At 39.0% G+C, this 476861-nt stretch overlaps 16 protein-coding genes, 1 long non-coding RNA gene and 1 pseudogene across 35 annotated transcripts; 10 read left to right on the top strand and 8 right to left on the bottom strand.

Annotated features, from left to right (window-relative positions):
- The first annotated feature begins 3734 nt into the window (after window positions 1–3734).
- On the top strand, window positions 3735–13624 carry lrrc8ab (leucine rich repeat containing 8 VRAC subunit Ab). Of its 7 annotated transcripts, none has more exons than XM_079815607.1 (5): window positions 3735–3882; window positions 4438–4717; window positions 4845–6963; window positions 11029–11353; window positions 11422–11818. In XM_079815607.1, the coding sequence occupies exons 3-4, from the start codon at window positions 4852–4854 to the stop codon at window positions 11302–11304; spliced, it is 2388 nt and encodes a 795-aa protein (XP_079671733.1). In that variant the 5' UTR covers window positions 3735–3882; window positions 4438–4717; window positions 4845–4851; the 3' UTR covers window positions 11305–11353; window positions 11422–11818. The 7 variants fall into 7 exon arrangements, 6 of the variants coding, with proteins under 6 accessions (XP_079671733.1, XP_079671734.1, XP_079671736.1 ...); XM_079815608.1 differs by having other exon boundaries at window positions 11029–11335; XM_079815610.1 differs by having other exon boundaries at window positions 4438–4510; window positions 11029–11335.
- Window positions 13559–18086, top strand: ppil3 (peptidylprolyl isomerase (cyclophilin)-like 3). Its single transcript, XM_079815613.1, has 6 exons — window positions 13559–13667; window positions 13975–14049; window positions 14442–14535; window positions 14772–14839; window positions 17410–17528; window positions 17692–18086. Exons 1-6 carry the CDS (start codon window positions 13665–13667, stop codon window positions 17816–17818), a joined length of 486 nt encoding a protein of 161 aa, XP_079671739.1. The 5' UTR covers window positions 13559–13664; the 3' UTR covers window positions 17819–18086.
- Window positions 18087–18363: 277 nt separating this feature from the next.
- Window positions 18364–21421, top strand: LOC307124873 (3-oxoacyl-[acyl-carrier-protein] reductase FabG). The gene is made up of 9 exons (XM_079814348.1): window positions 18364–18469; window positions 18568–18738; window positions 18859–19037; window positions 19494–19587; window positions 19692–19761; window positions 20136–20172; window positions 20265–20328; window positions 20421–20611; window positions 21191–21421. The coding sequence occupies exons 1-8, from the start codon at window positions 18446–18448 to the stop codon at window positions 20577–20579; spliced, it is 798 nt and encodes a 265-aa protein (XP_079670474.1). The 5' UTR covers window positions 18364–18445; the 3' UTR covers window positions 20580–20611; window positions 21191–21421.
- Window positions 20739–24523, bottom strand: zbtb26 (zinc finger and BTB domain containing 26). Of its 2 annotated transcripts, none has more exons than XM_079814346.1 (2): window positions 24419–24519; window positions 20739–24000 (listed from the first exon to the last, which is right to left on the bottom strand). In XM_079814346.1, the coding sequence occupies exon 2, from the start codon at window positions 23992–23994 to the stop codon at window positions 22765–22767; it is 1230 nt and encodes a 409-aa protein (XP_079670472.1). In that variant the 5' UTR covers window positions 23995–24000; window positions 24419–24519; the 3' UTR covers window positions 20739–22764. The 2 variants fall into 2 exon arrangements, with proteins under 2 accessions (XP_079670472.1, XP_079670473.1); XM_079814347.1 differs by having other exon boundaries at window positions 21398–24000; window positions 24136–24523.
- A 2846-nt stretch (window positions 24524–27369) lies between these two features.
- krt1-c5 (keratin, type 1, gene c5) lies at window positions 27370–43282 on the bottom strand (the record flags this gene model as incomplete). The annotated part of the gene is made up of 9 exons (XM_079813963.1): window positions 27370–27412; window positions 27736–27847; window positions 29964–29989; window positions 30134–30351; window positions 37140–37265; window positions 37412–37576; window positions 42424–42580; window positions 42684–42766; window positions 42887–43282. The coding sequence occupies 9 exons, from the start codon at window positions 43280–43282 to the stop codon at window positions 27370–27372; spliced, it is 1326 nt and encodes a 441-aa protein (XP_079670089.1).
- Window positions 43283–61866: 18584 nt separating this feature from the next.
- ptgs1 (prostaglandin-endoperoxide synthase 1) lies at window positions 61867–104222 on the top strand. Its single transcript, XM_079814991.1, has 11 exons — window positions 61867–61998; window positions 62093–62182; window positions 64408–64524; window positions 65279–65419; window positions 93636–93779; window positions 93960–94141; window positions 97010–97093; window positions 98104–98350; window positions 99057–99343; window positions 103288–103435; window positions 103690–104222. Exons 1-11 carry the CDS (start codon window positions 61992–61994, stop codon window positions 104034–104036), a joined length of 1794 nt encoding a protein of 597 aa, XP_079671117.1. The 5' UTR covers window positions 61867–61991; the 3' UTR covers window positions 104037–104222.
- Window positions 74993–76012, top strand: LOC307124751 (putative nuclease HARBI1; annotated as a pseudogene). The gene has a single exon. The product of its transcript is annotated as a putative nuclease HARBI1 (transcript).
- A 34713-nt stretch (window positions 104223–138935) lies between the features above and the next one.
- Window positions 138936–143126, bottom strand: LOC307125128. Its single transcript, XR_013816335.1, has 3 exons — window positions 142890–143126; window positions 142679–142738; window positions 138936–141598 (listed from the first exon to the last, which is right to left on the bottom strand). It is a non-coding gene; the product is annotated as an uncharacterized lncRNA (long non-coding RNA).
- Window positions 143127–144431: 1305 nt separating this feature from the next.
- Window positions 144432–153446, top strand: pmpca (peptidase, mitochondrial processing subunit alpha). The gene is made up of 13 exons (XM_079814842.1): window positions 144432–144525; window positions 144879–145081; window positions 145175–145254; window positions 145347–145429; window positions 145547–145641; window positions 148282–148382; window positions 148473–148736; window positions 148836–148928; window positions 149020–149138; window positions 149218–149308; window positions 149381–149443; window positions 149522–149666; window positions 152384–153446. Exons 1-13 carry the CDS (start codon window positions 144479–144481, stop codon window positions 152551–152553), a joined length of 1554 nt encoding a protein of 517 aa, XP_079670968.1. The 5' UTR covers window positions 144432–144478; the 3' UTR covers window positions 152554–153446.
- On the bottom strand, window positions 153434–168497 carry inpp5e (inositol polyphosphate-5-phosphatase E). Of its 3 annotated transcripts, none has more exons than XM_079814841.1 (11): window positions 168445–168497; window positions 164110–164966; window positions 159246–159369; window positions 159064–159161; window positions 158859–158983; window positions 157655–157774; window positions 157409–157516; window positions 157156–157317; window positions 156957–157072; window positions 156735–156871; window positions 153434–154850 (listed from the first exon to the last, which is right to left on the bottom strand). In XM_079814841.1, exons 2-11 carry the CDS (start codon window positions 164904–164906, stop codon window positions 154715–154717), a joined length of 1923 nt encoding a protein of 640 aa, XP_079670967.1. In that variant the 5' UTR covers window positions 164907–164966; window positions 168445–168497; the 3' UTR covers window positions 153434–154714. The 3 variants fall into 3 exon arrangements, with proteins under 3 accessions (XP_079670967.1, XP_079670965.1, XP_079670966.1); XM_079814839.1 differs by lacking the exon at window positions 168445–168497 and adding an exon at window positions 165977–166042; XM_079814840.1 differs by lacking the exon at window positions 168445–168497 and adding an exon at window positions 165971–165989.
- A 923-nt stretch (window positions 168498–169420) lies between these two features.
- On the bottom strand, window positions 169421–230309 carry LOC307124563 (uncharacterized protein). 5 transcript variants are annotated; one of them, XR_013816275.1, is made up of 13 exons: window positions 229639–230309; window positions 229373–229508; window positions 228913–229084; window positions 226321–226600; window positions 225958–226212; window positions 225616–225802; window positions 225264–225506; window positions 224979–225150; window positions 222553–222701; window positions 222059–222319; window positions 218359–218467; window positions 215259–215368; window positions 169421–170917 (listed from the first exon to the last, which is right to left on the bottom strand). XR_013816275.1 is itself a non-coding variant. In XM_079813883.1 (10 exons), exons 1-10 carry the CDS (start codon window positions 229957–229959, stop codon window positions 222120–222122), a joined length of 2115 nt encoding a protein of 704 aa, XP_079670009.1. In that variant the 5' UTR covers window positions 229960–230309; the 3' UTR covers window positions 221369–222119. The 5 variants fall into 5 exon arrangements, 2 of the variants coding, with proteins under 2 accessions (XP_079670009.1, XP_079670008.1); XR_013816276.1 differs by having other exon boundaries at window positions 229373–229511; window positions 229639–230088; XR_013816277.1 differs by lacking the exon at window positions 169421–170917 and having other exon boundaries at window positions 214004–215368; window positions 229373–229511; window positions 229639–230296.
- nanos2 (nanos homolog 2) lies at window positions 170660–171097 on the top strand (the record flags this gene model as incomplete). Its single annotated transcript, XM_079815246.1, has 1 exon — window positions 170660–171097. The coding sequence occupies one exon, from the start codon at window positions 170660–170662 to the stop codon at window positions 171095–171097; it is 438 nt and encodes a 145-aa protein (XP_079671372.1).
- Window positions 230310–233856: 3547 nt separating the features above from the next.
- ptrh1 (peptidyl-tRNA hydrolase 1 homolog) lies at window positions 233857–242548 on the top strand. The gene is made up of 5 exons (XM_079816312.1): window positions 233857–234519; window positions 237684–237903; window positions 240663–240762; window positions 240862–240907; window positions 240998–242548. Exons 1-5 carry the CDS (start codon window positions 234343–234345, stop codon window positions 241256–241258), a joined length of 804 nt encoding a protein of 267 aa, XP_079672438.1. The 5' UTR covers window positions 233857–234342; the 3' UTR covers window positions 241259–242548.
- A 10462-nt stretch (window positions 242549–253010) lies between these two features.
- Window positions 253011–262890, bottom strand: tor2a (torsin family 2, member A). The gene is made up of 5 exons (XM_079813697.1): window positions 262693–262890; window positions 261253–261518; window positions 254974–255149; window positions 254748–254875; window positions 253011–254645 (listed from the first exon to the last, which is right to left on the bottom strand). Exons 1-5 carry the CDS (start codon window positions 262808–262810, stop codon window positions 254401–254403), a joined length of 933 nt encoding a protein of 310 aa, XP_079669823.1. The 5' UTR covers window positions 262811–262890; the 3' UTR covers window positions 253011–254400.
- A 328-nt stretch (window positions 262891–263218) lies between these two features.
- Window positions 263219–286828, bottom strand: sh2d3cb (SH2 domain containing 3Cb). 4 transcript variants are annotated; one of them, XM_079813918.1, is made up of 11 exons: window positions 286596–286828; window positions 284982–285021; window positions 282434–282562; window positions 281868–282301; window positions 279415–279491; window positions 278848–279329; window positions 277123–277238; window positions 276863–277034; window positions 274534–274645; window positions 265094–265300; window positions 263219–264797 (listed from the first exon to the last, which is right to left on the bottom strand). In XM_079813918.1, exons 2-11 carry the CDS (start codon window positions 285006–285008, stop codon window positions 264628–264630), a joined length of 1926 nt encoding a protein of 641 aa, XP_079670044.1. In that variant the 5' UTR covers window positions 285009–285021; window positions 286596–286828; the 3' UTR covers window positions 263219–264627. The 4 variants fall into 4 exon arrangements, with proteins under 4 accessions (XP_079670044.1, XP_079670041.1, XP_079670042.1 ...); XM_079813915.1 differs by lacking the exon at window positions 286596–286828 and adding an exon at window positions 286101–286365; XM_079813916.1 differs by lacking the exon at window positions 286596–286828 and adding an exon at window positions 286118–286344.
- LOC307124752 (zona pellucida sperm-binding protein 4-like) lies at window positions 265698–274473 on the top strand (the record flags this gene model as incomplete). Its single annotated transcript, XM_079814194.1, has 6 exons — window positions 265698–265763; window positions 269762–269962; window positions 270034–270131; window positions 270202–270359; window positions 270446–270638; window positions 270708–274473. 6 exons carry the CDS (start codon window positions 265698–265700, stop codon window positions 271051–271053), a joined length of 1062 nt encoding a protein of 353 aa, XP_079670320.1. The 3' UTR covers window positions 271054–274473.
- Window positions 286829–288045: 1217 nt separating the features above from the next.
- Window positions 288046–296547, top strand: cfap157 (cilia and flagella associated protein 157). 2 transcript variants are annotated; one of them, XR_013816327.1, is made up of 9 exons: window positions 288046–288375; window positions 288877–289148; window positions 289564–289717; window positions 294647–294914; window positions 295378–295508; window positions 295579–295729; window positions 295798–295976; window positions 296088–296225; window positions 296360–296547. XR_013816327.1 is itself a non-coding variant. In XM_079814664.1 (8 exons), the coding sequence occupies exons 1-8, from the start codon at window positions 288224–288226 to the stop codon at window positions 296137–296139; spliced, it is 1359 nt and encodes a 452-aa protein (XP_079670790.1). In that variant the 5' UTR covers window positions 288046–288223; the 3' UTR covers window positions 296140–296547. The 2 variants fall into 2 exon arrangements, 1 of the variants encoding a protein (XP_079670790.1); XM_079814664.1 differs by having other exon boundaries at window positions 296088–296547.
- An 8161-nt stretch (window positions 296548–304708) lies between these two features.
- Window positions 304709–416771, bottom strand: col27a1b (collagen, type XXVII, alpha 1b). The gene is made up of 60 exons (XM_079815247.1): window positions 416308–416771; window positions 413385–413455; window positions 401726–403002; window positions 393872–393925; window positions 385005–385058; window positions 381462–381515; window positions 379618–379671; window positions 366814–366858; window positions 363114–363167; window positions 362064–362108; window positions 361121–361174; window positions 360158–360202; window positions 356482–356535; window positions 353752–353796; window positions 352600–352653; window positions 352028–352072; window positions 349785–349838; window positions 349578–349631; window positions 349415–349468; window positions 348783–348836; window positions 348633–348686; window positions 346494–346538; window positions 345458–345511; window positions 342859–342903; window positions 342701–342754; window positions 342437–342490; window positions 341347–341400; window positions 339863–339916; window positions 336433–336486; window positions 335706–335750; window positions 333807–333851; window positions 333670–333723; window positions 332099–332152; window positions 331618–331671; window positions 329220–329273; window positions 328974–329081; window positions 328264–328317; window positions 328039–328146; window positions 327612–327665; window positions 327362–327415; window positions 326885–326941; window positions 326732–326785; window positions 326355–326408; window positions 325890–325943; window positions 325725–325778; window positions 325540–325647; window positions 325318–325425; window positions 325094–325201; window positions 317034–317087; window positions 316203–316265; window positions 316055–316108; window positions 315921–315956; window positions 314126–314143; window positions 313989–314024; window positions 313841–313867; window positions 311839–311901; window positions 307466–307634; window positions 307149–307258; window positions 306743–306961; window positions 304709–306473 (listed from the first exon to the last, which is right to left on the bottom strand). The coding sequence occupies exons 1-60, from the start codon at window positions 416358–416360 to the stop codon at window positions 306327–306329; spliced, it is 5019 nt and encodes a 1672-aa protein (XP_079671373.1). The 5' UTR covers window positions 416361–416771; the 3' UTR covers window positions 304709–306326.
- Between the last annotated feature and the right edge of the window lie 60090 nt (window positions 416772–476861).

Consider the following 476861-nt stretch of genomic DNA (forward strand, 5'->3'; position numbering starts at 1 on the left):
GACTTCTCATATGAGCCCTCTAAATGATGATAACAACTGCATCAACAATAATCCAGCATCATGTGTCATCAACTCATCATTAATTTTCTCTTGCTGTTCAGGGAAAAATTAATATTGAAAAGTCAAGGGTCAAGAGCCCAACTAAAGCAACCACTAATCACCATAATGGTGACTTCAAACGAAAATGTTATTTTAGATAAAACATCAGTATGTTTAATTCTCAATAAGAGCTTCTGTAGACGTCTGACAGAAATAAAGTCAGTCTGGTTAGTAATGCGTGAAGCTGGTAATGAGACCATTATTAAACTCTCGAAATGAAACAGGCCGTCTTGAAATCTGCAGTGTATATATTTTTTTTACATAAGGGGGTCTGTGGTTGAAGAGACGCTCGAGGAGCCCAGCAACACCAGCCAGCAGCAGTCAACCTGAAGCTTTCGCATGCAACCCCTCTGAAGCTAAGCAGGGTTGAGCCCGGTCTTTATCTGGATGGGAGACATCTTGGGAGACTGGGTAGCTGCTGGAAGAGGTGTTAGAGAGGCCAACCGGGCTGATCAGCCTGAGGTCTGAGTGGGTCCTAACGCCCCAGTTACAGTCGCAATAAGCTGTACCTGGTGTAAAATAGTTCCTACAGCACATAACACATCACCCAATGCCCCAGTACAGTAGCCTTAAACTGTACTGAATAAAGGGTTAAAATAAACCTCAGAAAATAAGAGGTGTAACCCGGGGGCAAAAATAATGCCTAACATCACATACCATGCAGATAGTTAGTTAGTTAGTTTCATATCACATTATTATATTATATTATATTATATTATATTATATTATATTATATTATATTATATTATATTATATTTATTATATTATATTATATTATATTATATTATATTATATTATATTATATTATATTATATTATATTTATTATATTGTAAACAGTTGATCTGCTTAATATTTTTTGAACCTGTGATACTTTTTTTCAGGATTCATTGATGAATAAAAAGTAAAAAAGAACAGAATTTATTCGAAATAAAAATATTTTCTAAAAATATAAGCCTTCACTATCACTTTTTTTATAAATTTAACACATCCTTACTGAATTTTATGAATGGTATTGTTACAAAATATTTGCATTGTAAATAAACACAGTTTTTTTATTATTCATTAAAGAATCCTGGTTTTATCACAGTATCACAGGTTAAACAAAAAAGCCCTATATTTTTCTATGTCTCCAGTGGCGTAGTCAGTAAAGTGTAATGCGCAAGGATTTAGAGTTATGATGCGATCGACCTGGGTTCTAATCCACCTGTTGCCGAACTCGCCTTTCAGTCTTTTCCCGTCACAAATTAGACTGATTAAACCCAGCCTGATCTGCCAGCAATTTGATTTCGCCCTGCAACACAGTCTGGAAACCTGTACATGAATTTCTTCTGCTTCTGTTACACTTTTGTGGGAACCAATCACAGACTGGTTTATCCACCTGGCACGCTATTGACAGGTTTAACACGTGACGGATAGAGAGGCGATGGGTCGTTGCCATAGACTGTAAAAAAGTATGGACGTAGTGTCCGTGACGTCACCCATAGGATTCTGATGAGCCGTTCTGAAGAGCAAAGTATGGACGAGATGGCCGTTGCCATCTTGGCAGCGTGTCATCGCGCGTCACTACTGGATAACAGAAAATGGGCAAAAAGGCGGGACGTGGGCGGAGCTTAAGTGACGCGATGACAAACAGACAGCAGATAAGTGGCTATCCACCTGTCACTCGAAGTGGCCACGCCCTTAATTATGCAGAACTTTAATGCTTTATATAATGTAAACGATGTAATGTAAAAAAAAATTCACCCCCCTCACAGTTGTCATGAAGGGCAAAATTAGCCGCATAGACCAAAACCACAATTTGTACCAGGCTGTAAACATGCTTTATTCTGCTGTAAAGTTGGCCATTTTAACATGGGGCTCAATGAGATTCTGCTCCCTTCTGGAGCCTGTCCCTAGCGGCCAGTCGATGAATTGCAGTTTAAGGTATTTCCGTATTGGCTTCAAGAGAAACTGCAGGAGGTTGCCGCTTGGTCGTAGCCCGTTGATTACGCCTCTTGTGGTCTGATTGGTTGAAGGACTATCCAATTGCATACGGAGTCATTTGAATTATGCTCGTTTATCACGCCTCTTGTGGACTGATTGGTTGAAGGACTATCCAATTGCATACAGAGTAATATAATTTATGCTCGTTTATCACGCCTCTTGTGCAGTAGAAAATACCTAGCAGACTCCCCAGACCAATGTTCAATCTTAAATCGAGCTTGGTCTGGTGATAGCCAGACAAATCACAAATCACATCGGAAAGGCATTAACTTTCAATAAAAATTAACCGGTGATACTTTTTTCAGGATTCATTGATGAATAAAAAGTTAGAAAGAAAATCTTTTCTAACAATATAAGCCTTCACTATCACTTTTTCATCAGTTTAACACATCTTACTGAATAAAAGTATATTATTTTCTTTTTTTTAAAAAGAAGAAAAAATCACACCAAACTTTGAACGGTTGTGTATATTGTTAAAAAATATTTGTATTGTAAATAAACGCTGCTCTTTTTTAAACTTTTTTATGTATCAAAGAATCCAGATCTGATCAAAGTCACAGGTTAAAACAAGATGCACTATTGCACTAATGCTTTCAGTGGTGTAGTCAGTAAAGTGTAATGCTCAAGAATTCAATGTTTTGACGCAATTGACCCGGGTTCGAATCCATCTGTTACCGAGCACGCTTTTCTGCCTTTTCCCATCTCAAATCACATCGATAAAAATTAAGAAAATGTTTTAAATGTCGAAATAAAGTGCATAACGAAATGTTTAATAATTATATTTATTGGGTAGGTACAGTGAAGCAATTTAGTTTTTTTCCTCAGTTGTAGCTGCCTTAATAAACATATCAAAATGGCAAGATTTATCCCACAACTATTTACAGAAACTATAACACTGCGATGATGGAGTTGATATGTTAAGGCTGTGACCGCAGAGACGTCAGTATTGTTTGTTTAAAATATTAAAAAATATATAACTTCAAGGACTATGTGTCCTGCTGTGAGATCCACAATGAGCAGGAAATAGTAAGTGCTCCTCAGAGTTAAAGCTGCCCATGACACTGCCTGATTTATTCAAAATGATTAAAAAAAAAAAACATGACGGAGTTGACGCAAAGTGAGGACACAACTTGTATAGCTATTTTTTTTAATGGAAAATATAATTCAATATTTACTTGTTGTATTGTTGATATCTTAAACATCTCCGCCTTTTAATGTAGGCTAACTGTGCATTTTTTAATTTGTTGCATTTTTAAACACTTTGTTTGGCAGTTTTACATTGTGACCTCTTGCTGAGGACAGGTTAAATTACAAGTACAGAGAGTGCTTTTAAAATAAAAGCCTACTAAAGAAATTATTTATAAAAAAAAAAAAAGCAATGCATGTCCTGGGTATACAAATTTCCCCTAAATGTAGCTTTATAAGTATTTTCTTGTGTTGACATTCTTACTTTTTAACATAAATAGGGCTGTTTAGGACATGTTTCGTCCCTTATCTCAAGATTCAGTGATAGTATGATGGAGGTGCTCAGATAGGATTTTAACCATAGACTGTAAGAACTGTGATTCCAGCTCCAATCCAGTGAGTGGCGATAATGAGACGTAAAGTGAAGCTGAAGACTAAATCTAAAACTCCGAACGCACTGCCCTCTAGTGTAATGAACCGATTATGAAAAATACATTTGATCCCTGCAGCTGAGATTGGCTGAACCAAGACAAAGAGCGCAAATTGCACTTTCTTTCCTGGCTTTATCAGTCCGACAACAAGCACATGGAGCAGAGGTGGCAGCACACAGCTGGGTGAGTACGTTACATGATCCTGTCAAATGCCGGTCAGTTTCCCTCGACGAGGAAAACAAAGACACTGCCCTTTATACAAAGACAAGCAGCAAACTAATAGTAACATTAGTCATTCATGTGCTGAGCAGCGAATCTCAAATCACACATAACAGTATGTACGGGGCTCGTTTATTATTGTTTTCAGTGCATAAACAATATTTTAACGGTAACCTGGGAGACTCGCCATATCAAGCTGAGAGGATTCAGAAATGAACTGGTTTAATCCAGTTGTCTATTCTCTTATTTGTCGATCAACATCTTTATTATCTTATGATCATCTTTCAGTTAATAGCTATCGTAATTTTGTCTGTAAAATCGTTTATCGAATGTCTCAGCTAGTCATTTAATTTGTGCCATATATGGTCAGTTAACATCATTTAAAATAAAAATGTCAAGCAAATGGAGAGGAAATAAGTTTTTAACTTGTTCTTGTTTAACTAAGATTAAAACTCTCGGAAAATGCATAGTGGTCGTATTGGACATTGTATTGTATGCTTTTTTTTTTTTTCACGGCAGGATATCTGTGTCCCATGCTGACAAAAAGGACTGTGATGAGTGTCAGTTCCTGAATGGACATGTGGAGTATTAGGTAAGATCCAACTGAGGAGACACTGCTTCAGACACTGCCCTGCCTTAGACAAACAGGATTTGAACCCTGGGGTCACGGACTCGCCAAAGCCAGAGGAGACAATTCTTCAGTGTTATTATCGGAAATGGCTAATAATAGATGACAAGAAAGCCAGAGCATTCTTTTGGCGGAGTCTTCTTGTGTAGAAGACAGCTGTCCTCGACTTCGGTAAAATATGTTTCAGATGTTTATGTTGGGAGATGATAGAGTTAGTTTGTAATAGTGGGGCAGTTTTAAATAGGCCTAATTTGTAGAATCTAGATGTTGTATGACCATGCCAATATTTTAATTTCAGGTAAATCATGATCCCCATAACTGAGCTGCGCTACTTTGTGGACACACAACCTACGTATCGCATCCTAAAGCCATGGTGGGACGTGTTCACAGACTATTTATCAGTCGTAATGCTGATGATTGCAGTATTTGGGGGCACGCTTCAGGTCACACAGGACAAGATGATCTGCCTGCCCTGCAAATGGGTAGTTAATAAGACCTGTAGGAAGTATTTCAATTCAACGTTTTCTGTGCCCTTGACCCTTGAACCTCAAGGAATCCAGTATGACCTTGATCGGCACCAGTACAACTATGTCGATGCTGTGTGCTATGAAAACAAGCTTCACTGGTTTGCTAAGTATTTCCCATATTTGGTGCTGCTGCATACGCTAATTTTTCTGGCTTGCAGCAACTTCTGGTTCAAGTTCCCCTGGACGAGCTCTAAACTGGAACATTTTGTGTCTATCCTCCTGAAATGTTTTGACTCGCCGTGGACCACACGAGCTCTGTCTGAAACTGTCGTGGAGGAAAGTGACCCCAAAGCTCTGGTGAAAATGAATGGCTCTTTCGATAAGAAGGCTTCATATGTTAGCGAAGACGTTGAAGCGAGTGTTCCCATGCTGTCCACCAGATCTCGTTTTGAACAAGGAATCGTGGACCACTCCGAGAATGGTGTCCTGGACAAAAAGGAAGGTGAACAAGCTAAGGCGTTGTTTGAGAAGGTGAAGAAGTTTCGAATTCATGTTGAAGAAGGCGATATAGTCTACCGACTTTACATCCGACAGACTATTATCAAAGTTGTTAAGTTTATCCTTATTATCTGCTATACCGGCTACTATGTACACAATATTCAGTTCAACGTCGACTGCAATGTGGACATCGAGAGTCTGACTGGTTATCGCATGTACAACTGTGCCCATCCCTTGGCCACCCTCTTCAAGATTTTAGCCTGCTTCTACATTAGTCTAGTTATCGTGTATGGCATGATCTGCGTATACACCCTCAGCTGGATGCTTCGACGTTCCCTCAAGAAGTACTCGTTTGAGTCTATCCGAGAGGAGAGCAGCTACAGCGACATCCCAGATGTGAAAAACGACTTTGCCTTCATGCTGCATATGATTGACCAGTACGACCCCCTCTATTCCAAGAGATTTGCAGTGTTCCTCTCAGAGGTCAGCGAGAACAAACTTCGCCAGCTGAACCTTAACAACGAATGGACTTTGGAAAAGCTTCGGCAGAGGATCACCAAAAACTCCCAAGAGAAGTTGGAGCTCCACCTATTCATGCTCAGTGGGATTCCAGACACAGTCTTTGACTTGGTGGAGTTGGAGGTTCTGAAGCTTGAGCTCATTCCTGATGTCACCATCCCACCAATCATTGCCCAGCTTACTAACCTCAGAGAGATGTGGCTGTACCACACGCCAGCAAAAATAGAGGCTCCAGCCCTTGCATTTCTAAGAGAGAACCTGAAATCTTTGCACATCAAGTTCACCGACATAAAGGAGATTCCTCTGTGGATCTACAGCTTGAAGAACTTAAGCGAGTTGCACCTTACTGGGAACCTTAGTGCTGACAACAACCGCTACATCGTCATTGACGGTTTACGAGAGTTGAAGCGACTAAAGGTTTTGAGACTGAAAAGTAACTTAACGAAGCTGCCTCAGGTGGTCACGGATGTTGGACAGCACCTCCAGAAGCTGTCCATCAACAATGAAGGTACCAAGTTGATGGTGCTCAACAGCTTAAAGAAGATGGTGAACCTGTCAGAGCTGGAGCTTGTCCGCTGCGATCTAGAGCGCATACCACATTCCATCTTCAGCCTGCACAATTTACAGGAGATTGATCTTAAGGACAACAACCTGAAAACCATTGAGGAGATCATCAGTTTTCAGCATCTTCATCGACTTGTTTGTCTTAAGTTGTGGTATAATCAGATTGCGTACATACCTATTCAGATAGGTAATTTGAACAACCTGGAGCGCCTCTATTTGAACCGCAATAAGATTGAGAAAATGCCACATCAGCTCTTCTTCTGCCGGAAGCTGAGGTTTCTTGATCTGAGCCATAACAATCTGACTGACATCCCATCAGAAATAGGAACTCTGCAGAACCTTCAGTACCTTGCTGTAACTGCCAATAGGGTAAGTCAAGTTCATGGCTATTGTAGTTTTGAGTTTTAATTTAGTCTTTATTTCTATTTTGTATTTTCAGTTTTGCCATCAGTACTTTTAGATTATGTCTTTTCAGATTTTTTTATTTATTTATTTTTATTTTAGGGCTGTATATAGTATACACCTGCATACAGTTTTACAAAATACCATGAATCAAACATTAAAATTATTAAAATTAGTGGATTCATTTTTATTTTATTAAGGTTAGTTTTGGAGTCACAGTTTTTAGCTTAGCCGCTGATGCTGGGGTTGTGTTGTTTGTTTACTTTTATTTTTATTTAAAAGCAGGCTGCAAAAAAAATAATAATTACTCAATAACAATATTATAGATACAACCCCATTTCCAAAAAAGTGGGACATTGTTTAAAATGCAATAAAATCAAGAATCTAATTTGTTAGTTCTGACAAAAGTACAAAGAAAAGATCTCCAATTTTTTCACTGACCAACAAAATTGTATTTTGTAAATATAGACACTCCAAAAAAGTTGCGACAGAGGCATATTTACCACTGTCAACACTTTTTAATTGTTTTGAATTGAGGATACTAACTGTTGCAGTTTTGCAAGTAGAATCTCGTCGGATACAAGACTGCTGCTCAACAGTCAATGGTCGTCATTGTCTAATTCTCCTTTTTATGATGGGCCATACATTTTCAGTAGGAGACTGATCTGGACTGCAGTAAGGTCAGCTCATCCTCTCTGCGGTGTAGAGTCTGAGAAACCACTCTGTAGTAGCACGTGCAAAATGAGTCCTGACATTGTCTTGCTTCCCAGGAAAAATGTCATTTTGATTGCAGTCTCTGTACAATCTCAAAATATGCCTCCACGTTAATGGTACCATCACTCATATAGTCACGCATACCGTTTGCACTGATGCACCCCTATACCATGACAGATGTTTGCTTTTGCACCTGTCACTGATGAAAGTCTGGATGGTCCCTTTCATCTTTGGGACTGCGATCTTGATGTTCGTTTTTCCCAAAAACAAGCTGAAAGGTGAACTCCTCTTATCACAAAACACTTTTTTTTGGACAATCTAAAATGGGTTTCAAACTCATTTTCGGTTGAGGGCCGGATGGGATAAAATGTAACCATGTACGGTCCGAATTACCTTTTTAAACCTTAGTGCATTGAAAATTAGCCTACATTAGTATTAACCATACAAATTAATAAAACTAGAAAAACACACTGCCTCTGTGAAAATGGCCTTTTTACAGGGAAATTTAGTTTTTTATATATATTTTTTATTAGGGATGCCCCGGTTATGATGATTTTTCATGGCTGATTCAGATTTGTTTAATAAAGCAAATGCTAATTTGCTCTATAACAGGCCAAACTGGCCTTAAACAAAAAAATATATGTAGCCAGCCATTTGAAAATAGAGGCAAACACTACATTTTAGTCATGATGCAAACAAAGATGGTACACAGACTACACACATGTAGCATGAGCAGTATTTATTTAAATTAGACTATCATTTCAAGATTTAAAGCAAAAACAGAATGATCTGACTTTAGATTTGTGAAAAATTATGCTAGAAGACACCTGCCCAAAACAAAAACAGCAGACGGAATGAATGAAAATGCAAATTCACTGTGTCAGTATGTGGCACCTAGTGTTTCCTTGTTTACTGAGATGACGCTACTTTATACGGATGTAAGAGGACAAGAAAATGCCATCGAAGCATTCTGAAGACAGTTCCCTTTCATAGATACATCCCTACCCCCATTTTAGTATTTATATATTTTTCTTCCTATATTTCGCAAACAGTGAGTTTTCTGTGCCTGGTACAGTTTTTTACAGACTTTGTAATATTAACACAAATTACATTTTGGGATTGCAAAGAAATTTGTGTGCAAGTCCATAACAAAACAGATAAGCCAAGATAAATCTTAAAACTGTTCCGATTTATGTCCGATCGAACGGTGCTTCTCTATTTTCCATTATTGTTCAAATCATCCCCTGTTGTGGGCCGCATGTTTGACACCCCTGATCTAAAATGAGCTTGGGCCCAGAGAACTCTGTGCATTGCTGCATAGAATTGATGTATAGTTTTCTCCTTGCATAACAGAGATTCAAGTTGCATTTATTGATGCAGTGGCAGACTTGTGTTAAGTGACCGCGGTTTTAAAAAAGTACTCCTGAGCCCATGTGGCTATATTTAACATGGTAGCATGACAGTTTCTCATGCAATGCCATCTGAGGGCTCAAAAGTCACGCACATTCAACAGAGGTTTCCTGCCTTGCCCAACATGAGATTTCTCTGGATCCCTGGAATATTTTTTTTACAATATTATATACGGTAGGGGGTAAATGGCCTACATTCTTTGCAATTTTGCATTAAGAAATGTGATTTTTGAGTTGTTTGACAATTCTCTCATGAAATGTTGCACAAAGTGGTGAGCCATGACCTATCTGTGCTTGCTAAGTCAGAGCCTTTGGTGGATCTTCTGTTTATACCCCAATCATGATACCTTCACCTATTACCAATTCACCTGCTTTCAAAACTGGATATTCTATAATCTTTTCACTTTTATTTTGCCTCTGTCCCAACTTTTTTGGAGTGTTGCAGCCACTGATCTATATAGAGAACTGGATTGCTCATAACGTCATAAAAAGTAAAGCCACCGCGCCACCATATTGGTATTTCCTAGTAAGCTCACACGTTCTATTGAACTAATAGGAAATTATATGATTTTACTAAGAAAACATTGCCCAAGGAGACAAGGTTTTTCAAGTCTTCCTGTGCATTCTTACAACAACCTCCTAAGCAGGCTAAAATACCATATATTAAGTCGGAAATTTTCCCTGCTTATTACAAAGTTACGTTCATATTCATTACAGTAGTAAACATCAGATTAGCTGACGGACAAGACACTTCAGCATTTGTATTACAAATGTCAAAGTGTGCATTCTGAAATGGGAATAAAGATGTATGCCTTGTAACCTGAAATCGTCTTATACTGTTGTGTTGATGTATTTATGTTGTGATGTAGTATTGGTTTTATTCATACAGTAGGCTAACTGCAAATGGTACAACAATGATTTCGTTAACAGCATGCATTTAGAAGCAGCTAATGATTAAACCGATGGTTAAATTAATAATTAATTCAACAACATAGCATACATAACACTTTACTCATATTGGAAACTGTAAACGCCATACATTTGCATTGCCTTTAAGAGTCTAAAATAGATGTTGTTCAATCAGGAAATAAAATACATGCATCATAACTTATTCAGACAAATAACGCTGACTGCTTTATTTCCGAGATGATGCATGGTAAACTTAGAATTTGAATACAATATAGTGTACAGAATATAGTATGTAGTAGAATATACAGAATATAGTAACAGAGGCTTGTATTGATATTTATTGTATAGGCTATTCCAATAAATTTCTGCAGCTAAGAAATATGTTAATGTTTAAGGTTTCCTCCATAATTACATATATATTTAAAATATTTTTTGTGTTTGGTCAGTTACCTGTGTCGGCAGTGTGCAGTAGACACCCACATCAATGAATATATGACTTATCCTCTCTGAAAAGACCATAAACATTACAGATAACATCAGAAGTAACTATAAATTTTCATACATATAGTAAAACTAATCCTGTGAGACTGAGAAGTTGCAAATCAGGTGATTTTAGGTCAATGTTTTGGCTGTTAGTCAGTGATGCCCTCTGTCGGTAGGGAATCGTAAGATGGCCGCTCAAACTCTTCCGGTGGCTTCACAGCCTGAGGGCAGTTTAGAATGCAGTGTGCAATCCAGTCATTTATATAGATCAGTGGTTGCAGCCATCATAATCAAAATGTGTTTATGTTTACAAAATACAATTCTTTTCTTTGTACTTTTGTCAGAATTAACAAATCACAGATTCTTGTTTTTATTGCATTTTACTAAATGTCCCAACTTTTCTGGAAATGGTACTGATCTTATGCTGAAATGTAAGTATTACATTGTTGTAAATGTACTTTCAGTCAACTTTGTTTTCTGATCTCTGTCATCTTTTATGCTTTAATTTTCCTCATAGATTGAAGTGCTCCCCCCTGAGTTGTTTCATTGTAAGAAATTGCGAACACTGAACCTCGGAAACAACTGCCTGCAGTCTCTACCCTCTCGGTTTGGAGAGCTCACCGGTCTGACGCAGCTGGAGCTGAAGGGCAACAGGCTCGAGTGCCTTCCTGTAGAACTGGGGGAATGCAGATTGCTGAAGAAGAGTAGTCTATCTGTGGAGGAAAATATTTTCAACACTTTACCTTCCGAGGTCAAAGAGCAGCTGTGGAGAACTGACAAAGAGGCTTCTTGAAGCAGATACATGAGCCTGAGAGCACTTGCCTGTGTGAAGATTTTAAATGGTGTGTGGAGAGGAATTCAAACCAAGCAATTGAAAATTACACTTATACATGTTTGTCACATTTTTCAGGGCTCATCAGAATGTTTCCTGAGGGGGAAAAAGTAAGTATTTCACAATATGGCATGTCGTGTTTTATTGTAACATGGACATTTCTGCTGTTTGACACTAAGGAGTGAGCAGACCAAATATTACATCAGGATTAAGGTGCTGTTAATTTTTGCCTTAATATACACAAACACTATTCACTTATAGTATTTTATTATGAACATTTCTACTGTGTTTTATACCAGTGTTACAGTGTAAGTGTTACTGTCTGTGAAATCATTCTACTTTTACCTATTCTTAAATCCATGTGTACTGTTGACGACTACCAATTCAACCCGATTAGGGTTAACTGCTATAATATATTTTGTTTACTTGAAATTGTTGGGCAAATCATTATGTAAATAACTGGTTAATATATTCTAAAAAAAAAAAAAACATAAAGGACACCAATTAACTTTTTTGTTTGTTTATACATGCCCTATGCATAACCCAGTACATTCATATGCTGTACAGTCTTTTTGACAGATGTCATCTCTTACATTAGAAACATACGTAAATAGATATTCACCCCATATTAGATATTAACCTCTTTCACCCCCAAAAACAGTATGTTGATATTGTCTACAGTATTCGTCTTTATTGGAAGTTTAATGTGTTAACTGAGTACTTATGGTTACACAAATGATTTTTGATGTTTTCAGTATTTATGAACAAATGCAAAGGCGAAATCTAAGAACTTTTATAAAATGTACACTAAGAGATAGTGTTGATACCACTATCTACATGTATTTCTTTTGTATAAAGTATATGCATGTTAGTATTACTTTTTTTTTCTAAGAAATTAGAAAAAGCCTTCATTACATTTATACCTTACAAATACAGCACCTTACTTTCACCGGTCTGCTCACTTTGAAACACTTTGAGAATGATCAATTAATCATTTCTAATAAGCAGTTTGCCCTTTGTAAAGGTAGTTTATACATTGTATTCAGTTGACAGACATGTAAACATTAATATTAAAATAGACTAGTACACTCAACTTTGCACTAAATGTTCTCTCCTGTTCCACTTATCAAATGTTATTCTCATGACAGTGTGACATTGCACCATTAAGAAGACAATCAGAAGTATTTAGTGAAATGGTTGCGTGCAATGTAGTTTTGAATTATAGCTTTTAGAGTGTGGTGCAGGTTAATACTTCGTCACTTATGTGCTTCTAGTAGCTATGATTAGCATAGCTGTTTTGTCTTGGCCATATTCAGTTTGTTGATATGTTAACACACTTGTTACTGTTAATAGGTTATTGAACATAGCTTGTTGCATGTTTTCTCATATTACCTCAAGTATGAAACATTGTAGAATTTGTTTTCTTCCATATATACATGTTGGAAACTAAGCTAATAGAATTTCAGAACTTGTTACTCAGGTAAGTGCTGTTCAACTTTGTACATTTGAAGATCAACACTTTTTTTAATGTCTCTGTTATTTGAGATTTGTTTTTATTTAAAACAAATGTTGCTATGTTTCCAGTGTTAACATATGAAGAGTTCAGATGCAAAAGCCTCTAAAAGCCACTTCGGTCAAAAATGAGATAATGATACTGAGTGAATAGCCTACTCTCCACATATAGTATACGATCATAAAATACTTTCACTTCAAACCCACTAAATCCCAGCCTCAGCCCATTCAGAAGTACGGGTACTTAGGTAGAAACCTATACATATAAGCCTGACCAAAAAAAAATGCTTATTTTAAAGAACAACGTCTGACTGACTTAGAGGCTTTTGCATCTGAAGTCTTCATATTTGTAACCATTTGATATATTTATGGTTCATGATTTGAGTACTCTATAAACCCACTGTTTCTTTTTTTTTTTTTTTTTGCAAACTATATGATGTAAAATAGAAAGTAAATGCCACAAACTGTATCAAGCCATAGAGTGAATAAACACTCTTAGTGTGTCAATAAAAATCACTAAACGCATTTTAGTATTTGTTGGGGTTTTGTTTTGTCACCACTTTTATTTTTAAATACTTATTTTTTGGATCGACTGATAAAAAGTATCTGTCTGTCTGTACCTTTTTTTACAGTCTATGGTCTCTGTACACGTGCTATTGGGCCAGGGTGATAAAGGGGAACCGATGTTTTCAGCGTCATTCTTTCCATCGGAGGTTTAACAGTGAAACACCCCGAAGGCGGTTTGCTTTTAGTACTGGTTGTAGTGCCCATATTAACCTGTAAACTTACTTAGCCTTGTGCTTTAGAAGATGGTAAGATTGCGCTTTACATCTCTGTGAATGCTGAACATTTTTTATTTATATTTTCGTTTGTGTATATATATAAATGACTTGTATATCTATTTTATTAATGCAACGCTTTACCTGCTTTGTTAGCATTATGGTACACAACTCTGGCCAAATTACAGTTCCTTAGTTATTAAACTATTTGATATTCTGTGGTAAGCCTACCTTCGAATGGCATGCAATAATTGTTTATATTCTGAACTAGTTATTAGTAACTCCTGTATTATTAATTGTATAATTACACTATATTAAGAAGTCTTTCGTCATCTCGCAGGCTGTCACTCTACATACAGACCTTGGTGATCTCAAAATAGAGTTATTCTGTGAGAAGTGCCCAAAAAGCTCTGAAGTAAGACGCTATATTTTTCCTTGTTTCCTACACACACACACACACGACTGGTTCGCTATCTTTGCGGAGACTCCGTCGACGTAATGGTTTTTATGCTGTACAAACTGTATTTTCTATCCCCTTACACTAACCCTATACCCCTAAACCTACCTATCACAGAACACTATGCAGTTTTACATTTACAAAAAAATTCTGTACGATTTATAAGTTTGTTTCTCATGGGTACCTCAATTTAGATTCCCACAGTGTCATGAGTCCCCCTGAGTCAGTGTGCATTCAGGTTGAAGTCCCCTCCGGGATAGAAAAACATGAACACACACATGTTGTTTCTTGAATAAGTGATATCACGTTGTACATAATATATGTTCATTCTAATTTATTTTTTCTTCTAGAATTTTATTGCACTGTGTGCTGGTGGGTTTTACAGTGGATGTATTTTTCATAGAAACATAAAGGGCTTTATGGCCCAGACTGGAGACCCAACAGGTAACTGATCTGATATTTATTTTCCTTAATGTAACCCAAGTCACGCTGCTTTGGTTTTTAGCTTATACAGTTGTGAATTGCATGAGAGAATTTTTTTGTATTATTATGGTTTCATCTTTTGTTTTTAAATATTTTCTTTAAAAAAAAAACATCTCCAGTCTAGTTTTATTTGGTTGATTTATAAAGAAAAACTTAAAACTTAATTCCGCATCATTCAGACTGATTTTTTCCTGCAGGCACAGGCAAAGGAGGGACCAGTATTTGGGGAAGAAAGTTTGAAGATGAATTCAGTGAACATCTGAAAGTATGTATTAATGTGCATTATTATACCTAATTAAGTATACACATTTTTTTTTTTTTTTACTTGTACTTAAGTCAGACATGAGTTTTAATTCAGGTCAGATGGTGCAAAATGTGGTCAACTCTCACAGTTACGTGGTTATGTTAAGGGTCGTGACATTTCTGAAACGTGTTCAAAAACTATAGCAGGATTGATTCTGATTGGCTGTCAATGTTTTTATCGTTTATCAGCTGGATAAAGTATTACTGAAAGTGATTCCAACTATATCGTTATGCCCCATTTAAAATTTTTGTTTTTGGGGTCTACTAGAATAGGAATTTATGCTTGAATGTTAAAAAAAAACCAGTCAAATATTTTACATGGTTGCAGAGCCTCTCTTCCCAGTCTATCAGTAACGCTCCATTTAGTTCTGGTCTCTAAAGCCTCTCCTTCCCAAAAACACAATGTGCTCTGATTGGTTGGCTGGACCAGCGTGTTGTGATTGGTCAACCATTTTTTTTAACTCCTTTCAGAAATGTCACCTCTTAACCCCGGATTTCAACACACTATTAACGCAACTCAACTAGACCTTGTCCAATTTTTTGCATATTCCTTGGGCGTGAATTAAAAACTACTCAAAACTCCAATCGAGGTGTTTCAGAAACTATTCTTACTGATATAGAGAATAAAGGCCTGTTCACACCAACACAGATACATATAAAGATTACTATTACAATAACTATATGAGCATCCACACCAGCGGACGATATTGTTCTGTTTATTCCAAGTGCGTGCTTTTCTGTCGCTTTAAATGCTCAAGTTTGTTATAGCAAGATTGTTTTTGATTGGCTGTCAATGTTTTTATTGTTCATCAGTTGGATAAAATCGTTCTGAAACTGATTCCAACGATATCGCTTCTGTGTCCTTATTGTTATAGCTGTGATATGGACTATTTAATATTGAAAACTATTTTTAGAACTATATCTTTATCATTTATCTTTATAGTTATTGTCCTTGGTGTGAGCATGCCTTAACTCCCATTTGGATTTTGTGAAATGGAGACATTTTTTCATGTTCAAACATCAACATTACACACGAAAGAAACTTGAAAATGTAGAAAGAAAGAAAAAAATACTTTAAAATTGAAAAGGAGTACTTAAAGGGGCTATATGCAACTTTTTCCCCAAAATAAACGTAACAATAGCCTTTTTATTTTACCATTTATAACTCAAACATCTCCTGATGAGCATACTGACACCTTGTCCGCTCACAGTGGGTGCACCTATAAGCCTGTATCCTATTTTTCCTATTTTCTGGCGGGTCGTCTTTTCCCGCGCTGTCTGCGGATGTGACGTCACCACCGCTGCGAGAGCGAGCAGAAAATGAGAGCAGTTCTATTTTTTGGCCACAGGTGTCAGTCGCGAGTTTAAATTTCAGAAAAACGCATATAGCCCCTTTAAAGGATTAGTTCACTTTAAAATGAAAATGAAGCCATGATTTAACTCACCCTTAAAGGGATACTTCACCGCTGGAAAGATGGATGTGTATTTAAATTGGGTCATTTATGTAGTAGAAATGTGCAATTATTTTAGAAGTTGGTGCCTTCTAGACTGAGAAAAGACAGAAAATGTATTTTTGGCTCATATGGATGAAAGACAACAACTCCCAGAATCACTTGCTTTGCTGCTCTATGAGGCCACTCCCACCAGTTACATCACTTTCCCACCGCGGCACCACCCCACCGTCGTTTTGATTTTTATAGTAATAAAATTATTTAGTTCAGTTAGAGAACAGACACTACAATTAAAAACTGAACGCGTCTGCTCAATACACAGCATGAGGCAAACGAGAGTCACAGCACAAACGCAGCAGGAAAGGAGTCAGACTTAATTCATCATGAGAGCAAACAGCTGACAGACAAGATGATCGCGGAACATTTGGTTTCAAAGCAAAATGTAAAAGTGCCTATTTAAGCGAGTTTGTCATTGTACCGTTTTGTTCTGTTTTTCATTAAGAATAATAGGCTACTGAACCCACAATTCAAGCATCCCGCCCCTAAATTGGTGCTAATTCAAAATAGAAACTAAAATAAGCACAGCCCCACGGGCATTCATTCACGGCAGGCACAGTCATTCACGGTGCGTGTCCAGTCTGGCGCGTTTTCAGTTCATGCCTATGGAATATAATATACCTCCGGGTTTCAACTGATACAATGCTTAATGCTAATCGCTGAAGTAACCCTTTAAGCCACCCTAGGTGTATATGACCTTCTTCTTTCTGATGAACACAATCTTATATTAATAAGTATATTCATTTATATTAAGTTATATATTATATAAAAAAATATCCTGAAGTTTCCAAGCTTTATAATGGCAGTGAAAGGGGCCCATGTTTGAAGCTTAAAAAAAGTGAATCAATCCATCATAAACATACTCCACACAGCTCCATCTAGTCTTTGTAAAACGTACAAGTAATATTCCCAGTATCCAGCAAGCAAGTTAATTATGTCTGCACCAGATTGACTTAAACAGCAATTTAGACATAAGTTGAGTCTTATCAAACTTAATCCTCTCTTTAATGTTTGTCTTCTGTAGCACAATGTCCGGGGTGTGGTGGCCATGGCAAATAACGGACCAAACACAAATGCATCACAGTTCTACTTCACATATGCAAAACAGCCTCACCTGGACATGAAGTACACTGTTTTTGGAAAGTATGTGGGGTTTTTTTCTCTTGCTTTTGCTAGTGTGTTTTATTTTCAATTATTCTTTTATTTGAATGATCAAAGAATAAGCTAGTTAAAAGTTGTTTGTATAGCCTATTTAATTCTGTTATGCATTGTATTAATAGTAACACAAACTCCTCCTTTGTTACAGAATTATAGATGGACTGGAAATTCTGGATGAACTAGAGAAACTCCCTGTGAATGAAAAGACTTTTCGTCCTCTCAATGATGTCCGTATTAAGGATGTTACTATCCATGCCAACCCATTTGCTGGTTGATTGATTTCTTTCCGAAACATTCATAATGAATAATGCCTTGTATTGTAAATAGAAATATTTGTTAGGGTTTTTTATTTTATTTTTAATTTTATTTCATGTTGTTTCATAAATATGTACTCACTTATGAAATAAACCTTTACAGTGTGTGTGTGTGTGAGTGAAACGGCTACATTTTTTTTAATGTAGCCGTTTCAATTGTGAGAATATAAGAAAAACAATATTCAGATGAGCAATTGTTCTTAGACCAATAAAATGTTTCATACAATTGATAGGGTTTCTCCTTGTTTTGCATTTATTCTGCAGTTTGTGTATGAACCATAGAGGACTACAATTTTGAAATCGGTATGAAGATGGTGACCCGGAAATATAGGGAAACACGCCGATATATCCAATAGATTAACTTAATTCCGCATCATTCAGACTGATAACTGTCACATTAAAACTTAAAAAGTCAATTAATATTTGATTTACTTCATTGGAAAATAAAGTAATGGACTGTGAACCCTTCAAATTATTTTGTACGTAAACAGTGACGTGACGTACTTGTCACTAGATAGATCACGTGAGCGAGAGAGAAATAAACGTTGATCCACTCGGAGAGGAGCTGTGTAAATCATCTGAATCTAAATGGCAACTCCAGGTGCATTTAAAGTAGGTTGAGTATAGTTTACAAACACTCAAAATTGCTCCTTGAAGTGCAAAAACAGTCGTTCACATCTATAACGGTTAACTTAAATGTGGCGTTTTAGGTGGGCTCTTTAAACGACAAAGTCACACTGATAACCGGCGCAAGTTCTGGAATAGGAGCTGGCACAGCCGTACTGTTTGCCAAACTGGGCGCCCGGCTGGCGCTGAATGGACGAGATGTGGAGAATCTCACTAAAGTTGCAAAAGAGTGCGAAGCGTGTGGAGCTGTTAAAGTAAATCACACTGAAGGGTGTTAATAATGTCCAATACAATTGAAATCATTTTCATATGCTTTTATTATTTACAAATAAATACTCATCTGAGACCATTTGGCTCATGCCCAATGTCTTTAGCCCTTATTAGTGCCAGGAGACTTGACAGATGAGGAAACCGTGAAGAGGACCGTTGAAGAGGTCATTGCTCACTTTGGGAAGCTGGATGTCCTCATCAACAGTGCAGGAATCCTCGCCATGGGCAGTATAGAGACAACAGATATGGCCCAGTATGACAAGGTCATGTCTGTTAATGTCAGGTAAAAAATGTCATCTGTGTGATTTGTGGGACGTGCACAAGATTTAGTAGATGTGAGATGTTTCAATCATTTAGACGCCACAGACCCTAAAATATGACCATCCTCATGTTGGGGACCCCAGCCTAAAAGTGATAAAATATACCTAAAATTTGTGAAATATTGAAATATTTAGCTTTAATATATTATTAAAAATAATATATATTTAAAAATATTATTTGGAAAATATTTAGTTTCTAAGTTAACATTGACATGTTTTACTTGTAGTATTGTATGGTTAGATATTTATTATTTATTTAATTTAATGTTTAAATTATTTTATAAATTACTAGTTTTTTTATTTCTTTAATTACAATGTATGCAATGGATTTATTTAACCCCTGCAATAAAATAAAGATGTGGATCTTTAACTTTGTAAGGTCAATATGACACAAAATCAAACATGTTCTTTTCTTTCAGATCAGTATATCATCTCACTCATCTCTGTGTGCCACATCTTATCAAAACTAAAGGCTCAATCGTGAATGTGTCCAGTGTGAATGGGCAGCGATCAGTGAGTTTGATCAATTTAAACCATAGATATACCAAATATTTTCTCATTGTTTTATTTGTGTAGGTTCTGGTGTATATGCTTACACATTTTTCTGTCCGTTATAGTTTCCCGGTGTACTTGCCTACTGTATGTCCAAATCAGCCATCGACCAGTTCACACGCTGTGTTGCTCTTGGTGAGGTGACATCTCAAGAATTATTAATGTTATTTACAGAAAACCGGGGCTATTTGCTACATGGGGAAGTTGTCACACAAGGTCTATTTCTCAGTGTACAGTTTTGAGTCAATAGGCTTGCTTCTCAAGATTTCCTTTTTCTTTAAATAAATGTCAGGTTCTGTTCTATACATTTATAAATACATTATTTATAATATTCGTTGACCAAAACGAAATTGATGTTAAAAATAAACCTGCTCTGGCGAATATACTGGACTGGAGTAAACAGTGTGACAGCTAGCCCTGGTCTCCTACTACTCATTTTGAATTAATGCAAAGGGTTTGGGTATTACTACTGTACAAATAAGTGTTTTCTCACCTTCTGTTAATTGTAGAGTTGGCATCAAATCAAGTACGAGTCAACTCAGTATGGTACGTTTCTTTTCTGCTGTTATTTTTTTATGTGCCATACAATTGTTACATTGAGGTCATACAAAATGACTTGAAATGTTTTGTCTTTACAGCCCAGGAGTAATTATAACAGAAGTTCACAAGCGTGCAGGACTGGATAAGGACCAGTATGCTCAGGTCAAATGCTTTATCTATTGTGAGAAACTGTTTATTTCACTGTAATATACGTTTCCAATTAATCACGCGTCGTGTTTTTTGCTTTGCTGCAGTTCCTTGAGAAAAGCAAGGTTACCCATGCTCTCGGCAGACCAGGTGAAGTAGAGGAAGTAGCTCATGCTATCGCCTTCCTGGCATCTGATGCAGCAACGTTTATAACAGGTGTCAATCTACCAGTGGACGGAGGTCGACATGCAATGTGTCCACGATAACACTCTGCCATCATAAAAGAGCTGCAATAAAAGTAAAGAAATAAACGTAGTTGGACCCAATCTGAATGTTGTAATCCTTAATGTAATATATATATACTGACTTGATGTCCACATTTATTTCTGTATAGCATGCATAACAAACAATAACTTAAGCAAGTGCCCATTCCATGCAGTATCTGCAGTTATTTATTAATGAGTCACAGCGATTATCTCCAAATTCTGGCATGTTTACACCCATGGAAGTATGGAAACATTCATTATAGATCAAGAGTTGCACATAGTGTTGAAATAAAGCTGTATGCAAATAAAGAAGTAATATATTAGCATTCAAAACTGGAATATGGTCTGATCAGAAATACTGAAACAATATATTTTAATCTTTACAAAAGATATGACACAGTCAAATGATGCCACAGCAGCATTCAAAATCATTTCAATACATTTAATCTTCCTTGACCTGCAATATGCACACAAAAAAGGCATTAAACCTGACTGACTGTACATGTATCTACCAATCAGCAGACACGTAATTTAGTTCTTGTAATATAGTGTACTCTTAATGACTTACAGTAGTGGTTCTCAACTTTTCTTTTTTTCCCCCTTTGTCCAAGACCAGGGGTGTCCAATCCTGCTGCTGGAGGGACACTGTCGACTGTCCTGCCGAGTTTATCTCCAACTTGCCTCAAAACACCTTCCTGAAAGTTTCTAGTAGTATACCTAGTAATACCTTGGAGCAGGATTGGACACCCCTGTCTGTCCTATCTAGGCTGTTATGCACCTCTGGTACTTCTGTTGTAATAAAAATAAATAAACTCAGAAATAAAATGACAGTTTAATGATGTAAATCATTATATTTTTGTGTGTTTTGTAGGTTATGTTGTCATAATTACATGGCCTGGTTTCACAGACAGGGCTTAGATTAAGCCAAGAGTAGGCTTAGTTAAATTAGAACATTTAAGTAGCTTTTATGAACGTGCCTTAGAAAAAAAAACATAACTGGTGTGGATCTTGAGACAAAACAATGACACTGACATATTCTCAAACATGCATTTTAGTCTGGGACTAGACTTAAACCTGGTTTACACTTGCTATGTCCACACAAGCAACAAAAATGACGTCAACGCGGTGTGGGTGGGCATGCGCGAGACCCCGTTTCGCATTGTGGTGTGCACAGCATTTTTTGTAACTCTGCGCGAGAATCCGATTCCAAAAAAGCACAACTTCAAGGCGATTCTGGCTGAGCACGTCTGTACCGGCATCTTACCAGCACCCATTTTTCTCCACTTAAGAAATAGTTCATCCAAAAATGAAAATGAGCCCATGATTTACTCACCCTCAAGCCATCCTAGTTTAAATGTGTATATGACTTTCTTCTTTCAGACGAATACAATCAGAGATATATTAAATAATATCCTGGCTCTTCCCAGCTTTATAACGGCAGTGAATTGAGGATGATATTTTGAAGCCCAAAAAAGTGCATCCATCCATTATAAACGTACTCCACACAGCTTTTGGGGGGTGATGCGTTTTTGTAAGACAAATATCCATATTTAAACCATAACTAAAATAACTTGCAGACGGCCTACGCAAGCCGACAAAGAGTAACTCCTGACGCGATGTAGGAGTATCGCAAGCTTTGACACTTCTCGCGGTTCAAACAAATAGGGCTGGGCAACAACAAACTCAAGCTTATATCGAATCCTCCGACATTTCTCTTTTAAAAAAATCTCATTTTAGACTTCTAATTTTTGACTGGTGTTTTGTTTTACACCATTTTTTATTTCTTTTGTAGTGTTGGTTTGGTGAAGTGTGATAAAAATAAATATGGTCATGTGTGTACCTTCTCATCGCTGCTTCCTGATGGTTTAGAGGACAATTACTCTAAGTCACCCCTTGTCGTTTCAAAGAATAGTACAACGGCAATCGCGTTAAGTATAAACGGTTCATCCACTTGGCAAGGAGCGTGTGCTGTCAGCGGAGGCTCACTCTGCAGAGCCAGGCGAAAGTATAAACAAGGCTTTAAGCCTTGTCTGTGAAACCGGACATTTAAGACAATACTGGGGCCCTCTTGGAAGTTTGCAGAGTCCCCCTAGTTGACCCCGGCCCCCTGTTTGAGAACTACCGATGTACAAAATTGTGTCTGTAAGACGCAAGTTAGGTCTGTGTAATTTATATTAATATGAAATTATAATCCTTCAAGCAAACTGCCTTCGTTAGCATTATCAAAACTGTTTTTTCCATGGATCTGCTTCAGGTGTTTACGGAGAACTGGTTTATGTGCAAACACCATGTCACAGTAATTACAACGGTGTGGTTTGTCCCCACTGTGAAGGTTCAGGTGGTCTAGCAGCGAGCACTTCTGGGTAAAAGTCTTTCCACATATCTTACACTGGAAGGGTTTGATGCCGGCATGGACACGCATGTGCCGGTGCAGGTTTCCTTTCTGGGTAAACGTCTTTCCGCACAAGAGGCACATAAACAGTTTGTGCATCTTCAGATGGTTGGCGTAGTTTTCCAGTTGACGAAACACACGAGCACATTTCGGGCACTGGTGGTACCACTGCATTCCTTTATCAGCATTCCTTGAGCATCCCCAAAGATTCCCCTTCCCAGAGCCACTGGTTCCAGGTGGGGACAGCGAATATTCAGCTGCAGGGTTAGCGGTGAGCTCGGCGGGCCTGGTTTCCACTGTTGAGTTTATCAGGGAGTGTTGTGGCTCTGGTGAGCGCAGTTTTGGAGAGCGACTCTGTAAATTATCAGGCATACGCTCTTCTATTGATTCCACCTTAACAATGCTAATGGGACTGTCCTCTTCTCTATTGTTGCTCTGTAAGTTTCTAAACACAGGCGGAGACTTGGGCTGTATGATCACATCATCATCATCTTCTTCATCTTCATTGAAGTCGTCTTCTGCATCATTGTCCACCTCATCCTCTTCATCACATACTGTCTCCACAGCTGGTGGACCACGCTGTGCGTTGTAGTCCGAGGGCTGTCGAGATGATGCACGTTCGTCTTTAACCTCGTGTGGTTTTATGAATTTGTTTAGAGCTTCGGTGCACTGCTCTACAATATGGCCCATCTGTAGGAAACTAGCAACGGTTAAATAGTGTACTAATTCCAGCTCCGGGAACTCAAGGGTCCCAGTGTAACAAGACAAAAGAAGCCTCTGTCCAACCTCTGCATCCTGCTGGGTAGATATTTGTACTTCATGTGAGTCCTGAAGGACAAACTGGTCTCTAAGGAAAGGGGAGCCAGCAGCAAATACCACTTTGTGTCCAGGCACTTCCAATTCATTGATGCGGATCACTACATCACAGAAACGTCTGTCTCGACGAAGAGCATCCATCTTTTGAAGCATGGAGTCCCCGAATGTGGGAAAGTTGAATTGTAGTATCACCCCATCCTGAGCCATGGTATACTATTAGAAAAATGTACAGTTTAGTAGACATAACAGATTTAAATCTATTGTAACCCTGCTGAAAAATCCAGCATTACAGGTCAGTAACATGTTTATGCTGGATTTTTTTTAGCAGGGAACCATCTAATTTGTTACCTGTATTATAATGTTTCCAAACGCACGTGTTTAGTTAACACATTTATAAGGCACACAATGTCATGATATCTAAATGTATATGCTGGTCTATATTTTCTGATGGCACAAACGTTTTAAGTTTGACACGATTATGTTAGTGTGGTTAGTACAGGCCTGGAAATTGTACAGAGCTAAACCAGAAATACTAAATGGACGATAGTAAAATAATGGAGGAAAACTGACGATGAAGACACATCGTCGCAGGAATTAGGTAAATATAATTGTTTATTTAAAATATGAATACCTGCGGTAATTGTTTTTTTTTTATTTCTGTCAGGGTGTTTTGTTGTCCTGGAGATGAGCATACAGCGCCTGTGTGTTTAGTGTGTTGCTTGAGACGGAAAAGGATGTGCTATGAGACAGCCGAGCTTCCCGATTGGTCGGCAACATTTAAAGGGCCAGGACACAAATACAGGTGGCTAGCTGTGAAACAAACAACCCTGACATTTATATCGACTGTTTTAGGATTAATTTGACTTTTCTTAACTGTAAAATAAAGATTTATTTACAGTTAGGCCGTTCAATAAAAAGTTTAGTCATCCAACAGCAGTTAAAATACTTCAAATAGTTTAAAGTGAATAGACATCGAAACTTAACATTCCAGACCTACTATCTGATGGCCCGTTTTACTCAGCTGCTCGTCTTCTGGGTTCAAATACGGTTTATTATTATTATTATTATTATTATTATTATTATTATTATTATTATTATTATTATTAGGCCTATAATTGGTACTAGTACTACTGCTAGTAGTAGTATTGGAGTAGGCTACAGTTAATGCTTTCAAGGTTTACTTGTGAGTTGTGACAGAGTCCACTTTTCCATTCCTGCTGTTTTTTATTTTATTTTTTATTTTTTTGGAACCACATGTAGCCTACAGTATATTACAAAATAATATTTTGATGATGAGGATTTCTAGAGTTGCATGCGAACCAAGTTGTGTTCTTGCCACAAGGAGGCAGTGTTATAAAGAGGAAGCTCATTCACTCCATGAAGTTTAATGAATCATTTATAACAGATTGATGACTCTGTTAATTAAATTAGACCTTTACAGTAGGCTACAGCAGTATTTTAGACTCATTATAGACTCATGTGGAGGGGAAGATGTCTTGTCTATTTGATATATAAAACTATTTTTGAGAAATTTCTACTGAATGGAAGGATAATGATATTGAATACACTAGCAGCTGAAAACAAACCCTCTTCATTTGCTAGAGCTCGGTTTAAATCAGTGTCTCTTTTATTACAAGTATTTAAGTTAAGTAAAGATACAATTTACAAGAAAATGCTATTTCAGTCTTTCAAAATTTCACATGTAATAATGCGTTACTTGCCCTTTCTAGCCTAATCGTGATAATTACTACTAGGAATTGCGTTTGGTCAAAATTGTTTCGTTAAGTTAATCCTAAACCTTTTTCCCCTCAGTGTAGGTAGCTTGTAATGACATTTGTTACAATAATAATGCCTGTGGTTCACAATGGTAAGGCAAAAAAAGTCAAATCAATCATGTTTCTTACGTTTCTCAGGGATAACAGACACCAAACAAGAGTCAGAATACACTGAGGCTGATCAGTCTAAAGTTTATTGTAAGTGCTTCATTGTATGTATCAGTATGTTTACCCATTTGCAGAATGCTTTATATGGGATAATATGTATGGTGCAAGATGCTGAGCTGTGACTCTGAACATTTCACACACCTTTATTTGTCAGATGTGTACTCTATATCCATGAAAGATCAAAAAGACATTAATTTCAAAATGTTAGGCCTATCTTTCATATCACAATCTGCCCCGTATTGAAAATGAATAATTGAGTATGGTTTTTGGTGCTCTTGTTCTAACATGAGTGTTACTTTTCCATAATATGAGCTAATTGTTTATATGTAGATCAAACATGATAAATACAGACATGTCTTAAGTATTTGTGGTTATAGCATAATGTTTTCGTCAGGACCAAAAATGAATAACAAATTCTGACCGGCATCCATTAAGATTGCCAATTGAATTATTCAACGCATTCACATTTAATCTTTGCACAGTGGTATTTACTGAAACCCAGACCATTTATGACCTTAAAGGGTTAGTTCACCCAAAAATGAAAATTCTGTCATTAATTACTTACCCTCATGTCGTTCAACACCCGTAAGACCTCCGTTCATCTTCGGAACAGAAATTAAGATATTTTAGTTGAAATCTGATGGCTCTGAAATGCCTCCATTGGCACAATGCACTTTACACTCTCAAGACCCTTAAAAGGTACTAAAGACGTCATTACAAAGTCCATCTCACTACAGTGGTTCTAAAATAACTTTATGAATCGGCGAGAAAAGTTTTTGTTCACAAAAAAACCCTAAATAACGACTTACATAGTGATGATGATTTCAAAACAAGTCGAATCAGCGGTTTGAATCGCCAAATTTCAACAGTTTGGCGGTTTGACGCGCAATCCGAATCATGATTCGGCTCACTGATTCATAACGCTTCGAAGCTTCATGATGCCTTGTTTTGAAATCGTCATCACTATATAAGTCGTTATTCAGGGTTTTTTTGCACACAAAAACTATTCTCGCCGATTCATAAAGTTATTTTAGAACCACTGTAGTGAGATGGACTTTGTAACGACGTCTTTAGTACCTTTTAAGGGTCTTGAGAGTGTAAAGTGCCATTGTGCCAATGGAGGCCTTTCAGAGCCATCAGATTTCAACTAAAATATCTTCATTTCTGTTCCGAAGACGAACGGAGGTCTTACGGGTGTCGAACGACATGAGGGTAAGTAATTAATGACAGAATTTTCATTTTTGGGTGAACTAACCCTTTAATACATGTGTTAATTGCTTAAATTGTTATATTTCTGATGTCAAAAGAACAGTGGAGCTTATCAAAGCAAACCAAAGTACAAGCTCTTGTTTACCAGGACTGTGGTGGGGTGGGAGTATTGGTGTTTCGCCCAGAAACCCTCACAAAAGCAAGACATTTGACACTACAGAGCTTTGGTGTCAGGGCTTTTTCGGTCATCGTTCTCAAAGTGAAGCTGTCTTGATTTCATTGTTTGTCTCGGTTTCTCATATCGTGACCAGACAGGTTCAAATCCCCATCCACAGCTACATATCATTTTTCTACCACTACCTTCATTCAGGATATCAGCTGGTATCGCATGTATTTCGTTTCACTGTGTGACTTTCGGTCTGTGCTACTTTTAAATGACCCGCTCTATTGCAACTCGCCTTACAGAATCAGACCTAAAGAAAGTGAAGAAGAAATAATATCAGTGCACAAGCAAGAGAAATGCAAGAGAATAAAAAGACATTCAGACCTTTATGAGAGAGAGAGTAAAGATGTAAAGTCTTGTTATAGTTTTTATGTTGCAATTTCTTCCATGATGAAAAAGAGGTGGTAGGGGGGAAAAAATCAAGATGACACATCACTACTTTGTAATGACTGAAATGTTTATTATCTTTTTTGTTGAAATGATGAACAGATCACTGATAATAGTCTTGTGATATAATAGTCTTCGGATACACTTATCACAAGAATATGGGTGTCACTTTTCAGCCAGACTCACTTTTTTCGTTCTTCAATCTGTTCGACTTCACTGGATTCATCCACCACCTTTCCATTTACCATGGTCTGGGTGACCACCTTGACAATCTTCCTGGTTCTTACTTCAGGCTCTTCTACAAAAGTCAGAAAAACTATTTTTAGAGGCATGAGAATGTATGCAAATGTAGGGTTTTAAATCGTAACTATTGAACTAAGAGATTAAGAGATCACTTCCCTTAATGTATTGTGCCAAGTTACACTCAAAGAGTTGTGGACAATTACAGAATAACTAAACCTAATGATACTGTTATAGGGGAGAGTGGGGCTAGTTGCAACACTTTTTTACTCCAGTGAATATTTCTCATGTGGGATTATTATTAAAAATATGACAACCCTTAAAGGGATAGTTCACCCAAAAATGAAAATTCTGTCACCATTTACTCACCCTCAAGTTGTTCCAAACCTGTACGAGTTTCTTTGTTCTGCTGAACACAAAAGAAGATATTTAGAAGAATGTTTGTAACCAAGCAGATAGAGCAACTATTGACTACCGTAGTAGGAAAAAAAATACTATGGTAGTCAATAGTTGCTCTATCTGCTTTGTTACAAACATTCTTCACTCTATCTTCTTTTGTGTTCAGCAGAACAAAGAAACTCATACAGGTTTGGAACAACTTGAGGGTGAGTAAATGATGACAGAATTTTTATTTTTGGGTGAACTATCCCTTTAATGTCTTGATTACAAAAAAACCACCTAAAAAAACCTTTTTGAACATTTCCAACGTTACTGACAAGGGGGAAAAAAATTGTTCACTGATTAGCAGGACGTGTTGTCACATATATGGGGCAAGTTGTCACAAAGGGAACCAGCCATAAAACAGCCTTTCAGCAAAATTTGAACAGTACAATAATTATGTCAAAACTCTCGAAACTGCAAATATCTTAAATGAAATGTACAATATTAAACCATTCCAACAAATGTTATATATCAAGTTATATATCAAACCATTGTTTTAGCCAAGAACAGTTACATTTTTATCAAATAAAACATATAAACTCAACTTGACATTTTAGGTTAAAATCTTCCTTCATTATACAGTATAGCCCTAGTTGACACTTTCATGAATTTACAACAGTGGTGTCTCATTGTGTTCACTTATTTAAAGGCACAATATGTCATTTTCACCGCTAGAGGTCACTTATTCAAAGCAAAGGCGTAGCTTGATGACGCCGTTGATGAGTGTGGATTCATGGGACTTGTTGCCTTCTACTCCACAGCCAATGGAAAGGAATCTGACGGACTCGGACAGATATCATGTTCATGGATGAGCGACTGTATTAAATTTGAATGAGGCTGCTGGTGCGAATGCTAATGTAAGACACCTGCGATACACCAGTCGAGGCCAGCAGAGCTTTACTATGCACTGCAGTCGATCACTTTTTTTCGCATATGGGGTAACGCAGCGCTGTTTTACACAGTAAACATTTTTTAAAAAATAAAATAGTAAACCCTACTGTTGAGTGGGTGGCTGGAATGAGAGACTCGATGCCCTTTGCAGTAATCTAGAAAGATATTACAATATCATAATAAAAACTGGATGACTTGTGTTGATAAATGACAGGCAATTAATTTTGAAATATATTTTATGATGGAGAAAGCTCTCTCTGATTATGCTATCTAAGCCACTTGACAAAATTGTCTCTGAGGCATGGTAAAAACATGGAACTTGTGGTAAATCAAGAACAAGTGATTCAAACAATGATTAACCGTGTTGAGCTATATATGATTGGTTTTCAGTTGATAAATGTATCCAAACAGTTGCTCACCTGTCTAATAAAACATAATATATTAAAGTGTCTTTGGTGATTCCATGGTTTCTACGAAAGTAAAACAGGAAGTCGAGGGACACAGGCCGTTACAATACTTAAAATTGCTGATTTCTCTGGATTTAAACACCGTTGGAAACATTTGGGAAGATGTAAGTACACAGGTCAACAAAATATATAACACTGTTCTAGTGTTTTATGGATATTTTATTCTAAAAATCTTACATATTGTGCCTTTAAAAGCTATGACAAAATTATGATATAATTGTTATTTCAGATTGTAGGGCAAAACCACTGCTCGAGAAAACAAGCATCAACAATATATTTGCATGTATTTAATAAACTGAATATATCTTGAGTCTTTATAGAGATACTCTCGTTCTATATACTTTATAGTCTATAGAACTATACATTCAGACTTACTTTTAGGAGTGGGCATCTCTTTTATCCTGAAAAACAAAAGGAAACCAATGTCACGTCTGATTTTACATGTCAGAGACACTTCGTTCGGCATCATCTGTTATGTACTGAACTGTAATGTGTCAATGGAAAACAGCATTTTTCAGCTTCGAGAAACCTCTCTCAGTTCTTACACTTCCTCTCCATCCAGCAGCTTTCGGTAGGTGGCAATCTCCAGCTCCAGATTCTGTTTGATACGTAGTAACTGCTCGTAATCAGTTTTGATTCTTTGCATGTCCAGGCGCAGCTGTGAGAGTTCGTCCTCCAGCTGTGTAAGTGTGCTCTGAAAACGCTCAATCTCAAGCGTGTACTTCTGATTCGTCTCTCCAAGGTTTCCCTCAAGAACACCAACCTGAGGTGAGCCATAACATTCAAAACATTTTCAATGTGAAGGCTCAAATTGCACAGTCGCTCAAAGTTTTTGAAAAAAGTATTTTATATGCTCATTGAGGCTGCATTTATTTGATCACAAATACAGTAAAAACATAGCCTAGAAATCTAGACGCACCCTAGCGGCAGAAAATGTATTTTGCCGCGAGTGTAGTCTAGCAACTCTCAGTAGACCTGAGAGCTGGAAAAACCCAAACTCTGGTCAGGCCAATCACAGCGTGTGTAGAGTCGGTGGGCGGGCTTAACATAATGACGGTACGTCACGGCAGAGTTGCGGAGGTTCGGCGTGCTACTCGTAAACACAGAAGCTGGCGAACAGCGGTCTTTTGTATCGGCTTTGGCCGCGACTCTGGAAGACTTGGAGTTAAGCTTTTATTTGAGAAAAGAACAAAGAACGGCACTGAAGTCATTCTTAAGAAAAGAAGATATATTCAAAGTTTTGCTGACCGGATACGGCGAAAGTCTATCAACTAACGTTCCCTTTCGAGAGGTCTCTCATATTGCGTTATGGGAAAACACCTTATCTCGAGAATATGAAGCAAAAATTGTATTCATACAAGTGTCCATGTAAAACGCAGTGCCGCTGCATAGCAATACAACAGAGCGAGGTGCGCGCTGATTGGCCGTGCTGCGGCAACTGCAGGAACCTATGGCGAGGCGGCTGAGAGAGTGAGCCAATAGGGGTCGCTAGAAAACCCGCTGAAAAGGGTCTCCTAAATTTGCATATTGAGGCTATAAAAGACCCTGTCGAGCCATAGAAATCAGATTTTATCTCCTTCAGCGACACCATCGCTGACCTCCGGAATAAAGCAACCGCCGTCGACAAGCAACCAGCAGAACCTTGCAGCCCTGAGGACGTCGGATTCCCTCCCGGTCTCCGCCTTCACATCTGCCGTTCCAGCTACGCCATCCAGCGCTATATCCTTTTATTCAGTGTTGTGTTGCCGCTGCAACCCTCACTTCACGAAAAGAGCAGCGAGCGTTGTTGCAAATGTCTCGTACCAACTGCGGCTCGTGCAGAGCCCCTCTCCTCAGCGGCGACCGCCACATTATCTGTGTGGCGTGTCTGGGACGGGACCACGCGCAAATCGCGCTCTGATGAGATGGCGCTACAGACCCTGAGGGCTCGTCTCGCCACCTTTGATCAGATTCCCGCCCCGCCCGCGCCTCTGGGACCACGCAGGAAGAAGCGTCGCGACCAGAGGCCACCTGAGCGTTTGAGCGGCTGCACGCCGGACCCCGCGTGCCTCGCCATCGCCAGTTATGTTCACCCAGGAGGAACAGCGCCCCTCCCTCGGAGCAACCTGTTCAGTCTCTTTCGGTGGACCAACAGAGGAGGAGGAAGACATCCTTTCTATGGCTGCATCTGGCAGCGAGTGGTCAGATTCTGTCTCGGAGCCTCCCGCTTCGACGCAGACCGCCACAAGCGCCAAGACCAGCATCGACGCGGAGCTGGTCCGTTTGCTCACCAGGGCCGTGGTGCTTTCCTTCCACACATAAGGGGTCACCATGTCTTGGTCCGATCGGACAACATGTCGGTGGTATCTTATATAAATTGCCAGGGTGGTCTGAGGTCAGACGCTCTGCACTCCATGGCGAAACACCTCCTTTTATGGGCAGAGGGCAACCTGAGCTCCCTGAAAGCGGCTCACGTGCCAGGTATCCTGAATCAGGGCCCGGATATGTTATCCAGAAACGGCATTCCCCCAGGGGAATGGTCCCTACACCCACAATCGATTCAGTTGATCTGGAGCATCTTCGGCAAAGCGGAAGTAGACCTCTTCGCCTCAGAAGACAATGCTCAATGGCCAATATTTTTCTCCAAACGCAGAGATGCACTGGCCCACGTTTGGCCCAGAATCCCTCTTTATGCCTTTCCCCGATCGCGATGCTGCCACAGGCCATCAAAAAGATCAGAGAGACACTTTCTTTAATAGCCCCGCTATGGAAGAACCGGATTTGGTTCTTTGAGCTGATTCAGCTGTCAGACACAGCCCCAGCCCCATGGCCTATTCCGCGGAGGAGGGACCTCATCACGCAGGCGAAAGGGAAGATCTGGCATCCCAGTCCCGAATTATGGGCCCTCCACGTATGGCCCATCAACGGATACCCGGAAATCTCTCTGAAAGAGTGCCGGAAACTATTTCTGAAGCTAGAGCCCCTGCGACAAGGCGGCTTTATGCTCTGAAATGGTCAGTATTTTCGAACTGGTGTACAGCACGAAACCTAGACGCACATTCGTGTGGTGGCGGAAGTTCTCTCTTTCCTCCAAGAGCTAATGGACGCGGGTCGTTCCCCCTCCACGTTCAAAGTGTATGTTGCCGCCCTAGCATCTTATCACGCTCAGGTAGCGAGACAATCACTAGGGAAAAGCGAGCTTATCGTCCGCTTTCTTAAAGGGGCCAGGAGAATGAACCCGCCTCGCCCCCCCTCAGTCCCTATATGGGACCTTGCTACAGTATTAGAGGCTATGAAGGTTCCTCCCTTCGAACCACTTCAGTCCCGGAGCATAAAGCACATGTCACTCAAAACCGCATTTCTTCTGGCACTGGCCTCAGTTAAGCGAATGGGTGATCTACACGCACTCTCCGTGAGTGCTTCTTGTCTTGAGTTCGGGCCTAACGACTCCAAAGTAGTCCTTAAACCGAGACATGGGTATGTACCTAAAGTGCTTTCCACTCCCTTCAGAGCACAGGTCATTTCATTGATGGCCTTGCCCGAGTCGCAGGGAGAAAAAGACGCTAGCCTGCTCTGCCCAGTCAGAGCATTGAGAGTATACCTAGAGCACTCCGCCCCTTTCAGGCAGTCAGATCAGCCCTTTATTTGCTTCGGTGGCCGCGCTAAAGGCTGTGCTGTCACGAAGCAAAGACTGTCACACTGGATAGTGGATGCTATCTCATTGGCTTATAAGTCTAAAGATCTTGTTTGCCCTATAGGCATCAAAGCCCATTCCACTAGAGGCATGGCCTCGTCGTGGGCATGGTCATGTGGCATTTCTATGGAAGATATCTGTGCGGCGGCAGGCTGGGCCTCTCCGTCCACTTTTATTAGATTCTATAATTTGGAGGTTCCTGCTTTATAAGCGGGAGTTCTCTCTATCTAGGCTCTGGACAGTTTTTTGCCCTTCATTCACGAACGGATTGTTCACAAGCATGTGCTACATTATACCATAAGGCCCAACTATGTCTGGTCAGGTGTTCATATGGCCCAATTTTATCCGGCCTCTCCTTCCCTTAAAAAGCCCCCTTTCGTCGGCCTCACCAGGGATTTTATTACTACCCATTACCATGTGTCTCTGGTTCCTCGGACCAGTCTGGGTCAGTCAGCACGCACGGCGCTTTACATTGGGTTCCCATAACGCAATATGAGATGAGATGAGATTCAAGTTTATTGTCATTACACATGTACAAGTACAATGCAACGAAATGAAGTAAGAATGTAAGTGAAGTAATGAGGTGAGAGACCTCTCAAAAGGGAACACACTCGGTTACTTTCATAACCTCGGTTCCCTGAGAGAGGGAACAAGTATTGCGTTTCTCGCCGTGCTTGTGCTTCCCAGGTATCGCTTCAGTCGATTCTTAAAGACCTGATTTCTATTGCTCGACAGGGTCTTTTATAGCCTCAATATGCAAGTTTAGTTGACCCTTTTCGGCAGGTTTTCTAGCGACCCCTATTGGCTCGCTCTCTCAGCCGCCTCGCCATAGGTTCCTGCAGTTGCCGCAGCACGGCCAATCAGCGCGCACCTCGCTCTGTTGTATTGCTGTGCAGCGGCACTGCGTTTTACATGGACACTTGTATGAATAAAAGTTTTGCTTCATATTCTCGAGAAAAGGAGTTTTCCCAGAACGCAATACTCGTTCCCTCTCTCAGGGAACCGAGGTTACGAAAGTAACCGAGTACGTTAGCTTGGCTTCACCTTCTTCTTTGCTCTGGTTGGTTGTGGCGGTCATGGCGCTATCCAATTACATGCAGAGGGAATTTGAAAGACAACCGTTTATCCCGCCCCTCGGATTGAGCCCTGTCAATGGTGAGTTTCCAAACCCAACATCTTGATGTGGGTCTGGCTTGTCAGGCTAGTAAAAACAGTGATGGTGAAATATTATTACAGTTTACTTTAATATATTTTAAATGTAATTTAAAGCTGAATTTCATCAGCCATTACTCTAGTCTTCAGTGTCACATGATACTTCAAAAATCAATCAAATATGCTGATTTGGTGCTCAAGAAACATTTATAATGATACAAAAGATTTCTATTTACTATTTTCTCTTCATTAAAGAATCCCAAATACATTGAAAATAAGAAGAACTGTTATTAATAATTGAGCATCAAATCAGCATATTAGAAAATCAGCATATAAAATATATTGAAATGTATGTTAACCTTTTTAAAGTGTCATTGTTACAGTGTAATTGTATTTTTAAGTACTGAGTAATATTAATTAACAACATGTACTTAGGATTAGGGTTTGGTTGAGGGTTAGTTGCATGTAATTATGCATATGGTAAGTACATTTAGCAAAGGACTCGTATGTAACAAGGACTCTGTAAAATAAAGTATTACCAAAATGTATTACATTTAATCATATAATTTCAGCCTTGGTGAGCATGAGAGAATTACTATGATAATCAATTAATTTAATGTTTTAGGTAGACAAATGTTTTAGGAAATAACTGCTCTGTATTTGCCTGATCTATAACTAGTATATGTGAACTAGTTGAACAACCTGCTGAAAGGTCTTTATCACCTGTCCAGGTGTTTTTAGACTGTCATCACAGAGTGATTTATTATACTGGAGTAAACATTGTTTGCATGAGGACGAACAGCAGATGGAGGGGGGGCTGTGGTTTCCTGTGCTGAAGAGATAACCTTGACACATTTTCTGTATATTTGTTGACAAACTATGGAATAAATGATTCCAGGTCTAGTTTAAAAAACAAAATCCAAAAAAGGTAAAAAGAACAACGCTGCAAGAATATGATGCCTCAAATAGCTCACTGACATATCCATTGACCTTTAACCGCAGGATAGAGGATTTGTCTGTTTGAAGAATGTTTATCCAAAGATTTACAAGTGAGTAATATAACATAAGCAATTGATCAAAGGAAGGTTGGGAAGATCTATTTTTGCTATAGCCTCTTGAGTTCAAGCGATTCAATTTAGGATATTTTTCAAACCACACAAGCTACTGAATGACCTCCTTGTGTTCTAAAGAAGACATTCAGAGCTTTGGGACATGTAAGGGTTGAGGCTTTGGAAAATTAATTTCCTCTTTGAAGAAACTGGCATCCACTTTTTATGGATGGCAGAAAAGCAGTAATTTAAATATTTTCACTGAGCAATTTGTTTGTAAATGTTGTTGTATTTTTGTATATGAAATGTCTTGTATATAAAATGTTCTCAAAAATGCTTTAGAACATTTTAGATACAAGAAAATCTTTTTCTCCTTCCCAGGTATTGAAGATCTGGTAAAAAAATCTCCCTCGCTCTCCTTCAAAAAACGATATTGCTTCGTTAAATATCATATGGATTTTCAACCTAGGGTTTATGGACCCCCAGTGGGCAGCAAGACTATACTTGATTACATGAAAATGTAAAAATATTTGCAAAAAGTATTTTTTATCACTCAAGACTAAAATATTCACTTAAATATGCGAATATTTGCCAAATTTTATATGGCTATTGCATAGTAAAATGTTTATCTCAAATTCAGATACACTGCCTAATAAAAAGTTAATATTTTCCAGATAATATTTTAACAATTTGGTTTAATATGATGACAATGTAAAAGTCAATCATTTAATTTATTAAACTTTTTTCTTTTTTATACAATTTTATAATAAAATGTAATGTTTTTTTCACACAATTACATCATTCTTATTCATGAAAATATATAGTTCCCTTGTGTTTTTTAGGAAGATGGTCCTTCAAAAAGAGATAATCTATTTTGGGGTCCTTGTCAAGTTTTGGGGTCCTTGTAAAAGATCCAAATTTGACTTCTTTCTTGACCATATGTGACCCTGGACCACAAAACCAGTCATAAGTTGCACGGGTATATTTGTGTCAATAGCCAACAAAACATTGTATGGGTCAAAATGATTAGGATATTAAATAAAGATCATGTTCCATGAAGATATTTTGTAAATTTTCTCCTGTAAATATATATAAAAAATTAGTAGTAGTAATTTGCATTGCTAAGGACTTAATTTGGACAACTTTAAAGGCGATTTTCGATTTTTTTTGCACCCTCAGATTCCAGATTTTTAAATAGTTGTATATCGGCCAAATATTCCTATTCTTTTCATGTATTCCTGATATTCCTATTCATGTCCTATACTAACAAACCATACATTAATGGAAAGCTTATTTATTCAGCTTTCAGATGATGTATAAGTCTCAATTTAAAAAAATGGACCCTTAAGGTTTTGTGGTCCAGGGTCATATATACAGTCTTTGCAGCATGTTAATGACTAGCCAAACAACTGGAAATTTTATGAAAAATTAAAGTGGGGGACACTTTGTTTCTGGAAATTATGGGGATGCAACTATCCACAATATCCCAGTGTTCTGAAGTCAAACACTGGCATGTAATATTAACAGATAACTTACACTTCTTGATTTGTTTCAAGAGGAGTAAAAGTCATGGTTTCAGCAACACAATATTTCACGTTCAAACCGCTTAACCAAATTTAACCTGCAACTTATGCAAAAATGTAAGCAGCAGTGAGGATAAATGCTCATTCACATCACCTGTTTGCGCAGACTGTCCAGTTCCACCTCTAGCGCCTGCAGGAAGCGTCGTCTTTCACTGAGCTCACTCTGAGCACATCGTAGAGCCTCGTTACTCTCCTTCACCTCCGACTGTACGGCCTCCAGCTGTCACATATAAACCCACCACACGTGCTTATTGTATTACAGAACACATATTCGTTCAAACACACCTGTGTTTGCAGTGAAATCCTCAGTCTATAAATAGATGATCGGGGTGTGTTGGCTGGGAGTCTGTTGGATTGTACACTGACCTTCTTCAGATACCACATCTCAGTGTCCTCTTTGTTCTTCCGGGCGATGCTCTCGTACTGCACCCTTAGCTCTGCCATGATGGCTCCCAGGTCTGGGCCCTGGGCTGCATCCACCTCCACGTTCACTTGCTCGTTGGCTAGACGGGACTTCAGTGTGCTCTTCTCCTTCAAGGAGTAAGTTATTTACAATCTCACCAGACAGTATGTATACACTTAAGCACTTAAAATGTATAAATTGCATTACACTCTTGACCCTCCTAAAACATTGCCAAAGAAAGAAATAGTCAATAGTTCCCTTTCATAGGTTCACTCAACGCTGCGAACCGTCGCTATGGGAACACCTTAGGTGTGACGAATGTCTGAAGCCCTTATACCATCAAGCCAATTGATTGGCCAGTGACACTTAGCACCGCCCGAGAATACGGCACGTATGCTTCATATCAGTGAGCTAGGCGTCATATAATCGGATTCTCTATGCCCGTTGGAAAGCGAATTTCTCGTGTTCAAGCTACCCTTTTCAGAGCAGTTTTTACTCCTCTTAAGCGGACACGATGAGCTACAAGAGATGCATCGACCCATGTGACAGGTTTATCGCAGGAGGAGACACTCATGACAGGTGCGTGCTATGTTTAGGCATTCAGCATGCTCAGGCCGTGCTTAACGGCCTATCTGACTGTCGACACTGCGATAGCCTGCATCTGAAAATGTTGCGTTCTAAGCTCGCCGCCTTTATGCCGACGCTCGTCTAACCCCCGCCTCTCTGTTTCTGTGGCTGCTGAGGCACCACATGAGAAGCCAGAAGCTTGTGATTTCGATTTCTTTTGGCTGTGGCCTTTTTGATGATGATGTTTCATCTACAGTGGCTTCTGATTCTGAGGGGCTCATGTGTGAAATTTGCAGTTCTCTCCCGAGTGGACAGGAGAAACGCGCTTCCCAGTCATACAACGAGCTGTTAGAAGTGACCACTCGCACTGTAGATAAGCTGGGGCTGGAATGGGACAGCGAGCCCATGCAAAATCAGGCCTAGTCGAAGCTGGACGATTGATTTTTCACGAGTCGCGCCCCGACCCAGTCCCGTAGGCCTCTACACTTCTTCCAAGACCTCCACCATGAGGTCTCGAAGTCTTGGAAGCAACCATTTTCGGCGGGCATTACTAATCTTGCGGCCGCGGATTTCGCCACTGTTTCCAAAATGGCGGATCACGGTTACTCTATGATGCCGGCCGTCGAAGAGACTCTCGCAGCCCATCTCGCATGGATTTCGGCTCCTTGGTGGAAGTCACGCCCTCTGCTGCCTAGGATTACTTTTTCTTTGGTTGATAAATCCTACATGGTAGCTGGGCAAGCAGCAGCTACCCTTAATTCTATGGCTGTGCTTCAGGCCTATCAAGCCGATTTATTGAAGGAGCTAGACGAAGGAGAAGGCATGACTCCTGAGGCTGTTAAATGGCTCAGGCGGGCTACTGACTTGGCACTGAGAGCTACCAAGAATACTGCCCACGCATTAGGCAGGTCCATGGCGGGGATGGTGTCAGAGCGCTACCTGTGGCTTACTCTCACTGACATCAAAGAAAAAGACAAATCTTTTTTGTTAGATGCCCCCATTTCTAATGACAGCCTATTTGGAGAGTCTGTGACTACTGTGCTCAAAACATTTTTGAGCAGCAAAACAGCAGTCTGCCGTGTTTCGCCAAGTCATCCCACGTCGGTCCAGGGAGGTTGAACGGCAACCACCTCCGGCTCATTCGCGCTTGTCCTCCCTTCAGCAACCCGTGAGGTACAGCGAGGTGAACCATCGCCTATGGAACCACCACCCCCGGCGGAGACTGGGGTCCTATGACTCGACCACCAGTTCACCAGCGACAGCGCAGACGGATTGACCTGACTTCGACGGCCAAGGCTTCTCGTTTTCAGGTCCTCAAGAACAGTTCCTGAGCCTTTCGCTCGTCCTCGGAGGCCAGGCCCTCCATTGGAGAGTCTGGACGAACTGTGCAAGCGTATTCACCTATCTCACTGTGGCCTCCTGGCTCCGGCCTTAACTGGCTTTCCACGGTCACCAACTACTCTCAGGTATGTGAAGGCGTTATGGTATATCGTTCCCATAGCGACGGTTCAGAGCGTTGAGTGAACCTATGAAAGGGAACGTCTCGGTTACGTATGTTACCTTGGTTCCCTGAGTAGGGAACGAGATGCTGAGACTCCGGCCATTCCCCTATCTTTGAGTAGTAGCTTCCTTCGTCTTAAAAATCTGATGATATGACTCCTATAGCTCACTGATTTGAAGCATACGTGACGTACTCTTGGGCCGGTGCTAAGCATCACTGGCCAATCAATTGGCGTGATGGTATAAGGGCCTCAGACATTCACCGAAGGTGTGGGACCAAGGTCACATACGTAATCTAGACTTTTTTTTTTTCAGTACGAAAATGAAACTTTTCATTTAAAGGGGCTATATGCGTTTTTCTGAAATTTAAACTCGCGACTGACACCTGTGGCCAAAAAACAGAACTGCTTTCATTTTCTGCTCGCTCTCGCAGCGGTGGTGACGTCACATCCGCAGACAGCGCGGGAAAAGACGACCCGCCAGAAAATAGGAAAAATAGGATACAGACTTATAGGTGCACCCACTGTGAGCGGACAAGGTGTCAGTATGCTCATCAGGAGATGTTTGTGTCATAAATGGTAAAATAAAAAGGCTATTGTTACGTTTATTTTGGGGAAAAAGTTGCATATAGCCCCTTTAAGACAGTTAAGACTGTCAAAATACACATTTATTTTTTTCAGATTTTTAAATAAAAAATTTAAGAGATATAACCATTTAAACTAAATTGTTATTTTTCTGTTCGGATCTGTTTTGACCCGAAAATTAATTGTGGCTTTACACATGAAATTATGCTGATTTAGTTTTTTTTTTTAACATTTATTAGAACATTTACTTCTGTAAAATACATTTAGCCTCTTTCCTACACTCACACACGTTTTCCTTCCCACTGGAAATGCATTTTGTTTATAAACATGCTTGCACATGCTCACCCGCAATAATTCTGAAATTGAAATAAAATGACAAATTAAATTGTCTGTTTGTAGATCAAAAGTTCATAGACCAAAAGTCTAAATTTGAAAAAGGACAAAGTCCGCATTTCACTCTGATGCCATATGGATGAACCATTGCAGCATTAAAAGTTCAGGCTATTTCTTATCTTTTCTCATCAAGTTTATGCAAGTAAAATATATATATATATATATATATTTTAAAACATTTCAGAGTAATACTGTAGTTATTAGTTTTCTATCTTTTTTTTAGCAGTTATGAGTTATAAGTTCAAAGGAATTTAATTAAATCTATTGAAGTCAATGGAGTTCATGGTAATTCTCAAATGTGATCCTGGACCAAAAAACCAGTCATAAGTCGCACGGGTATATTTGTGGCATTAGCCAACAATTGCATGTCAAAATTATCGATTTTTCTTTATTGACAAATATCATTAAAGATCATGTTCCATAAAGATATTTAGTAAATTTCCAACCATATATATATATATATTATTAGTAATATGCATTTCTAAGGGCTTCATTTGGACAACTTTAGATATAAAGTTACCTGATATATTCAAATTTAATTTCTCATAAATATTGATAAATATATTTTATTGCATAACACTGGTTTTTGATATAGGCCTAGTTCTTGTAACATTTTTCAAACAACAAATTTCAAAGAATTTCTAATTTTTTTACTTAAAAAGGGTAAATTAAGTAATAGCATGGTAAAAACATGGTAACATTTAAAACTAAAAAATGTGCGCACTGACTCATTAATGAGAAGTTTCTGATTGGTTTTTAAAAAAAATATTTTTAAGATGTTCTTCACACTGAGAAATAAATTATTCTTTTAAGAATTGTTCACTGAAAGGTTCTTTGGGGAACCAAAAATTGTTGGCATCACTGCGAAACCCCTCGAACCTTTATTTTTAAGAGCTTAGTTAAAATATCAAAGCAAGCAAATGTTTTTGCAAACAAATGATGTTAGTTTTCTAATACTAGCTGGTCATTTTGGTATATCGTCAGTATATGTAAAATCTACTAAACATATTTTTGTAAAGTGTTTTATTTGACAAGATTTTTCTTTCTATCTTTGCTTTAAAAATAAATGTCAGTTGATTTGATATGTTTTACAGATATAATACAATGATCTTCTCCATACATTTATGTGGCTTATGTGTCCCAATATTTTTGTACAATTGCCTGTTTGCACTCTTAATTGTCAACATTCTGCCCAGCAGATGCTCATTGTAAAGTCATGAATGTGTTTAGGGCAGGGTTATTATGTATTTAACTAAAACTAAAGCCATTAAAAAAAACATCAGCTAAATTAAAACAGAAAATACAAAAATAAAAACTAATTTAAAGTTTAAAAAGAAAACTATATTAGTATCTCAAAGATACTAAAGTAACACTGGTTTATGGTTAAATCCTACATTTCAGTGGAGCCACACCTGTCTGTTCAAACACTTCCCCTACTCTATATGTAGGTGGACAAGGGTGTGTGTGTGTGTGTGTGTGTGTGTGTGTGTGTGTGTGTGTTTATGTGTGTTTTACTATGTGTTTATTATATGTATTTATCTAAAGAAAACAGTTTGATAAGGGTGTTGCTATATGAGCTATATTGATATTTGACTACTGTGAAGGCAACATGATCTTGCTCAAAACATCTATGTAATAGGATATTCTAACTAACATTATCGTCATGTTTATCTACCTATTGCAATTGTATATTGATGAGAAGTGGTTAGGAGTAGGGCAATAAATATAAACATATGTAAATATAATATAAAGAATTCCTTAAGACTTTTATACGTTTCTAAATGTATGTAAAAGCTTTTTATGTGCTGTCAATATGTCCATATTGTACAGCATAACTTACAAAAATGTATGTGCAAACTTAAAAACACCTACGAATATTAATAAGAACATGTTGTTGTTGTTGTTGTTTTCATGAGAGTTGTGTGTTTAACCTCATCGTGATTCTTCTTCAGGAAATAAAGCTCCTCTTTCAGACTGTCCAGGTCTCCTCTGAGGGTTGCAATGATTTGATCATGATCAGATTTGGCTCGTCTCAGAGCATGGCAGTCTCTCTCAACCGACTGGCAAAGGGTAGCTTCTGCCTCCCATCTGTTCATAAAAAACGATATATAATATAACAAAATGGTACAATACATTTCATATTGGATCTTTCTCATGGATTGTAAGAAGGAACAAAAAGAGCAACACTCACTTGACCCTAAAGTCATCTGCTGCAAGCTTGGCATTGTCAATCTCCAGCATTATACGAGCATTCTCCAATGTATTTTTCCTCACCTAAAGAGCAGAAATTTGATTGTAACTGTCTGTAACTGAACATTCCTGCGACTCCATTGTCTATGAGACAATTTTAACCAAAACAGTAAACAGAACTTAAATTCCACTAGATAATCAAACCTCTTGTCCGATCGCATGTGCTTGAGCCATCAGTCCCTCAATGTCGTGGCCCTTGGGTGATCGTTCAAGCATCAAATATTTAATCTTTAGCTCCAGGTCAGCGTTAGACTTCTCCAGAGAGCGCACCTTTCCCAGATAGCTGGCAAGTCGGTCGTTTAGACCTTGCATGGTCTCCTTCTCACTGGCACCAACTCCCAGACCATTCATTGAGAGGTTGCTTAGGAGGTTTAGGCCATTTCCCAGAGATGTGGAACGAGACAGGGACAGACTACTGGCTGAGGAGAGGGACACTGGGACTTTAGAGCGTCCCCGAACCCCAAAATCACGCATAGACATGCTGGAGAAAGACGGCTGCCGTCCATGAGTGTGACTGTGCATAGAGAAGCTGGAGGTCATTGTGCTCGCAGAACCAGAGAGGGAGTTTCTGTATGTGATCTGTTGGTAAATAAATATGAATTGGCTGTTATACTCTGAATGCAGCTTGTTATTAATTTATGGCATGAAAAATTTAAGAAAACAAAGAATACTAATAATGATCCATTTTTACCGTTTTACACTTCATTTGCATAAACTTAAACATATGCTTATTTCATATTCAAGGAGCTATTTAGCAAATTTACAGATTATAACAAAATTTTAATGACAAAATCACTGTCTTCACACACACAAAAAAAAGGTAATTTGGTTGCAAACAAAGAAGAATTGAGACTTTGCGAATATAAAATGCAATACTTACATGTATTGTATCCAAATGTAGTGCAGCGCCTGTGTGTGGTTTTGTCCGGAGAAGAACTGGTGGCTTTTATTTGTAGTTGTTCAGGTGATATATATGCTTGGACTCCTCCTGGAGAGCTGTTGACTATGGAAGCCTGTGGCCAGCCAATCACATCCCTCCACAGGTAAAGGATATTTCCTGACTGAAACCAAAAAAACACAATTATATTTTCCCAAGGCACTATCCACAGATTACATTGCACATTTGATTTAGAAAAATGCCAGTATGATGCTTTCATGAAACCTTTGCTAAAAGACAGTAAGACTTACACACACAAACACAAACACACACACACACAAAACATTTCTGAAAAAGGTTAATACAAAGGGTCCATTATCCATTTTGACCCCAAAATATCTTCTTTTATGTCCCAAAGGTTGACATGAGTAAATGATAACAGAATTGTAATTTTTGGGTGAACTAACCCTTTAAGATAATTAACATAGACAATTACGGTTTATAATGGAAGTGACTCAATCCACTGGCACAGGGTGTACTATAATAACCATAACACATTTTTTTTCTGAATCTTGTGTTACCTGATTTGTTTTAGAGAAGTGGGAAAAGTCCATTTCTGTACATTGACACTATTCAGTGCAGGTACAATGATCTGTAATGTGAGAACTGTGCTTCACACAGAGACGGTCCTCCAAAGCCTCACTGGCCAGGAAGAAGCTCAAACAATGAAGAGAGTGAGAGAGTGCAGAAAGGCAAAACCTATGAGAAAAGTTTATATTTGGGGAGGAGGTTGACCTTATTACCTAGTTAACACACACTGTGTCAGAAAATCTGAATGAATTCTTGAATTAAGATTCAAGATTTGATTCTTGGTGTTTTTCATCTTTCATGACGTTATCGGTTAAGAAAACGATTTACTATGGTAATACCGTGGTATTCTGTTAAGAAAACCATGTATATACCTGTGAAGTAATAGTGGTGCATAAGATGGTGAAGCCATGGTACTTTGAATTTAAATCATGAATGCCACATTCATGATAGATATCAAAGTACTGCATGTGGCCACCATGGTCCCTCTAAATAGATTAAATAGAAGTATATCAGGTGACCCTTCCATCAAAAATAACATGCACTATTGTAAATAGAGTCAGCACCATCATGTGGGCACAACTGAAATTGCAAACTGATCTATCTATCTATCTATCTATCTATCTATCTATCTATCTATCTATCTATCTATCTATCTATCTATCTATCTATCTATCTATCTATCTATCTATCTATCTATCTATCTATCTATCTATCTATCTATCTATCTATCTATCTATCTATCTATCTATATCTATCTATCTATCTATCTATCTATCTATCTATCTATCTATCTATCTATCTATCTATATCTATCTATCTATCTATCTATCTATCTATCTATCTATCTATCTATCTATCTATCTATCTATCTATCTATCTATCTATCTATCTATATAATCTGTCTAATCTCTACTTATTTATTGTTTTGTTTCAGTTTATAATGAAGTTTATAATAATTACCCTCCGGTTTCCTATAATTTATGTAATTTTGTCATCATTTTATTATATTATTTGTGCCATACTGCTGCATGTGCCATTTTGTCCTTTTTGAAACTGAGCCAGAAAAGCTGTTTACTTCTTTGTTAATGGAAGGAAACACAAAATTTATTTTTTTACTCAGTCTTTAGACTAATTGCTGGAGGTTTGTCATTTTGTAATTATAGACCTACTCTCTGTGTTCTACCATTGGTCACAATTGTGACCAGACATAAAAACCAATTTTTCCATTTTTTTTTTTTACATAATTGACATTGATTGTTTAATATCCTTACAAATCGTCTCGGTTACATATGTAACCCTCGTTCCCTTTCAGTTGGTCACGTTCGACGTACGTCGGAACTGACCGACGAATTGGGGATCTGATTTCAGAGACCAATCTACTTTGAGTGTTAAAAACGAGCCAATGAAGATTGGCATGCGATTCACGCATTCCACGCTCCGCGGCGCGGGTATAAATAAGGAAGTGGAATGCCGAATCATTGTTTTCTGCTGAGGAGCCGAACTAGTGACTCAGCCCCCTAGCTGAAGCGGAGCACCTGGCGACAGGACGTACGTCTCCGTTCCCTCCTTCAGGGAACGAGGGTTACATACGTAACCGAGACATTCCCTTTCAGTCGGTCACGTTCGACGTACGTCAGAACTGACCTACGAATTGGGGATCCTATACCAGCACGCCAGGATGCTGGCCCTTCCAGCGTCCTGCTTGAGCACACTGGATCGTCTTATACGGTACGGAAGTCAGGACTCCAAGCAGGGAGGTCAGTCACTGCTGTTTCTGCAAGACCCACTCAGTGTGACTATTGGATAACGCTGGGAAAGTGTGCCTGTCTCGGGAGATGGTACGCTGCGGAGCCAAGTAGTTGAGGATGCAAACGCCGCGTTCTCTGAGCGGAACAATGGCTGCCTCCGCGACTTTTGTGAAGACGCGAGGTGACAGGGACAGCCCGAAGGGCAAGACTTTGTACTGATATGCCTTCCCCTCAAACGCAAAGCGTAGGAACGGTCTGTGTTGAGGGAGAATAGAGACATGAAAGTACGAGTCCTTCAGGTCGATCGCTGCGAACCAATCTTGGGGACGGATGCCTTCGAATATGCGTTTCTGCATTCGCATCCGGAACGGGAGCTTGTGCAGGGCCTGATTCAGGATATGCAGGTCCAAGATTGGCCGTAACCCACCACTTTTCTTGGATACAATGAAGTAAGGGCTGTAGAACCCCGCCTTCATATCGGCTGGAGGAACCTTCTCGATCGCGTCCTTCGCCAGGAGGACATCGATCTCTGACCGCAAGACCTGAGCATCGCTGCTTCGCATGGAGGTGAAGAGGATGCCCTTGTACTTGGGCGGCCAGTACGCAAACTAAATCGTGTAGCCGAGTCTGATGGTACAGATGAGCCAGCAAGACGGCCTGGGGAGCTGTATCCAAGCCCCCAGAGACCGAAAAAGCGGGACCAATGGCACCACAGACGTACCCGGGGTGGGGCAGCGAGGTGGAATAGACAGACCCGACTCGGGAGGCCCGGAGGCGGCCCGGAGTGTTGTCTGAGTATTCCAGGGTGGGGCAGAGTGTGGGTGAGAAGGCCCGGGGGCGTCCTCGAGCCGCACACTGCTGCCCCCTGGTGAAGAGAGGGGAGGAAAGGAGTGACAAGGCCCGGAGGCGTCGCGCACCTCTAACCTGACCCACTTGGGGCCCAGGGAAATAGGAAACTGCTCTTTCATTGAAAAAGTGGGTACCGCTGGACTCCGGAGAGCCAGTGGCAGAATGTTGTAACCAGTCGGGGCCCCCCGGTCCTCCTCCGGGGGGTGGGGGAGGGGTACGGACCCCATCTCCCTCAGAGCAGCTCCTGATCTCCCTGGGCTGCCCGTCTCAGGGGCCGCTTGCCCTTCCGCTTGCCTGGGGGTTTAGCGGGACCCTGAGCGGGTTGGGTGCCTCCCTTATGTCCGGCACCCTGCTTCCCGGATGGAGACTGCTGCTTGGGTTTCGCAGGGGCGGAGGCGGATGCAGGGGGACGCCCTCAGCGACGAGCTGTTGGAGGTGCTGCGGTCGACGACTGGGTGGAGGCAGCAGCAGGTCGTCAGGGCAGGATATTCTTGATCGCCTCCGTCTGCTTCTGGGCCACCGAGAACTGCTGGGCGAAGCTCTCGATGGCGTCGCCGAAGAAGCCGGCCTGACAGACAGGGGCGTTGAGGAACCGCACCTTGTCGGTATCACGCATGTCTGCCAGGTTCAGCCACAGGTGGCGCTCCTGGACCACAATTGTGGACATCGCCCGACCGGAACTACCCTTGTGCATTTCCTTGAGCGCTTCGGCCTGGTGGACCTGCAGGAGCGCCATGGCATGAAGAGACGATGCAGCTTCTCCGCAGGCAGTGTAAGCCTTGCCCGTTAGTGCGGACGAGAACTTACATGCCCGGGAGGGGAGACGCAGAAAACCCCGCCAGTCCGCAGAGGTCTTGGGACACAGTCGCATCGCCACAGACCGCTCGACTGGGGGGATTTCCATGTACCCCTTAGCCGCACCACCATCGAGGGTAGTGAGCACGGAGGAGTCAGTCAATCGATTTCTGGCGCTGTAGGGCGCCGTCCACTAGTTTGTGATTTCCTGATGCACTTCCGGGAAGAAAGGCGGGGCGGGCGGGGCGCTGAGAACCAGCACGGGCCGTCCCGAGAAACCAATCATCCAAACACGGTGGAGGGTTCCACTCGAGCCCGACACTCGCGGCGGCCCGGGAAAGCATAGCCGTAAGCTCTGGGTCAGGCTCGAGCAATGCTACCAGACCCAAAGGGGGCAATGCAGCCGAGTCTTCATCCCCGGAGCCCATTAGCTCGTCCTCCGATGCAGCAATTGACATCATGTCCTCAGCCGGAGCCCCAAAAGTAACGACTGGCCCCCCATGGGAAGGACCAGCGTGCTCTTCTGAAAACTCAACCGGCGCAGCGGAGGGGGGAGGGACCCGAGGAGCCATTTGACCCGTCGGGGAAGTAACAGTAACCCTGAGGTCTCCCCCAAGGTAATCAGCCAAAGTAGCAGCCCCCTGCTTTGCAGCGGGAGGACCACTAGATTGGGGGATGCGCAAAGGGACTTCACCTGCCCTGAGGTATTGGAGCCTAGACCGTAGCACAACGATCAAGGCCATCAACCTGGGACAGAAATCGACTGCATCTAGAAACACGCGGTTTGAATGGCATCTTGAAAAAGATGCAGGGTCAAACCGTGTTGCTCTTTTAGACAAGGAAACTGCTCTTTTATAGTGCTGAAGCACTCAGGAGATGGCCGAGGCTCACACAGTTTGGTAGTGCAAGCCTGTGTGAGCACTCAGAAGGGAACGCCCAGCCAACCGACAGACTCTCTCTCTCTCTCTCTCTCTCTCTCTCTCTCTCTCTCTCTCTCTCTCTCTCTCTCTCTCTCTCTCTCTCTCTCGAGTGCATGCTGGGAGTTTGTGGTCGGAGTGTGAGTGTGTGTTGGAGTGAGCTGTACTGTACGAGTGAGTTTTCTATCTTTTTTCTATCTTTTGTTGCGAGGTAAATAGAGGAAAGTTTGTAGGTGTTTGTGAGGAGCGTCGTCGGTCAGTGTGCACTGATCGCTATGGCGGCGTCTCAGCACGCTGGTTTGGAAAGTTTAACGCGCCGGCACGGTGTTAAGGTAGTACCCGCGGAGCGTTGTTCAGTTGAGGACTGCGTCCTCGCTGTTGCTGCTGTTGTTGGTCATGATTGCATTCTTTCTGCATCAAGAATGAATAGCGCAATAGTGATGTTTTTGAACAACGTTGATAAAGTGAATGAAGTTGTAGAGACTGGGATTGTTGTGAATGATTCCCTTACTCCAGTCATGCCTTTGGTACAACCGGCGAAAAGAATAGTATTGTCAAATGTCCCGCCGTTTATTAAAAATGAAGTGATTGAAAGGGAATTGTCCAGACACGGAAAGGTTGTGTCAAAAATGAAGAAAATCCCACTCGGTTGTAAATCTCCACAGCTGAAGCACGTTGTATCTTTTCGGAGGCAGGTGCACATGATCTTAAATAACCAGAATGAAGAGTTTAATTTGGCCATGAAGTTTAAGATTGACGATTTTCTTTATGTTATTTTTGCTACGTCAGATTCAATGAAGTGTTTTGGTTGTGGACAAGAGGGTCACGTGATACGCGTGTGCCCTGAGAAAAACGCAGATCAGAATCACAATACGAGCGACACGCATAATACAGATCATGCACAAACTAGCGATACAGTTTCTTGTGTTGACAAAAGTGGAAGTGAGGATTCTGAAAGCAATAAAGATAAGAGTGTGGCCTCAAATGAAACTGTGCATGAAGGTATTTCTGAGGTTAGTGAGCAGGTCATAGAGTCTGCTGTGGATGATGTTGACATGACAGATGATCAGAGTATTTTCAAAACACCGACATTAAAAAGGAAAACTAAGACTAAAGATAAAGAAAACAGGGCTAGTAAGAAAGCCACTGGAGCAGCTGTTGTTGATATAAGCGAGGTGGACTCAGAGTCCAGTAATGTTGAGGACTGTTATGGATCTTCTGTTATGGACAGTGATTGTGAATCATCAGACTCGGTTAGCTCAGCTTCACAGAAGCGAGCTGGCCGCAGTGCTTACGTTTTGGATAAAGTAAAAAAATTTCTACAGGCCACGAAAGGCATGAAAGGTGTAAATGTAGAGGATTACTTCCCAGATCGTGAGCTGTTTATAGATTCTACCAGGGCTTTAATGAAGGAGGGTGGAGCTTTCACTGAACAAGAAGTTTTTAGGCTGAAGAAAATTGTCCAGAAGTTAAAGCTAAAATTATTAAATGATGAATTCGAACCAGTCTAGCTTCTCTTCTGTTTTTTTGAGATGTTTGTTACTGGTCTGCTCAATTTACCTTTTTATGAGTAGGATACGATTGGGCACTCTTAACTTAAATGGTGCACGGGACAGCAAGAAAAGAGCAATGCTTTATGAATTGATTAAACAAAAGAAAATTGATGTAATGCTAGTTCAGGAAACTCATAGCGATGCTTTGAATGAGAATGAATGGTTAATGGAATGGGGTGGGTCGATTATTTTAAGCCACAAAAATCACTGTAGTGGTGGTTTAGCTGTACTTTTTAATAAAAACTTTATACCAGTTTCATATGAGACAGAACATGTTGTTGAGGGACATTTAATGAAAGTAACAGCAAAGTTTGAAAAAATGGTTTTAGTTTTTATAAACGTGTATGCTCCTGTTGTTGGTCCTGAAAGGGTTGTTCTTTTTGATAAATTAAGTAATATTTTGTCAAACTGTAAAGAGGAAGAGTTCATATTTGTTGGAGGAGACTATAATTGTACGGCAAATGATGGAATGGATAGGAACCATAAAGAGCCACATCTAGCTTCCCAACATGCTATGAGAAAGCTTATAGAAGAGCATGATTTGTGTGATATATGGAGAACTTTATATAAAGGACAAAGGCAGTACACATGGGTGCAAACAAGACAAAATGCTATTTCCATGGCTAGACTGGATAGGTTCTATTGTTTTAAATACCATTTTAATGTCATTAAGAAATGTGAGATTCTGCCTAGTGGGTTTTCTGATCACAGCCTAGTAGTCTGCAGTGTTTTTATTAGTAATATAAGGTCTAAGAGTGCCTATTGGCATTTTAACACCTCTTTGTTACAAGACAGTTTTTTTAAGGATGTTTTTATATTTTTTTGGGAACAGTTTAGATCCAGGAAAAAAGAGTTTTCTTCCCTACAACAATGGTGGGATCATGGGAAAAAAGAGATACAGCAACTGTGTCGTCAGTACACTCTCAACGTTTCCAAGGACATTTCCCAATCAATGAAAGCCTTAGAGATTGAAATAGTGGAACTTCAGAATTTGGTAGAGTCCACAGGAAATCGAGGACATATTGAGCTCCTCAAAGTTAAAAAAAGAACTCTGGATAACCTGTTGGGTATCAGAGCACAGGGAGCTTTGATCCGCTCGCGCTTTCAGAGTGCGGTAGAGATGGATGGCCCAACTAAATTTTTTTTCGGCCTGGAAAAAAAGAATGGTCAAAGCAGACTTATACATTCTTTATACTCATTGGAGGGTGCAGAAATGGTGGAGCCCAAGGAAATTAGAAAAAGAGCTGTTTTATTTTATTCTGAGCTTTATAAAAGTGAACGTACAGAGGAAGGTGAGCTGGACAGCTCTTTTTATATGGGTTTGCCTAAAGTTCCAGATGAGATCAATTCTTGGCTTGAGAGGCCGCTATCAGCATTTGAACTGCATGTTGCTCTGCGGAGCATGGATTGCGGTAAGGCCCCAGGAATTGATGGTTTACCAATTGAGTTTTATCAAACGTTTTGGTCAGTGCTGGGGGGTGATTTGCTGTCTGTGCTCAATGATAGTCTGGCTGGAGGGTTGCTACCTTTGAGCTGCAGGAGGGCGGTCATTACCCTGCTACCCAAAAAAGGTGACTTAAAAGAAATAAAGAACTGGCGCCCTGTTTCACTTTTGTGCTCTGATTTAAAGCTCTTTTCTAAAGTTTTGGCCATTAGGTTGAAAGAGGTAGTTGGGCACGTTATTCATCATGATCAAACTTACTGTGTGCCTAACAGGTCTATTCATGATAATGTTTATCTAATTCGGGATATTTTGGACGTCTCTAGGCTATTGGACATAGACACTGGTCTCATTTCTCTAGACCAGGAAAAGGCATTTGACCGGGTTGAACACAGCTATCTCTGGCGTACGCTGGAGGAGTTCGGGTTCAGCTCTGGTTTTATTGCCATGATTAGGGTTTTGTACCGAGATGTTGAGAGTGTACTGAAAATTAATGGTGGTCTTACTGCTCCTTTTCAAATCAACAGGGGTATTAGACAAGGCTGTGCACTTTCAGGGATGTTGTATGCTCTTGCCATTGAACCGTTACTTGTTAAGATCAGAGAGAGCATTGAAGGTTGGACCATACCTTGCTCTGGAGCCAATTGTAAGGTATCTGCATATGCAGACGATATTATTGTTTTGGTTAAAGGGCAAAATGATGTTGACCTTCTTAAAGACATTTTAAACAGGTTTGGTACAATTTCCTCAGCCAAAGTTAATTGGTCCAAAAGTGAAGCCATAGTGAGTGGTAAATGGTCTCATGGTCTTCCTAAATTACCAGGTGGTTTGTCCTGGAAGAGAGATGGGTTAAAGTATTTAGGAGTATATGTTGGCAATGACTCAATGATAAGCAAAAATTGGGAAGGAGTTTTAGAAAAACTAAAGGGGCGATTGGACAAATGGAAATGGCTTTTGCCAAAAATTTCTTTTAGAGGGAGGGTTATAATAATTAATAACCTGGTCGCTTCACTTTTGTGGCATCGTTTGGCCTGCATTGACCCTCCAAATGGACTTTTGAGTAAAATTCAAGCCAGTATGGTGGACTTTTTTTGGAGTACTTTTCACTGGATTCCACAGAGCATACTTTTTTTACCCAGAGATGAAGGAGGACAAGGACTTATCCATTTGCCCAGCAGGGGGGCAGCCTTTCGACTTCTGTTTATTCAAAGGTATCTTACAGGACCTAAGGATCTAGTCTGGAGAAAAGTGGCTGATGTTATCTTTAATCAAGCTGGCAGACTGGGATTGAACTCTGGTTTGTTTCTGATGGACTCAAGTAAGCTGCAGTGCAACGGACTGACTCCTTTTTATAAGGGACTTTTTAAAGTGTGGGACTTGTTCGAAAAGAGGAGGCTGGAGCCGACGTCCTCGTTGTACTGGCTTCTGGAGGAACCGCTTATAAATGGAGCCCGGTTTGATGTTACTTGTGAAGTTACACCTGGACTGATTCATTGTTTAATTTCCACTAAGACTTTAAAACTGCACCAGTTGTTGGATGTTGCTGGTTCTGGCTTGAATGATGCTCAGTCCATGGCCTCACATCTAGGTGTGCATTCAGTACGGCATGTAAGAAAAGTTCTGGATTTTTTTAAAAAGAAATTTGCAGAGGTAGAAAAAAAATTGTTATTTGATTATTATAATGGGGAACTGGTTCCTAATAGTACAGATCCCTTTCCAAATATTTCTCTTAGTCCCAATCTCAAAGGACTGTCTGGACCCTTTCTGAGCCTGAGGGGACTAGAAGGTTTAAGTTTGCAGGATATTCAGAGTAAAGTTTTGTATACATGTCTTGTAAAAGTTTTAAATAAAGCTAAATTAAAAGAGCGCAGTGATACAGTGTGGAGAGAGAAATTGGGAATGAATGATGGAGATAAACCTGTTTGGAGAGTTTTATACAAACCACCAATTGAAAAACGTACAGGTGATATTCAGTGGAGAGTTTTACACGGCGCAGTTGCTGTAAATGCATTTGTGAGTTTAATTAATCCCAATGTATCAAGTGATTGTCCTTTTTGTACAATGAGGGAGACCATTTTTCATTGTTTTTTAGAATGTTCAAGACTGCGTGATATGTTTTGTTTTCTGGATGTTCTTTTCATGAATTTTGGGGAGACATTTTCTTCTAAGATTTGGATTCTTGGACCCAAATATAGTGTGGCGCAAAGAGTAAAAAGTCAATTGTTGAATTTTTTAATTGGGCAAGCCAAACTTGCTGTTTATTTAACTAGGAAAAACAAAATAGAAGGTAGAGAAGGACAATGTGTGGTTACTGTATTTAAAAATATGGTAAAAGCAAGGGTTTTGTTTGATTTCAAGTTCTATAAACTGATGAATGACTTAGAAAGTTTTTTGCCCAAATGGTGTTTTAACGGAGTTATTTGTACAGTCGATGATGAAATGTTGGTCTTTACTATCATGTTACAATAAGTCTTGCTTTTTTGTGCCTGTGTTTTTTTAATTTATTTTCTGGATAATGTGATGTTTTGCTGATGTTGTAGTGTTATAAATAAAGTGTGTTGAAAACTCAAAAAACTCTCTCTCTCTCTCTCTCTCTCTCTCTCTCTCTCTCTCTCTCTCTCTCTCTCTCTCTGAAGCGACCACCCGCTGAAGCGTGCCGTCACACCCGCACTGGAAGCAGCAGTAGACTTTCTCACAAGACTCGTTCTTGAAAACACTCTCAGTAGAAACAGGAAGAAACATTCACTGTTCGGCTCCGAAGTAGAAAGCAATTATTCGGCATTCCACTTCCTTATTTATACCCGCGCCGCGGGGCAGAGCGTGGAATGTGTGAATCGCATACCAATCTTCATTGGCTCGTTTTTAACACTCAAAGTAGATTGGTCTCTGAAATCAGATCCCCAATTCGTCGGTCAGTTCCGACGTGTGTCGAATGTGACCGACTGAAAGGGAAATACAAATTACCATACAAATACCATACATGCCATATCTGGGGAAAATGTGGGATTAAAATGATCAAAAGTGACAGCTAAAACATTTATAATGATACCAAATATTTATAATAAATGTTGTTTTTTTCTGAAAATATGTCAAGGTTTCCACAAAAATATTAATCAACACAGTTTTTATCATTGATAATAATAATAAATGTTTCTTGAGCAGAAAATCAGCACATTAGAATGACTTCTTGAAGAATTATTTGACACTGACTTCAACGGCCATCACAGGAATAAATGGCAAAATTTCTCAATATTGCTGTTCTTATAGTATTTTTTATCAAACCAATGCAGTCTTGGTGAGAGTCTTCTTTCAAAGACAATAGAACATCTTACCGGCCTCAAACTTTAGGATGGTATTGTATACTACAAAAAAATAAAAAATAGTATGCTTTAAAAATGTATCAGTATAGTAAATTGTATAGCATACAGTGATGCACTGCGGGAAAGAAATTATACCTATGAGGAAGGACAAGCCGTTTTAGATCTGTGTTTGACCATTGTGAATTATTGTAAAGCTAAAGTATGTCCAAATCAATACCAGACTTTCAGATTCTTTCAAGAAATGGTGACATTAATGGACAGTGCAGTAAATCAATGCATCATGTAGTATTCAGTGCCTGTATATCCCTGCCTGGTCACCGTTGAATTGTTCACTGCTCAATAGTTTAAATGGTCATTATTTGATTGGGCATTTTATAAATTGTGATTGCCCTTAAACACACACAGACAAAATTGAAGACTTTCAACGTCCACTGGAATTATTACATACCAATGAACATGAATAAAAGTGAATAAAAGACCTTGATGGCTGTATTATATTGGGTCATTAGATGAACTGACAGATATTTGACAATTATTGCTTGAGTGCAAGAAAACAAATGTATGTGGATTTTACTATCAGATTTTAAGTCAGAAAATTGTCCCAATTTTTAGCAATCAGACAGACAAAGACTAGATAGAAAGATGTCAAGATTGGCATTCTTTTTTTTTCTTCTGGCAAGTGAATACATAAGATGAAAAGAAAACACTTCAACTACACGCCAATTGGAAAAGCCTATGCCAATCAACAAAGTTTCACGGTTCATTTTATCCATCTCGCATGTTTTGAGCAACTTTTGGCATCAAATTGGCACGGGAGATATAACTATTAAAGACGTTAAAAATGTGTTCAGTATTATTAAAGAGACACCTATGTAACCTTACTGTAATCCTTTTAACTCAATATTGTCTTATAAAGATTATACAGTTGTAAATATATCCCTGCTACAGCTAATAATTAGAAATACAGTAAATACAGAACCATCTAAACAGAATGGTGTTTCTTGATGGATTATTAATAAAAGTTATCTTTTTAAAAGTGGTATTACACTATCGTTTGAGGCCAGCAACATTTTTTTAATGTTCTCTATGTTCACCAAGGCTGCATTTATCTGACCAAAATACAAACAGTAATACTGTAAAAAACAAACATACATATTTTACAATTTAAAATAACTGATTATTATTAATATATATAAAAAAAAAAATAATTGAGGGCAATTAAATTGAGTTTGTCCAATGAGTTATTTTTTTGAGTGTATATATATATATATATATATATATATATATATATATATATATATATATATATATATATATATATATATATATATATATATATATATATATATATACACTCAAAAAAATAACTCATTGGACAAACTCAATTTAATTGCCCTCAATTAAATTGAGTTTGTCCAATGAGTTATTTTTTTGAGTGTATATATATATATATATATATTTTACAATCTTCAGTGTCACATGATCCTTCAGAAATCATTCTAACATGCTGATTTGGTGCTCAAGAAACATTTATTATTTTGAATGCTGAAAACAGTTGCGCTGCTTAATATTTTTATGGAAACTAATACATATTTTCAGGATTGAAGCATAAAAAATACATTTAAATGCATAGAAATATTTTGTAGCATTACTAATGTATGTGCTGTCATTTTTGATCAATTCAATGCTACAAAAAAGAACTCACTCTTACAGAACTCAAACTTTTGAACAGTATACAATCAGCACTTAAATCAAACACTCTCCACATAAATTATCATACATCAAAAGATCTCAAGGAGCACATTATATGATGAAATGGTGTACAGTCTCAGTGAGTCTCAGGTCTGAAGTACTGGTTATCTGTCAGAAAGGGCCCCGCAGAGGTCTGGTATCTGTCCGTGGAGGAACGCTGTCATGAAGTGGGTTCCTCTTCTGTCTGGCTCTACAGTTTTGGAACCAAACCTAAAGGAATTCAGTACCAGTGGTTGCAATTAAATTCTACATTTTTTAAAATTAACATATTATTAAATTGAGTGACTCACTAGAAACTTGAGCCTATATGTTCTGTACCTGTATGACTCTTCTGCTCAGCCCAGTCATGTCTTCCAGCCTCTGCAGAGTCTGTGCATCAGGGTTCTTGTCTTGGATAAAGTGGGTTTGCATAATCTGTATAAATCAAATAGGTAACCCCAATCTGATATGCAAAGATATAATTTTTTTTTTATACTACTTTACTAAATGTTTATTTGTAGTTTAGGACCATACAGAAGCACATGAATACAGTAGCTCTGTTACAGTCCCTTTCCCTCTTTTACCACAGGTGGAGAAAAAGCATCTACCTGTAGCTGTTCTGAGGTGAATGATGTACGAGGTCTTTTAGGCGATGGGAGATACTGTATGGGTAAGGCTCCGTACAAGTTATTTCCTGTTATGATACAAATGACCTCATTTTAAATGTCCCTTATGTATTCTTGAGAGGTTGTTGTTGTTATTATTAGATATTGTTTTCCATTTGTATTATGTACGAAATGAAAATTTGTTTAAAAAAAATTACCATTGTCTGACATGTGCTGTAGGTTTAGTAGCATTACGTTGTGATGATTGTGACAGAGAACCTGGTTCTCCATCAAGCCGAACTCCTCCCCCGTAGAAAGTTGCCTTTTACAGAAGAAGCAAGCGAAGCAGGTGAGATGATATATGCCATTTCCTGCCCTCCGAACCCAGTCATTTGCACTGACTTGATGGCCACATCCAACACATTTTATGCCAAAAGTACTGAAAAGAAAATGTATTATTTTCTTGCTGGTACATCATTCTAATCACGACATTTGTCACAATAATTTATTTTCCAGAGCTTCAGTTTTCTTAATTTTCTTCTTTTTCAGTAATTTATTTTAGGTTGCAGTTTATAAATTTGGCTCCACTTTTTATTAAAATTTAAAAATAAGGCAGTTAAACTAAAGTTTATTCTTTAAACACTATACTGTTATGCAGAGGACATTAGTGCAAGTCCTGATGTTAAATCCTTATTAAGTTAACATATATTATATTGTGCCTTTTTCATAATTAAAATTAAACCTTTTACCTTTTTTTTTTTTTAATGATCAAATACAATTTACAGTAGCCTATGCAGGGTCACAATGATAAGTTTAGGGTCCAATTCTCGCTATTAACTAACTAGTAACTAAGACTTTTGCCTCAATAAACTCCTAATTACTGCTTAGTTAGTAAGTTGTTAAGTTTAGGTATTGAGTAGGATTAGGGATATGGTCATGCAGAATATGTGCTTTATAAGTATTAATAAAGAGACAATATTATAGTAATATGCTAAAAAGCAACTAGTCTAGTAGTGAGAATTGGACCCATAAACAGTATTGTTGTCAACACACTAAATGTAAATTATGAAAATCCGCAGAACTGGAGGGAAAAAACCCGATTAAACACTTTACCTGTTATAATGCGTTCTACAGAAAATCTCTTTATTTCTAATAAAGCAGCTGTTGTGGTGACCCAAGGACTCTGCGCACACCGAGCACTGCAAACATTTCAGATGCCACGTTAATCCATTCACCTGCGAGAGGAAATTAGCCTACGTTAAATATCTTATTAAACGCTCAAACATATTTGTATTTGTCGCATTCGTTCGTTATTATAGTAGTATTACATGTATATTATTTGTTAACAAATGTATTATCACTCATCTTTCGCCGTCGTTGATGAGGTCGTTACCTTCAGCACTTGTCGGTCCACTATTTCAGTCCCGCAGCGCCCGCATATGAATGAAGACGACATCGATGAACACCTTGATGTCAAAACAGACCCTTTATCCCTCAAAACTCCGACAATGATGGTTCTACTTTGGAAACATATATTTAGAATAGCTACGTTAAAATATATTTCGTAACAAATTATATTTTATCTGGTTTGGCAGTCAAAGGGCTTCTAAGGGAAAACTAAAATTAAGCTACTTGCCATCTCTGTGCGCGAGGATAGCCTACTTGAAGCGATGAGGAGACTGAGATGTAAAACCCGTGTCACCAAATGCCACTGGTTCACACAAAGCTAATGCTACACTTAGGTCCAATTATAACAGAATTATCGATTACACTCTTAACATCTAAGAAGTCCTTCAGAATTATTATCGTGTGCCATATAATAAAAAGTCCATAATTAGGATGACTTGAAATGTTCAGGATTGGAGACAGCCAGAGTGGAAATTTCAGCTGTCAGTCAAAATCAATAAGGCCATCATCAAAGAACATAGGCAGGAAATTCAATGCAAGCATTTTGTGGCATTGCCAGCTAGTTTAACTTTAATGAGTTCAATTCACAAAAAAAAAAAAAAAAAAATCTTAACATTAAAGCTTTACAATAAGCTTTCATTAGTTAAGTACTTTAGTTATGAACTAAGGATTAACAATAGGCCTATTTCTACAGCATTTATTAATTTTAGTTAATGTTAATTTCAACATTTAGGCTACTAATGCATTATTATTAAAATCAAATGTTGTATTTGTTAACATTAGTTAATGCTGAACTAACATCCATCTATCTATCTATCTATCTATCTATCTATCTATCTATCTATCTATCTATCTATCTATCTATCTATCTATCTATCTATCTATCTATCTATCTATCTATCTATCTATCTATCTATCTATCTATCTATCTATCTATCTATCTATCTATCTATCTATCTATCTATCTATCTATCTATCTATCTATCTATCTATCTATCTATCTATCTATCTATCTATCTATCTATCTATCTATCATCTATCTATCTATCTATCTATCTGTCTGTCTATCAATCTGTTTTAAGACCATAAAAAGTTCTTAAGCTCTTAAGTTCTTAAGTTTCTTAATATTAAGAAAGTTCGTAATCAAATGTCTTACCACAAAATCTGTAATATTGGAAATATATTGGAAAGATGAGCTATACTTTGTGCATGGCTAAAGGAACTAAAGGTGCTTCGATGACAAATCATCAATTACACACAGTGCTTCCAGTATACTGAATGCCAGAGAGGTGTTTACATGCAGTTTCCTGTTGATCAGATCAGAGTCAGTTATTCCACAAACACTTGGGTCTGAATATGTGTAGCAACTCTGTAATGATTAAGCACATGTCTTGAATTCAACAGTAATATCCTGTTAGGCCTTGGGGTGTTGTGGTTCAGGGTAAACTTATTCAGCTGGCATTATTTCAGAAGAACTGCTTTATATCTATATATCCAGGAATTAAATTATGAGGTTAAGTCTCCATGATGAGGCAACAAAATGTTAGATGTAAAAGTGCATGGAGATTTGATTAATGCTGGAAAAGCACATTGAACCATCTGAAAGTGCTGAAAATCGCACATCCCTTCAGCTGATGGTTGTAAAGATGTTCTTTGTGATGTTCTGTGATTCTGTGGTGGGGAGGAGCGGGGCGTGTTTACAATAGGGTGATTTATGAGACACTTACCCTGGAGGGGTTGTAGAGTGTGATAGTTGGGCGGTGGAGCAGACAGAGATTGTAAAAAGCCTGATCGTAAAAGTTGGGGTGGCTTTTTTACTTGAGAGTCCCTTTTAACTGTTGTCAAACAGCTATAAGCTATTTGGGGAAATTTATTTCACTAGTTTACAATGTGTTGTTCAGTTCCAAAACTTCAATTAAAGATACACCTCCAAGTTTGTTTTTATGCTTAATTCTGATAGAACTAGTTTTACTGTCGTTGCCTAAATCCTAATTGAATATTACATGCATGCCATGTTCTTTTTACTTTTAGAAAAGAGGACAGTCCCTGAAGTTCAGCCTCGGCCTATACAGCCAGAATGGTGAGCAATGATTTTGAACCATGTTAAAATCACCTGCTGGAACCGGATGCATAAAGTTTAAAGTTGTTTGCTATTTCCAGTTAAATGTACTGCATATGATTTGGTGTAATTTGCTAGATTTCTGTATTGATGTTTGTAATTTGTATTGATGTCAATACATTAAAATAAGTGTACTTTTTTAAAACATAAAATCATAATTATTTAAAATAAGTAAAAAAGTGATTTTAAGTGTGTTTATAAATATTGTCATGAAATTGTACTTTCTTTAAGTAAAAATGTATTAGACATTAAAAAGTGCATTTTAAAACATGCACTTAAGTGTGTTTATAAATATTGTCATGATACTGTACTTTATTTAAGTAAAGATTAATTAGACATTATTAAAAAGTGCACTTTAAAACTTGCACTTAAGTGTATTTAGAAATATTGTCACTGAAGTGTATTCTCTTTAAGTACACTTGCCTTTAATTTGAATTGTCATATTATCTGAAAGTGCTCTTTTTAAAAAAGTATACTTTTAAGATTTGAAGTACACATAAAGTACACTTTTCAATACAATTAAGCACACTTCTTTTTCACAAGGGTATTTTTATCTTGTTTATCCTGTAGCCACAATATTTAGAATTTATACAATTTTATCCCATAGTAAAGTGTTTGCTTTTGGTCTAAAGTAATTGCAAAGCTCGGCTGTTTGGACCATGAACAGATTTTCTCTGAACTAAGTTGCTTATTGGAATGTATGATACTTTGTTGTAGACTTTGCAGCCTAATAACATTGAAAAACTTTGTAATGCACAACAAGTGCATCTTCACTTTTATTGTTATGGTTAAACTTAAACATTGTCCTGTTGCTGATATCTCCACGAATCCCTGTTCCGCTGATAAAATCATTGTTTATAAGTAGCCTAGATCATTCAGTGAGTCCATATTAGGTTTCGACTGCACCTAAGCGTGTTGCTCAACAGATTCAGACACACGGTGGCGCCCCAGTAAATTCATTCTTTTTCTTCTCAATTTCTTCTTAAAACTTAGTTCTCAGCTGTTAAAAGGCGAGATCCTTTTCTATTTTGCGTTTGTTTTAATCGCGAGTTTGGTCTGAGGCGACAGGGTGGAGTTTCCTGAAATGTTTGCATTTTCGCTTTAAAAGTTCCATTTGAACGATTTTCTTATCAGTCTGCTAAGCCTCCGCGAGTCTCAGTGCGCGAGCTGTCTTTGCTTGTGAAGGCTTGCATGGGAAGATAAACCACATGGAATTATTTATTTGGAGTTTTTTTCCTTTTTAACCCCACTTTTTGAGTTCTTGTGCTTTCGCGTTGTAATCGTATTTTTACTACAATGAAAGGTGAGCAACTAACATTTTCAAATCTATTAACGTTAGTCTTTTATAACGCATATCAACTTTTGTGGCAAGCCCTATCAGATATCTTTCTTTGCAGCATTTAACTTTTTCCTGAAGTGGACGTTGATCCTGCTGCTGAGTCTCTACATGTGTGATGGTGAAGAAAGCCCAACTTCATCAAACACTCGTAAATATCTCCATTATTTGTGTTATTGGTGTTCTCTCTCTCTCTCTCTCTCTCTCTCTCTCTCTCTCTCTCTCTCTCTCTCTCTCTCTCTCTCTCTCTCTCTCTCTCTCTCTCTCTCTCTCTCTCTCTCGTAGATATCATTATACAAGTAGATTGGTCAGGTAAACTGAACTTTAGTGGGGTTTTTTCTCATGTTATCTGAATGTCCATTCAGTTCAACAGATCTAGAAGTGACAACATTTTCTCATTTTAATTTCTCAATGTTTTATCTTAAACTCATTTGTTTCAGCATATGCCTATAGCATAACAATCACCTTTAACATACTTTGAATTTTGAACCTGAAATTAACTTTCATCAAAGTGTCATTGTTTAATCAAATACGTCTAAAGACTCAAAAAGGCATTTTCTCAACAACAACAAAAAATGTATTATGAATATAAGAAGCAAACCCTTTGTGTACTATCCGAGTATTTATAAGAATGTTAAATCACAACAGTTTCAAATAGTTTATCACAGATATTTCCAGCATGACTCCAGCATGACTTTTCATTTTGTCCTCATGGAGGTATGTGTAAGCAGCAACGGACAAGTCTGATCTTGGTTGGGTAGTAGTTGTGTATGGTATCTTTGGGTCAGCCTCTCTGTTTACATAGTTAAGTTTATTGAAACACTGAAGTGTATGGGGTTTTGTGCTTAAATTTTTGTAAATATATTAGTAGTTATCCTAAATGTTGCCAGATAGTTGTTTCTCAGCTCACTGTTGCATGAGCTATAGGAAGTTTGTTCTATAATGCAATGGTGGAAAGTACTGGAGTGAGTGGAAGATTCTGGTTATCTGCCACGGAATTCGTGCACAGTAACCACATTTCATTCACAATTTCTTCTATTTTTAGGCTGTGTCTGTCATACTGTTGTCAAGAGACGTAGAGGGTCATTCCACTTGCAACCATGAGCTTAGATATGATGTGTCTTGTATTTATGAATAAGACTTATCAGGGAAAACCATGTTGTCTCATTCTGATTGATAATAAATGAATAGTATTGTGAGAAAGCATATTTTAACAACTCACTGTACAATACTGATATTTCAAATGTTACATTTGACACAGTGAAACAAATTAGTGCAGATGTTCGTGCCATTTCAGTCATGGTTACTAAATCATCTATTATCATTATACCAACACGAAGCCATCATATCTTCCAGTTAGTATGTAAAAAAAAAAATCCTGGCAATCCTCAGGGATGCATATAAAACACATGATGCATTTGCCCTGATGAGGCATGTTATAATGGTTGCGTAAATGTGCAGATATAATCTCAGATCTAAACTATGCCTGAAATTCTGTAGTAAATAATACTGGGGAGCGCCAGGGAGGATCATGTTAATGGAACCATTAGAGTCATGATAACACCAATAAGGGCTGTGCGATATTGAAGAAAAATGTGATATGCGATATCCTTGTTAAATAATGCGATATTCGATATGCGATACGATATTGCTTTAAGTGTGTAAAATCTATTTAAATTATATTTTTAAAAAATTCTTTAAAAACTGAGAATGATACCGATGATACAAAGGTTCATACAAAGGTTATTCAGCCAAGAGCACCGAGTGATTTTCTCTTGTTCTTTTGTTGTTTGACAGACAGCGGCAGGTTTACTGTATTAGCAGGTGGACTGTATTAGCAGGCTGTCACTTTAAGACCTAATGCACGGATCCTATTGACGTGCATTCGGTTTCTTTCCCCACCTGGTATTGTTCACTTAAAGCATAACTGACTGTGTTTACATGAATACTCATCAAGACAGCCATTTTGCCATAACTGTGTGTGTATTTGACAGTTCGAGTGTGTAACAAGACACACAAAAAAGAACGGCTTGTGCGCACGTTTCGGTGTGTGTGTCAGACAGCACGAGACTGCAAGTAGGGCCTAGTTGTTTTTCGCAAGTTATTGCATTTAATAACTCTTTTTAACGTCAAGCAAGTCACATAAGTAACAGTTGTGTGCCCAGTCTATTTTCTGCTATATGCGTCGACCTAAAACGTACACTTTTCACAAGTTTGAAGTAGCCTATTAAAATCATTCAGATATTGCGTGCCCTTGCGATATGCATATTGCAATATGTACATTTGTGAAATTTCGATAATTTCGATATATTGTGCAGCCCTAACACCAATGAAACATTTTATAACTTTGACTGTATTATGGCTTGTTTTCTCCAGTGAATCCTTGTTGCTATTACCCTTGTCAAAACCAAGGGATTTGTGTTCGGTATGGCCTGGACAGATATGAATGTGACTGCACCAGAACAGGATACTATGGAGAAAATTGCACTATACGTATGTATCTTGCTTTCATCTTATTCCGACTGTATGTACTGTACTCTTTGACTGTATGATTTCAAAACAAAATGATGGACTGAGCTACAGATAATAATGTTTTTCACTTGCTTGAAAATTAAGTCTAACATTTCTTCCATTTTGATATTAAACTAAGCTGTTAAGTGTACATAATAGTGGTACATAAATCTGCTGTACATAAATTAAACAGAACAATAAACTATCACACTTGTTTTGGAAGCAGATACCTCTTTTGGCACAGTCCAACATCTATGCCAGTAAACCCCCCCCCCCCCCCCCCCCCCCATCTATGTCAGCCAGCCAGCCCTGCTGTCTGTCTCCTTTTCTGTTTATCTTTATATGTTTCTACTTACTGTCTCTCTCAACTTTTGGGCACAAGTGATCTGACTCAATAAAAGGTTTTGCACAAAGTTTCAGCGAAGTTGCCATATGCTGTTTGTGTTGGAAGGATGACTGTGTTAAATAAAAGATGGGAAAAAAAACTGAAAGAGTTATGAAAGAGCTTTGTTTTCTGGAAGAGTTAGATTGCTCAATCCAGTTTGAGTACAAATAGTACATTACATTCCTAATATATTGGACATGTGTCCTGGAATTCCTTTGAAAACTTGTACTCAAATTGGATAGGAAACAATAATTTTATCAGTGCAGAGTGTATTCATAATCCCAAACAGTTGCTCCTTCTCATTCTTTATTACATTCACACCCTCCACCTCTTTTCTTCCTCTCTCTTCAGCTGAGTTCTGGTCTCGAGTCTATAGGCTCCTGAAGCCCAGTCCTAGTGTTGTCCACTATATCCTAACCCACTTTGAATGGCTATGGGACATCATCAACAGAACGTTCCTCAGGGATTGGCTGATGCGCAAAGTGCTTACAGGTTGGTTTTGTTACACATACTCATCATGTGTTGGTGTGTTTGCATGTTCATAATGTTGCTTGTGTGTATTTATGTGGGATCATTACAGGCATAAATAGTATGATACAGTATTAGAGTGTTAGTATATGGCAGTGTTACAAAGTGTCAAAGTCTTATACAGCTCTGGAAAAAATTAAAAGACCACTTAACATTGATTTCTCAATGTTAAGTGTTCTCTTAATTATTTCCAGAGCTGTAGGTTCAGTTTGTCTCTTGCGTGATACACTAATCAGTATAATATGCCTTATGTCACTGTTCCTTCAGACTTGGACATTTGGTAAAGCATTTGTTAATAGGGACAGGTCTGGGAGTTCGACTAGTCAGCTACCAACCAGGAAGCTGGTTAATGTCATTGACTAGTATTCTTATTTTTTATGGAATATTTCAGTATTTTTTCAAAATTATTTTTCAATCATTTAAAAAAACCATATTCCCTCATAATCTTTAAACAGAATAACTTCCCCTAACTCTTGCAATGACATCTCTTCTCTTCTCTGATAACATTTTTACCAGTGCAAGGCCGGAACAGCCTGTAACTCATGAGAACAAGCAAAACAACAATCCAATGGTCCAGTCAAGTCCCACCCTACATTTTTTTGTTCAAAAAGCCATTTCACTCAGATATACGTCAACAACAAAGAAAAGTCTATTGCAACTTCCTTTTAATGTGACTTTAAAGTATCGCTACTTAAAGTACACAAAGAACAGCGATGCTAACGCAACTTAAATAACTACTGAATGCACTTCAATAGTTATTTAAGTTGTGTTAGCATCGCTGTTCTTTGTGTACTTTAAGTACCGATACCACAAGGGTGTTAGACACTGCACTGCCGTTTATCCACATGGTTTAGAATGAATGTCTCCTTTTTTTTGTGTGTGTGTAAATTACACAATATTAGGTTTTAGGGCATTTTCAGACCAGTAGATTTGCTTTGTTCTGAAACAGAGAAATAATTTGTTGCAATATTGCCTTTTCTTCTTGATTCGGTTCACTTTCACAAGGCAACATTTCAAAGCGTACCAAAATGTGTTTATGCAAGTCACATGTGAGTAAAGCAGTCCTCTTATTGATCAGAGCTTCCTCTACTTCATCTATCAAGATGGATTGATAAATTCACTTCGCAAGCTTATTGTGGCTTTATCTGTAGCTGTTGTGATACACGCAAACACTTACAAATGTAGCCATCGTTCAGGTGATCTCGGAGTGATTGTTTTATTGCGGATCCGAGCGTGATTGCCATAGCCTAGAAATCTAGATGCACCCTAGCGGCAGAAAATGTATTTTGCCGCGAGTGTAGTCTAGCAACTCTCGGTAGAGCTGAGACCTGGAAAACCAAACTCTGGTCAGGCCAATCACAGCGTGTGTAGAGTCGGTGGGCGGGCTTAACATAATGACGGCACGTCACGGCAGAGTTGCGGAGGTTCTGCGTGCTACTCGTAAACAAAGCTGGCAAACAGCGGTCTTTTGAATCGGTTTTGGCCGCGACTCTGGAAGACTTGGAGTTAAGCTTTTCTTTGAGAAAAGAACAAAGAACGGCACTGAAGTCATTCTTAAAGGGTTAGTTCACCCAAAAATGAAAATTCTGTCATTAATTACTTACCCTCATGTCGTTCGACACCAGTAAGACCTCCGTTCGTCTTCGTAACACAAATGAAGATATGTTAGTTGAAATCTGATGGCTCTGAAAGGCCTCCATTGGCACAATGCACGGTTCACTCTCAAGACCCTTAAAAGGTACTAAAGACGTCGTTACAAAGTCCATCTCACTACAGTGGTTCTAAAATAACTTTATGAATCAACGAGAATAGTTTTTGTGCGCAAAAAACCCCTAAATAACGACTTATATAGTGATGACGATTTCAAAACACGGCCTCATGAAGCTTCGAAGCGTTATGAATCAGTCAGTCGAATCATGAATCATTCAAAACATAGCATGGCGGATGACAGAGAAGCCAACGTGCGAGAAATTATCAAGCCACCAGGAGAAAGAGCTAAGTTAGTAACGTTTTACCTGTACTTTCAACCCTTGCTAAATGTTACCTGTGAATTCCTGACACCAGTGTGCCTGCTGAGCGAGTTTTTGTACTGCTGGCGACATAGTGAACGCACAGAGAAGTGTTCTGCGGTCAGATCATGTTGATATTTTTGAAAAAGAAATCTGTAGAGTCATTGAAGAGTAGTTGGTTACATTTTATCTTTGTTAAATATTGTTTGTTTATTAAACTGAGAATAGTAGCAGGTTCAGCCAGTTTATTCAACCTGAAGAAATGTTGGTTGCACTTTATTTTTGATATTAATATTGTATTTGTATTATTTTAATGTTGTAAAACAACAGCAAAATTAGCAGGTAAACCTACTATTAATTAAACCTGAAGAGTAGTTAGTTGCACTTTTTGTTTTATACTAATATTGTAATATTTTTATGTTGGAAAACAAAAGCAGAAGTAGCAGGTTAACCTACTGTTGAAATGTTGGTTGCACTTACTGTGCTTTTATTGAAAATGTATTGAAAATTGAAAATGAGAGCAGAAAAGGTTAACTTCCTTTTAATTCAACCTTAACTGTTGGTTGCACTTTATTCAAATAAAATTTGAATGCATTTGCCATTAATTGTTGTTTACTTGTTTGTTTATATCCATAATTAATTGATACCTGATTCCCTTACAAGAAACAACAGGAATCTAGGAAACTTCACCTGCATTGAGCAGTATCCAGATATTTATTTCAGTCACACAATTTTTGGCTAAAAAGTTACTGAATCGATTTCAAGTCACTGAATCGTTTCGGATCGTATCGTTCTAAATGAACCAATATCGTCCTTGAATCGTATCGACAACCTCAAATCGTGATACGAATCGAATTGTTGTTAAAACGAATCGTTACACCCCTACTATCCGTACTAAATAGTATTCGAAAAAAGAATTAGTATGTCCCAAATCTTAGTATGTTGAAAAAAGTATTCCAAAGATTCCCGGATGGTTTACTATTTCCGGTCAGAATCCGAAGTGCAGATCGATGCGCACTCTAACGGCTGATGTTGCCCACAACCCATTGCGAGATGGACGAGGATTCGATTAGAACTACAAACGCGGATAAAAAGTGTTAAAAAACTACAAACATGACGGTTACGCGAGTCTGACGGTTAAGTGGAGAGGATTAGATAACGTGGTTTGAGTGAGCAATTATCAGTATTTAACCTGACGAAAAGATATTTATTCAATATTATCCACATTATATTTCTCCTTCAGCAGCATTGAGAACTTTTGTACGTTTGGCCATTAACTTTGCAAACACATGAGAGGAGTCTCTGCATTAAAAACCCACGAAAGGCAGATCAACGAGCGACTACATTTCTCTCCGATACGGTAGGAAATTAAATTGAAAGTGGGGGATTTGAACTGTGACAGGGCAGTTTAAATGGTGACGGGACGCACGTAACAGAGTCCGTTAAAGATGACAAAGTAATATGTCCCAAAGCTTGCATACTCTTCTGCTACACACTCAAAAGTATGTACTTTTTCTTCACAAAAAGAGTACATACTTTTAGGACGTAGTATAAGTAGGCGAATTGGGACGCAGCCGTGGTTTGAAATCGCTGGTGTTTCTGACTACTTGTAACCAATCACATCAAAGTGTGGGCGGGCTTCAACATATCATTAACTATTCTCTGAAGCAGGGGAGTCTCAAGAGAAGCCAGGTTATCCTGGTATCATTTTCTGTTGATATGAAAAATCGTGTACCTTTAGCAATATAGTGGGTGAATTATGTATATAATGTATATTACAATGTTATGATGAACTATATGCCTTTCTCCACTGACGTTCTAAGTTGTTCAAAGAGTTTCTAATGACAATGATTGATAATGAAGACAGAATGCGAATGCAAATTGGAACATGGTTTGTGTAACATTAACAACACATTATTAGCTGTTTAATTACGTAGTCAAGCAAAAGAATAATCATATTAATTACCGTTATGTGTCCGACCTTGTAAAGAGCGCCACTGTGCAGCTTTTACCTCAGTAAGTTGTCCGACTGTACACTGTAAAAACTAATTAGTTCAGTTTACTTAATTAAATTGTGCAAACTTGTTGCCTTAATTCAATTAAGTAAGCATTACTTAATTGCATTAAGTTGTTCTTACTTAAACCGTTTAAGTTTTGTCAACTTAATTCTATCTGGGATCTGAGGAAGTGTACTCCCAGAGTGCATTGTGGCATGAATAAAGTAATTGCTTCGTTTTACTATTTTTGCCTTTATTTTACTATTTGTCTTTTGTCAGTATAACCCCAATAATGACAGCAAGTAAAATAGTAAAGGTCGTATTAATAATAAAAAATAAAAAAAAAATAAAAAAAATCCTTGTTACCATTGTTGTGTTTTGCATGCTGAATGTTGAAGTGTGTGTGTGACACACTCGAGCATGGTCAAATGATATTGTGACAAACGTAGAGGGATTATATCAACTCAATTAAAAGGTTATGCCATAAATATTAGCAAAACAAATGTTAAAAGGTCATTATTTGACATGAAAAATAGATATGTTCTATATCATTAATGGACATATACATATACATATATATATATATATATATATATATATATACATATATATATATATATACATATACATATATATATATATACATATACATATATATATATATATATATATACATATACATATACATATATATATATATATATATACATATACATATACATATATATATATATACATATACATATATATATATATATATATATATACATATACATATATATACATATACATATACATATATATATATATATATATATATATATATACATACATATATACATATATACATACATACATACATATATATACAAGAATATAAAACAAGAAATTGATTTCAAAACAAGGGAAATTATATATATATATATATATATATATATATATATATATATATATATATATATATATATATATATATATATATATATATATATATATAATTTCCCTTGTTTTGAAATCAATTTCTTGTTTTATATTCTTGTATATATATGTATGTATGTATGTATATATGTATATATGTATGTATATATATATATGTATATGTATATATATATATATATATATATATATATATATATATATATATATATATATATATATATATATATATATATATATATATATATATATATATATATATATATATATATATATATATAATTTCCCTTGTTTTGAAATCAATTTCTTTTTGCATTGCTGCATTAATAGGAAGTTAATTACTAAAATATGAATGAAGTTCCAAGTGTCCAACCAAAGGGAACACTAATCACAATTATGGTGAGAGGAAGTGGAGGAAATGAGTGATAAGTCTAGAAAAAATTGCCCCGCCTCAAAAACACTTTGCCCGTCCGCCCGTCCACCCGCTTGTTTTTTTGCTTTGGCAAAATGGTACTCAAACCAGTCAAGTAATGTTTACTTGAGTTTTCTAAGTAACGAAGGCATAGCATGCAAATAGTTCAGATTACTTACTTGTTTTAAGTAAGGTCAACAAATTATTGGACATTAAGTAAAGTTTACTAAAAAAGTCTTAGTAAGAACAACTGTTGGATTTTACAGTGTATTTCTGAGCTTGTGCGAGTGAGTGGGGGCGTGCAATTTGCATATTCACGAATTCACGTACATACTTAATGAAGCATGGGTGTGACCAACAAAAGTTTATGATTCTTACATGTTTTGTTCATCAAGATAATCTTCACAAATGAACACACAACATTTTAATACATGCTGATGCCTAAATACAATCACCAGAAGTAAAAAGCTAAATATAGGCGTAGTTGGCAAACTACACTAAACTCATGACTTCAATGTCACCCTCATTAAGCTTTTTGACAACTCTTTCAATCTTTATTTTAAATCTACAAGTTGGAAAGTTTGAGTTAGAATAGTTTGCAAAGCTGACTAGTAAGAAGACGAGTTTACCTGTTCGGTGTCATGACATTTAATGTCCATGACAACCTCTGTCGTCCCATTTAGACACCTGGACCCTGGTCTTTTTCAAGATACATTAAAAAGTCACATGGTGATATTACTGATTTATTTTATGTCATACAACAAATTATATATTTGGTTATATATTTAAATTATATATTTTGAGCTTGTTTATTTCAGGTATTTAACCAAAAACCCTTTAAAAAAACATTTGAACTAGTTTTCAGGTTTTAGTCCTGCAACACTCAGTCAAAATACACTGAGAGAGGGTGATTCACACCATATGCAGTTAAAAACCTTTTTATAGAAAACTGTTATGAGTGCAGTCTTCATCTCTTGTGAGTGTACAGCATTCGAATGACTCAGCACACAAACAGTTTATTTCTTAAAGGTATAGTTCACCCAAAAATGAAATTCTGTCATCATCTACTCACCCTTAAGTTGTTCCAAACCTGTATGAGTTTCTTTGTTCTGCTGAAGAAGAAAGACACAAAAGAAGAAATTTTGAAGAATGTTTGTAACCAAACAGTTTATGGGCCCCACTGACTTCCACAGTATTGGAAAAAAATACCATGGAAGCTACAACTGTTTGGTCAAAATATCTTCCTTTGTGTTTAGCATAACAAAGAAATGTATACAGGTTTGGAACAACTTGAGAGTGAGTAAATTATGTCTGAAATGTCAGAAATGTGTATTTTTGGATGAACTATCCCTTTAATGTGTAAACTTTTTAGATTAGGACCAAACTACTGAATGCACCTCTAATAATCTTATAATATACACTGTAGTTTTGAACATCCACACTAACAGCTTATCGTAAATAGCCTAAATGTCTGTGTCACTGCAAACTAATTAAACTAATTAAGGGAACTCAGTCAGATTGCATGCAATGTCATGAATGAAATGAACTTTGGGTAAGAAACACTGTTACCTTCTGGAAGTTTTGTGACATGAGCTAACATAGAGACAGAATTAAATTCTTTCTGTTTATCATGGTATCTGAGCAGCCTAAATTGTATATCTAAATTGTATATCTAAATATCTGTATATAACTTTTACTTTACTCAGCCCTTCACATCTGCTGTACCAGTACAAATACTGCTTAAAGGGATAGTTCACCCAAAACTGAACATTCTGTCATCATTTACTCACTTCATGTTATTCTAAACCTGTAAGACTTTCGCTCATCTTCGGAACGCTAATGAAGATATTTTTTAAAATATTTGAGCGATTTCTGTCCCTGACAGTCGCTACTAGCACTTTGACGCTTCATAAAGAGACCGTAACACTAATCCAAATTTTCTGAAGAGACACGATCACTTTATATGATGAACAGATTAAATTTAGGCTTTTATTCACATATAAACATTGATCAGTTTATACGTGAATAAGAGCATAAAGTATATCTGTTCAGTGTATAAAGCGAGTGTCTCTTCAGAAAATTTTGACTAAACTGCTTGATTCATATGGATTCGTTTTACAATCTCTTTATGAACTTTTTGAAGCATCAAAGTGTCAATGGAGGGACAGAAATCGCTCAGGTTTTAGTAAAATATATAGATTTTTATTCTGAAGATGAACGAAAGTCTTACGGGTTTAGAGCTGCATGAGGGCGAGTAAATGATGACAGAATTGTAATTTTTGGGTGAACTAACCCTTTAAACTGGTCTTCAAGTTTTATTTTAGGGGAAGAGGAGAATAGAAGTTCACTCATAGAGTGTAAACATCAATGTTTATCAGCACACAGACATTAAAGTCTTTGGCGTATCTACAGTACTTCCAGACCACACATGTATAGTTTAGACAGAAATTCGGCTTGAAGTCTTGGTCTGTAGATTAGATGTTGTCTGTTTTCTTTGCTTTGGCAAAACTGTCTATAATCTAAATGGCTTGGATGCAGATGGTGTTGTATCTGAGCAGGACTTGATAATTGTGATTTATGTGTGTGATTGTGCTCTGCCGTTGTTGCCAGATCAAATGGCAGGGTGTGAATGAATTTGGCTTGGTTGTATTTATTTTCTTGTAAAGGGAGTCTCTTTTTACTCGCCATCCTTCCCTTATTTACACAGCCACTGTTCTGTTTTGAGTGGCCCCTATTCTAACGTACAGCCCCTTTTTATCATTTCCTTCCAGTTGGTGCTCTGTAATTTTTTCCTGTACAGACATTCAACTCAGTTAAGCTTAAAGGAACACTCCACTTTGTTTGAAAACAGGCTAATTTTCCAACTCCCCTAGGGCCAGTTGTTCAAAACATTTAATCTGGATCAAAATGTTCCTATTCAGGATCAGGTAATCCGTCTTACTTTTATGCTGGTTTTTCAAAGCAACATTGGACTGGATCACCCTGATCCAGATACACAGTTTTCAAGATTGCCAAATCCGAATTACCAGTGCTCTAAATGGGACAACATATCATAATGTGGGCTACCAGCTATGTAAAGAACCAACCTGGGGTCACTGTAAGTGTTTCTTATTTTGAGACAAAACACAAAAATAACATAAACATCCACTTCCATTCATAATTTCTTTTATGACCCCTCATCTGAGCCACAACAAATAAAAAGCAAATATACATAACTGAGTTTAACAAATACATTCTGGATATTTTGAAAACATAAAATGGCTAAATGTCCAATAGTTAACAAAATAAAGAATGTTCAGGGTTCTTCTTCATCTGAGGATGAGGGACCAGCATTTCCAAGCCCTGCTTTTAGGAGGCGGATCTGAAGTTTCGCTTTGGTTTGCTGCAGTTTGGTCAGCTTGATTTGTTCCTCTGCCAGGAGTATCTGTGCTTCTGCTCTTTCAGTTTCTCGTTTAAGAAGTGATTCATAGGCATCATCATTATTATTCGGCACAGGACGCTTCAAGCCTCTTTTCTGAGCTCCTGTGACTGCTGGCTCTACCAGTGAGGATCCAGGTTGTTCTTCATTAATAGGGCTGAGATCCAGAATTAATGTTTTCTCTGCATTAGGAGGAACTGTCTCACTTTCCTCTACAATCGTAGGCTCACCATCCCCTACAACACCTTGAATCCCGTGCAGAGCTTCAGAGCTCTCATATCCAATATGGGATATGAACCACATGTCCTGAACATCTGTGTATTCACCTTTTTTAAAGGGTTTGTTGCCTGTTTGGGTGTTTTTTGCTTCAGCAAGGTCCTTTGTTGATTCTCCCATCTAAATTTCACTTGCTCCAAGGTCCTCTTCTGGCCAGACCCCATTGCATTCACATTCTCTGTGATTTCAACCCAAATGTCTTTCTTCCTTTTGTTAGTCACCATTCCACCCGCAACAGAGCTTCCTACTATTGAAGCATAATGGCACTTAACACCCTCCAGCAGTGCATGGGTTTCTGCAACAGTGAAATTAGGCCATTCCGAGTCCATGGTTCCACCTCATCTGTTGTAGTGAACATAGTATTTATAGGCCTTGGGCATGATTGATTTAATTGCACACAAGCCACAGCACATCAGCCAATTGGTGTGTGGGTTTTGACAGCCATCTTATCTTCAGCCTTTCTCTGAGGACTTAGAGAGAGGCCCTGACATGGCAGGTATTGTCCATTGCTACCACCGTTTTGGTGGCAGAGGATACCGTCAAAGGGTGTATGTTGAGTGTGAACAACCACTAGAGCAATACACCACTGAAGAACTGTATGCTCGCTTTCGCTTTGGGAATGCTGATATTAAGTACATTGCAGACCTTGTCAGGCCAAAACTTCAACAGAGAACCCAATGGAGTCACAGTCTGTCTGTGGAAGAACAGGTCCTCATTGGTCTGCGCTTCTATGCATCTGGGACTTTCTACCAAGTTGTTTGTGACAATATAGGAGTGGACAAATCGACTGTGAGTGATGTAGTGAAAGCTGTGTCAATTGCATTGGCCAGCCTGGTCAATCAGTTTGTTTCACTTCCAAATGATGTCCAGATTGCCCAGACCAAGCACAAGTTTTTTTTCTTTTGGGGAACATGCCCAATACTATTGGGGTTATTGACTGCACTCATGTGCATATCCAAGCACCTCATGAGAGGGGGGAGTACATCAACCGAAAGGGGAGGCGCGGCATCAACATCCAACTTGTGGGCGCTGCTGACCTCATCATCACAAACTGTGTCATGTAGTGGCCTGGGTCTGTTCATGATGCACGTATCTTGAGAGAGAGTGCTTTATACAGAGAGTTCCAAACCAACCGACCGGATGGCATAATATTAGGAGACAGTGCCTATCCACTCCTACCATGGCTGATGACTCCTTTTCTTGCAGCAACCACACGCTTCAACACTGCATTGCAAAACAAGATGTGCAATTGAGCGTTTAAATGGAGTTCTGAAGAGACGCTTTGCATGCCTTAACTACTTGCAAGTGGAACCAGAGGGAGCATGCAACATAATACTTGCGTGTATCATCCTGCACAACATTGCTACCAGGTGCAATGTCCCTCTCTGTGATGATGTTTATGATGCACCTGAGCCTGTTGAAGAACCAGACCAACTTCTGGTGTTCTGTCAGAATGAGGGACTGACTGGACATATAGTAAGGGATGCAATTGTTAGACATTATTTTTGACAGACTCGTCATCTCTGATGATTGTTTCTTTGAAATTAATATACGGTGATGAATGACAGAAAAATTGAATATATTATTTTTATTTGTTATTGAAATCTGTTTGGGGGATTATTTCATGGGGACAAGATCATTTTTATATTTATTTTATTTTTACTTTTACTTTACTACTGAATAGCTTAATTAATAGCCTTTGTCTACTTTATCACTGTTACAATGGTTACACAAGTCAAGTGCAAAATATAAATAAAAGTATATACACTAAATGATACAAATGTATTATTTGACCAAGTTTTGCTACATTTTCTTCCTGGAATCCACCTTGAAAACCTACCCCCTGTTGGGTTCAGGATAATCCTGTTTTTTTGGATCAAAGTTATCCAAATCATACTGACAAGTTTTGAACAACACAAACTGAAGGTTTGATCCAGATTAAAACTAGGATTGGATTCCGTGATCTAATCTGATTTCAGATTCCTTCTTTCCCTTTTGAACAACCCATTTTCAAGATTTGATCCAATCCGATAACCAAAATCCGATCAGCTTACCTTTGAACAACTTGCCCCTAGAGTTAAACAGTTGAGTTTTACCATTTTCGAATCCATTCAGCAGATCTCCGGGTATGGCGGTAGCACTTTTAGCATAGCTTAGCATAGATCATTGAATCTGTTTAGGAATCAAGACACTTTGCTGCCATACCATGGGTGCAGCAGGCGCAATGATATTACGCAGCACCTGAAAATAGTCCCCAGCATGCTTCTTGTGCAAGCAGGTTGTCACGTTGGTTATGTTGAAGGAAGTTAGCCTATTTTCAGACGCTGCGTTATATCATTGCGCCTGCTGCACCCATGGTACGGCAGCAAAGTTCCTTGATTATTTCGCTGGAATGAGAGTATAGTTCCTAGCCATATCAGCCTAGAAAATCTTAGTACACGATGTAACTACAAAAGATTCAAGTTTTAAATAGGAAAAATATTGAAACTCTTTGGTCATTTTTTTGAGCGAGATGCTAACAGTCTAACCAGATTCGATGATTTTGAATATAAATATGGTGACAAGATACACCAGGGTCAGAGGAGGATATTTTACTTCTGCACTCATTTCAATGAGTCCAGCCACCTGTTGCCATGGCAACGCTTATGTACTCTGCAAGAGGCCCTCAAATTCCTCATGTTCTTCACACTGCTGTTGGCCAAAAAATGTTCTTGTGTGAGCCAAGTTACTTAATATCCTGAGGTATTGTTTCAGGAAAGTGTAACGGAGAGCATGTTAACTCATCATAAGTCTATAGTAGTGTTGCTAAATTGTTTGTTGATGCCTCCTGTTTAAAGTAGTAAAACTTTTACGTGCCTCCATATTACCCCCATTAGCAGTTACGTTTTTATTGAACAACTGCTGTTTTCTTTTCACTTTATCCTTTTTTGGTCTCAATTTATATTAGGTGTCTTTAACTACTGTGGACTGATGTAAAAAATAGTTTGTTATAATGTACTTGTGTTCATGTTGTATTGAATTTTTTTTACTGCAATTGAGGTGGAATACGGGTAAGGTTTGGTGGTATGGTTAAAGGGTTAGTTCACCCAAAAATGAAAATAATGTCATTTATTACTCACCCTCATGCCGTTCCACACCCGTAAGACCTCCGTTCATCTTCAGAAGATATTTTTTTGAAATCCGAAGGCTCAGTGAGGCCTGCATAGGCAGAAATGAAATTTACACTCTCAAGATCCATTAATGTACTAAATATATATATAAATATATATATATATTTTGTGCGCCAAAAAAAACTAAATAACGACTTATATAGTGATTTCAAATATAGTAATTTAGTCTTGATAGTTTGGCCAATCATCATCCTATCGACAGGCTCTACTCTTCAGCACAGTGGTAACCCTAAAAACTAAGCATACTGGGAACTAGAAATCTGCTGTAACTCATTCCGTGAATGTGTGTTTATAACTGTGTCCAATACATTCACATTTATATGGGAACATGTTTGTGCAATATATGTACACAATTAAGGATATAACTTTAAGTTGGCTGGTAAAGTGGATAAACCTGTATGAATATTTATATAATATATATAGCCATACATGGTCAGTGCATATTTAGCAGTATATTAAAGGGTTAGTTCACCCAAAAATGAAAATTATGTCATTAATTACTCACCCTCATGTCATTCGACACCCGTAAGACCTCCGTTCATCTTCGGAACACAAATGAAGATATTTTTGTTAAAAGCTGATGGCTGAGAAAGGCCTCAGATAGGCCTCCATTGGCATTCAGCACATTCACACTCACAAGACCCATAAAAGGCACTAAAAATGTCGTTACAAAGTCCATCTCACTACAGTGGCTCTACAATAATTTTACAAAGCGACGACAATTTTTGTGCAAAAAAAAAAATCCAAATAACGACTTTATTCAACTTGTTCTTGTCTTCCGTTTTGGCCTCTGCCGTGAACTCACGAAGCACCACGACGCATGCGCGAGAATATGACGTCGCGCCGGCGTTCGGGAATCCATGAAATGACACTTTAGCCCCATTTTGAGCACTACGCTGAGACCTAAAGCACGATCAATGTACAACTCCAAAACAGAAAAAGTTGGGACAGTATGGAAAACGCAAATAAAAAAAAAAAAGAAGTGATTTCTAAATTTACTTTGACTTGTATTTCATTGCATACAATATGAACACAAAATATTTCATGTTTTGTCTGGTCAACTTCATGTCATTTGTAAATATGCATCCTTTCCTGTCATTCAGACCTGCAACACATTTCAAAAAAAGTTGGGACAGGAGCAATTTAGGGCTAGTAATGAGGTAAAATGGTTAAATAATGATGTGATTTGAAACAGGTGATGTCAACAGGTGATTGTAATTATGATTTGGTACAAAAGCAGCATCCAAGAAAGGTCTAATCCTTTAGGAGCAAAGATGGGCCGAGGATCGCCAGTTTGCCAACAAATACGTGAGAAAATTATTGAAATGTTTAAAAACAATGTTCCTCAAAGAAAGATAGGAAGAGATTTGGATATTTCACATTCAACAGTGCATAACATAATTAAAAGATTCAAGGAATCTGGAGGAATTTCAGTGCGTAAAGGACAAGGGCGCAAGCCTAAGCTGAACAACCGTGATCTCCGATCCCTCAGGCGGCACTGCATCAAGAATCGTCATTCATCTATAAGCGATATCACCACATGGGCTCAGGACTACTTTGGCAAACCTTTGTCAAGTACCACAATACGTAGTTACATCCACAAATGCCAGTTAAAACTGTACTGTGCCAAAAGGAAGCCCTTTGTTAACAGTGTCCAGAAGCGCCGTCGACTTCTCTGGACTCGGAGGCATCTGGGATGGACCATCACAAGTACTGTGATGTACTGTGGTCAGATGAATCAGTATTTCAGGTATTTTTTGGGAGGAATGGACGCCGTGTGCTCCGGACCGAAGAAGATAAGGATCATCCAGACTGTTACCAGCAACAAGTCCAAAAGCCAGGGTCTGTCATGTTATGGGGTTGTGTCAGTGCCCTTGGCAAAGGTAACTTGCACTTCTGTGAAGGCACCATTAATGCTGAAAGTACATAGAGATTTTGGAGCAAAATATGCTGCCTTCAAGAAGACATCTTTTCCAGGGACGTCCATGCATATTTCAACAAGACAATGCAAAACCACATTCTGCACACATTACAAAGTCCTGGCTGCGGAGGAAGAGGGTACGGGTACTTGACTGGCCTGCCTGCAGTCCCGACCTGTCTCCAATAGAGAATGTGTGGCGCATTTTGAAGCGCAAAATGCGACAACGAAGACCCCGTACTGTTGCCCACCTTAAGACTTGTTTGCAGGAAGAATGGGACAAAATTACACCTGAAACACTTCATCACTTGGTGTCTTCAGTCCCTAAACGTCTTTTAAGTGTTGTGAAAAGGAATGGCAACATTACAAAGTGGTAAATGCTTTACTGTCCCAACTTTTTTTTAAATGTGTTGCAGGTCTGAATGACAGGAAAGGATGCATATTTACAAATGACATGAAGTTGACCAGACAAAACATGAAATATTTTGTGTTCATATTGTCTGCAATGAAATACAAGTCAAAGTAAATTTAGAAATCACTTCTTTTTTTTTTTTTTGCGTTTTCCATACTGTCCCAACTTGTATGGGGTTGTAGAATTCAACAGCTTAGATACGGCCCGTCTTTCTCTGCTTGTAAACCAATCGCTTCTGGGTCTTGTGTCCAAACGCCGGATCTGCGTCATATTCTCGCGCATGCGTCGTGAGTTCACGTCCGAGGCATACACGGAAGACAAGAACAAGTTGGATAAAGGCGTTATTTAGATTTTTTTTGGCGCACAAAAACTATTGTCATTGCATCGTAAAATTATTGTAGAACCACTGTAGTGAGATGGACTTTGTAACGACGTTTTTAGTGCCTTTTATGGGTCTTGAGAGTGTGAATATACTGAATGCCAATGGAGGCCTATCTGAGGCCTTTCTCAGCCATCAGCTTTCTACAAAAATATCTTAATTTGTGTTCCGAAGATGAACGGCGGTCTTACCGGTGTCGAACGACATGAGGGTGAGTAATTAATGACATAATTTTTGGGTGAACTAACCCTTTAAGAAATATAAGCTCTAGTTTCCCATATACGGAAATGTATTATGTAATATATCGCATTATAGTTTGCAGTATATTTCCATATATTTTTGTTCCGTAAGGGCAAAGTGTCACAATCCCAATTCTGTGTCTTTTGTTTTGTATGGACTTTTAAGTTGAGTGCCTTCTCTATTTTCATTGTTTCCATGTTCTCTTCCTGTTTGGTTTCTGTCTCTCCTTGTTGTCATATTAGTTGTTATAGTTACCGTCATTGTACACACCAGCAGTTAATTATCTACTCATTGTTCTGTGTATTTAAGGTCTTGGTTTTGGCTTACGTATTTCCGGTAGAATCTCAGACAGCGACTCCACTTCCATATAGCGTACCAGCTGCAGCGCTCTATATAGATGTAAATTGCAAACAAAAATAATTATGCAAGTATTTTCTAGATAAGTATCGTTATAAATATAAAAAAATATAACATATATATTGCGATTCTATTGCCAGTGTTGGGCAAGTTACTGAAAATGCGTAATTAGTTACAGCTACTAGTTACTTCTTTTAAAAGTAATTGAATTACATTACATATTGCTGTATATCAAAAGTAATTAGTTACTAGGGAAAGTAACTTTTAAGTTACTGTCATGTCTGCTTTTTAAATGTAAATATGAACAGTACTGAACAGTCAAACACAATAAACATAATTTTTCATTCAATATTTCCGGCGAGTGTAAATGCATTTGGTTGTTTAAACCACATTTGTAAATTTTGGATGGAACAGTGGTGTTGTGAGGGTGTCAGAAAGGAGCTGCTTGATGTATTTTAAGCAGCCCGTCCTGAATGGGCACACCCCCATGATCCTGGGCGCAAAAGCCTCAGGACTTTTTATTTGTGGAGAATGGTCCTTAGATTTGGTTTCCTTTTACGAGGGGGAGTGGGACTCACCACAATCTGATTCTTTTCCTCCCTCCTCTTAAGAGCTGGACTGTGTTGGGGCCATAGACCGTAAAAAAATATGGACGACGCAACTTCATTGACTTCAGCTGACCAGAGTTGAAGCTTTCGTAGGCCCGCACACGGCGCTGACATCTTGGGATCAAGTCTGCGCAGTAGCAATCTCGGGACCGGAGTTGTGCAGTCGAGAGCAGGAAGTTGAGGCGCGACTATCAAAAGCCCGCCCACACTCTCACAGATGCAGAACAATTAATTATGTTGGTGTGAAATAAACAGAAATGTAGAAATTAAAGCTAAAGCTCCAATCTCCTCCCCAAAATCCCGAAAAAAGTCTGTTAGTGCCTCAGTGACAACTTCACTCAGAGAAACCGTCAATCGCAGCTGTCAATCATGACGTCACACCCCCCGTTTTTATAGCATCAAATAACTAACTAAAACTAAACTTATTTAAAAAACGAAAACTGGCGCTAACAGTGCTCACACTTGCCATGCTCGAATGCAGGGGCAGCGTGCTCTTACCCTAAACACTCAAAGCAGAACTCATGCGTATCATAATCAGGGATGTTCTCTTTTTCACACAGAGAAAATTCAGCACACTGACAACTGGAAATCTAACTCCTAACAAAGTGGACAGATAGAGAGGTAGCACACACACACACAATGTGGTCTCTGAAGACAAAGAAACCTGAAGGCGCACCTGTTTCACATCTATTTATAGCCTCTCATGAGCGCGCATTCTAATGACGTCATCGCATGCACACATGCTTCACAACCGGTCAACACAAAGTTGTTTTCCCAACACAACATTCAAAATGTCCCCCTCCTTGTTGGCAGCCCAGAAGGCGAGAGAGGAACATTAATTAATAATAGTTTGTCCCTGTCTTTGATGTCTGTGAGATCAGCCTGCTATCCTGTTGATTGAAACTCATTCTTCACCAGCGTGGTTGTTGTTCTGCATGGCTTGGTGGGAGCGTAGGCTTTTTTAATGACAATGAGCTCCCAGGGGAGAGATAGCCCGTGACTGTCTCTTCAATCTGAGGCATCATTGTATAACCACGTGCCCTCGCACCCACAACAGTTGAATAAGTTGATGTTGAGGGCAAAAAGACACGCAGTGTATATTCCCCCTTATGAATGAGTAAACTCGTCATGGAGGTCTTCAAAAAAGGGGAGAGACTGCCGCTCAGGCTCCACCCTTTGGCAACCAGACAGAAATCTATCCTCTAACTTTAAGCACTTGGGGGTTCTCTTCTTCCTGTGGCCAGTGCCTACAATCTCAGAAAATAAAGTACATAATTGTACCTTTAGGGGTACAATGGCTTGTCACTGGGGCTGTACCCTGAAGGGTACATTTTTGTACTTCTAAGTCAGGGGTAGGCAAGTTCAGTCCTAGAGAGCTGATGTCCTGCAGAGTTTAGCTCCAACCCTACTAAGCCACCATAGCTTAGCTTGGCTCTTAGCATGCATTGCAGCACAAAGCTTTAGGTTTGTCACCATTGTTGAGATTCATATGCTGATTCTTGATATCTGTGTTTGTCTAAACTTTCCCCCCTAGAATGTATTTAAAACCACTATCAGAATACCCTTGGCAATATTCTAAACAAATAGACCCCAAACATGATGGAAAGAGGTTTGAACTGTTCATTCATTTGTTCATTAACAGCTGATTCTGTGTAAGATTTTGCATTACAAATAGCTGTCACTGAGAATACTGATTTCTCTGAATAAGTATGAAATGGATGTGTGTAGTTTACATCAGTCTTAAGGTTTCCAAACATAATTATGAATGGATTTGGATGGATCATTGTGGTCTTTCTTTCACCCACTACTGCTGATGTCCTGTGGAATTTTTTATGGCAGTCACAGACCAGGACATTAGGGATTAGTCTCAGGTTGGGGTGAAGGGCAGAAACTGCATGTGGACTAGGGATGGCTCGATACCACAATTTTGTCTTCGGTACGGTACCACAATCTAATACCGAAGTACCGATATTAAATCGATACCATACAGGGTCTGAATTTTGATGCAGGTATTGTGCATAATTTTGCTCACTCTCGCAAGTTTTGGGTTTATGAAGCGGGAAATTACCGCAAATGTTTATTATTAAATTAATCAACAAAGATTGTCACATCAATCAGTCATTTGGAAACTTTTTTGTAAGTAATTTCAGCATTACTGCGCGTCTCCATTGCTTCTGGCTTAAAGACATCGCACCTGCACTATAAAAGCAATCTGCGCACTCCGTTGCGGGACAACTGACGGAAATCACTGCCCACGTCTTTTTAAACCTCGCCAATTTGAACATGCAAGCGATTTTATAGCATTTCGTAATACATATGGGATGAGAGCTCTTTGAGAGAGAGAGTTTTCTTTGCGCTCATGCCAACAACAAACACACACACACACAAGCCTAAAGAGCTCGCGCATTCCAAATTAAGTTGTTTTTCCTCAGTCAAATACACACAAAATTATGTCAAAATGTCAATCTTTAGTGAGTAGTTACATAAACATAGTTGGTTATGTCTTTCGCGGATGTAAATAGTGCAATAGTATGCGTGCAAATATTATGAGGTCTAAACGTCACTGGTTGAAACGAATGCTGGAGATTTCTTTATATTTAAACGATACGATCTTATGTATGTGCGTTAATCAGTGTTAAAAGAAAAATGTCTAAATTAGATCGTTAGAATTATGCACTCACCTTTCGATCTCTTAATGTCTTACAAGTCAGGAATTAAGTGGCAAATGCTTGGCAAGGTTTGATGGTTCTTCAGCAGTTTTATAAGCAAAGTAATTCCAAATTTCACGTCTACTCGTCTTTATTAATGAGTTTTGTGCGTGTTGAGTGAGATTCAACTGCTGTATTCATCTTGTTCTGTTGCCACATTTGCCGGTTTCGCGTCAGTTTGGGTAGCGCGCTGCCACCTAGCGGTGAACTTCGGAACAGCAGCATATACCGAAATGAGCAAAATCATGATATCGTACCGTTTGAAATAAAATATATACCGGTATTTTTGCAGTACCGGTATACCGCGCATCCCTAATGTGGACCAATGAGAAGTCCTGTCCTTTCTGGGTTTGGTACCAAAGGTGGTCTTCTTGGCCTCTAAGAAGTGTCTGGCTATTATCCTAGCATCTTTATTTGATGGCGTTGGACAGTTTGTTTGTGTTAGTCCACCAAGATCCAATCAAAATGTAGCAAACCTTTGTCCACTGTTACAGACAGAGAGAGCCCCGGCCATAAACTGGGCCCTGGAATGTGCCTTTTACACTCTCAAGACCCATAAAAAGTTCTAAAGACGTCGCTACAAACAGTCTCACTACAGTGGTTCTACAATAATTTTATGAATCGACGAGAATAGTTTTTGTGCCTTGTGTAGAGGCTTTCTCCCGGACGAGTATCGACACATCATCTGCGTCTCATGTCTCGGACGAGACCACGCGCAGGTGGCGCTGCAGACCCTTCGGGCTCGGCTCATCAGTTTCGATCCGAATCCCGTCCCTTGCTCTCAGCCTCTCGAGCCACGCAAGAAGAAACGCCGCGACCAGAGGGCCCCGGAGCGCTCTGACGAGCACACGCCGGTCATTTCCCCGCGTGCCTCGCCATCGCCTGTCATGTTCGCCGAGGAACAGCACAGCTCCCCTCGTCTGGAAGCTGCTACTGTTTCCTTCGGCGGACCGGAAGAGGAGGAGGATGACAGCCTTTCGCTTGCTGCATCTGAAAGCGGGTGGTCGGACACCGCCTCGGAGCACGCTACTTCGACGCGGACTGCCATGGACGGCAAAACCTCAGTTGACGCTGAGCTTATGCGCCTGCTCACTAAGGCCGTGGAAGACCTCAGTATTGACTGGTCTCAACCCCAGGAGCCCACGAGAAGCAGACTGGACGAGTGGTTTTTCGATATCCACCGCCACCCGACCGCTCAAAAACCCGCTCCCTTCTTCCCAGAAGTCCACGAGGAATTATCCAAGTCGTGGAAGGCTGCATTTTCATCTCGCGCCAAATCCGCTTTTCCTCCCGCACTCTCGGTGGTCGATGGCACTCAGGAAAAGGGATATCACGCTCTTCCACCCCTCGAGGAAGCCGTCGCTGCACACCTTTGTCCGCCCTCCACCAGGGGATGGCAGTCAAAGGCTGTACAGCCATCTAAAGCCTGCCGCACTACTTCCAGCCTCGCCGGTCGAGCATATACGCCTCCGCCGGCCAGGTGGCTTCAGCGCTACACTCTATGGCGGTGCTTCAGGTCTTCCAGGCCAAACTCCTCCGTTCCCTGGATGAGTCTGTCCCTGATACCGAGGCCCTGAAGGACCTGCGCGGCGCCACTGACTTGGCCCTGCGTGCGACCAAGGCCAACGCTCAGGCGATCGGCAGATGCATGGCTAACTTGACGGTGTTGGAGCGCCATTTGTGGCTTAACCTAACCGAGATGAAAGACTCGGACAAGACCGCTTTTCTGGACGCGCCCATGTTGCCACTGTGTCAGGCCACCGAGTCCCTGTTACCCAGCGACTCGCCCCACAAATTAATTCAGCCCCTGGCTTCAAAGGCCGAGGCCTGGCAGGCCATTCCCGGCATTTCAAAATGGGTGTTGAACACAATAGAACAAGGTTACTCGCTACAGTTTGCTCGCAGACCACCCCGCTTTCGCGCCATGGTAGAGACAACGGTGAGAAGCGAAACAAGTCACGTGCTTCGAACCAAAATATCAAAACTGTTAATGAAAGGGGCGGTGGAAGCCGTACACCCCTCACAGAGCGAGTCAGACTTTTACAGTCGTTACTTCCTTGTACCAAAAAAAGACAGTGGTCTCAGGCCCATTCTAGATCTCAGACATCTGAACAAGGCCCTTCGCCCGGGAGATTGGTTTTTCAATGTAGATCTAGAGGATGCCTATTTCCACATACAAATAGCCCCCCATCACAGGCCATTCTTGAGATTCGCCTTCGAGGGGAAAGTTTACCAATACAGGGTGCTACCCTTTGGTCTATCTCTGGCTCCCTGCACGTTTACGAAGTGCATGGAAGCGGCGCTAACCCCGCTGAGGCTTCGGGGAATGAGAATTCTCAACTATCTCGATAGCTCAGTCAGAGATATAGTTATTGAACCACAGATCTTGGCTTCTCAACCATTTGAAATGCTTGGGTCTCAGAATCAATGTGGCAAAGAGCTCATTGTCTCCCACACAGAACGTTTAGTTTCTGGGAACAGTGTTAGACTCACTACAGATGAACGCGCGACTGACGTCACAGCTTTTTGGAACCGAGCAGTTTCCCTCAGGTCTGGTGCATACACTCCTCTCAAACACTTTCAGAGGATGTTGGGTCACATGGCCTCGGCATATCTTTGCGTGTTATTCTCATTAAATGGCCGACTCAGGTCTGGCTCATATTGGGGACTTCTAAGAATATCATATTTACGGGCCCACTTAGGTCGGTCTGGGTATGGTGTTTCCAGGCTTTCAGAGCCGTTAAGCGAGCACAGCGTTTTGCATTGGGTCCCCTAGCGTTTAGCTGAACGCAATACGAGAGTACTCTCGAAAGGGAACTAACGTAACCTCGGTTCCCTAAGAAGAGGGAACGAGTATTGCGTTTGGCTTGCAGTGCTTCGCTTGCTCAGGGAGTCGCTTCAGTCGATTAACCTGACGAACCTGGCGAGACAAGGTCTTTTATACCCTTGGCTATGCAAATTCTGCTGCCCCTTGTGGCGGGAATATTAGAGGGACCTGATTGGTCTTTCCCGCCCAGTGGGCTCGCCATAGGTTCCTGCAGTTGCAGCGGCACAGCCAATCAGCACGCAGCTGCTTCCTGCTGAGAGTTGTGCAGCTGCACTGCATTTTACATGGTATTTTTAGGATAAACATTTGCTTAAAAATCTCAAGGAAAGGAAATTCCCCTAGCGTTTAGCTAAACGCAATACTCGTTCCCTCTTCGCAGGGAACCGAGGTTACGTTAGTAACCGAAGCGTTTTCTGTGGTGGATCGTGTTTGTGTTCTGGGTCAGATGTTCCTGTATTTTCATGTGGAGTGTTGTAATTAAAAGTGTGCTTGCAAGTGGATTCTCTCTCTCTCTCTCTGCCTCTTCTCTCAGCAATTCGTTACACAAAGACCACTTAGGCCACATTTTACCCACCCTTCCTTTAGCTTTGAGTTTGAGGTCTGAAAATCCTCACCGCTGGCTTACAACATTTTCTTCTGAGCTTATATGGCTGACCTGCCATTTTTTGAAACCTCATCAGTTCCTTTTTTAAAAACACTGGCAGGCACACCTCTATCTGTCTTTCTTTTCTTTCTTTCACTGTCATTCTGTAAAATTGTTTTAAAGAAACTGTTCTTACTTGTATGTAAGGGGATGGTTGTAACACTTTTTAAAGATGTGTTAAATCCAACCCCACCTCTGTCAGTCATTGATTAGCTAGCCGTATTAGCATAATGGTTTGAAATTAGCAGGTTAAAATGCATCACATTTTTCCTGAGAAACTACAGTTTAATCTAAGTTAAATATTTTTTTCTTCAAAAATGTAAGTAATAAATAAAATATACTGCAATTTTGGTCAAAAAATTACATTCTTAGCTTATGTTTTTTCTTTATCTTTAAAAAGTGTTTCAACCATCCCCTTACATACAACTAAGAATGTTTCTTTTAAATAATTTTACAGAATGCCAATGAACGAAAGAAAAGAAAGACAGATAGAGGTGTGCCTGCCAGTGTTTTTAAAAAAGGAACTGATGAGGTTTCAGAGAATGGCAGGTCAGTCATATTAAATGTTGAAAGCCAGCGGTGAGGATTCTCAGGCCTCAAACTCAAAGCCAAAGGAAGGGTGGGTAAAATGTGGCCTACTCGAAATTTAAAATGTATAGATATTTTACGAAATAAATCATTTACCTTTTGTTGAGAATGTGTTGACGGACTGTGTAATTGGATGGCTGAGCAGCAGAAAAACAGTGATGAAGTGGTTGTGACAGTTACAGATTTGAAAAAGAAAAAGGCGGGAAAAAATAACCTTAAACTCTAACACAAAGAATCCTTTCAGCATATAAAGGGTTCTTCAAGACAAAACGGTTTTAAATAGAACTGTTACTATGTGTAAAGAAACTTTAAGGCGAGACGCGGGAGGTGAAAACATTGTTTTTTTCATGCAGTGGTCAATTTTAAGATTTTGGGCTAGTTTGCTCCCTTAACATGTAAGCTTTTATGTTATAATAAAAAAATGTCAACATTATACATTAAAGGGTTAGTTCACCCAAAAATGAAAATTCTGTCATTAATTACTCACCCTCATGTCGTTGGACACCCGTAAGACCTCCGTTCATATTCGGAACACAAATGAAGATATTTTAGTTGAAAGCTGATGCTGAGAAAGGCTTCACACAGGCCTCCATTGGCATTCAGTACATTGACACTTCCAAGATCCATGAAAGGCACTTAAAACGTCGTTACAAAGTCTATCTCACCACAGTGGCTCTACAATAATCATACAATGCGACGACAATAGTTTTTGTGCGCAAAAAAAAATCAAAATAACACCTTTATCCAACTTGTTCTCGACTTCCGTGTGCGCCTCCACGACGCATGCGCGAGAATATGACGTAGCGCCGGTGTTCGGGAATCGATGAAATACACACTTAAGCTCCATTTTGAGAACTACGCCGAGACCTAAAGCACGATCAATGTAGAATCCAACAGCTTAGACACGCGCGTCTTCCTCTGCTCGTAAACAAATCGCTTCTGGGTCATGTGTCCGAACGCCGGATCTGCGTCATATTCTCGCGCATGCGTCGTGGAGGCGCACACGGAAGTCGAGAACAAGTTGGATAAAGGTGTTATTTTGATTTTTTTTTGCGCACAAAAACTATTGTCGTCGCATTGTATGATTATTGTAGAGCCACTGTGGTGAGATAGACTTTGTAACGACGTTTTAAGTGCCTTTCATGGATCTTGGAAGTGTCAATGTACTGAATGCCAATGGAGGCCTGTGTGAAGCCTTTCTCAGCATCAGCTTTCAACTAAAATATCTTCATTTGTGTTCCGAATATGAACGGAGGTCTTACGGGTGTCCAACGACATGAGGGTGAGTAATTAATGACAGAATTTTCATTTTTGGGTGAACTAACCCTTTAAGGTGGTTATTTCATTATATTTTGTCAATGTGCGCCTTTAGATTTCCACCCGAATTCATCAAAAGTTATTCTAACGCGAGCTCTCGTGCCGTATCCATTCACAGAAACATGTCATGCATGCCTGGTTTCATTGTAAAGCTCTCAGTCCCACACACGGTGCTGTCTAATCCAAATATGGGCATTTCCTTTGTAGAACTAAACAACCGCGAAAGTTTGCAGCTGAAAACCACATCTGATTAGTCAATGTGAATTTCTCACACTGCCACTTCCGTGTGTATTCTCCGCCTGAGAGAAAATGCGTTCACAGAAAAGACCAAGTAGCTAGAGGTAGTAAAAAGAAAGTAAACAACAACAGATTAGACGATGAAACCCCGTCAGAAATAGATTCAAATAGTTATAGATGGACATATACAATAAACAGGGACAGTTATTTTGCAGTTTTTGTGGCTGTTATGTGTGTTTGTTAAGGTAGTTCTCTTCAGCTTAAGGCTATTGCTATTAATAATTTATTAATTTATCAATTTCCATATGTTTTAAATATTATACACTACTACTGATATTAATGAACTGAATATATATTTTGTTTGTAGGTTGGGGGTTTCATAGAAATGTATGCAAATAGAACCAAGAATTTTAAACCTAGTCCTTTCCAATTTATAGATTTTGTTTTTGGAAATGTATGTATGCAAATGAGCGTGTATTAAGTATATAAGGCCTCATTTGCATATTAAAACATTAATTTACACAAAACTTGTAATACATTTTTTTCTTATGTTTATGCCAGTAATAAACTGGAGAAGTATCACAGTGATATCTTGTAATTAAAAAAAAATCCCTATTCCCCTGTAGTGTCTCGCCTTAAAGATCCATATTTTTTTAGAGTGTATGCAGTCTTTGGGCCTACCAAGTCAGCACTCCAGGGTTAACACAACATTAATTTGTCACCACTGTTGCTCTGAGAATATTCACACATAGACACACAAACTCACACACACATTGACAGTGTTTGTTTGACCTACATGTTCTTAAAGGTCCCATGGCATGGCATTTTTCTATTATTTTATAATGTTTCCTGAGGTGTACTTATATTGTTGGTATGATTTTTACATCATAAAATGTCATAATTTAGAAATAAAAGGCATTTTTTCTATACTGCTGTTTGCCCTGTGGCTGAATGCCCTGTTTCAAGAGGCGTGTCTGCTGTGAGACTTCAATAAAAACGCCCAGTGTTGTGATTGTGTTTCTAGTCGGAGGGGCTGTCACTCATGTCAGAAAGTTAGTAACTTTAGTAAATTATGGATCAGCGCTGACTCGAGACGCGAACCGTTTAGAACGATTCAGTCTGATTTGGTGAACTGGTTCGGTTCACTAAAAAGAACCGATTCAAAAGAATGATTCGTTCGCGAACCGGACATCACGGAGACGGAGCGATTGCTAACAAAGTTATTTATAGTAACTACTGAGTTGTGAGAGCGCTGTCTGTCAGCGCGAGTTTATTGTGTTTGTATCTGAGAGTTCTGAATAAACACGAGTCCCAGTCACGCCGAGTCCGTCTTCATCATTATTCTACCAACTTTGTAAAACATGCAATGTACCATTACAGCGAGATGAACGAGTTAGTAAGTGTTGATTATAGCATTATTTTTAGATATGTTCCAATCATATGAAAAGCGTCAGTGACGCGCATTGAGTACACAGCGCAAACAAAGACACAACAGTAGTAATCGAATGTAATCCAGTTTATTGTGGGGATAGCTGGCTAGCCTAGCCGGATACCCTCACGCTTACCCCCCTTCTGCTTAATCTCGCGCCGCGTTTGGTGCCTCCGCTGTGGGCCAGATGCAGTACTGGGGGTCGGGGATGTTGAAGGCCGACCGGTCAGTGCAGCCCGAGCCTCGGCGTGCGTGAGGTTTATCCCTAAAGAGATGTGAGTCTGCCGATGTTGAGCAGAAACTCATGACTGTATGCACATTGTAGAACAGATAGCCGCGACGAGGACGTACAAAAACACTGACTCACAAGATAGAAAACACGAAAACACCGTTCTGTCGGGAGAGAGAGAAGCCGCAGTGTGTGCACGAATAATAAATAATTAGCTACACATAAGAAATCACTGATCACAGATCAGAAGGAACTGAACAAAAGACTTCTGTTTTCATTTGTACATCCAAACACTGAGAAACTGCCAGCATTCACTCGTTCACAAGCCATGACCTCTCGAGGACAAATATAGCGCTTGCAGGGCGTGCCAGATTCTCTGGGTGGAGGAAAGGGAGGTAACCGTTCCTGTGTGGACGTCAAACCAGGAGACTTCAGGATTGGCTAGTCTGGCCTGTCATTTTCTCAAAGGCAGAGAAAGACAGCCAGAACTCGGTTTTACACCGATCAACATTTCTATCCACTTGGGGACAATATTCAGTCTAGGGGAACTCATATTAATGTTGAAATACCTCATAAAATGAAAATTTCATGCCATGGGACCTTTTACACAGGTACACTGGAGTCAAGTCATGTGTTTTATTAAGCATGAATACAGACAGTTAAGAAAGTTTGTTCTTGTAAACTAATTTACACATACATGAACACACTCCTGAGTCAAACAGAAAGTGGATTTGAGTTATGGTCAGTCACAGAGAGAGAGAGAGAGACATTGTTTTGAATTGTTCTTTTGGATTTTTTAAAATAAACCTTTTTATCAAGCATATTGCATATTGTGGCCTCTGTTTTTGCTTCATTAGTTTCATTGTTACAACTGAGCTTACCTAAGCACGTGTTGCAACCTACCCCAATAGTGGTCACCATGTCTTTGTCATCAACCATATCCGGTCTCCCCTACAAAAAGTACTCCACGTGATCTGTGTGCATTATTCCAAGTTTTCTGAAGTCAATTAATTACTTTATGTTGAAAACAAACAGAAATTTCTAATTGTCATTTAAACAGCTTCACATGCTTCCTTGCAGTTCCTACACTCCACAGTTTGAGAACCACAGCTGTATGGCTGTTGCTATGGCTATGCAGAGTTGTAGACACACAGTCATCGAGCGCCAAAAACAAACAGCAGCTGCCTTTTACAGTACCTCCTGAACAAAAAAAACGAGCTTATCCTGCGTTCACTCACCATTTCGTGACCGTAATTACGACATGGCAACCTGTGACTTTCTACTCAAAGCTATTCACGTCCTCAGACTCGGATTTATGCGTTTCAATTGCAACACTATCAACACCGAAATCAATCTGCAGCAGTCAGGTGGTACAATTCAGAGCTCTGCAAGTTGTTAATAAAGTTAATAGGTGTGTTCGACATCGGCTGCGGCTGGATGCAAACGATCAGTGAGAGTAGCCGCGTGCAGGCGGGGAGGAGCTTGAATAGATCGAATGCTTGGTCTTTATTTAAACTTTATTTAAAGGGGCTGCAAAGCAAACAATCATGTTGTTCGGCTTTTGTGCAGACTTAGCACAGGTAGGGTATAACCGTATAAGATAACCTCATGAAATAATTTAAATGTGAAAGTTAAAAAAAAAAACAGATCGATTGAAAGAACTTAACATGTTTGCTAACGAAATAAACCAATTAAAAGCCATTTGTGTGGTGTGGCTTTTGTGTTTATGGTTAAGTGCTAGTCTAGATGGGTTGCCGTCCGGTTGCCGCCGAACCGCGTCATAGCTCGAAAAAAAACACAAAATACATGTGGTAAAGTGCTCTCGTGGCACTTTGTTGACATACGTCACAGTCACATGGCATCGGCGCTGCCTCTAGTCGGACAAAATTTCTTACCGTCATGTACTGCTTCAAGTCAGCCGCCGATCGGTCTGTGCATCGCTGCATGAAGTCGAACAAGCCTTTTGTGTAGTGGTCAACTGCAGTGCCAGGCTTGTTGTATGACTTGTTTTGTGTTTTTCTAGGTATCATTTTGTCTGATGGTGGTTTTAAATATTCTCTCTCATCACAGTAAGAGCCAACTTAATCCCAAGTCCCCCGACATACAATTCCAAATATAACTACTTGAACTGGGAGGCATATTCCAACACCACCTACTACACAAGGATTTTGCCACCAGTCCCTCAGGACTGCCCCACACCAATGGGCGCCAAAGGTAAGAGACTCGGTCATGCAAGTCTAATCCAGATCTTCCCTCTGAAGAACACATTATTTTCTTTTTCTCTCAAGAAGCAATATTAAAATGCTCTAAGGCAAGCATATCACTATACTAAAGTCAACGGAAATACCTTTGTCTTCTGAGGCTGTAGTAAAATTATTCCAATGTGTCTCTCAGGAAAAATGAAGCTTCCAGACCCCAAGCTTCTTGTAGAGAAGTTCATGTTAAGACGGAATTTCAGACCGGACCCTCAGGGAACAAATTTAATGTTCGCCTTTTTCGCTCAGCATTTCACGCACCAGTTTTTCAGGACTCACAACCGTGTGGGACTCGGGTTCACAAAAGGTCTGGGTCACGGGGTGAGTCACAATTTTTTAAATGTAACATTATCTCCTAATAAACTGTGTTTGATAGCTTTACCTATGTGGATGCTTTTTTTTTCAAATAAATGAAAAAGAGACAATAAGATATTTCTCTTAGACACTGGGTCTCATTCACAAATAATTGCGTGATTCTTTCGTATTTGTACGCGCAGCAACTTCTCACGAAAAATCTCCGCCTGATTCACAAAACGTTTGTACGCATATGAATTTGTTCTTTACCTCGTTCTGATGTTAGTGAATTTGGAATATTCTAAATGAGCGGTTGCGTGCATGAGGTTAGTAATTTGCATAAAACACACCCAAACCATCTTCATATAAGGGCTTTCCGCACATGCTTTCCTCACAGCCTTTCGTCACTCTCGTCAAACTTGCCGCTGTTCGCAGACGCGCTCTTGCCCGGATCCTCGAGCAATGCCAAGTGTACCATTCTCACAAGAAACTCCTTTTACAAAGACCCACCAGATTACAGAGCTCTCATTAGCCAGCTGTACATATGCGTATATCTGCGTTATTCAGATATATATATATATATATATACAGTGAGGAAAATAAGTATTTGAACACCCTGCTATTTTGCAAATTCTCCCACTTAGAAATCATGGAGGGGTCTGAAATTGTCATCGTAGGTGCATGTCCACTGTGAGAGACATAATCTAAAAACAAAAAATCCAGAAATCACAATGTATGATTTTTTTAACTATATATTTGTATGATACAGCTGCAAATAAGTATTTGAACTCCTGTCTGTCAGCTAGAATTCTGACCCTCAAAGACCTGTTAGTCTGCCTTTAAAATGTCCATTTATTATCCTAAATTTGAAGCACCTGTTTGAGGTCGTTAGCTGCATAAAGACACCTGTCCACCCCATGCAATCAGTAAGAATCCAACTACTAACATGGCCAAGACCAAAGAGCTGTCCAAAGACACTAGAGACAAAATGTACTCCTCCACAAGGCTGGAAAGGGCTACGGGGAAATTGCCAAGCAGCTTGGTGAAAAAAGGTCCACTGTTGGAGCAATCATTAGAAAATGGAAGAAGTTAAACATGACTGTCAATCTCCCTCGGACTGGGGCTCCATGCAAGATCTCACCTCGTGGGGTCTCAGTGTTCCTAATAAAGGTGAGAAATCAGCCCAGAACTACATGGGAGGAGCTGGTCAATGACCTGAAAAGAGCTGGGACCACCGTTTCCAAGGTTACTGTTGGTAATACACTAAGACGTCATGGTTTGAAATCATGCATGGCACGGAAGGTTCCCCTGCTTAAACCAGCACATGTCCAGGCCCGTCTTAAGTTTGCCAATGACCATTTGGATGATCCAGAGGAGTCATGGGAGAAAGTCATGTGGTCAGATGAGACCAAAATAGAACTTTTTGTCATGATTCCACTAAACGTGTTTGGAGGAAGAAGAATGATCAGTACCATCCTAAGAACACCATCCCTACTGTGAAGCATGGGGGTGGTAGCATCATGCTTTGGGGGTGTTTTTCTGCACATGGGACAGGGCGTCTGCACTGTATTAAGGAGAGGAAGACCGGGGCCATGTATTGCGAGATTTTGGGGAACAACCTCCTTCCCTCAGTTAGAGCATTGAAGATGGGTCGAGGCTGGGTCTTCCAACATGACAATGACCCGAAGCACACAGCCAGGATAACCAAGGAGTGGCTCTGTAAGAAGCATATCAAGGTTCTGGCGTGGCTTAGCCAGTCTCCAGACCTAAACCCAATAGAGAATCTTTGGAGGGAGCTCAAACTCTGTATTTCTCAGCGACAGGCCAGAAACCTGACTGATCTAGAGAAGATATGTGTGGAGGAGTGGGCCAAAATCCCTCCTGCAGTGTGTGCAAACCTGGTGAAAAACTACAGGAAACGTTTGAACTCTGTAATTGCAAACAAAGGCTACTGTACCAAATATTAACATTGATTTTCTCAGGTGTTCAAATACTTATTTGCAGCTGTATCATACAAATAAATAGTTAAAAAACCATAGTTTTTTTTTGATTATGTCTCTCACAGTGGACATGCACCAACGATGACAATTTCAGACCCCTCCATGATTTCTTAGTGGGAGAACTTGCAAAATTGCAGGGTGTTTAAATACTTATTTTCCTCACTGTATAAATAATACAATTAATGCAATATAGGCTACTTCAGTGTAATTATAGTCATGTTAAAATGAAATATACCTTCTTAACATGATTATAAAGCCATACAGAGTAAGTTTTTTTTGCGTACGCGTGGTTTCAGTTGTTTCTATATTTTTCTTTAAATTTAGAAAAATAATTATTACGAAATCAATGATTTGTCATTTGTTCTTAAAATCTCAAATTTGTGCCTACATATGCTTATTGAATGAGACCCATAAGTCCATAGGCCCTATTTTAACAAAATAGGAATAGGAAATATAGGAATGACACATGCGTCGGTGTACAAAGTCAATTGCGCTGGGTGCAAGATAGGGCCCCATGTCTGTTAAAACACTTACTGGGTGGAGAAATAACTTAACGCTGTTTTTTCACAGTAGGATAAGCAGGAACCATTTCCGTCTACACTCACATTACATATAATGTTGCATGGACTAGTGGGTTTGGTCAAAAAATTGTATCTAATTGTCAGCACACAAGCATACTATAGGTTCATATTTTTATCTCAGCATAGGCTATATGCAGCCTTGTTACCTCATTTTTGTAGGCTTTTATTTTAAGAAGGAGGAAATTAATTTATGATTTATTGTTTGAATCAGAGTTTTATGCAATGAAAACTAAAAATAACTTAGTTTTGCACTTTTAGCTTGAGTGTCTGTATTTAAAAATATATATAATTTTTGATTGCATATTGAAAACTAGGTGGATGCTGGACACATTTATGGAGATACTCTTGATCGCCAGCTGGACCTCAGACTGCAAAAAGACGGAAAATTGAAGTACCAGGTACTGTTCACGTCAGGCATGCTGTGGAGTCATCAGTCGTACTAGGCTGAGCATGTCTTCAAGTAAATGTCAGTCTGTTTATTGCTTCTTCGTGAAAAACACAAGCTGAATTAATTAGATGTGTGTGTGTGTGTATATATATATATATATATATATATATATATATATATATATATATATATATATATATATATATATATATATATATATATATATATATATATATATATATTCCTTCACATTACAGAGGGTCTCTCGGATTCAAATTATTTATTGTTTTATTTAGTACTGCCCTTTGGAAGCAACAGAAGATAGTTGCATGTTTACCTTGATCAATTACAAGTACAATTTACCTTGATCTTCAAATTTCTACGTTTTCACCCCCGGCTCTTGATTAAATCGTGTTTCATTCTGGAGCAGTCCTAAATAAAAAAAATAACATGCATTTAGTATGATCTCTATTAATGTGTTAAACTTATTCACATTTTCACAGATTCTGCAAGTGGTTCACATATTTTTTATTGCAACTGTACATATTCATTCTTTTTGTGTTTCATGAATGAGACCCTGTGGATTTTCAGTTGCTTTCATTTCACAACTGTGTGCAAATATTTCCGCATAACCTCATAGTGTGGGTGTGTTATAGTTTAAACATGTGGTTTTTGTTAAGCCTCAGTGATGTCATTTAAAATGCTGCACACTTGTTTAGTCTAGTAGCAGTATGCTTGGTTGGTTAGTGTGGGCATGTAGTTCACTAATTAAAATAAATTTTAAAGTGATTTCAGGACACTTTTCAAAGGTTTGGAGTCATTACAAATAAGTACTTGTACATTATACATTACATTTTGATATTCTCTTTTGCAAGTCCTTTGTGCTCATCAAGGCTTCAATTATTTGATCAAATATACATTACAATTTGTAATATTGTGAAGTATTATTACAATTTAAAACAACAAGTATCTTCCCAAATCTGCGTTTCACCATAATTATTCTGTTTGGCTCTGATGTAGGTTGTCAGTGGTGAAATATTCCCCCCCACAGTGCAAGATGCACAGGTCAAAATGAGCTACCCGCCGTCTGTTCCTCCGGAGCAGCAAATGGCCATTGGACAAGAGGTGTTTGGACTGCTGCCTGGTCTCAGTATGTACGCCACCTTGTGGCTGCGTGAGCACAACCGTGTGTGTGATATCCTGAAACAAGAACATCCGACCTGGGGGGATGAGCAGCTGTTTCAGACCGCCAGGCTCATTATTATAGGTAAAGATTTTCTCAGATACATAAAACAATAATTGTGTTTAGAGAATATTTGTATATTACATTGAAAATGATCTGCTTTGCAGTCATGGTTGTGCGCCATTTAGAATGCCCTTTACTGTAAATTCCAGTTCCATTCCCGAATATGAATTGAATTTGAATTAATTGAATTAGGATGCACTAGCAAGAAGAATTATAATGAATCAAATACAGAGAAATTAGTTTGAAATGTCTTTAAGTGTTGTGTGTGTGTGTGTGTGTGTGTGTATATATATATATATATATATATATATATATATATATATATATATATATATATATATATATATATATATATATATATATATATATATAAATATATATATATATATATATATATATATATATATATATATATATATATATATATATATAATTTTATTATTTATTTAACTTATATTTTAGTATAATTTTATTTAACTTTTTTTATTTTATTGTCAAAGTCAACGCATGGATTCATAAACCCAACCTTGGTATCTATTTCAACTATTATATTATATTAATTATATTATATTAATTATTCAAATCTATTATGTGATAATTTTCTTCAAACACTGAATATCTTCTGTGCTATTTTCAAGAGTGCTCACAGCTTTCCATTGTGGTACACTATTTAGATAATGTCTGTGTTTACTAATTTATTGTAAAATTTTGACTCAATAAACTTAAGGCGAGACCATTCGTATTGTGATCGAGGACTATGTGCAGCATTTGAGCGGTTACCTGCTGAAGCTCCGGTTTGATCCCACGCTGCTGTTCACCTCGCAGTTCCAGTACCAAAACCGCATTTCTGTGGAGTTCAATCAGCTCTACCATTGGCACCCGCTCATGCCTGACAGCTTCCACATCGATGGAGATGAGATTCAGTACTCTCAGTTCATATTCAACACCTCTGTCCTAACCCACTACGGGGTGGAGAAGTTGGTTGAGGCCTTCTCAACCCAACCCGCAGGACAGGTAACGGCACCATGAGGGTTGTGGGGGAGAACTTAATCACTTCAACATCTGTTCTTAAAGAAAAACAAAAAAATACTCTTTCATAATGAGATACGATGACCCTTGGGTTGTGTCTGGGCTACGTTTAGGTCTGTTTTTGTCATTCCGAGGGTAATATCCAATGAGTTTACCACCCTAATCTATTGAAACATGTCTGGAGGGTTTTATTGCAGAGGGACATGGAAGATTTCTCAATAACTTAAAGACATTAAAGACCCCAAAATTAAAATTATCTCACAAAGTGAACATGACGGTAATTCAAACAACCCTAGGTGATGAATCAATGTCTTCTGAAGCAAAATGATATGTGTGTGTAAGGAAAATACTAATATTTATTTTTCTGGAAGAAGTGATGCGGAAGCATAGAGGACCATCACTTTTGACACGTTTCACAACGCACTTCACGCTTCAAACATGCTGATTTTTACGCTAAGCTTGAACTCATAAACCCCGATTTGACAGTTGGCCGGAAGCAATGGTTTTTAAAAGTGTAAAATATTAGTCAGTTTCTTTTGCAAATTAGCTCAAAATGGAAATATAAATAATTAATTTTAACTCATAATTATAAATATTTGGATCAGTTAATGGAGTTAACTTGATGTAGCAGAATTAATATTACAATAAATTAACCTGTCCGTCCAAGTATTAATCGTCGATTAACTCTCAGAAAGGATATTTTTAGTGGCCACAGAAAAATAACTTTATTACTGGGTAGAGTGCTACTCAAGAGCATGTAGCTGTAATCACATTGTTGAAAGGACTTTGATTTACAAGCAGTGACCACAGAACTCAATACTCACATGGATGTGCACAAAAGTTTTAATTAACTAAACACGAACACCTAACTAATCTAAACAAACACATAAACACAATCACGCATACATGAGTAAAATGGAAATTGAATGAATGAAACAGAAATGGGGGATTGAAGCTATGGAAGCGTAACCACAAACATAACAGTTAGTTAACCACCTGAACAGAACCATCAGCACCTTGTCAACAAGGGGTTATACAAGCTTTACTAAACCTCTGTTTAGTAAGTTAAATGTACCATACTGCCTTAGCCATTGACCAAGCCCCCGGATGCAGTCTCAATGGTTCAGTAGTTTGATGGTGGTGAAGTTGCAATCAAATTCTTCCAGGTTGAATGAAGAGATCACAAACTTTCGGTGTTAGTCTGACTCGGTGATGGTCATGTAACTTGAGACTGCCTTGGCCACCATGTGCATTGATTTCAAATGGAATCTGGTTCCTGGGTGTGGCTCGCGGTTCACAGCTGTGTTCCGCCCCAGTGTCTTTCTTCCCGGAAGTGCATGAGGAGGTTCAGAAGTTGTGGAAGGCACCTTTTACTGCCCGAAGCTGTGGCAGGGCCACCAAGGGTTACGTGGAGATTCCACGGCTGGAGCGTGCAGTTGCGGTGCATTTATGCCCACAAAGTGCTGCCACCTGGTGGAATCGTCTGTGACTCCCCTCCAAGGCCTGTAAGACAACAGCAGCCCTGGCTGATAAGGCTTACAGTGCCACTGGACAGGCCGTCTCCACCCTACATGCTATGGCCACCCTGCAGGTCCATCAGGAAAAAGCTCTCGAAAGTATTTCAAATGTTGCCTCTGCCATTCTGAAATGGCGTAGCAAAAGGTTGTGAGAAAAAGAAATGTCGTAATACCCTTGCTGCTAGTGCCTTCATCAAAAGTTCTGCATTTCTTCTTCTGTGCATCTCATTCAATTTGCAATCTGCACTACTAGTAAATGTATAACTTAAAAAGTTACAATCGTAACTAATTGCAGTCCTGTCTCCATTTTCTATGCATGCCTTGTTTTATTTACTGTCGTCATCTGCTCACACAACTTGATGGAAACATCCTGCCCTTGTGTGACACCACCGGCATGTCATCATATAGGGTGTCCTCCTGCAGCGTTTACACCAGCTCCGGTGTGACCGGAGTCATTCACCTGGCCGCCACGTCGAGCCCCCCCCAGGAAGGCAACGCAGCCTGTGAGCGGTTCTGAACCAGGAGTGAACACACCACTCCTTCCCCCAGCGGACAGCCGGGTGGAGAATCTTCAGTTTCAGTGTATTTCTGTTCTCCACTTTGTCAATAAAAGAGCAGTTTCCTCAGCCTCTGGGCCATACTGGGCATGGTCTGGCAGTGAGCCACGCCCCACTTCTTCATTCCCAGACACCCCTTCTTTCCACAGACAGGGAGTTTGCGTTTCAAGGATGCACTGCTTCCTCACACTTCCCTAGCCAGTCCCTCATGGGACCCACGGAGCCAGGTAAGCGTCACTTCACACTCACTGTCCTACTCCCCCAGCGCTCCTCACTTCCCCCCATGGGCCGCTCGCATTCAGCATGGGAGTCTTGCTAGCGCTTCCCAGCCTGTCCTGCTGATTCATAAGTTTCTGCTCTGCCCTGTCTCAGCAACGGTAGTAGTTCCATCCCTCGCTAGGCAGGACCTACCACAGAGATCTTCCATATGTAGCACTGCCCCACGGGTCAGTCCATATGTGTATCTACCACACGTTACTTCCCTATCGGCTGTGGCCTCCATAGCGCCCCTCTCCATTGGACTAGGCATGCTTCCACAGCGTTAACAACACTGGTCATGGCTGAAAAATATAGGAATTGAAAACCGATGCACTCTTCCCTGTGAAATATCACGATAAGAGGAACAGCAGCTACGACCTTCTCCAGGGTAAGCCCTGTCCCTTCCATCCCATTGGTATGAAGAACTAACTTTCCTTGGGCTTACGTGGGGCGTTGGGTAGGTTACTCTAAGGATTGGGCTCCCAGGAGAGACCACAAGACAACAGTATCGAAGTAATGTCTCCATTCCCTCCTTCAATGAATGAGGGTTACATCAGTTACCGAGATGTTCTATCATAAGGTATGCGTAAAACAGTATACAATACAAAAAGACAATATACAAAACAGTAATGATACACACAATGTCCTGGGGTTATGCATGTTCCTTCATAGAACATTTGTCTATGAATTAATGGAGAAAGTTCATTTTATGGGCCTGTGTCTATCTTTCCTATGGCCTGTGCTGTTGCATGTGACCACCTTCTGCATATTTGTACATCGTAAATCCTGTCTTATCAGAAGACATTGATTTATCAATTTATCATGTTCACTTTGCATGTTTCTGACAGAGTTTTACAGAGATGGATTTTTTTTATCTCAATTTATGTTCATCTGAGGACATAACATCTGTAAATGATTAGAGCATTTTCATTTTTGGGTGGAGTAACCCTTTAACTTTACAATAGTTTAGCTGAACATATAAGGTATAATCTGATGGGTATGTTTCTGTTAGATAAACAGTAAGCCTTTACATCATAGTATAATTAGGCCTATACTGTATGTACCTGTCAAAAGTTTGGAAACATTACAGTAAGTCTCTTATTCTCACCAAGGCTGCATTTATTTATTTTAAAAAATACAGTAAAAACAGCAATATTGTGGAAAATATATTTACAATTTAAAGTAAGTGTTTCCTATTTTAATAAATAAAAATGTAATATCCTAGTATCCTAGTAATATGCATGCTAACAAGCAACGAGTTAATTGGGCGAATTAAGGGACCTAAACTAAAGTGTTATATTCAAATAGATATTCCAAATATTCAAGTAGAAAACAATTATTTTGATTTGTAATAATATTTGCACGATTTTACTGTTTTTAAAATATTTTTGATTAAATGCAGCCTTGGTTTAAAAAAATAAATAAAAAAAAAAATTAAAAAAAAAAAAAAAAAAAAAAATATATGAAATATATATAATATATATAATATATATAATTATTAATAAAAAATATTAATAATTAATATTAATATTAATTATGGTAAAGATGGCTTATTTTTGTGTTTTTTTTCTTCATAAATCTCTTTGTGTTGGAACAGATTGGAGGTGGTCATAATATTCACCCAGTGGTGTGCAGAGTAGCTGAGGGGGCCATCATTGAATCGAGGGAGCTTCGACTTCAGCCCTTCAATGAGTATCGCAAGAGATTCAATCTGAAACCCTACACGTCATTCTCCGAATTTACAGGTGTGATTGTACTAACCCTTCATTTTAAAATGAAACGCTTCTTGAATGCCCAGCATGTAATTGATTCATCATTATTTAAAGGTATAATGACAGTAACGAGGACAGGCTGAAAATTCAGGGTTAAGATTTAGATTATTCTACGTTCAAGCAATGTTTGGGTGCTTACTACACAGCACATGCACTGCCCATCTGCCCACTTTAAATATTTGCGCAGTGTTTATTGGCTGTTAATGGCTGACATTATTGTTTTGCAGGAGAGGAACAAATGGCTAAAGAACTAGAGGAACTCTACGGTGATATCGATGCTCTGGAGTTCTTCCCAGCTCTTATGCTAGAGAAGACACGACCTGGTGCGATATTTGGCGAAAGCATGGTGGAAATGGGGGCCCCTTTTTCCCTAAAAGGCCTCATGGGAAATCCCATTTGCTCCCCTGACTACTGGAAGCCCAGTACATTTGGAGGGCAGACAGGCTTTAATATAGTAAACTCTGCTACTTTGAAGAGACTGGTTTGCCTTAATACAAAATGGTGTCCGTATGTGTCTTTCCATACTCCTCCATCAGATTATAAACAACAGGGGACATCTCACGGTGAACTTTAGCACAGTGTACTTCTGGAATCTGTTTTAAATCAAAGGCCACAAATTTGATCTTTAATAACAGATGCTTAAAGGGTTAGTTCACCCAAAAATGAAAATTCTGTCATTAATTACTCACCCTCATGTCGTTCGACACCCGTAAGACCTCCGTTCATCTTCGGAACACAAATGAAGATATTTTTGTTAAAAGCTGATGGCTGAGAAAGGCTTCAGACAGGCCTCCATTGGCATTCAGTACATTTACACTCCCAAGACCCATAAAAGGCACTTAAAACGTCGTTACAAAGTCCATCTCACCACAGTGACTCTACAATAATTTTACGATGCGACGACAATAGTTTTTGTGCGCCAAAAAAAATCAAAATAACGACTTTATTCAACCTCTTCTTGTCTTCCGTGTGTGCCTCCACGACGCATGCGCGAGAATATGACGTAGCGCCGGGGTTCGGGAATCCATGAAATGCACACTTTAACCCCATTTTGAGCACTACGCCGAGACCTAAAGCATGATCAATGTAGAATTCAACAGCTTAGATACGCGCGTCTTCCTCTGCTTGTAAACAAATCGCTTCTGGGTCATGTGTCCGAACGCCGGATCTGCGTCATATTCTCGCGCATGCGTCGTGGAGGCACACACGGAAGACAAGAACAAGTTGGATAAAGGTGTTATTTTGATTTTTTTTGCGCACAAAAACTATTGTCGTCGCATCATAAAATTATTGTAGAGTCACTGTGGTGAGAGAGACTTTGTAACGACGTTTTAAGTGCCTTTTATGGGTCTTGTGAGTATAAATGTACTGAATGCCAATGGAGGCCTGTCTGAAGCCTTTCTCAGCCATCAGCTTTCAACAAAAATATCTTCATTTGTGTTCCGAAGTTGAACGGAGGTCTTACGGGTGTCCAACGACATGAGGGTGAGTAATTAATGACATAATTTTCATTTTTGGGTGAACTAACCCTTTAATGATATTCCAGGAATTGGATAAAACGAATTGTCTTGTAAATCAGAAATGAATTAGTAATAAGATTTATTAGAGAGTAGGTATGTTACAAGGTGATCGAAGAATCACATGAGTATTTTTAATTTACCCTTGGATTTAATTGACCCTTTGCTAAACCCCATCTTTAAAACATTACTGGCCAAGATTGGCCAATCTTACCTAAGCAACTGTTGTCATTCGCCAGCTTTTGTTCTTTTATAATACAACGACATAATTCATCCCATCCCACTTAATGAGCATATTTGACTGAAAATCATGCCGTTCATGATAATCTCCAGTTCATTTTATGAAATGTTTATGGGAAGTTTGTAAACAGTAACTAAAGGGGTGGAGCTTAACTAAAGATCAGTAAGAAGATTGACTCATGGGTTGATGAGTATCGGCTCCATAGATTCAGTATTCTGGTAACACTTTACAATAAGGTTTAATTTGTTAATATTAGTTAACATGAACTAACACTGAAAAACACTTCTAAAGCATTTATTAATCTGAGGGGCCATTTACACAACACCGTTTTCAACTGAAAACTTTGTATGCGTTTTGCCTGTTTATATACACGATAGCGGCATTTTGGGGGTTTTGGAAAAAAAATGCCGTCATCGTCTCCACTTAAAAGGAAAAAAAACTTTTTTTGACAGTGAAATCATTTTGACAATGGTGTCGACTGTACGCGAAAAATGCAAGTGCAATGTTTTAGTAAGTGCTAAAAACTTAGTTTATCGTGCCCTTATATAATATAATAATATGTAATAATGAGCAGTTAACAAATCTTAATAATTACTGTCACAAATATATTGCTCATTGTTAGTTCATATTTGTTAATACACTAACTTTAACTAATGGGACCTTATTGTAAAGTGTTACCAATATAGTTTACTATTTATTTTATGCAAATAGAAAATAGAAGCACGTTTTTATTTGATTGAGTATTTGTAGCACGTGTTGTCAAACTGATGAAGATGTTTTCTTAATTTGCTGGTGTTTTTTCAGAGTTGAGCTCTCTCTCTGCGTTTTGGGGTACTGAAAATGGAAACTTTTGAAAACGGGTTTCAAAGTGCAAGTTTTTGAAAATGATACCGTTATGGTCTCTGTCTAAACTGCGCACACATTTTCAGTCTATAGGTGCGTAGTGTTTCTTTACAAAGTGACATCGCCAACTTCTGGCCTGGCATGCATAATACAGTGTTTTTAGTAATTTACGTGGATCTGTGTGAATGGGGATCATTTTGACAACATTGTTGTCTGTACAAAGGAAAAACTATCCTTTTTTAGTATATCGTTGTCATGTAAACGTAAGGCACTTTGTTTACAGGCACTCGTGTTGCCAAACATCCATCCATTTTCCAAACCACTTATCCAATGTAGGGTCAGTGGAGTCTATTCCAGGGAAACACCCTGGACGAATGGGTGGCCAGTCCAGCTTTAATTAATATTTCTCAAAAAAAAAAAAATTGCTTCCTAATATTTTGTTCTGTTACAGTTTTTCTCCATTGGTTTGGCTCATTTCTTGAAACAGAAATTACATTCTCAAAATTGTAAGATCATTTGGCAAAACAGTCTTACAGTTCAGCACAACACTATAGCTCACATGCAAAAGCTAATATCTCTCCCAAAACTGTTCACTCATGCTTCAGAACTAAATTCCTTTCCCATATAAATAGTCAGTGCCACGAAAATGGCAAAGATCCTTCTCATTGCTTTGGCTCATTTCTTGAAACAGACCGGACGTTCTCAACACTCTTGGTGCTTTTGCCAAAATAACGTGGATGGTTCGGCACAACACCATGGTTCATCTGCAAAAGCTCATACCTCTCCCAAAACAGTTCACTCATGTGTCAAAACTAAATTTCCTTCTCATTTAAACAGTCAGTGCCCCCAAAATGCTTCGTCCCTTTGGCATTGTCTAAGCACTGCAAGTCAAAATGTTTAGATGTTTTGTCACTATGGCAGAGGACCATTGAAATATCCCTCATGTCCACCTTTCAGTCTTAGCCCTCTCTTCCCCTCTCTACCACTCTACCACTCTCTACCCCTCTCTTCCCCTCTCTACCCCTCTACCACTCTCTACCCCTCTCTTCCCCTCTCTTCCCCTCTCTTCCCCTCTCTACCCCTCTCTACCCCTCTCTTCCCCTCTCTACCCCTCTCTTCCCCTCTCTACCACTCTCTACCCCTCTCTACCCCTCTCTTCCCCTCTCTACCCCTCTCTTCCCCTTCCCCTCTCTACCCCTCTCTTCCACTCTCTACCCCTCTCTTCCCCTCTCTACCCCTCTCTTCCCCTTCCCCTCTCTAGCCCTCTCTTCCACTCTCTACCCCTCTCTTCCCCTTCCCCTCTCTACCCCTCTCTTCCACTCTCTACCCCTCTCTTCCCCTCTCTACCCCTCTCTACCCCTCTCTTCCCCTCTCTACAACTCTCTTCCCCTCTCTACCCCTCTCTTCCCCTCTCTACCCCTCTCTTCCACTCTCTTCCCCTCTCTACCCCTCTCTTCCCCTCTCTTCCCCTCTCTTCCCCTCTCTACCCCTCTCTTCCACTCTCTACCCCTCTCTTCTCTTCCCCTCTCTACCCCTCTCTTCCCCTCTCTACCCCTCTCTACCCCTCTCTTCCCCTCTCTACCCCTCTCTTCCCCTCTCTTCCCCTCTCTACCCCTCTCTTCCCCTTCCCCTCTCTACCCCTCTCTTCCACTCTCTACCCCTCTCTTCCACTCTCTACCCCTCTCTTCCCCTCTCTTCCCCTTCCCCTCTCTACCCCTCTCTTCCCCTCTCTACCCCTCTCTTCCCCTCTCTTCCCCTCTCTACCCCTCTCTTCCCCTCTCTACCCCTCTCTACCCCTCTCTTCCCCTCTCTTCCCCTCTCTACCCCTCTCTTCCACTCTCTACCCCTCTCTTCTCTTCCCCTCTCTACCCCTCTCTTCCCCTCTCTACCCCTCTCTACCCCTCTCTTCCCCTCTCTACCCCTCTCTTCCCCTCTCTTCCCCTCTCTACCCCTCTCTTCCCCTTCCCCTCTCTACCCCTCTCTTCCACTCTCTACCCCTCTCTTCCCCTCTCTTCCCCTTCCCCTCTCTACCCCTCTCTTCCCCTCTCTACCCCTCTCTTCCCCTCTCTTCCCCTCTCTACCCCTCTCTTCCCCTCTCTACCCCTCTCTACCCCTCTCTTCCCCTCTCTTCCACTCTCTACCCCTCTCTTCCCCTCTCTTCCCCTCTCTACCCCTCTCTTCCCCTCTCTTCCCCTTCCCCTCTCTACCCCTCTCTTCCCCTCTCTACAACTCTCTTCCCCTCTCTACCCCTCTCTTCCCCTCTCTACCCCTCTCTTCCACTCTCTACCCCTCTCTTCCCCTCTCTACCCCTCTCTTCCCCTCTCTTCCCCTCTCTACCCCTCTCTTCTCTTCCCCTCTCTACCCCTCTCTTCCACTCTCTACCCCTATCTTCTCTTCCCCTCTCTACCCCTCTCTTCCCCTCTCTACCCCTCTCTACCCCTCTCTTCCCCTCTCTACCCCTCTCTTCCCCTTCCCCTCTCTACCCCTCTCTTCCACTCTCTACCCCTCTCTTCCACTCTCTACCCCTCTCTTCCCCTCTCTTCCCCTTCCCCTCTCTACCCCTCTCTTCCCCTCTCTACCCCTCTCTTCCCCTCTCTACCCCTCTCTTCCCCTCTCTTCCCCTCTCTACCCCTCTCTACCCCTCTCTACCCCTCTCTTCCCCTCTCTACCCCTCTCTACACCTCTCTACACCTCTCTTCCCCTCTCTTCCCCTCTCTACCCCTCTCTACCCCTCTCTTCCCCTCTCTACCCCTCTCTACCCCTCTCTTCCCCTCTCTACCCCTCTCTTCCCCTCTCTTCCCCTCTCTACCCCTCTTCCTCCACGGGCTCCCCCTCTCATCCTCACTCTTCCTCTTCCTCGAGCAGGCAGTTGCCCTTGTTCATTTACTTGGCCAGGTGCCTCCATGTTCAGAAATTGTACTGGTCCTGCATGGTCAAGCTCTTTACATATATGTTTGGCAGCTTTCACAGTCATGGACAGCACCTGTCAGGTAACTAAACATACTGTTTGATTGGTCATCTGAGATGTGTGAAAGTCCTCCTTCATTAGTCAAGTTCTAGTTTCACCTGACTGTCAATTGCTGTAAGAAATTTATCAAATGTTCCAAGGGATTCATATATGGTATTCATGGTATTATGTTATTGACTAATTTTGACAATTGAACAGACTATTGTGCATGTGAAGACTTATTCAATGAAATGACGCTGATATGTTTTGGAGCGAACGACCATTAGACTGAGAATCTAACAATCAGTTTAGATCAACAAGATCTATTCACTTGGAAATTGTGCTAAATGTAGGCAAGATGCAAAGATGTACTGAGACATTGAGACATGTACTTAGACATTTGCAATTTGATGAAATTAATGGGAAATGCTATTCTGTTGTGAACAATTGCCAAGTGGTTTGGAGATTTGTCCATGTTGTTTTGAGAATGTAATTTCTGTTTCAAGAAATGAGCCAAACCAAGAAAAACTGTAAGTAAATTGATTGTCTATGCACTGTTCAACTTGAGAAAAAAAATTGTTTGGTATTGAACTTTGGATCTGTGATTGGCCAGTTTTTTTGTTTCAGTGTTTACTGTTGTATTAATTTCTGTTCCGTGATAGAAATTAATCTAACCTTATAATATACTCATCCTTCTAAGCAAAAGCAGAGCATTTGTAGCACCATTACTATGAGATTTTTCTGCAATATTTTGTTTGTCAAAGAGAACCACATCTGTATGTCTGATCGTTGCTGTTTACTGAAATAAAACAAGTTTTTAAATTGTACAGTTGAATGGCTCTTTAGGTGAATTTATCTTTATAAAAAAAAGAAATGTGTGGCCATTAATACAGATAATAATATTTCACAAATTAATTCATGCTGTATTCATTATACTATTACCTGTTCTGAATAAAATTATATAGTTGATATGGTATACAATGATTCTTGTGTCTCAGATTCCTATAATATGACTTGTGTGAGTTCAAGAAAGTCAACAAGAGAGTTGTAAATAGTTGTATTAATTGGTAACGTTTACTTCTATGTAAAAGAAAGTTACAACAGTTGGTTGCCCATGAATGAAGTAAAATACTGTCAAAACCTTCAGATTTAACAATACAGGTCACAGAAAATGAATTGTAATAGTTTAACCTTTGGCACGAGCAGAAGTAACAGTCAAGTTGTTGCACAAATAAACAATTTTACAACTTTTATATGATCTCATTGCATTTATTCTCCATTAAAGTGGAGACCTTTTCCAACAATATTTTACACAATACCATAGTTCGGTTCGTAGAAGTAATTTCTTAAAATATTTGAAAAAATGCTGAATAGTATCTAATTTTCAAAAATACATTATAACATACATTTAATTACTCTTAAATACTTGCAGTATTATAAATTCCTTGGCATATGAAAATGTGTCTATGAACCTGATGAATGATTAATGTTACTTGCAATTATTCCCTGTGTCTGAATATGCGTACTTTCCTTCTACAAAATTCAAATATATACAAAATGCTGTAGTATATTTTTCATAGAGACCACATGATGGTTGTTATTAGTATGTCATCAGCAAATAACAATATTTCATATATTAAAATGTTTTATTAAAAATGAATTAAGGAAAATATTGCTATAAATATGGTTATAATGGTGGATATAAATAAATACTTAAATATTAAATATTGATTCATGTAATAAGTGAAAAGAGCCTTTAATATTTAAACTAGATTTTTACATTTATTCTTAATTTATTATTAAACATTTTCTACTCTGCTACAATAGCTTGAAGAAATGTTGGTTCCTATGATTGAACAAAAAAGGAAATAGTAATAAAAAAATACTATAGTAATAAAAAAGCTTTTTAAGCTAATTTACAAATATTGAGATGATCAATATAATTATCAAATGTTGGTAAAATAAATATTTTTTTTGTTATATCTCCCTGACATGATGCAACACTGCCAAAAAGGATTGTGGATACCCTACCATATATACTTAAGGATTTTTTTCTAAATGGTTTAACATTATATGTAATTTTACTGTAAAATACTGTGAACTTTATGGGTTTTGGAAGTATGAATTGCCATATAATTCACATATAATTCTTCTTTTTTATATTATCAGTTATGTACCACCAGTAATGTATTACCAACATACCATCCCGTGATGTCACTGTATTTTTACAGTGAATTTCTTCTTCTTTTTTTACTGTACATTTAAACAAATATTTTTCCAGTGTAGTACAGCAGGTGTAGTATGCAAAGTAATTTCAAATTAAATGTAGTACATACTGTGAAAATACGGGGATTCAGACGCAGGCATTCTAAGGCATAGCTCCATATGAGCTCATGCAGCCTAAGTGGCATTCATTAAACCAACATTATAAGAAATTACAATCATTAAAAAAAAGAGGGAGAAAAAGCATCAGCACCATCTTTAAAACTAACTGACAGTAGCCCTATGAAGTGAGCGATTAAAAAAAAGACGAACATTTGTCACACACTGGTTATTTACTGTGGCTAGCAGAGGGTGCAGATAGTTCATGGTCCAGCCTGGTGTTCACCTGCTGGCCCGGGGGTCCAAAAGCAGGGCATGGAGTATGGCCAGCTGCTGAGGGGGCCGAAGGGTAGAAGTGCACATCCACAGCCACAGAGGTCATGCCCAGGGACACGCAATGGGACACCATGAGGGGAGAGAAACCGTGGGAGATATTGATGCTGTGGCGCACAGGAGTTGAGGAGGGATCGGTGGTCTGGAGGGTCAGGGACGACCGCAGACCCTCCTCCTGGGCAGGTGCTGGATTGGCTGGAGGAGGTGAGGGGGCATCCTGACATGGTTCAAACTCCCTGCTCCTCCAGTCCTCCGTGCACTGCAGCTGAATGTCAGAATGTGGTGAAGGAGTCACCTTCCCTTCCTCAAATATAGTCTCCAGCTAATTCATAATGGGGAAAAGGCACAATATTGTTAAAAAAACAAAACAAGTAACTGTTGCTTCTTTCTTTATATCTTTGATTTAACGCTCAGATTGACTGTACGTTCTTTATGTTTGAGTCCCAGAGACTACAATGTTGTATGAATAGGAATAATACTAGCAAGTTCAAACTCAATCTATTAATTTAACAGAAGATTACTACATTTTGTGACCATAGGCTGATAAGCTCCAAAAAAAGACAAAAGGGTACCATAAATAATTGGTCCAAATGATTGGTCCAAATGACAAGTTATATTCACAGTCTTCTGAAGTATGATGCCCTTAATTAAACACTACCATTCACATTTTTGGGATCCATAAGATGTTTTTTAAGAAAGTAATACTTTCATTCAGAAAGGATGCATTAAATTGATCAAAAGTGACAGTAAAGACATTGACAATGTCACAAAAGCTCTTCTTTTGAATCCTGAAAATGTGTCACGGTTTCCACAAAAAAAATAAGCAGCACAATTGTTTTCAACATTGATAATAATAAGAAATGCTTTCAAATCAGCGTATTAGAATGATTTCTGAACCCAACAAGCAATAGCCGTCATTTCACCGTCTCGGTTAACTAGACCTGATATAGTCTGGCTATAAGAAACTCACTTTTAGCCAAAATAACCGTGGATTTGGTTGTGCCAAAATAACCTGCGAGATGTATGATATTCCATCATGTAAGCAAAGTCAAAAGTGATTACAAGGTGTTTGGTTTAATTTCTTTGACATGTTCATGTTCTAGATCAGTGGTTCTAGATGACTAGTCTATTATTGGGCTATGGTTATCTATTCAATTTTCACTGAATTTTGCCTTGTTTTAGGCTAGACGTCAATGCTGTGTTTGGTTGGCTATAAGACATCTTTTAAACGCAAAATTGCTTGATGGGAAGGATCTTGATACACTGAAGACTGGAGTAATGACAGCTGAAAATTCAGCTTTGCCATCACAGGAATAAATGGCAGCTTAAAATGTATAGAGAACAGTTGTTTGAATTGTAACAACTTTTCACTTTGTGACAGAAAAAGTATGTTCTATATAGTATGGGTAGTATGAATGAAAATCGGAAGTACTACATCTGTTATGTTATTATTGTCATGTGGCCAACGTCAGTTGCAGCACTATAAAACACTATTGCATCACTAGAAATGCTCTCCCATGTGTCCATGGAATGCACACTTCAGAATATTGTCGGAAGTAGAGGGTCATCCAGGGACTTTTTGCATACTATATAGTAAGAAATGATTCAGTTTTGGACGCAGCGACTATTTTAACTTAAATTGATGCAGCCTTGGTGAGCATAACAGACTTCTTTCAAAAACATCATACTGACTTCGAACTTTTGAACAGTAGTGCCTATTCAGTGTAAGATATCCAAATGTTCTGCTGAAAAACACCACAAAAGTAAACAGCTTTGTACTGACCTGGTCCTCCTCTCTAGGCTCCGGGTGAGTCTCCACAATAACTGGCAGGTCCTGGGTGGACTGGACACCCTCTTGCACATCATCTGATGGTGGCTCCATCATCCTGGTGGATGGGCTGCTTTCTGTTGGGAGCGCTCTTGTCTCTGATGTGTTGGGGCTTTGCTCAATAACAGCCACCAAATTATCATCCTCAAATGCTCTGAAATGTGTAATGTGTAATGTGTAATTAAGAATGTTTCAAAAACTACTATTCCATTTAAGGGTTTGTTCACCCAAAAATGAAAATTCTGTCAATAATTACTCACCCTCACATTTTTGATCACACATCAACATCTGCTCTCAACACGCATTTACATTTAAAATGTATACTTGATGATGTCATTCCCGATCAGGGTCCTTGGAGTTTAGGAGGTTAAACCACTTGGGTCACATCATGAATTACTTTTATGATGTCTTAACTACCTTTCTGGGGGTTGAAAGTGGTAGTTGCGTAAGCTGTCAATGGAGGGACAGAAAGCTCTCAGATTTCATCAAAAAGTTCTTCATTTGTGTTCTGAAGATGAATGAAAGTCTTATTGGTTTGGCATGAGGGTGAGTAATTAATGATAGAATTTTCATTTTTGGGTGAACTAAACCTGTAATGCAACGTTAACAGGGACATTATACAATGAACACATGCCCGTAACAAAACTAACTTGTTATCATATGTCCTTTCCATCGCAAGACGTTCCCCGTGTCTGCAAGGACCTATACACCTCAGAGCTATGAGGAAAAAATTATTATATTACATTTTTTGATGCATTTGAACGTCTCATTTAGGAATGTATCACAGATCTATGCGAGTATAATGAGTATCAAGGTTGTTTTTATATTATATTATATTATTATATTATAAGTCTCACCTGCTCTACCTGTGGGTATTGCTGCAGGATCATTTTTCTGAACCAGAGAATAAAAGGCCATGGCAATGAAGATGAACGCCAAGGAAACACCAACTCCAACCACAATGGGAACGTCGTGTTTCTCAATCACAGGCAGCCAAGTTTGAGATTTCTCCTTTTCTCTGAAGAAAAAAGGGTCATATGTTATTTTAAAATAAAAAAGCATCTCAGCATGCTTCAGTAATGTTTGTTTTTTTTTGGGGGGGGGGGGGGGGGGGGGGGGGGGGGTCAAAATAGGAACTAAAACAGCATCAAAATCTCTCATGCCACACTTTCTCATGATAATGTTGAAGAACTGCTGAAGTACAGTTTCAAGCTGTCAAGAATATATCTATGCTCATCACTGATTTAAAATCATCCTGTGTAACACATACCATACAAATTAGCGTCTCAAAATTGTAGTGGGGCCAACATAGAAGTATATATAAAACAAACTGTATTATTGTCATTCTCTCATGTTCAATAATAGTTTGCAGAGAGTAAGGAAAATAATACTTTTTGTTTCAAAGTTTATTGAATAAATGACTTTTAAGGTGTCATATTATTACACTATACAAATTAACAAGAACAAAAACTATTTTAATTATGAGACGTGAGGGAAATTATGAGAAGCTGTGTGGAAGCTCATTTGATTACCAACCTGTTATTGTTGTCGGTGGTCCTCATAGGGGCCTGTGAGGTGTTTTTCTTGAGTGATTCAACTAGTTCTGTGTCATTTGTCACCGATGACTTCGCACCTCCAGACTGCTTAATGCTTTGACTCTTATTTTGATGCTGTTCCACAGGGGCTGAGGCAGTGAAGTTTTCCACTTCCATTAAAGCTAAGCCTGGAGTCTGGGAAAAGCTCTGAATGTTTTTAATCTGGGAATATGAGTCAGCTGGCGAAGGGCTGTTTGTGTTTGGATTCATTAGTGGAGATTTAGTGAACTGGTCCGTTGGTTGGATATGTGGATGTGTATCCTGAATAAAGGTCTCTTTGAGTTGGGGAGAGGGTGTAGGTTTGACAGGCACAATTGGATTTTGCGTTTGTACGGGTTCTTTAATGTTCTCATTACTTCCTATGCTAATGCCAGTTGGCTTAAATGAAATAAATTCTGTAGTGTCCTGGGTAGATTCAAGATTCAAGTATGTTGGTGAGTCCTTCACAAAAGGATTTAACACTGCACCAAACACAAAAAATAAGAATGAGAACATACATTTTTCAGTTTGCAAAAAAACAAAAACAAACAAACAGAAAAAAAAATCAGGGGTTCTCAACGCTGGCCCTCAAGATCCACTTTCTTGCAGAGTTTACTAGGGTCCATGACTCTACCATTGGAGAAATCATAACGGCTAACTAGGATCACGTGTGCCTTGATAACCAATCATATTACAGTCTTGAAGTCATTGAATTTCGTTCAAAGTTTCGTTCAATCACTGTTTGCTACCATAGATACCATAGAAAAGAATGAGAAGTGCCATAAACTGAATCCTACTTGTCGCACAATTGTCTGTGACTTCTCTTATAAAACAGATTTTTTTTCTAAAAAAAAAAAAATTTAATTAATTAATAAATATAAATATAAATATATATATAAATCCAAAGCAAATGTTGAAGGTTAGCCAATGGGCTGTCGATTCATTAAATGATACGCCGTTTTCCCACAAAAGCAGTTTATTTCAGCATAGTGAAGCTCCTCTTCCATTTACATACACGAAAAAAATGTCTCTGATCTCTTTCCCTGCATTCTGCAGCGTTACGCAGGCTTGCCTTCAACTGGTTTTGCTCTATCTTTCTAGTACGACCTGATAAGACCTTGATTAGCTTGTTCAGGTGTGTTTTGATTAGAGTTGTAGCTAAACTGTGCAGGAAAGTGGACCTTGAGGGCCAGAGTTGAGAAGCCCTGCTCTAAGGTATGTTAATATCCTTACAAGATATCTTTGTATAATCTTCAGTTGTCTGCTGAAGGGATTCATTTATCTCTGTATTGTTCAGACGCTTTGAACCATAGGAATTAGTAAATAGCTCTTGCTCACTCTCTGGAACCTGCAAGGTTAGAGAAACAAAAAAATTCAGAACCCATAATTGTTACCAGATGCACGTGTTATTTATATGTTGCAAGTTATTATTCAATCTATTAAATGGAACCACTGAAAATGGTGACGAATGTTGATGAAAATGCCTCACAAGTACTCACAAAACAATCACAGAGTCACAGTTACACATGTTATGAGGCAAACGGATGGTACCAGAATGAGTAGGCCTATCTCTGCACACAGCTTTACTCACAGTTGTTTTAATCGTTTTACTCAGTGCTTCTTTATTACGTGGGACATCAGAGTCAGCTTTGAGTTAGAGCATTTGGCTGATTAGATCAAACCGAGATACAAACATGAAACTGATGTATATTTACTGGAGGCATGAGAACTAGTAAATAGTTTAGTTTCTCATGCATGTTGCTCCACCTGTTACAGTTATAATGGCACTTCTCACATCCTGACCGACTCTGTTTTCTGCAGTGCAGTGGTACTCTCCTGAATCAGACCGGTGAATGTCTGAGATAAGTAATGTCCCATTATCTGTAAAATGACATGTTACATTGTAACAACTTTAAAAACTAGGGAAAACCTGCATCATATTAAACCACAGTCTGTTCCACATGTAACAAACCATCAATGTGTATCTGTTGTGGGAGTGAGACCAGAGACTTTGGACCAGACAGTTGTGGTGAATTTTGGATCAATGCGGATCTAATCCAAGTGTATTTGACAGGAAAATCTCCCACAGCTCGACAGGGGAGACTAACAGGAGATCCCTCTGAGACAGTGAGTGATGCAACGAAGGAAACAATGACTGGTTTTACTGAAAACAAGAAGAAATACAAAGTTAGATCAGGGGTGAATCCCACTCAGAAGGGAGCATCCCTGTGCCCTACTCACTCCGAAGGGCAGAGCCTTTTAAGGGAGCAGGGCACTTGTGTGTCATAATGTAGCCGTTTGGAACGCACTTAGTGAAGGGAGCAAGGACAGTCAACTTAATTTCCTCTAAGATTTAATCTTATTATTATTGCTGTTAATTTAATTTTTGTAAATAAATAAACATTTTATAATGATGTTTCTAAAATATGCCGTCTCTGCTCTCAACTTTAAAATTTGCCATCTCTTGTTTGGACACTGCAAGTAGTCAACACTACCTAACTTATCTACTATTAAACCCATTTCTTACCTATGAAACCAACGCTATCTCACGACCAATTCGTATGTATTTTATGTAGCGTCTGGAGTGTCTCCCAACTAGGATCAAAGTTGTGAGTCGTTTGGAGAAACATCAGAGATGTTTTCCTCCAAACAGCTCTGCATATAAATTAAATTCCTGCTCCAACGGCTCCAACAAGTCTGAGTCAAATTGCACCACCGACTAATTAAGACCGGCTAGAGTGTGACCAGAAGATACTATGATGGCCCTTTCTGAGCTTCAATCAGATTCTAATCAGCCAGGACACCTCCCTCACACTTCAGTCTAGAACGGCCGGGGGGTGACCCTAACACACACACACACACAAGCATTCCTCTCTATTTAGCCTTTAATTAAACTATCCCAGAAATTACATATATGATGATTTCTTAAGTATATGCATGCTCCCCATATTTCTTATGTTTGCGTGATGTAAGAGCTATCTTAAACGCTCAAAATTGCTCTGTATAGAAGATGCACTGCCTTTAGGTCCGTAAACCAAGGCATGTTTAATGTCTAAAAGTTCCTTTTTCTGTGTCTTAGTCAATGGTACAAAGTATATGATTATGAGATGTACCGCTAGTATGTTTAGTCCTTTTGGAGTGAAACTTTACTAGTTCTGGCTTCCAGCAAGAACATTCCATTGAGTAATAAAGTCTGAACAAAGAAACTCTCTCCCGCCTGAAATTCACACCAACGATTGGTCTCCGCAGGGAAAATGGGCGTAGTTTAATGGACTTTAAAGGACACTAACACCAACACAGTTGTTGCTCAGTCGACTTGCAAGGACCCCGACGAGACAAATTTCCTTTTCCTCCCATCTCATCCGCGCGGCTCACGGGTTTTGACCGCGAGCCGGCGCGGTCCAGCCAAGCTGTTGTTTCCTTTGAAGATCGACGCGCTCCGCGACACAGCCAGCGGCGCGCTCCACCAGACCGAGGAACTTAGCTTGGACGAGATGAACTTTCCCTTCCAAGACGCTCCCTTCCCAAACACCTTTAAAACTCCCGCGGACCAACTAAGCTCCGGAAAAACCAAACGGAGAGAGCGCTTCAGCGCACGGACACTGAGAAACGCCAACGCACGCATCTCGCTTTACACAACACAAAGAAACCATGCAAGTATCAATTCTATCGAAATTTAGATGCGTTTTAAGATTGTACCCCTGTTTAAGGTGATATGGTTCTTGCTGGCTCTAGTGGTTATGTTCGGGAAGGTGTCGGATCGGACACGATCATACCCTTCTTCCTTTCCCTTCTCCTCTGTCCTCCCTCTATTTCTATCCTTTCCATCCTCCTCTTTTCTTTCCACTATTCTGTAAATACATGTATTCTTTATTTAGTCATATGTAATCGTAGTATTAATCTTTATTCAAATCATGATATCCACGTTTTGATTGTCATTGTTTTGCTCACAGAACACGAGTCCCTTAAATGTCAGATCTAAGCGACGAGCTCTCATAAGCATCGTTGAAAGCTTTAATTAATACCATAACTCGGAAAGTTTGTCCTTTGTGGCCAGAGGGATAAACTTCCCGAAAAATTGGGTAGGAAGAATAGACCTAGTGAGTGGATAAAGAATTACAGCTCGTTCTTTAAACAGAACGGAGAGGGATTTTGAATCAACTCCCTAGAGGTTATTCTGTGATTATTTAATATGTATATATCTGTAGTTAATTGCAATAAATTGTTGTTAACCATATATATATTATATATTGCATAAATACCGAGGTTAGGTATTCCCCTTTTGGGTGATTTTGGAGATTTGTGATTAGATTATAACCCGTTATGATTGATCATAAATCCCTAAATATTAATACCCACAATTCCCTATTGAGCTAATTTTTAATTTAAATATATATGTAACCCTAAGATGCTACATTTACGAGGTGGCTAATTCGTACGAATTTGTATGACCTCACTCGTCCGAATTTGTACGTTTTGTCTAAACCCCAAAGTAGTAGGTTTAGGGGTGGGGTTTGAGGTAGGTCATTTGTACGAATTCATACGAATTTGTCAACTCTTGGCAACTCGTCAAATACGTACGAATGAGCAAAAATCGTTCACTTTCGTACGAGTGAGGTCGTACAAATTCGTACGAATTAGCCACCTCGTAAAATATGTACGAATTGCTGTGAGATCGGGTTGTATGAAATCTATTTAAACTTCATATGAGATGTATGACGTGCGTAAAATATCTCAAATAAAACCAAAAATTATTCTGTTAATACAATAATTTGACCTCTCCCACCATCTAGCTTTAAAATGAATCATGAGGATTCTCCACCCTGGGTCAAATGACCATAAACAATAACATTTCTTCCTTGAAGTGACCATCGCATACCCTTCACTAACAGACTTGTGGAAGGGCCCTTAATGAAGGCATTCAGGTGTTCACTTTCCTTTGGAATGCCCCCATCAATGCTTCACGAAGTGCCCTTTCAAGGGCGAAAAAGCACTCTTTGGAATTTGGCCCAGTTGTCATTCTGTTGAAGTAAAGACATCACAAACTCCCTAACAAAAAAGTACTACGGTGGTACCATAATACAGTGATGTATTAGTTGATAATACCATGGTACTAAATGACTACCTTAATAATAATGTATTTTCACATCCTCTTAACACAAAGAACACCATTGAACATGTTCAAAAACATGTTAGTACTATGGTACTTTTGGTATACTATTTTTGCAAAGAAGATTTACCAGCAACTCGGAGAGTCATGGTTTTCTCATCGTGACCCAGAGCATTGGAGGCTGTGCATGTGTAATGTCCTTCATCATACTTTCTCACTGATGAAATGTAGAGGGTTGTATTTCTTAACCTGGGAACAAGCACCACCCGGTAAACAACAACCACAATCATAGTTGATTATAGTAAACGCTTTCTGTAAAACCTACCCCATGATAATTTTGCCTCCAGTTTGGACAGACTGGCCTTGCTTTGACCACTTGATTAAAGGAACAGGGTGTCCAAACACTTGGCAGTGAATCGTCACTTCAGCTCCTACAGGAGATGTTACAACCATTGGCCAGATAGTCACGGATGGAGGTTCTGAAATAATAAAGCCATATTAAAGCCAGATTGACCACTGAAAAGAATATAAAAATGGGAGCGGAGCAAACATAATGGAGATTTCAAAATACACAAATGACTAGCCATGGTTTTATGGGTTAGTGAAAACCCCCTTTGGTTCATGATAGACTACAAGTGTTTCAAGACATTGTGATAGAAATGTCACCTTGTTTCCTTGATTTATTTTATTGTTGTATTTCATTGTATTATCTTATTTCTCTTATGTGTACAGTATGTATGTATTTTTCTTCTGTAAAGCACTTTGTAAACACTGTTTATAAAAGTTGCTATATAAATAAAGCTTAACTTACTAAATGCAAAATTAAATAAATACATTTGATTAAGAATCATACTATACTTTAAAATGTAATTTACCTAAAAATGTTATATTATATATTTTTACAATAAATTAATTTAAATTGATTTAAAAACATGATATTGTACAAAAATAGTAAAAAGTATCATTCCAATATCATAATAATTATTTGGCAGGTAGAATAATACTATACAAATCACAAGAGGTTCTTGCGTTCTTAGTATGCAGAAATCTGCAGATTTATACAAAATTTGAATTGCCATTTATACAATTTACACTTGGCCCTTGCATGTTACTTTATTAAATAATCTGGCTAATTTTGCTATTCTTTCAGGTATCAAAAGGAGTGTAGTTCTCAGATCCATTTACCAAATAAAAAAAAAAAATATATATATATATATATGATATAGTATTAAAAATTACTAAAACTCATTTTGCAGATTCTGTCTAGGCCTGAGGGGTTTCAGTAGACATAAAAGCACAACCTGGTATAATGTGCAATGAAATGTTTATGATTTTATAGTTTAGACTAAACCTTTATTAGATAACACCGAAATAGTGATCTGATTGGTCTACGACTTATTTTCAAGAAAGTCAAATAACTCCTTACCAAGAACATCAAGGAATATTTTTTTCGAGGTCAGAGTCCTTTTGAGAAGGAAATTCGATGCTCTGCAGAAATACAATCCACTGTCTGTCTCTTGTACACTGAAACAAAGAGAATTTACAGATAGTACTATCTGAGGTCAAATATGGACATGCACAATTAAAATATACACAAACACCACAGTTCAGCAAAAACAGAGTACATAAATCAGGGGTGTCAAGTCCTGCTCCTGGAGGGCCACTGTCATGCAGAGTTCAGCTCAACCCCAAGTAAACACTCCTGAACCAGATAATCAAGGTGCTGCTTCATCCAAAATCGCATACTTCCCTACTGTATAGTAGGTGAAAAAGGAAGTATGTGACAAAAGAAGTATGTCCAAATTCACAGTACTCATAAAAGAGTAGACAAAATGTCTCCGGATTACCTATTTCTTCCGGCAAAATTCTGAAGTGTGCATATGATGGACACTTTACTATCCCATGAGGCCACAGGAGAGGATTTGTGAATGGCAGTGAAGCGACGCAACTAACGCTGGTAGGTCACATGATAATGACGAATGTAGTGTCTGAATACATTTACATATATGAATACATGAAGTAAATACTTATTCAAAAAGAGTATCCCCTGTTGAAAAAAAAACAGCATATGCTGGTTAGGTATGTTTTGAAGCATGCAGCTGGTTTGAGCTGGTCAAGTGCTGGTCATAAGAAGCTAGCTCCAGCTCAGGACCAGCTTAAACCAACTCAAATCAGCTCAAACTAGCTGCCATGCTTCAAAACATAGATAACCAGCATTTGCTGTTACTCGAGTGAGTATGTGATTTTGGACCCAGCAATCAACTTGAAACTTCCAGGCAGGTGTGGCGCTAAAGTTTGCAGGACAATGGCCCTCCAGGACCGAGTTTGGACACGCCTGAGTCATAAATGGTTAGAAAAGAATTAACTGCAGCAAAAAAAATCTACACAACACACCTGTGGAAGAGCAGGTCTCCATTAGGATCAGCAGTATAATGCAGTCCTGGTTGGAGGAGTCTGTTGTTCTTAAACCAGGACACTTGTGCTTGGGGTCTGCTGTGAGGAGGCCTACAGGAAACAGTCGCAGATTCACCCTTCCTCACTGTTAGGTTGGCAGGTTCAAGCATAAAGGTCCAATCCATAACTGCATGTGAAGGAATGAAAGGGTATAAATAGAGGGCAGGTGTGAGCAGCTAGCACCTGGAATGAAAGTAGACTCATCCGAAAGGAAGTACCTGCAGGTAGGAGGAAGGCTGGTTGGGATTTCACTTTCTCCTTCTCATTGCGTGCTTCACAGAAATACAGCCCCTCGTCTTCTGTTGAAACTCTCCTAGGAAGAAGATTTTCACACTTTTAATGCCTAGCGTTATAAGTATTTTAAGTCACCATGAAATCAAAAATCGCATCTTTTTTATAGAATATTGCGGTATTTTTATAGGGTAAATTATTTATCCATTAATTGATGTCCCCTCATAATCTTTGATCATGACATGTCTTCTCCATATATTTCAATGGACTGTGTTTTATTAAAACTCTTTATTCTTGAAGAAGTGTATATATTTTGTTGTTTTAATTTCACACTTATTTATTCATAATCTGCCATAGAAATATCTCACTGAAAAATCAAAAGCTGTCCGTCCTTCTGCAGATCCCATCTAGAAGAATTGGGTAATGGACGTCCATCCTTAAACCACTGCACTGTGGGAATGGGGAAGCCTTCAACAAAGCAGTGGAGTGCCGCTTCCATTTCAACAGGTGCAGTGACATTTTGTGGGCCCTCTATAATTTTTATGTCTACATTGGAACCTGTGCAATCAAAAAATAAAGACACTGAGTAATAAGAATATCAGATTTGTATAATTCAAAATATATCAAACTTGCATAACTCACCATGCACTGTCAGAGTTGCTGCTTGACTCTCCTTGCTTATGTTGAGCAGAGGATTGTGGGAGATACAGATATATATTCCTTGGTCTGCTTTGGTGATGTTAGCCATGTGTAAGGTGCCTGAAGTCTTCCTTTGACTCCCTCCTCCATACTGTCCCTAGTGGTAGTATTTAGTATTTAGCAAATAAATATTTTTAAACTTGAGTCTTTTCCAGTTTCCACTTTTGGCGACAATTCATCGGATCTGTCTGCATAAAAAACAATCTCTCTCCATACATTGTCGTGGTCACGCTTTCTTTGTGGAGTTTTTGCAGTGAATCATATAAATATGGAAGTTCTGCACTATGATTGATGGGCTTCAAACTCAAAGTTATCAATTTGTGACTACTCAGCTGGCATGTGTGGTTGTAAATAAAAAGGTCACGTCCAAACCAGACCCACGAACGGTTTTAACCAATCATCAACGCTTTTCGACTAGCCAAGTTTTCATTGGTCAAGACTTTTAGAGATCTTAGGGTTAGTTCACCCAAAAATTTTAATTCTGTCATTAATTACTCACCCTCATGTCGTTCCAAACCCGTAAGATCTTTGTTCATCTTCGGAACACAAATGAAGATATTTTTTATGAAATCAGAGAGCTATCTGGCCCATCCATAGACAGCTATTTAATCGTTAAAATAGTCCATGTGACTACAGTGGTTCAACCTTAATTTTATGAAGTGACGAGAATACTTCTTGTGTGTAAAAACATTCAAAAATAATGACTTTATTCAACTATTTCTTCTAGACTGTGTCAGACTCTTACGCTGTTGACGTAATGTAAATAGTGCAGTGCTTCCTATAGCTCTATGGCAGAACGACTAGTTCACATGCACGTGGTGCTCACATGAACAGTGTCGGCCAATGGAAGCGCTGCACTGTTTACACTACGTCAACAGTATAAGAGTCTGAACGAAGGTCTTACGGGTTTGGAACGTCATGAGGGTGAGTGATTAATGGCAGAATTTTCATTTCAGCCAGGTCCACTTAAGTCAAAAACACCATAGACAAACTTTTAGTCAACTTTTTTATTGGCATATTTCGCCAAATTTACATTTGGCGATATGGCTCTGTTCTAAATTCCCCATCCTTTTCATGAGCTCCATGAAAAGCCAAGACTGGGAACAGCAACAACTTCTGGGGACAACCTCCCATTTTTTAAACTGGGAGGGCAGAGTAAATCCCCCATTGAGAACAGAGCATGCATCAATGACAAAAGAATGACATTGATTAAGTTAAACACAGTTTAGGGAGGAGGTGGGTTGCAAAGCAGTGTGTTTTGGGACTTTTGGAACTTGGCACCCTGTTTGAGAGTTGCCAATTGAGTGCATCGGATCATCTGATATGGGCGGTGTTGGAATTCAGCTGATAGCAGAGCTTGACTACGTGGCCTGTCTGAGCTAATGCAGAATGCTTGATTTTTAGGTGAACTAACCCTTTATAAGGAAAAATATCACCAAACATGTCACTTTGTAAAGGCTTATCAGCTTCAAAAAGTATAATAAAACTAAAAACATGTTTAGTTGTAATTGATTGTAAGTTATTTTGTTATAGGTATTATTTGATGATATAACAGTGTGTGTCCCACAAAAGTGTTTTTAGTTCTTCTGAAGCTACCTGAATCTGGTTTCCTTTGGTGAGAACTCTGCCATTCTTTAACCATGAAATCTGAGCAGCAGGAGAACTGTCACCAGAGACACACTGAAGGAAAACATCATGTCCCTCTTCAGTTCTCATGGACTGAGGGTGAAAGAACACATCTTCCAGGCCTACAAACAAACAAACAAACACAAATTACAATCCATGACCATTTGTGGTGGATACCTTAGATGCATCACGTGTGTAGGTTTTTGTGTGAAACCATTAACATGATTTCTATTATATAATTTCAATGATTAATATTATTTTATACTAATGCAAGATACATACATGCTTTGCTGATCATGACAGTGGTCTGAATCAGTTCGTTCCCTCTCTTTGCACTGCATGAATAGTTTCCAAAGTCTTCCTCTTTTAAGCAGGGAAAGAAAAGTGAGCCATTGGCCATTTGATGAATCCTGCTGTCCAGACCACCAGTGTCTCTCTCCCATTTCACTGGTAGAGGAGCCTTTAGGCCAGAGTCAAACACTGTGCAGTGCAGCATCAGAGAGCTGTTTAAAACCCCAACGCCATCTTCAGGTGAGATTGAAAATACTAAGCAAAAGAGAAAAGTGTGCAAGGAAATAAGTGAATATAAAAAGACGACGTAAATATAAAGAGAGTATAAAATAGTGATTTTTTTTTTAAGATATAAAGTAAACGTAATATGTTCTAAAAACGTGTGCTATTACCTCAATTTCTACCTCATCTGAAAAATTAGTTGCTGTTGTACCCTGATATAGTCAGGTTGATTCAGTCATAATAAATAAATTATATGTTTGATTTGGTTAAAAACAATTCATTTAGATGCTTAAAGTTTTCTGCCAGACAAAACAATATATATACTAAAGGTTCCATTTGTGCCAAAAGAGTCGACTGCTTTGTGCTTTGCACTGTACGTTTGTCCTTGTCTACAGTCATTGCCTACTTGTTCAGATAAATTAATGTTGATGTGTATGTTCTCTGTTTATGTCCTATTGCTCTGTCGTCTGTACTAATCTTGTTCTGTCATCTTCGTTGTTGTCTTGCTATGTCGTCCTTATTTTTTAATCTGTTTGTTTGTTTTTTCAACACACAAACAATATAATCATCAGAGATGCACGTGATTTTTACATTGACTAGTTTTGTTTTCCTGATTAAAAATATGCTGTCAATTTTCTAAACTTTTGTAAACCCAGCCAGTATAATCACAATGAAAACGTCTTGGGTTATGACTATAACCCTTGTTCCCCGAGAAGGGGAACGAGACACTGCGTCATCGTGACGACACTTTGGGGAACGCCCCTCGCGTAAAGCGTCTGAAGAAACAGTAGAATCAGCCCAATCCGATTGGTGTTGCGTGATGACGTAGTATGTGACAAAAGATACAAAGAGATGTCTGAACACAACAGAGATAGCGTTCTTTGCGATGAAGCGAGCGCTCTGATGATTCGGTGGACACGAGACGTAGTGTTATAGTCATAAGCCGAGACATTAAACTCGAACTGCGTCATCGTGACGACACTTTGGGGAACGAGTACCAACTATCCCGCACCAATCATACCCAACCCAGTGTGAAGCTGGAACCCAGGCACAACTAGGGGGCGAGCACTCTAGCGCCAGGCGTCTCAGGGAGATGCAGACTGTAGTAACGAATGAAGGTGTGAGGGGTGGCCCACCCAGCCGCCTCGCAGATCTCTTGCATAGAGGCCCCAGAAAGGAGGGCCACCGAGGAGGCCATGCTCCTGGTAGAATGGGCCCTCACGGCTAACGGTGAAGGCAAGTTGCGCACCTGATAAGCCGTGGCTATAGCCTGGACAATCCAGTTACTGATTGTCTGCTTTGACACAGGCAGCCCCTTCTTGGGTGAACCAAAACACACCAACAGCTGGTCTGACTTTCTCCACTGAGCAGACTTCTCCAAGTAAATCCTCAATGCCCGCACGGGGCAGAGGAGGTGAAGTCTGCTCTCTTCCGCCGTCACGTGAGGTGGAGGATGGAATGCCTGGAGAACCACTGACCATGCCACGTTAGATGGCACCTTGGGCACGTAGCCCTGACTGGGATGCAAGATGGTCTTTACCATGCCAGGGAAAAAAACTCCAGGCAAGTCGGCGTGATAGCCAAGGCCTGGAGGTCCCCCACTCTCCTCAGAGAAGTGATGGCAAGGAGAAAGGCCACCTTGAAGGTCAGTATTCTCGCCTCAGCCGACTCCAGCGGCTCAAAAGGGGCCTCAGCCAAACCCTCGAGCACCACCGCCAGGTCCCAGGTTGGGACCTTGGAATGAGCCGCAGGCCTCATCCTCCGAGCCCCACAGAGGAATCATACAACCAGATGGTGTCTTCCCAGCGGCCCATCACCTAAAGGTGCGTGGAAAGCCCCAGTGGCAGCCACATACACCTTAAGTGTGGATGGGGAAAGACCGGCGGAGAAGCGGTCTTGAAGGAACTCCAGCACTGAAGCCACCGGCAGTTAACTGGGTTCACCTCCCGCTCTCCACATCAAGTGGAAAATACATTCCACTTCAGGCTGTACAACCTCCAGGTGGAAGGAGCTCTGGAACTGAGTAGGGTCTCCACGACACCCGCCGACAGGCCCTCTCCTAGGTACTGGGCCCCCTCAGGGGCTAGACCCAGAGATCCCACACCTCTGGCCGAGGGTAGAATATTGTACCCCTGGCCTGAGATAGCAGGTCCCTCCTCACGTCTGTGCCATGGCATCCAGCCCCAGCGGGGGCGGATGAGTGAGGGAGAACCACAGCGGGCAGTGGGACGTCTCTTGAGACGCTAATAGATCCACTTCCACCGGAACCCAACCGCTCGCACACCATACCAGCCATAGAGCGGGCCATCTCCTTGGTAATGCGGAGAGACAAATCTGTCGCCTTCCGGAGCTCGGTGACGTCATCCGGGGCTAGTCCCTCGCCCTCATCCAGGGTTAGGGTTAGGGTTAGCGTCCCTCATCATCCACCTCGATCCTCAAAGTGTGAGAACTGGACCCTCCGCCCCGCGGGAAGAAGCCACATCGCGGGCTTCCACACGGGGCGGGAGGATATCGAAATCATCAGAGGAGGATAGGGAAAATGCCTCAGCAGTCCCATATCCTCTTGACAAATCCCGCTGTGAGCCCCACGATCTACGGCGCCGCGTTGCCTCAACAGACGCAGGCCCAGAACCGCGGGGCTCACGAGGCTGGCCGGTCCCCTCAAAGACGGCCAGCCGCAAGCGCAGCACCCTCAGCGGCAGCAGTTCACAATCACCGCAGGCCGCCCCCTCGAGAGCGGCCTGGGCGTACTGCACACCGAGACACTGCACACAAAGCTGATGTGTGTCCGTGCCCGTAATGTAGCGCGGACACGGATGCACACACAGCCTGAATCGCTCGCTCGCCATAGTTTTTGTTTGGACAACACCACTTCACTTTCAGACTGATAACACAGAGCGCTAACGCTGAAGAGCAAAAAAGCTATCTCTGTTGTGTTCAGACATCTCTTTGTATCTTCCGGGTATGCCGTCACATACTACGTCATCACGCAACACCAAGGGGAACTTCCAAACTGCAATATTTAACATACACTGCCCAGCCCCCCCAAAAAAAAGAAGCTTAATAGTCAATGATGGGGCTATGATCATTATTGCGGTGATTATTATGTTTCTAGCATGTTATATGCTTGGCAACAGTTCTTCTAACCCTAATTGATGGAGTGTGTAGCTTTTCATTTCTTAAACAACCATGTAGGAAGACACATCATGGCCATATTCCAGGATGACAATGTCAAGATTCATCAGGCTCAAACTGTGAAAGAATGGTTGGGAGGGAGCATGAAGAATCATTTCCACACATGAATTGGCACCTCTGAGTCAAGACCTTAAATTCATTGAAAGTCTTTGGGATAGGGTTAGGAGTAGACTTTAAAGAGTGTTTGACCCTTGCATTGTCAATACAAGATCTTGACCAAAAATGTATGCATCAAGAGGTGCATCAAATTTTGGTCAAGATCTTGTATGTATGTACAATGCAAAAGTCAAGCACTCTGTAAAGTCTAATATGGCCATGGTGTGTCTTCCTACATGGTTGTTGAAATGAAAAGCTACACACTCCATCAATTAGAGTTACAAGAACTTTTGGCAAACATATAACATCCTAGAAACATAATAATCCAGGCAATAATGATTCAATCATAGACTCTTAAGCATTTGACTATTAAAATCCAAACGGGGTGTTTTTTTTTGTTGTTTTTTTTTGGCCGGGCAGTGTATATATAACAACTGCAAAGCGTCCAATGTGTAAACAATATGATTTATGCACTAAATCCAGCATAAACTTCGGCACAACCTTCATATTTTAAACTCTCAAGACAGACATCACTACCTGAACCTCACAGCGATTGGCTGCAGATCACATTTTTTACTTGATATTTGCATAAATTCGAGAACTAACTACCCAACCTTCTGAAGGTCTCAATGATTTCTCTTGTCTGCTGTTAATCCCACAATGCACCACGCAAGCGTGAAGCTCAACTTCGATGGGAATGAACTGGAAATGCTCGCTCTGCTCCTTGCCAGTGGACACAGACCGTAAGGACAACAGAAGAAGACGACAGTAAGTGCGACAGAAGAAGATGACAGTAAGGACGACAGAAGAAGATGACAGTAAGGACGAAAGAGAAAAACAACAGTATACAGATAACCGTAAAGATGACAGAACTAGACTACAGTAAGGAAAAAAGAGAAAAAAGACATAAACAGAGAACATACACATCAACATACTAATTTATCTGAACAAGTAGGCAATAACTGTAGTAAAATTATTGTACAAAGCACAAAGTAGTTGGCTTATTTTTTGACACAAATGGAAATTCATAGTGTTTTCTTGCATTATGCATAAAAAAACATTTGGAGTGTCTGTTTACAATAAGTGCAAATAGCCCGCCTTGTTGGCAAATGCTATTTACACTAACTCCACCCACTGATGTCTGGTTGGGCCAGAAAAAATGATGGAAGACACTGGATTGTTTACAGTAGCAGGGGTGAGGTGTTCAGCATAACTGATCAAAGGTTCGAATCCGCCTTCTGCTGAACTCCCTCTACTCCCCTTTCCCATCACATATCAGATCAGAAAGGCATTTATTTTCAATAAAAATTAAGAAATATTCGAAAAGTGGATATAAAGTGTCTAACGTGTGTTAGAAAAGTTGAAAAGGTGGCATGAAAAGGTGGCATTTCATTTAATAAATAATAATGAATACATTTTAATAAATATAATAATTTCCACTGTTATTATTGCACACCGTTTAATGTACAACAACACTGCTGTGCAAATAGTATCTGCCACTATTTATAAGTATAAATATCATCTAACTTTTACACTTATTGCAAAGAAAAGACTGATTTTTACATAGTGTAAATAGCATCTATCACTATTTGCACTTAGTGTAAACATTGTTTTTACAACAAAAACTATATTACCAACCTGAAAATCTGAGTAAACAGAAAATTGTAAATATATCTTAGTCACTTTACATCACTTTGTAGTGATTTTTCTCAAAATCCTAAACCACTGTTTATTTACAGATTTAAATTAGTATTTTTAATGTGGTGTCAGGCTTGTGGACCCTACTGCATGTCTTTGAATATAGTACCAAAAGCACAATGTATGCATCATGTTATCTTTAGCATAAATAATTTTATATTGCATTAGCATTTGCTTACTGTTTGCAAAGTAATACCCCGCTATTCCAGATATTCAGTGCATCTTTCACCATTAAATCTCATTTCAAATGGGCATCACTTTGAGGAAGCAGGGGTAGTTTGAAGTCCACCGTTGCTAGGATACACTTGGAGCATGCACAATGTTTTGGCAAGCCTTTTGTCAAATTATGCACGCTTATAAAACATTTGCATGGCACGCATGCATTTTTATGGGCCTGATCAGCAGGATAAAATCACATAACCATCCAAAATACTACACAGCAGGTTATACTCACCTAATTCAGACACAGCAGGATTAATCCTGATAGAAGAGGACAGAAGGAGGAGCATCTGAAGTGAACTCCATACAGGACGAGACATGCTAGCCCTCATCTGTGCCTTTCAAATGAAGATAATGGTCCATAGCATCATTCCTCATCTGACCAAATGCATTCATGCACTGCAAGACAAACAAGTCAAAGTTCTCATAGCAATGACAACTCAACATATTGACATATTGACGCATCATTGACTAGATAAACAGAGTTTTCAGTCGTAAAGTAGCCTAAATATCAAATATTTCAAAACATACATACTTGTGCTATGCCTCATTTATTAGTGTGTGTCTTCAAAGAACGAGTGCAAATCACTAACACTCACACAGTGCAGCAGCACCTCCTCTCTCTCTCTCTCTCTCTCTCTCTCTCTCTCTCTCTCTCTCTCTCTCTCTCTCTCTCTCTCTCTCTCTCTCTCTCTCTCTCTCTCTCTCTCTCTCTCTCTCTCTCTCTCTCTCTCTCTCTGCATATTCCTATTTTGGTTGTGTTTCATTACCACTATTATCATCACAGCCAGCCTTTGTATACTACAGACCTCTTTACTCTCTTCAATAGACTGCGCACTTTACACCACACAGCAGCAAACCCCCCATTTACTGATCGTACATGAAAAGAGCAGAGGCGCTTTGTACTTAGAGGATCAGTTAGAAAGCTTGTAAGGAAAGGTTTGTACCTGATCACTTGAGCTTTCATTGCTACTGTGTCCATATAGGGCGGTCTTAGTTTAATGCTTCCCTTATATGGCCAGTACATGACAGAAATTAGTGATGCTATGATGCTGTAAATATGCTTATATTTATACAAGCATTAGAGTCCTCAGTATATGAGTGTGTTCAATGTCATGAAGATATCCATACTTAGACTTTTTTTTAATATAGAATTGTTCATATACAGTATTTATTTCAATTACCTCAGAGGTAACTGTAATTGAATTACAGAAAAATTAAGAGTAATCCTGTACTTTACTTTTAAAGTACTTAAATAACAGTAATTAATTACTTGGTGTGTTGGACCAAACGCTGGTACATAATTCTGTTTAGACAGGCCACAAAAAGAAGAAGAAGAAGAAAAGTATGTATCAAGTGATTATTTATGTATTAAGGAATTATTTTGGATTAATCTGTTTAAAATGTTCGGATGCTCGGCAGTTTTGTGCTTCCATTTATTCACACACACAAAATATTATCTGTATGGGACAATACTGTCAGATTCCAAATAAAGTGTATACATGCAGTTTATAATACAAACTTTTAAATTACATTAATTTAAATTAATGAATACATTGAGACTACAGAAAATAGCCATATTTTGTGTCTTATGAACCAAGTTGTGAAACCTTGTAACATATAACCTCTTGCTTCTGTCAGGTTTCTTTAAAAGATAAATATAAATAAGAGAAAATCAAAAAAACTGGTACAAAAAATATTTGAGTGATCACCTCTGATTATTTTTAGAGTTGCTGTGTAAATATGTGGGGCATGTTTTATTTCATGCCTAAGGTTCAGTGTATGATTGTTTTGTTTTTTTATTAAGAGCAAAAGTGTGCCAGTATTGTGTTTGTTATTGTTTTATATTTTGTGCTGTGCATCTATTTTTGAATGTGTGTGCTTTACATGGAGATCCTCTTTCTCTGACTACATATCATATGTTATTATTGTCATTATTATTATTACATTTCAAATTTTTAGACGGTCTATTATGACAGTGCACTTTGTTGGGAGAGCAGGTGAGTACTCCGAGGCAAACAGGAATCCCATGAATGGGTGCTTCAGCCTTATGACTCATCTGGCATTGGCCATAGACAGCAGGTGGGTTAGCTAATGGGATCTAATGCCAGGAGCCGGGGGTGTGTTTTCTTTAGCCGAACAACACCCCATTAAATGAAGAAGCAGTTTAGCAATTCATTAACGTATTGCATATTTGATCCCCTTACAAATACAATCGAAGCACTCGAGAGAAGGAGTTTAATTTGTCTGGCATTGGGTATGGTGGAAAGAGTAAAGAGAAAACTTTAGAATAAAATGTTATTGTTTTTATATGAATATTTATATAAATCAAGAGATCTATAAATATAGACTTACTCACTGATTGGGGAAAGTTACTTTTAAAAGTAACGTGTTACAATATTGCATCACTCCCTAAAAAAGTAACTAATTGCATACATTTTTATGGAAGGTAATGAGTTGCGTTACTTTTGCATTACTTTTTCTCACCTGGACTGGGCTTTCTTGTTTCTTTTTTAATAACAAAAAACTATTTTTGGCAAATGTAAAGGCCCTTTCACACCAAAAGTGAAATGAATAAACCTCAGGCTGCAAATTCGCGTTTGTACTGTAGAGGGCACAGCTCAAACCTTTCACCTGTGCTGCCATTCTGCATCGCAGAAGAATAGGACGAAGGCTTAACACTCTCAGCAATAAGAACAAAAAGATTAAAGGCACAATTTGTAATTTTCACCGCTAGAGTCTCTTGTTCAAATACAATGGCGTAGCTTGATGATGCCTTGATTTCACGGAATCATGGGAGTTGTTGTCTTCACCTCTCCTGCTGTGGAAAAGAATCCAACGGGACAATGGGAGTTTTTATTATGCCTCAGACGACCGCTTCTGCTTCTTCCGGTCATGCGTATGTGGGGTAATGCAGTGCTGTTATCATATTAGATACATTTGAGTGTGTTGAAAATTATGTTATAATGCTACTATGAGACACTTTTTGCCCTGCAGTAAGCTAGAACGATATGCATGTAAAACATGGTACTCGCAGTAAATCAAGAAAACGAGATTTAAACAATAAGACTGCGTTGAGCTATACAACAATGATTCGTTTTCTGTCAATAAATCTATCCAAACCGTTGCTCACCTGTCCAATAAACCGGAAATCAAGGGTACACTCTAAAAAAAAAAAGGTTCTATATGGCACCAAAAATGGTACTTCATCGTAATGACATAGAGGAACCACTTTTGGTGCTATATAGCACCATATCTTAAAATGTTCTGTATACATAGCACCTTAGTCAAAGAACCGGTGAAGAACCTCTGAAGAACCACTGAAGCACTAAAATTGGTGCTTTGTAGCACTTAAAACGGTTCCCCTATGATTACGAGCCAAGAACCATTTTTGGTGCTATATATAGAACCTTTTTTTGTGTGTGGGTAACGCGGGTATGAACGCGATGCATGGACACTGTCCGTGTCCTTGTTGAAATTGTTTATTTCTCTGGATTTAAACATTCTTGGAAACATTTGGGATAATGTAAGTTCACAAGTCAGCAAAATGTATAACATTGTTCCAATGGTTTTTAGATTTGTTCTCCAAAAATCTTATATATTGTGCTTTTTAAACACAAATGTGATGTTTAACTAAAGTCATTTTTGCATATTGGTATGGTTAATTTGGATCATCAAAGGTCAGCTTTGGAGTTTACATTTCAGTGTATTTATTCATTTTGAGGAATACTGAATCTGTTTTTGTGCCAGTGAGATGATTAAATAAATGCTCACAATCACATTTAGTCTAGAACTGTCTAGAACAGTATAGTTCAATACCCTGAACTTTCAGTTGATTAATCTAAACCATGCTTACTCAGTTTTCAAAAAAGCACCAGGGAGAAAATTTTGTCAACCCAGAGTAACGGTGAACACACATTTCCAAAAAATTGATTAATCAACAGGTCACCATGAAAACAGATGCTAAGAAAAAGTGTGCCATACTTCTTGCAGCTTCTTTTGTTTAATTTACATTCTTAGTGTGTATCGCCACCTAGTTGGTGGTTGTGCTATCTTTAATCTTTAATAACTGTGAACAAGAGTTAGGCCTATATTGTTTGTTTGATGCTAAATATAATAAAAGACTAGTTAAACTAGATAACAGTCTGTGCTTGCAAAGATAATATGGTGGTATAAGTTATTTTTTTGTTTAGAAATTTTGCTTCCACATTGCTTGAAAGGTAAGATATAAATCACGTATTTTTATTATAGAAATAGCCTACATACACCGATCAGGCATAGCATTATGAAAGGTGAAGTGAATAACACTGATTATCTCTTCATCACGGCACCTGTTGGTAGATGGGATATATTAGGCAGCAAGTGAACATTTTGTCCTCAAAGTTGATTTGTTAGAAGAAGGAAAAATGGGCAAGCGTAAGGATTTGAGCGATTTTGACAAGGGCCAAATTTTGATGGCTAGACGACTAGGTCAGGGCATCTCTAAAACTGCAGCTCTTGTGGGGTGTTCCTGATCTGCGGTCATGGGCATATGGCCCATTGATGCATGTGGTCTGATCAAACAGAAGAGCAACTGTAGCTCAAATTGCTCAAGAAGTTAATGCTTGTTCTAATAGAAAGGTGTCGGAATACAAAGTGAATCGCAGTTTGTTGCATATTGGGCTGCATAGCCGCAGACCAGTCAGGGTGCCCATGCTGACCGAAAGCGCCAACAGTGGGCACCTGAGCATCAGAACTGGACCACGGAGCAATGGAAGAAAATGGCCTGGTCTGATGATTCACATTTTCTTTTACATCACGTGGATGGCCAGGTGCTTGTGCGTTGCTTACCTGGGGAACACATGGCACCAGGATGCACTATGGGAAGAACGCAAGCCAGTGGTGGCAATGTGATGCTTTGGGCAATGTTCTGTTGGGAAACCTTGGGTCCTGCCATCCATGTGGATGAACCATGTATATGTAGCCTACCACATACCTAAGCATTGTTGCAGACCATGTACTCCCTTTCATGGAAACGGTATTCCCTGGTGGCTGTGGCCTCTTTCAGCAGGATAATGCGCCACAAAGCAAAAATGGTTCAGGAATGGTTTGAGGAGCACAACAACGAGTTTGAGGTGTTGACTTGGCCTCCAAATTCCCCAAATCTCAATCCAATCGAGCATCTGTGGGATGTGCTGAACAAAAAAGTCTGATCCACGGAGGCCCCACCTCGCAACTTACAGGACTTTAAAGATCATCATTAAAAAACTTAAAAAAACATCTTGGTGTCAGATACCACAGCACACCTTCAGGGGTTTAGTGGAGTCCATGCCTCGACGGGTCAGGGCTGTTTTGGCAGCAAAATGGTGACCAACACATGTTATGCCTGATCAGTGTATAATATAAAAACATCTGAATCCAGATCAAGGGCACGCCCAGGGGCGGGGCCAGAGGGGTGGCCGGGGGTGGCGCGGGCCACCCCCAAAATGTAATTGGCCACCCCAAGTGCCCCCCCATTGAATCAGAGTCCGGATGTAATATGTTGTTGGACTTGTCAGTATTAATTATTCACTAGTACTAGCAGTTTTCTTAACCAAAACTAATATTTTAGTGTTTTGATTTATTTATATTTTATTTTATGCATGCAAGTGGCCACTGCACTCATCCCCGTTTGTTGTGGTTGTGGAGCGCCTCCGCTCTGGGGAGGAACCACTGTAAAGTGACGTGTTGTTATCGGAGTAATTAGTGGGCGAAAACAAACGGCGAAGTTCAGTGTTTGGTTGGTTTCTCTGCTTAAAAGCTTATAACAAATTATTCTCTTTCGAGTCTTAAACGCTTAAACGGACAAATTCACACAAATATTGTCAACATGACCGTCTTGAGTATTCCTAGCAAACATAACATTCCTAGCAAACATTCCTGCTGTCAGTGTTTTTAATGTTAATCGAACAACAAAAGACAAGGAAATCACTCACTGCTCTAGATTGAATGGCTTTTGTAACTTTAATAAGGAACAATCTTTAATTTAGCCTATACAGTCAAATATGCAATGATATTTTACATTTGATTACTGATATTCAATTTCTGTACCTGAAAACTAATGTTAGACCTACCAGAAAAACCTGAAAAGCACTGCTTATTTATCTTTGCTCTATTGTATTTATTTGTGCTGTTGTGTAGTTAGATTATTTGTTATTTTTTTCCCTGAATATAGCACATACAAACTGAACCATTTATAATTTGAACAGTTACACCCCTAGTAAATATGTAGGCTACATAATAAATATATATTGCAGGCACCCACTAATTATTCTAGAAATAAGTTAATTCATCAAAGGTTACCTCTTTTGCTACATATTTTTGATGGTTCGAATGCATACTCTACATGTTTTACCATTTATGAACTATAAGGTATGTGCCATATATCATCACCATTCATATCTATGCAACCAATAAATAAATTATTACAAGAGTACAAAATTGTTTGCAAAAAAAATAAATAAAAAAATCTTCATGGATCTAGTCTTAATTTTGCTCTCAAATTTAAATTTAAATTAAATTTTAAACTTAAATTTAAAATGAACAAAATTTTCTTCCAGGGGTTACGCTCCGGAACCCCCTTAGAGGATGTCTAACCACCACAGTCTCACAAAATCCTGTGGGAAACACTGAATAATATAATATATTTATAATGTAATATAAATATGAATAAACTCTACAGCTTCTCAAGATTAAATTAAAGTTGCTTTATCTTGTTTACAACTATATACAACTATGATGGAAAAAAATCTTTCTTGCTTTGCATCTACTACAGGCCATGTGCTTCTACTACTGTTGAGTTGTTTATTTCATATTACATTTCAAGTTACTTATTTTGAATTCCTTTTCACACAGAATAATAGTTTTGTTATCAATAATATAGAGAGTAAGTTGCTGGCTACTTACTTACGCTTAAACATACCAGGGTGTGTCATATAACCTGCATTCTGGAATACCCCCCTGCACCTTACTCCCGATTTCTCTCAACTTGTGGACAGGAAAGGTGCAGTCAATGAATGGGAGAACAAAGTAAATTGCGCTAGGCTACTTTAATAAATTACATTTAAAAGGAATGTGTTACTTTACCCATTACTTGGGGGAAAGTAATCAGATTACGTAAAGTATTACTTGTAATGTGCCACCCCCTTCAGATAATATATTATCAGTTGAATTCAAAATGCAAACTGCAGTCATTCTCAAAGAGGAAAATACATAAGAGTATACAATGTAGTAAAGCTGGACATTTTTCAAACTACTAAATACAGTCATACCCTTTTTGTGCACTGATGATTTTACTGATGATTCTACAGTTTGCCTGCTTGTGCATAGTGAAAGCTCATTCTATTGCATATATGTTTAAGAATTGCACAGCACATTGGTCAACTAAATGTTGTTTTTAATTGTGCTTTATAAATAAGTTTCATTTCCTTACTTTAACTATTGCAAAAATACTGTACTTACCCATGCAGAGCAGAAGTGTTAAGCCTCAGTGCAGCATCTCTGTCAGTGAGCGCTTGCCAATGTGTGTCTTCTGGTTTATCAATGCAACAGGCTTGATCTAATGATGGAGCAGCAGACACACATGCACACAGATGGGCTCTGTCACGTAACCTGGAGAGCAGAGCACCACCCCTCCACAGCAGGAACAATATGAGAGGACTAAAGCACCACTCTGCATGTGTTCAGACACTGTGCAAAATGAATGAGGCCACAAATACAAAAAACTAAAACATGCAGTTTGAGAAAAATGAGAACAATTGTGTTCCAATTCCCTCATAATGGTTATTCATAAAAGGTGTCCACAAGTCTAATAGCGTTTGTTGTACACATTTGGCATAAATCATTTCACACCTGTATGTGTGTTTGGTTGCATGTGACATTATTAATTAGGCTATACTATACCTATTAGGCTATATTTAAAGCCTTAAAATATATATCACTTTTTTATATATATACTTTAAAATTGGCTTATTCAAACATACTTTTCCATTTTTTTATTTTTTTATTTTAGGGTTTAAGTTCAATATGTTCAATCAGATAATAACGTATTGTGTTTCAGTGCAGGCCATAAAATTTACTTTATGTTCAACTGCAGTGAAGTCATCTGTGAATCTGATCTTAAGTTTTAATGTAAACAGTCAGATAGCAGAAACAAAAATATTGATTTTACAATATGCAATTTTAGGAATATAAATAGAAAGTTATCAACTACCATTGGTTTTAGGCTAAATGTAGCAAGTCTTTGCAAATGTAAATCGACTTCATTTCTTTTATCAATTCAGCACAATCAGATGTAAATTAAAGTACAAATAGCCTGATTTCTAATCTATGCAAGAGGGTGATTTTAATTAACTGAACAAAGGCCAATTCTGTTGGCTAATGTGATATTTGCAGTGTGGAACATCAAACACACAAAGTCTGCTCCAAATCATTTCATGTTGCTACAGTAATTATCAGCGAGAAGCTGTACCTCTTCATGTGCTGAACAGAATCAACAGAGAAAACATCTTTGGCGGGACCACAAGCTGTGGTTTAATTCTTTATTTACAATTTCAATCAAAAGGACTTGTCATGATTGATCTGTCTGAGAAATCAGCTACTAAAGATGACAAGACAGCAAATTGATCACACGATCATTATTCACAGTGTAACGCTGGGCTGTGTCTGGATTCCTGACACACTCAGCTCAATATAAAGTGTTTGTGTGAGCAGGTCTCTCACAAGTCAATCTCATGTGTTCGTCCCTGTCATACATGATTTTATAACCAAGCTTCATGAGTATTATAAATCAAGTAAGCTATTGATTCTTTCTCAAAATTCTGTGACCTAAATCGTCCCAAATGTAAAATGTTGGGGGCGGGGGTATTATTGTTAAATGTTAAAGCATTATTAATTTATTTACATGGGTAATAATGTCTCATATGTTAACATCAGGTAATGCATTGGTTAACATATAACTTTAATAAAATAAATGTGTTCTTGCTCACAGTGCATTAATTATTGTTATTTTTATTTACAGGGACAGTGCATATTAATGAACATTTCGGTCAATATGCCAGAGTTAGCCAAAAGGCTATTTTTCACCTGCAGTCCCAACAATTAACAAATACAACTTTCAGTTCCATTGATTTTAAAGTGCCCCTATTTTAAAGTTTACAAATTTTGTTTTGGAGGTCTCCTACAACATGTTTACATGCATCAAAGGTAAAAAAAACAAACGCTTTTTTTATTTTCTCATAATATACACTGCACAACCCCACATTTTTCAATGATTCTCAAACGACTCCTTGAATGAATCAGTCTCTTTAAATCCCTATTTTCCGAGAGCCTACTGTGCTCTGATTGGCCAAACGGCCCAGTCTGTTGTGATTGGTCTACCACTTACAGTGCTTGTCGGAAACAATTTGTCCATTACCATAAATTTCAGCTCTGGAGGATTCCTAAACCTCAGCGATTGTACACACTGTAAAGACATTAACGATGGCGTCGATTTTACTATATCAATCCGAGCGTGAGTCTAATGATGAAACATCGGAAGAGTTATTCAACCCGAAACTCCAACACAAGGATGACATGAGCACGACGTTTCCCGGTGGTACTCAGTTTGAGGTACATTGTGAGATTTGCAACTCACCATCAGCATTAACAAGTGTTTGTCCATCGACAAACAATTGTGTTTTGCAGTGCACATGCGGGAACTGTACTAACGCAAATGACTGATGTAACATTAAAGTTTGCAAAACAAATCTTGCTCCATCCTTTATCCTTACTCAAAGTAAGAACGAAAGACAATCTGCATTACAGTTTTAGGTAATAGTGGCCCACAGGTGATTAGCAGAACTATTTCAGTAAGACAGTTTAACATGAGTTAGCCCGAAACTTACACAATATAAAACACAAAGATACGTATTTTGAACACCCGTTAGAAAATATATACATCAATAATTATTCATACTTACAGGTTGTGATTCTGTGGAGCAAGCTGGTCCAAATATACTGGATACTGACCCATCTTTTTAAGAGCAAGTGTTTTGAGAATCCCGTGTTGAACTTTTAGAGATTTGAGAAGCAGTTATCAGTAAAATGACATTTGTGGGCGGGACAAGTTGTTTGCGGGGGACAGACGGGCATTATGCAAATGTTTTTTTGTAGTGACGTAGACCGTAACACAGTGGGATTTGAATTACTCTATCCTTTAGGCGGTTCAGAATCGATTCTTTCTTTTGGGAGACAATTACTTTTTTTATTGTGTACTTTCGACTTTACAACTTTGCAGAACGTTTACATTCACAAACAGCCTGCATGAAAGGGAATATTCAAAAAAACATAATAGGGGCACTCTAAAGATGTATTAGTAAAGGTTGAAATTAATATTAACTAAGATTTATGAATGCCGAAGTGTTATTTGTTCATGTTAGTTATGTAGTTAATCAATGATAACAAATGAAACTCACTATTAACATTAATATTTTCACATTTTAATTAGCCTGAGCTTTCCTGTTGAGTGTTGGATTAGCACATTATGTCCATATCTACATGAGAAGTATCCCAATCCAAATGAGACCAGACAGAACAACAGTAATTCCCTGTGACAAATATAAATCAGCACTGGCATGAAGATCTGTCAAACAGAAAGCTTGTTCTAACATGAGATGAGTCTCTGCGCTGATACCTGAAAAACATCATACAGTAGTTTGTTACATAGTGTGTGAACCAGTCTGCTTTAATAGCCTACAACATTTACAGACTATACTATAACATAGCATGGACTCAAGTATTGGGCAGTAATGCGTTTTACTAATGGAAAACCAACTAGTGTAACAAATTACTGTTGCCAGGAAGTAATATGTAAAGTAATAATATTACTTTTGAAAGGAGTAACAAGTAATGAGTAATCAGTGCTGGGTAGATTACGTACAAATTCTAGTCAGTTCCTGATACCAAATTACATGACAAAAAGTGTAGTTAGTAATGTAATCCATTATTACACATTTAAGGTAATATACTCTGATTACTTTTCGATTACTTTTCGATTACTTTTGACCCAAGTCGTTTATCACATTAATTTGAATAGGATAATCTTTTACCATATTGATATAAAAATACAAAGAGATAGAAAATCCATTCTTTATCAACAACATGAAGTGCATTAAATATGAGTATTAGTCAGGCCTTCTCAGACTGCACGGGTTTGTGATGGAGTTGCAGGGGTATTAAGTATTTTAAAGCTAAATCCAAATCAAACACTAAGAAAGAACTAAAAATGTTTTTATTTGTTAACCTGCATGTCATGTGACCATTAACCAGCATCTTGTGAGCTTAATTTTCTTAGTATTATTGACTTAATTTTATTTTTTACCTTATTAATTTAAAATATCAGGGTACTTCAAATAAAGCTGCATTGCATGTAAATATTAAATTATATGAATTTGTACATTTTAATGTGTACTCAATGAATTAAGAAAGGGCTAATTTACTGCAAAAACATGCAATCATGTAATCAATAAAAAAAGTAACTGATTATCGTAAACATATTACATGCAATCATCAGTTACCCAGCACTGTGAGTAATAAATTAAATTTTTTGAGTACACTGCTTGTTTGTAAGCCCATATTCATGTTAACGATGCACATTATAACTATTCTGCTCTGATTCACTACATATTATAGTTGACAGTAGCAGCAAACACAATTCATCACATGGCTAGCAACATAACGTGAGAAAGCTTTTCATAATAGTAGGTAATCTTACCATTCTCAATCCATTCATTCCATGCATGTATCTTCTCACTATTATGATTCACAGTAGACTCTGTGTGGACATATGCACTCTTTTAATAAAGTACAGAAATGTATAGAAAAACAAAATAGAAAAATGCATACAAACACCTACTCATGCTTTCAAATTTAATATCAAAGTTTGCTATCGATTCATGAAATGAACATTTAGACATTATTCTCACCATGCGAGTGATCCAGTAGCAGTTTCCTGAGTTCTCGCAGTGTCTGTGTGAGGTTTTTCAGTCTGTTATATAGGTACGCATTCTCCTCCCTCAGAGTGTGAATTGTATCTTGAAGCTCATATGAAAAGTTAATTTGTGGTATAAAAGACATGGTCAACAAAATAAGACCCAGATGCACTGAAAACATCATTGTTTAAATGTAGAAACTGTTGCACACTTCTTTCAGTGAACTGATGCAGGACAAAAGGCACTTAGAGCGGATGCGTGCATTTAGAAATCAATCCAATTCTCATGCACCATTTATTATGGTCTAAATACAAGCTGGAAGTACACACTGTTATATGCAAAGCTCTTTTAGGTTAACTACTGTGAAAGAAAACTGGTGTGAAAGCCTCACAATGTAATGTGACTTATTTAATGTCAGGCATGAATCTCAACATAATGTTTTATGTACTTTAGTGGCTTTTTTACATGGGGAAATCGGACCTAAGTTTTACTCCAGGGAACATTGAAATTTTTCAATAATTATTTCAGTTGTTGTATGGTAATATACCTCACAAACACAAAATAAACAAACAAAAAACGGTTATTGCTCAGGAAAAATCAAACGAGTATTTAACACACATGCTTTTGGGGGCAATTTGACCCTGCCATTCATCTGTTTTAGGCTATTTAATGGCTTTTCAGCAAAATATAAACACTACAAATTATGATCACTTGATTCATGAGAAAGCAAATCATAAAAATGTATCTGTCTGGGCCAAAAGATGGATACGATTAATGAATTGTATAAAATTACAAAAAAGAAGAACACATGTGGCAACCTCCCCTTGTTTGTGTGGTTTTATTTATTTATTTTACATAAATATCTGTATTTCAGGATGCCCGTCCCGAGGTAACTGTGAGTCTGTCAGGATCCAGCCTTTCATGAATACATCAGATGACCAACACCTGTGAAGAGACTCCAACTCTACCACCAGCAAACCTTTTCTACCCTAATCATTGTTAACAACATGTATTCTTTACTTCAATGAGCACATTGTTTCTGCTTTAAATTATTACACTGTTTATTAATACATTATAAGCTAACTGTGTGATTGTATATTTTATGAACTCCATAACTTGGACAGTCTCCTCTGACAACAAATCACTCTAATGCAGAGCAGCAGACGCATGCATTTTCTGTAAAGCTGCAGTGATATGTTTTGTGAAAAGCGACAAATAAATGTGACTAAAACTACTGCAAGAGAAAAACATTGGTTTAGGCTAATTGGACATGATTTAAACGTGTATGTATATATATACAGTATCAGTTTACAGTATAATTTATATCATAATATAAATTAGTTGTCACTGTGCAAATACCAGGTTTTCTATTTTCCATCAAAGTATCAATGTAATATATATTTTGTGTCCTCAATATTGCCGTCTATGTGGGTCTTTAGATAACGGGTTTTTTTTCTTTCTTCTGTCTTTCTTTCTTTTTTCTCTAGGGCTAGGCAACATCGTAGCAACATTACTAAGGAAGTAGAGTAGGAAGTGTTTAATAATCATTTCCGGGCAAGGTTCATGGTCAAATAGAATCCAATATGGCTGCTCACATGTCCAGATTGAGAGGCTGGAGCCGAGCGCAGAGGTTTGATCTAATGTCTTTGTTATTTACGCTCTGTAAGGAAGTGTGTCGTATGTATAATAGAGCCGTAGCCACATGTTTGCTCTGACTTTATAAAATCATATATATTAGATGTTCTCACTACTTATAAAATCGTGTAGCGGTACATGTGATAAACTTCAAAATCTCGCGTGCTTTCCCTCGCGCTTCCGTAATTAAACTATATTGACAGCAAATATTACAATTGCCAGTGTGGAGTTGTTGTTGTTGTTGTTATTATCATTTTTCTTGTCACGTGTGTTAAGTATTGAGATGCCTGTAAAAGCATAGTTCGTACAGTCAGAATATGATTATTGCTAATTGTCTGTGTGCTGCAGATATGGCGTTGCAGTATGTAGGCAGTACAGCAGTGGCAGCGCATATCCCAATGTGTCCCTGTCCGCACCGCTGCCCGGGATTCCCAAACCTATCTTTGCTTCTGTGGACGGCCATGAGAAATACGAGACTAAAATCACCACTTTAGAAAACGGACTCAAAGTTGCATCTCAGAACAAATTTGGTCAATTCTGTACAGTTGGAAGTAAGTAAAATGTGCAGTAGATACTCTGATGTTATTTGATTCTAATGAGCTGAACCAGATACTGGATGTTTTATTTCACCTGCTTGTTTTTAGTTTTAGTAAACTCGGGTTCCCGTCATGAAGCAAAATATCCCAGTGGAATTGCACACTTTTTGGAAAAGCTTTCATTTTCTGTAAGTCGCTTTCTGTATGTTTAGGAGTTGAATTGCTTTAACTGTGTTTTGATTTTTAGTGCACAAACCAACTCATTCTTCTTTACTGTAAGTCTACAGCCCAGTTTGGAAGTAAAGATGAAATTCTCCTAACACTTGAGAAACATGGAGGCATATGTGACTGCCAAACATCCAGGTCAAACCTGCAATGCCAAACATTGCATTTCATTCCCTTTTTTCCAGTCCAAAGTGTTCCAGTCCTTTTCTGTTTACCTCATGTTTAGCATGTTTTATTACTTTCTGTCATTTACAGGGACACAACGATGTATGCGGTTTCAGCTGAAGTGAAGGGTCTGGAAACTGTGGTGAGCCTCCTGTCAGATGCAGTTCTACAGCCCCGTTTATTAGGTGAGCATCTAAAACACAACTGATTGTTTGAAAGGGTTAAAGATACTCTACCAGTCAAAAGTTTGTTAGAATATTATGCCCCTATTAAGTCTTTTCAGATACTCCCTTTCATGCAGTGTATAATATAGCTGTTTGTGATTATAAAAGGTCTGCAAAGTTTTGAAGATCAAAGTACATGATAAATGGTTATTGTCTTCCAAAAAAAAGAATAGATTCTGAACTGCTAATTCGAGTTGTCCAGTCTAAAGCAACACAATTGCATAATGCATATGCAGAAAATTAACGACAATAATAATAATGCGCTTACATTTGTGTTGCGCTCTAACTTCAAACAGAACTAGTACATCCTAGAGTACACATTGTAGAACAGTCAAAACTGATTAATCGTTGATCAGTGTTAATTTTGACAGCAAATTTTGATTTAGTTTTCGGCATAGTCAATTGCATGGCATAAATGTGCGCTATTCATTGATTGTGAGCTGCTCTGGAGTGCTGTATTGGGGATGCGTGAGCCTTTTCCAGCGGTTAGATCAGCACGTTCAAATCAAATGTGCGTATCTGTTACACAGGATATCAGTTCTGACTGGATCTCTTCCCTAATTGTCCCTCCTTTACATTTTCGTCTCGTTTTTATTTGTTGACGAAAATGACAGTTGATTTTCGTCACAGTTTTTGTCATCCAACACTAGTTTTTATTTAGTTATCGTCTCGTTTTCGTCAATGAAAAAAGGTTGTTGACGAAAATTATGACAAATTATTCGTCGACGAAATTAACACTGTTGTTGATCCAAACCTCTTTCAACAGCTGTCGGGGACGAGTAGTTTGCAGTCTGGATGATTTAAAAGTTGCAGATGTCCTGGTCAGGCCAGTGTGCACATGACAATGGACAGGAGTCGTCCATTGTTCGTTTTCAAATCTTTCAACTGTGCTTTCAGAGTTAGTTATATTTATAAAGAGCCTTTGAGTCATCACTCACCACAGGTGTAAACTCTCCCACTCTTTACTGTAGATACAACTTACTGTACATTTACGCCACTTTGGCATTGTGATAACTTGAATATACAGCTACAAGTTATCGTGCTAAAAACCCGTTTCTCGTGAATGATCACGTGTGCCTGCTGATTGGCTAAAAGTGCGTGCTCGGCGGCGACATCATGTTGACTCGCCAATCGACTGCCTATAAAATGTAGATCTTTGAAAACGGCCAAACTGACCTCAAAACCAAGCGTGCCCCACACGTCCTGAAAAGTGAAGCCAAAGCGTCTCGCCCCCAGGTGGTTGGTCCCAGTATAGCTCATAAACCCCGCCCCCTCCATGTATTCTAATTGGACGCAAGACAAACTAAACACATTACACTTCAAATAATTTTTTTTCTAAAGATGGTTTGTTATTTTAGGTAGTTTTTATCCCGCTGATGTAAGTTCAAGCGTTCGTTTTTTTTAAAATAAGTTTGGTTTTAGTTAGTTATTTGATGCTATAAAAAACGGGGGTGTGACATGATTGACAGCTTCTGAGCGAAGTTGTCAGTGAGGCACCAACAAACTTTTTTCGGGAGGAGATTGGAGCTTTTAGCTTTAATTTCTACATTTCCATAACTGTTTATTTCTGACACTGACATAATGAGTTGTTCTGTAAACTGTACCGACAGATACTGCGGAAGTTTTGGCGGGGTTTTGATATCGCGGCTCTACTACCTGTTCTCTACTGCGTAGACTCAGGTCCCGAGATCACTACTGCGCAGACTCCCAAATCCCAAAAGTCCCAAATCAGCGCAAGATGTCAGTGTCATATTCAGACATTGGCTTTTCTACAATGGAAGATATTGAAGGGGTCTATGTCCCAAATCTTATCCACCTGCCCAAATCAACTGTTACCCACACAATCAAATTTAAACCCGCCCAATCTGGCAACACTGTCTGGAGCTGAAGTACAGTTATGGTAATATGCATTTTGTTTCTGACACGCGCTGTAAGCGTTAGACCAATCACAACAAGACTGAGCCATCTGACCAATCAGAGCAGAGTAGGCTCTCGGAAAGGAGGGATATAGACAGACTGAATCTTTGGACGAGTCGTTTGAGAATCTTTGAAAAATGTGATATGCAATGTATATTATGAGAAAATGAAAGTGTTTTTGACCTTTGATGCATGTAAAACTGTTGTAGGACACCTTAATAATACATATTTTCAGCAAGAAAGCATTAAAATGATCAAAAGTGACAGTGAAAACATTTAAAATGTTGCAAATTATATTTCAAAAAAATTAATCCTGAATCACAAAGCAACACAATTGTTTTCAACATTTATAATGACCAATATTAAAAATTGAGCATCAATAATAATTGATAACTGCACCAAATTGGCATATAACAATGATTTCTAAAGGATCATGTGACACTGAAGACTGAGTAATTCAGCTTTGATAATCACAGGAATAAATTATGTCTTAAAATATATTAAAATAGAAAACAGTGCTTTTAAATTGTAATATTTCAGAATATCACTTTTTTTTTTTTTTTTATCAAATAAATGCTTTGGTGAGCATAAGAGACTCCTTTCAAAAACTTAATGATTCCAAACTTTTGACTGGTAATGTAACTTTGTTAACTATGTTATAAAGAAATATTCTATTTTCTCCAGATGAGGAGATTGAGATGACCAGAATGGCTGTTCGGTTTGAGTTGGAGGATTTGAACATGAGACCTGACCCGGAGCCTTTACTAACAGAAATGATTCATGCTGTATGACCACTTCTTCAAATATCAATACTTTGCTGTAGATCATTGAAAATGATTTTGTAAGTCTTATTTTATTGTCTCTACAATGTTTAGGCAGCATACAGGGGCAACACCGTGGGCCTGCCTCGCTTCTGCCCTGCCGACAATGTTGAGAAGATTGACAGGAGGCTGCTTCATAAGTACCTACAGAGCTATTACTGCCCGGAGCGCATGGTGCTGGCCGGGGTTGGGATTGAACATGAGCAGCTTGTTCAGTGTGCCAGGAAGTATCTCCTAAATGTTAAACCTGTATGGGGCGTGAGCACACCTGCTAACGTCGACCTGTCAGTAGCACAATACACTGGCGGCTTTGTTAAGGTGAGTACCTTTTTAAAGGCTGTGAAACGTCTAGTTGAAGACCAGCAGCATTTTAAAGGTTCCTGAAATACTTAATCTAAGCTGCTTGTCTCATTTCAGATGGAGAAGGACATGTCCGATGTGAGTTTGGGTCCGACACCTATTCCTGAACTAACACACATCATGATTGGACTGGAGAGCTGCTCCTTTTTGGTTTGTTACACACATGAAATCAAATCAGTTCACTTTCACACTCAAACTGCTTGTGTGTTAATAGAAGCCTTTTTGTGTGTGTGATTGATAGGAGGATGACTTCATCCCATTTGCGGTCCTCAATATGATGATGGGAGGCGGAGGGTCCTTCTCTGCCGGAGGGCCAGGAAAAGGCATGTTCACCCGTCTCTACCTTAATGTGCTCAACAGGTGTGGCATCATCTCCTCATGCTCTTAAACTGCTGTTATATGATGATCAGTTTTTAGCAATTTGTTGTCGTTTGGAAAGGCATCACTGGATGTACAATGCCACTTCGTACCACCACAGCTATGAAGATAGTGGTCTTCTGTGTATCCATGCAAGTGCAGACCCTAGACAGGTACTGTAGCTAGATGTACATGATAAATATTACTACAATACACCACATTTTCTTAACTATTCATCTCTTCAGGTGCGAGAAATGGTGGAGATCATTACAAGGGAGTTTATTCAGATGACTGGGACAGCAGGAGAAGTAAGACCTTCCTTTGTTTTGTTTTTTCTTCTTCTAAATTTGTTGCATTGCATTGTTGCAAACCTCTCACTTGTGCAGATGGAGTTAGAGAGAGCCAAGACACAACTGAAATCCATGCTCATGATGAACCTGGAGTCTCGACCCGTCATCTTTGAAGACGTAGGTCGACAGGTACTTGCGACAGGCAAGAGGAAGCTGCCGCATGAGCTGTGTGATCTCATCAGTAAGTATTAATGTTACTGCAGAGTAAAGCCTTTCTGAACTATTAGGGTGTGTTCACACTTTGCATGTTTGGATCGATTAAAATGAACCCTGGTGCGATTGCTCTGTTAGTGCAGTTCATTTGAATAAGTGTGTACGCTGCCGTGTCAATTAGACTCCCCCTGAAATTGCCTCACCGACACAGCATCCTCAATAAACCCATCTCTGGTGTGATGACTCCGATCTTTCAATCTAGTATGACCTCTGACCTGTAAAGTTGCCAGAATAATAATCATACACTGTTTGTCAATTGGCCAGAGGAGAACTGGCACCCCGACTGACCCTGGTTTCTCCCAAGGTTTATTTTTCTCCATTATGCCACCTGATGGAGTTTTGGTTCCTTGCCTTGCTCAGTTGGGGACACCAAATTTTCAACTAAATATCCAAATAAATTTAATTACTAAACTAAATTAAATGCATCAACTAAATGACTGATCTGCCCACATTGTCACTATATGATAATTAAAATGAGCTGATGACATCACCGTTTTCTCCAGAATGGCTGTACAGCCAAATCAAATTCTGTTGCATTATTTTCCTGTTTAACACTGTGAAGCTGCTTTGAAACAATCTGCAGTGTAAAAAGCGCTATATCCTCCTGGGACCCAGAAAAAAAAAGTGTTTTGAATTTAGTATTTTTTCATGTCATTACATTGTTTTTAGAGCATAAGAAACAAATGGAAAAAAAAAAACATTTTTGAAAAATTACATTTTATTCATATGTTATGATATGTTCTCTGTAGTTGACACCAGGACTGAGTTGTTAAAAAAATAAAATGACATGAAATTGCATGTATAGGCAAAAACAATGGGATTTATTTTTAATTCACCAATCAATTTTAAGGTTTCAGGATTTTTTTAAAACAAACTTTGTTTAAAGATGATTCTGAACTATGTTATGAAAGATACAACGAAATGCATTGATATACCATTTTACTTCATGAAATATGTGGGTAAAATGGCCATACTTGGATTTTCCCATTCAATGCAATGTGTATATATACACTGCATCTAATTTGCATATTAATGTGTTCTTTGTGCCACATGTAATGAAAAAATAAGTGTAATAATTGGCAACATTTTCATAATATCTAATATTTCATAGGAATATTGATATTTAATTTATTTCCCTATTCACTTATGTCTCCAAAATGCCTGATAAACATGATTTAAATCCTGGCATCCACTACAGTAGACATTTATGAAATCAATGCCCTGTTCTGTAACAGAAAGTCATATTTTGATTAGAAACCCCCTAAACATTTTCCTCAGATGTTGATTTATAACAAACAATTTGAAAATTAATCCGATTTAAATTATAATTAAAAAATATTATCATATTTCCATAAGAGTGCTAAACATTAATGTCAGCCATTTTTAAAGACCAAGAAGTTGTTGTTGTCCTGGTGAAACCTCCAAACATTTGGTATCTCTGCAAAGCCCCGAATGTGCTCTATACAGGACATCCAGACTGTGACATGTATGATGTCAGAGAAATTCCCTAAAATATAACGTCCACTACAGTGGACAAAAGTCTATTCGTGGGTCCCAGGAGGATATAAATAAAGTTGACTTGACTTTGCTGACATCTGAACCCTGGTGCGCACTAAACAACCGGACCGAGAACGCTGAAAATATGGGTCTTGGTCCGCTTCCAAACAAACTCTGTTGCTTTCATATTTTTATTCGAACTGCACCATTGACCAAACACATGAAAATTATCCAAAAACGGGACGTGATGTCACAAGATGCATCAAAAACACATCTCCTCGCAGATCTGTGTGTGTGTGTGTAACGGAGGAATTTCTGCCACTGTTTTGACCCTTTACACATTTTATAAGCTTTTCACAAGTTCTCAGCTGGTCAAAATACCATCATATGTAAGCTACGCACACACACACACGGCATTGTTTTGGATGTTCGGTAAGTTGCATCATGAAATATGCATAAAAACCAATGCTGACCAATTAGATTGTGAACATATCCCTATGCTTTTAGGCTCGGTGTTAAAATGCCAATGAGAACGTTAAGGCGGACCAGGACTAACTGTTTTTGGCCCGGATCAAACTACAAGTGTGAACACACCCTTAATTTAGCTTTGTAAATGTGTTTAATATTTATTTATTCAATACTTAAACTACCGTTCAAAAGTTTGTGTTTTTTTTAAAGAAATTCATCAAGGATGCAGTAAATTGGTTAAAAGTAACAGTAAAGGCATTTATAATGTTACAAAAGATTTCCATTTTAAATTAATTCAAAAGAACAGCATTTATGAAATTCTAAAAGAGTTCCACAAAGATGTGAAGCAAAGCAACGGTTTTCAACATTGATGATAATCAGAAGTTTCTTGAGCAGAAAATCAGCATATTAGAATGATTTCTGAAGGATCATGTGACACACTGAAGACTGGAGTAACAATGCTGAAAATTCAGCACTGCCATCACAGGAATGAAATTGAAACTATATTAAAAAAGAAAACAGTTGTTTTAAATTATAATATTTCACAATAAATACAAACTTTACAAAAACAACTTTTGAACGGTAGTGTGCTTTCCTGACTTAATACATTAGTTTGCTTTAATGTGTAATACCAATATCAAATTATTCACTTGTTCTTTCCTGGTGAAATCGCTTTGCAAAATAAAATAAAAAAATCAATGAACAATTTCTTTGTTTTAGGTAATGTTACGGCAAGTGACATCAAGAGAGTTGCAACGAAAATGCTACGTAGTAAGCCTGCGGTAGCTGCGCTGGGAGACCTGACTGAGCTGCCCTCGTACGAGGACATTCAAGCCGCTCTCTCTAGTAAAGATGGACGTCTGCCTCGCATATACCGCCTGTTCCGATAGGGGATAAATAGGAGGACTGGCCCAACAAATATTTTTCTTGACTGGAATTTGTGCAATGCTTAGAAGGACTGTGGTTGCATTTCATTTCGATAGTGTTTCAAATTTGACTTGAAAGATTTACTGAACAAAAGTCATTTACTCGCACGTCATTCCATACTTCTTCTGTGGAACATAAAAGATTATGTCTTAATTTGCTGTTAATACAAAGTGTTTGGTTCCCAGCATTCCTCAAAATATTTCTTTCTGTTACACAGAAGAAAGAGGGTCAAACGGGTTTTGAATGACGAGTGAGTAAATGACAGAAATTTCCTTTTTGGGTGGGGAAAATGAAATTTTCCAAATTTTAAATGTTAATGTGATGGCGAGTTCAGTTTCACACACCCACTTTTTTTTTGCATGATTTTGTTGAACCCACCTTGTGTTTAAGTGAATGTCCTAATTTTACACACATCCTTCTTATGTGACTCAATAAGTGGACTTTCTCATGCATTGCTGTTCATAGGCTTCTGTGTAAAACTGGGCAAGCCAGATATTCCTCACATTACATAGCATTTTTCCACAAAGCTTTATAAAGCATATCTTTCAGTTCAAATGTTAGATATTAAAATATTTAATCCGAATGACAGAGACTGTGATATCTACCACTTAATATAGCAGTGAAAACTAACAAAACCCATCAACCAATGATCTGAAGCATATATATAAGCCCTATTACTGTTGCTAAGTCACTGTTAACATGATCCCCACCTCCTCCCTTTGTTGGTTTACCCTAAAATAACATATTTATTCCCTTGCACTTCAGTTTACTGTTATATTTTTCCATTGCTGCTCATTATGATGGCAATGGGTGAATCTGTCATCTCTTGGAAAAAATAAAGGTTTGATCTTTTCTATTTATTTTTTGTTTCTAATTATCATGTGCATTTTGAATATTCAGCAATATGTTCCTTGGTTTGTGTTTGAATAACCAAATGTGTGCTTGAAACAAAATGACACCAAATATGAGTCAGTTTTACTTTACATTGTAAACAAATATTTGTAACAGGCTATTATTTGGTTTTAAACAGCAGAACGTATTTGAAGTCACTGAGGCAATCATGAGCAAGATCGCAGGCACTTTCAGTACAAAATAGAACTGAAATTCATGATGTGAATGTTTGACTTACTATTACAGCACAGTCACTGAGATCCATGCGCAAGCAATACCAATACTATGGTCGTTCCTGCTCCCATACGAATATCGCACTTTACATCAAGTAAGCTGAATTTTGTTGTTAGTTAACAGTTAAGGCAGTAAACTCAAGTATAGTCTGTGCCGCCACACATTTTAACCGAAGGTCAAATTCTCTACATGATACACCACATTCACCTATCAATGACAATCAATAAATAAACAGCTGCGAACACCAATTCTCCCTCATTTTGCTGGTTATGATGCTACAGTACAGTTCCCTTTTAAAAAGCAGTACCAATGTTAGCACATTGTTTAGAAAATGTTCAAAAGTGAGACCCAGTGCAGCCAATACAATTAGGAGGATCAGCTACCCGGTACTGGTATGAGGTGTTTACATGATCAGTTAAAGATTAGCGCCTCCTTTCACAGACAGAGCTTAGATTAAGCCTTAGCTCAACTAGGACATTTAAGTAGCTTTTATAAACGTTCCTTAAAATGAAATAAAAACATTGATGTGCTTCTTGAGACAAATTAAGATATGCCAGTGCAAGTTGCTTTCAGTTAAAATAGCTTAAACAATCATTTTAATCTGGGACTAGCTTAAGCCTTGTCTGTGAAACCGGGTATAGAAGTTGAGCTAATGGTTTAACAAGGCCATGAAACACTATCAGTTAAAACCATAAACAGGACAGACTGTTTTGGCTTGCAAGTCAAATACCAGAATATGAAATAATACAAAGAAACTCATTTGGAATAATGGATGTACAGTACAGTTAACTTACTCCGGTCAGTATAATTTATAGATTTAAAAAGTCATATATTTCATAGTTCCAACACCAGCTGCAGTCTTTTGGACCCTGGACTGTGCACTTCAGTGCTGTGACATCCGTAGTACAGAGTTATCCTTTGGACCTGAAAGTCCAGCTTTCCAAGTCAGTAGCTCTGTGTTTGAAATGATCCGTTTAAGCACCCCATGGCTCTCGCACATCAGGATATGGTACAAACTGCACTGTTGTTCTGGTTTTTCATGGCTGCCTCTCTCTTTTTCAACTCTCTTGTGATTCTCCTTCGGATTCCTTCTAGGTACAGGCTCCTGTCAAACTGGCCAGCACCCAAAGGAATGCTGGGGAGGATAACAGACTGACTGAGTGGTTTATCAAATCTGCATGAATAACATCTCATGGCATAAACACACACCCATAACATAAACAAACCTCAAAACATTCCATTGCATAAATTGATGAAAAGCTTGCGTTGACTAGATCACATGGCTTGTTTTGTAGGGCGACACAACAGCAGGTTTTCCCAGTGCTTCTGCATGTCATCTTTAAGGTCATTTGTAGGGCTGGACCAGAATATTCAAATATTTGTTCAGTGGGTTGGTATTCGATTTTCAATTTTGGGATTCGAATATAATTTTTTTTTCTCGCAAACCCGGCACCCCCTCGAAAAGGTTCTCATTCGCGCTTGGTTTGAATATGTTTACACTATAAAATCATTAAAACATTTTTTTTTTTTTTACAATTATTTTATAGCCTAGCAGTTTCGAATAGGCTGGACAGTTGAATAGGAACCCAACCTCGTTATACTTAATACATACATTTGCTTCTTAGCGTTCCCTGCAACAGAGTATTCTCTGTCTAGAGCGCACAACTGTACGAGCTTGTATTTTGGGTTAAGCTGCATTGGTTTGACATTGTTGAGAATAGAATAGAATAAAATGTATTAGCCTTTTTACCCGTTAGGGATGTGACGGTGAGGAAATGTGCACTGCACGCCCGTGAATGAATGACAGTGCGGCCGTGCGCATTTTAGTTTCGATTTAGAATTAGCGCCAGTTCGGGAGCGGGTTGCTTGCTTGGTGGGTTCATTAGCCTATTATTCTTAATGAGAAACACAACAACAAAACAGTACAATAAGGGGCACCCCCTTAAATAGGCGCTTTTACATTTTCATGTTGTTGAAATAAAATCTTACACGATCATCTTGTCTTTCAGCTCCTCACTCTCGTGATGAATGAAATCTGACTCCTGCTGCTGGTCTGTGCTGCTACTCTCGTTCGGCTCACGCTGCACGTTCAGTTTTTAACTGTAGTTAATCTGTTCTCTACCTGAACTAAATTATTTTTACTACATAATATATATGTAAATGATGGTGGGGGGCGGTGCCGCAGTGGGCAAGTGATGTAACCGGTAACACAGACTATCGCAGCAAGCCTATTACCCGTTATTATCAATCTAAATGAATCTACTGCGAAATATAGGAGCTTATTCCTGGGACGTAACAGACCTGTGTGTTTTGTATCACTAATGCAGTGTCCGTTCTCTGAGACGCGCCACTCGAGATTCCTGCCTTTATTAGAGAGAGGAATATGTTCAGCCCCCTCCCTCCGAAGCTTTGAATATTCGGTGTTGATTACTACCAAAGCTTCAACGCTCAAAAAATGGTATTCGGACCAGCCCTAGTAATTTGTAACACTAAAATATTTCGAATGACATGAATGTGAAAAAGTCTAACTGGAGAGTCATGTAACTACAAGTTAGTGCACCAAAAATCCTGCCATCATTTACTCAACCTCATGCCGTTCCAAACTTATGAGGCTTTCGTTTATCTTTGAAACACAAATGCAGCTTCTGAGCTTTTGTTGACCATATTTGATGAGCTTTATGTATGTGCGTTATTCAAAGTGTACATATGAATGAAAGGCTAAATTATATCTATTTATCATGTAAAGTGATTGGGTTTCCTCAGAAGACTTGGATTAAACCACTGGATTCATATGGATTACTTTTACAATGTTTTATATGAACTTTTCAAACTATAAATGTTTTGGTGAAATGGAGGGACAGAAATCTTTCAGGTTTCATTAAACGCATCTTCATTTGTATTTAAAAAATGAACAAAAGTCTTTGTTCGGAACAACAGGAGGGTGAGTAAATTATGACAGGGTGAACTGTCCATTTTCAAGATTACTACTCAATTAGTAGAAATGAGTGCAAGTGCTTACTTGTCTCTACCCGGACGTAGTTTGACCTGAAACATGCCGATGACAGGCCGGTGATCTGATGTCTTAATGGACGAGCAAGACGCATACTTGATCACTTTAATGTCATCTGCTTGTCTGTTTCGATAAAGAATCCGATCCTGTCAACACAAGACCAAAAATTAACTACAATACTCTATGGGGTATATAGCAACGTATTAGCATATAATTAGCAAAAAAGTTTACGGTGTATGAAGGTGTCCTCTGCTTTGTGGTGGTGTCATAGACGTCACAACCAATGTCATACTTGTAAGTAGGAGGAAAGTGAATAGATGCTTCCTGAAACCCTTTAAAAATGGAACCTGCAAATGCACAAAGAGAGTTAAAGAACAAATATTCCATGAAGGGAACACAGGACTGAACTTCTGCATCTTTTCACACTTGCCTTCCTTCATTTCTTTCAACAGCTGGTCATGTTGTAATAGTGGGCTCATATCTGCGCCTACAACCTGATTCAAAACGGCCTCCACCTCTCCTCTGGCTTTATTCAGGCGGAAGTTAAAATCTCCAAACCAGAAGACTTCATCAAAACGGCTTGTGACATCACCTGCAAATTAAAAAATGTTGTTCATAAAATTCAAATAATAAAATAAATACACAATAAAACCTTTAAATGTGACAAAAGCAGCAACACTCACAGGTGGTGGAGCGGTAAGGGTTGGTATCAGGAAGGTTTCTAGGAAGAGCCAAAGCTTCTATGATCTTGTTATAGTCTAAGATCCTCTCATAAACTTTAGAATCTCCAGCTGAAACAAACACAGACTGGGTTGGGTTTATTCCTAGCTGGGCTTAAATCTAATGCCATAGTCATTATAAACATTCATTAAAACATATAACTGGGTTGTTTGACATTGGAATAAGTGTCCATCAAATGTGCTACTTACATGTGAAATGGGATGTAATAAAGAGGAAGGATGTCCCAAAAAAAGTGAAGCCGATACCCACAGCTCCTTTAGTCTTAATCTGAGATATAATTCGAGTTGTGACAGTAGCATGTTCCACCTCTGTAGTGGAAGAAAAATACACTTTTATACATTATATTTTCATTAAAACATCTGAGGTCTGCAAGTTTTTGGAAGAAATTAATACTTTTATTCAGCAAGGATACATTCAATTAGGGATGGGCATTTAAATAAAATATTAAATATTAAATATGCTAAATATTGTATTTGAATATTTGGGCTCATAAAAAAACTAATATCTGATTATTCATTCATTTAAATTCATTTTAATGATAAATACGTCATTTTTAATCATTAAGTTTGGATTTCATATTATTTCTCATCGTGATATTATGATAATGTTTGCAACATGTAGAAAATTGACAGTAAAGACAAAAAATGTTTTATTGTCTTTTGAACTAACACTGGTAATATCATTCATAAGTCAACAATATAGATATAATAATATTATAATAAGAGCTGTTTCTCGAGCACCAAATCGCCATTTAGATTATTTTTGAAGGATCATGTGACACTGAAGACTGGAGTATGTCTGTTTTCAGCTTTGCCATCACATGAATAAATTACATTTTAAAATATATTAAAACAGAAAAATTATTGTTTTGAATTGTAATAATATTTCACAATATTACTGTTTTTTACAGCATCTTTGAACAAATAAATGCCATGGTGAGCATAAGAGATTTCTTACAAAAATAATAATATCAAGACCCCAAACTTTTGAACGGTACTGCATAATATACTATCATATTAAAGCTGCAGTCCATAAGTCCGTAAACTGCAATCCGTAAACCTGCAATTGCAATTATTTGCGGAATTATCATCTTTACGTGGGTATCATCTGGAAAATTCCATCTGAACAAGCAACATATGCCATTTTTGTTCTGACCGACTGAGAAAAAAAAAAAAAAAGCAATAAATCGGTGATTAAATCATATCACTTATTGCTAAGGTCATATCACATCAAACCGTGCAAATCATTATTATTGTTATACTTTATTCTTGAATTGTTAATATTAACAACATTGGCATTGTGTATTTAGTGTGTATAATTTTTAACGAAAAAAAAAAAGTTATGGACTGCACCTTTAATTTAGAGGGGGGAAAAAAAACAAACAAGTTTTACCTGAACAGAACCATATGAGGTCTCTCCTGACAAATATAGTGAGATAGAGAACTCCATGGGCAGCTGCGTACAGCATTACGTAATACGGCCCAAGAGTTTCCTGCAGGCGGATCTCCCACTCCCTCCTGTGGACAAACATTAAGAGAGTAAACATGCAGTATCAAGAAAAGACAAAAAAAAAAAGCTGTGATAAGCAAAATCTTACCTATCTGGACAGCCTTCCTGAACTCCTATAACGTAGACATCCTGTGCAAAGTCTGTGTCGGTTGGGAGAAGAAGATCATCTAGGTTGTATGGAAGCCCCTGAGACCAAGAGTGAGAGGTTAGGCTACAGCTGCAATGTACTTCAACAAACACAACATGAGAAATGACAGTACTGTTCCACACCTTCTCTCCCTGCATGTTCCATGTGGCGACGTAGATACCAAGTCGTCTCTCTGGGAAGTAGCGGTCTAGCTCTTCTGCCCCCAGCAAGGCACCGTTACCCAAAACACTGCCCTCCAGAAAGCTCCTAAAACCACATGCAGGTACAGTTTCAGGAAAACAATAAACAACAACTTTATTAGAAATCATATGTCGCATAATGTATTCATATAAACCGCCTGAGGATGAGTTCACCCAAATGTTTTGAATGGTCATTCTGCCCTATTCCACACAACAAAAATCAAACAGTAACCAGGATTTAATTTTTTTGAATCTAAAAAGGATAGTAAAACCTTGAAAATATGCAAGACATATAAGTACCATATTGGTCAACATTAGATTTAGATTTCATTTATTACATAATTTTTTTTACACATTATTACATTTTTTAAAGGTCCCATGGCATGACATTTTCATTTTATGAGGTATTTCAACATTAATATGAGTTCCCCTAGCCTGAATATTGCCCCCAAGTGGATAGAAATGTTGATCGGTGTAAACCCGAGTTCTGGCTGTCTTTCTCTGCCTTTGAGAAAATGACAGGCCCGACGAGCCAATCCTGAAGTCTCCTGGTTTGACGTCCAAGCAGGAACGGTTACCTCCCTTTCCTCCGCCCAGAGAATCTGGCACGCCCATGCAAACGCTCGAGAGATCATGGCTTGTGAACGAGTGAACGCTGGCAGTTTCTCAGTGTTTGGATGTACAAATGAAAACAGAAGTCTTTTTTCAGTTCCTTCTGATCTGTGATCAGTGATTTCTTATGTGTAGCTAATTATTTATTATTCGTGCACACGCAGCGGCTTCTCTCTCTCCAGACAGAACGGTGTTTTCGTGTTTTCTATCTTGTGAGTCAGTGTTTTTGTACATCCTCGTCGCGTCTATCTGTTCTTAAATGTGCATACAGTCGGGAGTTTCTGCTTAACATCGGCAGAGCCACATCTTTAGAGATAAACCTCACGCACGCCGAAGCTCGGCCTTCAACATCCCCGACCCCCAGTAATGCATCTGGCCCACAGCAGAGGCACCAAACGCGGCGTGAGATTAAGCAGAAGGGGGGTAAGCCTGAGCGTATCCGGCTAGGCTAGCCAGCTTTCCCCACAATAAACTGGATTACATTCGATTACTGCTGTTGTGTCTTTGTTTGCGCTGTGTACTCAATGCGCGTCACTGACGCTTTTCATATGATTGGAACATATCTAGAAATACTGCTTTAATCAAACTTACTAACTCGTTCATCTCGCTGTAAAGGTACATTGCATGTGTTACAAAGTTGGTAGAATAATGATGAAGACGGACTCGGCGTGACTGGGACTCGTGTTTATTCATAACTCTCAGATACAAACACAATAAACTCGCGCTGACAGACAGCGCTCTCACAACTCAGTAGTTACTATAAATAACTTTGTTAGCAATCGCTCCGTCTCCGTGATGTCCGGTTCGCGAACGAATCATTCTTTTGAATCGGTTCTTTTTAGTGAACCGAACCAGTTCACCAAATCGGACTGAATCGTTCTAAACGGTTCGCGTCTCGAGTCAGCGCTGATCCATAATTTACTAAAGTTACTAACTTTCTGACATGAGTGACAGCCCCTCCGACTAGAAATAAACTAATAACCTGAAGTATATTCTAGTAACTACAACAGTTCACCCTGAACTGAGACATGCTGTGAGAACTGATGAGAAGTGAACTCAGGTCCATCCGTCTCTCTGGCAGCAGCTTGTGCGTCGTAGACCTCGTTAAACCACGCCCCCTCCGCTCATTTAAAATGCAAAGATGTCAGCCAATCACAACAGTGGGCGTTTTTACTGAAGTCTCACAGCAGACACGCCTCTTGAAACAGGGCAGTCAGCCACAGGGCAAACAGCAGTATAGACAAAATGCCTTTTATTTCTAAATTATGACATTTTATGATGCAAAAATCATACTAACAATATAAGTACACCTCAGGAAACACTATAAAATAATAGAAAAATGCCATGCCATGGGACCTTTAATCATAATAATAAAAAAAAAAACAAGCAAAACCAGGGCCCCAAAAATGCAACAAAAAATTTTTTTTATAGTGGACTCACAAACAGGTAGCGTTTGACCATGCAGGCTCTTTGTCAGACAATTAAAAGTTTGTATCCAACAAGCCTTTATAATCAAGGATCACATGACGATTAAAAAAAAAGAACAGATAAGAGGGTCATGGGAACAAAAAGGCAAAAGAAAAATACAAGGATACTAAGAGTGAAAGTCAAATTTTAAACATGCAGAATTAATAATACTAATGATAATAATTAAACCCGCATAAACCAAGTAAAAAAACATAAAATGTAATTTAATCTTCATAGCATGTGTCAACCCAGAAGGTTTCACATTTCAAAAGTCAATTATTATATCACCTCCACGTCGTGGACATTTAACTAATTCTATTCCTACATATTGTAAAGTAGAGACTGAATGTCTAAAAGTAGCAAAGTGCTGAGCTACCGGACTTTTGAAATCTCAATTTCTGATTTTAGTTTGCTAGTTTAGGTCTGCTAGTTTTACCCACGCATTTTTTGCCGGTGATGTGCACGCATTGCTTTGGTCCTTTTTTTTTTTTTACATTGTGTTATGCCCAGTGTTGGGTGTAACTAGTTACAGTAATTTAATTACTTTTCCCTTGAAAAAGTAAAGTAAGGGATTACTCTTATTTTTTGTGTAATTTAATTACAGTTACTTCACAAGTAATTTAACTTAATATGGTGTATAGACTGTAGAACAATTATTACTAATACGGTAACACTTTACTTGAAGGGGTGTGCTGTGCATAAGACTGACATGACACCTTCATAATAATGACATGACATGTCAGGAATATGAAGGAGTTTGTATGCATGTTTATGACAACTGTCAATAAGTGTAATTCGCTCAAGTATGTCATTTTTAATGCAAAGATGACATTATTGGAGATGTCTTTGTTATGACAGCTTGACATTACCAAGACAACATAACCTGTCATAAATATTTTTTTCAGTGGTACAAGTTGAATTTGTTAATACTCTGTCAAATTATTTTAGAACAGCGTCGTGAATATTTTTCAGTTCATAATGTTTAAAAAAAAAGTTTCCTAACCAGTTAATTACAGCATCCCACACATTTATATTTTCTTGAAATGCCTTTTTACATCATGGATAAGTCTAGCTAAGACACCATCATAATGGCGTACACCTAACCAGTGGTGCCACTCTATCATTTTGAGGTGAGTTTTCACTGTTATAAAATCATTTGACAGAGAATTGACACTTAATGACATTTTAATGACAAATTCAACTTGTACCACTGTAGTTTAGGTCAAGGAAAATATTCATGACACTTATATAAAATAATTTGACAGAGTATTAAAACTTAATTTGGATAATAATTAATATTTTAATACTTAAGTTTGACAATTAATCTGCTATGTCATGTTTATGACAGGTTATGTTGTCTTGGTAATGTCAAGTTGTCATGACAAAGACATCTCAAATAATGTCATCTTTGCATTAAAAATTACATAATTGAGCGAATGACACTTAATGACAGTTGTCATGAAGTTCATGCATAAAAACTCATTCATATTCATGACACGTGTCATGTCATGATTATGAAGGTGTCATGTCAGTCTTATGCACACCCCTTCAAGTAAAGTGTTACCGTTATGGTACAATAGTGGAATTAACATCAAAATTTAGAGTCTAACTTTAAAATGCATGTTTTTATCTATCCTTCTCACATTTGTAATACTCTGGTCAGTTCATAAGAATAACTGATGTAGTTTTATATGATGTATCTGAATTAATTAAAAGAGCCATTTCATGTATATCCTTGAATAACTTAACTCGTGGTTGATATAGGATTTGGAAAGTAATTAATAAGTAATTAAATACTTTTTTGGAGAGGGTAATTTGTACAGTAATCTGATTACACTATTGAAGATGTAATTAGTAACTAGTAATTAATTACTTTTTTAGAGTAACTTAGCCAACATTGGTTATGCCTACATTTAGCTGTAGTATTGTTTGTTTAGTTTTAAGTGTTATACATTTTTATTTATTTAGGCAAAATAGTAGACCTTTAATATCAGCCATAACCCATAACATAAAAGTAATTCTCGATAATGGCCATATCAGTGCATAGCTTTGTGTGAGCCCCTTGTCACAATATGATCTCACTGTATGGAAAAGAACAGCGAGACAATTCTTAAAAACATCTCCACTCTTGTCCCACAGAAATAAATCATACGGGTTTGAAGCGACACGAGGATTAGTTAATGACAGCGGAATTTCATTACCGGATGAACCAAAACACATAAATTGTCTAATAGTTAGATTCAGTATTTCCTATTGTCCTTGTATAGTCATTTCACGTTCAAGCAGAACATGAATGAATGGTCTGATGCAGTTTGACAGTAACAGGAAGTGCTGAACAAGCATCACACTGATCCATTAATCCCCTTTACATTCTTCACACACCGCTTCACTGCTCTACCATCTCTCTAGAAACATACAGCTTCACTTTTCACTTCACACAACTAAAGCTGTTCAGGCGACTCTGCAAGTAGCCATTTATTCAACACCTCATTCCTGCAGGAACATTAATCATGATATACTACCTTGTGAAACATTTAATTTGGCTCACGCATTGACACAACAATTCTCACATTCTGCTTTAAAGAGAAAAAAAAAAGGCTCAGACACTTTTTAGACGTTCATCAAGATGACACCATGTGATCATGTGATCTTAAAGTAGAGGATTTGCTGAGGGACAACTTCAAATAGGCTGCAGAAAATAAGAAATGAATGAAAAAACACTCCTCACCTGTTCCTCACATCCCGGGGTCTGATGGGGTTCAGAACGCTATAGGTGGACTTCATGGAATGGACAGAGGTATTGTCTGACACCATGGTGTCCAGCAGCCGGCTATCGCTCAGGTTCCTCTGAAGCCTCTCCGACCGCCCCCTTCTCCCCACCACACTGTAATCCAAACAATCCCTGTCAATCCGATTAGTTGTCCTTAAGGATGCGGAGGCTGCGCTGTTCTCCAGAGGAGGATATGTGCCAGTGAGCTGCAGTGGGGACAGAATAATTCTGGACGGTTTCATTCGCTCTTTATTTGGATCAAAATGCTCACAGGGGGACACGTCATTCTCGGAGAAGCTCCCGGTCCTAATCATGAAAGGTGGTGTCTCCACGGGTGGGAGATCGAGCGAACGCCCAGATGCAAGGCCCAGGCCATTCACTGAGGTGGTGTCTTTAAGTGAATCGGTGGATGAGCCCGTCTCACCCGGATCCGTGAGACTCTCCTGGCTGTTCCTCAATCTTCTCCCCCTCACCTTCTCATCAAATGATTTACCCTCCATGCCCAATCCCACGGGCTTCGGAAGAGAGGGAGGCCGAGGCTGATATGGAATAAGCTTGGCTTCCTTGTTATGCTCATCCTGAAGCAGTTTGATACCATCATATGGCTTCTTGATGTCTTCAAGCTCCTCCTTGTTGCTCTTCTCTTTCCTCAGGTCTACACGTAGAACACTAATATCTGTTTTACAAGCTGGTTCACCTGACCCGCCGAGTTCTGTGGGGTTAAACGGGACAATGCTGTCTCCATGCTCACTCATCCTATTGGCAAACTTGGTTTCAGATGTAAGGAAACCCCATGGTACTCAATCGATTACATCCTGGGGAGAAAGTGAGGAAATTGTTTTATAGATAACTTCTGATTATTCTGTCTGAATTATTTATTTTGCATTTAGCGATATTCCACATCTTGCCCAATGTAATATAATGTGCAGGTCTATATTATGAATATAGCATTGTGTGAAGAAAAACAAATCTAAATAAATAAATCTAAATAATTTCAAATCAGCAAAACATTTTGAATAAAGGGTTTTTGAACAATATTATTACACTGTCTAGACAAACCTGCTGTGTTAAGTTAACATTTTATATCATATATTTTGCGTATATTATTTCGGTGTCAAAATGCTCCTCTATTGTAAGTAGCTTTGGATACAAGGGTCTTCTAAATGAAAATGTAAAAGTAATTTTATACCAGTTTGGTGGTACCCAATATTAGAATATTAAAGAAAAACTCAATAAGTCAATACATGTTTAAGTTTCCGTTTTTAGCTGAAAATGTGTCGTGTAAACGGCCCAAACCTGTTGAAGAATGTTTTTCAGAATTACACAATCCATAAACAATTAGTTGTTGCAGCCCTACGTAAGACTGTATGAAAAACATCAATAATAATAAACATTAATCGTTAAAAATCTACCGAAATGTTTATTTAGCAAAATTCATTAAATTACGTAACGTTAATATTTATTTAAAAGGACGTCGTCAATTATCAACACCAACCGTTAAGCTACTAGTAACAACCAGTAACAACAAAAACATTAACGTTACTATTATTATTGGTATCCAACTTTTAACTAATACCTAACTAAGACTAAAAGACATTAATAATGAAGTATGATGATCAGTGATTAACGTTACTGAAATCTCTGTCCCTCAAAGCGATGTAAAACTCACTGTTGCCACACGGACACTCACACATCTGTAAGATTGATGTAGCGTTTTATCTTTGCAAAATATAACTAATATAACATGGAATTAAAATATATACTAAGATAAATTTGTGCGAAGAATAAAATGACGCATTTTGAGTATGAAATAGCTGACCGTTACCTCCAGTTCGCTGAAGAGGCAAACTTAATGGACTTCCTTAACAACCAAAGCAACCAACAACTTCTCAAGAGGGAGTGCTGGCAATCCGCGGTAGTGCATTATGGAACAGCGCCATCGTGCGTTTTTTTTATCGAGTTGGTACTATTTTTTACAAACAAGTGGCCAATTTTTTTCAACTATCCACATACTCAAGAATAAGTGAACCAAATGTAGTTTTAAGTATCTGTCACTGAAAAATCCATATTGATTACTGTGAAAGAGGAGTGTATGCGTTGCGTTTAAAGCGGTAAATGTTCCGATTATTACACTGATCCGTAGTAGCCTATATCTTTATTATAGGTCAGTGGATCATTATTAGTGTCCCAATTTTGTCCCCATTTTCCCCAAAAATGTAACAATTGAATGGATAATAAATGATAAAGTAAAGCATATAAACACTTTTGACTGCATAGCTATTTTATTCCAATAAATTCAAAGATCTTTGTCTTTAAGTGGGATTTAATTTGTGTTAAACACAATAATCTTGTGTTTGGATCCAAATCTTTAGTCTGAAGGGTCATTCTTGTTATTAGTTTGAAAAGTAATAGACTACTAGTGAGTTAATGTACAGGATAACTATATTTGCTATTTGCTTTACTGTAAACTGTAGACATTAAAATGTTGCACAAAAACCGAGTTCATAGAATTTTTTATTTTATTAATATCAGGTAATGTATGCTGTGCTTTGTACATTTTAAATTAAATTGTTTATTGCAACAAAGAAACAGCACATATATTAAAATATTGAGTTATAGAAGTTATTGAGAAGAAATACTGAGTTATTGAATTAAAATATAGAAGAATTGCAGTATCTCAGTAGTGTGTGACTATGATGGTGGTGTACTTTCCAGCATGAAAATGTCCTTCTAAAGGGTCAATGTGTGTTCAGTGAACTGCATAATTTTTCTGTGCCATGGGACGGCTGGACTGTGACTAGACAACACATATATTTTTAATTGCACAAGTTAGCAGGAGAGTTATGAAAATGTAGCACTTTTCGAATATGTTTTTTCATTCACCAATATACTGTATGACTTGACCTGAAGAAAGACAGTCGCAAGTAATAGCACGCACTCAGTCAATCTCTCTTTCTCACAGCTGTCTGTTTAGGCTTAGTCAAATCTATAACTCACAATGGTACACACAACCAAGTTTAAAAAAAGACAATTGGCGGGAAAAAAAAATACATTCTTCACTTTTGTTATCATTAAGTTTCACTTATTTAATTCAATACACATGCATGAAGTGTAAAACAAGAAGGGCATAGCCTTAGGAAAAAATTAAGAAAACAAATTGGTGACACTTTACAATAAGGTCGTATTAGTTAACATTAGCTAATGCATTAGTTAACATGAACTAACCATTAACAGCCTCTGCTCAGCATTAGTTAATATTTGTTAACATTGGTTAATAAAATACCGCTGTTCATGATTTGTTCATGTTAGTTCACAGTTCATTAACTAAATGGTAACAAGGTTTTAATAATGCATAAGTAAATGTTAATTAATAAATGCTTTATAAGTTCAGTTCATTATTAGTTCATGTTAACTAATGCAGTTAACTAATGTTAACTAATGAACATTATTGTAAAGTGAATACCAAAAAATGTAATAAAACCATGAACATCATGGTTGCTTGCATTCCCTTGTGGTTGGCTTGTCAGTATTACGGTCGGTATTACGATATTGCGGTTATCGCAAAAGCCCTAGTATAACCCTTACCCTTAGCACATTTTACCTTTACCAGGTAACCTTCTACCATTGTTACGTGGTCCAGTTCTGATGCTCACATGCCCACTATTGGCACTTTCGGCATGGGCCAGCATGGGCACCCTGACTGGTCTGTGGCTATGTAGCCCCATACGCAACAAACTGTGATGCACTGTGTATTCTGACACCTTTCTATCAGAACCAGCATTAACTTCTTGAGCAATTTGAGCTACAGTAGCTCATCTATTTGATCGGACCACACAAAACAGCCTTCGCTCCCCACGTGCATCAATGAGCCTTGGCCGCCCATGACCCTGTCGCCGATTCACCATTGTAACTTCCGTGGACCACTTTTGAAAGATACGGATCTCTGCAAACCGGGAAAAGTCCACAAGAGCTGCAGTTTTGGAGATGCCCTGACCCAGTCGTCTAGCCATCACAATTTGGCCCTTGTCAAACTCGCTCAAATCCTTACGCTTGCCCATTTTTCCTGCTTTTAACACATCAACTTTGAGGACAAAATGTTTACTTGCTGCCTAATATATCCCACCCACTAATATGCCTGATTGGTGTATTTTGAGTATTACAGGCTTTCTTTTTCAGAGATTAACTTTATCCTCAGATCAATGAGGCCTACAATTAGCCACATCACAACCAACACCAGATCACCAGACTCTGCCCACTTGTTTCCAGACACCGGAGTTCTAATCACCTGCACACCTTCATCAAGACAAACCACCGTTCTGTCTTCTGTCATTCGTCTGCCATCTCCATCATCCGGTGTTCATCTGGAAGGCCTTCCTCTCCTGTTCAGCACCTGCATACAAACACGTCATTCTCCAAGCAACCTGCATACAAAGCAAGTCATTCTCCAGCTAACATCCGGAACTCATCTATATCATATCCACTCACCTGTGTTTCCCTCGCTTCCCAACCTACCTCTGCATTAATAAATAAAGTCTTATTGCTTGACTCACCATCTCTGTCCCTTATGTTGCCTGATAATGATCAATCAGTTTAAAAAAAAATATATATATATACAAAACCTGTCCTAATAGAGTGGTGCAGGTGGCGTCAGAACCTGGAAGACTAATTTGCCGCTGGTTCCCTCAAGATTTTCCTATGGTGTTTTATAATGGGGTTTTTCGATTTATGTGTAAAATAAAGCTTGTGGTAAACATAACTTGATTGTAAATTACACACACCCATACCGGAAACGTGAATTTTGAAGCAGTTATGTTCATTTTTGAAATGTGTGAGTGTGTGCAGTGTTCTTGTTTTTAATATTTATATTATATGATACAGTTAAGCAATATCAAATTAGTGATGCTTTTTCAAAAAAATTAGCACAATTGCAAATGTGATCTTGTTTTTTAAACTGTTGTATAAAATCAACAAGTTAACATTAAGTGATACATTTTAGCACAACATTGTCTGATTTTGCTCAATCAATCAATTTTGTCTCAATCAGCTCCCTAGTTGTCACTGATCAGGGAGTCAGCCATTTTAAGAGCTGTTTTAATCGCAAAATCCTTCCAGTTCACTGGAATGTTCACTCCCTGAATCCCAAAATGCACCGCAAAAACCAGGGAGCATCAATGCTCACTGTGCTCCCTTATCGGAAATTACATCACATTTCTGAAGTGCGAAACATAAAATACACGAGCCAGCTCAATAAATATAATGACACGCAATTGAAGATTTGAAAAGACAAACAGTATTTTATTATATGTCTGCATTAACAATAACACACATCGCTAGACAGGTAGTGAACACATCTAGTCAACATATATAATTAATATTCATCTTAAATGTTGTAAGGATATGTAACAAAACAATGTGTTTACACAGCATAACAAATAATATCAAAAAGATATAGGTCCTGCCTGTTGTTGATTAACACCAGCGGTGACGTTCTTTGTTAAAACACTAATTTCATAACATTATTCCTGCAACTGTAGTTGCAGTGTAAACACATCTATAATAGTAGTATAATAATAGTAATTTTCAGAGGTGGACAGAGATTTTTCAAGTGTCTGTACTTTATCAGAATGTTTTTCTTTGGAAAACATTCCAAAGTGTAATATTGTACTTTTTACTGCACTACATTTTCTATTGAATATAATGTAATACTTAATTACATTAAAAATGTAGTACTTTATTACTTTTACTCAAGTAAAAGTATACTTTATCAGTTTTTCTTTGGAAAACTCAAGTAAAAGTAATTCAAAGTTTTACTTGAGTACTAGTAAGAAAATATTGCATTTTTAATGTAATTAAGTATTAAAGGTATTAAAAAAACTTTTATTTATGAAATGTAGTACAGTAAAAGTATGACATTATGCTTTGGAATGTAATTTTTTCCAAAGAAAAACTGATAAAGTACATATACTTGAAAAATATACTTGAGTAGAAAGTAAAAATACTTCACTACTGTCCGCCTCTGGTAGTTTCTCAGTAATGCACGACATTGATTTTGCTCATTTAATTCCAGCATAATGCCAACAAAAGACATATTAATGACTATGAAAAATAACCATGAAAGTAGCCTAATTTAAAGGTTTTAAAACTTTATTTTTGATGTAGGCATATTATTTTTGAGAAGACTGTCCTTTTTTATCACTTGAGCACCTGCGCCCCAAAATGTCTGATCACGGCCCTGAAAATGTTACAATGTTTGAAGGCAGACAGACACGCGTGCACTCTGTCCGGCACGTGCCGCTAATTGATACAACATAATAAACCAAAGCTCGAGCTTGACCCGTTGACCTTGCGAGGACCTCGGTCAAGCAAGAGTTAAAGTTGTTCACGCAAATTGGACAGGTGTTCAGTGCCCCAGACAGACCGCATTCCTGTCTGGAGTCTTTAGACGATTCTCCTATAAATACTGACCGGCTGTCATGGGTGACACACACCTGACTGACTGACACTGGACATGATGCAGCCGTCTCTCACCGAGCGCGAAAACACCATCCCCGCAGCTGACGGCAGTTTCCTCATGTGGCGGGACTACATGAATCTCCACAAGACTCTGTCGCAACTGCTGGAGGAGCATCGCGACGAAAGGCAAGCCGTAACTGGACGTGTGACTCCCGCGGAGCGATTCATGAGCACCGGCTCTTCAAGTAGCGCCTCCAGTACCACTGTCTCCTCCTCCAGCCGGGATCACCGTCGTGACACCTGCGGCTTCTGCCTAAAAAACGGAGAGAGTGAAGAGGTGTACACGAGTCATAGACTGAAAGCCCGAGACGGACGCACTCTCTGCCCGATCCTGCGGAGCTATGTGTGCCCTTTCTGCTTCGCCACCGGAGACTGGGCGCACACGCGCCAATACTGCCCTCAAAGAAACACATCGAAGACGAGCAGAATGTAAACCTACGGACTCTCTCTCACACTTTCTTGTTCATGTGAAACTGTAAGTCTGTTATCGATGTTTGTTGTGAAAATATGTTCAGAACGTTGTTTGCGTATAATAGTTGTAATGTGTTTCATGGTTCCTTTCAAAATAAACATATTTTTCTAGTTAATCTAAACCACGTTTTCATTCTTGTTATTGGTTTGCACTTAAATACGTTCCCCATTGTTATGGCTTGGAATTTAGTTGACAGTCATTTGATAATAGTTAGTTTGATTTTACAATGTCAGATCACATGTAACATCTGGTGTGTCATAGGGTGATTAAACAGGTTGTTTTTATAAAAGCATCAGTTACGAGAAAACATCCTGATTTCATCTTTCAATTCCACAAGAAAATTAGGTTACACTTTATTTGATAACACTTTATTTTACAGTGTCCATGTTACATATGTTACATGTACTTACCATAACTGTAAATTATGCATAATTACATGCAACTAACCCTCAACCAAACCAAACATAATCCTACCTTAACCCTATAGTAAGTACATGTATTTAATTAATATTACTCGGTAATAAAATATAATTACACTGTAACAATGACACCTTAAAAAAGTGTAAACTTTTTTAAGGTGTATTTGTTACAGTTTAAGTATACATGCAAGTACTGAGTAATATTAAATAAACGTTATTGTAAAGTGTTAACGTTATTACTACAGTAACTGCATGTTACATATGTAACAATGACACTGTAATAAAGTGTTACTGGAAATTATTTACTAAGTAGCTATTTGACAAACTTAAAACATACTAAAACATATTTTTAAAGCAGCACGATGGTTATGATAAATGTGAATAAAAAAACATCAGTCTTCTGGTGCAACTCTCTTCTGATCAGTCTATCAGTCTCTTTTTTCTCATCAGTTACATCAACACAGGCATTTACAACTTTGCAATTATTGTAAATTAGTTCTTGAATTGTTTAAAACAGAACACGAGTGTTAGGGACTCGTTGGGCCTGAATTATGCATTATAGGCCTCTGTTGTTCAACACATCCGTTGTTTTGGTGGGTAATTTGCAGTATAAATTACCCTTGCTTAAATGGTCCTCACACAAGAAAAGCAAATGAAAATTAATTTTGGCATAACTTGGCACATTTATAGTCTATAACAAATTATGTCAACTGATGTAGGCTATATTGTCATAAAAAAAATGACTCGCTGATAACCCAGTACAAATGCACAACCTCATCTGTACTCTATATCCAAAGAACAACGTTCTATGTGGCAATGTGGATGGTCTTCTGACTGCTTTAGTTTGAATAGCTAAATACCATCATTGCAACACACAAGCTGAAAAACAGAATATGCACTAAATTGTTCAGATACATTTTCTGTACGATTGTTCATAATATAGAATTGACAACTCAAATGGATGGCAATGTCTTTAGTCACACTGTGAATTAAACTGTGGAGAATGCAGGACAATGCCCACAGATGAGAATGTCTGCTGCAAAGACATTAATGCTGTATGTAAAGATAAACAAATGTATCTTCCACAATGAACATTGAAAATATGAATACACAACTAGTAGAGTATTAGATCTCTAGCACTAAAACACCTTATAACAGATACTCCAACAGGTTCAGAATAGATGTGGAGAGCTTTCTGAAGAGCCACAGTGCGCGACTCTTCATCCAGGACTTGAGCCTGTCTGCCTGAACCCCTACTCCCTGCAGAATGCCCAAAACCAGGGGTTTTCAAACTTTATGATGCCAAGGACCCCAAATATGGTGAACTTTAATGATGGACCCCCTTCCTAAAATCCATCTATATATTTTTATGTATGAAAAAAACATTTAAACTGTTAGATAAACAGTAAGTGTGACATTATAAATACAACGTATTGTTTCCAAACTTAATTCGGCTATACTTAATGTTGGATGTATAAACATGAAGAATAACATTTTCAATTAAAAAAATATTTGTATACGCAAGTTTCACAATAAATGTATGTAAGCAGCATTCGTACTGCGTTAAGAATTCTGCTTTACAACCCCAGTGAGCAAGATGAATGGGACTATAGTGAGAAAAACTCAATAGAAAAATACAAAAACAAACATATACAATTCTGGAAAGTATGTATATGGCAAGAAAGGAGAGAAACATTTAGAACTGAAACAGTTAGAATGTTCGGTAGACTTTATCCATTTTTGCCTTGTCGTTTTGTTCTCTGAAATTTTCTGGGGACCCCTTAGAACCTTCTGGAGGATCCCAGTTTGAAAACCCCTGCCCTAAACGCCTACCAGACAGACCGTAGCCCATTGGAGATGAAGGAAAGAGCAGTGCAAGTTATACAATAAAATCATTTTTATTCATTTTGAATGTGTTGAAATTACAAGTGTGTTCAAATGGCATGGCCAGTTCAAAATGGATTGATGTATACATGAATCTGTGTATAATTATGGGAGGGACCGAAAAAATATATAAATATAGCTGCAAGCAGCAATACCGGGGCCAAGCGCAAAGAAGAAGACAAGACATGCCAAAATGGCTGGCAGTGTCAGATCAACTGCAGCAATGAGAAATTAATCACGTTTTAAGATGATTTTAGGCAAAAGGCTGAAAATGCATTGTAGTCTGAGAGTGTTAGACCAACTGCAGCAATGAACAATTATACAGTTTAAGAAGATTAGGCAAAATGGCTGAAATATCATATATAGAGTCACTGATAATATAAGTTAATGGTTTATCACTTTTGACCAATAGGTGGCACAGTTACAAAATGTATGTGGTGTGGTCAGAATAAGGGAACAATGACACATGCAAAGTTTGATGCCAATATGTCAAAGCATTGCAGAGATACAGCCTCAAGAGTCATTTTGGCATCATGGCTCAACTTCGTCACTGCGGTTTACAAAAACGGTTTCATCTATTGATGCAAAATTCCTAACTTTTTGTTGACATAGTCTGAAGATGATACGATTCGATTTTGGACAAACGGTCTAGGATGAGTTTGAAAAAGTAGGTTTTGATCAAATAAGAACATTGAGGACAAGATGTTTGACCAAATATGGCAAAATTATCAGACAACTCGGCATGCCGTCCTGAATCTAACGAGACCACTTTTATGATTTTTGGACAAATGGTTCAAAAGTTATAAGAAAAAATATAATTTTTTTGTATCTCCGGACCAGTAGGTGGCGCTGCTCCGAAACGCTGCATGTTGCCTCAAGTCATCCTTGTGATGACATGTACCAAGATTGGTTTGAATACGATAAAGCGTTGCAGAGATATATCCTTAAGTGTATGTTTGCAACTGCTACGTAAAATTTGTCCACGCGTTTATCGAAAACGATTCGACGAATCAACATGATTTCTAAGTTTTTTTTTCAGCATCGTCTGAAGATGATCTGGTTAAATTTTTGTGCAAATTGGACGAACTGTCTAGGATGAGTTTGCAAAAGTAGGTTTTTAGCAAATAACAAGATGGAGGACAAGAAAGTTTGCCAAATATGGCAAAATTGGTATCTATGTGCTCGGCATGAGCCAATAACTGTATTATGACCAGTTTCAATAAACTAGGCTAATTTAATCAAAAGTTATTAGCATTTTTGTCAAGTTTGTTATAACTTTTGACCACAAGGTGGCACTGCCCCAAAACATTTTGAGTACTTTCAGGGCATGGCGTGGAAGTCACATACCGAGTTTAGTAACAATACACTAATGCATTTGTAAAAAATAGCATTTTTTGCCAAAATTTCACAATGGCCGACAGCCAAAATGGCCGATATGGTAAAATTGAATATCAGACGACTCGGCATGCCGTCTTGAATCTAACGAGACCACTTTTATCATTTTTGGACAAACAGTTCAAAAGTTATAAGCAAAAATAGCCATTTTTTGTATCTCCGGACCAGTAGGTGTCGCTGCGCCGAAACGCTGCATGTTGCTTCAGGTCATGCTTGTGATGACATATACCAAGATTGGTTTGAATACGATAAAGCGTTGTGGAGATATAGGCTTATGAGTGTTTTTGCAACCGCTACGCAAAATTTGTGTGCGCGTTTATCGAAAACGATTTGACAAATCAACTTGATTTGCAAGATTTTTTGTCAACATGGTCTGAAGATGATATGGTTCAATTTCTGTGCAAATCGGACAAACCGTCTAGGACGAGTTCGCAAAAGTAGGTTTTTTGGAAAATTAAAAATGGCGGGGAAATTATCATGACCGAAAATGACATCATAGGTTGCAATTGAATCGGCATGAGCCAATGACTCTATTATGACCAGTTTCAATATACTAGGCTAATTTAATCAAAAGTTATTAGCATTTTTGTCAAGTTTGTTATATATTTTGACCACAAGGTGGCACTGCCCTAAAACTTTTTGAGTACCTTCAGGGCATAGCATGGAAGTCACATACCGAGTTTAGTAACAATATACTAATGCATTTGTAAAATATAGCATTTTTTGACAAAATTCAAAATGGCCGACAGCCAAAATGGCCGATATGGTAAAATTGAATATCAGACGACTCGGCATGCCGTCCTGAATGTAACGAGACCTTTTTTATGATTTTTGGACAAACAGTTCAGAAGTTATAAGCAAAAATAGCTATTTTTCGTATCTCCGGACCAGTAGGTGGCGCTGCGCCGAAACGCTGTATGTTGCCTCAAGTCATGCTTGTGATGACATGTACCAAGTTTGGTTTCAATACGATAAAGCGTTGCGGAGATATTGCCTTAAGTGTGTTTTTGCAACCGCTACGTAAAATTTGTTTGCGAGTTTATCGCAAATGATTTGACGAATCAACTTGATTTGCAAGATTTTTTGTCAGCATGGTCTGAAGATGATCTGGATCAATTTTCGTGCAAATCGGATGAACCGTCTAGGACGAGTTCGTAAAAGTAGGTTTTTCGGAAAATTAAAAATGGCGGGAAAATTTTTATGACGGAAAATGACGTCATAGGGTGCAATCGAATCGCCTTGAGCCAAGGAATCAGAGGAAAAAAGAATTTTGTTTCTAGCCCTTATGGTTCAAAAGTTATTAGCATAAACATGAGTCAAATTTTGGACTGATGGTGGCGCTAGAGGGATTGAGTTTGAGACTCCAAATTTGCTACGGTGACATTTCAGACTGTCCTCTATTAGTGTGCCAAATTTCACAACTTTTTACCATACGGTTCTATGGGCTGCCATAGACTTCGTGGCGGAAGAAGAAGAAGAAGAAGATGAAATATAGCTGCAAGCAGCAATACCGGGGCCAAGCGCAAAGAAGAAGACAAGACATGCCAAAATGGCTGGCAGTGTCTGATCAACTGGAGCAATGAGCAATTAATCACGTTTTAAGATGATTTTAAGCAAAAGGCTGAAAATGCATTGTAGTCTGAGAGTGTCAGACCAACTGCAACAATTAACAATTATACAGTTTAAGAAGATTAGGCAAAATGGCTGAAAAATCATATATTGAGTCACTGATAATGTAAGTTAATGGTTTATCACTTTTGACCAATAGCTGGCACAGATACGAAATTGATGTGGTGTGGTCAGAATAAGGGAACAATGAGACATGCAAAGTTTGATGCCAATATGTCAAAGCATTGCAGAGATACAGCCTCAAGAGTCATTTTGGCATAATGGCTCAACTTCGTCGCTGCGGTTTACAAAAACGGTTTCATCTATTGATGCAAAATCCCTAACTTTTTGTTGACACAGTCTGAAGATGATACGATTCGATTTTGGTGGAAATTGGACAAACGGTCTAGGATGAGTTTGAAAAAGTAGGTTTTGATCAAATAAGAACATTGAGGACAGGATGTTTGACCAAATATGGCAAAATTAGTATCTATGTTCTCGGCATGAGCCAATGACTGTATTATGACCAGTTTCATTAAACTAGGCTAATTTAATCAAAAGTTATTAGCATGTTTGTAAATTTTGTTATAACCTCTGACCACAAGGTGGCACTGCCCCAAAACGTTTTGAGTACCTTCAAAGCATGGTGCGGAAGACATGAATTTTTGGACAAACAGTTCAAAAGTTATAAGCAAAAATAGCCATTTTTTGTATCTCCGGACCAGTAGGTGGCGCTGCGCCGAAACGCTGCATGTTGCTTCAGGTCATGCTTGTGATGACATATACCAAGATTGGTTTGAATACGATAAAGCGTTGTGGAGATATAGGCTTATGAGTGTTTTTGCAACCGCTACGCAAAATTTGTGTGCGCGTTTATCGAAAACGATTTGACAAATCAACTTGATTTGCAAGATTTTTTGTCAGCTTGGTCTGAAGATGATATGGTTCAATTTCTGTGCAAATCGGACAAACCGTCTAGGACGAGTTCGCAAAAGTAGGTTTTTTGGAAAATTAAAAATGGCGGGGAAATTATCATGACCGAAAATGACTTCATAGGTTGCAATTGAATCGGCATGAGCCAATGACTCTATTATGACCAGTTTCAATATACTAGGCTAATTTAATCAAAAGTTATTAGCATTTTTGTCAAGCTTGTTATATCTTTTGACCACAAGGTGGCACTGTCCTAAAACTTTTTGAGTACCTTCAGGGCATAGCATGGAAGTCACATACCGAGTTTAGTAAGAATATACTAATGCATTTGTAAAATATAGCATTTTTTGACAAAATTCAAAATGGCCGACAGCCAAAATGGCCGATATGGTAAAATTGAATATCAGACGACTCGGCATGCCGTCCTGAATGTAACGAGACCACTTTTATGATTTTTGGACAAACAGTTCAGAAGTTATAAGCAAAAATAGCAATTTTTCGTATCTCCGGACCAGTAGGTGGCGCTGCGCCGAAACGCTGTATGTTCCCTCAAGTCATGCTTGTGATGACATATACCAAGTTTGGTTTGAATACGATAAAGTGTTGTGGAGATATTGCCTTAAGTGTGTTTTTGCAACCGCTACGTAAAATTTGTTTGCACGTTTATCGCAAATGATTTGACGAATCAACTTGATTTGCAAGATTTTTTGTCAGCATGGTCTGAAGATGATTTGGTTCAATTTTCGTGCAAATCGGATGAACCGTCTAGGACGAGTTCGTAAAAGTAGGTTTTTCGGAAAATTCAAAATGGCGGGAAAATTTTTATGACGGAAAATGACGTCATAGGGTGCAATGGAATCGTCTTGAGCCAAGGAATCAGAGGAAAAAAGAATTTTGTTTCTAGCCCTTATGGTTCAAAAGTAATTAGCATAAACATGAGTCAAATTTTGGACTGATGGTGGCGCTAGAGGGATTGAGTTTGAGACTCCAAATTTGCTACGGTGACATTTCAGACTGTCCTCTATTAGTGTGCCAAATTTCACAACTTTTTACCATACGGTTCTATGGGCTGCCATAGACTTCGTGGCGGAAGAAGAAGAAGAAGAAGAAGATGAATAATAAATATAGCTGCAAGCAGCAATACCGGGGCCAAGCGCAAAGAAGAAGACAAGACATGCCAAAATGGCTGGCAGTGTCAGATCAACTGGAGCAATGAGCAATTAATCACGTTTTAAGATGATTTTAAGCAAAAGGCTGAAAATGCATTGTAGTCTGAGAGTGTCAGACCAACTGCAACAATGAACAATTATACAGTTTAAGAAGATTAGGCAAAATGGCTGAAATATCATATATTGAGTCACTGATAATGTAAGTTAATGGTTTATCACTTTTGACCAATAGGTGGCACAGATACGAAATTGATGTGGTGTGGTCAGAATAAGGGAACAATGACACATGCAAAGTTTGATGCCAATATGTCAAAGCATTGCAGAGATACAGCCTCAAGAGTAATTTTGGCATAATGGCTCAACTTCGTCACTGCGGTTTACAAAAACGGTTTCATCTATTGATGCAAAATCCCTAACTTTTTGTTGACACAGTCTGAAGATGATACGATTCGATTTTGGTGGAAATTGGACAAACGGTCTAGGATGAGTTTGAAAAAGTAGGTTTTGATCAAATAAGAACATTGAGGACAGGATGTTTGACCAAATATGGAAAAATTAGTATCTCTGTTCTCGGCATGAGCCAATGACTGTATTATGACCAGTTTCATTAAACTAGGCTAATTTAATCAAAAGTTATTAGCATGTTTGTAAATTTTGTTATAACCTCTGACCACAAGGTGGCACTGCCCCAAAACGTTTTGAGTACCTTCAAAGCATGGTGCGGAAGACATGATTTTTGGACAAACAGTTCAAAAGTTATAAGCAAAAATAGCCATTTTTTGTATCTCCGGACCAGTAGGTGGCGCTGCGCCGAAACGCTGCATGTTGCTTCAGGTCATGCTTGTGATGACATATACCAAGATTGGTTTGAATACGATAAAGCGTTGTGGAGATATAGGCTTATGAGTGTTTTTGCAACCGCTACGCAAAATTTGTGTGCGCGTTTATCGAAAACGATTTGACAAATGAACTTGATTTGCAAGATTTTTTGTCAGCATGGTCTGAAGATGATCTGGTTCAATTTTCGTGCAAATCGGACAAACCGTCTAGGACGAGTTCGTAAAAGTAGGTTTTTTGGAAAATTAAAAATGGCGGGGAAATTATCATGACCGAAAATGACATCATAGGTTGCAATTGAATCGGCATGAGCCAATGACTCTATTATGACCAGTTTCAATATACTAGGCTAATTTAATCAAAAGTTATTAGCATTTTTGTCAAGTTTGTTATATCTTTTGACCACAAGGTGGCACTGCCCTAAAACTTTTTGAGTACCTTCAGGGCATGGCATGGAAGTCACATACCGAGTTTAGTAACAATACACTAATGCATTTGTAAAATATAGCATTTTTTGACAAAATTCAAAATGGCCGACAAGCAAAATGGCCGATATGGTAAAATTGAATATCAGACGACTCGGCATGCCGTCCTGAATGTAACGAGACCACTTTTATGATTTTTGGACAAACAGTTCAGAAGTTATAAGCAAAAATTGCAATTTTTCGTATCTCCGGACCAGTAGGTGGCGCTGCGCCGAAACGCTGTATGTTGCCTCAAGTCATGCTTGTGATGAGATGTACCAAGTTTGGTTTGAACAAGATAAAGCGTTGTGGAGATATTGCCTTAAGAGTGTTTTTGCAACCGCTACGTAAAATTTGTTTGCGCGTTTATCGCAAATGATTTGACGAATCAACTTGATTTGCAAGATTTTTTGTCAGCATGGTCTGAAGATGATCTGGTTCAATTTTCGTGCAAATCGGATGAACCGTCTAGGACGAGTTCGCAAAAGTAGGTTTTTCGGTTAATTAAAAATGGCGGGAAAATTATCATGGCGGAAAATGACGTCATAGGGTGCAATCGAATTGTCCTGAGCCAAGGAATCAGAGGAAAAAAGAATTTTGTTTCTAGCCCTTATGGTTCAAAAGTTATTAGCATAAACATGAGTCAAATTTTGGACTGATGGTGGCGCTAGAGGGATTGAGTTTGAGACTCCAAATTTGCTACGGTGACATTTCAGACTGTCCTCTATTAGTGTGCCAAATTTCACAACTTTTTACCATACGGTTCTATGGGCTGCCATAGACTTCGTGGCGGAAGAAGAAGAAGAAGAAGAAGAAGAAGATGAAATATAGCTGCAAGCAGCAATACCGGGGCCAAGCGCAAAGAAGAAGACAAGACATGCCAAAATGGCTGGCAGTGTCAGATCAACTGCAGCAATGAGAAATTAATCATGTTTTAAGATGATTTTAGGCAAAAGGCTGAAAATGCATTGTAGTCTGAGAGTGTCAGACCAGCTGCAGCAATGAACAATTATACAGTTTAAGAAGATTAGGCAAAATGGCTGAAATATCATATATAGAGTCACTGATAATATAAGTTAATGGTTTATCACTTTTGACCAATAGGTGGCACAGTTACGAAATGTATGTGGTGTGGTCAGAATAAGAGAACAATGACACATGCAAAGTTTGATGCCAATATGTCAAAGCATTGCAGAGATACAGCCTCAAGAGTCATTTTGGCATCATGGCTCAACTTCGTCACTGCGGTTTACAAAAACGGTTTCATCTATTGATGCAAAATTCCTAACTTTTTGTTGACACAGTCTGAAGATGATACGATTCGATTTTGGTGGAAATTGGACAAACGGTCTAGGATGAGTTTGAAAAAGTAGGTTTTGATCAAATAAGAACATTGAGGACAGGATGTTTGACCAAATATGGCAAAATTAGTATCTATGTTCTCGGCATGAGCCAATGACTGTATTATGACCAGTTTCATTAAACTAGGCTAATTTAATCAAAAGTTATTAGCATGTTTGTAAATTTTGTTATAACCTCTGACCACAAGGTGGCACTGCCCAAAAACTTTTTGAGTACCTTCAAAGCATGGTGCGGAAGACATGAATTTTGGACAAACAGTTCAGAAGTTATAAGCAAAAATAGCCATTTTTTGTATCTCCGGACCAGTAGGTGGCGCTGCGCCGAAACGCTGCATGTTGCCTCAGGTCATGCTTGTGATGACATGTACCAAGATTGGTTTGAATACGATAAAGCGTTGTGGAGATATAGGCTTATGAGTGTTTTTGCAACCGCTACGCAAAATTTGTGTGCGCGTTTTTCGAAAACGATTTGACAAATCAACTTGATTTGCAAGATTTTTTGTCAGCATGGTCTGAAGATGATATGGTTCAATTTCTGTGCAAATCGGACAAACCGTCTAGGACGAGTTCGCAAAAGTAGGTTTTTTGGAAAATTAAAAATGGCGGGGAAATTATCATGACCGAAAATGACATCATAGGTTGCAATTGAATCGGCATGAGCCAATGACTCTATTATGACCAGTTTCAATATACTAGGCTAATTTAATCAAAAGTTATTAGCATTTTTGTCAAGTTTGTTATATCTTTTGACCACAAGGTGGCACTGCCCTAAAACTTTTTGAGTACCTTCAGGGCATAGCATGGAAGTCACATACCGAGTTTAGTAACAATACACTAATGCATTTGTAAAATATAGCATTTTTTGACAAAATTCAAAATGGCCGACAGCCAAAATGGCCGATATGGTAAAATTGAATATGAGACGACTCGGCATGCCGTCCTGAATGTAACGAGACCACTTTTATGATTTTTGGACAAACGGTTCAGAAGTTATAAGCAAAAATAGCAATTTTTCGTATCTCCGGACCAGTAGGTGGCGCTGCGGCGAAACGCTGTATGTTGCCTCAAGTCATGCTTGTGATGACATGTACCAAGTTTGGTTTGAATACGATAAAGCGTTGCGGAGATATTGCCTTAAGTGTGTTTTTGCAGACGCTACGTAAAATTTGTTTGCGCGTTTATCGCAAATGATTTGACAAATCAACTTGATTTGCAAGATTTTTGGTCAGCATGGTCTGAAGATGATCTGGTTCAATTTTCGTGCAAATCGGATGAACCGTCTAGGACGAGTTCGTAAAAGTAGGTTTTTCGGAAAATTCAAAATGGCGGGAAAATTTTTATGACGGAAAATGACGTCATAGGGTGCAATCGAATCGTCTTGAGCCAAGGAATCAGAGGAAAAAAGAATTTTGTTTCTAACCCTTATGGTTCAAAAGTTATTAGCATAAACATGAGTCAAATTTTGGACTGATGGTGGCGCTAGAGGGATTGAGTTTGAGACTCCAAATTTGCTACGGTGACATTTCAGACTGCCCTCTATGAGTGTGCCAAATTTCACAACTTTTTACCATACGGTTCTATGGGCTGCCATAGACTTCGTGGCGGAAGAAGAAGAAGAAGAAGATGAATAATAATAAATATAGCTGCAAGCAGCAATACCGGGGCCAAGCGCAAAGAAGAAGACAAGACATGCCAAAATGGCTGGCAGTGTCAGATCAACTGGAGCAATGAACAATTATACAGTTTAAGAAGATTAGGCAAAATGGCTGCAATATCATATATTGAGTCACTGATAATGTAAGTTAATGGTTTATCACTTTTGACCAATAGGTGGCACAGATACGAAATTGATGTGGTGTGGTCAGAATAAGGGAACAATGACACATGCAAAGTTTGATGCCAATATGTCAAAGCATTGCAGAGATACAGCCTCAAGAGTAATTTTGGCATAATGGCTCAACTTCGTCGTTGCGGTTTACAAAAACGGTTTCATCTATTGATGCAAAATCCCTAACTTTTTGTTGACACAGTCTGAAGATGATACGATTCGATTTTGGTGGAAATTGGACAAACGGTCTAGGATGAGTTTGAAAAAGTAGGTTTTGATCAAATAAGAACATTGAGGACAGGATGTTTGACCAAATATGGAAAAATTAGTATCTCTGTTCTCGGCATGAGCCAATGACTGTATTATGACCAGTTTCATTAAACTAGGCTAATTTAATCAAAAGTTATTAGCATGTTTGTAAATTTTGTTATAACCTCTGACCACAAGGTGGCACTGCCCCAAAACGTTTTGAGTACCTTCAAAGCATGGTGCGGAAGACATGATTTTTGGACAAACAGTTCAAAAGTTATAAGCAAAAATAGCCATTTTTTGTATCTCCGGACCAGTAGGTGGCGCTGCGCCGAAACGCTGCATGTTGCTTCAGGTCATGCTTGTGATGACATATACCAAGATTGGTTTGAATACGATAAAGCGTTGTGGAGATATAGGCTTATGAGTGTTTTTGCAACCGCTACGCAAAATTTGTGTGCGCGTTTATCGAAAACGATTTGACAAATCAACTTGATTTGCAAGATTTTTTGTCAGCATGGTCTGAAGATGATCTGGTTCAATTTTCGTGCAAATCGGACAAACCGTCTAGGACGAGTTCGTAAAAGTAGGTTTTTTGGAAAATTAAAAATGGCGGGGAAATTATCATGACCGAAAATTACATCATAGGTTGCAATTGAATCGGCATGAGCCAATGACTCTATTATGACCAGTTTCAATATACTAGGCTAATTTAATCAAAAGTTATTAGCATTTTTGTCAAGTTTGTTATATCTTTTGACCACAAGGTGGCACTGCCCTAAAACTTTTTGAGTACCTTCAGGGCATAGCAAGGAAGTCACATACCGAGTTTAGTAACAATATACTAATGCATTTGTAAAATATAGCATTTTTTGACAAAATTCAAAATGGCCGACAGCCAAAATGGCCGATATGGTAAAATTGAATATCAGACGACTCGGCATGCCGTCCTGAATGTAACGAGACCACTTTTATGATTTTTGGACAAACAGTTCAGAAGTTATAAGCAAAAATAGCAATTTTTCGTATCTCCAGACCAGTAGGTGGCGCTGCACCGAAACGCTGTATGTTGCCTCAAGTCATGCTTGTGATGACATGTACCAAGTTTGGTTTGAATACGATAAAGCGTTGCGGAGATATTGCCTTAAGAGTGTTTTTGCAACCGCTACGTAAAATTTGTTTGCGCGTTTATCGCAAACGATTTGACGAATCAACTTGATTTGCAAGATTTTTTGTCAGCATGGTCTGAAGATGATCTGGATCAATTTTCGTGCAAATCGGATGAACCGTCTAGGACGAGTTCGTAAAAGTAGGTTTTTGGGAAAATTCAAAATGGCGGGAAAATTTTTATGACGGAAAATGACGTCATAGGGTGCAATCGAATCGTCTTGAGCCAAGGAATCAGAGGAAAAAAGAATTTTGTTTCTAACCCTTATGGTTCAAAAGTTATTAGCATAAACATGAGTCAAATTTTGGACTGATGGTGGCGCTAGAGGGATTGAGTTTGAGACTCCAAATTTGCTACGGTGACATTTCAGACTGCCCTCTATGAGTGTGCCAAATTTCACAACTTTTTACCATACGGTTCTATGGGCTGCCATAGACTTCGTGGCGGAAGAAGAAGAAGAAGAAGATGAATAATAATAAATATAGCTGCAAGCAGCAATACCGGGGCCAAGCGCAAAGAAGAAGACAAGACATGCCAAAATGGCTGGCAGTGTCAGATCAACTGGAGCAATGAGCAATTAATCACGTTTTAAGATGATTTTAGGCAAAATGGCTGATATATTATATAAAGATTCACTGATAATATAAGTTAATGGTTTATCACTTTTGACCAATAGGTGGCACAGTTACAAAATTGATGTGGTGTGGTCAGAATAAGGGAACAATGACACATGCAAAGTTTGATGCCAATATGTCAAAGCATTTCAGAGATACAGCCTCAAGAGTCATTTTGGCATCATGCCTCAACTTCGTCACTGCAGTTTACAAAAACGGTTTCATCTATTGATGCAAAATCCCTAACTTTTTGTTGACAAAGTCTGAAGATGATACGATTCGATTTTGGTGGAAATTGGACAACCGGTCTAGGATGAGTTTGAAAAAGTAGATTTGAGGAACATTGAGGACAGTATGTTTGACCAAATATGGCAAAATTAGTATCTATATTCTTGGCATGAGCCAATAATTGTATTTTGACCCGTTTCATTAAACTAGGCTAATTTAATCAAAAGTTATTAGCATTTTTGTACATTTTGTTATAATCTTTGACCACAAGGTGGCACTACCCCAAAACTTTTTGAGTACCTTCAAAGCATGGTGCGGAAGACCCATACCAAGTTTCGTAACGATAGACTAATGCCTTTGTAAAATATAGTATTTTAGCACATAATTCAAAATGGCCGAGAGCCAAAATGGCCGATATGGTAAAATTGAATATCAGACAACTCTGAATACTGTCCTGAATCTAACGAGACAACTTTTATGATTTTTGGACAAACGGTTCAAAAGTTATAAGCAAAAATATCAATTTTTTGCATCTCTGGACCAGTAGGTGGCGCTGCGCCGAAACGCTGCAAGTTGCCTCAAGTCATGCTTGTGATGACATGTACCAAGTTTGGTTTGAATACGATAAAGCGTTGCGGAGATATTGCCTTAAGAGTGCTTTTGCAACCGCTACGTAAAATTTGTTTGCGCGTTTATCGCAAATAATTTGACGAATCAACTTGATTTGCAAGATTTTTTGTCAGCATGGTCTGAAGATGATCTGGTTCAATTTTCGTGCAAATCGGATGAACCGTCTAGGACGAGTTCGCAAAAGTAGGTTTTTCGGTTAATTAAAAATGGCGGGAAAATTATTATGACGGAAAATGACGTCATAGGGTGCAATCGAATTGTCTTGAGCCAAGGAATCAGAGGAAAAAAGAATTTCGTTTCTAGCCCTTATGGTTCAAAAGTTATTAGCATAAACATGAGTCAAATTTTGGACTGATGGTGGCGCTAGAGGGATTGAGTTTGAGACTCCAAATTTGCTACGGTGACATTTCAGACTGTCCTCTATTAGTGTGCCAAATTTCACAACTTTTTACCATACGGTTCTATGGGCTGCCATAGACTTCGCGGCGGAAGAAGAAGAAGAAGAAGATGAATAATAATAATAAATATAGCTGCAAGCAGCAATACCGGGGCCAAGCGCAAAGAAGAAGACAAGACATGCCAAAATGGCTGGCAGTGTCAGATCAACTGGAGCAATGAGCAATTAATCACGTTTTAAGATGATTTTAGGCAAAAGGCTGAAAAATGCATTGTAGTCTAAGAGTGTCAGACCAACTGCAACAATTAACAATTATACAGTTTAAGAAGATTAGGCAAAATGGCTGAAATATCATATATAGAGTCACTGATAATATAAGTTAATGGTTTATCACTTTTGACCAATAGGTAGCACAGTTACGAAATTGATGTGGTGTAGTCAGAATAAGGGAACAATGACACATGCAAAGTTTGATGCCAATATGTCAAAGCATTGCAGAGATACAGCCTCAAGAGTCATTTTGGCATCATGGCTCAACTTCGTCACTGCGGTTTACAAAAACGGTTTCATCTATTGATGCAAAATCCCTAACTTTTTGTTGACATAGTCTGAAGATGATACGATTCGATTTTGGTGGAAATTGGACAAACGGTCTAGGATGAGTTTGAAAAAGTAGGTTTTGATCAAATAAGAACATTGAGGACAGGATGTTTGACCAAATATGGCAAAATTAGTATCTATGTTCTCGGCATGAGCCAATAAATGTATTATGACCAGTTTCATTAAACTAGGCTAATTTAATCAAAAGTTATTAGCATGTTTGTAAATTTTGTTATAACCTCTGACCACAAGGTGGCACTGCCCCAAAACTTTTTGAGTACCTTCAAAGCATGGTGCGGAAGACCCATACCAAGTTTCGTAACGATAGACTAATGCATTTGTAAAATATAGTATTTTAGCACATAATTCAAAATGGCCGAGAGCCAAAATGGCCGATATGGTAAAATTGAATATCAGACAACTCTGAATACCGTCCTGAATCTAACGAGACAACTTTTATGATTTTTGGACAAACAGTTCAAAAGTTATAAGCAAAAATAGCCATTTTTTGTATCTCCGGACCAGTAGGTGGCGCTGCGCCGAAACGCTGCAAGTTGCCTCAAGTCATGCTTGTGATGACATGTACCAAGTTTGGATTGAACACGATAAAGCATTGTGGAGATATTGCCTTATGAGTGTTTTTGCAACCGCTACGTAAAATTTGTGTGCACGTTTATCAAAAACGATTTGACGAATCAACTTGATTTGCAAGATTTTTTGTCAGCATGGTCTGAAGATGATCTGGTTCAATTTTCGTGCAAATCGGACAAACCGTCTAGGACGAGTTCGCAAAAGTAGGTTTTTTGGAAAATTAAATATGGCGGGGAAATTATCATGACCGAAAATGACGTCATAGGATGCAATTGAATCGGCATGAGCCAATGAATGTATTATGACCAGTTTCATTATACTAAGCTAATTAAATCAAAAGTTATTAGCATTTTTGTCAAGTTTGTTATAACTTTTGACCACAAGGTGGCACTGCCCCAAAACTTTTTGAGTACCTTCAGGGCATGGAGTGGAAGTCAAATACCGAGTTTAGTAACAATACACTAATGCATTTGTAAAATATAGCATTTTAGCACATAATTCAAAATGGCCGACAGCCAAAATGGCCGATATGGTAAAATTGAATATCAGACGACTTGGCATGCCGTCCTGAATCTAACGAGACCACTTTTATGATTTTTGGACAAACGGTTCAAAAGTTATAAGCAAAAACAGCCATTTTTTGTATCTCCGGACCAGCAGGTGGCGCTGCGCCGAAACGCTGCATGTTGCTTCAGGTCATGCTTGTGATGACATATACCAAGATTGGTTTGAATACGATAAAGCGTTGTGGAGATATAGGCTTATGAGTGTTTTTGCAACCGCTACGCAAAATTTGTGTGCGCGTTTATCGAAAACGATTTGACAAATCAACTTGATTTGCAAGATTTTTTGTCAGCATGGTCTGAAGATGATCTGGTTCAATTTTCGTGCAAATCGGACAAACCGTCTAGGACGAGTTCGTAAAAGTAGGTTTTTTGGAAAATTAAAAATGGCGGGGAAATTATCATGACCGAAAATGACATCATAGGTTGCAATTGAATCGGCATGAGCCAATGACTCTATTATGACCAGTTTCAATATACTAGGCTAATTTAATCAAAAGTTATTAGCATTTTTGTCAAGTTTGTTATATCTTTTGACCACAAGGTGGCACTGCCCCAAAACTTTTTGAGTACCTTCAGGGCATAGCAAGGAAGTCACATACCGAGTTTAGTAACAATATACTAATGCATTTGTAAAATATAGCATTTTTTGACAAAATACAAAATGGCCGACAGCCAAAATGGCCGATATGGTAAAATTGAATATCAGACGACTCGGCATGCCGTCCTGAATGTAACGAGACCACTTTTATGATTTTTGGACAAACAGTTCAGAAGTTATAAGCAAAAATTGCCATTTTTCGTATCTCCGGACCAGTAGGTGGCGCTGCGCCGAAACGCTTTATGTTGCCTCAAGTCATGCTTGTAATGACATGTACCAAGTTTGGTTTGAATACGATAAAGCGTTGCGGAGATATTGCCTTAAGAGTGTTTTTGCAACCGCTACGTAAAATTTGTTTGCGCGTTTATCGCAAATGATTTGACGAATCAACTTGATTTGCAAGATTTTTTGTCAGCATGGTCTGAAGATGATCTGGTTCAATTTTCGTGCAAATCGGATGAACCGTCTAGGACGAGTTCGTAAAAGTAGGTTTTTCGGAAAATTCAAAATGGCGGGAAAATTTTTATGACGGAAAATGACGTCATAGGGTGCAATGGAATTGTCTTGAGCCAAGGAATCAGAGGAAAAAAGAATTTTGTTTCTAGCCCTTATGGTTCAAAAGTTATTAGCATAAACATGAGTCAAATTTTGGACTGATGGTGGCGCTAGAGGGATTGAGTTTGAGACTCCAAATTTGCTACGGTGACATTTCAGACTGTCCTCTATTAGTGTGCCAAATTTCACAACTTTTTACCATACGGTTCTATGGGCTGCCATAGACTTCGTGGCGGAAGAAGAAGAAGAAGAAGATGAAATATAGCTGCAAGCAGCAATACCGGGGCCAAGCGCAAAGAAGAAGACAAGACATGCCAAAATGGCTGGCAGTGTCAGATCAACTGGAGCAATAAGCAATTAATCACGTTTTAAGATGATTTTAGGCAAAAAGGCTGAAAAATGCATTGTAGTCTGAGAGTGTCAGACCAACTGCAACAATTAACAATTATACAGTTTAAGAAGATTAGGCAAAATGGCTGAAATATCATATATAGAGTCACTGATAATATAAGTTAATGGTTTATCACTTTTGACCAATAGGTGACACAGTTACGAAATTGATGTGGTGTAGTCAGAATAAGGGAACAATGACACATGCAAAGTTTGATGCCAATATGTCAAAGCATTGCAGAGATACAGCCTCAAGAGTCATTTTGGCATCATGGCTCAACTTCGTCACTGCGGTTTACAAAAACAATTTCATCTATTGATGCAAAATCCCTAACTTTTTGTTGACATAGTCTGAAGATGATCCGATTCGATTTTGGTGGAAATTGGATAAACGGTCTAGGATGAGTTTGAAAAAGTAGGTTTTGATCAAATAAGAACATTGAGGACAGGATGTTTGACCAAATATGGCAAAATTAGTATCTATGTTCTCGGCATGAGCCAATAAATGTATTATGACCAGTTTCATTAAACTAGGCTAATTTAATCAAAAGTTATTAGCATGTTTGTAAATTTTGTTATAACCTCTGACCTCAAGGTGGCACTGCCCCAAAACTTTTTGAGTACCTTCAAAGCATGGTGCGGAAGACCCATACCAAGTTTCGTAACGATAGACTAATGCGTTTGTAAAATATAGTATTTTAGCACATAATTCAAAATGGCCGAGAGCCAAAATGGCCGATATGGTAAAATTGAATATCAGACAACTCTGAATACCGTCCTGAATCTAACGAGACAACTTTTATGATTTTTGGACAAACAGTTCAAAAGTTATAAGCAAAAATAGCAATTTTTTGTATCTCCGGACCAGTAGGTGGCGCTGCGCCGAAACGCTGCAAGTTGCCTCAAGTCATGCTTGTGATGACATGTACCAAGTTTGGATTGAACACGATAAAGCATTGTGGAGATATAGCCTTATGATTGTTTTTGCAACCGCTACGTAAAATTTGTGTGCACGTTTATCAAAAACGATTTGACGAATCAACTTGATTTGCAAGATTTTTTGTCAGCATGGTCTGAAGATGATCTGGTTCAATTTTCGTGCAAATCGGACAAACCGTCTAGGACGAGTTCGCAAAAGTAGGTTTTTTGGAAAATTAAATATGGCGGGGAAATTATCATGACCGAAAATGAAGTTATAGGATGCAATTGAATCGGCATGAGCCAATGAATGTATTATGACCAGTTTCATTATACTAAGCTAATTAAATCAAAAGTTATTAGCATTTTTGTCAAGTTTGTTATAACTTTTGACCACAAGGTGGCACTGCCCCAAAACTTTTTGAGTACCTTCAGGGCATGGAGTGGAAGTCACATACCGAGTTTAGTAACAATACACTAATGCATTTGTAAAATATAGCATTTTAGCACATAATTCAAAATGGCCGACAGCCAAAATGGCCGATATGGTAAAATTGAATATCAGACGACTCGGCATGCCGTCCTGAATCTAACGAGACCACTTTTATGATTTTTGGACAAACGGTTCAAAAGTTATAAGCAAAAACAGCCATTTTTTGTATCTCCGGACCAGTAGGTGGCGCTGCGCCGACACACTGCATGTTGCCTCAAGTCATGCTTGTGATGACATGTACCAAGTTTGGTTTAAATACGATAAAGCATTGCGGAGATATTGCCTTAAGAGTGCTTTTGCAACCGCTACGTAAAATTTGTTTGCGCGTTTATCGCAAATGATTTGACGAATCAACTTGATTTGCAAGATTTTTTGTCAGCATGGTCTGAAGATGATCTGGTTCAATTTTCGTGCAAATCGGATGAACCGTCTAGGACGAGTTCGCAAAAGTAGGTTTTTCGGAAAATTAAAAATGGCGGGAAAATTTTTATGACGGAAAATGACGTCATAGGGTGCAATCGAATCGTCTTGAGCCAAGGAATCAGAGGAAAAAAGAATTTTGTTTCTAGCCCTTATGGTTCAAAAGTTATTAGCATAAACATGAGTCAAATTTTGGACTGATGGTGGCGCTAGAGGGATTGAGTTAGAGACTCCAAATTTGCTATGGTGACTTTTCAGACTGTCCTCTATGAGTGTGCCAAATTTCACAACTTTTTACCATACGGTTCTATGGGCTGCCATAGACTTCGTGGCGGAAGAAGAAGAAGAAGATGAATAATAATAATAAGAACGGGAACGGTTTCAATAGGTGCCTTCGCACCTTCGGTGCTTGGCCCCTAAATATAGCTGCAAGCAGCAATACCGGGGCCAAGCGCAAAGAAGAAGACAAGACATGCCAAAATGGCTGGCAGTGTCAGATCAACTGGAGCAATGAGCAATTAATCACGTTTTAAGATGATTTTAAGCAAAAGGCTGAAAATGCATTGTAGTCTGAGAGTGTCAGACTAACTGCAACAATGAACAATTATACAGTTTAAGAAGATTAGGCAAAATGGCTGAAATATCATATATTGAGTCACTGATAATGTAAGTTAATGGTTTATCACTTTTGACCAATAGGTGGCACAGATACGAAATTGATGTGGTGTGGTCAGAATAAGGGAACAATGACACATGCAAAGTTTGATGCCAATATGTCAAAGCATTGCAGAGATACAGCCTCAAGAGTAATTTTGGCATAATGGCTCAACTTCGTCGCTGCGGTTTACAAAAACGGTTTCATCTATTGATGCAAAATCCCTAACTTTTTGTTGACACAGTCTGAAGATGATACGATTCGATTTTGGTGGAAATTGGACAAACGGTCTAGGATGAGTTTGAAAAAGTAGGTTTTGATCAAATAAGAACATTGAGGACAGGATGTTTGACCAAATATGGAAAAATTAGTATCTCTGTTCTCGGCATGAGCCAATGACTGTATTATGACCAGTTTCATTAAACTAGGCTAATTTAATCAAAAGTTATTAGCATGTTTGTAAATTTTGTTATAACCTCTGACCACAAGGTGGCACTGCCCCAAAACGTTTTGAGTACCTTCAAAGCATGGTGCGGAAGACATGATTTTTGGACAAACAGTTCAAAAGTTATAAGCAAAAATAGCCATTTTTTGTATCTCCGGACCAGTAGGTGGCGCTGCGCCGAAACGCTGCATGTTGCTTCAGGTCATGCTTGTGATGACATATACCAAGATTGGTTTGAATACGATAAAGCGTTGTGGAGATATAGGCTTATGAGTGTTTTTGCAACCGCTACGCAAAATTTGTGTGCGCGTTTATCGAAAACGATTTGACAAATCAACTTGATTTGCAAGATTTTTTGTCAGCATGGTCTGAAGATGATCTGGTTCAATTTTCGTGCGAATCGGTCAAACCGTCTAGGACGAGTTCGTAAAAGTAGGTTTTTAGTAAAATTAAAAATGGCGGGGAAATTATCATGACCGAAAATGACATCATAGGTTGCAATTGAATCGGCATGAGCCAATGACTCTATTATGACCAGTTTCAATATACTAGGCTAATTTAATCAAAAGTTATTAGCATTTTTGTCAAGTTTGTTATATCTTTTGACCTCAAGGTGGCACTGCCCTAAAACTTTTTGAGTACCTTCAGGGCATAGCAAGGAAGTCACATACCGAGTTTAGTAACAATATACTAATGCATTTGTAAAATATAGCATTTTTTGACAAAATTCAAAATGGCCGACAGCCAAAATGGCCGATATGGTAAAATTGAATATCAGACGACTCGGCATGCCGTCCTGAATGTAACGAGACCACTTTTATGATTTTTGGACAAACAGTTCAGAAGTTATAACCAAAAATTGCAATTTTTCGTATCTCCGGACCAGTAGGTGGCGCTGCGCCGAAACGCTGTATGTTGCCTCAAGTAATGCTTGTGATGACATGTACCAAGTTTGGTTTGAATACGATAAAGCGTTGCGGAGATATTGCCTTAAGAGTGTTTTTGCAACCACTACGTAAAATTTGTTTGCGCGTTTATCGCAAATGATTTGACGAATCAACTTGATTTGCAAGATTTTTTGTCAGCATGGTCTGAAGATGATCTGGTTTTATTTTCGTGCAAATCGGATGAACCGTCTAGGACGAGTTCGTAAAAGTAGGTTTTTCGGAAAATTCAAAATGGCGGGAAAATTTTTATGACGGAAAATGACGTCATAGGGTGCAATGGAATCGTCTTGAGCCAAGGAATCAGAGGAAAAAAGAATTTCGTTTCTAGCCCTTATGGTTCAAAAGTTATTAGCATAAACATGAGTCTAATTTTGGACTGATGGTGGCGCTAGAGGGATTGAGTTAGAGACTCAAAATTTGCTATGGTGACATTTCAGACTGTCCTCTATTAGTGTGCCAAATTTCATAACTTTTTACCATACGGTTCTATGGGCTGCCATAGACTTCGTGGCGGAAGAAGAAGAAGAAGAAGATGAATAATAATAACAAGCAGCAATACCGGGGCCAAGCGCAAAGAAGAAGACAAGACATGCCAAAATGGCTGGCAGTGTCAGATCAACTGGAGCAATGAGCAATTAATCACGTTTTAAGATGATTTTAGGCAAAAGGCTGAAAAATGCATTGTAGTCTGACAGTGTCAGACCAACTGCATCAATGAACAATTATACAGTTTAAGAACATTAGGCAAAATGGCTGAAATATCATATATAGAGTCACTGATAATATAAGTTAATGGTTTATCACTTTTGACCAATAGGTGGCAAAGTTACGAAATTGATGTGGTGTGGTCAGAATAAGGGAACAATGACACATGCAAAGTTTGATGCCAATATGTCAAAGCATTGCAGAGATACAGCCTCAAGAGTCGTTTTGGCATCATGCCTCAAATTTGTCGCTGCGGTTTACAAAAACGGTTTCATCTATTGATGCAAAATCCCTAACTTTTTGTTGACACAGTCTGAAGATGATACGATTCGATTTTGGTAGAAATTGGACAAACGGTCTAGGATGAGTTTGAAAAAGTAGGTTTTGATCAAATAAGAACATTGAGGACAGGATGTTTGACCAAATATGGCAAAATTAGTATCTATATTCTCGGCATGAGCCAATAAATGTATTATGACCAGTTTCATTAAACTAGGCTAATTTAATCAAAAGTTATTAGCATGCTTGTAAATTTTGTTATAACCTCTGACCACAAGGTGGCACTGCCCCAAAACTTTTTGAGTACCTTGAAAGCATGGTGCGGAAGACATGATTTTTGGACAAACAGTTCAAAAGTTATAAGCAAAAATAGCCATTTTTTGTATCTCCGGACCAGCAGGTGGCGCTGCGCCGAAACGCTGCATGTTGCCTCAGGTCATGCTTGTGATGACATATACCAAGATTGGTTTGAATACGATAAAGCGTTGTGGAGATATAGGCTTATGAGTGTTTTTGCAACCGCTACACAAAATTTGTGTGCGCGTTTATCAAAAACGATTTGACAAATCAACTTGATTTGCAAGATTTTTTGTCAGCATGGTCTGAAGATGATCTGGTTCAATTTTCGTGCAAATCGGACAAACCGTCTAGGACGAGTTCGCAAAAGTAGGTTTTTTGGAAAATTAAATATGGCGGGGAAATTATCATGACCGAAAATGACGTCATAGGATGCAATTGAATCGGCATGAGCCAATGAATGTATTATGACCAGTTTCATTATACTAAGCTAATTAAATCAAAAGTTATTAGCATTTTTGTCAAGTTTGTTATAACTTTTGACCACAAGGTGGCACTGCCCCAAAACTTTTTGAGTACCTTCAGGGCATGGAGTGGAAGTCACATACCGAGTTTAGTAACAATACACTAATGCATTTGTAAAATATAGCATTTTAGCACATAATTCAAAATGGCCGACAGCCAAAATGGCCGATATGGTAAAATTGAATATCAGACGACTCGGCATGCCGTCCTGAATCTAACGAGACCACTTTTATGATTTTTGGACAAACGGTTCAAAAGTTATAAGCAAAAACAGCCATTTTTTGTATCTCCGGACCAGTAGGTGGCGCTGCGCCGAAACGCTGCATGTTGCCTCAGGTCATGCTTGTGATGACATGTACCAAGATTGGTTTGAATACGATAAAGCGTTGTGGAGATATAGGCTTATGAGTGTTTTTGCAACCGCTACGCAAAATTTGTGTGCGCGTTTTTCGAAAACGATTTGACAAATCAACTTGATTTGCAAGATTTTTTGTCAGCATGGTCTGAAGATGATATGGTTCAATTTCTGTGCAAATCGGACAAACCGTCTAGGACGAGTTGGCAAAAGTAGGTTTTTTGGAAAATTAAAAATGTCGGGGAAATTATCATGACCGAAAATGACATCATAGAATGCAATTGAATCGGCATGAGCCAATGACTCTATTATGACCAGTTTCAATATACTAGGCTAATTTAATCAAAAGTTATTAGCATTTTTGTCAAGTTTGTTATATCTTTTGACCACAAGGTGGCACTGCCCTAAAACTTTTTGAGTACCTTCAAGGCATAGCATGGAAGTCACATACCGAGTTTAGTAACAATATACTAATGCATTTGTAAAATATAGCATTTTTTGACAAAATTCAAAATGGCCGACAGCCAAAATGGCCGATATGGTAAAATTGAATATCAGACGACTCGGCATGCCGTCCTGAATGTAACGAGACCACTTTTATGGTTTTTGGACAAACAGTTCAGAAGTTATAAGCAAAAATAGCAATTTTTCGTATCTCCGGACCAGTAGGTGGCGCTGCGCCGAAACGCTGTATGTTGCCTCAAGTCATGCTTGTGATGACATGTACCAAGTTTGGTTTGAATACGATAAAGCGTTGCGGAGATATTGGCTTAAGTGTGTTTTTGCAACCGCTACGTAAAATTTGTTTGCGCGTTTATCGCAAATGATTTGACGAATCAACTTGATTTGCAAGATTTTTTGTCAGCATGGTCTGAAGATGATCTGGTTCAATTTTCGTGCAAATCGGATGAACCGTCTAGGACGAGTTCGTAAAAGTAGTTTTTTCGGAAAATTCAAAATGGCGGGAAAATTTTTATGACGGAAAATGACGTCATATGGTGGAATCGAATCGTCTTGAGCCAAGGAATCAGAGGAAAAAAGAATTTCGTTTCTAGCCCTTATGGTTCAAAAGTTATTAGCATAAACATGAGTCAAATTTTGGACTGATGGTGGCGCTAGAGGGATTGAGTTAGAGACTCCAAATTTGCTATGGAGACACTTCAGACTGTCCTCTTTAAGTGTGCCAAATTTCATAACTTTTTACCATACGGTTCTATGGGCTGCCATAGACTTCGTGGCGGAAGAAGAAGAAGAAGAAGAAGAAGAAGAAGAAGAAGAAGATGAATAATAATAATAAGAACGGGAACGGTTTCAATAGGTGCCTTCGCACCTTCGGTGCTTGGCCCCTAATAATAAATATAGCTGCAAGCAGCAATACCGGGGCCAAGCGCAAAGAAGAAGACAAGACATGCCAAAATGGCTGGCAGTGTCAGATCAACTGGAGCAATGAGCAATTAATCACGTTTTAAGATGATTTTAAGCAAAAGGCTGAAAAATGCATTGTAGTCTGAGAGTGTCAGACCAACTGCAACAATTAACAATTATACAGTTTAAGAAGATTAGGCAAAATGGCTGAAATATCATATATTGAGTCACTGATAATGTAAGTTAATGGTTTATCACTTTTGACCAATAGGTGGCACAGATACGAAATTGATGTGGTGTGGTCAGAATAAGGGAACAATGACACATGCAAAGTTTGATGCCAATATATCAAAGCATTGCAGAGATACAGCCTCAAGAGTAATTTTGGCATAATGGCTCAACTTCGTCGCTGCGGTTTACAAAAACGGTTTCATCTATTGATGCAAAATCCCTAACTTTTTGTTGACACAGTCTGAAGATGATACGATTCGATTTTGGTGGAAATTGGACAAACGGTCTAGGATGAGTTTGAAAAAGTAGGTTTTGATCAAATAAGAACATTGAGGACAGGATGTTTGACCAAATATGGAAAAATTAGTATCTCTGTTCTCGGCATGAGCCAATGACTGTATTATGACCAGTTTCATTAAACTAGGCTAATTTAATCAAAAGTTATTAGCATGTTTGTAAATTTTGTTATAACCTCTGACCACAAGGTGGCACTGCCCCAAAACGTTTTGAGTACCTTCAAAGCATGGTGCGGAAGACATGATTTTTGGACAAACAGTTCAAAAGTTATAAGCAAAAATAGCCATTTTTTGTATCTCCGGACCAGTAGGTGGCGCTGCCCCGAAACGCTGCATGTTGCTTCAGGTCATGCTTGTGATGACATATACCAAGATTGGTTTGAATACGATAAAGCGTTGTGGAGATAGAGGCTTATGAGTGTTTTTGCAACCGCTACGCAAAATTTGTGTGCGCGTTTATCGAAAACGATTTGACAAATCAACTTGATTTGCAAGATTTTTTTGTCAGCATGGTCTGAAGATGATCTGGTTCAATTTTCGTGCAAATCGGACAAACCGTCTAGGACGAGTTCGTAAAAGTAGGTTTTTTGGAAAATTAAAAATGGCGGGGAAATTATCGTGACCGAAAATGACATCATAGGTTGCAATTGAATCGGCATGAGCCAATGACTCTATTATGACCAGTTTCAATATACTAGGCTAATTTAATCAAAAGTTATTAGCATTTTTGTCAAGTTTGTTATATCTTTTGACCACAAGGTGGCACTGCCCTAAAACTTTTTGAGTACCTTCAGGGCATAGCAAGGAAGTCACATACCGAGTTTAGTAACAATATACTAATGCATTTGTAAAATATAGCATTTTTTGACAAAATTCAAAATGGCCGACAGCCAAAATGGCCGATATGGTAAAATTGAATATCAGACGACTCGGCATGCCGTCCTGAATGTAACGAGACCACTTTTATGATTTTTGGACAAACAGTTCAGAAGTTATAAGCAAAAATAGCAATTTTTCGTATCTCCGGACCAGTAGGTGGCGCTGCGCCGAAACGCTGTATGTTGCCTCAAGTCATGCTTTTGATGACATGTACCAAGTTTGGTTTGAATACGATAAAGCGTTGCGGAGATATTGCCTTAAGAGTGTTTTTGCAACCGCTACGTAAAATTTGTTTGCGCGTTTATCGCAAATGATTTGACGAATCAACTTGATTTGCAAGATTTTTTGTCAGCATGGTCTGAAGATGATCTGGTTCAATTTTCGTGCAAATCGGATGAACCGTCTAGGACGAGTTCGTAAAAGTAGGTTTTTCGGAAAATTCAAAATGGCGGGAAAATTTTTATGACGGAAAATGACGTCATAGGGTGCAATGGAATCGTCTTGAGCCAAGGAATCAGAGGAAAAAAGTATTTTGTTTCTAGCCCTTATGGTTCAAAAGTTATTAGCATAAACATGAATCAAATTTTGGACTGATGGTGGCGCTAGAGGGATTGAGTTTGAGACTCCAAATTTGCTACGGTGACATTTCAGACTGTCCTCTATTAGTGTGCCAAATTTCACATCTTTTTACCATACGGTTCTATGGGCTGCCATAGACTTCGTGGCGGAAGAAGAAGAAGAAGAAGAAGAAGAAGAAGAAGATGAATAATAATAATAAGAACGGGAACGGTTTCAATAGGTGCCTTCGCACCTTCGGTGCTTGGCCCCTAATAAGAACGGGAACGGTTTCAATAGGTGCCTTCGCACCTTCGGTGCTTGGCCCCTAATAATAAGAACGGGAACGGTTTCAATAGGTGCCTTCGCACCTTCGGTGCTTGGCCCCTAATAATAAATATAGCTGCAAGCAGCAATACCGGGGCCAAGCGCAAAGAAGAAGACAAGACATGCCAAAATGGCTGGCAGTGTCAGATCAACTGGAGCAATGAGCAATTAATCACGTTTTAAGATGATTTTAAGCAAAAGGCTGAAAAATGCATTGTAGTCTGAGAGTGTCAGACCAACTGCAACAATGAACAATTATACAGTTTAAGAAGATTAGGCAAAATGGCTGCAATATCATATATTGAGTCACTGATAATGTAAGTTAATGGTTTATCACTTTTGACCAATAGGTGGCACAGATACGAAATTGATGTGGTGTGGTCAGAATAAGGGAACAATGACACATGCAAAGTTTGATGCCAATATGTCAAAGCATTGCAGAGATACAGCCTCAAGAGTAATTTTGGCATAATGGCTCAACTTCGTCGTTGCGGTTTACAAAAACGGTTTCATCTATTGATGCAAAATCCCTAACTTTTTGTTGACACAGTCTGAAGATGATACGATTCGATTTTGGTGGAAATTGGACAAACGGTCTAGGATGAGTTTGAAAAAGTAGGTTTTGATCAAATAAGAACATTGAGGACAGGATGTTTGACCAAATATGGAAAAATTAGTATCTCTGTTCTCGGCATGAGCCAATGACTGTATTATGACCAGTTTCATTAAACTAGGCTAATTTAATCAAAAGTTATTAGCATGTTTGTAAATTTTGTTATAACCTCTGACCACAAGGTGGCACTGCCCCAAAACGTTTTGAGTACCTTCAAAGCATGGTGCGGAAGACATGATTTTTGGACAAACAGTTCAAAAGTTATAAGCAAAAATAGCCATTTTTTGTATCTCCGGACCAGTAGGTGGCGCTGCGCCGAAACGCTGCATGTTGCTTCAGGTCATGCTTGTGATGACATATACCAAGATTGGTTTGAATACGATAAAGCGTTGTGGAGATATAGGCTTATGAGTGTTTTTGCAACCGCTACGCAAAATTTGTGTGCGCGTTTATCGAAAACGATTTGACAAATCAACTTGATTTGCAAGATTTTTTGTCAGCATGGTCTGAAGATGATCTGGTTCAATTTTCGTGCGAATCGGTCAAACCGTCTAGGACGAGTTCGTAAAAGTAGGTTTTTAGTAAAATTAAAAATGGCGGGGAAATTATCATGACCGAAAATGACATCATAGGTTGCAATTGAATCGGCATGAGCCAATGACTCTATTATGACCAGTTTCAATATACTAGGCTAATTTAATCAAAAGTTATTAGCATTTTTGTCAAGTTTGTTATATCTTTTGACCTCAAGGTGGCACTGCCCTAAAACTTTTTGAGTACCTTCAGGGCATAGCAAGGAAGTCACATACCGAGTTTAGTAACAATATACTAATGCATTTGTAAAATATAGCATTTTTTGACAAAATTCAAAATGGCCGACAGCCAAAATGGCCGATATGGTAAAATTGAATATCAGACGACTCGGCATGCCGTCCTGAATGTAACGAGACCACTTTTATGATTTTTGGACAAACAGTTCAGAAGTTATAACCAAAAATTGCAATTTTTCGTATCTCCGGACCAGTAGGTGGCGCTGCGCCGAAACGCTGTATGTTGCCTCAAGTAATGCTTGTGATGACATGTACCAAGTTTGGTTTGAATACGATAAAGCGTTGCGGAGATATTGCCTTAAGAGTGTTTTTGCAACCACTACGTAAAATTTGTTTGCGCGTTTATCGCAAATGATTTGACGAATCAACTTGATTTGCAAGATTTTTTGTCAGCATGGTCTGAAGATGATCTGGTTTTATTTTCGTGCAAATCGGATGAACCGTCTAGGACGAGTTCGTAAAAGTAGGTTTTTCGGAAAATTCAAAATGGCGGGAAAATTTTTATGACGGAAAATGACGTCATAGGGTGCAATGGAATCGTCTTGAGCCAAGGAATCAGAGGAAAAAAGAATTTCGTTTCTAGCCCTTATGGTTCAAAAGTTATTAGCATAAACATGAGTCTAATTTTGGACTGATGGTGGCGCTAGAGGGATTGAGTTAGAGACTCAAAATTTGCTATGGTGACATTTCAGACTGTCCTCTATTAGTGTGCCAAATTTCATAACTTTTTACCATACGGTTCTATGGGCTGCCATAGACTTCGTGGCGGAAGAAGAAGAAGAAGAAGATGAATAATAATAACAAGCAGCAATACCGGGGCCAAGCGCAAAGAAGAAGACAAGACATGCCAAAATGGCTGGCAGTGTCAGATCAACTGGAGCAATGAGCAATTAATCACGTTTTAAGATGATTTTAGGCAAAAGGCTGAAAAATGCATTGTAGTCTGACAGTGTCAGACCAACTGCATCAATGAACAATTATACAGTTTAAGAACATTAGGCAAAATGGCTGAAATATCATATATAGAGTCACTGATAATATAAGTTAATGGTTTATCACTTTTGACCAATAGGTGGCAAAGTTACGAAATTGATGTGGTGTGGTCAGAATAAGGGAACAATGACACATGCAAAGTTTGATGCCAATATGTCAAAGCATTGCAGAGATACAGCCTCAAGAGTCGTTTTGGCATCATGCCTCAAATTTGTCGCTGCGGTTTACAAAAACGGTTTCATCTATTGATGCAAAATCCCTAACTTTTTGTTGACACAGTCTGAAGATGATACGATTCGATTTTGGTAGAAATTGGACAAACGGTCTAGGATGAGTTTGAAAAAGTAGGTTTTGATCAAATAAGAACATTGAGGACAGGATGTTTGACCAAATATGGCAAAATTAGTATCTATATTCTCGGCATGAGCCAATAAATGTATTATGACCAGTTTCATTAAACTAGGCTAATTTAATCAAAAGTTATTAGCATGCTTGTAAATTTTGTTATAACCTCTGACCACAAGGTGGCACTGCCCCAAAACTTTTTGAGTACCTTGAAAGCATGGTGCGGAAGACATGATTTTTGGACAAACAGTTCAAAAGTTATAAGCAAAAATAGCCATTTTTTGTATCTCCGGACCAGCAGGTGGCGCTGCGCCGAAACGCTGCATGTTGCCTCAGGTCATGCTTGTGATGACATATACCAAGATTGGTTTGAATACGATAAAGCGTTGTGGAGATATAGGCTTATGAGTGTTTTTGCAACCGCTACACAAAATTTGTGTGCGCGTTTATCAAAAACGATTTGACAAATCAACTTGATTTGCAAGATTTTTTGTCAGCATGGTCTGAAGATGATCTGGTTCAATTTTCGTGCAAATCGGACAAACCGTCTAGGACGAGTTCGCAAAAGTAGGTTTTTTGGAAAATTAAATATGGCGGGGAAATTATCATGACCGAAAATGACGTCATAGGATGCAATTGAATCGGCATGAGCCAATGAATGTATTATGACCAGTTTCATTATACTAAGCTAATTAAATCAAAAGTTATTAGCATTTTTGTCAAGTTTGTTATAACTTTTGACCACAAGGTGGCACTGCCCCAAAACTTTTTGAGTACCTTCAGGGCATGGAGTGGAAGTCACATACCGAGTTTAGTAACAATACACTAATGCATTTGTAAAATATAGCATTTTAGCACATAATTCAAAATGGCCGACAGCCAAAATGGCCGATATGGTAAAATTGAATATCAGACGACTCGGCATGCCGTCCTGAATCTAACGAGACCACTTTTATGATTTTTGGACAAACGGTTCAAAAGTTATAAGCAAAAACAGCCATTTTTTGTATCTCCGGACCAGTAGGTGGCGCTGCGCCGAAACGCTGCATGTTGCCTCAGGTCATGCTTGTGATGACATGTACCAAGATTGGTTTGAATACGATAAAGCGTTGTGGAGATATAGGCTTATGAGTGTTTTTGCAACCGCTACGCAAAATTTGTGTGCGCGTTTTTCGAAAACGATTTGACAAATCAACTTGATTTGCAAGATTTTTTGTCAGCATGGTCTGAAGATGATATGGTTCAATTTCTGTGCAAATCGGACAAACCGTCTAGGACGAGTTGGCAAAAGTAGGTTTTTTGGAAAATTAAAAATGTCGGGGAAATTATCATGACCGAAAATGACATCATAGAATGCAATTGAATCGGCATGAGCCAATGACTCTATTATGACCAGTTTCAATATACTAGGCTAATTTAATCAAAAGTTATTAGCATTTTTGTCAAGTTTGTTATATCTTTTGACCACAAGGTGGCACTGCCCTAAAACTTTTTGAGTACCTTCAAGGCATAGCATGGAAGTCACATACCGAGTTTAGTAACAATATACTAATGCATTTGTAAAATATAGCATTTTTTGACAAAATTCAAAATGGCCGACAGCCAAAATGGCCGATATGGTAAAATTGAATATCAGACGACTCGGCATGCCGTCCTGAATGTAACGAGACCACTTTTATGGTTTTTGGACAAACAGTTCAGAAGTTATAAGCAAAAATAGCAATTTTTCGTATCTCCGGACCAGTAGGTGGCGCTGCGCCGAAACGCTGTATGTTGCCTCAAGTCATGCTTGTGATGACATGTACCAAGTTTGGTTTGAATACGATAAAGCGTTGCGGAGATATTGGCTTAAGTGTGTTTTTGCAACCGCTACGTAAAATTTGTTTGCGCGTTTATCGCAAATGATTTGACGAATCAACTTGATTTGCAAGATTTTTTGTCAGCATGGTCTGAAGATGATCTGGTTCAATTTTCGTGCAAATCGGATGAACCGTCTAGGACGAGTTCGTAAAAGTAGTTTTTTCGGAAAATTCAAAATGGCGGGAAAATTTTTATGACGGAAAATGACGTCATATGGTGGAATCGAATCGTCTTGAGCCAAGGAATCAGAGGAAAAAAGAATTTCGTTTCTAGCCCTTATGGTTCAAAAGTTATTAGCATAAACATGAGTCAAATTTTGGACTGATGGTGGCGCTAGAGGGATTGAGTTAGAGACTCCAAATTTGCTATGGAGACACTTCAGACTGTCCTCTTTAAGTGTGCCAAATTTCATAACTTTTTACCATACGGTTCTATGGGCTGCCATAGACTTCGTGGCGGAAGAAGAAGAAGAAGAAGAAGAAGAAGAAGAAGAAGAAGAAGATGAATAATAATAATAAGAACGGGAACGGTTTCAATAGGTGCCTTCGCACCTTCGGTGCTTGGCCCCTAATAATAAATATAGCTGCAAGCAGCAATACCGGGGCCAAGCGCAAAGAAGAAGACAAGACATGCCAAAATGGCTGGCAGTGTCAGATCAACTGGAGCAATGAGCAATTAATCACGTTTTAAGATGATTTTAAGCAAAAGGCTGAAAAATGCATTGTAGTCTGAGAGTGTCAGACCAACTGCAACAATTAACAATTATACAGTTTAAGAAGATTAGGCAAAATGGCTGAAATATCATATATTGAGTCACTGATAATGTAAGTTAATGGTTTATCACTTTTGACCAATAGGTGGCACAGATACGAAATTGATGTGGTGTGGTCAGAATAAGGGAACAATGACACATGCAAAGTTTGATGCCAATATATCAAAGCATTGCAGAGATACAGCCTCAAGAGTAATTTTGGCATAATGGCTCAACTTCGTCGCTGCGGTTTACAAAAACGGTTTCATCTATTGATGCAAAATCCCTAACTTTTTGTTGACACAGTCTGAAGATGATACGATTCGATTTTGGTGGAAATTGGACAAACGGTCTAGGATGAGTTTGAAAAAGTAGGTTTTGATCAAATAAGAACATTGAGGACAGGATGTTTGACCAAATATGGAAAAATTAGTATCTCTGTTCTCGGCATGAGCCAATGACTGTATTATGACCAGTTTCATTAAACTAGGCTAATTTAATCAAAAGTTATTAGCATGTTTGTAAATTTTGTTATAACCTCTGACCACAAGGTGGCACTGCCCCAAAACGTTTTGAGTACCTTCAAAGCATGGTGCGGAAGACATGATTTTTGGACAAACAGTTCAAAAGTTATAAGCAAAAATAGCCATTTTTTGTATCTCCGGACCAGTAGGTGGCGCTGCCCCGAAACGCTGCATGTTGCTTCAGGTCATGCTTGTGATGACATATACCAAGATTGGTTTGAATACGATAAAGCGTTGTGGAGATAGAGGCTTATGAGTGTTTTTGCAACCGCTACGCAAAATTTGTGTGCGCGTTTATCGAAAACGATTTGACAAATCAACTTGATTTGCAAGATTTTTTTGTCAGCATGGTCTGAAGATGATCTGGTTCAATTTTCGTGCAAATCGGACAAACCGTCTAGGACGAGTTCGTAAAAGTAGGTTTTTTGGAAAATTAAAAATGGCGGGGAAATTATCGTGACCGAAAATGACATCATAGGTTGCAATTGAATCGGCATGAGCCAATGACTCTATTATGACCAGTTTCAATATACTAGGCTAATTTAATCAAAAGTTATTAGCATTTTTGTCAAGTTTGTTATATCTTTTGACCACAAGGTGGCACTGCCCTAAAACTTTTTGAGTACCTTCAGGGCATAGCAAGGAAGTCACATACCGAGTTTAGTAACAATATACTAATGCATTTGTAAAATATAGCATTTTTTGACAAAATTCAAAATGACCGACAGCCAAAATGGCCGATATGGTAAAATTGAATATCAGACGACTCGGCATGCCGTCCTGAATGTAACGAGACCACTTTTATGATTTTTGGACAAACAGTTCAGAAGTTATAAGCAAAAATAGCAATTTTTCGTATCTCCGGACCAGTAGGTGGCGCTGCGCCGAAACGCTGTATGTTGCCTCAAGTCATGCTTTTGATGACATGTACCAAGTTTGGTTTGAATACGATAAAGCGTTGCGGAGATATTGCCTTAAGAGTGTTTTTGCAACCGCTACGTAAAATTTGTTTGCGCGTTTATCGCAAATGATTTGACGAATCAACTTGATTTGCAAGATTTTTTGTCAGCATGGTCTGAAGATGATCTGGTTCAATTTTCGTGCAAATCGGATGAACCGTCTAGGACGAGTTCGTAAAAGTAGGTTTTTCGGAAAATTCAAAATGGCGGGAAAATTTTTATGACGGAAAATGACGTCATAGGGTGCAATGGAATCGTCTTGAGCCAAGGAATCAGAGGAAAAAAGTATTTTGTTTCTAGCCCTTATGGTTCAAAAGTTATTAGCATAAACATGAATCAAATTTTGGACTGATGGTGGCGCTAGAGGGATTGAGTTTGAGACTCCAAATTTGCTACGGTGACATTTCAGACTGTCCTCTATTAGTGTGCCAAATTTCACATCTTTTTACCATACGGTTCTATGGGCTGCCATAGACTTCGTGGCGGAAGAAGAAGAAGAAGAAGAAGAAGAAGAAGAAGATGAATAATAATAATAAGAACGGGAACGGTTTCAATAGGTGCCTTCGCACCTTCGGTGCTTGGCCCCTAATAAGAACGGGAACGGTTTCAATAGGTGCCTTCGCACCTTCGGTGCTTGGCCCCTAATAATAAGAACGGGAACGGTTTCAATAGGTGCCTTCGCACCTTCGGTGCTTGGCCCCTAATAATAAATATAGCTGCAAGCAGCAATACCGGGGCCAAGCGCAAAGAAGAAGACAAGACATGCCAAAATGGCTGGCAGTGTCAGATCAACTGGAGCAATGAGCAATTAATCACGTTTTAAGATGATTTTAAGCAAAAGGCTGAAAAATGCATTGTAGTCTGAGAGTGTCAGACCAACTGCAACAATGAACAATTATACAGTTTAAGAAGATTAGGCAAAATGGCTGCAATATCATATATTGAGTCACTGATAATGTAAGTTAATGGTTTATCACTTTTGACCAATAGGTGGCACAGATACGAAATTGATGTGGTGTGGTCAGAATAAGGGAACAATGACACATGCAAAGTTTGATGCCAATATGTCAAAGCATTGCAGAGATACAGCCTCAAGAGTAATTTTGGCATAATGGCTCAACTTCGTCGTTGCGGTTTACAAAAACGGTTTCATCTATTGATGCAAAATCCCTAACTTTTTGTTGACACAGTCTGAAGATGATACGATTCGATTTTGGTGGAAATTGGACAAACGGTCTAGGATGAGTTTGAAAAAGTAGGTTTTGATCAAATAAGAACATTGAGGACAGGATGTTTGACCAAATATGGAAAAATTAGTATCTCTGTTCTCGGCATGAGCCAATGACTGTATTATGACCAGTTTCATTAAACTAGGCTAATTTAATCAAAAGTTATTAGCATGTTTGTAAATTTTGTTATAACCTCTGACCACAAGGTGGCACTGCCCCAAAACGTTTTGAGTACCTTCAAAGCATGGTGCGGAAGACATGATTTTTGGACAAACAGTTCAAAAGTTATAAGCAAAAATAGCCATTTTTTGTATCTCCGGACCAGTAGGTGGCGCTGCGCCGAAACGCTGCATGTTGCTTCAGGTCATGCTTGTGATGACATATACCAAGATTGGTTTGAATACGATAAAGCGTTGTGGAGATATAGGCTTATGAGTGTTTTTGCAACCGCTACGCAAAATTTGTGTGCGCGTTTATCGAAAACGATTTGACAAATCAACTTGATTTGCAAGATTTTTTGTCAGCATGGTCTGAAGATGATCTGGTTAAATTTTCGTGCAAATCGGACAAACCGTCTAGGACGAGTTCGTAAAAGTAGGTTTTTTGGAAAATTAAAAATGGCGGGGAAATTATCATGACCGAAAATTACATCATAGGTTGCAATTGAATCGGCATGAGCCAATGACTCTATTATGACCAGTTTCAATATACTAGGCTAATTTAATCAAAAGTTATTAGCATTTTTGTCAAGTTTGTTATATCTTTTGACCACAAGGTGGCACTGCCCTAAAACTTTTTGAGTACCTTCAGGGCATAGCAAGGAAGTCACATACCGAGTTTAGTAACAATATACTAATGCATTTGTAAAATATAGCATTTTTTGACAAAATTCAAAATGGCCGACAGCCAAAATGGCCGATATGGTAAAATTGAATATCAGACGACTCGGCATGCCGTCCTGAATGTAACGAGACCACTTTTATGATTTTTGGACAAACAGTTCAGAAGTTATAAGCAAAAATAGCAATTTTTCGTATCTCCAGACCAGTAGGTGGCGCTGCACCGAAACGCTGTATGTTGCCTCAAGTCATGCTTGTGATGACATGTACCAAGTTTGGTTTGAATACGATAAAGCGTTGCGGAGATATTGCCTTAAGAGTGTTTTTGCAACCGCTACGTAAAATTTGTTTGCGCGTTTATCGCAAACGATTTGACGAATCAACTTGATTTGCAAGATTTTTTGTCAGCATGGTCTGAAGATGATCTGGATCAATTTTCGTGCAAATCGGATGAACCGTCTAGGACGAGTTCGTAAAAGTAGGTTTTTGGGAAAATTCAAAATGGCGGGAAAATTTTTATGACGGAAAATGACGTCATAGGGTGCAATCGAATCGTCTTGAGCCAAGGAATCAGAGGAAAAAAGAATTTTGTTTCTAACCCTTATGGTTCAAAAGTTATTAGCATAAACATGAGTCAAATTTTGGACTGATGGTGGCGCTAGAGGGATTGAGTTTGAGACTCCAAATTTGCTACGGTGACATTTCAGACTGCCCTCTATGAGTGTGCCAAATTTCACAACTTTTTACCATACGGTTCTATGGGCTGCCATAGACTTCGTGGCGGAAGAAGAAGAAGAAGAAGATGAATAATAATAAATATAGCTGCAAGCAGCAATACCGGGGCCAAGCGCAAAGAAGAAGACAAGACATGCCAAAATGGCTGGCAGTGTCAGATCAACTGGAGCAATGAGCAATTAATCACGTTTTAAGATGATTTTAGGCAAAATGGCTGATATATTATATAAAGATTCACTGATAATATAAGTTAATGGTTTATCACTTTTGACCAATAGGTGGCACAGTTACAAAATTGATGTGGTGTGGTCAGAATAAGGGAACAATGACACATGCAAAGTTTGATGCCAATATGTCAAAGCATTTCAGAGATACAGCCTCAAGAGTCATTTTGGCATCATGCCTCAACTTCGTCACTGCAGTTTACAAAAACGGTTTCATCTATTGATGCAAAATCCCTAACTTTTTGTTGACAAAGTCTGAAGATGATACGATTCGATTTTGGTGGAAATTGGACAACCGGTCTAGGATGAGTTTGAAAAAGTAGATTTGAGGAACATTGAGGACAGTATGTTTGACCAAATATGGCAAAATTAGTATCTATATTCTTGGCATGAGCCAATAATTGTATTTTGACCCGTTTCATTAAACTAGGCTAATTTAATCAAAAGTTATTAGCATTTTTGTACATTTTGTTATAATCTTTGACCACAAGGTGGCACTACCCCAAAACTTTTTGAGTACCTTCAAAGCATGGTGCGGAAGACCCATACCAAGTTTCGTAACGATAGACTAATGCCTTTGTAAAATATAGTATTTTAGCACATAATTCAAAATGGCCGAGAGCCAAAATGGCCGATATGGTAAAATTGAATATCAGACAACTCTGAATACTGTCCTGAATCTAACGAGACAACTTTTATGATTTTTGGACAAACGGTTCAAAAGTTATAAGCAAAAATATCAATTTTTTGCATCTCTGGACCAGTAGGTGGCGCTGCGCCGAAACGCTGCAAGTTGCCTCAAGTCATGCTTGTGATGACATGTACCAAGTTTGGTTTGAATACGATAAAGCGTTGCGGAGATATTGCCTTAAGAGTGCTTTTGCAACCGCTACGTAAAATTTGTTTGCGCGTTTATCGCAAATAATTTGACGAATCAACTTGATTTGCAAGATTTTTTGTCAGCATGGTCTGAAGATGATCTGGTTCAATTTTCGTGCAAATCGGATGAACCGTCTAGGACGAGTTCGCAAAAGTAGGTTTTTCGGTTAATTAAAAATGGCGGGAAAATTATTATGACGGAAAATGACGTCATAGGGTGCAATCGAATTGTCTTGAGCCAAGGAATCAGAGGAAAAAAGAATTTCGTTTCTAGCCCTTATGGTTCAAAAGTTATTAGCATAAACATTAGTCTAATTTTGGACTGATGGTGGCGCTAGAGGGATTGAGTTAGAGACTCAAAATTTGCTATGGTGACATTTCAGACTGTCCTCTATTAGTGTGCCAAATTTCATAACTTTTTACCATACGGTTCTATGGGCTGCCATAGACTTCGTGGCGGAAGAAGAAGAAGATGAATAATAAATATAGCTGCAAGCAGCAATACCGGGGCCAAGCGCAAAGAAGAAGATAAGACCTGCCAAAATGGCTGGCAGTGTCAGATCAACTGCAGCAATGAGAAATTAATCACGTTTTAAGATGATTTTAGGCAAAAGGCTGAAAATGCATTGTAGTCTGAGAGTGTCAGACCAACTGCAGCAATGAACAATTATACAGTTTAAGAAGATTAGGCAAAATGGCTGAAATATCATATATAGAGTCACTGATAATATAAGTTAATGGTTTATCACTTTTAACTAATAGGTGGCACAGTTACGAAATGTATGTGGTGTGGTCAGAATAAGAGAACAATGACACATGCAAAGTTTGATGCCAATATGTCAAAGCATTGCAGAGATACAGCCTCAAGAGTCATTTTGGTATCATGGCTCAACTTCGTCACTGCGGTTTACAAAAACGGTTTCATCTATTGATGCAAAATTCCTAACTTTTTGTTGACACAGTCTGAAGATGATACGATTCGATTTTGGTGGAAATTGGACAAACAGTCTAGGATGAGTTTGAAAAAGTAGGTTTTGATCAAATAAGAACATTGAGGACATGATGTTTGACCAAATATGGCAAAATTAGTATCTATGTTCTCGGCATGAGCCAATGACTGTATTATGACCAGTTTCATTAAACTAGGCTAATTTAATCAAAAGTTATTAGCATGTTTGTAAATTTTGTTATAACCTCTGACCACAAGGTGGCACTGCCCCAAAACTTTTTGAGTACCTTCAAAGCATGGTGCGGAAGACATGAATTTTGGACAAACAGTTCATAAATTTTAAGCAAAAATAGCCATTTTTTGTATCTCCGGACCAGTAGGTGGCGCTGCGCCGAAACGCTGCATGTTGCCTCAGGTCATGCTTGTGATGACATGTACCAAGATTGGTTTGAATACGATAAAGCGTTGTGGAGATATAGGCTTATGAGTGTTTTTGCAACCGCTACGCAAAATTTGTGTGCGCGTTTTTCGAAAACGATTTGACAAATCAACTTGATTTGCAAGATTTTTTGTCAGCATGGTCTGAAGATGATATGGTTCAATTTCTGTGCAAATCGGACAAACCGTCTAGGACGAGTTCGCAAAAGTAGGTTTTTTGGAAAATTAAAAATGTCTGGGAAATTATCATGACCGAAAATGACATCATAGGTTGCAATTGAATCGGCATGAGCCAATGACTCTATTATGACCAGTTTCAATATACTAGGCTAATTTAATCAAAAGTTATTAGCATTTTTATCAAGTTTGTTATATCTTTTGACCACAAGGTGGCACTGCCCTAAAACTTTTTGAGTACCTTCAGGGCATAGCATGGAAGTCACATACCGAGTTTAGTAACAATATACTAATGCATTTGTAAAATATAGTATTTTAGCACATAATTCAAAATGGCCGACAGCCAAAATGGCCAATATGGTAAAATTGAATATCAGACGACTCGGCATGCCGTCCTGAATCTAACGAGACCACTTTTATGATTTTTGGACAAACGGTTCAAAAGTTATAAGCAAAAACAGCCATTTTTTGTATCTCCGGACCAGTAGGTGGCGCTGCGCCGAAACACTGCATGTTGCCTCAAGTCATGCTTGTGATGACATGTACCAAGTTTGGTTTGAATACGATAAAGCGTTGCGGAGATATTGCCTTAAGAGTGCTTTTGCAACCGCTACGTAAAATTTGTTTGCGCGTTTATCGCAAATGATTTGACGAATCAACTTGATTTGCAAGATTTTTTGTCAGCATGGTCTGAAGATGATCTGGTTCAATTTTCGTGCAAATCGGATGAACCGTCTAGGACGAGTTCGCAAAAGTAGGTTTTTCGGTTAATTAAAAATGGCGGGAAAATTATTATGACGGAAAATGACGTCATAGGGTGTAATCGAATTGTCTTGAGCCAAGGAATCAGAGGAAACAAGAATTTCGTTTCTAGCCCTTATGGTTCAAAAGTTATTAGCATAAACATGAGTCTAATTTTGGACTGATGGTGGCGCTAGAGGGATTGAGTTAGAGACTCAAAATTTGCTATGGTGACATTTCAGACTGTCCTCTATTAGTGTGCCAAATTTCATAACTTTTTACCATACGGTTCTATGGGCTGCCATAGACTTCGTGGCGGAAGAAGAAGAAGAAGAAGATGAATAATAATAATAATAGGAACGGGAACGGTTTCAATAGGTGCCTTCGCACCTTCGGTGCTTGGCCCCTAATAATAATAATAAGAACGGGAACGGTTTCAATAGGTGCCTTCGCACCTTCGGTGCTTGGCCCCTAATAATAAATATAGCTGCAAGCAGCAATACCGGGGCCAAGCGCAAAGAAGAAGACAAGACATGCCAAAATGGCTGGCAGTGTCAGATCAACTGGAGCAATGAGCAATTAATCACGTTTTAAGATGATTTTAGGCAAAAGGCTGAAAAATGCATTGTAGTCTGAGAGTGTCAGACCAACTGCAACAATTAACAATTATACAGTTTAAGAAGATTAGGCAAAATGGCTGAAATATCATATATAGAGTCACTGATAATATAAGTTAATGGTTTATCACTTTTGACCAATAGGTGGCACAGTTACGAAATTGATGTGGTGTAGTCAGAATAAGGGAACAATGACACATGCAAAGTTTGATGCCAATATGTCAAAGCATTGCAGAGATACAGCCTCAAGAGTCATTTTGGCATCATGGCTCAACTTCGTCACTGCGGTTTACAAAAACGGTTTCATCTATTGATGCAAAATCCCTAACTTTTTGTTGACATAGTCTGAAGATGATACGATTCGATTTTGGTGGAAATTGGATAAACGGTCTAGGATGAGTTTGAAAAAGTAGGTTTTGATCAAATAAGAACATTGAGGACATGATGTTTGACCAAATATGGCAAAATTAGTATCTATGTTCTCGGCATGAGCCAATGACTGTATTATGACCAGTTTCATTAAACTAGGCTAATTTAATCAAAAGTTATTAGCATGTTTGTAAATTTTGTTATAACCTCTGACCACAAGGTGGCACTGCCCCAAAACTTTTTGAGTACCTTCAAAGCATGGTGCGGAAGACATGAATTTTGGACAAACAGTTCATAAGTTAAAAGCAAAAATAGCCATTTTTTGTATCTCCGGACCAGTAGGTGGCGCTGCGCCGAAACGCTGCATGTTGCCTCAGGTCATGCTTGTGATGACATGTACCAAGATTGGTTTGAATACGATAAAGCGTTGTGGAGATATAGGCTTATGAGTGTTTTTGCAACCGCTACGCAAAATTTGTGTGCGCGTTTTTCGAAAACGATTTGACAAATCAACTTGATTTGCAAGATTTTTTGTCAGCAAGGTCTGAAGATGATATGGTTCAATTTCTGTGCAAATCGGACAAACCGTCTAGGACGAGTTCGCAAAAGTAGGTTTTTTGGAAAATTAAAAATGTCGGGGAAATTATCATGACCGAAAATGACATCATAGGTTGCAATTGAATCGGCATGAGCCAATGACTCTATTATGACCAGTTTCAATATACTAGGCTAATTTAATCAAAAGTTATTAGCATTTTTGTCAAGTTTGTTATATCTTTTGACCACAAGGTGGCACTGCCCTAAAACTTTATGAGTACCTTCAGGGCATAGCATGGAAGTCACATACCGAGTTTAGTAACAATATACTAATGCATTTGTAAAATATAGCATTTTTTGACAAAATTCAAAATGGCCGACAGCCAAAATGGCCGATATGGTAAAATTGAATATCAGACGACTCGGCATGCCGTCCTGAATGTAACGAGACCACTTTTATGATTTTTGGACAAACAGTTCAGAAGTTATAAGCAAAAATAGCAATTTTTCGTATCTCCGGACCAGTAGGTGGCGCTGCGCCGAAACGCTGTATGTTGCCTCAAGTCATGCTTGTGATGACATGTACCAAGTTTGGTTTGAATACGATAAAGCGTTGCGGAGATATTGCCTTAAGTGTGTTTTTGCAACCGCTAATTAAAATTTGTTTGCGCGTTTATCGCAAATGATTTGACAAATCAACTTGATTTGCAAGATTTTTGGTCAGCATGGTCTGAAGATGATCTGGTTCAATTTTCGTGCAAATCGGATGAACCGTCTAGGACGAGTTCGTAAAAGTAGGTTTTTCGGAAAATTCAAAATGGCGGGAAAATTTTTATGACGGAAAATGACGTCATAGGGTGCAATCGAATCGTCTTGAGCAAAGGAATCAGAGGAAAAAAGAATTTTGTTTCTAGCCCTTATGGTTCCAAAGTTATTAACATAAACATGAGTCAAATTTTGGACTGATGGTGGCGCTAGAGGGATTGAATTAGAGACTCCAAATTTGCTATGGAGACACTTCAGACCGTCTTCTATAAGTGTGCCAAATTTCATAACTTTTTACCATACGGTTCTATGGGCTGCCATAGACTTCGTGGCGGAAGAAGAAGAAGATGAATAATAATAATAATAGGAACGGGAACGGTTTCAATAGGTGCCTTCGCACCTTCGGTGCTTGGCCCCTAATAAGAACGGGAACGGTTTCAATAGGTGCCTTCGCACCTTCGGTGCTTGGCCCCTAATTTGCAGGCATCTTGATGCTTATAGACCTCAACAAATCAACAATGATTAGTCATTCTGAAAATTTAGCTCTTCTAAAATTCACAGGAAATACAAACCAAAAAACTGCGGTCTATGTCCTGGTCCATCCATACAGCCAAAATGATTTGAGGCAGACTGCAGGTTGATGAATCAAACTGTCATCTTCTGGGGTCCCGTTCTATAAGACCTGACCAAAATGGAGAGAAAATATAAGACTAAGACTGTTTTTGTTCATGCGTCAATAAAACAAATACAATCAACTCTTTTCAGAGGGGTTGTTCTGCCCTCACTGTTCGACCTGACCACAGCTAAGCAGACAGATAAACTCCTTGACAAGTGTTTCCTCTTCTTTATTGAGACATTTCCTTCAAAGTGTTGACAGTATAACTGGAAGAAACTAACACAAGAAAAGTGCCTGAAAATATTTTTTCAGGCACTTGGCTGTGGCACATTAATATTACATTTATAGCACCACCAGCTGGCGAGAATTACTCTCGGTCAACACAGGTGTTCTTCTACAAAGACACCAGATATTGATAACTTCACAGTGTCCGTTTTTATTGCAATTATCAGACAGAAAACCACCTACCCAAGACAAACCTAGATAAATATAAAATTATCACGTGACATGACATGTTGTTATTTTGTCATTAAAGTCATGCTCGCTACCTGGCTAACAGATTTTTTTATTCCCTGGTGCTGGGGATACCAGGGCAAGCACAACAGGGTTGTCATACCTTCTTTTGTTGTGCTCCGTATTCATCAGGGTAGGGTTGCACCAGTCGTTCATAAGTAAGTTCTTTCTTAAATTGGAACGTAAAGTTCACACTACAGGTTAACTACTAGCTAGTTTGTACTTTAAATCAGTTGCACCATTTGTTCTTAAGGCAGAACGTAATTAGTAGGTTGTAAGTTCTCAGTAAAGTAATGTGTAGTCGCATAATATGACAATTACCCTCAATGAACCAATAGCAGCCTTCAGATAAGTGAGCAGAAGTTGTGTTGAAATGCCATGAATTTCAGTTTATCCTTGATTCTAACTACATTTGCCTCACGTAACTAACGGTAAAAATAAGTTTCCATTAAATACGATACCTAAACAACATTCAGAAACTACTTGAAACTAAATAAATAAGGATCAATAAATAAATACTGAAACGAAAACAAAAGCAAGAATAATTGATTATGACTGACTTTATTTGACATGCACAACACGGAGCGAAGGTGCACACAGCGTCGCGCACTGTTTTAAACGTGTTCGTGTTGAAGAGCCGCAAAGTAATCTATTCACATAAGGTTCTCTCTTAAAGCTATGGTCTACGATTTCAAAGATTGTTCATTATTAATAATCTCGTTTAGATGCTGGTTATGGTTCTACAGTACAATCCTAACAATATGAAGAGAAAAAAGAATGAAAAAAATCCATTCACTCTATTGGGTGTACACCCGCAGAGAAATTGACCAATGTAAGCTGTCCGGCCGGACAGCTTACATTGGTTAACTGCTCTCATCCAATCCCTGCTCCACTCGCGTTTCCCCCCGACCGCACCCCACCCCGCCCCCTCCTGCGACATGAAATTTTGCTGGCAAGTAGGCAGCGTCAACTCAGCAATGGAGAAAAACCAACAAACAGACAGCGGCAAGCGGCCCCTGCTCGCCCCAACAGTCAAGGTTGTAATAAAGAGAAAGTCAATTGAGGAAAGAGCAGATATTTAAAATAAATGTGAAGAACGCCGGCCTCAAATCCGAATCAATATAGGGTCCACCGTTGCCCGTTGGAGGAAGCTTCAGAGAAACCTTTGGACTTAAAACCGACGCTGATTATTTGTTGAGCAGGTAAACATTTATTTATACTTTTATGGTGTGGTGTATTACATAAATAGCTTTTTATCAGCATGGCAACATGATCATGCTGCCGGTCGGCATTGGAATGTTAGCCGTTTAGCATCGCCTATCACGGGTCAAAGTAATTATATTTCTTGAAGTGCTTGACTATTTCAATAGGCCTAACGTTAGCGGTTTTCTGTTCGAGCCGATAGAACATTGCATGTGTTGCTAATCTTGCGTGGGCGTGAACTCAAACATGTGCCTTTGAGCTATCAACATCTCTGTTCCAATGTTTACTCCTGCTTGACTGAGTGACGTTGTTCAGGTCGTTTCCCGGTGGGAGGGATCAGGTAGCACAGAGGGGAGGGGTGTGCGTGTGGAGGGGTGGGATGAGTTTTTTTTAAAAATTCAGGCTTTCTCGACTGATTTTCAACATCGTAGACTACAGCTTTAATGTAAACAAGTGTAAATATCAGCATTATCATATACGTGTAAAGATTTGAAATCTGTCATGTAAAACAAGAGATTTTTGATGCAGTTCAGTCAGTCTACTATTTTATTCCAACTGTTAATCATGATCGGAGGCTTCCGTAATTTACAGCTTACGACCTACTGCCTTAAGAACAAATGGGGGACACTACATTTTCAACTAAAAATTCAACTAAATTACTGATCTGCCCGCATTGTCACTATATGATAATTAAAATGAGCTGATTACATCACCGTTTTCTCCAGAGCGGCTGTACAGCCGAATCAAATTATGTTGCATTATTTCCTGTTTAACACTGTGAAACTGCTTTGAAACAATCGGCATTGTAAAAAGCGCTATATAAATAAAGGTGACTTGACTTGACTTATGCACTGCTGGTGCAACCGGCCCCAGGAGTACCTGGATGAAGATGGAGAGTACACAGGCTTTTAACCTCCCATTTAAATTTAAAAAGTATTTTTATACTGTAATTGTTTGGTAATGCGTTAAGTACACAATTATTTATTCAATACACTTTCAATACATTTCATAAGCCAAGTTTATCCACTTTTTCTACTGTTTTGTTAACGGAAACGGTGCTTTAACGGAAGGAACGCCACGAACATGGACACTATGAGCTATGGGCTAATTCTGTCATGTGACACCACATTTACTTGCGTTAAAGCCCTTTTTCCTTGACAAAAAAAATTCTAATAATTTGAAGTTAAACGGAAAAAGATTGGGTCGACATTTGCAAAAAATTAGCAATAATTGGCATTTCCATTTTGCAAAAAAATCCTTTGGAAACCTGGCTATAGAAGTCTTGGTCATCAGTCAATCAGTTTTTGATTAATGACATGTTTGTATGGGTCACAACTTACTTTTTTTAAATGGAAGCTGGTGTGGCTCTAGTGCAGGGATGGACTGAGGCAGGAGGTAAGTCACAGGAACACAGAGGCAGGCAGATATGCTGGAGGAAGACACTGACAACTGCATGTGGGGAAAACACTGGTGTCAATATATCAAGTCCATATATTGTAATAAGTCAATAATGTAATTTTCGCAACAGACCTAATGTAATGTATATATAGAGGGCATGCATTGACGTCACTTTCCCACAGAATTGTGTTTCCTGACATTTTTATGTGGCTGATTTTGACACCAGGGAAATACATAAAGCAAATTTGCATGTGAACGCTTATTTTTATATATATATATATATATATATATATAGGTCTAAATCCGGGTGATCGCTTATATTAATGAAATATGTGACCCTGGACCACAAAACCAGTCACAAGTCACACGGGTATATTTGGGGCAATAGCCAACAATACATTGTATGTGGCCAAATTATCGATTTTTCTTTTATGCCAAAAATCATTAGGGTATTAAATAAAGATGATGTTCCATGAAGATATTTTGTAAATTTCCTACCGTAAATATATAAAAAATGTATTATTAGTAGTAATATGCATTGGTAAGGACTAGGGCTGGGCAAATTAACGCGTTAACGCGGGCGATTAATTTTTTCAGCTTAACGCATTAAAAATATTTAACGCAAATAACGCAGCGTCCGTTTTTATATCCATTTTTGCTTAGCGTTACATGATCATCATCACGCTCCTATTCATGTAAATGCTTCCAAGCGTGACAAGACACAAGCGAACGCGCTGTATGCCAATGTCCTGTGTGTGTGTGTGTGTGTCAGTGTCCTGTCTGTGTGGATGCGTCTCATGTCAGCTAATCAAGGGACACACACACACACACACACACACACACACACACACACACTCGACGCATAGATAGACTCGCGTCAGTTTCCTGCTCACATCGAGTTCTCTTTTGCTCTTGAACAAACAATAACACAGAGGATTTTGAGTATTCTCATATTAGGAGTCTTAAATTAGTTAAATAACGTCTTAAATGAACTTAAAGAGTTGTGAGGAAATGAGATGCGCGGGACAGCGCGTGAGATCCGCGGCTGTTCTTAAAGTGACAGGAGCACTGATGATGATGTCATTAATGTTCATCAAAGAACAACGGGGAACAGAGAAAATTTTAGATTTAATGATGATTCATCTATATTTAATTTATTATTTATGCAGTTAAGAAAGATAACTATTACATTTCTGTATATGTATATAACAGGGAAGGCCATGGGTAAATATAACATTTATTATTTTGGGTTTATGTAAAGATTGTTTTAAGTTCACAAATTAAAAGTTGTTTTTTTTAAAGCCTAATAAATGTTGAAATTGGGAGCTTTCAGTTATACTGTAATGTAACGTCATTAATGTTTTATAGACACTTTAGTATCAGTGATACTGGCCTTCATTCATAAAAATATGACAATACAACACATTTAAAATATGCTGTCTTTAAATTGTTTATACATTAATTTGGAGAGTAACTGAAATTATTACAATATCAAAATATTAAAAACATAAAATATTAAAAACTTGCGATTAATCGCGATTAATTACAGAAAAAAAGTGTGATTAATTAGTCAATTTTTTTTAAGCGATGCCCAGCACTAGTAAGGACTTAATTTGGACAACTTTAAAGGCGATTTTCTCAATTTTTGAGAATATTTTTTTCCACCCTGAGATTCCAGATTTTAAAATAGTTGTATCTCGGCCACATATTGTCCTATCCTAACAAAATATACATCAAAGGAAATCGTATTTCAGCTTTCAGATAATGTATACATAAAAATTTACCCTTATGACTTTTTGTTTGGTCCACGGTCCCATAAATATATATACAGTGGAGGCCAAAATTATTAGAACACCTGACAGATCTGAAAATATTTACCTTTTTTTGCCTCCAAAACGATTTCATTTCATAATGTCCATGAAACGTGCAGATGGTTGCTCTGACCATTAATTATCAGATGAAGTGAGCCATACTGTTTTTATCCACTTTTAATTTTAATTTTTGGTATGTCCACCTTTTTTGCAGCAATTATAGCAGCACATCTCTCTGGCATAGTGTCAATATATTTCCTTTGAGAACTTCAACACTAATGTTACCCCATGCCTTCTTCAACCAAAGCCAAAGGCTTTCCTTTGAATGTACAATAGATCTGTCCAGTTTATTTTTCAAATCACCCCAAATGTGCACAATCATTTTCAATGTTCCAGCAGAGTCCTTCCATCGCAGGTAGTTCCAGCAATATAGATAGAAGAATGTTTCAGGTCATTGTCCTCTTGGAAAATTAATCCAAGACGACTCCCTGATGCCAAGTGTTCTAATAATTTTGGCCACCACTATATATATATATATATATATATATATATGTCATACCGTCCAGCCCTAAAACTTGTATAGTTTTGTCAGTGTTTATTTAAAAACATCATATTAGGCAGAATATATGATGGTAAATATGTAATTGATGAGTTGTCAATACAATATATAACAATGCAATTTATAGGGTATGATTTTACCCCAAAAAAAATCAACGTATTGAGACAAAATGATAACTGCAAATCCACTTTTCCAGTTCAGTTGTTTCTGTGAATTGCAGCGATCCTCAGATTTCTTGTCAAAACTGTTTGTACAGTCAATCTCAAAGCTCTTTCCCGTTTTGTGTGTTTTTCGCAGCATTCACGCTGAAAACCAATGCTGCCACTCAGTGGGCGTAACCGCAGCGACTCTGGCCGACTGTGGCGTCATGCGCATACCCTCTATTACCCAAATAACAAAATTTTGAGTACGTGCCAGAATAGTACGGTGGAGCAGATTCCTGCACGGGTCTGATTTTTTAAATCCGCACCCGCAGTGCTTAATACCGACAGCAGCACTTATTAAAATCCACACCCGACCCGATTAAAATAGAACTGACACCCGACCCGCACCCGAAATAAAACCAGTTTAGCATATCACATTATAGACACACTTACAAAAATGTTTATTGACAGCCAAGTCATACAGAAGTTATGACACGACCATTAACACAAGGACAACTTCAGCCGAAGCTGTCAAAAGGCTACATCATGAAGAACATGCTTATGTGTCCTTATCATCTCTACGAGGCACCTTCAGTTCTGTCCCCTTTTGAAAAAATAGTGTTCGATAGAACTGTGCTTGGTTTGAGTTATCTGCGTGCTTCCTCAGCGATGAAGTTCCACATTTGCGGCTATCCAATACGAAAACTTTAAGGCAGGTTTTGCATGCAGCAAAGCCTTTCACAATATTGTTTTCTTCAACTGAGATAACTCCAAATTTTTCCAACACACTGGACTTGTTTTTTGATGACGTATTGTCGACAACTTTACAATCACTAGCTATTCTTTTCTTCAACTCCTCCCGCGCGGGCACAAATAAACTGATATGGATTTGAAATTATTTTATCAACTTGAAATACAGGCAAGGCATATTTTTGTAGTTGTGTTCCTAAAAATATGCATGTATTTTTACGTTTGCACGTGTTTAGACCCGTGTTTCCCCCTTGTCTGACCCGACCCGCACCCGTATCCGACACAGTTAGGATGTTTTTAACCCATTTCAGCAATATTCGCAGGTCACCCGTCGGTTACCAGAACCGTGCAGGACTCTGCAGTGGAGATGGTGACTTACATGTTGGCAGAAAACAGCTGATTGATTAGGAAGTTGATTGTGGTGTTAGATGGGTGTTGGGTCACCATGTTGGAGCCGTTCCCACCCAACCTGGACAGCTGAACCTGGACTCGTGGCTAGCAATTGTGTCTGATTTCTCAGGTAGCTCATACTGTGAACACCGGAATCCAGGAACAGCCACTGCTTTCATCTCAGCCACAAAGGGTGCAGGGTCATGGATGACCTCGTTAAAGAGGAGGTCCGTAAGCTCATTCAAATATTCTAAAAAAACAGCAGAGAGCACATAGCATATAGCTTGAGTCATTCAACTGTTGACAAAGTAACTGCAATAGAAATTGTATGTCTACTGCTTGTTAGAATTTTGTCATGCTGGCAAATGTGCTACACCTTGTCACTTTTGGCACAAAATCTTCTCCAGAAGGGAAAATGCGTAAATGCAGATTCGTGCATAGATCAGTATGGAGATACCGACAGACAATTGAGAATTAACTAACCAGTAGTATGTTTGGTCCTCAACGTGGACACAACATGTTCCCCTCTCTTGGCCTTTGGACATTTAATTTGGAACTGCAGTTCTCCTGCTGCAGTCCTCACTTGGGTACGGCCAGAATTTTCATTGAAATGCAATGCGGCCAGGTAAAGTCTGAAATGGAAAACATGTATGGGATTACTCCAACAGTTACACCATGGCCACACTGCACCTCTCTCTCTACCTGTGTGGCTGCTCTAATCTGTTAAAGGGTTAGTTCACCCAAATATGAAAATGCTGTCATTAATTGCTCACCCTCATGGTCTTTCCAAACCCGCAACACCTTCGTTCATCTTCGGAACACAGATGAACATATTTTTGATGAAATCCGAGAGCTCTCTGACCCCTCCATAGACAGCAATATAATTAACACTTTCAAGGCCCAGAAAGGTAGTAAATACCAGAAAGAGTAAAGTTATTCAACAATTTATTCTAGTCTGTGTCAGACTGTTCCTAGTTCAGTGCAGTGCTTCCTAGTTCTACGGCAGAACGACTCGTGCACATGCATTGTGGTTCTCACGTGAACAGCGTCGGCCAATGGTAAGCCAGCTTTCTGGAAGCGCAACATTGTTTACACTACGTCAACAGCATAAGAGTCTGAAATTTTTGAATATAGTCGGGGGGTTTTTGTGCACAAAAATATTCTCGTCACTTCATAAAATGAAGGTTGAACCACTCTAACGATGATTTGAATGATGTCTTTTAGGGCTGCAACGACGCGTCGACGTCGTCGATGACATCGACTACGAAAATACGTTGACGTGCGTGAAATGCGTCGACGCGTCGGCGGCACATTATTTACGTTCTAGAATGGAACAGAAGATCTAGAATAATGGCAGCTTCTGCTCCCGGGCATAGTGAAAATGATCATTTATCATATAAAGCCAGACCGCGACATTCAAAAGTGTGGGAGTACTTTAAACAGAAGCCAAATAAAACTGTGCTTTGTTCACACTGCGCGCGGTGGCAGAACAGGAGCTGTGCGCGTGGAGAGCGGGAGCTTTCACACTGCCAATCAGTGTTGCCAAGTCCGCGTTTTTTTCCGCGCTACTTCTACACTGTTGCCGCGGGCTGTGTCTCATGTCCGCGGGTTGAAGCGATCCCAACTATGTGATATTTAGCCCCGGGAATGAGAATTTTAGCAGGCAGCCCTGCAAAAAAAACACACATATTTAACCCCCCGAACGCAATGTTTACCAGAGAACCTCCCCGAAACGCGATTGGGCTTGTTTTGGGCTAGTTTTGAGTAACGAATGGGTGGGTTTTGTTGTGAAAACCTGGCAACCCTGCTGCCAGTGTTCTCTCGCGCAGCTGAACCGTGGCGCGTGTATTGCAAGAGACGGTCACATTTTCTGGGGTTCTTCTCCGACCCCAGTACGTCTCGTGCTTTTATTTATGATGGGCTGCATATATCTCCTGTTAATGCGACCTGGTTCCCCTGTCTCAAACACATATGCATAATAACATGCTGTATATAGGTAGTTTGCATGATTAAAGTAACATTAAAGTTAAGATATGCCTCTAGCTTTAATCATTTAAATGTGTCTTTGAAGTTTGGGCAAAAACTTCTGGCAGCTTTAGTCGTTGTTTATGCACATGTATCTTCAAAATAGACGACTAGTTATACATTAAAACTATGCTGAAAGCTCCTGTATGTGAACCGTTCGCAGATAAATACAAGTGCATTTTCGTTTACTATTGACACAAATCAATAAGTAAATCATAATCAACTACTATAGTAAACAACTTTTCCTAATTAGGCCTACTCTGTATACATTTTATGATGAATAGTATCATTATATATTATGTTTAAAAAGCTTCTTGTGTTCATATATTTCATTATAAAATGGCATACTATGTACACTACCCTTCCTGAAATACAATTAATATTGTCATCATTCATTGATTTCATGTTAAAATAATATACAAATTCACTACCCTCTTTGAAATACAATAATCAGTAAAAAAGAATAATAAGATTAATCTGGAAAAATAATCGTTAGATTAGTCGACTAATCGGAAAAAATAATCGTTAGATTAGTCGACAGAAAAAAATAATCGTTAGTTGCAGCTCTAATGTCTTTACTACCTTTCTGGGCCTTGAAAGTGTTAATTACATTGATGTATATGGAGGGGTCAAAGAGCTCTCGGATTTCATCAAAAATATCTTAATTTGTGTTCTGAAGATGAACGAAGGTCTTACGGGTTTGGAATGACATGAGAGTGAGTAATTAATGAAAAAAATTTTTTTTTTTGGGTGAACGCACTCTTTAACATGGCCGCCAAAATGAAAAGTTTCCACGACGCACATACGCTGCTCATGTAGACAGTGTGGCTCAGCTGTTGGTAAAGGGCTGTTACTACACAATACCAACACCATGATTACTATACCTGCAGAGCATCCCTAAGTATGAGAAGGCCACGTTTTTTGGTGCAAACCGCAGAATCACACTGTGGAACCTCTCCAAGGCAGATGTTTGGTAAAGAGAGCTCAGCTTTTTCACATCACCAAGAGCACGCTTGTTCATTAACACCTTTTCCAGCTTGTAGGTGGCCTTGGTTGCTAGAGGGGGACAGAGAATAAACAATACATAAAAGATGATGAGTGCATAGCAGCTGAGAGTATATTACAGGATTCTAATGAAATGACATTATTGCTATTGAATAGTGCCGTACCGGGCTTCAGCCACTTGTTTTTGTTAGCGAAAGGAGGGTGGAGGCACTTAGGGAAGAGTGGATTTTTGTGGACATGCACATTCTGAATGTGGTTGAGAAGAGATGTCCATTTTGCCACCGTTTCCTCTCCATTGGATGAACCGGATGCTGACCAGTAGAGGTGATTTTTGATGCTCTTTTGCCACTTTTTGATCTTGTTGCAGTCCTTCTTCTTGGAGATGGCCTCCACCTTCTTGGTGAGTGCTGAGAAGAGTTTAAAAATATGTAATACATTTGTTCTAACAGTGGGATGTTGCACAGGATTAGCTGTGCTACAAATAATCAATAAAATACATTTTTAAAATGATCCTACCTTTACATAAATGCCATACATCATAAAAGTGGTCAATGTCTGGTTTCTGTTCCTGGACAAACTTTTGAACCTGGGTGTGTCGGTCTGTCACCAGGCAAGCTACTTTGACACCAGATCTTTCAAGAAATTCCAGACTCCGGCTAAGTCCTTCCTTTTCCATACGGACACTGCTTCCCACTTCATTGCTCTGTAGATCATAAACAGACATAACATTTCTTAAAGTACAGACTTCCAAACTATGAAACTCTTGGGACATTGAGTAATTACATTTCACTGGGTCTGCCTAATTGGTGGCGGTCCGGCTCTGCTGAGCGTATTTTCTAGTTTTTATAATCTATTTACCTGTACAAGCTGGATATCAACAATTTTGTTTGTGTTGAGATCCATCATGGAGTATGAGCCATACTTTGTGCAATGGCCTGGACTCTCAGCTCTCATATCACCACCAAGAGATACAGTTTTGCTCTGTTTTAGTCCCTCAAGCAGGTCGGTCTGGTGTGATCTCCATTTATGCAGCACAGAAGGCAGAATGTAGTTATGCACATTATTTCGATGTGTCATTCTGGTGAAGGTTCTCACATGCATTGCATTGAGCACCTGTAATGTAAAATCAGAAAGTACCTCTGTAACGGTTCATAGCATGTACTACTGTAGCTGCACTGGCCCTAGAAACTTTTTTAGATTATATCATTATTTTTAAGAAACCTTGTTAGTCTGGACGAAAGAAGAGCCCGTGTAGTAGACAGCAGCTGATAGGTGCAGATTCCCTGCTGGAGAGCTGCCCAGAAGTGGTTGACTCTTCCACTCTCTGGTGTATGAACAACTCTGGTGGAGGCACTTCTGGGTCACAGAAAGGAATGTTCCTTTTACAAATGTGACTACCTTGCAGACTCTTGAGCAGGTGGGGCAAATTTTAAAAAGCTCAAGCAGGCACTCCTCGTATACCAAGTATTTCACCATGTCTTGCGGTGTCTTGGTTGGTGCTCTGTTGACAAAGAAAACCACAAAAACACTTGTTACAAAGTGTAGTAAAGTTCATAGTAAAATTACACGATAATCTTACATCAGCATATCAGCATCAAATCAAATAATGTTGAGGAAGAGATTGAGTCTCATTCACTAATAATTGCGTGGATTATTTGGCATTTGTACGCGCAGGAGAACTTCTCATGAAAAAGCTCTGCCTAATTCACAACATGTTCGTACGCACATTAATTTGTTCACCCAAAAATGAAAATTAGCCTATGATTTACTCACCCTCAAGTCATCCTAGGTGTAAATGACATTCTTCTTTCAGACGAATAAAATCAGAGTTATATTTAAAAATGTCCTGGCTCTTCCAAGCTTTATAATGGCAGTGAACGGCTGTTTCTGTTTTGAAGTCCATAAAAGTGCATGTATCCATCATAAAAGTGCTCCACATGGCTTTGGGGGTTAATAAAGGCCTTCTGAAGCGATGCGTTTGTGTAAGAAAAACATCCATATTTAAAACTTTAATCGCTAACTTCCGCTAACTGTCAAGCACGTGTTCACGAGAGACTATGAGAATATGCTATTTCTCGTGAGAACCAAGCTGTTTTTCTCCATCCTCTGCACTTCCGTGTTCTTCACCGGAACTTATGCTACACCTGCGTCCTAACGCTGGAACGCCAGTTTTAAATATGGATATTTTTCTAACACAAACGCTTCCCTTCAGAAGGCCTTTATTAAACCCCGGAGCCATGTGAAGCACTTTTATGCTGGAGAGATGCACTTTTATGGACTTCAAAACAGAAACAGCCATTCACTGCCATTATAATGCTTGGATTAGCCAGCACATTTTTTAATATAACTCCGATTGTATTAATCTGAAATAAGAAAGTCATATACACTTAGGATGACTTGAGGCTGAGTAAATCATGGGCTAATTTTCTTTTTTTGGGTGAACTATCTCTTTAACATCTTTCTGATGTTAGTGAATTTGGAGTGATATCTCTCCTAGTTAGTCGAGGTTAGTAATTTGCATAAAACACGCCCAAACCATATCCATAAGGGCTTTCCGCTCACGCTTTCCTTGCAGCCTTTCGTAACTCTCGTAAAACTTGCTGCTGTTTGCAGACGCGCTCTCGCCCGATCCTAAAGCAATGCCATGTGTGCCATTCTCACCAGTTCTCACAATAAAACCTTTTATACAGACACAGATTACATTAACATTTATGCATTTGGCAGACGCTTTTATCCAAAGCGACTTACAACTGAGGAGTACAGGAAGTGATCCATCATGAGGAGGCAGCAAAACACAGAAAGTGCCTGAAGTACTAAGTTTTGGACATCGCACAGAGCATCACACACTAGGGCAGGGAAGAAGTAGAGGAAAATAGAAGGAAAATTAGGAAAAGGAAAGGTTTTTTTTAAGATAAGGTGCTCGCGGAAGAGGTGAGTTTTCAGCTGTCGTTTGAATGCTGTCAGTGATTCTGCAGTTCGGATTGAGGTGGGAAGATCGTTCCACCAGCAGGGAACAGTGAATGTGAATGTTCTGGAGAGGGATTTTCTGCCTCTCTGTGATGGTACCACAAGCCGTTGCTCCTTAGCTGAGTGAAGGCTTCTGGTGGGGGTGTAGACTTGTAGGAGCGAGTCAAAGTATGCAGGAGCGGAGCTCGTGGTGGATCTGTAAGCGAGCGTAAGCTCCTTGAACTTGATGCGAGCAGCGAGTGGTAGCCAGTGCAGAGAGATGAAGAGTGGTGTGACGTGGGCCCTTTTGGGTTCGTTGAAGATGAGACGTGCTGCTGCATTCTGGATCATTTGGAGCGTTTTGATCGCACATGATGCTAATGAGAGATTACACACCTCTCATTAGCCAGCTGTACATGCGTGTATATCTGTTATTTAGAGAAACCTCGCAGTTGAAGCTATAACAAAGCTTTTCTTACTCTTTAACCATATATGATGGAATGTATTTCAAATTAAATTGTATTTAATAATTTTATTAAATAATTTTATGGATTATATTTTAGGCTACAATTAATGCAAGATATTTCAATATAATTATAGTCGTGTTAGGATGAAATATAACTTATAAGGCCGTACAGAGTAAGTGCTTTTTGCGTAGGTGATGTTTCAGTTGTTGCTATATTTTTTGTTCAATTTAGAATAATTTATATTATGACATTTTTGGTGAATCGATTGTGATTTGGTCTTAAAATCGTTCGTATGTACATTTCACGGACAAATTTGTGCATACGCATGCTTAGTGAATGAGACCCATTGTTCCTATTATGTCTGATTAACAAAGATCTGTAACAAACAAAGTTAACTTACTGTTTACTGGTGGAGTCAACCAATTCAGACATGCTAGGGAGGCAGGTGGAGTCATCAGGATCTGCCATGTCGAAACTGATTACAGGTTCCTGAAAAGAGGGAAACTCCAAGAGAGGACGTTTTGGTGGTCTATCAGGTGATACTGCTCTCCGCTTAAGTGGAGTTGAAGAACCTGGAAAATACATATTCAAATAAGGATAGTAATAAGAGTTCTTTATGTAGTGTTTATATTTGCAAGAGAGGTGGAGCAATGTAAATAGAACAGACTTTTTTTTTTTAAAATGCTGTACTTTCATACAAGGACGCATTACATTCTGAACATTAGCGTACTGGAAGTCTAAAATTTAGAGATGTTTTCATCTGTGTTTTCATTCAACTACATTGTGCATACCTAGAATCTGTCTGTTAACATCACAGACATTCAAAAAGACAAAAGAAATAACCTGACCTCTCAACATACCTGTATTGGTTCTTTTAGACAGTTGTGTGGCCACAGTCCTTTCCCCCACAAAGTGGTCTGTCTGACATCCAACTTCTCTGGTGACTTTCTGCACGCTGTGACGCTGGCAGTCTCTCTCTCTTTTGGTTGGAAGAGGCTGCTTTGTGAACAGATAATAGAAATTAATGAGTCAAACATACTGATGCATATAAACAAAAGAATCACGTTAGAGGGTTAAAAAATTTAGTAGTTACTTACTATAAACATAAGATCACAAGGCAACTTACAGTCATTGGTGGGCACGTGATGGCACCAGATGCAGGCGGGACGGGGTGGGAGATGGTCGGTTCGGCCCCATTCACCAGTAACAGCGGATTATCAGTGAATCCCAGTTGTCTCCGATGAAAGTTTGTAAAACTATCCTGTGTAAAATGTTCACTGCATAGGCGGGTGTTGCTGGTGATCCTCAACTCTCCATCAAGGTGGCTCTTCACAAATGTAATCCACCTCTTCTTGATTTCGTCGTTTTTAGGAAATTTAAATAAGGAGACCGAGCTGTTTTGTAAATTATCGCAACCAGGTAATATGCATTTACGTGACGAAGGCATAGCTAGCTAGCAAGCAAACTGTAGGCTGTTGTAGTAACTAACGGTAATGACAGTAAATGAACTCAATGATGATAATGCGCTCTAATTATTGTGTTAGGGGATTCTCCAGTGCGTCATCGAGCCATGCTTTCATGCTCGCTCAAAAAATACTGAACAACAAAATGGTGTTTAACGGTCTAACCCCACAATTCAGTACTAAGCTACATAGTCTTTGTAGCGTGTTTTCAGCAACACATTTCTAACATTTTTGATGTGTTTAGAAACAAAACTCTGAATTACCTTTACACGGACTTTACATTGTTGTTAACTCTAAAGGTAGCGGAAGAACTTGTTCTTCTTTGGTGCTTATTGGCGGTTGGTAACCTAACTTATTGATGCATTACCGCCACCGACTGGACTGGAGTGCGGATCAGGGTGTTTGCTTATGTGCTGTAGGATGAGATGGGGAAAAAAAAACATAACAAGCAAAACAAACTGAAACAAAATAAAATAAAACAGAACAAATAAACTATCAAAAGACGATATAATTTTACTTAATTGACTTTGTTTTATAAATGTAATAATATAATTAGCTGTTTTCCCCAATAGACCTGCAAGAAAAGTCATGGTGTTTTACCTTCTTCAGTGACTGAATAAGTTGATATCTTTCATTGTTTTATTTCCTACAATGAAGTAGTACATGATAAACGGTGTCTTGTTGGCTACAGTGAATGCATTCCCCAGTTGGGTGTTTTCCAATTTTATATAATGTACTGTTAAGTCCCGTATGAACTATTCTCAGCTGAGTTATATTTTCTTCCCTTCGATTCCTTCTCTCCCCCTGCCAGCACCAACTTGTTTTTGTATATTATATAAATGTCTGCCTGTTTCATTGTCATCCCAATATACCTGCCTCGCTGATTGTACATATGTTCTAATATAACTTCCGCTTTACTTAACGATAGCCTACTTGTAGATCTGCTTTATTCTGTTTTATTTTGTTTAGCCAGAATATCCACCTTCTCATTTCCCTCCACACCAACATGAGCAGGAACCAAAATGAAGCATGCAGATATACCCTTAACTTTTATGTCGTACATCATACGGAATGTTTCATTGATAATATCCATCCTAAAAGATCAGCTGCCAGATCTTATGCTTTCAAGCGCATATTGGATAAAATTACAGTGGTATTTGTTTTATTCTCCTCTATCCGCTGCAGGGCCAGTAATATTGCCAATAGTTCTGTGGCATATGACAAATGATTGGTTACTCTTTTCATAATATAAGAATCCCTCATTGGAATATATACTGCTGCACCTGCATATCCTATCAGGATCTTTCGATCCATTTGTGAATAAAAACACTGATTCTGGGTAATGCTTCTCAAAATAATTCTGGAGTTGAACTATACTGGAAGTTGTTTAGAATTGTCTTTCAATTCTTGCTGTATATCGAGGTCAACATATGTCAAAGGGACTAACCAAGGAGGAATGGAAGACATTGACACTGTATTGCTGTACTGTAATTGACTTCACAGCACCTATCCACCCAAACTTGTCAAATTTGTCTCATTATGTTCCCAGCATTCTGTCAATACACTTTCGACAGGATGTGTATTATTTTGTCTATGGAGATTAACCCAGTATGCCATCATTAACTTCACTCTTCTGATACTTAAAGGCATTTCTCCCATTTCCATCTGCATCAATGATACCGGCGATGTTTTGAATGATCCACTGCAGATTCTCAGGGCCCGAGTGTCACGTCTGTTTTGGGTTTTTGGTTCATCATGTCTGTTATTCTGATACTTAGTCACGTTCCATATCATCTTGCCATGTCTTGTGTCATGTTCTCATTGGTTTATTCTGGTCATATGTCATGTTCTCTGATTGGTTCATTATCATATATCGGTTATACACACCATCAAACAAACGGTTTGGAAGATGGATTCATGATGTACTCACTCGTTATGTGCATTTTGTAAATTGTCAAGTCAAGTCACCTTTATTTATATAGTGCTTTTTACAATGCAGATTGTTTCGAAATAGCTTCACGGTGTTAACAGGAAAACAATGCAACAGAATTTGATTCGGCTGTACAGCCGCTCTGGAGAAAACAGTGATGTTATCCAGCTCAGTTCAGTTCTCATAGTGTCAATGCAGGCGGATCAGTAATATAGTTGAATATATAAAATTGTGGGGGAAAAACATGGTGTACATGGTCTACCTTAAAGTATTAATGATAAATGCTTTATAAGTAGGCTATTGTTAGTTCAAGTTGACCAATGTGGTTAAGTTATCTAATATCAACAAATGAAAACGTATCGTAAATTGTTGCTGCTAACTTAACTAAAAAAGCAGATCTGAACATATCCATCCCAGGCTTGTACAAATAGAGTTTCCAATTAAGCATGGATAAAGTGTAAATAGGGGACACTCTCTATTTCTTTATTTGAGATTTGACTAACCCATAGCAAACACAGTCACAGTGGATGCCTGCAGTATAGGCTACTTTGAATAAGCCTAAAAAGGCATGAATGTCTTTGCATTAGCCTATAACCAATATCAAACCAAGTAGAATTTATCTGAGTAAAACATTTATCATGCTTGTTAGGGTTCAAATGGTCAAATTAGATATATTTTTCAAAACTAATGTGTTGAATAGGCCTATACTTTTGTTATGATGCCTGTGTGAACCTTAGGGGAACTGACTTCATATTGTTTTTAATAGCCTAATCTTCTTTCTTTCTTTCTTTCTTTCTTTCTTTCTTTCTTTCTTTCTTTCTTTCTTTCTTTCTTTCTTTCTTTCTTTCTTTCTTTCTTTCTTTCTTTCTTTCTTTCTTTCTTACTTAATGTAACGAATAGGCCTACATTTTCTTGATCATCCATAAAGATTTTCTGGAACTCAAACCACCAGGGAAAATGTATACTCAAACCTCTGTTTTTTGCATCTATTATTGTGTCCTTTTAATTTAAATATCAAAATATCAATAAAAAATACATGAACACTTTAATTAAAAAACTATTAAATACAGTAAATAGGCATATACTTTTTATTTCCAAATCTGTATGAATACATGGATAGATCAGTAAAAAATGTCTGGTTTTCCTTCTGTTTTTGTCAACATGCCATGGTTTGAACCATCCAAAAGGTAGTGAGAAGAGCCGTGTGACAACATTATACGTGGTAAGTTTGGTAACAAATGTATTTCTTCCCCCAAAATGTAGGCTAAATGTGTTGAATTTATCTGTCACTTTATAAGCTGTCAAAAGAGAAGGAAGAGTCAAGTTAGCCACATCAAAAATCCTCAGACATATGAAATAATAGTAATTAAATAACATTTTACATTTTTAAATGGACAAAACAAAAGAAACTTTAAAATGTTTGCATGTTTTATTTTTTTGTATCATACATCAGGCTTTCGTGGCTCATATTATGATATAGTGAGAATATAGAGCTCACAGAGAATTAAAAAAACACTTTTTATTCAGAGGCCCAAACTAAGAAAATATATTCATGGCTAAAAAGTAAGATAATTTAAATCAATAAGCTTTTATAACACAGTACAGCAGACATAAAAGTACAGCACAGCAGACATGAAATGCAAATATCAGTTGTCACTGTATTTATGTCATAGTAAGATGATATTTTAAAAAAGCTATTCTTATGTTTACAGATCATTAAATCATTAATGATTTCACAGCACAAAGATGTGTCTCATGACCTGTAATATGTATAAAAGGTATAAAGTAGGCTATAAAATATCAATCAGATGGCAAACGGCTTATATAATCATGTAGGCTTTATGGGGTTAAGTTTTCTTTTCCCCAAACTTTGAACGTGTTTGGAAATGTGTCCATCTCTCCTACATGGCACTGTCAAAGGTTACTCTCCTCCATCACGATAGATGGCGCTGTGGGGTAAAAACTCCTTCGCTTCTCTGAGGTCAGTCACCCTCGCGTGGCCAAATATATTAAAATCACGTTCAACAAATGAAGGTTTTCATAAACTGTTCAAAACACCAGCTGTTTCCCGGCTACCTTTTTTTTAAGTCTCACACGTAGGCCTATTTCAAGTCGTTCTAGGATGGACCGAGATAAATGTTACACTTCGCCCTGATGAGTTGCTCCGTTGGCTGTTAAAGGTGACCTCGCAATACACGTTGAAGGCAGTGCCTGTAGGCTACTCTGTAAAGACCGCTGATCCATGTGAATGAATCGAAAAACATAACGTGTTCAAATCAATTCATAGGTCCTACCGATTATGCTTTTATAAAAGTTGTAACGTTAGTTGCTATGTTTTGGATTCCCGACTATCCGCAATATTCGAGATGTGTATGACGAAAGTCGTTTCGAAACTAATAGACCGGTATGGTAAACTTTAAACTTAACATGACTCATAATGAGTAACACCACAGTTCGTGGCATAGTCTGGACTGCTGTGACACGAGCTTTCAAACTGCCAATGGCTCTTATAATGCGAATGATAACGAAGCTGATTAACCGAGTGCTGTTGAGCACGCTGCCATCGCCGAGGATGGCTGGTCAGGCGACAGTTGACTGTAATAGAAGGAAAATGGTAAGTTAAGTCTTTTACTTGGCATTATTATAAGAAGTTATGACAAACGTTTTCTCAAAAATTTTGTTCTCATTACAACATATTATTTTTTCTTTGCTAATAGTCATTATAAGTATCTACAGTTTTTTAAAAATATCAAATTCTATCTACTTAAATAACCCAGGCATTTATATAACACCAGTGTGTATTTCATTTGTCGATAGTAACAATTTTTATATTACAAATAACATTTTAGTCATTTAAAGGCACAATATGTAAGATATTTGGATTAAATTATCCAAAAACCAGAACAATGTTATATATTTTGTTGACTTGTGAACTTACATTATCCCAAATGTTTCCAAGAATGTTTAAATCCAGAGAAATAAGAAATTTTAACCAGGACACGGACCGTGTCCGTGCGTCACAATGGCACCATCATACCCGCCTTACCCTTGGTTTCCTGTTTTATTTGGTAGAAAGCATTGGAAACACTAGCCTGACAAGCCAGACCCACATCAGGATGTCAGGATGTCCACATCACCACGTCAATGGTGAGTCTGGGAACTCACCATTGACAGGGCTCAATCCGAGGGGCTGGACAAATGGTTGTCTTTCAAATTCCCTCTGCACGCAATTGGAAAGCGCTACAACCAACCAGAGAGCAATGTTAAGTGGAGCTATTTAATGGATTAAACTTTCGTCGTATCCGGTCGGCAAAACTCAGAACACATCTTCCTTTCTTAAGAAGGATTTCAGTGCCATTCTTTTCTCAAAGAAAAGCTGAACTCAAAGTCTTCCAGAGTTGCGGCCAAAGCCGTTTCGAAAGACCGCCGTTCGCCAGCTTCTTTGTTAACGAGTAGCATGCGGAACCGCCGCAACTCTGCCGTGACGTACCGTCATTATGTTAAGCCCGCCCACCGACTCTATACACGATGTGATTGGCCTGACCAGAGTTTGGTTTTTCCAGCTCGCAGGTCTACTGAGAGCTGCTAGACTACACTCGCGGCAAATTAGATTTGCTGCTGCTAGGGTGCGTCTTGATTTCTAGGCTTTGGAAACAGCATAATATATTAAAACACTTTAATATATTATGTGTTTTATTACAGGTGAGCAACTGTTTGGATACATTCATCGACATAAAACAAATCATTGTTATATAGCTTATAGTTAGTCTTATTGTTTAAATCTCGTTTTCTCGATTTACCGTGAGTACCATGTTTTACCCTGCCTAATGTCGATCTAGCTTACTGCAGTGTGCAACAAAAGTCTTATAGTTGCATCCCAGTAAATGCACAGAGTAGCATTATAACATAACTTTCAACACATTCAAATGTATCTAATATGATAAAACAGCGCTGCTTTATCCCAAATACGCATGAGTGGGAGATGCGGAAGCGGTCGTCTGCGGTATAATAAAAGCTGCACTGCTCTCGAGTAGGGTTGGGTATCGTTGTGATTTGAACGATTCTGATTCCGATTCCGATTCTTAGTTTCGATTCCGGTTCTTTTCGATTCTCGATTCCGATTCTTTAAGGGGTGGAGTCACAACATGTCACAGGCTCATTTCACAGAGGAAAATTGTATTTTGATTCAATAATGAGTTTTAGTTTTGGGACTTTCTCCGCTGGCATTTTCACTTGTTTTGCTGCAAAGGTGAATGGAGTTTCACACCGAGTCCCGGTTTAACAATAGCATTAACAGCAGTCATATTAGGACTGCTACTAGCGTGGGCAATTTGCGTATAGTTACATTTATCTACGAGGGGGAAAAATAATTTCAGTAACATTGTTGTTCACCACAATTCGCAATTTGGTCAAGGGCTTTATTACACTACAATCACTTACCTGATTATGACGAGGTGGGATAATGTTAGTTCACCCTGAAATGAAAATAAAGCCATCTTTTACTCACCCAGCTGTTGTTCAAATGCGCGTGTTCCTGTGTGTGCGCACTCCAAGCCGCAGTAGCCTCGTGCAATATTGTCATGACAACCGGTACACAATATTCACTTAAGGAGGTTATATTATTAGTATTATTTCTTATCATATACGTTATAGAAAAGACGAGAATTGCGTTTTTTTTCTATTGAGCTTGATTTCTCAAAATGGTGCATGTGTGTGTGTGTGCTTATCCTGGGTGCAATGACAACAGTGCAAGTTATTATAGTAGGCATGAGCGCCGGCGGCTGCTGACGGCTCATAGTGCACACAGAGGAGCACGCTCAGAATAACGGCCGAGCTCAGTGTTTTGACTGAATAATACGGTTTCTTTCTCGCAAAACCTTATAGTATGCCTCCTGAACACTTTCCATATGGCGCGCGTTTCCCTGTATCGTTGCGTGATACATTTGTTTATTTTTTGTAATGTTTTAGCTGATCGCCATTCACTGCCATAATAGGAAGGAGTGAGTGCAGGAACAGTATTTTAAATGTCATAGGACATAGGGCACTGGGACAACATCAGGGTAAGTAAAAGAAGGCCTGAGGAGGACAGACCTGCGCAGCATTTCAAACACGCTACACTCGTTAATTTATACACCACATATTTGTAGTGCATCCTCCCGTGCAAGAAATAAGTTTGTCATATGTGTTGCACTGCGCCGACCCAGGCTTTAAAAAAAAAAAAAAGTGAAATAAAGCCACACTTTTGAGCGCCGCTTACCGTGCTCCATGGCTGCAACAGAACAAATGGGCGCGGCAAGCACTTCCGAAAACTTGCGCGTTTGGAACCGATGATCGGAATCGAAAACAAAATTTCTAAACGATTCCAATGGCATCGTTATTTTTTAAACGGTTCCAAGTTGGAACCGGTTCTCGATGCCCAACCCTTCTCGAGCCATTTGTTGCGCAATCGCTCCAGCGGCCTCGTTCCACTCCAACGGCTTTCAGCCCCACCCTGCTTCATACTACAGTAACGTTAATAATACATTAGCTCATCCATGAATATGATTTATGCCTGAGTAACATCCCGCGAAATCAAGCTATGCCTTTGTTTTGAATAAGCGACCTCTAGCGGCAAAAATTGCACATTGTGCCTTTAACATTTTTTAAATTAAATTAAGCTATAAAGTGGCCATTTTGACTTGTCTGACTAATACTAAATATTAGAAAACCTAAGTAGTTTAATCTGGACCTATATAAACCTATGACTGAATCACTTTGTGTATTGCTGTTGTGTTTCAGGTTGTTGGGCTTGGAAACCCTGGTATGAATGGCTCTCGACATAGTGTTGGTATGGCTGTGCTTACAACGTTAGCGGAACGTTTAGGAACGCAAGACAGCTGGAGATCTGACCGACAAGTCTCGGGAGAGGTTGTTGTAACACACCTTGAAGACATCCAGTTGGTTCTTCTTCGACCCAAGTTGCTTATGAACATCAATGGTGTGAGTGTGGCAAAAGCAGGTGAGACGCAGTGTATTATCCTTTAATAGAATAACTCATCTCAGGTGGATGACTGTCGCTCAAGATTTTCAACTGTACCCTCATTTCCATCTAGGGCTGGGAGGTATGACAACATGTATTGTGTGATCCCAAATTCAGTTCCCTTTTGCAGATTATTGCGTTTGAATGGTGAATACACACACAATCATGTCAAAATGCCCATTAGGTGGATTATTCACAAACACGTAAACAGTTGGGTGAAAATCAGATGTGGATCATTATATTAGATCCCTGCATGATGTCCTAAAGTGAACAGCAGCCTAATATACCGGTGTCATTAAAGGGATAGTTCACCCAAAAATGAAAATCATCCCATGATTTACTCACCCTCAAGCTATCATAGGTGTGTATGACTAGGCCTGTCGCGATAGTCAATAAATCAATTAATCGCACGATAAAAAAATTAGCTCGATCATTTTTCCGGCCGCGATAATTTCCAGCGTCCGTTTTATTTCAATTTTTGCCGAGCATTACATTATATGATCACGCTCTTATACATGTAAATGCTTCTAAGCGCGACAAGACACAAGAGAATGAGCTGTGTGTGTGTGTGTGTGTGTGTGTGTGTGTGTGTGTGTGTCAATGTCCTGTCTGTGTGGCTGCGTCTCATGTCGGCTAATCGAGGGACACTCTGACACACACACACACATACACACTCGACACACAGACAGACTCTTGTCAGTCTCCTGCTCACATCGAGTTCTCTTTTGCTCTTGAACAAACAATAACAACAACACAGAGGATTTTGAGTATTCTCATATTAGGATTCTTAAATGAACTTAAAGAGTTGTGAGGAAATGAGATGTGCGGGACAGCACGTGAGATGCGCGTCATGTTCGTCAGCGGCCATTCTTAAAGTGACAGGAGCACTGATGATGATGCCTGTCATTAATGTTCATCAAAGAACAACGGGAACAGAAAATTGTAGCTTTAATGATGATTCATCTATATTTAATTTATTATTTATTCAGTTAAGAAAGGTGTTTGAGAACTATGACATTTCTGTAAATGTCTAACAGGGAAGGCACAGGTAAAAATAACATTTATTATAATGGAATTATGTAAAGATTGTTTTAAGTTCACTTAAATTAAAAGTTGTTGTTTTTTTTAAGCCTAATAAATGTTGAAATTGGTAGCTTTCAGTTATACTGTAATGTAACGTCATTAATGTTTCATAGAGACATCAGTGATACCGGCCTTCATTAATAAAAACATGACAATACAACACATATTTAAAATATGCTGTCAATAAATTTTCTACATTAATTTGGAGAGTAACTGAAATTATTACAATATCAAAACATTAAAAACGTATTAATCGTGATTAATTACAGGAACAAAATGCTATTAATTAGTTCATTTTTTTTTTATCGATTCCCAGCACTATCTAAAACACAATCATCTGTTGCAGTTTTCCAGCTGTTTATTCAAGTGCATTTGTTTGTTTACAGACTGAGAGTCCATTGCTTTTTTTGTTTTGGCTGTTTTGTTCATTTATTGTGGATATTTAAAATGCTTTCCGTTTTCAGTGTTAAATAGTCTTTAGAAATAAAAGTTTATTGATCTTTGAAAAGGTGTACCTGCATTATTATGCCATTATCATTATTTTAGATGATGGTCTCATAACGACAATATTATCGTTTATCGCAATAATTTCTTGGCCAATTTATCGTCCAGCGAAATTTGTTATCGTGACAGGCCTATGTATGACATTCTCCTTTCAGACGAATAAAATCAGTTATATTAAAAAATGTCCTGGCTCTTCCAAGCTTTATAATGGCAGCCCAAAATCTGAAGCCCAAAAAGGGGCATCCATCCATTATAAAAGTAATCCATACGACAATCCATTCTTCTGAAGTGAATCCATGGGTTTGTTTAAGAAAAATATCCCTATTTAAAACTCTATAAAGTAAAATATCTAGCTTCCGGTGGACCGCCTTCTTTATTCAACTTACAAAGAAAGTGTAACACCTCTCGCAGTTCAAAGCGCTTATACGTCCGACGCCAGAAGCTAGATATTTTACTTAATAATGTGTTAAATATGGATATTTTTCGTACACAAACGCATCGCTTTGCTTCAGAAGGCCTTTATTAACCCCCCCGGAGCCGTGTGGATTACTTTTATAATGGATGGTTGATGCACTTTTTTTGGGATTCAAATTTTGGGCTGCCATTCACTGTCATTATAATGCTTGGATTAGCCAGGACATTTTTTTATACAACTCCGATAACATTCGTTTGAAAGAAGAATGTATTTTACACCTAGGATGACTTGAGGGTGAGTAAATGATTGGATCATTTACATTTTTGGGTGAACTACCCCTTTAATGTTAATCAAACAACAAAAGTCAAAAAGAAAATCACTCACTGCTCGTCTTGACTGAATAACATTTGTGTCTTTAATAATATTAATCATTTTGTATTTCATTCATAAACTAAAGACTATGCAGTTTCATTTTTACATGTATTCAATTACTTTACTATTTCTTTCTACATGTTAAATAAACATACTGTACCTGAAAAAAACTTTTTGAAAAAAGTTTTAATTTGTATTATTTGTATCTTTGCTCATTTTTTGTTATAACAAATAACTATATTTTGATATATATCATTATCGTGAAATAAAATGTCTCATTTTGTGAAATAAGATTTTGGGTCATATCGCCCGCCCTAATTCTATCATTGGAAATCTGATTTTATTCATTTGTTTATTTCTCCAGCCAGCAAATTTTTAATTCAGCCTGAACATATTCTCTTGATTCATGATGAGCTTGACAAACCGCTTGGGAAGTTTGGCATTAAACACGGTGGAAGTGCAAGGTGAGTGAAAACTATTCATCAGACTTTTTTGATAACATGGGTTTAAGTTTCTTTCTAATACTTATTTCATCTTCATTGGACCATGCCTCTTCCTCTCAGGGGTCACAATGGTGTGAGATCATGTGTGGACTGCCTTCATACTGATGTAAGTTAGCAAATATTTTATAGAGAAAAACATTAGCTATAGTGACTTGCTTTATAAGTTCATTATAACACATGCTGATTGTGCCCGCAGGTGATGCCACGGTTGCGCATTGGTATTGGGCGACCGTCGGGTAAAACGCCTGTCGACCGTTACGTTTTGGGACGTTTTTCAAAAGAGGAACAAAATGTTCTAGACTCAGTCATGAAGCAGAGTGTAGACGTTCTGCTGACATTTCTCACAGACTCGCAACCCCAGACTTCTCCAGCAGAGGGAAGGAGAGCGTCATGCAAGAATAAAGCAAGGCCGCTTTCACCGCCTCAGGACACCACAGAAGAGCACAAACAGAACTGACCTGTTACTATACATGATGTTTGAAAACGGTTTCTGTTGTGAAGGAGCTCAGTTTGGTTATAATGCCATGTTTAGATCCCCAGCAAAGCTAAGGACAAGGAGGGGGAAACCGAAACTGACATCAGTACATAGTAATTTAACTTTTCCGAAGGAGTGAAGGTGTTTTTTTTGTTTGTCTTTGTACAGTGCCCTGTCTCTGCATTACATGTTCTTTTGCAGTTTCTATAACAGCTTTTCAAAGATTGGGGTTTGCAAACCCCTAAAGGTTCCTCAGGGAACTATAGAAGGTTCATGGCACTGTTATAGAAATACCTTTGCATTTTTTTTTAAAAACATGTCAAAAGGTTTATTAACATATAATAAGCATAAGATAACATTACTTCAAATATCAGCATGTTTTTCATAAATATAACTTTATTCATAGGCATTATGAATAAAACAGTTTGGAAACCCCTGAACGACACTGACCTCACTATCCTGCTAATTGTGTCATTTCATGTAACTGGGTGATTTTAAATGTGTGAATTTCACTGTATTGTGCTTTTCAAAATATTTGTTTAGCTATAGGTTTACAAACATTTCTGACATTCAGAGAACTGTGTTACTTCATAAATGTATACTCCATCGATAAATATGAGTGAGAAAGCTGGACTTCATCTATTTTAAACCTGCTAAAAAATGTTTCAACATTTTAAAACAAATGTGTAAAATAATTAAGAAAGTGCCATAAAATAAATATTTCTGATTTTAGGTCGAAAATAAGTAAGCTTTGTCATCAATTATGATCAAATTATGGAATGCTGCAATGGTCTGTTTTAGGCCCTCTGCTATTTACAAGATACATGCAGTAATATTATTAGAAATCATGGAATTAGTTTGCACTGTTATGCTGATGATACTCAGTTTTATATTTCATCACAACCAGATGAAATCTCTAAATTATCCATGCTGACAGAGTGTGTTAAAGATATAAAATATTTGATGACCAGTCATTTTCTTCTATTAAATTCAGATAAGACTGAGGTATTTATTGGACCAAAAACCTGTACACAGAATACAATTTGCATCTGGAAGGATGTACTGTTACCTCTACAGTTAAAAGACCTGGGTATTATATTAGCAGCAACTTGTCTTTTGATAATCATATTTTAAATGTTCAAAAATGGCCATTAAGTTATGATGCAGAAAAGTTAGTTCATGCATTTATGACCTCTAGACTGGATTACTGTAGGCCTAATGCATTACTAGATGGTTTTCCTGCATCCTCAATAAACAAACTACAGTTAGTCCAAAATGCAGCTGCTAGAGTTCTTACCAGTGCAAGAAAATATGATAATATAACCCCAATTTTATCATTTCTATACTGGTTGCCTATTAAGTTCCAAATTGCTACTGACCTAAAAGGCCTTAAATGTTTCAGCTCCTGTGTATTTAACTGATCTTCAATCACTCTACAATCCATCACGCTCTTTAAGGCCACAAAACTCAATTTTTTGCATTTGCCTCCTAGCCTTCCTGATGATGTTAGGCTTAGAAACACTACCATTTTAAAGACATCTCTTTAGCCAAACATTCACATAATGCAACTCATAACCTTGTACTCCAGTTTTATCAGATGAAGTGCACATGATTATCTTTTGCTAGAAATGTTATGAACAGCCGCTAGCTAATTATTTTCCAATTATTTATCTTTTTCTACCTCGGGGTGCCCATAACTAAATATTAGGCTTCGCCAGCTCCAGTTTGGATCCAGCCTCTTACAAAGACTTCAGATGCCCCAACACCTGTGAAGAGATGAGATGACGCCAACCCCTGCTAGGACTTCAGATGATGCCAACTCTGAAGCCACATTTTCTATATAATCACCATGATCACAACTTGTAATAATTGCTTTAATGAGGTCATTGTTTCTGCCTAAATGAATACATGATATTAGCTAACTGCATGATGTATCTTACAACTGTGGACATACTAATTTGACAGTCACCTCGGATAACAGATTACTCAATTGCAACGTAGAAGCATGTATTTTTCTGTAAAGCTGCTTTGAAACGATAAGTAGTGTGAAAAGCGCTATATATAAATTTGAATTGAATTGAATCATGTGAATTTATACAGACATTCAAGATTTGATACACCTCAAATCGTGCTGGAGAAAATGATCAGATCTGACACAAACTTGTGGAGTTCATGCAGCTGGAGTGCTGCTCTCATTAAAGCAACACGAGAACAAAAAAAGTATGAATATTCTGAAATTCAATATAAAAAAATTAATTAGCTTTAAAAATGTATAAAATCAGAAGAATTCTAAACAAAATAATTATAATAATCATATATAAATCATTCCATCAGCTTCTAAATGTAATAAAGACAGCAATGAATTAATTCCACTGTTAAAAGGGAACATTTTATTGCTCTGACATGAACAGAAGTTATAGGTCTAAGAGAGAATCACTTGTATCGTTACTGAATTAGCAAATGCTGAATGAACACTGAATCGACAAAACAATCAATGCAACTCAAACAGTGAATATTGTACAAGGAGCCAGTTTAATGTCTTTCTGTCAGCTCTTTGCTTGCATATTGGCTTTAATTACACTTAAAAATGTGATCATTCTTTATTGGGCTCAGTTCAATTATCAAGTTATGAACTCGTGTAATTAACACCATAACTAATTAAAACATATGGACAGAGAATGATTAATAATCAGTGATCTGAATCAGTGCTGTGTGGAGATTTTTTGGCAGATGTGGGGCATCCATCCGAGAGGACTTAAGATTTCCATCAATACCACAGCATAAGAGAACTATTGAAAAATACTTCAAAGACAATATCACTTGTGGAAGATTTTCAACATTCCAGCTACATTGACAAATATACGCTTTCCCTGAGCAATCCTTTACAATGGACCATTCCCAGCTTCTCTGAATGGTCAGGATTGCTTGGGCCACTCTTAGCACTAACAATAGCTGAGGTCAGAGGTTACTGGCACGGCTGGACACAGCTAATACAAAAGTGCAAATTTATTCAGGGTAATGTTCTGAGCCTCCTAGGGGGTCTTCCCTGTTTTACAAAAATATTTAAAGTAATACCACCTAACACAATGCCTAAACTATATCTCAGTAACTAAAAGTCATTATACACAAGTGAGTGTTTCTCTACTAACACATAATAACAAATATTTTTTGGTGAATTCTGTCTTTCTGTTTCATATGTTTGTTATACATTTATACAATTTACTATTCAAAAAAGATATTTTGGCCCAAAAAAGTGGTTTGATATTTTTTTTTACATAAAAACTTGTTTTGTTTCATTAAATAATTTTTTTTGCTGTTTAAAAAAGCCTATTATTAAATAATATGCTGCTTAATGACAGGTTTACATTGTTACAATAACATGCTCTCATTTTTTCCCCCCCTGAGCAATAACAATGTAATTGTTCAATAGCATTTTTGTAGTCAGGATTTTAAGGAATGCTCCTATACATAAAAATAAGGGGGAAAAGGCTTTTAGTAGCATGTCATATAAATGAAAGCACTCTTATAAAGGTTCTAATTTTTACGAGGTACATACAATTAATATTTGATTATGGGCTACTATAGTGTTTTCAGAAACCCTGTATTATGAGCCTGTAAAAACACTTTACTATGAAGTGTTAATGAACGATTCCTTTGTGTGTAAAGTGCCAGGTAATCCCTTACACGAGTGGCTTTTGAGAGATAGGAAACGTCATCGAGGACACAAAGCGTAATGGCACTGTAGACACTGTTGGATTGTAATTGCAATGGGCAAAAAATAGAGTGTTGTTTCTTTAAGAGGTTTCTGGTCCCAGCGCAGCTGCTGGTCAGTACGCCGATTGAGACAGTGGATACTCATCCCCTTCTCACCACAATGGCCATTTATCACTCACTGGTGTGTTATTCAAATCTCGTACCAAGCGGCCACCGACCCCACTCTCGCCCTCGCCGTTTATTTAGAAAGCTGCGCAGTTGTCACGCGAGCCTCCGCGCATCCTTTAGCCAGAAACGCTGCCAGTGTGTTTTTGGTCCTTATTTTACAACAGTCCTCTGGACGGGAGTGATAAAAAGCTATCTTTAAATTAATTCGTGCCTTCTTTCGATCCTCACTAACATACATTGTGAGGGTCACGCGCATCGCGTCTTGAACACGCTAAAGAACTTTATTTTATTCTGCGCATTGAAGTTGGAGACTCGCAGCACCGCGGAACGACACCTCTGGAGGAATTTGACGCACATCAGGAGGTTTCTCTTTTTTTTTTTTTTGCTCGTTTTTGGTCTTCCATACTTGATCAGAAACATCTCACAGGTGCAGACATGGCGAATCGCTGCCTCAGTGCCTTCTGAAGAAAGTGCATCGTGATGGTGCAGCACAGAGCCCGAGCCTCCTAAAGATCACCGACCGCGTCGACGGAGCAGCTCCGGCAGCACATTCCTCGATCATTTCACAGGGAAATTTTGATTTTTGTGAAATGCAATTGGTCATTTATTTATTGAACTAGAACGAATTCATTGATAAAATCTTTGATTAATTTGGTTAACCCGAGCATTATTTACCCGGGGAGAGACCCGATTTTATTGTGCGGTTATAATTTTAGTAGGCTATAGCCCTAACCACAAAAAAAACAAAACAAAAAAAAAGGTTTTTAGAAATGTGCTATTCTTTTTTGGTAAAATAACACAGTCTTAAAGCAACATTACATGCTTAGACGGACAGTATTGAGCGTCAATTTCGTCTCGTGCTATTGTGACATTTCTGTAGATAACGAAAGTGAACCGAAAATATTATTATGTAATTTTACTGCCAAGGAATTTGTGAAATACAGCCGATATACTGAACGGCAGCACGCCTGAATTATGTAAAGAAAAAACCCACAATGTGCTTGAAGGCCTTTCCCCACTGAAGAGCAGAAAACACACGAGGACCCAAACGCATGGACCCTACAGTAAATATTCACACAGTTGTGCTGTTTATGGAAATATGAGCTCAAGCAGTTGATTGTCCAAACGCAATTCTTGTGAAATGTCAAGCGATCAGTCGAGAATTGTGCCTGGACATCTGTTGCTGGAGGCTCCCACGCGTCTCCAATCACTTCTGATCATCATCTCTGTTACATCCGTGCATGGGATTTATTCTTTTTTTAAATAATGAAAAACTCTAATGAAGAAGTTGGTGATTTAAAATGCAACGTTGAAGAAAACAGATTAGCTGACTTCATTTTAATTAACAGGATTGCATTTGTTGTATTTTTCGTAATGTGTCAATGTTTTGAATTATAGAAACTGGTTTAGCTTGGACGTTCATGGCACGTAAACGCTGCATATATGTTTATGATTAATTGTTTTATTATAGGCCTATCTATGTTTTATTTCACATCATGTATTTTGGTTGGTTTGTTTTGATTGGTACATTACCATAAAATGAATGTAACCTAAAACAGTGCATATTCATGTTTTTGAGTAATATAATAAAATACATCCACATGTAACGAAAACAGATTTTGCCTGCATTATTGTAGTAGGCTAAAGCAGAACAAAAAATGTTTTATCAAATTAATTTGTTAACTAAATGATTTTTCGATGAAAGTAGCTTTATTAAAAGATTTAAAGCTTTATTAAATGTATTACTATTTATTAAATGTGATACTATTGTTTTACTCGTTTAAAATGTGTACGATTTTACGATTTTGTCACATTTATTGTATGAGGTGTCTGCTACAGACTTTAGGATAACAAAGAAATGGCATGTTAATCCAATAGGATTAAACAAGATTAGTTTTACACACAGGTCAGATCTTTTGATCTTTTGAAATCAGCACGAGTAGCATTAAACGAATACATAGTTGTCAAACATTTGCATTAGACCTTTTCATAAATAAAAAATAATAATAATAATTACACTTTCCATATGAGATCAGTACATATATTAGCCTACTTCTGCTGGAATAGCTACATGTAAAAGGCCCGTACGATAGCCTATAATTGTATAATGCTTTAAATAGTTTTCTTGGAATTAAACCACCTAAAATAAAATAAAGATTGGTTTCCATCCATAACGATGAAATAATTAAAAAAATAAACATCATAGCAATATTTTCTATGTAAAAAAAATAGCCTACAATTTCTAACAATTCAACTTCGAGTTACATTGGACTGTTCTGTTCTCCTGCCATAATTTAGATATTTTTCTTATTATTATTGTGCATATTAGTCTGTTTAGCACCAGCACATGTTTTAAATGTTTATTTGGCTAATTCAGTATTTTTGTTCTGTACTGAAGTACTTCTTTCAATTAGCAAAATGTGTTTATTTCAGGCATTCTACTAAAATCAATACAATTCCTCTGCTTTATATAAACCGTTATTAAACGTATATAATTTGATTTAGGCCTAAATGGTTACGAAATTAAACCGTCTCCTCAACAACAACAAAAAAAGCTGCATTGGTCTTATAGACTGACTCTCCATGCACTGCTTCACGTCCTCAGCAGAATAGAGTCACTGAGCTGATATGAACGACTTTATGCTGTGTTAGTGGAATTTGCACTTATCATTGCAACTACCTCACGTGGAAGCAAATGAGGCCATACATCATGTAGAGGGAAGACGTGTCACGTGACAGTCTCAGCATCAGAGTCTCAGTAGGTTAGAGGATTATCAATCATTTCATGCTTGCAAAAGAGGGACAGATTTCGGACAGACATTTTCGTATACATCCTCCAGAGGCCCATGTCCCCCACTGACCACACAGAGGCCAAGGGCATCCCCGGTGCCCCCTCCACCCCTCTCCCAGCATTCCCCCTCCTCTCGCCCTTTGTTCACCTGTTGTCCTGGAGACTCCATTGCCGCGGTAAGCACCCATTGTTTGGTTGAGAACAGAGATGAAGAGACACAGTCCACAAGTAATCTCACAATCAGCATATTATGACGCAATGTTGACTTTTGAAATCGGAATGACAGAAAGTGGGATGGATCTGAGGAGGATGCATCATCTTAAACGTTTAGTAGGGACACTGTTTAAATTCAGGAGAGCAACATAAATGCATGATTACAACTTTGATTCTAATTTATTAAAATTGAAATGTATTGGTTTAATTAAACCTTTGAAGTTGAAAACATTATTTTGATGAGCTCAGGTGACATATCCTATAATACTGATCATTCTTAATCATGACATCAACTTAATAATTGTGTGTAATTTAAAATGAAATTTCTACATTAATAGATTTTTTTTAAGTTGCAATAACTTAGTCAGGGTAGCGTCATTTAACCTATTTCATTTCTGACTTAGATAAGGTGCATTCACTGGTTTGTAGGCTATTGTTGTTTAACAACTTATTCAGCTGACAAAACATCTTTCCAAAAAAAAAAAACCTTTCAGTAGACAAAAACTTTACAAGACAGTTTTCGAAGTTGTGAGTTATGCTGTGAGTTATGGATCTATAGCCCAGCCTTTTTTAAAATCTATGTAGAATTCAATATGGCATAGGGGCAGTTTACAAGACACCGTTTTCAACAAAATCCGAAATTGGGGGCCTGAAAACGCAAACCTTTGTAAACAGGTTTCAAAATGCACATTTTTGAAAACGATACCCCTATTGTCTCTGTTTAAACTACAAAAAAACGCGAAAACGGTGATGTCATGCGCATGCATATTATGTGTTCAAAATGACATCGCCAACTACTGGCCTGGGCTGGCATGCCATGCATAATACAGCATTTTTAATAATTTCCGCAGATCCGTGTGAATAGGGATTGTTTTGACGAGGTTGTCTGTATGCAAAAAAAGCAAAGGATAAACTTTTACATTTTTAGTAGCATAGTTGTCATGTAAACGTACCCTAAGGTCTATAACAGTGTTTCTCAAAGTGTTACGAGCTATGGTTATGAGTAGGCTACCACTAGTGGTACTCAGGCTGCCTCTAGTGGTATGCAGAGGAATCACTAAATAAATTAATGTTAAAGGGTTAGTTCACCCAAAAATGAAAATTCTGTCATTAATTACTTACCCTCATGTTGTTCGACACCAGTAAGACCTCCGTTCATCTTCGGAACACAAATGAAGATATTTTAGTTGAAATATTGACGAGAATAGTTTTTGTGCGCAAAAAAACCCCTAAATAATGACTTATATATGACCGATTTCAAAACAATGCATCATGAAGCTTCGAATCGTTATGAATCAGTGAGTCGATTCAGCGGTTTGAATCGCCCAAAGTCATGTGATTTCAGCAGTTTGGCGGTTTGACACGCGATCCGAATCATGATTCGACTCGCTGATTCATAACGCTTAATGATGCTGTGTTTTGAAATCGGTCATCACTATATAAGTCGTTATTTAGTTTTTTTTTGCGCACAAAAACTTTTCTTGTCGCTTTATAAACTTATTGTAGAACCACTGTAGTGAGATGGACTTTGTAACGACGTCTTTAGAACCTTTTATGGGTCTTGAGAGTGTAAAGTACATTGTGCCAATGGAGGCCTTTCTGAGCCGTCGGATTTCAACTGATGAACAGTTCTGAAGATGAACGGAGGTCTTACGGGTGTCGAACGACACGAGGGTAAGTAATTAATAACATAATTTTCATTTTTGGGTGAACTAACCCTTTAAGAGACATATATTTTAATTTAATCTTTATTTGAGTAAAGTGTTTTTTATATATACAGTCAGGAAAATAAGTATTTGAACACCTGTCTATCAGCTAGAATTCTGACCCTCAAAGACCTGTTAGTCTGCCTTTAAAATGTCCACCTCCACTCCATTTATTATCCTAAATTAGATGCACCTGTTTGAGGTTGTTAGCTGCATAAAGACACCTGTCCACCCCATACAATCAGTAAGAATCCAACTACTAACAGGGCCAAGACCAAAGAGCTGTCCAAAGACACTAGAGACAAAATTGTACACCTCCACAAGGCTGGAAAGGGCTATGGGGAAATTGCTAAGCAGCTTGGTGAAAAAAGGTCCACTGTTGGAGCAATCATTAGAAAATGGAAGAAGCTAAACATTACTGTCAATCTCCCTCGGACTGGGGCTCCATGCAAGATCTCACCTCGTGGGGTTTCAATGATCCTAAGAAAGGTGAGAAATCAGCCCAGAACTACACGGGAGGAGCTGGTCAATGACCTGAAAAGAGCTGGGACCACCGTTTCCAAGGTTACTGTTGGTAATACACTATGACGTTATGGTTTGAAATCATGCATGGCGCGGAAGGTTCCCCTGCTTAAACCAGCACATGTCCATGCCCGTCTTAAGTTGCCAATGACCATTTGGATGATCCAGAGGAGTCATGGGAGAAAGTCATGTGGTCAGATGAGACCAAAATAGAACTTTTTGGTCATAATTCCACTAAACGTGTTTGGAGGAAGAAGAATGATGAGTACCATCCCAAGAACACCATCCCTACTGTGAAGCATGGGGGTGGTAGCATCATGCTTTGGGGGTGTTTTTCTGCACATGGGACAGGGCGACTGCACTGTATTAAGGAGAGGATGACCGGGGCCATGTATTGCGAGATTTTGGGGAACAACCTCCTTCCCTCAGTTAGAGCATTGAAGATGGTTCGAGGCTGGGTCTTCCAACATGACAATGACCCGAAGCACACAGCCAGGATAACCAAGGAGTGGCTCTGTAAGAAGCATATCAAGGTTCTGGCGCGGCCTAGCCAGTCTCCAGACCTAAACCCAATAGAAAATCTTTGGAGGGAGCTCAAACTCTGTATTTCTCAGCGACAGGCCAGAAACCTGACTGATCTAGAGAAGATCTGTGTGGAGGAGTGGGCCAAAATCCCTCCTGCAGTGTGTGCAAACCTGGTGAAAAACTACAGGAAACGTTTGACCTCTGTAATTGCAAACAAAGGCTACTGTACCAAATATTAACATTGATTTTCTCAGGTTTTCAAATACTTATTTGCAGCTGTATCATACAAATAAATAGTTAAAAAAAATCATACATTGTGATTTTTGGATTTTTATTTTTAGATTATGTCTCTCACAGTGGACAAGTACCTACGATGACAATTTCAGACACCTCCATGATTTCTAAGTGGGAGAACTTGCAAAATAGCAGGGTGTTCAAATGCTTATTTTCCTCACTGTATATACATTTAAGTACAGTTCAGTTTTAACTTAACTTTACAACACATTTTAATTGAATCATTATTTTATTTGCCTGTATGTAAGCACAGTGCAGTGTTAATGTACAAACGGTGTATTTACAACGTTAAAGTGGCTGACAACAATAAATATTCTTATTAGGAATAAACTGCCTCGTTTTTGAACTGTGCAGAGCTGCAGCTGAATAGTTAGGCCTACTACGCTACTGTATTTTAATGCTGGTCATTATGGTGGTACTTGGAGAGCCAAATATTTTCGGAAGTGGTACTTGGTATAAAAAGTTTGAGAACCACTGGTCTATAAGGTCACATACATTAACATAATATACATGTTAAATTTAGCATGTGCTATCTGTTGATTTTAACTGAAATAGATAAGGTTCCAAGGCCACCCATAACTCAGTTATGTTGAAATTTGTTTGAACCCACAAATTAAGTTACTCTAACTCGAAATTTCATCAAAGGTGTCATAACTCAAAAAGATTGATGCATCCTATTGCATTTCTTTTTTTGAGCCAAAAATATTTGTTTTTAAAATGATTTCTAATATTAAAACATTAACAAGCATAATGACAATACTGAGTCTCTATACTGCATAACCACACGAAACCACCAAATAACTGATGCAGAAAGAGGCAAAAGTTGGTTTAGCAGAGCGTCTCAGCTGAATGCACCTCAAAAGGACTTTGCTCAGTGTCCCAATTGTTTTTCATCTCTGGGCCACACAAGGCCCGCTGCATCCTCCGTCCCACCCCTCAGCCGGCCGCTAACTCCGGCCTGACCCTGGCCATGCAGATGAAAGCCTCATCAGCACTGTGGCTGGGCACATTTACAAGTGAAAGACAGCCAATAATGGGGTGGTTAGGGAGAAAATGAGGAGACAGAGGGGTGCTCACAGATGTTGTGGGAGGAGGGGGGGCCATTGTAGCCAGGCCAGAGGGGACCGGCGGAGGGGGTGATGTTGTGCCTTTTTAGACCTGATTTGGGACAGAATGGAGAGGTGTCCGAATGAAGGGGCCAGTGGCCAGGAAAGGGCAGTCGCCTTGGAGAGCGTGTGAACAGGAGCACGGGGGTCAAGCTAAGAGCAGAGGTTTGGAGGAGGGAGGGGGTCAGTCTACCATTGTCTTGCTTTTTGTAACAGTCCAGCAACATTTGAAAATCCTTCCTTGACGCCACCCAAGGTGAGGGCCTTGTCGCTACACTTCCTCTTGGTATACTGGGATGGGCCAGATGAAGTCATCAAAGTGGGTATTAGTGCTTTGTGTGCAGGTGAAATGGTAGGGAAAGCTTTAAGAGCTTATCCACTAAAATTCAACATGTTCTCAAAGGGCTTAATGTCCAGCTCACAGTCACGGTGTCGCTTTCGCAGACCTTCAACAGACCACCTAACACCTGCTAACATTTCCTGCTGCGAAACATTTAATATCGTGGAGGAAGAAGGGCCGTCAGAGGGAGTTGGGAGGCTTTGTGTCATTCAGTCCATGTTCAACAGTTATATGTTCACACAGCAAGGGACTAGGAATGGTCATATGGGGTTGGGGAAATATATGAAAAGCTCCATTTAAACTCATGATGGTCAAAGATGATCTTGTGGATTTAAACGATCAAATAGACAAGTTTAAAAAAATGAAAAGTTGATTTTATTGCCTGGCTTTTGATGAAGTGTTTCGTCTTTTCATTTTGTATTACTGTACATGTTTGAAATTGAACTAAAAAGAAAGACAATGGCACATTGCTGGAAGAAAATGGATATGGTTGATCAATGAATAGAAAAGTGCATGAAGAAAATAGTTGATTCTTTTTAAAACATATTTACATCACAAAGAGTATACAGATACAGAGTATCTGTACAATGTAAACAACATTGAATAACACTGGAACTGGATTTGGATAGAATTCCACTGAATTTCAGAGCACTTCTTGATTTAAATCTTTTATTTTCCCTTTAGTGTTTAAAATTAAAAAGGAACTTAATGATGTTATGTGTTCTAACCATTCTTTGTGAGTAATATATAGTAAGGAGAACACCCACAGAAATAGATACTTAAAAAAAATATTTAAGTAATATTTAAAATCTGGCAATTTGCCTCATGGCAAGTAGACAACATGGCTTTTCAGATAAGAGAACAAAATGTATCTATTACAATTTTATTTGTAATCCTGATATACCACATTTTTTCGTAAGGTTGCTTAAAGGGACAATTCCCTAACCCACACTTATGTCGTTCCAAACCTGTATGACTTTGCTGGAAAAAAAAGAGATATTTTGATTAATGAAACTTCCATTGTATAACAACCAAAACACTGAGGTGTTTCTCAAAATATCATCTTTTATGTTCCACATGAAAAAATAAAGTCATACAGGTTTGGAACGAGAATCCCATCATTAGTAAATGATGACAATTTTAAATTTTGGGTGAACTATCATTTTAAGACATCCTTATTTACACCGTAAATAAGAGCAGCTAGATTCCACTTTCTGATTGAAGTAATTCTGTTTGAATAATAAAAGAACGCTATTATACACAATTTACATATTTAATAGGATTTTTTAAAATGGGAAAAAAACAACAAAGGTATTGTGGGACAAAAAAAAAAAGATCCTGCTTCAAGTAGGCACTGCTGCCACCCTGTGGTCAGCATCAGAAAAACAGCATTTAGTTTCATTGTACCCCATGATAAAATAAATAATCACCAAAGTTCAGAGAGCACTTGATTTGTAATGAACTCCACACTGAAAATGAGTGTTTTTAAGGTTGTTTCAGTGGCCCAGAAAACTTGCCTTTGTATTAACTAGCAACTGGCTTGTTGCTTGATTAAAAACTGCAAAAACCAGAGATATCAGACCAGATTTATCCAATCCTGTTCATTCTTCATCCGAACTCATGCATATGTCTGATACAACTGAAAGAATGTCTCAAAATCTCAAATTCTGGTCGCTTCACTCTGTAGTTCTACCACCCAAAAGGCTTTGTGCTGTGAAGGTCCTAAAGAGATCCACCTTTGGCCCTCAAAGGAACAGGTTCACTTTAGCCGGCACCAATTTGCAGCCAGTGCTGGAGAAATATTGGCTGTCATTTGGTGTGTAAGTCATGGCGCCCCCTACTGACGATGCCACATCTGCACGCTGACACTCCCCGCGCTGGCAGAGCTCCCGCTGGGCACAGCGCTCCACGTGGCGCCGAAGCAAGGGAAGGAAAGGCACAAAGCGAGTGATAAGCTTTTCTGTAATTATTCTGGAGTGGTAGAACCCACCTGGGAAACAAAGTTCACCCACAGATTAGATTGAAAATTGTGCAACATGTATGAAGTACTGTAACTAGCAGCTATCATTAACAAGATTGAGCTGACACTCACTGTTCTTGTTGTTGTACACGGCATCAGCAATAATGTCCTCCAGCTCATCAGGGCGAATGTCCTCTCGATCTCTACCAGCCTGTCGACTCTCCAACGCAAGTTTGTTAACTACCTCCTGACCTACAGTACTGAAAAAAAGTTGAAGATTTTATTTAAATGTAATATTGTCCTGAAATGCCGGTTCATAATAAGCATATACAATATTACTCCATTAATTCAGACTTACCTGATAAATATATAAATCGCCTTACGGTAGTTCGTCTGGAACAGAACATGAAAGGGGCCTAAATGCGGTTCTAAAACATCAATCACACCAGGAGGCATTTTCTCCATCTCATCGAAGATAAAGATTGAGCGAGCACAGGCGGTGAGATTTCTCTCGACCCAGTGTTTTAGATCTGACTGTGCACAAAACAAGAAAAGGACAAATACATTTCCATCCAGGATCTATTTACAGGATCTAAATATTAAAGCGCACATTTTGTGTTTGTATTCAGAGTTGCCAAGTCTGCAATTTTCCCACAAAACTGGGATACCTAAATTGTTGCCGCGGGATAAAGTTTTGAAACATTGCAAAAATTGTATTCGCTTGAAATGCTTGTATTGAAATATTCATGTGCTAGATTTGTGAGGGCTGGTAGACACTGGTAGGAAGCCTTTAAAGTTTGTAGCAACTCATAATGTAATAACTGCACATAATGTAATAAGTATTACATTATTATTATTATTATTATAAAATGTTCATAATGCAATCATTTTCTCATAATGAAATAAAAAAATTATGTACATAATAAACATTATGAGAAAATGATTACATTATAAACTCACCAAAAATTTGTCATATTTCCATTATTGTAATAGCTTTTAAAACAAAAAAATATTAGTATTCCCTATACAATACATTTTTAAAAATCTAAATCCAGATAAATAAATAAAATCAGAACTTCTGCACCTTTAAACTACTACTACTAGTAGTAGTAGTATTAGTAATCTGGTGGATTTTGTAGGTAGGTCAAGACTAAATTTAGATTTTTAAAATATACTGTAAAGGAATACTAATACTTTGTTTATTAATAATAATAATAATAGCATGAATATTTAAATCTGTTGCATTTCGCAGGAAGTTTAAGACTGGATTTAGAATTTTAAATATATACTGTAAGGTAACATTTTTTGTGTTTTAAAAGCTATACAATAATGAAAATATGACATGTTTTTGGTGAGTTTATAATTTAATACATTTCTCAGAATGTATAAATTATTACATTAAATTATGAAAATGTTATAATAATAATAATGTAATACTTATAAAATAATGTGCAGTTTTTACATTGTGTGCAGTTATTACATTATGAGTTGCTACAAAGTTATTTATGAAAACAGAAGGCACTGATTCCTATTTCTGATTGGTCAATCATGCCATCAAGTGGTATTTTATTCCCTGATAACAACTGGTAAAAACTGATAAAACAGGCTCATCCGGCTAACTGAAGTCAGCGCTTTATGCTTGCTAGGAACGTTTTTTCTTTGTGGAAGTTTTGCATTTGATGAGCTAATAAAATATTAAAACTCAAATTAATTTGTGTGTACAATTATTTAATAATGACATCCGTGTATTGCAGAGCCGCTCTCTTGTTTCATACAAACGCAGCTGCTGCCATTTTGAGACGATTGTTTTGTACACTGTAATGGATTATAAGATAACAAACAGGTACAATTTTATAACAGTATCAACTCAAATCAATATCTCTAATCTACATAATTATTTATGTGGTGAAATGCCGTGTAATAAGTGGCATGACTGTACCAAATCCCTTAAAGGGTTAGTTCACCCAAAAAGGAAAATTCTGTAATTAATTACTTACCCTCATGTCGTTCGACACTTGTAAGACCTTTGTTCATCTTCAGAACACAAATCATATTTTTTAGTTGAAATCCGATGGCTCAGAAAGGCCTCCATTGGCACAATGTACTTTACACTCTCAAGATCCATAAAAGGTTCTAAAGACATCGTTACAAAGTCCAATCCACTACAGTGCAGGTTCTACAATAACTTTATGAATCGACGAGAATAGTTTTTGTGCGCAAAAAAAACCTAAATAACGACTTATATAGTGATGACGATTTCAAAACACTGCATCATGAAGCTTCGAAGCGTTATGAATCAGTGAGTCGATTCAGCAGTTTGGATCGCCAAAGTCACGTGATTTCAGCAGTTTGGTTGTATGACACGCGATCTGAATCATGATTCCACTCGCTGATTCATAACGCTTCGAAGCTTCATGATGCAGTGTTTTGAAATCGGTCATCACTATATAAGTCGTTATTTAGGTTTTTTTTGCACACAAAAACTATTCTCGTCGATTCATAAAGTTATTGTAGAACCACTGTAGTGAGATGGACTTTGTAACGACATCTTTAGAACCTTTTATGGGTCTTGAGAGTGTAAAGTACATTGTGCCAATGGAGGCCTTTCTGAGCCATCGGATTTCAACTAAAATATCTTCATTTGTGTTCCGAAGATGTGTTACGGGTGTCGAACGACATGAGGGTAAGTAATTAAATGACAGAATTTTCATTTTTGGGTGAACTAACCCTTTAAGGCCCTGTCCCAAATGGCACGCTTCATATGTACTTTTGGTCTTGTGGACTTACAATGGCTGCACCATGTCTGTAAAGTCCATGAGACCATAGGGCATCCCATTTGTCATTTTAGGTTTCATAAGGGTGCTTGTGAGCGTCCCCTTTGCGGTCGGTATGCACCATCGACGTGCACTATTGTCGAGCCTGCATTGAAGTGATCTCTGCAGCAGACTTCTCCTTGAACAGCCAAATTGGTGTTATGTCACGAAAGTGCAGACTCGTTAGAAGACCACGAGTGTTTAGGGTGCCATTTGGGACAGGGCCTAAATGACCATCGAGTGTGAATTTGGCGCTTGCTAGCAACTTCTTTCTTCGTGGAAGCTTTGCATTTAAAGACCTAATAAAATATTTCAACTCAAGTCAATATTTATAATTATTTAATTATGTGGCAAGTAGCCGTGTAATAAGTGGCATAATGTACATCCAGACGATTATCATCACAGAATAAACTTGATCACCCTGTCAGGATTTGTTCTGTGATAACAACCGGCTGGGTGTACATTATCCCTTACATAACAGCAACTCTAAAATATGTACACTATATTGCCAAAAGTATTGGGACACCCCTCCAAATCAATGAATTCAGGTGTTCCAATCACTTCCATGGCCACAGGTGTATAAAATCAAGCACCAAGGCATGCAGACTGCTTCTACAAACATTTGTGAAAGAATGGGTCGCTCTCAGGAGCTCAGTGAATTCAAGCGTGGTACTGTGATAGGTTGTCACCTGTGCAATTAGTCAATTCGTGAAATTTCCTCACTACTAAATATTCCACGGTCAACTGTTAGTGGTATTATAACAAAAGTGGAAGTAATTGGGAACAACAGCAACTCAGCCACAAAGTGGTAGGCCTCGTAAAATCACAGAGCAGGGTCAGCGCATGCTGAGGCACACAGTGGGCAGAAGTCGCCAACAGAGTCTATAGCTACAGACCTCCAAACTTTTTGTGGCCTTCAGATTAGCTCAAGAACAGTGCGTAGAGAGCTTCATGGAATGGGTTTCCATGGCTGAGCAGCTGCATCCAAGCCTTACATCACCAAGTGCAAAGCGTGCAGTGGTGTAAAGCATGCCACCACTGGACTCTAGAGCAGTGGAGACGTGTTCTCTGGAGTGACGAATCACGCTTCTCTGTCTGGCAATCCGATGGATGAGTCTGGGTTTGGCTGTTGCCAGGTGAACGGTACTTGCCTGACTGCATTGTGCCAAAAGATGCACCTATTGCAATTTTCTTGGCTGATTCTGATTTCCGATTTTTTGTTAATGAGATCGGCCGATACCGATTTTTGCTGATTCCGATTTTCTTTCTAAGAACTATAATTGACAGCTTATACAAACAAATATCCACTTTTTCTTCAAAGCAAAATTATATTTTATTCTTAAATACATTTTTAAACATTACAACAGGATCTTCTCTCACTTAAACAACTCTCAAAAAATAAGTGTTCTGTGCCTGGTAAGAAGTAGAAATAACAAATAACTGAAAATCAGTTGCTTTATGAAACAAAACATTATAATTTGACCTTTTTCTCTTTTTTACTTGTCTTACAAAAGTCAAAAGATCCTATGAATGAACAAACCTGAAGTGTACAATACTCCTCCAAATAATAGTTCAGTAAATGGGGAATAAATGTTGCCGACTAGGGATGTCACGGTACCAAAATTCCAGTAGTCGGTACCAATAACATAAAAATTTTACAGTACTCGGTACCAGTTTCATTACCACAGCTAATTGTTTATATATATTTTTTTTATTTTTATTTAACCATTTAAAAAAAAAAAAAAATTAAATGTATTACGTTTATTATTTATGATGATAATCATTATAAGTAATTATACTACGGGCCGTTGAATGCTTGAATCTGATTGGCTGATGAACGTTCTGAGGTGTGCAATTATTTTCTGGGAGATGCACAGCGAACGTAGTTCCAGGCAGCTCTTGACCGCATTACAGTTCCATATCACTTCGCATAGTTAACTGTAATAACGGAAATTACAGGACTAAAAACAACAATATGATATGACAGACGATTTTCCTAAAGTAAATCTTAATATTTACGGTGAATATAAAACGTTCAACAACAGGGCGGCAGCAGTATTAGACAGTCCAGATGAAAACCAACAGACGGAAGCGGACATCAAAGGCAAGCTTTTCTGTCTCATTACTGAAATCACACATGCTCGCACACGCACTACAGTTTGCACAAAAAGGTGTCAGCGCTGCCCTGACGATTTAATCAGTTAGCCCATATAGTGGAGCAACTTAAAGGCTACACGTGACATTTTTGCACTAGCGAGGTAATAACAGCTGTTTAGAGACGCACAGAGGTAGCCTAATTCACACAAGCTCTCGCTCTCGCTCTCGCTCTCGCTCTCTCTCTCTCTAATAACTTCAATAATAACTGCAGTAGAATGCTATCAACGGCTCAAGCCTTCGTTAACAGCTTTAAAATGACGTTTCGGAACTAACAAAAGAGCCGTTGGATGAGACGCGGAAGAAATAGTCCTACTCACAATAGCGATTTAAGTACAAAAACCGGACGAATCCCTTTAAATATATCTTCGGATCGATGTCTTGAGGTGTGGTAACCGTAGTATAAGCAGAATAATTGACTCCGGGGCGTTCAATTATTAGAATAATAATGCACACCCGAGGTGTAACGGCCACTCCGCTTCGCGTCGTGACCGCATCACCACCTCGGGTGTGCATTATCATTCTAATAATTGAATGGCCCGTCGTCAATTATTCCTTACATAATACATAAACATTTAAAGGCTGTATGCTGTTCAAAAGTAAACATTGTTTATAAAAAAAAAGATCAATTGAAAAATAATCAACCATTTAAGCATAATTATTATTAGTAGTAGAGACGTATTATTATTACATAGAGCCGGCGCTAAATCTACTGTAGGCTACAACAGTAGCCCAATATATTCTGTCAGTTTAATTTTTTTAAACCAAACTTTTATTTTGACGGGTTGCCGTTGCCCTTGAGTGTCTGTGTTCATGATATGACATATGAAACGGTAAACTCTCATGAAGTGACGGTTTGCGTTTCGGCTGGTCATCCAGCGCCATGAAGTCCATACTTTCTTTGTAATTGCTTTGGTCTTTTCGCTGCTTATACCAAGGAAAGATAGGAGAGGCTGCAGACCTGTGGCTGGCTCTGAACTCTGGCCAGCTTTAGCCGTTTTACCTTTACTAACGTTACCTTCTTCAAACTGGGCATGTTCCACGGGGTGATGGAGTTTTAAGTGTCTAATTAGGTTTGTTGTGCGCTTTCCTGGTGGTTCCCCCGCGGTTTATTTTATCCTTACAAATTTTACAAATGGCATAATTAGTGTCTTCTAGTGTTTGCATGCAGCTGTGAGCACAAGCGTGGCTGTGACGTCAACGTCGCAGCCGCGCTTGTGCTCACAGGCATGTAGGATCGGAGACATATGAGACTGAACGGCCAATCACCGATCAGGGCCGCTTATGCAGAAAATCGGCCAATTCCGATCCCTGGCCGATCAATCGGTGCATCTCTAGTGCCAAGTGTAAAGTTTGTAGGAGGGGGGATTATGGTGTGGGGTTGTTTTTCAGGGGTTGGGCTTGGCCCCTTAGTTCCAGTGAAAGGAAATCCATGCTTCAGCATACCAAGACATTTTAAACCCTACGGATTAAGAATAGGATATCATTAAAGTTCATGTGCATGTAAAGGCAGACGTCCCAAAACCTTTGTCAATATAGTGTATTTTAGGCATGAGAGTGACATATTTTTTTAGTTTTGGTATTTGGGATAGGGTCATTGAGCTAGTTTTGGGCTAGTTTTGTTACGCAAACCTGGCAACCCTGTTATATATCAAGAAATATACACATACCCTGTATTGTTGCACCCGGTCAGCTGAAGGAAAGTGTAATGTGGGAACAAATTGATGGATGTATGGACTGCCCATAGCCGTTCCATAGATATGTCGTCCAATCATAGAGCTGACCAGACTTTTTCCAGTCCCAGATGCTCCATGGAAAGACAGCACTAGTGGTCTGACTGGGTTTTCATTCTGTAAAAAATTCACCACTGCTTCTGAGACAATGTCCTGAGCCATATGCTGACCATAAAGGTTTTTATAAAGGTCCCACTCTAAGCCTGTAAAAAAAAAAAAAAGGGAAACAGTTTGGATGATTGAAGGGGTTTAATAAAACCTAGATGTTACTCACAGCTGTTACACTGGAGCATGAACAGATGTAACAAGATCTTCTTTTGACAAATATATTGAATGACATCATTACAAAGCAATTCATTCAGGTCTCCAAATGTTGAGAAAACCAATAGCATTTCAAAGCAGATGGTCTCATGAGTTATTTACTGTTAACCAACACATATTAAATATACTTGGCTTTCTAAGGTTACCAAGTATGCAGATAAGATGTTATGAATAAACACACATAACTTATAAGATTGTGTAGACTTTGTTATATGATTGCCAACTATCCTGTAAAATAAGAATCCTACAAACAATAAATAAGGTTTAAAATGTTTCACTAGCCTTAATTAAGTATAACAATTATGTGAATTAATTGAACAACGTTTTTTAATGTATTTGTTTTCATATTCTGTATGCTGTGTTAAGTGGGAATTTGGGGAGAATCACATATTTAATAATAACTGGATAAAAAAATAATAATGCATGAAAAATATATTTTGGAGGTCCTGGTCCAGGTTAAGGGGTCCAGACTCTTCTTGTGCCAGGCGATCAACTGCCATTAAAATGAAGGGGAATGTAACAGAATGCTTTTTACTATTCGTCAGAAACTCAGACATAAAGTATGTTTCATTTTCATGTTATTGGTGCACATTTTCACTGAATTATAAATATAGGATGTCTGTTCTGTTACTCTTTGAAATTTTTTAAATACAGTCACACTTCCAGCTACATTGATATGTATAGAATTATGTGCAACACATAATTTTGTGGCATACATTTATTTTTTTTTAGCAAGTCGTAAGCTAACATTAAATGGATTGTATCTCAAATGCATTCAGTCAAGCAGTGATCTGTTTTATACACATACAAAGCTGCAGCCATACTGTAAACTATGTAGCATCTTGTTCATGTTTTCAGTCATCAGCTGTCACCTATCACTAATGGTGAATTTAAATTTGGCGTATCGGTATAAATAAATGGGGCCCATATTTATGTTGAAAAATAAAATCCTTCCTCTGCTAAAGGTGGCAACTTTACTGAGTACTACAGAAGCTAACGCTAACTAACTAACTGTCTATATGCTGAAGACAGCTGTTAATATCACACACACCTTACCTTTTATGTCTGGTTTGTAGTCACACTCGCAGCTATCAGAAATTGAACAAAAAATAGACTTTATCTCAAAACCGGTACCTAAGGAAGTACAATAAATTAAGAACAATATAAATAGCATGGTAGCTAGCTACAGCATCGGAGCACAGCTCCAAGATGAGTTGGATGACGGAAGCGCAACTACAGCTCCACGCAGACACTAGAGGGCAACAACTAGGATACATTTCACACATTTCCGCGAATCGGTTCTTTCGAGCAGTTCATTCAAATAACAATTCACTGATTCTTTTACGTCGTGTCGTAATTGCGTCATTACGTGATCCCAGACTTCCGGCGTTTAAATATATATATGAAAAGAAAACTTCTGGCGTTTATTATTGTCCCAATAATGATAATAACAATAAAAAATAGAAAATGTAAGAACATATTTCTGCGTATACTTGAAATTTGTGGAAAGAAAAAAACTATTTTGCTTCTGATTTATCAGTGTAGTAGGCTATTATGTTAGAAAAAATTTAAATCTATATAAATAGAGATTAAAGTTGGGGTGAAGCCTACGATACAATTTGATGTCCTTTTTTATTATCAGGATGATAGTTGAATGCAAATAGCATATTATGCATTTAGATATAACATTTAAATATATACATAAAATATATAGGCTACATAAAAAGAAGGGGGCCCAAACCAAATTTTTCACATTTTATAAATTATAAAAATTATAGCCTACATAAACCTTTTGGAACAAACTAAAAACAAAAATGTGCTGAAAACATGTAATGTTTTAAAAACACCACAATGTATTTCCCCCCTCTTTCTAATGTAATTGTGATTAGCCTTATATGCCCCCCTCGGTTATGTTTTCTTTTCAAATAGGCCTACTTTTTAATAATAAAAATATTAACTGTAATTTTACATGTCCTTATTCAATTTGCAGTCATGATTCATCAAAAAAAAAAAAAAAAAACAATTCAGAACTAAATATTTTTTAACTTAATTTAGGCCTATATAATTTACATTTACACACTTTATTATTTAGGCCTACATCTCCTTGAATGATTTTCCACGTGTTAATAAAACGCTATCAAATGCAACATTTTCCTTATATGTAATAGGGTTAGGTATGTGTAATTCATATGTGTATTTAGTATGTGTAATGTACTACATCAATATGAGTGTTATCGGCTCGAACGAGGCCGTTCTCGGCTCAGTGACACGTGAACTGCTTGGACTGATTTAAACAAATTGTTCAGACAAGATATTAAAACAATCCATCCACACATTAAATAAATTACATATAGCCTACAAGAATTATAAAGTGGTCGTTATGAGTAAAATATGATTAATAATCTATTATATTTATACAAATACATTAGGCAATAGGTCTTAAGACCCAAGTTTTATTTGACTGTGATGTGGCGACTGGTATCAAAGTACATAGCTCGATTTCAAATCAGTATAGGCTGTAAATCAGATAAACAAAAATTTCACTTGGATATCATACATTACCACAGTAATAACAATATTTATAAACGATGAAAGTATGAAATAGTAGAGTTAAATGTATACATTTAAAATCTCCAAAAAGTTTTCCAATGAGTAAATATTACCCATTATTTGGTCATTGATTATATGAACCAATAACAATGAAATATGAAATTAAATACTTCAAAGATCAAAGCTAACAATATTAGCATAGTTAAAGTTAATTCTTCTTGAAAGTATAACTTTGGGTATGAATTTAATTATATCACATTATAAAACAAAAGAACAAAGACCCAATAACAATCAACATCAAATAAGTTAAAATTGCAGAATGTGTTCAGTTTATGTACAGTACCAGACATACATGCCCTCCATATTCCTACATTCATCATACATTCACAAAACAAAGTGGATATATTGTAAATAATATGTGAATAGCTATCATCCCTTCTGTCATTTTGGTGAGTGAGAAAGCTCAAGCCTGTTGGACAGAGCTGTTAGCACTTCATCAAACTTTGAATAACGTTCATCTTTATTTCTTTCCACTCCAAGGCTTCCCCACAGGAGACGCATCTGAAACTCTGTGAGGAAGACCTCCCGAACGTCTGCTTCCTCCTGAAACCCTGCAAATAAAAATTCAGAAATAAGCATCATTATTTGCACATGACCTAATACATTATGTTCACTGAATATATGAAATCACTTTTTTTATTGATAGCTTGCAAATTTTATGTTTTACATCACTAATCAACTTTGGACTTATTATTACTTAATACCTTTTGACTTTAAAGTGGACAGGGTAGAAATATAGACATATTAATGCAACTATTTATTGTCTTTATAAAAGTGTAGCTATCTATACTAAATAGCCCTAAAATTCTGTAACCATTAGAAATTGTTTATGTTTTAAAGCCATTACCCTGCAGTTTGGCCTCTGCATTAGCACTGAAGATCCCCCCATTGCACGCAATGGTACGTGCAGCATTCAGATGGCTCAAGACCATGGCCACTCCAGTGTCTGCACTTTCCCATGACTCTGACTCCTCGAGAGCCACAACACTCCTTTCAAGAAGGGACAGCAGGGGGAGCACATGGGGAAATGTTGTCTCTGTGGGTTCACTTGTTTCTAAAAGAGAGTTTGAGGTTGTCACTGGAGAATTTGAAATGGTAAGCACACAGATTCTTTAAAGTAAAGGTGATTTCCCCAGCTAACAGGGAACATTCTCAGAATGTTTTCACAAGGTTCTCTCAATATTATGAACAAACATTTTCACAAACAGTGATGTTAATAGAATGTTTGTTCAAAGTTATGTGCTCTTTAACAGTGTTCTCAAAATGTTAGCACAAAAACATTATCAATCGTTCATGTAATGTTTTTTTAACTGAAACGTTTTATTTGGATGTTCACCTAACATTTTTTTTTAACTTTATGAAACTGACAGATTTGATCCTTGACTATAATTGGCTGAGCCGTGTTTGAAGCCGCTGTAAATGACTCTACAAGCATACTCATCAGTATTACTATGCCACTGCATCCGTTTGTTGCAGCGTCTAAAGGCCCGTTCACACCAAGAACGATGACTCTCAAGGTAACTATAAAGATAACTATATTAGCGTCCACACCAGCAGACTATATCACTCGGTTTATTCTAAGTGTGTGCTTATCTTCCGGTTTAAATGCTTGAGCTTGTTACAGCAGGAAGGATTCTGATTGGCTGTCAATGTTTTTATCGTTCATCAGCTAGATAAAATTGTTTTCGTTATCATTATAGCTGTGGTGTGAACTCTGCTATTCTTTAATATTGAGAACTATTTTGAAACTATATCTTTATCATTATCTTTATACCGGTAGTTATCATCCTTGGTGTTAACGGGCCTGAAGTTTTGACTGGCAAACATTCCGCCTTCTTAAGAACTACATTAATATACATTTTTTTCTGCTTTGTGTTGTGCCTAACAACGCTTCTTAGCTGTTCTAAATTTACTGTAAACCTCGGCTTCTTGGGGCTTATTGCTTTAATTTGTTTCAGCATGTTTAGAGAACATTCAAAAGTAACATTCCCTCAATTATGGAATGTTTCCTTAAAGCTACACTGTGTAACTTTTTTAGTTTATTCTTTCAAAAAATATATGTGCTCATTAATGTATATTTACTTCTTTCAAGTAATAAAGTATTCTCGTAAGTTTATAATATGCCATTGAAAATACATACGGGTAAGGGGTTCGAATGCGGGTCGCCATGTTGCCCCTCCATCTTGAAAGTACATTAGCCAAAGAGGGACATACCCGTAAATTCAAGCTTCGCCTTTCGCGTTTTAACACTCGATGGCACTGTGTCGAATGTGGACGAGGTCGAACCGTAGGAGTTCAAACGAAATCGGAATTAAACTAAAATTCACTGGATGGTCATATACCTTTTCACCACTAGATGGGAGAAAATATCACACAGTGTAGCTTTAACGTTCTTATACATTTTTTTTAAAACATAAAAAAAAACCTGGACGTTCTGAAAGTTAAGAGAACATTCAGAAATAATATTTTCATAACTTGGGAACATTAGCAAAATGGGAACTACTGCATTGTTACATTCGCACATCACATGCAGATCTCGCACAGTAGCGCAGAAATGTACAGTCAACACTGTTCTGTGATTTAGGCTATCAATAAAATAGCTTAGAAACTGAAAAGTTTAAGCAGCTTAAGAACTAAAACCCACATCTTCACTATTAGTAAAGAGACTCTGTCAGGTAGAATTAATTCACACTCAATCGCCATTTTGCCATACCTAATTCTGAAACCCAGATCAGATGTAGATTTCCACCACTTAAGATGCGTGTGCAAAGTTTCATTTCGAGTCTGTTTAGGCCCTCAAAAAAAGAATAGACCGAGCAATTCCAATAGGGTCTTCACACCATCGGTGCTCGGGCCCAAACAAGACAAAAATTTGCAAAAAAAATTTTTTTTTTACAGTAATACCATATTGATATGTAGTCAAATGAAAAAAAATCACAGAAACACAACTGAACACCTACACATTACCATCCATTCAAAAGAAAAACGTAGGAATAATTTTGTACTGAAATGTAAACATGGCCTATGTAACATAAACTGCAGTGAATTAAGCCTTGTTTATACTCGACGCCACCCGCACGAGGGAGCGCGCGGCAAAAATGACGTCATCACGGAGTGGGCGCACTGGGCGGTAGTGCGCGTTGACTGCGTGAGGCCCCATTTCGCGTGGCGGTTCTTGGCTAATCTAGCCGAGCATGACGTCTCATCACACCGGCACCTAGTTTGCACATACCAATTAGTTGCTTATATTTACAAAATGAGCCTACAAAAGCATAAATAAGCCCTTTTATTGAAAATAAAGATCCATGTTTAATAAAAAAAATTCACGAAAATAAATGAAAATGTTTAGTGAAATTAGGAAATATTTAAGAGATCGTTAATTTAGTTGTATACATGTGTGCATACATTTTGTTCTATGTCACAAGTAATAATATCAAGGTTTACTGAGTTTTACACGATTCTTTTGTAGTGTGGTTTTTTGTGAAGTGTATTAAAATAAATATCGTCACCTGTGTAGCTACAGTCTTCTACTTCTTCTCTCACTGCTGTTTCCTGATGGTTTATAGAACAATTACTCTGAGTCTCCCTCTGTCGTTTCACAGAATAGTACAACGGCGTGTCAAGTATAAACACCTCGTCCGTTTGGGGAGGAGCGCACGCAGTCAGCGGAGGCCTACGCTGCGGAGCCAGGCGGAAGTATAAACAAGGTTTTAGGCTATAAGCAGTAGAGAGTGTCATTCTGGTTTTGTAAAGAAATTTTACTAAAGAAAATCATTGATATAATCGTTGAAATCATTGTATAATGCAACCTGACATTAGTGTTTTTTGGGTCTGCGTTTTATGATTGACAAAGTGTGTTTGTTGGTTGAAAACCTTTGCTAGGGAAAATATTTGTGTTTTGGTAGTTTAATGCATTTTGAATGTGAAATGATCTGCTGTGCCGAGCTGAAAGTTTGTTAGGAGAACTGTGTGAAGAGTTTTGAAAAAGTGACCTAAGTAATGAGAAATGGGTCCTTGCAATTGTATATAAAAACAAACAAACAAACAAACAAACAAACAAACAAAAAAACACTGTAAATGGCAAGAGGCATCCTGCACATCAAAAACAGGCAAAGCAACAAATTAATATTATTCAACATATCCTAGCTTTTTACAGAAAATGTTCAGATGTAACACCCTATGTAATAATTAACATTTTCATAACTCTAATTTAATTACAAAAACATTTTTCTCAGTAACTGTAACTGATTAGAGTTACATTTATTTTGTAATTAAATTACGTAATCTAGTTACATGTAACTAGTTACTCCCAAAAAAGTGCTAAGTATATATGAGTAGACTCGTCCCCTCTGTCATAATCAAGGAGTCGAGGGTCTGTCCATATAAACCTCTCTTGTCCACTTGTGGAACACTTCAAACTGGCGACAGGGATTGCCCCGAGGGGAAGTGCTTAGGGAGGTTTGTGAGTGTGTTGCTAAATTTGGAACTACAGACTACTCTTACTATTTCTGCCATATAACGTTATTGTAAAAGTAGCAATGCTAGTTAATATTTCTGCATGTCTACAAGCAAAGCGGAATGCACCAAACATCTACCCAAAGTACTTTGGGCAAGCTCCAGTAACAAACCTGCATGAACCTTTTTATTTGTCTTCAATATGACAAATCTGACTAATTGGAGTCAGGAAATATCACATGCGTATCATTTTGAGAACCAATGAGAATTTTCTGGTAGCATAAGCTCCCATTTGGCAAGTCTGGAGAATCATGACTGTTAATGAAAAGGGAGGGATTATCGTTAATTAGCCAAAATCTGTAGAATACAAAAATACCAAAGGGCATCATCTCAACAATGTAACTAGCTGTTGAACAATGGCAGGAAGTTGGTGTGCTATTCAATCTCTGGCACTTTGTGTGTGGTTTTGTGCTTTTTGTCATGCTGTTCCACAGTGGAGTAATCTGCCCCAGAATCCTCAAGCTATGATGTTACAGCAAACTGACCAGTGGGTTCAACAACAAGCTAGTCAACAGTTTCCTCAGAAGGTTCAACAACAAGCTAGTCAGCAGTTTCCTCAGAAGGTTCAACAACAAGCTAGTCAGCAGTTTCCTCAGAAGGTTCAACAACAAGCTAGTCAGCAGTTTCCTCAGAAGGTTCAACAACAAGCTAGTCAACAGTTTCCTCAGAAGGTTCAACAACAAGCTAGTCAACAGTTTCCTCAGAAGGTTCAACAACAAGCTAGTCAACAGTTTCCTCAGCAGGTTCAACAACACGCTAGTCAACAGTTTCCTCAGCAGTTTCAGCCTAAGCAGCCAGTGGCGCAGGCAGAGCCCCTTGACAAATGTGCTGTAGCTGATTATGAGCAGATCCAATGTGGCCCACCTGGTATCAGTGGTGCTGAGTGTGACGCTATCAACTGCTGCTTTAATGGACAGCAGTGTTTCTATGGGAAGGCAGGTAAGAGTGTCAATGTAAAGGTGTTCATGTTAAACCACTCCTCAGTAATAACCTGCTCTAGTACCTTGTTCCAGTGACTGTCCAGTGTATAAGAGATGGTCAGTTTGTGGTAGTGGTGGCTAGAGATGTTACACTACCTCGCTTGAGCCTGGATTCAGTCCATCTCCTGGGTGGAAACGACCCACCTTGCAGTCCTGTGGGATCTACACCTTCCTTTGCTATATACCAGTTCCCTGTCACTGCATGTGGCACAAGCATGATGGTGAGTAGCTGCTTGTGGTTCTGTTCTGCATGGCTTAGAATGGACTGGATGCCGACAGTTACTATTTGCAGGAGGACAGTGGATATGTGGTGTATGAAAACCGAATGACCTCCTCGTATGAAGTGGGTGTCGGACCACTTGGTTCCATCACAAGAGACAGCCATTTTGAGTAGGTATTTAATTTTTTTAGAAGAAATATTAATCCTTGACAGGCTACAAGCTCACTATTTGTTGTCTAGGCTTCTCTTCCAGTGTAGGTACTCTGCTACTTCTGTGGAAGCTCTGGTTGTGGAGGTCAACACTGTTCCTGCACCTCCACCAGTAGCGGCTTCTGGACCCCTCAGGGTGGAGCTTAGATTGGCAAATGGTCAATGTGTCACCAAAGGCTGTGCAGAAGGTAAGTGTCTGTCCAAGTATGCATCAGTATTTTCTAAAACTCCAGGTTGCAGCAGTTTCTGGTTAAACGCTGGTTTTCTTTCTCAGGGGATGAGGCATACACGTCCTACTACGGTGATGCTGAGTATCCAGTCACAAAAGTCTTGCGGGAGCCTGTGTATGTCGAGGTGCGCATTTTGGAGAGGACCGACCCCAACATTGTCCTAATGCTGGGACGTTGCTGGGCGACATCAACCCCCAGTCCACTCAGTCTACCCCAGTGGGACCTTTTGGTCGATGGGTGAGTAAGGCCAGTCTTTATCCATCTAGTGTGCTGTAAGGCATTTCTGACTGCCTCTTTACCTTTCAGATGCCCTTACCAGGATGACCGTTACCTGACCACATTGGTTCCGGTGGCTGGATCTTCTGGTCTTCAGTTCCCAACCCACTACAAGCGCTTTGTTGTGAAGATGTTCACATTTGTCGATCCAGCATCACTGGCTCCTCTACAGGAAACTGTATGCTCTGTACCTGAATCTGTTTTTTTTATTTTTGGTGATTTCTGTGGCTTAACCCTATCCCCCTCTGTTAGATCTTCATCCACTGTAGTACAGCAGTGTGCCATCCCTCTTCTGGCTCCTGTGAGCAAGGCTGCACTAGGAAAAGTGAGTGCTTGTTGTAAACTGACTTCAGGAACCATGAAAATTGTTTTTTAAATGCCTCATGATTCTACCATTTCATTTCCAGGAAGAGATGCTAACATCAAGACCATCTCTAGTGGACAAACTGTGGTGTCTAGTGGAGAAGTTAACCTGGTCATGTGACTTGAGTAGTTTTAATAAACTTAACTCAACTGTCTCTTTCGTCTTGATCTTCCATGACTGTTCTCAGTTTGATTTATTAGGCCACACTACTAAACCAGTTCCCTTTTTTGCTTCAACATTGTGCTTGACTTGAACTAAAGCCAAGTTTCTGCCCAAACCTGACCTATTTGCCAAGTTCCAGTTGCTAACCTGGGTCCCTGTTCTTAATGGTATCAAATTAGGGGTTGTTTAATCTTTTTTGGTCTGTACTTGTGGCTTTATGGCTGGACTACCATAACTGCTTGTATTGCTATATTCAAGCATGCCAAGTCCCTCTGTTTTTGTGGTTATGCTATTTGAAAGCCCCCCCCTGAAGTCATGCAAGTACAGCATTGCATCTGCAATAAAATCAGTATCATCCTGCATTGTCCTTTTTAATCCCAAATTGTGACCAGCCTTTATTTTTCTTAAGGCTAGCCCCAATGTTTATTGAAAAGTAGACTGGTGCTTTAATAAAAGCTGGTTTAGTCCCTTAAAGGGTTACTTCAGTGATTTAGCATTGAGCTTTGTATTTAAACTGGGTCATTTATGCAGTAGAAATGTGAAATTATTTTTGACTTTGGTGCCTTCTAGACTGAGGAAAATCTTTGTCTCATGTGGATGAAAGATGACAACTCCCAGAATGCACTTGCTTTCGCTGCCCTACGAGGCCACTTCGTCGTTTTGATCTTAGTAATACAATCATTTCGTTTAGTTAGAAAATAAACACTACACTTAAACTGAACGTGTCTTTTCAATAAAGTGTGAGTGAGCCAAACAAAAGTCACAGCACAGACGCAGCAGTGTCATATTTCATTCATCACAAAGAGCTGAGCAGAACTGAGGTAATGTTAAGCGCCAGACTGGCACGTTTTCAGATCGCATATATGGAAGCTAAACTGTCACAGGAATTCATTGAAAAGTTGAAACACTTCATCTGCACCGTGCTCCGTTATGTTTGTCTGTGCATGAGATCTCTCCCCTATGGGCTGGTTGATAACATGCAGAACAGCTCCATCTAGTGGCTGTAGTCTTTAGCCTCTGGCCAAAAAATCCTCAGATGACGTAAAATGACGATATTTGCATCATCTGAGGATTTTTTTACAGAAATAAAATGCATAATTCTCTTGTCTCAGGGGTATATGAGAGGGGAAAGTACTGTAATTTGAATATACTACCGGGTTTCTACTAATACAAAGCCTAATGCTAAATCACTGAAGTTACCCTTTAACTGGTGTATCCCACCTGGGTTGCTGTCTGAGGGCCTGTTTACACTTGGTACTAAAGTGTTTATCAGTCCAATCACAAGTGGACTATTTCCAGAGCGTGACATTAACCAGTCTAAACCATGTTGCTTCTGTAGATTTGGACAATAAGCTACTTTGTTTAACTGTCTGTGCTTGTTGTTGCATCATTTTAAAACAGAACACGGAAGGCAATTTGACTAGTATCCATGCTGTCAAGGAAATGCATCCCATTTTAATACTATTTAACTGGTTTGAAGAGCTAAATGTTTGTGAAATAAACATTTCAAAATGGAGTCTTCTATGATTTGTCCCATCATTAACTTAAGACTAAGTCCTGTTAACTCTTCTTGCTCTTTGTATCACACATTTCCTAGAGACATTTTGGGGGAAAATTTGAGAAAATGTAGGTATATGGCCAGTTGCATAAACTGCTGATGTTAAAGAATAAGAAGCTGAGGGCAAGTGGACAAAAATTAAGTTTCAATTCATTTTTTCATGCCCTTCCCTCACTATCGTCTCTCTGTGCCGTTGATTTTGTATAAGGAGATTTTTTGTAGGTATTGGGCTGTTACATGTGTGTACCGAATTTCATACCTGTACGTGAAACGTAGCGGGAGGGGCACTTAGTTGAAATGTTGTAGGTGGCGCTATCGAGCCATTTTGCCAAGCCTAATTCTGAAACTCATAAGTAGATGTCTTCAGGCTAGGACTCTTATCAAACATCTGAAGTTTGGAGCAGATCGGACATTGTATGCCTGACTTACAACAGCTTCCTGTGTCATGGCGAAACATCAGACTTTGTCAGGCCGCCACGGACATGCCATTCAGCGAAAACTCAAGATCTTCACAATTTAACATCACCAAGGGTTTTAGATTAGACTGACCAAATATGATGTTATGGTTAAATCTCAATGAGGAGTTAATCACAATGTAAAACAAGGCATTTCCTGTTGCCCACAGGTGGCGCTATGACTGTAACTGAATATTGGCATGTAGATGTCTTCAGGTCAGGACTCTTATCAAACGTGAAGTTTGGGGCAGATCAGAAATTGTATGCCCGAGTTACAACAACTTCCTGTTTTATGGCGAACCATCAAACTTTGTGAGGCCGCCACTGACATGCCCTTCAGGGAAAACTCAAGATCTTCGGAATTTAAAATCACCAAGGCCTTTAGATTAGACTGTGCAAATATGATGTTGATCTGATTAAATCTCTAGGAGGAGTTCGTTAAAGTACAACGTCTGGAAATGGGAAAAACTGCAAAAATTTTGTTGAGAAAATTCAAAATATCTCACTTCCTGTTGGGTTTTCAGATTTTGCACCCAGGGTCTTTTTTGTAGGAATTGGGCTTTTACTAGCCTGACAAGCCAGACCCACATCAAGATGTTGGGTCTGGAAACTCACCATTAGCAGGGCTCAATCCGAGGGGCGGGATAAACGGTTGTCTTTCAAATTCCCTTTGCACGCAATTGGATAGCGCCATGAGCGCTACAACCAACCAGAGTAAAGAAGAAGGTGAAGCGGAGCTAACGTTAGTTGATAGATTAAACTATTAAACTTAGTATCCGGTCGGCAAAACTCTGAACACATCTTCTTTTCTTAAGAATGACTTCAGTGCCATTCTTTGTTCTTTTCTCAAAGAAAAGCTTAACGTGCCGTCATTATGTTAAGCCCGCCCACCGACTCTATACACGATGTGATTGGCCTGACCAGAGTTTGGTTTTTCCAGCTCGCAGGTCTACCGAGAGTTGCTAGACTACACTTGCTAGGGTGCGTCTAGATTTCTAGGCTAGGCTTTTACATGTGTCTACCGAATTTCATACTCGTACGTGAAACGTAGCTCGAACGCCGCTTAATTGAAATTTTGTAGGTGACGCTATCGAGCCATTTTGCCACGCCTAATTCTGAAACCCATATTGGACGTACATTTTCACCACTTTTGACGACTGTGCAAAGTTTCATGAGTTTTCGAGCATGTTTAGGCCCTCAAATAATGATTTATTTGGGAGAATAATAATAATAGGCTGAGCAATTCCAATAGAGTCCTCACACCATCGGTGCTCGGGCCCTAATTACATTAGACGATTAGTATGTGTGAATGTATACCTTCTCCATCATTCATCATCCTCATTGAGGGTCTAAGGGTTTTCTCATAAAGAACAGCACTTTCTGTGTACTTCTGACGTAAAACCGTCCATGTCTCATCCAAACGAGCAATCTGAAAAAAAGCAGAAAACTAACTGATTAGAACATTATAAAAGGTCACAGTGATTTTGTCAAGTAAGACATATTTTGTTGATCCTGGAACTATATTCCTGTCTGGAAATGTAGCCTTAAGCATGGGAGTCAGAACCATTGTATGTGGGTGGGACAAGACCTTTTTACGATCACTTTTTACGACACTTTTTACGATCAATGATATTGGTCCCACTCACTTTTATCGTCTCTAATTCAGCACGTCTGTTTACCCCTAGCGATAAACACTTATTATTAAACACGTTAGATGCTTTATTTCCACTTTTCTAATATTTTCTTAATTTTTATTGAAAATAAATGCCTTTCCGATCTGATATGTGATGGGAAAAGGGAGTAGAGCGAGTTCGGCAAAAGGCGGATTTGAACCTCGGGTCGATTTGCGTCAAAACTTTATGCCATGCGTCTTACCCCTAGCCTAGCTCCGCCCTCCTACATACTTCCGCTCAATTTTCATTTTCCTTCAGTACTCTGCCTGGGACTGCTATATAGCCTTACGTTTTCTCCCAAAAAAAATTACCGGTCCAATAAATGAACAGAGGGAGTGGCTGAGAACGATGACGTTGATGTTGTGCGCTAGTTTGAGTTGTAGTTCAGCAATTGCGGCGGAGAAAAGATGCGAGCGAAGCCATTCATTCCGTTCTGGCACCGCTGCCGAATATCCAGAAGCTAAAGCCGAGTTTTTTTGGAGGCCATGATGTTGTGTCCAGAGTGGCCAGACTCACTGTACAAATTAAATGTACGAGAGTCTGGTAGGACCAGGCTATCGTACCCCTACACTATTGCCGCTTTCAATAGTGCTCGTATTTCCGTAATTTTGTCTTGGCATCTACTCCAGTAAAATTTTTCTGAGAGGACCCACCCACAATTTTTTCGCTTCCGATGCCCATGGCCATAACCCTATCCCTACTCCTAAACCTAACCATACCTATAATTTTCCCTTAAAATCAGAGGGAAATGACAAGGGAATAACACTGAGGTAAGAGCACCTAAGCCTGGTAGTAAGCTTAAACTTGACATAAACTGTAAACTTGTCCGTCAAATCTTATTGGTTGATTGGAATGTTGTTCCAGGATCAACAAAGTTGTTTGTGAAATCACATTCACCCATTAGGCCCATCAGGGGCCTATACCATGAAGCCGGTTTAGCTGGCTAGCCAGATATGTTTAAGCTTAGCTTGTGCTAATCCTGGGTTTTAGGTACCATTAAAGTGGTTTGGCTTTTAGCAGTGTTCATCTCCATAGTAACTTACGCTCCACGGCTAACCTGCTCCAGGACAGGTTATGTTCTGGATAAGAGATCAAACTGAAATTGGACCAATCAGCTGTGAGCAAAGTGACACACCTCTGATGCAATAAAGTCACTCCCCATGTTTCTACTCCAAATTAAAGGTCACTACATAGCAAATGGCTATTAAAGACTAAAGTGTCTGGCTTTTAACAATGCTTATTTGTAATAATAATTTTGAATGGTTTAGATATCATTTATGTAATTATTATACCCGTAATCAATTACACATGTATCATTTTAGTTAATCAATCATTAATCGGCACTTAGTTGAAATTAATATATATAGCCTATACAAAGGTCATACAAATAAGCGTTAAAATCAATAAATAAAGCTATAAAAATTACTACATGCAAGCTTAAATGTTCAATTCTCTATATATCAACTAAACTAACTTCATAACTTTTACTAATTTTACATAATTTTCTTTAAGTTGTACTCTTTTAGCTCTTTTCTTCTTGCTGTGTAAATTTGTTTAAATTCTTAATCTTTTTCAATCATGTAATATTCTGCAGAAGAGAGAAATGAATCTCGCTGCTTCTCTTGCGAGAAGTGAGAAGTGAAGTTTTACTGATCCACAGCTTGTGATTGGCTGTTCACTGCTGATGTCACAGCTAAAATCCTAAACTCAGGATCAAAGCCTGAGTTGACAGAGAAAGCTGATGATCAGTATCATGGGACCAACAAAGCCTGAATAGATTGGTTTGGTTTTGTCAACTCGAAACTAATCCTTTAACCCTGAGTTTGTTAAACTACCATCATGGTATAGGCCCCAGATTGCTTTATTATTGTACATGTTTATTTATTTACTTACTTTTTCATTTTTATCAATTAAAAAATAAATTATTTATTGATAAACTTTGTCCTCATGGTTCAAGAGAAATGCTTCCTAACCTGTGGTAATTCGAGGCATTTCATAACAGTGGCAAAGCCGAACAAATTGCCCAAATTGCTCTTGAGTTCAGAGGCCAGGCCAATGGCTCTGTGCAGCAGGGTGGCTCTCTCATCAGCACTGCCCGTGCAGCCCAGCAGCTGTACAGCCAACATTATGGACATGGTGTGGAGCCTGAGGGGACAAGGAAGAGTTATTTGGTTATTTTAATGTAATGAAGAGGTGGTCATCTCAAAGAAAGTAGTTAGTGGGGGTAACTAACCTTTCAAGGAGATCTTGACGGAGGTGATGTCCATGTGGGAGGGTAAGTAGCTCCATTCCCGAACTCACCCCCATCCCTTTCATCATCTCATCAGACATATCCAGAATTCGAGCAACCTCCAGATTGAAGATGAGAAATCTTGTTAAGAGCATAGTGCAGTGCATCATTTGCTTGAAATAAGATCATATTAAAACATTCAGAAGATTCAAATTTAAGAGTTTTGAATAATAATGACAGCAGCAACAACCATAATAGATATACCGGTCAAAAGTTAGGAAACATTACTATTTTTAATGTTTTTGAAGTCTCTTATGCTCATCAAGCCTGCATTTATTTGATAAAAAAACCTGATAAAAATAGAGAAAAAACTGTAATATTGTTTTCTATTTTAATAGACTTTTAAAATGTAATTTATTACTGTGATGCAAAGCTGAATTTTCATCAGCCATTACTTCAGTCATCAGTATCACTCCTTCAGAAATCATTCTAATATGCTGATTGATTTATTATCAATGTTGGAAACAGTTGTGCTGATTAATATTTTTTTATAACCTGTGATACTTTTTTCAGGATTCTTTGATGAATAAAAAGTATTCAAGTATTAAACAGCATTAATTTAAAACAGAAATATTTTGTAACAATATACACTACCAGTCAAATAGGTACTGTATATTAATAAATAGTCCTGTACCGTTTAAAAAAGAAGAAGAAATTAATACTTTAATTCAGCAAGGATGTGTTAAATTGATAAAAAAGTGATATTTAAGATTTATATTGTTAGAAAAGATTTATATTTTGAATAAATGTTGTTCTTTTCAACTATTCAATCAAATCCTCAATGAATCCTTAAAAAAAATATCACAGGTTCCAAAAAAATATTAAGCAGCACAACTGTTTCCAACATTGACAATAAATCAGCATATTAGAATGATTTCTGAAGGATCATGTGACAATGAAGACTGGGGTAATGGCTGATGAAAGTTCAGCTTTGGACCACAGAAATATAGTTTAAAGTATGTGCCAAGTATTAAAATAGAAAAACGTTATTTTACATTTTAATAATATTTAACATTATTACTGTTTTTTCTTCTTCTGTATTTTAGATCAAATATATGTATATATCATAACATGATCTGGGGAATAATTTTCTGAATTATAATTTTCTTCCTGAATTTTACATTTTCTAAAAACCTTTTTACTTGAAAAAAAAAAAAATAATAATAACAAAACGTTCAGAAGATGAAAAAAAAAGTTTTGAATAATAATAGCCATGATTTGGCGGCCATAAAAAAAAAATTCAGATAAAAATTGACTTAAAATGCGATTTATTAATAAATGCAGTTTTACTGTGCTTATTTGTAGGGCTGCACAATTTGGCCCAAACATTTGTGATTATGTATCAATATGACTATATAATAATAATAATAAACCCAAAAATCGCTATTGTAATATTTCAATGTAAAATGAAAATTACAGTATTTAAAAAAAAAAAAAAAACGATAATAATAAAACACTGAATTATGAACTGCCTGTGTGTAAATGAACATTATGAAGCACACAGTGTGCATGTTTATTTAATTCAAATGGAGCCTTTGTGTTTTAATAATCGCACTAAGCCATATTGCAATTTTGGTTTTATTTTGATAAATCTTGCAGCCCTAATAAATGTCTAAATATACCTAATAAACCTAATCTCAAAAGATTAATACTTTCAATCAAACCTACCATGCAGTCAGCTTTGGTAATATACATTGCCATTGTCTTTATGTCAACTTCAAACAGGACATCCTTCACTCTTTTCAGCATTTTGGTCTCCAGAGGTTTATTTTCTGGGGGCAGCAGTGGTGACTGGTACACACTAGGTCTGAAACAGGAAACTGTGTCTATGGTGAAAGGCACTAAATAATCCTCGTCGTACTCCTCTGTGCGATCCCAAGTCTGTATCTCATGTCTTACAAAGGGATGATTTGTAGTAACAGGGTCAGTTTGAGAAATCACTGGGTCATTTTGTGGATGGTTCGCTTCTCTGTTGTTTTGATGGGAATGTGTCATGGAGGACAGAAGATGTACTGTTGGTTCCAAATAGATGAGAGTGTTTTCAGGGGGGGACGAACAGAGCCGTATTTCACTGGATTTTTGCAGAACAGGTGATGAAGGGACTATAACAAACTTCCTGTTTTCGGAGGGGCTCTTTCGCCGCCTGGCCACTATAGAGACAAAAGCGGGTGCACAATCACAACGCTATTCTCTGATTTTCTGGATTTACTTAATTTGATGGGAACAGAATCTTACATGTGCTCATTAATATGGGGGAAGTTGACACTACAAGGCGCTGCTCTACAGTGCCATCAAAACTCCTCACCACATCACTGCGGAATACAGTACAGGACAATCAATTATTAAAAAAAAACCTAACATTGGCTCAACCAATGAGATGTGTTTTGACTGACCAATGGCAGATAAAAACAGATTTTCAAAACAGTCATTATTTTTGCAGATCTGTTTGTTGTTGCTTAAAAGGAAAAATCTCTCATCATTTACTCTCCTTCATGCTGTCCCGGATGTTTATGACTTTCTTTCTTCAGATGAACACAAAGATTTTTTGAAAAATAATCCATCTTTGTGAGTCCACATAATGCAAGTGAACAGGACCTCCAAATTTGACACTTCAAAAACCACACAAAGTGAACACGGTGGCAATTCATATGGGGCCAGATTTACTAACAGCTTGCAGCAGGGCAAACCCTCTTTTGCCGTTAAAAATACTGTCAAGGCTATCCTTATTGCATATGCATTTGTAGGAGTTTCCCTTTCAGACACAATATTTTTGGGAAGAGAGTATTGAAATGAAGCATGCAAGGTGATTTACTAAGGTTTGTGCTAGTCAATTTACTGGTATTTGTGTATTTTACTGGCATTATTTAACTCACAAAAAAGAATGTCTTAAACCAGATGCTAATTTGCGCTGCTCCTGTTTTTTATTTTATTTTTTACATTCCACTCCTATCTGTGCTTTTTTTTGGAATTGTGCTCTCAATTTGCCCTGTTTAGTGAATCTGGCCCATGATGCCGTCTGAAGTGAAACGATGTGTGTGTACTAATAGTAAGAAAAATACTAATATTTAACATCTATTTAACAATAAACTTCGCCAACTGTCATATGATTTGACTTGACATAAGCATGGTGTAAGCGTGTTGTGAAACTCAAGCATGATTCACCATCACTTCCCGCGTGAGTGAACTCATTTGACAATTAGCTGGAAGCAATGGTTTAGAAGTCTCGTACTTGCATTATATCGGATCACAGAGAGGGAGTTAAACTTTTTTTTAGTTTGTTTTCATCTGAAGAAAGAAAGTCATATACATCTGGGACGGCATGAGGGTTAGTAAATGATGGAAGAATTTTCATTTTTTGGGTGAAGTGTCCCTTTAAAGGAACACACTGACTTTTTGGTACTTTAGCTTATTCACCGTATCCCCCAGAGTTAGATAAGTCCATACATACCATTCTCATTTCCGTGCCATAACTCTGTCTGACGCACCCAGCGCTAGCCTAGCTTAGCACAAAGACTGGAGGTAAACGGCTCCAGCTAGCCTACTGCTCAATAAGTGACAAAATGAGAAGGCCAGAGGAGAACTGGCACCTCGACTGAGCCTGGTTTCTCCCAAGGTTTATTTTTCTCCATTAGGTCACCTAATTTTTTGGGGGTTTTGGTTTCCTTGCCACTGTTGCCTCTGGCTTGGCGTGCTCAGTTGGGGACACTAAATTTTTCAACTAAACATCGAAATAAATCTGATTAATAAACTAAATTAACCATATAAACTAAATGACTGATCTTATTATTGATCTAAAGCGCACACTGTTACTGTATGATAATTGAAATGAACTGATGACATCAGCGTTTTCTCCAGAATGGCTATACAGCTGAATAAAATTATGCTGCATTATTTTCCTGTTTAACACTGTAAAGCTGCTTTGAAACAATCTACATTGTTAAAAGCGCTATATAAATAAAGTTGACATGACTTGACTAATAACGCCAACATGTGGTGTATAGTTACATTGTGTACTAAGACCGACGGAAAATGAAAAGGTGCGATTTTCTAGACAGATATGGCTAGGAACTATTCTCTCATTACTGCATAATGATCAAGGAACTTTGCTGCCGTACCATGGGTGCAGCGGCGCAGTGATATTACGCAGCGGCTGAAAATAGGCTAACTTCCGTCAACATAACCAACGTGACGACCTGCTTGCACAGAGAGAGCGCTGGGGACTATTTTCAGGCGCTGCGTAATATCATTGCGCCTGCTGCACCCATGGTACGGCAGCAAAGTTCCTTGATCATTACACAGGAATGATAGTATAGTTCCTAGCCATATCGGTCTAGAAAATCACAACTTTTAATTTTCCGTCTGTCTAAGTACACGATGTAACTATACACATCACAGCATGTAAATAGGAAAATGTTGGCGTTATTTTGTCACTTATTGAGCAGTAGGCAAGCTGGAGCCGTTTACCTCCAGTCTTTGTGCTAAGCTAGGCTAGCGGTGGGTGCGTCAGACAGAGTTATGGCACGCACGGAGATGAGAATGGTATATATGGACTTATCTAACTCTGGGGGATACGGTGAATAAACTTAAGTCCCAAAAAGTCGGCGTGTTCCTTTAAGGCTGAGAAATTAAACACTTCACCTTCACCAACGATTTATGATTTTCTGAACAATTTCTATCATAAAACTCACCTCTGTGGTCTTATCAGCTCAATTTCCAAAGCCTCTGTCACAGTTATGCTTTCCCTCTTCCTTTGGCTTCCTTTCTGCCTGGTTGGTGAGTTCACTGGGCTGCTCTCCACACTTGGTAGCCCAAACATGGTTTCTAAGTATCTTAATGGAAGTGTCCTGTTAACTGGTGAGTAAATATAGGCACCACTTTGCTTTGTCAGAGGCCTTTTATTTCCAACATAGAAATGAACCAACGTCGGCACAGAATCAAACGTTTCCTTCTCCAGAATATACTGCGCTTGAGTAAATGCGTCATTAGATCGGAGCAGAACCTTGCTGATAAGGAAATGAAGAGCATTCTGGTTCCAGCAGCAGGTTAAGACATAGTGTCCAATGCTAGTGAGGGAGTCACGGACAAGAAAGTCCCCGTTCCGTTGCACTAGAGACTCAGACACCTGTGAGAAACAATTATTAAATCATATTGTTTATTATATTAATATGTATTTTGAGATGAAGCACTAGTCAAACCAACTTGCAAACATGTTAGGATATAACATATTATATAAAATATATATATACAATCTCACCTCCCAAGGTATGCGGCCATGGTACCAGCCATGACTTGATAAGTTACAGCTACTCAATTTCAGCTCGTTCTCCAACTCCTGCTTTAGTTTGTCTGATGGGGAATTCAGTTGGCATGTCTCCTTAGAAAACTAAAGGAAATAAAGCAATGATGAAAAACCATAAGAATACCAGTGACTCAAGTGACTCACATCTAGAGCAGTTTTGTTCAGTTGTTAAAGGGATAGTTCACCCTGAAATGAAAATAAAGCCATATTTTACTCACCCTGCTGTTGTTCCAATGCCCTATGTCCTTCTATCTTTTTCGGACCTCAAAAGCAGAAATTAAAAAAAAATAGTCCTGCATGTGCTCCTCCATATAATGGCAGTGAATAGTTGGCTAAAACATTACAAAAATTATACAAAAGTGTCATGCAATGATACAGTGAGAAATGTAATATTTGTAAAATTTTATATGGGAAGTGTTCAGGGGGCATACTATAAGGTTTTGTGAGAAAGAAACCATATTATTCAGTCAAAATACTACACTTGGCCGTTACTCTGTGCCATAGACTGTAAAAAAATATGGACGTAGTGTCCGTGACGTCACCCATAGGATTCTGATGAGCAGTTTTGAAGCGTAAAGTAGGGACAATCTGGCCGTTGCCATCTTGGCAGCGCGTCATCGCGCGTCACTCCCGGATAACAAAAAATGGGCAAAAAGGCGGGACGTGGGTGAAGCTGAAGTGAAGTGATGACTAGCAGATAGGAGATAAATGGTTATCCACCTGTCACTCGAAGTGGCCATGCCCTTAATTATGCAGAACTTTAATGCTTTATATAATGTAAACGAATGAGTTCATGAGTAAAATTCACCCCCCTCACAGTTATCATGAAGGGCAAAATTAGCCGTATAGACCAAAACCACAATTTGTACCAGGCTGTAAACATGTTTTATTTTGCTGTAAAGTTGGGCATTTTAACATGGGGCTCATTGAGATTCTGCTCTCTTCTGGAGCCTGTGAATGAATTGCAGTTTATGTCACTTCCGTATTGGCTTCAAGAGCTTGCTCTGTGCGCGTTCCTGTGAGTGCGTGCAAGCCGTCAGCAGCCACACTGTTGTCATGGTACCCAGGATAAGCACACACACGCACCATTTTGAGAAATCAGGCTCAATAGAAACAAACACGACTCTCGTCTTTTCTATAAGGTATATGATAAGAAATAGTACAATAATTATAATAATAAAACCTCCTGAAGTGAATGTTGTGTACCGGTTGTCATGACAACATTGCGTGAGTGGCTGCTGACGGTTCGGAGTGCGCACACACAGGAACGTGAACACAGTAAGGGCCGAGCTCAGTATTTTGACTGAATAATACGGTTTCTTTCACGCAAAACCTTATAGTATACCTCCTGAACACTTTCCAAATATGGCACGCGTCTCACTGTATCATTGTGTGATACTTTTGTATTATTTTTGAAACATTTTAGCCTGGTTGCTATTCACTGCCATTGTATGGAGGAGCGTGTGCAGGACAATTTTTACATTTTCTGCTTTTAATGTCCGAAAAAGATAGAAGGACATAGGGCATTGGAACAACAGCAGGGTGAGTAAAAGATGGCTTTTCATTTCAGGGTGAACTATCCCTTTAAGGTGACATCACTGTCTTTGCAGTTTGTAATAGGCCAATTTCTTTTATCGCAAACAACATTGTGTGGAGTCTTACAAGCACCAACTAGCCCTTTTATCTAATATATTTATATGTTCATCTGGAGCAATAAAACTGATATAGTTGAACTTAAATGATGGGAAAATGTCCTGCATGTTAAATAACCATTGTGCAAAAGACAAACAACAGCAATGGTGAAAAGACTGCCTTTGTTCTAGAGGCTACAACAGAACTACCAGTGGTATAATGTGAAGCATCTCTTTTTAAATGTGTGCCCATTTTCAGTTGCCTTAAAATAAACAGCAGCATTTGGCACAGTTGGTTGCCTACAGTAACCCTGTTTGTCCTCAACCATTCTGAAGACATGGGCAGCAGTCCAAGCCCTTTTGTGTCACCCATCTTAATTCAATTAAGTTTAATGGCTAATCTCTCAGATTCATTTGTGACTACCACTTTGTGAGGGAATGTGACCAGAAAAGCAGAATAAACTTTTAAATTGCATTTTCTTTATATATCACTGCTCAATATTTTTTTTACCAAAAGAAATAGTTCACCCATAAACATTCTGTCATCATTTACCATCATGTTGTTGCAAACTTGTATGGGTTTCTTTTTTCATTGGCAACACTATTCAGTTTGTTTCTCATTGCCTTCCATTGTATGGACAAAAAATACAATGGAATCAATGTGAACTTAAATGTTTAGTTATCATCATTCTTCAAAATATCTACTTTTGTGTTCCACAGACGAAAGAAAGTCATACAGGTTTGAAACAACATGAGGGTGACTAAATTATGACGTGGACTATCCCTTTAAATGATCTGCATGACTGAAAGTTTCTCTTAGCAATGTCACCCTGAAATTCATCAAAGTTAATGTATCATGAAGTATAGCATACCTTTACATAAACACCACTGTTTTCCATGGGACCTGAATGCCTGTAAATGCAGGAAAATTATCAAATTAGTGTGGCAACTGATGTACATTTTTTTTTGTAATGTAACTTCACTTTGGAGTATAAAGTGACAGGCATGTGGCTCCAAGGCAGGAAATTGTCAGAGGAAAAACACATGCTGCTCTTTCCCATGACCACTATATCCTCTGTGTATTATGGGGATGCCGTTACACAGATCAGAACATTAACTGTTGGACCACAGGCACATCTGACAACACCCAGTAACAGCCTGCTGTGTCCATTCCCAAACAAAAGACCAAAAGAGCCTCCATGCCAGACAGCCTGAATATCTTAGAGATTACAACACCAGTTCCCTCTCACGGTTTCACAATCAAATATTTAACGCTCTGTACAGAACGTAGCCTTCTAGGTTGAAAATACAGCACATAAAAAAAAAAACACATTCCTTAGCACATGGTGCTCACAGTCAGACACATAGGCCTACTTAAGAGTTTCTGTATCCAGAAATCTCAATTTCTTAACCATTGTTTTTGTTGTTTTCCAGTAAACACACACACATGCTTTCACTATATTTGTTTTCATAGCCTTCAATATTAATATTGTGTGTAGGACAACATTGGGCAGGATGTGAAATAAAATACAGATAATAAATACATTTTGAAATAAATACAGAATTTATTTCTAAATGCAAATAGAAAAATATAGAAAATACAGAGATGTATATGCCGATTTTTGCTGTTTATCAAAATGGCATGAACATATTAGGGGACACATTACTCCAATAATTTGTTTACAATATAAATCTGACGTCTTCTAAACAACCTTTCAACAACTAATAACCTAGGGATTCACATTAAAGTCATTCTCTATTAAACTTTTTAGACTCAGACACACAACATGCGATAGTATAACAGGATGAGGATGTGCTTTGTTTTGCTGTTTTCCTTTGTGAAATCATTACGAAAATAAACATTTATTGCATTACATCAAAACACACAGTTAAACAGGCTTTCAGAAGACATTACTCCAATAGTTGAATTTGTTTACATTATAAAGCAGTCCCATAAACAACCCTTTAACAACCATAAAATAACCTCCTACCAGAAAGGGATTCTCACCAAAGTCATCCGCATATACTTAGAATCAGACACTTCACTTGTTCTCGATACAAAATCCTTCCACCAATAATAGCCTTACTACGAGGTTCGACAAGATAGGATGAGGATGAGCACGTACTCTACGCACGTTGTCTCTGTGTTTTCTTCTGTAATCTCTTCTCGCTGTGATGTTTATAACGGAATCCCAATGGAACTGTAGGAATGTCAGACTCAAAAAAGCGGAGCGCGAAAACACATTTCCAAACAGCAGTTACATAACGAGTTTATACTCCCCTCCCCGAACCTCTCTCCTCTCAGACATCCATAAACAGGCACCATCTATCACTATAAACAAACGATTTACTGACACTGGAACGTTTACCCTATCATGTGACAGTTTACCTGTAGGGTTACACAGAAAGCTAATTCTACGATTGGTTCCATAATCAGAAGACCCGATCAGTTCAACAACATTTCATATCATTTTGTAATATCTCACCTCAGCGCTCAGTGTAGAACTCATTGCTATAGAATAACTCTTTAATTCCATGTTTAAAGGTTGTTTTAAGTAACTTCAACTGTCATTAACCACTACTAACGTGGTCTTATCATGAGAGTTGGTCTGTCTCGCTTGTGAGAGGAAGTCCTTCAGTGTCCTGTGTGTATTTCACCCGCGGTACATTGACAGTTGACACGCAGAGCGTCTATTATTCTTTGCTACAATATTTTACTGTTTCACGATGACGTCGTTTCTTTTTGTATCTTTCTCCCCCCTCCCCCTCCAATTTGGCAACTTTAGACATTTGACATTTATCACAAAATGCCTGTTGTTTCAAGCAAAAAGCTTTTGTTTAGACAGTTAACTAATACCAACTTGAAGCTCGCAGATGCCCATGGTGTCATTCAGGTCATTGTTTTATTCCTTGTGCCAGTCTCTGACTGGCAGTCTGGCACGGCTTGAGCACAGAGAGAGAGAGGGGGGGGGGGGGGGGGGGGGGGGGGGGTTAGCCTATAAACCTTATGAAAATATCAAGCCACATGCGCCACACTCAGAAATAGGACAAAAAATTTGCTAAAGAATAGACTGTAAGATCATAGGCTACTTTATATTAGGTGCATTTAATGTATCTACATCTAACATATTTACATTTACATGAATTTACATCTCTCTCTCTTTAAAAAAAAAAAAATTACATACAAATTTATGTAAAAATTACAAAAATAATGGCTATAATAATTCGCGAAATCACCACCAGATGGCGTAATGGGACAATTGGCACCATACAAATAAATAAATAAATAAATAAATAAATAAATAAATAAATAAATAAATAAATAAATAAATAAATAAATAAATAAATAAATAAATAAATAAATAAAATCGTAAAAACACGGTCAAATGAATGGCAGCAACGGCTCACAACAACAACAACTGTAAAATAAGTAAAACATCCTAATTTATATAAAGTACAGAAATTTACATTAATGTTTTACAGAAAACGTATTTTGTTATTTGTTAGTATAGGCTACTGTTATTCCCTGAAATATAACGATCAAACAATGATGGGTTAAGGGGTGATTGTGTACTTTATTACAATTGTAATAACATGCAAGAATAAGTAGGCTACAATGTAAAGGTATGTGCACAATAAGTAGGCTATACATTGTATCAGGCTATTACTTTAAATGTTAATACATAGTAGTTAAAATACTTAAAATAAATATAATAAATAAATAAAGAAAAATACATTTAAGGGCCCTTTTACATCTTGCATGTGATCTTAAAGCATAATTTGAGCTATTGAGAACAATATTTGCAAGGGGGTAGTAGGCCTAAATGTAAAAATTCAAAGGGCAAACAAGTAAATGAAAGGGTACAACTCGGCTTTTAATCAAAAATGAAAGTGAAACTGTTGTTTAATATGGCCAAACCGCTTTGTATAATATTTTCAACAATTTCAGGTTTTGAAAGTAGCCTATGTGAAATAGCACTTCTTGCGCACGTCTCTGCGCAGCGCATGACACACAACAACCGCAGTAACCGACTGTCCATGGCAACAAGAAACAATTGCATTTGTTTAAGTTTTTACTTCTCAGACAGTTTAGTTTAAAGTACGTAAAAGTCAAATGCCTCCCAAAAAGACTGGAAAGGGGAGCGGAGATACATCAAATAAAAAGGAAACTATTGAGCCGGAGCAGAAAAACGGTGAAGAATTAACGGAGAGTGACAAAAACTTTTACCGGGCTCAAATACGTGATTTGGAGGAGCGACTGGAAAGGTGAGAGCTCTGGCAAGTTACCACGACCACTGCCATTGTTGTTTATTTTGTTACATGCGAGTTTTTAGAGGTTTACACGGCATTCAAATACGTCTGAATTTATTTGAGAGAGAAAAAACAACAACAACAACAACAACAACAACAACCCAAAACCTAAAACGCACTTGCTCATTCAATCTACAGCAATGGGCACGTGCGCAGGAAACACTCACCTAATGATGATGATGATGATGAACTCTTGAGAAGTTTCAGTACTTTACACTTAAAGATATAAGATTAAAATCGCATCTTTAGAAATTAGTTACTAGTTGGCCTATTTTGTTTTACTCGTTTAGCCCATGCCTGTGCCTTTGATGGAAATAAAACGGAGTAGACTTTGGATTATAATATATTTAATGTTAATAATTAACCAGGCAATATACTTAACCAAATATGTCATACAGGAAGCTTGCCTCATATGTGTTATTAAGAACTGTGACCTTATCTTTTTTTTCCTTGTAGATACCAGCATAAATGTGATGAATTGGAGGTTAAAGAAAATGACTTATCCTCGAAGATTGATAATGTGGAGAAAGGGAAGAAAGACATTGTTCTCTACCTGAAACGCACACTGGCTCAAAAAGATTATGAACTGAATGATCTGGAGGAGACTTTATCAAGACACCAGCAATCCCAAGAGGCTGAGAGAGAGTCCTTTGAGTTACAACTGAGCATGCTTAGACATGAACTTCAGGAAAATAAGGAAAAACTCACGTCTGAGAACATGGCGCTCGGTAAAAGCTTCTGAGCAGTCACATATTTGCATATACCCTATACAAAACAAATATCAAATAAAATGAAAACATATATCAATTGTCACTTAGTGTGTGATACACTGTTAAAAATAAAGGTCCCTTATGGCATTGATGGTTCCATGAAGAACTTTTAACATCCATGGAACCTTTCCATTGATCAAAGGGTTCTTTGAATTGGGGAAAAAGGTTTTTCAGATGATTTAAATATTCTTAGTTCACACTAAGAAAAAAAAAGGTTCTTTTAAGAACTTTTAATAGACAAGTTTTTTAGCAGTACAACTCAGTATGTGAGAGTGAGGCACTATCATATAAGTGACTGGTAATAAATGCACCTTCCTACCTATCAAGATTGCCAGTGTTCCTAATTAAAATGTGTTTACCTTTTTGTGTTCAGCCGGCAAGTTGGCGTCTTTGGAGGACTTCTCTATGCAGAAAGAGAAGCTTATGGCCGAACGCAGGTCTTTGGAAGAACAGCTTCAAAATCAAAAAGAGGAACATCAAGTGCAAATCTATAATCTGGAGAAAAAAGCTGTACTGGACAATGACAGGTGAGCAAGTTTATAGGCCTACTCATCATTCAGAGATCATGGAAGGTGCATTCTAAATTGAATATGACTTGAACTCTTATTTATAAATATTGTGCATTCATCATTTTCATTGAACGATTGCAATGTAAAGGGCTTACAAAGAGGCATTTGTTCAGTTAGTAAACAAGTGGATCTGTTGCTTGGTATATAGTACTGCATTCAAAAGACACTAAGATTCTTTCAAATCCTTGGACTCACTTTGTTGCAGAAATTTTTCACTTTCTCAGTTCTCACACACACAAAATTAAATTAATTATTAAATTAATTATTTATTTATTAAAAAAAAAGTACATTTCGGCAATAAAAAGTCTTTAAAAAAATGAAGGTGACACTTTACAATAATGTCTCATTAGTTAATGCATTAACTGACATTAAGGTCAGCATGAAACGGAAGTTGTAATAGTGTTACGATCCTCCTTTCTAGTCTAGGGGCAGGAAAGGAGAGTAGCAAATAGTTGTGGGGAGAGAGTGAGAGAACTGCCATCTCCAGGTCCCAGGGCAGACACAAAATGCTCAATGACACCAGTTTCAAAATAACAAGATTTATTAAATTAACAGTGAGAATTAACAAAGGGCTTCAGGAGGGGAGAGGCCAAAACAACAAACAAAACATTCTTACTAAGGTTAAGGATAACTTATCACCAAAAAGAAATAAAAGAAAATACAGAAACAATTACCTAACTTCCTCACTACTCAAACACAGGAGAAAATGTGGTTCTTAAAGGGTTAGTTCACCCAAAAATGAAAATTCTGTCATTAATTACTTACCCTCATGTCGTTCGACACCCGTAAGACCTCCGTTCATCTTCGGAACAGAAATGAAGATTTTTTAGTTGAAATCTGATGGCTCTGAAAGGCCTCCATTGGCACAATGGCACGGTTCACTCTCAAGACCCTTAAAAGGTACTAAAGACGTCGTTACAAAGTCCATCTCACTACAGTGGTTCTACAATAACTTTATGAATCGGCGAGAATAGTTTTTGTGCGCAAAAAAACCCTAAATAACGACTTATATAGTGATGACGATTTCAAAACACGGCCTCATGAAGCTTCGAAGCGTTATGAATCATTGAGTCGAATCATGATTCGGATCGCGTGTCAAACCGCCAAACTGCTGAAATTTGGCGATCCAAACTGCTCATTCGACTCACTGATTCATAACGCTTCGAAGCTTCATGAGGCCGTGTTTTGAAATCATCATCACTATATAAGTCGTTATTTAGGGTTTTTTTGCGCACAAAAACTATTCTCGCTGATTCATAAAGTTATTTTAGAACCACTGTAGTGAGATGGACTTTGTAACGACATCTTTAGTACCTTTTAAGGGTCTTGAGAGTGTAAAGTGCATTGTGCCAATGGAGGCCTTTCAGAGCCATCAGATTTCAACTAAAATATCTTCATTTGTGTTCCGAAGACGAACGGAGGTCTTACGGGTGTCGAACGACATGAGGGTAAGTAATTAATGACAGGATTTTCATTTTTGGGTGAACTAACCCTTTAAGCGCAAAAGGCATCCACCTTCCTACAGTGATAAAATTAAGGCAACAAAAGTCTGATGTTCACAAAATAGAACTTAAAGGGTTAGTTCACCCAAAAATGAAAATTCTGTCATTAATGACTTACCCTCATGTCGTTTGACACCCGTAAGACCTTTGTTCATCTTTGGAACACAAATGAAGATATTTTAGTTGAAATCCGATGGCTCAGAAAGGCCTCCATTGGCAGCAATGTATTTTGCACTCAACAGACCCATAAAAGGTACTAAAGACGTCGTTACAAAGTCCATCTCACTACAGTGGTTCTACAATAATTTTATGAAACGATTGAGGGACTCAAACACTACTAAAACTACTAAAAAAGGTTAAAACATTCACTGATGCTCCAGAAGGAAACACAATGCATTAAGAGCCGGGGGGTGAAAACCTATTGAATTTGAAAATCAAGGTAAATTGTGCTTAATTTGTCTTCCGGGAAACATGCAAGTATCTTCTGTTGCTTCTGAAGGGCAGTACTAAATGAAAAAAAATTATATTTAAACAAAATAAGAAAAATTTGGACATCTTCATCCTGTTCAAAAGTTTTCACCCCCCGGCTCTTAATGCATTGTGTTTTGTTTCCTTCTGGAGCATCAGTGAATGTTTGAACCTCAGTGTGAAAAGATGGATCTTAAAATCATACAGTCATTGCTGGAGAGGGTTCAAATATGAAAAAGAGGCTGGAAAACTGAAGAATGTGTAGGACCTGGAGGATTTTTCTGAAGAACATTGGGCAGTTTAACTGCTCAGGACAAACAAGGGACTCATGAACAACCATCACAAAACTAAAAAACAGCCGTGGATCATCCAGGGAACAACACACAGCACTGAGAATCAATGGTTCATAAACTTTTTATCAGGGTTATTTGAATAAATTCAGCTTTTTTTTTGTCTTGTGGACTATATGTAAACATTTTTTATGTAAAATATCTTATTCAGGACAGTACTAAATAAAAAATAACATGCATTTTGTATGATCCCTCTTGTTTAGTTAAAATTATTCCCATTTTCACAGATTCTGCAAGCGGTTCACACACTTTTTCATGCCACTGTACGTACAGTTGGTCTAAATCTTTGTGATTACTTATATCAATGTTATATATATATATATATATATATATATATATATATATATATATATATATATATATATATATATATATATATATATATATATATATAATATGATATATATAATGTAATATATATATCATCCAGCCCTAAATTATGCAGAATATAAGATGGCAACAATTTAATTGATGAGTTGTCAAAACAATAACAATACAATATATAGGGTATGATTTTACCCAAAAATTCAACATTTTGACACAAAACGATAACTACAAATCCATGTTTCACTGCCTGGAGTCAAGTTGTTTCTGTGAATTGCAGCGATCCTTTGCTTCTCGGCAGTCTGTAAAAATATACCTAATCAATTTGTACAGTCAATCTCAAAGCTCTTTCCCATTTTACATGAGTTTAGTGTGTTTTTCGTGGCATTTACGCTGAAAACCAATGCTATCACTCTTTTTGCCACTCAGTGGGCGGAACCGCAGTCACTGCATACCCTCTATAGTCAAGTCAAGTCAACTTTATTTATATAGCGCTTTTAACAATGTAGATTGTTTCAAAGCAGCTTTACAGTGTTAAACAGGAAAATAATGCAGCATAATTTTATTCAGCTGTATAGCCATTCTGGAGAAAACGCTGATGTCATCAGTTCATTTCAATTATCATACAGTGACAGTGTGGGCTTTAGATCAATAATTAGATCAGTAATTTAGTTTATATGGTTAATTTAGTTTATTAATTAGATTTATTTCGATGTTTAGTTGAAAAATTTAGTGTCCCCAACTGAGCACGCCAAGCCAGAGGCAACAGTGGCAAGGAAACCAAAACCCCATTAGGTGACCTAATGGAGAAAAATAAACCTTGGGAGAAACCAGGCTCAGTCGGGGTGCCAGTTCTCCTCTGGCCAATTAACAAACAGCGTATTATTATTTTTTATTATTATTATTCTGGCAGCTTTACAGGTCAGAGGTCATAATAGATCAGAATATTCGAGGGACCGGGGGCAACATGCTGGAGACAGGTGACGTAATCTGGCAGTACGTTTTGGGAGTTCATTTTAGTCCATCCTGAAGTCCGTTTTGCAGAGATGGACTAAAAATGAACTCCCAAAACGTACTGCCAGATTCTGGAAGATGAATTCTTCAAACAGTGGTACTAGAGGATGTGGTGCTGGTCCTTCAAGAGTCACTCTCAACCTATCTGTCCATAAAGCCTATAAAAAAACCTTCTTCATGTATTTTACAACACTTCAGCTTGTGATTCTTATCTAGTGGGGGTCATTTTTTAGGATTCTTTACCTAACTGAAGTCTCTGAGATCCTGACACCTTGCACTTCTGGAGACTCCAGGTAGGTTGCAGCTTTGGAAAATGGTGGCGCTGGAGACTAAAGGGTTCCTGATGGTTTCACCCTTAATTCTTCACCTTAATTCTTAATTCTTTTGCAGTTAACAGGTGTCTTTTCTTCACCACCTGTTTTTGTCAGATCCTGCTGACCCAACGAGCATTTCACTGTCCAATGGCCATGCCTTAACTGCAATGTCTAGTATTGCATTAGTATTGCATCCTTCTCATGGACATTTAATACTTTTTGACTTTTCAGTCTGAGTTAAATCTCTTTTTTGGCTCAATTTATCTGTAAAAGAAAACATGCCTAATAATTCTGCACACCTGAATATAAGGTTTTTTTCATTTCCAGCCTTCATGAACAATTATATATCACTTATACATTATTAAATACTAAATCAATAGTAGTTATTAGGATTACTGTGGTTTGGAATTGGTCAAATGTGCCTGGAAAAAAAATATGATCAGAAAATCAACGTGCCTAATAATTCTGCACTCCCTGTATATATATATATACACACACACACAGATTACACACAAACATGTTATAGAAACACAAACTTGTATGTTAGGTGATGCATCGATTTGACATCACTAGAATTAATAAATCATTTATAATAATTACTTGGGGTGTAAAGATACATTGTTATATCGAGATATCGCAATATAAAATGCATTGATGTAAATGACATGATTTGCGATATAAAGTTGTTTTATCCAAGGCTCAGCTTACTGTATTTATAAGGTATAATTCACCCAAAATGTAAATCATCATGTACTCACCCTCATGTTTACCTCGCGTAAAGATAAATACATTTACCAGACTTTTTAAATGTATATTTTTAAATATAAAGTTGGTAAATAAAGTTATACTATATATAAAGTAATAGTAATAAAGTTTTACTTACATTTATTTATTTGACCTCTTTGGCTTATACAGGCTAAAGAAAGAAATGCTGCAACATGTTGCTGCTGTAGCAGCTGAATTTCGGCGAGTGTCAGACCAAAAGATGCCCGAGACGACAATGAGGGCCATGCAGGAGAACCTCTCTGTGACGGCACAACTCCAGCAGCTCTCAGACAAGACCCAGGAGCTGCTGAAGGAGAATGATGCTCTACGAGCAAGAGAAAGGCAACTCAAATTAGAGAATGGCATTACAGAACCGCTGCTGCATGAAATAACCAAGAAGAATGTTGCTAATCAAAAGGTTGCCAATTTAGCCATATATACCCAGCTAACAGGGAATGTTCTCAGAACTTTGATAACGTTTTGGCAAGGTTATGAACAAACATTCTTCCAGTAACGTTAACAGAATGCTCTTTCAAAGGTATCTGGTATTTAGCAATGTTCTCAAAACATTCATGGAATGTTTATTTTTTCCTGAAACGTTTTAGTAAATTACATACTTGTTACTTTTGAATGTTCTCTGAACATTTTAATATGTGCACATAATGTTTGCAAAATGATAAAATGGAATGTTCCATTAACGTTCATATAACCAAGAAAATGGACAATTCAAACGTTAGGAGAACGTTAGCAAAACATTCTTGGAACATACTTTATTTTTGTTAGCTGGGTACTTTAATGCATGTAAGCGATATTTTTTTGCTGTTTTGAAACGCATGCATTTTATATAGCCTAATGCTCAAATGAAACAACTCTTTCTCAAGGTGGTCCATCAGTTGACAGAAAAGTGCAAGCAAATGCAATCTGAAGTTGAGAAATGTGCCAAACTTAAACGGGAGCACCAAGAGCTGCTGGACACTCATTCTGCAGTTTGCACAGAGCTTGATGCTGTCAGGTTGGTCACTTAGGAGTTAAATAAATGACTTGAAATACATGTATTTTAATCGTATCACTACCACTTACAGAAAGAAACATGCAACAGTTATTGAATTGTTGAACCAAACAAAAGCTGAAGCCAAGACACACAGGAAAGAGCTTGAGGAGGAAAGGACTCTGAGAGGTCAGATAAAGACAGTTCTTGAAGAAGCAGCCATAGCGCTAAAAGAGGCCTTAAGGGTAAGACATTATCATGCTGTGCTACGGAGAAGTAAACAAACAGTAGTCTTACTCTGCTTTGGTTACAGGAGGTCCCTAAAGAGGAAGACTCGGAACTAAAGTTTACTGTAAGACGAAATCAGATGATGCAAAAGCTGCTGGCTGTGCTGGACAGTGCTGCAGCTTTAGGAAAAGGTCCCGCTCTTACTGAATTTATGCCAGAGGTGGCTTGCAGACGTGATCTTAAAGAAGTCTCTGGCATGAAAAGGTACAAAATGTATTTTATTTCAATGACATGGAAAACATAACCATAATATAGCATGAAGAATTGATAATGGCAATGTGAATCAATGACTCTCATACTTGCTTTCAACTCCAGACCAAGTGATCTCCAAAAGAAATCCACTGATCTTTCTCACTTCAAAACTTGAGATCTGGGTTTGGTCCCACGCAAAACACACACCTCAAAATCCAAGATGGGAAATCTCTCTAGGAGTGCTTATACCTCTCCACATAAGTAAGTATATAAGTTATGGAACATCAACAGGACAGACAGCATGTGACTATGGATGTAATGTGAAATATTGTTTATATTGCAGCTGATGAATTCATTAGTGTACATTTAACTATTTGTCTGACTCTGTCTTTTAGGAAATGATCAAGTGAAAAATTACTCCATATAGTCATACCTCATCACAACACAAGCTTTGTGGGAGATATTTTTTAAATAATTAAAAATTTCATTGTTGTGTTCATATCTTGTCATTAGGTGGCAGTGTTGTATTATATTTTGGATAGATAAGTGAACCTGACCTGAAATAGCAATAAAGTGTATTTTGAAAAAGAAAAGTCTGGTTCATCAAGTGTTGCCTATAATTATTAAATAGGGTGATTGGGACACTTTTTGCCATTGAGATGTCTAGGAAAAAGTATTCCAATCAACCTGAATGAACTCCTATCAAACGCTAAAGGAGATAATTATGCTTTATTTATTATCTACTAAAATAGCTTTAATTCTAAACAGGACAAACAATTTCAAATATTTGCTGACTACTATAGCCCCATCGGTCTGCCGATGATGTCTTAAATACACCATCTGTTTCTGAACCATTTTTCTTAATTTAAAACTTTTCAAAAATACTTTTGGGGGTCCTGATCGAGCCGAACACATTCTTTTGAGATGAATGATAGCTAATGCTGATGGATATCTTTCTCCGGGTATTACAGGCCTTGTGTGTGTCCCTGTGGTTGGTTTATTGAGGGCCATACAGTCACGTGTCTCAACTGCAAATGTTTACACATAGGCCTATAAATGACTCAACCTCATAGCGATTTTGAGATCTTATCAAGGGTTAGTCAAAATTATGACCATCTATTTGGAAATGTGTTTCTGGTGACTTCTCAGAAAAACAGCATTAAGTTGGTAACACTTTACAATAAGGTATGTTTGTTAACTTTAGTTAATGTATTAAGTAACATGAACTAGGTAACAATGAGCAATACATTTGTTACAGTATTCTTATTTTTTAATGTTAGTTAATAAAAATACAGTTGTTCATTGTTTATGTCAGTTCACAGTGCATTAACTAATGTTAACAAATACAACTTCTGATTTTAATAATCTATTAGTATGTTGACATTAACTAAGATTAATACATGCTGTGAAAGTATTAGTTCATTCTTAGTTCATGTAAACTAAAGTAGCTAATAATGTTTTAACTAATGAAACCTTAATGTAAAGTGTTACCGTTACGTTTAACAGAGATAGAACTGTTGAACAGCAATAGACAAGCTCATTGCTATTTTAGTTTAGTTATTGATTGTCTGCATACGTCTCTGGTTAGGCCTTGCCAATTACATAGTAATCATATATCACAACACATATTTAGATTTTTTTCCTATCAGTTTCGAACAAATTGTTTCATAAAATAAATCACATTCACGTTTGACTTTGTAGGTGCTTCTCAAGCAGAAGGCTGCATTCTAGTGGGGCCGTGTCCTTCCTAGTCCAGTCCTTAGGAGGCTTGTATGCTCTCCTCAGCATTAAATGTCAACAGATATTAGATCAACATTAGATGTCAATGGAGGAGAGGCTTCACTACACTGAATAAATTGCTTTTGTGAGGAAATAGCTTATCATTCAATGAATCGACTGCCCATTGTCTAATCTTCAACATGTTTGTTCAAACATTAATTTTGGATTTATCTATTTTTAGAGGTTATACAGAAAAACTGTTTTATAAGAAAAGTCACTGACAATTTTGCGACAGGTTTGACTCAGTTTATAGCACTTCTTATCTCATTCATATGGCATCCGCAAACAGCGATTGACTGTCGCACACATTTTATGAATGCATCAGAAAACTTAAAAATGCTGACTTTGGAGGATGCATTCCAAGATAGGAAGGCATCAAGGGCCGTCGGAATCCTATGTTAGCTTCACTTCCTGTCTCTTGAGAGACCTTCATCTGATGGATTTTTTGAAGGCAGCATAGATGTATCTTTCACTGCCTTTGATATCCCACAATCCTATGGATTCCATTCAGTGACAGTGGAGCTAGAAAAAAAAGATTTGTGGTTGCTGATCAGTTGGTGTGTAAATGTATGTTTTTAACCTACGTTCCCTTTCGAGAGGTCTCTCGTATTGCGTATGGGAAAACTCCTTTTCTCGAGAATATGAAGCAAAACTTTATTCTATAAAGTGTCTATGTAAAACGCAGTGCGGCTGCACAGCAGATAGAACAGCGCGAGCTGCGCGCTGATTGGCTGTGCTGCGGCAACTATATCCTTTATTCTGTTTGTCTGTGTGTAGTGTGTGTGTTGCCGCCGCAACCCCACTTCAAAAAGAGCGCGAGCGTTGTTACAAATGCCTCGCCTTTTTTGCGCCTCGTGCAGAGCCCCTCTCCATTATCTGTGTGGCATGCCTCGGACGGGACCACGCCGATACTGCACTCTCCAAGGGCGCCTGCCCCGAGTGCGACGAGATGGCCTCGCCAGCTTCGATGTCCCCGCCCCGCCCGCGCCTCTTGGACCGCGCAAAAATAAACGCCGCGACCAGAGGCCACCTGAGCGATCAAGCGACTGCATGCCGAGCAACTCTCCTCGTGCCTCGCTCTCGCCGGTGAAGTTCACCCAAGAGGAACAGCGCCCCTCCCTCGCAGCGGCCTGTTCTGTCTCCTTCGGTGGACCAGCAGAGGAAGAGGAGGACAGCCTTTCTTTGGCTGCATTTGGCAGCGAGTGGTCAGACTCTGTGTCGGAGCCCTCCGCTTCGACGCAGACTGCCACGAGCGCTAAAGCCAGCTTTGACACGGAGCTGGTCCGTGTGCTCACTAAGGCCGTGGGAGATCTCGGGCTCGAGTGGTCCCACCCCCAGGAGACAACACGGAGTTGGCTGGACGAATGGTTCCTGCAAAGCCGTCGCCTTTCCTCCCCTCAAAAGCCCGCCCCCTTCTTCCCGGAGGTTCATGACGAGCTGATGAAGGCTTGGAAAGTCCCCTACTCGACTCGTGCTAAATCCTCGTTTTCCCCAGCGCTCTCTTCTGTCGACGGCGTTAAGGAAAAAGGATATGAGGGTTTTCCTCCCCTCGAAGAGGCCGTCTCGGGGACCTCGACCCAAAGCTGCGTTGAGAACCGAGCCACCGAAGCCGTCCTAGCCGTAAGAGGGAAGAGAAGATGGTCAGCCCCACCACACACTATCATTCTCCCAGTTCCCTACAGACAAGTGACTGGCGACTCAGTTTCTGCAGTCAACGAGCCTGTTATCAAAAGCGCTCGCCTGCACACAAACGCCGTTTTCACGGCGACCCAAATAAATCTCAAAAAGAGCTTTTTCTCTGTAAACAATGTGCCCACTTCACAGTATGCACCCCTACACTCAAGCACCCCCCAAACAGCTCACGCGCTGTCCTGTGCCATAAATGTAATGCGCGCTTCACGAGCCCAGGCCTGGCAGGCCATCCCCGGTATATCAAATTGGGTGTTGAACATAATAAAACGAGGTTACTCGCTACAGTTCGCTCGCAGACCCCCGCGCTTTCGCGCCGTGGTCGAAACCTCAGTGAAAAGCAGCGTGAGTCACATGCTCCGCGCCGAGGTATCGAAACTGTTAGAAAAGGGAGCGGTGGAAACCGTGCACCCGACACAAAGTGAGTCAGGCTTTTACAGTCGCTACTTTCTCGTCCCAAAAAAGGATGGTGGCCTCAGGCCCATCCTAGATCTCAGACATCTGAACAAAGCGCTCATGACTCGCTCGTTCAAGATGCTGACAGTGAAACAAATCCTCACGCACATTTGCCAGGGGGATTGGTTTTTCACAGTCGACCTGAAAGATGCATACTTTCACATTCAGATAGCACCCCGTCACAGGCCATTCTTGAGATTCGCCTTCGAGGGTCAGGCTTATCAATACACAGTCCTGCCATTCGGGTTATCCCAGGCGCCTCGCACTTTTACGAAGTGCATGGACGCAGCCATAGCCCCACTGAGGCTAAAAGGCATGAGGATACTCAACTACCTCGACGATTGGCTTGTCATAGCCCAATCAGAGGCACAGTTGACGATACACAAGTCCTGGCTCCTCAACCATCTAGAATGTTTGGGTCTCAGGATCAATATCGCCAAGAGCTCAATGTCTCCCAACCAGAATGTATCTTTTCTGGGTACAGTCATAGACTCAATACAGATGAGAGCGCGGCTTATGTCACAGCGCGCCCTCTATATTCAGAACATGTCGGCGTCATTCAAAGCTGACGTGTACGTTCCTCTCAAAGGTTTTCAGAGGATGTTAGGTCTTATGGCCTCGGCATCGGCGGTTCTCAAACTGGGTCTATTACCAACGCTGGCTAAATTCCCGCGTTCCGGCTCGCGTGTGGCGATCAGGCCAGTTTCGCATCAAAGTGAACCACAGCTGTGTAAAAGCTCTGGCTCCATGGAAGGCGACCCCCTGGTATCAGACAGGTGTTATGATGGGTACAGTTACGAAACGGAAAGTGGTTTTGACAGACGCGTCCAACCTAGGTTGGGGCGCCCTGCATGAGGGCAAGCCAGTCTCTGGCCAGTGGGCAACTTCAGAGAAAAGGCTGCATATAAACTGTCTAGAGATGAAAGCGGTCATCCTATCGCTGAGAGCTTTTCTTCCGTACATAAAGGGTCACCACGTCCTGGTCCGAACGGACAACATGTCAGTGGTATCCTATATAAATTGCCAGGGCGGTCTAAAATCAGGCTACATTCCATGGCGAAACACCTCCTTTTATGGGCAGAGCACTTCCTGAGCTCCCTGAGAGCGGCTCACGTGCCAGGTATCCTGAATCAGGGTCCGGATATGTTATCCAGAGGCGGTATTACCCCCGGAGAGTGGTCTCTTCACCCGCAGACACTTCAGTTGATTTGGAGCACCTTCAGTGAAGCGAAAGTAGATCTTTTCGCCTCAGAAGACAATGCTCACTGCCCAATATTTTTCTCCAAACGCAGAGATGCGCTGGCCCATGCCTGGCCCAATTTCCCTCTGTATGCTTTTCCTCAGATCGCGATGTTGCCAAAGACCATCAAAAAGATCAGGGAAACCGAATCCACAGTGCTTTTAATAGCCCCGTTGTGGAAAAATCAGATATGGGTCTCCGAACTGACTCTCATGTCAGACACAGCCCCATGGCCGATTCCGCTGAGGAAAGACCTACTCACGCAGGCGAGAGGGAAAATCTGGCATCCCCGTCCCGAACTATGGGCCCTCCACGTATGGCCCATCAACCAATACCCGCGAACCTTTCTGAAAGAGTTCTGAATACAATTTCTGAAGCTAGAGCACCCACAACCAGGCGGCTCTATGCACTGAAATGGTCGGTATTCTCTAACTGGTGTACAGCACGAAACCTTGACGCACACTCGTGCGAGGTGGCAGAAGTGCTTGCCTTCCTTCAAGAGCTAATGGACGCGGGTTGTTCCCCCTCCACGCTCAAAGTATACGTTGCCGCCATAGCAGCTTATCACGCTCAGGTTGCGGGACAATCACTGGGGAAAAGCGAACTTATTGTACGCTTTCTTAAAGGGGCCAGAAGACTGAACCTGCCTCGCCCCCCCTCAGTCCCTATATGGGACCTTGCCACAGTGTTAGAAGCTATGAAGGGCTCCACCTTTGAACCGCTTCAGTCTGTGAGCATAAAGCACCTCTCACTGAAAACCGATTTTCTGCTGGCACTGGCCTCAGTTAAGCGAGTGGGCGATTTACACGCACTCTCCGCGAGTGCTTCCTGTCTTGAGTTTGGGCCTAACGACTCCAGGGTCGTCCTCAAGCCTAGGCATGGTTATGTTCCTAAAGTGCTTTCTACTCCCTTTAGGGCACAGGTCATTTCTCTTTCGGCCCTGCCCGCGTCGCAAGACGAAAAAGACGCAAATCTGCTCTGCCCAGTTAGAGCACTGAGACTGTATTTAGAGCGCTCCGCCCCTTTCAGGCAATCGGAACAGCTCTTTGTGTGCTTCGGTGGCCGCACTAAAGGTTTTGCTGTCACGAAGCAGAGACTGTCACACTGGATAGTGGACGATATCTCAATGGCTTATAAGTCTAAAGATCTAATTTGCCCTATAGGTATTAAAGCCCATTCTACCAGAGGCATGGCCTCGTCGTGGGCATGGTCATGTAGCATACCGCTGGAAGATATCTGTGCGGCGGCAGGCTGGGCCTCTCCATCCACTTTTATCAGATTTTATAAACTGGAAGTCCCCGCTCTAGAAGCTGGGATTCTCTCCATTTAATAGGTATTGGCTGTCATTATTAACTAGACCCGATTTTCTTCCGTTCTCCCTGTTATTCATATATGAACAGTTTTCACAAGCATGTGTTATACTACATAACTATAAGGCCCGACTATGTCCGGTCATAGTTCTATAATCATATGGCCCGATTCTATCCGGCATATATACTCATTATGAGGCCCACTTTGTTGGTCTCCCTGTGACTCAATGTTACCCATCTTATGTGCCTCAGGCCAGTTTGGGTCGGTTAAGCACGCACGGCGTTTTAAATTGGGTTCCCATACGCAATATGAGAGACCTCTCGAAAGGGAACGTACTTGGTTACTCGCGTAACCTCGGTTCCCTGAGAGAGAGAACGAGTATTGCGTAACGCGCCGTGCTTGTGCTTCTCAGGGTACCGCTTCAGTCGATTTTAAACCTGAATTCCTATGGCAGAACACGTTTTTTTATAGCCTCAAGTATGCTAATTCTAGCGACCTTGTTCGGCGGGATTTTCTAGCGACCCCTATTGGTTCGCTCTCTCAGCCGCCTCGCCATAGGTTCCTGCAGTTGCCGCAGCACAGCCAATCAGCGCGCAGCTCACGCTGTTCTATCTGCTGTGCAGCCGCACTGCGTTTTACATAGACACTTTATAGAATAAAGTTTTGCTTTGAGAAATTACTACTGTAGTAATTAAATATTTGCTTAGTTATCCCCAAAGCTTGCTCTATTTTGCTGTTGATCATTAAACCGTTACACTGCCTCAGAAGGGTGCTTGAAATCAGTTTCACGAGGTTTGCGCGTAATCACTGATTGCAGAGTCATTGCCTGATAGGGCAAGTCGGCTGCATATGTTTTCGGATGCAACTTTTGGCTGCGTCCAAAATCTTAAAAATGCTGCCTTTGGAGCTTTCAAGGTAGGAAGGCATCACGTCTGAATCCAATGTTAACTTCACTTCCTGTCTCCTGAGATACCTTCATCTGATTGATTTTTTGAAGGCAGCATAGATGTATCCTTCACTGCCTTTGATATCCCAAAATCCTGTGTGTCCCATTCCATGACAGTTAAGCTAAAACAGAAAGATGGCTTCTGAAAGTTGCGGTTAGTGATCAGCATTTGTGTAGCCTAAATATAAAATGTTTTTGACGAAAATACTATTGTAGTAATTGAATATTCCAACGCAATCTCACAGCAATTCGTACATATTTTACCAGGTGGCTAAATCGTACGACCTCACTCGTACATTTTTGTACAATTTGTCTAGACCTCAGTGATGGGTAGGTTTAGGAGCGAGGTTTGAGGTGGTCATTCCTGATGACGCTTTTTGAAAAATCATACAAATTTGTACAAGTGAGGTCGGATGAATTTGTACGAATTAGCCACCTCCTAAAATACATACAAACTGCTGTGAGATTGGGATGGAATATTTACTTAGTTATCCCCAAAGCTTGCTCTAATAGATCATTAAACCATTAATGATCATTAAACAATTAAGAGAGGCAACAAGTTAGCTACCTAAGATGTCAGACGCAGCTAATGGCGTCAAGGCTGTATTGTGATTGGTTGTCAAGACACATGTGATCCAAGTTAGCCGTTATACTTTCTCCAATGGTAGAGTCAGCTGGCAATAATAAGGCCATCTCTAGTTGAGGGTACATCGGTTATCCAGACGTTATTGCGGTGCATTGTGAGATTGCATTATTGCGGTCCACTATGGTTTCGGACATCACTACAAATGGCTTTACCTTCAAATAGTGCCTATTTAATGGTATATGCGGGCAATCTCTGATATATCCATGGTCTAGTAAGTGCACGTGGCTTTGTCACACGTTTCCGCCCCCACGTTCATGGAAAAAAAAAAATGTTATCTCAGAGAAAAATATTTTTGTCTTACATTTCATAATGAACTCGGAAAAGCTCAGTGCAGACTCATTTTTCGTCCGTTCTTTTTGTGAATTGGAATGTGTGCAAAGGATTGTGGGTGATTAAAAGCTGCGAAGTATACACTTGATGAATCTTTCAAAATGAGCCGAATGAAGGACACGAAATGATGGCTGACTTGCCAGCCAAGATATGCAGCCTTTCGATTGAGAAGCACCCCCAAGAGGTGGTGTGTCCATTTCCCAATGAGTCCAGTGCGCATATTTTTTTTTAATTGGCTCATGGTCAATCTGAACTCATCATATGGTCAAGAGTGTCATTGATAGTTGTTTCACTGATAAAACAACAGCATACAGGGTTGGAACAAAACGAGGGTGGGAATGAACATTGCCAGCACGTTTTCATCATTCTTTATTTATTGGAACGGCCAAAACCACTTCAGACAGACAGATATAAGGGCTGCTGTCCTCCATACTTATATTTCTGTGGTATCAATGTGGTTTTATTTACACAAAACTGAAATCTTTGTACTTTGGTTTCTGCTGGAGGTAATGTAAAAATATTCATTATAAGAATATCCACCTCTTTCTCTGAAATCACAACATGCATTACAGTGAGACCTCAAATTTACACATACAAAGAACAGATATTTAACAACCCCTTGTGGCAAGATAAGATGGCTCCTGACAGTTTTGATCAAAACAGCAGAAATATTTCACAAGAATTTCCTACATAACTCTTTTTTGGGCACAGATATTGATATAATTAGCTCACCATGATGTCAAAGCTGTTGCTCATGATAAACCTTATATAGTGGAAGATTCTAGTGCTCTCATTTTGATCAGCAACAGCAATATTACAACTCAGGTTTGTTATTTGTACACACACCTCAACAAAGACACAAAAATCAGTAATTTTAACAGAGCAGAGCATATTTTCCATGTCAAACAATTCCTTCTGCAGTCAGATAGGGCGTATGCAATTGCAAATATGTACTTAATGATGGACAGGCCTACAGCTGAATGATAAAAAGCACAATGCTTTATGACAACACCATGTCTGCTATAATAAAAGAGTTCTTGAGCCTTTAAAGTTCAAACATTTGTACAAATAAGGCATAATAGAAGATTAAGAATATTTTTGGCTGGTAAAAAAGAGACTTGGCTGGTAACTTTCCTTTTAAAAAATGCATACAAAAATATTCCCTTTCAAGATATAAAGGCACTTAAGTTAAAAACATTTGACGGAAACATAAATCTAACCACAGGAGTTAAATGCATGTGAATCCATTTCTTTAAAACTTTCTGTCCCAAAACACCCAAAAATTAGAGATGGGAGGTAGATGTTTAACATGTTACTTTTCAAGTCTGGATTCACCTTGACTCATACTCTGGCTATGAATGAATGCATATGTGTGTATGTGCACGTGTGACCCACAGATATACAAACAGAAGTACACACGACAATGAACCTGAATTGAATGATATGAATGACAGTAAACCTCACTTACTTAGAACAGCCAAACAGAAGATTCATCTTTTAAAAACAATCTGTTCATTCTCTATTGCACTTTACAGAAAATATACATACACACACATGTACATGTATAAATACACATGATTATGTATAACTATAGAATACAAAATAAGTACTTAATTACAAATAAATGTTAAGCTCCTTATAGCTTGTCCAAAAGGGATCATGTGCGAAAAACACAATGGTGAATAAATTAGGACTTTGAACAGAGTTTAATAAGCGCCTCTAACCACATATCCAGGCCTTGTTTTGCTCTGAAAAGACAGCATCTGTCATCTCAAACTGCTTGCATAAGAAATCTTGTTTTCTCCAAAGCTGCTCTAGATTCCTCTTTCCTCATGTTTCAAGGCTGAGGTCCATGCTTGAGAGGAGAGGTACAAAACTCAGGCAAGTTTTGTTGGTCTCTAGGATAAGAGAAGCTCTGTAATCCTGTTGATCAGGGGTATTTTAAGGCGTCCATTGTTGCTTTCTTTATAAAAAGCATACAGGGCCCACCTCCAGGTGGTAATGTGAGCCTGGTTTAGTGCTGGGCAAGTTGTAGACATCCACAATGGGCAGTAAGTTTGGGTCCTGTGTCCGGAAAATGAACTGTGCCTGATGCCATCGGCCATCTGTGATCTGAGAGCATAAAGCGTGGAAGGATCAGTTGCAATAATTAGGTATCCTAATAATTTTTACTTTGTTTATACTTTGCCAAACAGCACTATTATGCAACACCAGGGGTGCACCAATTGCAGCCTTTGATTTGATAATCACACAAAGCTATATCACGATTATTACACAGTCCCATTTATATACTTTAATTTTAGCTTTCCATCAGCTCACAAACTCCCTGCAGTTTCCACACAAACCCTCATTTGGAAAACCCTGCATTACTTTATGCATACCCAGCACTCATCCTTTATCAGATCAGGCTCGATGAATCCCCCAGACTCGATTATCTGTCCGTTCCAGGCTTTAAAGTACACTGCACTAGAGGAAGGCGTTTTGGATTCCCCTGCTGCCCAAACAGAGATGTTCAGGCAGTGGATGGTGATGATCTGCACAGCCTCTGAGCTCAGGAGGTGGATGAAGTTCATCTGGATCAGACTCACTCCAGTCTCCAACTTTAGGAAAGAAATAACGGTATAATCGATAAATTAGAACAAGGGGGAAGAAATGCTGACAGACTTTCAATTTTGAGTGAACTATTCTGTAGAGAAATGGACACAAAATCAGAGGTTCCTGAAATATGGCCATTTAAATTATTATGGTGATTATGTTATTATTATATTGGTTGCCAGTTTTAAAGACCTTGGACACAGCGACTGGTTTAAGGCAGGTTTGACCACCGTTGGTGAAGTTGCACATCGCTTCAATATTGTCAGAGGAGCAGCCCAGGTTAGGATCTATCCAATAAGTGCCTTTGGTGAAGAAAAAGGATAAAAATAAAATGAATGAGTCCATTCCTATCCTATTCATTCCTATAACACATGACAAACTACAATTGCAATTGGCTATTAGCTACCTTTAATATTTTACATAATTGGTTTTGTTTAAATTCAAATTTAGCTATAGTGAACGTCGCTGAGCTAAAACAATGAAATTCACAATGAATATAATGTCCTCACCATCATTCAACTTCTGCTCACATTCAAACAGATCTCTGCACATTCTGGCTGGATTCTCCTGCGTGCCCAGAGGGTTTTTGATGCTGTGGATCAGGGTGCTGAGGTAGTGAAGAGTCTTAAAGATCTCGGTTCCCTGGTCCAGCATTGGAAGGTCAGTATCTTGATATATCTGTGAAATGGAATGAAACATGTTAAGATGGTCTGTGATGTTTTGCTGACTACCTGTGACTAGGAGGGCTTTTACACTGGGCACGTTTGCTGAGGTCTGAATCCGAGAGCAATTGCTGCTATGAGGCAAGCAAGTACTGGTCCATACAGACCACACTGCGGCCGCTGCGTACATCAACCATCAAGGTGGTCTACACTCCCGTCGCATGTCACAACTCGCCCGCCATCTCCTCCTATGGAGTCAGAAGCATCTGAGGTCGCTCCGTGCCATTCATATACCAGGCCTGCTCAATCATGCAGCCGACGAGCTCACAGCTCACAGGATGCAGGATGAGGAGCAGGTCTTGCTAGTTGCTCCTTGCTGGACCAACTGGACCTGGTTCCCAGAACTAGTACTGCTTGCGACAGCACCTCCGACATGCACCCTGGTGCATTCCTCTGAGAAAGGACCTTTTTTTCTCAGAGACGGGGCACCCTATGGCACCCGCGTCCAGACCTCTGGAATCTCCACATCTGTTCTCTGGACGGTACGTGGAGGACTTAGGTGACCTACCCCTAGCGGTGGTAGACATCACTTTTGCGAGAACGCCCTCTATGAGGCAGGCTTACGCTTTAAAGTGGAACCTGTTTGTCAAGTGGTGCTCTTCGAACCGGGAAGACCCCCAAAGATGCCTGATCAGAACTGCGCTTTCCTTCCTGCAAGAGGGGTTAGAGCGAAGACTGTCTCCCTCCACCCTGAAAGTGCATGCTGCCACAATTGTTGCACATCACAATGTAGTTGAAGGTAAAGCATGACCTAAGGAAAGCATGACCTGGGCTGCATTTCCCGATAACGTTGTCTCTTATCGCGCTATGAAGACTCTAAAGGTATAACTTAACTAAAGGTATACCACTTCTAGGCGTGTTCCCCGAACTAAACCTTAGGAGGTTGCTTAAGGTATACCTTCTGAAGTGCGACGTTAGCAGGCGCTGTCCATGGCGAATTAGTTTATCAATGGCTCAAAAATCGATTATTCACTCTATGCAGGGGCTGTTTAACTGCATTATGTGAGAAAGCGGTGTTTTTTATAATAGAAGCACTTCAGAAATAGTTGAAATTACATTTATCAGGATGCGTGAGATCATATAAATATAATCCAAATTGCAAACTAAATCCAACAGTGGATATTGTAAATAATTGTTCGGATTGTGCGAACCCGCAACCTCTCATGCCCAAACGTATCAACCCACTACACTGGCAGTATGCCATTTATATTATCATAATATATTTTGCCATAGTCTTAATTTACTCCACAAGCAGAGTTGATTGCCCACATCACATTATTGGTAAATCACTCATTTCTGTTATTGGATGACCTACTCAATAAAGGCGCAACACGCGAAAGATAAATCAACAGCTACAGCGGAGAAAAAAGAAAGAAAGAGAAGAGCGCCAACAGCTGAATATCGGGGCTGAGCTCCGTCATGTTTGTCTTGACAAAGTCGGACCAACAAGATCTAAAAGCTGCTGAATTCACTGCCATGGCAGGCAAAATTAATTTTGAATTGCAGCTTTTGATATGGTAGCCAGGGGACTAAAGTTTTCACGGATGAAATAGTGCACATAGAAATGGCTCCGCGGACGGTGCCGTCTTTGATTTAAAACTATTTGCTGTATCGCTGCCATAGTTTGACCAAACTCCCCTCTACAATCATTCCTTTAAAATAGACTCCATAATGGTTTGCCAGCTGATATACCTTTGGATAATATAGGCTAATTATAAAGCAAACAGCCATCAGTGTAATGACAATAGTATTATTTGCCTGAAAACAATTAAATTAGCAGAATCATATACGTAAAGACTGAGATGTAAAGAAACAGTGGTGGCCACTATCGGAATGAACTGTCAATAGTGATAAGGTATAGCTAAGTGCTCCAAACCAACCTTACGAACGAATGTCTTACAGAAGGTATTCTTAACTAAGATCGTTTCGAGAAACACTTATTAACGATAAGATACACCTTAAGGTATAACTTAAGAACGACGTAGTGTTAAGAAGGTTTTCGGGAAATCCAGCCCTGATCATCAGGTTCCTGAGGGCAGCGAGAAGGTTAAACAATCCTCGCTCTCACTTAATACCCTCTTGGAACTTTTCTCTGGTGCTTATGGCACTGCAGAGAGTGCCATCAAACCACTGCAGTCAGCTGAGTTAAAAATTATGTAATTGAAGACAGTACTCCTGACTGCATTGGCTTCCATCAGCGTTTTCGGTTTGTGCCTTGAATTCGGCCAGACTAACTCTCACATTGTCCTGAGACCCCGGCCCAGATACGTGCCCAAGGTTCCTACTACTCCCTTCAAGCGCTGCCCCCAGAGGAGGCAGACCCAGCCCTAGCTTTGCTCTGTCCTGTCGCTGTTTTGCGCCTGTACATGGATAGAACGCAGAGCTTCAGGACCTCAGATCAGCTCGTTGTCTGTTGCAGAGGTCAGCAGAAGGGAAAGTCTGTCTCCAAGCAGAGGACGGCCCACTGGATAGTGGATGTCATCGCCTTGGCATATCAAACCCAAGGTGTGCCCTGCCCACTTGGGTTGAGAGCTCACTCTACCAGGCGCCTTGCTGACAGTTATATGTAGAACTGCGGGCTGGGCGACACCTAACACGTTCGCTAGATTATATAGCCTTTGTGTAGAGCCAGTATCCTCCCGTGTGCTCACCACAAGTAGCCAGTAAGACTGGAGAAATGTCAAAACCTTTAATCATTGATATGGACTGGATACAACTGATACATTAAATTGTCTTTAATTTATGAGTTGAATACTTTTGAATTAAAATAACATTAAAGGAACACTCCACTATTTTTGAAAATAGGATCATTTTCAAACTCCCCAGGAGTTAAACAGTTGAGTTTTACCATTTTCGAATCCATTCAGCCAATTCAATGATTTAAGTTAAGCTATGGTATTTATGCTAAGCTATGCTAAAGTTGGTAGCACTTTTAGCATAGCTTAGCATAAATAATTGAATCTGATTAGAGCGTTTGCATCTCCCTCAAAAATGTACTAAAGAGTTTCAATATTTTTCCTATTTAAAACTTGACTCTTCTCTAGTTACATCATGTACTAAGACCGACGGAAAATGAAAAGTTGCGATTTTCTAGGCGATATGGCTAGGAACTATACTCTTCATTTCTGCGTAATAAGAGTGAGATGCTAATGGTCTAATCAGATTCAATGAAATATGCTAAGCTATGTTAAAAGTGCTACCGCCAGACCAGGAGATTGGCTGAATGGATTCGAAAACGGTTTAACTCTAGGGGAGTTGGAAAATGAGCCTATTTTCAAAAATAGTGGAGTGTTCCTTTAAAGGGGCTATATGTAGAAATCATGTTATTAGTGAAACTGGTGGCTGTTAAGTGAACTGCAGTTTTTTGTTCTTCGCTTATAATTAAAACGAAACAGGCTGAGTTCACTGCTTTGAGGTCATGTTAATTTGGTACGGTCAGTGATATCGCAAACTAAAACTAAGCTCTAACCAAGCCTGCCGCACTCGTGTTAAAAACTAAAGCCAAAACGTCTCGATTGCCCACAGGTGGTTGGTCCCAGTATAGGTCATAACCCCCGCCCCTCTGTGTATTCAAATGGACGCGAGACAAGCTAAACAATCAAATTAAACTTCATATAATTTTTTCTCAAAGTTGGTTTCTGTCATTTTATGCCGTTTTTATCACACTGATTTAATTTCAAGTGTTCGTTTTAAATAAGTTTGGTTTTAGTTAGTTATTTGATGCTATATAAACGTGGAGTGTGAGGTCATGATTGACGGCTGAGATTGATGGCTTCTCTGAGTGAAGTCGTCACTGAGGCACCAACTAACTTTTTTCGGGATTTTTGGGAGGAGAATGGTAGGAGGAGACTTAATTTCTAAATTTCCATAACTGTTTATTTCACACCGACATAGTGATTTGTTCTGCATCTGCGAGAGTGTGGGCAGGCTTTTGATATCGCGGCTCTACTTCCTGCCCTCTACTGCGCAGACTCCGGTCCCAAGGTCACTAATGTGCAGACTCTGTCCCAAATCTGCACAAGATGTCAGTGCCATATTCGGACCTCTGGCGGCTTCACTTTTCTTCAGCGGAAGAGAATGAAATCGCGTCATCCATATTTTTTACGGTCTATGCTCTAACACAGAAGCTTTTACACATTTTGAACACTATTGGCACCTACCTCAGACCTTAATGCAGAACGGGGATCAAAAACATGTGAAGGAGCACCAAGAGCCTCATTTTCCTAAGAGAAAACAAAGTAGAGTAAAACTATAAAGGAAGGTAAACATTACAATGATTTAAGAGAAAAGAGTCTTTATTTTCAAACACAATATGTGGTGTATCGACTATCATGTAGGTGAGAGTGCTTTTATTTTAGGTGAACAAAGCGGCATTTGAAGGATAGGGACTATCCTATGGCTACATTTACAGGTAGCTCATAACAGCAGTCCAGACTAGAATGAAACTCATGAAACTTTGCACACGCGTCAGAAGTGGCGATATACGTCTGATATGGGTTTCAGAATTAGGTGTGGCAAAATGGCTCAATAGCGCCACCTACAAAATGTAAATTAAGAGCCGTTCACGCTACGTTTCACATACAAATATGAAATTCGGTAGACACATGTAACAGCCCAATGCCAACAAAAAAAGTCCCTGGGAGCAAAATCTGAAAACCCAACAGGAAGTGAGATTTTTTGAATTTTCCCAAATTTTTAGCAGTTTTTGCCATTTCCAGACATTGTACTTTAATGAACTCCTCCCATAGATTTAATCAAATCAACATCATATTTGGTCTGTCTAATCTTAAGGCCTTGGTGATGTTAAATTTCAAAGATCCTGAGTTTCCGCTGAACGGCGTGTTCGTGGCGGCCTGACAAAATCTGATGTTTCGCCATGAAACAGGAAGCTGTTGTAAGTCAGGCATACAATGTCCAACCTGCCCTAGACTTCAGATGTTTGAGAAAAGTCCTGCCCTGAACACTACATGGCAATATTCAGTTAGAGTAATAGCGCCACCCACTGGCAACAGGAAGGGACGTGTTTAACACTGTGATGCACTACTAGCAACATACTAAAATATGCAATTGAGTACTAAACATGCTACATATTAGAAACTTTCTAAAACATGCTAGCAACACTTAGTGGAGTGCTAAAGCATGCTATTATGGTCATGAAACAGAAATTTGCTGTAACTCAATCATACAATATCCTATCTGCCTCAAATTTCACATGTTTGATAAGTGCCCTGGCCTGAAGACATCTACATGCCAACATTTAGTTATAGTCATAGTGCCACCAGCTGGTAGCAGGAAGTGTGCCAAATACAAATGACTGACGTAGTCCTCCTATTTTTATATACTTAAATGCATTGCCCTAGACTGGGTAAACCCAGCCTGATCTGCCGGCGATTTGACACAGACTGGCTTATCCACCTGGCGTGCTATTGGCGGGTTTAACACGATGACGGATAGAGAAGCGATGGGTCGTTGCCCATTGATCACGCCTCTTGAGGTCTGATTGGTTGAAGGACTATCCAATTGCGTACAGAGTCATTTAATTTATGCTTGTTTATCACGCCTCTTGTGCAGTAGAAAATACATAGCAGACTCCCCAGACCAATGTTCAATCTTAAATTGAGCTTGTTCTGGTGATAGCCAGACAAGCATTGCCCAGCATGCTCTTTTGATTTGCCGATGAGACACATTTACAACATAGTGTTGTAAAAATGCATTTTTTACACTTATGCTTTATTTACACAATTTTATTTTAAATACTTTGCACTTTAAAATAAACGTTTTAAATGTCCGTTTAGTAGTCCCCATGTAACAGATGACCATTTTATTGTGGTGCTTCTAATTAAGTGATAAAAGTAGTTGCAAATACAAATAGCAAAATACAGTATATAAACGTTTTCCTAATAAATTATATGTATTATCTAATTAATTTAACTTACAATGGAACGTTTTCTGCAAATTTTTGTGATTTTTGGGTCATGAGTTTCTGAACATGATGAAAGATGGGATATGCTTAGCCTCAAAAGCCGATCAGAAGCAAATTTAGTGTGCATTAAGGGCACTGAGCTTTGGAATTTATCAGACAATCTTGTGCACTTACTTCCTGTCATATTCACACGCTCTCAAACTGACAAAGATACCTTAATATATTCTGGGCATACTTACATGAGAAAAAGATATACTGGGAAGCCCCTATAAACCAATGAGAGATGAAGAAACAAAGCACTGATTACTATGAGCTTCAGCTAAATGTTAAACTCAAGCATGACACATACTATTCATTTGTTTGTTAGAATGCATCAAGACTACTTACTGGAGGTCCAGGTGGTCCACGAGGACCTGGAGGTCCCTAAAGGGTGGTGAAAAGAAAATGTTTATGTTGGTTAAATAGTAGCACTTAATTGATCTAAATATACAGTAGTAACATTGAAGGACATTGGGGAAACATACCCTGGGTCCATGAGCACCCTATTTAAAACAAAAGGAGAAACACAAAAATGTTACTTTCAGTGGGGAACTCTTTTCAACCATGAATTCACTCCCTACTAATCTGAATGTAGCTTAAAAGTGTCTCAGGCCAAGTCTCATTCCACTCTTTATTTCCATATAGTGTGAATCAGTTCATCATGAACATAAATGATTCATTTACCTGCAACACAAGTTACAAGATTGTTTCTGCATCTTCTTAGTCTGTGTTTTGATCAGGAGATTCAGTACACTTTCAGAAGATGCTTTAATTCTTTTCAGAAGAATTGCGGTACGCTTTCAATTATTGAATTAAATCTCTACAAGTGAATGTTTGAGTGCATTTATCACACTGGAGAGCTGCTTTACAATAAAAATTGAAGTTGTAATTCTAATTGAAAGCGACAATGACAGTTTTTAATACCGTAAAGCTGCTTGCTTTAAAGCAATCTATTGCATAAAGTGCTATATAAATAAACATGACTCGAATGGACTGCCAAATTGCAGAGCTTGTGCAAACATATCCACATCCGTATGATTAGATGCTTTATTAACTGCTGTTTTCTCACTGCTGTCATGTGTGTTGTATTATTTTGTTATTGAGAGAAAAGCACCCAGCACATATTTACACAGTAACTCTTTCCAAGTTATCGCTTGGCGCTATTACGCATCTTCTGAAAGTGTACTGAATCTCTTGTCTGGCTAGCACCAGACCAAGCTCAATTTAAGATTGAACATTGGTCTGGGGAGTCTGCTCTGTATTTTCTACTGCACACGCGAGCATAAATGCGCATAAATTAAATGACTCTGTACGCAATTGGATAGTCCTTCAACCAATCAGACCACAAGAGGCGTGATAAACAAGCATAATTCAAATGACTCTGTATGCAATTGGATAGTCCTTCAACCAATCAGACCACAAGAGGCGTGATAAACAGGCAACGACCCATCGCTTCTCTATCCGTCATCGTGATGCTCCAATAGCGGGCCAGGTGGATAAGCCAGTCTGTGATTGGTTCCCGCAAAAGTGTAACAGAAGCAGTAGAAATGAATGTACGGGTTTCCAGACTGAGTTGCCGGGCGAAATCAAATCGCTGGCAGATCAGACTGGGTTTACCCAGTCTACTGAATCTCCTGATAAAAACACAGACTAAGGAGATGCAGAAACAAGCGATAGCATATATGTAATCATATGCATTATGTAAAATAATGCGACCATCAACATTAAACAGCATATAAATCAAAACTGCCTAATGTTACTGAATAAAATGTCAACCCAGGATAAGTTACAGAACTGTGCAAGCTTAGATGAATGTAGTCTGACAAAAACACATTTTCTCAGCTTTTAGCTCAATATGTTGCTTTTTTATGTTGATAATATTAATATATATTTCTCTTTTGTTTAAAAGCAGAGGGTCTGTTCTTTCTTTTGATACATTGCATTATTCAGATATACAACAAAATATTCTGGGGGCCATGAAATTTTGTGATTATGATCAAAAACTCCGACGGGAAACAGCCAACTTTAAAAAAAAAATGCTGGCAGGGAAAGAGTTAATCTAAATGCCACTCCCAACAGTTTGAGCGGCGTCGAGATGTGTACTAACATTATACTGCTGCAAGAGTATTTCAACTTCTTTTTACCCCTTAGAAAAGAATGAAAAATAACTTTGCTACGATAGATCCGGAAGCAAGATTATTCCAATGTCAATGCCAGACTAAAACAGGATTATATAGGAACCATACATATTAGAAGTACAGCATTCCAAAGAATTCTTACCATTTCCCCTCTATTTCCTTTGTCTCCTTGAGGTCCCTAATACAAAGAGAGGAAGAGAAGGATATTTTTTTTCGATTATGCACCCAATTAGACACCACCTATGAAACATCTTGTGTGATTCAGATCATACATACTGGGTTACCACTCGGCCCAATGATACCAACAGCTCCAATGGCTCCTTGCATCCCCTTAAAAGAAGAAACACCTACAGTAGTTGCTGATCAAGAACTCTTCATCCATCTCATTGTGTGTTTTCAGAACAGTTCTCACAGTGGTACCTACCAGTAAACCCTGAGGACCCTTTGGGCCCTGGATGCCCACAGGGCCAAAGTCTCCGGGTGGCCCCTGTGAATGATAGAAACACTTTAGGAGGTCAAAACTGTTTGACCTTAAACTGACACAAATGTCATCACAAAGCTTTTGGTTGTACTGTGTGACTAGAGCTCTCAAAGCTGCTTAAAGAAGCTATTTTCCATCTTAAGCTACAGTGCTTCTACAGCTGTAATGAAATGCTACAGTAGATTGCATTGTTTTCTTGAAGGGTTAGCATTAAAATGAGAAGTAAACAATTACTGCTTGCCTAATAAATTGGATTCTGATGAATCACATAAAGGTGTTTTCTCTTTTCAGACTGTTAATTAATCACAAGACTAGTCACTGGTTTTATGTAAGCATTATCAAATATTTTTAAGCACCTAACAGCTTTACTTTGTGAAATAGATTTGATATGTGGTAAAATCTACTATTTTCAGCTTCTTTGGTAAAAAAAATAAAATCAAGGAAATCATGTCAGATACTCAGAATAAAGAGGACATCATTTTACTAGAAAAACTAGAAAAATATAGGAAGGGACTTGATTTGAATTCTTGTTGTGGTCTCTATATGGCAGATGGTTGGAGGGAAAGGGGCTTGGTAATACCAGTTAAAAAGGATGTGGAAGAAATTATTACATTTTGAAGAAAGATTATGAAGACAACTTTTTTTTTTTTTTTTTTTTACATGCACAGATAATTCACAATATTACCAGCCACACATATAAATACATGTAAACATGGTAAATTTGTATAAAAATGTGAATTTATATGATAACAGTGGTGCATTGAGTGAGTTTACCTTTGGTCCGAACATCCCAAGAACCCCAGGAAATCCCTGTTGACCAGTATCACCCTAAAGAAAAATGTAAACAGAACAGAAGCAGAAACAGTTTGTGACAATAAGTGTTAAAGAAATGTCACTGTCATTTATTCATTAGCTGTTAAATAGACTGAAAACATGTATATACGCTACTGTTCAAAAGTTGATGGCCAGTAAGATTTTTTTTTTTTTTTAACTAACATTAACGTCTCGGTTACATATGTAACCCTCGTTCCCTGAAGGAGGGAACGGAGACGTACGTCGGAACTGACCGACGAATTGGGATCTGATCTCAGAGACCAATCTACTTCGAGTGTATTAAAAACGAGCCAATGGAGATTGGCATGCGATCCACGCATTCCACGCACCGCCCCGCAGCGCGGGTATAAATAAGGAAGTGGAATGCTTGATCATTGCTTTTTTCTGCTGAGGAGCCGAACTAGTGACTCGGCCCCCTAGCGGAAGCACAGCACCTGGCGACGGGACGTACGTCTCCGTTCCCTCCTTCAGGGAACGAGGGTTACATACGTAACCGAGACGTTCCCTTTCAGTCGGTCACGTTCGACGTACGTCGGAACTGACCGACGAATTGGGATCCCTACCAAAACGCCAGGGCGCTGGCCCTTCCAGCGTCCTGCTTGAGCGCACTGGACCGTCTTAGATGGTACGGAAGTCAGGGCTCCAAGCAGGGAGGTCAGTCACTGCTGTTTCTGCAAGACCCACCCAGTGTGACTATTGGATAACGCTGGGAAAGCGTGCCCGTCTCGGGAGATGGTACGCTGCTGAGCCACGTCCTTCAGTGGAAGGATTGGTGGCAGAATACGCATAAGGACTAACCTGGCAGGGTAGTGCAACATATGGCAGTCTCTGGGGTGGTTCCAACCTGGTTCCAGGGGGGAAAGAACACGCCCAGAGACGACAGAGCGGGCTCTGTCAAGGGAAAGACACGGGGCTAGCCGAGTAGGGTAGCTGGTACCGTGGAAGATTACACATATGGGGTAGCCGTGAGGGGACCGCTACATATGGAACCCAGCCTACACACACGTTTCACAAGCATACGGGTGCAGGCCTGGCGTCAGACGGCCACAACGTCTGACACCGCAGGGGTGACGGAGGAGCTCGACAGGGTTAGCCGTTTCTGTGGAACACAACTGGAGAAAATAGACGCACGTATCCGGCCCAGAGGGCGGGAGTGGCGTTGCAAGCCGACACTTAGAACGGGCACTTAGCGCTACTGGCCACTGGGGGCGAGGATGCGGGAAGATACCGGCTCTACACGGAGGCTATAGAATCTAGCGAACGTGTTAGGTGTCGCCCAGCCCGCAGCTCTACATATATCTGTCAGCGAGGCGCCTTGAGCCAGCGCCCAGGAAGAAGCAACACTCCTTGTTGAGTGTGCTCGCAACCCGAACGGGCAAGGAACGTCTTGGGACTGGTAAGCCAAGACGATAGCATCCACTATCCAGTGGGCTAACCTCTGCTTGGAGACAGCCTTTCCCTTCTGCTGGCCTCCGTAACAGACGAAGAGTTGCTCTGAGGTCCGAAAGCTTTGAGTCCGGTCGACGTAAGCGCGAAGAGCGCGGACGGGACATAGCAAAGCCTGGGCTGGGTCTGCCTCCTCCGAAGGCAGCGCTTGCAGGTTCACTACCTGGTCCCGGAAGGGAGTGGTAGGAACCTTGGGCACGTATCCAGGCCGGGGTCTCAGGACAGCGTGAGGGTTGGCCGGCCCAAATTCTAGGCACGATTCGTTGACCGAAAGTGCATGCAGGTCCCCTACCCTCTTGATGGAGGCCAATGCCGTCAGAAGCGCTGTCTTCATTGACAGGATTTTATGCTCCACAGACTGCAAAGGCTCAAAAGGGAGGGCTCTGAAGTGCTCTGAGCACTAGAGCCAAGTCCCAAGAGGGTAACGAGTTTGTACGAGGAGGATTTAGCCTCCTCGCACTTCTGAGGAACCTGGCGATTAGGTCGTGCTTTCCCAAGGACTTACCTTCGACTGCGTCGTGATACAGCGCTATTGCTGCGACATACACTTTGAGGGTGGAGGGAGACAGCCTTCGCTCCAGCCCGTCTTGCAGGAAAGAAAGCACGACACTAACCGAACACCTTCGGGGGTCTTCCCGGTGGGAAGAGCACCATTCAACGAACAGGTTCCACTTCAAAGCGTAGAGGCGCCTCGTAGAGGGGGCTCTAGCAGAAGAGATGGTGTCCACCACTGCCTGTGGTAGACCACCTAGAACCTCCGCATCCCGTCCAGGGACCAGACATGGAGTTTCCAGAGGTCTGGACGCGGGTGCCATAGAGTGCCCCGTCCCTGAGAAAGAAGGTCCCTCCTCAGGGGAATCGGCCAAGGAGGGGCTGTCGCGAGGAGAGTTAGTTCTGGGAACCAGGTCTGGTTGGGCCAGTAGGGCGCAACTAACAAGACCTGCTCCTCGTCCTCCCTGACCTTGCACAGGGTCTGTGCAAGAAGGCTCACTGGGGGAAACGCATATTTGCGCAGGTCCCGGAGCCAGCTGTGCGCCAGTGCATCCGTGCCGAGGGTTCCCCCGGTCAGGGAATAGTACCACTGGCAATGGGTCGAGTCCGGAGAGGCAAACAGGTCTACCTGTGCGGCTCCGAAGAGGTCCCATATCAGCTGGACCGCCTAGGGATGGAGTCGCCACTCCCCCGGAGGTGTCGACTGGCGAGAGAGCTCGTCGGCTGTCTGGTTCAGCGCACCTGGGATGTGAATGGCACGAAGCGACCTCAGATGCTTCTGACTCCAAAGGAGGAGGTGGCGGGCGAGTTGGAACATGCAACGGGAGCGTAGACCACCCTGACGGTTGATGTACGCAACGGCCGCAGTGCTGTCCGTACGGACCAGTACATGCTTGCCACGTAGCGGCCCCTTGAGGCGGCGCAGTGCCAAGTGTACCGCTAACAACTCGAGGCAATTGATATGCCAATGCAATTGAGGTCCCGTCCACAGACCTGAAACTGCATGCCCGTTGTACGTGGCCCCCCAGCCCGTGGAGGAGGCATCCGTGAAGAGCACAGCATGCCTGGACACTTGTTCTAAGGGCACCCCGGCCCGGAGAAACGAAGCGTCGGACCATGGGCTGAAAGTTTGGCGGCAGTGAGGAGTCACTGGGACCCAGTACTGACCGCTCTGCCACGCCCACCTCGGGACTCGGCCATGAAGCCAGTGTTGAAGCGGTCTCATATGAAGCAATCCGAGCGGCGTTACCGCGGCTGCAGATGCCATATGCCCCAGGAGCCTCTGAACAAATTTCAGTGGAACCGCTGTCCTGCTCTTGAACGAATTCAAGCAGTTCAACACCGACCGGACCCGCTCTTCCGTGAGGCGCGCAGTCTGGCTGACCGAATCCAACTCCATACCGAGATAAGAGATCCTCTGTGTGGGACAGAGTTTGCTCTTCTCCCGGTTGACCCGAAGGCCCAACAGGCTGAGGTGACTGAGCACCATGTCCCTGTGTTCGCACAACTGCTCCCGAGACTGGGCGAGTATGAGCCAGTCGTCGAGATAGTTGAGGATGCGAATGCCGCGTTCTCTGAGTGGAACAATGGCTGCCTCCGCGACTTTCGTGAAGACGCGAGGCGACAGGGACAGCCCGAAGGGTAGGACTTTGTACTGATATGCCTTCCCCTCGAACGCAAAACGTAGGAACGGTCTGTGTCGAGGAAGGATAGAGACATGAAAGTACGCATCCTTCAGGTCGATCGCTGCGAACCAATCTTGGGGACGGATGCATTCGAAAATGCGTTTCTGCGTTAGCATCCGGAACGGGAGCTTGTGCAGGGCCCGATTCAGGATACGCAGGTCCAAGATTGGCCGTAACCCACCCCTTTTCTTGGGTACAATGAAGTAGGGGCTGTAGAACCCCGCCTTCATATCGGCTGGAGGAACCGGCTCGACCGCGTCCTTCGGCAGTAGGACATCGATCTCTGACCGCAAGACCTGGGCATCGCTGCTCCGCACGGAGGTGAAGAGGATGCCCCTGTACTTGGGAGGCCGGTGAGCGAACTGAATCGCGTAGCCGAGTCTGATGGTACGGATGAGCCAGCGAGACGGCCTGGGGAGCTGAAGCCAAGCCCCCAGAGACCGTACAAGCGGGACCAACGGCACCACAGACGTACCCGGGGTGGGGCAGCGAGGAGGAATAGACAGACCCGACTCGGGAGGCCAGGAGGCGGCCTGGAGTGTTGTCTGCACATTCCAGGGTGGGGCAGAGTGTGGGTGAGAAGGCCCGGGGGCGTTCTCGGTGCCCACGCTGCTGCCCCCTGGCGAGGGGGAGAGGGGAGGAAAGGAGTGGCAAGGCCCGGGGGCGACGCACACTGCCAACCTGGCCCTCTTGGGGCCCAGGGAAAATGGAAACTGCTCTTTTATTGAAAATGTGGGTACCGCTGGACTCCGGAGAGCCAGCGGCAGAGATGTTGTACCAGTGAGGGCCCCCCGGTCCTCCTCCGGGGGGTGGGGGAGGGATGCGGACATCATCTCCCTCAGAGCAGCTCCCGTCTTCCCTGGGCTGCCCGTCTCAGGGCCGCTTCCCCTTGCGCTTGCCGGCCGGTTTAGCGGGGCCCTGAGCGGGTTGGGCGCCTCCCTTACGTCCGGCACCCTGTTTTCCCGATGGAGGCTGCAGCTTGGGTTTCGCAGGGGCGGAGGCGGAGACAGGGGGACGCCCTCGGCGGCGAGCAGGCGGAGGTGCTGCTGGCGACAACTGGGTGGAGGCAGCAGCGGGTCGTCGGGGCAGGATGTTCTTAATGGCCTCCGTCTGCTTCTGGGCCACCGAGAACTGCTGGGCGAAGCTCTCGATGGCGTCGCCGAAGAGGCCGGCCTGACAGACAGGGGCGTTGAGAAACTGGACCTTGTCGGAATCACGCATGTCTGCCAGGTTCAGCCACAGGTGGCGTTCCTGGACCACTAGTGTGGACATCGCCCGACCCAGGGAGCGTGCAGTGACTTTCGTCGCCCGGAGAGCGAGGTCCGTCGCCGCACGCAGTTCCTGCATAACACCCTGGTCGGAAATGGAAGCTTCAGCTTAAGTTCTGCCAGGAAGACTTAATCACTTCGTCACTTATTAATTTCATCTCTATCCAATCACGTCTTCATATTTCTGTATAAAAGTCGTACTTACACATGTTTGAGTTCGCAGATGCCGATGCGACAACAACCTCCACCCTCCCCACCACCACCAGGATGGTTCCGTCCATACCTCTAAAGGGGGGTCGGCTGCGCCCCTGCCTTCATCTTCAGGCAGGGATATGCTGATCCGCTACCCTCGGATTACAAACTATGGACGGGGCCTACGCCAAAACTTTATTATGCTTGCTGGGCTGTCAATAAATGTATGCTTCATTCATCATTCTATCTCCGAGTCTTTCTGGTAGAACTACCCTCGTGCAATTCCTTTAGCGCTTTGGCCTGGTGGACCTGCAGGAGCGCCATGGCATGCAGAGATGATGCGGCTTCCCCGCAGGCGGTGTAAGCCCTGCCCGTGAGACCGGACGAGAACTTACACGCCCGGGAGGGGAGACGCGGGGCACCCCGCCAGTCTGCAGCGGTCTTGGGACACAGCTGCATCGCCACAGACCGCTCGACTGGGGGGATTCCCACGTAGCCCTTAGCCGCACCACCATCGAGGATAGTGAGGACGGAGGAGTCAGTCGACCGTGAGCGAGCGTTGTAAGGCGCTACCCACGACTTCGTGATCTCCTGATGCACTTCCGGGAAGAAAGGAACCGGGGCGGGGCGCTGAGAACCAGCACGGGCCGTCCCGAGAAACCAATCGTCCAACCGCGAGGGTTCGGGACACGGTGGAGGGTTCCACTCGAGCCCGACACACGCGGCGGCCCGGGAAAGCATAGCCGTAAGCTCTGGGTCGGACTCGGGCAACGCTGTCACACCCGAAGGGGGCAGCGCAGCCGAATCTTCATCCTCAGAGCCCATTAGCTCGTCCCCCGATGCTGCAAACGACATCATGTCCTCAGCCGGAGCCCCAAAAGAAACGACTGGAACCCCCCGAGGGGGGCCAGCGCGCTCTTCTGAAAGCTCCACCGGCGCAGCGGAGGGGGGAGGGGCCCGAGGAGCCATTTGACCCGTCGGGGAAGCCCTCACACTAACCCTCAGGTCCCCACCAAGGCCATCAGCCAAAGTAGCAGCCCTCTGCTTTGCAGCGGGAGGACCACTAGATCGGGGGATGCGCAATGGTGCTCCACCCCTTTCGAGGTATTGGAGTCTGGACCGTAAAACTGCGATGGTCATGTTCCCGCAGTGGAACTCCCGTCAAATCACCCATGATAGTGACCAGCCGAGAGTGAGAGACATGCGCGCTTTATGAAAGGGGGTTGTTGCTGGTTACTGTATGATGACTGAAATCGAGAAATTGCCTTAAACAATTACTAAAAATAAACTGCAGAATATTACATTTTCTAATACACGCACAAATGGTACGTATTCTGTTAGCGCTGCACGAGCTCGTGGTGCCATCTGCTGGAAACACTTCATTTAGCTTGATTGTTTGCAAAGTGCATTAGGCATTAACCGATCGTCACTGCTCTGTCCCTTACATCATTTTCGCTTTGCATGTAAATGCATTAACCGGCTTTCTGTCAGCTTATTAAAGTGCATATTTTAATGTCGTGTTCTTACATGACGATTTAACATTTTAGTCCATGTACATAGCAAATAACTTTAATAAAGCAAAAATAATCAGGGGTGAAAATTGTGAGTTACTCGAAGTGTATTCTTTTTACAGAGAAAACATCCATTGAAATTAAAGCAGTACATGCATCTTGAAAAGAAAGAACTATCTTTTTTTAATGTAAAATTGTTAATGTACAACGCTTTGCAACCTTTTTTAATTAACCCGCAAGAAAACCTCTACAGAATGGTTGTCATAAATGTTACCAGATTATTGGTTGCTTTCTCAAATATAACATAGCTGTATTTTCAGTGCTAGCAGTCAAAAATAGAAATATTGAAATACTGTTGGTGATCTCTTGTTTTTTAGTTTTTTTTCTTACTGAGAATCATTCATAAAAGAGTAAGCTACATTTTTAATTTACAGGATATAAGGTGGAACAACATTCATAACTACTCACTACTCATTGTTCTTGAGTACTTTTAAAAGGGCTACTTTTTATTCCTACTTTGAGTAGTATTTGGGACAGGTACTTTTACTCTACTAGCACTAAATTTTTTGACAAGTAACAGTACTTTTACTTGAGTATGCTTTTTCAGTACTCTTTACACCACTGCCAAAGACTAATCATATTAATTACCGTTATGTGTCTGACGCCGAGAGCGAAACATAAAACGCATTACCATTCTGATAGGCATAAATCAACTTGTAGATGAGCCTGTTTAAATATATATGGCTGAATTAAACCAGTATTTCCACTAGCCATTGTGCAGCGTTTGCTACAGTAAAGTTGAACGAGTGGATCAGCTATTATGTGCTGGTGTGAGTGAGAGGCATATTTAAATATGCCATTTTGGTGATCAAAAAGTTTAAAGGGATAAAATTATTGACTACAGGGGAGCTTAAATAGATCAAATGTAAAAAAAGTAAATACAATTTTAAAAATACAAATCAAAATGCTGTCCTTTTGCACTTTCTATTCATCAAAGAATCCTGAAAATAACGTATATCAGTTCCCACAAATATATTAAGCACAACCATTTTTCATCAGTGATAATAATGAGAAATGTTTTTACTGTATTTTTGATCAAATAAATGCAGCCTAGGTGAGCATTGAGACTTCTTTCAAAAAAAAAAAAAACTCCGAACCCAAACCGTTGAATGGTAGGGTACAGTATATCATGCAGGCAGGTGCACTGTTAAAAAGTCAAAATGCTCTAATTGTCCAGTCAGAATCAAGTATTTCAGAGAGTTGTGTAAGAAGTTACTGCCTGATTGCAGCAATTATGTTTGATTTTAAGAGGTTCATCATTGAATCAATCTGACATCATTGGAGCAACATTTGTTGGTGTGTTTGTCATATTTGCAATGGATCGATAATAGAGAAGCGATACTCACAGGTTGCCCTTTGACCCCTCGGTCACCTTGTTTTCCAGGAAACCCCATTCCTCCATTAAATCCTCTTTTGCCTGGAGTCCCAGTTTCGCCAGGGATGCCCCTGTCACCCTAAGTCACAACAAAGTGACAAGCTAAAACCAGCTTATTTTGTGACAGATGCAGATACTGGTGATACACACATAAACAACATAAAGAGCAGGTCACTATCCATATAAGAAAGGTACCTTTGGCCCAAAATAGCCTTGAATTCCTGGCAGACCTGGTACACCTGTGTTTCCTTGAGGACCTGGTTTTCCAGGCAGACCAATCTCCCCATCGCTTCCATGCTCACCCTAACGCACATAACAGAGGAAAAAGAAAAACCAAAACATCACAAACCACAAAAAGCACATGGGCCATATAAAGAGTTACATTGAGAGCATTGAGAATTACATTCATTGTCTTACTGGCATTCCTTTAGCTCCATCTTTCCCGAGGGCTCCATTGACCCCAGGATCCCCCTCAAGACCCTCACGACCAACAACTCCTCTGGGGCCAGGAAGACCAACAGGACCCTGTGGGAGAAGCACAACTGTTGTAGGTTTATCATGATGTCACTGAACTCAGTTCAGCATGTAAGAAACATACTTACAGGGGACCCTTGATTGCCAGATTCACCACGAGGACCGTTTTTGCCTTTTGGACCCTGAATAAATTTGGTTATTCAGTTGAGATGGATATTATATGATTTAAAATAGAGGCCATGTGTGTGCATTATAAACAAAACAAAATCCATGTTCACATGGTAAATTCTTACTTTATTGCCTTTGGATCCTTTAGGCCCTGGAAACGCTCTTGGCCCTGCATTTCCCTGTGGTTATAGACAGAGAAAATAAGATGATGCAAATGTATATTTTATAACTCAGTTTAAAGCAGGGTTATTATTGTTAACTAAAACTAAAACCATAAAAAAAAATGTCATGACTTGAAATAAAATAAATAGCTAAGCAAGCCAAAGAAACATTTCTCATTTTGATTTAGCTGAAGTAAAACAACAAGTAATAACAAACTAAAAAACTATTTTAAAATTACCACAAACTTAAACAATAAAAACAGACATTTCAAAATAGAAATGGCTAAATAATTACTTTAACTACATTAAAAAATTAAAACAAAAATAATAATAAAAATAAAATCTAATTTAAAGTATTAATGAAACTATATATCAAAGATACTAAAATGTCACTGGTTTAAAGATGTAATTATTGGTAGATTCACTCACAGGGAGTCCAGTAGCCCCCGGTTTTCCTCTTTCTCCATGAACACCTTCATGACCCTTAAGATTTAAAAATTGAAATTCATAAAGAAATTCATCTAGTTTCACAGACAGGGTTTAGATCAAGCCATGATTAAGCCTTAGTTTAATTAGGGCATTTAAGTAGCTTTTTTTTAAACGTGCCTTGGAAAAAAAAACATAACTGCTGTGCATCTCGAGACCTAACTGACATATTTTAAGATTTGTCAGTGCAAGTATCTTTCAGTAAACAGCTCAAACATGCATTTTATGTGTCTTTGAAACCAAGGGAAATGTATATTTAATTAATGATCTATTTTGGATTTTACTTCTAACAAATATGTGTATTAAAAAAAACAACTCACTGGGTATCCAAGGTCACCTGGCTCTCCCCTTTCTCCTCTGTTGCCGACAGGTCCCTGAATCCCAATGAAAACCAAACACATTGATCAGGTTGGCATCCAGAATTCTCCCAAAACAAGGCATAAATGTGTAGTAAATCTAGCGGACTGACTCACGATGTCACCTGAAGGACCAGGTGGACCTTCAACCTTCCCATCATCTCCTTGCTCTCCCTGAAAATAATAGAAATTGATTTCAGTATTGACTTATGAATGTTTCTACCTAGAATATCATATGTATTTGGCCATGTTCTATGTATATCCTAAGGCAGGGGTCTCCAAACTCGGTCCTGGAGGGCCACTGTCCTGGAAGTTTCTAGCATGTCTAGTAAGACTTTGATTAGCTGGTTCAGGTGTGATTTATTGGGGTTGGAGCTAAACACTGCAGGACACTGGCTGTCTAGGAGCAAGATTGGAGACCCCTGTCCTAAGGTAAAATGACATCAATAAATGAGAGTTTACACAAATCTGGAAGGTGATTTAAGAGATTATTTTAGATTTTTGGAGAAGTTCATTTTAATTGTGCAAATACAAAGAACTGTTAGATTTCTTGGGCTTCTGAAACTAGTTTCTAATAAGCAATCTTTTTTTTACCTTTTCACCTTTTGGTCCTGGGGATCCCATTGGACCTTGTGGTCCTTGATGACCCTAAAGTAAATTTGAAAAGAAAAGAAGTGGAGTATGGAACCATTTGAACACCCAAATACAAGTCAACTAGCTCTAACAAGCCTTATTATCTCAGAAGAATTTCACGTAACGCAAAGCAGCTGTTTCGACTTTATACCACTTTATGCTGGGGTAAAATAAAGTCTTATAAGGCTTGTCTAAGATAAATAACACTTACTTCATATCCCACTAAACCCGGTTCTCCTTGCTGACCCATTTTTCCCGGAGCACCCTGAAAATGATAGCCATGGGATCTGAGTTAGTTTCAGATAGCAAAATCAGAAACTGCATTCTTGCCAAAGCAAAACATAATTATTATAAAAAGGTCTCTACAATATTTTCTTTTGTTCATTATGACATAAATATCAGCATTTTCTATGATCTGTTGATGTAAAATGAGATGTATGACAATTGAACAATATATCTCTGGCAAAGAAAAGGCTTTTTCAGAGAAAATCATGTGTAATTATTTCTCTCTTCCTTCTGTGACATCATTAGACCTTTGCAATCAACGGACCTCATGCCGTTTCGGTTGACGGCATTGACGTTAAACGTTTAAAATGATTTAGCAGAAAACAACCCTTTGAAAACAACAAAGTATGTACCATAAACCCAGTAGTTCCTCTGCTTGCTTTTGGCCCGATGAAACCCATGGCACCTTGCTCTCCCATTGGTCCAGTCTCGCCAAGGTGACCCTGGTGACCTTTGCTGCCCTGAAATGAATTTAAGCGTCAGTTATACTCTACACTTGGAAAAACACAAACACTGATATCTAATGATGTGTACTGAGAACATTGATGGGTAACCATGTAAACTTAAACATAAAATACCTTCTCTCCAGGTTTTCCCCTCTCACCAAATTTTCCAGGTTTGCCCTCAGGGCCCTGAAATTGAACATTACAGAGTTGACACACTGCTAAATTTAATAGAGCGATATCTCTGAATGAACACATTCAGTAATGACTTATGAGTTTGTTCATTCAGAGCTACCACAAGGATGTGCAGTTTGTCTCTGCTGTCATCCAACATCACTCAATCTCTATTAAATGTGCTACAGCAATATAAAGTGCCCTTGAGTAAAACTATTTATACCAGTCCTGCTGAGAAACTGCTGAAACCAGCATAAGGTGGCTGATCTCTCAGCCTGACCAGCTATAAAGGACCAAGACTTATCTAAAACCAGCAAACCAAGCCAGCCTGACTACAGAAAACAATCTTATTTAGAGGTAAACAAATTTTTTTCAGCAGGTCTAGATTTGCTTAATTTTTTATCAGCATTTCGTTTTTCTCGATTGCTAACACACTGATATTGCTAAACAATTCACAATTTTCTAACAACTATAAACACAATCTCAAAAATACACCAGTTTGAAATAAAATTGTAATATGTGTGAAAACAGGTTAAACGTTTTGAGGAATGTCAATTGTGCCAAAATGAATCAGTTATAGTGTGTTAGTAATGAAGAAAAACTGTAATAGTCAGCAAAATACCACAATCAATTATCTGCCATTTCTAAAATAAAATAAAAAGAGCAAACACCTTGATGCCTATTAAGCCAGGATCTCCGGGACGCCCTTCTGTTCCTTTAAATCCGATGGCTCCTTTTTCACCTGTTTCTCCCTCCATTCCAATATCCCCCTTTTCACCCTAAAGACAACAACACTTGTTGAGACTTAGGGCCAATAAAATATTATCTTTCCAAGCAAAGAACAAAACAATGTTTGCAGACATTTTTTTATTTAAGTGATAATGTAAAAATAAAAAAAGATTTAGCATTTTTCTGACCTTAGATCCATCAGGACCACTAAGACCAGCCTCCCCATCAAGCCCAGGGTCACCCTAAATGAGAACTTCATTTAAAAACAAATTCACTGTACAACTTTAAAGAGACAAATATGGACTCTAATCAGTGTAGATGCCATATTTAACTTGACACAAATGAAAACAATGCTGTGAGGGACAAAGTCAAGTCTCTAGGTTGCGTCTAATAAACCATAATTTGTTAAAACAAGTAAACTTTAGCCTACTTTTAAAAAGGGTACTTGTTTCGCAAATAATATACCTTAAAAAAAATACTTAAAGGGTTACTTGAAAATTCTGTCATTAATCACTCACCCTCATGTTATTCCATAAGTCCCGTAAGACTTTCGTCTTCTGAACACAAATCTTCTGATTTTTTTGGGGGGATGAAATCTAAGAGCTTTCTATCCCTCCAGTGACAGTCCACGTGACACAACTACCACTTTGACGCTTCAAAAAGTGAATCAATTTATCCATATGAATTGAGCGGCTTAATACACATTTTCCGAAAGCACACAATTGCTTTGTATGATGAATGGATTTAATTTAGGCTTTTATTCACATATTGATCAGCGAACATAAACAGAAGCTCAAACGAAACTGCTTGACATGCGAGAACAAACCTCATTGTTTCTTGTGGAAGCTCAAACCTACTGAGTAACACATTGGTTCTCGCATGTCAAGCGAACAAGCTTGCGCTTCCATGTGTGAGTTGATGAATGTTTATGTGAATAAAAGTCTAAATTCAATCAGTTCATCAACATCCAACAGCACTTTTTGTCCACAAAGGCGTTACATCTGGAAAATATTGATACACTATATTGCCAAAAGTTTTGGGACGCCTGCCTTTACATGCACATAAACTTTAATGACATCCCATTCTTAATCCGTAGGGTTTGATATGGAGTTGGCCCACCTTTTACAGCTATAACAGCTTCAACTCTTCTGAGAAGGCTTTCCACAAGGTTTAGGAGTGTGTTTATGGGATTTTTTGACCTATAAGCACATTTGTGAGGCCAGACACTGATGTTGGACTGGCTCACAGTCTCTGCTCTAATACATCCCAAAGGTGTTCTATCTGGTTGAGGTCAGGACTCTGTGCAGGCCAGTCAAGTTCCTCCACCATGCGCTGACCCCGCTCTGTATGTGATTTTACATTGCCTACCACTTCGTGGCTAAGTTGCTGTTGTTCCCAATTGCTTCCACTTTGTTATAATACCACTAACAGTTGACTGTGGAATATTTAGTAGTGAGGAAATTTCACGAATGGACTTATTGCACAGGTGGCAACCTATCACGGTCCCACAGTTGAATTCACTGAGCTTCTGAGAGCGACCCACTCTTTCACAAATGTTTGTAGAAGCAGTCTGCATGCCTAGGTGCTTGATTTTATACACCTGTGGCCATGGAAGTGATTGGAACATCTGAATTCAATTATTTTTGGAGGGGTGTCCCAATACTTTTGGCAATATAGTGTATATTGTCCAATGTTTATGTCAGATTTCGCCTGAAAGATCTGTTCTTCAGCATTGTTCATCAAGAAATTATGCAATCAGAGCACCGTTTATGTTGTGAAACTGTATATGATCGTATATGACATTAGACTCTCACAAAAAATTGAGGCTGCCTCCAAAGTTTATTTTTCAATATATGGCAGCAGTTTTACATACAATATCCCAGCAGTGCTGTCAGATTTTGTGACGTCTTGAGAGGCATATTCACCAGCCATTGTCATTGTAGTTTTTGTACTTTTAGCCAATGTTAGTTTTCCAACTACGTGTGTGCTGTTTATCTTCCGCATTGAGTATGTATGGCTGTCTGGACCATTCAGAAGCCAGAGCTCGTATGACTGTGTACCTCTTACTGACTTTTTCCCTTTATTTACTTGAAAAACATATTCTTAGGCTTTTTACTCCTAACCATGTGAGTGTCTTGGAATTTTTGTCGTTTCATAATTAAGCACACTTATTTTTCATAAGCAATGTTTTACATTCTTTTCATCGTACATGTTTGGAAATGTTTATTTTAAGAGTTATTAAATTAAACATGGCATCTCTCCTGAATAAAGCCCTCTGCAGCAAAAATAGAAACCTACTCGAGATCCAATCAACCCTTGCTCTCCAATATTCCCAGGAGATCCAGTCGCACCCTAGAAAGTATGGAAAAAAGTTACTCCATTTTGTGACCAAGTATTGACATTTCAACATAATTCATTGTATAACATTATAAAATAGGATAATTACTTATATCCAGAAAGGCCTTGTTTAAAACATCTGCATATGATCACAGTGACCTCACTATGGTAAATTTTGGACACGACATCATTACACAGCGGCTACAGCGCACTAATCAGCATTCAGTATGAGAAAACAGCAGATTTCACCTTTTCTCCTGGTTCACCAGGTAAGCCCCGCTCCCCAACCTTCCCAGGTAAACCCTGCCACACAAACCAGGAAACTAATGAACCTTGAGTGTTTAGCTCTCTGAATCTTGCTACAATCTTTGGTCCCTCACGGCTAACGAAACATGTGGGAATAATGAATAGGTAATTAGAAAAAAAAGAGACAATGTGGGACAGAATCTGTTTCTTATTTCTGGTTAAGCATTTTAATTAGCAAAACCAAGCTGTGTTGTCTAGATGCCACCTGAGGACATTTTAATTGTTTACAGGAACTAAACCTAATTTGGCATTGGCTAAATTTGGGCATAATGACAATTGTTTGTTTAAAAAATACAGTGAAGAGAGTAGGACAGAGGGGTATAATGAGAAATAACACAGCTGGAGAAGTAAATAGCAAACTGACTTAATACTGACGGAATTTAAAACATAGACACATATCTGAAGATTATATAAAGAATCTTACCACTGATCCAATCTCACCCATTGGACCTAATACTCCAGGTGACCCTTGAGGACCCTATTAGGAGACAGAAGACTTTGATAATGGATGTGAAATACAACTGCTATTGAAACAACGAGACAAAACTGAGCACTGCCGTTCAAAAGTTTGGGGTCATTTTGCATTAAATTGATTCTGCTGATTGAAAATTACATTCATAATGTTACAAAAGATTAAGGGCCAGATTTACTATTTTGCTAATATTTTGATGTTAAAAAACTACTGTCAGGATTTACTAAAGACACAGACATGAGCGTAGGAACCATTGTATGTGGGTGGGACAAGACCCCTGACCGATAAACATGTTAGCTTTCCACTTTTTGAATATTTTCTTAATTTTTATTGAAAATAAATGCTTTTCTGATCTGATATGTGATGGGAAAAGGGAATAGAGTGAGTTCGACCAAAGGCATATTCGAACCTTGGCAAAAGGCGGTCAAAACTTTCTTCCATGTGCCTTAGCCCTACAGCAGGTCTTAGCCACTGTAAATAATGTGGTGTCTTCCGTAATTTTGTATGGGCCAACCAGACGTTTAGTAAACAAGGAGGACTATTTGCACTTAATGTAAATGGCATCTACTCTAGTAAAAAAAAATCTGGAGAAGGACCCACCCACATTGCTATCTCATAATGACGGTGGCCATGGTAATAAAGGAGTGGCGGGAAAATCAAACAAAGGAACACATGCAAATGAATGAAAACAAACTAAAAGTCCATGATAACTAAGGCAAACTGAACATAACTGTGACAGACACATTTATTTTTGCGGCTGACCTTTTTGCACTTGTAGTTTCCCTTTTAGACGCAAAATTTATGGGAGGAGAGTATTTAAATGAATCACGCAACACGATTTACTAAGGTTTGCGTTAGTCAATTTACTAGTATTTGCACCATTTTTCAACACCCAATAAAAAGCATGTCTTAAACCAGATGCTAATTTGCGCTGCTCTTGGTAGCGTTTATCTTTACAGAAATGATCTGGCTGCGCATAACTTTACACTCAAATCGGCTACTTTATAGGATTGTGTTCTCATGCTAATTAGCCCTGTTTAGTAAATCTGGCCCTTAGATTTGAAAAAAAAATGCCATTCTTTTAAACTTTCTATTCATCAAAGAATCCTGAAACAAGTAACACCGTTATCCACATTGATAATAATACGATTTTTTTCTTGAGCACCAAATCAGCATATTAGACTGATTTCTGAAGGATCATGTGACACTGTATATGGCTGCTGAAAATACAGCTTTGCTATCATAGGAATTAGATTTTAAAATATATTTAAATAGAAAACCTTTATTTTAAATTATATTACTTTACAATAGTTGAGTCACATCACAACGACGTCATCAAACCTGACATTTTTAAATTGATCTGTTTTATGAAGTTTTTATGGTGTTTTGGAGCAAGCTACATCTACATTCTCTATTCATTAAATGGACAAGAGCAACCAGTACATTCTTCAGTATTTCTTCTTTTGTGTTTCACTGAAAAAAAAAGAGACGACAGAATCACTCCTTTTAACAGATGTACTTACAGGTTCTCCTAAGATGCCCTTTGCTCCAGGAGTTCCAGTTGGCCCTTGAACACCCTAGAAATGGATGTTTTTCAGAGTTTCGTGAACATTTAACAAAGTTTATGATTATAAGGATATCAGTTACTTCATTAACTTACTGTAAATCCAGTTGGTCCTGTTTCACCAGTTTCACCAATTTTACCCTAATACACAAGAGAGAATCTCAGTGCTCCACTTACATGCTAAAGAATAGACACCCATGATCTATTGTATAACAACATTGGCAGCAAAACTCTTTTCTGTGAAATGTTTTACTGGTCTTTTATGATCTGTTCTGTGCAGTAGGTTGAGCATGTAAATATTTAATCAATCAACCTAACAATGCCTAGGTCATGGGTTCGATTCCCAGGGAATGTAGGGTAGACCACGTACAGTTGAAACACCTTAAAGGGGAATTACCCCATGAAAATGAAAATTACCCTGTATATAGGTGTATATGACTTTCTTCTTTCAGATGAATACAGAAGGCAGATATATATATATTTTTTTCTTTCTTTTCACAAACCCATCAATTCGTTTAAGAAGGCCTTTATTAACTCCTCCCAAAGCCATGTGGATTACTTTTATAATGGATGGAAGCAAATTTTGGGCTGCCATTATACAGCTTGGAAAAGCCAGGATATGTTTTAATATAACTCCGATTGTATTCGTCTGAAAGAAGAATGTCATACACACCTAGGATGACATGAGGGCGAGTAAATCATGGGGTTATTTTTATTTTTGGGTGAACTATCCCTTTAAATAACTTGCATGCACATCACTCTTTACCCGTGATTTTTTGAATGGTAGTTTTCCATGATCAGAGATGATGCTACTACAAGTGTGTAGCAAATCACAAGTAAGAAGTAATGTGCATGCGCAAGTTATTCAACACTGTAAAAAATGATTGTGATTTTAACGGTATTTTACTGTAAAAATGCTACGGTGAAAAACAGTTAATTGGTTAACAGAAAGTTTCCGTACTATATACGGTGAATGACTGTATTAGAGTTTACCTTACATTTCATTTTTAAAACGGTAAAATACCGTTAAATTTACAGTTTTTGGAAGTGAAAAAGAACAAGTCATAGTGTAATTTACAGTGAAAACCCGTAAATTGACATTCCCAGAATTCCCTGCGTGACACTTCAAATTTGATGTATTTTCATTGCAATAACTATGTTTCTTCTTTGTTTTTTCTAATCAGTTATGTACATTAGGGTTTTATGTTACATCTGATGTTGTTAAATTAATGTTTATTGTATTTTTTTAATTTCACGTGTGTTACCATGATGGTGTTTAGTGTTTGTGTGAATGAAACTGAGCACCTTCTATATATTAGTATTGTCCTCTTAAAAGCTGCTTGTGATGGGCTTTGATTCATCATGTGATTCTCATCTCCACTGTGATTGGTGGTTGTCCGTATATATCAAAGGTACATAACAGATATTAGTATTTCAATAGGTTGGTAATTTAACATTATTTCAGTTAATGAAACATGTTTTTTTTTTACTGTAAATTGTTTACAGTGTAAACTTAATCATTACAATATAAACCTTTAAATTATACGGTTTTGAACTGTAAAATAAAACATTTTTTAACCGTAATTATTACATTATAAACCTTTAAATTATATGGTGCTGTCCCTAAAAACCCAAAACGTTACTGCCGTATTTTTTACGGTAAAGGTCTGGCAACCACAGTTGCCGGTTTTTTACCGTAAATTTTACGGGGATTTTTTTTACAGTGAAGGTGTTTTTCAACTGTCCCTCTATTCCATCTGTACACTGTCTACCCTATATCTTGAATGCAATGAAAGTCACTTTGGATAAAAGCATATGTGAAAATGCATAAATGTATAATTAATCAAATGACAAAGTATCTTGATGAGTGAAATGCTAATATAAGGAAGAGTCTTAGCACTCAGCTAACCTTAAACTGTCCAGTATGCAATGATATCAAACTGACAGTTTAAATCAGAAGTTTGGAGATAAAACAAATAAAAATTGCAGTTTTACCATTTGTCCATTGAAACCTTGTTTTCCTGGTGGACCCTCGGGACCCTGCAGAAAAAGGAAAGAACCGAAAACAGTCACCAAATATTTTCCATTGCAACACACTGAGAATCAAATAAAATGACCCTTCTTTGTTCTGTTTGATCAAACCAAACCCAAGCATTTTGGAAATGTTTTGGATAAACCTTCAATGCACCCTGTTTCCATCATTGTAAGATTGATAAAAATGTTGAGCTGACAATTTAGATGTGTTTCATATGTTGTTTTGTTCTGTGGTAGGGAAAATGCAGTGCATGCCAGCATGGCGGACGTCAGTTACATCTTGAAACACAGAATAGCATCACAATGCTGCTTTCAACATTCACTATTTTACTTCGTACAGCTATATCATGCACAGCCAGATATACTTTTTGAAGTTGACAAAGTATGACATAAACCCATGAAAATAACATTTCTAACAATTACTAAGCTAAATGTTTCAAGATCCAAAAAAATAATCTGCCAGTGAAGATCAATATAAAAATTATCATACACAGCTTCTAATTGTGCTTATAAAGAACTGTGAAAACAAAGAAAAATCCATGCAATAATATAACATTGAGAGTGAGTCGGTTTTTTAATTGTGCACCTCCATGTCCTTTGTCCTAAAGAAGGTGTCTATTAATAACAATAGCTTAAGAATATGTTGTAATCAGTCTCATCCCTGTAAGACAATACATAGTATTTTCACCTTCATTCCCACCACTCCTTTTTCTCCAATCGGTCCGTCTGGTCCCCTCTCGCCCTGCATAGAATAAATGGAGCGGGAATGGCATTGAGAAGACACATATGGGTGTAAGAAAATAATTAGTTGAACAGCAGAGGGCACACTCGTACAAACAAAGACATTTTGAGTTATAATAGGTGATACACTGGGTCAAAGGAAGGAGTTACTATTACTATCTAGCAGATGTACATTATGGCATTTTGTCAAAGGTTGACAAACCCATAAAACAAAAGGACAACTCATTCAAAGTAATTTGTATGACTTATGATCTTGAACGAGTCAAATCTCCGGCTCACCAGGGGCAAAAACCTGAATGAAAGCAGCTTTAGAGACCTCTGCGAAACATTAGCCTTTCACATCATGGAAGTTCAGTTACAGTGAAATGGAAAGCTGCCATTATATTTCCATTGTGATGATTCATAAGCTTTATGAAAAATGTAGAGCCACAGCTGGGTGATCTCTGACTTTGAGGGATTTCTTTGTCTGAAAGGTGGAAACAGTGATCAATGGAGATATTATTATGGCTGCAACCACTGTGGCTCCTGCCGAAGAACAGCCGCATGGTGCTCTTCTGACAGCACTTGGTTTTGAGGGCCAATGCAACACTGTTGCCTCTGTTCTCCTGATCTGATGTCATTCAGGAAACCTTTGACCTTTCATGGGCTAATGGCAATATTTGGACTGATTGGAATCAGGCCTAGACAGAAACTTCAATCATAGGGCCGTGTGTGCACCAAAGCGTTGTTAGCCAGCTGAAAACACCAGGCTCTCTGCTGAAAACACCTAGCTGTGGGCGCTTGAGAGCGCTTTGGCAGCACAGCTTTTTTTTTCAGTTGAGACGCCTTGCTTTCTATGATAGGGTATATACATGGACACGGATATATTTCACAGATGGCTTGTTTCTGTATTGTTTAAACATTTTTGATACAATGTAAACTATTTGCATTGGCTTTTGTTTTGTTATTATGCTTCTTGTTGTCGTCTTTTGACGTTGTACAAGCAGAATGTGGCAGTTGGTTGCTGTTGTATTTGTCCCGCCCATCCTCCACTGTGATTGGACAGCTGGGTAAAAAGTGACAGTGATGAGCACAGCATTTTACCCAAAGTTGAACATTCCTCAACTCATGGCGAACAGTAAAAAATGCGCTTAGGGTGAAATAGACACTCAGCGCCTCGTCAAGCTGCTGCCATTTTAAAAATGCGGTGCTCCCTTCGAAAACTATTTGCAAAATACGCTAGCCTCTGGAAAAACGCTTTGGTGAATACAGACTAAATGGGGTAAAAAATAAAACATTCTTTAAAGGGATAATTCACCCAAAAATGAAAATTCTGTCATCTTTTACTCACCCTAAATTTGTTCCAAACATATGAGTTGTTCATATGAGTTTCTTTCTTCTGTTGAACACAAAAGAAGATGAAGAATGTTGGTAACCAGACCATTGACTTCCAAAGTATTTTTTCCGTAAGCTGTCTGGTGACCAACATTCTTCAAAATATCTTCCTTTGTGTTCAACAGAAGAAAGAAGCTCATACATGTTTGGAACAACTTGAGGGTGAGTAAATTACAACATTATTGGGTGGACTATCCCTTTAAGGGTCTTTCTGAATCAACAGATTTTCAACAATACATTTTTTTTTTAAATTTGATTAGCATACTTCTAAGCCGATACACCAATATACTCGATATACCAATATAATTTTCTCAAAAAACTTTCACATCCAGTGAACAATTAACCCTATATTCAATTTTTATCAAATAATTTTTTATTTGTCCGAGAGGTTAGACGACTTTCTATTCCTCAGTAAATTACATGAATATTATAGCCTCTGAAGAGCAGTGAGATAAATGCACATGTCCATGGGAACTAACAGCACTGAGCATTTCGAAAATGAGGCTCAAATCCCAGACCCCAGTGTTCTCCATCATTGGTAATTCAGTCCGTACTGCCGTTCATCTTTTGTTTGTTGAAGGAGTAATGTTTCATTTGTAATGGTTAATTTATTTTAAAAATGTGTTTTTGTGATGTGAGAAAAGACTGCTATGAGTGCTGACATTTCTGATGGGATGCCTGCAAGCTATTAGAGAGGGAATTAACACATTATGAGTGTGACATTCATTTAAGTGTGAAGCTTCAATGAAAAAGTCCACATGAAATCACATTAGACCCTATTAACTTTCTTAATGTGTGCTCTTGGTCTTATTGTGAATGATTGATCATGCAGGATATTACAAAGAAATGGTTCGACATTTAATAAAATGTGCTCTTTATAATGTAGGCCGTGCAGACTATTAGATATGGTTAAGCCACTTTTTTACAATCCAATCAATTCCCGAGAAATAAAACCAACTCATCCTACAACTCATCTACAATTCTCATGAAATATTTTTTAAATACGTCAAACTACGAAAGTAAAATGGCTTGCAAATGGCAACTCATAGTGACGTGAAGAGTTTTTCTACTCAATGCTCTTGTCTGTTCAGAATCGTCATAAATCTGACAGCATTGACATAATCCAATCCTCAGGCTTGGGAATTTCCCAATTCTTTAGCAACCCTCACAGGTTCCCATTACCCATAACACCCATCAGCGCGACAAACGACTAAAATTTGATTTTCACAGTTGAAAATCCAAAATGATCTAAGCTGCTCATGAGTAGGCCTACCGCCACTTCTCTCCAGCTGATGCAAGTCTGTCCTCTGTTTGCCCTCAACTCCAATTGCTCACTTTGATTCGGAGCAGATCCCTGTGGGTGGCATTGACTCCTTCACTTCTAAAGAATCCCTAGTCCAAATGCAGTTGGGCTTTAATTTAAAAACTTAATGTAAAGTAGTACTTTCCCTGATCAGTGATAGGTTAGTGATAATGTATTGAGATTGTGCTTTGTAGACATTATCAATACTTAAAGTTTTGAGGATAAAGTTCCAAATACAGGTAATTTGAACATAAAAGTGGTGTGTAATTGTATCATTTTGATTAGTTTTTAATGGTAATGTAATCAGAGCTGACGTGAAGACACCATCTGTCAAGGTCTTCTGCAATGATACTGTCATTGACTGTACATATACATGAAATATAGCTCAATATAGATTCCAGTAACCACTGCATCAGCCGGATTCTAAACTATCCAAAGATGACAGAACTATATGCCAATGCAAAACTCATTACAGGCCTATTGGAACTTGAATCGCTTCCATACAGTGATAATCATCTAGAGAGGTTACAAAAATACATTAATGGATAAAGTTGTGAAATGTAGACTTCTGCAGATGAGCTTGGCTTGAACATTATACCGTTTTACTTAATTGACTTTTAATGCTTGAACATTCTGACTTTCCAAAGCACTGGTTTACGCAAGGATCATCGTTACTGATACCATAATGATCGGTTCTTACCCTTCTGCCTTTGGGTCCCCTGGTGCCGCTGAGGCCCCTAGAACCGGGAAGCCCCTAGAGAACACAGAAAAGAGGACAAGAACAGAGTCCTGAAATAGGCAGCAAGAGAATGTTCCCTCAGAAAACACAGCTAGAGCTGGCAAGAGTCTCTGGCAGGCAAACAAACATCATTTGACCCGATTACAACTGCAGGATGAAAGCTCTGTCTTTCAAAGACTGGTGTTTATGTTTGTACTCTGCTGCACTCTACCCTTTTCACAGGGTCATCTGAGTGCCTCTAAAAGGCATTTCCTGCCAAACGCTTGTATGATGTCAACGTTTGTGCGAGTAGAGCAAAGTAGTGAAATTAGTTTTTGGGTTTCATTCAGTAGGACAGTAATTCCGTTAGTGTCTGTGTCTATCATCAATGCGCATGGACAGCTGTGATGAGAGCATGCAAACGGTGCTGATTATTGCATGAAATAAGACAGACTTGTCTTTTTAAGATGATTCTATACACTGGATTTACCTAGAAAGGTTCAGACCAGGGGTCTCATTAATAAAACTTTGCGTAAATTTCATCCTAAAAGTGTGCATATGCACACAAGTTTTCAGATTTAGAAAACTATACGTAAGCCAGAATCTGCGCAAAACCCAGTCAGCGGAAGAGTGTGCGTACACGCATCTCCATTGCTAAAAATCATTCAGTAGCCTATATCCTTGCCTCAGAATAGTATCAAATAAATTTCAGAGAAAGTTTTTCTCAATCTTTTCAACTGGCTAAATAGTATTTTTAATTACTTTATATTTTTTATAAAAACAGATAGGCCTGATTGCGCATTATTGATCATTATTTACGCAAAAATATTTTCTCAGACCATGAATTCTGCTATTATCATACCCCAAGCAATCCTTGCTGTAGTTAAAACATTAAAACACAGCATGCCACCGGAAAAGTGTTCAAAAGCATCGCATCCACTACACATATTTATATTTATTAGAATATACTTTTTTTGTGATTTCTGGATAATGATTTCATGTAAGTGCTTAACTAATGAGAATGGCATATTTAATCTAAATGTGTATATCAGATATAATATTTTTTATTTATTTAAACTATTATTGTGAATATGCACTGTATTTTTGATTGGGACTCATAATGAGGATTTAAAGTGGTTTTCCCTCATTTGCCATCCGTCCCTCAGCACTTTTCCCTCAAAACTTTTGAACGCATGGGTCAGAGTTTGCATAGAGGTGGGCAGATTTTCCCGTCAATTTTGTTTTTATAAATCACAACTTATGAGTAGGAAGTCTTCCAGGGCCTGTTTTGTGTGTATGCAACGGTCATAAATGAGGTCCCAGATGATTGCACGAAACCTGGAAGTTACAACAGCAAAGGAAGACACAAAACAGAGCTACAATCTGTGCTGCTGTTACTTTTTGCAGAGACTCTTGGCCAGGAATAAATAAATTAAGTTTATATAGAATACATAACATCGACTTACTGGTGTACCTGCTGGTCCAGATGGACCTCTCTCACCCGGAGCTCCTGGGTGTCCCTAAAACAACAATCACAGACACACCATTGTAGAATAATCTCTAATATAAGCAATAATCTCTGATACCTTAAAAATATATAGTGTAATTGTATTCATTCTGTTGTAATTGTTTAATTGTACCAATGTACCAAATCAGTTTGAGTGCTGAATTGCATTAACAGTTAAACTTGGTGGTGAGGCAATAAAAAAAGTTTCATTACTGTTATGTCATTTAATAAGTCAAATCCTTTAAAAATGAGTACAAATCCTCTTATTAATGGGTATTTAAAATATCTAAAAATCCTTTCAACAAGATACATTTACTTGAGAAAAAACATTGCATAACATATTGACTTGTTTTTACTTGTTTTCTTGCTTTCAGAGAAGAATGTATTTTATCTTGCTGCAATGGCAGATTTTTTCATTAATTGAGACTACAAACAAGATAAAAACAAGTGGAAACAATCTGCCAGTGTAGTAAGACAAAATACATCAATCTATGAAAACCTCAATATCTTATGCAGTGTTGCAAGTGTTGAAAAACAATGTTAAAAATACTTTTTTGCAGTGTAGAAGAAAGGGCTCTTATAAGCATGATGTATTACTAGTGTAAAACTACACTGAGGAAAACTCCTATGTTGATTTCTGGCAAGTGCACAAAAGTTAACAATGGAAATGAAGACAAACTTTTTTATTTGGATTGCCATGGGCACCAAATACATGCAGACAGTTTTACGTGTTATTGGAACTGTTGAAACATTGAAATGACGACAAAGCTTCTTGGAAAGGCTGGAAGTTTGCTCTTGGATTTCTTCGGAGTGGCCCAAACCACTTTACACAGCAAATGGCCACAATTTCCTTATGTCATTGAAAGGGAAATGACTCTTGCAGTGGTCTAGCTGATTATCTCATGAATGGAAAATGGCTGATGAGGCATTTTCCCACACACTGCTACTTTCCAACCATTGTATCTGTTTGAGTTATAGTGACTGCTCAAGGTTAAGTGGGTATTAGAGTTCCCCTGAGAGCAGAGACGAGATCCAGACTTACTCCTTACCATCGCTCCCTTTTCTCCAGGTGGCCCGGGCAGACCCATCTCACCACGATCTCCCTGATAGCACAAGAAATACATCGAAGCCAAACAGCACAATACAAAATAATATCAACATCAAGGAAAGGCAACATTGACCATCATACAAAAGCAACATACATGTCTGATGTTTGATTTAAAACACATGCCACAGAAACTGGAACCAAGGTTAAACAGAATTTAACTTGATTACACATGGTTGCATGCTGTCAAAGCAAATGACCTACTGACCTTTTCACCAGCAAGCCCCACCTCACCAAAAGGTCCGATGAAACCAATAAGACCCTTTTGAACACAATAAACAAATGACAAAAACAATCAAAGATAATTAACTCTGGTTAAAAACATGTTTATTAAGGTACCAGAAATGTATATTAAAATTCCTTTACCCTCTCACCAAGCATCCCAGGATTCCCAGTGATTCCAGGCTCTCCCTAGAGCAAAGGGACAACATTTGTAATACAACCCCAAATCAGAAAAAGTTGGGACAGTATGGAAAATGCAAAAAAAAAAAAAAGAAGTGATTTCTAAATTTACTTTGACTTGTATTTCATTGCAGACAATATGAACTCAAAATATTTCATGTTTTGTCTGGTCAACTTCATGTCATTTGTAAATATGCATCCTTTCCTGTCATTCAGACCTGCAACACATTTCAAAAAAAGTTGGGACAGGAGCAATTTAGGGCTAGTAATGAGGTAAAATGGTTAAATAATGATGTGATTTGAAACAGGTGATGTCAACAGGTGATTGTAATTATGATTTGGTACAAAAGCAGCATCCAAGAAAGGTCTAATCCTTTAGGAGCAAAGATGTGCCGAGGATCGCCAGTTTGCCAACAAATACGTGAGAAAATTATTGAAATGTTTAAAAACAATGTTCCTCAAAGAAAGATAGGAAGAGATTTGGATATTTCACATTCAACAGTGCATAACATAATTAAAAGATTCAAGGAATCTGGAAGAATTTCAGTGCGTAAAGGACAAGGGGGCAAGCCTAAGCTGAACAACCGTGATCTCTGATCCCTCAGGCGGCACTGCATCAAGAATCGTCATTCATCTATAAGCGATATCACCACATGGGCTCAGGACTACTTTGGCAAACCTTTGTCAAGTACCACAATACGTAGTTACATTCACAAATGCCAGTTAAAACTGTACTGTGCCAAAAGGAAGCCCTATGTTATCAGTGTCCAGAAGCGCCGTTGACTTCTCTGGGCTCGGAGGCATCTGGGATGGACCATCACACAGTGGAAACGTGTACTGTGGTCAGATGAATCAGTATTTGAGGTATTTTTTGGGAGGAATGGACGCCGTGTGCTCCGGACCAAAGAAGAAAAGGATCATCCAGACTGTTACCAGCAACAAGTCCAAAAGCCAGGGTCTGTCATGGTATGGGGTTGTGTCAGTGCCCTTGGCAAAGGTAACTTGCACTTCTGTGAAGGCACCATTAATGCTGAAAAGTACATAGAGATTTTGGAGCATAATATGCTGCCTTCAAGAAGACATCTTTTCCAGGGACGTCCATGCATATTTCAACAAGACAATGCAAAACCGCATTCTGCACACATTACAAAGTCCTGGCTGCGGAGGAAGAGGGTATGGGTACTTGACTGGCCTGCCTGCAGTCCCGACCTGTCTCCAATAGAGAATGTGTGGCGCATTTTGAAGCGCAAAATGCGACAACGAAGACCCCGTACTGTTGCCCACTTTAAGACTTGTTTGTAGGAAGAATGGGACAAAATTACACCTGAAACACTTCATCACTTGGTGTCTTCAGTCCCTAAACGTCTTTTAAGTGTTGTGAAAAGGAATGGCAACATTACAAAGTGGTAAATGCTTTACTGTCCCAACTTTTTTTTAAATGTGTTACAGGTCGAAATGTGTTACAGGTCTGAATGACAGGAAAGGATGCATATTTACAAATGACATGAAGTTGACCAGACAAAACATGAAATATTTTGTGTTCATATTGTCTGCAATGAAATACAAGTCAAAGTAAATTTAGAAATCACTTCTTTTTTTTTTATTTGCGTTTTCCATTCTGTCCCAACTTTTTCTGATTTGGGGTTGTACAAAAACACACTTAGTTGTTCAATTTAATCATTAACAACAAAATTAAGTCTAATAAAAAGAGGACTCATTCATAAATTATTGGGAACAAAAAAAAGTTAAGGGGTGTTCAACTATGACCCTATATATTGTTGCTAAACCGCTCATCAATGTCATAATGTTTGAGATGACCAATCAAATCAATGTTAACACAAGCTGCTGAGTTCGAATTCCAGCGCGACACTTCAGTTAATGGTCATAAAGCGCAAGATAATATGTAACTAGCGAAACAAAGTGTAATATTTGACAGCTGTTTTACGATAAATGCTAAACGACTGACAGAAATAATCAGGAATGCAAACTAATAAACTTGCCTAATTTCGCCATTTTGAATTGAAAATAAATAATTTATGTGATAAATGTAATGTAATTTGTAACTGTCAATGTGATAAGAAAAGAAACATTAACAAAAAACCCAACCTACCAGCAAGCTCAATTTTGGGACCTCTGTATAAAACCCTGAGTATGGCAAATAGTCATTGTCATTGTTTTGGATCACACTAGCTTATAGAAAACCTCAAAGCTAACATTTTATACTAAAATATTTTGATTTCACGGGGACTTTAAAGTCCTCAATATATTTATTACAAAAAATAACAGAATATAAAATACAGAATGCTGTTAAACATGATACACCATTTATGAGGTGATGATGAAATAACACAGTGGAAGGAACTTTCATTAAGAAAGGATGCCTTTTTAAGAAATAAACAATGAGTGAATGTACTGTATTTACATTGTTTAACATTGTTAATGGACAAATTAAATCAAGTAGTCAGAGTTAAGATTTTCCATAGGGCCATAGTTGAATTAACCCATTTAAGCGGAAAATTTGAGTCTAAATTATAGTGGTCATTTGGCTGTCATGAATTCTTACCTTCATTCCATCGTCCCCTGGATTTCCAGGGAAACCCTTCCTCCCAGGTCTGCCCTAAACAGAAAGCAGAAATGACCCATAGTACTGGACTTCCAATCATCTAAATCTGCTCCCTGACATCTCATTATCTCCTGTTCCTGGGATCAATCTCCTCCACTCACCAACATATCAGCTCTCCCAGAGAGAGCAGCTTCACTAAATAACTCTGAAACAAAAGCATCAGTCGCCTTGAGTCTCACAAAGAAGTGTTTATGTTGGAGCCTGGATGGATTTTCTCTGGTCATCTATTAGCTAGTGTCTGACCCCTCTGTCTTATTAGCTAAATTACCCATACTACCCTCACTTGGATAGACTGAACTGTGGGATATTTGGCAAGGTCTGTACATGAAAAACTTGCTTGCAATGAACCGTTCATTTGAATTCATCTCTTGCTGCCAGGTACAGGCAGCTGTTTGTACGACAGGCTTTGGCATGAGGACAGACTATTCTTCCCAACAATTTATACTATCATTGCTGAATCTGGGTCAAGTCCAGATGCAGCGTTCAGAGCAGCAAACTCTAGAGAAATGATTTTGGGAGAGAGGAAATGTTTTATATTTGGAGGGTTTGAAACACACATTATAAAAGAATTGCAGAGTGACATACACCAAGAGGAGTGTGCGATGCATATTATTTATTACCCTAAATGCTCAATAACATAATAGAATTACAAGAAAAAGAGGCATTGCTGACCAGTTGCCAAGCAAAATGATTGCTGACGCCACAATTACAAAATGAACAGGCTGGAATAGATTGATCATAAATACTACAAGCATCATAAGCAACCATACCACATTTCAAATTTGGAGATGTACATTCAACAGAGCTTATTATAACAAAACATGAACCATCATCAATAGCTATGAAGGAAAGCCTCCGGTCATGAGCCGGGGAGTTCCTTGTAGTGTCAGTACTCTATAAGGCTAATGTGGATGTGGCAATAGATAAGTCAAGTTTAACTCCAGATATCCAGTGGGTATCTCAAGAGGGCACTCACCTCTAGTCCTGAAGCCCCTGCTGGTCCTAGTGGGCCCTGATCTCCCTGTGGTTTAAAAAAAAGATCATTATTATTTTAGAAATTTAACTAAATTAAATTGTGGGATTCTAATGAGCTTCCAATAAGCTGAGATACAGTATGTTTAATATACACTATAGACCTTGTAGCCCTGCTCCTTTTCAGCACTGCGCTCATTGTGTTTTGTCTTCCGGTTTGTATTTCCATAGCATAAAGGCAAGAATCTTGCAGATTTAAAATCTTCCTGTTCAACTGACATTTGTTATGATATCCGCTTCAAACATTACAATGCTCATGATAACTTTCGTTAACTCTACAATAAGTAAATCCACTTCACCAATTACTCTTCAACAGCGATGCCATAGAAATATACAGAGCTAACGCAAAAAAGGAAGTTCAAAGACAAAATACTAAAGATGGCTGCATGATTGTTTGTCTGGTGCATAAGGTCAATATGGACAAAATTATTTGAGACACACCTCTTTATTCTTGAATTCAGGTGTTTTGAATTCAGATCCACTGTCACAGCTATATAAAATCAAGTACCTGGACAAAAATGGATCCTTCTGAAGAGCTCAGTGAATTCAAGCAAAGTCCTGTAATAGGATGCTACATTTGCATTAAGTCAGTTTGTGATATTCCATGGTAAGTGGAATTATTGGAAAGTGGAAGCGTTTAGGAAGAGCAGCAACTCAGCTATGAAGTCACAGAGCGGGGTCACCGAGTGCTGAGGTGCATGGTGTGAAAAGTCGCCTACGCTCTGCTGATTCCATAGCTGAAGAGTTCCAAACTTGCACTTGCATTAATATCAGCACAAAAAACAGTGTGGCGAGAGCTTCATGGAATGGGTTTCCATAGGCGAGCAGCTGCATGCAAGGTCGGATGGAGTGGTGTAAAGCACGCCGCCACTAGACTCGTGGAGTGGAAATGTGTTCTGTGGACTGATGAATCACGATACTAAGACATTCAGAACAATACTATGCTTCCAACTATGTAGGAACAGTTTGGAGTAGGCCCTTTTCTATTCCAGCATGACTGTGCCCCAGTGCACAAAGCTCGGTCCGTAAAGTCATGGTTGGATGAGTTTGGTGTGGAAAAACTTGACAGGCCTGCACAGAGCCCTGACCTGACCTTTGGAATGAACGGAGCCCATTGGAACGGCGATTGTGAGCCAGGCCTTCTCGTCCAAAATCTGTGCCTGACACAAATGCTCTACTGGATGAAGCCTTCCCAGAATAGTGGAAGCGGTTATAGCTGCAAAGGGGGGACCAACTTCCTATTAATGTCTATGTATTTAGAATGTGATGTCATTACAGTCCCTGTTGGTGTAATGGTCAGGTGTCCCAATACTTTTGTCCATATAATAGTGTACATTCATTTGAGTGTTAAAACAGGAATGATCACTGTACAATGTGGTGTAGTTTCTGAGATATTAAACATTATATTCTTGGTCATACACTATAAAATTTGTTAACAATTTGAATGTTAAAGTCTGTAAAAATGCTATGGTTAAAAACCTGTTAAATGGTTAACGGTACATTCCATTACTCTATACGGTGAAAAACTGTAATTGATCTAATTAGACATTGAATGTAATTTTTACAGTAAAATACAAGGATAATCGGATAAAATCAAGGACGTCATTTTATAATTGAAAAAAACGTAAATTTATATTAACCAGAATTCTCTGTGTGACAACTTGTTGTCAGCTAACCTAGCAAGTTATTTTTATTGTTGGTGTTTTATTTGATTTAAATATCTAAATGTTAGTGATAAGAAGAAAAAAAACATTCTCTAAATATCAATTATAAATAATTATTATTATAATCAATTATTTATCAATTATACTTACAACTGGTCTTATTACACATTCTTATTTTGACTATAAATTGCTTCCTTGTGTATGCCAATAGACTTACAAATGGTTTTGTAATGTATTGAGCTTATTTTCATTAAATGACTTTTTTTTGTTTTTAAATGACACATATAGTTATATACACCAAGGATACTTATCAGATAAACATGTTTATGTTGAACACAGGTTTACAGCTATAAATTCAGGATTTATATACAGTTTTCCTTGTCAGGCTATCCACTGGTTTAGGAATGAGCTGGTCCTACCTCAAGCCCAGGAACTCCTCTAGGCCCTGGAATCCCTCTCCCTCCTGCATTCCCCTGGAAAGTATCTAAACATTAGCTTATCTGCCACCATTTTACAATATGGGACCCAATGACAAATTTTGGGAAACTCTGAAGAAGAGAGATGCACACCTTTGGGCCCTCAATGCCATTCTGTCCTGGTGGTCCAATATCCCCTGGAAAACCCTGAGAAAACATTAGACAACAAGAGAAAGTCTTTTCTGATTCATATATCGTTATACTTTATCTAAGAAAACTCGTTCTTTCACAGCTACTCTACTCTCCCTCCCTCTCTCTCTCACAACTACAACTTCTCACTCGGAAAGTTATTTGAGGACTGTGTGAGCAAATGATATGCCCATTTCTTTGCAATGACTTTAAATGAACACAAAATGAAGGAACTACTAAAGCCAAGTGCACTACAATCACACTTTTATGTAGTACGTCTGTGAGTTGGCTACATTTTGTTGCAGACTTAAAACATGAAAGTGCACTTGTGTGCAGCTGAAAGACATGCTGAAATGTCTCCAAGGCTTTTCTCATCCATTTTTTTTTTTTTGCTCTTTCACTTAATTTTATTGTGTTTGTGCATGAGTTTGTGTGAGAAATTAATTACAGATGGGGAGGAATATGATCCTACAATAGACACAGCTGGATTGCAATTAGATGTGTAGTGTAGGACAAGAAACCGTTAGTCCTTAAATGCACACAAGGCAATGACCTGTCTTTGTAAAGTACTTGGCCTAAAGTGACAGCACAATTACCTCAGGGCCAGGTGGGCCTGGCAAACCATCTGGGCCTCGATCTCCAAGCTTCCCCTAAAGACAAAAGAGCTTGGTATAATTTGGCTTTTTCTCAAATCAGCACTAAAAACAGATAAATCAACATGGTAAAACACAATGAAATGTAAAAAAGCCTATGAATAACCTGTGGTCCCGGCTTTCCTCGAATTCCTGGTAAACCTGGTGAGCCTTGAATACCCTGGAAAATTCAATTAATCATCAGCACATAGTTATTCAAATAAAAAAACTCTATTTGGGGTTTTTCAATGCACACAAATACAAATGCATGCACATACATATACACATAGACTCTGTGTGAATAAATCAAGAGAAAAGCCGTTAGCTGAAATACCTTGTCACCTTGAAATCCGGGTTCCCCTGGTTCACCTGGCAACCCGACTTCACCCTGTCAACAGAGACAACAAAACGTCACACTATGGCCTTAAAGTCACCATGAAATCAAAATGGATAATTCTTGTTTTTTATAGGATATAGTAGTATTGCAGCACATCATTATTTTTTTTAATTAATAAACTTTAATCAAATCAGCTTCCTCCCTACTTCCTTTATAAACCTTCTTGCTCCTTCTATCTCTTCTCTTCTCTGATGACGTTTAAGGTAACCTGTCACTCATATGTGAGATCGCAGCAAACCAAAACGATCAAATAAATTCCTGATGGACAAAATCAGCTCTTCCCTACATTTTTCTTGTTCGAGAAGCCACGTCAAAATACGGAAGTCTAAAGGCCTGTTCACACCAAGATAACGATACAAATATATAGTTCTAAAAAAAATTGGAATTATAAAATAATAGCACAAAGCACAACTATAACGATAATGGCACAGAGAAACAATATTGTTGGAATCACTTTCAGAACTCTTTTTGTCCAGCTGATAAATTATAAAAACATTGACAGCCAATTAGAATCCGTCATCGAGCATTTGCATAACTGCAGCATGTGCTTATAATAAACACAATGTAATTGTCCACTGGTGTGGACGCTAATATAGTTATCGTTTTTGTTTTTGTTTTAAACAGGCCTTAACACAACTTCCATTGGTAACACTTTACAGTAAGGTTATATTAGTTAAAATTGTTAATGCATTAGTTAACATGAACTAACCATAAACAAAACCTCTGTTCAGCATTAGTTAATCTTTGTTAACGTTAGTTAATAAAAATACAGCTGTTCATGGTTTGTTCATGTTAGTTCACTTCACAGTGCATTAACTAATGTTAACAAGATTTTAATAATGTATTAGTAAATGTTGAAAATTAACATTTACAAAGATAAATAAATGCTTTATAAGTGCAGTTCATTATTAGTTCATGTTAACTAATGTAGTTAACTAATGAACCACGTTGTAAAGTGTTACCCGTCCGTTTCATGCCCACTTTAAGTCTGGATGTCCCAGCAGCTCAATCACAGCATTAGTCAAGTTCTACTATATCTATGGTCATGTTACAATCTGCCTGAAGTTAACCATAGACATGGAGATCAGAGTAGCTGTCCAAAACAAAGCCTTGTGTATATCTTGTTAAGCAACAAAATATGACATTTAAGTACAGAGCTGTCAGCACTTGGCCAGCTGGCAGACAGAGAGACTACATGGACTATCACAGAAATGGGGAGCAGCAGGCATTTTAAAATAAAAGTCTCAAATATCTCAAAATCAATTTTTTTTTTTGTTTATTTACAATCACAGACAGAGAGAGAACTCTACTGAGCATGTGCAGAGTAAGTGTTATCACTCTAACATACAGAAACGTTCAAAAGTGAGGGATTGGTAAAATGCTTTTGAAAGAAGTCTCTTTTGCTCACCAAGGCTGCATTTATTTGATCAAAAAATATGGTAAAAACAGTATTACTGTCAAATGTATGCATTAATTAGAAACACTTTATTTTACAGTGCCTTTGTTACACATCATACAGTATGTGCTTGCTATTGGAATAACAGTAAAGTTTGCATAATTACATGCAACTAACCCAAAACCAAACAGTAATCCTAACTCTAACCCATACAGTTGTACATGTTGTTAATTAATATTTCTCAGTACTTACATTTATAATTACACAGTAAAAAGTACACCTTTATATAATAAGGTGTATAATATAACTTTTTAAATATAAGTTTTCTATTTTATATTATTTTAAAATGTAATTTATTCCTGTGATGGTCTTCAGTGTCACATGATCCTTCAGAAATCATTCTAATATGCTGATTTGGTGCTTAAGAAACAATTATTATTATCATTATTAACCATGTTGAAATTATTATTATCGATGTTGAAAACCATTTTGCTGCTTAATTTTTTTGTGCAGGATTCTTTTAATGAATAGGAAGTTCAAAAGAACAGCAGTTATTTGAAATGGAAATCTTTTGTAACGTTATAAATGTCCTTACTGTCACTTTTGATCAATTTAATGCATCCTTGCTGAATAAAAGTATCAATTTCCTTTGAAAAAATACCCATCTACTGAACCCAAACTGATTGCTTGTGGTATGTTACAGCTGACCTCTGTCTCACCCAAAAGTGGCTCTGTGCAATCAAATACAGAAGAAGCAAAAGCTAATAAAGGGCATTCAGATCACCTTATCACCTTTCAGTCCAGGCTCCCCTGGGTTTCCTGGCACACCCTGCAAGACACCAAAGAGACAAATGTTATTAAGAAAAACTGGTACAATAGGCCATTGTTTTACGAATTGATGTCCTGTGAATGCAAATGGAATTAAGTTTAACCAATATGTCTGCAATATTTGCTGTTATAAAAGAATCCATATTAATACGTTGGTCATTAAATGTGTTGAAAAAGAAAGTCACAATGCTGGATTTTTTGCTGATTTTTACGCAGAGATGCGTATTTGCTCTATCCTAATATTGATATCTGTTTAAAGTTAATTTGTGTCATTTCTATGTTAAAATAATCTTGTCAAAATTATTTTTGTTATTCCAATGTAGTGTACAAAGATTTCCTTTGATTTCTCCTAGCCTGGCCAAACTGTTTCGGCTGGTTTGTTTTTCTGGTTTAAGAGGTTTTTGGGTACTTATCAGGCTGGGAGAACAGCCAAACCATCTTAAATCAGCTAAGACTAGCAAATCCCTTTAGGCTAGTTTGAAACAGACTTTTCAGCATGAATGTTCATAATAATTTCAATGCAATCACCTTTGGTCCTATTAGTCCAGGAAGACCCACAATTCCAACAGGACCCATATCACCCTGCCATGAAACATAAAAAGCATAAAATTATTTTTTACATGCCAACAGAAATCACTGTCAGCAAGGAAAGTACCATAACCATTAGGTTAGATGTTAAAGGGTTAGTTCACCGAAAGATGGAAATTCTGTCATTGATTTCTCACCCTCATGTCGTTCCAAAACCTGTAAGACTTTCGTTCATCTTCAGAACACAATTGAAGATCTTTTTTATATAATCGGAGAGATTTCTGTCCCCTCGTTGACAGCTAAGTATACCACTTTGACGCTTCAAAAAGTTCATAAAGAGATTGTAAAACTAATCCATATGAATTGAGCGGTTTAGTCCAAATTTTCCAAAGATACACGATCACTTTATACGTTAAACAGATTCAATTTAGGCTTTTATTCACAAATAAACATTCATTAACTCACACATCAGTTATGGTAAATGGAAGATGAAACATGTTCGTTTGACGTGCAAGAACCAATGAGGTTTATTCTCGTGTGTTACGCAGCACGTTTGAGCTTCCGTAAGAACCAATGAGGTTCATTCTCATGTGTTACGCAGCACGTTTGAGCTTCCTCAAGAACCAATGAGGTTCATTCTCGTGTGTTACGCAGCACGTTTGAGCTTCCTCAAGAACCAATGAGGTTCATTCTCATGTGTTACGCAGCACGTTTGAGCTTCCGCAAGAACCAATGAGGTTCATTCTCGTGTGTGACGCAGCACGTTTGAGCTTCCGTGAGAACCAATGAGATTTGTTCTCGCACATCAAGCAGGTTCAGTTAAGCTTCTGTTTATGTTTGCTGATCAATGTTTCAAAGTTAATAAAAGCCTAAATTCAATCTGTTCATCATATGAAGCAATCAAGTCTCTTCTGAAAATTTGGACTAAACCACTCAATTCATATGGATTAGTTTTACAATCTTTTAATGAACTTTCTGAAGTGAAGTGTCAGTTGCAAACTGAAGGACAGAAATCTCTCAGATTTAATCAAAAAGATTTTAATTTGTGTTCCGAACAAAGGTCTCATGGGTTTGGAACAACATGGGGGTGAGTAATTAATTTTCATTTTTGGGTGAAATAACCCTTTAATAACTTAATGTTGTTTCACTTACAATAAAACCAAGGATGCCAACAGGACCTGGGGCACCCATCTCTCCCTGTGAAAAACAGAGAACAGACACTGAGCGTTACTGGCCCAAGAGGACGCTGGAGAAGGGGGGTGAAACCTCTGTTCCTCCCTGATGGCAAGCTAATCTGTGGCTTGCATCTACCCCTCAGTGAGCAAATGAAAGAGACGTGCTGTGGAGTACAGAGAGGGGCTTGTTGTGTGGCGTGCCTGGTCGGCAGCTACCTGCCATACCAACTTCCTCCCTCAGCGGCAGGCCAAAAAAATCCCCTGTGTATTTTCGCTTTCCTTGTTCTTTGAAACAGAGCAGAGAGATGTTACGGGGTCGGCTGCTCTTGCCGAGTGACTGCTGATGAAGGAAAAGGATTGATGTGAAGGCGTGCATGTCATGTCCGTTTTGTGATATGGTTAGGGTTACAGTGCAGCAGCGTTGACAGGATCAGGTGGTCAGGTTAGCACTAAGCTAAGCTACTGTTGGCTCAGCTACAGAAAGCTAAAGTGGGTTAGCGAGGACAAAGTTAGTTCACATGAGTGTGCATTTGAAATGAGTAGTTGGAGTGTTTCCACGTTGATGCTTGGGAGTTGTGAAAAGTTTCTAGGATGTTTCTGGTGGCTTGTAATTAGCCCAAGTAAACTGACCTTACCAGATAATCTTAATGATATTCTGCATCCAGACATTACAAAAACCTTAAAGTTGCAATGTAACGGAAGATCTTTTATACTATATTGTGACGTACATCCAAGTGAAATGGATTATTGAAAAAGAAAAATACATGGATTATATTACTCAGCTGTTGATTAGATGGAGGCAGAGCTGAATACAAGCTTGCAGTCAAATGTAAGAAAGGGGTGGGGTTTATGCAGACAAAGGGTGCGTCTCAATCTAAACCCAGTATATCGTGTACACAAATTCAGGCACTGGTAAGGACAGTAAGGACCCTGGCTCACTACACAGAGGGACACTACTGTTTTTTTTTTTTTAACAACAGCAAAACTTATATAACTTTTAATGTTATTTAAAATACATTATGAATACTCTACTTGAGACATATACATGCAACATTTCAGCTGTAAATAAATTGTTAGCTAGATTATGTTAATTACCTAACTAGCAATGTTTCAGTGCTGGTGCACTAGAAGGATTTTGCCACTGAGAGCACCCAAAATGGCCAACTCTCTGATCAGTGCCCTGACTACTGAACTAGGAAGTTGATTGAGACACACCCATGTAATTGGAGAAGTATGGCATATGTCACCAGAGATATGTCTGTTGTTTCAGCAAAAGATATGACATTTTAACTGTACATTATAGTCAAAAAAAGAAAAAAGAAACATATGCATGGACAACTTATTCACAATAAGACCTACAACATTAATTTATAATTAATTACATGTCATGATGACTTTAGATTAAGAACACTTACTCATAATAAGAACTTTGAGGGACAGTTCAATCAAAAAACTAAACTTAATTTACTCATTCCCATTACTTACTCTCTTTTGCAGAACACAAAAGGACATAATTTAATAAATATTCAGTGGAGTGAACTCAATATAATGGCAGTATATACAATCAAACCAAAAATGCTCTGAGAAAAACAACTGGATATTTAAGCAATTTTAACAGGTAAAGGTGTTTGAAATGCATCAATTGATGGTGGGCAGAAGCAGCAGGTGAAATTTTTTGCCACCTATTGGACTAGACGCTACTTTTTAACTCTTAATCTTTAAGAGATTAGGATATTTTTTCAACAAAAAATATCAGAGCATGTCAGAGAAGAACATACTTTTTGGGGTGCTTTATTAAGAACTGAAGTAAATCTCTATAAATTGTCATTGTACCGATTACCTAAACAGATATTTAATTACCTCCATTTGTGTTCTACAGAAGAAATAAAATCATCTGGGTTGGGAAAAACAACATTTCATTTAACTTAATTTAATTCAGTCACAAGACTTAAATGGTGTGGGACGAGTTATGTGCTGTTTAATATTTGAGGTTAGAGGTTTGCTCGAATTGCTATCTGTAAGTAATTGTGATGATTGGCTTAGGAGATAACACTAACAAGCTGGTGAAATGTGGTTTTGCACTTTTCTTTTCTGCAGATTGTACTAATAATTTTTAACAATACACATTTTATACATTACTAAAATATTACATTTATGTCTTAGAGCAATTCATAATATGCAAATAAGTGACAGAAAAAAATAACTTATTACAATATTATGGTACATGGAAACATGAATAACACAGAAAGGATTAAATATTAGGTAAAGAATATGTTAAAACGATCAGAAGTGAAGCAACCCCTGTAATGGAAGAAACAGATTTCTGCTGTAGTCTCCTGTAGTGACAGCTGATTTCCTCATTACAGGAAATATTCAATGCTGAGCGGCACACATGGACGCCCAACTGGCTTGTGTGTGTTATTGTGGTAGCAGAAATCAAAGGTATTTATTAGAGTCTAGTGGTTTAAGTGGCCCGGTCAGCTTGTATAATCATATGTCCATAACAGTGTATGACAGGCAGAAAAAGGGCATGCAGAGGCTAGGAGATTTTGGGATTACTTTTTTGGTGAATATTTCTCCCGCTGTGTGACAATATTCTGATACACCAAAACTGATAATAAATATAACCTCAAACATCTATGGTTAAAACACTCTAAGCATTAGAAAACTGAAGTTTGAAGTTTGAGGTTGATGTAGCACTACTTACAGGGTTACCATCAGGTCCTGGTGGTCCTCGCTCCCCATAATCTCCTGGAAAGCCCTGAGCACACAATGTGAGAGACAGCAGAGTTTAGCAGAGCAAGACGTGGAAAAAAACGCACTTAGACTCAGGGCAGATACCATTTGTGCATTGCTGTTTCCAGTTTCCCACATGGTAAACATTGTCCCTTCGCTTTAATCCTTCACAAACCTCTGTAACACCAGAACCATTCCATAATCATGGGATCTTGAAAAACTGGATCTCAAAAAGCAGCCACAGGAAAGCAGCAATAGGATAGAATAAGTTCTAACCACCAACAATATTTCATATACAGCCAACATGCTCTGGAAAAGGGATATGTCAGTGGCCAGAATTGTTTTACCACTATTTGAGTATGTTATTAAAACAAATTAAAATGAATGTTTTTGTATTATTACTGTGGTTACTATGGGAAGTTAGGACAAATACTTTTCGCATTTGCACTTCAGTCATGCCACCCATATAGCAATGATTAATAATAAATACTGACCAGACATTAAAAGATCTCATTTGTTGTAATGCATAAATAAACTGCTCTATACAGAATACAGAGGTATTGCGGGAACTGGGATGGTCATGGCAGAAGCTTCATTTTGAGTTCAGTGACACATTTTTGTTTTGATTTTGATGTTTGTTTTGGAACACTGTCCTGATGGAAGATCCAACCACGGCCCATTATAAGATTTCTAGCAGAGGCAGTCAGGTTTAGATTTTTTATCTGTTGGTATTTGCATCCATGATGCCATGTATCCAGGACCTTTAGCAAAAAAAAAAAAAATAGGCCCACAACATTAAAGATCCAGCGGCATATTTAACCGTGGACATGGGGTACTTTTTAACCCTGTTTGCACCAAACCCATCTGGTGGGTTTGCTGCAAATTATTATTATTATTTTTTTTTTTTTTCATCTGACCATAGAAGCCGGTCCTGTTTGAAGTCCCAGTCCTGTCTGACAACTGAATATGCTGGAGTATGTTTTTGGATGAGCAAGGACGATTTTTCTTGAAATCCTCCCAAACAACACGTGGTGATGTAGGGGTTGTTTGATTTTTTTAAGGCTTTCTGACCCCAAAACTCAACTAATCTCTGCAATTCTCCAGCTGTGATCTTTGACCACTCAAATTTTCCTCCTTGCCGTGCATTAAGACAATATAGACACGTCCTCTTCCAGGCAGATTCGTAACATCTTTAGTTGATTGGAACTTCTGTTGATTATTGCCCTGATGGTGGAAATGAGAATTTTCAATGCTTTAGCTATATTTTCTTACATCCACTTTCTATTTTGTGATCTTCAATCTTTTGCTGCACATCAGAACTATATTCTTTGGTTTTTCTCAATGTGATGGGAATATACTTCAGAGATATGTTTACTTTAGAGATAATTTGCTTATAAAAAATTCTAGGGGTGCCAATAATTGTACACACACCGATCAGGCATAACTTTGCCATGACATAACATTATGACTGGTGAAGTGAATAACACTGATTATCTCTTTATCACGGCCTGTTAGTGGGTGGGATATATTGTGCAGCAAGTGAACATTTTGACCACAAAGTTGATGTATTAGAAGAAGGAAAAATCGGCAAGCGTAAGGATTTGAGCGAGTCTGACAAGGGCCAAATTGTGATGGTTACTGCAGCTCTTGTGGGGTGTTCCTGATCTGCAGTGGTCAGAATCTATCAAAAGTGGTCCAAGGAAGGAACAGTGGAGAACCGGCGAACAAGGCTCATTGATGCATGTGGGGAGCGAAGGCTGGCCCGTGTGATCCGATCAAAAAGACGAGCTACAGTAGCTCAAATTGCTCAAGAAGTTAATGCTGGTTCTGATAGAAAGGTGTCAGAATACACAGTGCATCACAGTTTGTTGCGTATGGGGCTGCATAGAAGCAGATCAGTCAGGGTACCCATGCTGAGCCCTGTCCACAGCCGAAAGTGCCAACACAGTGCCACGTGAGCATCAGAGCTGGACCACAGAGCAATGGAAGAAGGTGGCCTGGTCTGATGAATAACGTTTTCTTTTATATCACGTGGATGACCTGGTGCGTGTGTGTCGCTTACCTGGGGAATACATGCCACCAGGATGCACTATGGGAATAAGGCAAGCCGGCGGAAGCAGTGTGATGCTTTGGGCAATGTTCTGCTGGGAAACTTTGGGTCTTGCCATCCATGTGGATGTTACTTTGACACGTACCACCTACCAGAGCATTGTTGCAGACCATGTACAGCCTTTCATGGAAACGGTCGTACCTGGTGGCTGTGGCCTCTTTCAGCAGGATAATGCGCCTGGCCACACAGCAAAAATGGTTCAGGAATGGTTTGAGGAGCTCAACAATGAGTTTGAGGTGTTGACTCGGCCTCCAAATTCCCCAGATCTCAATCCAATCAAGCATTTTTGGGATGTGCTGAACAAACAAGTCCGATCCAGGGAGGCCTCACCTCGCAACGTACAGGACTTAAAGGATTTGCTGCTAACATCTTGGTGCCAGATACCACAGCACACATTCAGGGGTCTAGTGGAGTCCATGCCTCGATGGGTCAGGACTGTTTTGGCAGCAAAAGGGGACATATATATAAAGGTTATAAAGGATGTTTAGACAAAAATACTGATTACTTTTTCCCCCAACAGCATATAAAAAAGTACTAATAAAAAAGCATATGGCTGCTGCACTGAAGTTTTGTTTTGTGAAAACAGAGCCTGATGTCGAGTCACAGAAACAAGCTCAGTTCTCGTCTCTGTCAGCCCTGCAGGAAATTCCATGGCTGAGTGTTTCCTTGCACTGGCAACAGCCAGGAGAAGCAAGAGGAGGACCGGCAGGGATTCGCTGACAGCGCTGTTTCCCCTCTATCTACTGTTACGTTATATAAGAGGACAAGAGCTATGACGTCGCACTCCACTGTGTGCTAAACGTGTGCTTGTCTGAAAGCCAAAGTCAACACTTGCGCTGTGTGGAGATCTTTTTTTGTCCTCCAACAAGGCAAACAGTAAGTTATGGCCGAAGTGCATGTGCAGAGTTAGAGAACTGCTTATTAAGAACAGATGAATTTGTGCTTGGCACCACTTTTGTGCTTTGAACTGCACATAATTGGTAGTTGTTTTGGAAAAAGATGAGCTTGAATTCTTAATGTCTAGTTCTTTGAAAATAAAATATTCAGGCTCAGAGCACCAACATAATTTTGGTAAATAAAGAATGATTATGGGTGTACATATGGTAAAGACTTTTGCTAATATTTAGTGGTAATTATGAGTAGTATCCATCCATCCATCCATTCATCAATCTATCTATCTATCTATGAAACAGTATAGACAGTATATACAAACAACATTGGAGTTGATATCTATCTATCTATCTATCTATCTATCTATCTATCTATCTATCTATCTATCTATCTATCTATCTATCTATCTATCTATCTATCTATCTATCTATCTATCTATCTATCTATCTATCTATCTATCTATCTATCTATCTATCTATCTATCTATCTATCTATCTATCTATCTATCTATCTATCTATCTATCTATCTATCTATCTATCTATCTATCTATCTATCTATCTATCTATCTATCTATCTATCTATCATCTAACACAGAGGCAAGTCATTCAGAGGTTGTCTAGAGAAGATGGTGAGAGAAAACTTTACCGGCCTACCCATCTTGCCCTTCTTCCCAGGAACACCAGGAAAACCCTAAGAGGAGACAGCAGAGAGAAGGAAAGCAAGGAAAGACAGGTAAAAAGAGACAGAAATGGCAAAAAAACAAAACAAACCAATTAATTGATTACCTATCCAAATGGATGCAAAAGAATGCTGAAAGGTCTTTAGTTTCTATTCTTTGTACACAAAAGGGTCTCTCAGGTCTCTATGAACCCTGTCCCTCTGGGCTTGAAAATAGGAGACATGATCTGGCTAATCTGCAGCAGGCCATATTCCAGCTCCCAGGGGCTTATATTGCCATTTCCACAAAGTATTACAGGCCGGAATTCACCAGCTCGAGGTTCCTGAACAAATATTGTGAGAACTGAGACTAACTACTGTTTGAAGGGGGATCTCTGTGGTTTTAGTGGAGCGTGCCCCTTTCACCAGGCTTCCTATTCAAAGCAAGTGTTTTGGATTTACAAGCCACCATTAGAAAGGAATAATGATACATGTATCATGTGTAATGGTGTGGGGTTTGTTCCAGTAATATTTCCTCTAGGGGCAACTAAAACAAAGACTATACATCTCCATCATGCCACACAGTTTTACTAAAGACTTCAGGGAACATCAATGGACTTTAATGCAAAACTTGAATAACAGTTATTATAGTTGCACTCATGTTTGTCATTATATTACTTGGTGTGTTAGTTTTCTTCAGATGTACTTTTATGCTTATGCTTTGTAAACACTGGCTGAAAGCACTTAAAGTAAGCATTTTTGACATGGCTGATCTCAATATGGTGGTGCCCATGATGACCCGCTCCATTTAGAATAAAACAGATTTTTATGTCTGTACATCACTTAAATATTTTTATTCTATTCAAATTCAAACTATTTGCTGATCAATTCTTTGTGTAAAACTTTCATAATTAGAAAAAATTACTTAAGTGCAGAAACAGCAAAACTCACTCTTTCTCCATCAGGTCCAGGGAAACCGAAGACACCTGGGATTCCAATGAAGCCCTAAACCAGGGGAGTGTAAGAAGACAAGAAACAAACAGAGAGACTTTAGAGTGATATGGTCCGAATATCCCTTGCTAAACTGCAGATTGACTTGCAAAGGTCTTTTGAGGACAGTGGTCGCTCGGTGAAGATCTAGGCCTTGAGGCAAGTGTATATGCCCATGGACTGCATGGTGCTGGCTTCCACGATGTAGTCCAAGGGCACATACCCTCACACCAGGGATCACACTGGCATTCAGCAGGATGGCTAAGGTTGGGTCACAAGGTTAATGCAAATGAACATACAATGGAATCATGAGGAGAAAAAGACAAAAGAAACATGAGATGATGCATTTTATGATATAATAGTAAAAATCAACATCAAAAACCATTACAAAAAATGTAACAATGTTAAAACATTAACATAAAAATAATGCTAACACATAAATAAAATCTGTATGGCACTATGGCAGAGAATAAAAAGAATAACAAGAGGGAAATGACTTCGGATGTACACTGCTGCCATATACTTTACAAGACCAAACTGGTTTTAAAATTTTAGTGGAATTATAATGTAAAACCCATCTGACAAATCCCTGAAAGCGGTATACTTTCAGAGCTGATGTTCTGAGGTTTTATAATGAAAACAACTTCCAATAACTGATCCGTAAATGTCTACAATCATTTCCTTCCACAGTTTCCAAACTAGAAAGCAAGGTTTCAATACCAAATATGCAGCAGCCCATACAAAACTTTCCGAACATAAATGCTCAATCACTTTAAAGCAAATTTATAAGCAGGAGCAAACATGGAATGCAAAACATCTTAACTGTACACAGTGAATACATGATGATTAATTTATAGCCAACACAGTCAAAATTATTTCCAATAAATAACAAAAAAAACTTTACCCGTGTGCCTTTTGGTCCCATATTTCCTATAGGCCCTGGTAAACCCTACAAAAACACAAACAATGTAATATTTCATGCTTGCAGATTGGTTCAATAATAGTTTTATGTCTAAACAACTTGAATCATAAAATTAAGTCTTCCATTTTATGGAGGTCAGAACAGAGTTATGCTGTTGAAATTTTGCAAATATGCTCTAGTGCTCTAGCCTAACTTGGCCAAGTGAATTAAATATCCACTTTGTTTTTTGGGTAACACTTTAGTTTAGCGTCCAATTAACTATTGCTTATTAGCATGCATAATAGGATATTGGCTGTATATTAGTATACCTAAACTTAACTTTTAATACGCAGTAATTAGTAGTGTATTGAGGCAAAAGTCATAGTTAATAGTGCATTGGATAATATAATATAAATAATATAATAATATAATATACATAATATAAAGTGTGACTGTTTTTTCTCCAATTTACACAGCCAGTGTATATCAGAAATAGCTTACTGTACCTTTAAGGAAACATTAAAGAGTTATATCAGCTGAAAAAACTAAATTCCAGTAGGATTTTCTAGAACATGTCTAATGGTGAAGTTATATAATAATAAACTTTTATTGGGTAAATTGTTGTTGCTTCCCAGAATATGTAAATCTGGTGGTTCACAAGGTTCAGATCTAATAATTTCCACCAATCACATTTACGCTCAGCAGTGGGAGAAAATCTAAGAGGAGAATCTTTTTGAGAAAATCAAAAGTGAGAGAATCATCTTTTGCCAATGACTTTTCCAAAGATCAGGTATCATTCATGCCTTTGGCACCCCAAAAATTATTAATTTAGGGCTAGCACATTAAGCTCAAAATATAAAATCCATTTTCATTGCCTCTTAATTCCAAAAACAATTCTCATTTTTCAAAAATGATGTCAAAACAAGGGGTCATATTGGCAGAGCAAGCTCTTTTAGTCTCCAATACAAACCCTGACACTTTACTACTAGTCTCATTATACTCGTATCTGTGAGTACTGTGCAAGTCAGCAGCACAACAGAAGATTTACTGCACCTGCCTGCCAGGATAACCTTTGGCACCCGGGCTTCCATCCGGTCCTCTTTCTCCCTGTGGAGAGAGAGAATAAAAAAGAATAAGGAGGAAAATATCCATTACAATAAATATGTCATTATTATTGGAAGCTCTTCTTGTAGAGCATAATGGAGAGAGAGAGGAGTTAAAAGCATTTCTATTAAAACAACATGTTATTCTTATGCATGTCTGTAAATAGTTTCAGTGTTTTTGCCGTTTTTGTCAATATGACAGATACAGAGCGTGTGTGGCCCACCAGAGAATTGTGAGATTATGAAACAACGAAGAAAGCATTTTAAAATATTATACTACTATAACTCAACATCAAAATTCCAGAAATTCAATACCAGAAGTCAGAGGAAAGTCCAGACCTTCAGACAGACTGACGCTGTCAAAACTTTAAAACTTTTAAAACTTTTAAAATTGGTTCTTCCAACGCTATCTCACGACCAATTTGTGCGTATTTTACGAGGTGGCTAATTCGTACGAATTTGTAAGACCTCATTCGTACAAATTTGTACGTTTTGTCTAAGCCCCAGTGACGGATAGGTTTAGGGGCGGGGTTTGAGTTAGGTCATTCGTACGAATTCATACGAATTTGGCAACTCGTCAAATACGTACGATTTAGCAAAAGAGAGTGAGGTCGTACAAATTTGTACGAATTAGCCACCTCGTAAAATATGTACGAATTGCCGTGAGATCGGGTTGGTTCTACAGTGTCTATTGTCCACTGCTTCGTGTGTAATTAACTATGGACTAACTAACTTTGGAGTGCATCTCAATTGAGCAGCAAAGTAAGACTGTCCTAGCCTAGAAATCTAGACGCACCCTAGCAAATCTAATTTGCTGCCAGGGTAGTGTAGCAACTCTCCGTTGGCGTGCGAGCTGGAAAAAAACAAACTCTGGTCAGGCCAATCACATCGTTTATAGAGTCAGTGGGCGGGCTTAACATAATGACGGCTCTGCGTGCTACTTGCAAACAAAGAACCTGGCGAACAGCGGTCTTTCGAATCAGCTTTGGCCGCAACTCTGGAGGACTTGGAGTTAAGCTTTTCTTTAAGAAAAGAACAAAGAACGGCACTGAAGTCATTCTTAAGAAAGAAAGATGTGTTCGGAGTTTTGCCGACCGGATACGGAGAAAGTTGAATCTATCAACTAGCTCCGCTTCACCTTCTTCATTGCTCTGGTTGGTTGTAGCGCTATCCTATTGCGTGCAGAGGGAATTTGAAAGACAACCATTTATCCCGCCCCTCAGATTGAGCCCTGCCAATGGTGTGTTCCCAGACCCAACATCATGATATGGGTCTGGCTTGTCAGGCTAAGACTGTCCTGATTAGATGTAATATTAATTGTTACATACATATTTTATATCATAAAAATACATATGATTTTTATACTGTACAAACTCTATATTCTTTCCCCTTACACTAAACCATTTTTACATTTTCAAAAAAACTCACTCTGTGTGATTTATAAGCTTGACCAAAAAATGCCCCCGCAAGGACAAGGATTTAGGATATTGCCATCTTTATGGGGACATTTTGTCCCCATAATGTAGAGTTTACCAGGCCACATACACACACACACATAATCTAAGATAAATCACTAATAATGTAAAAAAAATATTCATTTCATATGGTTATCCATTTCGGAAATTGCAAACAAAGTAGAAACTATGTCTATATAATCAATATCAATAGAAATCTATTAATTATTAAATCGATTACCGGTAATTGATTAACCATTAAGATCAGTTGGATTAAATAACATACAAAGGTATTAAACTGAACGAGAAGAGATGCAAATCAAAAGTTTGATAGTAAGAGCTTTATGAAAGCCCGTTACTGTGAATTAAACATTTATAAAGATGAAACACTTATTTTGTGTAGTGAAAAGGATACTTTGTGGTTTTGTGTATTGTACAAACACAATTGAAAATATGCTGAACTGTTTGAAAAAAGTGCACTTTTGATGATCTGTTGTGATATTAGCACTATGAGTTTTGAAAATGTACCCCTTGCTTGTGAAAATAGTACCAAAGCCAATAAAAAAAACTGTAATTTAGTGCCATTAATTGTGTGACAGAATAATGTGACAAAACATAATGCATTTAGGCCCGGTTTCACAGACAGGGCTTAGACTAAGCCAGGATTAGGCCTTAGTTCAATTAGGACATTTAAGTAACTTTTATAAACGTGCCCAAGAAAAAAACATTGCTGGTGTGCATCTTGAGACAAAACAATGCCACTGACATACCGGTATTTTAAGATTTGTCAGTGCAAGATTCTTTCAGTTAAAATAGCTCAAACATGCATTTTAGTCTAGGATTAGCTTAAAGGGTTAGTTCACCCAAAAATGAAAATTCTGTCATTAATTACTCACCCTCACGTCGTTCGAGACCCGTAAGACCTCCGTTCATATTCGGAACACAAATGAAGATATTTTTGTTGAAAGCTGATGGCTGAGAAAGGCTTCAGATAGGCCTCCATTGGCATTCAGTACACTTATACTCCCAAGACGGATAAAAGGCACTCAAAACATCGTTACAAAGTCCATCTCACCACAGTGACTCTACAATAATCTTACGATGCGACGACAATAGTTTTTGTGCGCAAAAAAAATCAAAATAACACCTTTATCCAACTTGTTACTGCCTTCCGTGTGTGCCTCCACGACGCATGCGCGAGAATATGACGCAGATCCGGCGTTCGGACAGATGACCCAGAAGTGATTTGTTTACAATCAGAGGAAGACGCGCGTATCGCAGCTGTTGGATTCTACATTGATCGTGCTTTAGGTCTCGGCGTAGTGCTCAAAATGGGGTTAGAGTGTGCATTTCATGGATTCCCGAACCCCGGCGCTACGTCATATTCTCGCGCATGCGTCGTGGAGGCACACGCGGAAGGCAATAACAAGCTGGATAAAGGTGTTATTTTGATTTTTTTTTGCGCACAAAAACTATTGTCGTCGCATCGTAAGATTATTGTAGAGTCACTGTGGTGAGATGGACTTTGTAACGACATTTTAAGTGCCTTTTATCGGTCTTGGGAGTATAAGTGTACTGAATGCCAATGGAGGCCTGTCTGAAGCCTTTCTCAGCCATCAGCTTTCAACAAAAATATCTTCATTTGTGTTCCGAATATGAATGGAGGTCTTACGGGTCTCGAACGACATAAGGGTGAGTAATTAATGACAGAATTTTCATTTTTGGGTGAACTAACCCTTTAAGCATTGTCTGTGAAACCGGGGGTTAATCTTTTGTCGGATTCTGTATATTTTTTTAGTTCTAAAATTTTCAACCAATACTCTGGGGCTGTATTTCAGAAACATCAAGTCGTAAAAGATCTGAGAAGTTCTAAATTAATTTCTAACTTTCTAAAAAAATGTATTGATATTTTGCCAGCTAGCAAACACGAAAACTTGAAACAGATGCATCATTTGCATAGGGAAATTTCTTTGCCACCAAAGACAAAATTCTTTATAGTGCTGATTCCCCTTGAAATGAATGGATTTGGGCTGTGAAAGTTTGCAGAGGTGTGGTTATTTTTATGTAATATGGCCCCTGAAGTGTACTTTGATCATGGATGTAAACGTAATAGTTTTATTCAATTTCTTGTTAATTCCTCTAATTCTCCTCTTGTGGAAAGTAAAAAAAAAAAAAATGGTGTGAATGGGAACTCACTTGATCTCCGGGGTGGCCAGAGGGACCAGGATGTCCTTTCTGTCCCTAAGCAGAGAGAAAGAGAGACTAAGTGTTGCGAAAGGATATAAGGGCTCCCCTTTAGTTTGTCAAACAAGAGGAGGTAAATTACAGCAAGGATAATGTGCCTTTAAGGGAGTCACTTCTCAAACATGCGCTTAATCATATCCTGGGGGGTTTCCACATAAAGAGGCAACATTCTACAGGAACTGAATAATTTTCCGCAAACTGCTATTAAATTACCTTAGGCTGACAGTATGTTCTCATTACACAAGTAATTTCATTCCTTTTGACATGATGAGATGACAATTTTTGTATGCCAATGAGCTCAATCACAAGAACAAAGTGAAACCAGCATGTACAATCCCAGCGGTTAACAAATGTTCCCTGGATGGAAGGATGGAAAGTAATAAATGCAGAGAAACTTAACAGGTCTCAAAGCGCACATCAACAGATTCCACACAAACAGCAAACCACTTCCAAACCAATACCAACTCATTAACGGCTGAGCAGATGGTTAAACTGTCTGGGGACAGACCAATTAACTCTCATATCAGCTCATAATGAGGGGAAGACAGCATTTTAAGCTTATTTGGTAGCAATACCTCTTGAGGTGTTATTTTTATGAGAGTTACAGCATTACTGGATTATGTACTGTAACTGCTTCATTACACATTTCTTGTAAGGGATGTCATGCACTTATTTATTTTTTATTAACATTTTTGAGGGGGCACCACAGCCATTGCTAGTGTTGAAACCAAGATATTTCACAGAATGTCCAAACTGCTCTTTTTCAAGTAATGAATATATATTTATATATATATATGCATTTGGCAGACGCATTTTTTTATATATATGTATATATTGTATTTAGATTGGTAATGACTTGATGACTGAAACAGACTTTTCCCTTTTGAACAATTACATTCAGAAGAACAAGAAACAATGACAAAAAAAAAATCCTACAAAACAAATCAGAATCAACCCATGGAGCTATTCAAAGGGACCAGTGGTTTAATGCAAGATAACCATTCATGAAACTCAATCTTCAATGTTCAGAGGTACCACTTCAAGAACCTCTCCTTCTATGAAAATTTATAGGGACTGTAAATGTAATGAAGACATCATCGACACCTTCACAGTGAGTGAAAAGTCATGTGGTGTTATGTGTCTTGGCTAGGCAATTGGCAGTAACCTTTGGGATCACAATAACAGAGAGGAAACTTCCAGTGACTAGAATTCAAGAAGAAGAACGGAAATTCTATGGTAAGATTCAGTTCTCTGAAATACGATGTACATTGTGAGTAATACTCAAACACCCCCCCCCCCACACACACACAATATATACATAATAAACAAACATACAAAACATACACAAATCATAAGACCATGGCACAGGTTTTTAGTAAGAGCAACACAGATATTGTTACAAAAGATTTCTATTTTAAATAAATGCTCTTCTTTTGAATTGAAGAAAAAAATCAGTTGACAAAATCAGTTTACTAAGTTAAATGACATTAGATATATTTTCTGGAAAATAAAATGAAATTGAAGTGAGTTTTTGGTTAAAACATATCTGCCAATACCAGAAATACCAAGTAAGAAAAGTAATTTTTGTAGTGTGGTTTAACCTGTGGTGATCTAAATAGAGCACTTATTAAATTTAAATAAGAATAGAGTTCTAACTCAGTAATAATATTGAAATTTTACCCATTAAAAATTTTTGGTTGATTAAAGTTGTACAGATATTGTTAAATATCTATACATTTCCTGTCTCTTATCTCAAGCTACTCTACTGTCTGTTCAAGCTTTTGTCAAATCTGTCATGTTTCCAAGAAACAAAACATGTCATATATATATATATATATATATATATATATATATATATATATATATACCGGCCCCCGGGTATTTCCACAACATCGAATCTGGCCCCCTTTTAAAAAAGTTTGGACATCCCTGCCCTAGACATTCCCTTTCGAGGGAACTTCTAAGCTGCATCAGCTGCTGACGCTATATGGCGATGCCATACCAACTACACCATGCTACCAATCCACTAAAGAGGGTGAGCGGGCCTTGCAACCAAAACAGTCTGCTTCTCAGGCTACAGTAAGAATTATAGTTCACTCTTCGGGTGAGGAATGGACCCAACCTCTGTTTAGACCGCCCCAGCCCTACTAATTGCCACAAGAGCCAGGCTCCCAACCGCACAGCACCCAGATCGGTGTGTGGCTTTTAAAACAATTTTGCTTTGCCCTCAGTTCCTCAGAAAGAGAGCTAGCTTAAGAACTTGCATCTTTTTGCTCTTCTCCCCAGGAACTCTTTACTGGAAAGGGGAAGCAGAGAAGCTGAAGGGAATGAAAAAAGGGGGCGAGAGCTTGGGCCTCAGCCATGCTCAACCTTTCTCTTCTTTCTTCACCACACCCAGAGCTCCCCGATCTGTGTACGGCTTTCTCCTATAGAGATCGCTAAGACATGAGACCAACTGGGCGGTAACGTCATCAGAATGCAAAGAATTATGGGTATGTTTGGCCCGTTTACATGGCCTGGCATAGCAGGCTAGTGTTCTGGCATGAAAATAATTAAAATTAGAGAGAAAAACAGAATATAATCCTATAAAATGCAGCGGGCTAAAGAAAACATTGTCGGACCATATCGCCTATAACTAAATCCTAATGCAAAGACAAGATCTGATGAGGAAAATAAAGGGAATCAAAGGACTGGATCCTTACGAGCTGAGCGACTGGTCAAGGGACGTCAAACTTTTGCCCAACTTCCAGCACCCATATATATACAACTACATATTAAGTGTTGTGCGTTCACACACACAAAGTTTTCAGAATTCAAGTCGCTGCAGTCTTTTTTACAGATGGATGGGTCTAGGACCTGGAGATTGTAAAAATGGGGCAGAAAACTGTCGTCCGTTCAAAGTTATGCTAATGTTTTAAGCACCACACTCCTCGTTCTCTCTCATCTATCTGCATGCAGTCCGAATTGAACATACCTGTGTGCGTGTGTGTGAGTGAGACCGGCTACACACTGCAAGCGTGGCGTGTCCGTTTTTATTTCGGCTCCCATGTTAACAGGTTAGAGCGTGCACACTACCTGCGGCTCGAGCCGCGCGGAAAACGCATGCATGCTACAAATAGAACCGACGCCTATCTTTCACGCGACACGTTGGAAGCGTTTAACATGAAGTATAGGCCTTCTACTATGTCACCTAGCAGCAGCATCGCCGCGTCAGACACGCTTCTGGTGTGCAAAGACACAAAAAACGCCACGATTGCAGTGTGTAGCCGGCCTGAGAGAGGGGGGCGCGGAACAGTGGACACATACAAAAATATACTCCGTCATTTTGTTCATGCAGGACATCATTCAAACTGCAAAGTGTTTACTTATATTTGTATACCCCGTTCTTAAGCTTTATGCCACTTCTATCGTGAGAACGACTATTGCAGTTTATAACACAGTAGGTAGACGGCATCTTGAACACTGCGTTCTTCCCTCCATGCAAGGAAGACTGGCGCCCGTTTTTGTGCCGCGGAATCCCAAAATGCTTTGCGTGTACCACTGGGAATACGTCATGATGACGACACATTAGCAATCTCTATTGCACCACCTTTGCCCCCCCCCCATTCCTCGGAGGGGGAGGCCGGCCAGCCACACTCCTCTTCTGCTCTTCTTCCCAGGAACGCATTCCTGGAAAGGGGCGTAGACGACTTATGTACTTCCCGAAAGCAGCCATCTGCATTCTCGCCTCTCTAAACCTGTCCACCACCATCCCAGTGGCAGTGCCAAATGGCCCAGATGGCCCAAGGGCATCAAGGAGGATAGCTTTATCTGACAAACAAGCGGCTTCCTGAAGACAAAGAATCTTATGACGTGTTTTCAGACGCCCTTCTTATATGCTGGGACAGACATTGCAACGTCATCGTACTGCATCAGCCGTTGAATGACATGTTTGTACATGTGCCTTTTTGTGCTTGTTGTTTGCCTGACGAAGACCCTTTGGGTCGCAAACGTTGTCTTTTTTTAATAAATCTTTGGGAGCAGCAGTAGCAGTGTGCAGATTCTTGTTGACTTCGAGTTAAATGCTTCATCTAATCTAGCACCTGCAAAAAGTTTGTGGAATGTGCGCACAATTCTTCTTCGAATTGTACATGTGCCTCAGACACCAGGTTCGGCACGGGCACGTCCCCATAGCGTCAGCAGTAATTCAAATGTAGTAATATTTCACAATATTACATTCTTGAATTTATTTTGAAATATGCAAATTTGATAGAACATGATAGATTTCTTTCAAAAGCATTTAAAAAAATCTTACCGACCCCAAAATTTTTAACGGTAGTGTAAATATAGATATATTTCAGTATTCCCAAAAACATTTAGACACTTTTGGACATATAAAAATGCATGAATTCAATTACATTAGAAAAAAAACATATATAAAAATGTATATATAAATAATTCAAATTATTATTATTATTATTATTTTTGTAAAAATCTTTCTTTAAAATAAATAATAAATACTAGACTGGGTAAACCCAGCCTGATCTGCCCGCGATTTGATTTCGCCCTGCAACTCAGTCTGGAAACCTGTACATTGATTTCTACTGCTTCTGTTACACTTTTGCGAGAACCAATCACAGACTGGCTTATCCACCTGGCACGCTATTGGCGTGTTTAACACAATGACGGATAGAGAAGCGATGGATCGATGCCCGTTGATCACGCCTCTTGTGGTCTGATTGGTTGAAAAACTATCCAATTGCATACAGAGTCTTTTAATTTATGCTAGTTGATCACGCCTCTTGTGCAGTAGAAAATACATAGCAGACTCCCCAGACCATGTTCAATCTTAAATTGAGCTTGGTCTGGTGATAGCCAGACTAAATAAATACCACTTGGTTTTATATTTTCTTACATAATGCAATGACATTCATACATTTTTAAGTGCGGTTTCAGTAATATAAATACATTTTACAAATACAATTTGAGGCTACTGTATGTGATTAAGAGCAAACGTTCTCGCCGCAGCTTCTGTAACAGTGCCAAGTCTGCCAACTGTTCCATCAACAGTTTTCTGTGTTTATCTGTGCCTGCTGGGGCAAATCTCTTTACAAAAAAACTGCTCACAGAAACCTAATTAGTAAGGACTCTTCAAAGTAAACAAAACAAATCATAGGCTGGCACAAGCGATCAAAGACAGGTTAAATGCATACACACGAGCTTGTGATCCCCACACTGGAACTGCTCTGCTGAGGAGGACAATGAACAATGCCCTTCCTCCCCCTAAACTATGGAAATATATTACATAAGGAGAGAGAAGTCCCTAGCATAGAACTAAAGAGTCAGTGAAGGAAGCAGGACCAGTCTCCATCGCCATGAACAAGAGAATGTGTCTTGCCATCGGTGCTTATGCTTGTGCCATGCATAAACAGAGAACAAATAAATCCCAGATGTGTGATCTGAAGGGACCATAATAAAAGGAAGCAATTGTTTATAGCCTGAGCACATGTATGATGGTGTATACGTGTGGTGGACTTAAAAGTCTCCCTTATATGTTTGCAATTTATTTCCATGTCATTATGTTTACATTTTCATCCGGTTAGAGGCATATGAAACTCCATTACACCTTTTACACTATCACCAATAGTTTTGTATGATTACAATCAAGTCACAAGAAAATCTTGTGTTTTTTTTACATTGTAAAATAATTGTTCCATTATTTTAAAAATAACTCATCAAAAAAGTAACACATCAGCAAACACTTTTGTTATTGTTTTCTTAATTATTGGTAACTGTTGTTCAACTGTTGTTATTAATAATTTTTGAAATATGACTGCTTTACACATTACTTTCCCATTCTTAATTTTGCATACTTCATTCTTTTTATATTAGTTTTTCCCCTTTTTTTTTGTATTATTATTATTTTCTTCTTAAAGTCAGCATGAAAAGAAAATTCTATTTTGTAAATGCATGTTCATTTATTTTGAACTATTCATCAACGCTTTATTTCTTCTTCGTAATTTCAAATGAAAATATAACTAAAAGAACTTGAGAAACAACAGATTCTGGTGACATATGCCAGACCTGTCCAACCATTTTGTCTGCTTAAACCATGCCTGTTGTTTACAATTGACTACAAGGTTACATTCAGACAATGTCCCTATCAAGGAAAGTTTGTTCACTCCGCGGCCATATTTGCATCGCCTCCGGGCAGCTATCGGGCATACAAGACCAAGTCCTATCAATTTGAAAGGGGGAAATCCTGGAATCTCAAATACTGCTTGCCGAACTCACAACTAAATAAGATATTTCAAATCAGCAAAAACAAAATCTGACATGAACTGTCCCATAAATGTTGTCTCTTATGCTCAAAAAGCATATTTTTCCGGCTAAACCTGCCATGCGCATGTGCAGTCCTAAGCACAAGTCTCAGGTTTCTATGGGAAACGGAGCTTCTAACAGCAGCTGCAATGACTTTACCAATCAGTGATTGGCTCTTTTACTTTAGAAGGCGGGACTTTTCAGCCATATTGCGCGTTGCAGTTTCTTCCATTCATGAGCAATAGGTGTGAACCGTCTCTCTATAGATCTATAGTCTTTGATTCAGATCTGCCTCCATCTAATCAACAACCAATGGGTAGAATCAAGTCCCCGCCCTACAGTTGTCCATTCTGGTAATCTATGGATGTACATCACAATATGGAAGAAAAGATCTGTCGCTATTAACCATTGCAACAGAATTTTTTTGATGAGGTACTGCATTCTCCATGTGTATACATGTACACAAAAATATTGGTAACACTTTACAATAAGGTTTAATTAGTTAACATTAGTTAATGTATTAACTAACATGAACTTACCATGAGCAGTACATTTGTTACTGTTTGTTCATCTTTGTTAATGTTAGTCACTAAAAATACAGCTGTTCATGGTTTGTTCATGTTAGTTCACAGTGCATTAACTAATGTTAACAAGATTTTAATAATGTATTAGTAAATGTTGAAATTAACATTAACAAAGATAAATAAATGCTTTATAAGTGCAGTTCATTATTAGTTCATGTTAAATAATATAGTTAACTAATGTTAACTAATGAAACCTTATTGTAAAGTGTTACCAAAATATTTACATGATTACTGTATTTTACACAATTGTGCCTAAATCACTCCTTTTTTAACAATTTACTATGTCAAAAATGCACCTGGTGCACGTTGGATGGGTTTATAATAAGCGCGTTTGCAGAGTGTTAGCTGCGCAGGTGCTTACTCTCATGACACATAGCAACACAGCTGAAAGTTTCCTAATATATTTGACCATTTATTAAAAGTGGCGTACATTTACCTGTTGATGCTTTCACAAGCACTTGCCACCCGTAAAAGGTGTTGAGATGTTTGAGTCAGGTGCAGCGCGCGAAAGGGGAGTTTGCAAAATATGCTGTATTTTTGTAATTCCGTTAGGTGGCACTAATGTCGCAGAAACTACATGCTTCACCTTTAAATGGTACAGTGCAACTGAGGACACAGTAATCTAAATTTAATCTCAATTTAAATGTATGCCAGACGTGTTTTTTATTAAGAATGAAAAATAAGTTTTATATAAAAAATATTAGTAGCCTATTATAAATAAAATATAAGTAAAATATAATTAGAATAAATGTAAGTATAACAAAGAATATAAGTATTATTTTAAAAAATAAGTTGAAATAATTGATTAACAGACTAGCAGTTACAGGTCTGCATACAGTAGGTCTGTCTTTAACAGTTTATACGTTTTCGTTAAAAAAATAAATGTCCTTATGGAGAAACGAAACAGTATGGAAATATGTTCAGTTATGACTTTATTTCACTTGATTTAGTTTATTTAGTTTTGTATCAAATACAATGTGATTTTTGTTGGCAGTAAGAGCACATTTTTCCTCTTGGGCAAGCGATTCACCGGACAGCTTTCCCTGTGCATAAAATCCCCCATATGCCAGCAAACCAATGAGAATGCGGGACAGTGATGATTTCTCTGGTTAACAAAAAAAAAAGTGCCGCTTACCCGGAACTCTGATTGATAGATCTGAAGAAAATCACCGTTGTTTGGCAAATAAATAAATGACGGAGGGTTGCATACGTATTGCTAACATTTTATCATGTAAGCTTTATATTATGGTAAACCTCAAACAAGGGAATTTATAGTGTTAATACTAATCAGTGAGTTCACAAATGGCTTGGTTATGCAGATCATTCGCAGCTTATATGGACCACATGCCCCTGATGTACAGTAGTTCAGTTTGTGAGTGAACATGAGTGAATGTGGGCACAGCTGTATGGCACATTGTGCATGACATGCCGAATTCTAAACGGCCTGAAATCTTACATGAAATCCAATCTGACTTTAATCAGAGGTCAAGCCACATGCAAAATTGATTGAAAAAAAAAAAATCTGATTTCATGCAGACAACAATTTAAAAAAAATTCTGCCTGGCTTCACAAATCCCATAAGACAGTAACATTGAGTAGCAGACAGACTTAAAACAAAATCTCAGCAGCACTTAGAAGTTTAACTTATTATGTGATTGGTGTTGATGTCGAGCACTACTAAATAAGATAGCTAAGCACTTACTCAATTTAGACTTGATATACTTTATCTTTTGAAACATCTGACAGATCTAGTTTTGGTCCAAAACAATGATAGTCTAAGATAGTCTGTATTATCTGTCTTCTTCTGACTGTTTTGCACTATTTTTCTTATGTAAACCTTAGCTACAGAAAAAAAGGACAAGAGTCAAGACAGACACAGATGCTCTTCCAGGTAACTATGAATGGATGCCTCCAATTCCAAAAAACGCAGCTTGTTCTAGTTCCATTTCACAGTCGATGCCAAAGGACAGTCTTGCTCCCAAATGGTCATTCACCTCTAGTTGAGTAAAAGCAAAAGTTTTTTTTTTTTTTTTCCTGCAGAAGCTGGCCCTTTTTTCTCTCATTCAGTAAATCTGTGACAGGGATTATCAAAGAATACAATTTAACATAATTATGCTATTACAACCAAGGACATCTATGAGGCTGATATTCAGTAACAGATGTGGTTCAAAGTCTTGAGTTTGTTGATGTTGAACGAACATATTCCTATTGCTCAGACAGGTGGCAGGGAATGGCGTCAAAAGCCCAGTTATAAAGGAAAGAAAAATAACTCAATTTTTAGCCGAGAGAATGTGATGTTAATGGTTTTAGAGCAGTCTTATCCCCGTCTAAGATTTATTTTCAGCCAATTCCTAAGGCTAAAGATTCCTAAAGCTAATTTCCTTTCAATTCAGCTAGGTTTTTAGTTTAAACCATGCCACATAATGTCAGCACATGGTGGAGGAGTAGCAGGTCTTCTTCTCTAATTATGGTTTTTCAGAATAAGCTCTGGGTGTTTCTAGTCCCAGGCTTCTTATTGGCCTTAATGTCAATATTTTTACAATTTCATAAATAAACGCAAGTGGTGTTTGCCCGTACAAAGCATAATGTGCAAAACATAATGCTAGGTTTTTATGGATGGTTGCCAGGGTGTTGCCATGCAACTGCTAAGGTGTTCAAAGTGTTTTCATTGTCTTGCTATAGGGCTGCTAGGGCATTTTAGGTGGTTGCTATGTGGTTTCTTACAGGTGCATATCAAAAGAGTCAACCCCCTGCTTAAAATAGACACCTCAAACCAGCCTCTAAACCAGACTAAGCTTGTCTTCAGTTGATATAGCTGGAATCCCAGCCTAACCAGCTTCAAAGCCAGCGAACCAAATATGGGATTTTTTTGCCTGTTTTATAGTCTGACGAGCAAAATGAGCGAGTCTGATCACAAAGAAAAGTATTTGTTCACCTCTACTCAAAAAGTCACACAATTTGAGGTCATTGATGTTTGTAGCACAAAAGTTTAATGGTAACACTTTACAATAAGGTTCCACTTGTTAACATTAACTATATTAGTTAGCATGAACTTTATTATTAAAAAATAATAATAATTCTAAAACATCTATTAATCTTAGTTAAAGTGCCCCTGTTATGCTATTTTAAAGGTTCCTGATTTTGTCTCCTACAACAGATTTGCATACATCAAAGGTAAAAAAACACTAATTTTGTTTAGCTGATTTGCAATTTTATATTTCAGTAACAGGAGTTAGCCGGTTAGCCGGAAACGTACACAATATAAAACACAAAACTACGTATTTTTGAACACCCGGTAGAAAATATATACATCAATAATTTATCATACTTACAGGCTGTGATTCTGAGGAGCAAGCTGGTCCAAATAAACTGTATACTATTACTGATGCATCTTTCAAGAGCAAGTGTTTTCCCGCGATCCCGCATTGAACTCCGAGATTTGAGAAGCAATTGTCAGTAAACTGACATGTTTGAGGGCGGGTCAATTTGTTTGCGGACAGACAACGTACAACATAGACGGGCATTATGCAAATGTCTTTTATAGTGACGTAGAACCGTAACGCAGTGAGATTTAATTACAAACGACTCGTTTAGGTCGTTCAGAGTCGATTCTTTCTTTTGGGAGACAATAACTTTATTTATTGTGCACTTTCGATTTTACAACTTTGAAGAACATTTACATTCACAGACAGCTATATTACACACTGCATGAAAGGGAATATTCGTGGAAAAAAAAACACTTTCATGTTAATTTCAACATTTAATAATACATTACTAAAATCGAAAGTTGAGTTTGTTAATAATTTTGAATGGACCTGAGCTTACATGAAGTAACAATGAACTAACATTAACAAAGATTAATTAATATGGGAACAAATGCATTGTTCATTGTTAGCTGATGCATTAACTAACGTTACTAATGGGAACTTATTGTAAAATGTAACCAGTTTAATACTTAGGAGTGAGGAGTTTGTTGAAATCCTTCTTATACCCGATTAGGAGCAATAATCATAGTGATGCTTGCTTTAGATACTCCGAAAACAAAACTATGGTTCAACTATGTCTGGGAACTTTGATAAGTAAGGGCAACTGAGCATAGAGCAGCTGAGTGTGGGAATATGAGTAAGAAGAAAGGAATCTGGAGCTTGTAATGAAGAATGAAGTGGAGTCAGCTCTACAGAATTCATTTCAGGACACATCACAGAAAAAACTACTAACTTATACACGACATGCAGTGGTTCACTGTTCACAGCTTGGGTCTATGAAATGGTTACACAAACCAAATGACAAATACGGTGTATAAACAACCGTTGCCAACAGGGTCCCAGTGAGCCTCAGTGAGAAAGAGAAGGGGTGGAGCAGCAAAATCTCCAAGCAGACGTTAGTAGCCAACGCTTGTCCTATTACGACACACTGTCCAGATGTGCCAGAGTGCACATCTGCTGATCCCTAGTTTGAAAGGACTGAAAGACTGTACATGGCTCAGTATTTTGGAATTAAAAGCATAACTCAATCCCAACCGATTGTTACCTGCTCATATGACCAAATGTGCCACTGCTACTTACTGTACATGTGTTACTTTACAGTACATTTGAGTATAACTTTTTTTTTTTTTCATTTGTTTTATTGTTACAAGAGAATTTTCTCTCTGGCCAAGACCCATGGATGGAATAACTTTCTGGTTTGCTGCCAGCAGTAATTTAACACAAGTAGTCTCTGCAACTATTTTCCACCAGCTTTTAATATTTCTGTGGCTGTGATTGGAAACACATGGAGGCAGAGAAAACGCCAGGTAATTTCATTCCTTTACAATGTTTCAGGGAGTCGTTTTGATCCAAACGTTCAAACAAACACTTTTAAACACCATTGATTGTGAATATATGTAAAACTGCTGATGTAATATGATGTGCATGTATGGGTCTCTTTGTGTGTGTCGTGTGCCTCCATGTGCTACTCAACAGCACATAAAATTACTTCTTAGAATCATGTGCTGTATGCCAGTGTACAGTATGCCAAATTCTTAAACCCAATTGAAAATGTCACTCTGTCTCATCTGTGAAAGTTTCCTAAAAGCTTAATAGCACATTTTCCCATTTGGAGAAAGTATGGACGTCTTTGCAATTTGGCATTAGACAGATTGTAGCAGACTGGCTGAAAGTGTTAGTAAGGGGACCTGGCAGAGTCAACTTCATCTCAGCGGTGTAGACTGTGTATATGTTCACTGGAAATATGGCTGTTTTGAAGCAGGCCTTCTGCCCTGGCCAAAGTGCTGTCGGTTCATTTGATTTGGTATCCATTTACCTCTTTTGTTGCACTATAATGACACCTATTTGGTCTTGTTAGGTAAAGCACATTTCAAAATTAAATACACATACTTCTTGGAGGTAAACCACAGTTTTCTACAAAGAATTTTCCACAGACATCCCTTGGAATTGGAATACAATGAGGTCATGCGCTGGCTATCCCATTCACAGCAGTGTTTGAGGACACCAAGGTCAGGTGGACATGTCTGAAACAAATTGGGTTTCTCTCCAGAAAAGCAGGGTAAATGCTCTAAGCTTCCATGAGGTTTTCTCCAAGAACTGATTTTTCACACAACTGATTTTAGTCGCAGTTCTGTTTCACATTTATTGAGTTAGACTTATGTACCACTATCCAGAATATGCCGTGGTATGATTTCATGTGAGGGATTACTTTAGCATCGGGCTGATAAAGCAATAATGTTTCCTGGAACAACATATGCTTTGCTGTTGCAAATTAAGTGTGCTGAACAATTCCAAACATCTGGATTGGGAACTACTCTTGGATCTGTTCTGTGACGTGAGCTTGGTGGAGTCTCCTTATAGTAGATGAATCAAAGAATCCCTCTTACCTTCCGACCATCTTGACCAGGTAGTCCAGGTAGCCCTAATATCCCAGGGTCTCCCTATAATGGAGGACACTGAAAATTACTTATGGTATGGTAAATTTGGCAATGTTAAGAAATTCAAAGACACCACACAACTCATGGTGCTTGTTTGCTCACTGATTCTCGAGTACTGGGACAGAACAGGCTACAAAACTTAACATTTTTAAAGATCACCTGTGGTGAAAATCTAGTTTTTAATGTTGTTTATATGTTTATGTGGTGTTTTTAATATGCTTTAAGACAAACTATGTGCAAATTCATCCATCAACACCATTGCAGAGTATTTTCTCCTTAAAAGTGAACCAAAGACAATCTCAAAAACGCAGTTTGAAATTGCAGTGTTTCTTGTGTCACAAACTACCTTGTAACCAATCACGTCAATGTGTGGGTAGGTTTTAATATATCATTAACTATTCTCTGAAGCAGAGGAGTCTCAAGAGAAGCCAAGTTATCCTGGTATCTTTTTCAGTTGATATGAAAAATCGTGTACATTCATAGTGGGTGAATTATGTATATGATGGATATTACAATGCTATGATGAACTATTTGCCTTTCTTCACTGATGTTCTGAGTTGTTCAAAGCATTTTTAAGGATGCTGATTTTTAAAACAACATACTCTGTTTAACATAAATTAAAGCTTTGTATAATCTAAACACACCTCTTTGTAATAGCCTATTTTAAATGGTTTCTGTGTGAGTATTCGTTGTTTGTCCTCTGTGTGTTTAGAAGCCAGACTGAGATGGCAAACTGAACATAGTTTGTGTAACATTAGCAACACATTATTAGCTGTTTGATAACGTCAAGCAAAAGTCTTATGATATTAATTATCGTTATGTGTCCCACGTTGTAAAGAGCAATAGCATTGTGCAGCGTTTACTACAGTAATGTTGAATGAGTGGATCTCTTAGCTGGTGTGAGTGAGTGGAGGCAGGGCTAATTTGCATATTCATGGTTCTGCGTATACTAAATGAAGCAAGGGTGTAGAGTTACATTCAAGCTATTTTAAGGCATGAATATTTTTTTTTTCACAGGACATTTTTGTTAAATATGTCATTTTGGTGATCAAAGATGGGATACAATGATTGACTACAGGGGGGATTTAAAAACTAAAACTTATGTTGTATTCTTTGTGTTATGTTGTAATCTAATTCTTTTTCATTTTTTCACACAAAATCTGTGTTTTACCTTGTCTTGGGAAGGTGAAATATAGAAAGAGAATGTTCATGATGAAGGCTGACTTTGATATTGGCTAATATCATAAAAGTTGTTTTTTAAGACGTAACATAATACAGTTGTGAAAAATGTACAAAAGAGGGATATTGTTTTATGTTAACAACTTCAATTTGGCCGAGCATAAACATAGATAGATATACTCCACACTACTGTTCAAAAGTTTAGGGCAAGTAAGATTTGTTTTTGGAAAGAAAATAATACTTTCATTCAGCAAAAGATGCACTGACAGTATATGACAAATGTGACAGTAAATACATTTAGAATGTTACAAAAGATACAAATAAATGCTGTTCTACTGAACTTTCTATTTAAGGAATAAAGGGAAGAAAAAAAAAATCAGAAAACAATAACAGGTTCTGTCCCATTTCTCAAGAAATCAGTGAGCTGAATAATGTATAAACTTACATCATTTCATCTATACTCAAAAATGTATTATTAAGTACACAATATTCTTTTTTTGCAACCACTTAAAAATGTACATAAGCTAAAGAACAGTATGATGAATATTATTAACAATACTGTACATGTAATAACATCTATAAATACTGAATAATAGGGATATGGAAAGACAAACCTTTATTCCATTTGTTGCTCTGCCAGGTGAGATTCCAGGGTCTCCCTTTTTCCCCTGTAACACACAGAAGACAACATTTACATTTATTCATTTAGCAGACGCTTTTATCCAAAGTGACTAAGCAAAAAGTGATTCGTCATGAAGAGGCGAAGAATCACGAAAAGTGCTCGAAATACCAAGTTTTGGACATTGCTTAGAGTAGCATAAGCTAGAATTTGGAGGGGATTGAGGAATCCCTTGTTTTTAAGATGAGGTTAAGTGCTCATGGAAGAGATTCATTTTCAGCTGTCTTTTGAATGTTGTCAGTGATTCAGCATTCCGGATGGAGGTGGGGAGATCATTCCACCAGCAAGGAACAGTGAACGAAAATGTTCTGGAGAGTGATTTCGTGCCTCTCTGTGGTCGTACCACGAGCCGTTGCTCCTTTTCTGAGCGAAGGCTTCTGGTGGGGATGTAGACTCGTAGGAGCGAGTGGAAGTATGCAGGTGCTGAGCCTGTGGTGGATCTCTAAGCAAGCGCCAACGCCTTGAACTTGTTGCGAGCAGCGAGTGGTAGCCAGTGCAGAGAGATGAAGAGAGGTGTGACGTGGGCCCTTTTGGGCTCGTTGAAGACAAGTCGTGCCGCTGCGTTCTGAATAATTTGAAGTGTTTTGATTGCATGCGATGGAATTCCAGCCAGAAGTGCATTGCAGTAGTCAAGCCTAGAAATTACCAGGGCATGGACGAGAAGCTGTGTTGCATGCTCTGTTAGGAACGGTCTGATCTTCCTGATGTTGTGCAGCGCAAACTTGCACGACTGAGCTGTCTTTGAAATGTGGTCTTTGAAGGACAGCTGGTCATCAAAGGTTACTACAAGATGTCTGACTGACCTTGAAGGTGTAATCAAAGATGAACCTAGCTAGATGGTGAAATCGTGCTGTAGAGTCGGATTGGCAGAGAAGACAAGAAGCTCATATGTATGTGGGATCAAAACTACAACAAAGATTACACAAAGCTTTCATAAAGCTTTCATAAATGTTCAACAGAGTATGTTGTTTTAAAAGGCTTTTAAATGAAAAGACTTTGCAAACTACCAACAGTGACACACAACTCACCCTTGTTTTGCCAATTGTGAATAATGTATACATCACACAGGAAATGAGGTCGGTTACTGGGGAGTTATTTTGACCCCTGCTCTCAAATCCATTCCAAAAAGAAGACTGTAACAGGATTCCTCTCTGAATTTTTCTATATAGTCTACATGGATAAGAGTAATGAAGGCTTGCAAAGGAAAGGAGTGTTGTTTACACAAGAGAGTGACCCATGTACGCTTGAAGAATAAGTTTACAGTAAGTCTCTGCAATGACACTGGGGTTCATACACCACATTCTTCTGCCTTTTCAGGCAATGGGATGAAACCATGCCTTATGGTTGTGTTTTAAGCATCTAAAACTTTTAATATCTATTTTTCTCCAATGAACCTAAGTAGGATACATTTTCAATGAATTATTTTTTTAGGTTTTTTTTGACAATGCTTCCATCATTGTTTTTGCAGCCATTTAACAAAAGTAATTATGCAAATCCAGTAACCCATAAAATGGCATAAGCTTGCAGGTCATGTTTTGGGTTTGGTTGTGGAAGACTCAGGAGACTCATACTTTGCAGAGACTGTACAACATCATTCCAACACTGATTCAGACTCCTCAGCTCTTAAAAGCCAAAAGCGTGCTTGTCTACACCACGTGTCTGGATATATGCCAGTCATCACACTCTTATACATCATTTGATGAATTACTGCTCAATAAATTACAAATTTACTGCTATTTCAGAGAGAAATGCCTGCTTGGAATCCCACAACAAACACACTGCAACTAAGTGTTAATTCTGTGGATCTCATTCTGTCCTTTTAGTCTCATCTTTGTCCCATTTGGCAGTCATAATAAAAGAGGAGCTTTTAACTTGGGCTCGTCTTCATATGGCTAAGAAGGATCTTTGTTCTCCTGGTCTATTGTAAGACTGCCACAAGCAGCCAGATGTGGTAAAATGAACAACTGTGAAATACGTGAATGGAAATAAACAGGTCCAATAATGTCGTCAAACTCATACATCATCCTAAATTTCATCAGAATTCAGCAACTCATGCTTTTATTGTTTCTCTTAATTTACAACAGCTAAATGTAGATGGTAGAGTTATTGGTTTTCTCTTGGGTCCCAAAGTAGCCATATTTTTATTGTAGTACTGCAGTAGTATGCTTTTATTGCTGTCGTCTTTCTATGCATTATAAAATAATACATAAAATACCTTTTGATATCACTGTTGTAAAAAAACACAATCACTTATTAAAGTGTTAATTAAAGCACATATGGCTCATAAATAGAAGCCATTGAGTAGATCAAATCACATGTAGAGGGGTTGGAGAATTAAACTGAAACACTGGCCAATATAGTGTTGGAGGATGTGCGCCTGGTGGCCAATCTTCACTGATTTTACATTCCATCAGTAAGAGCAGAGTGTGTAGGTTGAATTAGCAAAGCACTATCACAGCTGCACATAAAATATTGCAATCGACACAACATAATGGGAGACATATCAGAGTTCAAAACAGGACTTTGTTGGTATGGGTCTTGCTGGCTCATCTGTGACCAGGACAGCGAGTCTTTGTGTTGTTTCGAGAGCTGTGGTATCTAGGGTAATTACGGCATATAAGACAACCACATAGGACGAACCACATTTAACAGAATAACTGCCAACGCAAGGGGAAGCTGTCTGAAAGGGATGTTCATGTTCTAACCCAAATTGTATCCAAAAAAACATAAAACCACAGTTGCCCAAATCACTGCAGAATTAAATGCACACCTCGACTTTCCTGTTTCCACCAAAACGTTTGTCACGAGTTCCACGGAGTTAATATTCATGGTTGGGCTGCTATTGCCAAACCTTTGGTCATTCTTGCCAATGCCAAATGTTGGTTTCATTGGTGCCAACAGTGCAAATCTTGGGCTGTAGACACTGGGAAACATATTGTTTTCTGATGAGTCCACCTTCACTGTCTTTCCCACATTCGAGGGAGGTGTGGAGAAGCCCCTCTTCTGACTGTTGTGTACCCAGAGTAAAACACTCGTGGATCAGTGATGTTTTGGGCTGCAACATCATGCCATTCCCTACTGTGATGGGCGCATCCCTGCCAAGGACTACCGAACCTTTCTGGAGGACCATGTGCACATAATGGTTCAAACATTGTGCCCCTGACTTGTATCTGTCATTCCCAAGACAAATGTATGCTGTATTGGCCGCAAAAGTTCGTAGACTTCTCCTCTTTAAGTTTGTAGAATTCACTAATAAGTTCAAGACGTGCATTGAGGACAGCTTTTTTATGGTATGTCCAAACAAACTGATCAATGTCATCACATACTTAACAAAATAAAACAACAAAATGCGCAGAAAAAAGCAAAACAAACTGCAAAACTAAACCAAATTAAACAAGGAAATGGTCCCATAGCTCCAAAGACACAAGTCTGATCACATCCACAAAAGCCACGCATTACTGTTTTCAGTGGTACGTACCTTGGGCCCGGAGGTCCCTGGATGGCCTGGGTTTCCATGCGGACCAGGTGGACCCTACAAAACAACAAAATGTTCAGTTGTATCTTTGTGCTGCCTTTTCTATAGCTACTGTGCAATCACTGCAGGATACTTAAGCTGGGTCACAAGCCTTGACCCATATTACTGTTTTTCCTTTTGCCAAAATAAATGGCCAGTAAAAGGGGCATAAAATAGAAGTAGATATACAGAGAAAATACAGAGAGAGAGGGGGGGGGGGGTCAGTGAAAAGAATATTCATCTAGTGGACTGTTTTACATGCACATTCAATCGTTGTTATCAGGGTCTCAAATTAACACTCATAAAGTGTCAAGTATGAGTTGAAACTGACTTTGGCAGGTAAAATGAGGAACTCCCCAGTTAGGAATTGCAACATGAATAAAACCACATTGTATAACGATAATTTGAACCTCACTGATGTAAGCAACATAAGCTAATTAAATCAAAGACAAACGTCTATTAAAGAAAACATCGGGTCATGTCTTTAAAAAAGTTTCCTTAGTGGAAATTATATTGTCAGACATTTAGTTTGGAAGCCTAACAAGTTTTTTTCCCTCTATGTGGTGATATTTTTCTCAAATTATGTCTTCTCAAAAACTCCCTGTGTTCAATTGGAAGGATAAATTAATTTATTCTTTTTTAACAGATCAGGTAAAATTGCATCTCAATTCCAGTGGGAGTATAAACAGGAGCAGAATCTGGTTGCATTTAGGTTAGCAGTTTTGCTGAATCATGCAATCTGAAACTGCTCAAGAACATTATTTACTATAGAAATAAATTAGAATTTAAAGGAAATAATTTTAAAATGATAATGCATTAAAATATAATAACACAGTTTAGTAATATGTTTTTTTAATAATTAACTTTGACTTCAGTACAGTAACAATAAAAAGGTGACTTAATTTAATCTAGCCAACAATCTGTTTTTATAATACCACATTTTTTCCCCCTCACATAATAAAAATTGATCTTTGTAAATGAAAATATATACACACTATATTGCCAAAAGTTTTGGGACACCTGCCTTTACATGCACATGAACTTTAATGACATCCTATTCTTAATCCGTAGGGTTTACTACGGAGTTGATTAAACAGTTTCAACTCTTCTATGAAGGCTTTCCACAAGGTTTAGGAGTGTGGAAATTGTTTTCTTTTCTTCTAGAAGTGCATTTGTGAGTTCAGGCACTGATGTTAGACGAGAAGGCCTGGCTCAAATTCATCCCAAAGGTGTTCTATCGGGTTAAGGTCAGGACTCTGTGCAGGCCATTCAAGTTCCTCCACACCAAACTCGCTCATCCATGTCTTTATGGAACTTCCTTTGTGCACTGGTGCGCAGTCATGTTGGACCAGGAAGGGGCCATCCCCAAACTGTTCCCACAAAGTTGGGAGCAGGAAATTGTCCAAAATGTCTTGGCATGCTGATGCATTAAGTGTTCCTTTCACTGGAACTAAGGGGCCAAGCCCAACCCCTATAAAACAACCCCACACCATAATCTTCCCTCCACCACTTTACACTTGGCACAATGCAGTCAGGCAAGCACCATCCTCCTGGCAACCGCCAAATCCAGACTTGTCCATCGGATTGAGAAGACAGAGAAGCGTGATTCGTTACTTCAGAGAACACGTCTCCACTGCTCAGTCCAGTGGCGGCGTGGTTTACACCACAGCATCCAACGCTTTGCATTGCACTTGGTGATGTAAGGCTTGGATGCAACTCGGCCATGGAAACCCATTCCATGAAGCTCTCTACGCACTGTTCTTGAGCTAATCTGAAGGCCACATGAAGTTTAGAGGTCTGTAGCTATTGACTCTGCAGAAAGTTGGCGACTTCTGAGCACTGTGACCCCGCTCTGTGATTTTACATGGCCTACCACTTTGTGGCTGAATTGTTGTTGTTCCCAATTGCTTCCACTTTGTTATAATACTACTAACAGTTGACTGTGGAATATTTAGTAGTGAGGAAGGTGGCAACCTATCACAGTACCACGCTTGAATTTCAATGAGCTCCTGAGAGCGACCCATTCTTTCACAAATGTTTGTGGAAGCAGTCTGCATGCCTAGGTGCTTGATTTTATACACCTGCGGCCATGGAAGTGATTGGAACATCTGAATTCATTGATTAAGAGGGGTGTCCCAATACTTTTGGCAATATAGTGTATGTAACATGTATGTTCTGTTTTAGTTTCGCTTTCTCTCTGTTTGCTCTGTTCCAGTTTTCCTGTTCTTTCGTTTCCTTGATTACTCATTCATGATCTAGTTTGTTCCCATAGTTACTAATTTCGTTCACCTGTTGTTTAATCCTCATTTCTCCCCATGTATTTAAGACCTGCTTTTTCCTTAGTTCTTTGACTGTTATTGTTGAAGTTACATGTTTGTATCGATGTGTACATTCGTGGATTACATTATATTAAAGTTTGTTCTTCCTTCTAGTCCTTCATCATGCGATTACTTGCAACACCCTTGGCTGACAATATCTTAACCTGACCTCAAAGCAGTGATGAATCCACAGTGGCAGTTCTGTAAATTCCTCAAATAATGATGGCTGAATCTGAAATTGCCCCCCAAACCCTCGATCACTATTGCCTACGTTAGTCCACTAATACAGCTCACTTGAAGGAGTGAATGCGGAAAGCCGTTGAGTGTACATCGGCTGTACACTCGTTATCGTGGTGCAATGTGGGATAGAATGAGTGCACTCAATAATGTCCACTATGGTTTCGGACAGCACTACAAATGGCTGTCCCCTCAAATAATGCCCAATTTGAGGGTATAGTAGGAGATTTTGGATTCAGCCGATGTGTTGTGCACTTAAGTGCCTTCACACATTTCAAACGTAAAGAATGAAATAAAAATCACATTATGTCATTGCAATAAATCAGCAGGCCATCAGCAGGACCTCTCAGCCCCCCACCTTCAGCTCACCCCCCCCCCCCAAAAAAAAACAACAAAAAAAAAACAATTAAACAAGAAATAGAACTTTTACTTTAGTCCCTTAACTAACCCTGTAAGAATCTGAGGGAAGCAGCTAAGTCCAAGTTAGGGAATGGAGAAATGTTTAAATATCTCATACATTTTTTTATTATTCTGGCCCTCATGATAAGTACTGTACGTAAGTACCACAGTTTGCCCAAGGCATGCATTCGGAAAATTGCCCTCCACTTAACAAGAAAGTGTTGTGTTTTAAAAGGTACTTCTGGCATATGCTTTTGGCATATAACATATGGACATGATTTTCTTCATTAGCTGACTTTTCCAGCAGCGACCAGGGGGCTTGAGTAGAGAAAGAGTTCAAGAAAGCTCCCTAGACACTGATTTATACACTCTGCTAGCAAAGCAGACAAAATGGGAGTGATCTTAAACGACAAACTGCAAAAGCCAGAATAAAAATGCCCGTCACTTTGGAGGATAAGATGTGCTAACTGAAACTAAAGGCCACACTAATAAAAAACACTGTGGATAGAATGATTTGTACATGCTGATATTGTCCTTTATTAGTTCACGCTTTCTGCATTGTTTTCAGCGCACAATCCACTAAAGGCAAAAGCAAATCAGGTAAATAAGCACAAAACATGTGCTGAATGCAATTTGCATGATCTTAAGGCTGTTGTCGAGATTGCAGCAGACTACAATCTGATATCTGAAATCAGCTCTTTGAAATGCAGAAAGTGTACTCAACTACATTTCTGTATATATACAGGTTATAACTTTTCTCTATCATTTAATCATCATTTGATAAATTACAACAAGCAGTTTTCAATTAGTTCAAATGTTTAAGATGGAAATGATTGATGATACATAAATAAACCTGGTTATTGTGTATTTGAAACACATTTAGTTCATTTGTACTTTTAAATCTTACATGTTTTATTTAAGTATGACTGACAAATATGCATTATTTGTTTATTTAAAACTGAATTCAAATACATACATCTTAAATTTAGGCCTAAATATTTTTGAGTGATAGCAACCATCAGGGAAGTTATATTGTAGAGCAAATAACATGCAATGGTGAAATTCAAAGACTTTGCGAGAGCCAAGAGGCAATGCTAAGACTACTTGTCAAGGCGGCGCTATTATTTATATATGATCCACCTGGGGTTAGCCATGAGTGGGGCTCTTATTCATTGCCCTTCCTGCTGAGTACACACAAACTGGCCATATGGAGATACTTACAAGAAGCTCATGTACAGATTTCCACCTTGTTTTTTTTATGTTTGGTCAGGTTCTGCACATGTGGCTGTGGTTAGTGATCAGAGGAGATTGAGAGAGGAGTATCAAGAAAGCCTATCAAGTTACATATTGGTTAATCTCTCCGGCTCACTTTCAGTTCTCCAACAGGCACTCGTGTGGGCAGACGCGCGTGGTGGTTGTCACTTTCCGCCTCATATATTTGAGAATGGCTGACTTATGGCGGAGCTCTCTGACCTGGCTCAAAGAAGGCCCCTGCTAATGTTTACCAATGCACTTGAGGGAATATCTTTGTCTGATCTGGTATCTTGCTCTCGAACTCCACTATGTTTAAAGTGAACATTTTATTGTTGGCATTGTAAAGAAACAGATCTAAGACAGCTTGAGCAGTGCCAACGGCAGAGACAAACTGTACGTCAGATAATTTTACTGTGTTGATACAGTACGTCCAACTCTCATGTCTGTCATCTATGAGGCAATGATTCACACCAGACAACCCTGACAGACCACATGACCCAGAAGCACATGGTGACACAGAAGGGAATGGTTTACAGTTCTGGGTAGAGACCTGAGGGATGAATTACTATATAAACACTAGCATACTTGGTGTAGTCACTAGAAGTATGGAAATTGTCGAAAATTGCTTTTTTGTTTTCAAAAATAATAATTAGCCAAAATGTGCATGTGATTATAAGGATGTGACAAGGCACCAGACTAAATAATCTAAAGCCTGACTAAGTTTTGGCGCTAACACAGAACAAACAATTTAAAATGGTATAAGAAAGATCTTTTTTTTCCTCAAAGGACTGTTTAATTTGAATTAAACATGTGAAAGTATGGGCAAGTTCACTAACATGGATTTCTTCATGACCTCTGAGCCTCACATTTATAATTTTTGCAGCCTGCCAATGTTCTTCAGAATTCAACAATTCTTGAGTAGTGTTGGGGAACTTCACTTTTAAAAGCTATGTTATTATAAAAAGCAACTCATTTTGTTACATTGTTGCTTTTTATGGACAGCAAGTTAGTACTTATGCATTACTTTTACCTTTATATTTAGATATTTAGTGGAAGCATTTATTTTAAAGGTCCGATCACATTTTCTATTGTTGTTAATTTTTGAAGGCAAAATACAGTCATTGCAATAGGATTCCACAGAATCAGAAATTTTGTTTGAGGACGAAAGATTTCCACACACAGATTTCACAACTGGTTCAAGTTGGTCACATTGTGCCATGTTGACCAACATAAAGCTGCTTGAAAGTAACTTCTATGTGAGCTGTGTTTTTAATACATCACTATACTATTTTGCTAAAATGTCTTTAATGTGGCAGTACCTCTCTCCACCAGACTGAAATAGTATGCTTGAATAAATTCAGATTGACTAAATAGAGATTGTACCTGTACATGTATCTCAAGATCTGTATTATTTAGTATGTCGAAATAGAGACTTAATCTGGAAAAGCTATATAGCCTGTTAATGATCAGTGCCCTGGTAGTGGGACACTTGGTGCTACCTGTAACAGTAATGTTTAGTTTCTGTCTTTTATTGTTTTCAGTCTTAGTTTTCATTGTCACCATTTGCCTGAGTTCTAGTAATTCATTCATTGTCATGGTTTCTGATTAGTTACACACCCATTCCCTGTTCCTTTGATCAACAGTGTACAGTATTTAAATCCCTCAATTGGTTGTTGTTTATTCAATTGGTTGAGCCCTCAAGTTGTCACTGGTTAAGCCCAACACTAAGTCTTCATCATTCAGCACCAAGACTCCCTCATAGTGGATGGTCCCTCCCTGTCTCCCTCTCCCTTCTCCACTGTCAAAGCCATCCAGTTCATCAGCCTCATATCCGTTGTCTCCCTTCAGCCCCTCAGCTCCTCCAGTGGCTCCAATCAGCTGCATGGATCCGCCTGGGGCTTGTGTCATCAGCTCCGCCTTGGCTTGTGGATCCCTCAGCTACACCTCAAGCCTCCAAGTCCTGGACTCCACCTTGGCCCTCTGACCCATCGGCTTCACCTTGGCTCAACGCTCCCTCTGCTCCACCATAAACTGTCATCACTCAAGCTCCACCGTGCTCCCTCATCCCTCTGGCTCCACCTTGGTCCATCGTCGCTCTGGCTCCACCTCAAACTTCAGGGTCAGCAGCTGTGCATTGACCATCCACACCTCTGGCTCCGCCTGGCTCTTTTTTTCCCTCTGGTTTCTCAATTGTACTTACTCCTAACATCTCTGCCCCGGTCTGCCAAGCCCACGCCTCCACCGCGGTCATGCCTGTCTGCAGCTCCACTGTGGCCCTCCAAGCCTCTGCTGTCACCCTGGCTCTATCGCTCTGCCTTGATCTCCACTGGCTTCACCTCAGTCAGTCATCTCCCTGGTTCCACCCGGCCTCTCCTCCATGGCTCCACCATGGCTCTGGGTCATCCTCCTACTCCTCCCGTCTATGCTCTGGTTCCTTTTGTCTCTGTCTTAGCTTCTCCCCCCTTCATCTCCGCCCTGGTCTTTGGTGTCTTCCCTTGCAGTCCGCACCCAGGGTGGGCCTACTCACATCCGCTAATACAAACTCCCATGTAAAATGTTGTCCACTGAAGCATTTTGGTACTAGCCGTTTCCCATAGGTGCATATTTTGCCTTGACTGGCTACCTCGAGAGGTGAGCCAACCTCGCCCAAGCGTCTGTCCACTGGTGACACGAGCAGGACTCTAACCTGTGCCACCATATCACACAAGAAATGTCGCCCAGATAATAAGTCTGTGATGAACAGTAGGTAAGCAGTGTCGTTAGCTACTAAGCTACTGACAGTCGGCATATTTCTGCTCTCATTGAACGTGCATGGTGGATGGCACTTTTTGGCTTTCGCTCCAAAAAGGGCGTGAAAGAAACATAGTCCATGTTCAGCTGACTGCCATGCAACGGGAGCTAGCCATTCATAGGAACAATGTGCTGCAACTCTCAAAACAGGGTACACAGACATAGTTACTTATAATAAGCCCATCTAACGTATGGCACTGGTATGACACCAGCCACAACTATTTGAGGCGCTTACACCAGACACATGAAAGTAAATATTATAAACTGGTGCTGGCTGATGCTGTATAGGCTATGGTATTGAAGCATCCATTGTAGCCCACTTCATTGCAATGCTCAATTTGCTCTGACGTGTTCATGACCCATTTAATATTTGAAGGTCTAAATGGAACAAATTTTGGCTTGCACTTCTTTAACCAAAGCTTGTTTTTCCCATGTAACAAATTGTATCTTGCATATGAATCGCTATGAATGAAAACTGACAAAAAACATACATTACAGAGATAAAAAAAAAAAAAACCTTTTTAATATTACAAAATAAATATGAGCAAAACATTTTTAATATCAGGAGTAACATGAAATATTCTTAGTACCTTAGTGCACTGACTAATGGTGTGGGATCCTAATGCTCTTGACCAGCTACTCTGGAGAGCTTAAGAGTCGGTGAGCACCGGTGAGGCTTTAAATGCCTTTAATAAGACTGCTACAAAGAGCCCTTTCTTTAGCTAAACAGATTGGGTTCCCACAGTCCAGCCCTCAGGGGCCTCTCTAAAGGGCAGTCTCATAGGCCAGGGCAGGTATCTCGCACACAAAACATCTAGACTTCCACCAAGGGAAGTCTCTTTGAATCACTGACTAACTGATATCTCATTGTCGCACTCTTTCTTCCACTCTAGATTACAATCTTATTGAGCAAAAGTCATTTCTACAAAGTATACATACTCATCTTGATGACAAACTATCAGTTCGTAACAAAGAGAGACTTCAATGACATTAAATAAATAACCTTAACAACAACAAAAAAGTCTTGAATTGTCTTATAATGCAAACTAATAATTTCATTAAAGATTTTAAATATATTTAAATGCATACAACAAGAAATGTGGAAATAACATTTTTTTTTTTAAATATAGTGGTTACATTTTCAACATATCTGTGTTGGTCTAGATGTGGATTTGCATACATCTGGTTATGGCCAATGAAAATCATCCATATAGTTCCAATGCAAATGGACTAGCAAACAATTTAAAACAATTTACAATTTAAAAATTGATTGCACAGAGACTGGGTTTTTCATGGATATTGAACAAGCTGCAGCAAAAATAAATTTAAAGTTGAATCAAGTTTAACTTGGTTTTATACAAACATATGGGAAATTAGTGTTTAATAGGAACTATTATAGCCTTCCTCAACCATAAATAAAAGAACCTCAGTTCAAAGATCCCTCAATAATGAATGACAGGTTAGGCATAATATGTTTGCAATATATACAACAGATGCATTTCAAAACTGCTAATTTACTTTACAACTTTACTTTTTACCCCTTCTAGAACACCTGACAAAAAGAACATGTTGTTCCAGTGTCCTAGATGGAGTAACAATTGGAGTGTGATTGAAACTGGAGCATGGTAGTGTGGTCGATGGCGAAACTGCCAGTGTGAGTAACGCAAAATGACAATTTCATCTTATTTTAATGCAGCTTTGGCAAACAAAAGTCTATTAATGTAACATGCAGAGAAATATTAGGTTGACTTGGATGAAGTAAAAACATAGAGATCTCATAAGCCTGGGATAGGCAACAGAGACATGAGAAGTGAAGGATTTTAACAGGCTTACCCTGGGCCCTCTCTTTCCTGGTAATCCTGGCTTGCCAGGAGGTCCTGGAGGTCCCTGAAAGAGAAGAAGGGAGGGAAATTGTGACAAAAAGGGTCATTTAGTGTTAAATATCTACCTGCTGACATTGAATGAACTCTCAAACAAGGCAGTAATCCCCCTATTGGATGGAGGCAGTGAACTCTATGCAATGTTTTAAGATACTTTGAGGCCCGGTTTCACAGACAGGGTTTTGACTAAGCTAGGATTAGGCCTTAGTTCAACTAGGGCATTTAAGTAGCTTTTATAAAGATGCCCTAGAAAAAAAAAAGAAAAAAAAAAACATTACTGGTGTGAATCTTGAGACAAAACAATGGCACTGACATATTTTACGATATGTCAGTGCAAGTTGCTTTCAGTTAAAACAGCTAAAACACGCATTTTAGTCATTAAGACACTTAAACTCGCAAATATGTAGTGTTTCAGTGGCTGGTTTAAAAAAAAGGAAGAATTAAATTGAAGAGAGAAGAAAATTTGCTGAAGTAGAGTATTTAAAAAATTGACAACAGGCATAGAACAGACATGATATTTTTAAACATCTTTGGCTGAAGTCAAAAATCAAAATTGGACCGCCGTTGTTTTCAATAAACTGTCCATACTGCTGCACTTTTTGGCTTGATTTACTTGCAAATGACTGGTTAATTTTGCACATCATCTAGCTTTAAATCAATTACACACATGAATCAACTAAGCGTGCATTTAAGTCAGTGTTTTCCTTTCACTTAGTCAGAGGAGAAAAAAAACAAGAGCATGCAGTCTGATATTACGCATCCAGCAATTCATGTGCATCTGGCTAGAATAGATAAATGCAGTAATAACTTGAAGTTACGAAAGGTATGAGTTAAGAGTAAGACTAATAATATTTATGTATTTGCAGTTTTGTTCTGCAAGTGGTCTTTGACTGTTTCATTTTACTTAACCGTTGATCTGTTATATTGAAGATAACTTGTTGAAGGATATTGGTTTACCTATGCCCTTTTTCAACACTTGAGTATAACGGAGACTTGAGGGTCTGCAGACGTTTAAGAGGCTATTGTGTCAACCTTGATTTATTGCAATATTGAGATGTTCAGTTTTATTTTGATTTTATAAAAATGTGATTGCTCTCCTCACATATCAACTATTTCTTGTTTTTCACTGTCTCTTATAGATGTAGAGGACTAGTGCATATTTGAGCCTACATTCAGAGTAAAATACTTTTTTACAAGATGAAAGATAAGTCTTTGATGGCCCCAGAGTTTTAGCTCAAAATACCCCACAAATAATTTTTTTACAGCATGTTAAAATTGCACTTTTTACGAGGGGGCAAAAATTCACTGTTTTTGTGTGTATCCATTTAAATGCAAATGAGTTGGTGTCTCCAGCCCCCTTTCAGGAAAAGGGCGGAGCTTCAAGAGCTCGTGCTCCGGTGTCAGGACAATCTCATCTCACGGAATGAAAATGTCAGAACAGAAACTGTCAGTAACGGTGTCCAGTTCGAACCAGAGTCGGACAATGATGCCTACAGAGCGAGAAAATCAATGCTGCATGGAGATTAGATCAGGTATAGTTTTGTTATAACTTATTTGTCATCTTGCTTTTATCCACTATTAGTACAAGCCTGTTGTAGAGGACCCGTCCGAATGAAGGGTCCGTTTTACACCACAAAATCAATGTAAGAGTTGAATAAAACACAGTACAAGGAGTGCGTAAATTCTTGTCCATAAACACTCTCTCTCCCTTGCATTATCATCAACATACACAGCGAAATAAACTGGTAAACTTTATATCTATAACACAACTGTGATGAACTGTAATAAAGTGCGCGCTCTCCCTTTCTTTACTGCCGTGACCAGTATTGCTCCGAAGACTGTAAGCTGGATCACAGTTGGTACAGATCCATCCTTGAGTGCCTTATATTGCCCCTTGTTCACAAAGCAGTCTGGAGTGAAATTATTTGCGCAAATGTATATTTTAGGTATATTTTGGGGCGGATTACCTTTGAAGTAATCCTGCAGTGTCTTCAGCGGCTCAGATGTCAAGAGTAAATGATGACTGTTATGTTCATTCTTACATCCAGCAACAAAAAACCTCAATCTCTTTAATCGATCAGCGTCACTTTGCCCAGAATCTACGGCTTTTTCTGAGACAGTGCTTATGATTTATGGGGATTTAAAAAAAAAACACTGGGTGGATTTTTATCATTATGGTTGTGTACACACACGTCCAACACACATTTATGTTCAAACACCATGTAAAAGCGAATTTTGCATAATAGGTACCCTTTAAGTACAGTTAAAATCAGATATTCTAAGACTTTCAAGTCATATTGGAATTGGTGACTTGGAGTCATTAATGGAGTCATTTTTGCTGTACTTTAACTCAAGTATGGTTTACAGATACTCTTTACACCTTTGTATATAAGCGTATTATTTTGACCTTTATTCTTGTACATACAGGCACTGAATTAAGCAGTACTTAAAGTATTGCATGAAAATCTTACATGTACAGTAAATGCCTGAAACAGCCTTTTGAGGACAAATACATTTAACCAACTTTATCTGCAATAAAGACAGCAAACACTGCATAAGAGTCACTATGGGAAGCATAAAGTGTACGACTTTAGGGCTCAATTTTCAACTCCTCCCCCGAATACAAACAGCAAATCTCGCCGATCTGTAAGTTTGTGTCACAGTGTGGTACAATAGAAAGGAGCGAGGACTCAATTGCCGAAGGAAATAAAGTGGTCTTTATTAAATAATAAAATAAAACAAACAAAACACACCCACGAAGGGAAAACCAAACTTAACATAAACTAAACACGAGGAACAGGAACATGAAGCATGACAGAGAACAGAAGACATCAAACAACGATCCAGCATAGGACTGCAGACATGAGGAGACTATAAAGGGTAACAGATTGGGCAGGTGATGAGGGAGAACAGGTGGGGCAAATTAACCAAAAAACAGATAACAAGATGGGTGGGGTTGACAAGAGACCAGAGACATAACATCATACCAAAACATGACAAACACACCACATGTGCTTACACAGGGCAAAACAGACATGAATGTAGACGAAAGTAGGTGGCTGCAGTCAACATCTAACCAGCCGCAGCTCGTCTGGATGGGCAGGTGGGGCAGAACCCCACCAAAATATTCATCCAAACACAGACATCTATGCTGAATTAATAATAAATTATAAATGTATTCAGAATTCTGCAACAAATATTGTTCGTATTTACTAGACTTTTTAAGTTGTGAAGTGAGCAGGAAATATTAAAATGAAGCACATGGATTCGACAGGAATGTATTCATGATACTAGATGGGGCAGCCGTCTCTGAGCCCCCCCTAGCTCTACAGCGCCCCACAAATTTCCCATGTAAATCTGTGGTCAAAAATGGAACTGCCGTGCACTCTCATAGAGAGCCATTGGGGCAGATTTCTGGCTGCCCCACCAATTTTCACGTGACCGCATGTAAACTTCGCTCCAGACCAAGAGTGTCTGCATCAGGTCAGTAACTAGTTGGCATGTCTGTTCTTCCTATGTGGAGTAGCGTATCAAATGAATGAAAGTATAAATACTTTATTTTAAACATGCTCATGTGAATAGCCTTTATATATAGTTCTGTTGTGTTTGTTTTATGTTTATTCTGAGAGTATACATGACTTTCCTCACTGGAATTCCTGCACAACTTGAAATTCTAACATGGTATTCTTTGGGTTAGTCGTGTGTTGTCTGTCAATCATCATTAGAGCACGCCACCCTTAGGCTGAATAACGCAACGACATTAGAATTCTGCCTAAAGTGAGTCTATGTTCAGCGATTGGTGTATATATAGCTTACCAAATGTTAATCATAAACTAGCACTAAGACCCAGAATCTGCCCTACTTAAATTTATGATCAGGAGCCGCTACTGCCTTTAACATACAGTAATATATATATATGCAAATATTGGAAGTACTCCATTCGAGTGCCGCTAGTATTTCATTTTACTGATGGAAGTAGGAATAAACTCAAAATGGAAGTTGCATGACTTTATGTGAAGAGGGCCTGTTAAGCCAAAAACATTTAGTTGTTATTATATCTCTTTCTATCATTATATCTCTTTCTATCTTTATATCACAAAAATCTGGCAATGTCAGGGAACTTTAATCATCCATGTTATTTTTTTAAATATAATTTACCTGCAATCTGCTTTGGAATTTGCCTTGTGTTAGTAAAAAATGTGTCAGCACAACTGATTACAACTTTAAACTAATGAAAAACATTGCTTACAAATAAATTCTACGAGACAATTCCTGGCAATGTTTCGTAACACCTGTTAACCTGGCAAGATCCCACTTGCTCATACTGAGAGCGATGCTGCCAGAACTCCACAATGTTTGCAGGCTTCCTGTTTCTAATCATTTTGAAAGCAACACTCACTAATAAAAGATTATTTAAAGGTGTACACTATTAATGTTTTCAAGAAATCTACTTTAAAACTACTTTAAATAACCACGAACTGCATATTGACTTTAGCTTTTGTGCAGTAAACTTTCTTGCTCAAGTAAAACGAGCTTCTATGGAGAAAGATCAAACATAATAAACCAAGAGACATTGTCCACACAGTGTCTGCTTGATATGAATGACATTAATATGGTAAATTTGAGTTCCAAAGAGAAAAAAGACAGTAGAGCCCATTTGAGCCCTCTACTCTTTCTCTTCCACGTGGCAAATTTCCTGAATGAAAGCAACCTCTCTTTCTCTCTCCGCCTCCAAGAAGGAATAAAAAGATTAGAAAAGGAAACAAGGCCTTTTATAGTAGTTGCTTAAGGGGATCTCTCCCGAAAATGCACAGTGCTATCCGTGTGATAGCCATACTGAACAGCACATCTGGTTGTTGTTTGTTGTTGGAAAAGAGTTCAGAACTTCACTCTGACTGTATTTACAGTACCATAATACACTGCATAATTGTGCTGGATAAGGCCGGCAGACTTTATAGCAAATATCAGCTCACTTCCAGTAGAGCACAATTCTGCTCCAACCCAAGCCTGTAGTAATGCACAAGAAATGGAAACTTACCCAGGAACTTTTATAGTTGTTTGTCTATTACAAGATGTATTGATTGATTAATTCATCCAATCACAGTGCAAACTTAGTTTAAAAAAAAATTACCAACTGATGTTAATTGCTTCAGTGTACCAACATTTGCATACATCCTCAACCTCGACTCCCTCGAGGCTGTCAGCTAAAGGACATTATTCCTATTACTAAATAACATATTATTATTCATCCTATCAAAAAGAGTCTTTCTACTCAAACACAAATTCCCAATTATTTACTGTTTTCCCAATTGGTGACTGGGTTTGTGGTAATCTAAAAAAAAATGTTTTAACCAAGGCAAATGATAATACTGTACATACGATTTTAATGTTTTAATGTAGCTTTTTTAGGCTGCACTGCAAAAATATGTTTTTAATAAGCATTTTTGTCTAGTTCTAAAGTAAAAATAAGAAATATTTACTTGACAAAAACGTTTTTCTTGTTTAAGCATAAAGCCACATTTAGTTTGGTTTAGTTTTAAAATAACAAAAAAAGATATGACAATAGGTTAAAGAACAATAAATAATGAGATATATATAATCTCTAAAAACAAGTCCTAATAATTTACACAAATTTGCTTATAAAGTGAATTTATCTTCTTTTTAAGTTTCAAGGATGTTTAGATACATTTAGTGGAAAACAAGACAACTGCTGATTGTTTTTTTTGGGGAGGTTTTTTTGCAGTGTGTGTCCTTTCACCCGCTGGCTTGTGACCTCACTATTTAACTACAAGGAAAATGTGTGTAAGCATTACACATTACCGGCCGGTAATGCCCTTTCAAAGGATTTTATAAACTCTAGGCTTAAGACCAAGACCACCAAAAGCTCAAATGCAACAATGATGACACCGTTTTCCAGATTTCAACCAACAGTTTGCACCCAGACAAGGTTGTTTAACTGGTAAAAGATGTAGTTTTGTAGTGTGTGCTGTATTATGTATTGAACTCCTCAAGAGGTAATGGAAACCAACTGACAAAGAATCCATATTAATGCAATGCTACAGTAAGCACTTAAATATAACATATGAAGGCAGATGACAAGGCCAAGGCAAAAAAACACACACACACAAAAAAAACACATGGCCACAGCCAATAATTCACATTTCACCATTCTTCAAAATAAGCAAAGCAGCACTTGCCATCTGGCCACCATAAGACACCGGTTAAAAAAAGAACGAAAATGGTCTTCATATCATGGAGTTCTAGTGGTCTTTTGAAAGCTGAAGACCACCATAACCTGACTTAGCTTTAAGTATTTCAACAAGCTAATTCCCACCTTCTGTACAATAATCTGTGAAAATCCTGCTTTAGTATAATAACATTTTACTGTAAAATAAATGGATAATTTTACTAGCTTGACAAACATTTTTTTTTTTTTGTACAACCTGAACTAACCATGTCAAAACAGGTACAATTATCTGATATTTTTGAGAGACTGTGGGTGTTTACACGACACCGTTTTCATTTGAAACTTTTTATGCATTTTAGACGTTCATTTATATGACAACAGCGTTTTGGGAGCCTAAAAACACAAGCTTTTGAAAACTGGGTTGCAAGGTTTTGAAAACGATGCCTTTACCGTCTCCATGTAAACAACAAAAATGTGATTCTGTGAAAATGGTGACTTCATGCGCATGCATATTACATGTTCGCGGGGTGTTTCTTGACAAAGTGACATCGCCAACTACTGGTCTGGAATGCATAATACAGCCTTTTTAGTAATTTTCGCAGATCTGTGTGTACAGGGATCTGTTTTTACTACATCGCTGTCATAACCTTAGGGTGCTTCTCATTTCTTATTTGTGCATCCTTGCTTCCTTTCCTTGCATCTTAGCTCCACCCCCTTAGGATGCAAGGGAAGGATACACCTGTGTATCCTCACTCATGACTCCTCAGGAAGCTTCCCCACTCTCTGTTCCTTGCGGTGCAATTAGAGAATTGCGATGCCCTTCAAGATGGCTGAGTTCAATTGGTTTCCGGGTCACGGGCTGGAGGATGGAGGACGGAGGAGCGAGGAAAGGAGGAAACAGCTATTTGAATATTGAGAAGAACCCTTATTGACCATGACCATGACACACAGTATGAGGGTGTGCAGGTGTCATCTTTATAATATGTCTTATGCTATGTTTTCTTGCATGTTTCTGCGAGTTGATTTGACCACATGACTTTGATTTGATTTGGAAGACAAACGGTTTTTGAATATTAGTAAGCAGTGAAGAAGTTCAAATAATTATAATATTAGTGAGTCACACTACATGACTTTGATTTGATTTGGCAGACAAAAGTTTTTTGTGTATTAGTAAGCAGTGAATGAGTTAAAATATTTATAATTTTGTTAAAATATATATTTTTCTAAGATATTATAAAAAAAACATTGTCAAACTACTTTAGGTTTTCTTGCTCTTATTGAGGTCTTTTTTTATTCATTATGCTATCAGGACAGTTAAACCAACCCTTCATTTTATATGTTACCAACCCAGTTACAGGTTGAGACCACAATTGTTTATTTATACATTTATTATTTTTTTAAACCTTCGACCAAATCTTAACTACTACTTCATTTTTCCTGAACTCGCCATGTTCTAACAAATCTATGACCAAATCTATAAATTTGTCAATACCTCAGCGCCAATGAGAAAAGACTTTTACAAAATTTCCAGCAATTTGACCTGTGTCAGTCTGTTTCAATCCATACAAATGTGAAATATGCAAAGAGTATGATAACAAAAAATATGAAAGAACATCTTACCGGTGGTCCAGGTTCTCCTGTCAGTCCAGGTGACTCAGCCAAGAGGGAATATTGGGTTGGTTCGAAGTCAAAAGTTTGGAAACCATCTGTGGCTGCAGGGGTGACAGGCTCAAAAGAAGTGGGTTTGGCTCCGAATAAGGAGGTCTCCTTTTGTAGAGGTCTCCGTGATGCTAATGTTGTAATCTCTGACACTGTGAATGTGCTAGAAGGCTTAGGTTTTGTTGTGGAAGGGGTCTGAATATCCAGGTTGTTCTTCTGTTGGCCTGTTGGTCTGGCAGTGGCAGCCATCCCGTTCTCTTTTAACATCAGGGGCTTTATAGTAGCCCTCACGAGGTTCTTCCTGGGGTTGCTTTGTTGAGTTGGCTTTGGAGATATTTGTGATGTTCTACTCCCAAAGGAGGCCATGGCAGTTTGTGCTGTGGCCTGCAGGGGGGGCTGTAATGTGGGCTGGGCTATCGTTGGTGGCACTGTGATTTGTACAGACTGAGATGTCATTATAGTGGACATGTTCAGGCCTTGTGAGGTTTCATGATTATTGTGTATCTCGTCTTGTGTTAGTGAAGGTTTAGAGCTAAAATGTCTGTCATTTAGTTCTGGTACAATGCTTGGGGTCTGAATGGTGACAGATATATTGGAGTCCAGGGGTAATAGCGGTAAAAGAGGTGGGAGGTTAGGCCGATAAGTGTCAGCTTCCCTACACTGTTTTTTAATGTACTTGCAATAATTGTGAGCTGCCTTAGCAGAGGGATGAATATCAAACTGGCAGATGGCTCCTTCAAACTGCACAGAGTTCTGGCTCGTTTTTCCCAAGCAAAAGGAGCCCTCTGGATCCAGCGTTTCTTCATTTTTAAAATGCAAATCTGCATGTACACTTGTCTTACCACAAGAAGTATATAACGTAACCCTTTGGGCTTGGATTTCCAAAGCCAGGTTGTGCCACTGACCATTGTGAACATCATAATCAAAATTTACAGTGTTCTTCTGGCCCAAGTAAACTACGATTTTTCCAGGGATGAACTGTACCCCTAGTTGCAGTCTTTTCCTCTTTGTCACAACAGTGAAGAGGAAAGCTTTGTTTATGCGATGCGAACATACGCTAAGGATGATTGTGAACGCTGAGCCTAGTGATGCAGGAAAGACGGAGCTCACTGGGATGTCAATTCTCGCCCTCTGGGTTAGGATGACTCCCGATTTGAAGGGAATGACACCTTGAGGTGTGGAGCGTGTTCCAGATGGTCTTTTCCCAACCAATCCCAGTCTTTGCAGCACGTCCACATCTACAAAAAGAAAAACCACAAATAATTGCAGGAATAATCACTATACATACAGTATATGTACTACGACCATAAAAAAGGATTAAGAGCAAACTGTATCTCGTCGCAGTCGACTGAATGCTTGCAGCTGTTTCTCACACACTGAGACACTGAGCTCATTACAGGAACAGATCATTAACAAAAGCATATGTAGAACACATGCGGCTAAGGTAATGTTTCATCTGGGGTAATGCTTCAGTTTTTCATTAAATACTCTGATGATATTGTTACAAGTAGAAAAAATAACACTGTGTGGGCTTATGTGCAGTTTTACAGATTCATCAACTGTACTACAAATTCATTAGATCGTTAGAGGTCTGCAATAAATTAGGTCAAGTGAAGTGAGTGGGAGTTTGCATCTCAAATGTCCCTATAAGATTTACAAAACCACAAGAATATTAATCTGTTTAGCCTGAAGCATTCCATTTTATGATGTGGATTTGGGTATACGACGGCAAAAAAAAGAAAAAGAAAAAAACAGACTTTTAATGACAACACCCAGGAGAAGAGGGCGATATCCAAACTATACACAAACGTCAATGAGAACAGACCGAGAATGAGGGAAAAAACAGTGTATAAATACACAGGGAATAACGATTTAACTAATGAGACGACAGGTGAACTAAATGACTAATCAGAAACCCTGGGAAACTGGGTCATATGGAAACAGGGGGGAAAAAACACTCAACAGAACTTGTTTCCCAGTAAAAAAACACAACAAAAAAATACTTTATTTATATATCACTTTTCAGGCTTAAAATATATTTCAAAGTGCTTTACATAAAAATTATAGTTTCAAATATCATAAGCAACATCAAATTCAATAAAAACATGTGCATTAACCATAATAAATATAATAAATATGCCCTTATTCTTCTTATGTACAGTCTATTTTTACTGGCAATATTTTAAGCATGAAGCCCAAAGTATACTTTATTATGCGTATGGGCACAGTTGAACTCACAGCCTTGCAAAGTATACTTCTTTTTACTCATACGCGTACACAGGCGCCTCTCGCCACGAGTTAAAAACCATGTAAATACTGGGGGAAAAAAGTGAAATGCGCATGTGCGACCTGCGCGTACAAAGTATGGGCAGTTACAAAAATCAGTATGCGCTTACTCTTCTGTACGCTGACCCTCGAGTATGCGTAAAAAGTGAAGTATACATTGGCCACTATTTGTCATTTTTGAATAAAGCAAAAAGGTAAGAAAAATTAACATCTCTGAACATCTAGAACAATTTTGCTACTTTTGCTAAATTATATTTTTATTGGAAATAAAGACAATATCATCGACTATTGATAGGATTTTTTTCGGCTGTAAAACAACCAAATGGCCAATATCAATAATGCCCCATGTGATCCCTTTGCTAGCAAGTAGATATGAAACGTAAAGTGGCAGAAGAAACAATCAATGCCATCTATCTTAGGGTTGCCACTTCTGAGTCAGTAATGAGTTTAGAATAAAAACAAACAAGTGTATGCATTACAAAACCAAATCTAACCCAAACACATCCAGACTCAACATTTGCAGTTATTAAATATACCCAATGAGCACTAAATGAAAAGCACATGTAAATGGAATAATGTGCATGGACTTTCCCCCTTGTAAGCCCTATAACAGATGACGATCAGCAGATTGGACGGGATTGGTGAATGCAGTAGTATTGTAAGCAAATCTAAATGGCCACTTCATTATAAAGCATGTCAAAAAGAGGTGACAGATCATCTCCTGACAAACAGCAGGAAAACAACTGCTCTGAATTTAGAAAATGAATGATCTGAATAATTTCATATGAGATCCTGACACAAATCTCTAACATAAACAAGACTCAACAGATATGCACCTCAACACATGATGAACATCCACTGGTTCTACTCACAAATCACAGTAAGGAGTGCTGTGGACAAATTGATCGGTATTGCCAATAAATCGGAACCGATAACTGGGGCAATCAGTTATCGGCAAAAATCTATATCGATAGTTTTTACGGGTTGCATCCGTTGCTGGAGTGGCTGACAAGGGTCTGCTGTCATACAGTACAAGAGCGGCCTCTACAGGTGAAATGAAAACTATCACTGACATCTTGTGGAGTTTGTTTTGACACGTGAGGCTGCACTCTGCACAGAGCGGGACACTTCAGATGCAAATTTAAAACAGACAATGAAATGGTATGTATACAGTACACTACGGTACAAGTTTTCATATCATTGTAAAGCAATTTATTTGTTGACTAAATGCTGTATTAGTGGAGAACAGCAGTACGTTTGCTGTCGAGACTGAGAGGACTCTAACATTAGTAGCCTACCTCAAGCAGTTAAAACAATGTGACAAAAATATATGCAAGTCCGACCCAAATGTTTAATGTCATGATTGTTACTTGCATTAGTTTAAATCCAGCTGGTCTCTTTTATGCATTTTGTTATGCAGCGAAGATGCATATTTAAAGCTGGTGACATGAGAAAGTAAACAGTATCATCATGCAGCCGACAGAAACATACAGTTGTGGTCAGACTTATTGGCACCCCTGGTAAATATGATCAAAGATGGTTTGTTTATCCTTTTGATCTTTTATTCAAAAAAATTAGCAAAAAGCTAACCTTTCACTGAAGTCGAAGAATGGAAAGTAGGGGAAAAATCACATTATGAAATAATTGTTTTTCTCCAAAACACTTGGCCACAATTATTGGCACCCCTAGAATTTTTTATGAGTAAAATATCTCTGAAGTATATTCCCATTAATAGTCCCATTTTTTAGCACACCAGGGTGACTAGGAACATGACATTGTCTAGCAATGACGTCTTGTTTCACAGGAGTATGAATATGAGGAAACACAAAGTCCAAATTCCCTTAATCATTCATCACAATGAGTAAAACCAAAGAATATAGTTCTGATGTGCAGCAAAAGATTGTTGAGCTTCACAAAATAGAAAGTGGCTGTAGAAAAATATAGCTAAAGCATTGAAAATTCCCATTTCCACCATCAGGGCAATAATTTAGAAGTTCCAATCAACTAAAGATGTTACGAATCTGCCTGCAAGAGGACATGTGTCTATACTGTCTTAATGCATGGCGAGGAAGAAAGTTTGAGTGGCCAAAGACTCTCCAAGGATCACAGATGGCGAATTGCAGAGATTAGTTGAGTCTTGGGGTCAGAAAGCCTAAAAACCCCTACATCACCACATGTTGTTTGGGAGGGATTCAAGAAAAATCCTTCTTGCTCATCCAGAAACAAACTCCAGCATATTCAGTTGTCAGACAGGACTGGGACTTCAAAAGGGACCTGGTTCTATGGTCAGATGAAACTATAAAAATAGTTTTTTGGGTTTGGCGAAAAACCCAAGATGGGTTTGGCGCAAACAGGGATAAAAAGTACCCCTTGTCGACGGTTAAATATACCGCTGGATCTATAATGTTGTGGGCCTATTTTTTGCTGGAGGTCCTGGACATCTTGTTCAGATCACGGATTCTAGCAAAACCTGATGGCCTCTGCTAGAAATCTTTTAATGGGCCGTGGTTGGATCTTCCATCAGGACAACGATCCAAAACAAACATCAAAATCAACACACAAATGTGTCACTGAGCCCAAAATTAAGCTTCTGCCATGACCATCCCAGTTCCCTGACACGAACCCTATAGGAAACTGAAGAGAAGAAGCACCAACATGGAGCTGAGAATCTGAAGAATCTGGAGATATTCTGTATGGAGGAATGGTCTCTGCCATATTTGATCATATTTACCAGGGGTGCCAATAATTCTGACCAATGCATTCGATTTCAGTTATTTTTCATCGTCACTGTGATACACATTTTGTTATTTTGATTAGATAATCAAGTATTCTAAAATAGAAGAAAATAAAGTGTGAGACGTACAATATACATACACAATATTCAGGCATAACATTATGACCACTGACAGGTGAAGTGAATAACACTGATTATCTCTTCATCACAGAACCTGTTAGTGATATTTTAGGCAGCAAGTGAAATTTGGTCCTCAAAATTGATGCGTTAGAAGCAGGAAAAATGGGCAATCGTAAAGATGTGAGTGAGTTTGACAAGGGCCAAATTATGATGGCTAAACGGCTGGGTCAGAGCATCTCCAAAACTGCAGCTCTTTTGGGGTGCTTCCGATCTGCAGTGGTCAGTATCTATGCACGTAAGGCTCATTGATGCATGTGGGAAGCGAAGGCTGACCCGTGTGGTCTGATCAAACAAACAAGGTAATGTAGCTCAAATTGCTCAAGAAGTAAATGCTGGTTCTGATAGAAAGGTGTCAGAGTACACAGCACATCGCAGTTTGTTGCATTAGGCCAAGCCAATCAGGATGCCCATGCTGGGCATTCCTCCACAGAAAGCGCCAACAATGGTGCCCTCAAAACTTGACATCAAAACTAAGCATCAAAACTGGACCACGGAGCAATGGAAGAAGTGGCCTGGTCTGATGAATCACGTTTTATATTACATCACATAAATGGCCGGGTGCTGTGCGTCGCCTATCTGGGGAATACATGGCACCAGGATGCACTATGGAAAGAAGGCAAGCCTGCGGAAGCAGTGTGATGCTTTGGGCAATGTTCTGCTGGGAAACCTTGGGCCCTGCCATCCATGTGGATGCTACTTTGACGCGTACCACCTACCTAAGCATTGTTGCAGACCATGTACACCTTTCCATGGAAACGGTATTCCCTGGTGGCTGTGGCCTCTTTCAGCAGGATAATGCGCACTGCCACAAAGCAAAAATGGCTCAGGAAAGGTTTGAGAAGCACAACGAGTTTGAGGTGTTAACTTGGCCAACAAATTCCCCAGATCTCAATCCAATCGAGGATGTGCTGAACAAAGTCCGATCCATGGAGGCCCCACCTCGCAACTTACAGGACTTAAATGATCTGCTGCTAACATCTTGGTGCCAGATAGCACAGCACACCTTCAGGGGTCTAGTGGAGTCCATGCCTCGATGGGTCAGGGCTGTTTTGGCAGCAAAAGGGGGACCAACACAATATTAGGAAGGTGCTCATAATGTTATGCCTGATTGGGGTATGTGTCTAATTTCAATGCTATTGTGTTTGTGTACATATTTAATATGGCCGAATCTTTAAGCATGACTGTTTTTTTTTTTTTATATGAAATTGTAACATGGTTACAATAACATTACATGTGTAACAATAACTAAGGTTAATAAAAGTATTGCTCAATTTCAACATATACGTTTACATTTTAATGTAAACAAATACATTTTTATAGCCTGAATGCAAGCCGAACTTAGCCCCGCCCACAACATTTGAGGTCGGCAGTTCGGTCTGGACTTGATCCGTTGGGGAGCAACTATGCCCGAACAGAAGCTGTTCGGACCAATCAAATTGTCAGGGCGGGCTTTAGACAATGATGGACAGATGATAAACAGTAACATAAGCATCCACGTCACCAAAGAGCGCTTGGGTTGAATTTGTTCTAATCCTAAAAGGAGAACTTGTTCGTATATGCATTCACCTTCACTATTTCTCTCAGAAATGATGATCGTGTTGGTAAGTAAACTCTGTGTATCCTTAAAATCTTTTTTTCAACACTGGCAAACATCGTTTATACCTACTTCTTCCAGCGCGCGTGCACAGGGTTGCCAAGTTTTCACAACAAAACCCGCCCAATTGCTACTCAAAACTAGCCCAAAGCAAGCCCAATAGCTTTCCGGGGGGGGTTCTCCTGAAAAAAAGGCGTTTGGGGGGTAAAATATGTGTTTTTTTTTGGCTGGGTTGCCTGGGTTCCTGGGTCTAAATATCACATAATTGGAGTCACTTAAACCCGCGGACATGGAAAAACAGACTGCGGTTTTGGCAACACTGTGTGCAGTTGAGTTCTGTTGACATTTGACAACTAACGTTATGCGTCGCTCCGTTGCTCTGATTGGTTGTAGGTCTATCCAATTGAGGTCTTTCCTGGTTCCGTTGAAACACGCCCCATAATCACCATAGACAGTAAAAGAAATGGACAGAGCGACTCCATAGACTTCAACGGAGATAATGGAAGTCAGATAGAAGCACTCACTTCCTGATGGCTGAGCGTACTGCGCAGCCTAAAGATGTAGATCCACTTGTCCGTGCAACACTTCTGTCACGCCGCACTCCACTTTATTCCTATGGGTGACATCAAGCGGCTTTAACGCGCCAGCAAAGCATTCCAAAAGGCGCCGCTGCATTTGAACAAATGCCACGTTTCAAAAAAGCTGGCCAAAGCCCAACTTTGTGCAAATTAATCCGTTGAACGCGACGCGACTATCCAATAGAAGTAGAGCACATGGAGACGGAGGGAAGTCTCTCGCCGGTCCTTTGTTTTTCATTCCCCGCTGGCTCAAACGCACGGCCATAGCGGTAAACTTGAGGAACGCCCATCAACATGCACATGAGGGGAAGCGTCACAACACCACGCTTCAGTCGTGCCGCAAAAGTGGATCTGTATCGTCAGATGCGTTAAAGTCGCTTGACGTCACCCATAGAAATAAAGTGGAGTGCGGCGCGACAGAAGTGTTGCACGGACAAGTGGATCAGCACCTTAACGATACAGATCCACTTTTGTGGCACGACTGAAGCGTGGTGTTGTGACGCTTCCCCTCATGTGTATGTTGATGGGCATTCCTCAAGTTTACCGCTATGGGCGTCCGTTTGAGCCAGCAGGGAATAAAAAACAAAGGACCAGCGAGAGACTTCCTTCCGTCTCCATGTGCTCTATTTCTATTGGATAGTCGCGTTGCATTCAACGGATTCATTTACATAAAGTTGAGCTTCGGCCAGCTTTTTTGATGCGCGGCATTTGTTCAAATGCAGCGCCGCCTTCCCGGAATGCTTTGCGGGCCCGTTAAAGTCGCTTGACGTCACCCATAGGAATAAAGTGGAGTGCGGCGCGACAGAAGTGTTGCACGGACAAGTGGATCAGCACTTTGAGCTTGACGACGTAGATGTGACGTGAGCAACCTGTCTGACAGAGGCAAGTCTTCTAGTAGTTGTGCAAAGTGAAATCTGAATCACCGAATCTCGCAGAGACAGAGAGGGTGAGCAGGAGCAACTTTTGATGAATGAAGCAGGATCTGCAACATCTCTATCTGCGTTTATGCCTCCACGTCCCCCCGATTGCCTCATAGACAGTAAAAGATTGCCTACGAGCTTCTCCTCGAGTCTATGCAATAATTTGCTCAACAGTGCGACACAGTCGCGTGGTTATGACGCAATCGTTAGCCTATATTTTATAAAAACAGCTTCAACGGGGCAATAGTGTAAGATACAAGGTAATGGAGCCTTTTATACATTGTCGTGTTTGTTTAGAATTAAACAATGGACAAATGGATTCTTTAAACGCCTCAGATGTAAAGATATTCACTGTCAAAGTGAGGCCAAAATGAATCGGAGTCAATGGGATGCTAACAGCAGGTGATGGCTTGGTTAGCAATGGCCGCGCCTATGGAAGGTACGGTTTCATGAATGATCGAAGATTAATTAATATATTAATATTTTTTATATTTAAAAAGTACTACATTTTCATGGTTCAGTACTATTTTATGTGTTATGTTTGTTTTCATTCATTATCTAGTTTAAAAACTAATCAGTTGATTAATCAACCTATATAGTTATCTGTAAAAATCCACGGTCAACCTCTAGTCTGAAAGAGTCTGAAACAGCATTAAAAAAATAAACTTCTTTAAAGCAGGGCTCAAGATAAGCACAACTCACTGACCCAGGGCCAGTGTGAGCAAGTTTAGGACCAGTTGACACAATTGATTTGGCCACATCAGACCACTGCTGCATTACATCACTGGATCTTACACTTGTTTTTATGCCTTGCTTTGAACGAGCTGGTTATAGTAGTTTGTAGTAATTTTGTTGAAATTGTGAAAATTATAGTGTAGGGAGCACAAGTTAGAAGGGTTTAAAAACACAGTCTCGTGAGCAGGTGTACTATTATGTACAAGATGGTGAAATTTCAAGAAATCGTATGATTTGGGTTATAGAAAATGGCCAATAAACTTATAAAAGCGATATCTTTCAATTTCGCCATCTCATACAAATGATTAGCCATTGGAATGTGTTAGTTGAAAATGATAAGATAGTCAGTAAAGGGTTTGGAACTTTCTTTTTTTTTTTCTTGTGTACCAGTTTGCAGAACAGAACAGCCAATCAGAGTAATCTCCCTCACCGACTGCTCAACGGTGATTCAACATGCTCAATTGGCCAAAAAGCCGCCGACAGGGTCTGACTAGTGCCAACGCTGTGGAACACACCGCAAAAACTGGGCTGACAGATGCTCATCGACAGCTTGACTTTGGCTGACAAAAAAAAAAAAGGCCTGCAGAACTGGGTGCCCGTGAACAAGGATGGGAGATTTCACTTTGTGTCCTTCTGGATGGTCCTAAACCAATGCAATGAATGGGGACACCATAATCTTCCATTCTTCATGTATATAAGCCTCTTTGGTCAGGACTAGGGCTGCCCCAGACTAACGATTTTTCTAGTCAACTAGTAGTCACTCATTTAAGCTATTAGTCGACTAATCAGACGTTTATTTTAATGTAATAATATACTATTCTTGGGGTTGGGAGTGGCTTTGGAAAATGGTTTCAGTTTCAGGGCTCAGAAAGAATATTATAACATTGTTGTACACTACAGAGAAATACTAAACCATAATAATGAACATTTAAAATATGTAAGCACACAAGCGCACACATAAAGCTTGGCAAAAGTAACGATTATGAATGTGTTTAAAACATGTCTAGACTGTCTAAACATTTGAACATTTTATTAATAAACTAGAGATTTCTGAGTCTGTGTCGGCTGAAAAGATGAAAGATGTCAGAATGAAAGCGGCCATGTAAAGTGGCTAACGTTAGGCTACTACATGTATCAAATGACAAGCCACGTTTGAGGTTGATGAATGAAAGGCAAAGGTTTGTATTTCCTGCCCGACATAATTACCACATGGCCTTTATGGACTGAATGACTTCGCCACTTCCTTTTTCTTTGACTAACTGAATAACTAAAATTTGGTGGACTTCACGTGATGTCATCGTCCAGCTCAGTTCAGTTCCTTTCTCATCCAATAGTGTTTGTTTAAGTCAGAAGATGCATTTGAAATGGGACAGTAAAGTGTGTAGATCACTTGACTAGAAGCAAGCTGAAATCTACCATCAATTCAAATGCAACAGGAAATTATGTCAGAATGAAATGTCAGTGGAAAATGGAATGTCATACACTGGAAATCATACTTTACACTAAAGATAAGAGCCACGGCTAGAGAAGAATTCCAGAAACTCTCCAGCAACGGCTCACAAAGATGACTTGATCATAAGTCATGTGGCGGATGCCCGGATAAATCTCAGGCAGCAGAGGGGGAATGTGCTATATGGACTGTCTCACATATGGTAAAAACATCAAACATACACTCAAGAACAAAGGCATCTTTCATGACTTGTTTAAAACATGATGGTTGTTGCGTTTCATTAATGTCTGACACAGAAGTACCATATGTTACATGTACATGAATGAGTTAGACTGAATGTGACGGATGATATGAACCTCCCACCACATTAAATCTGGTCAAAGCAGATGTGGGAATTCCAGACACACCTTGAACGAGAACTAAAATGTTTAGGCTACTTGGTTGAAACAAACAAGTACATTTTAACATCTTAAAAAGTGCAGTATAGTTCATGTCATGCATAGCTTCTTTATGTTATGCATTGTGCTGTAATTTCAGTCTCTACAAAGCGTAATACCTCAATTGAATTGAAAGTTATACATTGCAGGAATAGACCACCAGCATTATTTATGCAAGAAGTAAATACAGGATCTGTCCAATATTAAAAACTTTATACATCTACAGTCAGCAGACTCGGTCAGTGACATCCAATCAGGCACAATGCCATTTAAATGAGGTTGGAATCAAAGGCAAAGCATATAGAATCCAGAAGCAATGGTTTATGATTTACTAGAGAAAAATAAACAAACCAGCCATATATCATCTAAAATATTGTTAACTCTGGCAAATATGGGGCACACTGCTTCTTAAAAACAAAGTACCTGTAGCCTCTTTCACCTCTGACTCATGGAAAACTCCAATGGGTTGTAACATTAGAGGTCTATTTATCCAAGTCCTGTCAAGTGTCCTCAAACTTTATTGCAAGGCAGTGTGAGGTCTTTGGACTTCAATGAACCCATGTGCTCATGTAATGGACAGGGTTATGACACAGATGTCAAGACCATGGTGAAAGTGAACAGAAGCATATTTTGCATGCTGACCAGGCACTAAAATTGTGTTAGAAAATATACAGGTTTTGAAAATCTATGAATGAAAATCACTTACCTGCAGACTGTGCTTGTGCAAGCATCAGACAGCATGTACAGTAAAGGACCATGGAGAGAAAGACAGCTCTCCTGTTAAAAAAATGAATTACAGTTACAAACTGACCAAATCAGACATTTAGTTGACAATGATTTGTGATTTTACAATGTCTCCTGGCAACATCACGGCTCAAGCATTAATATAAACAGTAGCTACAACTTAGTAGCATGCATTTATTTCCAGTCATTTGTCTGCCAATCTTAATTTTACGCCTTTTCCACAGTTTTGAACCACTGAAGAACTACAATGAATAAAACAACAGGTTTATACTACCGTTCAAACGTGTGCTTTTTTACGATCACCAAGGCTGCATGTATTTGATCCAAATACAGTAAAAACAGCTATACTGTGAAATATTATTACAATTTAAAATAACTTTTTTCGATTTTAATATATTTTTAAAATGTAATGTCTTCCAGTTATTGCAAAGCTGAATTTTCAACATCATTACTCCTGTTTTAGGGTGACCCTTCAGAAATCATTCCAATATGCTGATTTGTAGCTCAAGAAACATTTCTTATTATTACAAATCAATGTTGAAAACAGTTCTGCTGCTTAATTTGTGTGTGTGTGTGTGTGTGTGTGTGTGTGTGTGTGTGTGTGTGTGTGTGTGTGTGTGTGTGTGTGTGTGTGTGTGTGTGTGTGTGTGTGTGTGTGTGTGTGTGTGTGTGTGTGTGTGTGTGTGTGTGTGTGTGTGTGTGTGTGTGTGTGTGAAAACCGAGTTGTCTTTAATTAATAGAAAAAACAGCATTTATTTGAAATAAAAAAAACATTTTGTAACATTACAAATTTCTGTGCGGTCACTTTTTATCAATTTAATGCATCAGTGCTAAACAAAATATTAATTTCTTTAAAAAAATTTAAAAAGAAAATCTCACTGACCCCGAACTTTTGAACTTAAAAGGTGCAGTGTGTGATTTTTAGCAGCATCTAGCGGTGATGTTGTGAATTGCAATCGACCAGCGCTACGGTAGCCGACACAGGACAAAAATGTTGTTGCCAGAGAGAGCACAGAGTGACTTGAGCTCTGTAGAGAAGTTTGTCCGTTTAGAGCTACTGTAGAACCATAATGCCGCAAAATGGCGATTTCACTGTAAGGGGACCCGCTGTGTATGTATAGAAATGGCTAATTTTAAGGTAATACAAACATAACAGCGCATTATGTAAGGTCTTTATACACCACTGAAAACATAGTTCTAGTATCTGTCAATAGATCCTCATAAATACTACACACTGGACCTTTAATAAAGTTCAAACATTTAATTCCCACATGCATACTTACTATAAATCTGTTTTCAAAGCTTATGTGTCCAATCTCTTGAATGACAATGAGAGACAAGCACTAGCTTAAAGGTCCAAATGTAGTGTGTTGCAACACTGAGACAACAACAATTCCTCTGAGAAAGTTATTTAAAACTCATGAAAGGTCAAACCAAAGAACCAAAAGGCCACTGGTCTTTTTTTCTCTCAGCTTCCGAAAGAAAACAAAGCATTGGGATCACATTGTTCCATTCTACACTAAAGCATCACCACATTCATCTAAATTATCAGTCTAGTCAGTGTCCAAAAGCAGTGCTCCATCTGCCTGTAGACCCAGTAACACTTGGCAGCAGCAGCAGCCTTTACTGTAAAGCCCTAACAGCTGTTTCTGCTCAGTAGGCAGTCAAAGCTTATCATCTGCCTGGATACCAAAAATTTGCGATGCTCCATATAGAAAGTGAGTGTTTCCTCTCAATATGCCAAGGCAGGGGAATTCTGAGAGCTTCATTCTAAGAGCTCTTAAATCAATCAAATGAGTTAATACACTGAAATGAGTGCAGTGAATGATGGTCAATGTCAAGGCCCCCAATGTGAGTTCATTCTTAAATTATTACATTTTATCTATCACCCTGATACATGAAAGAAGAAAAAAAAGAGCACTAGGTGTTCTAGGTGGTCCAGGAGTGTCTCTAAAATTCTAATGGTTCCCCCTAGAAATTGATTGACAAGTGCAGATTTCTTTCATGGGGTCCTTAAATTGGGGTCTTTATTTATTTGCACTATATGCAACAAAATGGTTGGTTCTATTACAATAAGCAACGGTGGTTCTTGACTAGCAATCTCAAGACTCGACCCATCACTCTGGTGTTCAGTTATATATTCTTTTTCTGCCCCCATGTGCTGACACTGTGGATGTGGGAATACCATTCGTGAGTAGATATTGTAGTTTTACTTTAGTCAGCATTTTCTGTCATAGCCACAAGAACTAAACACTTGCCATGCTGCCCCCTCCCACCGATATCCCTTTTCACACAGCCCCTCCATGGACAATGATACAGTTCAGAGAGTGCAAAGAGAGAGAGACATATAATCTAAACTCAAGATTTCACCCCTTCACCCCTAATAAAGTTTACTCAAACCGGAATATAACAAATGCTATTAAGATATGTCACAACAACTGATCGCTCTGTGCCAATTCCACAAATGAGAAAAACTAAGTAAATAATAATGACAAAATATTTGAGCAGGACTGGTCATACATTCCACACACTAAATAAAATAAGTAAATAACTCCTAAACTCAACCTAAATCACTGGTTACAAATACATAAAAGTCAATTAATTCATTAAATCAGTCAAAAGGAAGTTAATCTAAAAAAGAGGAATATTTTGCCTCTAAAATTCTGGAGGAATGCTGTTCAACAAAGTTAAACAAGTTTTCTGTGTCCCATTCATTCATCAAGTTTCCCCAAACTCCAGAATGGACATCATAACGGACCTCCCTTCGCGAACTCATTCTTCCTTATGTAACCGAGCTGACAGCCAACAGGCTAATTTATGACCCATTTAACGTTTGTGTGAAATCTATCTATCTATTGTCATGATGTGAGAGCGCTGTTACTCACCCCCCAACTCCAGCTGCTTTGAGTCTGGAGTTCGGGGCATTGTCCGGCTCCATCGCGCTTACTTCATTCTTCCTCGGGAGTGTTTGCTGCAGTCAAGACATGACAGAGTTGCTGAATTACTTCCATTTCACAACGTCCCTTAATAACTGCTGAAGGTCTTACTGGACACCACGGTACAATACGCTACTACATGCCGTAGTCTTTCCCAAGTCCCAAATGTAATACTTTCCAAAGAAAGGAACCTGCAAGGCGCAATGCCGACTTCTCCATCTGACAGCAATAGATCCGATGATGCTGAAAACTAGAAAGTTAAGTCCAAAGAGGCACAGACATCGTTTGCTGAGGTGAAGTACAAGCGCTTAGTCAAGTCGCCGAATAAATCTCAAGTAGGACTTAGTAGGCATGCTGAAGATTTGAGACACTGGAAGCATATTTCCCTCTGTCGCCCTCAACTGTCTTCTGAGGAAGAAACACTAAGCTCTGGAAACTAGAAGGGATTGAATGGAAGGTGTGTCTTTCCAAACCGCTGCGTTTTTTTTTAGCTTTAGTCGACAAAAATAAAATAAAATAATGAAGCAAATATATTGAAGGGCGTCATACAAAACAAGTTCAATTCAAATGCAACTCTGGTAAATCACAGATGTGGATTAGTTCTCCTTCTCCCTCAACTCACTTTCATGCTGATTTGGGCAATTGTTCTTGTGACACACTGAAAGTGTTATTTAACTTTCAACAAGAGGAAATAAAACGTTTTGTGTATTTTTTAAAGCATTTTGCAAAGTTCTTTCTTTCAGTGCACTGATAAGGAAGTCCACGGCCTCAGAAATAAAGTTAAAGAAATCTCAGTAACTTTACTAAAAGCACTTTAATGCATTAATTATGCCTGCATTAATTATAATGCATGGTCTCATGTTATCTCAGTTATAATAGCCTAAATTATAATACACCTTTAGAAAGATAATGCATTAAAACATGACAAAAAACCAATTTCAGATGTAAGAAGGATTATGTGAATATTATGATGAATTTTAAGTTTAGTTACAATTATTTGTGAAAAGAAATATACATTATAAACTAACTATACATCTTTAAATTATAGATAATTATTATACTCATTATATAAGTTTATCTTAATTTATATATCACAAAATTTAGTCAGATATCATTGCTTAAAATAAAGAAGAAAAAAAAAACTATTTTTTTTTTCGCAATGGAAGTTTTCCAATGGAAAAGTGTACGCAATTTTGATTCTCAAGCAAAACGATCTTGTTTAATTTTAGATATTTTACTGGAAAACAATGAAATACTAAGTAAATAATAATGACAAAATAGTTGAGCAGGACTGGTCATACATTCCAGACACTAAAAAAAAGTAAATAACTCTGAAGTATAAGGCTACATAGACAGTGTTAGACTGTTTGAAAAAGAAAGCTGTAAAAGATTTAAAAGTTTGTTGACTTTAACCACTTCAGCTCTGCATCATATTTAGATTTTTTTAGAGAATTAGGCATATCTGAATTTAAAAGAGTGCCCCCCTACCCACATACATTGGAGTAGCTAAATTGATAAAAATGGTCTCATTTTATAGAAAACACTCTAAATTTTAACACAGTGGTGGAATATCGCATATATTATATTGTATTTATTCACAATTTTATGATAAACATATATAAAAAGTAATTTTTATTTATTTTTTGATTAATTTGTTATTTGAAAATCTATCATTTTTAATCTGTTTCGTGCAAAGCCCTTCAGTTTCTGTTGATTCCACTAGGTGTCAGTAAACAGGTGGTCATTTTTTTTTTTTTTTTTTTTATATCTCCTTCCAAAAAAAAGTTATTGAGATTAATCTGTCCAAACTATCTAATAACTCCTACTCATCTCCATTGATTTAAACCTGCCGCTGGGAAATTGAAAAGAAGGGTCCGCCTCCTCAACTTTGTAAAGGGAGATCTCGGGCTCTGATTGGTCTAGAAGCATGATCGACATGTCTTTTTTGATGTTTGGCATTATGACGTCATCAAAATCGCGGTTTTGATCTGGACATCAGTGACATATTACAGTGTCGTTTGGCCATGCTTGCTCACAGGCATTTTAAAATGGTATCATTTTGAAGAAAACAACCTAAGGAACGAGCTGATATAGCGTTTGAGGGTGGTAGCTACACAAGGAGGTAGTGATCCGAACAGGAATATGACTCATGTGTTTGCTTGTTCAAATGAGTCATCTTTTGATAATAACGTTACTGTAAAGTGTTGGATCGGTGAAATACACTGCACACTGCACAGTGATATTCTTGAGGGTAAGAGCTTTCATTTGATATATGACTTGTCTATTTTTGGTGAGTTTGTGTGATATAAATATGAAATTTAATATTATTCATATGATTATGATAATTCAGACCTTATTATCTTTTTCTATGTAATATAAATGCAAAAGTGATTGGGTTATCAAGAAAGCTGAGGTTCTAATCTTTCAAACGATACCATATATGTTTTATGCTGCACAACTGATTGTACACAACTGCTGTACAAAAATGATTATGATGCAATATTGGACCCACGGGTGGGTTGGTGGGGGGTTGTAGAGCTGAAGTGGCTTTGAAGCCATTAACCCTTAAACACATACAGTGTATCCGGAAAGTATTCACAGCGCTTCACTTTTTCCACATTTAATGTTACAGCCTTATTCGAAAATAGATGAAATTCATTTTTTCCCTTCAAAATTCTACAAACAATACCCCATAATGACAACATGAAAAAAGCTTGTTTGAAATCTTTTTATACATTTATTTATTTAAAAAAAAAAAAAATTTTACTTGGCGCACCTATGTTTGGGCAGTTTCTCCCATTCTTCTTTGCAGGACCTCTCACGTTCCATCAGGTTGGATAGGGAGCATCCTTGCACAGCCATTTTCAGATCATGTTCAATCGGGTTCAAGTCTGGGCTCTGGCTGTGCCACTCAAGGTCATTCACAGAGTTGTCCCGTAGCCACTCCTTTGTTATCTTGGCTGTGTGCTTAGGGTTGTTTTTCCTGTTGGAAGATGAACCTTCGCCCCAGTCTGAGGTCCAGAGCGTTCTGGAGCAGGTCTCTGTACATTGCTGCATTCATCTTTCCCTTGATCCTGACTCTTCCAGTTCCTGCCGCTGAAAAACATCCCCACAGCATGATGCTGCCACCACCATGATTCACTGTAGGGATGGTATTGGCCAGGTGATGAGTGGTGCCTGGTTTCCTCCAGATATGATGCTTGCATGCCATATGATTCATGATGTTTTGTTTGGGATCACAAATATGAGCCACTTGCTGAATGTACTGGAAAATGAGCTCTGGCAAGGACAGTGATAATGGTATAAAACATTAGCTCAAACTAAACCCTTCCAAGCTCCAAAAGGTAACAAAATGTGCTTTATTTTATTCCTCTGCAATTGCTACTCTAATATCAGGAGGGTTTTCTTGTGACAGGTAGATACTTAGATAATATTGTATTGTGAAATATTACAATTTAAAATAATGGTTTTCTATTTTGATATACTTTATTTCTGTGATGCAAAGCTAAATGTTCATCATCCATTACTCCAATCGGTTCAAACGCTGTTATTTTTTACTTTTTATTCAATGAATCCTGAAAAAAAAAGGTCCAAAACAAATAAGCAGCACAAATGTTTCCAGCATTAATAACAAATCAGTATCAAATCAGCATGTTAGAATGATTTCTGAAGGATTATGTGACACTGACTGGAGTAATGGCTGATAAATTCAGCTTTGCTTCACAGAAATAAATATTTTACTTAAAAAAAAAAAATTTCTTCAAATTGTAATAATATTTCACAATATTACCGTTTTCTGTATTTTTGATCAAATAAACACAGCCTTTATGAGCATGAGACTTCTTTTAAAAACATTAAAACTAGTGTTTCCCAACTTTTGATAACTCTGTGGGTTTTCCACCTTGGTCTTTAATGTCATAGCTTTGCTCAGTCCTGAGTCTGAATGTAGTGTGCTGATGCCATCCAGTGCTGTGAAATTCCTTTCCTAAATAAAGTGCTCATTGAACAGTTTGTTCAGTCTAAACACAAGTGACAGTATCCAGCGTTGTTCCAACATAGCAGACATTCAGCCCAGGGTGTACACAGAACCTTCTAGCTCTGTTCCAACATAAGAAAGGTACACAATGTGTGAAAACGTCTTTAAGGTGGTGAAAACATCTGACCTGAGCTTGTTGTCGGCTAGCCATACATCTCAGTAAAGTGGAGTCCAAAACAACAAATGTGCGTTTTCCCTAGCATGCTCTACTGCCAACACACTTTTAATAATGAAGTTGTGAAATAAACCATCCACAGTGTACTTGAAGTACAGGAGATAGTTATGCAGGGAGTTTATTGACAACAACAGAAACTGAAGAATCGTGGATGGTAAGTAAACAGGATGAAGATATTTAAACTGTTCAGATGAAGAATGTAAGATGATGTTTGCCTTACAAGCCCAGGAGATCGTGGATGGAGATGGAGACACACATATGGAGATGCTGGAGAGGAGAACACAGAAGAGGATCACAGGAGGTAGGTCTAGGAAAAATTGCTGGTGATCAGACTTGGAAGGAGTCAAGGAAAGACTCGACTACATGTAAACAAGACTTGACAAGTGAGTGATGCAAGATGTGTGAGTAAGTAGGTGCTGTGATGATGGTGCAGACAAGGTGCAGGTGCGTGTGATTATCCAGGAGAGGTGATGATGAAATGAATGCAGGTGAGAGCCAGGGAGGATGATGGGAGATGTATAGACATGGTGAACCTGTGACACATAGGCCCTGTCCCAAATGGCACACTTCATGTGCACTTTCGGTCTTGTGGACTTACAATGGCCGCTGCGTGTGCGTGTCCGTTAAGTCCACGAGACCGTAGGGACCGTAGCCATTTGTCATTTTAGGTCATAGAAGGGTACTCGCGAGCGCCCCCTTTGAGGTTGATATGCGCCCTCGATGCGCACTTGAGCTAAACATGTTGAGGAATAAACACCTCTGACCGTTACAGTGCTAAAAATGAGCATTTAGATTTTGCTGCTTCTTGCCATTCACAGAAGATTTTTACAGAATGTTGGTGGTCAAATATTGCATAATTTTGTGCATTTATGAGACCAAATACTGTCAAACAAATGTTTTATGAGCCTGTGGAAACAAGCTTACATGCAGAGCTGTAGACTCTTTAATTTGAAAAGGTTTAATTTAATCCTTTTTTATTTTCTCCCCATCATTTCAGTCACCCCTCCTTGAACTGTCACCTTATCGTGGTGGAGGGGTTTGAGTACCCGAATGATCCCAGGAGCTATGTTGTCCGGGGCTATATGCCCCTGGTACGGTCTCCCAAGGCAAACAGGTCCTTGGTGACGGGTCAGACTAAGAGCGGTTCAGAAGCCCAGTATGATTAGAGAAAAACCAAGGACAGAGACATCGCCCAGCATGGTGCCAGGCCCAGGGTTGGGGCTCGTATGCGAGCGCCTGGTGGCCGGGCCTCCCCCCATGGGGCCCGGCCGGGCTCAGCCCGAAAGAGCAACGTGGGGCCGCCCTCCTGTGGGCTCACCACCTACAGGAGAGATCATAAGGGGCCGGTCCATAGTGGATCGGGCGACAGTCGAAGGTGAGGCCCCCGATGACCTGATCTCTGAACACGGAAACTGGCTTTAGGGACGTGGAATGTCACCTCGCTGTCGGGGAAGGAGCCTGAGCTTGTGCAGGAGGTCAAGAGATACCGACTAGAGATAGTCGGGCTCACCTCCACACACAGCTTGGGCTCTGGAACCACACTTCTTGAGAGAGGCTGGACTCTCTACCACTCTGGAATTGCCCATGGTGAGAGGCAGCGGGCTGGAGTGGGTTTGCTTATAGTCCCCCAGCTCAGCCGCCATGTGTTGGAGTTCACCCCGGTGAACGAGAGGGTTGCTTCCCTGCACCTTCGAGTCGGGGATAGGTCTCTCACTGTCGTATGTGCCTACGGGCCGAACGGCAGTGCGGAGTACCCGGCCCTCTTGGAGTCTCTGGGAGGGGTGCTGGAAAGTGCTCAGACTGGAGACTCCATCGTTCTACTGGGAGACTTCAACGCCCACGTGGGCAGTGACAGTGACACCTGGAGGGGCATGATTGGGAGGAACGGCCCCCCTGATCTGAACCCGAGCGGTGTTCTGTTATTGGACTTCTGTGCTAGTCATGGCTTGTCCATAACAAACACCATGTTCAAACATAAGGGTGTCCATCAGTGCACGTGGCACCAGGACCCCCTAGACCGGAGGTCGATGATCAACTTTGTGGTCGTCTCATCTGACCTCCGGCCGTATGTCTTGGACAATCGGGTGAAGAGAGGGGCGGAGCTGTCAAATGATCACCTCCTGGTGGTGTGTTGAATCCGATGATGGGGGAGGAAGCTGGACAGACTCGGTAGACCCAAACGTACTGTGAGCATCTGTTGAGAACGTTTGGCCGAACCCTCTGTCAGAGAGCTCTTTAATTCCCACCTCGGCAGAGCTTAGACCGGATCCCGAGGGGGTCTGGAGATATTGAGTCCGAATGGACCATGTTCTCCACCTCCATTGTCGACCCGGCCACTCAGAGCTGTTGCCGTAAGGTCTCCGGTGCCTGTCGAGGCGGCAATCCCCAAACCCGGTGGTGGACACCGAAAGTAAGGAATGCCGTCTAGCTTGTGGGGCTCTTGAGGCAGCTGACAGGTACCGGCAGGCCAAGCGGACTGCAGCCCGGGTAGTTGTGGAGGCAAAAAATCGGGCTTGGGAGGAGTTCGGTGAGGCCATGGAGAAAGACTATTGGTTGGCCTCGAAGAGATTCTGGCAAACCGTTCGACGCCTCAGGAGGGGGAAGCAGTGCCCTACCAAAACCGTTTACAGTGGAGATGGGCTGCTGTTGACCTCAACTGGGGATATCGTTGGACGGTGGAAGGAATACTTCGAGGATCTCCTCAATCCCACCGACACGTCTTCCATTGAGGAAGCAGAGGCTGAGGGCTCGGAGGTGGAATCGTCCATCACCCAGGCTGAAGTCATCGAGGTGGTTAATAAGCTCCTCGGTGGCAAGGCACCGGGGGTGGATGAGATCCGCCCTGAGTACCTCAAGTCTCTGGATGTTGTGGGGCTGTCTTGGCTGACACGCCTCTGCACCATCGCGTGGCAGAAGGGACAGTACCTCTGGACTGGCAGACCAGGCTGGTGGTCCCTCTTTTCAAGAAGGGGGACCGGAGAGTGTGTTCCAATTACAGGGGGATCACACTTCTCAGCCTCCCCGGGAAAGTCTATGCCAGGGTACTGGAGAGGAGAATTCGGCCGATAGTGGAACCTCAGATTCAGGAGGAACAGTATGGTTTTCATCCCGGTCGTGGAACACTGGACCAGCTCTATACCCTTTCCAGGGTGCTGGAGGGTTCATGGGAGTTTTCCCAACCAATCCACATGTGTTTTGTGGATTTGGAGAAGGTATTTGACTGTGTTCCTCGTGGCACCCTATGGAGGGTGCTCTGGGAGTATGGGGTCTGGGGTCCCCTGCTTCGGGCTGTTCGGTCCCTGTACGACTGGAGCAGGAGCTTGGTCCGCATTGCCGGCAGTAAGTCAGACTTGTTCCCAGTGCATGTGGGACTCCGGCAGGGCTGCCCTTTGTCACCGGTTCTGTTCATAATTTTTGGGGACCACGTGATTTCCTCACTGCTTTTTGCAGATGATGTTGTCGTGTTGGCAACCTCAGACCAGGACCTTCAGCATGCACTGGGACGGATTGCAGCCGAGTGTGAAGCGGCTGGGATGAGAATCAGCACCTCCAAGTCCGAGGTCATGGTTCTCAGTCGGAAAAGGGTGGCTGGCCCACTTCAAGTTGGTGGAGAGTTCTTGCCTCAAGTGGAGGAGTTCAAGTATATTGGGGTCTTGTTCACGAGTGAGGGAAGGATGGAACGGGAGATTGACAGACGGATTGGTGCAGCTTCTGCAGTAATGCGGTCGATGTACCGGTCTGTCGTGGTGAAGAAGGAGCTGAGCTGTAAGGCGATGCTCTCGATTTACCAGTCAATCTACGGTCCTACTCTCACCTATGGTCATGAGCTGTGGCTCCTGACCGAAAGGACAAGATCCCGGATACAGGCGGCCGAAATGAGCTTTCTCCGCAGGGTGGCTGGGCACCCCCTTAGAGATAGGGTGAGAAGTTGTCATTTAGGAGGATCTCAGAGTAGAGCCGTGGCTCCTCCACATCGAGAGGAGCCAGCTGAGGTGGCTCAGGCATCTATTTTGGATGCCCCCTGGTTGCCTTCCCAGGGAGGTGTTCCGGGCATGTCCCACCGGGAGGAGACCCCGGGGAAGACCTAGGACACGCTGGAGGGATTATGTCTCCCGGCTGGCCTGGGAACGCCCCGGGGTTCCCCCGGAGGAGCTGGAGGAAGTGGCTAGGGAGAGGGAAGTCTGGGCGTCTCTGCTTAGACTGTTGCCCCCGCGACCCGGCCCCGGATAAGCGGAAGATGATGGATGGATGGATGTATTTAATTCATTTCTGACCGACTTTTGCCTGTGAAACACAAAATCTTGAAATCTGCCCTAGCTCTACTTTAGTGTATACATGGGAGTTCATGATAGAAGTACTGGTGTCTGATTCATAAATGAATCATTCTTTTGTGTCAGATATTTTAAATGAATCACCAAGAGAAGGAAAAAAATATTAATTCATGAACTGGATTGTTTCAGGTTCTTAAATTGAACTCAGTGGTCTATTTGCAAAGGTGCAAACAGCTTACTGGAGGAGAAGATTAGCATTAGTGAATAAATCAACTTAATTAATCAAGTGGTTCTTAGCATATTTGAGAAGAGCTTTGTTGTTCCACCTGTTGAGCAACGTTTTTTTAAGGTTGAGTCATTATGGATAAATCTGTTTATCCATAATTCCCCTCATCTGTTTTGGAATGTATTGGTATTGTGTTGAAGCTTTGTGGTGACGGCTTGTCTCATATATAAAAGGTTCAATATATGTGCAACTTTAAAGGGATAGTTGTTTCCAAAAATGAAAATTTTACATTTATCTGCTTACCCCCAGGGCATCCAAGATGGAGGTGACTTTGTTTCTTCAGTAGAACACAAATGAAGATTTTTTAACTCCAACCGTTGCAGTCTCTCAGTCATATAATGCATGTGAATGGGGTCAAATTCTGTGAGAGTAAAAAAACATGCACAGACAACTTCAAATTAAACCCTGCGGCTTGTGACGACACATTGATGTCTTAAGACACGAAACAGTATTTATATCATTTTTTACCTCAAATACAACACTATGTCCGGTAAGGGAGGTCAATGTACACGTAATGAACACGTAATATGCATGCGTGAATATGAATACGCATGCGCATGACTTCAATGTTTTCACAGATTTGCGTTTTTATTGTTTACATGGAGACGGTAAAGGCATCTTTTCAAAACCTTGCACTTTGAAACCGTTTTCAAAAGCTTGCATTTTCAGGCCCAAAAATGCTGATATCGTGTAAATGAACGGCGAAAAAGTTTTCAGTTGAAAACAGTGTTGTGTAAACATACCCTAACAAGGCAGGCAATGAGAAAAGAAAAACATTTCAACATAACAGTCCTAAAAGACATGTGTCACGGGTGCGTGCAGGCAGGAAGACGAAGACAGGCGAATACAGTTCCAAATGTATATTAATAACAGACAGGATTTAGCACAACACATCTGAACATAATGGTGACCGGACAAGGAGTGCAGGGGCCTATACCATGAAGCCAGTTTAGCTGGCTAGCCAGATATGCTTAGGATTAGTTTGTGCCAATCCTGGGTTTTAGGTACCATTAAAGTGGTTTGCCTTTTAGCAGTGTTCATCTCCATAGTAATTTATGCTCCACGGCTAACCTGCTCCAGGGCAGGTTATGTTCTGGATAAGAGATCTCAAACTGAAATTGCTGTGGGCACACCTCTGATGCAATAAAGTCACTCCCCATTTTTCAACTCCAAATTAAAGGTTACTACATAGCAAATGGTTTTTAAAGACTAAAGCGTCTGGCTTTTAACCATGCTTATTTATAATAATGATAATTTTGAATGATTTAGATATCGTTTATGTAATTATTATACCCATAATCAATTACACATGTATCATTCTAGTTAATCAATCATTTATAGGCACTTTGTTAAAATTAATATAAATAGCCTATATAAAGGTCATACAAATAAGCTTTAAAATCAATAAATAAAGCTATAAATATTACTACATGTGAGCTTAAATGTTAAAATCTCTCTATATATCAACTAAACTATAACTTTTACTTGCATTGACGTATAAGATATCTCTTTAAGTTGTCGTCTTTCATAGACAGCTCTTTTCTTCTTGCTGTGTAAATTTGATTAAATTCTTAATATTTTTCAATCGTGTAATATTCTGCAGAAGAGAGAAATGAATCTCACTGCTTCTCTCGCGAGAAGTTTCACTGATCCACAGCATGTGATTGGCTGTTCACTACTGATGTCACAGCTAAACTCCTAAACTCAGGATCAAAGCCTGAGTTGACAGAGAAAGCTGATGATCAGCATCATGGGACCACCAAAGCCTGAATAGATTGGTTTGGTTTTGTCAACTCGAAACTAATCCTGTAACCCTGAGTTTGTTAAACTACCATCATGGTACAGGCCCCTGGGGAAGGAACAACTTAAGTAGCAACGCAAACGAGGATAATAATTAACACACAGTTTACACATAAGAACTAATAATGACGGTAACTATGGTGACAGACAAGTGGCAGGAGTCAGAACAAAGAAACATGTGACAAATGAAGACAAACTGAAAGTCCATGAAGAAAACTAAACAGAAAGGTGACAACATGGCAACACAAGAACAGGGGGTATTCCAGAAAGCAAGGTTAACTTACCGTCATATATACCTTGAACTCTCGGTTGATTAACCCAAACCTTGCTTACTCGAGGTATGCTGGTTCCAAAAACGAGTCATTATTTTTTCAATGTCTTCATTTATTAAGTATCTTTATTCACTGAGAATAAGGATTATAGTGTTTGTTTGATGCTAATTATTTTACTGCAGATCCATGTGTGAGATGACAATACAATAAATATATTTGAATTGAATTAACATTTAAACATTACCATGTTATAATTTTTTTATTCTAATTCTTTAGAATTAATATGCAGTATATGTATATTATATAACTGAAAGAAATTTGGTTATATTAATAACTATATTAATTATATAAAACACATCTGAATACCTATTAAGCAAACTAACCCTGCACATAACCTGCTCCGGAGCAGGTTATGTTCAGAGAGTGAGTTGCTATGGCTACTTACCCTGAAAGTTACCTTCGTTTTTGGAACCAAAAGCTGAGGTTATCCGCTTACTTATCCTTAAACATACCCAGGTATGTCACATAACCTGCTTTCTGGAAAACCCCCCATAATCATGACACTGGATTAAATCTTTTAATCACTAAGTGAATTATAAAGTGAGCTAACTGTACCAATAATTCAGGAGTCAGCTGCAATGGAATACTTATGATTTTCAAATTGTAGTCTTTCACTAGCCATCATATAAAGGGCAACATAAAGATCTCTGTAACTACTTCCAGGTGTCAAGTAAGTTTTATTTTTTTATTCTTGACTGGAGGATAATAGGCCTGCTGGTTTTATGTCTTATTATCATAATGGATTAAAAAAAATTGATAAACCCCATGCTAAAGCATCTGTCTGTGGTACAGCTGTACTCAACAAGTACACTTCTATTGGAGTATTTATCTTTTCCACATATGTAAACAGGAAATTTGGGGCAGAAAAAATTGTCTGCCTTCCCACTGAGGTAGATCTACAAAGGGTAGAATCTAGCCCTGCAATTTTGTTATTGTGAAATTACCAGCTGTGAATATTGACCTACTTCCATAACTCCAAGATTTTTAGACTGCAAGTTGCATGTTTTGTATTGAAGTTCACAGAGAGGCATTTTGATCTTCAATGCACAATATAGGCCTATTTTCATTCAAAGTTTGTGATTTTTAACTTTCGTTCTATACAAAACCTTACTGCCTTTCAAATATGTATCCTTTCCCCTCTTTTATGTATTTACATAACCTGATTAACGGACACTGGAAGCGTATGATGTCAGCTGGATCAGAAGGGCCTATGAAGGGGCTATTTGTCAAAGAGGCATTTCAGGCATCTGGGGCTGTAAGGTATTTGCATAGATCCTACTTGTGAGAAGGTGTAATGTTGGGCCAAAGTCAAAGAAAATGGGGTTAGTGTGAGGTCATTCCTCATTTTGAGTCTCTTTCCTCGGAAACATAAATGGTGCTCATTTTTACACATCTTTATCTCAGAATTGCTGAGGAGGTCCGTTTAAGCTGACCTAACTACAGATCCATTAGATGTAAAAGCATAAATTCAGTTCCCTTACGAGAGTACTCTCGTTTTGCGTTTTGTTAAAACGCTATGGGGGAATTCCTTTCCTCGAGATATTGAAGCAAATTTTTATCCAAAAATACCTTTTATACGCAGTGCAGCTGCACAACTCTCAGCAGGAAGCAGCTGCGTGCTGATTGGCTGTGCCGCTGCAACTGCAGCAACCTATAGCAAGACCGTGGGGCGGGACGGACCAATCAGGTCCTTCCAAATTCCCGCCACAAGGGGCAACAGAATTTGCATAGCCTAGGGTATATAAGACCCACTCTCGCAAGGTTAGTCGGATTAATTCTTCTTCAGCGACTTGCAATCGTTGAGCTCCGGATCGAAGCCTGCCGTCGACACGCACCCAGCGGAACACGCGGCCTGAGGACGTCGGATTCTCCGCCTTCAGCCTGCCTTCCAGCTGCGCCATCCGGCACTATATCCTTTCATACCTTACTGTGTTTTTCACATTCAAAAAAGAGCACGAGACGTTGTTGCAAATGTCTCGTTCCTGCGCCTCGTGCAGAGGTTCCATCGCGGACGAGGATCGGCACATCATCTGCGTGTCATGTCTCGGACGAGACCACACGCAGACAGCACTCAACCAGGGCGGCTGCCCTGAGTGCGACGAACTGGCGCTGCAGACCCTTCGGGCTCGGCTCGCCAGCTTCGACTCGGATCCCGTCCCGTGCTCCCAGCCTCTAGAGCCACGGAAGAAGAAACGTCGCGACCAGAGGCCACCGGAGCGCTCTAACGAGCACACGCCGGGCATGTCCCCGCGTGCCTCGCCATCGCCCATCTTGTTCGTCGACGAGCAGCACAGCTCCCCTCACATGGCGGCTGCTGCTGTTTCGTTCAGCGGACCGGAGGAGGAAGAGGATGACAGCCTTTCCCTTGCTGCATCCGGAAGCGGGTGGTCGGACGCCGCCTCGGAGCACGCCACTTCGACGCGGACGGCTAGCGGCGTCATAACCTCAGTCGATGCTGAGCTTATGCGCTTGCTCACCAAGGCCGTGGACGACCTCGGCATTGACTGGTCTCAGCCCGAGGAGCCCACGAGAAGCCGACTGGATGAGTGGTATTTCGAAAACCGCCGTCAACCGACCGCTCAAAGATCCGCTCCCTTCTTTCCAGAAGTCCACGAGGAGCTAACAAAATCGTGGAAGGCGCCATTTTCTTCTCGCGCAAAATCCTCCTTTTCTCCAGCACTCTCGGTAGTCGATGGCGCTCAGAAAAAAGGATATCAAGCCCTTCCTCCCCTCGAGGAAACCGTCGCTGCACACCTTTGCCCGGTCAAAGACTGTGCACCCTTCCAAAGCCTGCCGCACTACGTCCAGCCTCGCCGGTCGAGCATTCGCCTCCGCCGGCCAGGCGGCATCAGCGCTGCACTCTATGGCGGTGCTTCAAGTCTTCCAGGCCAAACTCCTCCGTTCCCTGGACGAGTCTGTTCCTGACAACGAGGCTCTGAAGTATCTGCGCGGCGCCACTGACTTGGCCCTGCGCGCCACCAAGGCCAATGCTCAGGCGATCGGCAGATGCATGGCCAGCCTGACGGTGTTGGAGCGCCATTTGTGGCTTAACTTAACCGAGATGAAGGACGCGGACAAGACCGCTTTCCTGGACGCGCCCATTTCGCCTTCAGGATTGTTTGGTTCCGCCGTGGTTGGGTTCACGAAGCGCTTCACTGAGGCACAGAAGGCTTCGCAGGCAATGCGACATTTCCTGCCTAAGCGTTCCAGCTCCTCCGCTAGCCGTCAAGTTAAAGCTGGACCAGCCCAGCCCGCCAAGGCGCCGCCTTCAGCTCGCCAGCCTCACACGGCTTCCAAGCCCGGTCAGCGTTCCCGCTCTACGAGCCGCAGCAGACCGCCGGAGCGTCGAGGTCCACGACCCAGCAATGGGTCGAAACCTGAGCCTCCGAAGCCGTCCTAGCCAGAGGTATGAAGAGAAGGCGGATAGTGCTCGCTTCGGCCGGTGCACCGCCTCGCTCTCTTCTAAAACGTCCCCCAGCTCCCGTCAAGGCTGCTGGGAACGCCACATTCACAGCCAACGAGCCCGCAAGCAAGCGTGCTCGCCTGTACACAAACGCCGTTTTCATGCCGACCCATATGAGTCACAAAAAGAGCTTTTTCTCTGTAGGCAGTGTGCCAGCATTAAAGCATGTACCCCTACACTCAAGCACTCCCCCATGTTCCCCAGCCCCCTGCACTCAGGTGGCTGGAAACATTATTCTCACAGTCAACGAGCCCGCACTCAAGCGTGCTCGCCTGTACACAAGCACCAATACTCTATGTCCCCCGGCCCCCTGCACTCAGGCGGCGGGAAACAATTCCCTCATAAGCGCCAACTTAGCGCAAGGTTATCGGGCCACCGAGTCCCTGTTACTCAGCGACTCGCCCCACAGATTAATTCAGCCCCTGGCTTCGAAGGCCGAGGCCTGGCGGGCCATTCCCGGCATTTCGAAATGGGTGTTGAACATAATAGAACGAGGTTACTCGCTACAGTTTGCTTGCAGACCACCGCGCTTTCGCGCCGTGGAAGAGACAACGGTGAGAAGCGACAAAAGTCACGTGCTTCGAACCGAGATATCAAAACTGTTAATAAAGGGAGCGGTAGAAGCCGTACACCCCTCACAGAGCGAGTCGGGCTTTTACAGCCGTTACTTCCTTGTACCAAAAAAGGACGGTGGTCTAAGACCCATCCTAGACCTCAGACATTTGAACAAAGCCCTTATGAAGCGCCCGTTCAGAATGATGAGAATGAAACAAATCCTCGCGCACATTCGCCCGGGAGATTGGTTTTTCACTGTGGATCTAGAGGATGCCTATTTCCACATACAAATAGCCCCCCATCACAGGCCATTCTTGAGATTCGCCTTCGAGGGGAAAGCATACCAATACAAGGTGCTACCTTTTGGTCTATCTCTAGCCCCTCGCACGTTTACAAAGTGCATGGAAGCGGCGCTAACCCTGCTGAGGCTTCGGGGAATGAGAATTCTCAACTATCTCGACGACTGGCTCATAATAGCTCAGTCAGAGATACAGTTATTGAACCACAGATCTTGGCTTCTCAACCATTTACAATGCTTGGGACTCAGAATCAACGTGGCAAAGAGTTTATTGTCTCCCACACAGAAAGTTTCGTTTCTGGGAACAGTATTGGACTCATTGCAGATGAGCGCGCGGCTGACGTCACAGCGCGCGCTCTCTGTTCGGAACCGAGCGGTTTCCCTCAGGTCCGGTGCACACATTCCTCTCAAACACTTTTAGAGGATGTTGGGTTTCATGGCCTCGGCGGCGCCAGTTCTCAGACTGGGTCTGTTGCACATGCGCCCCCTACAGCACTGGCTGAATCGCCGCGTTCCAGCTCACGCATGGCTTTCGGGCCGACTGCAAATCAAGGTAGACCACAGCTGTGTGTTGGCTCTGGCTCCTTGGAAAAATTCCGTCTGGTACAAGACGGGCGTGAGTTTGGGCACTGTTACGAAGTGGAAAGTTATCTCGACAGATGCATCCAACCTAGGTTGGGGAGCCCTTCACGAGGGCAGGCCGATCTCCGGTCCCTGGTCAGACTCGGAGAAGAGCCTTCATATAAACTGTCTAGAGATGAAAGCGGTCACGATATCGCTAAGAGCTTTCCTCCCGTACATAAAACACCACCATGTCCTGATCCGAACGGACAGCAGGTCGGTGGTAGCCTATATAAATCGCCAAGGCGATCTGAGATCTATCGATCTGCACTCAATGGCGGAAGAAGCCCTAATATGGGTAGAGCACAATCTGAGCTCGCTGAGAGCGACTCACGTGCCAGGCATTCTGAATTTGGGTCCGGACATACTGTCCAGGGGCAAAGTGTCCCCAGCAGAGTGGTCTCTTCACCCAAATATAATTCAGATAATTTGGGGCAAGTTTGGAGAGGCAAAAGTGGATCTTTTCGCCTCACAAGACAATGCTCAATGCCGAATATATTTCTCCAAGCACGAGGATGCGTTGGCCCACGAATAGCCCAACCTTCCTCTTTATGCGTTTCCCCCAATCTCAATGTTACCTCAGGTCATAGAGAGGATCAGGGAGAGCAAATGCGCTGTGCTTTTAATAGCCCCGCTTTGGAGAAATCAACCTTGGTTCTCACTGCTGAGTCAGATGTCAGATACAGATCCGTGGCCGATCCCACTGAGGAGAGACCTCCTCATGCAGGCGGAACGGCAGATCTGGCATCCCCGTCCCGCTTCATGTTTGGGCCATCAACGGGTACATGAGAACCTTTCTGAAAGCGTAATGAATACCATTACTGAAGCTAGAGCCCCCACAACTAGGCGGCTCTATTCAGGCAAATGGTCAGTCTTTTCAGACTGGTGTAAAGCGCGAAGTCTGACCCCACATGATTGTGCAGTGTCAGAGGTGCTTACATTTTTACAAGAGCTTCTGGACGCGGGTCGCTCCCCCTCCACGCTCAAAGTTTATGAGGCTGCTATAGCAGCGTATCACATTCAAGTGAACGGACTGTCACTAGGGAAGAGCGATCTCATTGTTCGCTTCCTTAAAGGGGCTAGAAGACTTCACCCACCTCGCCCCCCTTCAGTCCCTATATGGGACCTGTCCACGGTCCTGGATGCCATGAAGAGCTCTGCATTTGAGCCTCTGCATTCTGTGAGCTTAAAGCTCCTGTCACTAAAGACCGCTTTTCTGCTAGCGATTGCATCAGTTAAGCGAGTGGGTGATCTGCACGCGCTCTCTGTGAGCACCTCGTGTCTGGAATTTGGGCCAAACGACTCCAAAGTCGTCCTCAAACCAAGACATGGATATGTACCTAAAGTGCTTTCAACTCCGTTCAGAGCACAGGTCATTTCACTTTCTGCACTTTCATCACAGTCAGATGAAATAGATGCTAATTTGCTCTGTCCTGTCAGAGCGCTGAGAATATACATAGAGCGTTCCGCTGCTTACAGGCAAACTGAACAGCTCTTTGTATGCTTTGGAGGCCGCACCCGAGGGTACGCGGTTACAAAGCAGACCCTGTCACGGTGGATAGTGGATTCTATATCACTGGCTTATGAGTCTAAAGATCTCAGTTGCCCCTTAGGCATTAAAGCCCATTCTACTAGAGGCATGGCCTCTTCGTGGGCTTGGTCTACTGGCATTTCTCTGAATGATATCTGTACGGCGGCAGGCTGGGCCTCCCCGTCCACTTTTATCAGATTCTATAATTTAGATGTTCCGGCTTTACAAGCTGGGCTTCTTGCTGTATGAACAGATTTAACCCCTTAAGGCTCGATAAGTCCGGCCTGGGTTGAATATTGTTTAAGTCATAAGCATATTCCTTATACGGCCCGAAGTATCTGGCCACTCATTATTCCTGACCCGATTATGTCTGGTCTATACTTATTATTGCACGTATATCGTGTTCATTCTCATTAGGGCCCGACTCAGGTCTGGCTCATTTTGAATTATTGATATCATACTACGGGCCCACCTAGGTTGGCCTGGGTTTGATGTCGTCGGCTTTAGAGCCGTTAAGCAAGCACGGCGTTTTGCATTGGTCCCCCATAGCGTTTTAGCAAAACGCAATAGAGAGTACTCTCGTAAGGGAACGTTTCGGTGACTAACGTAACCTCGGTTCCCTAAGATGAGGGAACGAGTATTGCGTTTTGCTTGCCGTGCTTGCTCACTTGCTCAGGAGTCGCTTCAGTCGATTAACCTGACTAACCTTGCGAGAGTGGGTCTTATATACCCTAGGCTATGCAAATTCTGTTGCCCCTTGTGGCGGGAATTTGGAAGGACCTGATTGGTCCGTCCCGCCCCACGGTCTCGCTATAGGTTGCTGCAGTTGCAGCGGCACAGCCAATCAGCACGCAGCTGCTTCCTGCTGAGAGTTGTGCAGCTGCACTGCGTATAAAAGGTATTTTTGGATAAAAATTTGCTTCAATATCTCGAGGAAAGGAATTCCCCCATAGCGTTTTAGCAAAACGCAATACTCGTTCCCTCATCTTAGGGAACCGAGGTTACGTTAGTAACCGAAACGTTATTTATGTCTGCTCTTGAGAGCTCCTACAGCTATGGGAATATATAAAAGCAGAATGAAATTTAATAATCACATCCAAGCAGATTAGTCCATCCAGTAAAAAATCCTGATTGTCCTTTTCTAATTTTTTTTTGTTAGACTGTGTCCTAGTTGTCTTGTGTTCAACTTTAAGGCAACTAAACAAACTTGACATTGATGTTTCTTTTTACTGAGGGCACTCGTATGTATTAAGGAGTTACAGTGAGCTGCAGATAATTAATGAATTAAGTACTTTGGCAATATATTATATGATCATTTTAATTCTCCTTTCCTTTACTCATCTTTTTATGGTTCATAATTTCTAACTACGTTCTACAACAATCCTCCCAGTACAATCATTAATGTGTACATGCATGCTCCTCTCACTACTGTAAAATTTGATTAAAATTATCCATTACAGTTGATGATACTTTGTTGCAGAAAGACACTGGTTCGTTTTTCCATAGGTGGATACAACACTGTAAAACCTAACAGTTGTATGTACTAAATAAAAATGAGTTCACTGCACTCAAATATTACCGAATGATGTGTGGACACAATGACTGAAACAGAACTCAAACTGAATGAGTTCTAGAACATTTCTAGTTCCCAGCATGATAATTGGATAATACTTGTATTGTTAAGTGATTAAATAAGTGATAATTGCGTATTGGTGGTGACACCTGATGATGGTAATGAGCAGAATCACTGAAGGAAAGAGAAACACAAGAACTACAACTGACTTCAGCCACAGCTTTAGATGAAATCAACTGAAGGATAAAAGAAGACATTAAATCTCTGTATAGATCTCAGCAGAGGAGGATTAAACAACTCCACAAACAGCATTACCAGCCTCACACATTACTAACCAGACTAACTTTATTTCTGTCATTTCTGTTATATTGAAAATAATAGTTTCGTTTTAATTCACCATGATGGTGTTGTGTTTTCTTTTGTTGGGATCTTGACCCTTGACAAAACATGTCTTGCTCTGACTGCTTTAACTGTGTTAACGAAGCACATTTGTAAAAGCCAAGAGAAAATGTGATCAGCTGGTTTTGGTTGTTTTTTGCTGATGATATTATTGTCATGTAGTGACTGAATCACTGATCTCATTCAGAGTCTAATGCTCTGGTTATAGAGGTTTTGTGTTATTATTATTATTATTTTATTATTCATGATAGAACCTACAACCCCAAATCAGAAAAAGTTGGGACAGTATGGAAAACGCAAAAAAAAAAAAAGAAGTGATTTCTAAATTTACTTTGACTTGTATTTCATTGCAGACAATATGAACACAAAATATTTCATGTTTTGTCTGGTCAACTTCATGTCATTTGTAAATATGCATCCTTTCCAGTCATTCAGACCTGCAACACATTTCAAAAAAAGTTGGGACAGGAGCAATTTAAGGCTAGTAATGAGGTAACATGGTTAAATAATGATGTGATTTGAAACAGGTGATGTCAACAGGTGATTGTAATTATGATTTGGTACAAAAGCAGCATCCAAGAAAGGTCTAATCCTTTAGGAGCAAAGATGGGCCGAGGATCGTCAGTTTGCCAACAAATACGTGAGAAAATTATTTAAATGTTTAAAAACAATGTTCCTCAAAGAAAGATACGAAGAGATTTGGATATTTCACATTCAACAGTGCATAACATAATTAAAAGATTCAAGGAATCTGGAGAAATTTCAGTGCATAAAGGACAAGGGCGCAAGCCTAAACTTAACAACCGTGATCTCCGATCCCTCAGGCGGCACTGCATCAAGAATCGTCATTCATCTATAAGCGATATCACCACATGGGCTCAGGACAGCTTTGGCATACCTTTGTCAAATACCACAATACGTAGTTACATCCACAAATGCCAGTTAAAACTGTACTGTGCCAAAAGGAAGCCCTAAGTTAACAGTGTCCAGAAGCCCCGTCGACTTCTCTGGGCTCGGAGGCATCTGGGATGGACCATCACACAGTGGAAACGTGTACTGTGGTCAGATGAATCAGTATTTGAGGTATTTTTTGGGAGGAATGGACGCCGTGTGCTCCGGACCAAAGAAGAAAAGGATCATCCAGACTGTTACCAGCAACAAGTCCAAAACCCAGGGTCTGTCATGGTATGGGGTTGTGTCAGTGCCCTTTGCAAAGGTAACTTGCACTTCTGTGAAGGCACCATTAATGCTGAAAAGTACATAGAGATTTTGGAGCATAATATGCTGCCTTCAAGAAGACATCTTTTCCAGGGACGTCCATGCATATTTCAACAAAACAATGCAAAACCATATTCTGCACACATTACAAAGTCCTGGCTGCGAAGGAAGAGGGTATGGGTACTTGACTGGCCTGCCTGCAGTCCCGACCTGTCTCCAATAGAGAATGTGTGGCGCATTTTGAAGTGCAAAATGCGACAATGAAGACCCCATACTGTTGCCCACCTTAAGACTTGTTTGCAGGAAGAATGGGACAAAATTACACCTGAAACACTTCATCACTTGGTGTCTTCAGTCCCTAAACGTCTTTTAAGTGTTGTGAAAAGGAATGGCAACATTACAAAGTGGTAAATGCTTTACTGTCCTTTGAAATGTGACGTCACATTTCAACTTTTTTTTAAATGTGTTGCAGGTCTGAATGACAGGAAAGGATGCATATTTACAAATGACATGAAGTTGACCAGACAAAACATGAAATATTTTGTGTTCATATTGTCTGCAATGAAATACAAGTCAAAGTTAATTTAGAAACCACTTCTTTCTTTCTTTTTTTGCGTTTTCCATACTGTCCCAACTTTTTCTGATTTGGGGTTGTATGTGATTCTACAGATCAAGATCCAGGATGGTTGTGGTAATCGAACAATAGACAGGATTTAAATGAATACAATTAATGCATTTAAGATTTTAATCTACAACAGTCTTCGGACACACACAAGAATCAGAGTATGAATCTCAACACTGGTGACAATCAAACAAAAAAATTCAGATAAACAGATCAACTTTGAACATAAAACAAGCTACAAAAACATCACAACAAACACAGCAAAAGTAAAAGCAAATAGTAAGAATCAAAGAAAATCTGTCACAATTCAGATACATAATTTATTCATGCCGCAATGCATGCTGGGACCCATGAGGGAGTTTTGATCGGTGGTACCCAGCATGCACTGCAGCATGAAGCTTTTCATTGATTGTCACCATTGTTGAGATTCATACGCAGATTCTTGATGTCTGTGTGTGTCTAAGTAATGCCAAAGATTAAAACCTTCTGAGCACTACATGATTTTAAAATCTTGCATATTACTCAATTACCACAACAGTGCTGAATCTTGTGCTGTTGAATCATGTAGCCACCATTATGAATAATACAAAAATTAACAACACAATACCACTATAACCAGAGCTTAAGACTCTGAGTGAGATCAGTGACTTAAGCCACTACATGATGATGATGATACCAACATCATTGTATAGCCAATATCACCTAATCACATTTTCTCTAGGCATTCCTTATCCCAATAAATGTGCTTTCTAAACACACAGTTAAAGCAGCCAGAGAAAAAACTAATGTTAAAGATTTAAGGGTCAAGAGCCCAACTAAAGCTATTATTTTCATTAAAACAGAAATGACAGAAATAAAGTCAGTCTGGTTATTAATGTGTGAAGCTGGTTGTGCTGTTTGTTGAGTTGTTTAATCCTCCTCTGCTGAGATCTTCAGAGATGTAATGTCTTCTTTTATCTTCTCTTATTTCATCTAAAGCTGTGGCTTAAGTCAGTTGTAGTTCTTGTGTTTCTCTTTCCTTCTGTGATTCTGCTCATTACCATCAGGTGTTCATCACTAATGCTCAATCATCACTTAATTAATCACTTAATTTCTTGATTGCAATGAGTGTCTTATTTTAGTGAACTCAATTGAAATAAGTTCAAAGTACTCATAACTATTGTTTTCTAAAATTAAAAGAATTAAGGTAATCAGTGTCCTCAAATTTAATGAGTTAGCTTAATTTACTCGATTTTACTTTGTGTGTGCTATTGTGAGCTAGCAGTAACTGCAAGCAGTCTGAGTTAATTTAAAGTTTGTAATTTCAGCTGTTTTACTCAATATAGGGAAGGTTCAGTTGTATCAAGTATTTGAATGCAGTGTAAAGTTTAATTGTATATTAAGAAATATCCTATTTTAGTGGACTTGATTTAAAAAAGTGCAGAGTACTCATAACTATTGTTTTTTATAAACCTAAATGGTTTGAGGTAATCGGTGTCCTCAAATGAAATTAGTTAGCTGAACTTGTTGGGTTTTACAGTGAAGCAAAGTCTGTAAAAATTCCATTTTTTTTTTATGTAAGCAACTTATAAAGAGATCATCTTGACTTTATTCTCTGGCTCTTGGTTGGCTTTCCATCAGCCTAAAAAGTGTAGTAATAAATGAAGCAGATTGTCTGGCAGGTCAAGACTCAAATTTCAAGTAACTCAATTGCTGACATCAATATCACCCTAAACCTTGAATAAGAAAACCTTGACGAAACCTTGGATAAGAAGGATTTAAAATGTAAATTTAACATGGGTTTATCATTTCAAACGTAATGGTTGATAAGCTCTAATCAGTGATTAAGCAAAAGAAAATGTACTTGATTTATTAGAGCTTATCAGCTATTTCAACATTTCTTCCTTTCAGTCTTTCAATCATTTATATACCCAACCCAGGCATAACTCAATCCTAACAAATAGATGAGGACATCAAATCTTTTTTTCCACAACATTGATCTGGAGCTAATTGGAATTCATTTCCAGGAAATTCAATTTCAGATTAGCTGATTGGTTGCTGGAAAGAAATTAAGCCCCCTAAATCGAAAACCAGACAGTTCAAGAAATCTATTACAGAACTTCCTATTTCAGAGATCTGAGTTAGCAGCCATTTGAACTCGTGCCAGTAATGCCATGCTGATAAATCTCACAGATAAACTGCATCTCTCTTATCTTCACCCAAATCCATGTTGAATCCCATCTGATTTGAATTCCACTGTCTAGTGCTACCACAGAAATATTTGATATAAAAATGTGCTCATTAATGAGACTACAGAAATGACAGTAGTAATTTTCCTCAATAAATATACAGGATATCATTTTGAATATGGCTCTAGTTGCAATTGCCCATGACCAAGCACTGTGTATCAGGCATTCCTCTGAGTGTTTCATCTTGTTGCAGACTACTTCCTGGCTTGGACATCCGGTAAGACTTGCCATTGACCAAGCCCCAAACAACAAGTGTCTTGTTTGGATTTGGCTGCTGTGATAAGCAGTTAACCACATACCTCGAAAATGTTCACAGAGCTCTTGTGAAACCACTTTCTGTAGTCAATAGATTGGACCTGTGAATTTTAAAGACATTCCTAGAGTGGAAATGCTAAAAAAGAGCATTTAGACTTTGAGGAAATACTGCATTTAGATTTTGACAGTTGTTAGTGATCAAATATTGCATAATTTTTTGCATTTATGAGACCAAAAACTGTCAAATAAATGACTTATTTGACAGTAACAAGTTTGCGTGCAGTGCTGTACTCTTTCATTTGAAAAGGTTTAATTTAATCCTTTTTTATTTTCTCACCTTTATGGGTTTAGAACAACATGAGAGAGTGAGTAAATGATAATTTTCGAGGGAATTATCCTTGTAACCAACCATAATCTAATATTTGGGAAATAATGTAAAAATAAATCGATAAAAAAGATAAATAAATCACAAATTTTTTCTGTAATTTATCGTGGTTAAAAACATCAAAGTATTTAATATTTTTATTGTAATAATTGTAAAGATTGATTTAATTTGAATCGGTACTCGGTAGTACCGACGTAATTCGGTCGGTGCCCAACCCTAAGGATGACAGAAAAAAAAAAAGGCTGCTGTGTTAATTGCGTTAAATATTTTTAACAAGTTAAACTGAAAAAATTAATTGCATGCGTTAATGTGTTAATTTTGACAGCACTAAATATTGATGTAAACTTGTAAATGTCTTTGTAAATTCTTTACATAGTTTTGTTCTTTTTTTCACTAATTGTGAGAATAACATGTTTCAGACAAACTGATAAGTCTTTAAATCTCACACTTGCATTGTGCTTAACACCCATGCAAATATATATATATATTTATAGGTAAAAATTTGCTTTGTGTGCCCTTTCAGTATGTCTAGCAGCATGTAAATCACAATGAGATAAAAGCCGAAAAGCTTCTCAGGTTCTCATTCATAGGAAGCAAACAGAGACTCTGCTGTCTGACCAACATTTCAGCAAACAAAAACACTTGCCAGCTGAAACTACACAGACACACCCTCCACACCAAGCCTCTGCTGTCTGTTACTGTCAAAGAAATGCATTTATACTTGCCTTTCGGACAACTGCCCATTGAAAAGGGGTGGATCCACTTCCATGTACACATCATGGAGAGGAAAGATTCAACCAAACAGTTGGTTTTAAAATGCCAAAATATATTCTGTACCATGTACAGTAAGGCTTCCACCCATATATATAAATATATATATATACTGTATATATATATATTGATGTTCTTCTTCACCTTTTTCGTTTCTAGGATTTTGTTTAATAAATGCACAGATTTATTTTGTTTCTCATTTTGTTTTTGAGTCTTTTGAGGCAAAAACTACTAGCACAATCATTTCGTAAGCTGCATACCCATGAAGGCCATGGATGAGCAGAGTGTGCTGTCTCTTGGCACATAAGTTGAAAAGGCTTTCTCTTCAAAGCAGATTAATTTTTTAAGGCATTAGGATCAGAGTTTTGAATCCAGGAATGCCTCAGAAGTTGGAATCTTATTTCATAGCTTTTAAAAGTAAAAGAAAAAAATTATGTATAGTTAGTGAGATTAATACAACATTTTTGACATTATTAATTCGATTATGTATACTTTTGTGGTACCACTGCTATAAGTTCCTTCAGTAGCAGTCACTTGATATGACTGAACATTCACCGTAATGACCACAATTTCTATTAATCCTTGTTTTTGGTTTTTTTGCACAAATCAAGGGGCATGGCTTGCATACTAACCGTGTGTCTTTATATGGGAATGTTCAGACATAAATAGAGGTACAGCTGAAGCTTTGATGAAGACCTGACATGATACTGATCAGCAGATAAAGAGAAAAGGAACTACCAGACAAAACACAAAAGGTACGCCAGTGTTTCTTTCTGGCAGAGCTTCAACCTCCAGCAGAAATTTCTATTGTGAAAAGCTTTGATCAAGGTTTTTCCGAACGTCCTTGCTGATGGAACAATGTCATTCCACTGTAACGTGAATGTCTGAGACTCATTTAGTTTTCTATGAATCAAGGCATTGTACTGAAGGTTTCACCAAAAGGCCTCAGCTTGCCTTTTCATACATTTTTATTCCCATAAATTTTATTTCAGTTAAGGGTGAAATCTCACAGAATAGTAATAATGTGCGTGTTAAAAAAAGGTTCCAAATTGTGTCTATCAGTTTTGGTGGATGTGGGTCAGGGGTGAAAAGTACATAGATGAAAAAAGTAATACCTCTTTTAAGTAAGTTCAATCCAAAAGTGTTAATCAACTTTAATTGTTCATGTTTATTTGTTCGTGATATCATCATGCATGAATACAGTACAACATTTACAATCAACAGGTCTATAAAATGAGAAAAGTATTTGACATTTAGGTCAGGAATTGAATTCCCAAAGTTTACTTTAAATCTTTCCTTCGGTAGGTTGGAAGTACAGAATGTGTGAAAAAAACAGTAGACATCTAGAGGGATAACAGTCCACTGCAACAATTTTGAGATCTTGATGCAAATTCTAATCAAGAACTATATTTCTGTTCTACAGCTCATTTTACTTCTCATCCAATAAGTGGTGTCTCTTATATAACCCAGAACCAAAATGAACATCTCACGTTCCATTGAATGCATGGACAATTCACAAACTTCAAAGACATGAGTGGGAGAATCTGTTGGCTTGTGCCGTAAAGACCGGGTCAAGAGCCCAAGCAAATATTTCTCTGAAGTTTTGCCTCCACTGTTTAAACTCCCAAGTAGATGGATCACTGAATAAAGCAATTCATTTAGAATCATTGGAAGCCACCCACAGTCTCCACAAATTTCCTCCCCTCTGTCCTGTGCTAAAAATGTCAGTCTTATTTACATCCAACCTGTGGTTTGAGTTTAATTGATAATGCATCTCTATTTACAGAGTAGCTGGTCTGTTAGATTTGAGCTCCTGTTGTATGTTGGCCATGAGTGCGGTGGTGATGTAGTTCCCCTCCAGGCTGAGGTGCTCGAGGGAACATTTTCCCCCAGAGCGCAGAGCCTCCAGGAGATAACATCCTCCAACCTCACCGAAGCCATTATTATCCAAGTCCACCTTCCTCAGGGTCTCGTTTGATCTCAGCGCCTCGGAAAACAGCTTGATACCATCGTCCCCAAGGCTGCTTTCATCTAAGATGATGTGTGTCAGCGAAGTGTTCACTTTTAGACTTTCAAACAAGACTGTCCAAGCCTCCATGTCTGAACATGATGTCTGTGCCAGGCCCAGATACTGAAGGTGGGAATGATACCTCATGAACGTGGCCAGCACCCTCAGGCCATCACTGCCAATGCCATTTCCACCTATGTCTAACTCTTTGATCACAATACTAACTGGAGAGAAGTGGATCTGGTCAGAGTTTCCATGCAGAGCTTCTGTTTTATTTTGAAGTTCAGCCAATCCACTAAGCAGGGTCTGCACTCCAAGATCGCCAAGTTGGTTTCCAAACAATCTAAAGAAGAAAGAAAAAGACCTTCATCATTCATAATGATTTATAACATCCTTCAAGAGTTTCTTTATCATAGCAGTCAAAGTCAGCCTATTTTTAAACATATTTAAGGTCAACATGAAACGTACAGTAGTTCTTTTATCTGTGGTTTGGCTTGCAGTAGGTCCAGTAAAACAGTTATTCCAGGGGGTCCGATTTGGTTCAAATTAAGGTTAATCACTGTGACTTCGGATGGGCTTCTCTTGAGCGCTGTTGCCAAACTCTTGAGCAGTTCATCAGTCAGACCCGTGTTTCTCAGTATTAGTTGCTCAACTTCATCAGAATTGTTCAGCACTTCTGTCATGGCATCCATCTGAAGCAAAGACGACAGATTCTTCTAATAATACATTCTCAATTTACAGGATATCTAAAATGTTCTTTTGATCATATAAGTAATGCCAGTCTTGTATTTTTTCATTATGTGCGTCAAGAAATAAATAAGTCAAAAATGATTCAATATTGTGGTTTTCTGCTCATTTAATGTCGCATCTTGTTTTCTAAGATATAATTATTGGAATATTAACATTGTAACAAAATGTTGTGCATTATCTTGGAATTTTCTGTTTGTGAAGATGGTATGTTTTATAGATAGGTTATAAGATCATGTTAAGATGTACTGTCAGAATGCTTGAGGGAAGCCAAATTGGTGTAGTGTGACCATTTTCTCTCTTGTTATGACATCATGGGTTCCCTATATGTCAGTCTCTGCGACCTTGTGTCGATTTGATGACAAAGCTTTTGTGGATGGTACATGCACCCATTGTGAGAGTGTGGCCATGGGAATTTTACAGGGTTTACAGTGTCAACAAAACACATAATCTGTTCAAATCTAAAGAAGCCATAAACAAAAATTGTCACAAAGTAAAATGTTTGACTAAACTCATCACTGACCAAAAATATTAATGAATAATATTCACCAACAATACTTTCTTGCCACAGATCAGGCATTCTGAATTTTGATTTTTAAATACATTCTAGGGAAAAAAAAAGTTTAAACGCACACAGATATCAAGAATCAGCATATGAATCTCAACAAGGGTGACATACTTAATGCTACAATGCATGCTGGGAGCAATGAATTTTATACTGTGGCAGCTTAGTAGGGTTGGAGCTAAACTCTGCAGGACATCAGCTCTCTAGGACCGAACTTGCCTACCCCTGACTTAAAGGTACAAAAATGTACCCTTAAGGGTACCACCCCAGTGACGGCCACTTGTACCTTAAAAGGTACAATTTTGTACTCCTTTTTTTGAGAGTGTATGCACAAGGCCTCTGCGGCAAGCAATGCCCAGCAGTGGTGGTAAAAAATACAAAACGGGTCCCTCCCCAGTGGAGCCGTCTGCTTGCCAAACAGCATTGAGAACCCAAAACGGTCTTCAAAGTGTTCCTGATGGGCGACACAGTTGATGCATCTGGCTCTTGCTGTCACGACAGCCATACATCAAGTGTTGGCAGTGTAAGTATAATGGAAGCGAGCCTATTGTATTGAGTTAGCCATCAAGTTTGGTTTGCGGTGATAGACCTGAATAGACGAATACTCTCATGTCTCATTTCTCCCTTGGTACAGACGGTCCCTACAGTTGGCCCTTGGGGGACAAGCATATCAGTACATGGTCCTCCCCTGTCCCTGTTAACTTGCGTCTTCACGAAAGCCGCAGAGGCACAACACTGAACTACCCGCTGAAATGGCCGGGACACTACCTCAGCTCCTCAGCAAAACTTGAATGAATGGATGCATTCGCCAGTTCTCAATGGCCTTTTCTGAAGTTTCAGAGGTGTTCCCAAGTGCAACCCCTAGTGTCATCAAATCAACACAAAAGGGGGGACCCTCCTCCATCAGGGGGGACCAAGACAACTTCCTTTGCTAAACTATGCAGAATAGAAGCAGGGCCTAAAACAGGGTTTATATTATACCTGTGTCTGTTTGAATTTAGAGTTAAGATTACCTGTATTTGTAAGTCTTGCGACTTTGCATCATCTGGACCTTCAAAAGAATTTAAGAATGTCACTGTCATATCTGAAAAAGAATGGCATGCAGTAGTGTTTTGAAATAAGGAGGCAAAGTCTTCACAGTTTTTTTTATTTTATTTTTTATAAATCAAATGGAAATTCATGTCCCCGCACTGAAAACACTCTGCTCCGCTCGCATCGTGCCAGTGTTAACACACCGTCAGTGAAGAAACACCCCTGGTGTATAATATATTTTAAACTGGAGTAACGGCAGCTGAATATTCAGCTTTGTCATCACAGGAATAAATTACATTATAAAATATATTAAAATAGAAAACAGTTATTTTATATTTTACAATATTAATGTTTTATGATCAAATAAATGCAGCCTTGGTGAGCATAAGAGAACTCTTTCAGAAACATTTCATCTGCAAAATTTTGACCGGTAGTGTACATATGTATTATATATACATATATTTTTTATAATGTAGAAGATATTGACCATAAAACAATGCCATATTGTAAAGAAAATCTGACCTTCATAGTTGTACCAACCTTGTTTGTTATTAATTTTAGGTTTCCTTGCTTCTGTGACACTGCTGTCACTTTCCTCACTAAGCTCTACCTCTGATGCCGAGCTGTTGGCAGGGAATCCTGAAGTGAGCTGCTCTTTGATTTTACTCCTCTCCGACTCTAGTAGATAATACAAAATACACAACAACTATTTCACTTTTCATCATACGTCTCATCATGACAGGTTTTGAGAATTGTTTAGCCTACCCTTTCTTGACAGGGTCCGATTGTAAAAATAAGTGTGTCTGTATATATTTGCCAATATATCAACAATTAACTATAACTTTTGCTTCAACAAACTCCTAATTACTGCTTATTAATATTTAGTAGTTAGTAAGTTTACGTATTAGGTGGATTAAGGGATGTAGAATATGGTCATGCAGAATAAGACATTAATGCTTTATAAGTACTAATAAACAGACAATATACTAGTAATATTCAAGCTTAAGCAACTAGTTTATAGTGAGAACTGGACCATAAACTAAAGTGTTACCAAAATATGTTGGTCTTTTAATGTGAAGCAGTTTTTTTTTTGCACAGATACCAGACTTATTAGTTTGTTATGAACTTATTTGTTATGGTCTTATCTTCCATCAAGTTCCAAATTAAAAAAAAGAAAAGAAAATGATTAAATGAGATAAATTACCGTTTAGTTTGTAAAGTATGAAATTCACTGGATTGTTAAAGGTCCCATGGCATGAAATTTTCATTTTATGAGGTTTTTCAACATTAATATGAGTTCCCCTAGCCTGAATATTGTCCCCAAGTGGATAGAAATGTTGATCGGTGTAAACCCGAGTTCTGGCTGTCTTTCTCTGCCTTTGAGAAAATGACAGCCCAGACGAGCCAATGAAGTCTCCTGGTTTGACATCCAAGCAGGAACGGTTACCTCCCTTTCCTCCACCCAGAGAATCTGGCACGCCCATGCAAGCGCTCGAGAGATCATTGCTTGTGAACGAGTGAACGTTGGCAGTTTCTCAGTGTTTGGATGTACAAATGAAAACAGAAGTCTTTTTTCAGTTCCTTCTGATCTGTGATCAGTGATTTCTGACGTGTAGCTAATTATTTATTATTCGTGCACACGCAGCGGCTTCTCTCTCTCCAGACAAAACAGTGTTTTCGTGTTTTCTATCTTGTGAGTCTTTTTGTACGTCCTCGTCGCGTCTATCTGTTCTAAAATGTGCATACAGTCGTTTCTGCTCAACATCAGCAGAGTAACATCTTTAGAGATAAACCTCACACACGCCGAAGCTCGGGCTGCACTGGCCGGTCGGCCTTCAACATCCCCGACCCCCAGTACTGCATCTGGCCCACAGCGGAGGCGCCTTACGCGGCGCGAGATTAAGCAGAAGGGGGGTAAGCCTGAGCGTATCCGGCTAGGCTAGCCAGCTAGCCCCACAATAAACTGGATTACATTCAATTACTGCTGTTGTGTCTTTGTTTGCGCTGTGTACTCAATGCGCTTCACTGACGCTTTTCATATGATAGGAACATATCTAAAAATAATGCTATTATCAACACTTACTCGTAACTCGTTCATCTCGACAGCTGTAATGGTACATTGCATGTGTTACAAAGTTGGTAATAATGATGAAGACGGACTCGGCGTGACTGGGACTGTTTATTCAGAACTCTCAGATACAAACACAATAAACTTGCGCTGACTGACAGCGCTCTCATAACTCAGTAGTTACTATAAATAACTTTGTTAGCGATTGCTGAGCTCAGTCTCTGGTACATTAGTGATGTCCGGTTCGCGAACGATCTTTCTTTTGAACCGGTTCTTTTTAGTGAACCGAATCAGTTCACCAAATCGGATTGAATCGTTCTAAACGGTTCGCGTCTCCAGTCAGCGCTGATCCATAATTTACTGAAGTTACTAACTTTCTGACATGAGTGACAGCCACTCCGACTAGAAATAGACTAATAACCTGAAGTATATGTTGTAACTATAACAGTTCACTGAACTGAGACTGACAGAACCGATGTGAAGTGAACTCCGGTCCATCCATCTCTCTGGCAGCAGTTCGTGCCTGCTCGTGACTCGTAGACCTCGTTAAACTACGCCCCCTCCGCTCATTTCAAATGCAAAGATGTCAGCCAATCACAACAGTGGGCGTTTTTACTGAAGTCTCACAGCAGACACGCCTCTTGAAACAGGGCATTCAGCCACAGGGCAAACATCAGTATTGAAAAAATGCCTTTTATTTCTAAATTATGACATTTTATGATGTAAAAATCATACTAACAATATAAGTACACCTCAGGAAACATTATAAAATAATAGAAAAGTGCCATGCCATGGGACCTTTAAGAAAATATGCATTATATGTTTATGTAATAGTATCTAAAACATTTTTGGGGCAAAAATCTAGTACACTTTATGTACCTTAACGATAATATGATTTTGTTAATTATCCTGATATACAGTATATTAAAAAAAAGAGATCAGATCTTGAGTTTAAAAAGTGGTCTCAAGTTGAGTAGCCCGTCAGTAGAGTAATGTGCTTGTGGCCTTAACTTCAAACTATCCTTATATATGTTTGAATTAGAAACTACTTTTGTCATAACCTTTATGGTAAAAAGATCGACTCTCACTAAATCAGGCTAAAAGACTCAGGGGAAACCCTGTCTATGAGCAATGAGCTGCAGTTTTTGACTCACTGTTTACTTTGAACCACCTCTGTTGGTCTAGGCCTGATTCCAGACCAGTGCTCATTTCAACACATTCTTCATAGAAGTCCCTCAGTCTTCCCCTGTTCCTGCTTTTTCCATTCGATTTTGAAGGATCCATCATTTTCTCCCCATCGCGCTTAGTCAGAGTTTTTCCTTCCTGCAATGAATCTTGAGAAATGCAACTGTCCTGATATTGCCGTCTTTAAAATAAAATACAACCTAGTGATTTACAACAAAGCTATTCGTGAGACAACTTCAAAGTTTTACATTGTGCTGGCAAGCAGCTCTATCCAACGGCCTTGTCTTCTCATAGGCACAATAAAAAGTGGAGAACCATGTTGCTGGAAAAGATTTGCACTCACCTGGCACTTTAATTTTATTTTCGGTCACTGAATTCTCTTTGCCTTTCAAATGTTCTTTTGCTGACGGCTGCAGTTGTCCTTTGGTGTTGGAAGGTGGTTTGTCTCCGAGTTCATTGCCATCTTTATGTGGTTGCGATTCCTCCAAACCTTGGCCCTCTCCGCACTGGCTGCGTGGTTTTTTATGGCGTTTGTGATGTGTTCTTTCTTTCACGCTGCGATTCATGTCTTCACTGTCAGTTGACAAAGCACCTCCATCTTTTGAGAGCTTTCTGGTCTTCTGCATAGATCTTTCCATTCCAAGAGGGATGAACAAAGGGGAAGAAGGGCACGACTCCATAACCCCTGCACAGAAGGCATGATTACAGTGAGGCATTCAGTAAATAATGCGCCCTGGATCATTACTTTGAAGAATGCCAGTTGGAAAATCTAACGTCAATAGTATTAAGACCAACCTTCATTAGAATTGATGGCTCTTGTCAAGGTTGGAGCTGGACTATCGATCGCTGGGGTGCCAATACCATGCCTTGAATTCACACATCTGTAAAAGGAGAACATTTTTACAATGGCAACCTATTTGGTCTTGGCAAAAAGTCCTGCTTTAAATCGTTTCTTGATCTTGCACGCATTCATAACTCACTTGTGGCAGGGTTTCCCTCCATTTAGACGGGTCAGTCTGAAGCAGCTCCTGCGGCCTTGCTGAAAGCCAGGGGCGTATCTGTATTCACAGCAGGAACTGATCCTGGCTGCCATGATTCCATTCACAAAGATAGTAGCACTGAAGGGGAAGCCCAGATGTCTCTGGGATGTGAACTGAATCTCCTCTAGAAGTAAAATGTTTAGTGTTTTTTACAGTTCACAATACTTATTTGTTTGTTTATTCATTTATTTTGTTATTTAATCATTTAAACGTTTATTTATTTATTTCAACATTTATTTATTTTAAAATTTGTTTATTTTAACATCTATTTAAACATTTGATTTATTTTAGTAGTATAATAAATATTTCAGATTAAAAAAAATCTGAATACTTATATATCTTATTGTTAGCTTTTGTTTTATTATTTTTGTTTTATACTTAGTAATAGCAAGTAATAGCTTTTGTGCTTGTTTGTCACTCTATTATGATGTTTACTATATTTTATTACATAATTACATTATTATTAATATTTTGTATTTCAACAGTTCAGCATAATGAACATTTTGATTATACATAGTAGGCTACTGAAATGCATTTGTACTAATAATGCTTTGTTAACTTTTCCTTTTGTTGGGTAGAACAGGCAAAACAATTTCTTATATGTGGTCAGAATTTAGATTTGAGAAAAAATAGCTTCTAAGATTATATAAATAAAGTTTTTTTCTCTTGCCATAAGATCTCGAGCAGTGTGTTCAGTGTGGTAACAGGATAATGAGCTTTACCTCCAGGTTGGACAAATCCGTTAAACACACAGATGTTCTCCCCTCCACAGATCTGCTGAAGCACTTTCATCTCATCCTTAGTGCTTCCTGGAAGCCCCTGTCCCAGGTACATCATCGTCACAATCACATTTGACTTCTTGGACTCCTTCTGTGCTTTGAGGTAACTCTGGAGGACAGAATTCAGATCTTCACTTCACATCATATCACTCTTTCCGAAACCATTAAGGTGACAGAATACGCACTTATGCTGCAGTCAAGACGCCCTGAAACATTATAGAAACAATTTTTCCCAAGACATTGTCAGACAGACAGACCAACTAAAACTTATAACTAATTCAAAGCTGCTGTGTAATCTCTCAACAGAGTCAGCCGGCTCACCTGCTTGAAGTCAGGAGCTCTTTGCGAGTTGATGGAGGAGGTGGAGCCGCGGCGTTTGCTGGTGCTGAGATAAGGACATGAGTGACTGAGTTTGGCCCTTGCTGCCTGGAGGTTTGACATCGTTCCTGTGATAGCAGGAAGGTACAAGTCACTCAACCGTCCTCTGATCGCTGGCTGGCTTGGCTTGTTGGACTGCACAGATTAAAGCAAAGAATTTCAAAAGTAGACTTCTTTTGTTCACTTGGTACTTGTCAAATGAATTTCACTGTTGGTGTGAATCACATAATGCAAGCACAGTATCTGTTGCATTACTTTATAGATTTCCACAGCATTGTTTCCATCCAAAAGAATGAGGCTGCCTTTACGTGTGAAAATGCTATCCAGAGAATTACGCCATGTGGGAGTCAGAAGTCTCTCGCCCCTACGACCTCGAGGGCGAGTCTGCTGTCAAATACAAGGACATGATACTTTTGAAATGTTATACCCAAGATTGATTTTCATTTGTAAGGATAAACAGAATAAAGAAACATCCCACACTAAAAAAAGTTTTTACTAAATTTTACTAAAATTTTCTTTTGCAAGTTGCAAGTAAATTTCATATATGGAATTAATTAAACTCTACTTAAAGGGATAGTTCACCCAAAAATGAAAATTAGCCCATAATTTACTCACCCCCAAGTCATCCTAGGTGTATATGACATTCCTCTTTCAGACAAATAAAATCTGAGTTATATTACAAAAGTCCAGGCTAATCCTAGAATTTGATTCATAGTTGCTCTGTTTTTGATGTCCATAAAAAGAGCATCTGTCCGTCAAATAACGTGCTCCACGCGGCTCCGGGGTGTTAATAAAGGCCTTCTGAAGTGAATCGACGTGTTTGTGTAAGAAAAATATTAATATTTAAAACTTTATCAAGTAAACTTTCGACCGACTAAATCGACCGACTAATTTCGACCGACACTTTTCCATGGAAAAGTGTTGAATGTTGAAAGTGAAACTCAAGATGCGTACGTGACGTCATGACAAGCCTACCTGCTCGTGTTAATTTTTCCAGAAATTGAACAGGGAAGGCGGTCGGTCGAAAGTTTACTTGATAAAGTTTTAAATAAGGATATTTTTCTTACACAAACGCATCGATTCGCTTCAGAAGGCCTTTATTAACCCCCCAGAGCCGCGTGGAGCATGTTATTAGATGGGCAGATGCACTTTTTATGGACTTCAAAAACAGAGCAACTATGAATCCATTTCTAATGCTTGGATTAGCCTGGACTTTTGTAATATAACTCAGATTTTATTCGTCTGAAAAAAGAACGTCATATACACCTAGGATGAGTTAAGTAATATTAACAAAGAAAAGTTTAACTCGGCCAGTAAAAGGTTGAGTTATTTATATTTAGCTGAAGCTGCAATACTTTTTACTCAAACAATATAATACTGAATTAAACCACGCTTTTATGCTTTACTTAGAAACATCTAAGTAAATAATACAATAGATATTATTTAGACACCATATCTACATAATAGAAGTAAAGCGGCACCTGAACACAGATCTCAATATGGAATGACGCTAAAATTCGATGGATCGTTTTTGAGTAGAAAATGAACTCCAAATGTCACCAAATGGCAATTTACTAAACCTAACAACAAAAGCAACAATAAAACAGTGTAACTACAGCTGGAAAATCAACCTAATTAATTATTCAAGCCCCAGTGCATGATGGGAACACTAGTATCAGAAAAGTTGAGTAGGTTTTACTTAATTGTATAATGTTAATATTTATGCTTTAGTTTTAATTGAGTACTAATATAGAATTTACTTATTTTTTATTATTATTATTCTTGCCTGAACTAACTTTTTCATGTAGAAATTACACTACAGAATTTAATTTTTTTTTGGTTTGTGGCCAAAATACATTTCAGATATATGGTAAATACTATATATTGTAAATAGTGCGGCTTAAGGACACATATTTGTCAAATTGAAAATACGTTTAGTTTAAACCTTCAAATGCCAATTTTTTTTTTTTGAAATGTACTTCTGAGGTAAGAAATACAAAAACTACAATTTACATAAAAAGTACAATAAAAGCATTGCAAAAAAGATTTTAGCATTGCTAAGGATATATGAGGAAATATGAGTAAATGTATAAGTAAATGTTTTTATTTAATTTTAATAAACCTCAATCAACCCGTCTCCGGCGTGATGACTCCGATCGTTCGAATATTCCTATTTAATAATTGTTTAATCGACACGGCATCCTCAATAAAACCGTCTTGGGCGTGATGACTCCAATCTTTCAAATATTTATTTTTAATAAAATTGTTTAATCGATATGTCATCCTCATTAAACCCGTCTCCGGTGTGACAACTCCGATCTTTCTAAAATTGCAATTTAATTATTGTTTAATTGATACATCATCCTCAATAAACCCGTCTCCGACGTGATGACTCCGATCTTTCGAATATTCTGATGTAATATGACCCCTGACCTGTAAAGTTTCCAGAATAATAATCATATGCTGTTTGTAAATTGGCCAGAGGAGAACTGGCACCCCGACTGATCCTGGTTTCTCCCAAGGTTTATTTTTCTCCATTATGCCACCTGATGGAGTTTTGGTTCCTTGCCACTGTTGCCTTTGACTTGGCTTGCTCAGTTGGGGACACCAAACGTTCAACTAAATACCCAAATAAATCTAATTAGTAAACTAAATTAACTATATAAACTAAATTACAGATCTGCCCACATTGTCACTGTATGATAACTGAAATGAGCTAGATGACATCACCGTTTTCTCCGGAGCAGCTGTACGGCCGAATACAATTCTGTTGCATTATTCTCCTGTTTGAAACTGTGAAGCTGCTTTGAAACAATCTGCATTGTAAAAAGCGCTATATAAATAAAGTTGACTTGACTTGACTTAAATATATCTCTATATTATAATATTTCATCAAAATCTATATTAACAATATATGTTGACCATATTTTTATATTTTCAGGTGTTGCTTAGTTTGCTACTCCAATTTTTTCCACATTTGACGAAAGCTTCAACAAAGGCCTGTGGCAGCAACAATCTTTAAAAAAAAAAAAAATGCTGCATTATTTCAGCCAAAAGCCTTGTGTTTAAGGGACACTTTTAATTGTTTTAATCAAACCCAGAGGAAAGTTTTATTGCGCGTATGTTTTTTGTTTTTGTTTTGTGAAGCTAACAAATTAGTATAACAATATTGCACATTACCCCCCTTACAAGCTAAATGATCTTATTGTCCAGTACTTACATTTTTGACTTCATCTTTGAGGAGGTCTTGAAGGACACTCTGACTATGTCTGCGGATGTGTTTCATGGACTCTTTCTGATTTGTTTCCATCCTTGCTCTCGCTTAAATGCAAAAAGCGTATTTCTTTTTACATTATCCACAATTCACAGTTATAAAGTAAACATTTCATTAAAAAAACCTCAGGTTCAACTCCTGTTCTACAGTAAGATACATGTGAGCCTTGAGCATTTCATCAGGTGCTCAGTGTTAGTAGCAGATGCCAGCAAACCAGCCAAGGAGCAGACACATGCCTAAATAATGCATGAACACCTTTAATACCCTGATGAAAACCATACATGTATTTTAGAGAGATAACAGTCCTCTGCCTTGAAAGAACCTGAAATCTAGTTTATTGATTCACATCTGGAATTGCACAAACTTACTTTGTTGATACATGTACATGTTTTTGTTAAGTAATTGCAATGATCATTTGAAAAATACCTTCACTGTTTTGAAGATTACTTTGATAACAATTTGTATTAGCAGATTATAAGGTTGAAAAACAGCAGTCATCCATCGCAAACTAATTTAATGGTAGGATGGAAAATTGTCACACTGAATAACACAACTAAGTACACATAAATAGAATCACATCTATATTATGGTGACATGCTTTATTTAAAAAAAGGTTAGTTGAGTAAACTTACCAGATATTTTTTTCTTCTTCACAGCTTCATCTGTGTAAAGCAGCGATATTGTGTTTGTACCTGTTGTTTCTTTCTCTGTCGTCAAGGAGTCATCTGATACCTGGATGGGTTTGACGCCCAGGTCTTATACTCTACAATAGCATGTATTTTTAATAGGCTGTGACCTGCCGCCTTCAACTGGTACAAGGGCCATATGCAGGGCAGACAGAAAAGTATGCTGTGTCTCAGGTGTTGCTGAGTTTTGGCTATTCCACTTTTTTTCCACATTTAAAAGTTGAAAGCTTCATGAAGGCCTGTGGCAGCAACAAATTTAAAAAAAGTGATATAATTGCTACTTTATTTCAGCCAAAAGCCTCATGTACCATTAGTGGCACTTTTAATTGTTTTAATAAAATGCAGATGAAATTTTTATTGCTCCGATGTTTTCTTTTTGAAGCTTAGGAAACTTGGAATGGAATTCTAAATTACATTTTAACTTTGTTTTAATTGATTTTTTCCCCCCTAAAATATCTGAATGGGGTAATTGTTGGCACATAGTGATAGTATCGAGAAGTGTCTCTCAACTTTTTTGACTTCAAGGTGCCACATTGCCCCCCATTATTTAAAGGCATACAGTATGTATTTTTCTGTTGTTTGTTATGTAATGGAAAAGGATTTAGGATAAGGATTAAAAAAATGCTTGGCATAACTATAAATATATATGTTCATTAAAAATGCAAATGCTAAGAAAAATGCTTTTCACACTTTTAGGCTTCCTCATATACAGTATCCAGGTTTTTCAAGACCACGGGGGGACAGAAAAAGTTGTTGAGGGACTTTAAAAAAGTTTAAAATGTTTAAATCTTATGCTGTTGTATCCATTTTTAAATCATTTTAAATATTTTTAAGGCCCCTTATAGATTTGCTGAGGCAAATTCAAAATTTGGGCTGTCAGTGAACATTTTATAGACGTCTAACCATAGCCCAAGAATAGACTAGTCATCTAGTCAAGTCAAGTCAAGTCAACTTTATTTATATAGCGCTTTTAACAATGTAGATTGTTTCAAAGCAGCTTTACAGTGTTAAACAGGAAAATAATGCAGCATAATTTTATTCAGCTGTATAGCCATTCTGGAAAAATTTCAAGTATCATACAGTGACAGTGTGGGCTTTAGATCAATAATTTGATCAGTAATTTAGTTTAAATGGTTAATTTAGTTTATTATTTAGATGTATTTCGATGTTTAGTTGAAAAATGTAGTGTCCCCAACTGAGCACGCCAAGCCAGAGGCAACAGTGGCAAGGAAACCAAAACCCCATTAGGTGACCTAATGGAGAAAAATAAACCTTGGGAGAAACCAGGCTCAGTCGGGGTGCCAGTTCTCCGCTGGCCAATTAACAAACAGCGTATTATTATTATTATTCTGGCAGTTTTACAGCTCGGAGGTCATAATAGATCAGAATATTCGAGGGACCGGGGGCAACATGCTGGAGACGGGTTTATTGAGGATGATGTTGATTAAATAATTATTAAAGTGCAATATTCGAATGATCGGAGGCAACACGCAGGAGACGGGTTTATTGAGATGCCGTGTCGATGAGGCAGTTTCAGGGGGAGTCTAATCACGGTCTCCCAGACACTTCGGGGTCCTGTGTTGGTCTTCTCTGGGCGCAGGTCCACCATCTGATCTGGATACGGCCCGGATCCAGCTGACTGCAGTAAACCTCGGGATAAAACAGAGAGACTAACATTAGCGTAGATGCCATTCTTCTGATGATGTAACGAGTACATCAGGTGTTATGGGAAGTGTTCCCGGTTCCGGCTGACCTAGTTAATGCAGCCTAACAATCATTTCATTGAAAAAGTGTTTTATGTGTATGCCACAGTAAAGAGATGTGTTTTTAGTCTAGATTTAAACTGACAGAGTGTGTCTGCTTCCCGAACAATGTTAGGAAGACTGTTCCAGAGTTTAGGTGCTAAATAGGAAAATTCTAGAACATTAACATGTCAAAGAAATGAAACCAAATCACTGTTGACTTTGCTTACATGATGGGATATTATACATCACGCAAGTTATTTTGGAAAAAAACAAATTGAAGGTTATTTTGGCAAGAAGTGAGTTACTCATAGCCGGACTAATTCATATTCTATATATTGTGGTCTATAGTTAACCGAGATGGTGAAATGACACCTATTGCTTGCTGCGATATCTTTCACAAAACTGAGAAGTCATTGGGGTCTTTTTCTCAGGAGAAAATATGGGAAAAGCTGAATTTTCTTGGAGAAACAAGTGAGATTTTAAAGAGATCTCATTTGTTATTTCTGTTACCTAGCACATTTCAAAACGTTATTTTTGTTGTAAGAAATGTTAGCCTACATTATGAGCCTTGTCATTTAAATATGATCATATGACACCAATTTTATAATCTCTGTACTGTAAACCCGAATGTTCATATTAATTAAATAGATTAAGTATTGTATACTCAAAGTTTTAGAAAAAGTTCTACTAACTTAATTATTTCAAGTTGGTGTAACATGGTCTTCCTTTTGAGTAATTTCAACTAATATTTTTGATTAAATGGAACTTTTTTGTGAATAAGTAAGCATAACTTAAAAACATAAATTAAGTACAACTTAATAGAATTAAGTAATTACATGCTAAGAATGATGAAGTCCTGTTATTTCTGTTGTTTCAAATAGAGATGACTTAAAAATAAACTTAATTTATATAGCACATGCTAAAATACAATAAAATCTCAAAGTGCTTAACCAAATAAGTAAAATCCATCATAACAAATAAATTACAACCATAGCCTATTAAAACAATTTAATTGGGGCAAACTCAAATGCGTTAGTGGAAGACAAAATGTATATTTTATTTATTTATTGTATTTTTATTGTCATCAGTTTAATGTAGCCTATAAACTAAACGATTTTTAAAACGTGTACATAAGTTTTGTTCTCCGGTTTAACACATCACACAATAAGCACTTCTAACTCCTGCGAGACTTACTCACACACATACATCAAGAATCAGCCTATGAATCTCAACAATGGTGACATGATTCATGCCTCAATGCATTCTGGGTGCATCATGCAAAACTCATCCATGGCTCCCATAATGCATTGCGACATGAAGCGTGTCACCATGGTTGAGATTCATAGGCTGATTCTTGATGTCTGTGTGTGAGTAAATCTCACAGGAGGTCAAAGTACTTAAAATACAATCTATTTTATAACTTATTCAGCTTTTCTGATTGAAACCGTGCTGTATCTCAGTTGCCTCAAAATTTTAAGTTTGAGTCACATGTTTTTAAGTAAACAAACTCAACATATTTTACTAACGTGTACTTACAGCAATGACAACACAAAGCAATACAAATTGAGTTTTGTTAACATAAAATGGTGTGGTTGTGTACTTATTTTTTAAAGTTCTGTGAAAACTCAAAACTTTGTTATAATAACTGAAAATAATTGAGTTGCCTTAACAGAAAACTGTAAGTCATATTAACTGCAAATATTTGAGTTTAGCTAAATGAGCACTTTAATTTAACTGTTATCAAAAGGTACAAGTAACAGGTAATCCAACCTTTTAAGTTCTGGAAAATTGTGACTTTTAAGTTATCCAACTTAAAAAATTTGAGGCAATCGATTGCCTCAATTTTTTTTGAGTTCTTAGAACTTATTCGGGTTTACAGTGCTGTATTGATCAAGTATTGCTGCTGACCTGTAAGGCCCTAAATGGTTCAGATCCTGTGTATTTAACCAATCTTCTATCACCCTACAATCCATCAAACTCTTTAAGATCACAAAACTCTGGACTTTTGGTAGTACCCAAGTCCACTAAAGGAGGGGCATTTTGCGCATTTGGCTTCTAAACTCTTGTTTTCTGTTTCATCACGAGGTGCCTAATCCGAGGTAAATGATTTGTCAGCTCCAGTTTGGATCCAGCCTCTTACGAAGACTTCAGATGCCCCAACACCTGTGAAGAGATGAGATGACGCCAACCCCTTCGAGGTCTTCAGAAGACGCCAACTATGAGTCAACATGCACTGCTGAATTTTCTATATATTGTACTCATTATGTTCACAACTTGTAACAATTACTTCAATGAGCTCATTGTTTCTGCCTTAAATTAATACATGATGTTATGTACATTTCTGAAATCCACAGATCACTCTAAACTGTAGACACATGCATTTTCTTGAAAGCTGCTTTGAAACGATATGTATTGTGAAAAGCACTATACAAATAAACGTGAATTGAATTAAATGTAAAGCTTCATCTCTGCTTCATCAATACTCCGTTAAATGTTTGTGTGCAGTCACCCAGGCTCTCCTATGCAGTTGGTGTGAATAGAAAGGATCTGCTTTATTAGCCTCAGAGAGCCTCTGGAGTGGGCAGCTGCTGCCTCCCCGCTGCGCTCGTTATGTCCATAAACAGGCCCAGGTTTCGTGTTGTGCTTGGCAGATCTCGTCTCGCTCCCTGCCAGTCCCACTAAAGCGAGTTGTCAGTCACTTAAGGCGCAGGACTGTTTAGTTATGCATTTTGGTTTGAAAATTTGTTTCAGAGTTTGCGGTGTCTAATTTCCTCTTTTGCTTTCGGCAAATAAATGTTTTGGAGCTGTCAGAGGTAGTGTCAGTAATCTTTGCTGATATCGGAACATACACATGTGGTAGTCCTTTAGTTTGATGTACCATCAGACAGGCAGAAGTGTTGACCGGTTGTGAAGGTGATGAGGGATCCGTGCTTCTCGTTTATTTGGAAATATAGCAATAACAAATGTAACCACTAGAGTCTGCTAGAGAATCGACTCTCTGTGCTTTTGGCCATTATTGGCTCTTTCTGCTAATTTTCCTGGCGTGACCATACTGTATCACATTTTCATTTCTGCCAAGGGGATGAAACAAGATCTGTTTAAAGGGACATCTTCAAAACAGGAAGAGCTGAATGATGTGCAGTCCAGTCTGCGGTCATATCCAGTGTTTTTTTCAGTGTTTTTTTTTTTTTGTATCTTCAACAATAGGTACTGGTTTAACACACACACACACACACTCACACACACACACACACACACACACGTTTCATAATGCGAAACAATGCTTGCAGCTGACAAATCAGACAAATAGATCTCTTTATGCTCACTGGCAGTGTACAGCTGATGGAGACCTCAGCAGAGAGCACAGTGAGAAGATGGAGGACCTGGCTGCCCTTCAGGCTTTCTTGTCTCCTGCTGCTCACAACACATGGCACATAGCTTATCTTTCTCACTTACCGCACAAAAACAGGAGCTAATAAGTTATTCACAAGTTATTCTGACCTGAAATGCATTCACTCCTTTCGTTTTGAATAAGTGTTTTTTAACTGATGGGTCAAGTCATGACCACGGTTTCACAACATTTTTGTCCGATACTGAAACTTCGTCTGGTGCATCAAGTGCAGCTCAAGTACCTCTTCACTGACACTAAACCAAACGTGTTTCTTTGAACTGTACTGGATATCATTTGGTTATCATGAGTATGATTAAAATGGCCATTATTACAATAACTCACTTTTAAACAATTGTTATGTGAGTAAAAAACTAAACACAAGTAGCTTCCTCTTAAACTTTAAAGGTCCCATGGCATGAAATTTTCATTTTATGAGGTTTTTCAACATTAATATGAGTTCCCCTAGCCTGAATATTGTCCCCAAGTGGATAGAAATGTTGATCGGTGTAAACCCGAGTTCTGGCTGTCTTTCTCTGCCTTTGAGAAAATGACAGGCCAGACGAGCCAATCCTGAAGTCTCCTGGTTTGACGTCCAAGCAGGAACGGTTACCTCCCTTTCCTCCACCCAGAGAATCTGGCACGCCCATGCAAACGCTCGAGAGATCATTGCATCATTGCTTGTGAACGAGTGAACGCTGGCAGTTTCTCAGTGTTTGGATGTACAAATGAAAACAGAAGTCTTTTTTCAGTTCCTTCTGATCTGTGATCAGTGATTTCTTATGTGTAGCTAATTATTTATTATTCGTGCACACACTGCGGCTTCTCTCTCTCCCGACAGAACGGTGTTTTCGTGTTATCTATCTTGTGAGTCAGTGTTTTTGTACGTCCTCGTCGCGTCTATCTGTTCTAAAATGTGCATACAGTCGTTTCTGCTCAACATAGAGAGCCACATCTTTACAGATAAACCTCACACACGCCGAAGCTCCGGCTGACCGGTGGGCCTTCAACATCCCCGACCCCCAGTACTGCATCTGGCCCACAGCGGAGGCGCCTTACGCGGCGCGTGATTAAGCAGAAGGGGGGTAAGCGTGAGCGTATCCAGCTAGGCTAGCTAGCCAGCTTTCCCCAAATAAACTGGATTACATTCGATTACTGCTGTTGTGTCTTTGTTTGCGCTGTGTACTCAATGCGCGTCACTGAGGCTTTTCATATGATAGGAACATGTCTAAAAATAATGCTATTATCAACACTTACTCGTAACTCGTTCATCTCGACAGCTGTAATGGTACTTTGCATGTGTTACAAAGTTGGTAATAATGATGAAGACGGATTTGACGTGACTGGGACTCGTGTTTATTCAGAACTCTCAGATACAAACACAATAAACTCGCGCTGACTGACAGCGCTCTCATAACTCATTAGTTACTATAAATAACTTTGTTAGCAATCGCTCTGTCTCCGTGATGTCCGGTTCGGGAACGAATCATTCTATTGAACCGGTTCTTTTTAGTGAACCGAATCAGTTCACCAAATCGGACTGAATCGTTCTAAACTGTTCGCGTCTCCAGTCAGCGCTGATCCATAATTTACTAAAGTTACTAACTTTCTGACATGAGTGACAGTCCCTCCGACTAGAAATAAACTAATAACCTGAAGTATATGCTGTAACTACAACAGCACTGAACTAAGACTGACAGAACTGATGTGAAGTGAACTCAGGTCCATCCGTCTCTCTGGCAGCAGCTCGTGCCTGCTCGTGCCTCGTAGACCTCGTTAAACCACGCCCCCTCCGCTCATTTAAAATGCAAAGATGTCAGCCAATCACAACAGTGGGCGTTTTTACTGAAGTCTCACAGCAGACACGCCTCTTGAAGCAGGGCATTCAGCCACAGGGCAAACAGCAGAATAGAAAAAATGCCTTTTATTTCTAAATTATGACATTTTATGATGTAAAAATCATACTAACAATATAAGTACACCTCAGGAAACATTATAAAATAATAGAAAAATGCCATGCCATGGGACCTTTAATGGAATGAGAAATTTACGATCTGTTATCTTCTGATTTCATTTTGATTGATATTGGTTTGGCTGACTGAGAAAATTGTTTGTTGTTGTTGATGATTTCTTGCAGAGAAATGAGACCAAGTTCTCAGGCACAGTATTGCATGTATTCGTCAGAGGCCAAATCCATATTTAGATAATTCCAGATATTTTTTTTTTTTGACAATTAGCTTTTATTGCCCTTAATGATAACACTTTGTAATAAGTATTAACAAAGCAATTATAAATCATTTGCAAACTATTAGTTTATAGGTAATTAATTGTTCATAAACTGTAGTTAATACATTAATAGACTATATACAAATAGTGAATTATTCATGCATTGTCTCTGTAATTAGGGTTATTATTTAATTAGTTTACATGTAAAGAGTTGGATCATGCTTTGTTAACAACTTATTAACGATAAACAGTTATCATTTTAGATTAGGTCATGGAAAATTGGAAAATGTCATTAATTAAGAGCTTTAATAGCCTTTATTGGACAATAATTACATTAGTAAGCGTTCCTTAAAATGTTTACAAAAACATTAAGCATGCACACACACACGCACACGCACACGCACACGCACACACACACACACACACACACACACACACACACACACATGTTTGTTTTTGTGAAATGTGAGGACATTCCATAGGCGTAATGGTTTTTATACCGTACAAACCGTATTTTCTATCCCCTTACACTGACCCTGCCCCTAAACCTAGCCCTCACAGGAGAAAAAAAACTTGTTCTGTGTGATTTATAAGCATTTTGAAAAGTGAGGACATGGGGAACGTCCTCATATTTCACCCTCTTTTTGTAATACCTATGTCATACCCATGTCATTATACACATTTGTGTCCTGATATTTCACGAAAACATGCCACACACACACACACACACACACACACACACACACACACACACACACACACACACATGGGTTGCCATGCTTTATTGTATATTCTATCCCCTTAAAGGATTAGTTCACCAAAAATGAAAATTAACCCATCACCCTTAAGTCATCCAAGGTGTAAATGACATTCTTCTATAAAATCGGAGTTATATTAAAAATGTCCTGGCTCTTCAAAGCTTTATAATGGCAGTGAATGGTTATGTCGTTTTTGAAGTCCATAAAAGTGCATCTATCCATCATATAACCGCTCCACACGGCTCTGGGGGGTTAATAAAACCCATTTGAAGCAAAGTGGCGCGTATGTGTAAGAAAATATCCATATTTAAACTTTATAGACTAAAATAACTCGCTTCCGGCGGTCAGCGGTACGCGAGTCGACTATAAAAGTAACCCTTTTATATATATATATATATATATATATATATATATATATATATCTTATATATTACTGTATGCTTATTATAAATTGTTACCACATTAATTAAACAATTATTAATCAGTAAAAAGTGAATTCCAGTGTGTATGCCATCTACTGCCGAGATGTAGGAATTCACTCATCACAATCATCACAGTGCATTATGGGTATTCTTTATCCCTCGAGTGTACATCCATTATTATGGTGCATTATGGGATATAGCCAGGTGCCAGTTAAACTTAGCCACTATGTTAGGACTGTGTTATAAGAACTAGTTTGACCAACTAGCAATTAACCAAAGGTGTAATCAGTCTGACTTTTCCAATTCAAATTAGGGTGTGTTAACACTTGGCATGTTTGGTTCTATTAAAACGAACCCTGGTGTGATTGCTCTGTTAGTGCAATTAATTTGAATAAGTGTGAACGCTGCCATCCAAATGATATATGACGTCACAGCGCATGCTCTCTGTTCAGAACCGAGCGGTTTCCCTCAGGTCCGGTGCACACATTCCTCTCAAACATTTTCAGAGGATGCTGGGTCTCATGGCCTCGGCGGCGCTAGTTCTCAGACTGGGTCTGTTGCGACTGAATCGCCGCGTTCCAGTTCACGCATGGCTCTCGGGCCGATTGCAAATCAAGGTAGACCACGGCTGTGTGTTGGCTCTGGCTCCTTGGAAAAATCCCGTCTGGTACCAGACGGGCGTGAGTTTGGGCACTGTTACGAAGTGGAAAGTTATCTCGACAGATGCATCCAACCTAGGTTGGGGAGCCCTTCACGAGGGCAGGCCAGTCTCCGGTCTCTGGTCAGACTCGGAGAGGAGCCTTTACATAAACTGTCTAGAGATGAAAGCGGTCACGCTATCGCTAAGAGCTTTCCTTCCGTACATAAAGCACCACCATGCCCTGGTCCGAACGGACAGCAGGTCGGTGGTAGCCTATATAAATCGCCAAGGCGGTCTGAAAATTATCGATCTGCACACAATGGCGTAAGAAGTCCTAATATGGGCAGAGCACAAAACGCTGAGAGCGACTCATGTGCCAGGCATTCTGAATTTGGGTCCGGACATGCTGTCCAGGTGCAATTCAGACAATTGGGGCAGTTCTTGGAGAGGCAAAAGTTGATCTTTTCGCCTCACAAGACTATGCTCAATGCCGAATATAATTCTCCAAGCACAAGGATGCGTTGGCCCACGAATGGCCCAACCTTCTTCTTTATGCTTTTTCCCCAATCTCAATGTTACCTCAGGTCATAGAGAGGATCAGGGAGAGCAAATGCGCTGTGCTCTAATAGCCCCGCTTTGGAGAAATCAACCTTGGTTCTCAATACTGAGTCAGATGTCGGATACAGATTCGTGGCCGGTCCCGCTGAGGAGAGACCTCCTCATGCAGGCGGAACGGCAGATCTGGCATCCCCGTCCCGATCGATGGGCGCTTCATGTCTGGCCCATCAGCGGGTACATGAGAACCTCTCTGAAAATGTATTGAATACCATTACTGAAGCTAGAGGCCCCGCGACCAGGCGGCTCTATTCAGACAAATGGTCAGTCTTTTCGGACTGGTGTAAAGCGCGAAGTCTGACCCCGCATGATTGTGAAGTGTCAGAAGTGCTTACATTTTACAAGAGCTTCTGGACACGGGTCGTTCCCCCTCCACGCTCAAAATTATGTGGCTGCTATAGCAGCGTATCACATTCAAGTGAACGGACTAACATTGTTCGCTTCCTTAAAGGGGCTAGAAGGCTTCACCCACCTCGCCCCCTCTTCATTCCCTATATGGGACTTGTCCAGTGTCTTGGATGTCATGAAGAGCTCTGCACTTGAGCCTCTGCATTCGGTGAGCTTTAAGCTCCTGTCACTAAAGACCGCTTTTCTGCTGGCGATCGTCAGTTTAGCGAGTGTGTGATCTGCACGCGCTCTCTGTGAGCGCCTTCGTGTCTGGAATTGGGCCAAACGACTTCAAGTCATCCTCAAACCAAGACATGGATATATACCTAAGTGCTTTCAACTCCGTTCAGAGCAAAGGTCATTTCACTCTCAGCACTTTCATCACCGATAGATGAAAAAGATGCTAATTTGCTCTGTCCTGTCAGAGCGCTGAGGATATACATAGAGCGTTCCGCTGCTTAGGCAACTGAACAGCTCTTTGTATGCTTTGTCGGCCGCACCCTAGGGTGCGCGGTTACAAAGCAGACCTTGTCACGATGGATAGTAGATGCTATCTCGCTGGCTTATGAGTCTAAAGATCTCAGCTGCCCTTTAGGCATTAAAGCCCATTCTACTAGAGGCATGGCCTCTTCGTGGGCTTGGTCTACTGGCATTTCTCTATGATATCTGTGTGGCAGCAGGCTGGGCCTCCCCGTCCACTTATCAGATTTATAATTTAGATGTCCCGGCCTTATAGGCTGGGCTTCTTGCTGTGTACAGTTTTAACCCCTTAAGGCTCGAAAAGTCCGGTCTGGGTTAAGTATTGTATAAGTCATGGCACATTCCTTATACGGCTCGAATTATCTGGCCATTCATTATTCCTGGCCCGACTATGTCCGGTCTATACATTATATTACACGTATATCGTGTTCATTCTCATTAAGGGCTTGACTCAGGTCTGGCTCATTTTGGGACTTCTTGATATCATATTACGGGCCCACCTAGGTTGGCCTGGGTTTGGTGTCGTCGGCTTTAGAGCCGTTAAGCAAGCACGGCGTTTTGCATTGGTCCCCCATAGCGTTTTAGCAAAACGCAATACGAGAGTACTCTCGTAAGGGAACGTTTCGGTTACTAACGTAACCTCGGTTCCCTAAGATGAGGGAACGAGTATTGCGTTTTGCTTGCTGTGCTTGCTCACTTGCTCAGGAGTCGCTTCAGTCGATTAACCTGACTAACCTTGCGAGAGTGGGTTTTATATACCCTTGGCTATGCAAATTCTGTTGCCCCTTGTGGCGGGAATTTGGAAGGACCTGATTGGTCCGTCACGCCCCACGGTCTCGCCATAGGTTGCTGCAGTTGCAGCGGCACAGCCAATCAGCACGCAGCTGCTTCCTGCTGAGAGTTGTGCAGCTGCACTGCGTGTACATGGTATTTTTGGATAAAAATTTGCTTCAATATCTCGAGGAAAGGAATTCCCCCTTAGCGTTTTAGCAAAACGCAATACTCGTTCCCTCATCTTAGGGAACCGAGGTTACGTTAGTAACCGAAACGTTTTCTGAGGTCCAAGGTCAACGCAGCCGTATACCAGGAAGTTTTAGAGCACTTCATGCTTCCTACTGCTGACCAACTTTATGGAGATGCAGATTTCATTTTCCAATAGGACTTGGCACCTGCACACAGTGCCAAAGCAACCAGTACCTGGTTTAAGGACCATGGTATCCCTGTTCTTAATTGGCCAGCAAACTAGCTTGACCTTAACCCCATAGAAAATCTATGGGGTATTGTGAAGAGGAAGATGCGATACCCATGCGATATATGCCAGACCCAACAATGCAGAAGAGCTGAAGGCCACTATCAGAGCAACCTGGGCTCTCATAACACCTGAGCAGTGCCACAGACTGATCGACTCCATGCCACGCCGCATTGCTGCAGTAATTCAGGCAAAAGGAGCACCAACTAAGAATGGAATGCTGTACATGCTCATACTTTTCATGTTCATACTTTTCAGTTGGCCAAGATTTATAAAAATCCTTTCTTTGTATTGGTCTTAAGTAATATTCTAATTTTATGAGATACTGAATTTGGGATTTTCCTTAGTTGTCTGTTATAATCATCAGAATTAAAAGAAATAAACCTAAAAAATATATAAATCTGTGTGTAATGAATGAATATAATATACAAATTTCACTTTTTGAATGGAATTAGTGAAATAAAATCAACTTTTTGATGATATTCTAATTATATGACCAGCACCTGTATAAACAAACCAAAAACAGGAAGATGATCATGAGACCCTAAAAAGGACAGAATGCTCAAGCATACCTGTTTTTTCTTGTCATAGTCGTGATGTTGCCCATCACAGTTTAGCACAGGCATCAGAACCGCGTCCTCACAGCAGATCTTCATTTGTGTGTGTAATTGAGGGATTATTGCTGCTGATTTGACTCCTTTACACATTTTATTAGATCTTTGTGAGTTCTTAGCAGGTCAAAATACCATCATATGCAAGCTACGCACATACAACAAGTGCATTTATCCCAGCACACAGCATTGGTTTGGATGTATGGTAAGCTCTGTCTCAAAATAGGCAATACATCATAAAAGCTGACCAGTGTTTTGAACATATCCGTTTTGCTTTTAGGTTCTGTATCTTTAGGTTGGGTGATCAAAATGCCAATCTGAATGTTAAGTTGACCAGGACTAAACGAACAAAGCGAACCTAACTACAAGTGTGAACACACTTAGATAGGACCAGCCTTGAAGAAAAAAATAGATGCCTAACTTTTAAGACAAGTCTTTGCAGTTTATGCAACTGGCCCCAGAGATGGGCAACTTCGGTCCTGGAGGGCCACTGTCCTGCAGAGTTTAGCTCTAACCCTAATAAAAAAACAACTGGACAAGCTTATTAATGACTTCAAGATTACTAGAAAGCTATAGGCAGGTGATTTTTAATCAGGGTTGGAGCTGAACTCTGCAGGACAGTAGCCCTCCATGACTGAAGTTGCTCATCCCTGATGTACACAATGGTTTTGGATACCACTACAAATGGCTGTCCCCTCAAATTATGCACTATATAGGGATATAGAGGCCAGTTATCAACACAGCTGGTTAACAATCACTGTTGTGCACAATGAGTTGGGAAAGACTAGAGTCTGCAGTCTCACAGTGAAACAGGTGCTTTGTAACTGCAGGTCCATGATCTAATTTCATTGCCATCAGGTATCAACATTTTAATGTAACACTGATCTTATTGTTTAATGAATATCAGGGACTGCTCTAAATGAGTGTTGTCACCTTTCATAGATATTGTAATAGAATAATTTTATTATACAGTTGCAAGTAAAAGTGAACCGCATGCAGAATCTGTGAAAATGTGAATAATTTCAACTAAATAAGAGAGATCATACAAAATGCATGTTATTTTTTTATTTAGTACTATCCTGAATAAGATATATTTCATAAAAAATGTTAACATATATGTCCACAGGACAAAAAAATAGCTGAATTTATAAAAATGACCCCATTCAAAATTTTATGAACCATTGATTCGTAATACTGTGTGTAGTTTTTTGGTACACACATTCACTGATGCTCCAGAAGGAAACACTATGCAGTAAGAACTGAGGGTGAAAACTTATTGAATTTGAAGATACTTAATTTGTCTTCCGGGAAACATGTACGTACCTTCTGTTGCTTCTGAAGGGCAGTACTAAATAAAATAAAGTATATTTAGACAAAATAAGAAAAATTTGGACATCTGTATCCTGTTCATCAAGTTATTACTGCCGGCTATTAATGTGTTGCATTGTGTTTCCTTCTGGAGCATCAATATATTAAAATATGTTCAAATATGCAAAAAATGCTGAAAAACTGAAGAATTTGCAGGACCTGAACGGTGAACGGTTCAGAACGGTTGTTACACTAAATAAAAAAGAACGCTTTTTGTATGATCTCTTTCATTTTGTTAAAATTATTCACATTTTCACAGATTCTGCTGCAACTGTATATATCAGCATTTTGATGATTTCACTGGGCAATTACTGGTTAAACCCATTAGTTTGGAATATCAGACCTATAAGTTTATAGTATTTAGATAGTAAGGGACCAAATACAATTGGTGTGAGATATCCACAGATGGATATCAGCAAAAAAAATCTGACTAAATCCCTTTTTGAAGTCTGGTTTTAATATAAAATATGGCACTGGTGTCATAACTATAACTGTCCATTTACATTTGAATAGCTTTCTCTTAAATAATTGCAGACTCTGGTCTGTATTGATGTAGAAGACCGGAATAGGCCAAGGCCTGTATAGATTTATTGCCTGTTATTTAACCATAGGTCAGGGTTATTCAAATCTTGCCCTGGAGGGCCAATGCGCTGCAGAGTTTAGCTCCAACCCTGATCAAACTCCCATACCTGTGATTTTCTAATGAACCTGAAGACATTGATTAGCATGTTCAGGTGTGTTTGATTATTGGAGCTAAACTCTGCAGCGCATTGGCCCTCCAGGGCAAGATTTGAATAATCCTGCCATAGGTCAGAGTTTCCCAAATAGGGGTATACAAATCCCTAGGGGTTCACAACTGCAGGTAGTTTGTTAGATTGTGAAAAAAAATGCCCCATTTTTTTTTTATCAATTTATATCAATTTAGCTACATCAATTTCTACTGAAGTCATTGAAGTATTTCTTCATATATGTATTAAAACCTTCTCTGAAACATTTTTAGAAATCTCAGGGGGGCAGACCTACTTCCAGAAAATAATTTAGGTCATCAAGGTTTACTTTGGCTGACTAAAATATTTGGGTTGTCCTTGTTCTATTCTGCTATCCTTGTTCACTCTCTTTGGGGAGCTGGCCTGGGAATTGAAGGATGTAATCATAATCATATGCCATATGACTGTAGACCAAAATGGACTTTATGAGGTGAGGGATTCTCTTTCACCAGAATAACATTTAAGATGGAACAGGGCAGGGCCTCCACATCAGTCTCATGCACATTTGCCCCATGTGACATCGCAAGCATTTGCAGGTCATCCTATTCAGGGAACCTCTTATTCCATATTGCTCAATATAGATAGTGGCATAAATATGAGTGGTTTCTATTGCGTTCATGCACCTCATAAAAGATATTCCTATCTATTATGTAACATTTCAATGTAAGACCATTTTAATGGCTCTCCAAATGTGGTCCCAACTGGCCTAACACAGCTGTCTGAACATTTTCATATTGAGCATTAGTCAAATCAAGTCACCCAACCTTTATTTATATAGTGCTTTATACAATACAGATTGTTTCAAAGCAGCTTTACAGGGATAAACAGGAAAAAAATGATTCAATGATGCAAACAGAATTCAGCTCTGCTGTAAAGTAAACAGTTATTATTCAGTTGATATCAGTTCAGTGTTAATTTCGGCTCAATAACTGTGTAAATCAGTTGTGAAATGAGTTCAATTCAGCTATAAAGCAGCTCTGCACTAAACAGTGATGTCATCATCCAGCTAAGTTGAGTTCTCATCAAATAGTGTCAGTGCAGTCAGATCAGTAATATTGCTGAATATTAAGTGTCCCCAACTAAACAAGCCAGAGGCACAGTGGCAAGAAACCCAAACTCCATCAGGTGACAGAAATGAAGAAAAAAAAAACCTTGATAGAAACCAGGCTCAGTCATGGGGCCAGTTCTCCTCTGTCCAACAAACGCACATGGTGTGATTATAACTGATTGGATTTGCAAGCTCCCAGCATGCATTGCAGGATGCATAAATTATGCGGTTAGTGTATTGGCTTATTGTTTTAACATTTTCTTAGTTGTTTTTATAGTGTTGCTATTCTTTTTTGTGTGGACATACTTATTTTACTCATATGATTTGTTGATTGTCAGCATTATTGAGTTTTGTGTGTGAGATGTTGAGGTCTACAGTACGTGCATCTTTTACAGTACGTTGAATTTTGTATTAACTATAGAAAAGTATGGCTAACGCTTGTGAACTGGACTACGTTTCCCAAAACCATCATAGCCTAAGTGGATTGTAGAGATCATAGAGATTGTTCTACGATTAACTTAGGCTTACGATGCTTCTGGGAAACACAGTCCTGGTTATTTGTTTCACTAGTCTTTAGTTTCCCTGATAAAGGCCAATCACCAGATTACAGTATGTCACTTCTCTGACATTCCACGACCCAGTAAATAAGTGCCGACCAATGCTAACACACTGCGACAGGGGTAACACACATATCCGACAAAACCCAACAAAGTGTCTGTTTGCCATTGGTCACCATGTCTGTGCAGTGTGAATTGTCCTTAAGAATGTTTTGGCAGACTGGGACATTTTGTATATAGCGAACAATCAAATTCAAATTTAAATATTGGAGAGAGATATTTATTAAAAACTTTTAATAATGTTTTTAGCAGATTTTACATTTACATGAATCTATTTTATGAAATGTACTTCTTAACTAAATGTACTTGTTTGTTGTGAAGCCCTGAATCTGCTCTGTCTGTATTGGTCTACTTTTCTTTAGCCTACAGTAGGCTTGAGGATGGCCTTTTGATTATACTAATAAATTCAGGCACTCAACAACTCTCAGCAGTTGGTCTGTTTGACAGATTGGCTGTGAAAATAGCTGCCTGTTGACATTTCCAGCCTCAGGTCTCTTAGAAGGGCCAGCTGATGATTAACGTCTGGTTGACCTGATGGATGCGCTTGTATGAATCACTCTGTTATTATGACTCATGTGATCAGAGCAGTCGTCTCACAGACTAGCTCCTGTTTCTTGAAACGGTACCTACTTCCAGTAATATTGGTGTTTAAATCTGACTCTGTCACAACTCTGAATGTTACAGCCTACTGTATGGTGAAGATGTTTCTTGTCCAGAAAAGTCAATATGCTCCACTCACTAGGGTGCATTCAGATTAATTGATCTATTGTTTTTCAAGCAATCTCAATGTTAAAAATAATATTTAATGCACTTGCAACAAAAATGTGAAATGATTACTATCTTCATTATAACATGTAGATCCAACAATAATAATGAAGAGAATTCAGGCCCTATTACAGCTGCTCAGGGGGTAGAAATCATATTGCAGGGTCTTTTGGCACGTCTTTGCGAAATCTTCTGCCTGAGCTTTGAGAGACTGAGACAGCTGCTCTGGTCTTTCAGACGTCCCGCTTGGACGTTCCACCAAGACAAAATGCGTTAGTCACCATAACATACAGTATCTTTCATGAAGATGCAGGGTTCTGGCATACGCTGTGAGATGCTACATTTTACACTAGATTTTTTCATGCAAGAGTTGTCACCATATGCTGGTCTGTTCTCAGTCATTTTTAGTTTCTGGGTGATTACTTGCCCTAATCATTAATATTTTGGTGCTTAGATACTGTGTTGATCCTTCCTTTTTCCTGGCGGTGGTGTTTTGTTTCTGAATGAATCAGTGTCTTGTAACGATCAGTTGGGTGAATGATTGAATGGCACACTACTTTGTTTCATTCCTGAATGAATCAGTGTTTTTCAATGAATTGGTTGAATGAATGATTAAGTTCAATGATTCACTCATAAAGGCAGCCACTTGTCATCACCTACCTACTAGCAGACAGACTGCCTATCTGGATCAAGTAAACGAAGACAAACGGAGAGATACAAACAGTAAAAAGTAAAAACTCCTACCTGTGCTCTCATCACAGGATTACCCAATAAATGCTACGTCACGTCTAAGTAGCTCATTAATCCTTATGGCTGTCTCTTCCCCTTTGCTCTTTAATAACGTTCTCAAAGAACATCATGAGCTCTTGATTTGCAATAACCTTTCTGCTTCTTTGGTGTTGCTCCTTCCTGCATTCTTTGAAAGGACTAAACCCTGTTCTTAAGCCTGTTCTGAAAACTTTGAAATCCCTGCTGTGTTCGATATTGAGGATAACACATTCCGCCTGGTTTTGAATTGCTCTGACATTCAGTGTCTCATATAAGACCACCTGGTTTATTTCAGATGTTAACTGCCCTGGTTAGTCCTTCCAATGGATATGCTTTTTTTATTGTAAATAGATTTCTCACATAAACATAAATCAAATACACATGCTCTATAAAGCAGCACATTCAGTTTTAGCAAATCTCTCAGAAAGCCAATCAAATAAATAGTAGTCTTGAGAGAGAGTCAGGAAATCACAGGTCACACATCTCTTGTAAGAAAAGTGTCAACCAGTTCCCTGCTGAAAAATCCAGCATTGGCCACCACCATAAGGTATGATTTGCACGCTGGGTGCAGAATGGGATGCTGGTTTTCTGGATCCGCATGGGATGCTGGTGTGCTGGTGGACCAACATATGTTGTCTTTTGGGTGCTGATATGATCCCAGCAAGACCACAACAAAACTTGTGTATGCGTTACATATCATGTTTCTTAGTGTGTGTTCATAGTTACAGATCAAGACAATTTTACAAATTAATTTTAATAAATTATTTAATAAAGAAAAAAATTATGTTGCTGGTTACATGTTTGTAGAGTAAAATCCCAATCTATAAAGAGTAAAAGTAACACTGAAGCAATGTTGCAGTTAGTAAAATAAATTAGATTTAAGGGATGGTTCACCCCAAAATGAAAATTTCCTCCCAAAATGAAAATTCCGAATCGCCCACGGCGAGCTGTTGAGGAGAGACATTATCTCAGAGAACCAAACTATGTTTGGCCAACGCGGCGCTATCAATAAGATAGCGGTGCTATCAATAAGATAGTTCAAGCGAACTCTGGTTAGAGCTCCCGGGAGCAGAGCGACTGGAGGGAAGGCATACAGGCGCATTTTGGGCCATATGAGCCATCGCATCCAGGCACAGTGGGGCTGGGTGACTGAGAGAGAAGAAGAGGGGACATAACGCTGTCTGACAAGAGGCGAAGAGGTTCACTTCCGCTCTGTAAAATCTGGTCCAGATATGGTTGACTACTTCTGGGTGCACAGTTTCCACTCCCCCATCTGTAATTTCTGTCTGGACCGTAAATCTGCTCCCACATTCAACTGCCCTGGAATGTATATCGCCCTGAGTGATAGGAACTTGTCCTGGGCCCAGAGAAAAATCTGCCTTGCTATTCTGTTCAGATTGCGTGGGCGCAGACCTCTTGGTGATTTATGTAAGAAACTGTCGCTGTGTTGTCCACCCGCACTAGGGCATGACAGCCCCTTAACTGGGGGAGAAAGTATTTCGGGGCCAGAAATACAGCCATCAACTCGAGGCAGTTGATGAGCCAATGGAGCTGATGACCCTCCCATTCCCCTTGGGCTGGACAGCCACTTAAGACCGCACCCCAGCACGTCAGGGAGGTGTCTGTCGTTAACAGTCTGCGATGCCATGGAGCCCCTAGAGTGGGACCCAAGGTAAGAAACCGAGGTCTTAACCACATAGTGTACAAAGCCGCGGTGCATCACTTTTATGAGTTTTTGGGGATTGGCCCTTGAATGAAATTCCCATGGCTTTGTGCCACAACTGGAACAATCTCATGTGCAACAACCCCATAGGAATCACCGTGGATGCTGATGCCATGAAACCTAACAATCTTTGATACTGACGAACAGTGAGATTCTGACAGTGAGATTCAGTGAGAACAGTGAAATTCAGATGTTGAATTTGACAAATCTGTGGCTCGGCGAAGCTCAGCAAAAGCTTCGCCATCGATAGCCCCCCCCCACACACACTCAAATCCTTCAAGAGGTCAGCTTGGTACGCCTGTAACACCGCCAGGTCTCTTTAATGAAGATGCCGAACCAGGCGAGAGATAGCCCGCAAGCGTCTCTTCAACCTGCGGCATCTCTTTATACCCGCGTGATTTCGCACTCACGATAGTCGAAAAAGTCGACGTCGAGGACACAAAAACACGCAACGTATATGGCTTACTCCATGAGTTCGTCATGGAGGTTCTCAAAGAAAGGGAGAGACTGATGTTGTGTTCTCTAACCTATCCTCTAACTTGCTGCATTTTGGGGGTCTCTTGTTCATGAGGCCAGTCAAGCTGCAACCTGGCCACTGCGCGAGTAACCACCTCTAATAATTCCTTGACGGATTTACTATTGTGTGAGGAATGCTCAAAGAGAGCATTTTCTTGTGGTGCCCCCCTGAGCACTTGGTGCCCTACCCGCAGCACGTGATGCACGTGGTGGTAACGCGGCACTGGACGTGTTAGACACACTATTCGCAGCTGGTCACGCTAAAGACATTCCCCAAAAATGCTAATAGCTAGCGCAGCATTGAGTGAAGCTTTTGAAAGGGAACTAAAATAACTAGCTTCCGACAGACGACTGGAAGCATCGATTTTGTGAACTATCCCTTTCACTCTACAAGTAATGATTGAGCATTATGACATCTTCGGTTAAGAAGCAGAATCACTGAAGATAAGAGGAACAACAAGAACAGAAAAAAAGAAGGGATGGGCAGAAACACAACAAAATACACAATACACAACAAATACAACTGACTACAGCCACACAGCCTTAGTTTAAATAAACTCAAATAAAATCAATATCTCACCAGAGGATGCTTAAACAACTCCAAAAACATAACCATATTCACTTATTACGAATAATTTTGGATTTCTTTCTTTCATATGGTACATACAAAGGTTGTTGAAGTCTGTTAGAAAATTAGTGTTCCCTTTAGTTAGACTATTGGTGAATTCATTCTCTTTCAGTAGTTGTTGAAAGTGCATGTTATCACTATTTTCAACAATATTTCATGTTTTTGATGGCAGTTTTGAACTTTCATTATCAAGTTGTTATTAACTGTTCCATTGAAAGAGCTCTACTCATAATCTGCTTATGATTATGCTTTTTTTCTTGGTTTTCATATCTCTAAATGATTTTGTTTTGCATTGTACACAAGCTCTTTTTTATTGATTTTAACTGATTTGTGTACAGAACTTTTGAAACAGGAGACAAATCCTTTGATGCTTTGAAATGTTTTACTAGTTTACCAGTGACATTGATTAATAATATAATCATAAATCATAATCATAGTAGCATTAACAGCATTAACAATCATATAACAATCAACATTTTCAGTTTCAGTTTTCAGCTCAGCAGAGGGCAAAATAAATTACATATAATCATATAATTCAATAAATAAGGCTTTAACATAAGTCCACAGCATAAACCAACCTAGCCCAGCATGGAATCCATGCTGGTGTATGTTGGGTTTTTCAGGGTTATTAGATGTGATTATTTTGCAGTAGAGGCATTACATTATTTTTGATAGTAAACACAATTTACAATGACAGGATTATATTTTTTGGCGCAAAAACCCGGAAGCAGATCTAGCAAATGTAACATGCAGGACTAAAAGTTAATGATGGCCATTTGGAGTTTACACTCTGGAGACTCACTTGATCACGACGGAAATTACTTTCAGAAAAAGGCACAATGGGAAAAATATTCAAATCAAGTAGATGTAATGGCTTGGATGGATTTATTTTTGAAGCCCAAACTTTCTTAGCACACTATTGCCGCTTGTTTAGAACCTGAGGTATTTCAGTTTTCACTCGTCCTTTAGGCGAAATTGCAGTATAATAAACTGCATTCATATTAGAACAAGCAACATTCAAATTATGCAAAGTATTGTAGTGTGGCTGGGGAATCTGGTTATGCAATGAATTCTAAATACTACAGGCCATGTTGTCTGTCCCGATTGTAAATCGATTGATTTATATTAGCAATATCATAAATGAGCAATGGCATTACAATGGGGTTTTCTTATTTTGTTCATCCCAGTACACTGTGTCGTC

Source organism: Gobio gobio (assembly GCF_949357685.1).
Source record: "Gobio gobio genome assembly, chromosome: 4".
NCBI lineage: Eukaryota > Metazoa > Chordata > Actinopteri > Cypriniformes > Gobionidae > Gobio > Gobio gobio.

Excerpts from the sequence above, each read along its gene's own strand:
- zbtb26 (XM_079814346.1), bottom strand. The coding sequence starts at position 23,994 with ATGGCTCAGGATGGGGTGATACTACAATTCAACTTTCCCACATTCGGG.
- pmpca (XM_079814842.1), top strand. The coding sequence starts at position 144,479 with ATGGCTGCTCACATGTCCAGATTGAGAGGCTGGAGCCGAGCGCAGAG. Across the intron at positions 145,082-145,174 it reads TCAATTCTGTACAGTTGGAA|TTTTAGTAAACTCGGGTTCC; the intron begins GTAAGTAAAATG and ends GCTTGTTTTTAG. Across the intron at positions 148,929-149,019 it reads TGGAGAGCTGCTCCTTTTTG|GAGGATGACTTCATCCCATT; the intron begins GTTTGTTACACA and ends TGTGATTGATAG.
- LOC307124563 (XM_079813882.1), bottom strand. The coding sequence starts at position 229,959 with ATGCCTTCGTCACGTAAATGCATATTACCTGGTTGCGATAATTTACAA. Across the intron at positions 225,803-225,957 it reads TTGATATCCAGCTTGTACAG|AGCAATGAAGTGGGAAGCAG; the intron begins GTAAATAGATTA and ends TATGATCTACAG. Across the intron at positions 225,151-225,263 it reads AAACAAGTGGCTGAAGCCCG|CAACCAAGGCCACCTACAAG; the intron begins GTACGGCACTAT and ends GTCCCCCTCTAG.
- LOC307124873 (XM_079814348.1), top strand. The coding sequence starts at position 18,446 with ATGGCAACTCCAGGTGCATTTAAA. Across the intron at positions 18,739-18,858 it reads AAGCGTGTGGAGCTGTTAAA|CCCTTATTAGTGCCAGGAGA; the intron begins GTAAATCACACT and ends CAATGTCTTTAG. Across the intron at positions 19,762-20,135 it reads CACACGCTGTGTTGCTCTTG|AGTTGGCATCAAATCAAGTA; the intron begins GTGAGGTGACAT and ends TGTTAATTGTAG.
- col27a1b (XM_079815247.1), bottom strand. The coding sequence starts at position 416,360 with ATGGAGCCGGACAATGCCCCGAACTCCAGACTCAAAGCAGCTGGAGTT. Across the intron at positions 361,175-362,063 it reads TGGGACCAAAAGGCACACGG|GGCTTCATTGGAATCCCAGG; the intron begins GTAAAGTTTTTT and ends CCCCTGGTTTAG. Across the intron at positions 360,203-361,120 it reads CTGGACCTGATGGAGAAAGA|GGTTTTCCTGGTGTTCCTGG; the intron begins GTGAGTTTTGCT and ends GTCTCCTCTTAG.
- ppil3 (XM_079815613.1), top strand. Across the intron at positions 14,050-14,441 it reads AGTGCCCAAAAAGCTCTGAA|AATTTTATTGCACTGTGTGC; the intron begins GTAAGACGCTAT and ends TTTTTCTTCTAG. Across the intron at positions 14,536-14,771 it reads CCAGACTGGAGACCCAACAG|GCACAGGCAAAGGAGGGACC; the intron begins GTAACTGATCTG and ends TTTTTCCTGCAG.
- ptrh1 (XM_079816312.1), top strand. The coding sequence starts at position 234,343 with ATGAGTAACACCACAGTTCGTGGCATAGTCTGGACTGCTGTGACACGA. Across the intron at positions 234,520-237,683 it reads ACTGTAATAGAAGGAAAATG|GTTGTTGGGCTTGGAAACCC; the intron begins GTAAGTTAAGTC and ends GTTGTGTTTCAG. Across the intron at positions 240,908-240,997 it reads TGGACTGCCTTCATACTGAT|GTGATGCCACGGTTGCGCAT; the intron begins GTAAGTTAGCAA and ends TTGTGCCCGCAG.
- cfap157 (XM_079814664.1), top strand. The coding sequence starts at position 288,224 with ATGCCTCCCAAAAAGACTGGAAAGGGGAGCGGAGATACATCAAATAAA. Across the intron at positions 294,915-295,377 it reads AGAATGTTGCTAATCAAAAG|GTGGTCCATCAGTTGACAGA; the intron begins GTTGCCAATTTA and ends CTCTTTCTCAAG. Across the intron at positions 295,509-295,578 it reads ACAGAGCTTGATGCTGTCAG|AAAGAAACATGCAACAGTTA; the intron begins GTTGGTCACTTA and ends TACCACTTACAG.
- ptgs1 (XM_079814991.1), top strand. Across the intron at positions 64,525-65,278 it reads TGGAGAAAATTGCACTATAC|CTGAGTTCTGGTCTCGAGTC; the intron begins GTATGTATCTTG and ends CTCTCTCTTCAG. Across the intron at positions 94,142-97,009 it reads CAAAAGGTCTGGGTCACGGG|GTGGATGCTGGACACATTTA; the intron begins GTGAGTCACAAT and ends ATTGAAAACTAG.
- tor2a (XM_079813697.1), bottom strand. The coding sequence starts at position 262,810 with ATGCTATTTATATTGTTCTTAATTTATTGTACTTCCTTAGGTACCGGT. Across the intron at positions 254,876-254,973 it reads GCGATTTATATATTTATCAG|TACTGTAGGTCAGGAGGTAG; the intron begins GTAAGTCTGAAT and ends ACTTTTTTTCAG. Across the intron at positions 254,646-254,747 it reads CGTGTACAACAACAAGAACA|GTGGGTTCTACCACTCCAGA; the intron begins GTGAGTGTCAGC and ends TTTGTTTCCCAG.
- inpp5e (XM_079814841.1), bottom strand. The coding sequence starts at position 164,906 with ATGAGTGAGCATGGAGACAGCATTGTCCCGTTTAACCCCACAGAACTC. Across the intron at positions 156,872-156,956 it reads AGAGGACACCTTCATACACC|GATCGGATTCTTTATCGAAA; the intron begins GTAAACTTTTTT and ends TTGTGTTGACAG. Across the intron at positions 154,851-156,734 it reads CTACGTCCGGGTAGAGACAA|CATTCCTTTGGGTGCTGGCC; the intron begins GTAAGCACTTGC and ends TATCCTCCCCAG.
- lrrc8ab (XM_079815605.1), top strand. The coding sequence starts at position 4,852 with ATGATCCCCATAACTGAGCTGCGCTACTTTGTGGACACACAACCTACG. Across the intron at positions 6,964-11,028 it reads TTGCTGTAACTGCCAATAGG|ATTGAAGTGCTCCCCCCTGA; the intron begins GTAAGTCAAGTT and ends TTTTCCTCATAG.
- sh2d3cb (XM_079813915.1), bottom strand. The coding sequence starts at position 286,132 with ATGCGGATGACTTTGGTGAGAATCCCTTTCTG. Across the intron at positions 274,646-276,862 it reads AATGCCTCGAATTACCACAG|ATTGCTCGTTTGGATGAGAC; the intron begins GTTAGGAAGCAT and ends GCTTTTTTTCAG. Across the intron at positions 265,301-274,533 it reads GATGATGAATGATGGAGAAG|AAACAAGTGAACCCACAGAG; the intron begins GTATACATTCAC and ends ACTCTCTTTTAG.